The 473,037-nt window shown below is 37.4% G+C and overlaps 1 protein-coding gene across 1 annotated transcript; it reads left to right on the top strand.

Annotated features, from left to right (window-relative positions):
* The first annotated feature begins 7,915 nt into the window (after positions 1-7,915).
* GALNTL6 (polypeptide N-acetylgalactosaminyltransferase like 6) lies at positions 7,916-471,936 on the top strand. The gene is made up of 12 exons (XM_057419062.1): positions 7,916-8,359; positions 177,043-177,151; positions 198,881-199,019; positions 216,881-217,047; positions 388,995-389,180; positions 394,754-394,937; positions 427,208-427,325; positions 438,520-438,627; positions 451,274-451,495; positions 459,201-459,317; positions 465,333-465,482; positions 471,440-471,936. The coding sequence occupies exons 1-12, from the start codon at positions 8,222-8,224 to the stop codon at positions 471,605-471,607; spliced, it is 1,806 nt and encodes a 601-aa protein (XP_057275045.1). The 5' UTR covers positions 7,916-8,221; the 3' UTR covers positions 471,608-471,936.
* The last annotated feature ends 1,101 nt before the right edge of the window (positions 471,937-473,037 follow it).

Below are 473,037 nucleotides of genomic sequence, written 5' to 3' on the forward strand. Positions count from 1 at the left end.
TTTGGAGGCAAAACAAGATTCAGAAACATACAGTAAGCTGGATATTTTGAAACAATGGATTCATGGATATTTTTAGACTAGAAATTACCAGCTCTCACAAATATTAATAAAAGGGTTAAGCATGTTGAGAGGTCCACACATTTGTTAAAATTGTGTTTGCCTTCAGTTTCTTCATAGTTATTATCCTGACTTTTATTCAGGCTATGAGCAGAACTCTTCACCACCCTTCCCCTGAAAAAAACCAAAACAAAACAAAAAAACCCAAACCAAAGCAAACAACCCACAAGAAGACAAACACAAACCAATCAAATTTTAAAAAAGGAGAAATAAACCCACATTATCTTTAAAATCAGGGCCGCTTAGGTAGATGTAACATTTTTTTTTATATTTGATAGCCATTAAGACTTTGTAACTTTTGTGCTATTATGAAATTCAGTGAAATTAAAGGGGTTATTTCAAAATATTCAGTCAGCTTTTGATTAAACTCTTTGGTTAGTTTTATTTTTATTTCCTTCATAATATTCAGTGTTTCATAATATTTCTTATGTTTGATCCTTTAATGTATTCTGAGTCCTACTACTGTTGAATATCCTATGAGCCTGAATGAAGTCTGAGACTGAAAAGGCAACTTGTGATGTCTGAATTGCAACAGCAAAAAAAAAAGTCTTCCAGTTCACATGATGGCTATTTTGAAATATGAATAACAGCTTCCATGAAAAGTACTAAGTATCTGGTTAGTAAGACTGTAGATCAACTGACATTAACCTGCTTATAAAGATATTAGAAAGCATTTTTCTGAGTGGCATTCTAGTCCTTTATGTTTTACCTTTGATTACCTTATCTCCAGTCTTCAACATTTGCATGTAAAATGTCAAATATCTTAATAATTAAAAAGAAGAAAACCTCTTACTAATGCCCCTCATAAAAATACTTTGTTATAATGTATTTACCTTGAACCTTGTTTCTTTCAGCATTTATTTTCTTCTTGAATATGTTGGAATCAATATTGCAAATCACATTCACACAGCTCATCAGAAATCACTGGATTTAGCAATTATAATTTTAAATAAAATGACATTTTCTCCTTAATGGTGGAGCAATATGTAGTCATTAAGATGCAGCTTATGTAATTGCTGGGTTGCACCCAGAATATAAAACCATCGTCTTGCCTTCTATGACATCTATGATTCCTTTCTGCAGTACACTCTGGAATTCAGTGCAGTAATGTAGTATAAATGTGCTGCTTCTTACTTGCTTCATGTTTTTATATACATTTATACTAGAAATTTGCACTGATGGAACTGGAGCTGTCAGCATTTTGATCTACATTTGCATTCTCTTTGACAGTTTCCTCATCAAATTTGTAGGAAGTATTCATATACCATTTGTTGTCCTAGGTATACGTCACAGAAATAGCTAACCATTAGTGAGTTAGGGAAAGTTATTAGCACTGAATTGTTAGTAGTAAACCAACATTTTAGTTTGCTCAAGTTCCAAGCTGATACCTTGATCTAAGACAATGGGGAGAAGAAAAGGTGCAGGTCACTGCAGTGTTTTAGAAGACATGAGGTCTCTGTGCAAGTCACTAAAGTGACTTTCTTCAGACCTCAGGGACATGCAACATAGCCTAGCGAATGGCAAGAAGGCACGGCAAGGGTTTGGGGCATGTGGTGCTCAGCTGACTGGGAGTGAGTCAAGGATGACAGAGCTACAACCTGGTGCCATCTTATCCATTCACCCCCTTATATGATTAACTGAAATAAATGATTACCAGTGCTGAGCCTGGTCTTAGTCCTTGAAATAACTGTTTGGAGTAGACCAAAACAAAACTGAAGGCAAATGAGCAACTAAGCAGTGTGGAGCTCCATCTAGCTCATTCTCCTCTCTTATTTATCAGCGCAGACATCTTCAAAGTTTGTTGGCGATGCTCTGGTGAGAAATCAGAACTGAAGGTGACATCTGCTACCTTTTCATATATTCTTCACATTTTAGAAATGCGGTGAGATGAGAATTTCAATCTCGTTAAGGAAGCTTTGCAGACTGTACTGCTTTATTTCCAGTAATATAATGTTATTTTAGATCCAACCCATATAAAGTTGTGTGATAAGAGTTTGAAGGCCCTATGAATTTTCAATTCAAGTCAAATGAAACTCTTGGAAGTGAGAAGAGTACTGTCGATGTGAGGCCTTAGTAGATACTTGGAAAACGTATACTGAGCTTTCTGAAATGGACCAGAGAGAGAGCTGATATTCAAAGAAGCTGAATGTTTTTTTCTAGCTAACAGAGTTGAGTTTATTCTGTTCTTGTAAATCTAATACATTGCTTCTGTTTGTTGAAAAAGATGAACTAAAAGAAGCTAACTTTTCCTTCATCCAGCTTCCTGCAAATGCCATGTTCTTGCACCATATTTAGGCCCAAATTACTGTGGATTTTTGTGAAAGGAAGAATGAGCAACTATTTTTCCTGACATCAGTGTTTTATGATTACTGAGCTATTTAGAAATATTTGATATTGTACTGATCTTCTCTCTCAAAATAAACTTTTCTGATTACCCTTACATTTCAGTGATTTCTTTTGTGCAGTAGCGAATCTGCAGCTTGTGAGGTAACTGGCAAAAAGTCTGATCCATCAGCATTTTTGTTTGCTTTCTTGAGTTTGTAGTGGCACAGCAACAATGAAGAAGCAATCATTCATCAGCCAGCCAGTCAAACAGAATAATGATTTGAAAGTAAAAATAATTTATGGTGTTAGCATTACTCATTTAAGTTTTATGCGAACTTTCACTGAAGCAATGTTGTTGTTTTTCTGGAATTTAAACCAAACTTTATAATTCTGAAGTAGGAATGACATTATTTTCTAAATGCCGGAGATCCAAAGATGGACATACGTATACACACACATGACTTCTCCAATCATCTTTTCATATAATTTAGCTCGTTTCATTGCCATTAAACTTTTTATCTAAGGCAATTGACCTTAAAGTGTACTGTGACTAGAAAACCTCTACTGGCTAAAAAGAAGAGGTCTTCAGGTTTATAACTTCTATTTTAATAAATGCTTGTAGTATACTCATCAAGTCAATTTCCTGGTTCTCTGCAATATTGCCAAACTTAATAACTTAAAAAATACAAGGCAGGATCCAAAAGTCTTGATAAAATTAACTTCTCTTGAGTTTCTCTCTGGAGACTGAGTTTCTGTATTTCCTATATGAGTAGTGGGGTCCTAGGTTTCCCTTTCAGCTGAAATTCTCAGTCAAATTTGAGACCAAGAGTTTGATTCTATGAAAAACCCAATGAATGAAATTTACAAAAAATATTTCCACAGTTAGAAGTAATACAAATATGTGATGATGATTTTGAAACTTGATGTCAAAACTGGAGACAGAGGAGGCCAAGTGACTTAGAAACAGAAGGTCAATGAAAAACTGTTACATGTTATTTATAGCCAGAGTCTGTATATATGTATGAACCTTTCAGGTTTTGAGGTGAGTATCTTGAAACTTTTCTCTGCAGAATACATTGAAAATATATGTTCTTTGTGGGAGTTTGGACTTGGATTATGAACTTTTGTAAAAGAGTTGAATTCACATTGAATTTTCATTTCTATTTCTAGTATGCTATCTGCATTATACCTTTCACTTGAGGTTTTGGTTGAACCTAAGACAAAAGACACAGAAAGAGGGTGTGAAGAGCTTTGAGGGATGCTTGAAGGTCTGAGAATGAAACCCAGTGATGAGAAAAGCATGTCAGCCCCCTAAATACCAGAATCGCCAACTGTTTGCAGCTCTGTTTCAGATCTGGGTTTTGCTGGGAAAAGAAAAAATCCCTTTGCCCCTCTTCCTGCCTTTGAGAGTCATTTGCAACGCTGTGTGTTTTTTTTAGCTAAGCAGACTGAAACAACACATGAAACCAGACCTGGCCATTTTACATCCTGAGTTACCTGGAGGTAAATACTGTAATTAAAGGAAACTCCCATTCCATTTCCTTTATTCACTTCTTTATATGGCAATATTACAGATTATCATTTTACCAGATTCATTCTATGTTTAGAGCACATTCTCTGTTTAGAGCACATCAAGCTCTGCTGTTTATAACAGTGAACATAAAGTTGGGTACTCTATCTTTCATGTGAGAGCAGTTTGGCTCCTGCAATATATGAACTGAATAGTGGCTTTCCTGCATGAAGAGTATTGATTAGGCATGAGCTGGAGTCTCTTTTGAGTAAAGCTGTGATCTCAAAGCAATGCTCCTCACAGGCTGAGTTCAGCTTCCAGGTTTGAAATGTGTGGCTGAATAGCTTCTGTAGTCTTCCTACCTAGCAGCTCTCCTGCCTGCTAGGTTGTTTTGCACTCTGCTCTGATTTTCTGCCCTACAGTCATATCAGAAGTCTTGATAGAACTTTTGGCTTAGTATGACATGTAGAAGAGAAATGAAAGTATGTCCCAAATACACTAAATTGTGGTGTCAAGGTGTGCATTGTTTCAGAATACACCTCTTTCGTGCTTTCTCATATACGGCTTGAGATTGAGCAAATATTTATTTGAAGATTGGAATGTATTCCCACTGAAGAAACTGTATATTCTGCAGCTCCCCTACAAGTTCTTCTAGGGCAAGCATATGTTATTGCCACATGCCTTGATGTGTGCTTTCAGTTTTTAACTCACAGGACAGTGATGTACTTCTTTTTTATTTTTTCTTTCCTTTAAACTAGCTTAGCATCCTAAGAATTCAGCAATTCTTATTTGGGCTGGGTGGCTCATGACTGTGAGAAAAAATTATTTGCTGGAAAATGTGCCCTTATTCTTTACAAAGCAGACCTGAATTTGCCAGTTGTGGACAATGACCCTTACCACAAAATCATTCCCAGGATTCAGGAAATTAAACCGTATTTTATCTCCTGAGAGTGAATGTCTGCATTCACTTCAACCTCTGGAGAGGGACTTAACCAGCATGCTGTGGAGTTTCAGTATCAACATCTCCTAAATCTTTCCTGCCAGTAGTCCTACTTTTTTCTATAGAATTATTATATGATCTCATAGCAATCATTTCTATACTTAGCATGGTTCTAGCTATTATGCTTCTTGCACTGAGTGGAAGAACATCAGGGCTGAATCCCTTCAGACAAAAATGCAGCTGAATCAAAATCTTCTATATGCTGGGTAGGTTTCCTAACCCTGGATGCTGAGCTAAAAATGTAAGTAGAATTTCTGACAACATCAGTGCCCTTTGGTTTTGTCAATTCTAATATTTTGGTGGATTCAACTCTTAAATACAACCCAAATTTTAAAAATTTGGTTGAACTGCATATCCTCTTGGTTAGCTGCAATAATCAAAAAGTGTAACTACTTGCATAGCCTTTTTGGTGATGTTCCATGACACCCTTATAGCATGGCAGTGGTGAAAAGAAAACAATGATGTATACCCTTTGTCGCTAAGACAATCAAGCAAAGCATTGCACATGACACTTTTCTAAGCAAGGTTACTTTATGTAGGTCTTACAACCATCAGGGTAAGTGCAAAGCTGGAAACTACAGAGATAGTAAAGTATCAATGGCTTACTCTCAAGTGTGGGAGGATACATTTTGAAGAGCTCTGCAAGGATCTGTCCTGCATCTGAACATGCTAAAGCTCTTGCTAACAATCTGGACTACAGCATAGAAATCATTTATTAGATTTGTATATGACAGTGGAAGATAGCCTTAAATTCAAAGTGATTTTGAAAAACAATAAATATTATGGGGGACAAAAAAGATATTTAATAGAGACAGAGCCAAAGGGAGAAGTATTCAGCAGATAGAAATAGGAACAATGAACTACAAAGTAGTTAATTCGAGGGAAATGAAACCAACCAGAGCTTAAATTGTACCACAGAATGGTCATTAGTCAACAGCCTACTGCTTTTAAGACCAAAGCTAGCATTACACATGGAAGCATGGAAAAAGGATATGCACTGTCACACATGCACAGTTATACTTCTTTTCTTATAAACACTTATGAGGACTCAAGTAGCATATTACATCCAGCCTTAGCCATTGCACTTCGAGAAAGATACAAATCAGTTGAAGACAGTCCTGATGAAAGCAGTAAGAGACGTCAGCATTTCAGATGTCCCAGAGTACATATGGAACAGTATCTGGAAGCAGACTTCAACTGTGTAAAGACCGAGTGGAGTACTGTGCTTGCTGTCTGTAATACTAATGTAATACTCTGAAATCACAGCAAGGAAGTTTCAGGTTAAACATTAAGGAAAAGTTTGTAACTGCAAGTCAGAACAGATTGCCTGAGGAGGCTGTAGTGGTGCTATCTCTGGAGGACTTCAGAATGGGTTAGACAAACACATGTCAAGAATGACATAGATGTATCTGATTGTGCCTTGGGGCAGAGCCATGGAGGAGTTGGCCTTGCAAGGTCCCTTCAAGTCCTGTTTTTATGTGAAGAGCATTATGCTGTTTCCTCCCACCCCACCTTCAGCGTTCAGAGTTCTGTTCCTCCCACAAGCTTTCCTTTATCTCCAGCTACTCTCCTAAAAATAACCTTTAACTGCCTCTTTTACTGTTTTGTGCATGGGTAGGAAATGCTTTCTGCACAAGACAGTTCTGTGGATGGGCAAGATCTATCTCACCTATGAAAAAGGATAGGACTACTCACAATTTCTAGAGGTGCATGTTAGTTACAGAAAGAGGATTCTCACTGCAGGATTTAGACCTTGACATTTAGAAATATTTTAGCCACCAACAGAAACAAGGACTGTAGTTGAAGTTATAGCTTTTTATATGCAGGGCAGGAAAAAATGAAGTTAGACACACCTTTATTTTTCAATGTTGATTCTAGAAAGATTAATACTACATCTGGTACATATTTTCCTTCTGTTTGATGTGACAAAGCTGAAAGGGCACCAGGTCCCAATAAGCTTAACCTATGTATGTGTCCTGTTTTGCTGAGAAGATACAGTTTGAGACGAAAGGGTAATTGCACCACGCCGTCAACAAGCAGCTGAACTCGGACCAGGAGCCCAAACGGGTCTGATGCAACAGGGTAGAGCGGGGGTAGAACCGACAGCCGCAGCGACATGGCTTTGAACATCTCCTTCTCCCTGTGCTGCTCCCAAGGCGTGGGTGCCCTCAGCCCCGCGGTGCGGTGCGGGGAGGGCAGGGGCTACTCGGGCTGATAGCCTGGCGGGCTTGGCAGAAGCGGCACTGCGGGGGGAGCCCAGGGACCCCCGGCGGGTGAGCGCCCCGGCACTTCCTGGAGCAGCGGGCCGGGTCCCCGGGCCAGGAGCCGCTCGCGGGCTCTCAGCGCGGTTCCCCACGCGTTTCACGTAGCGCCGGGGAGGACGGACCGGAACGAGAATTGCAAGCCCCGTTCGCGGTGCGCGGCGGCCACGGCCGTGGCGCCGCCAGGCTCCGGCCCGCGGTCCCCACGCGCGCCGCATAGCCGGCCGGCGCGGAACGACGCGGAGCCGGCGGAGGGCACCCATGGGGCGGCAGGGATGAGGGGACGCGGCGGAGCGAGACAGGTGCTGTCCGCCCCTGGCCCGGCCAGGCGGCACTCGTGGTGGCGGGGATCGCGGGGCCGTCCCCCCTTGCCCGTCGCGGAGGGTCGCTCCGTACCGCGGCTCCGGCATCTGCGCTACGCGCTTTATTTCTTTATTTTTATTGTTAGTATGTATACTCCTGCTTAGCAAATTGCGCGTGATGAGCTCATGATGCCGCGCCCCCCCACCCCAGGCCCGGTCAGGCAGGGGGACGTGAGGCGAGCGGGCGCGGCGAGCCGTGGGGGTTCCGCGCAGCGCTACCGCTCCTGCGGAGCTGGGAGGAGGGGGCGCCCTCCCGAGCCAACGCAGTTCGCTGCACTCTGGTTGGGGGTTTTTGTTTTACATCCTTTGAAATATTTTGGGTTATTTTTTTTGCCTTCCTCCCCCTGTGCGCCGGGCTGTTTGCCGCTCCTTGCGCTGCTGGATCTCTGAGCTCCCCCGGGAGCGGCACTGCCTCCGCGCAGCGCCGCTCCGGGGCGGGGGGGAGCGGCCGCCAGCTTCGGCCCCGCTGCCGCCGCCGCGGGGGGCGGCCCCGCCCGGGCACGGGGCGGGCGGGAGTGAGGCGGGCGGGCGAAGTTTCTCCGCGGCGCCGGGCCTTTCCGAGGGACAGCCGGGAGGGAAGGACCTGGCCCCGTGGTGCTGGGGTAGTTGCTGCCGCCGCCGCCACCAGAGCAGCCCGGCTTTGGCCATGAAGAGGAAACAGAAGAGGTTTCTGCAAATGACGCTGCTCTTCACCGCGGCGCTGATTTTCTTGCCCGACATCGGCCTCTGGTCTCTCTACAAGGAGAAGCACCTGGTGAAGCCCGCGGATCCCGCCGAGCCGCAGGTAGGTGCGAAGCTCCCCAGGAGCGCTGCCCTGCGGAGCTCCGCTGCTCTGGGCGGCTGGCGGGCTGCCGCCTCCCGGGGCGCGGTCCCCGTTCCCCCTCTCCGGGGCTGAGCGGGGCCCGGCACCGGCAGGAGGGTTTGGGGCGCGGCGGCCGCCGGCGCGGAGCGGAGCAGAGCACAGCACAGCACATGTGCTCGCCCAGCCTCCGCGCTGAAGAGGGAAAGTTGCGAGCGAACAAATGAGTCTGGCGGGTTGGGTTTCCCCGGGCAGGGCAAGGGGTGAGGGTGAGCAGTCCGCGGAACCGCTGTGAAATTAGGAGGACGTGGGGTTTTGCATGCTTCTGTGGCTAGCCCAGGGTGACGCTGGGCTCTAATTATCGTTACGAGAAGTGGAGTTTCTGTCGGAACTTTTGTTTGTTTGCCTATCTGTAATCCTTCTTAAACTGATGTGTGGCTGAATGTCCGCTAAAACGGCTTGGGGTCCATCTAGGTAACGAACCGCCTAGATTTTTTGTTTCCTTCTCCTTTCTATTGAAAACTCGGCAGAAGTGACTGACAGTCGTTTTCTCTTCGAATGTTGCTAATGTGACCTGATCCAGCTGCGCTGTGTGTAACTCCTTGTCAGACTGATGTCACAATGAACTTTCAAATATTTCCAGTTTACACTCTCCTCAATCGCCATTATTAATAACAGCAGTTGACATAAGCTGTTTTTTTCTGAAGTTCTTCTTCAACTCGCTGGGTTTATGTATGGCTCATAAATCACAGTATGAACCGCATTAAGCGAAGTTTAGTTTAAGGGAGTTGTGATACAGTGCTTTGAAACCCTGTGTGTAATTTACCAAAGCTTGTATTTGTTCTGTCCAACAGAGCTGTGCTCCTGCACTGTAATTGTCAGTGTAATTTAAATATAATATTTCATAGATCATTAGTAAGAAATTATGGGATTGTTTGATCTTTTAGCTTGTTTACCACTTGTGTAGCCATCATGTTAGCATGTATTAGACAGCATCATGTATCATTTTAATGTATTAGTAGTCTTAATTTCAAGGGTCATCACCCATGTATATAGTGCACTTTCCCCATACTAAATGTATTTAAGTCAGTGGTTTCAACTGAACAATAATGTATTTGATTCTTTGTTAATATAGCTGTCCATTACAGAAGTTAGTCCTCCAAAGTACTGTAACTTTGTTTAATGAGATATGCTGAATGGAAGATACTTTATTACTACAGAAGGAAGTTAGGGATAGCTTCTTAACTTGGAGCTTACTCTGTCTTTCCAAGGGTTTTAAAATGCAGTAGGTGTCAGGTGCTAGATTTTAATTGAAAGTAATTTCTGCTGAAAGAAAATTATACACAATCATGTGTGTCTGTCATTAGTTTACAAGGTACATACTGTAGTCTTTGCAGGTTCTAATTTACTTCATGATTTAGAAAAGCTAAGGTATTCAATGCAAATAATGATTTCCATGTTTGTTGTATGGCTATTTAAAAGACACATGCCATGACATAAGATGAAATTTCTAATGTTTAAGGCTGCAGGTAGAGGATGACTGAATAACACTGAAAGGGAAATCACTTCTTTTAAGAAAAAGTTCTGGATAAAATGGTGGAAGCAAACCTTGGAGATCATCAGCTGAGCATACATGAAGGGCCAGTGAGACTTGCTAATGAGACCTCAGCAAATTTTAAATCCTGAGTTTTCCAAAGAGGGCTTTTCACTAGTTTCTCCCCCCCCCCCTTTTTTTTTTTTCCTCCCCACCTGAATATTGATTGAGGTATAATGGGACTCTAATGGGAATAAAACATTAAAAATGAGCAATGAAACTTTGAACCTTACAGCTGACTCTAATGTAATTCTGTTATCACTGTCAGAATTGAAGTCATGTTGGCAACGTCAGTACCCAGTGAGGTTAGCAGGTTGAAGTAATGCAATTACAGTACTTCTGTCTTTTGATGTGCATGTTATAACTCAAAATGCATACAGGGACCAAGGGTTGAAATGCAAATTTTGACTCCTTTAAATATAAAGGAAATTGTAAGAAGATGGCGAGTGCATTTTTTCAAGACTAGGCATGAGATCATACTAGAAAAGACTTCATTAGAAACAGTGTATCATAGTAGATGACGACTTTTCTCCCCCTTTTAAGTTAGTAGGAGATACAAGAAATCCAGCACAACAGAGTCATTCTTTACCCTTGAGGTCTTCAATTACTCGATATTTAGTGTAACTTAACACAAGTTTAAAGGTCAGTTCTGCTGAAACTGCAGAAGGCTTTTCTTGTGTTGGGTTATGTAGGTGTGTATGTAGTGTCAGCGCATGACAGTGTTGTCCAGTCAGACTGCTATGGTACATCCTGACCATGGAAGAAAGGAAGAGCTGTCAATGATTTTAGTAAGTTAGCCATAGGCTGAATTGGTTTTGCCCTCATTAGTAAAATGTGTATTTAGTGGTATTCTGACATTGGCAGTAATGTTTATAAATGTACCATCTTGTTTTAAGACCAGTTAAAGTTATTGATCATCAGGTGTTTTTTGAGGAGATGGCATGGTTATCCGGTCTAGTTATAAATTAAACTTTCCAATTAATTGCTAAAGCAAATATCCCCAAACTTCTCTGTGAATGAGGGTTCTGTCAGCCTCTCCCACCACCTCAGCTGCTTGCTATAGCACTGGAGCGAAGGAGGGGTAGTAGGCTGATGGAGGAGGCATTGATATCCTGACAGCAGTAAGCAAAGAAGCTGTTCAAAAGCAGTCCACAGAGCAAAAATAGACTGTTTCTATCGATGGTAGAACAGTGTCCCCTGGGGACCATGTCATTCCCGGTGCCTAGAGGTGGGCACTTCTTCTCTTTTGTGCTATCTAGAAAGTCTAATAAGACAAAGTAAGTTGACTTTTTTATTATTTAAAATAGTGCTGCAATAAGTTACATAAGAGTATTTTTTTGTCATTGTGCAAATTCTGTGTCTGAGCAGAGCAGCCCTGCTTTAGGAAAGATTAAAAGATGAGAACATGGTATTGACAACCCTGATTTCAGACGCATTAATGATTTTGATCACTATACATTAATTCTCTAAGCATTTGTCAGCCTCTGAGGGTTTCATACAAACTTACATTTTTTAACCTATCCTATTTTCCTAAGGTTTTCATTTGTGAGCTTGATAGTCCTGACCTTTATATTTTGATAGATGTTATTTACTTTAGGTTTATCACACTATTTAAGATGGAGCTTCAAGGGTACAGATACTAAGGTTCTGAGTTACATGAAGCAACAAGCTCTCCATAAAACACAGTTTGATAATAAAGCAAAACACATGAGGGGGAAAAATTACAATCAATTTCTGGTTTATTTCTTTGTAAGTCAGTCTTCCTTGCTGTGCTATGAGAATAAGGGGAATAGAATGGGGTATTTTTACTGCCTTTTTAACAAAGTCTTATAAATTTCTTAACACATTATGGTGTCCTTGAGTTTTGATTACAATTTTTAGAGTTAGTTTAACTTTGATTTTTTTTGTTTGTTTGTGGTTCTGTCACTGAAATGTTACATATGTGATACAAGTGTCCTGTTTGATCTTTTACTTTCATAAAATCCCAAGACCAGGGTGTTTGGATGCAAACTTATAAAACTTTTAATTTCAGAGTTTTTTTTCTGTGGAGAAAAAGCAACAATGTAGTACAACCAGCAGGATGTAATCGTAGTCCAAAGCTGGTTGTCTGATGCTGTCTAAAGTTAGTGCTACTTTATTTGGCTGCAGTAAGGCTTTTATCCCTGTCTGTTTATATACTTTAAATATATGAAAAATGGTGTTGTGTAAAAACCCAAATTTCTTGCAGCAGCTTTCCTATGTCTGTAATATAGGTATTTGGTAAAAAATGTTGTGAAGTGTCTTTCTTTCTAGTTGTATAGAATGCCTGTGTGGTTGGCTGAAAAGAGAGCAATCTAGTGAAGTAACCCTTAACTTATTTCAGCTCCATTTGGTACTTTTTTTATTCAGTTGACATCACCCTGCTACGCAGTGTCAAATCTCCTCAGTTTAAATTGGACTGAACAGCAGCATCTCTTAGTCACAAACACACTGTAATACTTATTCATAGATGTATTACTGAAATACTTTGTGATGTGTAAAGTAAGGAAAGAAGGTAGATTTCTGGCTTCATTTACCTTATGCTTTGGTGCAGTGGGGCATGCTGCTTTAACCTCCTGATTTAGGTACTTCTGCAAGAGGAGCAGAATGGTGTTGGCTCTCCTTATCTTGGTGCATGCATGGTGCTGAGAAAAAAGACCAAAATATAGCTGTGATGTGAGGAGAAAGCACTGTTCCATGGAATAGTGTCATGCTCTCTTTCCCTTGTCCTGTGCATTCTGTATTTCTGTCTGGTTAGCCCCACGATTAGGTCTTTCTCTTGTGATATGTGAGGTATGGATTTAAATGGACTCCTCTGTATAAGGAGAACTTAGTTCTTACAAATCTTGGGACTGTATTGTAGTTGACAAACAGGCACAAAATCCACCTTCCATGCCTGGTGGCTGTGAAAGTACTAACTTTGGCTCCTGAATCCAGAAACTGGTTTCAGCCTGGAATCTGTCTTGCAAGCAGTTGTTAGTTTCTGAAGTCTGTGAAAGCAGTGAAAATTTAAATTTACCTCAAAGTGCATTGTTTCGTACTGTTCATTACATGGATTCTCATAAGCATAATTGTTCCAGGACAGTTAACTGTGTTTACTCACTGTAGATGGCAGTGAAGGTTGGTGGACTCTGTTTCTGGAGCTGCATAAAAGCTGCATCTTGGAAAACAAAACTTGGTCAGAGACACCTGTTTCCTATGATCGCACTGTCAGTTACTTGTGGATTTATTTCCAGTGTCTTGGGTCCTTCCCTTTGCTTTCACCACAGCCTTGTGAGGTGGGAGAGTTTTGTTTAACAGAATTAAATAGAGTGACAAACAGGTCCAAGTCTACAAAAGCAGCTGCTTGACTAGTGCTGACATTAATTTGTACTATTTGGGGCAAGTGCATGGCCAACCATAAAAAATAGTGATAGAATGAAGCCTCAATTTCTGTGCTCAGTTTCTCAGTTTCTATGCATGTGCTATTCCAAGCAGGTCCTCATTTTTTTTTCTCCTCACAGCAGCAGCTGGGACCTGGTGTGTTCAATCCTCTTTTATTCTACAGCCCTGTTCATTGCTGTGCCAGTGTGTCAGCTTCAAAAGCCCCTATACATGAAATGGCAAAACAGCTTAGTGCCTTAAAATGCAGTGCATTAGCAATCTGCGTTTGCCATTTAACTGTCATACAGTTAACACTTCTGTAATTCACTTCTTTATCTGAATTGTTCATGTATAATTTTATTCTCCTGTATATATTGGAGCCTACTGAGGAAAATATTGTTTGAGGTCTGAAACCTTTGTTACTTTTAAGATACAATATTATTTTTGGCAATTAACAGTATGTTTCTGTTGTGTTGAGTATACCAGAGGGAGCCCTCCTGTGGTTAATTTAATACCTATCAATTTTCAGGAATGCTACTGAAGAGTATATCTTAGAGGATAAAATTGACTGGTTTCTATATTTAGTTTTCTTTCAATTTTACTTGGTGTTTGTAATGCATTTAGGCTAATATTATTGTGTGTAGTTACTTTTTTCTTTTTTTTCTTTTTTTTCTTTTTTTTCTTTTTTTTTTTTGAGCACAGTCATTTCAGATTCATCCAGATCAAAACACAAGGTCAAGAAACCTTTGTGCATGCGGAGACTTGTAGAAAGGCCACTGCAATGAAAGGGACTCCGTGGTTTTACAGAAGCAGTGGGATGCAAGATTGCTCATTGACTTGGGGGGGACATACCTGAGCTTTGTTTTGTCTCACTGGGACATGATGCTCACTTCTTTCCTAAATTTCGCCATCTCCCTGCGCAGGAAATTTAGCTCTTGGATTTGGCTGAGAGGAACTTCCACAGTAGGTGCATCACAGCTGGGAGCTAGACTGCATTGTATGTGCCATTCATTGGAGGTGTAACTGTGTGTGTAGGCAGGTGTCTGTTCACATATAGAAGAAAGAACAATTAATCTTTTCTTTTATTTTTTTTCTAATGTTCAAATAAGTAATTTAGGGTCTTTGTCTAGCAATATGCTGATAACACAATTATAGCAACTGACTTCGTCAAAGCTGAGTGTATGCTGACTATTTTGATGGATCGTGGCTGGGAGCAGACATGTTTGGTTATTTTAAATAAGGCTGAAAAAAAATAACTTGGAGGTTGACAAGTTAAATGAAATGCAGCTCAGGAATCCCAAGCTAAAAACCCTACATCTATCGTAAATGGCCCTCACTGTCAAGAGACCAAATTGCACTGATTGAAAGAAATAGTAGTTCAAGATTTTTAGCATTTCTTTAAAATGTGAAAAGGATTTATTATGAGTTGTCAACCTGCTGAACCAGCTCCTTTCTGAGAATTCCAGGTCAGGCTCTATTGTTTCAAACCAGTTTTGACAATAGTTGTATTTTGGAGGAGTTTCACTGTGTGATGGCCTTGGCTGGTAGTCTTTCTCAAATATGTCTTCAACAGAACAATCTTTTCTTTTTTCTTTATGAAAACCCCCACAAACCAAAAAACAAACCCACTATAGGAGAGACTTAGCTCAGGAGGCTTACTCAAGTGGTAAAGGAGAGGAAGAAAATCTGTTGCAGAAATTTAACAGGATTGCATGCTTCTCTTTCAAATTCTTCACCTTTATTTCCAGAATTTGCACAAATCTTTCTTCACAGCAATGATGCAAACACCTGGAGATTCAAGTCAGCTATTTAGTTAGCAAACTAATAGCAGTATATGAAGAGAATTGTAGGAATAAAAATGATGAGGTGTATGCGCAGCTGACATAGAAATATGTAGGCTGCTTTTTGGGATGTTTGTACTCTGCAGGGTCAGAGCTGCCATGTATTTGTTCAATGTGGTGTTTCACAGGCACGTTGTTATCTTACGCTGCCATTCTAAGATCTCGTGGCAGATCTTGTTCAGAGGAGTTTCCTATCACCTCTTTTTCCTGGTCAGACCCTTTTTAGTGAAGACCTCTGTCCCTTAGTTTAGGAAGCAGCCACTAGCTGAATTACAAGGCTTTCATCTAGCCACATGTGGATTTAACAGGCAGCTACAGCATCCCTTTACTCCTGTCACCTCCAGCTGTTGGTTACCATCCAATGCCTGAATTTTTCAGCCAAATTTCTGGTGACAGAACATAACAGCATTTGCCAGATGCTTCACTGGATCATCTGAAAACACCTCCACAACAGTTTAAGCCTATCTGCCAGACTTTTCCCTGAAGTAGTTGAAGAGTATTTGCATATCTTCTTCAGAGCCATGTGAACAGTAACTCCCGTGAGAGCTGCAGCAACAAGGATTTTGGGAATTGGTGCTTTCTAGCAGCGCAATGAGCATGCAGTGCTCTGAAACATCTGTTAGGTTTGTGCAAGCTAAAAGTTACCATGTCCGGTGCAGTTTCTTCACGTTGTTTGGGTTTTTATTTGTGTTGGACATAGTAGGCTAGAAAATCTGGCCCATACAATTTTAATATTTTATTAATCAGCAACAAACCATTGATTCTGTGCTTAAGGTGCAGCGGTGGTGTACCAGTTTAATTCTGTGCTATACAGCAGTTTATGACAGGATGGGGTACTGCTAAGGCATTTAGCTAGACAGAGTAATTATCTGAACTAGAATTTGGTTAGGACACCAGTGTTGATACAGGGTGTTTTAGAAATTGGATTGCTCACTGAACTGTGTAAGTGTAGATTTATCAGACTAACTTAAGGTGCTCATTTGCTTCAAGAAGCATTATTTTTCATACTTGTACTTAAAGTAGAATAATATATGAGTTTATTCAGAAAATTTTAGCCTGTTTACTTACTGTTGCTCTCTGAAAATAGGTTTCCATAGATTAAGTACTAGGAGAGTGCAAACAAATGTTTAGAACAAGGAAGAACATTTTATAGCCAGCTGGTGACAAGTTCTGTTTATAGATGAGGATGGGGAAGAATAAGGGCTCTCTGTCTCTGTGTTCAGAGCCAATGTCTGGGAAATACAGGCCCTGCACATGTATTTCTGCAATGTTAACAACTTTTGTAGCATGAGATAAGTATTTTATCCATAATGTTTTTTTTTCTCATTGTGATTAAAATCTTCTAATTTTGCTTTAGATAACATAATTGTCTGTCACAGGCAGTTTGCTTTCTGTTTTGTCATCCAATCCCTGGACTACAAATTGTGCTTGTAATGTAACATTGAGGTAATGCTCTTGAAGCTTTACATGGTTGCCTCAAGGAAGGCAAAGTCAAACAAGTGCATGTGGTCTTCTGAGGTTTGAGATATTCCCACCCACAAGTTTATCTCCTCCAACAGATACCTGCAACTGAAATCTCTCTTCTGCACAGATTAAATACACCCTTGGCAAATTTTGCCAGTCCCTGCCAAAGCCTGCACAGATGTAGCAGTTGTTAGCTAGAGACAGATAACTCCAGAAGAGACTGTAAATTGTATCAAATCTTGTGCTGAAGCAGTATCCTTCAGTGGTTTGTCAGCTCTAAATAATCTGTCTTGCACAGAATGTAATACATGGCTTAATGCAATTGTTGACTTTTTTTGTATCTATTTTTTGTCTGAGAGGCAAAACACCTACTATGGCGCTTCAATGGGGAAAGCTGCCTTATTTTCAACATAGCAGCACACCTCAGTGTCTTGCCTCTTTCTCTCCTTTTTATTTGCCTTTTTTTTTTTTTTATAGAAAAAACACAGTTTCTTTAATGTTTTTGATATCTCACTTGATTGCTGGGTAGATTATTATATTGGGATGAATCTTGGAAATTTTTAGATTGCTTTTTTTACAGAGTGGTAGTTTCACATTAGCATGGGGAATGCATGAAAAGACATATCAGTGCCATCCTACAAGAAATATATTGCTATATTTCAGGCTCTGATAAATGACTACATTTTAAGTGGCATTTGATATGGATACAAAACAAATGACAGGCTTGAACGGATGTTGTTTTTCCAGAATTGCTCAACATAAACTAAAGTGACAGTCAAATTGCTGATCAAATTTTGCAATTATAACACCAGTATAAAAATGTAAATCCAGAACTTTTATGACATTAAGTAACAAATTCTCCACTAAAGTTACAAAATTGTTAGAAATGCAGCATACCATGAACATAAAAAGTACTTGGGATGGCTGTAAAAATTAGCAGAAAACTGAAAAATGACATGCAAAAGCCTCACAGCAAAATATTCATGCAGTATATTTAACCTGGGTTTCACATCAGATAAAATCTTTTAAATCATAAGGGCATCCTTGACATAATTCCCAGTGATGGTGAAGCAGTGGGAATTTCTCCAAGTATATGGAGACACTCCTTCTAATGATGGTCAGATTTTATTTTGATCTATATTACTTCTTGATCCGTATAGTGGTCTGAGGGAAGAGTAGTTTTATCTCTCCATTTTTCCTTAAGTAATCCATTTAGGAAATACAAGCCCAACGGAGGCACAGCCAGAACATACATATTAGCCTATGCTTTGCTAACATGAAAGTGAAATTGCCTTCACCTCCACCAGCTGCCTCTACTTATGCAATTTAAAACAAAATTGAAAGATGCCACCTTAAGCGCTGCAGACAAACATGCAATGTGTGCAGTAGGGGCTGCAGAGGAGGGCAGGGAATCTCTGGAGCTCCATCAGGGAAAGCAGCAAAGCTGCAGCAGGGTGGGAAATAAATCTGACTGGAAACACAGTCTGCTATCTTATCTTTCCCCATCTTCTCTGTCTTCTCATTTTGTGAGGAAAAGATGCAGCAAGAGCAGTAGAGATGCAGAGGCATCGTTTAAACCGTCCATACACGAAGCATAGAGAAACTGCTTGACAAAGAGTTGTTATTAACATGAGGTGTTTTATAAATCTGAGTGGTATCTCAGCAAATTACTATTCAGAATTTCCAAGGGCTGCAGTTCATGTGCTGACCCCACACAGAGTTATAGTGCAGTTGGTGAAGATAAAGGTGTTTTCATTGAAGCAACTTCAGTGCAAGCAAGAGAGAAATTTGTCTTGAAATGCTCAAGACGCACAACAGATGTCTGCTTCAGAAGCAATGAAGAAAAATTGTATCTTATATTGAGAGAAGGGAAATGGGGATGGCATCATGCTAAGCAGCAGCCTGCTTCTGCATCTGGAATGAATGTGCATGACAAATGAACACAGGATATCAAGCCCAAGACAAGTGTATTTACTGCCTGTACACATTGTAACCTCTTCAGATGGATGTCTTGGAAAAACTTGCTTTTTCTTGTGTTGTAGTAAACTTTGTTCTGTGACTTATGATGGTAAAATCTCACTGAATTAAGTCTAAAGGTAAAATTCAGTTAATTGAGACTCAATGCATATTAAAGAAATGGTTAGTAGAATAAATTCGTCAGAAATGGTTATTAGTGTGGGCTTTGAGCTTTTCCCTGTATTTTTATATATATGTGCACACATATGTACACACATGCATATGTATGTTTATGGGCAGGAGGAGGTGAGGAGACCATCTGCTTCCTATAGGGAAACAGTTAATTTTTTGTAATGTAACATGTCCTAACAATCTTACCAGGAATGGAACAGTTTTGTGAGAGACAGTGTGCAAAAGCGTATGCTTATGGGTATAAATTCAGTACATTTGCTTATGGGTATAAATATGCAGTACATATGCTTATGGGTATAAATTCATTTAATTGCATTTTCCAGTTGTTTTTCCTTTGTTGTCGTTTAGTTGGTTTTTATTTGTTTTTGTTTGGGTTTTTTTAATAAATGTGGATTTATGTATTTTTTCCCCCTCTCCTCCCTCCTTAGGCACAGATTGTATGTGGGCTGGCTTTATGATTGGATTTTGAACAGTGATAACTTTAGATGATCTACTGAACTTTTTTTCACTCCCTGCTTCTAAGTCTTCCAAATATGTTTTCCTGTTAGTCGTTTCTACAATTTAGACAATGGACTCCCATATAGATTTCTTTAGGAAGCCATACACAGGTTTGTTCCAAAAATACTTGCCTAAGGCTGCAGTCTTTACAATATACTTTGTAACCTGCTTTTCTTCTGGCATAAAATAATCAACCAACTGACCTTCTCTTCCATTTAGCAGCCCTCTTCGTGTTGCAGAGTAACCTGCAATTTACTGATCTGGTTATTAGAGATACCAGCTACGCTCTTTTAGTGACAATGGAGAGTGAGAAGGAGCTTCAGAGCGTTAGGATGGAAGTGACAGGAAGGAAACATAAACGTAAAAAGAACATGGAACTGTTGGAACAAGTCCAGAGGTGGGCCATGAAGATGATCAGGGGACTGGAGCACCTCCCGTGTGAAGACAGGCTGAGAAAGCTGAACAGGCCGTTCAGCCTGGAGAAGAGAAGGCTGCGTGGAGAGCTCATAGCAGCCTTCCAGTGTCTGAAGGGGGCCTGTAGGGATGCTGGGGAGGGACTCTTCATTAGGGACTGTAGTGATAGGACAAGGGGTAATGGGCTCAAACTTAAACAGGGGAAGTTTAGGTTGGATATAAGGAGGAAATTCTTTGCTGTGAGGGTGGTGAGGCACTGGAATGGGTTGCCCAGGGAGGTTGTGAATGCTCCATCTGGCAGTGTTCAAGGCCAGGTTAGATGAAGCCTTGGGTGATATGGTTTAATGTGAGGTGTCCCTGCCCATGGCAGGGGGGTTGGGATTTGATGATCTTAAGGTCCTTTGCAACCCTAACTATTCTATGATTCTATGAAAAAAAACAAAAACGTATGGCCCCAAGAAAATTAAGGAAATACATCCCATTGAATGTATCTCTGGAACTTTGAAGTCATGTTGTTATCATGTTTCCTATGTTTTCTCTTTCATGTTGCTCTAATCTGCATCTCTGGCATATCTTGTTATCATATTATTATTTTTTTTTTAATGCATGCTAACTACAACTTTGCTTCTCTATTCTAATTTATTACAGCATATTAGTAAAGCTGCTTTGGAATATTCTGGATTAATGATGCATTTAAACTGTTTTAAAATGACCCTGGGCTAGGTCAATTATTGAAGTAGTGCCAGCGAGGAATTTTTTATTTTGGTTGCAGTAAGCTCTTAGTTTTATGTTAAGCACATTGTACAAACATGACCTGTGGGCTTTTAATGTTGTAGTGAATTGAAAATGTGTGAATAAAGCATACTTTATATTTTTATGTAGCAAACTGAGGCTCCTTCTTGAGAGGAGACTCTATAATCTTTTCTTCTGTTTTACGTATGGTCATCTTTTTGCACTAGTGCTCTGAAAAACCAAGCTTGCTTTTTTGATATAAAGGGAAAACTTAATGAGGTGTGGGTGCTGCTTATGGTGTCAGTGCACTCTCCCCTTCTGTATCCCTCCAGTTTTAACAGATCCATGCTGCTACACCTGTACTTGGGCAAAAGTCTGTCTTCCTTTGCAGCCTGAAGTTTGAAAGGACTGAGCACTTCGGGATGTTTTGGTGTGGGAACTGTAGCTTGGTGATGCTCTTTGAGCTCCTACCAAAACCAAGGGAAGATTCTTAGTGGGGCTACCTTGCTTCACTTCCCAATGCTTTGCTTTGCTTTTGATGTCTGTAGCTGGAGGCAGGCTTTGCAGAGAATGTCAGAGGAACAGTAGTGCATGTGGAGAGGAGGGCCTTGGTTTTGCCATGGTACCCCATGTCCACGTGGACACAAACAGCATCGATGCCTGGTAATCACATTTGCAGGGCAGAGTGTGGTATAAAGCACTATTTTAATGTGAAGCGATGTAGCTGTTAAGGTGGTCTGTGAGGTATGCCAGACTGAAAATCATGAGCAGGAGGTGTGTTTTATTCACAGCTTTAGTACACAAGTGGGAAATTACTCTTATTTATGGTGCAGGGTGGAAAAATTCTTTAATGCAGATTATTTCCCAAACTTAATTTGTAAAACCAGTGCATTTCATTTTTTTCTTGTAAAATTCACGTCCTAAATTATTGCACAGATAACTTCCTATATATTTTCCTTCTAGAAGTGGAAAGTGTTACTTGCTGTGTCCTGCTTTAGAATTGAACTGGAATGAGGGCTTAATTCATATTTTTCAAAATTCAGGGATGTGTTTTTTTCACATCCCAAATACGTCTACATTTTAATGTAGTCTGCCTTTCTGTGCAAAGCTGTCCTGATTCTAACATTATGGGCAGCTAACACTGCAAACCTAAAACACAAACAAGCAGAAGTCAGCTCAGTAACGAAATTTGTTGCAGTCTCATCTCAATAAAACTAGCATTGCCCACCCTTGAACAACATTGGACTTGAAATGTTTGGCAGTGCCGTGGAAGCTTTAGTAACTTATTGTTACCAGTAACTTTAGGCTGCAGTTGTAGTTTTTTGTTAAATTTGTCTTCTGGAAGAGGATCTGAAAACTGACTCCAGTCACAGCCGAAAAGTGCACCTGCATAGAACTTTGCTTAAAATAAACAGAATATACACCTCCCCAGAAAAATGATTTCATCTAGTTCAGAGGTTGATTAATCATCTAAGAGGAATAAACCCAGTTTTATGTGTAGAATAGTGATTTGGGAGTGACTGAGATGCTCAAAAGATCAACAGATCTTGAACATTAAGCCCCTTAAGAGGAAGAAAAAAAAGTGAAGCAAGACCAGAAAGATTCATTCCAATTGCTTCAGAATAATTATAGAAGGAAAATAAAAATGCTTTTGTGGTTTGGGATAGTTATTAGTCTGAGGCAGTTACAGGGTGCTTGAAAACTAAGATGATCTATGCCTAAGAAACAGGCATAACCAGATGATCTGTGGATTCAATAGCCAGTGGTTACAAGATTCATTATAGTGGACAGAATTCATATAATGGAAGAGGTGAAAAAAAAAAAAAAGGAAATTTGGGATAGGATATAGGCAGAATTCTACTGCTGTAGCTAAAGATCTCTCTACATAAACATCTGTCTTTGTCTAGCCCTCTGAAGTAGAATGTGGATAAATATAAGATAATGTATATGGGGAAATAAATAATCCTAGTTTTAGATGTACAGCAATAACTTTTGATGTAGTAATTGCTACTCTGGAAGGAGCTCCTGATGCTTATATTAGTTTTATGAAAGTGTTAACTTTCATTTCAAAGAGGATAACATTATTATGGCTACTGTGTAAATTCATTGTGTACTCTCAAATACTATATGCAATTCTTGTGCAATTCTGATCATCACAGATAGGGTGGAAGAGTACCTATCAAGGGTGACCAAATTAAGTAAAGGCTTCATTGCTGAGTGACTGATGGAAGGACTGATAATATGTTAGAGGCATCTGAGAAGAGAGTAACGTGGAAAAGATATGCAGGGATCACTTCATTCACTCTCTCAGTAGAAATAATAGCGTCAAATTAGGTACTGTACCAGCTTCAAAACAAATGGCAGGGGTTCGTACAATACTTTATTGAGCAGTTGAGATTTCTGAACCAGGGATTGTGAATATTAAAAGCTTATATAGCTACAGAAACGTTTGAATACATTCATGGAGGAAAAATCTATTAGGGCTAAAGACAGCACCTCTGCCTTGCAATGTCCAATTTGCAGTTGCTGAAGGCTGGAAAGATGTAGGGAAATGAAGTTGTTTTGCCATGTATTTGTATCTTTCTTTTGGATTTGATGTTGATCAGTGTCAGAAACAGTTGCCTAGATAACAACTTTTTGTATGACTTTTATAAAAGTCATTCTAAGTAAAAGTCATTCAAACTAAAAATGTGCAAGTTAAAGTCTGCTGATAGGAAATCAAGCTGTGGGATAAGAGACTTTGAACGAGTTACTTGATGCCGGAGGGTGTTCTGGTGAGCCAGAAAGAATGATAAATACCAGACAGGTTCAGTGTTGCAGCTCAACAATGAATTTGAGGTGTGGCACTCTGGGAAGGCAAGCACCATAGACTAAGTGTAGCTGTAACAATATTCATTTTACTATTATAAATATATGTCTTGGTGTATGAGGGAGGCTAAAGACACATTCTAAACTTTAATTGGTACCTATAGGGGTGCTGATCCTCATAATTTCTGTGCTCTGTTGTGTGCTAGCAATAGGATCCCAGAGTCTTTTGCATACTTAGTTTACTTTTAATTTTTATGCAACATTTTCTCTTTTCTCTCACCTCAATAATGTTAAATTCTTCCTCTTCAGGGTAAAACAGGGATGTGTTGAGTATGGTAAAGTGTCATAAGTAGCATCTTAAGTCTGAGATTGTGGTATTGTGCCAGTATATGTGGAACAGCTTGGAGGAATTGTGTCTTTCATTTAAGTTTGGTTTGTTTGTTGGTTTTTTTTTTTATCTTAATACTGAAGGGAAATATTTGCTTACATTGATACATTGCATATAAAGAGGAGATTATGGCCTTAAAATATTTAAATTACTCCATGGAATATTTGCAGAGCTGTACATTCATTCCCCTGTAATCTGAACTCTTGAGTACATATAGATATGAAAGTGATGTTTTGCTATTCGAAATGGTTCCCATTTTCCTGGTATTGCACTTTGTTTAATGTCAGGGCTGTACTTTGGGTTTCAATATGAATAGAATCTACTGCAGGAATATATATCTTAACTATCTAGGAGTAAAGAAAATATCTTTTTTCTGCCCCCTGCCTCAGTAGAGGTTACTTACAGGAAGCATTATCATTATGATTCTATAGGCTGTGCTGATCAGAGATTTGGCAGATTTTGTTCTGCTTACCAGAACACCACTTTAGAGTTTGCTGACAATAACTGGTGGAGATAAAAGCTAATCTCTCCTCCCAGCCATCCCTACCACCCCTCTTTTTTTTTTTTTTTTTTTTTTTTTACATGAATAGCAAAATGTGAAGTTGCTAATGCAAAACACTACATCTCAGATGGAAAAGATGTTTTTAAAGAATCATAGAATCATTTAGGTTGGAAAAGACCTTTCAGATCAAGTCCAGCTGTTAACCTAGCACTGTCAAGTCCACCACATGGAATAAAATAGAATCATAGAATAGTTAGGGTCATAAAGGACCTTAAGATCATCAAGTTCCAATCCCTCCAGGGATGGTGACTCTGCCACTTTCCTGCGCAGCTTGTTTCATTGCTTGGCACCCCTTTTGGTGAAGACATTTCTCCTAATATCCGAGATAAGCCTTCCCTGGCACAACTTCAGGACGATTCCTGTCATCCTGTCACTTGTTACTTGGGAGAAGAGATCAGCATCCACTATGCTACCACCTTCTTCCTCCTCTTCCCTATGTTTTAGAAATGTGTTTTATTTCTCTTTTTCCTAAGTACACTCCTGCTCTGTAGTTCTAGCTTTTATGTAAAAGTCTATGTGTGGTAATGTCAACTATACTGTTGACCAGCTGTTGGGGCTTGAATTTTAGAATTACACAAGTTTATATTTCACTGCCATCATCCTCATTACTGGAGTAAAGCTCCCATTGCCTTCAATGGGAACTGAGTTTTGTAATCAGCGCTGTCAGTCACCATCTGGACTGACTTTCTCTTTCATATCTGAATCTTACCATAGAGCCCTTCCTTTCTGGGATGCCATCTGTCAGGCAGTTTCTTTTGACTTATTTCCAGCATCAACCTTTGTGCCTTCTTTCATGTCCTCTTTTGTGCTCCAAGCAACCTCTCAAATCTTCATTCTCCCTGCTGTTTTCAAAATACGTTTTGAACACTGGTGTACACAATGAAGTACCCTAGCAATAATAGCTATTACCAAACCCTAGGCAACATCATTGTCATCTGAAGAAAATCTGTTATGAGGCCAAGGCTTCGAAAGCATTGACCCCAAACCCTTTTCTCATCCCTACAAGTGGTATTTCAAAGGAGTAGCTGAGGGAGAAGTTTGAACCACTCATTACTTTGAGCCTTTGCTGCGAATAAAAGAAATCGGTTAGTATGGCAGTTAACCTAATAATAGCTTATAAAAGTATCAGCTCATACAGGTTTAAAAATAATATCACATAGCATCAATCTAACAGTATTACCATTTTTTAAAGGCTCTTACTCAGTAAAGACATATTTATGAAGTGTTAAAAAAGCTTTCGGTTTTAGCTGATGGTTGCTAGCAGTCCTGCATATGGTGTTTCCACTCGTACATTGCTAATGTTAAATGCCAACAATGTATTTGAAGCTTGGTAAGAAAATAGAATGAAAATTGCAACCCCAAACCCCTCCAGTCTGAAAGAGAAAACAAAGCATAGGAATGTATTAGAAATAATAAATGCAAAACTATTCTATGATTCTAGCTTTTGGAAAAAAAAAAAAGTAAATAAATCCAAGAAAAGCTTAAATAGAGATGCATCTTCTTAATGAAGTAAAGATCAGTAGATAGCGTGTGGTTTAGTTAATGAGGTTTAAATATAATTCAGATGTGATATTCACATAACTCATGGATGGAGGAGATTTGTGTGTATCTGGACAGCAGCCTTTCTTCTGAGTGGTTTCAGGGATGTGATTTTTCCAAACAAAATTTGAGTGAACTTTTGTTTGTTTAGAAATTTGATTTGAAGTATAAACAAGGATGATTTAGAATTTCAAAGAGATGGAAAAAAACAGTAATTTTTATAGCAGTAGGCTTTTTAGTGTGTGTATTTTAAAATCCCCAAACTCTCACGTTGTGACTAGATAGCCTACAGGTAGAAACAAACCAATTACTGTGTTCATACTGTATTCATTCTCCAAGGAAAATATTATTTAGGATGAAAAGCCCTGCTTATTTCAAAGGTTAGAAAATGTGGCAACAGACAATTGTGTAACAGAAACTTCAAACAGAGATTTTACAGGATCAAGTCTTGCAAACACCTTGTCATGGTATAGTTGCTCTTGGTTGTTTTGCTTAAAAATGAATAGAAGATGACTGTGTCGAAAAGTATAGCTACATTGCAGAATGATTAGAAACTGACATACAATATGTATAGTTGATTTGTTTAAATGCATTGAAATGAGAATAAGCAGTATTCTTCCTGAGAACCGAAGTTATCATAAGACAGGTTTCTTTTTCCAAATATCAAATCCATTTTTTGCTGGGATGTGGTGTGAATGACTAAACACTGGCCTGTCCCTATGTGACTGACTCTTCAGTCCCTCCTCTGTTTTTGCTGTCTAGCTTATCACTTTGTCTCTCTGTGATTAGCTTCCGTTATTTTTAAGATGCATCTAGGAAAACTTCCTGTGGAAAGCAGTTTCCAGTCACAGATGAAGACAATGACACATAAGAACCAGATGACTAATAATTATTGTGTGACTGCTCAGCTTTACCTTACAATGGCTTTTTGAAGAGTTTCTTTGCTTTCTGGTAGATGCTTCAGAGAGCTGGCTACTTGGGTACTTTTTTTCCTAGGATAGGACAGTTGTTATTGTCATACACCTATTCTTTTACTTTTCCTCCTTGAAAGGAAAATGGAGAATTTTTTCCTAAAGTTAGAGAGGTTTTTCACCCAGGTTAGTGACACACAAGTATTTTTCAATTTTACGTTAAACCTTCAAGGTTCCCCAAGCATCAGTCTGAACTTTTTGTGTTATGGAAAACTGTCTGTTTCTGCCATTTCCCTCTTCCTTCTAAGCAGCCAAATAGATATGGAAAAAAAAAACCCCAACCATATAATTTGAACTTTGCTCCCACCTATTATCATTCTGCAGAAAGACACAAGGAACTTTGGTGGCAAAGATGAGGAATCTGGCTGTAGTATATCATATTTCAGCAGCTCTGATAGTTTACCAGACTCATATTTTTCAAAGCAAATCTCCAGCAGCTCTTAATTTGGCCTTTTTTTCTGTCTGCCTTGGAATTTTGCCTAATTCAGTTCAAGCATGCAAAAAAATTCGAAGTCTGAGGAACAGCCACTCTGTTGCCACCTAGCTGACAATCAAATTCCTTAGGATGCTGCCAGCCCTCATTCTAGTGGCAGGTGAGCTTGTGATGTCATAACTGGTATACAGAGATCACGTATATGAATTAGGTTTTCTTTCCAGGTAGTGAATTGTATACAGTTAAGATGCTGCTTGAAACCTTAATAAAGCAATGCATGTGAGTTTTTCATATGCCCCAGGAAAATCTGTTGTTGCTACACACTCTGTTGGATGTCTCTGCCTTGAATGTCTCTGCCTTCAAATGTATTTTGTCAGTATGGGGGCTTTCACTTATTTGTGGGCACAATTCCATCATTTTATTACTTTTTTCAGAGCTGTTATAAACTGTGAATCAGTCTTGTTCCTGCAGAACCAGCTAATTTCAAACAACTTCTATGATATGGTAATCAATTATACATGTGGTCATCAGGAAATTGTAAAAAGAAAAGGCATTTAATAGTGCGGGATCTAGAGCAAAAGGATTTTTCAATTAGAAAAGATGCTCTAGTGGGCCTGGTGTACTTCTGTTTCTTAGTTAAGTCATACTGGTCATACCTGGTCTGACTGAGCTGCTTCAGAGAGCTTAACAACATGCTTGTGTCTTAGAATTCCTGAGAAGCAGTGGTTTCCCAAGAAAAGTTCCCCACTTTTTATAAAGAGTCACTTTAAAAATGTGGCACTATTAGGAACTAGGTAATAATTACTGATACTTCATTTTACTATGTAAACTTCTTTTTAATAAACTTTGGTTAGCTTTGGTTTGTAACTATTTGCCTTTTTCACTTCATTTATAATGAAAAAATCATGATATATTTACGAAACATGAACTTCTGTGGTTTATGTCAGTTTCACCAACTCCTTTCCAGCCCAGGCTAGTAAGAAGTGTTGGAGAGGATTTATTTACTTATTTGTGAGTTCCTGTGATGGATGATTATGGAATAACATGCCCATAGGGAAAATTATTTCTTCCTAATCCTTGTCAGTTAGTAGTTGGCTTCTGTCCTGTAGTCTGAAGACTTATATCCCATATACTTTACAGCTAAGCTCATACAGTACTTCATTTTAGCTGACTTCAAATTTTGTTCATTATTGACTTCCAGCTTGGGAATATTATTATTCCTTATTATTCTGCACTTCAACAAAATCAGTCAAGAGTCCATCATTCTAACAGAAAGCTGTGACCAATTGCTTAAAAAATAAATGATACTTGCTCTGACACAAGAGAGAAAAAAGGTTCATTAAAACTCACATTGGAGAACTCTCATCACTCTTTTTCCATTGCATTTGACATTGCCTGAGAGACTGTTATATATTATGTTTATTTTTAGAGACTATTGTTCTCTTTAAACCTTCTCTGCAACTTGAGAAAAGCAATAATGCTTTCAAACAGAACTTAAATTTGCAGAAGCAAGACATTACATCTTTCTGTTACAATAAGGGGCTATCTTGTGAAAAATCTCTTTAAAGGTAAGTTTGACTTTGGCAAGGTAGGAAAAAAACAAACCAAAAAAAAACAAAACACAAAACATGGAGAATCATCACAGGCTGCTTTACGGCATACAGTTTGAAAACCTGTGCACCTCTTATGAAACATGTAATGGCATTTCAGTGAGACCTTCAGCACCTCATATTCATTTTAATAATTTCTTTTGAGGTGCTAAAAAAGCAAACTGGTTTCATTTAGTTTACTTTCTCACCTGAGATTGACCTACTCTGCTACTCAATGTCCTGCTCATGTACAGAGCTCAAGAGCTCATACAAGGCAATGTGTTGTATAATCATACAACTGGAAAGGCAAAATATCCTTTCAGAGTTAACAGAGTACATGAATTGGATTATGTTTCTTTTTTTTTTTTTTTAGGAAGGTAATACAAACCAGTAAGAAAATGTCTTTTGTTTTAGTGTAGAACAGAGCTAAAATACAACTAGTTTCAATTACCTTCTCTCTCCTTTTAGGTAGCTTGTGGCTTTATGTGGTACAGTTAACATTAAATGGACCACAAGGTTGTAGTTTCCAGGGGCCCTGACTTCAAACCACCTTTGCAACCCCCCACAACCCCCCATTTCATCCCTCAAGACTGACTTTTGGTTAGGTGACTCAGACTGCATCACCCTTTTTACTTGTAATACACCCCATGCTTCTTCTCTTTCCTATTAATACCAGAGCATTGTGACTTGTTTTCACCTGGATGTTTGTAAGGAGAAAGAGATTCATAACTAAATAAAAATTCAGAAAGTAAAGCTGTCATTATATATTCTACATTGCTGAAGCAGCTAACACATTATAACACATTATAACAGCTGCCAAATTACCTGTAATCAGCATCCACACAATAGAAGGCACTCTGCATACTGATGAAGTTGTGATTAACACCTATTAACAACATGGAATTTGTCAATGGAAAAGTAGAGATGATTCAGTGCAATATTTAGAAAGAATTGCTGCTTGTGAAGTTTCCTGACTTTGGACATAGTAATTTTAGATTGTTGTCAGAAATTTGCTAACAGTTTGAAAACATGCTTTGAAAAACTGTGTTCATAACTACTAAGAAAAGGAAATGTGTTGCAAAATGATGCTTTAATGGAAAAAAGTAGTGGGTCTGTCCTCCGAGCAGCACTCCCCCTCTGCCTTCTGACTATATTAAGCCATCAGGTTTTTTAGACATGTCAGGTCTCTTAACTTCCTTGGGATTGTCTGAATTTTTCTCTCCTTCCTTGTTTTATTCTGTCTCTCTCCTGTCTCTCTCCTTCCTTGTTTTATTCTGCACCCAAACTGTATAAAACATGATGTAGTAACCTGTGATAGAAATATACAGTAATTACTGTAATACCATCCTTGTTAATATCTCTGGGATAGTGTGGAGAGCACATAGGCTTCTCTGTAGAAGAGTTACTAGAAGCAGTATGTCAAGAAAATGCGATTTTTTTTGGTTTTGGTTTTGTTGTTCTTATCTATCTATCTATTTATTTGTTTAGTTTTATGCCCCAGAATCTCAGCAGGTAAGTAGGAAAACTGAATAGGGTATTCTAATTACTTCATAGAATCATAGAATAGTTAGGGTTGGAAGGGACCTTAAGATCATCTAGTTCCAACCCCCCTCCCATGGGCAGGGACACCTCACAGTAAACCATATCACCCAAGGCCTCATCCAACCTGGTCTTGAGCACTGCCAGGGATGGAGCATTCACAACCTCCCTGAGCAACCCATTCCAGTGCCTCACCATCCTAACAGGAAAGAATTTCCTCCTTGTATCCAATCTAAACTTCCCCTGTTTAAGTTTTAACCCATTACCCCTTGTCCTGTCACTACAGTCCCTAATGAAGTCCCTCCCCAGCATCCCCAGCATCCCTATAGGTCCCCTGAACTTCTCAAGTTGAATTTCCAGTATAGGACTTGTCTTGGGACTTTATGATACAAAAGTAAGCTTAGAAACCTGTTTATAGGTTTTAATTAGTTTGGAGCCGCAGGGTAGTGTCTCAGCTCTGGTAGCTACAGAAACCCACCTTTGGAATTTGTGAGTTTGTGCTTTGACTTGATTGAGTTAAGGTTACATGTGAAAAGAGGTGTGGATGTTAGAAGTGCTGAGCTTTTCAGCACTTAATGCTTAGGAAAGCTACAGAATGATCCAGAAGCCTGTTTGACCCTGAGAATTCAGCATCTCAAATCTTTAAGTCATATGCTTACTTGTGACCTGCTTAAATTAAGGACAAGGGGAATGCGCCTGCATAGGAGAAACTGGGGAAGAAAATGCTGTTCAGAATGTTGTTCCTTCTTAAGAAGCCAGGCTAAGGGGAGATGTAGACAGTTTTCATCTATAGGGACCCTGGAGCTGTATTTTAGCATCCTTTCTGGAAAGGAGATGCAGTGGTGGTGTTTTTTTTTCCTCAGCATTTTTCTCTCGGATATTAACATAGTGATGAAAGCATGTGTAGACTTAGGTTCAATTCCTTTCTTTGCCTGAAGGGAACGAAGGGTCAGTTTTCATCTGTCTGGAGAAAGAAACTACCAATTTTGAGGAAATTTTAAGCAAAAATATTCGCCTGCTCCCTGTTGAAGCTATACCTGAAGAGAATTCAACAGTTACTAGTTACTGTGTAGGGAAACTGTTATTTCAGTGTCTGTCTCTCAGGTGGCTTAGCTTTCTGGGTATGTTCAGTATCCAGAGCACCCAACTGACTGAAGAAATAGGGGATACTCAGCACCATTCATGCTGTGCTTGGAGGAAGAGATTTAATGCAACTAGGTTAGCTGATGAGTAATTGAGAGGTAGGTGAATTTCTGAAAGAAGGAGGCCTGCAGGTGAGATCAGCCTATTTCATGTGAGTTCTGGAAATACAGTATCAAATCTCTTAGCTTAGTTTGGCAACCAACAAAATTGGCTTCTTTACAGGTTTTTGTGAAGTAGTAGGTATCAACAAAGCCTGTTTTAAAATACCCTCACTGTGTTCTACTAAGGCATCTCATTGTCTCATAGTTTCTGGCTTGTTCACTTTCTGCAGGGCATGCTTGTCAGATTTTTTTAGTGTAATCCATTAACAAAGTGGGCTTGTCAAATCTCATCATGGTTTGGAAAAGGAAGAAATTAAGTAATTGTTAAGCTATTTGAAGATTAGTCAGTATCTGTGGTAGTCTGCTATGCTCTGCTAGCAGAGTAGGATTGTTAGCCAAATTTAGGGTCTTTGTTTCATCTGTGTAATCCCCACTGGTGCTAACAGAGGCACACAGCTGTAGCTAAGAATAACAACTTGAGCCAGAATACATAAAACCAGAAGTCCTATGCAGAGAACTTGACAATGCTTTTTCTTATCATTAAAAGAGTATGTAAATTTTCAACAGTTGTGGGGGTTTTGGTTGGTTTAAGGATGTGGCCATTGAGATGGAAAATTTACAGTGCTGTAGATTTGTTTATTCTGGTGACATGACAACTGGTAGAACTCATGTGCTGCTCAGACAAGACATATTGGGGATAATTAACTTGGGACTTGGAGCTTTTTTAATGTATACATCTGTCACTAACATTGAAGCTTGGAAACTGGAAAAATGTGGTTTATTAGGTTATAAATATATGAAATGTTTTAAAAGGACAGGGAAGAGCTGAGTTCTGATGTTAAGTTATGAGATAGATTTGTATCAATATATTACTTCTACTTTTTTGTAGACAGACATTTAAAAAGTACAAAGAAAAAATACTTCCTAAAGTCAATAGGCACCCATGTTAAAGGAAGACAAGTTGCACTATTTGTATGTCCAGAGTTCTATGAAAATGAAAGCTGATGTTTTTAGGACTAGAATTCTTTAAACCTTGGAGATGTGTATTTTATTTGTGTGAAACCCCTTAAAAAGCGAAAGAACATGATGGTGGAGGGCACTTAAGAGTATCTAGTGCTCTAAATCAGCTATTTTCAATGCTACCAGGAAATAATACTGCTTCTCAAGGATGAAATACTGTCTGAACTATGTAGAATTTACTGCTTCTTACCTGTGTGTGTTTGCTTCCCCTGGAACTGGTGCTAGGTCCTGTTACTAGACGTTGATGACCCCTAAGGCCTAGGTAACTTGAACTTCATGGAGATTGTGACATTATTCAGGGAGAAAATTAGAAGGACACTGGTGAGACTGTACCTTGAATACTGTGTGTAGTTTTGGGCTGTTCATTAAAAGAAAAAAATTAAGCTGCTGGAGTGTGTTGTAAACTGAGGGCAACAAAGCTGTTGAGCATCAGTCTTATGAGGAGCGGCTGTGGGAACTGGGGTTTTTTAGTTTGGAGAAAAGACGGCTGAGGGATGACTACTGCGTTTGGTGTGGCTGTTTGGTGGGGATGGTGACTACATGCAGAGTTGCAAGGCTCTGGACTGTAATTGAGATTGTCTACTAGCTTTAGAGGCAACTTACTTTCTGGGAAGTGCCCCGTGCTTCAGTTGCAATGCTTAAATCAGTAACCTACAATGCGAACATTTTTGGGAATGGAATAATTAGTATCTTCTGCATAAATATTTTGTTAGCATTTGGAGGATCAACCTTAAAAGTGTCATCATAAGTTCTACAAATACATACTGTAATGTGATATAGTTTCAGATCTAGCATAGAAAGCTTATGTCTCATCAAGGTTACTGTTAAGGTTTACTATATTCTGCTCAGAATCTGAATAACATGCAATAAAGCAATGCACTTGTTTGGAAAATAATGTAAATAATGAAATATGAGATTCATCTAGCAAATGGAAGTAAGTGTATTGCAGGGAAGGTGATTGATTTTGGAATTTTTGGTGCTTCCAATTTCTGTTTTCAAAGTGATTTTACATTATTGAAAGTTGTCTAGCCATTTTTCAAGGGCTAAAGGACTCAATATCATGCTGTGGGGTTTTTGAGATACTTTTGTTGTTGTTTCATTTTGTTTTGATCCACATTTTTAAACATAAGGGACCAGTCTTCCTGTGTTTTTTTTGGGGGGTTTTACATTAGCTTGGTTTTTAAAGTGGGAATAAACTGCTATCAAAACAGAACAGCAGTGTTTCTTATCTGCTTTGCACCTGGTTCAGAAGTTATGAATCTTAACCCACAGTACATATTATGCTCTGTTCTTCAGATTTTTTTTTTTTAATGCAAAATAAAGCAATTTAAAATATTTTTCTGTTTGTTTGTTGCTGTAGGGAGTTACCAGATAAATCTTGTTTATAGCTATAGTAGCAGACATTTTTTAAGAGAGGCCTTTGCTTTTGCTCACATGAAAGTTTATATACTTGTAAAATAAAAAAAAAAAAATTGGATCTGATCTAAGCATAGTTTCTCATGTCTGGTTTTGTAAGGAAATAAACATGACATGTAAGTACACACAATCCTAACTGACACTTCATCTTTATGCCATCATCCTATATATGGACAGATTGTCTAGTTGCACTGTGCGCTAGAAAAACCAGAGCTATTAATGGTAAATGTTTATTTCAAGGAGATAAATGTATAGACTGAACACCCAGGGATTTTTTTCAAATTTGAGGAATTTGATAAATTCAGATTGTGCTATCTGAATCCAAGCTTTTCAGATTGCAATACTGTTAGCTTTTTTTTTTTAAATCCTTTGTAAGGGAAATATGGGAAGATTTAATCCCACTTTCCTCTTGTAGCATCTGACTATGTAGATATGCTAACTATGAAATGTTACTCACAGTGTTACCTTTTGGAAGACAGCAGCTGGTATTTTCTTCTCTCCTACGGGCTATGACAGTCTTTTGCCAGATTGGGGTATTGTGCCTGTTGCTTTCAGACAGATTTGGCTAGTTTATGAGTTTTCGGCTCTGGTGTCTGTCACCTTTTTGTGATGGTAATCCGTCTACACCCATCTGTGTAGAAGTAAGAGGTTATTCAGGTAGTGAAGTGGAAAGGAAAGAAAATATCAAGTTGGATTAAGTGGAATTCACAACTGAATGTTAAATGAAAAAACCTCTACGTGATAAAGAAACCTCTCTGGGTGGAAAAGAGCAGGAGGGAAATGAAGTCATTGAAAGACCATAGAAGGGGAGGTAACTGCTAAGAACAGGCACAGGTAGACAAGAGTTTGGGTAGTTTTTTTGTTCTCTCCCTACCATGCTGGTAGTTTGTTAACAAAAAAAAAAGGGGTGGGGTGCAGGGCCAAATACACTCCCTGCTTTAAAAAAAAAAAAAAGGAAAAAATATGCTCTGTAGACCTCCTAGAACAAAATATAATTGTTCCTGCTTTGGAGGGCAGCTTCTGAGCAATATGCAAGTCCATAACTTGTAGAAATCTTAAACTAAATTCCCATATTTCAGGAAACCTAAGGGAATCCACTGTGTTGCTATTGCTGATTGACTAGAAATACTGTGAAGGATGCAGAAATCTCATTGTTAGGCTTGTTCTATCACCATACAATGCAAGACAATATATCAATCAAAATGATTCTAAGGGAAGTCCAAGATTTTTACTTATTTGGAATGTATTTTCTCATGTAATTCTGCATTGCCAAAGCAGATTATTATTCTGGATTCTCATATTAAAAAAGTAAGTTAATATTTGAGCTGGATATGATATTAAATAACCCCTCCTACACATTAATTTCACTTATTTTATAACTTCATGTTTGAATATAAAGTCAGAAGTTGTGGAGCTGGAGTTAGTAAATAAAGTTTTGTTTATTCTTTGCAATTTTTTTGTGCTTTTTTTTTTTTGTGTGTGTGTGTTGCTTTTATGTTTCCTTTTCTAACTTCGTAATAAACTTGGCACCTTTAAAGAAACATAAACCATTATTTGTCACGTGAGTTTTAAATGCTTTTTGTGTCTTTTAAATAACATTCCTTTAACCCTCTGGTTTTATATTATTAGTGTTACTATTACTGTGTAGTACTTAAAGAATTTAGTGTCCTTTATCTTCTGTTGATTTAAAACATTAATTTATTTGTAGGAATATTTCAGTGTGGTCCATGACCTTCTCATGGAATATCTTTTTTTAATGTAGTGGGAGGAAGAGTGGTCAGCGTCACAGCTCCTTGTCTTCTCCTTTAACTTTGCTCTCAAAAATATATGCATGAATTCCTAATGAAAATGGGAATTCAGTGGCTCTGTATAAACACTTAACCATATGTATGGGTGTTCTTGTGATCAGTGTAAAGGACTTCTTATGCTGAATCTGTGACTTGAATGCAAGACTGGTTCAAAGATTGGTCCGTAAACCTTGCTGAAAGTCAATTCCAACACAACTGTTCAGAGCAATTTTGTTTCACATTTCCTTAGAGTTTAAAACAATAATAATTATTAAAAAGCAATTAAGAGGTCTGTCTCTCCCTCCCTGCAATCTAGCCCAAATTTCTGAACTTGAGAACCATTTGCTTAGCTTGGCTCACTGGTCACTAAAGCTCCATGAAACATGGAAAGCATTTAGGAAAGGTCTCAGTAGGGCAATTGACCTATGCCAACTACAATTTCCTTTTTCTGTATTGTGAATTGGGGGGTTTGACTGATTATAAGCTTGCAGACTCGTTGCATTTATAGTTCTGAATAAGTATGTACTTTGAAAAAAAACTAGAGTTAAACCAATCCTGATATATAACAACTAAGTGATTAAAATCAGTTATCAATTTCTATAATTTATACCATTTTTTATTGCTTTACTGCTGAAATTTTAATTTTTCTGTTCTTGCACATGTCTTATTATGATCTGCTTGCCTCAAAATAAAAAGCTGTTTCCTGTTGCATGCATACTGGAAGGGGCAAAAAGGCAATTTTTTAAAAATTGCTCAGAAGACTTCTCAGTTGCCTCTAGAAAAACAAAAAATTAAACCACTTTAGACTGACTTTCAGTTCTGCTGAGTTTGCAAGAGAAATAAGTTTCATAAGATCTGCACAATGTATCCCTGCACCATTTCAAAAAACCCTCCTGTTCTTTTGGTATTTATCTATGTTTCAACAAAATGACTCACCAGTGTTGAATCCTAGATTTAATAGTCTTGGCTTCTAGTGTTTAGCTGGGAATTAATTCATCTGGATGTTGTCTGACAACTCCTGTAATCGCTGAGATTTTTAAGTATTACTTTTTTTTTTCCTTTTTTTTCTTCTGTAATTCAATTTTGTATACTTAAAGAGAAACAGTTTGAAGTATCACATGGTTAACTGAATGTTAACATAATTTTAGCTTAGTTCAGGAGTGAAAACAGTGATGTTTGCAAGCTGTGGGAGACGAGGGGCTGTGTGCAGGACAGAGCTGTCATTAAGGTGGCAGTACCAGCAGTGCCTTACTGCAGTGCTCTGTTGGAAACGCAGCACATGCCAAGAGAAATTCTTGCTTGGCAGGTTCAAGTTCAACTTTTGAATAACAGGAGCCAAATCAACTACAGGACTCTTGTCAGTCTACACCAAAGAGTTTGATCGTTTCGAGGGGGTGGGAAAGGAGGAAGGATGGTATGTTTCTGTACCAATGCTGTCCTAGTGGGAATAGTGCTGACAATGTTTCAGTGCAAGTCTAAGTCAATCATGTAGCTAAGGACTGTACCGGAGATAGATAGAAAGTGTGTTTTGCAAGCAGGAAGTCAGCTGTCAGGAACATGGCTTTGGTAAGAAAGTGCTGACTGAATAACCTGTCAATGGCCGTGGGCCAGCTCCTGGGGAGACAACAGAGGGAGTGTGTGTCTTTTGCCCTCCCCATTACACTGCACCAGCTGGTTGAGGTGACCTGGAGGGGCGGTGTTGAGGGGTATTAATCCACAGTGGGTCACCAGCCATGCAAAACTGGCAGAAAGCAGGATCCGTACCTGATGTTATCCATGCAGCTGTTTGGTCTATGTGTGATGCCAGGCACGGGAAACATCTGAAGTTAAGCACACACAGACCAACCAAGGTCATTTAAGTCAGGTATGAAATATCAAAACCAACTTGAATAATCAGCAAGTGGCGGATTGCCTTTCTGCAAGCACTTGGTGATACATAAAACCCATTTCAAATAAAACAAGCTCTTTTTTTTTTCTGGGAGGCAAGAGCTTGAGTTAGTTCATAAGTGCACTTCTGTTGAAAGGCAATAATTATTTGCATAAAAGTATTTCATTAAATGAACAGTGTATCAAGTGGGCTAAATTTGCAGTGGTTCTTGACACTTTTTACAGGTTTCTAATGTTTTAAGGTTAACTGCAATGACTGTATTTTGCATAGCTATCGACGTGCTGTATCTGCACATCTACTTTTTAAACAGAACCTTTTTCTCTGAAATTACTCAACATTGTGTATTAATTCTTTAACTTTGCTTTATTGCTTGGAATCATCCCGGCACTATAGAGTAATTTTTAAATTGTCTTAACTGGACCCTTGGGATTTTCTTTTCTGTGATTCTACATCACTGTTTAAGAGCTCATTGCTGGTGTGGCCCTCACTTGCCAGAGAGCAGTGATTTGATCACTGATAGCAGAATGACATGCTTTAATTTGAAGATGTAAATGCAGTTAGGGTGGAATAATGAGTCAGTTCCTCAACTGTGTAGATGGTAGCAGCACCATTGACTTCAATAGACCTCTGCTATTATACCTCAAGTGAGAATTTGACTCAAAGCCTGACTAATGAACTCAAATTTAACTCTTGTGACTCAGAAATATGACTTTTTTTCTTACTGTAGCATAAAGGGTGAGGTGTATTTAAACAGTTTTAATTAACCTGTCTAAATTTGATCATCTAACTAATAGGTTTTCCCATTCATTTAGGGATGAGGCAGAATCATTGTGTGTTCTAATTAAGAACTAAACTTCAGGCTGTGTGCCCATTTGAAATATGTAGTGTTTGGATTGGAAGGGGAGTGAAAAATAATGCTGTCTGAACACTTAATTGAAATGAACTTGGCCAGGAAGAAAACATGAGCATTGCTGGTCATTACTCCAAGATAACAAACAGATTAGAGACCATGCTTTTATTTCACGTGTTTTGCAGTGGTCCTGTTGTGAGGGTTTGCACACCTGGTGTGCTACTCCTCTTTCAAATTTACTACTCATTCGATTTCCTTCTTTCTCCTGGTTCTCCCTGTGAGAACTGAAACTGTGGGAAGGCTGGGTTTAAGGTTATTTCTTTCAAGAGAGATCTGATTCATCCCACCTCCGCCTCCAGCTTATATAAAGTATTTACAACATAATTGTGATCCTCCCCCTTGTCCCTCCGCCTTTGTTTTCCTTTCCTACTCTCCCCAGTCCCCTGTGCCTGCAGCTCAGGGTCTCCTTATCTCCTTTACTGAATTTACCACCTGCTTCCATGCCCTTGTTAGGTGTTTTACCAATTTCACTGATTCTGTGGCAGTTGAATCATGGGTAAATTCTGTCTTATTTCTCTCCCTAGGGCAACTTTGCTTTCCCTTCGACTCAGTTTGAACTACAATTGTCTCTCTCTTACTCCTCCTGCCCGCAAAACAATCATCACCTCCTCTGTGAGTTGAAGTGATATTACAAATGCTGTCTCTGTCTCACTCCTGGTTGTTCTTGGGTAATTTCTTTGCTTCTGTGTGTTCTGACCTTGTTGCAGCTACTCTTCTTCCTTTTGTCAATCCTCTTCTCTCTAGAATGCTCTGGAAGTACCGGGAGGGACATTTAGGGCCGCAGAAATTAGGCACATGAGCAAATCTTGATGATATGGTTCCTTTATGGGCTGATCACAGAATCACAGAATGGTTAGGGCTAAAGGATCTTAAGATCATCTAGGTCCAACCCACCTGTCATGGGCCATCCTGATCGGAAAAAATGTGCTGTCTCTGGCCTCTACAGTCATTATTTCTTGTGCTTGTCTTTTTGTTACATAAAACTGATCTTAGTTTCTGCTTTTTAGAGTCACTTTTGCTCTGGATACTTGTCTGCTGTGCAACAGTGGGGTGATTTTTCTATTGTCGTTATTTCTCTCGGTTGGTGAGATTGATCTTTTACTGAAATCTGTTGTACTGAGGGCTTTGCAGAGAATAGATTTTTTTTCAGTTTACTAGTAGTGAGAATTGAAATGAGTTTTAAAATACATAGTGAATAATCATTTTACCCTTCTTGTTCTCCATATTGTGAATGATTTTTAGAGCTTTTCAGACAGCTATCCTGTTTTCTCCTCAGTCATCATTTTCTCAAGCTGGAGTACACCAGTCTATTTAATCTTGCCTCATAAGAGGGCAGGTTATGGATTTGTGGTCATCTGTTCCCTGTGCTACTAAAGTGTATGAAATTAGGAAGGACCAGAATTTCATGCATCCCTCAAAACGTAAATACACCTTGACTTACACAGCAGCACAGTAATGCTTTTTTAATTACCTTTCTAATAATTCTTGGCATTCTGACTGTGTTCTTGGATAGCTGCTGAGCACTGTCTCTTTACTTTCCCTTAGAACATACTTTTTGCAATTTTGGCCAGTAACTGAAGGGAATATGTCAGTGCACTGACAATTGCAAGTAGGCAAAAATTCAAACCATGGAATTTGGGTAAAATACTGTGATTAATAGCCTGGTGTAACTTAGTTTAAGTGTGTGTATCAGCTAAGGAATTAAAGATTGCTGTGATAGGAATGTTTAGAAGACTGATGTATCAGGCCAGTTCTAAACTTTAAAACTGAACTGTACTAAGCTAGGCAATCATTAACACCATACCTCCTGCTAATTTTTTTTTACATTATTAATCTTTGTCACTGCATATTCGAAGTAGTCAATCCTTAAATCTTGCATTCTGTGTAAGTTGTGAATATGCAATACCACAGAGCTGATGCAGTGGGAAATGCTAAATGCTGGTAAGACAAACATTTGTGAGCCAAAACAGCCTAAGGTTTTCTCACCTTCCTGTTCTAGTCTTTGACTTTTCGCAGCAGGTCTGGAGCAATTTTTGTTTTCCCACTCTGAATCATAACCAGGGGCTTGTTAGAGGACGAGGACCCTCTGTGAGGAGCTGGAGAGCTCAGATGAGTACTCAGGAATTCAGATACAGTTGATCTTTAGATCCTTGTGACCTGGCTGTACTCTTAGCTGTGGGTAGAAAGATTCCCCTTTGCTTTGGTGTCAGGTGGGTCCTTACAGAGCTCTGCTGTGTTAATGGTAGATCATATGAATCAATGCACCCAAAAACATAGAGGAAAGTTCTCTCTGAGTTGGGAACAGCAAATCTCAACTCAGCACTCCTTTAAGGCCAGCAAGCACTGGCTATACGGTTCAAGCAGGCCAGTGTTGACTTTATGTGTGATAATGGCTGCCAACTCTGAAAAACTAACCTTTTAGAAAATTTCAAATTTGTGAGCTCTAACAACATTTAAAAAACCCAACCAACCAACCAAAAGCAAAACAAAAACCCCACCCAAAGACTCCAAACAAACCTTTGAACTCCTGGTACATTGCTAATGTCAGAAGAATTTTGGTTGAGGTTAAGGACCAAAAGAGGAAACACATACCGTGACTGATCTTCAGTTACTCTAACTTGTAGTTTTTAATTTCAAGCCAGCGGAGCTGTAAAAGTTTACCCTGGCTGAGAAACTCCTTAATTTTTAAAAGTACATCAACACAATTAGGTTCTGTAAATACGGCATTTCAGCAGCCAGGAATAAAAACACTGTAAGTTGATTCTCTGTACTAAACAAGTGAAATATTTTTGGTTGGAATTCTGCATGCGATGAGCACGTTACAATATAAACTGTATTTAGGCACTTTAGGCATCGAATTCAAATATTTTGGCTATGTTCCTTAACATACTCATATATATGTCTATTAAAGATATGTATTTTTCTTTCTCATTAAATTCAGTTGCATCAGTCTAGCTGCAGCATTTTACCCAAATTACAGGGTTTGTATTTTGCAAACTTAAAACTGTCAGAATACATTTGTAAACAGCATATCCAGACATAAGCAAAAATAGATGTTTTCAAGGAAAGATGGAAAGCTGTGTTACACATTCTTACCAGAACACCAGAACTGCTGTATACAGAATTTTACATATGCCCTTGAGGAATGAAGCTTTCAAATTTAAAAAAAATATAAATAATAATTGAAGAAGAAACAGGAAGTGGCAGCAGCTTGTCAACAATACTTAACAAAGTACTTAACAAAATTTTCACAAATTTTGTATCTGGAAAAATACTACTTTATTTACATTCAAAATACAAACAATTAAAAAAAAGTGAGTTTAAGGCATCAGCTAATGGATGATGGCATCTGGCAATACTGACAGACTCTCAAGAAAGAGAATAAAGTTTCTGTGACTTCAAACAAGATGTTTAGTTCAAAACAGTTCCTAAGAAATATTTTAAAATTTCTACTTCCTACAACATCAACCTGGAATTTTCCCCAAAAGGAAAAAAATAATCAGCTTCTTGGAAACCATGTTGAAAATTCCCAATGAGATTAAATTATTGTGCTTCTTTATTTAGATTTTTTTTTTTTTTAATCTCTGTTTCATTATAAGGTTTATGAAGCCATTATTGGTATGGGTATGTAGCCTTTTACAAACTCCCTTAGTACTTTCAAAGTACTATTGTATTGAGAGTTTTGACTTGTATATAGAACTCATCTGTAGCTTGTTCTGATCATACTGTAAATTTTGTTGTTGGCTTCAGAATTGTTATGGGGAGGGAGAAATATCTGTTTTCAGCAAGTATTGTTCTGATTTTCTACGTTGGTTTTCCTTTAGTCACACAACACAAGCTCCATAGCATCTGTATGTGGCAATCACAAATGTCTGCAAAATTGGTAATGTGGAAGTTGACCTGAAAATTAGATGCACACATTTTCTATTTGTGATACCAGCAAGCCATTAGAACTGTGTCATACTAATAATTTCATTGCAAAGTTGGGATGGTTCATCACTACAAAGAACTGAATTTTTTTGAAGTAAGAGAATTGAAATAAAATTATATTATACAAAACCACATAAAGTGCTTTATCTAGATCTTCAGAATTTCTTCTCTAAAAAGGGAGCTTATCACCTGGAAATGACAGCTAAAAAACCCACCTAGTCTTATCACATCATTAAGTAATTGCAATCTACTAATGCTATTCAGCAAGAAAAAGACATGTGACTGATTTTTATGAGGAAAGAGAGTGAAATGGTAGCACAAACCCAGACATTGCTGGCAGTACTGTGCTTTGGGTCCCCCTCTTCCCAGCCAATTCATGTAAACACATGTGCAGAAGGACTTTGGTAACCAGAGGAGGGAAGATGGAGCACACAGGAGGAGATTAGAAGATCCTTCTGTGTTTTGCTATTCAGGAAAACAAACAGTAAAACCAAGCACCCACAAAACCAAACAAAAAAGGAATCCCAAACCAAACCACAAACCACCTTCAAACATCCAGCATAACTGCAGGAAAGAGCCCCAAGACTCAAAACTGGTCAGAAACACATCAAGTTGAAAATGTGAAGGAGGTCCTTAAATGTAAAAATCATGCAGAAATAGGGGTAAAGAATCCTTGAAGACTATCTTTGACTAGTTTATGAAGTACATAAGCAGTTTTGAGGTAGTTGGCAGCTGGAGTCAGTGTCTTGGGGGTTCCCTTGCTGGTTCTACACTACAAAATACTAACTTATATTGAAGGCACACTTAAAACGTACTTCCAAAAGTAGAGATGTCTCAGAAATGCTCAAGGGCTAATCTCTTTAATATTAAAGATTTAGCTGAAGAACATAATTAAAAATACAAACAAGAGTTTTGTTTTTGAAAGACTTCCGAAATCAGTATTTCAGAGCTTTTAATATGCTGGATTGTATTATAATATGCTCCTAACACCGCAGTTTTGTGAAAGTTCAGGGTGTCAGCCGCTCACATGGTTATACTTTCTTTCATTTCTGATTTGATTTGATTTAATTATGTCAGGTTTCTTTGAAACTGCCAAGTTACTCTCTGTGATAATACATGTCTCTTATGCATAGGGGTTGCAGACTTTGCATAAATATTCAGAAAGGGAATTTTAATAAGCAGATTTACTATGTGTACTAGGAACAATAATTTACATCCTAATACCAACCAACCGTGTTTCAGGACACAGTGAATTAGATGTCAGCGCTTACATATTTCAGTGATGGTTATGTACTTTCTAAGAAATCTTCTAAGCTCCTATGAACTATTTAGATACCCAATTATTATAGGAAATCTGCCTCCTGATTTTTAAATCTATTTGGCATCATTGAAAAAGTCAGAAAACAGGAGGGCTGCTTACTAGCAGTATAAACCACAAATTAATTTATAAGAAGTAGTCTAATTTGGTTTTATGAGAAAAGATTCAGCCGGGGTTCTGTGCATATTTTCTGACACTCACAGTGTCATTCTGAGAGAAATACCTCGTTAAATTATTTACATCTGTATTATACAAAAGGTTACCTAATGCAAGTTTGATATCTCTTACGAGGTGCCAAGAAAGCCTCCCAAGCAGAGTATTTCTGTTTTGTGTGGGAACAGGAAACAATTACAGCTGCTGTGCTGCAGCCTGGGCAGCAGCTGCTGAAGCTTCATTAAGGTGTGGGCATTGCCCTGCAGGTGAGGTTTGGGCTCCTGAGAGGCCATGAGTAACTGCCAGGGTACTTCTTGCAATAGCAGCAGACACTGCTCCATCTCTGGCAGTGAGGGCTACCCTTCATCTTGCAGCTCAAGCAGAGGCCTACTTTATCCTAAACATACATGTGTGCTATAATGGTTGAAGCATTTTTGTACCTAGTAAAACAATATTGTCATTTGCTAATAGCCTTAAGCTTGCTATGTGTCCTGTGAACAGGCATGCTAACTGCGGGACCTGGTCCTGACCTCTCATTATCAACTAATTATAAGGACTTGCTGTGCAAACAGTGTTATGGTGCCAGGTGCTGCAATGATGTTGTATGGCCTAAGGGTAGAGGTAACAGCAAAGGCCTTGAAAGCAGGGACACAAGGTGCCAGCAGGGGCACCACAGCTACCATGCCCTGCTGATGGACAATGAAAATAGCAGCCTGGACATCTGGGAAAAAGCTGGTTTTAAGTAACTTATCCAAGCAGCAGGATGAGGCACCTGCAGTAGCCAACAACATCTGTGTTGCACCTTACCGATAGCTCATTTTTTGTGAGTTGTGGTTGGTGAATTTCTGTATACATCAAGCCATGGATTGCAGAGTAGCGGACTGCAGAGTAGCTCCACCTATTAGATCAACACCTACACTGTTGGAGGCTGTAGTAGTTACACTAGTATACTGTACTGGTGTGGTGAACTATAAGAAATATGTAACTAAGGAACAACACATTCAAACTGCAATATACAGGTGAGAATAGGATTGACTTTTAAATTCTGCAACATGCTTTGTTCTGGTCGAATTTTATTAATTGCAGTGTGGAGCCTCCTACCTGTATGGCATGAGCTCAGATTGAGTACTGCGCATTGCTTGCTGCAGGAGGTGTCAGATTCAGTCCAGTTTCCAGCACACCTTGCTTGTGTAGAGAGAATTGCAGTCCTGGAGGTGGAGATGCTTGAAATTGCTAAAAATTATTCAACTTTTTTTTTTGAACATAGTTTGCTCTATTTTCAATCATTTCCCTGTCCTAGATTATAGAAGAGATAGAGGCTTATTTTTCAGCATGACTGAGAACCAGTTCATATTACTTTAGGGAGTCTGACTAATAACTCACAAGCAAGAAGCTGGAGTGAACTGAAAGATTCACGAAAAGAGAGTACTTTTTCTTTATGAGTTACTGAATATAAAAGACTGATTATGCCTTTTGTTTTTGTAGGGGACAGAACTCATCATCACAACACTACCAACACCATCAATCTGATCAACCCAATGGTTTAAAAATATTCTGTCATAGCTTGTGGCTGCATAGTTGTTCAGCTCCTTTCTCTAGAGTGCAATAATCTGATGTAGTATTGAAACTGCCACTAAGAATTCTTAATGTATAATTTATCCTTGCAATTAAAGAGCATTTTTAACCAAATGTCACAACACAGTGACAAGTAAATTAGGCTGAGATTTACGTTACAGTGCTTTGCAACTTGATTTAGTGTCACTCCGGAGGAGCTGACAAACAGCCCCAGTGGAGTAAGACAGTGCTTTCAGTAAAGAATGAATTCATTTTCTGTGTGTTAGCAAGGACTGAAAGATAGTTGGTCTGGTACTGAAACAATGATTCATGGTTTTTGTTTGTTTTCTAAAATGTTAAGCAATACAACAGCAAAACTTTTGAGACAGAAAGGTGCTGTGATTGATAACTCAGTGTTTTTATAAATTAAAACTTAGTTTGATACCTTAAGGCTTTTCTTTCTTGTAGTAAGAAAGGAAGATGAATCTGGTTATTTTATGTTTTCCTTAGTTACGGCCTAAAACTGGTAGCTCTACAATATCAGGATATGAAAACCATGAAGAAGTCAGGTTAAATACTGCTAGCTGAAACTCACCAAAGGTAAATTAGGTGAAACACTTTTGTCATTGGATTTAGAAAAAATGTAGTCCTTTAAATAAAAATAAAATAGTAATAATAAATTTTCACTGCATTAGTATTTTGAGATATCATTCACTGTTGGTTTTGGATACTTTATTTTTTTCTTGTCTTACTTTCTTTCCAACAAATACATTATAAAAAATAAGTGTGAAGCTATAATTTTGGTGAGGTTTTTGTTGAGGGGAAAAGGAGGAAAAAAAATCTCATACAATGAGCTAAATGAGTCATTCATTCTCCTCATTAGCTATAGTTAGCTGTTTCTAGGGAAACTATACCAACAGTGATGGAGTGAGGTTTACCAGTTCCTTCTATCTGTACTTGCTGTGCTCCAGTAACTGAAAGTAGCTGAATGAAGTTCCTGGTCTCCTGGCAATGTGAGAAGTGTTCTTTTTGGTCCATGGGATGACATGGTAGTTGCAGTCACTAGAGGTGGTTAAGCAAAGACCGTTCCTGCAGTGGGAAGGACATTCCGTTATTGTGAGATATTCATATAATTCAATCCTTAAATCCTAGTGATTTAGTTCTTCCCTCTCATGTGGGGAAAAAAAAAAAAAATCGGGGTGAGGGATGGAATTCAATTGTTGATTAGTTATCTACATTTGTGGAGTCATTGTTCTACATTTATGGAGTCATTGTTCATCAGTCAATCAGTTGCTGGATGTGCAAGATCTTAAAGAAAGCATCTGTGCAAGTGGATGACATTCGATATACAGTTCACTGACTAACAGCTCAGTTCCTCTTTGCTGCTTAGCTGCCTGAAGCTAAAGGACAAAGCAAGGAGAAAAATAGCATAAAAAGTTAGAGTGCAGCCGTAACTGTTTTGTTAAAACACAAGCTTTCACAGTCCTTAAAGTCAGCAAAACATCTTGTTTTGCAAGTATTTCTAGTTGGAAATGTAGCAGAAAAATATGATTTAACTGGGCCTTATTTTTTTCAGTTCTTCACTGCAAGTAAATTGTCATTTGGAAGGAGCTGGTATTGTAGAATGTATGTGTGTGTTAAGCATGTGTGGGGGGCCTTGAAGTGGGTTTAGCAGTAGTCTTTTATACAAGGGAGTATGCCTTACTGTAGAAAATAATAGCATTTTTTTGGTTATATATAAACAACTCTTATGTAAGATGGTATGACTCCAGCAAATTTTGGTGGTTTGCCATATAATACAAAAACCCAGACCTTCTGAAATGTATAGTGTCAGTGAATTTGCAGTGTAACTTTCTCTGTAACCAAAATGTTGCATAACAGAATTTTGAAAGTTGTGTCCTGATTGACATTATTGGAGGAGGTACTGAAAAGCGTGTGGGTAGAAACTTTTTTAAGATGGCATACAATGAGATTTGTGCCTTTATGTCATCTTGGCTTCTGTCTGCTACGTGAATTGCATTCTGCCATATTTAGGCGAGTTTCTCAAAAACAAGACAGGGTATGTATTTTGGCTGCTTGTTTTTCTGCAGGTAATCTTGTTTTCACTTCTTGAAGAGCTGGGAAAATACCCTGTGGTACAGGTAGTTTACTCCCCAACTCCTTTTAGATCCTCTTCAAGAAAAGCAGTGTAAAACTGACAACAGATCAATCAGATCCAAGCAGTTGCAGAGAAGTTAGAAAGGGTGTCTCTAATTTTGCATTCTAAATACCTTAACTGCCTTTCACAATAAATTATCACAGTGGATATTCATAGACAAATACAGATATCACCTATAAAGCAGTATTAAGAGCTCTGCAGGGCATGCTGTGACCTGCTTACTCTGAAGTCACAAAGTCTCAAAAGCCTGCAAGGAAAGGAGTGTTTTTCACAGTTTACAAAAGCTAGTTTTCCTACCATTTTTCAAAACAGAATTTCCTATGTCAGTCACAAACTGATTTGACATTACCATGACTTGGGCTCAAGTGCCAGTTGTCGTTATACCAAATATAGATAATAAGCAGACAGGTGTAGTGCCCAGTGGTATTTCCAAGAACTTTCTCTTCATGAGGAGTTACTCCTGTTTTTCTCATTCATCTGTTGTAGCCTTAGTATCTTAATAAAGTGTCCTCAAATATCCTGAAATAAATTGACTACTTTTGGAACAAATTACATGTTGTTTGTGTTTTTTTTTTCCCAAGGAATATTAATCTGTAAATATAAATTCTTAGCTGGGATTTCTTACATGAGGTCTTGTTAGGCAAACATCTTGCACACCAGAAAATTTATGGCAGTAAGAAGGCAAGATTATCTTTTGGTAAAGCTCAGATGTAGCAGCTTTGTTTCCCGATTTCTCAGGCTGATGGCTTCAGTACTTTCCATGATGTTAGGTGTGCCTTGATATACTCTACTCCAGAACACTGTAAGCCAGAAATGAAAATATCATAGAGTGAATTTTCCTTCTTGAGGAAATGTCCATCTGTTCCTTCTCCTGCTGTCAGTGAAGTCAATAACAGGACTGACTTCAGAGCTGGAAGTTCAGTTATCTTTGGTCTTTCCTGTGCACAAGACAGGGAGCAGAAAAGTGGTAAGACTAGAGCAAGAGGTGTTTATTATATCCTGATATGTCTGTATTAGGAGAGCTATGCACTCACTCACAGTGAAGAAGGAAAACATTTCTGTGACCTGCGCAACAAAAACAATCTTCCGCACATTTTGTAACTCTTGGAAGTGTCTATTTTTCAGAAGGTTTGGGGAGGGGGCATTATTTTGTTTTCTCCCGCCTTTGAATTCTCATAGGATTCTTCTTTGTATGTTGATCATCTTTTCTTCTGGATGATCCATTTAAAGTAATAGAGGTATAAATCCAAAAGTGTGGTGAGCTTTGTAAAGAGTTTCACATGGGAGAGCTGGGTGGACCAATGCCTGTTCTTTCCCAGTTTTATTATGAGAAAGATTTTGTATTAAGAAACTATTAGGTAAGGCCTCCTTTGAAATACTCTTGAAAACATAAGAACCAAGTTTGATATTGCTGATTTTTATAGATGTGACTTGAAAGGTAGTAAGACCTTCAGATTTTCTGGGTTTAAATTAATAAAACAGGATTATTTGTACTGCCTTCTCCTTGGTAACTTGCCCTCGCCTTGACTTATGCCCTCCTTTATTTCTGTCCATGACATAGGTCAGCATTACAGAAAACCTCTGTCTGCCTAAAGTGATTGCATCATGCTATTGATTTATGCATGAAATATGTCTATGTTATTGTCCAATATAAGATAGATTATATAAGGGACATTACATGAACATATATTGTTTTCTCAAGATACTTGATAATATCTTCACAGAGCTAAAACCAGAACATACGAGAAAGCAGAATATAGGTACCAATAGAGAGAAAAAGAAAATCTTGTAGTGTGCCTCAAGTATTGGATAGAGTTGCTGCTGGCAAACCATGCTGACAGAGATATTGGTGGGCTTACACTTAACACTGTACTCAAAATGCAAAAATATATGAAATAATTAAAAGATAATCTAGTTCAGACTAACTAGCTGGAGGCACAAACTGATGTCCCTATCTCTTCATTTCTGTCTTTTTCCAAAGGTCTGAGAACTGTGTGACATTTAGTAAAAATTAACTGCCTGGACCTGGGCTTCGTACTTTCCATTAGACTGTGTGTGGTTTACATATTGATATAATGTGATTTATTTTATGAGTATAAACTCATTTTGTGGTGCAGTTAGGGTGGAACAGAAACAGAGAAGAGGCAGTGGGATGGGGAAAACATCAAAGTGGTGGGGTAGGAGACTTCAGGAGAAGAGTGATGTGGCAAAAGCAGGAAAGAATACTTCCTAAAAGAAAGAGAACATGTTTATTACCAATGGAAAGCCAAAGGTGCCTGGGGTTGATAAAAAGTATAGAAGAAAGAAAATCACAGTGCCTTTTGAATTTTCTGCTACAAAGGAGGTTACAGCATCTTCATCAGAGGGCATGGACAAAGAAGAAGGAAGCAAGAGGAAGGTGAAGCAGTTTTATTTCAGGGCTGCTGGGCTTGTTTCTATTTAGTGTTTTAAAAGATACGTGAAATACACTAATTGCACTGTTACAAGTATTGTTATAAGCAACTAAAATCAAGAGGGAAGTTATCATGATACATTTCTTCCACACCAATAATTTAGGAAGGTGATAGAAGAAGTGGGCATTTAAGAATTAATAAAGAAAATGTTTTATGAAATACATTAAAGAAGTTATAATTTCCAAGCCGCTTTAACTTTAGTTGAATATATCACTCATTGATAATTTTTACTTAAGCTCAGCTCAAGCATAATCTTTCCTAAAAATTGTTAGGTTATTCTTAAATTCTAGAAATATTTGTGATACTGTTTGCATATGATGGGAGCTTTACTTACAGGAGACATACAGTGAATACCTTGTTGCTTTATGCAGTTATATATCTTAAAGCTGTTTCTTGTGTGGTTATTGATAGGGAGTTTGAAGGCATTTAAATGTGTAAAATGCAAAGATAGAAGTAAAGGTTTGCATTAGTAATATTTTTACTTCAGTAGGTCTTGGAAACAGCATAACAACACTGATTTGAAGGGAATAAGAAGTTTGGTAAATGTTGGGATGAACTGTGGGCTAAGTTGTTTAACTAAGAAATTAAGTGGGATAAGATTGTGCTTCCGTACTCTCAAATTCACTAGCTTGTTTCTACATCCTTGTCTTTCTCAATCTTATCCAAGAAAGAATCTTTTCTCCTAAAATTTCTCTGCATACCTTTATGGCATGCAGTAGTCCTCAGCACTGTTACAGATGTGCTGACAAGTTGTACCGCAGCCTTCACAGTCCTTCAAGTACACTGAGATGGAAAACACAGATTTTTGTTTTGGGCAATAGAAAGGCCCCAGCTAGCACCAAGTGCTATGCCATGAAGGTCCTTCAGCAAGCCGCATGCATGTGAGCCACCGTGGCCTGAGAAGCCTCTTAGTTCTAGTATCAGAGGTTGTTGCTGAGTGTGAAAACATGCGATAAGGTAGATACACCTCAGATAAATCTGTAATGTGAGCTATTTGATTTTATGCTGAAGCAGAGTGGAAAATTGTTCTCGAAGTAACAGCTGGTATTCAGCATGGAGTTGGAAACTGCCAGAACAGCAGAGCCCAAGAAAATGTCTGCTGTCTCTCAGCTGATAGCAGTGCCTGTCTGATGAGCTTTTTAATCATCTGCTTCCATGCAGCTCAGAAAAGTGATGCAGATAGTGTAAGTCAAAACAATTTGACTTTTTGTAGACTAGAGGAGAACTGAAACAGGCAGGCACTGGTCTCTGTGAGGAAGCCACGTGCTGAGGGTACTGCCTGAATCGTCTGTTTGTCATCAGTGGTTCTCCAAGGCTCACCTTCCTGCTTCTCATAGGAGGTGTCTAGCTCCATTCAAAGTGTCAAGAGGAAGCTTCCTGGCCCATGAAGTAGGGCAGGGTATCAGGCTTTGTATGGCTGCAGCCTAAATAGCGATTGAATATGTGACCTGTGCTTTTGCTTTTGCTATTTTGCCGCAAGGAAGTAAGTCCCAGGCTGATGTAGGAATAAGTAAGAGTTGCTTTTTGTAGCAAAATACAAAATTATACAAATGTGCACGCAGGGAGAAATCTTACTGAGAAACGAACTACAAGTAATAACAATCAGAAGAATGTTGTGTGTGTGAATGCAATATTGTGTACTTTCAGGATTTCAGCTTGCAATTACATTTGTTATGCAGTCAGTCATGCTTTTTTGCTTTCTTTCTAATTGTAGAAAATGTTTTGTTAGATTCTAATAGTGAATCTGAAATCTGAGTGGTACTTTGAACATGTGCCAGTTTATATTAAGACAAGTAACTGCAGACTTCTACTCCCTTTTTCATCACCTTTTCTCTATTTCTATTTTTCTATTTTTTCCATTTATCCTTCTGCGGAAAACCATGTTAGACTTTGTATTTATGGACTATATATTGCTCAGCAATGAGCATAACATCCTAAACAAGACAATCCATAATATTTAGTGCGAGAGAGGAGGAATGGGTCAGGGATGATTTTGACTGTTGTCAAACTGAAACCCAAAAGAGGGAAACATTTAATGTTTAGGATATCTGTGATAGATGTCAGTTCCAAGTCTAGTAATTATTTTGCTGTTAAATACATTTTTTGTTAGCTGAGAGAGAGAAGTGGTAATTGGAAGCATGTCCTAAAAACTACCTAATTTTGAATTCTTATTTTTGTAATTTACTACAATAATGTACTAGCTGTAGTTTGGTTTCAGAGTTGCATGTTCCAGCCATTTAAAAAAATTATGACAATCTTAACAATTTTATACCATTCACTTTTAACAACAACAAAATATTCCAAAACCATACAGAATTGTAGGTAAACACTTAAAACACCTGTACCAGATTTTAAGTGGTATAAAGTGCTGTAATTTTACTGTCTTCAGAATTAATTCTAATGTGTAGAGAAACTGTTTTCAATAATTTATCACAGTAGCTGAGCTGAGAGAAAATTCTTATTAGTTTCCACAAACCTAAAAGAAAATGCAAAAGCCCTGTGTGTGCGTGGGGAGTCAAATGAATTTTTACAGTAATTGATGTTTGACATCCTATTTATGAGCAAAAATGTATATTGATGCAGTTTATATTATGGAAAAAGTGTTCTATTTTAAAACTCGGAAGGACTTCAGAAACTGCTGAAGGAGACTGAGCAGTTTATGGTGAATCTTCTTAGGAGAAGAATTTCTTCAATATTTGGTCTCTCAGTAGCAGCAACTTTTAATGCTTTTTTATCTGCTGTTGCAATATAATTTTTGATACACCTAATTAAGAAGCTAAGATTGTAAGTCCTGTTGCTGAAGCAAATAATTAGTGCTAATACCATTATAAACCTTCCCTTTCTGTTCCCTCAAACACAAATAAGTGACATTTATGATGCTGATTATTGCCTTCCAAAGATGTAAGTGCTGGAGAGTTACTGGACTTAGAGCATGCTTATTTGTGGCGTTGGAATTTTTTGTGTGAATTCTTCTATGCTGAAAGCAGACCCAATGTGAATGTGTTTTCTCACATTAACTAGCAAGGCTGTATGGTAGAAGATGCTTTGTGTAAAACACCCAGTAAACAAAGTAGGTTCTGTGAAATATGCCATACTTTCAGGCTGGAAAAAGGACCACATCTGTAAGAATAATGATTTTTGCTTTCATAGAAAAATAATAATAATTTAAAAAAATCCCCAGAAAATGAGACAAACAAACAAAAAAACCCCACACCAAAATACATTTATAGGTGAAAATACTTAAAAAGAAGAACCAGCATAAACACAAAATTTTGTATGTCTGCAGTTTTGTCATTTTTATAGTCAGTGGCTAAGCAATATAGTCCCTGGAGCCTTTACAGGGATTTAATTTATCTTAAGAAGGATTAGGTTTGATAGCAGAGGAAAGAAAGAAAGAATCAGATTGATTCATTTGTAATTTGTAATCTGGATTATGTAGAAACTGTAGTGAGGAAATAACTATGTTCTTTATAGATGCTTAGAAGTAAATCCTCAGTTCTCATAGTAAAATCTTGTAAACTGTAGAAGCATGTAAAAAATTGTCAGAAGAAGGAAAAAAAAAAGCTTTCAGATAAGGCAGTTACTTTGGATGCTGTGATAATAAAAGGTGATCTGCAGGAGAGGAGTAATGGCAGTGCATTAATAAGTTCTGAAGGGGGAGAGAATGGCAAAAAGTGTTAAGATTGCCACAGATGTAGGACTTTTAATTGGGGCTGCATTCGTTGCTCATAAGGACAATGAGTAAGGGTTTAGTTCTGGGTTTTATGAAGAACTCAGCTGGGATGCCTCAACAGTTTTATTTTGAATATCATCCCTGCAGTTTGTGTGTTCTGTCTTTTCTCTCTTGATCTTTTCACGGTCATGTCACTTCTTTCAGAGAGTAGAAGGATGACTGAGGCAGACAGGCACCTGGTGTAATGAAACTGTCATTAGCAAAGATACAAATATTGAAAGGGTATAAGCTAACAATATATAGGTGGTTTTGCCATGTGATTTCCCTCTTCTCCACCTCCCATGCCCTCCCTGAAGTCTCTTCATTCAGTAAGGGCTACATTTTTTTATTTTCTTTTTTGGTAGTGAAAATATTGTTTTCAGTTTGAAATGGGCTGTGCTTTCTATACCTCTTCTAGAAGACTCATTCATACAAAGGCACACAAGCATGTGCTTTTTCTGTGTACAGATACTCTAGTCGTTCTGTGAGAACATAAATTTGACGTTGTTTGAATTAGAGATGCCTGTAATGCTGATTTTTTATTGCGCAGATTACAAAATGAAGCAAATAAAAAACCCAAGTTGGAGAATAGCCTACATATTTATAGTAAGGAAATAGACTTCTGAAACTGTAGTCCATAAATGTGATCTGCCCAATGACAAAAATGTCTTGAAACTTCTAATTTCACTTGAAGGTCAGTGAGAGATCTGGATAGGTATCCCAATAAGAATTCAGTTCCTTATTTCTAGTGGCTTACATTTTATAGGTTTTTTAGAGAAAAATAGGAGAGAGACAAGTCTACAATGCTTTCAATAAAAACTGAGATATAAATTTCATGTTTAGAAAGAAGGGGAAAAAATAAAATTTCTGCAAACCATAATCTGTATCCCAGAAAAATGCAAGAGTTTTGCACCCTGTGAATACATTAGCTATGCATGCTAATGCAATACTATCAGTACAGTGATCTCCAGCACTACTGAAGTACATTCCACATTTTGGGCTTATCTAAATTTGTTAATTAAATACTGCATTTTATATTTGAAAAAGTTGTGGGTTTCTTTTTCTGCGTATTAAGGGCTGAAAAAGTGTGACACGGTGCTTATCTTCTAGTCATCAGCAATTTGTCTTCAACCAAACTGTAATGTGAGCCTCTGTTCTTTCCCACGTACTTCAAAAGGGGACTTTAAAAATAGAAGTTGTAGCTAGAGCAGGTAAAAGCAGTGAGGAACACCTGAAGAAGTTTTGACAAATGTACTTTATTAAAGTAGTTGTCATAATTGTGACAATTGTAAAGTAAATATCATAGAATCATAGAATAGTTCGGGTTGGAAAGGACCTTAAGATCATCTAGTTCCAGCCCCCTGCCATGGGCAGGGATACCTCACACTAAACCATGTCACCCAAGGCTCTATCCAACCTGGCCTTGAACACCACCAGGGATGGAGCATTCACAGCTTCCTTGGGTAACCCATGCTAGGTCTTTAACTTTTCTTAATAGCTAAAGAGGCTTGGACTACTAAGTACATTTTTATTTCACAATAAACTTCTACAGATGGACATAATTTTTTTCACTTCAACAAAATCCCAGTGACATCCACCAGCATCCACATCCACAGCTAGTCCCTGTGTGTGCCATTTGGAAGCAGAAGCTCTGAGATTCATACCTGGTGAAGTATTTCAAAACCTACTTACCTCTAAGCACAGCATTTTAACCAGTTGATTTCAGAGTGACAATGTGTCAGTTTTGATAAAGTGAGGCCTGAGAAATTATAAGACAAAAAAAAAAAAGATAAAAAAATATAGATTTTATCTACTATTAAATCTTTGAAAGGTGTTCTTTTGAGTGTTGGGACAGAGATGAGCACTGCACCCTTGCCACAGCCAGGAAGAATCCAAAGTTGTATTTACTGTGGATTGCAATGAAAAAAACCCAATTCTCCAATGTTTTCACTTTAGCCCAGTGGTAAGGGTGAATCCATAGTGCAGGAGCATTACAACTTGGACAAGTTCACGATGATATTCTACTTGATTAAGAAGTGGCACAAGCAATCCAGGGGGTTCCTCGATTATGTGGAAGACCACTTCCTTCTGCAAGTAATAGAGGAGCCGACAAAGAGAGGTGCCATGCTTGAGCTTGTGCCTACCAACAGGGAAGGGCTTGTTGGAAATCTGACGCTCCAGGGCAACCTTGGATGCAGCGATCACGAGATGGTCGAATTTGAGATCCTCAGGACAGTGAGAAGAGCGTGCAGCAAGCTCACTGCCCTGGGCTTTAAAAGAGCAGATTTTGGCCTCTTCAGGAACCTGCTTAGTAAGGTCCCATGGGATATAGCCCTAGAGGGCAGGGGGGCCCAAGACTGTTGGTTGATATTCAAGGATTACCTACTGCAAGCTCAGGAGTGTTGTGTCCCGACTAGAAGGAAGTGCAGCAGGAGGGCCAGGAGACCTCCTTGGATGGATAAGGAGCTGCTGAGGAAAAGTCGAAGGAAAAGAGAGGCTTATAAAAGGTGGAAGCAAGGACAGGCGGCCTGGGAAGAGTACAGGGATGTTGTCCAGGAAGCTAGGGACCAGGTTAGGAAAGCCAAGGCCCGGTTAGAATTAAACTTGGCTAGGGATGTGAAAGATAACAGGAAGGGATTCTATCCGTATGTAGCGAATAAAAAACAGACAAGGGAGAATGTAGGCCCCCTCAGGAAGCTCTTGGGAGAACTGGCTACACAGGATTTGGAGAAGGCTGAGGTTCTTAACAACTTCTTTGCCTTGGTCTTCACTGGAAAAGGCTCTGACTGCACCACCCAAGTCTTGGAAGGCAGACGCAGGGACTGTGAGAATGAAGACCTTGGGCCCACTGTAGGAGAGCATCTGGTTCGAGACCATCTTAAAAACCTGAACGTACACAAGTCCATGGGACCTGAAATCCATCCGCAGGTCCTGAAGGAGCTGGTGCATGAAGTTGCTAAGCCACTGGCCAACATATTCAAAAAACCATGGCAGTCAGGTGAAGTTCCCGATGACTGGAAAAAGGGAAATATAACCCCCATTTTCAAGAAGGGGAAAATGGATGACCCAGGGAACTACAGACCAGTCAGTCTCACCTCTGTGCCTGGCAAAACCTTGGAGCAGGTTCTCCTGGAAGGCATGCTAAGGCGCATGAAAATCAACAAGGTGCTTGGTGACAGCCAGCATGGCTTCACTAAAGGGAAATCCTGCCTGACCAATTTGGTGGCCTTCTATGATGGGGCTAAGGAACCGATGGATGGGGTAGAGCAGTTGATGTCATCTACCTGGACTTGTGCGAAGCATTTGACACTGTCCCACACGACATCCTTGTCTCTAAATTGGAGAGACATCAATTTGATGGATGGACCACTCGGTGGATAAAGAACTGGCTGGATGGCCGCACGCAAAGAGTTGTGGTCAATGGCTCAATGTCCAGCTGGAGACGAGTAACCAGTGGTGTCCCTGAGGGATCGGTGTTGGGACCGGTCTTGTTTAACATCTTCATCGCTGACATGGACAGTGGGATTGAGTGCGCCCTCAGCAAGTTTGATGATGACACCAAGCTGTGTGGTTCGGTTGATACGCTGGAGGGAAGGAATGCCATCCAGAGGGACCTTGACATGCTTGTGAGGTGGGCAGATGCCAACCTCATGAAGTTTAACCATGCCAAGTGCAAGGTCCTACACCTGGGTGGGAGCAATACCAGGCACAGCTACAGGTGGGGCAGAGAAGAGATTCAGAGCAGCCCTGCAGAGAAGGACTTGGGGGTGTTGGTCGATGTCGTGGTTTAAACCCTAGCCAGACAGCTTGTTCACTCACTCCCAGTGAGTGGTGCCAGGCTGAGAGCAGTCAAGCCCCCCCCCCCACCCCGGGCTCTCCCCTTCCCCGCTCCTGGAGGGATGGGGAGGAGGATCAAAAGAGTTCAACTCCCACGGGTTGAGACAAGAACAGTCCAGCAACCAATGTACAACAGAAATCACCACCGCTACTATCAACTACAACAATGATAAGGGAAAATAACAAGGGAAGAGAATACGATACCACCGGCCACGAAACGAGTCCGACTCAGAAGCTCCTGTCTTTCCGGGTAACTCCCAGTTACTCCCCACCCCGGGCATGACATGCTGTGGTATGGAATACCTCCCTGGCTAGTCTGGGTCAGGTGCCCTGTCTCTGCTTCCTCCCGGCTTCCCCTCCTCCCTGGCAGAGCATGAGGCTCACAAAGTCCTTGGTCAGGGTAAACATCACTTAGCAACAACCGAAAACATCGGTATCACCAGCAGTGTTCCCAAGCTAGAAGTCAAAACATAGCACTGCACCAGCTACCAAGAAGGAGAAAAATGACTGCTGCTGCTGAACCCAGGACAGTCGATGAGAAAGCGAACATGAGCTGGCTTCAGTGTGCGCTCTCAGCCCAGAAAGCCAACCGTATCCTGGGCTGCATCAAAAGGAGCATGACCAGCAGGTCGAAGGAGGTGATCCTGCCCCTCTACTCTGCTCTCGTGAGACTTCACCTGGAGTATTGTGTGCAGTTCTGGTGTCCTCAACATAAAAAGGACATGGAACTGTTGGAACAAGTCCAGAGGAGGGCCATGAGGATGATCAGGGGTCTGGAGCACCTCCCGTATGAAGATAGGCTGAGAAAGTTTGGGCTGTTGAGCCTGGAGAAGAGAAGGCTGCATGGAGACCTCATAGCAGCCTTCCAGTACCTGAAGGGGGCCTACAGGAATGCTGGGGAGGGACTCTATATTAGGGACTGTAGTGATAGGACAAGGGGTAATGAGTTCAAACTTAAACAGGGGAAGTTTAGATTGGATATAAGGAAGAGATTCTTTGCTGTTAGGGTGGTGAGACAGTGGAATGGGTTGCCCAGGGAGGTTGTGAATGCTCCATCCCTGGCAGTGTTCAAGACCAGGTTGGACGAAGCCTTGGGTGACATGGTTTAGTGTGAGGTGTCCCTGCCCATGGCAGGGGGGTTGGAACTAGATGACCTTAAGGTCCTTTCCAACCTAAGTATTCTAGGATTCTATGATTATTGATCTCAACCCACCTAAAACATCAGAGGCGCTTGAGTTGGTACTGCCCGAGTAACTGAATATGACATCAGTAATGATGATTAAAAACGATGTTTAACAGCAGCTGCTTACTCTTTCTGCATTTGAAACTGCATCTAACCCTGCTTCTTCATAGTGTCATTTGGAGTTATTGAGTCATTTATCTTTTTGATATGTTGGGACTGTACTGTGTAAACTTCACCTGAGTGGGAAGAAGAAAGACCAAAGTTCCCAAGACACATGCCCATGATCATCTGATCTTAAGGAAAAAAAGCACTGTTTCAGGCACAACACTGAATAACTGCATTGAAACTTCATGACTATAACCTGACATTTTGTAGCAGGATGTGTTTATATGTTTTCCAAGGTAGCTGGAGAGATCACCCTCACACAAAATCTGTGATAATAGAAACATTTGCTGTGTACCACTGAGTATGATGGATGCTTTCCGTGAACAGAGTTCCTGTCCTTGTGTCTTAATGAAGTTACAGTCAATACTGAAATGTGTACGTGACTTCTCTGAAGTAACAGTTAATATATCTTGTTCATTAATGTCAATGGAGATACACATAAGAATAAAATTATGAGATGATTTGCATATCAAATACTTAACAGAAGGGTTGTTTCTTTCTGAAAAAAAAAAAAACCCTACTTTTCCAAACTTGACATCTACTGAAGAAGGTTTCTGAAGTCTCACAATGAACCAGAAAGGTTCTTTCAGGTGAGAGGGGAAAGCATAATGTAAACATATTTTGCATAGCGAGGCACTGTCTACACTCAGATTCTAACTATATAAAGTATAGATGAATAGCAAAATTTCCCTGGTATAAGTGTACTTTAAAAGAAAGAACAAAAGTTATTATGGAAATTCTGGTGAAGGTTTTTGGTACTAAAGTACTATAGTAATCAAAGTAATTGGTAGCATAAGGCATTTTGTCTAGACAAAAGCAAATGTACTCCAGAGCTGTTCCTAGTTTAAGCATAATTTAAAAAAAAACAACAAACTGCATAGACACTACAGTTACGTATTAAAATTTTAGAGCTAAAAAGCAAATTTCTCATAAACTTTTCAGTATAAGCCTGATTTCTGTGGTGTTATAATGGGTCTGTATGCCAAATGGCCAGTGGTGACCCAGATGGCTCCGTACAGCTGTTCACTCTCTAGGTAGCAGCCTTCAGTGGAGAGGTATTTCAAGTCCTTGCAGATGCTTGTTTCATGACCCTGCTGTGTAAATATAAAGTGCAAAAGTCAGATCTCTAAGAAGGTACATTTACGTTTTTGTTATAAATTGTTACATATGCATATCCACAGTCTTCCTAAAATGTCTGAAGAATCAAGAGCATCGGCTTTGAAATGCCAGGGACAGATAACCATATAGAATATGAATCTCTACGGTCCTTTTCAAGGTAGGATTTAAAATTATTCATAAAGCTTCTTTTATGTTATAAACTGCTGACTGAAAAAGCACAACTCAGGGAATGTTTCTAAAAAGTTTTCATGAATCACCCATTGTACTTATACACATACTTCTGTATGTACCTTCAGTGGTAAAAATATTGGGTGTTTTCTGACCTCTTCTGAAACTGGAATTAAGAGTAGGTGTTGCACTAAGCTTTTGGTTTTGGGCACAAGAAAGTTACATTTAAATGCTACCTGTGCTTAAATGGAAATAACATATATCATTTATTCACAGGTAATTTAAATTCATGAGTTAAATTCCGTAGGACTTACCATTATAAGGGCTTCCTTCTATTTATTTATTTATAAACAATTGTATTTTTTTACATTTTATAAAAAATAAATTAATTTTTGTCTTAAAATTTACTGAAAGGTTGAAGTGGTTTGGTAGCTCAAAAATAATGAAAGCTTTGCAAATCTGAAATAATGTTTAACTCATTAAGTCTAAAGTAATTTTTTGCAGATGTTGCTAATAAAATATGTTGAAAGATCTCATCATTCTCTACTAGCTAATGGTAAAACTGGGCCATGCAATTTGTAGTGTGAAAATTTAAATTAGTTGGTTACCAATTATTGCTAAAATGATTGTTTATAGCCACTTATATTTCTAATTTTCTCAAGTCACTGGGTTCCTGCAATAAATTTCATAGGAGCCTTAAATGCCAGTTGGAACAGCTGTTCTTCCAGAGTACTGACACTCCTCCTTGTAAGTAAGTTTAGTTTATTTTAGTCTTTCCTTAAAATTTTGTCTGGCCCAGTTGCATTATTTTAAGGGAACATTGCAAAAAGGACAGCTTTAAAAGTGGAGTTTCCACATGTGCCTAGTTTTTAGAAAATGATGGAGAAATGAGACTATAATATCTTCAGGTTTTTTTTATACTGGGTAAGCGGAAAAATAACTGTGAAAACGTTTTCATACTGCTGCCGACTTTCTTCACTAGGACAAGATTGATGTGGTTGATATCGTATATGCAGGTGTACAAGATTTGTTATTTAAGAAGCATCTTTGCCAAATGAAGACTAAGATATAATGAGGGCATTACCAATGTTGTCATTCATTTCAGTTATAGGATGTTGTGTTTGATCTTAATTGACAGTGCATGAAATTATACCTGAGATTTGGTTCTTTAAGTGGCAAAGTCTTCACTATACAGAGACATGATGTAGAGAAAGGTATTCTGTTCTGTGTGCAGATATTTGTTTCTTGTACAGTTCTCTTAATTTTCAGTGGTATTAATTATCAGATGAGAAAGAGGGGCAATTTTAGCTCTTTGTAATGTGCATATATGTAAATAATTAAAATAATAAAATAGTTAGGTTTGGAAGGGACCTTAAAATCATCTAGTTCCAACACCCCTGCCGTGGGCAGGGGCAACTCACACTAGACCAGGTTGCTCAAGACCCTGTCCAATGTGGCCTTGAGCACTTGCCAGGGTTGGAGCATTTACCGCTTCTTTGGGCAACCCGTTGCAGGACCTCACCACCCTCACATGAAGATAATTTAGAGGAGACTCCTGTCGTGGTTTAAACCCAGTCAGGTAACTCGTTCGCTCCCTCCCTCCCTTCTTTCCCTCCCCCCCTTCTTTCCCTCCCCCTACTCCCGGAGGAACGGAGAGGAGAATCGAAAAGAATGCAACTCCCACGGGTTGAGACAAGAACAGCTTAGTAACTAAGGCATAACAGAGATCACTACTGCTACCACCAATAATAATAATGATAAAGGAAATAACAAGAGAAGAGAATACAGCAGCTGAGCACCAGCCGACCAATAAATCCCCCCCCTCAGCCCGACCAAGCACCGACCAATAAATCCTCCAACCCTGCAGACACCCAGGCCTTCCGGGTAACTCCCAGTTACCTCCTGGGCATGACGTGCTGTGGTATGGAATACCTCTTTGGTCAGTTTGGGTCAGGTGTCCTGTCTCCGCCTCCTCTTGGCTTCCCCTCCTCCCTGGCAGAGCATGAGGCTCACAAAGTCCTTGGCCAAACCAAAACATCATTGTTATCAGCTCTGTTCCCGAGCTGAAAGTCAAAACACAGCACTGCACCAGCTACCAAGAAGGAGAAAAATGACTGCTACTGCTGAACCCACGACATTATCCACCCCTTATTCCATACCATTCACGTCATGCTCAGATCCCACATTTTCAATATACCATCACTCTTATCTTAGTGCATGGACCAGTCCCTATAAAGCTGCTAAATCCATCTGGTCCATGATGCCAGGCTCCATCTCTTGTAACAGTCTTCCAGAGCAGGAGAGACTGTGTGCAGTGTTCACACTCGTGAATAACCTGGGCAATAGTGTCCATTGCTAAGTCCACCCCTCAATCATGAGTCCATCTCTATGTTGCATCTCTGCTCTGATGGCCTGAAGTGCCATGGGCCAACGAGGCTCAAAATAATTCACTGTCCCCTTAAGCAGTTTCTGCAGCTTGTTGCTTGGGACTCCATACGGCTGCCTTCTATCTCCGATGCTTCCAAAGCACTGGAGGGGCCCAGTGGTCTACATACTTCCCCGTACTGTCCCACACACCCTGCCACTCATGACTGTCCAGCCTTGGAGGAAAACTCTTGGTCCCCCTATATTGTCGTCTAACCCCAGACAAGACCCAAGCCTGACTCTGCTTAACTTCTGAGATCAGACAAAATAGTGGTGGGTAGAACACAGTCTGTGTGTGTGCCAACATGCTGATCCCCATCACAATCAGCAGGCAGGTCCCAAGGACACCCAAAGGCCATTCAAAACCTTCAGAACTCTCAAATGATGCTGCTGTACTTGTCACTGGGGCTGGTGTAGCTGCTGTGCTTGCCGGCTCTCCCACCACCAGCTTCTCTTTTCCTGAGTCCAGCTCTTCCTCCTCTTCAATGGGTTCTTCAACAGTCTCTGTCTTGCTGCTCCACACATATATGGGGAAGTTTATGAACTGTGAGTATTTCTTTACTAGATTTTTAACAGTATCCAGCTCAAGATAATCAGATGCTTCCTCCTTCAAAACAAGGGTTATGGTTGTGCCACGTCCTAAAGTGTTTCCTCTTGGGTCATCAATCACAGAGAATTCATTTGAATCAGATTCCCAAATATGTTGAGTATCATTGTTGTGTTTTGATGTGACAATAACTGTCTGCTACTAAGAAAGCAGAGTAAAAGCCAACACCAAACTGGCTGATTAACTCAGATGTTGACTGGCTATCATCCTGCATTTCATTCATCTTGTTTAAGAATTCACTTGTACCAGACTTTGCAATGGTACCCAGGTTTTTAACCAACTCCTCTTTTGTCATGCCAATAAGTCAGCATTGTGACGAATGACCACCAGTCCGGACAGATGTCGTTATCTCAACCCCTTCGAGCTCCATGCTGGGCGCCAAAAAGAACTGTCGTGGTTTAAACCCAGTCAGGTAACTCGTTCGCTCCCTCCCTCCCTTCTTTCCCTCCCCCTACTCCCGGAGGGACGGAGAGGAGAATCAAAAAGAATGCATCTCCTACGGGTTGAGATAAGAACAGTTTAGTAACTAAGGTGTAACACAGATCACTACTGCTACCACCAATAATAATAATGATAAAGGAAATAACAAGGGAAGAGAATACAACACCTCAGCACCAGCCGACCGATAACTCGCCCCCCCCAGCCCGACCAAGCACCGACCGATACCTCCTCCAACCCTGCAGTCCCCCAGCCCTTCCAGGTAACTCCCAGTTACATCCTGGGCATGACGTGCTGTGGTATGGAATACCTCTTTGGTCAGTTTGGGTCAGGTGTCCTGTCTCTGCTTCCTCCTGGCTTCCCCTCCTCCCTGGCAGAGCATGAGGCTCACAAAGTCCTTGGCCAAACCAAAACATCGCTGTTATCAGCTCTGTTCCCGAGCTGAAAGTCAAAACACAGCACTGCACCAGCTACCAAGAAGGAGAAAAATGACTGCTACTGCTGAACCCAGGACAACTCCTGAAACAAATCCAAAGATCTGAAACCAGATTACCTAATAACAGATAGCATAACAAGGGGTCACAAGCCTGTTGCTTAAAAGCCATCTGTGATTCATGAAGTTGAGTATCAATATAGTAGAAAGTGTGATACTCTTCATTATTTGATTTGAGCACAGCTAAGTGATGAGTGTTTTAACAGGAGGCTGGGCTGTTGCATACTGTCAGTTTTCAAGCAGGAATGTCGTTATAGGTGTTTGTAAGTGGAGGGGTGAACTCAGAATTTCTGTGTACAAGACTTAATGTTTTCTGTTCTTTTGAAATATGTTTATATAGCTTTTTGATTTCAGCAGAGACAGAGGGTCTCTAGTTATACACTATATGCTTAATGAAATGATGACTTCTGATCTCTTCTGTGAGCATGATATGAGTCTGTATTTTTAAGAATATATTTAAATTTGTGGAGCCCTGGCAAACAGTCTTTATCTCACTGAACATAGAGTATTGCCGATGATCCATTGCCTGTAGATCCAATAAATACATTCGGTACTTGATGCAAGACTGTTCAAGTACTTAAGTTTAGATGAAATAATGTGAGGTGAAAACTGAGGAACAAGAATGGGTGGAGCTTCTGCTCCTTGAACTATTTGACAAACAGGGTGGAAATCTGCTCTGAAGTGTGAGTCTGCTTTAATCCAGGATGTGCCCATCTGCTTTCATGTCTTTATTTATGGCATAGAATTCTCTCATTTCTAATCAGTGCAGCATTTTTATGGTGAGCCTGATGCTTCTGGCTTATTGGGAGCATGTTGACACATAGTTGCTAATTCAGTATGGTCTGGGTTTGCTGGTTGAGCCTGGAAAGTCTAAGGAGTTGTGATGGTGCTGGATTCAATATGTACGTGTCAATTTTACTGCACAGTAGAGTCATCGTGGATGTGTTGCACTCACTGTTAGCGCACAGCTAGTCCTGAGTTTATATTCCATAAGTTGTAGTTTTCTTATTTACTCTTGACGGATTTCTGAGGGGAATAAAGGAGACTGCATGTTTCAGTTCTGACTTCAAACCCTTTGAGTAGTTGCAAATGTTTTTGTATTGTAAGCAAAATGCTCCTTTGTGGCAGAAATGAGCTGGCATTTGTGGTGTATCAAAGGAAAGTTGAGATCACTTATTGTGAACTTTTCAAAACAAAATTCCAAACTTTTTCAGACTTCAAACATGTCAAAATATAGTTGATTGGGTTGCCTTATGACTCCAAGGGTTAGTTGGAAATCCACAAGACTGAATATTTCTGATAAGCGAAGACTTTTCCCATAAGAGGAGAATGTTTATCATGCTGTCTGTAAATTCATACATAAGTTGTTTCCAGGTAGACTGCATAACAGAAAAAGCATAATAAAACAGTCTTTTGAAATGTTTATGATATGGCAGTTTTAATGTATGCCAGGCATCTGAATACATAAAAAAATTAATGAGTATAGACACTTGAATTTTCTAGAATCAGAAATATATTTCAAAGGAAATGATCATGAGAGTGATGCAGTTTAATATTACAAGCATAGCAGAAAGAGGAGAATGTAACAAACCATAATATGCCTGTTGGATGGGATGTAAAAAAAGCTGGAGGAGAGTCATGTTCTAGTTCTTTGGGCCAATCCAGATGTTAGAGAAAATAAAAAGAAACAGGGGATCTCTCTCCCCCCTCTTAGTAAGTTCAGTGGGGATTGATTATGGAACAAATAAATCTGGATAGGAATTTCTGATATTTTTTCATAAATAGTTAATCTTTTTATGAAGTAAGGCTCTCCAGTTAATTTATTTAAATTGTACATCTGACATGATTTTGTTAGTCATCTGATAACTCTAATCAGCATCACTGTACTACACAAGAAATGTGTATTCTTAAAAGAAAAAGACGAGGTTCTAGTCAGAGCTGACAGTCACTGGAAGGTTTTTTGGATTATACAGTCTTTTAAATTTAAATGTCATCTCTGAGGGGTATTGAGCAGGGGAATAGATTGTGCCTGACTTAGCGTTATCTGTGATTGTACTGTGTATCCTCAGATGGTATTCCCTGAAGCTGAACAACTGTATTACTCTGTTTCTGAAAAGGGTAGAAACTGTGGCCATTTCTGACATCGGCAGTCATTCTTTCTATTCGTTTTAAAACATACCATTCTAATTCACAAATGGAAAATGTGAGGGAACATAGGATGACAACATCAAGGTCTCTTCCTGATTTGGATAATGACTTGCTGAACAGAACTCCTGAGCCTGATGAACTTACACTGTTATATTTCTAGAAGAATGTGAAAAAAAAAAATCAGAATTTTAGATATTTCAGGACTACATCAGATAGTTTCTTTCATCTGGTTGGAAGGGGCCAAAGTGGAATTAAAGAATTCCTTTCTAGCTTTCCAGGTGCTTGCAAGGATTCAGAGGAACATCATGCTGACCCAGTTCTATTAAGGTGATTTATAGCTTGAAAGTAGATGTGCCTCATTGCTTTTCTTTTTGAAGCATAGTTGAGGTCAGCTCTCTTTTGAAGCCCCACAGCTATCAAGAAGAACCCAAGCTCCTATCTGCCTGATAAAACATTTTTTGACCACTACAGAGCACTCTTGCCCATCTATTTGAATATACACCTATGAGTTGCCTTTGTGTAGCGTCTGTGTTTATTGATTAAAAATGTGTTAATATTTTATGTTGTCATGCAATAAATTTAATTGTTTTCCTTTGGTCTCTTTTTTTTCCCAGCATTTGAGGAATTATTTCCATCAAGACCATACTAGTTTCCTGACTAATTAAGTCAATGCTGAACAGTAAATCTGTATAAACATAAATGTATAAATAAATCCATCAAGAGTGTTTCCTTTCTTAAATAAGGAATTTACTTCCCTAAAATTACATTTTGATTTAGAGTTAGAAGTCTTTGTTCCTAGGTTAGTAATTGCTTTAGGCACTAGGCTGAGAGAGAGCTTTGCCACTGACATAAAAGGCATACCAAAGTCAGTGGGGGAAAGGAACTGGACATACTTCCAAAAAATCCACAGGTTTGTATTTTTCATAGAAAAGATATTATGGGGTATTTCTTAGTTGTTGTTGGTTTGGTTTTGTTTTTTTTTTTTCATGGTTTGAAATGACTGGAATTTTATTATACAACAAAAAAAAAAAACTTAAACAAGTTCATGAAACATTGAGCTATAGTCCTTGACCTTAAAAGCACATTATATAAATTATATTGAAATTGGAGATTTAAAAAATTTAATATAATTATCTTGAAAACTATATGCAAATTTTGTGTCAGATTGATTTGAGGCATTTTTTTAGATGATTTATGGCTATGTCATTGAGTAATCTGTAAGAGCTATTGATGGTGAAGAGAGGCATGCAATGTGTTGAAAGTAACTACCACAGTCAAGTGTTGTTTTTCCATAGGTTAATGCATTTGATTAGGGAAAATTTAATTTCTGTGGTGGTTCACTTCTTTACATGCTAATGAAACAGCCTTGTTCTTGGGCTTACTCTGTTCACTCAGAGTTCTTGAAGTCATCAAGGTAGCTTTCAGCAGCTTGCAAAACTGGGATTTTACCTGGAAATACCAGACAAGCTAAATTCCATCCAGGTTTCCCCTTCATTTCTGTTTCTTTATTGACTGCCTGTAAGTCTCAGGGACATAAATAGAATTCAGACTATCTGGACCTGAGCTTTTGTCCTCAAGATAAACTGAGATTGTGTTTGTGTCCTTTAACTGGTGTTCCATGTACAAGTGAATTTAACCCTTTAAAAGTTCTAAATAAAGGTTTTCATCCTGAAGTCTGGGTTTTCTTTAAATAGCTCAAAACTGAACTTCCATTAAGTAGGCAAAATTCTCTTTCTTCTAATCTTATGTGACTCTTTTGTAAATAAATAGACAACATTGGGAGAATGCAGAAGCTATGCCTAGAGCAGTCAGAACACATTTAATAGGGAAACTTGGGCTATCTAGTCTACCTACACGTCACTTTCCTAATTGTTTGGGTTGTTTTGTTTTGTTTTTTTTTGTTTTGTTTTTTTTTTTGTGGAGAAGTTTGCAATACCCTGCTTAAGAAGTGTATTCATTCTGTCTTGTCATGCCTCTGAATTCCCTCCTGAAGATAATGGACGAGTTGATATTCTGTTTTATATTTTTCCTAGTGATTTTTTGAAAGGAGTTTACAGTCTTTGTGTCAAGACAAAACTACTTAGGGGAAAAAAGCACCTTCAAAAAAGTTATTGAGTACAAGTCTATCATGTCTCATTGGATAACTGAAAACAACTTTAAAGTCATGATGGATGAAGTAATGTAGAATAAAGCAATGTAGAATGAAAGAACACCATACTAGTTGCAAAACCCTTTAAAATTCAATGTTTAATTTCAATAGGATTCTTTTTTTATTGTTATTACTGTACCCATGACACTTTTTATCATAGAAAACAAAGACATAGAATGGACACACTTTCCTATATCTCTTTTACCTAATTGTCAGTTAAAATCCAATTTAGTTGAAATTGGCAATGGTTTTTGCTTTACTTTTTGTACTGTGTTATTTATCTGTAAAATGGTTTAATTCTTACCTTTGGTCTAGATGACTCACATAACTTCTTTTTCCTTACCGTTCATGGGATGCTCTGGAAGACCAAGAAAGTTTCCAGCTTTGCTTTGGTCTCACTTCACATTGCATGATGGAGGCAGTTCGGTTGCAAAAGGTATCATGTTTCCATCTTTCCTAGATCTTTTTGTCTGGAAATCATTTCTTGGGTTCAGAATTTTGCAGCAAGAAAGCTTAGAGACTGAACCAGCTAGAAGGAAGAAATGTTTGGGCCAGCTGAGTTGGAGGTAGACTATCATTTCTGCTTTTGTCCTTCTCCATACTCTTGTAGAATAAAACTCCAAGTGCTATCATTTTTTTTTTCCCCCATATCTTTCTCTATGTCTATCCCTTTGTTTCTGTAGTTTATCTGAGTCCTTTTTCCACAGGCTTAGTTAGTGGAAATGAGAATACTTAATAAACCTTTAAAAGATAAATGATGGTGATGTCTTGTATCACCTGACAGATGAAAAAGGGAATATTCCCCTGCTGCTCCTCTTACATCCTTACAGAAGAGCCAGGCAGACATTAGTCCTATGCTAGTATTTAATTTCTCTTGATGTTGTAGTGGATAGCAACAGATGTTTCTTTGCTGAATACAGGTGGAAGAAAAAAACCCACTTGGTTTTGTTCAAACACCTGCTGTAAATACTGCCTTAATCTGCATTCAGACTGCTGAAATTAAGGAACTTTTTTATGCTATCATGTACCAACAAAATATTCCAGTGGCAAAGTATGTCAGATTCTGTCCCACAGATTCCCATGAAGGAAAGGCTTTCACACCCAGTTATTTTCAAGAATATGGCTCTCTAAAAATAGTAGTAATAAAATCAGAAAACCACTTTATTTCCTACTCCATTTTATAGTGTTTCTCTGCTAAAGTGGGAAAAGAAAATGCTTATAAAAATGAGTGGCTGTATTTTATACAAGCAATAATGAATAATTCTAGGTATATCTGTAGTGGATAGTACAAGGAGGTTACATGTATGTTCATAGAAGATTAGTATGCCTTACCTTCCAAAGGGGGCTTTTTCCTGAAAGTCTACAGTAAAGACCTTTGTTCCTCAGATAGAAGTAAGAGTCAGTTTTATGCCCAGTATCTGTGTGATTTTTGCTATAAAATCAGAGATGGACAAGAGTACAGAAATTATAGCATGGTTAATAACCAAAAAGAAATGTAATGAATTAACACTAAGGAAGCCAAGACAGATAATATGAATAAATTAGAATTGTTCTGAAACAGTCCTAAAATGCTGTATGACTTAGAAATTGCTTAATCTGTCTTTGGACCTAAGTTCTTCAAACTGAAATCTTGTTTTCTTTATACTTCAATACTAATGATATAGCAAAGTGTAAAATTTAGGCTTTGTTAATATGGTTGGATGGTGGAAAGTGAATGATGATAAATGTATTAATCTCCAGTTATCTTTTCTGCTATTATAATGTATTGTCTTTGCCTCACAGTATGCTTACCAATAAAGGAATATGAATACATCCTCAATGAATAAGAGTTGAAAAATCAGTTGTATGCTTTTATTTTGCTATTGAATACTTGTTTCCAAACTGAGCTGCTGCAGAAAGGCAATCGCTATGAATCAGCAGCTGCTATTATCACTAAGTAGAGATTGTTGGTTGCTCTGAAGATGGAGTTTTTTAGTCTTTTTAAGATTTACATAAGTGTTTTTCTGAACAGAATGAACAGTTATAATCTAGATATTTGGTGTTTTAATTTAGATCTTCCAGTTGCTTTCTCTTCTACTAGACCTATCATAATGCAGATGAAATCCAAACAAATAATAAAATAAGAACAAGTCTTATTCTTCAGCTGCTGGCATATAAGATCTGATCTCTCTTTCATGAGAGATACTGGCTGAGCTTAGAGTTTAAAAAGAACAGGAATAAAATATGGAATTTGAAATTCATGTCCTTTGCTACTCTTGTTTTAGTGAATTTATTTCACAAAAAGATGCATGTTCTGTGCTCTCAGCTGGTGACAGCATTCATAAAGAAGCTCTGGACAAGACTCATATAATTGGAGCTTTTACAAGAGGATTTGCTTTTCTCTCAATGTGGTAACCCCACAAAAACTAGTAGCAGGTAAAGAGAGCCCTGGGAATGTTTATGATCAATGGTGAGCAGCTGAACAAAGCAGCCCAGAGCCAGTGGGCTTGCTAAAACCTTTCAAAGGCAAAACCCTGTATGGGAAACAGCTGGTAGATGGGGTCTCTTGTTTGCATGAAGAACTCCTGTTGTACAGCCCTTCAAAGAAAGGGAAGTGCTTTGGAAGCAGAGTAGTTGTGGAGAATTATTTGGCACTATGTATAAATTAATAGAAAAGGCTGGAGAAAATTAATATTAAAAAGAAATAAGATTTAAGGAATATTTTACTAATATAAGATAGCTAAAGGTAAGATATGAAATATGGTTTAATGTTTATTAAGTCTAATGTGTAATAAAGCATAGATATTTTAAAATAAAGTCAGGAAGTATTGCTTAGTGAGATGGATAGTTCCATATGTATATAGTCCCCATCCCACCATAATTATTAACACAATAATATGTACAGAGAAAGATGTGGTATATAGGCTATATAATCTGCAATAGTGTTATTATTGCACATTTGAGGACTGTTGGCTGCCCAAGAGGACCAGAAAAGCTCATTATAAAATGTCGCAGAGAGATTTTTAGCACAAGAGGCTGTGATCCATACTGGTGATAAGGGAGCAAAATATTTTTCCCCTTATCTTCAAAGTGTTTCCATGACAGGTGTCAACAATATGGATGATTACTGTGCCATTTCAAAGGGAAAATAGAAAGCTGAATGAATGAACAACTGAATATATTCAGTGATTGTATTTTAAATCAGTATATTTGATATTTTCAATATTAGGCTCAATTTTAGCTTGTTCCCTGTTGGTTAGCTACATCATGATATTATGTCTGCTCCTTGAAAAAACGTGTGTGTTCACAACCAGTTCAGGTAGAAATCTGCTTTCCGCAGAATTTGGACTGCTGCATTTTCATAGCTTGTTCACGGAGAGTGTAAGTTATTTTGTGGAACATAAAAGAACTTATATATAAATATATATAAAAAAATATATAAAACCTATATATATTTTATGTGTACATACACCCAACAATTCTCCCTTAATTCTTCCACCTCCATCTGCAGTCCTTTCTCTGTTCACTGATACTTTTGCAGAGGCAAGCCTGTAATTCCGGTAAACGCAAATATGACAATGTAGGGTATATTTTTTGTTGGTTTTGTGTTTTGTTTTGGTTTTTAGTGCTGTCTTGCCCTCGCAAAAAACAACCAACCAACCAACCCACCAAACCTCACAAAGCCCACTGCGTAGGGGGAAAAATAAATAAAAAAATCTGTAGGTTTGCTTTCTTGCTTGCTTTCTGTTTTTCTTTCTTTTCTATTTCCCTAGCAATGCAATCTCTATTATATGTAGAATTAAAGCTCAGGTATGTAGTTGACAGAAATTTGTGTATTTTTCCTAAGAAAATAAGAATTAATTGTTTTTTTTCTTCCTGAAAGCAGTGAAGTAAAAATAAGAAAACCCAAACCCCAAACAAACCACAAACAAAACCAACCAAACAAAACCCCATAATATGCAGTAGGTGATATATAATTTGCAGCTTCTGTCTTCTTTTGAATATGAATCCTTGTGTGGTTTTTGTCTGTATAAAATTGCAAATGTGATACAGATAAATGCCACATACATACTGCGAAAAATACGATAATATTGGTATAGTGACTGCAAATATTATTCTGAGAAGAGCAGGGAAGACTTAGGTATCTCCTTTTTACTTTAATGCACTCAAACTTTTATTCATTACCTTGAATAACTAAAAATATAATGAAACCATTTTGACAAGCTAAAATGAATGATACTGTCTTCCTCTGCCTGGTCTTTTGTGATATCTCAAAACTTCTACCTAACTAGGTCAAATATTTCCATCATTTTTGCTGTGATTTCTCCATGCAGTAAACTTTCTTTGTAGTCAGTGAGAATTTGAGCAAAGAACAGCTGTTAAGATCAACCTCCCTCTGTAGAAGGATATTGTATCATTGAAGCAAAACAGCTGAGTTTGTGGCTCATGGTGATTTAGAGGTTTTGTTGTTTTTTTTTTAATCTCGGGCAGCTCCACCAGGCTGTTTAATACAAATGAATGTGCCATGTTTAGTAGTAATAAAACAGATGGATGTAGAACTGTTATCAAAATGGACTGTATCAGAAGTGCAGAATACCTTAGACGAAGTACCTTTTTGTTCTTTTGTAAATGCATATGCAAGTACATACCTTCACAATATGTTTCTCTTCCTGCAGCTGTTGTTTTGTGGGTTTTTTTGTTTATCTACAAATCATTAACCAAGCAAATGTCAAAATCCTAAGAAGACAGGTTTGTGAGGAAAAAATACCGTGTATTATAGCATGTATGCTGACATGATTTATGTATATTCACTGCAGGAAATTTTCCTTGTATTTTTTAAGGAATAGCTTTAAAGCAATTTATTTACCTACAGCAATAAATTAATAAATGTGCTACTACATCTATGAATAGAATTTGAAGTGTCTGTTTGAACATAAAAAGATGTCATTGGTATTAAGAGCCATCATGTTCTGAAACTGTAACATACCTTGAGCTTCCTACACAAGGATTTCTTAATATAATTGGAGAAGTTCACTATAGTTACTAAAAATATTCTTGGTACTGAGGTGGGATTTAATTTAATACTTTAATAATTTAAATTTTAATTTTAAAAGTAGTTATTTTTTCTATGGAATGCCTGTAAATGATTGAAGTTTCATTTATAATTGCATGAAGTTTTTGGAAGCAAGTTTGTTGTCTGTGTCACTTTGAGTTTTGTGTATGTGTAAGTTATTCTTTAAAATGTGAAGCTATACTTTGTATTTTATGAGTGGCTAGTGCTTGCTTTTCCTTCATATGTTTCTGTGCTCTTCATCTATGATTACAATTAAAACACAAAGCGTGCTGCACTCTAATCAATTTACAGAGGGAAACTGATATTAAGAGATTTTGTAATTCAGAACTACCACTACCCTCCCCCCCCCACATTGTCTTGTTTTCCAGTTAAGAATGCAAAATAAAACATTTCACTATAACAAAACCAAAGAAGTTTTTGCTGAATACCCTATGAGTTAAGAAGATCCCTGTTACTGGCAGTTGTGGTTGATCTGTTTGACTTCCAAATAGGTAATAGCAGCAGTAGCAGCTGCTGTCCTGTGCAGATTTTCTGTGCGCAGATGCATGTGCGCACCTGATTCTGTGAATGGATTCTACTTTTGCTCTGGTGAAAGATGTTACCTAGATTGCTATCCTAAATGTACTGCTTGACCATCATACCTTTCACCTTCCCGGGCTGTTTCCAAGAATGCTTATGGTATTACTTACCAGCCAGCTACATGACATTGGGTTGCTGCTCTCTTAGCAATAGTTTGACTTGAAACGTCAGACTTGCATATTAAGGTGTCTCAGTTTTGTTGGCTATGACTGTCAGTATTTTAATGTGGGATGATGGAATTTTGTAATGTACAGTTTATTAATAGAAAGTGGTTATAAGAGGAGTAGTACCTGGTGTAGAAATACGTAAAAATTGCTTAATTTCTTCTTTTTATTTTTAAACCCTTACCTATTAAAGCTGTATTGTTCCACACTATACATCCTAGGCTCTAACATGTCTTTCTCTACTAAGGAGATTCCTTGAATTATTATTGTGGAGATAATTTATCAGAAAAAGAAAAGCTTAAATTAATCGTTATTCCTGGTGAAATGCTATGCATTTGCCAGATACCATAATCTTTAAGAATCCTGATTATTCTTCATTCTTTTCCCTAAAACCTTGTAGTATTCTGATTTCCAAATCACAGGTGACAGTGTCTTTTTATCACTAGCATTAGTTCTTTATTGCAAAACAGGTTGCACAAGGTGAAGCAGAGTCATTATAGGAACTGTAAGTCCCTACATAGTAAAAAAAATCTACTTTCATCTTCAGTATGATCTCATCTGGCAAACAAGACAGAGACAGGAACAAGACTTCTGTGTGATGCTGAACTATATTAACAAATCCCAGCTTGTTCAAAGTGTGTATGTATTCATAAATGTCTTATGCATACTTCAGAAAGTGATTTACAAACAAGTAACCTCCAAAATACAGTGCCATCTGCACACTCTACAAACATTAAAGTGAAGACTCTTGTAAACACTGTATAAACCACAGTATGTGCAGATTTCAACCCGTATTTAAGCTGAGCCAATTTTTTTCATCCATTTGCCAAATCAAACATTGCACAGCTTCTGAAAAAGGAGTGAGCTGGTGTTGTGGTTTAAACCCAGTCAGGCAACTCATTCACTCACTCCCCCCCTTCTTGCCCTCCCCCTACTCCCAGAGGGACGGAGAGGAGAATTGAAAAGAATGCAACTCCCGCAGGTTGAGACAAGAACAGTTTGGTAACTAAGGTATAACAAATCACTGCTGCTACCACCAATGATAATAATGATAAAGGAAATAACAAGAGAAGAGAATACAACACCTCAGCACCAGCTGACCAATAACTCACCCCCCCCCCCCCCCCCCCCAGCCCGACCAAGCACCGACCGATACCTCCTCCAACCCCGCAGTCTCCCAGCCCTTCCGGCTAACTCCCAGTTACATCCTGGGCATGACGTGCTGTGGTATGGAATACCTCTTTGGTCAGTTTGGGTCAGGTGTCCTGTCTCTGCTTCCTCCCGGCTTCCCCTCCTCCCTGGCATAGCATGAGGCTCCCGAAGTCCTTGGCCAAACCAAAACATCGCTATCAGCTCTGTTCCCAGGCCGAAAGTCAAAACACAGCACTGCACCAGCTACCAAGAAGGAGAAACATGACTGCCACTGCTGAACCCAGGACAGCTGGTCACTGGTTCCTCTGTTCCCTATTGTGAACACCAGATAAAGATACTTCATTATGTTTCAAATGTATTTTTTCCCCATGCAATCTGGCAATTCTCCACAAGAATGATTTTCCAGATTTGCATATATATGAACAGGTAGGTGTATTTTCCTTTAATCACTCTATAAAGGGTCTTTCCTCTAAAGCATTGTGCAGAGCACTGGGTAGAATGCCAGGAAGCTGATTACAAAGAAATCCATAAAAGAAAAATACCAGTCTCATAATTCCGTATTGATTACCTAAGCATTAGTGACTGCTGCACACAGTGTCTCCTGAAGTCACTGGATATGGAGTGTGAGTACTCTTTAAAAATTTTATTGACTTCAATCTGACAGTTTTACTCTCACATTAGTAAATCGTCTCAAGTGCTGCCTTTTTCATGTGATGTGTCTAGAAATTCAGTTATCATTAACAGAACAAAGGCTACATTGCAGGCATACTCTTACCAATAAGTAAGAAAAATGTTATCTCCAAGTGCCTAAAACTGCAGAGGAGCCTTTGTACCAAGCTACTGAATAACTGAAAATGCTTTCTTGTAAATATTTCAGTGTTGTTGATGAGGACAAATGAAGTCAGTTTCCTTTATTCTGCACATACACTCTCCAGGATCCTGTGGTATGTGGTTTCCAAATGACAAATAAGGGTATTTTTCATTGTTAGCATCAATTTGTGGCCGCAAAACAGGTTTCCTGACCTGATTCCAATTAATTTTCATTGTTGACCTTTGTTTGCTTCTGTGGCTGCTGGTTGGGTATGTAAGCTGTTTCTTTCTGATGAAGCAAATGCCATAAGGTACATCCCTCTTTTCATGTTGAAGGATTAAGTCTTGAAACCAATGACATTTGGGTTGTAGCATCTTTCTTACCACTTTTGCCATGGATAGGTCCCCACAAATGATAAAGGTGCCACTCCTGTTTCTTCTCCTTTCTTTCTGTGGATAGACCTCTCTGCCAGCTGTCGGCAGAGTAGCACCCACACTGTTGCTGCTGAGGAGGTAGAGCTCTTATTCACCCGGCTTCCTACTGTCTCCCAGAAGGTTTGTATTTCAATGTCAGGGTAAAACCCAGTTCTTCTTTATGGCAGAGAAAGGTCCAAGGGAAACTTAAAATTTCTTTTTATTGCTGGTGGCTGTTACTACACCACAGCTCAACAAGATTATAGTACATTTCATTTTATATTAAATCTAAACCAGTGCTCCAGCCATTCTTAGTGTTTGTAGAGGTTTTGATCTAGACATGGCCAGTACAAGTACAGAAACCTAGTGATGAATTGAAATCCAACATCTCTCAAATCTCTGTGAAACTACATATCCATACTTCACCATTTTCATTTTTAGTAATTTTTAAGTACCACTGTTAGGGTTTTTTTGTGTGTCTGTGTGGTGGTGGTGGGGCAGTTGTTGGGTTTTATTTGTTTAGCTTTGTGTTTATTTGGTGGCTTTTTTTTGCAAAGCTGGGAAGAGAAGATTCTCCATGAGGAAGAAATAAGAGGGTTTCCTTTTTCTTACCTTGTTTGTGAAGACATTACAAGGAAAAGAAAGTTAAAAACAAAATATGATTTCCTGTGCAAGTGGCAGTAAATGGGAAAGATATTTTGTTTTTGAATCAGTAGGAGACATAAAAAGTAAATGTTGCGTTGAGTCAGCCTGTGGTACTTGTCTTACAAAATAAAACTTTTGTGTAGAGTCTTTTTATTTGTTCTGACATTACAGAATTCTTCAATTTGAAACTAAAATAAGTAACGTATATAGTAGCTTGTATATGTCAGTGTCTTCAGTATTGAAGTATTGAAAAATCATGACTGAGGGCAGAAAATATATGGTCTATTTAGAAATGGTTAGACTCTAATAAGTTCAGAAACATACACACTTCTTTTTCTTTGAAGAAAATATTTGTAAAAGGTGCTCATTCACTTAAATTTGCTGAGAATATTCATTCAGAACGCATGAGGTTTTCATTTGTATGAAAGAATGCATGAGAATATTCATCTTGGGATGCATGTTTCTTAGGACACGCTCAATATCTAAATGTACTTCCCTCGATGCATTAATGGCAGTGATCTAAAGCATGCTGTGCACGTGTGTGTGCTTGCACGTATGTTCCTTTGTGTCTAGGGAGCAGTTATCCAGTTTGTAAGCATAGCTATTAATAATTTCAAAATGTGTCCCTGGAGCAGCAACATTCTTTTCTTCTGCACTTGCAGAAGAAACTGGTTTGACTTCTCTGTCAACTGCTTTCTGCTTTGAAGGCTTTGCTTAGTTTTTTGTGAGCTGCTGGTAGTGCCAGAACTGCTGTGCAAAGAGAAGGTCCTTCCCCAGGTGCCAGTGTTGGTGTGAATGCTTCCTTTTCAGGTGAAGTCTGCCATTTCAGTGGCATTTGGAACTATCCCAGGTTCAGTAGGGTACCCAGGCACCTTCTTATTTTCAAATACAGATTTTGGAATAATTTTGTTCTTTGATAAAATAGAGGGTTAGCTTATACCCTTTGCTAAATTGGTCACTGTGCCAGGTGATAAAGAGATAGGAACCCAGGCCTGTAGTATAATGTTAGTCCTTAAAATTTAGTGGTTAGGGGTGCTCAGAGCCCACACAAGTCTTTGGATTATAGGTGTGATGGAGCCTTGGAGTTGTCTATGCACTCCAGCTGTGAGAGGGCAAATAGTTTCATGAAGTTTCAGACTTGCTCAGATTTATGTTGCAAGTCTTTTACTTCTTCTGTGGACTGGGATATTTGAAAATCCTGTTTCTTAAAGCAATGTGTTTTCTTCAAAGATAAGCACACTCTGATTTCATATCATTATCATGTCATAGACAGAAGTCATATATATATATATATGCATTTTATATTACCATCATTTATATTACAGGGAAATCTTTTTCTAAACTATCATAATGTCTTTAAAAATAATTATAAAGAGAACATAGGTAAAGCAAGTTGTTCTTGCTGTCCTTTCAAAAATAAATCAGATTGTGATCTCTGAATACAAATTTCAAGGTTTGTTCATGTTACCTTACCCTATGTTCCTTCTTACAGACCTTTATAGATCCTATAACTATATGTCATATATCATACCCTAAATCTATTGTACATTTGTGTGTTAGTATTGCAAAATAAGGAATAATCTGCCAACTGAAAGGATATTTTTGCTCCATTTTTTAAGTGACAGAATAGATATAATTAAGAATGGACTGATTTCCTGGATGCACTTGAAAGTCTCCCAGAAAACTAGTAATTTTCCTTTTTCTTTTACAAATAAAACGGCTCTAAATGCTTTGTTGCTATTGTGTTTTATTGGCAGAGGTGCAGTAGAGCAGATGTCTCCACATCAGTGTCAAGTTCTGCTGTAGAGGCTGCCATTTACAGATTTGTTTTACTAATGGAAGCCTGCAAGGCTGTAGGTCAAAATTTTCTTCTTCAGAGTCAGCTGATTTAATGCCATTGGTATTATGGTCAAAATTGACAACAATTTCAAAATATTGTCAAACAGTATTGGTTACTTGGTAGCTTGAATTAATCCTTTGTCAAAGCAGAGTTCAGTTTGGAGAGAGCCATTTCCAGCCATTTTGTAATTTTTTTTATCATAGCCCAACTGCTTCTATGTTTTGAAGTTTTAGCAAACTGAACAGCAGCAGAGCAGCAGTCACTCAGCTATGATCTTAACTAAAATGTGCATACAAAATGACGTTGATGATTTACAGTTGACTTCTTATTTGAAAAATGCAGTGATAAATGTGTCGGGGTTTTTTATTCACCTAAAAGTGAAGAATTGCTAACATGAAGGGAAAAAATCATTTAATTTATGAGATTTTTTTTTCTTTATAGTTTAATCTTGAGGTTTCTCTGTATCCACTCCTACTCACTTAACTGCTTTATGTGGATCGTCTCTTATCCTCCATAAACATTAAGATTCCCATATTAAAAATAGAAGAAATTTTTATGAGGAAGTGCTTATTTTTAATTGAAAACCAAAGCCAATATATTAGAAACACTTGAAAGCAGAAGGTATCATCAAATTTCTTATGTGGGAATCCTGCATCTGGAGGGAAATTTTGCACCTAGAGTTGCTTTCTGTAACCTGAAAGCTTTTATTTTGTTCTTTTAGAGTATCTGGAAAAAATAGAAGTTTATTCAGAACATCAGATTTTTGCCTTCTAATATATTTTTACCACTATCCGATCTTTAATAACCCCTAATCTGGCTTCCACATTCCAATCCATCCTACATTGTCTGGTGGGGATGAACATGAGCTGCCTTTGATATATGGCATATCTTGGAAGAGGGCCTTCCTTGGAATCCTACTGCCAAATTAAACTTTTTAAGAACAGGCACCATCCTTGTCTTCAGCTCAGGGACAAAAAGGAAATAATGTTCACCTTTACTGAGAAATTCTTTAACTATAATGTTCATTGATAAATGTTCAGTGGTTGTTCTGAAATTTCCAGAAACATTTTGAATCTACAAAATAAAAGGGATTTCACAGTTCACGTGATGTCTGAGACAGTATTTTACTATTTGGGATTATTTTTTTTTTCCTATTGCTTTTAAGGTTGCCTCCTTACAGTTTGCATTATGAGAAATAGGAAGTAATGTTTTCTTATTTAACTTCCTTATGCTGTTACCGCAAAAGTCGGAAAAAAAGCCGACAATGCCATTCATGATTTCAATAGCCTGCTAAGTTGAAGACTTGGAGCTGCTCTTGGAAGCTTTTCATGCCTTTGATCACCTTTCTTGCCTTCCTTTCTACAAGGTTTTTAGCTTAATTTAATTTAGTCATAAGTTTTTGAGATAGGGTCAACCTTGTGTAATAGGCAAGGTGCTCAACTGCCACAGACTTACATAGTGAGTGGCCTAATAATTTATTCTCTATTTCTTTATAAGAATTACAGAAGTTTAGTTATCTTTTTGGTTTCTATTGAAAAGAGATTCTAATTTTTTTTTTTTTTTCCCTAAGAGACAATAACAAATTTACAACTTATTCTTAAAATTATCGTAAGTGACCTTGTTATCAATGCTCAATTTTCTCGTTTTATCAACTTGTACCTCTTTTCCATTTAGCTTTACTTTTCATTATTCTGAATAATTTCCAATCATTGTTAAACTTTGGTATGACATCATTTGTTCCCTCTTTTATATAATTTGTTGAACATAGTGAAAAATATAGAGCTCAAGACAGATATTGTAAAACTTGCAAATACTGCTTTTTGTGGGAATGACCATAGGTTTCTCATTTTTAATACATAATATTCCAGTAGAATGCTTTTGATTTTATTGCATGACAAGTTAGTTTCTTTAAGAAATTTTGAAAAACTGTGAAAGCATTTTGGGAAGTCAGATGGGCAATAACACCAGCCTATTCCTTCTGTACTAATTTACTAATAAGAATTCAAATATATTTGTGTAATATAATTTTCTTCAAGCTGATACTTACTAAACACCATTACATGGAATGCAACCTGAAGTGTTCTTCTGGTGAGCAAAATTTATGATACATAATTTTACCATTATGACTCCTTGAAGTTAGTGATTTTGTTTAGAAGATTTTTTATTTTTTTTTAATAGGGCTACAGAAAATATACATGGGGTGGTGGTTAATAGAGGTGGTACTGAATATCTTCTTCATAGAGGTTTCTGTGTGCTGGCCATGTGTTTGCCTAACAAGCCCAAGAACTATTATAACTTGACAATTATAGATACATGCTGCAGCGATGTCTCTTATTCCATCAGTGTCTCTCATGAATTACACTAATACCGATGTAATCATTCTGATCTGCAATTGTTTAATGAGGACAAATAGGCTCTCAGAGCTGATCTGCAAAATATATATCATGTACATTTCTCTGTGTGACTGTTCAAGTATCTTCCATGGTCCTAATGCCGTGTTGTTAAAATAACATGTGAACATATTTGAGACTATATGGTGCTTATATTTTGGGTGTAAAAGGGCAGTGATTTTAACTAGTCATTACAAAAAAACCCCTACAGTGACAGCACAGGGTGTAGGAGTGTGAACGGTAAAGAAGTGCTCTTTAAAAATGCAAATGCTTTAGCAGAACATAAATAAGGAATTGTCAGGCTTATGGTTAGATTTATCAGCAGGAATAAACTCCTTTAACCTAATCAAACATTAATACGTCCTTCTCATTGACATTAAAGCAATGCTGTGTATAATTGAAAACTGTAGCTTGTCATCAGCCTGTAACAAGAAAACATTTCCTATGTATCTTCTTTGTTAGTAAATAGCGATACAGTCATTTTTCTAAAGTCTTTTTATCTTTTGCTGTCGGAAGTACTCAGCATAGTTCTCTCCTGTCTCCATGTTGCATTTTTGCTATGATGGGTAAGTAGAAGCTGTAAACTGGTGTGACTAAGGCCATAACTGTAAGCTTACAGTTTGTGTAGCTCATTGCTGTTCTTTAGCAGCAAACATGCATATAGTGTAAAGCAGGTGTATTTCCTTTTTCGTTGCATCTCTGCTTTATCTGGTGTTCTACAGCTAAGGACGGCTTCATAGAAAAGACCATTTAGTGGATATATTTGGAAATGTGTCTTTTAAATTATTATACTGAACATATGTAAAATCAGAAAAAACAGTTTTCCTATATGATGTGTTTGTGAGAGAGTGCTTTACGTACAGATGGTCTGATATCTTGATCACTTAGGGCCACATTCAGCCAAAAATATAGACAGACTCTGTGCCATAAGATGGATAGCAGATTAAAGCAGGCTTCCTGACTCATTCAGGTGGCTATAGCATGGAAAGGAGTGAAGCGATGAGCAAAGTGGTGAAATTTTTTGTTTGCCACAATTTGAGAGAATCATCCTTAATCTTTTAATTCATACTAATATTGCTCATTCTGGAATATCTGCAGCCATCTACATACAATTGTTAAAGCCCATCTGTGGAAATGTCACATAGACACAGAATTTTGATTTTTTTATAAGCAAAGTGACGTTGTGTAATTAAATTCATAAGCTCTTTGTAGTGCTATTTTTCTAGTTTAGCATTTTTCACTGCTAAGAGTATTTACTGTTTTCATAACTTTCACTTTTTGTGTTACTTCAAAAAATGTTGTATGGGTCTCAGAAAGCTACATCAAATGTACAAATCATTGCCAGCTGAAAATCCTTTAGCTTAATTAACTTCTGTGCAGTGTACTCAGGCCTGTATAAGAGCTTTCCACTTTTTGTTTCTCAGTGTATGAGACAGGATATATTGCATCAAAAACTACCAGGGGATGGATGTACAGAGGAATATGGTAAAAATTTAACCCAGGAAGAAGATCTTTCAAGCCCATACTGTATGGGGATCATACAGGATCCTTCAGGATCGTAGGTACTACCTGACAAATAAGGAAGTATTACTTATGGTGATCCTGAAAATCTCCAGGTTCATGTCGCTGTGATGTGTACAGAAATTCAGGCACTGCAATGGAAATCTTGAGGCTGTGGAGTATCACGCCATATTTGGGAATTATGAGAGGACCCAAGACATTTTTTGGGAAAGCAAGAAAAGTTTCTTTAAATTTCTGACAGATGTAGCAGTAGTTAACTTTTTGCATGTGACTAATTCACTGTGGTTAGCAGACTTCCTCAAAATCGCAGGACTGAGTGAATTTCCCAAAGTGTTACTTACAGTAAACTTGTGGCAAGAGGGCAAACAAAGCAAAAATAAGTCTTTCCCACCCCTCCCCTTTACTTTCATCGTATATTAAAAATAGGCTTTGTTGGGGTTTTGTTTGTTTGTTTTTGAATTATGAGTTTTTAATTCTTTTACTCATGTTTCAGGACCTGGAGGAGGTAGTAATTCTGATGATTATGGTGTGGGGGGAGGTGGTGTTGTTTGGTTTTATTTGTTTGTTTGGGGGTGGTGGGGTGGTATTGGTGCATATCTTGGATAATACAAAAAGTTGGTTTGTATATGTGGCTGATGTAATACCATATGAGAAATGAAGTGCTGCAGTAAGGGTACCTTGACATTACAAGGTATCTTGGCATTTTAAATACATGTGCTTTAAACGCTGATGAAGATGTTCAAAGGTTTTCACTTTGGTTTTGTGTTTGGGTTTTTTTTCCCCCTCTTCAAAAGAAGCTACAATATTGTTCACAATATTTAATACTTGAGGAGGCTTGGAAGAAGAACAAAAGGGAGATCAGTACTCTTGCTGCTAACAGTTAACTGTATATAAAATAATGTAACAGAATAAAACACACAGGAAGCAGGACAAGAAGATTAGCATGGGATACACTGTACTTGCAGTCTTTGCCAGCCCAAATGGTACAAGAGTGAAATCCTGCTGCCTGAATTGAACTGTGGAAGAGAATAAAAGACATAAATGCATATAAATATCGTGTTTGCCTTCTGAGATATGTTGTCTATGTATAATGGAGGCCAGAGAAACAAGAATTATCTAAAAGAGTTCTTTACCTTGCTGAAAATGAAGTGATTGGTACGAAAGGGCACTGAAATGAATGTCGTGGAAACAGATGTGATGGCAATAATCTGTTGAGAGTCCAGAAACTCTTAGAGTGTAAGCAGTAATCTGTCTGAAATGGCTGAGAAAAAACTGTAACTGTATTAAAGCACTCACTACAGAACCACACAGAGATTTCCCAGTGTGTCTCTAGTGGTGTCAAAATTTAGCAATAGAGTATCTTTTGCATAACATCTATTTCGATCTGATAATGAACAGCTAGTTTATCTAAATGACACCAACAGAGAATGCTGTGCTCAATGTCAACAGGTGAACTACTTTCATGATTTGGCATAGCAAAGTGTGTTATTCTAGATCACATCTGTAAATAAGACAAAACCCCAACATACAGATTGTGTGTGAGGGGGGATTTTTATTTTGAAGTTTTCAGTAGGGTTTTTTCCTATTAAATATTTGAGCTTTTGGTCCTCTGTAACTAGGACTATGAACTACTAACTTTAGTGGCAAAAATTTAGAACAAGTTAAAATTTTGCTTTGAAATTATTTCATTATTGTGTCAGAAGTGGAGATGTGGGCTTCAAAGTGAGCATTTTACAGACAGTAAAGCTGATATGTGCTTCAGTACTGGATTTTCATCTGGTTTAGCTTTCAGCTAAACTGTTTAGCAGTAATAATAACTTAAAGCATTTTTTTTTCTTCTTGATATGACAGAATAATCCAAAATAATTTTTGCTGGGTTTAGTCTGACCTGTTGCTCAGTCTGGGTGTTTTCCTGCTTTTTGCCATGCTCAGTAGTTACTCAAAGCCAAACGGAGAAGTCCAGCACCTAAATCAGATGAACCAGTCTGTGTTACATGTGATAAACTTCCACATTCTTGGCAGAAACAATCCCCTGTGTCTTCTTTCCCCAGTTAAATAGATTTATAATTAACAATGACCAATATTTGTATGTCAAAGACTTTCCAAACCCTTACTTTGAAACACCTGTGCCTGCAACAGTGGGTGAAATTTCAGGGCTCCCCTAATCATTAGTTCCTGTTGGCAAGTGCCAGTTAGTCTAGTAGTTTTTCTTGATGTCTTGTAGTCTTGCTGATCTGAAGAAGATCTGTTGAAAACCAAAGTGTGTTGATTTCTTTCTCTGCCTCTTTAAGAAACTAGATAATGGTTTCCTATTTCTTCATGGTACATGTCTGCATGGGTGAGAATTACACATCTATGATACCTCTACCATTTACAGCATTGTATTGGATTGGGACAATGACAGATTTTTTTTTCGAGCACTTGCTAGCAGTTACTGACACCTTAATTTATATCTGAAATACAAAAATAGGAAATTGGAAAAAAAAAAATGTTTCTGACTCTTCCTCTGTTTTGTTCAGCACTTTGGTGACAGAATTTGTGTAAACTTAAGCCTAGCAATAACTTTTCCTTTCTCTTACAAATCTTGCCTGTTTCCATTTTTTTTTAATCTGTCTTCTGTTTCAAGTGAATTCTGCATTACTGAGATTAAAATCACTGTTATCAGTTTTAGCTTGCCCATGGTTGTTACTCACTGCTAATATTGCTGGTTTTGGCACGCATGGGTCTCTGTGTCTCTGTCAAACCTGAAACAAATAAACTCCTCATATCATCAGTTCACACTGACAAGCTGATAATTTTCTGTTGCAATATTTGTCCAGTCCTTCTATAATGACCTTTACTGAACTAATGTTACTTTTCTTACCCTTTTTTTTCACATTGCTGCACTTGCTTGGCTGTGTTTTCACATTCAGTTTTTGATTCTTGTAAAGTGGATAACATATTGCCATTTTTTGCAGCTTCTGCCAAATTTAGGCACTGCCTTGATTTGCAAGAGTTACTTTGAGAAATGGTGCCAGGATGTATCTTTCTGAGTGTTTTGGTCCAGAACAGTCTGGTCCTGTTTCAGGTCCTCAGTATTCTGTAAGACTTTTAGGCAGATTGTATTATTTCTGGTATCTGTCCCATTCTGAGCATGCCTGCTTTAAAGTAACTGGTACTTCATTGCTCATTTAAAATAAAAAAAAAAAAAAAAAAAAAAGAAAATAAGAAGAAACCAACTGTGTAAGAGCCAGTTCTTATCTTTACTGAGAAGCAGCAATAATTTTTAAGTAATGCTCAGTAGTAGTTTTAATTCTGATTTTTTTTTTCATTTCTATTTTTTAAAGACTTTTAAAATATTCATAGTTAATATTATTTAAACTTTCTGTTTTCAGAAATTTCATAGAGTTATGAAGTTCTCCTTAATAGTGCCTATAATTTAATCTGCATACCATGATTTCTGCATAAAATAGGAACAAGTTCCAACAACTAGTTTAAATGGCCCAAGCCTTTTAATAAACACTTCAAGGCCAAGCTGGATGGGGCTTTGAGCAACCTGGTTTAGTTTCCCTGTGCCATGGCAAGGGGACTGAAACTAGGTGGGTTGGTCCTTTCCAACCAAGCCATTCTGTCATTCTATGATTCTTGAGATATATGCTGAGTATAAATGCACACAGGGTCAAAAGTATATATTGATATAGTTTGCAGAGAGGGTGTTGCTTAGACACATGCCAGTGTTTACATGGTGATGAGGCAATTTGTTATTATATGTTAATCTCTTATTTTTCTGTTTTGAAAGTATAATGAATGCTAGATTGAAATATATTTGCATAAACTATTATGGGTCAAATTAATGGATCTTGCTGAATTTTTAATGAGACATGAAAGTATTGTAATTGAAAGAGGTTCTTAAGAGGCTACTAGAAGAGTGTGACTGTGAAATGTGTCATGAGAAATGGAAAAGAAGAGAAGAGATCAAGGTAGTGATTTCTCTTAAAGAGATTTAAAAAAAACAAAGAAACAACCAACCTTCCTTTTCAGGAGAGCTTCTTGTATTGTTTCTTCTCCGACTCAATCCAAACTCTGTTGAAGTGACCTTGGGAAAAAGATCAGCAATGAAGAAACCAATTAAGAATTTAGTAAAAATTTTGTTCATTTATGATGTGAGGCAAGAAAGGCATGTAAATTGTTTCAGTGAATAGACAGAGGGATTTGCTGGTTTACAAGAAATAAGACCAGGGTGTGGCTCAGATCACTAGCACCCAGTTTCTCATACTTCTGTACAGTGAGCAATGTAAAGAACATGGTGTTACTTATGCCAGCTACTCCTCTCAAACTGTGCATCAGCAAAATTCAGGGCTTGAGATGGCTAGTCACCATTTGTTTGGAAGTGACTGCACTTATTTGAGGGCTTGGAGGGTTTGGCACATGCTCTACCAATTACTTTTGGGGGCAGAGAATGGTGCCTGACCACTTTCATTTACCAGTGTAGATACAGGTTAAACGAGTGACTGTGAATGAAGTAACTAACTATTTTATCATCTTTGTTAGCTAATGGTGAATTTATGTACTGCTTTTTCTAATTGAGTACACACAGTGTAAATACTGGTTTCTTTGCACTGAATTTAAAACTCTTGGTCAGGACTTAAACCTGTCTATGAATTTAGCTTGTAATTTCTGAAAATTGTTTCTCACAGCATTAAGTATTCATGCAACCTGTAGTGACAGAAAATCTAAAAAAGAAAAAGAAAATCTAGGCAAGGAATATTTTTAAAGTGGTGATCAATAACAAAAAGATAATTTCTGTTATAAAGAGTTATGCAGTTATTAAGAATCAATTAAAATCTATAATGTCATACATATTGATAGAACAGTAATTTATTTTAAGAATAAACTTGTCTGAAAGGTGGTGTGAAATGACTGAATAATGTCAGAAAACTTGAGTTACTGGACAATTTTCCAGAAGCAATCTGAAAAAACACCCTGCTGAAGCCATGCTGGCTTCTCCTCTCAATGGTGCCTGGTGTGCCAGCACAGCTAAAAGAGTACATTCATCTCCCTGCACCTCATTTAAGTTCCTTATTAACGCTGACATCTGTTCAAATCTTAATTACCACATTACCACAAATAGACCCTTGTCAAATCTAACCTAATTTAAAAATAGCTCAAAAACGGAAATGCAAAATGTGTCTCTGTAATACAATGATGTTTTATTAATAAAGTAAATGGATAAATAATTTGCATAATGTTAAAAGCATCGGGATTAGAAAGCATTTCATGTAGTTTTTGGAGCTTTTTGGCAAGAAAATCTACAGTGCTGATAACTTTTGTATATACAAAAACTGACTCAAATGCAGTATGCTTATAAGGATGATCCATAACTTCCCTAGAGAAACTTTTTTTCATATGTGTCGTGGTTTAAACCCAGTCAGGCAATTTGTTCACTCACCCCCCCCCCCCCCCCCCTTTCCCTCACCCTACTTCCGGAGGGACGGAGAGGAGAATCGAAAAGAATGCAACTCCCACGGGTTGAGATAAGAACAGTTTAGTAACTAAGGTATAACACAAATCACTACTGCTACCACCAATGATAATAATGACAAAGGAAATAACAAGGGAAGAGAATACAACACCTCAGCACCAGCTGACCGATAACTCGCCCCCCAAGCCCGACCAAGCACCGACCGATACCTCCTCCAACCCTGCAGTCTCCCAGCCCTTCTGGGTAACTCCCTGTTACCTCCTGGGCATGACGTGCTGTGGTATGGAATACCTCTTTGGTCAGTTTGGGTCAGGTGTCCTGTCTCTGCTTCCTCCTGGCTTCCCCTCCTCCCTGGCAGAGCATGAGGCTCACAAAGTCCTTGGCCAAACCAAAACATCGCTATCAGTTCTGTTCCCAGGCCGAAAGTCAAAACACTGCACTGCACCAGCTACCAAGAAGGAGAAACATGACTGCTACTGCTGAACCCACGACATTATCCACCCCTTATTCCATACCATTCACGTCATGCTCAGATCCCACATTTTCAATATACTCTTATCTTAGTGCATGGACCAGTCCCTATAAAGCTGCTGAGTCCATCTGGTCCATGATGTCAGGCTCCATCTCTTGTAACAGTCTTCCAGAGCAGGAGAGACTGTGTGCAGTGTTCACACTCGTGAATAACCTGGGCAATAGTGTCCATTGCTAAGTCCACCCCTCGATCATGAGTCCATCTCTATGTTGCATCTCTGCTCTGATGGCCTGAAGTGCCATGGGCCCACCAGGCTCAAAATAATTCACTGTCCCCTTAAGCAGTTTCTGCAGCTTGTTGCTGGGGACTCCATACAGCTGCCTTCCATCTCCGATGCTTCCAAAGCACTGGAGGGGCCCAGTGGACTAGATACTTGCCCATATTGTCACACACACCCTGCCACTCATGACTGTCCAGCCTTGGAGAAAACCTTTTGGTCCCCCTATATTGTTGTCTAACCCCAGACAAGACCCAAACCCGACTCTGCTTAACTTTTGAGATCAGACAAAATGGTTGTGGGTAGAACACAGCCTGTGTGTGTGCCAACATGCTAATCCCCACCACAATCAGCAGGCGGGTCCCAAGGACACCCAAAGGCCATTCAAAACCTTCAGAACTCTCAGTTGATGCTGCTGTGCTTGTCACTGGGGCTGGTGTAGCTGCTGTGCTTGCCGGCTCTCCCACCACCAGCTTCTCTTTTCCTGAGTCCAGCTCTTCCTCCTCTGCCTTGCTGGGAAATGCTGCGTGGTCTCCTGCATCCTCCTGGGGCTCGGCAGGCGGCTTCCGGGGAATGCTCTCGGCTGTCGCGGGGCTGGGCTCGGCCGCGAGGCTCGGCTCCTCCGCGGGGCTCGGCTCCTCCGCCGCCTTCTCCCTCTGCTCGGCAGCCGCCTCCTTCCTCTCCTCGACCGCCCCGACCTCCTCCACCGGCAGCCGTCCCCTCGCGGCCTCCGGCCCCGCTCCCGCCGCCGCTTGGTGCCCGGGGCCGCTCTCCCGGGCCGGTTCGGCTGCCGCCGGCTCCCGGGGCCGCTCCCCCTCGGCTCCCCGCAGCCTCACGAAGATGGAGAGTAGGGTGAGGGCCAGGACGGTGAAGAGCAGCCGGACGGCCAGGTACAAGTCCACGGCCACGTCCGTCCCGCCCTGCTGCTGGAGCCCGCCCGTATTACAAGCCATTGCCATAAAGCACAGTGAGACAAGAACCTTAGCCCAGGCCCCACACTTGCGAAACACTAACACAGCAAATACCGGCTCTACGTAAGTTACAACATTCTGAAGCTGTGAGATCAACAAGAACAACTCTGAGAGCCAATAAATCAGCATTGTGACTAGTGACTATTAATCCGGTCAGATCTGTCGTTATCTCAACCCTTCGTGCCCCACGTTGGGCGCCAAAAAGAACTGTCGTAGTTTAAACCCAGTCAGGCAATTTGTTCACTCACACCCCCCCCTTCTTTCCCTCCCCCTACTCCCGGAGGGACGGAGAGGAGAATCAAATGCAACTCCCACGGGTTGAGATAAGAACAGTTTAGTAACTAAGGTATAACACAAATCACTACTGCTACCACCAATGATAATAATGACAAAGGAAATAACAAGGGAAGAGAATACAACACCTCAGCACCAGCTGACCGATAACTCGCCCCCCAAGCCCGACCAAGCACCGACCGATACCTCCTCCAACTCTGCAGTCTCCCAGCCCTTCCAGGTAACTCCCTGTTACCTCCTGGGCATGACGTGCTGTGGTATGGAATACCTCTTTGGTCAGTTTGGGTCAGGTGTCCTGTCTCTGCTTCCTCCTGGCTTCCCCTCCTCCCTGGCAGAGCATGAGGCTCACAAAGTCCTTGGCCAAACCAAAACATCGCTATCAGTTCTGTTCCCAGGCCGAAAGTCAAAACACTGCACTGCACCAGCTACCAAGAAGGAGAAACATGACTGCTACTGCTGAACCCAGGACAGTATGATAGACAGTAATTTCCTAGTTATGTGTCCCTAGGTGATACCTTATACCGAGAAACTGCAAATATTAAAAAAGAAAAAATTGAAACACCAAGACTGAAGTAATTTTGTGCCATTTTTGATACCTAAATATTGAGCACATTATCAAGTGTTTGAAATGAGCATTTGAGTAGCAGAACCAGAATGTTAGAATATTTACTGTCATCCAGCAAAGTCAGACTAAATCACTGGCCTTTATTCCTTGATGCACATGTTTTCAGAGGTGTTGAGAAACCTTTAAAGGTCATTACGATGTGTGCAGATCGAGATGTACCTGCCAAACATTGTCACACTGGTTATCTTTCTTGATGAGTTCAAGCTTTGCAAAAGCTCATGGCCTTTAACCATCAGGTGTAGTGGCAAAGTCTTAATGGTTAAAATCACTGCAGAAGTAAAAATTTTCCCCTTAGGGTTATATAGATGGATTGTAGGGCTTTTAGGTACATCTAACCCTTGATCAACTGTAAAAGAGATGTAAAGAATCTCAAAGATAGGTTATTCAGGCTAAGAATATAGGATGTCTTCTGGTATACTGCTTATTTACTTTAAACTAAACAAAACCAAAAAATGTGAAATGCACAGGGGAAAAGTATATGGGTATATCTGTATCTGGACCTTCCTGCCTGGGTGTTTAAATCTTGATTACCAAGGCTAATATCCAAAGTGTGATTGTTAAACATCATCTCACCCCAGCTGGTGGCAAAATAGAAGTTGTATCTGAAACGTCTAAATTTCCCTTACTACATGGGTCATTGCTTTTGGGAAAGGTTTTGAGGCAAAATCAGCCAGATTGGATTTTAGACCTTGAAAATCCTTAAGGTTTTCCTTCAGTACAGTTCATCTGTGCAAAGGGACTTTATTAATAGTCTTCAAACCTAACAATAAAAAAAAATAAAAATCACTTTGCAGACTACGACATTATAAAATGTCAGTCATTCTTGTATCCAGTTGAACGTAACTGCTTCAGAGCAGGCCATGAAGTTAGTTGGTTGTTTCTGAAGGGGTGTTCAGAGGTGTTGAATAGTGCAGGAGGTTAAGCCAGTGCACTGAGGGAGTACTTTGTAAGAGGCAAGTGTTGAAACAGTCCAAAAACTGTCTGACCCGGTGTGGTGGGTTGACCCTGGCTGGATGCCAGGCGCCCATCAAAGCTGCTCTATTGCTCCCCTCCTCAGCTGGACAGGGGAGAGGAAATGCAATGAAAAGTTCATGGGTTGAGATAAGGACAGGAGGATCGCTTGGCAGTTACTGTTACAGGTAAAACAGGCTCGACTTAGGGAAATCAGTTTGTTATCAGTCGAATCAGAGCAGAATTATGAGAAATAAGACCAAGTCTTAAAAACACTGCTCCTTCCTCCTCCGGGGGAGGATTCCTAATGCTCTTCCTTTGTTTCAGCATGGGTTCCTTCCATGGGGTGTAGTCCTTCAGGAACCGACTGTTCCAGTGTGGATCCCCCAGGAGGTCACAAGTCCTACCAGGAAACCTGAATAGACTGCTCCAGTATGAGCTCCTCTCTCCACAGGGCCACAGGTCATGCCAGGAGCCTGCTCCAGTGAAGGCTTGCCATAGGTTCACAGCCTCCTGCAGGCACCCCCCTGCTCCAGTGTGGTGTCCTCCTGGGATGCAGGTGGACTCTGTTCCACTGGGTACTTCCATGGGCTGCAGAGGGACAACCTGCCTCACCAGGGTGTTCACCACAACCTGCAGGGGAATCTCTGCTCTGGCACCTGGAGCATCTCCTCCCCCTTCTTCTTCATTATGACCTTAGTGTTATAGAGTTGGTGCTCTCACATGTTCTCGATCCTCTCTTCTCTGGCTGCAGGTGTGCAGTTTTCTTTTCCCCCTCTTATATACATTATTCCAGAGGTGCTTCCACCATTGCTGATGGGCTCAGCCTTGGCCAGCAATGGGTCTGTCTTGGAACTGTTTGGCATTTGCTCTGCTGGACATAGGGGAAGCTTCTTGCAGCTTCTCACAGGAGCAATGCCTATAGCCCACCCACTACCAAAATCTTGCCACATAGACCCAATATACCCAGCCAAAAGATTATTTGTGGTTCATAAACATCCAGGCACAGAGAAAGGAATATGTAAAGTATTTGCTCCTTCCCTGGCCAAAAGACCCCTTTAATACAGAAAACCAATGGTCATCTATAAAAAAAGCAATGTTGTTACTTCTCTGCATCGTCATGTAATTTTGTGCCCGAGACAGCCCCTGCCCTGTAGCTGTTGCGCAGAGGTAGGGGACCAAAAAGATGACGAGGGTTGGAAGCGAGTTCCAGTTTGGCGTCGTGGGAAACCCTCCCCCCTTCCTGCCCTGCTTCCCCAGGTGTCCCTCCGTAATAGGTTCGAGGCCCTGGATCTTGAAGGAGAGGTAGGCGAGGATGTGGGGCAAGGCCAGCCTACAAGGCCACATAGGAAAAGGCGGTCGACTTTGCACCTCAAGACTGCCTCTGATAAGAAAGAAAGAAGGGTCATTGTAGTAGGCGATTCCCTTCTGAGAGGAACAGAGGGCCCGATATACGGAGTTGACCCTCATCATAGGGAAGTGTGTAGTCTGCCTGGAGCCCGGATCAGGGATATCACCAGGGCGCTCCCCAGCCTGGTGCACCCGACAGACTACTACCCACTTCTGGTCTTCCAGACAGGTGGGGGGGAAGCTGCTTCCCGCAGTCTGAGGGGGATGAAGAAAGACTACAGGGCCTTGGGGCAGATGGTGAAAGAGTCTGGGGCTCAAGTGATCTTTTCCTCACTCCTTCCATCTTCCATTGATGATGTGGGACGGAATGGCAAGATTCAGTTCATAAACAATTGGCTTCGAGACTGGTGCTACAGGCAGGGCTTTGGATTCTTTGATAACGGCTGGTTTTATAGGGCACGAGTCTGGACAATGGCATGTGGGAAAGGTTTGTCTCACAGAGGGAAAAGGATGGTGGGGCACGAATTAGCAGGGCTCATTTGGAGAGCTTTAAACTAGATTCGAAGCGGGATGGGGTTGTGGCTGGGCTTGCTCCAGTGGGGCAGCACTCCAGAATTGATGAAGACTGGGAGGCCTCCTATAATCCTAGGGTGAAATCGGTGTGCTCAGCTCGCTCCCTGGTATGTCTGTACACCAATGCATGCAGCATGGGAAATAAGCAGGAGGAGTTGGAAACCTGTGTTAAGTCAGGAGACTATGATCTGGTGGCAATTACAGAGACATGGTGGGACAGCTCACATACTGGAATATAGTCATGGAGGGCTATGTCCTTTTCAGGAAAGACAGGCCAGCCAGGTGGGGTGGTGGGGTTGCTCTTTATGTGCGGGAGCAGCTACAATGCACTGAGTTCTGTCCAGGGACAGATGACGAACGAGTTGAGAGTCTGTGGGTGAGAATTAAGGGGCAGGCTGGCAGGGGGGATACTGTTGTGGGTGTCTGTTACAGACCACCAGATCAGGGTGAGGAAGTTGACGAGGCCTTCTACAGGCAGCTGAGAGCGGCCTCACAGTCACAGGCTGTGGTCGTCGTGGGGGATTTTAACTTCCCTGATGTTTGCTGGAAGGACCACTCGGCAACCCAGCCACAGTCCAGGAGGTTCCTCCAGTGTATGGATGATAACTTCCTCATGCAAATGGTGGATGAGCCGACCAGGAGAGGAGCGCTGCTGGGTCTCATCCTCACTAACAAGGAGGGTCTGGTCAAAACAGTAAGGGTTGAGGGCTGCCTTGGTTGCAGCGACCACGAGATGGTGGAATTCAGGATCTCGTGTGGTAGGACCAGTAGAATAGCAAGTAGAATTGCAACCCTGGACTTTAGCAGGGCAAACTTTGGCCTTTTGAAGCAATTGCTAGGGGAAATCCCATGGGCAAGGCTGTTTGAAGGTAAAGGGGCCCAAGATAGTTGGTTGGCATTCAAGGATTACTTTTTCCGAGCTCAAGATCGGAGCATCCCGGCACGTAGGAAGTCAAGGAAGAGAGCCAGGAGACCTGCGTGGCTAAATAGGGAATTGCTGGGTATGCTCAAGTGGAAGAGGAGAGTTTACAGGTCATGGAAGGAGGGGCTGGCCACTTGGGAGGCATATAAGGCTGCTGCTAGAGGATGTAGGAAGGCAGCTAGGATGACTAAGGCCTCCTTAGAATTAAACCTGGCGAGAAGGGTCAAGGACAGCAAAAAGAGCTTTTTCAAATACATGGCAGATAAAACTAACACCAGAGGCAATGTAGGCCCACTGATGAATGGGATGGGTGCCCTGGTGACAGAAGATACAGAGATGGCAGAGTTACTGAATGCCTTCTTTGTCTCTGTCTACTCTGCTGGAGGCAGTCCTGAAGAGCCCTGTACCCCTGAGATCTTAGATGAAGTCAGGTCAACGGAGCGGTTTGCCTTAGTCGATGAGGAATGGGTTAGAGACCAGCTGAGCAATCTGGACATCCATAAATCCATGGGTCCAAATGGGATGCACCCACGGGTGCTGAGGGAACTGGTGGAAGTCATTGCTAGACCACTCTCCATCATCTTTACCAAGTCTTGGGAAAGGTGAGAGGTGCCTGAGGACTGGAGGAAAGCAAATGTCACTCCAGTCTTTAAAAAGGGCAAGAAGGAGGACCCGGGTAACTATAGGCCGGTCAGCCTCACCTCCATCCCTGGGAAAGTGATGGAACACCTTATCCTTGGTGCCATCTTAAGGCATATCAAGGATAAGAGGGTTATGAGGGGCAGTCAACATGGCTTCACCAGGAAGAAATCATGCTTGACCAATCTCTTAGCCTTTTATGAGGAAATAACACGGTGGATGGATGATGGCAGAGCGGTGGATGTGGTCTACCTTGACTTCAGCAAAGCATTTGACACAGTCTCCCACAGCATCCTCACAGCTAAATTGAGGAAGTGTGGACTGGATGATCAGGTAGTGAGGTGGACTGCGAACTGGCTGAAGGAGAGAAGCCAGAGAGTTGTAGTCTATGGGGCTGAGTCTAGTTGGAGGCCTGTGACTAGTGGAGTGCCTCAAGGGTCAGTACTGGGACCAGTATTATTTAATATATTCATCAATGATTTAGATGAGGGAATTGAGTGTACTATCAGCAAGTTTGCTGATGACACTAAGCTGGGAGGAGTGGCTGACACGCCAGAAGGCTGTGCTGCCATCCAGCGAGACCTGGACAGGCTGGAGAGTTGGGCAGGGAATAACTTGATGAAATATAACAAGGGAAAGTGTAGAGTCCTGCATCTGGGCAGGAACAACCCCAGGTTCCAGTATAGTTTGGGGAACGACCTGTTAGAGAGCAGTGTAGGGGAGAGGGACCTGGGGGTCCTAGTGGACGACAGGATGACCATGAGCCAGCACTGTGCCCCTGTGGCCAAGAAGGCCAATGGCATCCTGGGGTGTATTAGAAGGGGGTGGTTAGTAGGTCGAGAGAGGTCCTCCTTCCCCTCTACTCTGCCCTGGTGAGACCGCATCTGGAATATTGTGTCCAGTTCTGGGCCCCTCAGTTCAAGAAGGACAGGGAGCTGCTGGAGAGAGTCCAGCGCAGGGCAACGAAGATGATTAAGGGAGTGGAGCATCTCCCTTATGAGGAAAGACTGAGGGAGCTGTGTCTCTATAGTTTAGAGAAGAGGAGCCTGAGGGGTGACCTTATTGGTGTATATAAATATATAAAGGGGGAGTGTCATGAGGATGGACCCAGGCTCTACTCAGTGGCAAACAATGATAGGACAAGGGGTAATGGGTACAAACTGGAACACAAGAGGTTCCACTGAAACTTGAGAAGAAACTTCTTCTCAGTGAGGGTGACAGAACACTGGAACAGGCTGCCCAGGGAGGTTGTGGAGTCTCCTTCCCTGGACACATTCCTGTGTAACATTATCTAGGTGTTCCTGCTCCGGCAGGGGGATTGGACTAGATGATCTTTCGAGGCCCCTTCCAATCTCTAGCATACTGTGATACTGTGTGATACTGTGATACTGTGTGATACTGTGATACAGTTAAAACCCAGCTGTCTCATTTAGACAGCAGATTTCTGTGTTAATCTAGATGAGGTTTGGAGAACTTATTATGTGGGGATCTAACTGAGAGATGGGAGATTTCAGCCCTGTTCTTTGAGTTGATTTCAATCTGTAAAAAGTAATTGCCATTTAGATACTTTTATTGGTTTTGATGAGTTACATGATTGTGGTAATCAAGAGGACAATGTTGTATATCAATGTTAGTGACATCTATGAGAATTGTTCACTTAGTGTCTGGGACTGTATAAACCTCTTTGATTTTAAGCACATAAGCACTCCTACTGACTTTTATGATGATTTAATCATTCCTTGTAAATGCATTCGGTCTCTGTAACCTGCCATTGGATAGGCTTCTAAATGCATGCTTATCCTGGGGGGTTCTTACTGTGAAAATAGCCTACAGTAAACAGCATGGTGCTAAGATACTGTAAAAAGATAAGTAGGGGTAACATATACTGTGCAGTTCTAAACATACGCAGTACCAACATGAAAGATTGTGCTCTCTGACTGCATAAACTTTATTCACCCAAATGCAAGTTTTGATCATTATGCTTTAATTTAAATGTGAAGCACAAATAGAGTGTTACATTGCATTCCATGTTTATGTATTCATTTATATGTAGCTTGCAAGCTGAGAATACTCATACATTCCTATGAAGATTTAAGTGAAATATCTTCAGGTAAGCTTGTAAAGAAAAGGAAAATCTAAACTTAGGTCTCACATTTTCATTTCAATATAATATGTTTTAAATTCATCTGCCAGCTGACTGTCAGAAGACTCAGATGATGTTTTCTTTGAAGCTTTTTAAAACTGAGATCATGTTTTTCAAGATGTCTGATGAATGTTGGAATTTGGGTAATCTATTGTGTATCGAGAATGAGTTTACTGGCTTGTCATATATCAATAACACTGAATTTTTTTTGGTAATGCGTTTTGTGAATAAGAAGTTGTTAGAATCTTTGTAAGTTTTGAATGAGACAAATTGATGAGCTCAAAAATCAAATAATGCCTTTCTCCTAGAAATTATTAGGATGAGGTATTAGGAATATGAAATTATGACTAAAGCAGGCAGCTGAATTTGCTATTTTCACATCTCTGTACTGTCAGTAAAAAAAGAGTAAGTTCTGTTAATTTTCCTAAACTCTTAAGTGTATTAGGCATCAATGAATTTTAAAGAGCTTATGGAGTGGGAATCTGCTGAACATAAGTTAATATGTCTCAAATAGCTTTTTTATATTAAAAGAATAACAAACAATTTTTGCTTTTACTTTTTCATGTCTTTTTGGTATGCAGAAATTAATTTGCCTGTATCCAATGCATGCTTCTTCCAAAACTCAACACAAAACTTCCTTCTCTCTCCCTCCAGATAAAATGACTGAAGGAAGCGCGGAACATGCGAGAGAAACAAGTTATCCTTGCCATTGGGTAGCCTGATGCATGCTCAATAAATACTATTTTCTTTGACTCAGCATTATTCTGTTCTAGACCGCATGTGTAAAAATGATACCAGAGTGTTGAGTAGTTGCTGGGTTTGTGTATTTTGTTGCATATAGTGATGAATTTTATTTTAATGTTTGTTCATTCTAGCACAGTTTAACACCATAATACATCATCAGCTGAGTTAGCTGAATTCTCTTCTAGTGTGGAATGACTTACCTACAGCTAATAACATCTGTGATGCTCCAGCAAAAGCAGCTGGTGCTCAGAGTCCATTTTGGATTACCAAACCTTTATTATGCATAATCGCATGAGAGCAAAAACTCCACTGACCTCTCTAGCCCACAGCTGGCTGCTGAGGCGAAATAATCTGTTTTCACATTTTGATGGGCAGTGGAAACAGTGCTCAGTGATGCACAGTTTAAGAGTTTAAGTTTTTAAATGGTTATCTAGGTAATTGCATTCTTTTGTCTGTTAGAAGCAAGTGAATGAGGCAAGAATTACGGAATGCTGTTCAAAATTGTTTTCTAATTATTGAGCCAACTACCTCAAAATATGCCCACAGCGCTCAATCCTTTCTAATTTCTGTCACCTTGCATCTGCTTTCTTAGTCCCCTCAAGAGCATTTAAGAACAACAACACTTTTTATCAGTCACAGCTTGCTGTTTGTATCAGGAGTGCTAAGATCAATACCATGTACTCTACCTCCAGAGGAGACCAGTGCATTTTATGCTTTAAGCTTAGTGTGTCATCAGCACTTCTGTTTCAGAAATGATAATCTAAGCCTGCAGCAATAAGGACCTCGCTGAAGGCTTACATACTTGAAACCAGCAGCAAGTCTGTTGCTGTAATTATAGTGTGTTGTTGCTGATTGTTATGCCTGTTGGGTGGGTTGTTTTAAATGTGTGCTTCCTTTTCCATCTTTTCATGTGTCAGTCTCTCAGAAGTTTGGAAGGGTTTTAAAAACAAAGTGGGATTCAGTAAATGCATAGATGACATTCAGAGACTTCTGATGCTTTAAAAAGGAAGTGAAGTTCTGAAATGGAAAATGGGGCTTTAACTTGTCTTCCCCAGCAGTGAAAAATTTTAATCTCCAGGTATTATTTACTCACTTTTACAAATACCGTAGAAAGTGTCACATCACTACATTTTTAGATAGTCTGTCTCAGTAACTAATCAATTAATTATCTTTTTCAGCTGCAATGATCCAATTAACAGAATTGAAGATGTGTAAAGTCAAGTTCTAGATACATGTTTTTCGAGATTTGGTATCCAAATATTTACTGACACGGGTGTCACTTCAGTCCCTTGAACTAGAACAGGTTATAGAGACTGCTTCCCTGAGGAGCAAGCAATTTCTCAGGAGCTTGTCTTGGATCCATTGTTTCCTCATAGGTCTTAAAAATTAGAATATGTAGGCAGTAAAGTTTGCTATTCCGCTAACAAAATAGCACAATAGTTGTGCGGTCTGCACATGCTATAGGGAGATAAATGTACTATATTTGCAAGTATGATGTGTCTCTTTGGTCACAACTGGCCTGTAGAGATTTCCTCAGTTGGTAGAAGTGCTTGTATGACTCAATTTATTGATTTCTGGGAGGGTGTCTGTACAGGGGCATCAGATATGTCTTGCTACTCCTTCTTTGGTGATATTCACCTCTCTGCCATACTGAATAGACTGATTTTAGTCCTGGCAATGATCTGTTGCTTATAAATTTATGTCCCACACTGATATCTCGGGTAATGTAACAGCACACATTTACATCTCAGTTTTCAACCATGGAGCTTGTATTAGTGGAATTACATTTCTGAAATGGCTGCTCACTCAGCATTGCATACTGCAAAGATAAGAATAATTCAAACTAATCATTCTTTGTTACTTGACTGTTACGTTGATTTGATACCACCTGCCTGTATTTATCATTATTCCATGTTGGGCTTCTTATTTATCACCTTTCTTTCCAATTCAGTACTTACACAGCTCCAGTGAAGTCAGATATTCAGTCTCTTCATTCTTTTCTAATTGTCATTCTTTTCTGAAGGGGAATGTCTATTCATTTATCACAGAAGCACAGTCATCTTTGGCTTCTCAAGTGAGTATTGCTTTTCTTTGAATACAGAGAATGTGCATTTTAAATCCTTGTTCACTGATGGGATCATATTTTTTGTTTGAATATGTTCATTGGATGCAGTCTGCTGTTCTACAGTATTTTTGAGCATCTACCTACCTGTGCACAAGCATAATTGTCATTTATAGATGTACATACACAAATACCCACACATGTGTTCTTTTTCCAGTGCAAAACAGAGTCCTATGAATTCTGTCTTTGCTTTACCACTGTGTTTTCTTTGACTGCTTCTGATCTTGTCACCCGTGGCGCTTCTTTTTAGCCTGTAAACAGCATCCTTGTTGCCCAAAAATAAATAGGGACAGATATGTTGCAGAAATTCAGGTTATATTTATCTAGTGGAGCTTTTTTTTTTTAATTGTTGCTGTTCCTGAATTTTATATCTGTCCTTAAAAGCAGGACTGTCTTTTCTTGTATCTTTGAAAGGTGCACATCTTTGACGTTGCAGTAAACAAATAACTTCGTGTTGGAAACCAGCATGAGATTCATATCTCGCAAAGAAATTTTCCACCCTGTTGGGTATCAGATTGCTGTTTGCTGTTTATTAAAGGCAAAGTGCTGGTCTTTCATACAGTTGTATATATAAACATATTTCCTGAAACAAAAGGTGAGATTATATTTTTTAGAATAGTATTAGAAATGTAACTGTTATCTAACAAGTTGTGACAAGAGAATCAAATTTTAGTGTCTCCTGGCTCTGAGAAAAAAATCCTGTGTTACATATATTCTCCTTACATATGTAGAACACCAGTTTTAAGTCATTATTATTAACATTAATCACAAAATACTTAAGTATTGCTATTCTTAAGGAAGTGTAAAAACATTTTTAAAAAATGTGGAAGAAGTAGCTTAGTTAAAATCGCTTTTACATAGGTAAAAATAGGTACACTGACGCATTTTTACATGCAGTATTTTTCTCCAACCTGTAAAATACAGGTATAATTTTTGATTACTCAAGTGGGTATATTTTATTCCATGTAGCATATAATAGAATTACTGGTAAGGGAATCATTTGTTGCAGTTAGCTTATTGTGATTACTGTTTAAATTTTTGTAGTTTTCAGTATGCAAACAGCACCATCCAACGAATGTTCTTTTCATTTTGTCAGTAAAACGAGGAAACATTATTTCTGTTGAGATGTATATAGTTTGCTTGAACAGCATCACTATATGGGCAGAGTGCACTTAATCATATGGACGCATTTTGGGGTTTCGTACCTTCCTGAATGATAGGGAATCTTTTCTGAAGTATGTTTTATTTTAGAGATTTTTCTTTTTCCTGTAAGGATCCAAGTGATGGAGCTTTGCTATGTTTCTCTTTTCAGTTTGGCCATGATAAAGCAGTTCTACATCCTATACAGTTGCTGTTAGTTTTCTGTGTGCTAAAAACTACTCCTTGCACTACTCTTTACTGACTATATTGATCCACAATACCTGACACAAAGTGAAGGTGACAAGAAAATTCCTGTAGTCATCAGCATTGCATAGGCAAGTTCAAAGAGTGTATCTTTTTTCTCTTGTGTCCAAGGTGTCTGTCTCATGGGAATTCACAAAATAATTTTCAACTGTATAGAATTGATGAACAGAATTTTTCCTTCCAGCCTGCAGGTAATATACGCTCTTATATCTAAACATCTCGAGATAATTGTGATGCTTGTCTGTGTCCCTAACCACAGGGTCACTCAGCTCCACTTCACTTGAAAAACTGTATTTTTCCATCATAGCAAGCATTTATCGTCCTCCGCTGAGAGTGACTTTGCTAAGTGTACTCCACTGAACATAAACACAATAAATCCCAAATGAGTGTTAGGAACCTTTCCTTCTGATGTGTAACTTCCACTAGTCTGTTTTCCTTATGCTCAGAACATAGTTTTGTTGCAGTAGGTTAGTTTTCACAGGAAGAAGTACTCAAATCTGGATATGAACTTGGGTTTATAAGTTCAGGAAATATCAACCCCTGACTTCTTTTCGATTTTATATTCATGGAAAATTCATGTCTGTGACATAGACAAATAGGGTGCCTATGGTACAGCACATGATGGCTGTGTGGGCGCACAGCTTGCCATTTAGATTTGCATCCATTCTTTACCGTAAGCACATTTAATTCAGGTAGCTTACATCATTTTATAGTTACAAGGGCTGAAACAATGCTTAAGATTTCCTTAAGAAGGATGGGATTGCAATATTCTAGTATCTTTCTGGTGAATTCTCTGATTCGTATTTGCCTGTTTTGGTTTTCAGCATGCTTCTCTTAAAAAAGAAAATCTTTTTTAATAGTATTTAAATGCAGTAGATTCTTTTTCTGGAGCATTGAAACTATTTTTAACCACATCTTACCTAATTAACCAGTGTGTTTCACAAAAATAGTATTTCAAGGCTTAGACATGAAAAGGTACAATAACACTAAATAGCTGTTTGTGTAATCAGCAGCCTTAAGGTGTTGTGGGGTTTTCTTTTTTAATATTTTTTTATTATTTTTATTTCTTTTTCCTTAGAGCCTTAAATGAAATTTAAGAAGATAAAACTTACAAAGATGTTTTAGTCTCCGTAAAACATCATTATTCTTGGTGGAAGAGCACTACGGTTTTGAGCTCTCAGGGAGTCTGATTACCTGCCAACTGAATTACTTCCTGAACAAAATCCCTAGTTTTCTTTCCTACAGAGAGTTTTGGCAGCTGTTTTGGGATTTTTCTTTTTAATTCCATGAGATTTGTGAACGGACTAACGCAGCAGTGATGCTGTAAGCATATAGAGGAGGAAATAGCAGAATAAAGAAAAACTAGGGTTCCTTTCTTTGACCATAGAGTCATAGAATAGTTAGGGTTGGAAAGGACCTTAAGATCATCTAGTTCCAACCCCCTTGCCCTGGGCAGGGACACCTCCAACTAAACCATGTCACTCAAGGCTCTGTCCAATCTGGCCTTGAACACCACCAGGGATGGAGCATTCACAACTTTCCTGGTCAACCCATTCCAGTGCCTCGACGCCCTTACAGTAAAGAACTTCTTCCTTATATCCAGTCTAAGACCATGACAACTTCATTGGTGTTGGAAGGAAAAATATAAATTAAAAAATACATTATCATGTTTAAGTGTATCTAATAATTGAAAATTATGACTTGAGTTATGAAAAAGTGTATTCCTCTTAACAGAATGGGTTTTGTGTAAATTTTTATCTTTTAGCTTTTTAAATAAGACATCCCTAGCGTGAAATAAAATTTTCATTTTGATTCATTTTTCAGAGAGCTATGCAATAGAAGACCATGAGTTGGCTGACAGTTAATGGTATATGATTTATTTTTATTTTTTTTTATAAATGCTTGCTTAGAATAATTCCTTTAAACCACAGTTTTAGGTAAGTTAACACCTTGCTGAAGGAAACAGATTAATCTAATTATTTCTCCTGCTCATTTTGATGTACTAGCTTTCGTGTGCCATCATTTGTCAGCTCTTTTCTGGGGTTGAGTTACTCCAAGAAATCTTCAGTATATTCACACCCAAATGAGCTTCAGTCTTGCAAGTTGCCATTCAGCTCTGAGTTTTTGAGAGCCCTGGGATCTTTGGTTTAAGTGTGTGAATCTGTTCTCAGTATTTCCTTAGAGAGATGTTTGTATTTAAAAGGTTATATACTGATGTGTTATTTCTTTGATATTTCTTAAATACGTATTTAAGGTGTTGGATTACCAAGGAGTTTAGGTTTTGCACATTACAGCTTTCTTGTTTCTTCTTTAACAATAGTGAGGCCAGAAAGTGAGAGCTTTGTTTAGATAAGTATTTCTAAACAGTTAAAAAGGTGTCAAAGCTGATGTGAGATTCTGGGTGATTTTAAATCTGGAGTTCTTGAGTAGGACTAGATTTCAGTATCAACAAACTTTTCTGTCCCAGTATTGGTCATCTTAGATTGTGAATATCTGTAATACTTCAGTTGATACAAAGGAATTTATATCTATAAGAAGTGTGGAAAATTACTGCAAATCTGAAAATTTTCTGTGCTTGAAGAGAATTTATATAAGAGGATGTATGCTTCAGTATTCTTACCTTTTTATGACCGCCATTGCATTTGACATTATTACTGCACTGCCCAAAGAAAGCACTGTTATGCTTTGCTTTTATTACTTGAGTTATTTTAAGGAATAAATGTAAATTGTGGTTCTGTTGTTGTAGTGTGCCACAGCTGACAGCGTTTAATTTGCTCTCCTGTTTTTTCATGGCATAAGCAGTTGCTGAATTATTTTGTTGACATACTCTTTATGTTGCATTTATTTAAAAATCAATAAAGAAGCCATATTACATAAACACATTTTTTAAACTGTGTGCTTTGTTTTTTTCTGTAATTCTGTCTGTGTGGACATTTTTCATAGGAAAACAAACAAATAACAACAAAAATGGTGCACGTCCCTTGTTACTTTGCAGTAATGTTGGTTAACCAGTTTATTCATGAATTTGGTAGGAAGGCTTTCAAGTGGGTTATAGAATTGCTTTTACAATAGAAGTCAGTTAAATCTGAAGCCTTGCAAGTTGGAAAAGTTTGCTGAATTCTTATATAATCTGTGCTTACTGTTTTGTCATAACTGTCTGGAGCTGTATTGGGAATGTGTGAGATTCGTTTTTAAACTCTAAAACCTGATTAATATTTTTAGCTAACTCACAGCATACTGGGCTTTTCTCTTAACAATAACCTTTTATGTTTTAATTAAGCTTTTTTACAGTTAATTTTCTTTTATAGAATAGCAATAAAATGCAATGATAAATATTTTTTCCACTTACGCTGATTTGATTCCATTACTTAGCAACAGAATGTGGTCACTAGTGTTTCAAAAGCATATATCACAATTAAATTCCTTGTCTTAGGGAAGTGTGTTTTGCAGGAAATTGATTTTTTAGGCATAATTTCCCTCAACTTCCACATGCAGTCATCTTCATAATTTTCTATTTCTTTTTATTGTTATTAATGTATAAGGATTTTCATTTCATGATTCCATCAATCCTATTTTATCCTGTTGAGATTAACTCCAATTTTATAAACATGAGTAGAAATAGCCAGAGTCATATTTTGCACTTGAAGTGTCAGAACTCAGTTTGTGTCTGACTTGCACATTGCAGTGATAAACATGGCTATGGAGGTAATTTATTTAGTGATGGCAACCTAATATAAAGCAGGAAGACGTGACCCATGTTGTAAAACAGCTTGTAAGGGTTAATTGCTGCCTCTGGCTTAGCAAGAATGCAAACAGAGGAAAAATCCTGCAATTCTCAGTTCGTAGTTAAAATCTCTCTTCAACCTGAAGGATGGTGGAGTTTCTGTGCTGAACCCTATATGGTATTAGTCTTGTTTCTAGGTGCCCTACCTGAATTCCTGTCTCCTGCCTATAAACTGTGATATTGCTTCCATTGCCTTATCCTTTTCATAAGTTTAACTAGGAATGCAAAATGATGAACACAAGTCAATACATTTTACTTTCCATGATGTATAAATGTTAAGACCATGGGTGCCATTCTGTCCATGCTAGCCTCCAAGCTTAGCTGTCCCAAAACAGAGAGGAAGGGAAAGTCTGTTTTTGTTCTCCCATGTAAGAATTTACAAGATTTTGCTAAATGAGGACAAGCAAGTAAAGTAGTGCTGAAAATTATTTAAAGGAAGACAAACCGAGTATTTTCGATTTAGTTGCTCTATTAGTGGAGTACTAATGCAGAAAATCATGGAAGAGGATCTAATTCACTAACACAAGCATGAAACATGTCTGAAGGCCATCTTGATGAAGGCCAGAGTGTTTTTAGCTCTTGAAAAGTGCTACTTGGAGTTAAAATGGCCATCCCCTTCATAAGCAAGCATATTTGGAGACTGATGAAATATGTATTAGACTGGAAACAAAAAACCCACATAAAGTCACGGTTTTAAATCCAGTGTACTAAATCTCTATTGTTACTCAACTTTTTCTCACAGTCCTTTGACCTTTGATAAGTTATGTTTTACTTCTCACATAAAATTTTAAATGGTCTCTATGCTCTCTCTACTGGCTCCTGAAGGCTTGTTTGCACCTAGCAGCCAGTTCCAAGGTTTCCAGTTTTTCCCCTTTCATGCCTGCATAAAGCAGTAGAGCTTTGCAGATACCCATGTTCAGGTCAAAGTTCAAAAGGAACAAACCCTTTTGCTTGTAGCACTTACTGTTTTGAATTTTCTCATTTTTCTTCCTTTCCAGAACTGTTCTTTTTCATCAAGTTATTCCTGATTTCAAAATTTCCTGGATATGCTGGAACAGAAAACATTTCTTTTTATTAAATGGAACTTAGAATTGCATGTGCCTATAGGTGGAAAGCCTGATTTAAACTTCCCCCTCATTCAGGAAATTTGGCTTAGCAAACCTTAAGACACAAATTAAGTCCAAAGAGGTGCTAAATAACCATTTATCTACTTAAACATAGTTGATAAACTTGAAGAAAAAAAATAATTTGCCAGTTGTATGATTTTCTATTTTTAACTCTGCCTTCCAAATCTAAACAAATGGAGACTGAAGTAAAACACTGGGCTTCATCAGAGTGTTAATAAGTACTTGATAAGAGAACTGAAACTTTTTACATTTCAGCAAAAGCCACCAAAGAAATCAATAAGAAAGTAATTGTGGTCAAAATGAACTCTGTAGAAAATAAGTTTCCTATGCATTTGTCTGTGTTTGGGTTTTTTTCTTTAGTTTTGCTTTAACTAACTGTGTCCCTGTTGCATGTTTTCAGATCTAAATATATCAATACTTAGAAATAAGTATTATTTAGTTTTTAATTAGCAGATGCATTTATTCTGTGAACATAATGTTTCCTTCATGATGGTGAGGGGCAAAGGTTTATCCCATCATAATAGCCACAGGTAAAATAATAAAAGTCATCCTATAATCTTTATTAGGCTCTTGACTATAGAATGGTAAACACATCATCAGTAAGATGGTAGTGTAGATGTGCAGTTCTCCATAAAACATTTGCAAATTTTCTATTAATAGTTTTCAGAAATATGAATTGTGATTCTCTGCCATCCCTGATGGTGCTGAGATGCTGAAATGATGTTCTTTTTACTGAGATACTGAGGTACATTGACATGGCTGATTTGGTAAAGCTGGGACTAGTAATTTTTTGTTAGTTTCCTTTTTTCCTTTTTTTTTTTTTAAATGATAAAAGTGAGAAATACTACTGGTGGTAAATTGTTTAAATACACATATAGAAAGGCTTTATGGAAGCTCAGGTCTTGGTAGCAATATTATCGTTGTAGAATTTAGGAAAAAAGCAGAGATGAATTTTGAATTTTTCAATTTTTTTAAAGCGCTATAAGCTGGTATAATTGCTTATCTGAATTCAAAGTAAAAAAAGTTTAAATCCAGAGCTTATGTTTACAGAAGATGAAATAGTTACACTGCTTATGCACTGCTGGTGGTAATAGGAATTATGCTGTGAACAAAGGACAGATAGCAGTATTTAGGTGTGAAATCAAACTGTCATTTCTCCAGGTCTTTATTCAATGCATAATCACAGATCTGTTGTCAGGAGATTACAGAACTCTGTAAATGAAGCTAGAGAACATGCCAAAAAAATTGCCATCTCTACACCACATGTTAAAGGAAATTTAAGGTAGCTTGTCTTGCGTGATTTTCAGAAAATGAAATGACCGTTCCTTTTGACAATCCTAAGAAAGATTACTAAACTGATTGGAGCAAGATTTGCAGGGAAATACAATTGGGCTATTAATTCACAAGCAGATTAACTTTGTAAACTACATCCATCCAATGGAAATTATCGACCTTCTTGAGCATTTTTTAAAAGGGAACTGCATCAGGAAACATTCAAGAGTAATGCAAAACAGTGGAGTAAACCTGATGATTCTTGTTTTTTTTTAATAGGGAGATAACTGGAGCAGCCATATCAAAGTGCACTGCATGGAATTGACTCATAATGGTAATTAACAAACTCAGCAGCTAAGCGTGCAGTCATCAATCATCCTAAAGAATTACAGAAAAATCTATTAACAATTTAATTAAAAGTCATTTGATGACCCCAGTTATTCTGCTTAAATAAGATCATCATTTCATTTCCCAGTTTGGAATTTAGACCAATTATTTAATTAAAATGCCAATGAAATATTGACCTAGTGAAATCTTTATTCTAGGTGTTTTAAATATAGATTATCAAATTATCTTAATGACTATGTATCCCATGAGATAAGAACAGTGATGTTCCTTTTATTTTATGAAAGATTGTTACTACTGGTGTTATCCTCATGCCCTCATATAGAGATGTTTTCTGGCAGAAGGGCACTCAGACTATTTTTCTCTGTTCCTCAAATTTCTAGCTGTTATCTGAGGGCTATTTTTCTCTTACTCATCTACAGTCCTTGTCCATTTTCTTTCACTTTCCTCTGATGAGAAAGCACACTGGGAGTGAATGACCAATTCTGGTTAATTATTTTCCAAATGTCTTTGATGCTATGGTTTGTCCTTTCCTTGTATACAAGAGGCATCTCAGTCCTTGACTGAGTTCTGTCTCTTGTCTATGGGAACTTTTGTTTTCCCAAATTAAGACGTAGGGTCTGCCTGATGCTGTTAACATTCAGTTTAGAAATACAGATTTTATGGGAGCTTCAGGGGGGATTTGTTTGTTTGTTTATTTGCTTGTTTGTTTTAATGCAATTAGATTAATTTTAAATAGAATGTTGGACTCTTTATGCAGCATATAGTAGTTGGCTACTGTGCTTTTGTGTGATTTTGAATTTAAAATAAAATCTTTAAAACAACTTCTGCAGAGCTGTAAAACTTCCTCTTGCACTTCCATCTCCCAGTGTTTCTGCTAGTAAAGGTTTAAAAAAATATTGAATGCAAAAAGAAACATTGAAACTTAGTGTTCCTTGAATGCTTTAATGTCTTGAGCAAAGAATGTGGAGGAGAAAAATACAGAATCTAAAATAAGACAGTGTATTGGCAGGGCTGTCTTGCTGCTGCTGGTATAGTAAGACAGTGGGGGACCTAATATGAAAGAAGTAATTACCACCCTCCCTGTCTCTGCATTCTGCCTTGGCACACACAAGCATCTGCGATGTTGAACACTTATTTCCCCATTGCTGAAGTAAAAGTTTGTGATAACAGAAGGTTATCAGCATTATCACCAGTTGTCATGGATGGGCAGAGAGGAACTTGTCAATGATCATCATAATTTTGTAGGTGTCATTTGGCATTAGGGCAAGCACAAACATATCAAGCAGAAATGGAAATCCAAGCTAATAGCAGCTAGTTAGCATGATTATTTACCAATGTGAAATGTATTACAAAATTTTGAGCAATTTTTATGCATTTTACTGGAGTAAATTTCAGGAAATCTTCCTTCATATGTGTATGCTGAGACATTTCTAATGGGCCCTACAATATTTGGGAGTGGAAGAACATTTGTTAAACAATGGCTCAGGACCATCTTTAAGATTCCTTTTGCACTGGTGAAACCAGTATGAAGGTTCTGCTTCTGGCAGTGGTCAACAGTAGGATGTTGGGCTTCATGGACCTGATGTAGCTGTTAGTAAATTACTTGGAAAAAACACGGAATCAGCAACAGAAATAGACCATCAAGTTCATTGCACCATCTTCCTCTGTATCTCTTAAAGGTGACAAAAGTAAGCAGTCTTTCTACACAGCTCCTGTACACAAAGGAACTCTGTTTCTCCCCATCGCTCCACACACAGTGTGTTTTATTAAGTGGAAAGAAGGCAGTTTGCACAGTGTCAGTTTTACAACTCCCTTTGCTGATAAAAGGATGCACTGGTTTGGGTTTTTTTCAGATTTATATTACAAAACAAGCTTGAGCGCTTTTTACAAAGCTCTAAAAGCACTGACTGGTATCTCTGAACGTTTAGACTAGAAAATGAGTAATTTGCGCAGTGTTAGGGATTTTTTTTATATGCAGGTTATTCATTAAGCTGACTTTTTACTTTAGACTGTTAAAAATGGGAAAGATGCATAATGTGATATCTTAGTCACTGACGTATTGAAGGTCACATTAAATATTTACTGTGAACAAATTGAAATATTACTAAATGAGTCTCTGGGGACTAGGAGCCTCCATCCTTCAATCTGTGAAAGCAAGCTTAACATTCCGGGCTCTCTTTTCTCATGTTTCATTTGTGTATGAAATACAACAGGCGTCAGAAGATACAGTCAGAAAGCTTTTTTTTTTCTTTTTTTTTAAACAAAAATTAATAGGAGTTTAAAAATTATGTGAAGAGCTGAATTATAAAGTCAGTGTATGTATACACATTGCACTCAGTAGTTGTGCTACAGAGTATATGAGTAATCTATGCTGTGGTAGGTTTGGTACTTCTAGTCAGTTGCTATTACAATTTGAAATCCTAACTGAATCTTGCCCATGGTATATGTAGTTTTAATGTAGTAAAATATACTTGAAATGTGATTAAATTGGTTGTCGTGTGCTTTGGAATGTTTTATGCCCTGCTGTATGTCAGTATGTCTTCTGGATATGCTCACCCTTGAACACTTAAACATCTTGTTTCTCTTAAGCAATCATAGTCAGCTGTTATATGTCCATTTTTATTTCACTTGTAGACCTTTACATTGCACCCTGTCATTATGTGCTGCTTCACAATCTATTTTATAATGCTCAACTATAAGACAAGGACTGTATCTTTCAGTTTTCTGCACTAATCCAAGATGATGTACTGCATGATTTAATAGACCAGGTCATGAGCCAGGCTTGGTTCTGCTGGCTGGAGTTTATTTATACTGCTTCAAAATGTGCATTTATCCCCTTCATTTTTTTTCTACAACTAAATGTATTGATTCTGTGATTCCACGTTTTCATCTGGACTAAAATCTGAAGTTTAAAGCTAAACTAATCTTACTGTAAGAGTACAAAATCAGATTTTCTTTTATAATTTTTAAACTTGAATTCTATCCTAGTCATGGATGATTGAAATGTGATTTTTTTTTTTTTCTGTCTAGACACTGTGTCTCTAAGTTGCTTAAACAAGCATCTGGCTGTGTTAAACTTGGCTAAAAATATCTTTTTACAGTGTTATATGCGATTTTTATAATGAGGTTTGCTGGTTGTTTGGTTATAAATAGCTGTTTACAGAAACTATTTTTTACAAGTTTTTGTTTCTGTTAGCTTCATGTTCGCTCTTGCACACTGATTTCCTATAGACACTGGAAATTTGGGTAGGTTCTCCTGACAGAGGCATCAATAACACTAAAGACTGCAACATACTTATCAGTTCTGCTGATAATGAATGATCTTGACTAGTTTTGCTGCCATCCATGTCCCTTATAGTACTGCAAGTAAAACATAGCAATAACTTATTTTTATCATTGGAAGAAAACAAATTTTCTGTTGATGCATGTCACACATCATTGACAAAAAATATTGCTGATTTACTAACACTTTTTCAAAGCAGAGATGTATGTAAGTTTCTTTAGTTACACAAAATTAAATAGACAAAGTTTTATTTGGGCAAACTAGCCTAATGCTGCCCCTCCGTAAGTACCAGGTAGCATTACACTACTGGGACAGGCAGTTCTGTTTCTGTCCCATTCGTGCTTCACCCCCTCGTATTCTGAGGCAGTTTGTATGTTATACTGCTCAAAATGTCATGAAAATTATTTTATTTTTTTCACCAAACAAGTTAAGTAATCCCAAATGCAGTCGTAAATCCTTTTTTGTATGCAACTTACTTAAATTTGCGTTTTTTTTTGCTGTTTGTAACTTTATTGTATGTGGCTTGGCATCCTTTCCTCACAGTTTGCTGAGGGTGTGAAAGCAATGTGCTCTCTTTTAAACTATGTTCAAACACGCAGTTGATTTAAAAACTTTTAGGTTTGTGTGGGTCAAAATTTTGTGCCTTTCTGTTTCTTTTCTTTTTCTTCAAGAAACTGTAGATATATTTAGTTAAGTGAAAGATAGGGTTTTCATAAAATCAGGTGATTCTGAGAGCCAGAGATTAACATAACAACTCTAATATGTTCTTTGGAAATAAGAATCATTAAAAATTTAGCAATTTTCTATGCCATTTCCTTCCTCATTAACATTTTCCATCACTTCTAATGGAGTCTGCATAAAGCTCCTTTTGTTTTGAATTGGCTTGGTTCTGATTTTAAGCTTAAGCTTAGCTATTTATGTGAATTCATATTTTTCTTTATCATTTTACAATATAAAAGAAGTGGGTTTATTTGTTGTATGATTATCTACTTTACTATTTCCTTTACCACTGCTATAAACTTTGATTTTCTGAAGTATTTTAGCATATGCCCTCTGTGAAAGTTACAATATCGTATGAAATTTTATTGTCCTCTTTAAGATTGTGAAGACATCCTGTTAAGTGTAGTAAATTGTTTTAATGTATGGCAATGACTATTAAGAATAGTATAGGAACATAAAGCTCCAGGAACATACATTTATAGTGGAAAGTTTGGTGATAATTATCTTTCACACTTCTTGATGAATGTTTGTATCATCTTTCATTTAAGATAATACACGTCTTACTTTGCATGAAAATTTTGTCATATTTAAAGAATATTAAGCATAAGTAGAACTTTTCTGGATGAAATGGTGACCTTGAAAACTTCTAGAACCATTAGAGCTTTGTTACACAAAGGCAACTGCTTCTGCCATTAATTATAACAGACTGTGCCTACAGCTATTGTTGGCTTTTCAAAGTGAATTATTAAAGATATAGGAACATGAGAAGTATTTATTGCAGATCATTTTATGCAGCCAAAAGGGCAGGAGTCATTTTGTACAGACTACAGAAAAAGGGATGGTTTTCCTGTCCACAGTTACAGTAGGCCTTACAGCTTAAAATCAATGTACTGTTAGGGAATAAAGATTTGACACACCAGCTGCTGAATGTCAGTGTCTTTATTCACAAAGGTATGTGCAAGGTAATTTATTCCAATGTGTGCAAGGTAATTTATTCCAATGTGTGCAAGCTATGTTGTCTGAAAACTTGCTGCTTAAGCAGCACTCTCTTCTAGGTATTCTTTGAAGCATCCAGGATGTCAACATGAACTCCTATGGCTATCTGTTAGATAAAGAAACAAACACTTGGCTGCTTTTTTATCTTAATTGAATTATCACTGATGAAATGATGTATTGATTTATAGCTCACAGACGTGCCAGGAACTCGGGGTTTCAGGCTCAAGTGACAATACTAAAAATATCTTTTTAAAACAAAATGGAAATTGAATAGTAATATTACTTTCCTGAAAGCACATCCTTCTCTTTCTGTTGGGTTTGCTTAGTTGAACCAAGTCCAGAAGAAAAAGTGTAATCAGAAGTTGTAAGAAATATGTCATTTAAGTGAAAGGTTAATATAGATAGTGAAGAACTTCTGAAACAAGTCAAAGGGTGGCCCCTTAATGATGCATGCCCAAGTTCCTGAGCAGGTGGACAAGATTTTCTTGAGGAAGGTATGCATGAGAATGTAGAATGCTGTACTAGGGTGCACCAATTAGAAATGTCAAGAAAATTTCCAGAATTCCATTTAGTGGAAATTCCTAATTGGTGTATCCGATGGCCATGGCCATTCAGAACAGAGCATTACCATGTGAGACTGACTCACAGAGTTTCCTATGAAATGTATGTTTTGTATATGTCTGCAGGTGTGTATTTGCTCATTCAGCCTTGGGTACTAAAGAGTGAGGTTCAGTACAAATACATTGTGTGGCAAAATGAAGGTAAGTTCCTTCAGAAAGTTCCAGAATGGAGTGGTACTACAGAGATTAGCTGATTCCTACAGATAAGTCTAGAGATGGTGAAAGCCATCAACACTTATTTTTTTGTTAGTCAGTGCTTATTATCGGGTTATGATGCAAATGTTCCCAGAGACATATTTATATTGCATTTTTTGTCAACTCAGAAAGTTTTTTAACTTGTCATATGTGCTAAACAATTAATTACTCACAGGTGATGTGCGTACAAGGCTGCACCAAACAATGTGACCTTGCAAAGAAGACATGACCAATGTCTTCTCTTGTAACATGGCAAATTAAGTTTAGAGAGTTTTTGTTCCACAGTTTAGAGAGATTTTGTTCCACAATTACCAACTTTATTTGGCTATCTGAAATTCACTGCTCAGGGAATATGTGGATTGTGAGTGTCTGTATCTCGTCTTTGGAACTAACTTTGAAAAAAGAGTATTGGTACTTGCAGTACTTAGCAGTGCAGCTGCTGGTAGGTCAAGTTGTGCTTTCCTTTCTTTGTGTCAGACTAAAACTTGAGCTCAGAAACTTTGCTGCCTGCAGTGGCTCACACAAGTTCAGTGTGAAATTGAAGCTCATTTTTCTGGAATACTGTCACTGTGGTATTTCAGGGAAAGCAAATAACATTTTTTTCCCCTGGAACAAGTGGAAACCTTATTTTTCTGTTTAAGGTAATAATTTACACAGAAGGTGTTGTAAACAGATACTTATACTGGATATAATTATTTACTTTTTTTCCTTTTTTAATCTGAAACCCAATTAAGCATTGGCCAGATAAGCTGCTAAACCCTGTTATGGATAAACATGATTCAAATTATTCCATTGCTTCCTCTGAGAAAGAAAATCAGGAAAAATAAATTTATTTCGACCTAAAAAGAGGACTTAAGTGAGACATGCAGTACAAACATTTAAAGGACATAATAATGATTTTATAAATCTATAGTATTTTATGCTGGATTTTTGCAATTGTTCCATATTTTAGCTTTTACAGTTGTTAGAGACTGCCTGTGAATCTTATTACTTAATGAGGACAGTACAGACGGTTGGATGAAAAATAAGAATGCTGTTTTTCTGAGGGGAAAAAACTGAAAGAAGTGTTAGTGAATCTTAATTTCTCATACAGTATTAGCTTAGGAGCCCCTCTTCATAAGGAGTCTAAATACACTGAAGTTCTCTGCCTAATTATTGAGCTTGCAACACTGTGTTGTCTATTTCAGAGCTTCATTAGAATATTTTTCTTGCTATCTAACCATGCATTTTCAGATGAAAGCCATTTCTTCTTGACCTGTTCTTCAAAGATCTATTTCTGCTTTGTATATTTTAAAATTGCTGTTGAGTCACAGCTCAGCTCTTGTTTGTGTATGAGAATGTCAGTTTGGAGATGTGAATAAATTAATACCAAAGTTATCCAAAATAACGAACAGTAGCACAAAGATGGTGATGATGATTAGAGACTGAATTTTGAAGCCTCCTCTTTGGCCCTGGCTGGCAAGGTCTGAGATCTTTTGGAAGGACCCGTGCTTTCCAGGATGCTTCCAGATGTGCATAAACTCCAGGGAATAATGTCAGTCTTTGTTAGTATTTCAGGTTTAGGTAAGCTGCTGGGCCAGCCTAGGTGTGGGCAGTTGGGCCCCACCAAGTGGGACACTGTCTCTTTGAGGGCCAGGCACATGGATTAGATGCATTTTATGCATTTAAATGTAAATTTGATAAGGTATTTAAAGTGTATTAAATGCCTGAGTGATAAAGCAGACCTCTAGATTGTTGGTGAGTTTCTTGATACTGTATAGATCAGGTAACCGTATTAAATGACCTATTATTGTGTTTAACTCACGTTATGAATTGTGAGACAGATTTAACCCCAGGCAGGCTCTATTTTTATGATTTCTATATCCCTAAAATTTGGGGAAAAGTCTTCTCTTTCTGAAACACTTTGCTGTTTGGAAGACAGGAAGTATGACGTGTGATGAGAATTTTAAATCTTCTGAGACTTTTGCTCATCTGAAACGGGAGGACCAAAGTAGAAACAAAGTTGAGTCTTTAAAGTAAAAATGTCCCATCCTTTTGTATTAGCCTGGATTTTAATTGTAAAAATTGTAAAATTCTTTTAGAACTAATGTAATGACTTTGTATCATTGTTAGTAGATATGAGAAAGGCTGCATTAGAATGTGCTGTCAGCAGAGAATTTCATTATAAATAAAAATATGCACTTGTTTTAGATAAGTATATATATCAATATTAACAGGCATTTAAGATCTTGACTGTAATATGTCTCATAAATTTCTTTCAGCCAAAGGAGGAAGAATGTCAGCCACTAGTAATGCTTTTGAAGCAAAGTAGTACAGAAAATATAGTATAGTACTTCCAGAAGATGAAGGTGTGAATTTTCCCATATATCATCTTAATGGCTACATTTTCTACAGAATGACATGGGTCACTCCTTTCATATTTCATGACTTCTATTTGCCCAGCTTCAAAATGCCAAATGTGCCAGTGAACAGCACTTTAATATTCATGGATTTCTGGGATGTCTTTGACAGTTGTCAGCTAGAAAAATGGCTTAATTAGAAGGAATCTGACTTGTGATTTCTTCTTCATACTCAGTCACATACACAAACATGCAACATATATCTCCATATTTGTCATCTGTAGAAAGTATAATTCATGAATGAGGGTATTCTTTTCCCATTGCATTTGACTGTGTTGATTAAAAATGGATTTTCATTTATTAAAATTACTAAAATAGTAACTTAGTGGAAAATATACTAGAATCCAGGAGGGGAAAAATCCTGATCAGCACTGAAACTAGTGACTTAAAGTTTTAAATATTTTAAATAATTTTTAAATTATAACTATTTAAAATATTATTAAAATATCAATATTAATTTATGTTATCAAAGAAACAAATATAAAACAACTAAAGGCAGCGGTTTTCTAGACAGCTGAGGTATTTCTGTAAGAAATGGATTTTTAAAGAGATTGAGGAGGAAGTCATACTGTTTTGAAACAGCAAAGTTTCAGGTGGGGATCATGTTCATACTGAATTATGAACAGCAGGAGGGGATATGCTAACAAAAGCTTTCTAAAGTAATTAGACTGATCTGTAAAGAAAATCAAAGGTAGTGGCAGAATGTGGTGTTCTGAGAGGAAGAAACAGAGCAGAATATAAGCCTTATCCTAGTGGATGAAGCCCTGTGTAGTTTGGGGTTTCTATAACCTCTCATACACTTTAAAGAATAAGAAAAAAAAAAAACTTGAAAAGCGTGTATAAGATAGCTCCTTACAGTTCATCCAGTACTCGTTAAAAGGGAGGTGATGATCAGGATGTGAGCGTATGCTTTAAAGAAAGTATGTTGTTTGGACCACACCAAAGGTCCTTGTTATAAATTAGATATGAAAATTAAAGAAGCTAAGAAGCTAAGCATCTTTGAGCTAAACATTGTGATGACATGCTTTTAAGTCAGCTATAATGTATTTTGTAAATGGTACTGCAAAGAACAGACAGGAAGTTTTCTCTATAGTTCCAGCACACAATATTTTAACAAGGATCCTGAGTTTCATGGGCATGTGGGTAGAATAAGAAGACCATAGGGTCTCACATACAGCTTTGCTTAAAAGCAGTACAGCCAGATCAGAAAGAGTACGGTCTCTCATTAGTTTAACTGTCTTCTGATGAAGCAAAAAATTCCATATTCTTTGTGAATTTTGTTGCAATTGGAGCTCTGGTTCTATCAAAACTTAAAGAAAACAAAATTTATTTTTTTTTAATGAGATTTTAATTTCATTTCAGTTAATATGTTAGATTCAAACATGAACAGGATTTAGATTTTTATCACTAGAATTTCATTAGTTCTGCTGTGCTTCAAGCTCAAAGCAATAGCTAACTACTTCAAACTGTTGCAATTAATGTAACTTTTTCTCTGCATCTGAACCACAAGTTAAGGGATCTTTTCAGTTTTTGGTCTCAATAAGAAAAGAAATCCCAGGGCCAAGTGCAGATTTTGTGATCCAGATTGCATTAAAAATAATTAAATGCATGTATTTTAGAGTTGTTTTCAACCCAGGTTGTGATTCCATTTCACTTGTCTGCACAGAGGTATTTTTTAATCTCCATTTTATTCAATGCTTGATTTGGTCCTCATACCATTTTTGGTAGAGTTATTAAGGAGTTATGTGGAATCATTTTGTGTGTTAAGATGCTGTACAGTGCAGGGAAATGGCAAAATGGGACATGGTTGCTCGTTCTTGACCAAAAATATTTTCTCCATTACATTCACAAGGAAATCTCTATAGTCAGAATTCAGTTGTTATACCATTCTAACGGTTCAGTCGTAGTAGATCTGAAGGTAATCTGAAGTTGAAATGATTGTAAGGAGAGTTCCTCATAATTTCTTTTCTTTTTCTGCTGTTTAAGTATAGCTGTGTGATGGTAGATCCTGAGCAGTGGGGATATCCATGTTGGCAAGTAAGTGCTTTGCTGTGCTGAGTAGTCATAGCTGAGAAAGTAGCTCTACAGAGCTAACTTCATGCCAGACGCATTGCAGAATAATGAACAAACATTTTCTTCAGTCCATCTGTAGTCAGGGAAGCACTTAAGCGTGTTTAAGTTAGTATTCAATGAAAAGGTATAGCATCTGAATTAAGTCTTGAATTCTGAACACAAGGTTTAGACTTGATATAACAATGGAACAATCCTAAACTTTCTCTTCAGTCGCAAAATCTGCAAAAGCATCTGATCTTTTGATTATGTCAGCTGTGAAATCTGTAGCAGTAGTCATTCATCTGTCCTTGCAGTAATTCAGTCTTGTGTGAGTCAGTTCACAGTAATTTATTTGGATTTTAGTTACTTTAGGATTCTAACACATTTTTGTAGGTTATAGAAATGCTATGTTTTTTTAAAAAAAGTTTATTCCCTGTAAAAATGACTTTTTGAAGAAAGACATTTGACTTGTTGCAAACACATTTTACCATATGAGAACCTTTACTTTAATGTATTCATTTGGTCAGTGCCACAGAAAATTAAACCTTGAGAGAGAGGGACAGCAGTGAATTAATTGTTTTGATTAAGAAATTAACATGAAGATTCATAAATACTGATGAAGGTAGCCATGAATTGTTACTCACTGGCTTACTGTTTCCATTTATTGGTCATTATTGTTATTTCTGAACTTAAATACTCATCCTCTAAACACTTATGTGCATGTGTATATAAATTCAAATGAACTTCCATTAACTTCAAGAAGAGTTCTCATAAAATTATATATGCATAAGCTTTGTGGAAGTGGCATTTCAAATTATTAATATTCTAGATAGAAACCAGAGAATTAACTTCCACCTGGCATTAACTGAAATAAAGCCATAGCTTTCACTGAAACTGAAGTGATTTATGGCAGCTGATTTTTTTCCCATAAAAGTTTTAAGTTTGATGATTATCAAAATTTGCATTTAGTCAATCAGTATTAGCAGTTTCAAGATCAACTTTGCCACATGGAGATGGGAAGTCAAGGAGATCATAAAGATACTGAGGTAACTGTATTTGTCTTGGAATCCCAAGTACAAAAGTATTTCCCTGCCTTTTTCACATTATACAGCCTTGTGTTAAAGAAGTAATATATTACATTCCAGAGTAATATATTAAAGTTTAAAAAAAATGCAGTTCTGTAGTTACTGTTTTCTGATGTGGGATGATCAAGATATTTTTCAGTACTATGGCACTTTTAAATAAGGAATACTAATCAGACTCTTTCATCGTCTGGATGAGAAATAGGTCACTAGAGAATATTGTCGGGTGACATGCCATTATACAACAGGGACATCTCTAAGAAATTCTTTGACATGACAGTATTTCTTAATATGATTTGCCCAGAGCTGAAGTCAAATTTATTGTAATCCTACATAGCTAGTAAATCTGCCATCAACCTGTCAGTTACATAAGTAAAGCTACCTTTTCCCAGATGTCAGTCCTTTATTGTATTTATTGACTGAGTCACAAATTATTTCCCCTTTGGCCTTCAGTTTTCGATAAAACTACAGAAAGAATTTGTTTCTTCTTCAAAGGAAAGGATGTTGAATTTAAATGATGGGTAACATGATAAAAAAATCTGAATACTGTTCACACATGTTGAATTAATTCATCTTGTTTACTTCTCATGTGAATAAAGTTTAGCAAAGTGTGGGTATTTTTCATGAATTAACAAGTGATTTTTTTTTTTAAAGAAGTAATAGGTTTCAGTGGAAACTCTTGAACTTTAAATTATAAGCTGGCATGTTCTATTTAGATCCTATAGTACACATTCAGAAAAAGGCAAGAAAGTGAGCAGAAGAAAGATTGGACTTGCTGTGATGTACACACTAAAAAGGCATGACAGTAGTGTGAAATACAGTAGACCTTTCTCATTTTCAATTAACTATAAATTAATTTTATTAATTGCAATAATCATGAATTGAGGGGGGGAAAGGATTCACCAATTGGCTGTAAACCCAAAGTATAAAAAGCTGTACTTTCAGAGGAGTTGCTCAGAACAGTAACATTTTCAGTAATCTTTATTCCCCACATGACTGTTACTTTCCATAAATATTCTGTCTATTTCATATTACTTCATTATAGATATGCTCAATTTTGATATTATAGTGTTTTGAACAGATTCTGAATTTTAGCTTATTTTCCAGTGAAGTACAGCTCATGAAAGGAGGCAGTTTACATTTTCCAGTGATCCACAGTTAAATTCATGTGTAGATATTCTTGAGTTATTCTTGTGTTGTTTTATATAAGTAAGGATATATTGTGGTGCTAATTTTTGTGACATTAATACAATAAAACATGCAAGTAACATGAAAAATTAGGAACCTATACCATAGGCATGTCCTTTTAATCTTCCATGCTATTAAGAAAGAGACATTTGTTTAAATGTATTGATTTGAATGTTAGCCAGCAATGGGAGATAATTAGTCATGCTAGTAAATTGAGCACTAACATTACAGTGAGACAAGTACAGTCTTTGCCAGTGGCAGTTTTTGACCTTTTGTGTAATGATAGGATTTGTAAAACTGGATGGATGTAAGAAGAAACAATTACAGTTTGTGTGTTTTCTCTCTATATTCCTTGGCAGCATCAGAAAGATTTCTCGGAAAGTATCTAAAATGTTAGTGGCTCTGAAGACAATGAAGATGAGAAGATTGACTTTGGGAATTGGGCAAAAATGTAAATCCAAGCCAGTGCCTTTTAGCATGCAATCTGCTAAATTTAATATTGACAAACTCAGCAGAATAACATGAAAATAATGAGTTTTCAGTTTATGATGATTGGGAAAGTTTTGTTAAGCATTCAGTAGAGAACTTTGAATTCTAAATTTGGAGTTTAAGTAATAATAATAATGATAATTCTGTGTACAATATATGGCACTTATGTGGTAATTCCCCCTCATCTGAAATATATGCCTATCCATTTTCAGAAAGATATGTTCCAAGTTAATGTGTGCTGTGAATCAGTAAGGTACTTTACCATTTCAGTCATCTACTAGGTCCTGTCTTGATGGACTCCTCAAAGCACGTCTCTTGGCATTAATTTCACCAGCTCTGCAGGTCTTCTCTCCACCTCAGCCATCTCTGGTCCCCATTGCACCACTCTCCTTTGTCCTGCCTCCAGTCAGAGCCTCCTCAGGCCCTGCTCACCCTTCATTATTCGTTGTTTCTCAGTGTCCACTGACTGCTGTGGATCTCTGGCACAGTCATCCAAAATAGTCTGCCATTTTTTCTCTCTTTTCTAACCTCAGTTCTCAAAAACTTGCATTGGTCTTTCCCAATTCTTTCCAATCTTCCTGAAACTTATAGGATATCACTGTTAACACAGAAGATATATCATCCCTGTGGAAGGACAAGGATGATACCCTTGTTTTCTACATGCAGAAAAGTTTTGATGTGTCTGTGACCAAGCAAAATTCATAGGAATCAGCAAGTAGAAAAATAGGGAAAAAGAAATAAATAAATAAACCCCAACGAACCGTTACCTTACATCACCTCTTCTTTCTTGCCAGACCTGTGTGACTAGTTTTTAATTCCTTCAGTATGAAAATGTGTCTAATTTATTTCTTTTAAGTTGTATCCTGACATTGTAGATAGTTTAAGAATAGATTAATAAATCCTCAAACCCATCTCTACCTACCTACTTGTTTGTATCTCTGTATTTCTACTTAATTCAGCTAGACTACTCATGATTATTGACTGTACTTATTAGCAATGCGGAACTTAAATAATAAACAGAGATATATGCAAGGAAGAAATTTGAAGTAGAAGTGTAATTTTGAAATTTATCATAAAGCCCAGATCCTGTCTTTATGCTGAAGATTTAGATGGAAAGGTCAAGACTTTAATATTCTTTTTGGCTCATCAGATATTCTGTTAAATGTCAGGACTTCACTAAGGTGCATACTAATTTGTCTCAGATATTGTGGTCTCTCAGTCTTTGTCTGGGCCCATTGTTTTTCCAAAGTGGCAGGAGGAGATAGGCCATCATTTTAAGGTTTCCAGTATACTCTGGTTTCCAGTATACTCTGGGAATTTTGGAGTGGGGAGATGAGTCATGGCGTTTGTATGATTCTGGGATGGTGTTTCTCAACATCACTAGGCTGAGATTAAGCACAGACCGGTATTTGCCTTCTTCCTCTTCTACTGCCTGCCACTATTTAATTGACTGACCCATCAGCTGCTGTTCTTCAGCTGCTGTGCCCCCCACAGCTCTCTATTGATTTTCTGGTTAAAAAAGTTCACTGAGACGGTTGCACTTGAATCTAGAGTGGGGTTTTTTTTGTTGTCGTTGGGCTTTGCTTTCAATTACTTAAAACTTGCCAGTTTAAATAGACTAATCCGTGGTCTTCTCTTGCAATGGCTATATAGTGTAGAAATATATTAAACAATTATGGTTGCCTAAAGCATTCGTTAAAATTGAAATACAGTAAATATTTATTGTATCAGCAAGAGGAAGCTGTGTACCACTGGCTAAATAAAAATGTATCAAAAAGATGTATTAGTGTAATTTTATTTGTCTATCTTTTTCTGTAGCCTGGAAAAGAAACTTCAAATCTCAAAGCATTGGTTTGGAAAGTAGCTGAGATGGAAAATGAATTGTTGAATGAATTATATTTAAAAAGACATATGTATATGTCATAAGAATAAATAGATTTTGGTTTTTGCATATGTTGATTTAGTCTGATGTTTTTAGAACCAGAAAATAAATTATGTTTTTAGTTAATTTGTAAATTCATTAGAAAAGAAAGTCCCATACAGTATTACCCTTCATTTTGTTAAAATGAATTATGTATTTTCAGAAAATAAAAGCATTTTGAACAGTTAGATTTTTCATTAGTGAAGTGATTCACCTCCCTTTAGCTCTATGTGAAATGGAAAAGTGAACGTCTAATCTTTGCTCTGTAGTTATATTTGCACATGCCTAGCACCCATGCTCATGTAAATCAAGAAGGCATTCACGATTAGACACATGCAGTTTGAATGTGTGAAAGACTTTTCCTCTATCAGTCCACATGTCCAATTTTTCCAATCGCTAAAAATTTGGAAAACCCCAAATCCCACTCTTTATGGGACTCTAGAAAACCTCCCTCTGCCATCTCACAAACACTTTAAGATAGTCAGGTCTGGGACGTGTGATCTCTTAAACCAACATTACTATTTATCTCCCGGTATAAAACAAGTTATGTATCTAGACCTTTAGATCAGTAGAGACTCTGAGTGAGGCAGTAAAGTTACTAATAGAGGGCAACCCAGATTGAATTAAACCAGGACAGATTCCATTAGGTTTAGCAGAGACATTAGGAGGAAGCACAGTGTGAAAAAGAAAGGGAGAATTGTGACCACGTCACATTGCTGCTAACAGCTGATGTCCACTGTGAACATCTTTTAAACCTGCCTGCAGAAATATTACTTATTAACACCTGGGCTGAGTTATTGGTGTGCATATGAGATGTAGTAGTAGTGTAATTGCCTATAAAAACAAATAGTAATCAAAAATTTGTACCGTAGCTATATGTAAAACACTTGGTTATTTCATAGCTGCAATTTTATGAAGCCTGTCAAACAATTCTGCCTTTCTCATGCGTGAAACCCTGAAGAATATAATAAATTACTTTATCTGAAACTCTAAACCCACATGCTGCATATAGTATTATAAAATAAATGGACAGAATGGAATGCAGCAGTTTAAGTTTATGTGAACAGAGGGATGGAGTCTAGCCAAGAGGGTTTTTTTTTAATATGAGAGCATATGACAAAATTGTCCTGTTGGCACTGAGAGAGTGATTCTAGCCCAAAGAATTTGTGGTACCTTTTATCCATTTACAGTTGTGCACTGCTTGCTGTGAATTCTTATTTGATGTAAAAAAGCATGTCATACTAATTTAAATTAAAAAAAAAAAGTAGTAGATTGGAACAGAGCAATACAATTCTGACAGACAATGATTTTCTTTTTTCAAAGTTTGCCTTTTTAAAAATTGAACAGTATATCTTGAATTGGTTTAGAAGAAAGGCTGAGGTCACAGATAATTCTGTTCCTTCACGTAAAGCTTTACTTAAAACTTGTTCTCAAATGAGAACAAAGTAAAACTTTTCAGTAGTTTCAAAAGGTTTTTGGAGTATTCGTAGTACTTTAAAATAAAACTACCACAGTACACAGTTATTTGTTCTCATTCACAGCTACCTGTGGCCTATCCAGCTAATTTTAACTAGTTGATGCCTGTATTTTATGTCGATATTATAAACTGACATCAAAACACTTTTCAAGTTGAGTTTAAAAGATTCTGAAGGGTATATGAAAAAGTCATCTGAGGCCTTGCAAATGGGTATAACCATTGCTAGAGATTGTGATATTTTAAAAATATTGACATATCTTTTTTCATAAGTTTGATTTTTAAATATTTAGTTACATTATAATTAATCTACATTAATCTACAATATGAAGAATAATTATAACAGTGCTACATATTGGTATCAAAATGCATTAAAGTCACAGATGATTTTAAGGCTTGTAGCAGACAGCACTGCACCAGCCTTCTCCAAGGCACAGTTGGCTCTCTCAGGAGGTTCTCCCTTGAGGTTTTCAAGGCTTGCTAACTTAGCTAGTATATTAGGGTATTATGTTTAGATCCTCTGTGTGTGATTAGGATGGGATATTCAGTGGCATTAAATAGCAGCTCAGTGGCACACTGAAATTTGGAGTTTCAGACTTGCAGCCTGAGTTTCAGTCCCAGGAGTACATACTAGTTAAGTCTCTCTGAACATGCTGGCAGTGATTTCCCTTTTTGCTCTTTGACACCCTGTCTGCTCCCTGGGCTGTACGGTATGGTAAGGAAATCAGTGGCATGCTGCAACAGGTGAACTAGCCATGGCGTAGGATAATGATGCTATAATTAATACTGTCATAGAGTTCTGTATCAGTTAATTTCACCCCCATCTGTTTTTCTCAAGAGTGTATTTCTGAGTATGTTGAAGGTGAAAGTAAAAACCAAACAATTAGAATGACAGAAAGTAATCTTCTTTCATCCTCTTTGCTGCTGGAAGGGAGAGCTCTGATCCTGCCCTCCAGCTGCTGCATAACCCACTGCCGTCAGCTGGAAATGGAGATAGGATCTATATTTTATATATTAGCATCCTGTGTATAACAGTCGACTCTTGGACTGCTGCTAAGACTCTCCTGAGCCTCTTGTTTCCCTGCCAGGATTACAAGCTCTTGGCTTTTTAAGCAACCTCTTGGAAAATAATTAATGCAGAGGAGCAATAAGCTGTCTGCAGACAGTAAGAGCAGGAAGCTTGGACTTCAGATTTTCATTTCAGAAGTTTTATTCTACAAGACATTTTATATTGCAAATACTAATGTATGAAGTTGCTTCTTTGTGCAGGGTAATTTTTAAGCAACTCCTCCAGAGATTAAATATTCAGGTTAAACATTTATATGATTCCTCATTATCTACTGAATTTTTGATTGGAGCCATGCTGCCCTGCACAACATGTGAAAATATTGAAAAATTGGCTGGACATTTTTCAATTATTAGTTCAGCAGAGAAAAAAAACCTGAGTTTTCTGACGTCTGAAGTGTATACAGCTCACAGCAAGAAAGCAATTCAGTATGATAAGTGTGTGAAATGAATATGAAAAGATTAATGCAAATAGTGGAAACTTTTGGAGCAGCATTGGATTTCAATTTGTTCTGGGTAGAAAATATGTAATTATAAGTACTATTATCATTTTTAGCTGTAATTATATTCTAAAAATTAGAAGATAATTGGTACTAAGGAGCATTCCCTTGTATTCATTTCTTACAACATTCTCAAGTCATTACACTCTATTTCAAACACATAATCCTTCGTATTCTAACCTTGATGTGTTTTTCATGAAAACAAGGAAGGATATTCTTCCTGCTTTTAAGGCCACAAGTAGGACTTGCATTATGTGTTTTCACTTCAGCATTGCCTTTGTTGGGAGAAGGGATTTCTGTATGGATGGTTCTGTAGTGGCTCCAAGGTAAGGAATTGATGAAGCTCTGAAATGCAGCCAGGTCCCCTGTGAGTCATGCTCACCCAGCAGATGTACCTATAAGGCACCTTCTCTGTTACTGGCAAAAGCAAATCTCATTCAAAGTTCATTCTTGACAATCTTTCAAAGCTTAAATCTCTTCATACTCCTTAGTATGAATTGGAGCACTTGTCCTCATTGGCCAATTCTGAAAGAGAGAATTACCTGTCGTAACTTAGTTTTCTTCTGAAAACTTAGAATATTTAGACCTGGATCTCCTAGAGTGCTGGATGCTTTATTGCTAGTGACATGATGGCAGCTCCTTTTGAAGGTGGTTCAGACTGGATGCTATAACATTAATTTTTTTTAAATAATAGAGGGTCTGAACCAATTTAGAAATACTTCAAATTACACAGTCACATTATTTAATGTATTACTTTGAATTAGGTTATATTGTATTAATATAGTGTGATTAGAGCAAAAGAGTTAGTAAAGATGATGTCACTTAATAGATGAAAAAAGGTAAGTAGGCGGGTGAAAGCATCAAGATGAAAAAAAATGCGTGATTGCTACTGATCAGAACAAACCCATATATTAGAATGATATAATCTTTTGGATACAGAAACAAATATGCTTTATTTACTTTCTACGTTGTGAGATAGTTTAGAAATTTATGTATCTATAACATTTGTCAGTACTATTGTAAATAATTCCCATCGATGGTCTTCATTTTTTTTTTTTTTTTAATTTATTTTTAAGTTAGAACAGGTCTGGGATTTATGCTCTGCTCTGTTACTATTTCCTGGGCATGTCTGACAGCTGAGCTGTTTGCTTGACCATAAGATTTAGAAGTCCAAGGAGGAAAGAGAGCAATTCATCTCTCAACCTCAAATTAAAGTCTTTCCGACATTTGATGTAATGCACTGAGTGTTGAGTGGAAGCACTGACATCTGACACTACAAAACCTAAAATATTAATGCGTATTATAAATACAGAATGTAAGAAATAGTGCTCTCTACCCACATTCATTGCTAAGAGTTAAGGCCAATATATTAGCCATGTCTTTGGAATCCCCCTCATTCACTTGCTGAGAACCAAAGATAAAACATGCAGCTTTTGAGCAAGTTTTTGCCTTTCATTATTTTGAATGCTTGATCATGTTGGAAAAAGAAGACAAAAAAACATTTAAAATTTTCAGTGTTCATTCTTTATACAGGCCTCTTCAAAAAGTAGTCTTTTAAAAGAAAGGGAAAGAAAAGGAATCAAGTTTGAAGTATTCTTTATTGTATTAACATAATTATTACAGTTGCTTTTCTCTCTTACTTTCTGTGCTTTGGCAAATCAGAAACTATTGTCTTTCTTTAAAATATCTCTAAATAATTTAAAATTTCACACTATATAATGATTAGATGGAACTAGTTCATATGTCATTGGCATATCCGCTGCTAAAAAAAAAAAAGGAAGCCATATACAGAGGAATTGTAGCAATCTGAAGAAGGTCTGGCTTTCAAAAATTATCTGTTGCATGCAGGAAAAGCTGTTATTTCCATTCTATTCTATTCTGTTCTGTTTTCATATTTCTGTGCACTATGGAAATAAAGAGCCCAGCATTTGTTCTGTATCTTTCTTTACTCTTGGACAGGCACTGGGGCAAACAAGTCAGCATATAGTACAAACTATGCTAGAGCTATAATTTCTACTAACTATTGTTCCACTGCTCCAGTATAAATCTTTTGTGAATGTTTCTCCAAAGTGATAATACTTCTGGCAAATTTTGTACTACTTCTTATGTGTGTGGAAGGGAGCTGGAGTAAAGTGGAAGACAGGCAAGAAATTTTCCTGTCCTTGCTTGGAGATCTGTATTTTTGGCTTCAGGAGAGGAAAAGACAAAGACTGTGATCCATAAGGACAAAAAACATTAGTTTGAAATGGTATTTCAAATATAAATAAAGTACAATATTTTTCTGTTGTTAGTTTCAGAAAGTCATATTTCTTTGCCATATCTGTGATGGAAAAGAGAAGCAGATAATTACTTTTTGATTTGTAGGGCCAGCAATATTGCTTTTTATAAAACTGATATTTTTTTTTCATTTCTGGTTTGTGAATTTAGTTACCTGATGGGTTTGTGCAAATGTCAGGTTTCAGAATGAATTACATGTGCATGACTTAGATATACCAGAGAAATGCATGAATTCAGCTGTATTGAATATTTCTCACATACTCTTCAACTCAGTCACTGCTCAGTAACTCGTTTTATCAATTTTTTTACCTTTTAAGTATAGATTGTGAGATCTCATTCCTTATCATAGTGTAAGCATTTGTACAGTTAGAAGAGTGAAACAGATGAAGATAAATTCAGTTAGTTTGGAAAGATTTATTTTCCAGTTTGTGCTGGTTTTGACTGTGGTAGTTCTCTTCGTAGTAGCTAGTATGCAGCTGTGTTTTGGATTTGTGATGGTAACAGTGTTGATAATACAGGGGTGTTTTCATTACAGATCAGCAGTGCTTACACAAGGTCAAGGACATTTCTGCTTTTTATAGCACCCCACCAGTGGGTTGCCTGGGGATGCACAAGAAGCTGGGAGGGAGGAGACACAGCTGGGACAGCTGCCCCGCTGAGAAAAGTATATTCTATACTGTATAGTGTCATGATAAGTATATAAAGCTGGAGGAAAGCTGGCCAGGGGCTGCAGCTTGGGAACAGGTTGAGCATAGTTTGGTTGGTGGTAAGCAGCTGTATTTCATTTGCATCACTTGTCTTTCTCGTAGGTTTTTTTTCGCTTTCTCCCCCCCCCCCCTTTTTTTATGTGTGTCATTTTCCTTTTCTATTACAGTTTTATTTTATTTTATTTTATTTTATTTCCGTTATTAAACTGTTCTTATCTCAACCAACAAGTTTTCTCGCTTTTACTCTTCCGATTCTCTTCCCCATCCCACCATGGGGGAGTGAGTGAGCAGCTGCAAGGTGCTTCATTGCTGACTGAATTTAAACCACAGCACACGTATACCCATTACTGACTACCAGCAAGCTTAAAGAGACATTAATTTTTATTTGGTTTGAGCAGAATTCAAAGATGCTGAGCAGGCCAACATGATAAATTTCACCAGCACCTTTACTTTAAAGATTTAGTCTTGTTGACATCGAGTTAGGCTCATCAAAAAATCCAAACAGAACTATACCAGTAGTTGATTATAATTCAGAAAACTAAGATAACATTTACAGCCAATTCAAATCTGAATGACTAAATATAAAACTTCTTCGTGATAAATATGTGAGCATTAACCCTAACATGTTAGAAAATTCTATTTTTGTTTGGAAACTAAGAAAAACATTATTTAGTCTAGTAAAAAATAAATGTCAAATATTAATAAGTAATATCAACATGAATGTTAGCAAAGTACAAGAGGCAAGGCTGTTCTGCCACAAATAAGCTAAAATACATGCTAATAAATTAACTTCCCATTTTTTTCAATGGTACCTCAATGAAAACATAGAAAACTAGAAATGTATTTGTGAGAACCAAAAGTACCCATTTTGTCCCCCATGTCTTCTCTAGGACTTTATTCCAAATGCCCAAGGAAACAATACTATTTTCACCTGGAATGTCATCTTTTTACTCTCACCATTTTTTTTTATACCAGATGTTCTTGGTTGTTGTTTTTTGTTTGTTTGTTTTGTTTTGTTTTATTGTCATATCAATCATGAAAGTACGATTTTGGTGTTTTTAAGTTGTTTGCTATTGTTTAATTTCTGACCTGTCAAGAAGAAAGATTTTCAAAATATTAAAGTTTCTGCTATTTTGTGACTAGCAGAGCTGCTCTGGAAGAGGAAATGGTAGCAAAACCTGTATTACAATAATAAATAGGTAAAAATGTAAAATGGGGCTTTTTAAGAAGCAGTTTCTGAGGTTACCAATTGACCTTACAAAGGTAGGATTAAAAATTTACTTTTCAACCTCAGGTACTTAAGGACCATAAAAGTACTTATTTTTAGTGTACATGATTTTTGCCAGACCATTCTGTATTGCTCTGCCATGTGTCAAATTGACTTCCCCAAATAAGTTTATATTCTAGCTTGAATAGCTCTCTGTTGAAAAGTTAAAACAATGCTTGAAAAATAAAAGTCAATCAGTACCAAGAATATTACCTATGCAATTAATTATTTAGATTTCTAGCTGTGCTTCTAGGATGTTTTCAGGAGTAATTACAGTCTCTTGGTTTGTTACATTGTGAGCAGTACTGTCTCTTATGGAAATGGCTTAAAGTTCTAGAGGCTGGGTGTGATGTCAATATTTCATAGATACCGTATTTCCATATTTCACTATAAAGTGATTATCTTTCTATGATCTGACTTCATATTATGGAAAATGCTTGCAGTACATCTATTGTGACAGTATTTTTCTTAATGGAAGCAGCGAAGCTCTTACTATACTATAAGTTGGCTAAGTACAAATAGCGATGATGGAAAATTCTGTAATAACTTTCCTGAGAATGAGAGATGCAGGTTTTTTTGTGATTCCTGCTCTGTCAATATAGACATTTATGCACTTCTCCTTTATAAATCTACACAAAAATACTTCTCTTGATTGGTGAACCAACTTGTTTTAGCTAGAATATTGCTTTGAATGCCACAGCAGGTTTTTAGAAGGCTTTTTCCATTAGTTGTTTTTTAAGTTATTTAAACTATGAGGAATATTGGGGTTTTGTTGATGCTGCCATTACTTTGTCTATCTTGTCCAGTACATATAATACATTTTTTTTTTATTTATTTTAATGTGTTCTCTTTAGTTTCTTTTTTATCATTCTTACACAGCCTAAAGTATTTGGTAGAGTTTCTTGGGGTATTTTGTGTTTAGAGTTCTTCAATTTCTCGTTTCTATGAAATCAAGCATTATGTCACAAGATGCATGGAACATCCCACATGATATTTGATCACTGTATTGTTTAAACAGTTACAAGCCAAGAACAATGAATATGAAATTGTGTCTTTTCCCAAGAACATGTATGCACTCAACATGAAGTGACTGTGGCTTCATGACACCATTTCACTTGTTCTTACATTTTAAGTTGAAGCAAAAAGAGCTAGAGGAGGAGGCATTAGATCCTCAAAGATGTTTAGAAACCTGTTTTCTTTCTAAGTCACCTGCCTCCTGGATTGACCTTTGACCCTGAAATTCCTAGTCAAAAGATATCCAGCATCTGAAAATTAATTAAGGCCTGATGCAGAGTCTGGCTAACCTCCTAGCCAATGCCTCATTTGCTTTAAATAGGCACAAACATTTGGCTGTGAACATTACTATAATTCACTAAAAAGAATCGACATGACTATTTACATTTATCTCTAGACAGAATCTGTTACTTTCTGTTAATGATAATAGTTTCACAATTAATGTTACTGTGCTCTTTTCTTTGTGAACTGCCTGTCATTTTGTCACATTACTGTATTCAGTAGAGCCAGGACTGACCCTGCATAATACAGCATCTTTTGTTCTTTTCCATGTTTTCCCCTCAATTTCTGACAACTTCATATATCTTTGGAAAGCACTTTTATTCTTAATTCTTGCATCCTTCATAATTCAACACTTGCATTTGTGGATGATGGGGTTGGAAGGAGAGTCTGATTCAATGACTCCGTTCCAACAGCTTCAGAGTTATTTATGACTTTCTACAGAATGCTCATCAGACTCCCCCCTCCCACCTCTCTTCATTTCTTTCTTTGTGAACCCTTTCCAAGATTGTGACCCGGTTGCCTTCCTTTCAGCAAAGCAACCCAATTTGCTTCACTCAATATACTTGCATTTATTTAGGCTTATATTTCTTTTCATACTCTGAGGGCTATTTCTTTATATTCTGCCAATAACTGCTTTATGTATACTTTTGCATTGTTTTCATTAGCTCTCTTTATGTATTTATAAAGAGTTACTATGCTCTTTCAATAGTATTTTTTTTCCTCTGGTGTATATTAACTAATTTTTCCTATTTATGCAGTATGCCTTCTGATTTTTATTGCACTTACTGCCCTTGCATTGCAAAATATCTTTTTACTGCTCTGCCTTCTTGCTATCAGTACTCTGACTAAATAGATTAGCAGCATATTTACAGTATTCTGTGTTTAGCTGCATCAATACATGAGAAATAATTGCTAGAGCTGTCTGTACAACCTCTCTACATCCAATCTCTAGCATATAGAGCTGATCTTTTAATTCTATTCACGTTTGGTATATTGTATTATTTAATACATATCTTTTCCTGCAGTGCTGTTTCCTAGTCAGTATTTTCTGTAGTTTATATTGTCCCTCTAGAGCTTAGCTTTTCCTCCTCAAGTGTATCTTGATAAAGTCTCAGTCAAATGATTGTCATATTTATCCAGTATATTGTATCTTTAGTCAACATGCTAACCACTTTGTATCTTTGACTATAAATGTTTTTTCCTCCTAATTCTTGAAAAAATTATGATTTCACCTTATCCTTGCTTACCCACCTCCTTATTTGTCAGAGATTGGTTAAGACACAATCTTGTTTTTTACTGCCTTTGTATTAATGCTGTGCGTTTTTCATGGTTTTGTCACATTTTTGCAATTCAGGGAGGCTGCTACTGAAGTTCAGTAATTGCTGCTTGTTATGGTTATGTAGCACTTGTTTTCAGGGCTATTGTATAGTATCATAAATGTAGCAATAGTTGTTAAATTCTGTGACTATGTTTTTGGTTATGCAAACAGTTTTTAGGGTCTTAGTAAGATATAGAGTACAGAGTGCAGATTTGAAAAAGTTTTTATCTCTTGTAATGCATTTCAAAACCTTCCTATTAATAGAAATGCTGACTGTAGAGGGGAAAGAAAGTGATGCAGATGTTGACATCAGGAAGTAGCCAGTCTAATTAGGGTGAGGGTGTCAGTTGAACATCACAAGCAGAGATGTTCAAGCAGCGGTAATTTTGTGGGCTGAATGTTTGAATAAAAGCTCCTGCTTCCACTCTCCTTTGACACTTGACATTGGATCAGTGCTACCTTCTATGTGCTCTTCTCTTCAGCTGCACTGTGAATTTGGGCTGGAGTAGATGTATGTCAGTGTTGCCACCTGTTTCACGTTACTCAATTTGTTCTTCAGCAGCTCTTCAGTTCAGTGTAAAAGAGCTCTTGAGTCTGTTCAAGAGTATCATTTGGGCTCTCTTGCTAGTAATCAGTGACATATTTCAATTGTAAATACAGTAGAAACAGATAGAGTTGTTTAACTTCTTATGGAGGAAATGGAAGTCCATTAACATAATGATAAGGCTATGTAACTTCTGCAGCTATAATGTCTTCACTGCGTGTTACTCATGGGGGAAAGTGCTATACAAGTACACACATTCAATTCTTGATCTTTTCCTCAGCCTTACCGTGGCAAATGTAAGAGTTTCTATAACAGTCATTTCAGCAGCTGGGAAGAGCCCAATATATCCCAGTTGAAATCAGCTAGATAGAAAAGCTAGTCCTTGAGGCATAAAAAACTGAATGTGGCATAAGATTACGTCAATAACGGATCCATTGATTGTGAAGCAGCATGAGGTGGTATGTAGAGGACCTAATTTCTGTATTTTTGTTGTATTAGGTATTTTTCCTTGAGCCATTAATTGGTCCAAATTGTTATGATATTGCACCATGAAGTATGAACTTGGAGAAGAAACAGTGAGATACTGAAAAACTTCAGAATGTTTAGTTTATTTTCTGATTAAAAATAAAACATTGTTATCATATTGCATTATCAATATGTAATTGGTTTCTGTCTGACAATTTCATTGATTTTTTTTTTTTTCTCTTCTAGAATTTGAGAAGGGAACAGCTATCCTTTGGTGATTAAGTGGTGTCTCGCTACTATACAACACAGAAATCAAATATAAAAGTAGATCTCTCCCTGTCCATAGTTTTGTAAGTGTAGATGCAGAATCCCCATATTAATGTTTCTCATGAAGTTTGTGTCAAGGATTCAATTATTCCTGTTATTTTCAATAGAATAATGTATGAAGGAGTATTTATTCTTGAGAAAGTAATGAATTATACCACTTAATTTAATGTGCCTTAAGTTACAGTAGAGCAATAAATCATATGCATCCTTAGATTGGCTTTGAAGCATTTTTATGGCCAAGATCATGGTGTAAATTGAAAAACTGACATACCGTTTTAGAATAATGATAAAGCTTCAGCAAGGCTAGATATGGCCAAGGATAAAGAGGCAGACTCATTTTCTGAGCTAATTGCAGTTATACCCCTCTCATGATTTTGACATTGCAGGAGTGAGGCCTCAGAAGGTGACTTCAGTGGTACTGTTCTTGCCTGGGACAGCGAAAGTGTAACCCTGGGGTCATGTTTCTTCTCAAGTTAAGTTTTATGATAAAAAAAAACCTAGGGATGTAGTTTACCAGGAAGCCATGGGCAGTGGATGAGAAATATTTTTGGTCTTATTCTATGACTCTTTTTTGTTAATTGTTTTTGTACCTCTGCTCAAGCAATTACTTTCTCGCTCAGTTGTTCACTCACTCTCTTTCTCTTTCCTTTACCCCTTTGAGGTTTATCTAATGAGGTTTGGGTTATGATATGACATTACAGATAATATGTAGATTCAGATACTTTGAGCAAGAACTATCAAAGCTTTTGCTTTAAGAAACTGGTATTTTTTCACTTTTGAAGAAGAGCCTTGCCTGTCTTTAATTCTGTAGCTAGCCTAACTAGCTGTGATCAGTCAAATGAATATTATGTAAGAATTCATTTATTTAGTCCTGTATCTTTTTTTCAATCCTAAATAAACTTAAATCATTGAGAATGTCACCAGACATTATATATGAGATTATTATGGAGCTAGGAGACATTTCAAAATACAAATACTGTAAAAGATATTAATGATAATCATTATGTTTAACAAGATGTCCATGTAAAGGTAATGCTTGTACATTTTGTTTGCCTTGGAGAACAGTTTACATGCAGATGAGCAACACAACAAACTTGCATGAGAAATATTTAAGTGGAGTTGCACTATATTTGAACTTAGAAGATATCAGTACGGTATGACTATTAGTATCTAATTGAGCAGGCTAAATTACCTGACTAATCTCCCTAGGACCTCTTCAAAATATGTGAGAAAGTGACTTCCCCAGAGAGTAGTTCTTGAGCAAAAGCCTAATTTAAGGCTCTGAATTGTCCTCTGGAGGAGTCTATTGCTCTCCTTTGAGTAAGCCAGGAGCTTGGTTAATAATTACTAATTATTTACCAGTATGCTAAGGTAGGTATCCAAAAAAGAAATCAGAATGTGTATATTGACCTAGTTATGGTAATTTTGGAGATTATGTAATTTTAGGCTAAATGGCCCACTTTGATCTCTTATTTCTGTAGTTCCAGACTTCCTGTTGAGAAGCAGCAAAAATGGCCTAAAATTACATTAAACTGGGCTTTGTATCAAGAAATCACAAGAGTGCTTCACACAGGTGTTAGGCTAAATGCATGGGGAAGACCAGAATTAGATTGAAAGAGGCTGTTCAAAAGAACTCATCAATCCACAAATTCCTAGGTGTTACTAAGATGCAGTACTTTATAAAGCCTGATAGGTATTCCATCCCCCCGAATTGTCTTTCTAAGGCAGTCTCTACAAGAGGTAACAGCACAGTCATAAATATTACCTTTCTGAAGGTGTCTTTCCTGAGACCCGATAAATAGCAACTGCCAAGTTACAGCTTGGGAGAACTCAGCTTGGGAGTTTTGCAGCTATTACCTACTAGCAGAAGCTATAGTGTTGGTGTGGGGATGCTGTTCATTTTGCTTTAAAATTGCATGTTTCCATTAATATTGTTGGAAAGTCTTGAAATTTATATCATAATTATAGGTCGTTTTCTTCTTATTACTTGTGTGTTTGCTGAACACACACACATACATAGAGACATCACTCAATCCCCACCTTCCAGCAAGCCTCTGAAGTGAGTTCAAAGTCTAGGAAAGGTTTTGTGTGGTACTGAGCTTCCAAAAGTCTTGAGATTGAGCCAGTTTATGGCCTTGTAGGGCTTCCACCTCGTAAAATAGATTGAATTTGAGCTAGCTCAACCTTCTGCTTAGACTGTTTTCTAAATCGGAGTAATTACATTAGAACTGTGAAGAGATTTGTTGTCCCTTAGGTTCCTCTATGCAATTAATTCTGGCCTAATTGTATCCACCTGACTCAAAGAAAATAAAAAAAAAAAAGGAAAAGTAAATGGAATTATACCATGCTAGAAAAGTTTACTTTTTGAGGGTTTTTCTTTCTCTTTTTTGAGTGGGGTAAGGAAACATGAAACATGAAAATATGAAAGCTTTTTAAATATCACCTAGGTGTTCCTGACTGCTGTGGGTATGTCTGTACTGCAATCAAAATATGTGACAAGCAGATTAGTTAGGCATACCTGTTCTACCTTTAATTGAGCTGGCCTGGATCATCAGTGACATTGTGGTTGCACAGATTTCTATGTGCAATTATACTGTCTTTACTAGACCTTGAATATTAGTTTGTGTATGTTCACTGCTACTGCTATTCAAATGATACCACAGTCATGTATCAGTGAAGTAATTAGATTAAACCTCTCTTGATGAATCATTCGTATGTTGATTTGATGCAGAGATTTCTAACAGATGTTTAATGTGTTAATGGCACGTCCTATTCATTCTCTGAAAAATGAGAAGCTTGTTGAATAACGTTTGTTTAGATTTGTGTAACACAACACAGCAGAGATTCTAAAGCTAGCTCAGCCTGGTAGAGCAGTATTTTCAGATGGCACAAGATAATTGCATACAGCTGCATGTTAGCAGCTAACACAGTACTCCACCTGGTTTTATATTACTCTGCTTCTCAGTGTAGGTAATTAAACAAAGCAGAAAAGACTAAATGAAATTTTCCTCTTTTATATCTATAGGCTAATATACGTTCTTAATGTTGTTAAGTAAATTAGCTTAAATTTGAATTATTGGGAGCAATGAAACAAAAAATTGTCTAAGAATGATGTAATTAGTGCTATCCTCCCTTGTTTTATGGTGAGGTGTTCTTGATGCAGATTGATCATTTTGATATGATTATTTGAGAATGTCACGAATAGTCAGCTATGTTTTATAATACAGGAATTTTTATTTTCCTAATTAATCGAATATCACAACTTTCCTGTTCTTTAATGGTTATAATTTGAGTTGGTAAGCTCCAGTTCCCCATCCAGGATGCTTTAATTTACAGCCCTAACATGACCAATGCCAGTAAAATGTTCTAGTATATTATCTGGCAGTAAATAAAACCTGTCAAAAAGATCCATAAAAAGAACAGTGCTTAACTAAAGACATATGCCTCATAAATAATATGTCATGACAACTAGCAGCCATAGTAACATATTTGAAAGAAAAGACTCAAAAAAGTAACGAACCAGAAGGAGCTAATGGGTTATTTTTGCTAGAGATTTGCCATAGACTTTTCCTGTCACAATATTATTGCATTTGTGGTAAAGCAAAAGGATTTGTGCTCCTGTTTTTGTAGCATGCTATAGAAATTTCAGCAAAGATCAGCTTACATTAATTTTTATAAAGAGCAAGTGTCACCCTCTCACTAATCTTTATATATTAGAATTACTCCTCTACTCCACGTCTGACTTACTGTTTTTCAAAAATATATGATGCACTTATGCAAAAGGCACATTTAACTGTTTATGAATCATTAGTTCAAATCATGAAACATAAACTTTTGGAAGAAACACATCCTAATAGTTTGGAAATGACAGATTAATGCATTTCAGAGAAATCTGTATGTTTCACTTGAAGTGGCAAACTAAATAACTTTCAAATCTCTCACTAGTAATGGTATTTGTATTTTTTTTTTTTATGAGTATGCTGGAAATACTTGTGATGAAGGATCATATTTGACTTAATGCAGTATACAGTAGTAAAATGTAAAATTACAATAATAGCATAGAAGAACCCCTCCACCGCCACCCACCCCCACTCCCCTAGGGGTGAAAAAAAAACAAACACCAAAACAATCCATCCTGTCTCCCCAAAACAAGATACAAAGGTATTGTGAAACACTATCACTGAAAGTAAGCTTTTAGGGAGATTTTGGAGCAAGAGTTAATTGGAGTCTTGGATGAAGACAGATTTGATGTTATGGAAAACTTGGAATATGGAGGCAAAAAAGTTTTTATACAAAAGAGGTGGAGACATAATACAAGGGATAGGGTGTAATGCAGTAGGAAATAGAATTAAAATAGCAATAAAATTGTATAATAAAGGAAAGCAATTTTGGAATTGTCATCTTGAATTGATTCAAAATTAGAAATTCAGTTAGGCCGAGGAGGAGAAGAGAAAGCAAGAGATATGGTTTACAGCTTTAGCAGTTGCAGGAAAAGGAATGGATTACAGCACTAGTGGTTTCAAAGAATTTTGTGCTTTACTTTGCATTTTTGTGTTTGTGTCAGCTTTGCAGTTAACAGGTAAATTAAATAAGTCTTCCATGTGCTCTCTGATGCAAAGAGGGAGGAATGAAAGCTATAATGTAAATGTGCAAGAGTTCCTTTGGTACTTAAAGGTCTGGTTTATAAAAAGTTCAGTACTTGTCCAATTTATTTTCATTTACTCTGTGGGTGGCAGAACAGTTATTGTCAAGTATTGTCTTCCAGTATTAACATTTAAAAAAACCAACATGACATTTAAGTTAAATGTGAGGCTTCATTAATTTTAATACATTCATACTTTTCCTTTGTTTCATTTGTAATTTTACTGTACAAAGAATTCAGTGCTTCTATTACTGTTGGTGAATTAAAAGTGTGTTATTATCACATCAGCCTTACAGAAGCTGGTATGGGAAATGGTGGCAGGAGCATAACATCCAGCCCTCCTGACGTGCGAGGTGCAGAAGTTGTGCTATTTTCTAATTATGTATCTTTTCCTCCATGAACAGAGATACTGAATAAAACCAGAAATGATAAAGTGGCATTGACTACGTTTATCATATTTTGAGGACAGCAGTGTGTCACAACTCAAAAGCAAGAGACATCTTCTTGAAATTTTTCAATAAGAAATTCGCCCTTTGGGATGAGGAACATTATTTCTGTTAATTCAGAGGAAAGGCAAAATGACCCAGTAGCCTCATAGGTCATTCTGGATGCTTTTCAAATATGCCAGCTTCAAAAGCACTGTGTGATGTTTTTAATGGATAGGGTGGTATTGAATATAATTTCAGTGTTTCTGTATAATTACATAGGAAGTGTATTGGTGAGGAATACATATTGAGAGAAAAGACCAGTTTGGGTCATGTGAACACTAGAAAGAGAATCACCTCAGCACTCAAGGGGGCTGGTCCTCTGTGTCATTTGAGAAAAAACTCCAAGTAGACAGGAATTTGAAAGGTTGTTAGTATATTTCCATTGTAATTCTTCATCGATAATAAAATATATGGAAAAAAAATCTGGTAAAATATTACAAAGTATTACTTTGTGGTGGTAGTAGATCTGTGAATGGATCTCATACTGCTAAGGGTTTTCTGCTGTTATAGTCAGAATATGGAAATTTTTCATACTCAAAACACTACTGCCTGTAGATCAGATGGAAATGTTCATTACACTCTATAAACAGTGTCTCTTTTGGGGTGGGACTAAGATTAATTATCTTCATTTTGACTAATGCTAAGGCTTGAATGTGTCTAATGTCACATCTCCTGTGTGCTTATTGGCACTTTCCACCAATGTGAATGCAAGCAGCCTTGCACACTTCTCCATGCCAGTATTGGAAATCTAAATAAAAATATGCTCTCAGCAAGCAGTGCCACAAAGGTCAATGTGAGGAATAATATTCTGCCTGCAATTTGGGCAGTATGAATATTAGCCAAAGAAACCAGCTGTGGAAAACAAAAGAAAATATAAGCAGATATTGAAAAATACAAAATCATATTTAGAAACGTCAAACCACAGAATAAAACCCTAAAAAGGGATTTATGATGTATCACTTTTAATTCTGATTTGCAGTCTGTTATTATGATATAATCTGTGGTTCTCTTTGGGGAACAGCAAACAGCATCTGGTAGCTCTTTGGATTCCCTCCAAACTGCTTTGAAATAGATGTGAATATAGTAATGTAGTGTGAAGTATAGGCAGCTGGTGAGTATATAGGAATGGTGAGAAATTCCTGATTTTCGGGGTATTCTATTCTTTATATTCTGGCAAAGTTTGTTATTAACGAATGCTGAGTTTAAAATAAAACTTCAGTAAGCTTCTTCTTTGGGGAGCTTTTCAGCATGAACACGTTCACAGCCACCATTGAAGGTTTCCATGAACAACGTAGAAATGTGGAGGCTAGCTGAGCTTACCAGTCAGTCTTGAGCACTGCGCTAGAGTGACTGAAACCACTATGAGGCTGTGTCTGCTTTAGGTTCACTGTCCTTTTGAAGCATCACGGCCAGAGAAGTCTGGTGTGAGGCAGCATAACTGGGAAAGACCACTGCAGCTAGCTGACTTCTGGAGCTCCAGCAGTGTTTAAAGCCAAGTGCTCAAACTCTACTGACAGAAAATCCACATAACCTTTTGCAGATTGATGTGAGCAGACTCTGCTGATAGTGAGGCAGTTGCAAATGAGTTTGCTCCTGAGGGTAACTGGAAATTATTTGGTTGTGTTTCCACACTGCAGAATGCAAATTGATGTATGCCTTTTTTTTAGTTTTGGCTTTGATGGGTGGCCATCCGCTAAGTCTGCATCAACAAATAGTGTTGATAGTGCAGTGTTTGTTGTTGGGGACCAAATGTCTTGCTTATGTGTGCTCCAGAGGCTTTCACTCTGGACTAGCTCTATACTGGTCCTATGGACTGCATTCTCACTAACTGTTTTTAGCTGGTAGATCTGGAAAAGCTCAGTTCTGTGAGCCTGGGCAGTTAGTCTGCCTTGTCTCTCCACAAGTTTCTATAGATGCAGCCTAGAAGCCCAAGCAGAGTAATACTACTATGTAGGTATATACAAGTACCACATTTTCCTTCCTTTCCTCCCTTGGTATTTTAATTAAATAATCACTTTCTTTGGAAAACTATACTAAGATTTAATTAACCTCACTATTATGAAATGCCTTTCAGTGTCCTGTCCAATTTCTTTAGTTTGTTTCATACTTTTAATTATTTCTTATAAATTCATACAAGTTCTCTGCTTTCCTTAAGATTACTGTGCTTGAATCTACATGAAAGATTTATCTCCTGCACCATATGTGATTATTTTCCATTTGTATACTTTGAAAATATGACTAATAAGTGATAAACAAATTTATAAGAAAAGCAATTATATAGGATATCAAGGTATATCAAATAAGGACTGATTTCTACCCCACACACTTTCACACAGAGTTTCTTATATTTTCCCTTGCAGGAAATCTCACCTTATGCTTACAGGATTTTTTTTTCTTTTAATAGTTCATTAATAGTTGCCTCACATAGTGATCCTAATTGTCATTTACTTGTCTAACTCAGAGTGCTGATCTCTGGAGATACTGATGCCTATTAAGTGACTTGATGTCAGTGAATGTCCAGTATTGGGAGTATGTTTTTTCTAATGAAATCCCTACATATTGTGATTTGTTTTTATGTTTAGAACTTCAGACCTGTATGACTAGATCATATGTACCATATAATGTGAATCCGGTATTTATATAAAATCCATGGCTGGAAGGATGTATAGGAATTTTCAGGCCTTTTAGTGATGTCTCTGTTCTTCAAAAATCACATTGTGAACATGAATAGAAGAATAGTGAAGCTGTTTATTGTCACATATGTCTGTGGAAATGCTTACAGCATGTTATGTATGTATGTGGCAGTGAAGATATGCAATCCTGAAGAGGCAGTTATTTAGTTCCTTGAAGTATAACAGAATTTATATACTGAAGGACATCAAGAAAGAGATTTATTCTTAATGCTTTTGTCAGTCAGCTATCTCACAAATTTGTAAAGAACTTCCCCATCAATAGAATTATTATTTTTGTAAGGATTTGGTGTTCCAAATACAGCATCCAAACTGAAGGTTTCATGAAGTTGGCTTTACTTGTACTATGAGTAACATCAAAATAGTTTACATGATTAAACACCTTTTAATAACCTCATCAGGCTCTTCAGGTGTTCTTAAACTAGAAAAGGTTTTCTGTGTTTACTGTACAATTTGCTTGCTCAGAAATGAATTATTTTTTCTCTCTATCTTTTACTCCAGGGCAATTAATCTTGTAATGGTAGGGTCAAATCATTGAGAAAAGCAGCCTCTTAGCCTTTGTGATTTGGAGTGCACTGAACAAGAGAGTTGATTAATTATTTTTAAAAACAAAGATGCACACTGTAATTGGGAATGTTTGTCTATGTTTCTATATAAAACAAAGTCTGCTTTAAAGTAATTTGACAACAACACAGATCCACATTTGAAGCAACAGGATTTTTATCAGGGCCTGAATGCATAAGAGCATGCATGCAGCACTTTTCTCACAGAGGAGAAGAGACTAAGTGTTTGAAAAGCGCCATCTTAACATGGTCAAAAGTTTATCCTTCCAAAATTAGATGAGTGCTATTCGTTGTCCCTTCTTAGGGAAGCTGTAGGTGAAAATGAGTAAATTTCAGCTTGCAGATGTCATAGTGCTCTTGTAGGAGCAAGAATGTTTTCATTACATTATTACTCTTAAAACCCACCCACCCATATCAGACTAAAACGTAGATCACTTTAATGCAGTGGGAACCTAGTTATTTGTAAAAATCTATGAAGAATATAATGGAGGTAATTAATAATGCAATTCTATTACGTCTCTGTGTGTAGAGCATTGGCAGTAAGCATTAGAAGTTGCTGAGTCTGTACCTTTGCAGTTTGCCCACTGACTCAAGCAGAAATCGCCCTGAGCTCTGTCAGAACATCTTGACTTCTTCTGGGTTCCTTTTCTTCTTTGAAATGTGTTGGTTTGGCATTGGGTTGGGTTGGGTTTTAGGTTTGTTTTGTTTTTTTTTTCTTTGTTGTCGTTGTTCTTGTTATTTCCTACATGTAAAGCTTACCTGCTTATGGTGTTCTATTACATTATGAATTATACAGCACCAAGTTGAATTGAAAGCCAGTAAATCTTACCTGTGACAAAAAATGGTTTCTTATACTTTGTCAAATTTAAGTTTTTGGATTTATTGTATGCAAGCAGTATAAGACGTGACAGACTCACCTGATTATTTTATTCCTTTCTTTAAATACTCCAATTTTCTGAATGACATCACAGGAACATTTAAGTATTTTTTGTTTTGTTTTGTTTTGTTTCAGCAATGGAAATTGGGTCTAATCCTGTTTCTTTTAAAGTAATAGCAACATTTTAACTCAGGTTAGCTGAAGGAACTCAAATAATTTAAACAGGTTAGTTGATGACATTATTATTAAACTCTCCAAATTCATTATTACAAGTATTGTTTGTCTGTAAATCTCAAAGTGTTTAAAAGACAAATTTACAAGATGGATGCCAGTGCCTAAATGTCCCTGCAGGAATCTAAATCAAGCATTTAAATGTCAATGTATTCATACCTCACCTGTCAAGTACTGAGGAGAAAACTCCTTTGGATTTTTAGTTTCAAATTCCATAGCCGTATAAGATGATAATTTGCTGCTTCTCAGTATTTGCATGTCTTGGAAAATGTGACTAGTGAACTGAGCTGCAAGAAACCTGTGGGTCATTGACCTTATTTCTAAAAACAATGTGTATGTAGCATGGATGCTTATGTCCCTTATTCTGTGGTGATATGCAGAGGATGTCCTTAAAGGAGCTTATGAGACAAGAGCTGCCAGAAAAGATAGTATAAGATGGTTTTGCTTAAAAATTTTTTTCTGAAATATTGGAGAGACCAGAGTCACACCTTCTCCCTTTTCTGAGGGATTTACATTCAGGTTTTCATGTTAATCAGTTTGGCTGGTCCTTTCGGGGACTTTCATGATGGAGCTGTTCTATTTAGAATTAAGTAGTAAAATATCTTTTAAGCCAGACAGAACTCTGTGACCCAGTGATTAGGGAAGCCTTTTGGAATGGGAAATCAGGCTTTCTGATTCCACAACAATGAACAAGTCAGTATTCTATATTAAGCAGTCATTAGAGCGGGACTTGAACTCGGTGCTCCCTCCTCCCAGGTGAACACCCTAATCATGGAGCTGTGGCAATTACTATGTGCTTGCTGTGATCCAGGGGGTATCTCAGGGTCCTTTGCAGTGCCAGGGAGGCGAGCTACAAGAGTACAAGGATTAATGCAGTCTGTTACCACAGCTAACTGTGGCAGTCTTCTGAAACTGGAAAGCAAGTATTCAGATGTGGTATAGTTGAAGGGGTTTTGAACCTATGCTTTCTCTAATCTCAGGTGTACACTGTAACCAGTGAGTGACCAGGTAAAATGGTAACTTTCAAACATGTTTGGAAAGAATCCACACTGCTTAGTTTCCAGGAGGAAGCTAACAACTGTGTTTCAGAAAGTTTCAGTTACAAATGTGAGCTGCCTGGAGCTGCTGTAAGGGAAACGACTTGGCTTTCTTGTCAGCCTTTTGTAGTGACTAGCATAGATGCCCTGTGCTCAGTGTGCTGATTGTAGTAAACTCCTTTCCTAGACACCTAGTTCTCCTTACACATCATGAAAGTGTCGAGTTCAGATATATATACATAAATTTGTAGACGTGTCTGAAAATAGAGGTGTGTTTTGCAGTAGGTTTGTTTAAAGAGAAATTATACATTATTTTATATAAACTTCAAATTTTGAAATGACACGTTAAAAAAAGGAGACTCTATATAATCGTCTCTGTCATTAAAACCAGCAAATAAATTAAGTGAAGAAATTATAATTGCAAGTGATTTGTATGGTATAAGTGTGTGCTACTTTGTAAAAATAATTGCAGTTCTTGTGCCAAATACTTTTAAATGTCTAATTGATTTTTAATATTTTTGACAGGAGTTTCCTTTTGCGAGCTGTAACAATTAATGTTGTAAAAGAGCAATTTAGGGACTTCCATGATTTAGCTCAAGCAGTTTATACTCTAATACATGGTAGAATCTTGCACTCAATTACCATAAGTGGAACTGATGAAATGTCTACTAAGTTTGTTCAATATTGCTTAATATAATTTTCAGGTTTAAGTGGTTTGTGACACTACTGAGCATAAGACATAATGCTTGGAATTCCTAATGTGAGTTATCACATTATATATCATATCAGGTTATATAGTTGGAGGGAGATTTTCAGGCAAAATGCGTATTTCTAAATCCTTAAGTAAGGAAAACAGTGTTTTGCTTGTTTATACCTGTTATTTTACTTTCAATGGTCTTGCTGTCCTCCTGTGAAGAGGGAAGGTGAAATTACATGGAGAAGGGGATTGAATCAGATCCATGCTTGTTGTCTGCTTCATAGGCCCAAATTTGGACAGGTTTTAAGACTATTAAAAGTACCACTATTTGCATTACCAACAAAAATGGTTCACTTCTTCATAGATAACTAGATCTTCAAAGATCTTTCTGTCACTTAGCATCATTAACCTCCGTTCCATGGAGCATCAGAGCAGAATCCTGAGGACTAGTAAGTGAGAAAGATGGAGAAAAATGGCATGGTGTGTGCTGAAGGAAGCTTAGAGTTGAAAATGTGGCACACAAAATCTGTGTTAGAAGTGATGTGGGAAAAAGAATGGAGAAAAGCAGGCATAGAATCTGATCACATTAGGAGATGGGTATGGGAGAAAGACTTTAGGACTGGATTTACAAAGCAAAAGCACCAGAACAAAGAGAAGTTAGGAGTGAGAAGAGAATCTGCGCAATTTGATCTGGTGTTGGTTGCACTAGCGTAGGTGTGGTATTTTAGAAGCAAGGCAGTGAAAGCAGGATGAAATACAGAGAAGCGGAGAGGCAGATGATTTTGTGGAGTCTTCATCTATTGCTGAAGATTAGGTTTAGGAGATATTTTAAATTATTCCCCTTTTCTCCATGTTACAAGATCTGATTCAAAATTAGTTATTAAGCACCAAAGATCATTTGCATTCCAGACAGTACTAAAGAACGTGTTTTAAGTCCCAGAATAAAGCTGCCTCCTAAGCAGGGCAACAGTAGACATGGAAAGGAAAAGATAGAAATGAAATTATTTTAACTTGATGAAATTTATCATCATTCCCACTGGTCCTGCCCTTGTCTCTGCAGCAGTTAAGAGCCATTAATACTAGGTATATATTTAAATGTGTGGATGGTACGTTATTGCTTCATGGCTTATTTGATTGCAGGTGAGCCTGCAAATTTATTTTGTATGACACAGAGAGAGCTACAAGGTGTAGCTCTTTCAGCATGAATTTTAATTTGGTAGAGATATCTGTTTTTCTCATTTGATTTAGGAGTAGAGATGTGCTCTTGAAATTGATTATTTGGAATGTTAATGCTGTGGGATTCTCAAAATAGTTTCAAATATGAAATAACATCTGCCTATTTATGATTTCCCAGAGGAAGCAACTGTCTCTTTTCCTTGTGTAGCTTCAGGGGTAAATTCTAGCAAAATTCATTGCCCATCAATAAATATTTATTGTACTGAGGGCATTGAGAACATCATATCTAATCTGAAGATTTTGTATTTAACAAATATGGTTCCTTAAGATTTCCTTGAAATACAGGATCAAGATGGTAGATGTTCTTCATTTCTTCATTTGGGATTACTCTTTCCCTTGAGTTTTACCTCATAAGAATGTAAGCAATGCCTTGGTAAATCCACACTGCCATCACATGGGAGCAAAACTGCATGTTTCGTTGCTATAAGAGATGTGTGGGACTTGGGGCACTTTCTCTCTTCTCACCCCCCAAATTAAGTGATGAAGTTGTTAATTTATTGTGTATCTGAAGCCATACTTCATAAGGTTTATACTTTCCAAGTGTTACATTTTCTGAACTCGTAGAACCTGATCTTATTAAAAGAAAGGTGCTTAATATATTTTTATAAAAATCTAGTTGCTAGTAAGGAGGCTTTAACCATGATGGATAATTAGCATCATTAACTTGCTTCAGTAGCCTAAGTAATATGCTTCCTGCCTAGACATCAGAATCACTTAGGTTACCTTCTTCAGATGTTTACTGAATGGTCTTGTTTCTTAGTTGAAAGAAGTTGAGAATGTTTCCATTTCTGAAGAAGAGGTAAAAATTGCTTCTTTCCATTGTTTCTGACAGTTTTCTGTAAGTCTTTGGAAGACACTAATTTTGCATAGGTTGAAAATTAGGCCAAAATTGTTGCATTGCAATGTAAGGACTATTGTAAACATAAATTATGCTAAAATGGTAATTTTCAATTACTTCATTAATCATTAGGCAATGTAATAATGTTGCTTTAGTTTGCTTTAGACAGTTTAAGAGATTCTTTTTTTCTGCATTACTTTTCAGCCCTGAAAACTATAAACTTTTTATAATGAGCTTTGTAAAATGAGCTGAAATATTTTCTTTTTAAATGTGAAAGAAGATTTTCATATTTGACATATAGTGTTAATTAACACAATTTGTTAACAGGTCATAGAGTTTTTCTAAAAGATAAAATGAAAGGAATTTTTGCATTCAAAATCATAGGGATGGGACAGTGGGCATTAACTCAGGTCCCGGAAGGCAATTTAAGGAAAAATTACCCTAAGTATTAAAAAATCCTAGTCTTTACAGGAAAACTGCACCACCATTCCCAAGCACTGAGCACTTGCACAGGCCTGCCAGGGAGGCCATGAAATCTTCACCTCTGGAGATACTGAAAAGCTACTTGGATATAGTACTGGGCAACCTGCTGTAGGTGGCCCTGCTTGAGCAGGGGGGTTAAACCAAGGTGACCTCCAGACACGACTCCCCACTTCAGCCATTCTGTGAATCTACAATAACCAGGTGTTAAGCATGTATTGCTTAAAGGCTAGATTTTAGACTGGATAATATCCTTGGAAGTAAAAAAGATAGATGGAAAATCACATCTAAACAAATAAAAAATATTTATTTTTAATGATCCCGATTAACCAGTATTCATGGCTTTTGTCTTCATTTGCAAGTGTTCAGGTGAATCTAATTCAATGCAAGGGGTAAATCTCTCTACTCAGGTTGGACAGAGCCTTGGGTGACATGGTCTATGGTGACGCATCCCTGCCCATGGCAGAGGGATTGGAACTAGATGATCTTAAGGTCCTTTCCAACCCAACCCATTCCGTGATTCTGTGATTAGTCTTGGCTTTTGCAGTGGCTTGAAAGTGAAGCAAATAAAACTGAAGCCAGATCTTGGCACAATTTGGAAAAAAAATTAGTTTACTATCTAATTTCTGTATTTAGGAAATTGTACAGCTCAAGACAATGGTAATGGGATCTATAATATGTTACTTTTGAATAACTAGTGTAAATAAGGTCACCATGATTAGTGATCAGAGCTTTTTTGTCATTCCGGTGGGTCATGGATACCTCTGAAATGGGATGGTCTCAGTTAAATTCATGGACTTTCAATGTTTCGTTTGTTATTTGACGGAGTTTTTACCTCAGGAGACATCAGCTATTGCTGACAGTTTCCACAGACAGATCAAGAACTTTGGCGGTCAATATGAGAAGAGCTGCAGGTGTTACGTATTTAGGTATGCTTTGATGCTGCCTGATGTTGTAGATTTATAAAGTAAATTGTATCAGGGTCATCAGGTTAGATAATGTTTCTGGGCTTTGTTTGTATTCAGAAATACAAATGCATGTGTTTTACTAATTTTAAACAAATATCTGTAATTGTTAATAATGCTTTATCTTAATTTTTTTCTATTATAACAAATAAACTCACTTTGAATTTTTAGTCAAGTCTTTATTGCTAACAGTGTCTAATTGCGCACACAAAGCTGATTTGGATTCTAAACTTCTCTAGTTTCGTTCTGCTTTTTTAAAGACTTTTACAGATTTTTTTTTTTTTTTTTTTAATAATTAGATCCTGTCAGACATCTTGATTTAGTAAACCTTTGAGTTAGTAAAAATGAAGGCTATGAATGGCAAAATATCTTAATTACAGCATATGAATAAGCATGATTTTCCTGAGAATTTCGCTAGGAGATTTGTTAAGAAAAAAATCTTCTTCCATATGTCTGATGAAGTAATACATACTGTGAAGGCTGATGCAAGGCATAACTGTGGCAACTTGCTAGATCAAACCTCTGTGACTTCTCCCACTCCCTCTATTGATTCTTCAGCGGAGAAGCTACAAAGTTAGATTTTGCATGTCAAGGTCTGAAGTACGAGCTTGTACTGCTTACTGCTTTCCTGCTGCCAACCATTCTAGACAATAAAATTGTGTCATTTTTTAAAAACTTAATGAAAGAATATAATTGGCGACTTATGCATAAACAATTGTTATTTTGGATAGGAACATAAGTGTATGAAGAAAAAGGGTTTTAAACTAAATGCTTATGAAAAATTAAACTCATTTTTATTCAGTTCATTCATTGCAGTTAGGAGACTGAGTTATTTCTCCTGCTATCCACATAGCGTGTATAACCTTCTCCTTCTGTAACCAAACATGCTCATTACCACGTCACTTCATTCCTTAGCATGTGATGGAGCCAACCGAGATCTCTGTTGTGTTCTTCAGCTAATACTTTCATCCTAGTTTGGACAGATAGGCTGTGTTCACTGTAGTACTCATCTTGCCCTTATATCTTAAAAAAAGCAGTTAAAGAAAGACATCATTAGGAGTCATAAGCTTTTTCCATGCAGACATATTAAATACTTGATTTGATGAAGGGGACTTTATTGACATATATTATCCATCAAAGTCATTGGTAATTGCAGCTTATCCTGAGACATGTACTGTCCAAACAAGATAACTATTTGCATTGCTCTGGACTGTACAGCAAGAGAATTTCAAAGGTCAATAGAGACTCCTCCATTAAATCCTTCTCCTCATCCTCAATATTAACATTTATGCCTCATCCCCTTGTCTGTCCCTTCTCTTTTTTCCATTCTTGACCCTCAGAGATCTTAGATAGACCTTAATTATTCCCACTAAATGTTCTAAAATGATCACAATAATATGTTTGATAATCATATGAAAGAGGGTATCCCAAACATACAGTATGTAAAAATTTTTCTCTTTCCGTCATTTATATGTCCTCAAAGAGAAATATCAAATAATATTTTATAATTTTTATGCAGATATTTTGTGATATAAACATAAAGTTGAAGGTTTAGATACGTATACTTTTCCTGCCTGTGTGATACATACATAGTCTTTTACTCATCGATGGCACTTCTTCATTTCTGTCCTAGTTTGTACACACCTTCTATTGACTAATTCTTTGCTGATGTGTGTCTGCAATAACACTTCTCTTTCATGTTGATTCAGGACTGTGTAGAAGCAGTTAAAAAACATTGCTTCATCAATCACTTTCTTTTAAATTAAAATCGTAATTAAACTGTGTGCGTCCAAGGTCTGCCCAAAGTCCCATAACATCCAAGACAGCGATATGATTTTTCCAAACATCCCTGCCATTCCATATTGTGCCTCTAAAAACTTGCCTTCATACCTGTAATAACTATACTATGTGATGACTACAGTGTTTTGGGGAAAGAAGGAAGAAATCACACACACCTGCCAAAGCATATAAGCCTTTATTCACAGAGCTCAAATAAATTATTGCAGCCCAAGTCTATAACAACATAACAAGAAACATTAATCCACTTCTCCATGTAGTACACTTGTCTCCTGACTTGCTATTTTCCAGCTATATGGTTATCCAGATTTTCAATATAGTGTGTAGGAGGGAAATAAGTATTATTTAAACCATCAAGACAGACTACTCAAATTATTTTTTTATGAGTTAAGTTACAGCTTATATTTTATGATAGTTGTGATTCAGTCATGGATCTGAAACCAGCTATGGTGTTCTTGAGTTTCTTCAAAGAATTGTTCATTTTATTGGAAAGATAAGGCTTTTCTTTCAAGTCCTTAGTGTGTGACAGATTCTTGAAACTGTTGAGCTTTGGAAAGGGACTGAAAGTGAATGCCATGCAGAATGAAGAGCTACAAGGTCCTTGAGAAAACCTTGCAAGATGGCTTCTTTGGCTAACCAGAATACAAGAATCTTTGTGACATGCTAGTTGCAAATATCTTACCCAGGTAAACTTCCCTAATGTTGCAGTACAGTGCAAAAAAATGCTTATAAAGGGGACATTGAAGCTAAATCCATTTCAGATAATTTTAATTATTTTACTATTGCTCTAATATTGAATTTGAAGAAAAGGCTAAATTAAGTGAAGTGTAATACTTTATCCATCTTCAAGTGATTCTGGTTGTATGCCTACTCATAGTTTTCTATTGAATTAAAAATAAAGGAAAAGCCTCTGAAAGTAATTTTGGTGGTATTTCTTTATTCTTTTCTATATAATTTTAAATAGATTCTCTGTATCAGTGATAACTAAAAGTACATAATTAAGTAGCTACTATATTTTTAGACAGAAACTCCACTCTTAACTAAGCCCACATGTTCAGGTAGTCCTCTCCTAATCAATGTCAGAAGTGGGGGGTGAAGGGGAGGAGAGGCTGGGGAATGAAAAGCAAGATGGATTTTATAGTAATGGAAACGAGGTGAGGATAAATAATAGCAAGATTACTATTGAGAGATGCAGATGATGCTGTGGAGGATCAGGCTGTGGGAAACAGAGAAGCAGCTCTGATGTAAATTTCTCTATATATTACTTTTATGTATACACAACCACAGCTGCATCACAGATTTTTTTTATGTGTAACCTCCAAACTGTAAATATGAAAATAGGGTAAGGTGAAAAGTAAATCTGAAAGATAAGATTTAGCTTTCATCTAGCAGTGTATAGCTTTTCATTGATATGATAATGTATTCATCTAATTTAAAATGAACACTAGAATTAAACAGTAAAATGTGTATCAAAATTATGAGGACCACTTCCACTCATAACGTTACCAGAGGTGGTGTGAACACAGTTCACCCACCAAGTGCCTCATGTCTTTTTTGTTCTTTCATCATAACTATTTCTGATCAGCCTTTTAAGCTGATAGCTTTGTGGAGTCAGTTTGCCAGACATTGCAGGCAGAGGCATTTCACAAGTGAATTACTTTGTCATTGGAATCAGTGCTACTATTCTCCTAATATTTGTATTTTTATATTTTATCTTCACAGCTCCGAACTACTTGCATTCTTGAAAGCCTCTATGTTAATAAAGCAAAGCAGATCGCATGCACTTAGCAATGCAATATTGTACTAAGAAGCACTTTATGATTTTGGAGGTTTTTTTGTATTGAATTAGCAATGCTGAATAGAAACTGCAACTCTAATTCTTAGAGATGCTTGGAACTGTCGTCTACCGATATTGCCTTTCAAACACCTTGAAATTCAGCTTTTTGAATGTCAGGCTTTATCATTGCAGCAGGCTCATCTTACTACAACTCAGTATTTGTACCCACTTTGTTGAGGTATCTTCTGGCTTTCGTGGTCTTGTTTTGCTCCAGGTAGTCCTTTCAGACTCAATTCTGCAAAAAAAATACACCATTTAATAAAAAAAAAAAAAAAAAAAAGAAGAAAAGGAGATGTCCCTCTTGTTGCTCTGCTCCTGGAATTTATCCAGTTTCCTATCATGAGCTCCTGAGTCAATGGACATTCAGAGTTAATGGCCATGCTGGTAAGAAACATATTGTTCCAGGACTGAAGAGCTATTAAGTGCTGAAAGCTCTTGATTCTTCTGTTGGAGTTTCCCAGACAGAGAATGTCTGCTGTCAGGTTTCTGATACAAGATGAGTACTGTAATTTGCAGGGAGGGCTTTGATCATAAAGAGCCCTGATGTATCAAAATCAAATTCATAACCTGAGGCAAGGTATCTTGGAAGCTCCCATTAAAATCATGCTTCTTTCTTTGAAAATAGGAAATGAAGATTCTGGAACTCGGTTAAATTATTGCCATCGGCAAAGTAGTTCCTGTCATATTTTATGGTTTTAATTTTTTATTTTACAATTGCTGTAGTGCCCAAGAGTTCCAGTCTTGAAGCATATTTTTCTGTCATAGGCAGAACAAGTCTCCAAGAGCCACCTTTACCTTCTGTTCTATCATCTTCTCTAAAAGTGCTGAAACCTTTGTAACATTGATGTTGTCCTATTTTCTTCATATTGTCTACTGTGATGAAATTTTTATACCAATTCTCAGTTGTTGATCAAGGCATTAATTACTGATTTTGAGTCATTTATTATTGCTGCAGAAAAAGTAATATAATGTAACACACTTTATTGCTCCTAAGACCCTGCAAGTAATATTCTTAATAAAACTTGGTAATTATAATTATTATCATTGAAATAAGAAAGCAGGGCTCTAATTATAATCCAAAAGCTATAATGTGTTATAAAATGCTGACATTGTAACACAGAAAATCTTTAGAGTTGAGCCTTACTTTGAAGGATCTAAATAATTGAGACCAGTAGTCTCTATGACAGGTTTGCAATTAAGGAAATGTTTGAAACCTGAGCTCCACAGAAAACCCATTCCAATATCCTTTTTCAGGGGGTTTATGTTATCACTGTCTTAAGTTTTATTCAGTATATAATCCTTTAAAATTATTCAGTCTATTTTTTCCTCTCAATTTGATATACTGAACCTTCTTGTATGCTAATGTTAATAAGAATTAAGTCTAAGAGTTTAAACCAGTGTTTTATCCACTATCTTGAAGAGGGCTGGAAAGACTAGAGAAGATACCTAATGAAAGAATTTATAATAAACTTCTAATACTGATACAAAGCAATTATTTCTAGTTATAGAAGTCTTGAAGCATTGGAGTTGGCAGTTCTCATTGTTCTCATTCCAGCAGATGTAACTTTTGAGACTAGTCTGAATTTTTAATATAAAATTTCACATAGAAATGTGAAAAACGTCCTGATTATCATAAAACAACACCTTGAGACTAAACAACTGAAATTTTTAAATCAAAAGGTTCTGAGATGCAAAATGTAGAGCTTACACAATACTTGTGGAAAGGCATAATTTATTTTCATTACCTAAAATCTGCATTAGATAGAAAGCTGTGGATCATTCAGGAGTGTGACAGTTGAGAAGTATTTTTTCATGAGAGTATAGTGATGCTATCAGAGAAAGAAATAAAGCATCTGCAGAATTCTGATAAAGAAAATGACATATCTTGATGATTTTAAGCCTGTGGAAAAAGCTTGTCTAATCTATCTCAACAGTCACTAAAGCAGCTGAACTTATTATTGAAAGGTTGACCTATCTGCCATACAGACTATTCAGTCCTGTGTGTTTCAGGAATGGGTTTAAAAGGATCATGGATGTACTTTAGATCATATGCCTAAGCCTCAGCATCACAGAGGTTTTGGTACAGTGATTATGACTGAAAGACTAAAAAAGCTCAAGTGTGATTTATCTCCTGTGAAATTCTGCAGTTACCTGTAAATTGCACTTTTTAAAAAATAGTTATACAGTCCTGACACTAATAGACTTCCTCACTATTTGTATTTCCTTAACCTGCAGTTCTTATTAGAACTGCTAATGGGTGTTATTAATACTAATGTATGTGCAAGTAATAATATGAATATTATGGTCTATGAAGCCAGTAAGTTTTTGATTTAAAATACACTAGAGGTCGTTTCATTCAGGTCAAATTCTATCAGCCAGACATGATTGTCTTCTATTGTTATTGATCTTATTAGTTATGTTACGTTATTTGATATAAGCCCATGGGAATTTAGTCAACCTCAGATAGGCTCATGACACCCAAGTCTCATCTGGGGATCATATGAATTAAATTAAAACATTTTGAATGCCAGGTAGAATCCCCTTGCCTATATGTACTTCAGTTTTGGGTTTGTTTTTTTTTTCAGATTTCAACATAAGTAGTATGACTGCAGATCATCAGAACAGGGCTTAACAAAATTGTTTTTGAAAGGTAAAAATGGTTTATTTTCATGCCTCTGACTTCAAGTGGTTTTATTTTATGATTTTTTTTTTTTTCCCAAGCAATCTGGAATTTCTTTTGTGTTGTTTTGGATAATGAACAGGGAAGAAAAGGATAAATATTGACACATCTGATCACCCTGTCAGCATGCACAGTCATCTGTATTTTCACACCATGTGAGTTGGAATATTCTTAATGATGGTGTCAGGAGTAGGGATAACAGTTTCCAGGTCAATGACAGAAAAATCTCAATTGGAACATTTCCATAAGTTCTCTCCTCTCTTTACTCTCAGCATGTGTAGGGCATATTCTTTTCTTTTTTTCCCCTTGCTTTCTAGGGCATCCACTGCACTTGGTCTCCACTCTGAAACCTGATCTGCTCATTACTCTTATCACTGTATTGCAGGTGTGAATAATGCTTGTGAGCAGGTGGAGAATTGCTGAAGGTGTCCCCTTTCTGTCCCACAGTTAGTTGCTAGATCCTGGTGTGGCCGAGAACAAGGTAGACACTCAGTTCTGAGCCCTTAGTGTGTCCAATGAATTGCGTTCTGCTGTGTGAGTTTCATTTGCCTTTTCTGCAACATGCAGAAGATGTCTATAAGTATTCTTGATTTTACCATACTTGTAATAAACATTTGCTGTGCTTTATTTAGACTGTATCAAATGAAACTTAAAAATCTATGACATGACAAATACAATAATTAGCCCGTATGTTTAAACAAAAGCACATACATGGAAATTAAACATGGGCTTGTAGTACAAACTGGTAGTACAATTTATATGGATTATAGTTTAATATGTTTTAATATTGTCTAATATGTTTAAAATAGTTTAATATGGATTATGAATGCTTGCTGTCACAGAAATACACATTCTTATCAATATTCATACTTTATTATCTTCAAGAGGTCATATGATTGTCACAATGTATAAGGTTTTTAACAGCACAAGAAAGCTTTTGTGCTTCAGTTCAAAACACAATGTTGCACCATCTATTTTAGGAGAACTAGAACATGTATTTTATAGTTCCATAAACAATGATCATGTGTTGATTTTTGTTAGCTTACAATTTAATATACACCCCTGTAACAAAATCTACTGAGATTCAATGTGTTACTCTATAAAAAGTAACATCATAAAATCAGATACAACTGGAAAAATATTTATTATACGCTATATATATTACATATGTGTATCTGATAGCTGTGTAATATATATACACAATTTGTTACATTAGGGTAATATAGGTCTGTTACATAATTAGTAAAATTTTTAAAAATACCAAATGTTTTAAGAAAAACATACATTAGTCATGTCAAATAGAGCTTTTAACCTTAACTATTATGCCTCAGTGCACATCCTCTGAAATCTGCTCTTTGTCTTTGCATATTGCCAGATCCTGTGCAAGAAAGGGCACAAGTTTAGCTGTCCTGACACCTTCACAGGGAACTTGTGCTGCTATGAGCTCAGTGATATTCAAGACGATTTGGAGGAAGAGCAGGTAGAGAGGATGAGATCTGTTAATGAGGGTTGTCACAGCCCAAAGTGGGTTAAAGCACCTAAGCTATTTACATGGCTCCTGTTTAAAACCTGCAAACTTAATTCCATATACCTTACTCACTTGATTGGCACATCCAGAAAGTAAATGACTCTAGTTTAATTCAGACAGGAAGAGTGTATTTAACATTGTGATTTCAGTTAGTGTTGCTCAATTCTAACTAAAAAAAAAACCTTACTCTTACAGCATCAAGCCCTGACTTGAGGAAGGGCAAAAGTGATAAAAATTGAACTTTGACCAGAGCTCCAGAGGGTATGTGAGTGAAGCAGCAACAATATCTGGCAATTTGAAATTCATCATTAAAAACATGTCTATACATGCTACAGCCTGGCCTACGACCATATGATCGCAGGGCTGTTGGTCTGAAGTCTTCTGAAATCCTCAGCCTAAGGAGAGAAGCATTAGTTTGTTCTGGGTTTCTGGTCCCTCTTGTAGTCTTGGGACTCTGGTCTAACATCCCTTCTTTAAACTAGCTGACTGCAGCGTTTCAACTCTGAAGTCAGTGTCTTAAGTCTCCTACTTTTCTATCCCATGCTCGTGTATACCTTCCCTCAGCACCTGATGATACTCAGGCATCATCTTTAATCCACTTGTAGATATGCTATATAGCAACAGTGTAGGCACAGCAGGGGATCTTTATAGCAATAGCCAATTTTAAGAGCACTTGGAGAAAGATATTTTAAAAATACCCCTACAGTTCAAGCTGAGCATTTGGATTGGGCAGAGAGGGCACCTTGCCCTTTATTCTTCAATATATGATACCGATACAGGACATATGGTGTCAGTAAAATGTCCTCTTTCTTTAAAAGGAATCTTTTATTTCCACAAGTTGAGCTGGGTAATTCAACTTGCTTTCCTTAGTCCCACTCATCCCATCTGTGCAAAGAAAATGTACTGCTCCAGGGAACAGATGGAGCCAGTGTCTGTACTTTGTTGTGCTGTGGGCTCCCCGTTCAGGATTAGTCATGTTTCGTCAGTAGAGTACTTTTCTGCAGTACAGTATAGCTAGTGCTACTTTGTGAATTTACTAGATACTCAGCATGTAACAAACAAACAGAGTCCAGAGTGCTACTCGACCAGGATCCAGTTTGCTCCACTAGAATTTCTGTTGCTGGATGGATTTGAATTTTAATAATGTCTCCCTAAATGCTGTATATACTGATATGTGTGCTTATAATTTTCTTGGTTTGCTTTTTATTTATATATCTGCTCTGGAAAAAAAAAAGTCAACAAACCCTTCTAAACGTTAAAAATGCACCTCTTGTAGTTTTACTTTTAAAATGGTTGTAGTCTTGTGGCTGAGCACTAGATCAAGGCATACAGGGGTGTTCACAGAGCCAGGGAAACCCAAGAAAGAGCCAAGAGCTCCACCAGAAGCCAGCAGCTCAAGAAAGAGAGAGAGAGGCTGACACAGCTTGGACATTGCCAGGAGCAGCCGCGGGAGATTTGAATGGCCCTTGGGAGCTCGAGCAATCAGGGCATGGTGTGTGAAGGCATACAAGGAGGGCTCTGCATCCTGCTTGTAGGCCTACAGCCCAAGGAAGTGCTCCAGGTCTCTACATAATGGTGGACACTCCCTGCAGTTAAAGCCAGCATTTCTACACAGAAAGCCCCTGAGATGTCTGACACATCCACCCAGATGGAACTGGTGAAGAATTCAGTACGGGCAGTAGGTTGCAATGAATGCCTAGACCTTCTGGAGAAAACATAGGTACCTTTTTATTATGCATTACTTGATGATCCGTTACATCAGGGGACTGAGTTGCAGGAAACAGTATTGGAGGAGTCAAAACAGAGATAGATAGGTGTTTTCAGAACCATGCTTCTGTACACTTTCATACAAACTCAAGAGGATGGGACCAGACTCTTACCAGTGGTGTCCAGCAGTAACAGAAGGGATAATGTCCACAAACTGAAACACAGGATGTTCCATCAGAATATGAGGAAGAACTTTATGTTGAGGGTGGCAGAGCACTGGAGCAGACTGCCCAGAGAGGTTGTAGAGTCTCCTCTGGAGATATTCAAAACCTGCCCAGATGCAATCCTGTGCAATGTACTCTAGGTGGACCTTCTTTAGCAGAGGGTTTGGATAGATGATCTCCAGAGACCATTTCAACCCCAACCATTCAGTGTGATTCTGTGCAGTCCCAGAATTTAGTTTCAAGAGAAATTTATGATCAAAAGAATCCTTTTCAGCTTGTTAAACAAGGATAAATTTAAAGGTTGTAGAAGCAAATGCATGAGGATAGTGTATAGACCCTATTACAGAGATAACATTAATCCCTTGGGTGAAGTCAAAGTTTCTGCAAGAATTTGCTATAAGACTTGGTTGAAATTTGCTACTTAGAGCAGCCACAAAGGAAACATGGAAAAAAAAACAACCCAAACTTTCAAGAGTTTAATAAGCATGCAAGCTATAATAGTTATCAATACATAATAAACAATGTAACTACGGATTTTATTTCTGTGTCTGCAAAGACTGTTTTATAGATTTTTTCACAGTCCTACCTAGATAATATTGCCGTGTCTCTTATGTGTATTTATTGTAGCTGAATTGAAATGTACCAACTGATGATTCAAGCCTTGTGAATTAACCACAGTAATGAAAATCTGTGTGCTGCTCAGCACTCTGCAACACACTACAAGTAATGTCTGTAGTTTTTTCAGCAGGTATTTTAAGGATTTGATGTTACTGAGATTAAAAATGAAAGGAGTGTTACAGCTAACATATTTACAAATTTTTGTCAAGAAGTCAGTTAACTATTTTGCAGGTATGAAAGAGTTTGCTAATATTTTTCATGGCTTTTAAATGGAAATGTTAGAAATTGTATGGTGCAGTGTGACAGCTGGTATTTGACTGTGCATTCATGCTCCATCCAAGCAGTGCTTTTCTTCTATGCTATAACCCAAAATTTTAACTCTGCCAGGAATAGTGGCCAGCTATCACAGAGCGGCCAGCATCTGCTCTATGCAGCTCCTGATCTCTAAAACAGGATCTCTCAATGAAAAGCAGCTGATGGGAATTGGTGCTCAGTATATGATCACTGCAGAAATATGTGTGGGCTAGTTGGCAAGGGGCAAAAGCATGACAGAGAGCATTCTAACAGTTTTCAGTTAGGAAGAGCACGTTCCCTTGTTCAAAATTGCTCCCAAACACTTTTAAATGTACTAGTGCAGATACAGCCTACTGCCTTTAATATGCTACAATCTGCCCTGTCAGAGTATTCCCCTTCTTAAATTAATGAATTACGTCAGTTGTTAGAGCTTTCATGTAGTGCCTTTTGGTAGATGACAGGGATTTCTTCACTACTGATTTGACTTTCAGTGTAAGCAATTTTTCTTCATGACTTTACCTTCCCTTGCTGGTTTTATTTTATCTTATGTTCTCTTTTTGTGACTGAGATATGTTTTGGTAAATATATTCTGTGATGCGTAGTCTTCTTATTTCACATTATGTAATGATTAATTAATTCAGTCATTATTATGCTAAGTATTGATTTGAATTATATAACGACACACATTATCCACAACAATATAAATCCATGTCTTCAGCTTTCTGGTGAGTTATGTATTTTTTTAAAGATATTTAAAACTGGCTTTCATGCCTTTCAAACTTTGGAAAATTAGGAATATTTTCAATGTAAGATTGGTATCTGGGTTGCATCAAAAGAATCTTGACCATCAGGTCAAAGGAAGTGATGCTGCCCCTCTGCTCTCATGAAACCTCACCTGGAGTATTGTGTGCAGTTCTGGTGTCCTCAACATAAAAAGGACATGGAACTGTTGGAGCAGGTCCAGAGGAGGGCCACAAGGATGATAAGAGGGGTGGAGAACCTCCTGTATGAAGATAAGCTGAGAAAGTTGGGGCTGTTCATCCTGGAGAAGAGAAGGCTGCGTGGAGACCTCATAGCAGCCTTCCATTATCTGAAGAGGGCCTACAAGGATGATAGAGAGGGACTCTTCATTAGGGACTGTAGCAACAGGACAAGGTGTAATGGGTGCAAACTTAAACAGGGGCAATTTAGGTTGGATATAAGGAAGAAGTTATTTACTGCTAGGGTGGTGAGGCACTGGAGCAGGCTGGCCAAGGAAGTTGTGAATGCTCCATCCCTGGCAGTGTTCAAGGCCAGGTTGGACGAGGCCTTGGTTGATACGATTTAGTGTAAGGTGTCCCTGCCCATGACAGGGGGGTTGGAACTAGATGATCTTAAGGACTTTTCCAGTCATAACCATTCTGGGATTCTATGATCTAAATTCTGGTTTGATAATCACATTTTTTTTTCAGATAATATTAACTGTCAGAAAGAAAAAAGGTATATACCTAAAAAGAAATTCCAGTAAAAGTCTTCTTAAAGATTTTTCTGCACTGGGTTTTCCCTTTCCACATGTGTATTAGCTACAGGCACCTGGTGATTAGTGAAGCACTGATTCAAAGGATGATCCCATCCTTTAAAGAGATGTAGAAATGTTAACATATGACAAAGAAGTTACAGCCAGTTGATGCAGAAATTGAATGAGTCTTGAGTTGAATGAATTGCTTTCATTGAATTGCTTATTGAATGATTTGCTTAAGTTTTGCTTGCTATGGATATTGATAATAGATATTGATTAGAGATTAAAGAGTGATATTTTTCATCTTGGAAGAGACTGTTAACGGTACCTGAAGGGGTTTTCCACATCTCTGGTATGAGAAGGACTAGGTTATAACTTCTTTTGAAACTCTTATTCAGGTCAGCTTAAGAAGAACTATTCTGACTCATAGTGCGAACTGTATGTTGAACTGAAATTGGGTGGCAGAAACATTGAAAGGAACTGTTCATAAAAGATTTATGTATGGTGCTAAATACAGACAATCTGACATAGAAGAATACCTGAACGTAGGTGAATGACAAGTACTGACTTACACTGGTACTGAATCAGTACTGAATGATAGTGAATACAGAACAGCTGATGAAAATGAAACAGTGGGTACATGTCTGGTGCGTGTTTGCATGCAGGAAGGTGTGATGGAGTCACTTCTCCAAGTCAGGGGATATCATGGGAGAGATGTTGCAATACACGAGAGATACATATACTTTCTGTAGGATTTGTATGTACAATATGGGCTTGATACAGGTAATTAGTGAAATAAAGACCTGACAATGTGCCATATCATACACATATTCTCCAGGAAGGGCAGAAGGACATGAGGCAATGTGATATTTTAATTTGGTGTCACAAGCTGTGTTATCAGTGCCATGCCTGTGTGAGTGAAATAAAGAGGTGCTGGGGGGGCAGAAATGCATGCGTCTAGTTGTATAAAACCCAACAAGTATGCTTAATGAACAAGGGTTTGTATGAAAAAAGTTGTATCTTAAAGAATTTGCAGACCAATTACAAGAAAAATCAGGGAGCTAAAGAGTTACTTGTGATTTAAGGATAGTGTCTGATATCTTGTTTGAAGACAAACTGAAAACTAGGTTTTGTTGCTGAGCACAGTAGTCTTGTGATCACTAGGGATGTGAGACACTGTCATAGTGAAGGATCTATAGTAAAGCTTTAATTACAACTGTTCTTGATACTGTTGCAGAAAATGTGTCCATGGGAAAAGCTTAATAAGATTTGCTTGCACTCTAAAATTCCATTAAAAAACAAAAAAGAAATCTTTTATTCACTAGTTTTGCAGTTAGCATGAGTGCAGTATGGGTGTTCAATTCAGTAACAAAACCATATCCTTTGGTTTTACTTCTGTTAACATTGTTCGTACTGAGCCCAGCTTTGAGCATAACTCCTTCATCCTCACTGGATTGGATAATTCCCCTGCAAATAGAGGATTAATGGGCTTCACTTGTTTAAACTCAGGGATGTACATGACTATGCAAAGGTGTTTCTGGGGGCTCAGGTTTTGCTGCTTAGAAAATTACTTGGAGTAGAAAACTCTCAGGGGTTTGCTTCATTTAGGGTTTGTGGTGACCCAATCAGCTTTATGTGAATGACAGGATTCTTATATGGCTCTATCCAAGATGTAATGGTACAGATATTGATATCTCTCTTGTGAAGTCTCATGTATTGGTTACTGTTAATGTGGTGACAGATGCTGTAATATAATAAAAGCAGTTTAAAGTATATCTAAATACAGTTCAGAGATAATTTACAAATTACTATTGAGCTGTTAATATTTCATTTATGGTATGCGTGCAAAACCATTGTATATCAGCGTGATAATATGTCATTTAGAAGTGAAAATATTCCAGTTAAATGGATGCTATGTATTCAGAATATGCTATGCGAGCCATCATATGCACCATAATAACTCTGATTTTACAGAAATTCTTTTTTAACTGCAGCCTGGATACACAATTGGCTGAAGGTACATAATTGTAATTTCTATATAAAGTTAGAAAGATCTATGACTTTCATTTTTGGGTTTTACCTATAGAACATCTGGTATAGAATTTTGCCTCACTATATTTCTGTCAGATGTGCTAGACTATGCCTCCAAATACTGAATGTCTCCCAGGTAGGTTTTTATTATGTAACAAGAATTTTTTCTCATCAGGGGTGGAGAAAAGGATTATCTGCTTTTATACCTGTAGGGAGGTGTTGTGTGTATGAATAAAATGTTAGAGGTAGAAAAGTCAATTACAAATATATGAAAATAAGCTGTCACTTGGTTGGCCTATGATCTTTTGCTTTCCTATTCATCCTTACATATTTCTTTCCTTGTATTTTGGGTATGCTGGCATGCAAATGGTGCGTATTACCTTATTATCTTTATGTGTAGTCACTGTGATTGTGATTTTGAATTATTATGTTAAAACCTGGAGGCATGGAAGTCTCCAGTACTGGAGACATGGGAGAAACAAGGTACATCAGGATGCAGCTATTACAGCGATTTTGTTTGTGTGTATGAATTCTTCATTTTAAGGCTTCTTAGCCTCCTCTACATGTTGTTCATAAGTCACTCAAGAGATGTCTGTAGGCTCTCAGTTTGAGCATTACTTTCTTAGGAATACATACATGAATAGGAATCATGTATTTAATTACTTTCCATTTCTTTTTGTTTTGCATGAAAATTCTGCTTGTGGAAATGTGTATACATTTCTTAATAGCCCTTTTGAAAGCAGGTTTACTTGAGTCTCTCTGTTGTATGTTCTGGTTTTATGGTAGTTCTGTGGGTTTGACCTTTATTAGCTTCCCTTGTGAACTTTCTTTCTCTGTATATGAGCTAAGTGATAGCTCTCTGATGTTTCACTTTAATGTCTTTGTACCTGAGACCTCATTAATGTTTAATATTCATGGATAAAAAGGGAAATTTAATGTCGCCATGGAATCTAATATATATATTAAACTGACAATTTAATGTGTTTCCTTTTTGGCTCTTCCCCAGACCCAAGACATTTTAAAGTTCAGGTTTTTTTGAGTATGGAAATATCCAGCTAAGAGAAAAAGGGGACTAATAATATTAATCCCTGTAATTGTAACAGTCATCAGTAAAAAGTCAGTTTTGAAAGAACAGCTACTTCATGGTCCTAGCTAAGATAATATATTTTTTCTCTGTGTCTACATGATAGTAATGGTCCTGGTTGTAGAGAGAATTGGCCTTTAAGGGAGCCCTAGAGTTTGCCTTAGAGCCACTGAAGTGTAGCTGTATATCAGCTCTGCTGGGGAATATAAGGATACTGAGTTCAGCCAAGGTAGCACAGAGGGAATAAGAGTGTTTTATGTTTATGCATAGAGACTTAGCAAAGGCAGAACAGAGACTCTCCTAAGTTCTCAGCCAGAAGGCCTGGTGAGAGCTAACCTGTAGGAAGATGTGAGCCTGCTGCGATGAAAGCCTCTGCAAGGGCTGGGGTTAACCAGTACTGCAGCTGTGACCCAGCAGGAGGCTGGCAGGACAGGCTGTTGTCTTGAGTTTACTAGAAAACCTGCTCTCAGAGGAGGGGGTTACGGAAGTGGTCTGTAAGACCATGCTCTAGCACCTTTTCCAGGGGGGAGGCTGTGGAAATTGCATTACCATTTCTCTGCCTGCCATGGTTTCTTTGCAGAACTTACTTGGCTATTGAGCACAGTCTTTTTGTGAATTCTACAGTGCAATGCCACAGCAGGGTCTCAAGTACAAGATGCTCAGGTATAGTAAGTAACATTAACATTCTCAGACTTAAATGCTGATATCAGTAGGAGCCTATGAAAATTAGGCTGCTTATATTAATATAAGTAAACACAAATTTAAATGCCTAGCTCTGGACATGGGTTGTAGTTCTTAGAAGACTAAATGGCATCTTTAATTAGCTCAAGTAATGAACACACACTAGAGAAGAATTATTATCTTGCATTTTAAAGACTTTTACAAAATCTATAAAAGGTATGTAGCAAAGGTGGGTGGATATAGATTCTTCTCCTGAAAGAATTGTGGTAATTAATTTTAATGTCAGTCTTGAGTTTTGTTTTTTTTTTATTTTAAATAAGGATTTTATTTTTAATAACTTTCCACATAGGTCCAGACCTATCAATTTGGTGTCTATATACGACACGGGAGAAAAAAGTCTGAGAAAAAAACGAAGGTCAAATCCTTGAACCTACATTTGAGTTAACAGTAGCTTACCCTGTTCAATGATGTGTAACCTTCAATTCCTACCAAAAGAGTGGGAGACAAGGAATTAGAAATTAAAACTCTGTGTATCAATCAAAGCTGTTCACCGTACTTTAATATGCTATTCACATTCAGGCTGTTGATAAAAATGGATTTAACTAATCACAGTACTCTGTTTAGTGAAATATAGTGTGATTGGTTTTGTAATTGAAAACTATTGGCATAAAATGGAAAGGTCAGCTTAAATGGCATTAGGCAGAGAAGATCACCTGTTTGTCCAATTTCAAAGTTTTTCGTTCAGAGGAAAGAAATGAAGTCATTGTAGGAATTTGAAATAGTTCATTAAAACTCCTCATAAGTCTTCTGTCCTTCCACTCCTTTTGCTGTTTTCCCACCTGAGGAAGAGTTTCTGTGCATACCTGAATTCTTTAAATATGCTCTCACTGCCAGGGGAAAAATCAGCATTCATTCGCCCCCACAAGCAGAAGTACAAAATCTGGTAGATCATCATTCCTAGTAGTTTGGTAATTTTAAGTGTAAGAATCTCATTGATTAGTAGCTTTTCAGGTTTGTGTTGTAATTTAATCTTCACTGCCATAATTATGCGTAAACATTTCAGTCACTTCTCCACTTTAAGAGAATTCACTGCTGCTTCATAAATTAGGATGAGGTTGGTTTGAAAGTATGAAGTATATGAATGCACAACATGGGTATGTTATTACATTGTCAGTGAGGGAAAAACATATTGCAATAAATAATTTTTCTTATTTTCAGGAAATGGTCACCTTGAGGTACTTAGTTCTTTGTCCAGTTAGTATTAATGTTTCTTATTGGTTTGTTTGGGGTTTTTTAATAAGCAATTTGTACTTGCTATTCTTAGTCTTATCCAATTACTGACAAAGCAATACTGTTCTCTTCAAAGTTTCATATACTCTCAGGGTCAGCAACAAGAGCTGAGAAGAAACTTGAAAAACTAAGAGCATTTAGTCTAGAGGAGAATAATTTTCATGTCCATGAAATGTAGCTGCTGGAAAGGAAATATGTTATTCCTTTCCCTGGTGAAAAGAACAAAGAAATAAAAGGCTTAAATTACAGCAACTAATGCAGGTTAGGTGAAAGGGGAAGTTTTCTAATTGCAAGGATAATGAAGTATCGAAGTAGACTGCCTTGAGAGATTGTACAATCTCTGCTATTGGAGGTCTGCAAGGGCAGATTAGGTAGATACTTCAGGGAAATAATTTAGGCATCCCCACTCCTGACTTGAGTTGGGGCAAGATTATGTTTCAGAAGACATTCCAGATACATTTTTACGATTCTGAGACTGATTGTTGAATTTCACACAATAAAACATGGCTTAAAACTTTCTGTAGTATTGAATTTATTTCTGGTGTTTCAACAAAAATGGGCATGACAGGGTAGCAACAGGAGCTACCATAATATCTTAGTATTAAGATTAGTCAGACCTCCTTCAGTATTAATTAACCTATTCTTGCAATTAAATGGATTCAGGAGAGCAAATTCTTCTCTATTTTAGTATGTTAAGGCATTCGTTGTGTGTTGTTGTTCTGTTGGTAGAAAGCAAGAGTGAAAACCTTTCTTACATGAAAGGAGTATACTAAACAATGTTATTTTGTCAAATCTCCCTCAGTTTATTTTTAGAGATTCACCTATGAAAGGGTATTTGTGTGCAAATAGCTTGACTTAACCACATTCAGAAGAAAGGAAATAAATTATTGTGGGGATGAGTATGAGACTGAGAAGGGAACAAGCATGGTGTTAAGTAACATTCAGAAAGCATGATGAGACCAAAAAAAATCAAGGACCTTGGAAGAGGCCTTCTTGTCAGCTTCATATTTTCTTAAGAAAGCTGGACAAGAATATAAACCAGTCAGTTACGTTTAATTGGCTTTCTTTTTACAGCAGTCTGTGGAGTTTATTTGAAAATCTCCTAGGGAATAGGAATTACTATTGAATGCCCACATAAGGAAAGAATTGTTTGAGAGACTGAGTAATGATACATACATTGTAGTATCAAAAGCGTCCTGATAAGGGCTGGCACTTGCATTTGGGCACATTAGTTTGGTTCAGGGTCTTCTTTAAAGTGTAAGGTAATAATTCTTCAGCAATGTGGATTTATTACTTTAGTTAATTATGTTTTATTTAATCCAATGTAATCTAACCTGCAAATTCCAAAATTGGGTATTAGTGATGCATTCAATTGGTGTGCTTTAATACCAGTTCTTGAACTGATGGATGTTTTTGCAGGAAAGACGACTTCTAATAGTAACAGCATTACGTTCGTGGTGGGGGTTTTTTTTTGGGTTTTTTTTTTTTTGCACTATGGGGTGCTCAGCAAGATGGTAAAATGTTTTCCTCCTCCATATTGGCATTGCCAAAAACTTGAGTATTCTGCAAATCAGTGCATTTGGAACATGAATTCTGTTGTGGCATTGATCAGCAAACGACTTGAGAAATACTGTTTAAACAAATCAGTATTTTCCTTCTGCTATTTGTAAAAATGTTTGGTTACTGTATTTAACCTGTATGTGGAGGCTGTTTCATAGTGTGGTAATTTATCTGTAAAGATTAGAATTTAAAGCTCATTAAAACTATCATTTAAAAAATCTATTACCTTTCTAGTGTATCAATTAAAAATCTATTCATAAAAGGCTCTTAGCTTTTACAGATACTCTAAGAGGTCAAATTAAGTTTTAGCTTATACTGCAGTCAAAAAATACAGAATACGCTCTCATTGGTACAGAAACTATTTTTTCATAGCAATTTTTCATATGTAGAAAGTTTGGCTAAAGTTAGTTTCCGTGTCTGCCCTCGTCTTACAATGTTTCTTGAGTTTCTGTTCACCAAGTTGGAAGTAAGACAAATGAAAATGGACCATAAAGAAAAGACTGGTTTAGGTGTTTTAGTTATTGAGCAAATGCCATCAGTTTACACAAGCAGGTAGAAAGACATGGGAGTTGCTCACTCAGAGGAATCTTGTTACCCCTTTAGAGTAGACCCTACCTCCTGTCCTACAGTCAGTTGAAATTGTGACATTTAGGAAGCCAAGGTTCACTGCTGGACTTCATAGGTCACCTTTGGCAATTCATGGTGTTTCAGGTCAACAGGTCCCAATTCCTCTGGAATTTTATCCCCTATCTGTGAAACTAGTACTACTCTTCTCCTCCTCCAAGGAAACTGGCGCATCTGTCTTCTGGGGAGAAGCTGAGGGAGATGAGCCTGTTTAGCCTGAAAAGTACAAGGTGTTTATAGCCATCATACCAGTGGATATAAATATCTGTCTGTGGGGAGGAAAGAAGACAGAGCCAGACCTTTCTAGTAGTGCTGAGGGAAACGGCAAAAGGCAATAGGCACTGAAATACAGAAAAATATGTTTGGACATACTGTGATGTGCCCAGGATAGAAACTTGGTGCTATTCTGTCCCACTCCACTGTATTCTTTTGGGGATTGCCTGTATTACCTGAGTCATTCTTAAAAGTCAGGAAATACAAATGTCAACTTTCTGGTTACTTCTCTTTTATAGTGATTAGAGATGCCAACATGTAACTCATAGTTCATATGACAAACTAACTGAAATTACCCTGGTTCTTTCACTGTGGTGATAATGGATGTTCTGGAAATGTGTGATGTTAAAAGAAACAAGAAGTAATTTTTTGAGGATAGTTTCAAAATACATCAGAGTTGCAAAGCACAGAACTTCCCTTGGGGTATCTATCACCTGATATAGTAAACATAGTAGGAGTCTGTGAATCCTTTTCCTCATAACTTGTAAAGTACGTGTGTTTAAAATTCTACATCCTGAATGGCAGTGCATACTGCAAGCTCTTAATCTATGAATGATGGATGCAAGACAGTATCTGAGTTAAAGAAGCTGTTCGTCTTCTTGTACCAATATATATTATTACACAGCTGTAATCTTCCATAATTTGCCATGATAAATCACAACTTCTCAGCATGCAAATGCATCCTTAGAGGGTTTGTATTCACCCAGTGCTCCAGCACTCATACACTGGGTCAATAGGAAATTGCAATGTTTTTAAAACTCATATTTTAACTTAGGGGTTTTTTTTTTCTGCAGATTTGTGACTTTAACAGTATAATTGTAGTGCAGCAATAACAGCTTTTATACCTGTCTATTAAAATCTTAGTAATTAAATGCTTTGGGAGCTTGGCATTTTCTAAATAACATTATTAAAAGCTTTAATTTGGAATTGATGACACAATGCTACTGGATTGTCCATGATATTCTAGAAACTAAAAGCGCAGAAAGTCTGATGTGTTTCAAATATGAAATAACCTTGAGTCATTCAAATGTCGCAGACTAAATCAAGTGCTGCCCTTTTTTTGATGTGCTGGGCTAATTATTTCTACTAATGTAAATGTCAGAGCAATGAACACTTATTTGCTCTGGCACAACAAATAAATGGCACAAGAAATCTGAGCATATGCAGAAATTCATCATGTCCCCAACTCTCTATTATATTGCTTCAAGCCAAGGTTTTAGAAAACAATTCAGGTTTGTGTTTTTAAAAATGTTCTAAAGTTGCTTAAAAATATAATTAAATTATTTTTTTTTATTCTTTTAGAAAGATTCTGAGCATTAGAGCCTTTACCACCTTCTCTTGATAGCAGATAGTAGTTCTCTTTATTTTACCAAACAACCTTTGCTTCATCTTCCATGCCTTCCAACCTAACGAGGATATCCAGATCTACAGCAGTTATTTCTTTAAACTACATGGGAGGGTGGCACTGTAGCATGAGGTCCCCCAGACATTGCTTTGGTACTCTTGTCTCTCCAGTTCTTCCTGATTGTCTCCTGTATGTCCCTCAAGTGCCGCTCTGATGGCCAGCAGTTTTGACAGACAGTGACTAGCAAGCAGCGGTGAAGGACAGACTGAATGTCATTGAGAGGTAGGTGTGCTGGTGGCCAGGGCTCCACTGCCCACCCGCCCCAGCGTGCCCCTGCACTCACTGCAGCCACTGCTCCTCTCCTAGTGGGACAGCATCCCAGAGAAGGATCCTGAGAAACAAGTAGCACGAGGGTTCAAAACTATCAGCTGGTATTTTCAGTCTTTACCTGCTCCTGGTATTTTTGGGAAAGGTCATGGCGGATCCAAATTACTATGTGTGATTTTATGGTGATGGAAACTTCACAGGTCCCTAAGGACTGTATTGTACCTATTTGCTCTGCATAATACTTATACGGAGATCTCAGTTGCATTGGCAGTTCAGACATAAGACCTTTTCTGGTTTTTAGTCTAACACTAAAGAGATACAAGAAAGAAAAGCTACCCAAGTGACATCCAAAGCTTAAGCATAAAGACATAAAGATTTGATAGTGTGATGTTTGGATTTTATCCATTTTCTATAGATCGGGCTGCCTTATATCAAGCACATCTTTAGCGGAAATAATATTTTGGTTTTCATCTCTAGTATCCTCAGCCAGTCACTGCACCAGAATGGATTTTTCTTGTGTTTGTGTAAGTGGGAGAGCACTTCAAGTTTAGGTTTGGACACTGTAGTGCTAATATCTCACTTTGATGGTCTCGTGCTAAAATTCAGCCTAAACAGAAAGAGGGGGAATCTTTCAAAATGAGTAGTTTTCATGATCATTCCAACTCTTGGGGAAAAGCTTTATGAGAAAGTCTGTCATCCTATGCTTGTGATAATATTAGAACCAAAATCTGGGAAATGCCCACATAGTGATTTTGCAGCTGATTTATAATAAACTTATGGTGATATATCTGATGGCACCACTCTTTGAAAAATGCTCCTCAAATATAATCTGATAAAGGAATGAATTAAATTGCTCAGTGGGTTCTGGGTTTGTTTCTTATTATTATTGTCTTGTTGGACCGGAGTAGTTGGTCAGAGCTTAGAGTCCCGAAACCTCTCTGTTTTAGGAGGATGCAAGCAAAATAGTGGATTATCTGTTTTACACAACACTGTTTACAAACACTATACAGAATCTTTTACTTCAAGAACAGGGGAGAATCAAACAGCAGCTGTTTTCATGTTTCTCTTGAAACATCCCTGAAGGTGTCTAATGTCAGTACTTTAGCACCTTCCTTCCCATTTTCCTGAGCAGGATCAAGTGCTTATGTTCTAGGCAAGATTATTTCCTAAAATAAATTAAACAATTGGAAGTGATTATGCTGATCAGCATATGCTTTGTTAATGCAGTATTTGATTGTATGTTGGTGTTTAGTAACCTCAGGCTAAAAGCGAATCTGTAATTATCTCTTCTTTTTAGAAAGGTGCATTTCCATTGATATATCATCTTCCTTTGCCTGAGTCCCTTCTAATTGTCTGCCTCCACAGAGTGAAATTAAAAATAAATGAGTTGTTCAATGAAGGCACTTGTTTCTGAGTTCAAGCTTTCAAATGTCAAAGCTGAGAAGAGGGTGGGTTATTTTTCCTTCTGAGGGATCCAATAGTCTGTGAGTGAGTTTTTGATGATTGCACTATTTTGGAGGCTTATCATATTCTCTGTAATTGAACCATATGTTGAGTCTTCTTTGGAGGAGAAGGGGCTTCAGTCTGTGTAGTGCTGTATCAGTCTTGCATCCCAAAAGGTTTGAGGTTAATGTGAAAATGAAATAGTAAGGCAGATGCTGTATGTAATGTTGCTGTAGGTGGCTAATCCCTTTTGGACTGAAACACTTAAAAATGTTCAACTCACAGCTGCATACTACATGTAACAAATGACTGGATGATAAATTGTTGTAGGATTTTTTTGACAGCCAGTCAAATTCCAGCTGTCTGTACGCAGAGTGGTATTTACTGTTGCAATAGTGTTGCAATGATAAAAGAAGTTCTTGACTTCCAGAGGCTGTGAGCTGTAGAGGAAACTGCACGATTTTGTGGGTGACTTACAGATATGTTTTGGAGGGGAAAACCCTGAGTATGTTTCAGCTAATCAGCTGTGCTGGTTTCTCCTTCCTGCATATTTCTATATCACTAAAATATACATACAAACATTATTACATGTTAGGGTGAGGTGCCTGGGGGAGTTAGGTGTGCCTGTGCCTTCTCCTTTCTCATACTTTGGTTTCCACTGGAAAGAAGCTCTACTACATTTGTTAAGAGGAACCATAATGTTCTCCAATCATACTTCTCATTTCTTAGGCCTTCACATATACCAAAAAGAGTACCGTTCCTCTTGCAATTCCAGGCACATGTAGAACCAACACTTTACACCAGTGTTGCTGCTGTTTAAATATAAGGGAACCCAGAATGTGCAAATAGCAAACGTAGTCTCCATAATACTTTGTCTCCCATGTCCTATGCCTCAGTAATTTACTTAGACACAAATTGATAATCCATGATAAATTTTTCTTTTATGGTCTGGAACCAAGCTTATTTGATTATTTGTTTAAATGTCTAAACCAAATGTTGTTCTGAAGTCATAAGGTAGCATAAAATTAATCATTTTTGGTCTGGCTGTTTATACATTACCTTTAAAATGAATAATTCCTCTTGTTGCTTTCTTTGCATTTCTACTAATGCAGTATGATTAATTTTATTTCAGCTTAGCTCATCAGCTTATGGTTAAGTGTGTGATCAGCAAGAATTCAGAATCAGAATCTGTTAGCACATTTGATCTTGTGAAGTCACTTCCTATTCACCTACTCAGAATTTCTGAGATTGACCATAGAGGTTGGGATGTGGTTTCTGGGCTTTCTTGTGTGTACTTACAACTAGCAACACTATATTGGTTATTATCTAGCCATTGCAGATAATCCTAGCCTGTATATAACAAAATCAGAGTTTGTTCTAGTTTGACATAAAATGGTGTAATTTATCAATATATCCAAAACAGAGCAGATAAAGAAAAGTAGAGAGTATGTAGGGAGAAGACAAGGCTAGAATAAGATGTACATTTATATATTTATTTGTTTATTTAAGCTGCTTTGCTTACTTGCCAGCTAGAAATGTTCTAGAAATGGGGGCTTTTCCAATCATTGTCATCTGGAAGGAGGAGGTATGTGAGCATAGAGTTTTACCATGTAGCCTTTTAGCAGTTTTAAAAACATTCCAGAAATTGTGTTTCAAAATGCAATTTGTTTACCCTTAGGCAAAAGTGACCTGGAGGAACCAGTTTTCTCAAGTGCTTTTGTATCTTGTTAAGCAATAGAGTAACATCAAAAAACTAAAATTAAAAAAATTAAAAATTAAAAAAGAAAAGTCCTTCAGTTGCTGACAAGGGAGATACTTAGTTGAGGGACTGAAGGCACTTCTGGTTTCTTCAGAGCTTTAGAAGTTTCACTGTAAAACCTCTTGCTCTTTCCAGAGAGTATAGCTTTGGAACTCTGAATCCCTTCATAAACCCTGTTTCATGCTCACTGCAGAACTAGAACTAGTGTATACACAGGGTGAATTTCATGTTCAGTCCTTCTAAAAGCCACAATATGCACTCCCCAGACAACACTTAGGAAACCACTTTGTGAGGGCATTGTATTTCATTCCCCCCTACACTGAAAGGACATTAGATCTGAAGGATCACCATGGTATTGATTGCTCTTAACAGTATATATTTTGATGGGAGAGAGGTAAGGAATGTATTTAAAAGAATAAACAAACCCAAAACAATCTAAACAAAACTCTTCTAGTCACTAAGCAGGGACTTATGAGGGCTCTGAAGCTATGTTTTCTGGATTTGTTAGTTTTGGATTTCCTCTTAGGGCAATGTAACCTATCCAACATATCATCCACAGCAAGGCTTCAGTTAGCTTTTTGTATATTACATGATATTTGGATTTATATTTATCATTTTGTTAGATTAATTTTGGTGGATGTATTTATTTAACTATATTATGCTTGCATGAGGGCCCCCTGGTACATTAGACTTGTAAATGTTATCAAGTAAAGTAACTACAAGTAATTAATATTTTTTAAGACTAATGGCATCAAAATGCAAATAGGCAACAGAAAACCAGCTGTAAACTCCACTACTCGGCTTTCTTTCAGCGTGCTGCAAACTTGGCATTTGCATCACTATTTTTAGGGAAAGAAGCCAGCACAGGAACAAAGGGTCACAAAAGTAAAGTTTATCCTGCTCTTGATAGGATAGTTTTGACAGTCTTGAATTTTTGAGACCTACTGATTCATGCCAGCTGTACCAATATTGACAAGTTATAGAAGTTTAATTGAAGCCTATCTGTCTGGGGCTGACTTTTAGAGAACCAGTTAGAGCTTCAGAGTGGATGATTTTAGAAATTTGGGTTCAAAAATCATGGTTACCACTGGCATTCTATGTTGTACCTTATACTTCTGACTTTAAGAAAAAAACAATTTCATATTACTATTAGTATATTAGCATTATTTGAACTCAAGAATTATTGACATTAATGAGTTCATTTCAAGGATGTGGAAGGTTAGATATTTTGATAACATAGTATAGTTGTATCAGGATATCTTTAGCTCTTCTTCAGTTCTTCCATGTGTGAACCTCTGAACTGTATTATATTAAAACAAGACAGCAGTGTTGTCTTGGAGTATGTCTGCAGAATTTGTAATAGAGGAATAAGGACAGGCTGGATCACATTTTGGTGATATGCAACATTAGTACCTTTAACATTAAACTAAAGAAAGTGGGTCATGCTAGCCGAATGTGGTGAATTTTTCTCAGTAACTCAGGGATTTATTGGACAGCACTGAGCTCACAGCACTTTGCTCTGAAAATCCAACATTCTCAGAAATATCAACTGATCCAAAGGATTACTCGTACCCTTTGCTTGGAGGTAACCGGCCACGCCTGGCATTCCTCACTTCCTGCTTACAACTCTGAAAGCCTTCAAACCCCAGTGTTAAGGATGGCTTGCCTTCCAGACCCATATCATGTACTTTGGCAAACATTTATCTGTCTTAAAAAGATAAACCCTAACTGAAAATAATTGGACAACTTCACTTGAAGCCATCAAGTATCATCCTGTTTTGTGCAACGTCAATGAAAGAAGATGGGTGAGTCCAATATTTGTTAGGCTTACACACTTCATACATAAAGTTCAGAGCATCACTCTTACATATGCGTAAGGTTATTATGGAACTTTCAGTATTTCCTAGTAGAAGGCTGATCAAATGTTGCTTCCCTGGAACTGCTTTTCAAGTGTGTTGTCATATACCCTTTGACAACAGTATTATAACATGCATTGTACATATGCTTTTTGTTCTGAACAACTTACTAGTTCAAACCTAGAATTAACAGAACTAGAGTCTTCATGTTACTCCTAGGCAGCAATGAATTGCTTCTTTACTTTCTTCAGCACATATATGGTACATCATCTTTTCTTGATAAAATTTTCTCAAGTTCTTCTTGCATCTTTTATAGATTAAGCGTTTAGAAAATGGCTAACTTCTGCAGCTTCGTACTACTTCCTATGGATCTAAATTTTGTACTTCAAATGTACTTCTGATGGTAATTTTCTAATTTATTTTTCTAAAATCCCAGCATTTTGCAGAAAGAAGAAAGGAAAGCTCTAGAAAGATAAATTTGATTAGAAGTGAAAAGCAGTTCTTAGGTTTACACAAGAAGCTGGGGTCTGGAAAGGGGAAGTCAATGTACCAACTGCATGTTGCATGGGGTTCATTTGCTGGGTATTTTTTAGGGGGGGTGGGTTTGTTTGCTTTTTTCTCTTATGATGAAGAAAGATTTACAGGATATAAGAGTGCTTTGAGGGTGTCTACTATTTTGTCTCTGATGCGGTGAGCTTGTCCTTATATGAATAACAATAACTCATCTTTAGCTATAAAAACAAAAACAAACAAACAAAACTCATTTAGTGGTCCATTTAACATCTGTGAGCTTCTTGCCAAACCGTCATAGCAGGACACTGCTGGAAGGAGAAGTGTTAAGCATGAATTGTTTGACATATTTTGATTAATGTTTGTCAAGAACTAAATTTGTGGTTTTCTCACACTGTTTAGGAAAATAGCTTAGTTTATCACAGTACAGTTTCAATATTTGCATTGGATAAACTGAACGTTTTATTTACTTGTGTCATATTGTGTTTTTCTGTAATAATGCAAACATATAAGCATGTATACATTTATTTGTTTGTTTTCTGTTTTTATAGACAATTCCATTGGGGCTCGGAGATGGACAGCTCTTTATCTGGACTGATGGCTTAAAAAGGAAGGACTGGCATGATTATGAAAGCATTCAAAAAGATGCTATGCGTTCAGGTATACCTAAATTCAGAGCAAATTTAAGTGGTTTATTCATTCTTTCTCCATATGGTTCTTTATTCTTTTAAGTCAGCTAAAAAAGCATTCCTAACAGCCTTTCTTCGATTGCAGCATGTCACAAGGACATAATGTCCTGAACTGAGGGGTCAGACCAACCACAAATAGTTTATCTCTGAAAATAGGCAAATGAAAATAAAAAGAATGTGTTTCATGCTAACAGCTATGTCATGATTTTACAGGGAAATCAGCAAAAATATTATTATAACAGTATTTTTTGTGTTGAAATCAGTTGTTATACTGTGACCAAATAGAAGCAAAAGTGTCAGTTTCCAAAGGGATGTATATCACAGCTGAAGCTAAGTTGTCCTTAAATCACTGGATAAAACCTGAATCCAGTCCCTATAACTGCCAAGAACATCCAAGGTTATGTTACAAACAAATTTTGACCCTTTTCACCATTATCGAGCCCAAATCCTTTAGTTTTGCTAAAGCTACTTCGCTTCATTCTGACAGTCTAAAATTATTTGAAAATGAGAGGAAATTCTATTTGTAGATACACTGAAGGGCACTTTGTTACAGCGAGTAATGTAATTTTAATGTACCTTCATGTGCTGTATGCCATATGTGCAAAGAAAGGTTTATGTTCTTTCTGTCATCAGAACATGTTCAGATTTGAATTTTTCTTTTATAATACAATTTACAGTTATTCAACATGAGATGAATTAAATTAAAAGGAAAGAAAGGAAACAGCAGCTGAATTGCACCTTAATCAGTGTCTGAAAGTCATTATTTTACAAAGGCCAATCTGCTATTCTAAAATAAATTATGCTGTCTTGATCCCACTGTCAGAAGACAGCCAACACCGCCCCCAAAATGCCTCTATAACTGAATCCAGTTGACAGATTCATAAGACTTAGTAAGTACTTGATTTTGCAGTAGCCTGAACCAGTAAAATATTGCAAGTATAGGTTAATTTTGTAAACCATTTTTCTCTTTCTCTTAAATCTCTTTGATCACTGTCGTGGTTTAAGCGAAGCCAATAACTCAGAACATCGGTGTGTTATCAGTGTTGTTTTCAGGCTAAAGTAAAAAACAAAGCACTGTACCAGCTACTAAGGAGGAAAAATGACTGCTGCAGCTGAACCCAGGACATCACTAACAAAAAAATTATCCTTCCTTCCTACATGATCTTAGGAGGAAAAAAGGTCGGAAGGGGGATTAAGTTATTGTAGACGTTTTAGGAGTTGTCAGATCAATGTTAATTGTGTTCCAAATTGCTAAGTCTAAAATGACGAATATCTAGACAGAATATACAAAATAGAAGCAGCATGTCTGTATAACCATGCATATATGTAGTGAATATCAGAATGCAGATTTTTGAGGGATGTGCACTGATGCTTTGGCAATGTACTTTTGATTCCTGTCATGTCGATCCCATATATTTTGGAAAATAAACAGTAATACTTATGATTATCTAATGGATAGCTGTAGCACTGGCAATGTAATGCAAGCCACTGCATGGAGTGGACTAAAAAATTAGTAAAATGTTATGTGGCTTTATAATTCCCAGTCCTACTCTTTACATTATAACTGTAGAAGAATGCCCAAAACTGGTTTTGGTAATAACAATAATACTTAAAATATTCTGACTTGTTTATATTTTCATTGGCTTCCTGGTGATAGTGTTTGCTGAGGTTTAGCATTTAAGAAATCTTTAATGATTTCCATGTCATTATTATTAATTAGATTTCCTTTTTTCTTTGAAGATCACACCGCAGTAATGCAAATGCAAAGCTGAAGTATCTCAGTGCACATTTTGGAACGTACTATATAATTTCTGTCCCGAATAACAAAGCAAAATATAGCTGAAAACAACTTTTAGTTAAAAATCAATCTGAAGACATGAAATAACACCAGTGAAAGGGCTTTTCAGGGCATTTCAGGAAAGGCAGTCAATGCTTATTACACAGAAAAGGAGTGGAGACTTTCTCAAATTCAGTATATGTTTAATTGTAAAGCTTACAGTATTTAAGAACTGGGCATAAGAATTTCATAAATCTAATTATGGAGAGGTGCTAGCTTCATGGCTATTTCTTCTGTTTCAAGGCCAAATATTTTGACCCCCTTTTATTCCACCAAATTAAACCCAATATTCCTGAATTTGTGGTCTCTCCTCAATGGAAATCATTGATTGGTTTAAAGCTAAAGAGAAAAGCCATTTGTTGGAGCATCTGAGGTTCAAGTGTATGCTCATAGTGTTTCTACCATTAGTTCACATTCTGTAAGCATGATAATGGTACTTGAGAAGGAATTAAGTAAATAACAGAGTGGCAAGGCTTTGCATTTAGCCAAAACATAATTGATATTCAAAGACTCTTGCAGAGACAGAGGCTTCGTTAACTGGTACTACTTTTTCAGCTTCTAACTTAGATGGAATTTGCTCATGGTGTAGATCCTTCTAAGGCTGGTTTCCTTCAGCTGGATTTGCTGTCCACTCAAAGTGGAGGACACCTCTGTGGTCTTCCCACCTGAGAAGACAAGGGATGGTGCAGATGCAATCACACTGTAGCTATTGCTTGTTGTCACTCTCCTGTCAGTGACGGTCTAAATCTGCCCAGTGTGTCCACTTCTGCTGCACATAGTTTTGTTTAACATTCCTTTATAGCTTAGAGTCCCACTCTCTAGGATGTCAGTTTTACAGCAGAAGACACATTAACTAGTTGCTACACATGTAATCTGAAGACTTGTGATACATATTCATGGTGGGTATTTCTTGGGATGAGGTGCTTACTTTTGGAAAATACATATTTTGTTTTTTAAGAATAGGAGAAGCGAATCTGAAGCTGTTTCACATAGCAAAGTCCAGGCAAGACTCTTCAAGTGTGCATAAAATTACATCTAGACGTGGACATCAGATCTTTTTTAGTGGCCTTGTGGATTGTTACTCTGTTCTCAACACAGAAACAATGTACTCTTAGGTGAGATATATTTATATATGTATGTATTTGTGTGTATATATATATTTATATATTCGAATGCTAATGACATTGGAGAAAGAAATAAACTCGTCAATGAGGTAGGTACACCAGTGTAATATATCACAGGTGGTATGGCCTGTAATTAAGGCAGCAGCCTGGAAGTCTGTAAATTTAAGTATAGTTTCCACTTTACTCACAGGTATTTAATTTTCTCTGTGACTCAATTTTTTTGAAAGAGAACACTTTCAAGCTCTGTTAAGAATGTTGTAGGATATTGTTTCATGCTGGTGGAGAAAATGCAAAGCAGTCTTTGGAGTCATAATTCCTAGCTAATTTGTCCAACAGCATATCTTTTCTGTACCCTAGTAAAAATCTGTAAATTAGCATGTGATGTGGGACTGCACTGCTGTTAGTTTTGCTTATCACAGCATGGCCCAGTGGGCTACACACAGGTTTTTCTGAGATACTGCCATGATCTTACTGATGCTGTTTCACAGATGCACAAGACAGCAATTGTCTCCTACACCTATGCTCGTCTGTATCTTGTGTAACAGAATACCTACTTTATAGCCACTGCTGAAAGGAAGTTATCATCCAGTCTGCTTGGATTTTCTTCTCTGACTTCAAACCATGTGTCATTTTGATTTAGAAAAACAAACAAAACCCAAACAACCCAACTCTACATTCAACAACTTGCATTTTCTGAAATTTAGTGGACACAGAGATGGGTTAAAAATTCCCCACTGATAGATCTGCAGATACAGGTTAATTGTATATTTTTGTATACTATCATGTTTACTGTTGCTTTTTTGAGTTAGGAAAAGTATCAGAACTAATTCTCTAATACAAATTAATTTGCTATTTTACTTGCAGCTTATTTCTTTTTCACCACGACTTGAATGCAATTTCAATATTTTCAATCCCAAGGAATGAAAATAAGATTTTCAAAACAGCTCTAAAAGAATTTTATTTGGTTAATTTTGATACAGGAATGCAAGAAGCCCATAAAGGGAATGTGCTGTTGGGTTGCAAAAGTACTAATAGATATACTGATGGTAGAATAGGGAAGATAGCCAATTTGTTGCCAGTTACCCAAGCCCTGATTTCCTCAAAGGCAGAAAGGAGACCTTAATGATTTGTATTAAATATACTGCTCATCAGTACAAAATAAACGTGAATGAAAATTATTTAATTCAGCCAACCCAATTGCTTACATTTTTCTCTGAGTATTATTCTGTCACAACCTCAAAGCCAAATGCAGGAAAAGAAATGCAAAAGTTGACCTTAATAAAACCTGTGATTCCCAGCTAAACAGTTGGGATAGATACTTCAGGAGAGAAAACAATAAAAAAAGAGGTTTAATTGTTTAAATTTTCTGAAGTAAGCCCTAAAGTTGAGCAGATATTACAATGGAGCGGGAGGGAACAGAATAAGCTAATCAGAGAAACTGACTTTATTGGAGCTGATATGTCATGCCATCTTTTGACAAGAAATCAGCATTTAAAATAAGAGCTGTTTCTATTAATTTATTTTCCTCTGGGAATTCAACTGATGACATGCTCTGATGAAGAATATGCTTAATTTGCATTAAAAAATATGAGAATACAAACAAAATGCAAATCTTAAATCTGCCAATTTTTGTTTGTGTAAGTAGTAAACAATGTCATATCTGTATCAGAAGAGCATTCTTGCATTTCAGTTCATAGTTGTGAGTGCAAGATTTTGTAGTAAAATGTAAATGCAGATTGTGTAGTAATAACTCAGGTCGCTACTGGTATGCTTATTTGTCCAGCTACAGCAGTGCTGTATCAGGGCAGTGTAAATCTGCCTGTATTTTTTGATAGCGAACCTGGACGCTGAAGCTCCTGATACTGCTGTTTATCAGCTACTCTTCAGAGGTTGCATCAGAGGTTTCCCTGCTTCCCTTTGGTTGGCTGGTGAGGACTCTGAGGACATGTCTATCAAGATGCTCATTTCAGGAGCATTGGAAACTGCTGTGGCACCTGTGGCCACTGATTTTCCAGGCTTTCTGTTCAGAACTAGGAGTTTGAGATCCCTGAATGCTCCTTTGAGGGATGCGGTTCACAGGAGAGAGCCATGAAAGCCAGAGGTAGTAATTCAGAAGTACCCATGAGAAGAAATTCTGTAGATTTCACCTCTATCTTTATGTCCTGGGTGGTAAGACTAAAAGTCCTAGAGAATCAGTCAATGTCATTGTTACTCTATTTCTGAAAGTTATTGTATGTATTTTCCTCAAGAAATTCTCAGGTGTATGTGCTCATCAATTACAAGTAATAGCAGTAATGATGAATTACAGCCCTTCTCAGATAAGAGGAAGGATTCAAATGTATAATTCTTGGGCTTTTAAGAAGTACAGATTGAATGTTTATATTTAAATATGGTGCTATTTCTAATCACAAAAAGCTATTTCTAACTACAAGTATAGCATTCTCATTGTAAAATATTGCAACAGGGGAACAGGAGGAATAGAAAAATGAAAACTTTCCAGCTGAGCAGACATGACTGAAAACAAAAAGTAAGGTTTAATTCCTGAAAAATGTTTTATCAATTCTATTAATGAAATTAATAGCCTATAAACTGATGTAGAAAAATTGCCTACTGCAAGTTCTGTAGTGTTTTTTTGTTTCTTTGTTTGTTTTCAATTTCCATTCTTTGAATACTTTTTGGAGGTATTTTTTGCATCTTGCATATGTAGCCAAAATGATTATGTTCCATGAGGGATATTGAAATTGCAGTGTAATTGAAAGCAAATTTCTGAGAGAACAGGTAAGGACTTGTGTTTATAGCACTAAATATAAGTTTATAAAAACTTTTGTCTTCAAAACAAATTGGTTGAGGAACTGATAAAGTGACTTCCAAGATGGGACTATTAATACTTTTGTTTGACTATTGAGCCATTTTTCTCCTATATGCTAATAAGATCCCAGAGGAAAAAAACTTTTAGAATGTACTGTATCACCCAATGGTTATCCCAGCAGCTTTAGAGTCATTAGCAGAGTCTTTGTTCCTCCTATTTGTATATTTAAGTAGCATAGGGAAACCTTGTGTGGACAGAAGGAATTTCCTATATTCAGTATAGTCTTTGCCATTCTGCTTCTTCAAAATGTTACCTTGACCAGGAGAAGGGGATTTTAAAGATCTTGACCTTTACATGCCTCAGTGCAAGCATTTCATAAAGCTTAGCTCTATAAACAGACAGTATGTTCTATAGTTCTACAAACAAACATTCATACAGATTAGTTCTATAAACAAACTAAACAGACACTGAAAAAGAAATTAACTGTATATGCGTGTGATGAAAATGGAAATAGAATGTAACTCTGTCTTGGGGTGGAATGTTAAAAGTAGGAAAAAGAATCAAGAGTGCTCTTGTACAGCAATAAAAAGTAGGGACCACCTGAGCCACCTGAGATTTGACTTCTCTGTGACCTAAACAAATTGTGCAAAGATGATTTCTTTTTTAACCCATCCCTTCTGTTCAAGAAATTTTGAGAATAAAGTGGAGTAGAGTAATTCTGGCAAACTGGCGTGGTTAATCCTTATCATTTTGAACAGTGCCCACTCTTCAATTCAGAAGAACTTGTCAAAGCAATGCCTAGTCTCAAAGTGCCTCTAGAAGATATGCGGCAGCATCATACAGATAGTAACATTAAATTTATTTCTCTACTAGTTACAAAAAAATTAGCTATACCTAATAAAAAAATATACCTAGTAAAAGTTGTGCAGGGAAAGAAGCGCATATTAAAATATTGATTTACTTATCCCATATGTCAGATGGGATTATATATACTGGGAATTCTGTCATCATCATATATTAAACAAATTTGATAACTTTAATTTAAGCCTCTGAACTTGCAATTCCTGTGGAAAGAATTTAAGAACTTGCAATATAATTGGAACTGTAGTGGTAGCCAAGGTCTCAGTAAACAATCATAACTTAGTTGTTCATAGCATTAATCACGAATATGCTTAATGGAGTTTACAATGTATTGTTTTGTAAAAGGAGAAAATGTTCATCAGTTAATGCAAATCTGACATGACTAAAAAAATTCAAAAATGTAATGTTAATCATTGGTTGTCAAGGAGATGGCATGTGAAGGATATATAATATGAAAGATAGTTACAGTCTACTGCAGTTACATAAAGTGTTTAACATATTAAAACACAATTGCCCTGTAAATATGAAGTGCTGTAGACTATGGTCTAATTCTACCACTCTTACTCAAGCTTAATGGTCTGAATGTCATTTTGAAAACAGTGAGAGCAGTTTGGAGCCAGGTGCCAAATACAAATAAACGTATTATACTCTCAAATATTGATTGGTAAAGAGATTTTTCAATGATGCCTTCTCCAGAAGTTTAAAGCCTAATATCTAGAAAATACGGGTTGGTTTGTTGTTTTTTTCACAAGTGCTTAAGTTTTCCCCTGGACAACTACAAATGTCAGATTGTGGAATGGCATTTTACAGAATTACTGAAGTGGTAGTTTTGGGTTAGTACACACCCCCACTCAGTCACAACTTCCAACCAAATTTACACTGCTCAGAAGAAGGCAGGAAGTGTAAGTCTGTGGCTGTAATAGCATTTGTCTCTGTCAGAAAACTGTTCACATGCTAGAACTAATTCTTGCCACTTAAATCTCCCTGTAAAAAGGAGTTTGTGTGGCTGTAAGTCACAGTCAAGCTTTCTTTTTAATGCACAAATGACTCTGTGGTGTCAGTACTCACAGCAAAGATTTGAGTCCCTTGTGGTTGAAGTTAGCTAAATTCTTTCCCTGTTCTTCCCTGCCTACCCCCCGCCTTTGAAAACTTATCAGTGATACCACCTAAATGTAATTGGTAAGCTAATTTTTAAGGACTACCTGATAGGCCAAGGAAGGGGGAACAGAATTTGTAATACATCCCTTTGACTCATTAATTAGAGCACTGAAAGTGATCTTCAGTGTATCCTTCTGTACTGGGCACTGGTATGTTGAGTTTTACCATGACAGTAAGAAAGAAAATTATAATTTCAGTATCAGCAAAAAAGGTCATCAGACAGAGAGAGATTTAGTGATTCTCTAAAAATTATTCTATCCGGGTAGTCTTCTGAAACATGTGGCTCATTTGCAGGGAGAGTTTGAAATGAATGAATTGCTGAGAGACTTTCCGACTAGATCTATCCGTGTGGAAGGAGGAGGACAGCATTATAGACCATTTAGGTTGAGTCAGTTGTCTGTTGTGATAGGTGTAAAAATGACCAAGTTTGTCAATTTAGAGCAATTAGTGCTTGACTCACTGGCACAAAGAAACGTTGTTTTCTTTTGTATGCCAGTTTTGAAGTGTTGCTTCTTTTTGCTGTGAAAATTCCAATTCAAGGAAGAAGAGGGAAATGAATCCTAACAAAACTGTGGCAAAAGAGCTGGAACAAGTACTTGACAGCAATTATAGCATATCAAGACCATATTCTTCAATTCAGAAGCAAAGACAAAAGAGAATTTTTCCTTACTATTTTTGTGTCTTTTTTTAAGTTTAAAACATGGAATAAGCTTCTGTCAATGAGCTTTAAAGACTATTTCTTTTAAAGATTTAATTAAGACAGTCCTTCAACCTGAATCCAAGTCAAATGACCCATAAGAGGAACTTCAGTTTTAAAGATTAGCCAAACAGTTGACCAAGGCTCTTTAGGAGGTCTAATTGCATAATACTTGAGGGAATTTGCTATCAGCATAGTATACCAGTGTCATGTGTTACCTGTACACTAGTCAGTAATCTTGCATGTTACAGATGTGGAATAATTATGATGATAATCATAAGCACTCCATTCCAAAGAAATTAGAAATCTCTTTACACTTTAAAATTCACCAGTTGCCTTCCATTGCATTGCAACTGTAAAGATTCCTCAAAGATGATATATAATGTATTGTTGTATGATACTAGCTGTGTGCTTCTATTTGACTAGATATTGTAAACTTTTTTCATTTATAGAAAATGCAGTTAAGAAGATTACATAGTTACATTTGTCAACACAAATTTGGAATATTTTTTAGCCTTTTGCCCTTCAAAAGGCCAACAAGATGTTTGGATTTAACAATCATTCCTTAAAAAAAAACAGTGAACTGTGCCTACTTTCATGTCATAGCTTTTTTTCTTCTGAGCGTATGAATTAACCCCACAAGTAAAGTGAATGTCTAGTATAGTTATCTCAATAAAGGTTATGACTGAAATATGTGGAAAATGACTTTCTTTTCTTTCCTGTTTTCATTAAACAAGGCTGACAGAGAAAAATTATTGGACTGGTGAAACAATTTGTCTGACATCTAGTCAATATATGTGAAAAAGCAAAGATATATGATTGTTTTGCTATAATTTTCCTTATAGATACTAGCTCATCAAATGATCTAGTGGTGTGATATCTGGGAGAATCCGTCCTCCTTCTAACAAAGGAAAGTAAAAAAATCCCCACATTTTTGAGAGTGGCATTTTGTTCTGCCAACATGTATCAAAGTTCTGCTGTCTACAAGCTGGAAACAAACTTTTTTAGGCAATCTTAATTAAAAGTCCTGCAAGTGATGTTGTTTGTAATGTGAATAGTAAGACTTGCCAGGAAATTCAGTGGAAAAACAAACAAACAAATTGATTATATATACATATATATATATATAAGTTGCATTATCAGTGTTCTTAATTCATGGAGATAGCCTTGCTTTTGGTATCCCTTAGTTAATTTACTCTTAAAAAAGGTTTATGTTTTTACATTTTTAAATGATAGCTGAATCAATTTCAGGTTACCCTGACTGTTACTTCTATTTCATATGCTAATTAATTGGGTGTTTTGGAAACTTTGCTCAATGTGTATGATACTACTGATACTAGTTGCTCCTTTGTAAGGCAACTTGCAAAAGACGAGACCGATCCTGAAGCCCTGATCATGAAGCACAAGTACTGGTGTATAAATCAGAGAAGCAATAGTCTCCAGAGCACAAGTTAGAATCATAGAATTGCAGACACTAAAAGGATGCCAATTCCTTTGTCCTACCAGCACTGATGGTTCCCTTGTGATCTGCTTACCTGCTCTTTGGGGAAAAGGCTATTCTTGTTACTGAAAACTTCAAGTCACTCTTGAGAGATTTTTAGGTTAGAGAGTAATCTAATTTTAATATTGTCACATGAAAATTAAAAGAAGCCCTGAACTAAATAATGTATTAATTTATTTGGGGGTTTTCTATATTTTTGGTCCCAGCCTTTGCTAATGCAGTTATACTGGGAAGAAATCCAAACTTCACATGCTTGAGAAAGAAGAGTGAAAACTGTGAGCTGTTAAAGTTCTAGAGAGCTGACATTTTAATTAGCTGCTACTAATCAGTAAGTTATGCAAGTTACTAACATATTGTCACTTCAGCATGGTATTTAAATGACTTTTTCCCCCCTGGCTTATACAACCATCAAAGTTTTTTAAAGTTCATAATAAACTGTGATACAGACCATGTTTTCATCTGTTTTGGGTTCTTTTCTGAGAAATCTGAAGTTTTACATGGAAGTTAGGAAACCCTGAGGATTTCTTGGCAATGTCATATACTCCAGTAACATTTTTTCATTTAATGTCTGTTTTATTTAGTGGATAAGAATTACACGTATTAAAAATGCTAATAAAGGTACTGATAAAACAATAGATTCTTGGCTACAGTTTTGGCCAACTGGTGTAGTTCAGTTCAGATCTTTCATTTGAGGGAAGCTTAAGAACTAAGTTCTGGAGCTACATCCCTGTTTTGAGAAGGTCCTTTGATGCTAATCCTTGAGGGTAGCTGTCTCTCTAGATGCCTGGATGAGCAGTTTGTTTTCAAGTATTTCTTGGTCAACTGATACAAATGAAATGGAAAAGAGAGAAGAAAAGGAATTGGTTGGAAGATTCCTCTGCTTAGTGTAAGATGTGAATGTACCATGTAGGAATGTTTTTTATATTCATCTATTTCTTTTTAGCAACCACTTTTAAAGGCATATTGAAGGATAGATTCTTTCAATAAGCTTAAGTGTATTCCATGCATTTTCACATGCCATCGTCTGGATAATGAATCTATTGTAAAGGAAGTGAGTTCATTGCTAGTGATTTATGTCAGTAACAGCTGTCAAAAGTGAAACTTTTTTCTATCTGTGATAAAATGAGGAAGTATAGTTTTGGTTCACAAATGGGATTTTCTTAATTAATGTTCTTACTTATTTTAATTAAGTTTTGGGGGTTTTATAAGATTTTGAAAAAGCCTGTAATTTTAGCAGTTTGCTTTTCAAAATGTATTTTTGATTTGTTTCAACCCAGACACCAACAAAATGAAAAACAAAATAAAATCAGCTGGTTTTGTTTGGCTGAATACAAACACAAGGTTTTGGCAAATTAACTTTTTCCAAAAAATTCCCAATGGGTATATGTGGATTCCTGCTGATGTGTACATGTTGCTCTGAAATAAATATTTAGTTGTGTTCTGTAAGTGATGAGTTGTCCTTTTAAATAGAAAAGATTTTAAACTAACTCATTGAAAATCTGCTCAGTTCATGGCTGAAGATTTTCTGAGTCTCCACACCTGCCTCTGCTTGATTTCACAGCATATATTGACAGGAAATTTTGGTTGGCTTTAATATAGGAAATCTCAAATTTGTATCAGGGATATGAAAAAAGGCTGGCATTAATTTGACACTTTTCATTGAGAGAGAGGGTGAATCAATGGCAAGGGAGGAAGAGGGCTGTGCAGAGCTGTGCTTATAGCGGGGATGTATTAAGTGTAGTTCTCCTTACCACAGGAGTCTCCTTACCATAGGAAAATCTTTTATCATTTCAAAATAGAATGTGTTTTAAACCACAACATGAATGATAAAAGGCAATGTGAATGATTGTAGCATTAGTAGTATGTTATAAGAAGAGGGAAAGGCAGTCACTGGGAAGCGTGGTAGCAGTGAGTATATGCAGCATTGAAACAGTTTTCAGAAGAGTAGTGTGTCTGATTTGCCAAATGAAAACATAAAAAGGAGAAGGGTTTTGAAGTTCAAAGTGCTACTTTGGACGTGGTAGAAAAAAATGTATTATGTTTTAATTAAAGCAGAAGGACTTAGGTAGACCAGTCTCAAGAACGTAACATAACCGGGGTTTCAGTTGTTCATCTGTCATTACTGCGCTTTGCTGTATCTTGTAATGTTACTGCAGTTCCCTAGGCTTATATTGTTTGTGTCAAGGATAATAATAGTATCTCTGAATGTGTGGAGGTGAGGGTGGCTGTGTTTTTATTAAATCAGATCATTATTTGCATGCTCAGCTCCAGTTTCATATTAAACTAATTATCATCTCAGAAATATGGCGCTACATTATGTAATATATAGATCAGAGTGGATCTGAGAAAGCGATAAAACGCATATATACTACCTGAGAAAGTTACCTTCTTGGCCCTGGGTGTGCAAACTCTGCTTGCTTAGAGGCACTCTTCTCAGCTTTACAGTAGGAAGAAGGATGGCCTTGTCACTGAATCACCATGTGGGGAATCAGGTGACATAGTTTGTTCCTGGGTCTGTCTCAGACTTTAACTGTGAATATTTACTATCTTAGTATGTAAGAATGGATATATTTAATTTTTTTCTTCTGTTAGGGGTCTTACAAGCTAAATCTAAATTTGCTGAGAGCTGTGACAGCTCATATATTCTTTCTCTGTAGGATGCGCATCATGAAGCAGTGCTTCTAGTGCAAGAGTGACTGTGCTGTTGCATAATGTTGAATCATACGTAGCTAAATTGATTTTTACAGGTTATTCCATCTTTGTTGTGCAGCAGCCACAAAGCAAGCTTCTAGAGCTAGTTTAGGTTGAATTCATTTAAAAAAAAAAAAAAAAGGATTAAAGAACTGTTATTAATAGGCTGGTTCCATGAACATCCTCTTTGTTTTCCTGTGATGGTATGCAGTAATTGGACAATGGTTATATTATGTCTTAGAATGAAGGAAAAAAGAAAAGAAGGGGAAGGAAAAGCATTGTGTTCTTAAAGCTGTTAGAAACCCATCATTTTGTATTTCTGGGCTTTCTAAAACTGTACCTATGCAGCAATAATTTTACATAAACTTTGTGGAGCTGTTTAGTTCTTGTGTATACCATGTTACTAGCGCTGTGAGCTCTTTCAAGAGATCAGCTTGGACACATGAATTAATTATAGAAGACCCACTGGTTCTAGAGACTATTAGAATGCCATTCTTGATGCAGTTTATGTGAGTTAACTTATTCAAGCACTGAAACAAACACCTTAATGGTATTTTTTTTTTTTTTTCAGGTAATCTTGTTCCGTAGTAGGTATTTTTTTATCCTAGCAGGTCATTCAGTTACTAAACCAAACTGTGAAGCCTTTTTTATGGTTGTGTTCTGTTGCCCACATGCTTGCTCATTCAGCATTTGTCTCTGATTAATGGTCTACAGCCAGCCTGTTCTAATGTTAAATGAAAAAAGCATTCCGGTGGCTGTGGCATTTGGTGATAAGTAGTTAGACTATATAGAAGATGTACTGTGCATCCCCTGGCTACAGAGTTATGATTAGATTCAGCTCAGCCCGCACAACACTACTGAGGATATTGCTGCTCTGCTGTAGTGATAGAGCAACTCATATCAAAACAGCATGTGTTGCTGCTTATCTTGCATTGTACACTGCTGCATTCTAAATACACTGGACATACCAAATAGTATGGTCTTTTTTTTTTCTTCCTTTCTTTTCTAGACTTATTAAAGTGGGAAGGAGGGTAGAATGAGTCTTTCTGCATGGCAAGCCATTGTAGTACTTGCAGCAAGTGATAAAAGCTATAGATTGTTTAAAAACATTATTTACTTTTGTGAAGCTTTTGTTCGAGCCTTTAGACAACTTACTTTTCAGAACCATATGCAGTCTTTCTTCTGCTGAAACACAACAATGCCACTGATTAACCTCATGATGTATTTTAAAGCAATCACTTTTCTCCACACAATGTGTTTCTACTTCATGATGCATATGTTGGAAATTCAGAGGCTGCATTTTTAATGTTTCAAATGGATGAAAAAGGTGAGCGATACATTACTCTTATTTTGTATAAAGCACGGGCTATATGATTTAGGAATTTATTACTGGTTGAGAAAATGCACATATTTAAGATGTAAAGCACAGTGTCTTGATTTAAAATGACCAAAATGAAATGAGTGATAGAAAAGTTACAGTAAGCAGACTTGGATTGTTCCAACTGTTACCTGCACAGTGCACCTTTTCTGCTAGAACACAACTGCCAACAGCAAGGGCCAGGTTGAAATTTGAAGTGGTATCTAATACAATGCCTAGATACCTGCAGGAATTAATCTTGAGAGCACTGAGCTTATTTTTAGTTCTTGCAAATAATTGACCTGGCAAACAATATTTTGTTAAACAAACAACATGTAACAACTAATTCCTTAAGTATAACAATAATAATTTTGCAGTCCTCTTTGGATAGGCCAGCTGATTTTTCCCCACTCCTGAATGAAATCCTTCATTACTTTTGGGAACTGTGGATTCCTGTGAGGCAGCAAGACCCAGGTCAAGTTGTCAGAGCTTCAGTGCTGCGACCTGGTGCTTCTGCCACCCTGCCTGATGTTATTTTTTCTTGCTCTACTACACATGCTGCTTCGTTCTTCTGCTCACTACACTACTGCTCTAATCATCTTTTAGCTGCCCTGACTCACCATGTGTCTTTTGCTAGCAGTTTCTGTTTCTTTGTATAGAAATGTGTCTCAAACGTATGTAAAATAAGTACATTTCAGAGGTTCCCATTTGTCCCTCTCATCTCCTCTTCTCTCCAGTAAATGCTTTTCCTGTATCTACCGCCTACCCAGTATGGGATTTCTTTTTCTTGAGGGGTGGGGAAATGCATCACTGCTCTAAGTATAGATCTCATTTCTGTGTTAGCAACAGTTTACTTTCATTTTTCTCTCATGTGAATGATAAGCAAACAATATTCTAAAGATCCAACTACAGTATGAATATACCCTTCTAATTTTTTTAAGGAACATATTCTTCTCTCTTTGTTTTTGTGGTTTCTTTGGGGTTTTTTGTTTTTTTTTTATGTTCCTGTGGTTTGGTTTGTGGTGTGTTGGGAAAACAAACATTCCATTCTGGATGTGAGCCAGCAGTCAAATAACAAAATTTAAAGTTATATGTTTTTCTCCCTTTTTCTCCAAACCTACTGTTCTTTTATAAAGCCATTCCTGAAGAGAGAAACAATTTAGTTCATATTTCTCCTGCTGACCATCAGGCTACTGTAGCAGCAATACATAAAGGACAATAACATATCTATCCCACTTACTGAGGACTACACGGTCTTTGAAAGAAATACCTGTATATGCTATTGTCATCTCAAGGTTAATAAAATAGTAAAAAATTTAATGCATTCTACCAGAAAATGAGTGAATTTTTGATTGTTTGTGTTCTGTAGTAGATTGATATTGAAACAGTAATAAATAATTTTTGCTATATATTTAGAAATAAATTATCTATTCTTACTTGCAAATGTATTGCTCAGGATTTCTTTTCAGGTTTTTTTCTTTTTCCCAGTTGCGTAAGGTTTAACTATAGCTGTGCCTGTAATGCTAAGGAAAAGCCTTTCCTAATAATGCCTCAGACCTTGACAGAAGTATGAGTTATGTAATAGATAGTTAAAAATATTGTAAATCTTACTGCAATGGCTGCTACTAGGCAGAGTAGGGGAAAAAAAAAAAGTATTTTTGATCCTGTTTCCATTGTTGTAAAATCAGTTCAATTTCTTGCCTATAAATTAGGCCTGTGAAGTTGTACAACTAATGGGATACTCTGAGAAGTTTGGGAAAAGTGGAATAGACTTGTGGTAAATTTCAGTTTCTGATACATGTTTTATTGATTCTGAGGAAAAATATTAATCCAGTGGTTTATCTCCAGTTCTCCTCCTATTTCTCATAGAGTTGAAAGAAATCTAAGATTGTGATCAACCTCAACAGATGGCCAAAGTTGTATCAATCATACATCTGAGGCATGCTGTCATTTCTTTCTTGACTATTCATGGATTCTACAGTTCCCTGGATTGCCTATCCCATTGTTTCACTACTCGTTCTTGTTAGTTATCTGAAAAACCATAACACATATTACCCAAACATATTTTTTACTACTTGGTTAGTCCTGTTTGATACGAAAACAATTACTTTCATGTAAGGCATGTGCAGTTTTAATTTTCTCTCTCCATAAAAAATCAGCAAAGAAAATTCCTTCATGCATTTATTGAATTAAAGCTTTCATATTTTTACAGAAAATTGATACTGACATGCAGAATCACAAAAAAAAACCAAAAAAACCACAAACAAACAAAAAAACCAAAACATTTGTTCAAAGTAAGCAGTTTCTTTTCTGGTATTAAAGGAGAAAGTGACTTGATAAAACAACTTCCTTTTTTCCCCAAGGACTAGCTTGTACTGGTCCCTGATTTGACTCTTAACTAATTCTACGTAAAAATTGCTCACTTACATGCCTTCTAAAGGTTTGAAAATGCAAAATTTGCAAACAAGATGAGAATTCCATTAAGTGTAGATTTTCCAGGAGAAGCTGAGACATTCACTGTTTAGTGCATTTATTAAACCACCTCTCTGTTCAAGATAATGTAACCAGTATCTTAGCAGATGTGCTGCACCCTTTGTCTCTGAGGATAAGGAAAAGTGAGGAATAAAATGGTTTTGTTTATATTCAAATGGAAAGGCACTTCACCAAAATGCAGAATGTGGTGGCAGTTTGAATTGATAACCTGTTATACTTATTAATTGAAATAATATGCAATTCATCTCTGCGGTGTAAGATGGGAAATGTATATACAGGCATGCATTAGAGAAATTCAGAAATTTTATAGGAAATAGTACACATTACTTTAAACAGAGCAGTTGCTCTCTTACTCTTGTATCAGGGAGAATAAAAGTTTATTGTGTAGAGGTTTAGGTGCCAAGAAGGTGGAAGATGATGTCTGACCTTAATGCTTTTATTCAGCTGATGATCTTTATTTCCACTTTTACACTTCTTTTCTGAAGCTGCCATGTGACTGCATTAATTTTGAATTTGTATTTCTCTCTCTACCCTTGCTAAGAAATACACCATGGGACTTCAGTTTTGTAGTGAAATATTGCTCTAGGATAAGATTAGATATCTGTTCTATCCATGAGAACTTTCATGTGAGAGAATGGGCTCTGAGTTTGCATATGATATGCACAGACGATGTTGTACTAGATTCTGGATGGAATATTTAAAGGTATTAGACAAAATTCCTCATAAACTTCAAAAAAGTAGCAAAAGTATTTTATCCAAAATTACAAGATGCAATGTAACTGAGACGACTTACTATTTGTAGTTTTATGTATTAAACTTGTTTTATTTAGTAAAGCTTTCAGCACATCATAGAGAATTCTTTTTCCCTATTACAACTGTTACTGGATTAAAGGATGCATGAATGCTTGAAGTAAAGGGTGTGCTTAAATATTTTACTGAATTATAGTCTTGACTTGGTGTGACTGTGAAGTCTTCCCTGAGTAAACTACTAGCAGTGAATATAAACAGTAAATAATTCAGATTTGTACACAGTTCCTCCCTACAGACACTAAATGGCTTTTTTCTTCATCTACTTAGTTTCCTGTGTTAAGATGTCAAGCAACTGTTTAACTTCTTTTAACTTATATGGCAAAGCCATTTTTTTTACCATGCCTGTTTAATTATAAATAATGTTTATCTCGATTATAAAAAAACCCAAAACAAAACCCAGAAGACCGTGAAACCCGAACTTGTTTCAATGTGTTTTGATGTTTTAATTTTAAGCAAGGCCCCCTGTCCATCTCATGCTGAAGCAGTGCAGAGCAACTGTTACATGTGCGAGTTGATTTACATCTGATAGATTTTGCCAATAATATCCCTATTCTCTTTATAATCATACCTGGGAACTGTACCACTGTTGCTAACCCAGAGCCATTATTCTGCTGTTACACATTTGTACCAAGTATACACAACGGGTTTTTTTTCTTTATTTTCTTTCTCAACCTAATTCTCTGTCCTTCATGCCATCTGTTGTTCAAGGGTTTATTCTGCTTCTGGTGTATCTGTATTTAAAATAAGCAGAAGATGCTTTAACTGAGGTGTCCTTGAACTATCAGTTATCACAAGCTGTCAAGCATAAAACTTAAAACCTTTAGGGCTAGGTATAGAGTATATTGTTTCCTAGGAGACAGTAACATCCTTGAGTGGGGCTAAAAACAGCCTTACAAAGCATCTGATATTTGGCTAAGCTAGGACTTTATCTGGATGGCTATAATACCTTACTTCACTATTTTGTTTATCTGAATATCTGTGGAGAAGCATTTTGAGATTGTGTATTAATGGTGCATTCTAACAATAACATAATATTAAGCAATGTAGAGATGTCAACTCCAAACCCATCACAGTGTTTTAAGAAAAAAAACACCAAAAACCAAACATATTTTCAAAATATTGCCTACATTGAGTACTGAATTAAAAATCAGTGTAATAACTGTAATCACAAAGACCACATTGTATGAATTAAACAGTGTTGTTAGGCTTCTCAGACTATGGAGCATTCTAATGGGATTTTTTGGGCCACAATGAATATGTGCCATTCTTGTGCTTTTGGGTTCTTCCCCTTCTTTCCCACCTCATTGAAAAATCAAAATCCAAGTAACTGAACTAAAATGTCTGATTGTTCTAATATTCTGGGGTTCTTTAATCTGCAATTGCAAATGAGTCTCAGAGTATCAGGTGCTGGACTGATTTTATCCACCACATTTGGTAAGCCCCTTTTTAAACTCGGAGGCCAAAAATTTGGGCTTTTTTATTCTCTTCCCTACAAATACTTAATACCCCTTACGTACCTTCTGAATTGCTGTTTTGCCTTCAGGCAGAACAAATGGTATAGGAGAGCTTATATCTGTCTGTTGATGGGTTTAAAGTAGCTTTTTGTAGCCAGTAATGGGACATTGAACTCCTTCACACTTTTTTTCACCAGAATTTTACTCTTGCATTGTGAAGTTTCCCCTTGTCACCCTATCATTTCAGGTAAACTTTTGGATAGTCCAGCTCCGAACCAGTGTGCAGTGATGGCAATTACTGTCAGTCATCTAGGAAAGCAAATCAGTGACAGAAAAGAGTTTTAATGTGCTTATGATAATTTCTAATGCTGTGAGACTTATATATGACATTTTTTTTGTACAAAAGGAACTCCTGAGGCCTACTGATTATCCAAAAGCTGGACTTCCTTTTTTATTTTTACTTTTTTTAATCCTTATCTTCTAAGCTCTCTATTTCTCTCCTTCTCATAAGAAATAGTCTGGTTTTATTTGAGGTCTTTTACAGAAATTAGCCAACAGCTTTTTACATGACCACCTGATCCCTAGCTAATCAGTGTGAGCTGCAGGGTGAGAAAGCAAGCAAACAAGAAAGCTGGGAGAAATATTCATAGGATTCATAAAAGCCCACAAGCCTCTGTTCATGCCCTATGTGTTTTATTTCATGCTTTTTTATATAGTGTTAGGAAAGAGTCACACTTCACAATTTCTAGTGCACTTCATGGCCCAACTTACTGTATAAGTGCAGAAGCAATTTATAGACTGCAATTGGTCAAACACTTCTACAGTGCAATATGAGAAGGTTCAGCCCATTTCTGAGTTGTTCTAGATAACAACCAAGATAGCTATTCTTTTGGCTTGTGCACAGTGATAGTGCACCATGTTCAGTGAGTAAGACTGGAAGTCTACTTTAGAAGTACTTGCTTTCAGTGTCACTAGCAGGGGATAATATGAAGAAACTATAGGACTATGAAAAATACTCATCTCCTGAATAGCCAAATGAACTCCTTTAAGAAAAGCTAAGAATCCACTTTTCTTCATACAGGGTGAATAGCTGGAATAGACATACAGTTATATTGCACAAACATCAATTAGCAATAGCATGTTTTTATCATATAGTTAATTTATTCTGGAATTTCCATTATATTTGTAACTACCTGGATAAATGTCCTATTAAAAGCAAATTAAAATTTTAGAATATGTACTACATATGTGCTATCTATTTAGGATATCTGCTACAAGAGGGGCTAAAATTTCTATGTCTTCGGGGTTGAACAACATTAGCTTATTGTTACTGTATTATGAAACAGACTTCATATGATTGTACTGTTGAATTTTAAGTAGCACTCTGACTCATCAGCTGCCTCTTTAAGATTATGGTTCCTCCTCGTGCTTAGTATGAAATCATAAGGACTCATGTAGAAGCTTAGTCTCAGATTTTGTATTTTGTTAGTATGTTATGTGCATTTGGGGACGTTTAAAAAAAAATAAAATGGCAAGGTACCTGTTAGCAGTGAAATAGCATAAACAGAGAGTTTCCTTATAGAAACTTTTTCCCTTGTAAGTAACCTTATTTTCTTTAAGAATTTAAATGAAATTGCAATTATATGCACAAAGTTTTTAAATATTATTTTATCTGAAAAAATCTAAAATTTAGTGGCTTTAGTTGCATGTTCTATGTTTTTAATATTTTATGCTTGTACAAGATGAAATAGAGCAATGAGAGAGGCTCACAGGCTTTAAGAATACCACTGGATGTTTCTATCATCTTACAGTCACTTTCTCTTCATCCCCTCCTGCAGCTGCTCCTGATTAGCTGAGGGTCAGATGGTCATTTATCAAATCTAGCTGGGAAGTTGATAAATGTCTCTAAAAGAGCTCAGGAAGAAGGGGGTATTTTCTTATAAGTGGGCCTGGAGGGAGAAAGACAGAGAGGTTATAAGCTGATCAATTGGATGTAGAAGAAAGTGTATCTTCTTGGGAACCTGAGTAGGCATGAAGGGCTTAGAAACTCTGAAGTGTTCATCCTCTGAAAGAATAAGAAGAATAAAAATAATTGAGAAGTGAAGGCTTTTGTGTTTTGATTTTCTTTGAAGTGTTTTTGTGTGTTCTCTACTCTTTGACTGGAAGAGATAGAGGTATAGTTTGCCTGAGGTATGTACTAAGCAAGCCAAGTGACTGATGATGAGAAATAACTTGGGAATAGAAAGCTGGAATAGAAGACCTGTTCTTTGCCAGGGAATGAGCAGATAATTTCTTTAGGGAACAAAAGTGACCACTTTCTGAAAACAAATCAGCAGTGCTGAGACGTTAGAAGCACTGAGTACATCTGGCTGGTCCCTTCAAGTTCAAGGGTGCTCGAGGAGCCTAGAGCAAAACATTTGGTTTCCTTGCTATTTGTTTTTGAAAGTTGGACACTCTAAACTTCAATGCAAAAGTCAGTTTTGGAAAAGGGGGTGGGGGGTTGGAGGGTTGCTCTGGCTGCTGAAATACAGAGTAACTGAGTAATTATGTTACTCATATCAATCAGAAGGAGAATGGCTGAAACTGACCCATTTGTTTATGACTGCTATGAAAGCTTGATTCTGATGCAAAAAAGTCTTAGCTTAATCCGCATTTTTATATATAAAATGCTTTAAGCTTACTGTGTCTCTTGAAAGAAGGAAAGTTAAATGAATTGGGTGAATTCAGAGGGGCCTTCAAGTCCCATTATTTGTATCTACTTCATATTTTTATATTGCAATTACCAAAAATTCCTTAGAGATGTTCCAGATGCAGTATACTAATTGAAATTCAATCTAACTTATTTTTGTCTTTGTAGTCCATTTTGTGCTGTCAGTTTAAGGCAAATAATTGTATTTTTTCTTTGTAGGGAAAGGTGAACATGGAAAGCCATACCCTCTTACAGAGGAAGACCATGATGATTCTGCATATAGAGAAAATGGCTTCAACATATTTGTTAGCAACAACATAGCACTGGAGCGATCCCTGCCAGACATCCGACATCCTAAGTACGTACTTTTTTTTTCCTGGATTATTTGATTTTAAGTTTTTATCTTTGTAAATCTCTAAATAACCTGTTTTTCTGGGAGATCAGTCATGAACCCTCAGGCAAAAAATTGTGCCCCTTTCTTTAAATAGGAAATGGAAAGCTTATCACCATTGTTAAATCATTTGCACTATCTGTCTTAAAAAATTGCCTCTTATTTTATTAGTAACACATCAAGACTATAGGAGGCCTCTCTTAATTACAAAATTGTTTTCATGGCATTTCTGGGTAGTGATTTTTTAGGCAGTGATAAGTAACATTTTACAGTTTTTCAGGTTTTTATTTGGTAATAGCTGATCTTTCCTTTTTGGGCAGCATGACAAGTTGCATGAAAGTTTTGGCTAAATGTTTGGACCAGTGTTTCCAAAATGTTTCTTTTGGTTTGTTACGTAAGAAGTGAAAGCAACCTAGTAGCTACAGCTTATTGGGTGCTGATAGCGCAGATAATGAGCGTAGAATTATGGAAGAGAATGAGCCGTGATGAAATATATGGGCAGAATTTGGTGGGATTGGATGATGGTGTTGTTCCTTAATAGCAGTAATATCCTACAGAGAAACAGGATAAAGACTATTCTGGAAAATAACCAGTGAGCTAAAATTGGTCATGCAGTTCTCAGCAAACATAACTTTTCTGTAATTTTGTCTCACATGTACAAGAAGTAAAGCTTTCTGTCTGCAACAGGAAAGGTCATGTATGCCTTTCTAGGCTTCAGGCTCTAATCCTCCAGAGTCATTCTGACCTCTGAAGAGAGGGATGGTTTAATTTGTCTCTTTACATGGCATTTCTCCCCCTCTTTTAATTGGCTGTTATGCAACTAGTCAAAGGGGGAAAGGTACAGGAGTGTGACAAAACTAATTTTTTCCATGACTAGGTTTGTATTTTCCATTGGATACAATCCCCTTTATTATACAGTATGTTTCTGGTTAGGATAGCTACTTACTTCTTAACCTGTACGATTTTGCTGTGTGAATAACTGAAACTCTTCAGGGAGCTGAACAGAACTTGAGAGCTTGACAGACGTTCTTAAGGAGGGAAGATAAGAAAAAGAGATATCATGGCAACTAACACGTGTTGTTCTGACAGATGTGGAGCTGTCCTTTTCAAAGAATGAACAGCATATGAATGTTTGCATAGTAAGATTTTAAAAAGTAATTCTCAGTGGAGGAATTAACAAAATATTTTAAAAAAATCTTTTGTTGGAGGTGTTTTGTATTTAATTGCCATGTATCATTGTTTTGAGAAAACACTGGTTAGAATTAAGTCAAAGAACTTTTTCTAACAAGCTGTGTATTTTATATATTTTGCTTGCCTTGTACTTTACCAAGATACCTGAAATTATTTGTAGAAAGAATGTTTCCAAAATGTTTGAGGTTTAATGCATAGCTGTACAGCATCACAGCTGTGCTAAATTATGTTGTTGGTGTAATAATATGCTCATCAATCATCATGTCTTAGCAAAACTGCAGAGGACTATTACTAAATACAAAAGGAAGCCGACGTTTATCCTACCTTAGTGTTTTTATAAGTTGGTCTTCTGGCAACTTGTTTCTCACCCACTACTGTCCACACAGTCAATGACATTTCCATGCAAGTCCCCAGAAGCATTGGGAGTGATGTGTCGTCAGAAGTGACATATTAGGAGCAAATCAGTGCTACATCAGTCCTTCTCTGCCACTCTTCCCCCTGCACAAACCCTTTAGTGACTTTCACATAAGCATCTTGTTTGGCAAGTGTGAATCCTTGGTATCTGCATCTTTTTCATTTTCCAATTCAGCTAGGTTCCTATACCATTCAGTGAAGTCTCATATGGTAGATGTTTTAGTAGTGTCCTGAGTGAGCTGACTTGCATCATGTCCTTCTAACCTTCCTTATGTTAAAGACTTGTAACACAAGTAGTCCAGTAGTTATCATCAAAATACAGTGATAAAAAATGTTTTTTTGCTAAATTTGTGTGCTAAGTATTACACTGATAAAATTACAAAGCTTATAACCTATACTTCTGGTGGTTACACCTTGAAGCAAGTCTATCTTAAACTTCCGAGACACTACTGTCAGAAACAAAGCAATCTCTCAGCTGCTGTGTGTTAAGTATGATGCAGGCCAATCTCAGACTTCATTTCACTTAGAGACTGCATGTCCTCTCTTCAGAAGCATGTGTGAAATGGAAAGTAATTAACAGCTTGTAAGGTTTCTTTCAGAAAAGCTCACTGGAAAACTATATAGCTTCTATGCCACAAAAGGGTGTTCTTACTGAAATGAGTGCAGCTAATTCAGGTGAGGTATAGCAGGCAAATTTAATTTTGTCAGCTTCTGAGTGTTATAAAGGGCTTTTCATTTGTGGAGCTTCTAACTGCCATTCAGCTTTTAACTGTCTTCTTTTGCATGTTTGGGGGATACTGTTATGATATGGACATGGAGGTTTTGATTTTCTGTCTAGTGTGTACCATTTGCACAGGGGCCTACCTGTGCCAAGGACTAACATTTCTGAAAATGTTGTCTAGGATTTGTTTAAAAAAAACAAATAGAATGGGTTTATTGCTCTCAGTAGAGGAAGTTCTCAAACCTTCAAATACAACAAAAACGGAATGATCAATCCTGCAATTTGGATCAAAATTTATTTAAATTTTAAAAGCAGCTATGGGAGTTTCTACATTTCTCTGAAATAATTTCATCAAAACTATTTATTCCAAAATCGTAGACCAAAACAGTTTCAAGTCCTATTTCTAAGTGTCTGGTTTTCTTCAAAGTATGCAAAGATGGCAGATAACCAGACCTTGCTCTGTCTAATCCAAATTAACTTTCTCCGTCTTGGTCTCTTAGGAAATCAGCCTTGGGATTTGCAAACTATATCTTCTGGGAGGTGGATGGGTGTAACTGAACAAATGCGTGGATGATTGCGCTTTAAGAAATTCAGTTTTCAATTTTTTTTACAATCTTTTTTTTTTTCTTTATGTGTGATATTTAAAGCACTTCAGCAAGATGTATTCAGATTGGTGCTTCTTTCCTTTTTAAGACAGTAAAATGTGTGTGTTGTGAAAATCCCTAGAGAAATAAACCAGTTAACTTCTATTTTAAGGCTGACTTAACAGCTTTCCTGTGTGCTTAATGGATTCTATTGCATCTCTCTGATACCTCTCAGTGTTTTTTCTCTCATAGCTATACTTGAAGAATTTATTTTATTTTTTTTCTTCATTTAGAAACATAGAATCATAGAATAGTTAGGGTTGGAAAGGACCTTTAAATCATCAGGTTCCAACCCCCTGCCATGGGCAGGAACACCTCACACTAAACCATCTCACCCAAGATGTCCAACCTGGCCTTGAGCACCGCCAGGGATGGAGCATTCACAACTTCCCTGGGCAACCCATTCCAGGGAATTTCCTCCTTATAGCCAACCTAAACTTCCCCTGTTTAAGTTTGAACCCATTACCCCTTGTCCTATCACTACAGTCCCTAATGAAGAGTCCCTCCCCAGCATCCCTATAGGCCCCCTTCAGATACTGGAAGGCTGCTATGAGGTCTCCATGCAGCCTTCTCTTCTCCAGGCTCAACAGCCCCAACTTTCTCAGCCTGTCTTCATACGGGAAGTGCTCCAGTCCCCTGATCATTCTTGTGGCCCTTCTCTGGACTTGTTCCAACAGTTCCATGTCCTTTTTATGTTGAGAACACCAGAACTGCACACAATACTCCAGCTGAGGTCTCACAAGAGCAGAATAAAGGGGCAGGATCACCCCCTTTGACCTGCTGGTCACACTCTTTTTGATGCAGCCCAGGATACGGTTGGCTTTCTGGGCTGTGAGTGCACACTGAAGCCGGCTCATGTTCATTTTCTCATCGACCAGCACCCCCAAGTCCTTCTCCACAGGGCTGCTCTGAACCTCTTCTCTGCCAAACCTGTAGCTGTGCCTGGGATTGCTCCAACCCAGGTGTAGGACCTTGCACTTGGCATGGTTAAACTTCATGAGGTTGGCATCAGCCCACCTCACAAGCGTGTCGAGGTCCCTCTGGATGGCATTCCTTCCCTCCAGTGTATCAACCGAACCACAAAGCTTGGTGTCATGTGCAAACTTGCTGAGGGCGCACTCAATCCCACTGCCCATCTCAGAGACAAAGATGTTGAACCGGTCCCAACACCGACACCTGAGGGACACCACTTGTTACTGGTCTCCAGCCGGACATTGAGCCATTGACCACAACTCTTTGCATGCGGCCATCCAGACAGTTCTTTATCCACCGAGTGGTCCGTCCATCAAATTGATGTCTCTCCAATTTAGAGACAAGGATGTCCTGTGGGACAGTGTCGAACGCTTTGCACAAGTCCAGGTAGATGACATCAACTGCTCTACCCCTGTCCATCAGTTCTGTAGTCCCATCATAGAATGCCACCAAATTGGTCAGGCAGGATTTCCCTTTAGTGAAGCCATGCTGGCTGTCACCAAGCACCTTGTTGATTTTCATGTACCTTAGCATGCCTTCCAGGAGAATCTGCTCCAAGATTTTGCCAGGCACAGAGGTGAGACTGACTGGTCTGGAATTCCCAGGGTCTGAGGTTTTGTCTTGTTTCTATCCCACTCATAGTGGGTGCTCTTCCCAAGTTACATTAGCTAATTCTCTGTTCTTTGCCTATAATCACCCCCTGGCTTTAAGTTAAAAAAAGAAAAAAATCCAAACAATCAAAGCATTCATTATTTTTTCTTTCTATAATTCAAATAAAAATCTGAAACAAGATAATCAGGTCAGTTCATCAGATTTCAGGACTGATTTAGTGAAAATAAGAGTTTTCATCACCTGAAGTGGAAGGCAATTTTATGAGGTTTGGAGAGTACTGAGGGTTGGCAATGGAATTGTTGTTGAAAATAAGTTCCGTACCAGTATGAGAAATATTTCAAAACCCACAAGAAGAGTGTTTTGATTTTTTTCTTTTCACCTGTCCTGTGCTACTTTCTGTAGTCTGGAATGCAACAAAGCTGCTAAAGCTAGGAAGAATGCTGGCAGTATTGTTTTCTATTGTAGAGACACAAATGCTACTTATTCTAATAATTAAATATAGAAATTACCATTAATTCTTATCTTCTCAGCATTATTAAATATCCTACCATTTTGTTTGTTCAAACAGACAAAACTGAATCTTTTTCACATTTTGAATGCTATTCAAAATGTGATTTTAATGAGGCTCAGGGGAATGACTGCAGTCATCTATTCTGAACATTATCATAAATATAAATTTTGAGGCATATCCTGTTTCAAACTCCTAGGTCCTTGTAGACCAGAGCATCGAACTTTTTAGCTTTTCATTCTTGAATCAAGGAATTCAAGTTAATTCCTGATATTGATAGAGCTGCAAGCATTATCATTGAAAATCTTTGGGCATGGTATGCTTATATAGCTTGATTTCAACAACAGGTCTCCTTTTTCTCTAGAATTTGTCTATTAATTTTTGATAATTTATGTAGTTGCAAGTCAGGAGCACAAGTCCTCATTGGCTTGTCTTAATAATTTATCACAAGAAATCCCATCCGTTTTAAATTTCTCTGGGCATAGATACATTCATTTTGTACTGAAATTCTTAATGGTCATAGTCTACATTAAGGACATACAATATACAAACTGGGTTTTGTGATATCTGGATTTCAGGCTGTATGGACTGGGATCAGTGCTCCTAAGCATCGCCTGCTGGTCTTGCTGTTGCTGTGTGAAGTGGTGCCCCTTCACTGTCACTCCCAGCATTATTCCTTTTCAGAAGTCTGAGCTGTGCTCATTTTTCTTAAACATTAAACTTTTCACAGGCCTCAAGAAATAATCAAAGAAATACAGGTGTTTAGCTAAAGGCTGTGAGATCTGTGTTCTGAACACTAATGAGATTTTCTATCCATAATAAAAAAGGCAAATTTCACTCTACCTGTTCTGCATAATGGAAACTCTCTAACTCTCTCTCCTTGTCAGTAGCAAAAGCTGAAAGAATGTCTGAATGGTCCTCAGAATATTTGAATACAGTGTGATTGCTGTTCCTTGTGTTTTTAAAAGAGGCTAAAATTAATATGTATTAAGTTGCTGAAGGAGGGAGGGTTACTGTTAGTTCTTACTTATGTTTCGGTAAACTTTGCAGAAAGTCTAGAATGACTGGACTCCTGTGCAAAGGGATATATTATAAATTATAGTTACAGTCATGCAGTAGTTCGTATCTGAAGCCTCTACAAATTTTCAGTAATTGCATTGAAGGTATTTAACTTTTTTATAAATACAACGCATTTATTACAGTTTAAGATATTTGTGTTGTCCTTAAAAATTCATCTTTAGTCCAGTACTTCAAGATAGAATCCAATGAATTCCCTCATCATTCTGTGATTTTAAAGACAGGCTCAGGTCATCTTGCTTCAAGACACTAATATAAAATTATTCAATCTAAATATGCTGAACTTCACAGTATTTAATAAGGGTCATGGAAGCAATTGGGTGTTTGGATCTATCCTCTACTGAGTTTTTGATTATATTTTGAAAGAAACAGAGTAGAAGGCTTCTTTCTAGTTCTCAATCACTTTGGGAAATCTGAAATGTCTTAATACATACATATGTCACATTACTTTGTTCTGATGTTTATTACTATTACCTTAACCACATCTGGCCACAGAGCAACTGGATAAACTCAAATTGTACTTTTAGTGGGCTAGTGAGAAAGCTGGAGGTTCATACTCTGACTGCTTTTCAAAGTGTGTTCCACCTTCACTAGGTGGAAAGTCATGTGGTCCAAAAAATTAAAGGCACTGTCCCCATTTCCAAACCTTACCAGATTGTTCTCTGCAATTGCTTCAGGGCATCCCACTTGAAGTACAGCTTCTCAAAACAGGATCAGGAATATTTTATAGTCAAGAAAACTTGTGGCCTTCTGTCTCTGTCATGCCTGCTGTCAGTTCCTCTGCACAATATGTATTGATAGTAACAACATGGAGTAATTCCCAAGTGCTTTCTGGGTGCTTTCTGTGTCCTTTTTTTCTGACAGCATCATCTAAAATGTGGCTAAAGATTGGTGATTCCCCTTCTGTCCTTTTGGTGAGAAACAGGTTTCAGTGTTTACTAGGCCACTGAGAGTGCAAGCATGATGGTCTTTTTCTGTTTACTGAAAATAATTTGATAAAGAAATAAGCTGTTTATACAAGTGGAGGAAAGTAGTTCTTGTGTGTTTAGATGCTTTGAAAGTTACTAAAAATCCAGTGAAGCCTCCCACACTCCTGAGAAAATAACAAGCTGCAGGAAACATAACTGTGAAATCTAAACTTAATAGGGACAGGAATACTGAAGGGTATTACCGTCCAGCCAGTTTTGTACATCTGCATAGCCAAGTCTATTAGCATTTGGCAGCAGTTAAAGAGAATTTCTCTCTCACATAACACAATAGTAAAATTGGAAAGTATGTGTAACTTCACTAAGATCTGTCAGATGTGGAATGTTCTGGGGGTCTGTACCTTTGCACTTCACAGGTGAAAGTGATGATATATGCTGTTAATAGTTTTATGAAAAGCCTCAGTACACCTTCCTTTATACATCCATTCTTGCTTCCTTTCCAAGTTTGGGTTTTTTTTCCATACAATTAGGCATGTATCTAATGTGAATTTGCATAAGACTGGATACTTAAGCAAATGAAATTTCAGCTCTAATAACAAAACATAGCAAGTGCCAGCAGTACATTCTTGCTGGCAACAGAATTAACTGTTAGACCTCATGTAATAGGGACAGTAAATGTGCAGCAGGGTGGAATAAAAAAGCCAACTTCTTTCTCTTTTGTCTAGTTTGATTATGAATAACATTATTGAGCGCTTATTTTCTGAAAGCTGCACTGGCCACAAGATGTAGTAGCAGGCAAGAGAACTTGCTTATCTTACAGGTACATGTGGGCCATGACGCCTGAAGGCAGCACTTTCACAGCTTTTGCTCCCATGTCTACCAGCTGGGATTTTGGTGCTATAGGTACTGGTCAGACCTAGTAATATCTTACCCATTATTTTATTTCATATATTGTGTATGGGAGATGATATTGAGAGAGGGGTGTGAGCCTGGTCACATATTGCTGTGAAAGGGAGTGGAGAAGAGATGGAGGTAGACCACAAAGAACCATCTTAAAATACTTCAGCAAACTGGACATAGTAAGTCCTTATGCCCTGATGGGATGTACCCATGAAGAACTGATATCTTTTTGAGGTCCCTCTCAAGATCAAGACAACTGGGACAAGTACCTGAGGACTGGCACAAAACTGGAGTGGCTGATACCCACCAGAGGGTTCCTAGAAGCCTTTAGGATAGCTTTGAAATGTAAGAGGGACTGGTAAAAGGATAATAAGGATTTATAAAACAGAAGTTAAAGGGTAGTTGACCAAACTACCGATTGGTTTATGCCTGCAGTAGCATGCTTAAGATGCACTTTGAGATGCAAAAATCTGAGATTCTAATCCTGTTTCTTCTCCTTCAGCCAGGAAGATGAACCTAGACTCAAAATAGAGGGGTTTTATTGATCGTATAAGTGTGCTCGGTGGGAGCAAATGATTTATGAGTACATCAATGTTTTTGTAGGATTTTTTTTGTACTCTTCTCTCTCACAAGTGGTTTGGGGGTGTGTATATTATATAAATCAGGCTACTTGATGATATTTTTGAATTCATAGGTGATAAAGTGCAAGGTTTAGCTGAAATATAATTATAGTACTAAGATGCTTGCTGATGTAGGCTTGCTTATGAGGGATTTTGAGATGGTATAAAATTCTATATGCATTTGTTTTTTCCAAGCCTAAATTTAATACCTATGGGTGAGTAGAAAAGTTTCTTAAAGCATGTAAAAGAGTTTGTTGGGGTTTTTTTTTAATTTTTTATAATGTTTTGTAAGATCTTTCCATTATGGTTTTATACCTCACTGTCTTGTAAACCAAGCTTTGCAAACACAGATGAGTTTTGTGTCTTCAGGCTTATCTGCCTCTCGTGTTCTTTGCTTGGTTAGAGAAACCTTTTGGTTCGAAGGACCAAGTGAGGCAAACTCACTGATGGATTTTTTCAAAGAAATGCACTGCTGATGGAGAGACTCTCCATGACAGACAAAAATGATGAAAATTGACAACACAGAAAGTGAACCGTATACCAGGTAGCATCAAAAGAAGTGTGACCAGCAGGTCAAACCCTCTGCTCTGCTCTAGTGAGATCCCATTTGGAGTACTGTGTGCAGTTCTGGTGTCCTCAACATAAAAAGGACAGGGAGCTGTTGGAGCAAGTCCATAGGATGGTCACAATGAATATCAGGGAGCTGGAGCACCTCCTGTATGAAGATAGGTTGAGAAAGTTGGGGCTGTTCAGCCTGGAGAAGAGAAGGCTGTGTGGAGACCTCATAGCAGCCTTCCAGTATCTGAACGGGGCCTATAGGGATGCTGGGGAGGGATTCTTCATCAGGGGCTGTAGTGACAGGACAAGGGGGAAAGGGTTCAAAGTTAAACAGGGGAAGTTTAGATTGCATATAAGGAAGAAGTTCTTTCCTGTTAGGGTGGTGAGGCACTGGAATGGGTTGCCCAGGGAGGTTGTGAATGCTCCATCCCTGGTGGTGTTCAAGGTCAGGTTGGAGAGAGCCTTGGGTGATATGGTTTAGTGTGAGGTGTCCCTGCCCATGGCAAGGGGTTTGGAACTAGATGATCTTAAGGTCCTTTCCAACCCTAACCGTGCTACAACATAAAGTAACAAGTGTCTCGTTCAAGTCTATCAGCTTTGATGAATTCCATACTAAAGAAAACCTACATAAAGAGCGTAGGGCTTTGCCTGTCTAGTTTCCAAGAAGTGTTATTTGTTGTGTGTTTAGCAGTGGTAATGCAGACTATTTCTACTTGTGTTTTAACCCCAGCTGGCAACTGTCACACAGCTGTTTGCTCACCCTCCAGTCTCCCTGCAGATAGAAAAAAAAACAACCATGGGTTAAGACCAACTTCATAATTGAAAAAAAAAATAACATAGAATATTAATAATTAAGGAAAAGGGAGACAACAGAGAGAGGAATAAATCCCAAGAAACACAAGTGATGCACGATACAGTTGCTTACCATCTGCTGATGACACCCAGCAGCGACCTGGGTCTTCTGGGTAACTCCCCCCACTTTATATAATGTGCATGATGTGCTGTGGTATGGAATACCTCTTTGGTTAGTTTGGGTCAGGTTCCTGTCTCTGCTTCCTCCTGGCTTCCTGTGCTCCTCCTCACTGGCAGAGCATGAGAGACTGAAAAGTCCTTGACCAGGGTAAGCATTACTTAGCAACAACTACCAGCTATTAGGAAGAAAATTAGCTCTGTCCCAGCGGGAACAAGGACACTACTGTAGAATGTGATTTTTATTTTTTTTTTAATTGTCATGAAAATAGCAGTAATGTTCTGGAGAAGGCTTATTTGTTCTAGTAAGGTAAAGTGTTGTAACATTTATTGAGGCATGTACCCAGTAATGCCTGCTTGCTTTCCAGCTGTGAGCCACTGTGAAAATAAAGATTACTTTTCCCTCCATCAGTTCACACCCAAGGTAATTTTACAGCCTTGTCAAATGGCAGCATAAATTACTAGTTACCACTACTTCACTGGGCTTTGTTGACAAAGCTAGATTGGAACAGAAACAAGATGCAACTGAAGCTTGTTGCTGTGAATTGAGTACTTTGACATGCTAAGACACATGCTATGTAAATCTTCACTGGAAAACATTTTGTCTTGGTAGTTTATAGAGGGCTTGTAGTTTCCCACTGGGAACCCAGTGAGTGCTGTAGTTGGTTTAATAAAGGCTAGAAAAGGTCAGATCTGAAAAAGCTGCTCAGCTAACAAAGCAAGTGCTGACAAAGCCGGGATGGGTGGAAGGTGTGGGATGGTGCAGTGAAGAGAAGGGGAGGAAGCTTGAAAATCTCTTTCTGTTTTGCTCTTTGGCACTTTATGAAAGAGGAGGAAATTGGAGGTGGACTAGTTTTGTAATCAAGTAACTGCAGTAGTAGACTGCTACCTTGCTTCCTAAATGCAGCAAAGGGATACCTGCAAGACATTTAACTCCTCCTATGCTATTTATCTGTCGAAAGGGTGGTTTAAAAGGCTGTTGTGTCTAGAAGGCACAGAGCCTGGTAACTGTCCAAGGCATTGCTATTTCCATCCCTTAATGTGCCTAAAATATTGTTGTTACATCCACAGGGTCAAACACTGCTGCTTTTATGAATCAGCTTTTGCTGCAAAGTGGCTGAAATGGTGCCAGTCCTGCTCTGCTTTTTTCATCATTTTAGAAGCCCATTTTCTTTCATTTGCTCTTCTACAGAGATAGTGGATTCCTGCATGTTTCTATTAACCGAGATGATGTAAAGATGGAGAATTTTGCAGTTCTGCATCTTAAGCTAGTATGATAGTTTAGGACTTTTTTTTCTTCCTACTTGTAAACTCATCAGGGAATTAAACAGAACTATCCCTATACCTTGAAGTAAAAGGATGCTGTTTCTTTATTTCTGCCCAATAGAGTAGGCTAACCTACAAAATGAAATCATAATCATCTTAGGGCTTTCAGTAGTGAATAACAAAGTGTAATTTTAACTCCTTTCGGTACTTCTCTTTTTATGATTGGTCCTCTTTTCAAGTTGTATTTTATTAGTGCTTGCTGCAAATAGCTTCCAGATGTTTCTGTGACAATTTTTTTTTTCTACTTCCTTAGGCAGGTTAGTATTTTAGGAATAAAGGAACCTCTTCCTATTCCTTTAACCTTCTGAAAGTCTACCTGCAACTTCGAAATTGGCTCTAAAATTGTTTTATTCAGAAACTCAGGTTTGACTCTTATTTCAACCCAGTAGAAGAATTTCATATCTCAAAAGAATAACTAAACCAGTATTAATTGTTTTAAGGGCAAGTGTACAAGTGTATTGCTTTTATAAAAAAGCCTTGGATTCCAGGGTGCAAATGTTCAGCTGCGATAAACTTTAGGAGCACCATGCCACATACAAACCAGTGAAAAGTTCCACTTTGTCAATTATATATATATTTAACGTATTTCACTATACAGATTATTTACAAATAAATTCCACCTTAGCTTTTAGTAAAGAACTTTAATTTCATACTCAGCATTTCCTGGCGACTCTGTGGTAGGTGTGTATAATAAAAAGTAGTGTGAAGCTTTCAGAGTTTGTTTTTTTTCAAAATGACATACTTGAATCATACACATGATTAGCGCTTTGTACTCTATCTAATAATGGAAGGGAAAGAGGGAGATTTTTTTGTCCAGAGATAGTGAAGAGGTACTTATTGCTTTTAAAATTAATTTGAAAACAGCTCATGCCCCTGTAGGAAGGTCCTCTGTTTCCAGAAGAATCTTATCTGAAACTCTCTAAGGGACAAATTTAGTGATGTAGTTTTATTCTCTGATAAGAAATATCAGATATCAAGGTATGAAAAATCATGGAAAGAAAGACACGATCTATCAAGGATAGCAGTATTTGAAAGCATAAATCAAAGTTCATAACTTTACATTCAGGATAATAATCTTGAAAATGTCATTGTATGTGATTCATCAGAAAATTCACCATTTGATGCCAGGTTACATAACAAGGGTTTGTGTCTAAAATATTTTTCTGGCAAAGTCAAAATTGCTAATGTTATTTCATAATTCTGAGTATTTGTGTGAGGGAGGTGCGTAATGCCCTTTGCATATTCTCTTCTAAACTCCCTTTCTTCTGAATGTTAATGTAGTAAGTTCAGTCAGAAAATACAGGTGTGAGCTACCCACCCTAGCAGGGTGACAATTGCTTGTCATGGTTATTTTCTTCCTAGGTATTCCTACCAAGACATTTGTATGTAATTTTCAGACTTAAAACAGAAATTATTCTAAGATTTAAGAATTTATTTAGTAATAAGTTTGAAGAATTAACATTTGTGCTAAGAAATTGTCATTCTCTTAACCGTAGCTATTGAACCTCTTATTCAGCATTGTTCCATGAATAAGTGGTGGTGTGTTGCACTTAAATACATTAATTGCAAAAAAGGACACATCTTTAGGAAAGCATCTGTTAGACTTTAGTAAGGCCAATCTGTAGTATCCTATTAAAGTTTTATTAGTACTTTTGCAGCCTTGGTTGTTGGGTTATTCTTCCCCCTTGAATAGTATCCTACCATGAGTCCTAGATACATACTGTTGTTTCTTTGTTGCCGTACTCCGTCCTGATTTGTTGATTCAGATATTTGGACACTGCAATTTAGAAGTAAATGGTAAATTGTGAGTCTTTGGAAAATAAAAATATTTTGCTCAGCTGTATTTGAAGTATTTCTGTAGGAAGCCAGTTCAGTTTCACTTAACATATGCCATAATTAAAAAAAAAAAACAACAACTAATGAATATTAGTGCTCATTTTAAAAACTGTTAAAATTTGATGGTAATGTTAATCCTTTTTTTATACATAGTATATTTTCTTTCTACAGTAAATCTTGCTTTATATTTTATTTTAATAAATTTTGGTAAGATTGCATTCTTCAGGAAATATGAAAGTCTCTGGTATAATAATTTCTCACTTCTTTGGAGAATCAAGAATCTCAGTTTTAAAACATTCATTCCACAGGGTATTTAAGCTAATAACCAGATTAATTTTAGAGAGTAGACATATTAAAATCAGAGTCTGTATTTTGGTGACAGCAAAAAGCATGTAGTCTCGAAATTGTGCCTTCTTTATGGTGGCTGAAAAATAAGGTATTTATTAAGAGGTATGTTGGAACCTTGAAGTCAGCATGAATAATAAAGCAAGGTTAGTTTTGAAGCTATGATCAAACTTTGTCAGCACTTCTCTAAATGCACTCCACAGAATTTTTTATAAGAAAAGTGTTGAAAAAACACTTCTAAAAATTTTTGATGCTGAGGCAAAATTGTTGCAGTTAATGGTAAAAGTATCTTTATAGTTGCTTGTCTAAAAACTTGCTGATACTTCTTGGTTTTAAGCATCATTATCATCACTAAAACACAGGTGAATTGAAGTATTAGATAAGATAATTCTATGTGTGTCAAGATTTATCGGTTTGTTAATTACTGTTGCATATAAAAACTTTTCTGCTTAATACATGAATCTTTCATCTATCTACACTGGTTTATTCTGTGTTGTAGACACATTAGTAAATTTAAATGTAATAATAGTTTATGACTGTGGACTGCACTCTGACCTAGTGATATGATTCCTAGTTTTTTTCTTCTATGCACAAAGACCTGATCACATTGAAGACTAGCAATGGCTTACAAGAAGCAATACTACTCTGCTTCCAAGTAGTCTTGTTGCGGCCAGGGTGTTTGGCATCACTTCTATTATGCAGAATATTAACAACCACACTGATGGACTTTAAACAAATGCCGCACGCATATATGATTATTCTCTTATTTAATCAAATTCTCGGCAGTGGATCTCTGTGTCCTTATTACAATTCATGGGCCTTTTCTGACCATTACAGCTATCTATCAGATCTGTCCTGCAGCCCATCACAGCACAGAGCCAGCTATACCCTGCTTTAGATAATGCTGAATAGAACTTCAGATAAAATGGATTTCTCTATCACATCTTCTAAAACATAGTGACCTTCTGTTAAGTTTGAAGTCTTGTGTCAGAAACCAAGGGGCTAAAACTGAGTGGAATTTAACTTGCTGAAGAAAGGCAAGTAAGGCACTACTATGAAACCTTAGAGACTGTCTTAACAATAGAAGATGATGAAATTCAAGTTTCCATTTCTATTAACTTGAGAATCTGACCATCTTATTTGAAAAAGTAGGAAAAATCATTTTGGTGACTTGTGGCTCTTACTAGAAATCTATTCACATAGCCAGATGCCTTTGCAGTCACTATCAAAGTAAAAGTAAATAACATGAGGATTAAAGGTCAAATTGGAATGATGGAGGTGTTAAGAAAATGTAAGGTGTTTTTCTTTTCTGTCTTATAAGTGTGTCTTTCTTCTGGGTTTAATAGAAAAATCTATTCTGTTGGAAGAATTAATTAGTTTAAAGCCAAGTCCATCAATGTTGCTGCTGCTTCTCATCACTTAGGATATGCAATTACCCTGAAACCATCAATGAGTATGTCCAAATCTAATGACCTTCCCATCCATATACATTTGAGGTTACAATATTGATCATGCAAATACACAAATTTCAGTACAATTTTTTTTCAAAAGGTATGTAAGGTATGTTGTTTAGAAATAAACAACATTCTGATGTGTTTGCATGTTCTGGGTGTTACTCTTTTTTACCCTTACCATTTGAAAGTTGTAGTCTGAAGTGTGGCATTCTTTTGCTTGGGTTTTTTGTAGTATTTTGGGGAGTTGTGTGTTATATAAGGGTTTTATGAAGAACTTATTCATTTTAAAAACCATACTTACTGGGAGTTACAAATGCTAGAGGAAAAAAATTCTACTTTGAAGAATAGCATAATAAGTACACGTATACTAGTGGCTCTTGTTCTTGTCCAGGAAGCATCATTGTTGGCAAACAGCTGCCAACAGTAGTTGGTGGGTTTGTTAGGTGACTTTCTTAATTTGACAGCCTTCTTTTTCCTACAGATAAGAAAAAGAATTTTTACTTAATTCTGTTGCTGCCGCAGATTTCTTCTTTTCTTTTTTTTTTTTTTTCCCCCCTCCGAAAATGTTAGAATATATACTTAGGCTTTTCTGTCACGAGGTAATGAGTACTGTTTTCCCCAGAACTTATTCTCGCAAAGTGACTGTCCATTTTCCAGGGGGTATATCTGTTCTACCAGCAAACCGCTTATTAAAAAGTTTCAAAAAGTATTATTTTTGCAAATAGCTCGTCATTAAATTTGTTGTTGCCACATCTTAGGAAGAAATGTCTGAATTACAAATTTAAATCTAATTTTTTAAGAAAACATCCTAAAACGTGATTGCTTATTCATAACTACATAACGGCTAATATTTTGCAAATACAACTGTAGTAGCTGTGAGCATTTTCTTATACCTTTGGAACACTTTGTCAGTGTGGTAGCTGTACAATAAACTAGTAAATATTGATTTGTAAGTGGCATTTATAAAGTGTGTTGTGATTTAACACCAACCAGCGACTAAGTAACATGCAGCTGCTCACTCCCTTTCCCCCCTACCCCAGCCCCTGGGGGGATGGAGTGAATCTGAAAAAAGATAAACCCGTGGGTTAAGAACAGTTTAATAATTGAAACAAACCAAAGTAAAATATACTACTCTTATTAATAATAATTTTAATGAAAAGGAGAAAGAGGAATAAACCCAAGAAAAGCAAGTGATATATAGTACAATTGCTCACCACCTGCTGACCGATACCCAGCTCGACCCAAGCAATGATCAGTCCTTTCTGGGTAACTTCCTCCGGTTTCTATATGCGGCATAATGTGCTGTGGTATGGAATATCCCTTTGGCTAGTTTGGGTCAGGTGTCCTGTCTCTTCTTCCTCCTGGCTTTCTTGTGCCCTTCCTCACTGGCAGAGTATGTGAGACTGAGAAGTCCTTGCTGGGGATAATTGCTACATAAGAACAACAAAAACATCAATGTGTTATTGGCGTTATTCTCAGAGTAAAGCCAAAACACAGCACTGTACCAGCTACTAGGAAAAAAAGTTAACTCTATCCCATCCAAAACCAGGATAAGTGGAAATGCAAATTAAGCTGCAAATATGTGTAAATCAACATTATAACCTACAGCAGTAATTGTTATGCATAGTTATTCTTTCTGAAAAGCAGCAAAGATACCTACACTTTTTTTAAACCCAGAAGTTGCAGGTCTTACTTTTACACCATCACCTTTTTTTTTTTTTTTTTTTGCTGTTTTTGTGTGTTCATCACAAGGCTGACATTTCTGCTTGTACGCATATCTTTATCTGGGTGCAGAATGAGAAATCATTCAGTTACTTTGTCCCCAGAGCTGAAAATGCCACGGTGTATTAACAGCAAAAGAATGTGTCCCTTTCCCCCACTTTTTCAACAAAACATGAAAGATGAAATCCTATCAGTTCCATTAACCTGAACGTTAGTTTTGAAATATTCTCAGCTATCAGGAGAAACTGAATTGCAAGGCCATTATTTATTTTAAAAAATGGGTTGTTTTGCACAAATATGTAAACAACTCAATACTGAAAATGGTAAGGTTAAGCACTGATATTACATAGATGCCATTCCATTAAAATGCTGAAGGTGCAGTGCTTTCCTTTGAAAAATGAAAGGTTGTTTACATTTTCTTGTTTTTATCAGTCTGCATTTTGAAAATCATGTGTCGGTTTCTCTCCATATTTAATAGCAGCAGTTATTTTGGATACCTAGCTGTGAAGTTGGAGTTGTATTTGTGGATGTTGTTCTTTCACATACTATAAGCACGCATCACCCAGGATAATACTGAATTGTTGTCTAGAGTTTGTCTCTTGTGGTAGACTGTTTTTATAATTCTTTTTTTTTATGCTATGGACAAAAAAGAAATCATTTCAGATTTTCTTTTGTTTCATATTATGTTTCAGAATTCTTTCTGATAAGAGGTTTTATTTTCTGGAAGTAATGTCATAGAACATGTGTCCTCTGTCATTTTGCAAGGTAAAGTTTTCAGTGAAGGAAAAGAATCTCACTCAAACCAGTGATTTGTTATTTTTGCTCATTCCACTTAAATTTTGTCATTGTTTAGATGTATTGCATATCCTAAGCAATAGAAATATTTTAAATGAACTAGTTATTGTTATGTGAAAGTACCACTTGATTACACTGCTGGATTTCATGCCAGAAACCATGATGGTTGAATGGCCCATAGTATATGCCAACTCAGACTTTTCAGTATGCTTATACAATTATTTTCTTGTCTCTCCAGCTGTAAGCACAAGGTGTACTTGGAAAAGCTACCAAATACTAGCATAATTATCCCATTTCATAATGAAGGCTGGACTTCACTCCTGCGAACAATACACAGTATTATCAACCGCACTCCAGATAGCCTCATAGCAGAAATCATTCTTGTGGATGACTTCAGTGACAGAGGTAAGGCCCAAGTGGTTTTGCTTTAAATTGAATTTTGTAATGTGCTGTAGTCCTTATAAGGGAAGAAAAAAAAGTGAAAAGTCTACCTTTGCTTGCTTTGAAGTACTGCTTGATTGTTAACTGGAATAGATGTGTACACGTGTCTTTTGTTTTACTTTGCGTGAATATTGAAATTCATGTCAAAGAGACTGTGAACTGTTCATTGGCCCTTATTAATACAGTATTTTGAAACTATATTATTTCTGAAATACTGCAAATTTTAGTGTTTTGACATCTTTTCCTTAGGCTTCACTTTGATGCAGAAAACCTGTTAACTTTGTCCATTTTAGATGCAACTTGTTAGATTTTAATCCTGGAATTTTACTGAGTTAGAGAGCTGCATATACTTTTGCAAAGCAGCCATGCAGAGAAATGAGACTCTTCTGACTGGAATGTGAAAAACTGCTTTAGAAAAGTTAATCAAAGTTTACATTATCTGTATATAGTAAAAGTAAGAAAACTGCAATCACTTAAAGACTTCTATTATCATTAGTTCTTGAATGCAACACAAGGAATGAATGCTCTAAGTTCCTTAAATGAAATCTAACAATTCCTGAGGTCAATTAATCCATAACAATGATATGGAACTGGGAAATAGGTTTTATTTCAAATTTCAGTGCATCTTTTATGACTTCAAGCATGAATAACTTTCACTTCTTGGTGTTTGGGGTTTCTTGATTGTTTCTGTTGAAATATTAGTTGCTAGCGTGTATGTAGCCCTTGTTCTAAGCAGATTGATAGCGAAAGAGAGTATTGTCTTCTTTACTAACGTTTTAGGTAAAATCTTTTTCTCAGCTAGGAACATAACAGGACCAGATTTCTGACTACTATTATGAGAAGTCCCTGGGTGAACGAGAGGGAGCACTGCAGTAAAATTTTTTTTAAGATTTTAAGCTTGATATTTCAGGGGTTAGAAAGATTAATTCTGACACATCTATCTTACCCTCTCATATTTGCTGGTTTAGTGGCAAAGTGTTCTTTGACGAACTGCCTCTCTAATGCAATTGAAGTGAAATTGTAAAGTGAGTACAGTTCTGGCTATTCTGTGTTTATAAAAATATAGACCATGGATGAAAGTTTTCAAAACAAGAACTGTGAAGTAGCACAACAATTTTCCTGCAGGCTAACAATTCTCTAGTAATAAACAACTTATGGGGAAGCCTGTAAGTTGGCTCTATGAGGTGTCTGACAAGTAAAAATTCTTTTTATACTGAAGAGCACTGCTATTGAGGCTATGTTTGCTCAATATGGTGATACTGTAGCATTTTTTTAATGAAGATCATACTGACTACTGTTGATACATTTTTAAATGTGTTAATGCTTTAGAAGGCTTCTCTACTTTCCAGTTATTAGAAAAAGAATTAGTGCCAGTAAGCAGGGAATATTTTAACTTCTGTTAGGGAGTAAATATTGCCTGTAATACTAATTCCTTATTAATTCCTGTAACACTGTAAACATCTCCATCATCTTAATTTCCAGTTATATAAGCCTATATAACTTTTCAATCAGTTTTCATCTGGAAGAAGTGGTTCATATAGCATGCAAATGCTTAACACAAATGTCGGGTTTGAAAATCTGAAAGAAACTTACTAAAAAGACTTGTATGGAGCTGAGTCTGGAACCATTGAACCATTATGAAGATTTACGTATCTGGGTTTCAGTATTATTAAAATAAAGATTAGGAATGCATTTCTGAATGCTTGACTGTTTTGAATTTAAGCATATTTGGTAGCATATTTGGTACTGTATGTTTGGAGAAGAGCAAACACACAAGAAACATGTATTGGCATCTCTACTCTGAATTCAATACCACTGAATTTCAAGTTGGGTGAATCATTTTGGCACATCAGAATTGGGTTTAATTCTTGTACTTTAGAGATCCTCTAAACTGTACATAACTGAGACGGTATCATGTTTTCATGTGCTCTTCTTAATTTTTCATGAAGTAGCCATATGCAATACAGTTGGGTTATTTTATGTTGAAAGAATGCTGACTGATATCTCTCCCTCTCCCAGTTCACACAATTATCTTTTTTCAGAGTGATTAAATAGATGCCTATTTTACTGTTATTAATCCTTCACCCTTTAGTTGCTTTATCCTAGATGGATGAGCACAGTAAAGCAGTGTGAGACACTGAAGACAGATTAGATAAAAAATTAAATATGTGTGTTTAGTTGTTGTCAAAACTGATAGAAACATTGCAAGCAAATTTTACCGCAGTGTTGAAGCAGTACAGTGATTAGTAATAAATCTCTATCTCTTTTTCTCATTTTATAATTTCTCCATGAAGTTTAATGTGTCACATAGCTGACAAATGGCAATTACTTTCTTTTGTCAAACCAGTTACGTACTATTTAAGTGATATTGTGTGTGCTTTACTTGTTCCAAAACTTCTTGTGAAAAGAACAGATTTTTCTGACGGGAATCTCAACATTTGTAGATAGATAGTTGAAAGTGAAAATGGGATATTTCAATAGCACTGTTGCTTTTTAAAAGTAGTGGTCAAATGGCAAATATTTTTCTCTAGGGTGTTCTACTAGTCAAACTTTTACTTTTTCAAAAGTCTAAGAAGTTGTTATGAAAAGCCAGTCCCTCTTGGAAATAGAGTAGATGACAAAAAGTACAAACTTGAAAGCTGCGTGGAAGATGGCTAAAAATGCTGGAGCTTTTTAGTTTTCTTAAGTATTGCAAATATACATACTGAAATGCACATAAAGAACATTTGATAACAGATGATGAAAATGTTTTAGTGCACAGCCAGGTATGCAGCAGTTTGCTGATTTGTCTGCAAAATTACTTGTGTGCCTTCATTTTATTCATATTTACTTCTTCAAAATTGTGATCAAAACCATAAGGTTTAGATAGTTCATGCATAATGTTCACCATAACTTATGAAGTTTAGATGTTATAAAAGGACAAATGCACCTTTGAAATATCAATATAATGCAGACTAGAGACTTGCTATTAAGAGGGAGGTAAGCAAATGTTATGAAATTTCAAAGTGCAGTATTCAGTTATGGACAAATTTAATACAAAAAGCCCTACATGAACATAAGAAATCATCTGTGACAGAAATCAGCGTAGATTTGAATATAGGTACGCAAAGTTGCAAAATATCTATATTCATGTAATTTGCAGAGAGTTTATATATTTAAAATTTAGAAGCAATGGAAGGGAGAAAATTGATCAAATTAACAGACCTCTTTGTTTCAACAAAACATTTTTTATTTACATTGTAAACACAAATGGTTGAATCATGGTGTACTGGCAAGCTGAACAGGAACTGAATCAAGAGTTTATAGAAGTTTTAACATGCAAGAAAGAAATACTTTGTCATTTAACAAGCTCTATAAAGAAGTGAGTATTAGACTTCAACTTAGTTTGCCTCAGAAGACTATCGGTAAGGGAACTGGCTATGCTGCATGCTGGCAGACACTTTACTTTTCCCAACTGATTTAAAAATCAAGTCTAGAGACTGCCACTCTATACTCGGAATGTAGAACACTCAGTTCTATATTCAAGTTCTGTAGCTTTTTCACAAAAAAAAATAAGATTAATGATTTGCAATCTAAGGTATGCTGAATATTTATGACTTTGTGATGGATTTTGGGTAGTAATTCCAATACCTGGTTCATGCAAGCCCTGTATTCCTAACTGTGTAAGTTAAAGACTATCAGTTTCTGTAATGTCATCTGCTGTGGACATTGAACATATTTACATTGAAGGTACCACCATATATCTGTGTCAGGTATCTCTGCAGTGGCTTTGTGTGCAGCTCTGATATTGTAAGCCTGCTTTCTGGGAAAATGAGACTTGTGGAAAATGGGGGGTTTGAGAGGTTTGTTTTTTGTTTTTTTTCTTAGAATCATAGAATAGTTAGGGTTGGAAAGGACCTTAAGATCATCTAGTTCCAACCCCCTGCTATGGGCAGGGACACCTCACACTAAACCATCTCACCCAAAGCTTCGTCCACCCTGGCCTTGAACACTGCCAGGGATGGAGCATTCACAACCTCCCTGGGCAACCCATTCCAGTGCCTCACCACCCCAACAGGAAAGAATTTCCTCCTTATAGCCAACCTAAACTTCCCCTGTTTAAGTTTTAACCTGTTACCCCTTGTCCTATCACTACAGTCCCTAATGAAGAGTCCATCCCCAGCATCCCTGTAGGCCCCCTTCAGATACTGGAAGGCTGCTATGAGGTCTCCACGCAGCCTTCTCTTCTCCAGGCTCAACAGCCCAACTTCCTCAGCCTGTCTTCATACGGGAGGTGCTCCAGTCCCCTGATCATTCTTGTGGCCCTTCTCTGGACTTGTTCCAACAGTTCCATGTCCTTTTTATGTTGAGGATACCAGAACTGCACACAATACTGCAGATGAAGTCTTACAAGAGCAGAGTAAAGGGGCAGAATCACCTCCTTCGACCTGCTGGTCACGCTCCTTTTGATGCAGCCCAGGATGCAGTTGGTTGGTTCTTGTATGAGAGGAATTTGAAATGGGGGCAGGGTGTTTCTTTACAGGGTTATATTTATGGATGGGGGGCTTATTGTTGACATAGTTTGCTCTGAAGTTACACTCTGTTGCCAGACAGATCCCTGAAAACATGACAAAAAGCAGGATGTGGGCAACTGTTTCAGAGAAAAGGGCAAAATGAGAAAAGCAGCAAGTTTTCATTGGTTGTGTTCTGGAGCAGCTTGCAAATACCAAGAATGCTAAAAATTCAAATGTTTTAAAACTTTGGGGAACATATATTTGCATGATTAGAGTTCTTGTATGTTGCCAAAATATGATACGTTTGTGCATGGAACTTTATTCCTTTTGTGTTTAAATGACTTTTTTGGCATTGTCAGGCCTGTGTGCTGCTACTAACACATCATGTGCCCTTACCAAGTATTTTTACCCCCACAGTTCTCTAACTGGTGCAGCTGCTATTATAAGAAAAAATAAGCAATGCCACAGCCAAGAGTAAATTTATAAGCAGTAATGGTTATGGGGCAGTTTTTTTAGTTTGAGAAAGTCAATCTGATTTGCCAAAAATAACAGAATGAAATTGGTGAACTAGATAGCCAACACCTTTCTGCAGGACAGAACTAGTTCCTGTCACTGGCAATGAACTGGTGTTTTGATGGAAAATGAGAAACTGGGAACTTTTTGTTCATGTTGATAAGCCAGTCTCTACTCATTTTGTCATCTATTATGTTCTTCTGTCGCTGTCCCCTTGCTAGGTCTGTTTTATGTGCTGCTACTCATTTGAGAATATGATACTGTCCAGTATCGGGTACCACATGCTTTGTGCCACATCTCTGAATAGCGCAGATTAATTATGTGCAAATCAGTCTGCAAAAGCAATCTGTGACTCCTTGACTGGAGCTCAGTTTAGTCAGTAACTGAATTTCAGTGCCAGTTATCTGCTTTGTTTCGTGTGAATGTGGAGGAAGATCAGATCTATGGCCCAGTTGCCCTAATAGCCTGCTAAACTCTTTTTTTGCCTTAAAAAGGTGGTCTGAGTTTTTTTTTTTTTTTTAACCTGTATTTCTGAAAATTACGTCATATTATACAGTAGGGTATAAGAGAGTTTATGCTAAAGGCAAAGGAGCTCTATCAGGGTACAGATTGCACAACTTCCCACTTCAGAGACACATGCTGTTTGTTGCATGAAGATCGAGTTGCTAGTATTTTGCTTGCAGACAGCTAGTTTATGTACTATGTCACTTGTGATTCCAATTTATGGATGTTTGCTTCAGATTATGGCTGGATATAACTTTTCTGATGAAATGAAAGTGAAGGTTATATTGTATGAACGACTATCTTGTCATAGGAAACTTCTGCTGTAGACAGCTATTCTCTGATATGGTGAAAGCTCACATCTCCAAAAATTGTCATTGTTGTCAAAATATACAACATTTGAAAAAAGAAAATTGAAAAAGGGTGTTATAATATTGTGAAAGTCAACTTCTACCAAAGAGCTTATAATTCTGTCCCTTAAGTTTAGAACCTGCTTTTCAAAATGGTATATAATGATAGAATCGTAGAATAACTGGATTGGAAGGGACCTTAAAGATCATCCAGTTCTGCCCCCCACCACAGGCAGGGACACCTTCCACTAGACAAGTTTACTCAAAGCCCTGTCCAACCTGGCCTTCAACAGTTCCAGGGACTGGGCAGCCACAGCTTCCTTGGGCAGCCCTTTCCAGTCGCTCACTACCTTCACAGTAAAGAACTTTTTCCTAATATCTAATATAAATCTACTCCTTCAGTTTAAAGCCATTCCCTTGTCCTATCATTTCATGCCCTTGTAAAAAGTCCTTCTCCAACATTCTTGTAGTAATTGTCTTGTAGTAACGTAGTTACTCATTGACTTTTCTTTTAAGGTGAGCTCTTTAAAGTTACACAAGTGATTTATTTAATCTTAAATATTAATAATTCTCAACCTTTATATACCAGAGACTACTCCTGAACTTGGGTGTCTGCCTATCCCTGAAAATTAACCACCCTTCTCCTCAAAAAAACATGTGCCTGTAAGGGATTGGGGCACGAAACAGAACACTTCAAACAATGTCCATGCTGAACATATCTAAAGGAGTACACGGGCATAGTTCATTAGTGCTCTTCCCAGAGATACAGTAGGACAAGTAATGGGGCATTATTAACTGTTAATGGGAAAGTGTCTGGGATTGCCTCCTGGTGCTGTGTACAGTGAAAGTGACAGAAGCTGGGAAGATGTTCTCTAACATGCCTTTCTTTTGAAGAGAAATGGTGTAACTAGAAGGTATTTAGTAGGAACAGAAGTCAGAACTTGGAGAAGAAATGCTGGAAGCCAGAGAAAAGCTCTAGCTACCATTAGTGGTGTGTGTGGAGGCAACAGTGGTGGCAAATGAAGGGGCTAAGGATCATACTTGCTCTTGATGGCAAGTTAACAGCTGCCTGACTGTGTATGGCTTCCCAGAAAGCTGAGAAACAAGCTATTTATAAATATAGAAAAATAATTCTATGCAGGTGATTTTATGGCAGTATTTTCTGACAAATCACTGGTGAGTGGTATTGTTTTGTTTTGTTCTCCATGCTGTGATGATATGGGACATTGAGCATGTTGAGCATTGTTTATGTGATTCCGGTACCCCTCTTTGGCAGAAAAGGCGGGGCGGGGAAGAAAAATACAATCAAAAACCTACACACACACACAAAAAAAAAACAAAACACCACAGTGGGAGGAGAAGGGTGGAAGGAGTAGCATCCCTGCTTCTACAGGTATTACTGTACTGAAAAGGGAGGTTCCAAGTGAAAGTTACAAGTACCCAGCTGCTGCTGAGTAAGGTTAATGAGATGGGGAGAAATGCTGTGTTTATGAGAATAGACTGCTTTTGGAACTGATGCTAGCTGGACAATCTCTCTGGTATTACGTTGTATAGCATGAATATCTATCGGAGGAGACCTGTGCCAATGCAATTACCTGCTTAAGTTAACACGTTTGGAAGTTCATAGGTAGGAAAAACTTCTGAAATCACCTTCTTTACAGTAGCGTAGGTCGAACAAGTAATGAGAGTTAAAAAGGAATGGAGTAAAGGTGCACAGAAATCTGTCACCTTGACTTACTGAGTACTAAACTGAAATAATTCAGTTGAAAAATTCAGGCTAATTCTGTTCTAGCTTTTATAGTTAAAAACAATTTATTAGTGCTGTAGTATGTGTACAACAGTATTTACACCAGAGAATTTAAGTTAAGCTGACTTCAATATACAAGGGTCCTCTGGAGAACACTAATTATATGGCACAGACTAGAGAGATCAGCTTCATTTTGGAACAGCTGAGAAAGAAAAATACTAAGCAGTGAACATTGATTTTGAAGTGCATTTATTCTAAAAGACAGCATGCGTCTCTCAATGATATGCATTATCTTTTTCATCACTATTTTGTGTCATGTTGGCAAGAACTTTGAGAAATAGCCAGTTATTCGTATCCCAACAGCAAAATCCATGTGTGGTGTTAAATTTCTGAAGCAAACTCCTAGGTATTGCTAACAAAAAGAAATGTCAGGTAATAGGAAAATAAAGGCTAATAAAAGTCCTTGGATAAGACTTGGTTCTTGGCTTAGTTCTGAAATATTTTAAATGGTCTCTCTCTTATTATTATTTTTTATTAAGAACAAGCTGTGTCTGCATAGAACTGTAATGAAAACAGTGATTAAACAAGCATATGCTTTTGCGAGTGGAATTTTATTATTTATACCCTCTGAGACAAGGAGGCACAAAATGAAATACAAACCTTTGTAAATAGGTAGAATCAGTTCTAAGTAACATTAAGTTTGATGGGTTTGTAATAGTAGCCATGGAAAATAACTGAGGTACATGTTTCGCAGAAATAAAAAAAAAGAGTGCAGCTGGAGAGCATAATGAGACTCCTTGTATAAGATAAACTGTTGTAGTTGCAGTAGTTTTAGGTCCTTATCACCTTAGTACAAAAATAAGTGTAAGAAAAACAGGATAGAAAAACAGGACGTGTAGATAAAGAGTATCTGAAACTAGCAGGTGTCCAGGATGGGTTGCAGCTAAACTAACTGATAAGGTAGAAGGACAAGATGATTATTTCTGCAGTGTTACCAAACCAGTTAAGTTGGTGTAAGCATTATCTACTGCACGTGCTTCAAAGACTGCCAGAAGTGATGAAGATGGTTGGAAGAAGTAAACGACCCCCAAAAGACCACTACCACGTTGCTGTGAGCATGCGAAAATGGGTATGGAATTATGTAAAGCAGTTCTTGGATGGTTAATGAATATGTGTGATGTTTAATGAACATGCATGTTAAGCAACAATATAACCACAGTCTGTTTGAGGTTTGGCTGAGGCAGGCTGGGAGGAGCTATCCCCTGTGTCTCCCGGCACTGAAATAAAGACTACCTGCTTGTCAAGTTAAACTTTGTTGGCGAGTTCCTGGAGAGTTCTCCGAATCACCTCCCCAGAACCCTTCCTAGGTTTATCTAGAACACGTCTCTGCCAGAGAAGTTTGTGGTGGAAAGCATTGCTAAACCGGTAGGGAGCGGTTCACTGAAGTAAGCTTCCAATCAGTGAAAGAGCTAGGCCATGTCTTGCCATCTTTTAAACTGGAGACTGGAGAACCTGGAAGTGACTTGCAAGGAGCAGTCTGTGCCTGCATTGTAAAATGTGCTTTCTGTGAAGGATTAAGAGTATAGGCTTGTGTTGCCACAGCAGCCTGTCTTTTCCATTCCTGTCTCCTCGAAGTAACTCCTTGTGGTTTATCATGGACAGAAGGGAGATTGCTGAGAACAAGAGGAAATTCTGTATCTGTTAGAGCAGTCCAATTTTTGCCTCTTTACCTGGGAAGGATTAACAAGCTGTTAGTAATAAGGCTGTTTAGTGACCCTATAAATTACAGCAAGATTCTTGCTGTAGGCACAATATCTAGAAAGAGGACTTGCAAGTTAATTGGTGTCATCTGAAAGTCACACCTGATGCTGACAAACCCTAGGTATTTGAAAGCTGTAAACTTGAGAAAGCTAACATTGTTATCTTGGAAAGTTTTGTCAAGTGTGCTGTCATTAACTGCAGTGTTAACTATACCTGGAACATATATCCTTAGCAGCTGGGAAAGTTAATGCTGCAGTTAAGTAATTATACAAAGGTAAAGATAGATGTTTTCTACTCCCTAGAGAATTTGTGGTGGTTTCACCCCTGCTTGCTGTAGCATCCTGGAACCGAGAGTGATACCAAACTTCAGCTGCACATTTATATCACCGATAGGGTAAGGAAACCTTTACAGGGGCAGAGTTTAATGCAACGAAATTTTGATGTTGACATTAACATTAGCTTATTGCTGCTTCATGTGCAACATCAGAAAAAATTGAAACTGACTCTCATTCAAAGTTAAAAGTTAAATTTTTCTTATCTGAAGTTGATAAAATAATTCATCACTATATTTAAATTAAAAAAAAAGAAAAAGCTGAATGGAAAACGAAACATTATTTCAATATGTGTCTGTATTGACTAGAGATCTAACTAAACACAGGATCTACATTTTCATACTTTGGAAATTGAGCAATAAAATGCCTCTTTAGTTTTGTCTGCAATGCACTCACAGAGATGTTATTTGAGTTTTATTAAACTTGGACTTGCTTCTGGTCAAACTAAAGTACTGTCAGTGTAACAAGTACAATTTAGAGGATAGCTGAGCATGAGTTGGAATAAACTGATTTGAATCTCTAATACCAAGGTTTTTTGTTCTTCATTGTCTATTCTCAGCTTGATTATTTAATACTTAAATTTCTGTCACAGAGGTTTTATTCTGAAATTGCCGAGTACAGGTTTTGCCTTCAGCTCCTTGTATCTTGCAACAGCAGTTTCATTATTCAAGGCATTCTGACTTGACAGAAGGGCTTTACCAATGGGAAAAGAGAGGATTGCCCTGAGGCTGGGGAGAGTTCAGCTCAGAAGAATAATGGTCATCTTGAAGGCATATGCAGCCCACCTCAAAATCCTTTAATTTGCTGAAGCACAATATATGAGCATGTTGCAAGGTAGATGTGGGAAGAACTTCAAATAATTGAGATTGTATACTTCACCCTAGACGGAATTAATTTGGAATGTGGCTGTGGTAGGAAGAAGTTAGGAGTATGCCCACATTCCTATGCTGCCTGCATTCAGGCAGCTCAAATACAACTCTGCTGTAAAAATGAAAACTTCAGTAGTGCATAATTAATATGAAAACAAATTTTTATTTTTCACATAGTTCCTTAAATTGATTGCAGTAGATAAAGAGTTTTGCTTTTTGAATACTTGTGGAGTCAGAATGTGAAGATTGTATTTCCATAAACTCTGTACTAGTCAATCTTTCTTGGCTTGCCCACCCTATGAAATGCTTTCTGGGTGTACATCATGCTGATGGCTGTAGGCTGCATCCCTTTCCCATGTGAACATGCAAAGAATTTTGGAGGCAGGAACCAATGGGCAGCCTGTACTTTGCAAGATTGTGTTCTCTGTATGTCAGCTTATAAAAATGTTTATTCCAGACTTGTATGGAGTATGCTTCGTAAGATACTCAAAGTAGGTTCAAAAATAAATTAGTATATTAACTCTAAGTAATATTGAAATACTAGAAACATACTTCTTCATGTACCAAATTAAATGCATTCTAGTTTTGCGTTCCTTTTTATTATTTTTCTACTATGCATCTCAGTTTGATTTACATTTTTTTTAAGGTTAAAGTGAATTATGGCTGAAGCTATATTATTTTAAAATTCCTCAAGTGAAGTATTCAAATTTGTCCTCATAAATAGGAAAGAAAAATTCTAAAAATGAGTAAGTATCAGTTTCCACATTGGTTTCCTTTCAAAAATGAGCTGTTTACTTTCTACTTGAAAAAGCATGAACATATTGCAGGGATACATTAAACAACTTGACAAGAAACTTGAACAGTTAGCTCACGGTTGCTTTCTTCAGCTATTGTTATTAATGAACTATAGAAAAGATGCATATTAGTAGCTGAAAAATTGGAAAATATATATATCTTGCACATTTCCCTACATTCCTTCCTGTCTCTTGGTGTAGTAAGTCTCAAGAAGTTGTTTTTTGGGGGTGGAGTTGGTGTTGGGTTTTTTTGTGGTGTGTTTGTTTGTTTTTTATGTTGAAGTTGATGGTATGTTGGGTGATCTTGGGATTGCATTTAGCAATCCTTAGCTAGTACTCCAAATGCATCACTTCCTCAACTTCAGTGAGTAATGAAAGTAATTAGTCTTTGGATTATCCATCTCAAGAATTCAGTGTGAAACCCATAGTCAGATGATGTTTCATATCTGTTGAAATTATTCTTTTGGACCTCTTGCAAACAGTCCATTCAAACTGATTTTTTTTTTTTTCTGGGTAGTTCTTTGTCATTACTTGTATAATATTAGTATTATCTTTCATGAGCTAATCAACAAGGTTTTTCCCTAGTATAAACATAAAGGGTTCTTGCTAAACATTAGGTGTCTTTTATTTAGAAACTTTCTTTTTACTTAAAATTTATTCATGATCTTTTTCATGAATAACCATTGTTTCAATGTTAACCTTTAACTTATCTTCTCATTGTACACAGACAGGGCTAGCAACTTTTAGTTTTCAGAGTTAAATGCATTTTAGCAAAGTATGAAATTTTTTTTAATTAACATCCTAGTGGTATTTCCAAAGATGGTAGCTTGTTAAAGTCAGGGTTGTCTTAATTTTGACATTTGGGTTCACCTAAGCAGACTTTAAAGGTATCTTTCCTCTTTTCTGAATGCAGACCTTCAACCAGGCTTATAATCAAGCAAAGTAGCAACATCCTTAAAGAACAGGCAATAGCATTGTGAACACCTTGAGTTACATTTTATGCATCTTAAAGAAAATGACTCCAGAAAACCTTTTACTGTGTTATAAATGTTTAGTGGTTTGGTTCAGGGTGGTTTTGGTTTGGTTTGGGTTTTTTTTTCCTCCTGTTCACAAATCTTGGGCAAGCCTGTGATCTGCTGATTGCAAGTATATCCCAAGTATACTAGCAATAATATCCCAAGTATACTAGCCATAATAAAAATGAGCAGTTATTTTCCTGTTCATTCAGTGGAACCAAACTCGATGTACATATAAGGAATAAAGGTGGGTAGTATAAGAAAAACTGTGAGATGACTGAAGAAGAGAATTACAATTGCCACTTGTAAGAGAATTTTAAACCCAGAGTTCTGGCATGTAAAAGCCCATACAGTCAGATACTGAGTGTAGATAGTAGTTTCCAATAATTTCTCTGGGAGATGACGTGGAGAATGTTGATTTAGTTACTAACTGCGTATGTTTTCTTCCAAACTGAGTGTTGGTGTCTTTCCTAGACTGCTTCTTACATGTAGAAATCCCAGTGAGTGTTTAATTTTCATAACAAGACCTAGAGAAAAAAAAATAATCCTGTAACAAGTTTAGGAATGAATGCCTTCAGAGCTTTATATGTGAGGAATAAAGGTTTTGACCTCTCCTATTAATTTGGTAACCCTTACAAAATCAGAAACGTTTAAAGAGTTCTAAAAGCTATTCTGACCTTGCTTCTGACGTGGAGTAAAACAGAAAATCATTTCAGTTTCCACTGGAGCTCTGGTATATTCTGTTTCTTTCAAAACAAATTAAAAAAGCCTACAGGATCTTTTCAATGAGTGTTGAGAGCCACAATTCATTTGTATTTGTTTAATCTCGATGCTTTTCTGTTGAGATAACACAATACATAATTTGATAGCATTTGTTTCTGATGATTCTTTCCTGGCTAATGGCAAACAGTTCCACCATCATCTGTATTTATTAAATTTATTTATCCTGCATAAATGAAGGCCTTGTTGCCAAAAGCATCTATTTTGTTTAGTGTCGGATGTGTTTATGCAGATTTTTGTGCAGTCAAAAATCAAAAATGTACTTATGCATGTTTGTTCATTTCTCTGTGCATCTTGGATGTCTCACAGGAGGCATTAATGACGTTTGAAATTGTATAGTTGCAAATCTCTTGTAAAAAACACAATTATAATTTTGATTAGCTTGAAAAGGATTTTTTTGTTGCTCTCAGAAATCACTATCCAGACATTTCAGTCAATTTTGGGGGCTTTTCTGAGTATGGTGTTTTCCCAAATTGAGCTTATGCATCTTTTAGGCAGATGGGCAATTCAGTGAAGTTTATAAATGGCTGAACGCTTTAATGGATCTGTCATGCATAGTTTGTTTTTTAAATGTTACTGATTTGTGAACCAAGCATTAATAACTTTTATCTAGCAATTAAAAAGGATTGATTTTAATAGGACTGGGTCAAATCAGGCTGTGTTAAGTTAGAGTAAGCTCCACATACAGTGGAAGATTTTTTTACTTTTTATCCTATTGTATGCTTATGCATTGTGATAGAACATGCTTCAGTTTTTCCAGCTTTGCAGGGCTGCTATGTAATTCTGCCGAGATACAGCATGAAGAGGCAAACAAATCTGTTGATTTCATTTATGCTCAGTGTCTTAGCAACCTTTGTTCACCTGCTGTAGGATCCCCATATCTGCCCTTCTGGTGCACAAATTCCAGAAGTAAGTGCTAGGGCAAATGCTTCAAACCTGAAATGGAGCTAATAATGAAAACAAAAGGTATGTGTCTGTCTGAAAAAAAAAAAACAACCAACAACTCCTGACCATTAGTAATTGTTAGGGATTTTGCTTTTATGTGGTGGAGGAAACACTCCTAACTAGAACTGTAAAAGATACTGCAAGTATTTCTATGGCATTCAGGGGTGCAAATTTCCAGTCTGCTAATTTCTGGGTTCAGAAGCTTGAGCGAGTGTTGCTATTGTCAGATGGGTGTGTGGTGTTCTGGTGGATTTGCTTTGGTTTTGGTTTATTCTGGGATTTTTAGTTGGGATTTTTTAACGTATATAAGCTAATTTCTCTTCCTATTAGTTCAGGATACTTTTTCACAATATTTTCTATCTCAAAAAAATAAACAGAGGGAATGCATAATAGTAATTTTCAGGCAAAATGTTGATTCTTTACTAGGGACCTAATTAATAGGTAGAAATCTCTCAACAAATTGAGGTGAGGATGTGTGGCTAAGGTCTTTTTTTGTTTTCCCCCTTCATTTGAAGGGCAGCACACCTAATTTAGAAAAACAGAGTTGGCATTTTTTGTAAAAGTGCTGCTTGTGCGTAGTTATCAAAATAGCAACTTGCTGCTGTAGATTTAGCAGGACAGACATGAGTTTGCTGTCTTACTCCATTTCTGCCTCAATTAATTGCAGAAGAAATCAAATTTAATTGTCTTTAGATGTTTGCAGGTGTGAGAGCCCTTCTATACCTCATGGATTTTTCTGATGTCTCCTGACTACACCAAGTGGTTTCCTGTTCAGTCCAGTATGTTATTGTAAGTGTAACATTTGATTGCTGATGCTTTTTCTTTAAGGATTTCTAAATGCTTGGATCAACTAATTAATTATCACTGACTGTAGGGAATGCAGCCTGTACAACAGCTGAGTGAGAAGGGGGTGTTATGTAAGAGTGGGGAACCTTTGTGAGTATCATATGTATCCAATAAGCTTACCAGTCAAAATACCATTAAACGTTTTCTTTCCAACAAAAAAAAGGAATAAATTATCTCTTCCATGTTAAAAGACACATCATCCTTCAGACTGAAAATCAGTATTGATGGAAAAGGTGAGTTAAAGAAGTTATAGAATCATAGAATTGTTAGGGTTCGAAAGGACCTTAAGATCATCTAGTTCCAACCCCCCTGCCATGAGCAAGGACACCTTATGCTAAATCGTATCACCCAAGGCGTCATCCAACCTGGCCTTGAACACTGCCAGGGATGGAGCATTCACAACCTCCCTGGGCAACCCATTCCAGTGCCTCACCACCCTGACAGGAAAGAATTTCCTTCTTATATCCAACCTAATCTTCCCCTAAGTTTTAACCTGTTACCCCTTGTCCTGTCACTACAGTCTCTAAAGAAGAGTCCCAAGCACCTTGTTGATTTTCATGTGCCTTAGCATGCCTTCCAGGAGAATCTGCTCCAAGATTTTGCCAGGCACAGAGGTGAGACTGACTGGTCTGTAGTTCCCCGGGTCATCCTTTTTCCCCTTCTTCGAAATGGGGGTTATATTTCCCTTTTTCCAGTCATCGGGAACTTCACCTGACTGCCATGATTTCTCAAATATAATGGCCAGTGGCTTCGCAACTTCATTTGCCAGCTCCTTCAGGACCCGTGGATGGATTTCATCAGGACCTATGGACTTGTGCACATTCAGATTTTTATGATGGTCTTGAACCAGTTCCTCTCCTACAGTGGGCCCAAGGTCTTCATTCTCACAGTCCCTGCATCTGCCTTCCAAGACTTGGTTGGTGCAGTCAGAGCCTTTTCCAGTGAAGACCGAGGCAAAGAAGTCATTCAGAACCTCAGCCTTCTCCAAATCCTGTGTAGCCCGTTCTCCTGAGAGCTTCCTCAGGGGGCCTACATTCTCCCTAGTTTGTTTTTTATTTGCTATGTACCTGTAGAATCCCTTCCTGTTATCTTTAATACCTCTAGCTAAGTTTAATTCTAACTGAGCTTTAGCTTTCCTTACCTGGTCCCTAGCTTCTCGGACAACATCCCTGTACTCTTCCCATACCACCTGTCCTTGCTTCCACTTATTATAAGCCTCTTTTTTCATTTGAATTTTCCTCAGGAGCTCCTTATCCATCCAAGGAGGTCTCCTGGCCCTCCTGCTGCACTTCCTTCTGGTTGGGATGCAACACTCCTGAGCTTGCAGCAGGTTATAAGGCATAATATTTCAAGTTTCCACTGATGTATATGAGTAGCAGTTGTTTCTATCTACTGTCGCTCTATAGAGTAGCTGTGAGTAACTTTCCTTTGCTTTTTTTCAGCATTTTCTGTATTTGTGGTAAAATATTTCTAGTTGAAAGAAAAGCTGCTCACTTTTAAGACAAATTTGTAAACATTCTGACTTCACAAAGTTTCTTTTAAAAAATGTTATGCAGTTCTAATGGAAAGTGACGGTGCTTTAAAAGATACTTCATGTACAACTGATTCATTTAGATGACAACTAAGAAAAAAGAGCTTACTACAGCATTTTTTGTCCCACACTCTGTCTCATAAAGTAGATTCAGGTGTGCAAAAGACAGAAATATGCAAGAAAAAATTATATTGACTTCAGTATCCTTTAGCAATGCAAAATAATTCAGAGCAGATGTTAGTCTTGTTCTTCTTTGAGTGGATTTCCTTTCAAAGGTATTGGAGTTTTTAACTGAAGAAAACAATGGTAGATTATGCTAATGAATAGAAAAATAAAAATAATCCAAATTTATACTTGAGTCTAAAACTGTTGCTGCCCATGAACACATTTGAAAACACTGAGCGCTTGCTTTTTATCTGCAAACCTTCTCCTTCTGTTTTCCTATTGGCAGTTTGATGTTAATTACGGAAGTAGATTTTGCGCTACAGACTTTAAAAGTGTAGCATTGAAGTGTACTACAAGACAAATTAAAATATGTTCATTTAGTCAGAGAGTCAGTAAGATGACCTTAAATATCCTCTTTTGACATGCTTCCTCATTGTTTGGGTTTTATCATTGTAGAGGAAAGTTAAACATGTTCTTAACCAGTGAGTGACAGTCTGGATGCCAGCTGTGAATAGAAGGGCATGAAATGTAAAATAGATTGACAGTGCCAGTTACGCTGGAGCCCTTTAATTTTTTTTCTTTGATGTGTACTCCTGTAGGGTAATTAAATTTTGAAGGTAATTGATGATTATTGTTTCTGAATTGAATGGAGTATTTCTGTAGAGTCTTGTAAATGTCATTTGTTGAGGAAACTTTAACTAAATTTAGAGCTTTAGCAAGAAATGTGAGCTAATTTCTTTTCTCCCTTTCTCATATCCCCACCCTATTTTTGTTTGTTGTAGGTTTTTTGAAGTGTTATCTATTTCAACTTTGTTTCCTTCTTGGAGTGGGCAACTTATGCTGTAACTGCGTGCTTTATAATGCTATGACTTAGTTATGAATGACAGTAAGATAATATTAATTATAAATGAAAATTAAGTTTTCTTTATTTCAGTGGGATAGGGTTTGGAAGCCCTGCAGAGAGGTGTGAAATTCTGTCAACTGTATGCAAATATCAAACAGTAAATTATTCTAACCGCTTGGTTGGTCATGGTGTTGTCTTCATTTTTGATAGGGGCAGTCATTTGCATTCCACTGTGCTGTAGTGTTTTTTATTTGTCCTCTTTGGGTACTTTCAAAATCCGCTTAAATCCTAGAGAAGGGATGGGCTTATTCTATAAAAAACAATTATGTTGACTGAAAAAGGTCGGCGGTGAAATAGCTTGTATCTCATGTAAGGTACCTAATGAAGTTGGCACATATTGGTTTAAATTTTAACAAACCACTTTAGGTCAAAAAATAAGAAAACCCATCATGCCCCAGAACTATTAAAATCAATCAAACAAAAACCCCCACCAAGCTGCCCCCACAACAAACCACCCCAGGACTGTATGCTGAATTATGAAATCTTTGAAAACTGTGGCATAGCCATTTTGTTTTCAGTCTGGTTTGCAATCAGTTTTCCTTTAGGCAAATGATGTTTTATTTCAAGATAAAGAGTTGACTTCTATTCCAATGTATTGGCTGTCTCACACCTCTCTGTGATGTGAAAATCGCATGTGCCACTCTTGCATTACATAAGCAGCAGCATAAACTGAGGGCCAAGTCAGGGATACAGTACTCTAACTGCATACCAGTCTGTATGAAGCAGTTTTTAACTGTAAGATGCCAGTCTAATATCTCTTGCTATTAGAAGTCCTATTGCAGATGCATACGTGGTTCTTTGGTAATGCATTCCTGTAGAGTGTTTCTGTAAAGCCACTTAGAAGTGTATGCCTTCTTGTCATAAAATGGGGTAACCCTGCAAACAAAGTTATATCCCTGTATGCATACAAGAGACAAGTAGTGGAGGAGAAACAGAAATTCTCTCTCTGTATCCTGTTTTCCCTCTGCTCCTTCAGGCTGGATTCTCTAGCGTCATGGGAAATGGATTTTCTCGCTCTCAGATTTTTGGCCAAAAAAGAGTGTCCCTGAAGCTGAAACTTACAGAATAGGCTGCAAAATCCCAGGGAATCTGAGTGATTCCAGGTTTCAGTAACTAAGGAGAAAGAATAGGGATGGTGGTGAAGTTATTCTTGGAAAAATATATCAAATGGGATCTTATCAGTGCAATCTCTAGGGAGATGAGCAACAGATTCAAGAATGAGAATTTGTTTTGCAGGAAAGGCAGAGAGGGATCATAGCAAAAAGGGGTGACTGGTAGAAAAACCTCAAGTCAGACCAGAAACACAGTTCTGATACAATTAATTTAAACTTTGAGGTGCGTGTGCTTTTTTAGTTTTATCTTTCTGCATAGGGTTGCATTTTAACATGAATCAGCAGTATTTCTTTTAATTATTAATCAGTATATTAATCAGATGTCTAAAAGCCAGTTCCCATTTGCTGTAAAGGTAAAAGAAGTTTTTCTGATGATATTTATATACAAATACAATCTAAAACTGCAGTTCTTCCTGGTTTAGATAGCTGGACAGAGCTTTAGAATGATTTATGCTGCTGTTTCTGATTAGTATTCTGATTAGATATATAGATCTTGTTGGTACAGTGTGTCTCTCTAACATATGTGTGAGTATAAATGGAGTTATTCCAGTATTAGATGTGAATATAAACAATGTAGTAAATTTAGCATTCCTAGTCAGAGGCATATTTTGAAAAAAACAAGTCCAGAACTATGCGCAGTTTGGGTTGTTTGACAGTAGCATGCTCGTTTATTTAATTGACTGTTTTATGGAAAGCCATGTTGTGAAAAATATAATTTCTATTAAGTTTCTAAATCATTCAAATATTATCTTGCTGTAAAAAAGATTCTTACTGAATGTTCAAATACAACTTTGTGGATTGCTGCCAAAAATATTTATATATAAATTAATGCTGTTTCTTTTAGAAGTATTACACTAATATGGAAAATTATTAAGGAAAACCACTAATATGAAGTTTATGGAAATTGTTCTTGAATTCAATTATGCTTTTATTGGTTTGTCATTGAATAAAATAAGAAAGATGTTCAGTATATATGTTGTTTGAATGAATAAGTTGCTCCAAAATTACCAAAATGAGCATGCCTCTTTTGTGGCATGCCAGTCCTCTCCATTATATTAGTTACAGAAATTCACTGTGTGAAGAAATGCATTAAAGCTTTTATAAGCAACACACTTGCTTTTACTCAGCTTCATAAGAAATATTACTTAAAAGTGCTAAAATTAGCATTTTGTGTTTTCTTTCATATTTAAATAGAACTAAGCTGCTTCTGGACAGAGGTCAATATCTCTGACCAGAAGTTAACAGCTGCCTTGCTATGCCTCATGAAAGCGATGGTTGCTTAGCTAACTGGCACCTAGAAATGGGCAATAACAGTGAATGCAGAGTGAAATGGATTAACATGACTGATAATAATGACCTGCAAATCTGATTTTCCTTCTTCCCATAAGATTCAGAAAGTGCAGGGGCTAATTCAAATACTTAGATTAAGCCATGAGAAATCAAAGAGATGCAGAACGGTTCATTTCTAGGTCTCTGATGAAGCAGCTCTGGGATTATATAAAATGCCATTCTTCACTGTTTTTCTGCATGGCTTTAGGGGACTAGTAGTTGTCATGGAGAATTGAAGTAGAGTGATTGATGTGTTAAGGTAAAAAGTCAGTGATGTAATCTTTGTCCCAGAAGGCATGTTGTTCCTTGGTATATCACCTGTTTTACAAGGAAAGGCTTAGACTAGATTGATTATGTATGAGAAAGAGTAAGCTAGAAGAATTAGCCAAGAGAGTATAGTATTCATCTAGACAGTTTCCTTTTAAAATTGAACCAAAAAACTCTATGCCAGTGATGATAATGAAAAGCAAATAACCTTAGGGTGAAACATAAGTGAGAAATTTATTGCGTGGAAACAAGAAGAAATAAGCTGTCTTTGTATTTATTGCAACAGGAATGTGTGTTTCCAACTGTACATGGATCTATCTAACACTTGTCCCTGCTATCTTGGGCAACTTTGTAGGTCACACTATTGGTTATGATGGCATCTAGCGAGTAGAGTGTTAGGATTGTATTGTCACTCTCATGTATATCTTTCTAATGAAAATTACCACTTTAATTCTAAATTCATAACCTCATAACTTCATAACCAATATGAATTATATCCTGTAGGTGTATGAAGTTGTCTAAAGCACGGTCATGATTTCGTTTTTCTATGATCTTTGAGTTTGTAGGGCTAGGTGGCTGTGTTCCAAGAATTACTGAGGGGAAGGGGGAAACAGAAAAGTCCCAATATCTAAAACTTTGTATTTAACATTATTTCTTCCTGTTTATGTCAGTGGGACTTCTAATTTTATGCTGAAAGCTGGTGAGTGATGGGTGTTTTTAATAAATTGTACTTCCACTCTGATTAGTACAACTAAGCACTGTGACTTTTGCTGGTTTATGAAAGATAGTTGAGCAAAAATTAAAGTACAAGACAGAATTAAATATAATGAATTTCTGGGAAACATATTTACAATTTCTTGTGGACACATCAAGTTATCCCTTTTCTGTTAAGCAGTCTGGTATAAGATACTCAATTCTAATTGGAGCATGTCTTAGAGGGAGAGAGGATTTTTTTAACCTTAATCCTGTTTTCAGCTTTTTAAATTGTCTTTTAAGTTCTGCCTAGAATTTCTTTGCTTGATATTGGACATCTGCGAGCATATTTAACTCTGAAGTCATTCTTGACTGCCTGATATTTTGATATCTTGCAGTCAATTTGTTTTGCCAGTGTCATAATCTAATTTTATTTTTGTCTTTTTCCAATAATTTTTCAACAGGGAAACCAGCGTCATATCTAATTGAGCAGAATAAACTTAGCTTTCTTGAATTTCCTGTTGGTTTGTATGATGGTCTCATACTGGGAAAAGCATCTCATTCACTACTTTGGCCAGAAGTGCCTCTAGCAAGCTGGAATTCTAAGCCAGCAGATAAGATTATACATTTGAGAAGCTTCATTCTGAATGGGTATCACCGCTGTTGGTATCCAGTGATATTCCATAGGCACAGAACATCTTACATTAACTTCTTGTTATTAACATAATACAAGCAGAGAAAAAGGGATTTGCTGTGGGAATGTTCTCAGGTGGGCCTAAAGATTTGCATACATTTATGCTTGTTTTTGTGTTTTAAACTTCTACATGGTTCCCTGGTGCTCTGATCAGATCTCTCGCCTTGCCAGCAGATTATTACACAGCAATTGGAAACATTTGGTTTGTGGTGCCTCAAAGCAGATGTTAATGACTTCAGTGTTTGAACAGTAAGACAAATGTTTGTTAGCTGTGGGATGCAATGAAAACAAGATATGTGTAAAGTGCAGTGTGCTCTAGTGGCACAACAAAAACAGTGAGTAATAAGGGAACGTTTAAATTGATTTTGCACAATTTGATGGAGAAGGTTAGTGTCTTCTCCTGATTCCTATGTTTCATTACTGTCAAATACCTGCCATCCTGGGAATATTGAGTTACTGTATTTCCATATTCCTTTTGATTTAATGGCCACTGCAGTTTTAGCTTCTGATTTAATCTTTGTTCTGTAAAGGTTGCAAACCTTAAGAAAATTGTTTTGGGTGGGCATGTGTCAGGTAGGGCACTGCAGGAACTAGGCAGGGCATAAGTTTTACTTACACATGCATTCAACAGAATAGGTGATCTACGGTGGATAGTTTCCCTGCAGCTTATACCTCGAGTGTTGCTATACTGCTGTTATGGCAACTTCTGTAAGTATTATGTACTGGAAAGAAGTTAACAATGTAAATGCTTTTATACTAATAAAATCACCCACACTGATGTGATAACAATCTTCTAAAGGGGTTTCCTTAATTGTTTGATGCAGGCTAAACAACAAAATGAATCATGTTAAGCTTGTTGACCTTACACTGAAGTGGAAGGTCAGCAGCTGTGTAGAGCAACCTGCTTCCATAATTTGACTCACCTCATTGGCATTGTATTAATGATTTCATAGAAACATAGAATGGTTTGGGTTGGAAGGGTCCTTAAAGATCATCTTGTTCTGCCCCCCTGCTACAGGCAGGGACACCTTCCACTAGGTCATGTTACTGAAAACCTCATCCAGCCTGGCCTTGAACACTTCCAGGAATGAGGCATCCAAAATGTCTCTGGGCAACCTGTTGAAGTGCCTTGCAATCCTCACAGTGAAGAATTTCTTCCTAATGTCTAATCTAAATCTCCCCTCTTTCAATTTAAAGCCATTCCTCCTTGCCCTGTCACTACATGCTCTTGTAAAAATTCCCTCTCCGGATTTCCTGTTGGCCCCTGGAAGCCTGCCATAAGGTCTCCCTGGAGCCTTCCCTTCTCCAGGCTGAACAAGCCCAACTCTTTCATCCTGTCTTTATTGGAGAGGTGTTCCAGCCCTCTGATTTGTAATTTTTGATTATGTCTAGCCTCAGCATTAAAGTCATGTTTGAAAATAATTTGATAAACCATTGAAGTAGTAGATCACAATCAAAGAGTTAAAACAGTAAAGTTATTTTGGTCACAGAACTGTAGTTTGAGTACTGATGCTGGTTTTATTAAAGTAAATTATTCAACTATCAGTTTAATTTTTCCATAAAGTAAATGTTACAAAGGGCAATGCTTCAAGATACTAGTGAATACATCAATATGGAAGCATAGCATGAATTATGTTATAAAGGAAATAAGTTAGATGATTTTCACTTGGGGCACCTGATCCTTAAAACCAGTTATCACTGTCTCGACGTTTCCTAACTCATTATGTAAATCTTTAACTCTGTGCTTGGTTTTGGTTTTTTGTTTTCTTGTTTTTTTTCCCTGAAAAGTTGTGCACTGCAGGCAGAACATAATATGGAGATGGTGGAGATGGATGGTGAGGGAATTACTACTGATAGGAAGAAGGGGCCAGATTACACTGAATGCTGTCCTTTTCCCTAATGCCTCAAGAAGAGCTTTGCCACAGGCTTTGCTCACTTCTCCATTCCTTGCCATCACTTCCCTGGTTTTCTTTCTTGATGCCGAGAGACAGCTTGCTCTGTGACTGTCTTGTGGTGTGATGGACTGTAGTCTTTTAGTAACAGACACAAATTGATCCCAGGGTGACAATAAATTATTTGGGTGTTTTCAGTGTTCCTAATTGCTGCTCTTACAGCCTTTCTATGGGGTTGTCAGGTGTGATTTAAGCTGTGGCTGTAGGTCAAGACTGAAACAAGAAAAGACAATGGGAAAAAAAAGAAAAAGGACAAAAAGTCCTAGCAAATTTTTGACATTATCAGTGCTTAGCTTTCCTCTCAGACCATTATGGTTACTTAGCACATCATTTTAACTTTTAAAGCACATACTTTTATTATATATTTTATTAAGTATATTTATATGTTGTAAAAAGTACACTGTAATTTGTCACATTGTTATTTTAAACACTAAACAAGAAACTATGCATGCATTTCTTATGCATCCAGCATCAGCCAGACTTGCAGGCTTTAGATAGAGGATAACTTCTGCATTAAATGTGGTCACACACCTGGAATGTGCTGCTAGACAGATGATCATGGACAATCCATTTGCCTTAGGAGATGAATGTCGATTTTAGATGGTCAGACACTGGAGTTTTTGTGATTAGCTTTCAAGAAAGGAAATGCAAATATGTTATGTTCTCTGCACAGATTTCTAGAGCTTTGTACCTTTATCCAAGGATTTCTGCATTTTGTTTGGGGTTGTTTTGTTTTTAATTAAATCTGTAATGACGTTACAATGTTACATGTGAAAAATTAAATGCTAGGGGCTGGCATGACCACGTTATATAGGAGAAGAAAGTAGACTTATGAATAAAGTACAAGTTTTATTCCTTTCCACTCCTATCTGTTCCTTAACAGTTTTTCAATAATGCTGTGGTTTGAGACAGTCTTCAGCTTGTATGTGTTCACATAGATGATGTGACAGTTAAGATGGGAATGTAGGAGAAATTAACATAGATAATCTTTGAGGAGTCTGAATTCACCATGTATTGCTGAATTCTGAGCACAGTTGTCTTGGCTGCCTTCTGAACTCAGCGAAGGCTAATTGCTCTTATCTCTCAGAAGTGATCATTATTTTAGGCATTAGCTCAAATTTTGTTGTTAATGTTTCTTGAGAAATCATCTACTGAAACTTACAGCACAGCACTGTACATTTTTGAGACATTTTATGCTTTAAGTGGTTCCTAACTGTCCATTAATAACAGCCACAAAATGCTTTAAATAAAGATGGAAATTATGACATAAGGCAAACTTAATTTTCTTTTAATTATTTCTTTTCCTCCCAGAAACACAACTAAACCATCCTTGGGACTGTTTTAAACATTTCTCCCAAAAGTTTAGATGTATGTAAATGTCTTCCAGAGAAAGAGATACAAGTGCGGCAACAGTAAGGTCAAATAAGAAACTAAATAAATGCCAATGACCTTTTTAGGGCCAAGTTTTTTCAGTTATTGTTTTATCCTGTTGTATGATCCTGCAGTCAGCTGCAGACTCTCTGAAGCAAGAACTTGGGGGGGTGGGTGGGTTATCTGTGTATGTCTGGCAGGGTTCCAATCTCAACTGATATGTGTAGGAATTACTGCAAAGGACATAAAAATATAAAGAAGTGGGTTACCTCATAATTAATAATGTCTTTTAAAGGTAACAAGTAGCAATGACTTGAATATTCAAAGTATGCTTTAGTCTGAATGAAGCTTGCTATTATGTGAGTCAGTTATGCTTTTCTGTTTATTAATTATTTAATTCCTTTCTCATTTTGTGTGACAGGTGGTACCTTCCTGGATATACGTAAAGTTTTCCATGGAAATAGCTTGCAAAATTTTCTAACACAATATATTCCGAAAATGATGGTATTCCAAGTAGACAGTGATAATTTAAAGCAGTTAAATATTCCTGTTTCATGTTAGTGGGCACTCTTAACCCCATGCTCCTAACTCTGTTCTTAAATTTTACTTCCAAAGTGTGAATGTGTATGTGTATAGCCTCAATCCCAGTACTTCTTAAAGCACCTCTGTTAAAATTGGAGTTAATTCCCGGTTGACCTATGTACACGAGTTAATTCCTGGACTTCTCAAATCAGTGAATGTTGCTCATTTTGTCTTGTCATTTCCTAGGATTATTTGTCACAACCCAGGCAACCAAATTTAATCCGGTTATAAAACATGAGTCAAACTTCATTTCAGGGGGTGAAAGCCAGCAGTGTATATTAAAGAATCCTGCCACCTCCCTCCCTAGTTAGCAGTTTTGTTTGCACTGTGAAGTTGACAGCCAAATGGGTGATGTGAATCACTTTATGATAAGAAACTAGGAAAGAATTACTTTACTTCTGACATGAAATCGAGAGAGATAAGGAATGGAAACATAGTAGCCAATTAGTAACATTTTGCAAAAGAACTCAGAGAAGCTTTTGTGTATTTGAAAAACAAAAAAATATCACAGAACAACTTAAACATTCTGGGTGAACTTACCCAGAAAGTAAAAATCTGAAAAAATTAAGAAGCTTTCTTCAAAACAGATCTACAATTGCACTGGGGGAGGGAATCTGCTATGAAATTCAGTCATAACTTAGGAACCCTGTTATTTGATAAAGGATACAGTAGAAAGTAAAACCAGAATTTATTTTAAAGTTAAGCATGTGGGCTTTTTTTCCTACTAATTTTACGCCAGTCTCTGCACAGACAGCATTTGTGTGGAACCTACACAATATACTTTTGGTTGGTTTTTTTTTTAGTATCTGTTAGGTTTGCGATGTTTTTCTCTATTTCACTTCCCTGGGTCCACTTTGCAGCATTTGTATTGCTGCTTGCCCTCATGTTTATTGGGACACAAACCAAATCAGTGAGCAGCAAGCTTTTCTTTTTAGGTGTGCTAGGATTGCATCCTCACAAATACTTTTTTTTTTACTGTTTTTAAAGTATTTTTGGTTGTGTAGGTAGTAATATTTTTATTGGTTTTCACAGTGATTTTAATTATGCAGCTGTTCATATATATATGCATAAGTATATATTAAACAAGCCTATTATCTCATCTTACTTGATTTTAACGTATTTTATCATCTCTGCCAATCTGTGTGCTTTGGGTTTTATTTGACAGGAAAATTAACAACCCCTCTGCCTCCAGTTGAATTTTTTTTTTTATATCTTTTGTAACTCTCAAACAAGCAAGTTTAAGAATTACCAGGTCTGGCTGGATTGCCTAACCCCAGCTGAGTGTTTTCTCCTGCAGGTATTCTGGTGTATTACTGATCTAAAGTTTGCTTGCAAAGGATTCTAGACTGTATTTCTACAAGCCATCTTTAGTAGCCCAATGCCTATATGAAATGCCTAAGATCTTTTTAAGTCCAGTTTCATCAGGAACTCATTATTATTACAGATGGGCTTTAAAGAAAGCATACTCTTACAGAGGTATGAAGTTGATTCTCTTTCATATTGGAATTTTAAAATGTTCTCAAATGTTTGCTTTTTGCCTGGGCAGTGTAATAGTACTTTATTGCAGATTTTCCTCAATCTGTGGCTTAGTAACTCAGGCAGAAGTACCAGCATCTTTCTTTTTAGAATTTGTTGGCTTTTCCTTCCAGGGACTTGTGTAATTCTTTTGAAGAATGCTTTGTGGTACAAAGTTCTGTTTTTAAATGCATGTATAGGGCAAGTACCTGTTTAGTTCTTCTGTATTTGCTTTGATACTTGTTGGTTCTTGTACTGGACAAATCAGTAAATAAAAGCAGGGTTATCTCTCTACCTTTTCTCCAACATTCATGGTTTCACGTGTAAAGGTTACGTTCAGTCTTCAGTCAACTTTTTTCTACACTGAAGATTCTTAACCTGTCTGCCATTCCTTGGTCAGAAATATGTTTTCCTACAATCTCTATTGCTCTTTCTTTCACTGTTTCTACCTGTCCTATATCTTGGGTCACGGTAGAGAGAGTGCTGTGGATAATAATAAGGATCCAGGCACACAACAGATTTGAGTGGCATAAAGAGGTTTTAGGTTTTCTTTGCATTCTATTTCTTATTTTGATTACTAGTGAACATTGAGCTGTCATTTCCACTGACAAGTCTATTTATATCTAGTATCAATATTTTTTTGTGCATAGTCTTGGTTGTCAGCTCAGTCCATCATCTATTTGAAGTTAGCTGTTTCTTTCCCATGTGAGTAATTTTTTCTACAGTGAAAGTCATCTGCCATCCAATAACTGATGGAATAATTTAGTCTTTTTTAATAGCCTTTTTGTCAGCAAAAAATTGTCATTTCATGATTAACTCTTTTCTGTGTCTTACCTGAATAAGTTGAAAAGCAGTTCTAAAACAGGCTTTTGGAATTCCAGTGTTGGCTTACCTCTAATATGAAAACTAGTAATTTGCTTCCCATTACTCTTGTGATTAGGTGGTAATCCTCTCATTAAATCAACTTTCCTTCCCTAGCATTTCAGTTGCTTTCTCTTTTTATGTTTGGTAAAAAACCCACAGATCATGTAGGATGATATATTATCCATAAGTGCACAAATCTGGTATTTTTTTTTTGCACTTTATATCAGTTTTCTGGAGACTGGTGTCAGACATTAGTAGCTGGTTTCCCAGGTTCTGTGAACAAATTTTTAAATACTGAGGCTATATTTGACACCTACTATTTCTGTAGTGTCAAAATGCTAAGTGATAGTTATGTGCTGCGGTTGTATTTCAGCCATTTCATGCAAGGTTTCCCTCACACTCCAAGTGGAATAGCCTCTGTTTTTGACATTCTGATACTGATCATATTATAAGCTTGTTTTACAGCTGGTTCTACTGATGATTAGTTTTGAGACAGCTGTTCTACCATATCTGTGATAAATAGAAGTTGTAATGTGAAAATCACTGCAAATTCTTCTACAGTGGGCGCAGATGCCAGACAACTTGCATAGGTTTCTGCTGTTGTACTTTCTGATTGCTTTCATACAGCAATCTTTTTGGCAAGCTTCCCTCTTTGGTAAAATACTCGTTATTAGGCACATGCCTTTGCAATCTGTCCCTCAACGTGTTTTTTTGTCCTACCTTCTTGAGGTAGGACACTCAGATTTCCAGTTATGAGGGATTTTTTAATCACTTAGAATTGACATGGAGTATAAACTTATTTTAAATAGGCTTTGATGTCTTGCTGATTGACCAAGTGAGCTTCTTCCTCTCTCTCTCTTTTTCTGGTTTGTTGTATCTTTATTTAAGACTGAGACGTAGTTTATTTGAAAAAAAAACCAAAGACTAGCAAACCCCAAAATTCCTCAATGCTTCAGGGGTGCTTTTTAGGGCAGTGTAATAGCACTTCATAAAGAATAAGATGTTCCTCTTAATATTCTCTTACTGTTATGACTCTTCTTTAACTCTTTTAATTCAATCTTCTAAAGAAAAAAAATGTAGAGTATAGGGAATTGAAAAATCTTTGTGGAAATTGCAATAAATTATTCAAACTGTATCTTGAGTATTTTTCAGGATCAACTAAAACTTTGGTTTTCTTCAGGTAATTTTCTTTACTGTGCACTAACACACAGCACTTGTTCATGATACTAAAAAAATAAGACTTTGAAATTGTGTCCTGACCTAAACTTTAGATAAATTGCATTGGTAATGAAGTCATTGCTGATTTTGTAATATTTCCTATGCACAAATCTTAATGTCCCCATTAGCATATCACAGTCATTGATGCAGTCCTGGTCATCATTTATTTTGTAGCATAGTACTATTTTTCCCTAATGAGATCTGAAATATCTGTTCTTACTTACTGTCTGCCAGAAAAAAAAAAAAAAAAATATGTTTCACTGCACTGTTGAATGCTAGATTGCCAAATATTGAGAGAATTAGAGCTGTCTGGTTATGCTGGTAAGTGACTTACCATGGTCTCTAATCTTAATGAAAAATGAATGGGTTAATGCTGCTCAGCAACTCAAACTCAGACTTTCCATCTTCCTAATTTGTTTTGGGACTTTTTTCAAGTAAGGTCTATATGCATATGGTCTTTAAGTATTAGCCGCTTGGCATCTCTTCTGGCAAGTCAGTAGAATCCCAGGATTTAGTAACCCTGGTATGTAAAAGAGGGTACCTTGTTAAAAGTCTTGGCAAGACAAAGTGTAAGAGCTGATTATCCCTTCTTGCTATTGTGAGTATATCAGGCTGGCTCATAATAGCAAATACTGGACTTATTATGGTGTTTGCCTTTTCAGTGTCAGCAAATATAGCATCTTCAAGACATTTGTACTTTTATCTGATTAGTTAGAGTAGCATAATGCACGTCCTTCCTAAGCAGACTGTCTGCAAAGGTTTGGTGGTGTTTTTTTTCCCTCACAATCTCATCTGTCTCCTATTTCTAAGATTTATGTTTTTACTTCTGGATGTTAGTTTTTATTAGAAAAGATTGGATGTACAGTGAGTACTGCATTTCCCTGTATCCTTTTACACCTGGCCCCAAGTAATCATGTAAGAGCTGTTGATTAACCACTCTATTTAAATTTCTTTGCTATATTCAAACAGTTGGATCATTCCTCTGTGCTTTTACTTAGCCAAGAGATTGGCATGAAACAGTGTACCTAGAGAAGAGAAACATCTCAGAAATGTTTTGTAAAATGCAAAAAGTGAAGATTGTTTTCACTTTTATAAAAAATGTGCAATACCAAAGACGTAGCTAATAGACCTCTACTCCTCTTGATCTCAATAGACTTAAGTCTCCAGTGCTGACTGTGAAATAAATCACAACATAGCAAACATTAGCCCCATTGACTATCCTCTTACAGCAATTTTTAGCTGATTTCTGTATGTATTGTTAGGTGTTATAAACATTGCAACTTAATCTTATGGAGAGCTTGGGGTGCATAAATCTTGGCTTCCTTTTTAATTGCAAAGAATTGTGACTATTTATGTAGCTGATCTTGCAAATTCAAAAATATTCAGTACTTTAATTATGCTTACGTTATTTAAGTGCTAAAGGCCACAACAGGCCTGCAGTTGCTAGAATGCTAACAGCACATAATACAGCCAATTGCAAAGAGCAGTCTAATTTGTTGATTTCAAGTGAGGTGTAATTATATTGCTTCATTTGCTGAGCAAATCATATGAGAGCTTCTCTAAATCAGCCTGATTGTGTAATGAAGAGCTAATTACAAACAGCAGTGTTCCTGCAGTAAATTTATGGTGACTGCTAATGCCAGGTTGGCACCCATATGACAATGGCTCATTAGTACATTTACAAAAGCAAAAGTGGAGCTCTGCCCAAAGCACAGCAACTGTTCTCTATTTTAGGAGACCAGAGTGATTACCTTTCCCTTTTATGACAAAACAGAAGCAAAATAATAAAAACAAAAAAAAACAAAAAAACAAAAAACCACAAAACTAGAAAAACAACAACAAAAAACCCCCAACACTTTTGTCAGTCCTTCTTGGGAGGAATTAAATAGCACTTCTAGAAAAGCCCACCACTAGATGGAATGACTTGGAAAGCATTCTTCCTAACCTTTTAAGGCAGATAGGCTTGGAAAATGTTTGACCAGAAGCCTTCACCATTAATGACAGCTGGAGGTCTGGTATGACCTTTTGCAATTCCTTTTCACCCACTGTACCTTCACAGCATGGAGTCAAGTGTCCTCTTGGCAGTCACAAGGCTAAAAGAAAATTTCCAGTATAATTATGTTTGTGTTGGTCATGTGCTGATTAATTTTTTTTAGAATTCTACATTTCAATATATTTTTCTGTTTAAGTTAAAATAGGTAGTGACTTGATACAACTCCTGTTATTTAATTCTAAATTATACTTACTGTCTGATCAATCAGCTCAAGCAGAAAGATGAACTGGTCACTGTACAAATTCACAGCACAGGATAAGTTTTTCTGAAGTTTCCATTAATCTTTTGGTTTTTATTAATTCCTTTGAGTTCCATGAAGCATACTTTCTTATAGGTACTTTCAAGCAATTGGAATAATTTATTTCTGAATAGATGTGTGTAATTGCCTGTTCGATTTTAAGCCTGACACCCAGGGTAGATTGAATGCTATTTTACACAAAGGCTTCTAATCTATTAAATGGTGCACTGGGACTGATTTCCTATGAAATTGCCTGATACACTTTCTCTCTTGGCACAATAGCATGGAATAAATTTCTTCCTGTATATCTCCATCCTGATTTCTTTCTCCTGTAACACAGAATAATGAAGCTGCGCCCTCTTATTATTTCTTCTCTAATCCTGCTTAGTGACAGTTGACTCTTGATGAATGGTCTGATTTGGACAGCCACCCCAAATGCAGAAATGCATATTTCATATGATCAGCAGCAGTGGACTTGAACTTCTATGAAGCAGACTTCTTGGAAAAATATTTGATATTAAATTCCAACAAGAAGTGAAGTTTTCCCCCACAAGCTCCAAAGTTGCCGTTTGCTCTGATGCCTCTCAGGTTTGACTGGATTTGGAGCTTGTACGTAGCATGAAGACAGTCCAGGCCAAATTTATTGATCAGTGCCTTGTCGTCAGTAGTGAATTCTTGGAGAAAGAATATAAAGAAGTTAGTAGGAAAAATATCGATCACTTGTAGCTACTGACTCTATCAGGGCTGTCATTTTTTATAGCCTTCAACAGAAGGCATGTATGTCCAATGTTATTTTGAAATTTCAGAGAGGAAATGAATACATGCAAATTTCTTCTAATTATATATTTGTTAGGCATGAGAACACTGGTTTTTGGTTGGTTTTTTTAATCACTATTTACAAAGCGTTTTGCCTCAGTCTTGTGAAGTATACATTCTCAACAAGAGATTATAGACACTTTCCATTTTAGCACCATATTCTAATATAAGCTTTGGTTTGCTAAACAGATCTTCTGTGCCAAAACTAATATATTAGTAACTGCTAGTAAGACTATCAAAGAAACCATATTTTTATGTTTCATGAGACATAGCCAAAATATTCCAGTAGAGAATTTAATTATTTTTATATTTCCTTAATTGTGTATTAAGGAAATACAGAGAATGTGGGAAGGGGAGGTTACAAAGGCACAGCAAAAATAATGTCCCAGATTTATTCTCCCAGTTTTCAGACTAGATATGAGACCAAAGGGAAGGTACTATGGTTGTATATTAACCTAATATGCATGTTAGTCATACCACTCCAGAAGATATCTGTAGACAGCTAAATTTCTTTCTCCTTTCCCTTTGTACCTGACAGGAGAGTACTGCCAGTAGAGTGCTAAATTAATTTACTGACTGAAGTATTTATTTCTCATTTACAGGTGGTATTCCTGTTAATCTGCAGGGTCAGATTTCAGTAATTTCAGTTGATTTCAAAATAATTTTAACAGAACCATTTCATATTCAAATTCAGGAGGAAAGTTTGCACTTCGGATGAAGGCTGGTCTCTGTCTTAGAGGTGTCTCCCAGCTTTCTCTTTTGATCTCAGCTTTACAGGCTAGTCTCCTTATCCATGCTTTCAAAGAGCACACATTCATCTACTTCTTTCCTTGATCTCCCTAACCAAGATTTGTATTAGAGATAGACCTTTCACAAATTATTCTCTTACTTTGATTTCCCACTAATCTGAATTTTAAAGCTGAGTTCAAAGCAAAGTATTCCTTTTGGTGGGGTGGGAGAATGGAACAGAGGGGCAAACCACCTCAAAATGGACTGATGCCTGAGGTATCTGCTTGAATTTTTGTCTTGTTTCTTGTGAGCATCAGCACCAACAGTTTGTTCCCTTTTGGTATTTGCATCTATCTTTGTTATTGTCCTATATGAAATCTAGATCATGATTCCTCTAAGGAAAAGGACCTTGGATTTTTTGTTGTTTCTGGAAAATAAAGTGTACAGCTATCTCTGTTTTTCTCTTTTTTATTAGTAATAGGAAAAAATTGTGAAGTTAGTAAAAACTGGGTTTAGTTACAGCAAATGTAAAACAAATTCCAACATAAGCCTGTAGCTTCAATTGTCTGAAAATCATTGGTGGGATGAGATGGCATTATATATTAAAAAAAAAAAAAAAGGATTTAAAGGATTTATTTGTATCTGTACTATATCTTATTTTGCTATTTCAAATTTCTTACATTTTATAAGTCTTTAATTTTGATGCTTATGATGCCCTCTTGGGCGTACTTTACCAAACTGATTTGGTTTGGTTTGTTACTGAAGAAAAAAGGGAATGACAGGGCAAGATTGATTAATGATTTGGCCCACAGACCAGGCTTCATTTATTCCGAAATCATAGTGACTCAGTTGACTGGAGATGAGGAAAGGATGGAAGCTGCAGGATTATTCATGCATGGTGCTGTGGCAACAATACTATTGAAAAGTATTAATGTAGGCTATGGATAAATACGGCATTTGTTTTAGGAATGCTAATACTATATTTCGTGTTGCAGCACTTCACTGATTCAGTTATGTCTGATGTTAGACATCAGGGGATGATTTTACCTTTTTTAAAGAATAAAATGAGCAATAATTTCAGAGAGTAAAGTGTATATGGGGCTGTCCTGGGTTCAGTAATATCAGTCATTTTTTTCTCCTTCTTAGTAGCTGGTGCAGTGCTGTGGTTTTGACTTTCAGCCTGGGAACAGCGCTGATAACACCGATGTTTTTAGTTGCTGCTCAGTAATGTTTACTCTGACCAAGGACTTTCTGAGTCTCATGCTCTGCCAGGTAGGAGGGAAAGCTGGGAGGAAGCAGAGACAGGACACCTGACCCAAACTAGCCAAAGAGGTATCCCATAGCACAGCACATCATGCCCAGGATGTAAACTGGGGGCAGTTACCTGGAAGGGTTAGATCACTGCTTGGGTTGGCCTGGGTATCAGTAATCAGGTGGTGAGTGGTTGTGCTCTCTTCCCTTTTTATTCCCCTTATCATTATTATAATTGGTGTTAGCAGTAGTGGTTTGTGTTATACCTTAGTTACTGGGCTGTTCTTATCTCAACCCCTGGGAGTTAAATTCTTTCGATTCTCCTCCCCATCCCTCCAGGAGTGGGGGGAGGAAGGAGGGGGAGTGAGCAAGCGGCTGCATGGTTCTAGGTTGCCGACTGGCCTTAAACCACTACAGGGGCGTAAGAAGTGTAAGATATGTGGCTTTCTGCTTTGATTGTAGATGTTTGCATATTTGGATAAGGTTTGCATTTGAACATGTATGTATGCATTAAGTTGTATTCTGTAGATTCTACCTTGTACAATACCATTAAATCACACCTGTCGTCAGAAATATTAAGTAGGTATCTTGCTGAGTGCTTTCATTTAGACAGCAATTTGTAATGGTAGAAGAGTTATTTTGGGTAACAGATTGCTAATGACTGAAATCATCTTGTATTTGTGAAGTTTTTGTGAAACTGTTTGGTCTGATGTCTCCTGAAGCCAGCTGTACTTGAATGTTACCTAGATATATTTGACAATTTGTGTATTAATGGATAAGTATTAGCAACTGAGTTCTATTTATCACTTCATTAAGCAAATTAATGCTATCCAAAAATCATCCCCATTACACTGATTTACTGATGCTACTAGTGTCCTGTTCCAATAACATTTATTGCTATTCTATATTGGTTGCCAAATCAGTCTCCTGGGGCTGCTCAATAAAATGACAGTCCCAGTTCAACGTATTCCAATTAAGCCAATTGTTTTGTAGCAATGTATTACACTTACACAACAGTTCTCATGAAGTGATTTTGGACTACAGCTCCTTAAGTGGTAGAGGGCAGCTGTTAACTGAGATTTTAGACTGTGCAGATTAATGACAAGAAAGTTCGAACAGTTAAGGAAAATGTAAGTTATTCTAACATGCAGTACAGGCTTTTTGACATCAGCTCAATTCAGTCACTGCTGAAGTCTGAGAACTTGCCTGCAAACCTTTAGAATAAATCATCTAAGATGTTATTGTTAGAAGACCCACTCATTTTCCTGTTCCATTCTCCAAACCCTGTACAGGTCTCCCTTGAAGGAGAGGAATTTTCATTTTATGTGAGAGGTTGCTTTGCTTTGAGACTTTTTTGTAATATTGCAAATATGCCATTAGAACATCTTCTGATGCTACTGAAGTACTAAAAGCACCACTGAAGTACTAATAGCTTGTCACTCAGTTAAAGTTCCCATCCTCAAAGAGAATATTGGCTTGACTTTGCTCCACATGTCCCCACTTTCCAAAAATACCAGCAATAGTCTGACAGTGTGCTGTTTCTCATCCTCATTTCTTGAAGAGAGTGCTCATATATTTCCTCTGCCTGCAACAAGCTATAGATGAATATTAATAATTAATTGAAATATGTTCATACACTCTCTTAGAAAATAAAATTATTTGTATTCAGTTTTTTGTTGAATATGGTAGAAACTTTGATCATCAAGGCCTTTTGCTGCCTTGAATCTAAGAAAAGTTTTCTACCTAAGGTGAAAGAAGGGAGGGGATTGAATTTACTTCAGCTTTAAAATATAAAGGTCATTTATAAATTCCAAAGTACAAACCCACTGCATAAGATTTTATATGCTGATAATCATTCAGGGTTAATTTTTCTGCATTATTCATATCATTGGCTGTATTAAAGCTTTGCTGTCATTCCAGCAATGGTAATGGATCACTCACACCAAGATGAAAACCATCACCGAGATAAGCAGTTGAGACTAGTTGTAGCAATCCAATTAGTATTAGTGTCCAGTTTGCACAGTTTAGGAAATTAATTGTGAAAACTAGTATTGGCAAAATACATTTAGCCAAAGAGAAGAAAGGAAAGTGGAGAGGAGGAAATTTCAGTTTTTCAGTATCAGTTTGTGTTGCAGCTGCAATGAGATTAAGTTCTCCAAGGAATTCAGACGATTGGAAGCAGGAGTCAAGTAGGGCACAAAAACTCGTTCCACTCTTCTGCAGTGTCACTTCAAGTTTTTATAGTAGTATATGGATAGTCAAAATGTATTTTGTTAGCAGTATCATGAGGATAGACTTTGGAGCAAAAAGGCCCAGAACTTTTTGAGTGAGCTGTCCATCCATCCTTGAGGAAGTGAAGCTGAAAATCACATGCTAGTGAAAGGAAACAGATAAGCATGCAGAAAATTTTAGAGTTACTAAGTGAGATATTTTGTGCATGAATTTCAGAGAAGCTTTAAAAAGCACCTACTTATAGCACTGACAAATAATATTGCTTTTCTGAAAGACAAATAAAATTACATAGTCATGTCCAGATCTCTCATGTATATCAGAATCTTCTCTTGTATCTGAGAAGACAAAAAGGCAGAGTTGTCAAACTATCATTCTCCCTTGGGATATATAAACTGCAGCATTAATTATGGTATACTTGTAGGGAAATATTATCTAGAAAGTGCTATTGTTTTCCTGTCTTAAATTAAATGGCAATTTATTAAAGGGTTTGGATCAAGGACCAGTAGTTGATATGACAAGCAGTACAATGGGGTTTGGGTTTTAAAAAGATGTGATACTCATTTAAGCACATGGAATCATGACTAAACTGTTTTTGCTATTACGGTATTTTCAATACTGGCTCCAGAGCATTATCAAAACATTTAAACTTCAGTAAGAAGCTGTCTGTATTATATAAAACATTTTAAACATAATTTTCATATATTTTTGTAAATTAGTTTGCTGATAAAAATAGTTATAAAAAATTGTGCCTTAAAAATATTGCTTGATTTCTGTTCTTAAACTATAATTATGGGGAAAATAAAAGCTATGCTTATACCATTACAGATCTGAAGCTGTTATTTCTGCTCAAGTTTTGACTTTCAGTATTTTGCTGACCCTGTTGCCATAAATTTTTTGCATAAGCTGATTGGTCCATTATTATTACAAAGTCATGCATGGGAATCTTGAGAAGTTCACAAATAGTGCATGAACAGACTGGAGGAAGTGACAAAAGACCAGTTATGATCTTTCCAAAGATTTTTTTTCTTTTTTAATCTTAAATTTTGGCGGCATGTGTAAAAATGGTGAATGCTATCTCTAACCATGAAAAAGTGCAGCATTCCTTAATTATAGGAAAGTTGCTGTGGAATGTTCTAAAATCAATGAATATATTAGTCATCCTACAGTATCTTCCAGTCATTCAGTATAGCCTTGAGGACTGACTTCATGCCATCCTAAGGAAGCATTTAGTTTCTTCATCAAACATCACTAAAATCAAAGTCAAACCATCATTGCTTTGAGTGTATGAATCAGACCATGGGCAAAGTCCTTTTTCCTAAGCCAGACATATTCTAAATTGACAAACAGGACTTCAGTGGAGCACTTTTTTAAGAAAAAAAAGCTAACAGTGCAAATGGAAATTGATCTTCTGGTTTTCCATTGTTTGGCAGTTGTGTTGGTCAAAGAGATCCCCAGTACTGTTTTACACACTTTTCATGATGTGTGTAATACTTTAATATGACACGCTGCATTTCAAACTACTGGTGAGAAGCACTTTCCTGGGGAAGCCAGCAATTACTGTCTTAATTTTGCAGATAGCGACAGGGAGGCACAAATACCATCACAGTTTCTCTGTGATCACTAAACGTATCAGTAACGGGGAGGAGCAGGAGCTTGCTTCTTCTTTTATAATTTTTTTACATAAGGCAGTTATTGAAATTAAAAATAATAATGTTCAAAATTGTGTTGTTTGGAATCTTCTTATGTCAAATGACTGGCTTATAAACCTTGTTATCCAGTTTTACAGTGGAGGCAAATTCTTCCTATAAACAGTATACCTTCCTAGCTTCCTTTTCTGTCTTCTAGTACATACTTCTAATTATATAAGCTTTAAAAATGTCTCATTACATGTTTTGCTTTAGTAGAAATATTTTTTTAAATACATTTTTAATCTTAGAATTTAAATTAGCCTTTATGTCCAGGTGATCTCAAATTCTACATTATTTTAGTATGGCTAAACTAGGCAGGGTATTTTCCCATTTTGCCAGTCCTACTCAGTACCTGTCAGCATACAGCTGTGTTCATGGGAGCCTTAGAAATATGGCATGTAAAAGTCTCAGGAAGTATTAATGTGAATTGTTTTCTGCAAACAGACGTGGTTTGATGAGCAGCTGTTAGAAAAGTGAAAAGTCTTAATTCTTTGCAGCATCCAAATTGCATTCCAGTCAGCTGGAGACTGAGATAAATCTCTGCCTCTAGAACAGGAGGAAAACAGTATAATGTGTCAGGATCTCCTGATTCCTAGTTCCAAGATTTGCAGTACATTGCATTACCTGTTTGGAAATATCATTCAACTTGTTTTTCACATCTGTAAAGGAAGGTAGTATTTACTTTTGAAACCCTTGGAAGGCAAGTAAGCTGTATGCAGACAATACTCAAGGCATTTGAATTCATGTTCTTTCCTTGTAGGTCGCTCTAACAAGTATTCCTTTACCTGTCTGCAAAATACAGTTTCACGCTTTGAAGGTTAATATAGCTCACAGCAGAATTACAATGGCAGATAACTTAAACATGACAACATGTGAATGTTCTTGTATAAGAAAGCCTGCCCTAAACTCTCACATTTCTTAAGCTAACATAATAGTTTAGCACTGAACACTTACAGCCATCTGTGAAGATGGCATGTAGCCCATTTCTAATAGATGCCAAATAAACATGTTTTAGATAGGAATCTTAAGCAATACTGCAATTGCTATCTTAGCTACAGAAAGGTCATGCATTGTGACAGTTTTGCCACGCATCTCTTTACACTTCATGATACTTGTTGACACTAATGCCAGAAAAGGAGGATTTTTCTTAACAGGGAAAGTAGGCACCTGTGCCTGCCCACAAGGAAAATATTATTGTAGGAATGACCTTTAGTAACAGAACTTGTCAGAAAACTTAACATATGAAAGTCCTGTAGCAATTCTCTATTATTAATCTAATTTCAGAGTGCTTTAATAAATTAAAGAACAGGCCACATATTTCAAACTTTTCAAAGAGATTGGTGACTGTTAATGAAAAGAGGAAGTGTGCCTCCAACAAATGGTCATCTTTAACTGCAAAGGGATATTACAGATTTGCTGCTTGTCATGAAGTTTAGTCATCTTTATTACAGATTACAGCCATCTTAATTAGTCTCTTAATTAAGATCAGAAAAGTTGTAACTGTTGGAAAATATCTAATTGATAAAGTGAAACTTTCTGCTTTGTATTTTATTATCTTTTTTTTTCCTTTAAATGCCTGCCTTTTAGTATTTCACAAGGAATTACTTGTATAGTTCACTGTAATTTTCCTCACAGTTCAATGCCCCAAATTACAGGATAAATCTAAAACTTTGAGTTATCATCACATAGAAGCCTTTGAAGAAATTTTATATCTTGAAAATACATATTTTTTTTAAGTAGGCTAAAAATCATACTGTAGATGGTATCTGGAAATTCTATTTACATGAAGAAATAGAATCATAGAATGGTTAGGGTTAGAAAGGACCTTAAGATCATCTATTTCCAACCCCCCTGCCATGGGCAGGGTCACCTTGCTCTAAACCATGTGACCCAAGGCTCTCTCCAACTTAATTTAAAGCCTTCTTCACCAGTTTGGCAAGCCTGTGACTAAAGACGTTCTTTCCTTTCTTTGAGAGGTGGACCCCATCTCAACCCCCATCAGAATAGGTTTCTCAGAGTCACATGATTTAAGTAGCCAATAGAAATAGCCTTTTATTTGTATAACTAAAGTTTTAGTAATGTGTGCTGTCAGTGCACTAAATTTTTAGTACTTAGTTATGTAATGAATGAAACGTGATAGAAAATGATATTTAAACTTGATTAGGTTTGTTTTTTTTTTCCTTCAGAGTGTTGATGGTGTGTTTCCTTTTGACTCTATCCACATTCTGTTTAGCGGAATCTTCAGTTCAGGACTTTTAAGGAAAGAAGTTTGCCCTTCCTAAGAAGAACTAGTCTTTCATAGGATTGAGGAATAGACTTTGAAAATCTCTTAAATACATGATCAGAATTAAATCCAAATTTCACTTAATGTTGCTGAAACACAAATGTTGTTTGTCTTCACTTTCATTAATTTCACAATCACTCCATCATGGTTGGGAGCTCTGAATCATAATTTTTTTTTGTGTCTTAACACATTTTTCCCCCAAGGAGATGCTACATTTAAAAGTTAATTAGTTTCTTCACAAATGTGCAAGTCCATAAAATTGAGTTATGATTACTAAAATCATAAAAATGACATCAGTCTTACAGATCTGGACTATTTCTGAACATGTATTCCTCACATGCAATTTGCATTGAGATACAGATCGTCTGTACTTCATGCTCTGACAGGACAATATGCTAAGACAGAGATGAGCCAAAAAGAAAAAAAAAAAAAAAAACAAAGGAAAAGAGACAAGGTCATATTTAAAAACAAAAGTGAAAAGTTAACCAGTGCCAGCCTGGAGAGTTCTTTTCTTCTCTTTCACTTTACTTCCATGGTTGTAGCTTTCATTTGAATAATTTGGAAGAGCAATTAAGTTACATGCCTGTGTAAATATACTCGTAAGAACAGGAACATAAATGCTTGAACCCACAGTGGCTAACTTAGCTACAATTAGACTACCTGAAGAAGGGAAAAGAGAAACAAGAAGCAAACAGCAAGTTACCAAAATTTTGTGTGGGTCAAATACATTAAAATTCCACATATTTTTCTGGGAATTCAGGGTTGTGTGTGGAAAAACATGTCACTCAATATGTGTCCTGCTGAACAAAGAGAATGTCCATAGCATGTCCAGTGGCAGGGTTGTGGTTTCTTACTCTTAATAGCATAGTAGTGTTGCAATATTTAGACTTAACAAATGGGTTTAGGAATGGAATGAGAGTGCATGTCTTTTGTAAGAGATATGTTGACCCCTTTCTTATGTTTGCTACTTTCCTTTACATGAGACTAAGCTATTTTATTTTTCTCCCTTATTCCTAGTCTAAATATTTCTGAATCTGTTGCTACTATTGGTTTACAATTTGCGTTGCTGTGCTTTTGTAGAGTTCTAGTTACATATCATTTCCACTGTGGCTGAGAGTGTCAAGATATGCTCTTCAGTTTAAAAACTTATAAAGCACATTCACATAAACTAGTAACTTATAGTATAGGTGAAACTACCCCGGCATGTGCAACTGTGCACGCAGTGATGCACAGTGGCTCCTAATCAAAATACCAAGGTATGTGTGGGCAGGTTGCCCAGAGAAGTTGTGAATGCTCTATCCCTGGCAGTGTTCACAGCCAGGCTGGGTGGGGCTTTGAGCAACCTCATCTAGTGGAAGGTGCCTCTGGCTGTGGCGGGGAGTGGGGGGGGTGGAATTTAGATGATCTTTATGGTCCCTCCCAACCCAAACCATTCTATCAGTCTTATGATTCTGTGATCCTTAGGGCTGTGCTCTGTTTCTGATAGCGTTATATATTTTTCCTATTGGAAGATGGAATAGAACATGTGCCTGATAAATACAATGAAAGTCAGAAGCTGAGAGGGAACCTGAGCAGGTTTGGTTGCACAATTGCAGTTTTAAAAGATCTTGACTATTTGGAGAAATTACCTGGGAAAAAAAAATCATTTTTTGCAACAAAGTAGCTTACAAGGACAGAAGTGTTGCTGTTCCTTTTAACAAAAATATTCAACTTGTAAGTATAGGATGAGGAGATCTTCAGTATAAGTAAGCTCAGGAAAACGTAGGTAGATATTGTAAGTCTATCATCTACATGTGTACATAAAACTGAGGTATAGTGAATCTAAAGCAGCCAGTGAGTCAACAACAACAAAAAATAATGGTTATATAAAAAAAGACACAAAAGCTCTAGTGGTCTGTATAAACAACAGTACAAAAGATACTTTTTGCTCCAGTTAGTAAATAAGGTTTCAAAATATAGTAGTAATTGAAAACCTCACTGAGATACTAGCATTTGTACGAAAAGTAATAAAGGTCAAAGAAGAGACATGGACAGAATGTGACAAATCAGCATCACTTTCACATGTTTTTTTAAGGCTTCCCAAAGGAGGATTAGCAGCCTTGTAACTAACTGATAATGAGTCCTGCTATGTTTTTTGTGAGTTACTGTTTAAATAATGTCCTTTTTCCTTAAACCGCAACGTGGAATTTCTACTTCAGCTTGAAAGAGATTTTTCAGAATGAAAATCTTTCTTATTCAACACTGTATTTTATGAGCTTTGCATCAGCATGGATCTTCAGAGATTATGTAGTTGATGGTAGAAGTCACCAGCAGCAAGACTTTTACAATCTGTTTAAAAAATACTTAAAAAAAAGGCAATTTCCTTTCAAAGAAAAAAACACAGCATGTCTTCCAAGAGTTGATGGTGTTACTGGTTTTTAAGTTCTAACTTATAACTGTCGAGATACAGTAAAAAGACATTCCTTTGCACACAGCCAGAAACATTAGAAAACCTTCCAGGCCTTTACGGTATCCTTATATATTGCAACATTAATGGGTTTTGTTTGTTGATTGGTTGGTTGAGTTCTTTTCCTTTTCAAAAGGAAAACTGTATGGGGTTCAGGGGTCTTTTATCTCACTGATTTTCTAGCATAAATGATACTTGTAAATTATGCAACTTTAGCTTTGCTTTTTTTTTTTTCTCTCCTAATTGACCTGCATTGTTTAAACTGTAACTGCCAGATACCTATAGCACATAATTTACTGGGTGCATTTTAACACTTACAAATTTGTTCTAAATTCTCAAAATGAGGGGCAACTGAATGTTATGGGCTTTATGAGAATGCTCTGCGTTTTTTCAGAATGCTCTGAAGTACTTAATCTCACTTTCAATGGCAGGTTTCCCTGGTAGGTCAGTAACACCCTGCCTGAACAGTCAAGCTGGCCAAACATTCCTCATAATTATGTAGCTGTCATGTGTACCAAAAAAGCCTAGTCAAACTTTAACTGTGTACTGTGAAGGTATATAAGGGCATATATAGGTATATACGGACATATGAATGTATAAGGACATATGAAGGTATATATGGACAGGGGCAGAGCAGTTGATGTCATCTACCTGGACTTGTGCAAAGCGTTCAACACTGTCCCACACGACATCCTTGTCTCTAAATTGGAGAGACATCAATTTGATGGATGGACCACTTGGTGGATAAAGAACTGGCTGGATGGCTGCACACAAAGAGTTGTGGTCAATGGCTCAATGTCCAGTTGGAGACCTGTAACGAGTGGTGTCCCTCAGGGATCGGTGTTGGGACCGCTCTTGTTCGACATCTTTGTTGCTGACATGAACAGTGGGATTGAGTGCACCCTCAGCAAGTTTGCTGATGACACCAAGCTGTGTGGTTCAGTTGATACGCTGGAGGGAAGGAATGCCATCCAGAGGGACCTTGACACGCTTGTGAGGTGGGCTGATGCCAACCTCATGAAGTTTAACCATGCCAAGTGCAAGGTCCTACACCTGGGTCGGAGCAATGCCAGGCACAGCTGCAGGTTGGGCAGAGAAGAGATTCAGAGCAGCCCTGCGGAGAAGGACTTGTGGGTGTTGGTCGATGAGAAACTGAACATGAGCCGGCAGTGTGCGCTCGCAGCCCAGAAAGCCAACCTGGGCTGAATTGAGCGTGACCAGCAGGTCGGAGGAGGTGATCCTGCCCCTCTACTCTGCTCTTGTAAGACCTCACTTGGATTCCTGTGTGCAATTCTGGTGTCCTCAAAATAAGAAGGACATGGAATTGTTGGAGCAAGTCCAGAGGAGGGTCATGATGATGATCAGGGGGACAGAGCACTTCCCGTATGAAGGCAGGCTGAGAAACTTAGGGTTGTTCATCCTGGAGAAGAGAAGGGTGCGTGGAGACCTCATAGCAGCCTTCCAGTATCTGAAAAGGGGGCTATAGGGATGCTGGGGATGGACTCTTCATTAGAGACTGTAGTGACAGGACAAGGGGTAATGGGTTAAAACTTAAACAGGGGAAGTTTAGATTGGACATAAGGAAGAAGTTCTTTCCTGTTAGGGTGGTGAGGCACTGGAATGGGTTGCCCAAGGAAGTTGTGAATGCTCCATCCCTGGCGGTGTTCAAGTCCAGGCTGGACAGAGCCTTGGGTGACATGGTTTAGTGTGAGGTGTCCCTGCCCATGGCAGGGAGTTGGAACCTGATGATCTAAAGGTCCTTTCCAACCCTAACTATTCTATGATTCTATTCTATAATTTAATGCTATCAACTCACAGCTATGAAAGTTAGATTAATATGAAAGGAAAATCAAATAGTTACAGTGTAGTTATTTTTATTATACGTAGGGCCATATACATGGGTTTTTTTTCTAGTATAAAGTGAGTTACTGAGATTTATTCTTTATTTTTCATTTTATTCTTTAAAGGTTTACTCTTTGTTTTCAATTTTATTGACCAAGCAAGGTAATCAACAGTAGTACAAGGGATATAGATGTTGTAGTAAATTTATAATCATAGGCTCATGATCATGGTACAGCCTTGTATGTATCATGTTATTCAGCCTTATAGGGTTATGTTCCTGCAGCATTGCTTTAAGGAAGTCATGAGACATTTTCAATAGCTTCAAGGAATCTTAATTTTATGCTAAAAATGTGTTCAAAATCACATTGATTGGTTTTAATATTTATCTTAACTGTTCAAATGACTTTAGTTTTCAAAATACATGTTGTACTTCAAGCTGACATTTGCACAAGATCCTCCTTTAGATGAACTTGTATACTATTCCTTATTTTAACTGAATTCTCCTGATTTCTTATGCATCTTTTTTGTTTTGTTTTGTTTTTAATATACTGAAATATTCGTTGGCATTTCTGTTTTTCAAATGTATTGTTATAATCACATCTTGATGCTTAAATAGATATCACAAAGTTTGCTTGCTGGTTATTAAGCATACTTGCACATTCTCACATGAATATTATGGGAATATATTTAGTACCCATTATTTAATAAACATTATATATACTGTAGAATAGGTAGAGAATATCAGTTGGATCTGGTTGAAGCTGGTTTCTAACCAAACCAAAGGAAGGACAGTTTTTTATTAAACATCATTCATGCGGCTGTAGAAGTTAGCAAGCAATTCTGTGTATACTAACAGTGTAGACAGTTTCAAGGCAAGACTGTAAAATTCATTCAAAAATACATAGAAGCCATGTGGTTCCAAAACTGCCTTTAATTAAAATGGAGTCTGAAAGAGCACTAGGGGAAGTATTGTGTACATCTGCCCTATTTTTGCTTTTCTTTTCCCTGGACATCTCTTTATGGTTTCTTTTGAAAGAAAATTGTTGTTGCCTTCTTCCCTGCTCCGTAGACTGATTCATAGCTGAAAGTATTTACAAAAGGCTCTTTGTACCAAAAACATTTTTTAAAGTTCAGTATTTGATTTTGACCTGAATGGAAACCCAAAGATCTTGTTATACCTGTTGAAGAAACTGTAATAAACTGACAGATTATATTTGTAATAGGTATACACAATATAATGCAGTCCTAGTGTGTAGTATAATAATAATTTTATTTGTCTGAAGTTTCAGTGGAGTCTAGAAGGTCATTCCTGACTCTGCTAAAGCATAAAGGTCAAGTTACAATGTCAATGCCTGTAAATAGACCAAATAAAAATAATTAAAATTAAGTTCGTTTAGGTATAGCATTACAGAGAATGGCATACCCTCTTTTAGGTCCATCAAAAGAGTAATATATAAAATGTTGTAAGTTGTCCTTGTAAACTGCTGTGTTTGTGCATCTGTATTTTGCTTTATCTTGTCCGTAAGATTCTAGCAACCTACATCTTCACATTTCCTGTGGTTTACAGTACGATTGTAGTTGTAAAGTGTGTTCAGGCTTGAGCAGTACAATGAACCTTATGGAAAACTGCTGCAGCTATTAGGAAAAGAAATTACTCTTCTGAGTAATACAAATCTGAGTTGATTTGAAGAAAAAATCTAATTCTCTTTGAGTACTTGCTGGGAGAATGAGATGTTCTTCTGAAAGCTATGGTGAAAGGAAATATTTCATCATTTTATAGCCTTTTAAAAGTTGCAGAATTATTTTCTTGGAGTATAAAGCAGATAAGAAGTAGATATGATTTTAAGTGCTCTTTTGATCATTTTAAACGAGATTCAACATGAGAATCAAACCTATTAGATTTCAGTGAGGAAGGCTTTTATCTTGTAACACCCACTTGGTGCCATGAGACTTGACAGGATCCTGCTAAAAATTTTGATAACTGCTTAAGGCAGACGTTGCATGGTGCATTACTTAAACATTTATTATTTGGGATCTGATAGCCTCAGTTAGTGGAGAAACACTGGATTTAGAGTCAGTAAAGTAGCCAGTTTATCAAAAGACAGAAAGTAAACTGCTTTCCTACCATTCACTTCTTCACATTATGGTAATAAATTTTTCAGACTTGATCTGACATAGCAAAGAGATTTAAAGAGATTTTTGAATTATTTTTGATTGCTAAAAAAGTGAGGTTCAATAAAAAAAAGTCTGTTGCAGATATTACTGTTTTTCATTCATGCATATAATATATATAAATGTACGTATGTGTGCAGTGGTCTGGTTTAATGTAGACCTGAACTCAGAGGTGCTTTACTTTTAGCCAATCCTACTGGTAGTGTAGAAGAATAATTTCTGCGTGGCTGTTGGTAGACAATTATTTTCTATCTAATTTGCTATCATTCAGATCTTACAGCTTGAAGTTTATTGAAAATGTTCTTATGATGAGTAAAGCTGAATGGAAAGTTCCATTTTGTAACTGATTCTTTACTAAATCAGGGAGTTGGAAAACCAGCTTGAAAATGCCTCTATTTTTCTGGAAAACATGAGTAAAAGATTACATAAAACATGCTTCTTTACATAAAACATTTCAGTTTGCTGGAAGAAAGTACTTCTATTGAATCTTAAAATATAATTAAAAATCAAGATAACTGTTGCGTTTAAAGCATTTTAAATGAAAATTCCAACTTTTTTTTATCAGAATAATTCACTAAATTTGACGTGAACTTCTGTGCAACCATCTGACTCTAAAATGCATCATTCCACAAATAAATTATTTTTAAAATTTTGGTGAGATGTGATATTGAGTCTGATTTAGTTATGAGTGCTGATGTGTTAACAGCTACCATCTGCTATATGTAAATGGAAGAAGGGAAATACAAAATAGAAACTGCAAATGATGTACCCTTGTCATATCACAGGCTATGTGATATGACTATTCCACAGTTTGGTGAGACGAAGTTGTTACTGAAAATAAAGTTACAGATCAGAAGTATAAAATTTGATCATATTTCTCACATCCCATGTTTGACATACCATAAATCATTACTGTCTCAGAATAGACTGCCAGTTACTCTATTAATAATATTCACTTCTTAAAGGTTGATTCTAATTTTATGTATGTAATTAGAGTAGCAAATTATCAGATACTCTGTGTTAACTAACTACTTGTGTTTAAATTCTATTATCTGTGCTTTCAATTGATTGTGAGCGAAAATAAATTTAAGGACCAAGACTGTCTCTGAAAAATTAAAAATTGAGGTCTGAAATATTTTTAAACATTCTTTCCCATGTGAAAAGTTGTTATTTGTGTTATGCCACTTAAATTAATTGTGGACTACACTCAGAAATAAGACTATATGGTAAAATCTTCAATGTTTAGGGATATGCAGGCTGTGGGACTGACAAGCTGCTTTTGCCTACTAGTATGAGTCTGCTTTTGACAGACCTACAGATGCTCCTCCTATTGAAGGCTTTCAGGTTTCTTCAGTGGTTTTGGTTGATATCAAAAATTCACATAGAGTTTACAGACGTTTAGAGACCCTTTTTTCCACACTTTTAAACATGATTTGAAAACATGGAACACAGCGATTTTACAACATAAGTCCTTTGTTTGCAGTTGTATTGAATGCTTTTGGTCTAACATCACAGGTTTAATCTTTCTTAAAATAATGCTGTTGAAATCTTAACAGTTATATAAGCTGTAATTATACCAGTGACTAGTGAACAACTGTCATTTATAAAGCATCCTAATCAGAAATTTTACTGATGCTAAATGAAAAGTGATGAAAGGGTTTCCAGATTTGAAGACAAACTGAGTCCTTGAATTAGTCAAAATAATTGTCTAATTTGGACAATGAATTCTCCATTTTGATAACTCTGCCTTGGATATGTATCTTCATTGGTAGACGAAGGATAGTGATTTCTAACTATTCGTTATAAACATTATTTTGACATGTTTATTGAACATTGTCAAATTAAATCTAATTGGATTTTGATTGCCTAGCAGATTTGTAATGGATTACATAGAAGGAGTTATTGTCTTATATTTACAGCTATAATACTTAAAATTCAGCCCCTCATGAACAATTTCATTTAATGATTCTATGACATGTTAAAATCAGCAATGAATTGAAAAAACTTGCTTATTGCTATCATAAGTATGCATTCATGGAGCATGAAAATAGAAGTGTGAAGGAGTTTCTCTATTGGGTGAAGGGAAAAATCTAATTTACTTATTAATTCCTTATTTCCTACTATTAAATAAGGAATATATCATATTGGGAAAATGGCAGAGCCAGATGAGCAAGATTTTGGTTTTTTAATCTCCTTGTGCTGCGTGACTAATTTCATGACAAAATAATCTCCTCTTGATTTAGATTAACTTTCGATCTGTGTTTATAATGGCCAGTTTTCAAAAATAACCTTTCATCAGTCAGCACAAAATTTCATAGCCTCCTTGACCTTTGACCATATATACTTGGCAAGTTGTGGCTATCTTTCAGTGATAATTTTCCAGTGGGTAAAAACATGTCAGGCAAAAGTATGTTCTGGGGACTCTTCAGAGTTCCTATTGTTGCAGAAAAGGGGGAATAACCGGGGAATAACTGGGAATAACAAATGGGAAAGGGAGTCCACAACTGCAGTAGCAGACCTGGAGTGAGACCATTGTATGTAACACAGATTTGGGAAGGAGGAGGAAAACACCTAATGTCCTGCCTTGGTAGCCAGATCTGCCCACAGTTGCTCTTTTCAGGAAATGCAGAGCTCCCCCAGTAGTTTTTGTTAGGGTCACTGCTAAAAAGTGAAAGTATTGTATCGTGGTGCTAGAGTCTGTCTCTTTTAAGCTCTGAAATTAAACAAAAGAGCTCATTGTCAAGAGCTGGTAGTTTTTTCATGAAACAGTTTGTCAGCATGGTGTTCCTTCTGAATTCTGATTTATATGCCTCCATTCTGGTTTGAAGAAGGAATTTTGCTGCACATTTCTATTCAGGTGTAGCAAATTCTGCCCCTATTGATGTATATATTCTGATTTTCCAGCTGTAGAATAAGCAATAGCAGCAGGCTGCTCACTGACCTTGAAAAACAGTCTTAATGTTTTGCTGTATCTGCAAATGTTCTTTAAACAAGTCCTCATGTTTATTACATGTGTATTAATGGACCATTAAAATTGAAACAGCTTTATTTTTGTGATTGCCACTTCTTTCCTTTGTAGTGCATAATTGTTTATATACAACAGTGTGAAACAATTGCTGTACTTCAGCAGCTGGCAGTACTCTAGATATTCCCAAGAATTCTAAAATTTAAAAAAAAAAGAAAGGATGCTATTAATGCTGAGCTGCATGGACCTTGATGATGTTCCGTAGGAGAAGCTTGAATAACCGGTTTCCATGAATGTTAAAAGACATTGGGGAAAACATATATAGAAGCTTTGCATTAGAAGGCAAACATTACACCTGCCTAGTTATTTCTTAGACTAGGCTTTATGATCTTGGGAAGAAATTTTACTGTAACTTTGAAAAGTGGTTTCATCATTAGCCTTGGATAGGGACTTTATTTAAACACGACCTGCTTTAAGATGACTCGCGTTACTTATGTTGCTGTTATAGCTTGTAATGTCCCTAGTGCTGAGCTTTAGTCATTCTTCAAGGAGCTTTTTTTGTCACAGATTTGGCAATAAGTAGAAATAAGGTTTGGAAAGAGAAATAAGGTTTGGAAAGAGATAGATAACTGCACATCATCTAATTATTTCCTGGGAGGTTGGAGGCAATAGCTTTATCTCTTGGTCATTTGCTGTGCCACTAGCATTGTCTTTCTGATCTACTGCAGGAGCTTTGAGAGTCTACACATCAAGTGAATGGCCAGAAAGCAGAAGAAATTATCTTTCCTGTCAGGTGGTGGTGCACTTGAGGCTGTCTCTGATAACTACTGCAGGTCTGAGTCAGGGTGGGGTTTGGTTGCCTTGGGCTGCTATGGTAGAAAAAGGCTTTATCTCTGTTAGTGTTGCCCTCTCTAGGTCTGGGCTAAAGACTAGCAAAAATAGCATGGCATATGTAGAGTTAAAATCTCAAATTTCTTCTTTCCTCCGGAGTCTTCTGGATGGTGCATGGCTTAGAACAGAAAGTGACAGAAGTTGCTGGGTTGTGACAAGTTGGGAGGAAAGGGAATGAAAGAACATTCCAGGGAGAGCAGGGTATAATAGTTCATTACTTGGAGCAAATCTTTGCCATGTCAATCAACCATATAATGACTTTCAGAAAAGGTCTGGTGTCTGGGAAGCCTCAGCTATTATTGCTGCTTCACTGTTGGTAAAATATTGCAACCAGAAGCTGCTAAGTTTCCTCCCTCAATGCCTTAAATAGGAGATCTATGTAACAGCCTTTTGCTTCTTCATCCAAAGAAAGCTGCTGGCCTTGGCTTGCTTGGAAGTTGGCGGAAAGGAATTCCTGCAGGGAGCAAGTTTAAAGTTAAACCCTGATCTTGGGTTATTCCAGTTTTCTCCTTTGACAGACTTTGCAATGCAAACAAGTGGTCTCTACATATGTCTGCTTGGATTAGTACATTATTTGTGTGAATTGATTTTAATAGCTTTCATCCTGCATACTGGTAGGTTTTCACTTCATGGGCAAATGGGGAAGGATTACGAGACATCTCACTCTGGCACCCTGATTGTATATTTGCTGGACAAATAGCCCAAGAGTGAAAATATCAAGATTTTTTCTCTCAAATGTGTTTTTTCACCATATAGATTAATCCTTCTGATGTAGAATCCACCTGATGTCTGAAAATATAGAATACATGTTCTCATGTGCATCACAATTGACTTTGAAGGTGCTATTTGAAAACTTGATTTTAGCTGTCTTACATTGCTACTTTTTTAAACACAAGTCTGAAAGAGAGAAGAGCTTCCAGACTGCTTGATTGGGTAATAATAAGTGAGATGTTCTCAAGCAGTGGGGACTTCTTCATGTAGACCATATTTAATATTCGTGGTATTTAATATGGTATACATTGTGCTTTTTTTCTTCAGATCTGGGAGGTTCTTTACCACATTGATCTGATGAAAAACTCCAGTTATGCTGTGCCTTGTTTCGCTACTTGCTAGTCAACTGGTCAGTCACTGTAGGGTTTTACAGCGTTACCTTTGTGCATTAGCAGAGCACAGTAGTTACCAAATCATCTTTAATCAGTTGGATTGCAGGCTCTAGGTTCTGAACTAAAAATCTGATGCACCTTTGTTTTGATATATTGCCATCTGTGTCCTTGGTTTTGGGTCTATGCTTATCTGTTAACAACTAGCTGGTCCATTTGAATCAAATTTCCCAGCGGCTTAATTCTGACAGTTCTTTCCTAGTCCTTGGGGAATAAAGAAAAGAATATATATTTTTTTGCTGGGTCTGTCCCTCCAGTTTGTTATGCATAAAATTTTAGTAAATAAAACTCAGTTAAATACGCTAATTCACCCTAACCCTTCCAAGAGAGTGTTTCATGTCAAATAGAATTAGAAATGCACCAGACTCTTAATTTGAGGTCTAGGTTTGGCACAAAAATTGTCCTTTCGTCCTCTCATGTGTGAAGCTGAAGGTTGCCTGCTGGCTTAACACAGTCCTTAACAGCTGAGCACTTGGCCACAGTGCTCAAGCTGCAAGCATCTTCCTACAAATAATTCCTCCCTGTGCCTGTTAATCTGGGGAGACTATGAAAGAGGCAGCCCAGTGTGTGCTTATTGCAGAATTCTGTGCAGTTCTGCTGGAACTTGAAGAAAGAGCTGAGCTATACAATTCAGTGATTTTTTTTCCCTTTGTAATGACTATCTGTATCAGAAGTCTCAGAGCATTTCCAAAAGTGACTGATTGTAAAATGAGAAATAAAATAAAACTAATTCACGTAGTTATTTGTACCATAAAATTCTCCAGTTGTCAACAACAGCTGCAGCTGACTGCCTCTGTATGTAAATTTGGTTTGTGCCAAGCATATTATTAGCATCAGTGTGAAAGATCAATAGGTACAAGTGCTTAATACTGTGATTATATCTTTAATGAATCGAGAAAGATTTTATTTATTCACAGTAACAAAATTGTATGATGAAACATCTTTCCAGTGTGCCCGTTCCTCCCCTGAAATTTTTAGGTGATAGTTGCCAACCCTTCTCAGTTCAACCAGTTTTCTTTTCATATGTGGTCTAAATCAAAAACCTGATTACAGCTGGGAAGGCTAATTTCTCAGAGAAGAAAAGGCTGTTTTCCAGCTCTGATAGACCTACACTAAAGAAATTCTTTCAAAGCATTGGTACAGCTAAATGATTTTTCCTAATACTTCTGTACTCTTGATGACACGTTCATAGACACCTATAGACCATGCTGTTCTACCTGAAACAATTTTGTATGTACCTATTTTAATAAATAATCTCTGCTCTCTCCATCTTGTTCCTTCCTACCCCAGACTTGGAAGGCACCCAACTAGACAGTAAAATCATAGATTGTAGAATGGCCACCAGGCAGAATAAGCTTCAGCTGCACACATTGAGTTTCTACCTTATCACAAATACCAAACACAAAACAGACAGACATAAATAAAATCACTGCATCAGTGTTTTCCAGTTTCTTAAATGTGGAGCATGATCTAAATGCCTTAAAAAAACCCAAGTGGTATTATAAAAGTTCTCATGACATTTCAAGACTTCATAGATAAGTTTACTGTATTTTGGTTGGCCTAAAAATGCGCAAGAGTCTAATGCAAGCGGTGGTGCATTAATTGTACAGCATTATTTCTGATTGTGTTTTGTCTGCGTACTTTTGAAATTGGCATCCTGTCCAAAAAAAAAATCTGTAGTTGTGAACTAAGGTCCCTAAGATTAAAAACTTATTTGGATGCCTGTCTGAATATTTGAAGGATGGACAAAAAATATATATGGATATTTAGAACTTAGTGTTTTCAGAAGTTCATTACCAGGTACTTTTCAATTTTTAACACTTTGAAAATATCTAGTGATATTTAATAAAAGCAGCTGAACATAGCAAGTTATGTTTCCTGATGAAAGTAACATAAATATTATGTTCTCAAAGAAAATTTTCCCAGCTTTTAGGAATAGTGACCCAGAGACGGAAGTTATGGTTTTCCTTTCACCATGTCACTTTCAGAGACAAGTGATCCTGCAATATATAGCTTATCAGATGTAAGAGCATATGTTGAAGGGCACAGAAAAATAGTCCATGCAGTCTATTGCTTCATCCTAAGATGCGTCGTTTCCATTCAAATTTTAACTAACAACAAAAGTTAAAAAAATTACACTGCAAGGAAACACAGTGAAGGCTGTTGCATACAATATTTTATTTATATATATATAAAATTAAACATTATTATATGAAAAGTCCCTTTGTTAATTTTTGACCAATTACATCCTTTTTGTACTTCATGAGATCATTTTCTTTCCTTCCATCTGCTGTCCTCTGTCTCTTACTGCATATCTGAAATGGAAGTGAAATAATTTTCTTCTGTACTTATACTAGCATTATTATTCCTCCACTGTGTGTGATTTACACAATGTATTCAATAAATATATATTGTGAGCTATTGAAAATTCTGCAATTGTACCTAGCAACATATTTTTGAACGTTTGTGAACATTGACTTTTGTGCTCTTCTTTCGACTGCAAAGTCGAAGATTACTATATTTTTCTCAGATTATTTACATTCAAATAATAGTTGAAGAGGCTTTAGGAAAGCATAAACTACAATCTTACATAGTAATATGCAGTGCTCATGGCTGAGGGAGTATCTCATTTTCTAAAACTTCTGTCATTCTAAAATACATTCATGAATTCAGTGCAAATACCTAAAGTAGCAAAATACAATTAGGTCGAATGTAAGATTCTGAGAACTTTTAATCAGGAGGAAGCCCTGGCTAAATGGCTGTTTTATTAAATACATAAAATCTAATAGTATGTGCACATTTTGGGTAAAAAGTATTTTGTGTAGCGCAGTTATGCAAGATACAAATTCACTAATAATAGGATTGGCGCAATAGTAAAGTGCCAGGGTTTGAGTCAAGTTTTAATAAGTGTGTGAAGAAACAGGAGACTATGAGTAATAGTTAAAATGCCTTGCATTTTTGGGGAGTTGTTTTTTTTTTTTTCAAGAGACAAATATCAAAAGAACATTAAAACATAAGAATTAAGTGCTGTCATCCTTTGTCTTTGAAAATAGCAGTGTAATGAGCCCAAGGATGAAATCTGAACTCTTGTTCTGGTTTAACTACATTAGGATATAGCAATAATTATAAAGAACATGTTCTACTAAACCTAATAAATGTAAATGATACCTTTATGAAGTCAATAGTAGTATGTGAAATGCATTTTAGACTAGTGAATAAATTTCAAGAATAAAGGTTCCATGCAGGGCAGTTTCTTGAGCCTTGGAGGTCATATTTTAATCATATACATTTATCATTATTAAAATCGTTAAAGTACACATTACTTGATGCGGGTCAGTGCATACTTACCATGTGAAGTGCATTTCAATTATCACTGAATAGCCAGAATTCTAAGAATTTCCAGACTGCACTTACATGTTTTTTTCATTGCACTGTCCTTTTCTTGGGGCCACGCTGAAGATTGCATTTATTTCTGAAATACTGACAGATGAATTCTCATCTTGAGAATTCAATTTTCATTCATTAAATGATTGCTTTGTTTCATTTGACGTAAGCAGTTGCCCATCTTAAACTTTGTTATAAACTTAAAATATATGTTAACTTTTGAAGACAAAAATATATTGGCCCACCTTCATGCATGTGCTATTTTAATGAGTCCTCAAATTATTTTATTGGATGAAGATGTTAGTGCAGCAACTTTATTTGGCCTTTACCCCAAAGCAAACAGGAGTGGGAGAGTGAATGTCAGGTCAGGTTTTTAATTTTCAAACTACAGCAACCCAGTGTGAGCATAAGTTCCACTCCAAATCAAAGAATTGTTTTAGGGTTTGAAGTTTGGTTTTTGGTTTTAGATTGTTTGGGGGTTTTCTTTCTCCAGTCTTGAAGAGAATTTGATCTTAGGCCAAACACAAATTAATATCTTGTTTAGTTGCACTCGTTTGGATGCTTAAATCCCCAACTGGAATAAATCTTTGTTGACAGAAGGCGTTTTAGTCCTTGTGCAGTGTTTCTGAGTGAAAAAACTACAGAATCCCTACCATAGACTTGCATTATTTATAAAGTGCATTAGAAGTATACAAGACAAAAATTAGGACTTCTTTTTACTTATAAGGTGTGAAATCTATGCTGTCTGATTAGTACTTGAGATTTTTAGGTTTTAATTCTTACTTGTAGTGCAAGTAAAAATACATGAACATTGTATTGTTTAAAATGAAGATGACCTGAATATTCATCGTATTATTGCAGTACTTCTGTAAGTCGTTGCACTGTACAAACCTGCTTCTTGAGAGGGGAAGGAGAGGAGATCTATCATCCATGTATTTGCAACAGAGAATTTGCCATTGAGGGTTATTGTTTTATTGCAGGCCACACGTTAACATTTTTGTGCGCAGTTATAATTGTGCTTTTATCGATTTCTTTCACCGTGATGACAAAAGGGTATACCCATGTGTCTGAGATTGCAGAGAGTGTCATAAAAGCTTGTCACTATTACATCTGAATGGAGGCTTGCTCTAGTTCGGAAATGATAGTCTCAAGTACAAGTGTGACTCTGTTCTGGTGTGTAGTGCATGTACTTAATCCTTGTCTGAATACAGCAACCTAAATACTATTTGAACCTTAGTGTCAACAGCTTTATACATTTATGTGAATATCCCAGGCTGCACTTAAAACTGTCTCTGTGTGTTTGGAGCAGGTTCCTTTTTGTATTTGCTTGTATTCTAGTGTTTTGATGTGTATGAGGTAAACACTCTTCTCTTGCTGTAATGGAAAAGAATGAAGCTTAAGATAATACTGAAGTTTTCTTTTAGAAAGTCTGTCAGCTCCTTTTTTTTTTTCTTTTTTTTTTTTTTTTTTTGGTAAATACGGATGTAGGTCCAAGCACCACAATCATCGATGCCTTTATCATTTTTTTTGCGTTCTCTGTAAGAGACTAGTAATGCAGAATAATGTTTGAAGTAAGGAGTAATTTTCACTTATTACTTTTATACACATTTAATGTCTTTTTTTCATTGCTCAGTTTGCATAGTCTGAATAGTGTAATTCATAACAATAGGCTAGAATGACTAAATGATTAGCTGGCCAGCACGCAGACTATGAATATCTGCTATTCAAAGACAGCAGATTTTTTCAAATCTGTTTCTTTGTTTCTTGAGCTTTCATAAAGACATACATTCCATTACCACACTGATGGTTTTGAAAAAGTAATTTTGAAACTATTTCTTTTTTTTTTCCAAAAAAAAAACCTACTTTGAGGAGGCTCGCTGGGATTTTTTTTTTTTTTTTTTTTTACTTCTTCAAGATTGCAGTGAATGTTACTGAGAAGAATCTGGCAGATGTCCACAGACGCTTTGAGTAAATTTAGTTTTCCAATTAAGTGCAGCCCTCTTAGCCCTCTTTATTCTCCTTGGAAAGCGTGTTTTCTAACTTAAAGCTCTAAAATCATTAAACTGTGCTCCAGAGGGGAATGTGAGTTACTGAGAACAACACAGTGAACGTTCGGAGTCTGAAAGATTTTCCTTCCTGTTAAAAGTTCTAAATTTTGACTCCTGTGTATTCTAAGGAATTGGAAGCTATTCTCACTTGACAGTAGGGATTGAAAGAGTTCATAGACTTAAGGCGCAGGCATCTCAGTTTTGCACTGTGGGTGTTAATCTATTGCTAGTTGCATAATGCACAAACATCCTAGTGACAAAAACAGAGATTCCCTTTTCTGTGTAACAAAGCTGGCAGGAGCAGGGCAACACTGTTCCTACTCGTGGCAGTGCTTTCCAAGCTGTTAGAAATACTATCTCATTGGACTAATGTCCAAGATTTGAAAAAAACTTTATTTACTAGTGTCTTTCACCTGGCATTCTGAGGTGGTGAGAGGCATCTTAGTACCAAAACCCCTGTTCAGTGAGAAATGGCTAAAAGAATAATTGGACTGTCCTGAGCAAAAACTGCTTTACAGCTCTTAACACAGTTAACAAAACAGATGATAGCACTGGTAAACATTTTTGGCTTAGACTTAGTTGTGTGTGAGGCAAAATTATGAAAGACACTTGTTTAATCGTTTAAGTAAAATCAGCCAAAAGGAATTACACTATCAGAGTCTCTAGACTAAAGGAACTGTCTGAATAGGTAGGCTGTTCTTCTTCCTTTATCTGGTGAATTGATATTTGGGGTACTGAACATTACTGTGTATTTTATCAATGTTACTTCTCATAGTTCCCAGTGGAAAAAAAATAAAAAAATCAGTAAATATTTTCTATTCAAACAGACACAAAAATGTGAGGCAAAGAACATAGTAGTAAATTCCTCTCAATAAATTTTCATGGTTTATTTTTTTCCCTTCTCTTTCCAAATTCATTTGGTTCTTATCGTTTGCTGTTCTTTTTTTCATTAATAGCTGGGATTCCATTTCTAATTTTTTATTTCCACTGGGGTAACATTTCAGCCTGTATGCCACAGAAAAGCAGCAAAAATGCTCTTACAACTTCTAATGTAATTAATAATTAATACAGTTCATATAACATAATATAATTCATCAAAATCATTCAAGTGAGATCTTTGGTTTTAACCCAAATAAGTTTCCAATTAAATAAGGAGAAAAATACTGTTAAAACATTTATATCAGTTTTGATGTGTAGTTCCATACCTCTTAAACAACCAGGTAATAATAATGCTAGTATCTTTGATTATGTGACAAATGGTCACCATTAGGTCTCTTGTTTCCTGACACATTGAGTTGGTTACCTGTCAAGCTTGTCTCTCCGTGGTGGGTATTGGGAGGCATGCAGGCAGGATTTACCCTGCAGGTGTCGGCCTAGCAGTTTGAAACACTAAGGTTACAATAGTTGCTTGACAGTGCTCAGCCACTTTTTTGGACACCTTTATCATGATCAAGTCTGTTCAGTGCTTCTTTGCCTCATCAGACTTCTGGGTGATGAGTCTGGGATGCAAATCAAGAAAAAGAGAGAACTTTCCAGCATGGTTGCAACCAGGTTCTTGATTTCTCCGCTTTGATTTCCTTCACACATGATAAGCCTTATTTCAATGAAAATTTAGTGAAAACTATTGGGTCACCATCATCTTACAAATCACACGTTAGCAATATTGTCAAGCAGAAAATAACTTTAGTGAAGTACCTTTGTTCCTAGTGACCTAGTTATACAAATGCTAATTAAATTCTGCATAGTACATACACTTGTAAAGGAAAAGTAACTTGTGATTTGGGATTATTGATGGTCCTTTGGTCCTTCTGTCTGATCAGACAAACTGTCCAGATGTTACCTGACACATCTGTCACACTAGACAAAGCCTATCATTGTTTTGTTTCTGTACTGTGCCCTTTAGCTCTACCACAATCTGGCATGAGGAGGTGAGTTCCTTTGCCCAGGCTGCAATATGGTGTATCTTCCTGAGGTTGTGCTGAATGAACTAGACTCAGTGGACCAAAGGACTAAAATGATGACACGTAAACAGGGAAATGGGCTGGTTTAAATCTTTTAACAGTTTGAGTTCTGTTGTTCATTTAATCCATTATATGTTAGAGAGACAAGATGAGGAATTCCTTTCACATATGTGTTGTCATTTCAGTCAATTTAAACTGCAGTATTTTAGCATTCTCTGGGCATGTTTGCAGTAAACATGTGGCGTTGTCAATGCAGTGTGAATGTGCCAATGCAGAGAAAGGGATGAATGCAGAAATGATTCTTAAGTCATGAGAGGCAATAGTGTCTCTAATTTTGTGTCTCTAATTTCTTCTTGTGTATTAACTTGTTCAAATATTCAACTCTGATAGTCTGGAATTGTATGGAAGCTGCATAGAAGGATAGGGGAAGATGTAAAAATAATACAGTGGAAATATTTCTGCTTTGCAGTCTCACTTGTATTGCTTGCAGTAGACCTTTGTGAATTGGAATCTTCATGGTATGCAGTTTAAGACAGGAATCAAGGACAGAAAAATAGTAGAAAAGAGCACAAAAAAATGTCTGCAATTTCTCTACAGCTGATTTTCTTGTCCTCTGTTGCTACTACTGTCGTGCAGAATTTGATGAAAATTGGTACAGTTCAGATAAGGGAGAACAGAATGGTAGAAGGCGGAATTTATTTCCAACTATAAATAGTGCATCCCTCTGCAAATTCACATCTTTATATGAAAATAATGTTTGCACATAATGCATAAACTGCTGTGTGGCCGAAGGCACAGTATACATTTCCATATGCAAAACAATAAAAACACCCAATGAATGCATCCGATGAGTGTCAGCATTTTATTTTGACAAGTCAGTGTGTGTATGTTTTTGCATATGTATGTCATACTCATTGTAAAGTATTTTTTAAATATTAACTAAATTCTTACCAGTTAACTCTCAGTTACTTGTGATTTCCTAAGAAGATAATGCATAAAGTTTTACAATTTAATTTCTGGGTGAACTGCGACCTGCCATGTCTGAATATGCAATACACCTAGAAGCAGGTCCTCACCTGATAAACTTGTTAATTCTAATGAGTCAATGGAGCTACAGCAACACTTACGTAGCACCTATAAATAAGCTGTAAAATGGCTCCTCTTCCAGACAATTTTTTGTGGTATTTTTTCTATGTATCTTTCTTCTGGCTAGCCAATAGAAAATCACTTTTTTCTTGGGTCTTTTTTGTATGAGTTTTATATAAATAGTTGTGCTCTAGGTGTTACTTTCTGAATATCCAGTAAGTCCACTGAAGTTTTAAAGCAAAGTTGGGAATAAGGATCCATTTTGATATAATTTACTGATAAGCCAGCCTTGAATTTTTCTGTTCCTCTAGTCTAAGTGAAGCCTCTTGGGATGTATATTCACATTATTTCATTAGTATTATTTCACCATTAATGTTTATCTGGATTTAGTTTATTACAATTGAGAACAGAATTCACCCTTATTATTGAAGGTATCTGAGCAAAAGTTATTGCATTTTTTAATGATTTTCTTAATTATTGGGGCCAATCCTCTGTTAACTTTTAGGTAAACTACCTTGACTTTTACCCACTGAAATTCAACAGAAAAGTGCAATGTTTCAAGAGACATTAAAATCCAGTTTGAAATTTCTTTTCTGTCCTTTTTTATGGACGTAATTTGAACATGCACAAGAAAGCAACCTAATGTTAATTAAGAAATTAGCATAGTTGTGCAGTTAGAGAAGTCTTCAAAAATAAATAAAAGGGAGGTCAGTGAAAGAGGCAAAAACTCTTGAGTCTAAATATTACATTTAGTTTGTTAATTTAAAAAGTAAACCACCTTAAGGAGATATATTAATCATTGTGTTTGCCTCATTACCTTTGCCTTGGTACCTGTAAGGAGATGATAGGGATGAATCCCAAGAAAGCCAAATGCAGGGAGATTAGATAGAAGCAAATCAGGCTTACACTCGGAATTGGTAAATGCATGTGAAAAATATTTTCGTGTGTGTGTGAATGAGAGCATCTTCCACGGATTGTTTTTGTGGGGTGCTTTTTTGTTACCACCCTTGGTGGGCTTCTCCGTAGCAGGAGTTTCACAAGCAGCCAAACAAAAAGCAGCAGTAGAAAACCTCCTGTTGTAAAGTCACTACTGCTAGCATCACAACGTATTGCACAAAACAGATTCTTGGTGGTATATTTTAATATTCTTGTCCATGTGTTTTCTCTCCATAATTAACTTGAAAAATAAGTAAAATGCTGTAATACTGCTATTCTGTGCAAGAGAATCCCATCACATGACAGTGAAGCCCGCTTGCCATTTCTTGGGATAAGGGGGGTGGAAACAACCTAGAAACCCGTGTCAGCTGTGAAAGGAGGCTCTTCAAAGAATATAAAAGAAAAATTGTAATTAAAAAACAAAAGGCAGCAAATATTGTATAAAATATTAAAAATGAACACAGGTGACTGAAAGAAGTTAAAAAAATAAATCTCTAGTTCTGATTTGCATGCTACTGTGCATTTACTAAACAAAATCCTAAAACAGAAGTGAAAAACACTAGATGAGAATAAAAACTTTTCTAAAATCAGAATATTTATTCGTCCCTAATCTTTCACTTAAAGGATCTGGATGCTGTTAGTGCATGCTGCTGTGTTGAACTGTCCAAGGTCAGGGGCTTTTTTGCCGTTTTGCTTTCCCCACAAGCAAGCTTTGAGTATCTAAAAATTCAACAGTAGAGGGGAAAGTAGAAAACCACAAATAAACACACGTCAGATTGCATATAGTTTGCATTTTTCCATTGGCCATCAAGGGTAGGCTGGTTTCCCTTTCTGTTCCAGAAAATGAGAAAAGAGCATACATTCTCTCAAGAAGAAGACCCTCCTTTGACCCGCTGGAGTCAGAGCTGGCAGCCTGTCCTGCTGTTTTTCCGTGTTACCTCCTCTCGAGTGAATGTGCATGTCCTCCTAAAGCAGAACAGACACATGGTTCTCCCACTGGGAGTCTATTACCATAATGCCCTATATCGTCTTTATTTCTGATGCTGTTCTGTTCAGAAAACCATTGCTTACTGTGAAAGCAGGTGCTCTCTTCTCAACAGCACCTTTCCCATGGGGTTCCCATCTTCACAATTATAGTGCTCCGGGAGGTGATGTTCCCCTATTTCAGTTAATAGGTGGTGGTTTTCACTTTTAAGTGCCTGCAGTTTGTTACTACTTCATCTTCCAATGTGTGCATAAAGCTGACAGAGAGCAGCTTCATCCATTTTCTCTTTTCTACCAATCTCTGAACTGTTCTTCATTAATACTCTAAATAAACCTTTCAAAGTTAATCACCAAAGCATGAGAGCTCCAAGATTTGTTTAATACTTTGTTGCCGTATCTTCACCATTTTTCTCATAAAAGCCCTTTTATATATATTCTAGTAGATTTGCTATAGTATTTATGTGTGTTTGGGGGAAGGTTCTGATTCCTTTTACAAGTTTTCTAATCTCCTCCTTACTTCTAAATTTTTGCATGCTTTTCTGAATTCTTTATCTTCGTGGGTTCCTCATCCCTCTCCTGTGATAATCCAAGCCTTTTTCTTCCTGTATTTTTAGTATCCCAGCCTTCACCATAACTATATTCTTTCATGAAACTGAAGGAGAGATAAAATATATTTCAGTGCCTAGCAGCATTTGCATCTGCTCTTGTAAGTCCTATTAGCTGTGAAAACAAAAGTTTGTAAAGTGATTGCTACAGGAGTATCAAATCCATAAGGATTGATGTGAGTCAGCTTTAATGCATGTGTTTGCTTATTTGATGTTTTCCTACATGACTTGCAAACACGGAACTACCATTTGTGCCAGATATCATGTTGCATTTACCAAAACTGAGTTTGCAAACATAACTTCTTAACCATATTGTGTACATCTATTTAAAAGGGCCTGTGCAATCCTTTAAAAATGTTGACATGAAATAGAGTATTTTTTAAAAATGTATTTTTCTTGTCATTCTGTCTTTAGTTTGTATTTTTGCTGCTGCTTTTTTTTCACCCTCCACACAAGTCGCACTTGTGCCTGTTTCCACATTCAAACTGTATCCTAGCCAATTTCTTGCTGCAGAATCTCAGTATGTGTCTGTCTGATCTGGGAATATCCTACACTGCCCTTCATGATTTTCTTTAACTGTTTCTTTGATAACTGTGAATCTTATTGTGCTTTTTCCCATGAGTAGCAGTAGATGAAGTGCCATGTTTTCTTTGATTGGGAATGAATTCCAGTCCCTGTATTTTAAGATTGTGTAACTAAATCTGTGCTTGATTTTGACTTTAAAAAATTATATGTGTCCCTTTATATAGAGGGAAAACAAGAACTGAAGTTATTTGTATATCATAAGTCTTTAATGTTCTGAAAGGTTTGTGGATATAGGGCAATATTCATTACAAAAAGTCCTAGGACGTCATGTCAGATAACCTAGCTAAAAAACAAGATGCACTGCATTTCTACAGTGTCTCATCCAGCTGGCAGTTATCCTGTTTGAGAAGAAACTGAATTGTTTGTGATACTTTTCTATTGGCAAAAATGAGGTGGTAATTTCTCACCCTGTTCTTGAAAGAAGGCTCATGTATTTTTCTGTTGTTGTTTTTGTTTGGGTTTTTTTTGGTGGTGTTGTTGGGTTGGTTTGGTTTTATTTTGCTGTAGTATTTTTCTAGGCATCAAATCTATTTATACTGCTCTCTAAATTCTCAGGTGCTCAATTGTTATTACATTTTATAAAAATATGTTTACCCTTTTCCACTCCTCTGGGATGCTTGGCCTCCGTAAGTTCACAATGGCGGTTTGAAGGTTGCTTCAGATGATTACTTAGTTACTCTAGGGTGAGTTTCATCAAGTGCTGGACTGGGCCTTCTGTCCTAAAGATTAATCTTGTTGAATAGCTGTACATCATTTATTGTTCATATGAATATTTTTTGATTCAAAACTCCATGAAGATGTCCTTAAAGTAGTTACATTATGTGCTTTATGCCACAGTGTCTTTCCAGCACATGGAATCATAGAATAGTTAGGGTCAGAAAGGACCTTAAGATCATCTAGTTCCATTAGTTTTTTAGGAAAGTGTTTATTGTTCCTTTCTAGCAACTTTCACCCTTGCTCGAAGTCTGTGGTTTTCTCAGTACCCTATTTTGTATAACTCTGTGCCATGATGTTCCTCTTGATGCTGTTTCCAGTGCTGTGCATTTGCCTCTGGTGATATTTGAATGAATCCCCACATAGCAGGGGGTTCTGAGCCTGCAGCAAGCAATGCAGTGCAGTGGAAGACGCTGTGCAGAAGGAAACAGTATGTCCTGAGGAGCCAAAATCTGCAGTGTTACTGTTAGAGTTACTTTGAACTAGTTTTGCACATCCATTAGTAACAGAAGGATTAGGAAGTGTGTTTCTGGAGAGAATCTTCTGATTTAGTATCATCCAAATGCAATCCAGTTTACTTTCTCTGAGCCTGTTCCACAAAGTCGACCGAAGCACAGTCAGTGGAGACTAGTGGAAGAATCATTTCAGAAGTAATTTCTGATTTCAGCTATTTCTACATTTAGTTCTAGTTAATAGCTTAGAGTTTGGCTCCTGACAATAGTTTATACAGATAATGGGCTGAACAACAGGCAATGCCTTTGTTTCAGTCCTTCTCCAAGTGTTGTGTTTTTTTTTTTTATTTGCTCTTTTAGGGTGTCAAATGCTTACCCAAAGAAACAGAGATTCTTCTCCGTATGACAGTGATGTGATCTGCATCTTTTATTTAATTTGGATGGTTTCCTAATCATCAAATGGGTTATTCTAGGTTTGGTGCCTTGCTGTTACTTTCTCTCTTCAGGCTGTGCCAACCCCTGTGGCTACAGGGCAGAATGAGAACAAGGACAGCTCTGGTCTACTCTTATTTGATTTCATTCCAGTGCCAATTTCTGGAAAAAAAAATGTTTCTTTTTCATTACACTTCCTTGTATACTTGAAGAAAGCCTTTCTTACATTGTGCACTTTATTTGGGATAGAAACTGAAAAATGTCAAATCCCAATGAAAATATTTTTGTTTAATTCCTTGGCTATTGACCTCCAAAAAAGCAGTTATTTTGAGAGCCAAAAGTCATTCATTGTCACTTCCCTGAAATCTGATGAGCTGAATCCCATTTGATTCTGGGACACTGTTTTGAGCTTTGGAAAGTAGATGGGAAAGAAATGCTTCACACCTTTTCTTAAACTGAAAAATCTTAAAGGCAAAGGTTGGAAATGAGATGAATGGTTTTCTGATTATTTTTTTTTTTAATATATATATGGTTTTAACTGGTCTTCACTGAACACAGACTGTTTTATCCATTGATAGGTTATATGTTTTTAGCTATAAATTTACTTCATTGTAGCATGTTTTCATGGACACGTGTATACTTCTGTTTTACTTTTTCTGTTATTTAAGGTAAAACAATCAGTTCAAGCTAGGAGGATTTTGTATCATCAAGAAGAAAATGAAAGTAGTTTCCAATTTCAGTATTATGCATGAGCTTAGACTAAATGGTAAAGAAAAATGATAGTAAATGCTAAGCATGATTGCATAGATTAAATATCTGCAGGATCTTGAGCATCTTAGTGAAAGATTTAGTGCATTTTAATGACATTACCCAACAGACCTGGTCTGCACAGGTATGTGCAAAAGGAGATGGTGATGAAAATGTTGATGTAATAATGGATAGATATTTAAGAAATTATTGGGCTGAGAAAACGCAAAAGGGAACAAAATCCCTCTTTATCCTACGAACTTGGAACTCATTCTTTCAAAATACAGTGGATGCTGTATGTGAAACCGGGTGTGCAAAATTTCATCAGGTGAAGTCATACAGACCAGATTTATTGATTACTGAGAAAAATGGTGTTCTAGGTGCGACTTCTTAATCTGTGTTTCCCGTAATTGCTACCTAGGGAAGCATTACTGTGGAGAGACCACTCTATACCCAGGTGTTTCCTTCTGATTCTCTGCTACTGAACAATGTAAGAAGTGGGACAGTGCACCACTATGCTTTTCTCTGTTCCTGGGTCACACATCCATTCAGGTTTCATCATTTCAGTGAAACCTGAATGGATGTGAGACAGATCTGCTCCCTGGCAGATAGCTATGTCCACCTAAGGCATCAAGTTTAGCCTTCCAGCACCACATTCAGGCACCTCTTGGCCTTTCCAGACAGAAAGGCTTGGACCCACCCAACTATAAAGTCAGCTTTGTACACCTGATTCTATACAAATTTATGCATTTGTTATGGGACGGAAACAAATTTTCTTAGCAGGAACCATCTTTACGGTACAGGTGATCTGTCTGCTTAGGTAGCACCAGACTTAATCTGAATTCAGAGAAGTTGAGATAAAAGGATTACACTCTAGCAACACATTATTGGCTAATACATGTGGTGTTTAGGGAGGTAGAGCATCACAGCTAACTTTTTTTGGTCATTAAATGACTCTGTATTGCTTTTAAGTACTATTGTATGGATATTAAAGTAATAATTTCCTGACTTACATTTCATCTGTATCTCCAATACATCTTTATGAAGATACAACATCAACGTACGTGGTGTTGTATACATAATAGATACAGTTTATTTTCTTAGCTCTTCAGCAATAACAATAAAATGCTCTTACTGACTCCAAATGTGTCTTAATAGGTCTTTAGAATGTTTTTACTGCTTTGTTTCCCCCCACTAAATTATTGTAAAATTGTTATGGGTAAAATTATATATGTTCTTGTATGTGTTATATTGCAGAAGACATTTTCATGTGCAGTAGGAAGAAAAACATAGTCTGCCTTTGATCTAAAGGAAACATGAAGGTCTTAAAGAGAGACAAAAGAAGCATATTGATGCCAAAGTCCTGCTGCTTTCAAGACATTAATATCATCTTAATACGCTGAAGGAATGAACTCAGTTAATAAAGTAATTCCTACAGAAGATAGAAAAGATGTTTCATCAGTGTGATCTTGATGTTTTTCTTTGACTCTCCGTTTAGGAGGATCATTGACTTCCATTGTAATTCCACTGGCATCTTTCATAAATATTTTCCCCCGTGAAAGGAGAGTCATCAGTATCGTATAACTATAGTTACCTTCCATAATCAATAATATTATTAGGCTATGGGAACTTACTATGACCTTTAATGCTGTTATAGTGATTTAATGTAGAGTCTTTCATATCAGGCAAACCAACCATAAACTGCAGAATACATTCTTGATTATGAATCCAAAATAATGTAACAACTGATAGTTAACTTTTATCCTTTCAAGTAACTTAGGAAGGATTTGAAAATTTACAGATGCTAGCCCATGTGTTTTAGCAGACTCATAGAGTCACACAATCATAGAATGTTTAGGGTTGGAAAGGACCTTAGTATCACCTAGTTCTTAATGCGATTGTTGTTATTTTACTGTGGTGCTAATCTCCAGATATATTTTTAATTCAGGAAACAAATGCTCTACTCTTGCCTTCCAACTGCATGCTAAATCTGTATGAAAATCTATCCCAGATTACTGTGTTAACCAACTACATATACAAATTCAGTATGCTATATATTTATCCCTGTACGTTGATGTTTGCTTTGTTTCACCTTTCCCTCAACAAATAAGTTCAGAAATAGGCCTCACTCACAGGGGTTTGGGAACAACCAATGTCAAACAGAAATCCATAAAGTTGCCTTTTACTGTAATTGTTTCATGTTCCCAGTACTCCCAGGATTATTTTGGTTATACATTTCTCTTAGTCATAAATTTGATGATTCTACCACACCGATTTACTCTAAAAAAATTAATGGAATCTCTTGAAAATTCTCAGCTGTGAGCCATAGCTCTCTGAACTGCTGTTTAACTTTCTAAGTGTTATAAATGCATTTCCCTAGCTGCTCCATGGGGAAGTCATCTCATAGCAAAGTGTCATTTTCCAGTGGACTGCTGGCGTAGAGTAATATGAAGTGGAAATAGTAAATACTTGTAAGATTTGCAGTACAAGAATCACAGAATGCCACCCCATTTATGAGAAACATTCAAATAGTAACTCTGTGTATTAAGAAAATCCTGTCCTGAATGTGTGATGTGTCAGACAGGTTCAGAGCTACATAACCTGCTGATATAATCTCACAAATATAAATACAGTAACTTTGTGGACAGCTTTTTGGACAATAAAAAGATATAGGAAAAATATGTATAAGAGTGACCCAAGGCACCAAAGAATATTCTGAATCTTAAAATTTAAATTAATAATACTGCAGTGTTGCATACCTCTATGTATAAACAGCAGGCAAAAAATACATACTTTTTTTTCATCTATACCTCATCAGATACTTAATGGAATGCCGTTAAAATGCTTCAAATAGCAGGTGCTTCAAATATTAATTTGTAATTGCTTCAAATATTAATTTGTAATTGCTTCAAATATTGTGTTTCTGAGCATTATGCTGCTTGTGTCAATTATCTGATTACAGTGTTTACAGTTTTCTGTGTTTACAATTTTCTCATCATACTGGTTGGGAGAATTGTTTACCTAGCTCTCTGTAAAACCTTTGAATTGTGACTTCCAGAGTGATAAAAATTGTGGAACGGAGGAGACTTCTTACAAATGGTAAATGTACAAATGAACACAGACACACACATATATGCTTTGTGTGTTATAAGGACCACATGTCTTTCTGCACACCTATGCAGAAAAATTTAATGATTTTCATTTTTCTATGAGGGAGTTTAAGCATCTTTAATTTCTGTTACTGAGAAAAAAGAGTTAACGTGTGTATGTGAGAACATAGATATCAAAGGGTGAATACTGTTTATAGCAGGAGGCATTAAATTCTCATCACCTAGTTGTCATCCCTTCTGACTATACACATTTTGAAGATGGTTAAGGTAATAAGTCTGTGAAGGATTGATTGTATTTTGCTGAATGTTGCCTCCAAATGTGAATTGACACAAAAATAGGCAGTTAAGCTGGAAAAGCATTGCATTTCTTCTCTCCAAATCTGAAATGGAGACTTCTGAAAGGGAGATTCAGAAGAGTGTATGATCTCTTGGAAGAGAAAATTCTACTTGTTTTTACAAAGTAGAAAAGCAAAAAATATTAGTTATTATATGGCTGAAGATTTCTAGTAGTGCTGCATAGAGGCTGCACTACTAGACCTTACTTTAAGACTGCCTGGGGCAGCAAGGATTGTGGTCCATATCAAAGGTGTTAAGGGTGAGAGCAGTATACATTTATGCTGATCTGAGATAACCAGCGTAAAGAAATTGAAATTCTTTTTTTCCACTGTTCAAGATGGAGAATTGTGTTCTTTAATGCTTTCAAAGGTGGGTTTCCTCTTCTCTACTGTATGTGAGCTAGGACAGGCATGGGGACTAGCGGGAGGAATAGGAAAAAGACAGTTCCATGTTCTCCCTTGTATTTCATGGAAAGTACACCTCTCTGCAGTGCAAATAGCCTTAGGAGAAACTGTGAGCTTTCTAAGGCAGTGAAATTAGTGTGTGACAGCTGTAAAGCTGTATCATATTCACTAAGGAAAAAATAAAGAAACAAGTTGTTATGCTGATTTCTAATTATCTTGAATTTTTCAAGGCTCTGCTAGTCATAAGCGCTGTTGGAGGCAGGCATACACTAATGACTGCAAGCTTTGCGTTTCTACAGTTTCTTGTTATGTATCTGTGATATTTTAAGCTGTAAATGTTTAAATATGTTCATGCTCAAAAAAATTCTCTACTTATTATTTATAATAGCTTGGTTTTCATAGAAGTTTCAAGTACCTGCTGGTGGGATTATTCAAGAGCATTTTAAAACTTTGTAATGCATACTTAAGACTGTAAAAGTTGTTTCTATTGCAGCTTTCTGCTATTATCACATCATTATTTCAGTATGTACATTTAGGTGGGGGGATGTGGAAATACATACAAAACAAATGTTGCTTTGGAATACATTGCCTGTATAAATATGTATTCTTCAGTTTTTCTAATGCTGCAAGTGTGCATCTGTCATGAAATTTTAAAACAACTCCATGAGGTTCTTTTTCTCTCTTATAATGTTTCTGTATTTAGATAAGTTGCTTCATTCCACCAGTATTTCCTCTGTCAGATGTAGTATCTGAAGAGAAGCTTCCTCCTTTTTTGGTGAACACTGTGCAGTCGATGTTCTCTCCAATGAAAAAAGCAGACTGATGGCTGCAGTAAGCAAGATGGTAGGGATTGAAGGTGGTTCTTAGTAGCTTTGTATGCAGTAACCAAACAGCCAGACTTTATTAAAAAAGTGAAATTCAATAAAGGTAAATAGAATTCAGTAATCTATGAAGTAAACTTTACATTTGACTTTCTAAAGGATGTCATAAAAACTTAATTATCATTGTAAATTAAGGTGATGTTTTGCTGCTGACAAGGGTCATAAATGCCTTTCCCATTAGCAGTTCCTATTTTCATAGAACTTTGCCATAATTTTAATTTACTGTGGCACAGTTTCTTGAGAATATTTCATTAATAGATGCATCACATTTTCATTGTCTGAGTGCTGCAGGAATTTATTAGTGTTCCTATTGTCCCATCTCTACACAGAGTATTTGTTGCTGTGATAACCTAAAAAAGATGCTCTCTTTTTGTATCAACACAGTACCATTCACTTCACTGAAGTGGTACCATTTTACAACAGCTATTATTATTATTTACATACCAGTGATGAGGAAAAGCCTTACACAAGGGTGGAGCTCTGTTGGACTTTGCAACTACCCATGCATTATTTAACAATTATTAGTGTGGGGAAATCACTGAGGGAAGGAATTAGAGAAAACTGAGGTCTAACAGAAGTTGTAGTATTATAGAAATGTTAGGAATGAAATACTGTAGCCACTTTCAGGACGGTTGGTATGGACAGGATCTACTCCACTATGGCTCCCTAGGCAACACAACCTGCTATCGCAGAGGAGCAATGGAGGGTGGAGCGGGGTGGAGACACTGCTGCCAGGCTCTGTACTCCCTGCAGGATGGGGAATTTGATGGTACCATGCAGCTGATAAGCCACATGGCAGCTGTCAAATGGGAAATATAAGAGATGTCCATTGTTGAGCCAACTGTGGTGAAATTGCTTTTCTTAGGTGAACCTTGCTCATGATAATCTCACTATAACAGTAACACGTACCTCCACCCCAAAGTTATCTGCCTCCAAGGTACAACTACCCCTCACCAAGCATGCGCTTTATGTTTTTTATCTGCTATATCTTTAAATGAGAAGAGAATTTTACACCAATGAGTAATAAAAGAATGTATGACTAGAGTCACTCAAGATCCACCTGAGAGCAAATAAAAATATAAAAGTGAATGAGAGGTGAGGGAGATAGACTCCATCATAACTTCTGGGATCAGTCGGTGGGCTGTCTTCTCCCCTATAGGGATGCCTGTTGGGTAAGAATTTTATCTTATGCACGTTAAATAACTAATGCTAGCTGTTATTAGTGATTATAGTCTGGTTGTGTATCACTTCAAGCTTGTTTTTGCAGACAGTATCTATCACTGGCAGTCATGAACCTTAATTTGTCATGATTTTCTATTAACAGTGTTATTCCATAAACTGTTAGTATTAGTCCTTTGTGGGTGCTAGCAGTTGCCTGCAACAGGTAACACATTCAAAGTGGGAAGACCTGCTTAGGGGTCCTCCTTATGATGTTGGTGCGTTTCCCTGAACAATTCAGTCAATTCACCCTCTGATCCAGCAGGACTGTTCAGTGAAGAGTCCCTGTAATGGGATGCTGACAGACTGATCAGGCATAAGGGTCTTGGCTTTCCTGGGGCACTGATAGCTCAAACACTAGAAGTAGAGAAAATCTCTCTCTTCTTCCCACCCGCCTCCCTTCACATGACAATTAGGTAAATGAGACCTGCAGTAATAATGCTAAAATGACTAGCATTGCATCTATGATCAAGGGTAAAGGTTGTATAAATTAATTTTTGTTTTCAAGCAGACTGCCCTAATACTATCTCCAAATTAGGTTAGGCTGGCTCTCCAGTGTAGAACACTCTACTGATTTATTCTTGTACGTTTGTCCTTGGCTACTGAGATCCAGAGTACATCATCATTACAGGTGTAAGAATTTGCATAGGTAAGGACCACAAAATCATTGCCACATGAGTTTGTCAAGGTTGCTTTACTGTAGGCAGTGACAATGATGTTATATGTTCTCTCAGCTACTGCCCTAATTCTTAATTTATTTATTAGTCATCTGTGATTATTCTGAGGACACTGTCCTGACAGCTTTTCTTATAGGTGGCCAAAAGTTTACATTCAAAACTTCTTTGCTTCTTACTGGCTAATGACAGTGGTGAAAAATCTTTTGGCTCTTGCAATTGCTAAGCAGCCGTTGGTCATTTTGTCTCCCCTTGGGAAGAGAACCTTCTGTCTCACCCTGAAGACCTGTACTTGCCTTCTGATGTTACTCTTGTCAGAACTTCTTTCATCGTTTTGTGACAAAATTTGGTTTCAATCCAAGTAGCTTGTGTTTTATCTGTCTTACTCCTTTTTATTACCTAGCATACTCATCTTGTTGATGTGTATCATTACATTCCCACTTCAGCTTTTATTTTCACCCTTCTTGAGGAGGCATGTCTCTATCAACTGTGATTGCTCGTGCTTGCTGTTTCTGGTGTGTGTAGCATCTGATTTCATGTTGTAGTTCTTTCACCACGTAGATGTGCCTCCTTTATGGCACTAGGGTACAAACTATACTAGTTGCTTCTCACTGACCTTGATGGCAAACAGCAACTCTAGGCTAAATGAACTTAATTAGTTTGTCAGCCTTGAACTGCTGCCTTTCATGTCTCTGGGCAAGTCTTTATGGCAGATGAAGGAACTAGAACGTATTGGGGAAGACAGAAAAAAGAATGGTGATACTGTATAGGCTGTAGCAGGGAGCCCTGGAGATAGGTCAAAATGACACAGAAAGGGGAAAGCACTGCTAGATGAATGATTGATTTGTCAGCATCCCTTGCAGATCTAAATTAATTTAACATTAATAACTTCTGTGATTAACGTTTAACCAATGCTCACAAATAGCATGTCTAGAAAACTAATGTGTTTTGGATTATGGTTTTTTTGGAAAAAGAAGTATTAAAATGCTTATTATTCATGGTTTGGGGGTGGGGGGGGGCTCAAGGAAATACAGAGATTGACCATTCAAGTGTAGTACAAAATAATTTTAGTCCTGCTTCAAGTCCCTGTGTCAGTGAATTGCCTAAATGCCCATGTTGGAGTCATATTGAAATAAGATTTAAACGTTATTATTGTCTTACTGTTTCAGGGTATAAATGCAAATGCCAAATGAACTTTCACAGCACATGCTTGCATGTTGTCACAATATCTTAATACAGAATGATTCGTGCTCAACTTTTCACTCTCAGCCTCCTGGTAATGTGTATTCTGGAACCATTAAAGTGATCAATAATTTTGATGCCAATGTACACTGCTTTTGTGAATAGATTGGTCAGCTATGTCACATATTTATTAAATAATACAATAATCATTTCATTTGCAAATTTTTATGCTGTTTTATTAGCCACATAAATTGTAGTTCAGTGGGTTCCTGGGTACTGTAGGAGCTGGGTGTAAATGTGGGTGAGCAGTCGGTGTTGTTCCTTTAAACATACACAGCTTGAAAAGCAGATGGAATTGTGTTCTCATGATGTTTAAGAACTTTTAGAGCGCTGCATATCAGCAGCATCTGGAGACCAATTACTGAAGAAGCTCCATAGGGGTCCTGCCTCAGGGTTTTTAGATGGATGAATAATATATAAACTCTATAGTTTCCCACAGAGAGCAACTGGAGCAGTATCAGAAGGAAAAAAGCCTTTTAGGAGTTGAACTGAAAATGAAGTAACAGCACAGGATTTAAAATGAAGCAGTTTTGCTTTTACATACAGAATTGAACATAGTATATTGGTTAAATTCTGATTTCTCTTTTTTTTTTTTCTCTTTTTTTTTCCTTTTTTTTTTTCCTTGGCTTTATCCTGTCAGAATCTTGCTTTTCCTGACTTTGCACATGTCTATTTGGAAGCTTTAAACAAAATGCTATGAGGCTTATTCAATTATTCCAAGAACTAGGATACTCTATTTCCTTTTAAAAAAGCAGTGGAAATGATCTTTAATATGTGCATTATTCATTTTACAACACAGGTTCTGCATTATAGTACTTAAACTGTAATCAGATTTTATCTCACCTGTCATTGTGGCTGGTTCTGGGTTTACTCTGCTTTTTACAACTAGAAACAGATTGCAAAATGGTGTATCTCATACTATTCAAAACCTTCTTTCAACTTGTTATATTCCTTCACATTCCTTATCATTGTTCTCTGTTTCAGTTTACTTGAAAACAAAACACATTTAAAAAGGAAATAGAAATATCGGAATTGGAGATACTTAGCTATGGGACGAAATTTCTTTTGCTGAATTATAACAGAAAAGCTTCTCTGCTGGTTCATTGCAATACAGATGCAAGTGGGAAGTTCACTGAGTGCACATTTCAAAGCTGAAGAATGCATTATCTGGAGAACACTATCGAGACCTATAAAGAGAAAAACAAACAAGAGTGTTTGATCAGGACACCAGAATCTCCTAAAGAAAATCAAAATTGAAGGGAAAAAGGTAGCAGCAGAGTGGCATTCCAGAAAGAAAAGGATCAGAATGTATGTGGAAACATTGATCAATTTGATACTCAGAGCTTCAGAGGAAAATAATGCAGTTTGCCCTCTAAGAAAATAAAGTGGTGTGTTATTAATTAAATAATTATTGGCATGCAGTGGAATGCTAGAGCCACAATAGAAGACAAGGCATAGTTGTGCTAGACTGAGTATGAAACTATATCAAAAGCATGTCAATTATCCTGCTTTTATGCATGAGAACCTACCTAAGTAATAAAGGGAAAGAAAAGCAGTTGCCTAGACTTAGTATCAAACTAAACTGACCTGGCTAATATAGTAGAACTCAAGTTGCACTTTAATGAAATTAGAACAGTGCCTTGGCTTTGCCTGTTCCAAAACCTGTATCCTTATCTGAATTTTCGCAACTTGTTCACATGCACCATTGCTGTCTAGGGCTGGGATTCCATTTGTGATGATACTTGGAAAAGTCATTCATCATCTCTCCTGCAATTCTTTGTTTTTTCTTTCCTCCATTTTCATTCATGAGCACTGTGTGGTTAGTGGTGCCTAACTGTCCTTTGTCTGGTCATAGTCAGTGCCCTGTGCCACTGCTTCTTTATGAAAACACTATCAGTAAGGTTATTGACCTTGAAGCTTAAAAGTGGCTAATGCTAACCTTTGTGCCTTCAAGTTTACTGTGTGAGTTTAAAAGGCAGGGAAAAGGTTTGGTTGGTCACAGCAATAGAAATGAACAGAGATTCAGAGTGTGTAGAGGAAGTCAAAGTAGCAAGGGAAATAAATTATGGTAAATGTTGGAGCAGGCTACTGAAAACTGGTGGAAAAAAGAAAATAAGGCTTCTTTCTTTTTAAATTCACAGTCCCATTACAAATACAGCCTCAGGTGCATGAATCAGTCTCCCTCTTTTTGTTTTAAGTGTATTCTTCAGCTCTTAGTCCTGAGTGTACAATATTTATTGACACTCAGCTACGGGAGCTACTGCAAGCTGGCCAGGGCATCTAACGTGATTCAGGAAAAAATAAAGGACCAACAAAGTCATTGTACAGTTAATCATGATAGCCCTCATTATGAGGAAAAAAACTGTGAGGGAATTTGGGTAGTGCAGATGTTGTGGTGTTGTTGGGTTACGTTGTTTTGTGGTGGGTTTTTCTAAATGAGAAAACTGAAGGCTTCAAAATCAAACTATCAGAGTTTGATTTATGTGGAAATAGAATCCCTTGGTAAGTTCTAATACCCCCCTGGAACATGCAGGTGAGCTGAATCTAAATCCCTGAGAGCACAGAAGTATGTGGTTCAGGTGTACAGTCTCCAGAACGTGACTTTTGAGCCTGCAATCTTGAGTGATACTGCTACAAAGTAATAAAGCAGCTTAGAAGCATTTCTGCTTCTACTGATGCTATAAAAGAATACAGGAACAATGCAGATGGTCCCCTAAGTTGGTCACATTCAATTTCTGTGCTGGCTTAAGTCAGACCAGGAGGGAAGGGAGTTGCTTGTTTCTGCCACCTTCACGCGGGGACTTAGAGTTCCCTCCCAGCAAGGGTTGTATCCAAGACGTTTCTTTTCCTTATCTGTTGGTCAGCCTCAGAGCTTGCAGCCAAATACACCACCTTTCTTCTGAGCATCTCTGTGGCAAGATGAAAGCTCTGTGGGCTCAGCATAGTAAGTCCATAAAATGAGAAGTCTGTAAAAAAAAGTCAGTGATAAGGCATGCTTGATCCCTTCCAGGCACAAAGGCACAGGTCTCCTAAGCTGCTGGAATGAATCCCTCCACTCTCTTGTAAAATACGGTAACGCCTCTTGCAATAAGAACAGTTGGAATGTATTTGTATTCAGCTACATGGGGGAATGGAAATGCCTGCACCAAGGTAGAAGTACAAAGAAAGAAGATACAGCATATTCATTTTGAATGCCTTTGTTTCTACTTATGATGGCACTTTTACTATGCCATTACAATTCCTGGGGATGGGAGACAAGATAATACCTGGTTTAGCTGTTTCTGTTCCATGCCTTTACATCCGTGAGAACTACCTCACACTAACTTTACATGGCAGATGAATATAAAAGATGCAAGCTTTGCCAATGCCCAGTTTTAAAGTGACTTTTACCAATCTAGCAACCTCGTGCCCTTATTTTAATATCAGATTATATCAAGATATACCTGAGAACGTAGTTCTTGATTAAAAATAATTCTTATCCTAATTTGTATAATATGACTTTTTTGTTGTCTCTCAGTTTCTGCATAATTTGACTGCATTTTACAGAAAATCTTAGCTTATAAACCCTTTTTTGCGTAAAAATGCATTTGATTCAACTAATAGAACTGTTAGTTAACTCACAAAAGCAAAACCTTTTCTGGCAGTGGTTGAAAGAACAAATGTAATTTGATTTCAGTTCTAGACTTTATGGAGATGGGAGAAAGCACTTTTTTTGGTTTTTGTTTTCTGAGGAAAACACATTTCTGTGCATTTCAGTAAGTTGAGAGATACTTGTTCGTGTTCTGGGTCTCAGACTCTGAAGAGTTTGATTTCTCAATAGATGGTAATGATAAGCAGGGCTGTCAAGACTGATTTTCATCTCTTTACAACTTAGTGCTGGACACTTCCTTTCAAAGTTTCACAGAATATCAAAAATTTGTTTCCTCTGGTATTTCTAATCTAATTCCACACATCTGTACACATTTCAAACATTATCACTCTCTAAACTGGTTGGGGTTTTTAGGAGTACTTTTGAGCAAACATTAATGATAAAAGTTTAAAACCCAAAGGCAACTACTAATCGCAACATATGACTTTTTTTCTTTTTCTACAAAAGTTACAATTGGCATGAGTTAATTGTTTTTTCTGTTATGTATGCTGGAAGAATTTTTGAGTAAAAATAATTGTGTTTGCATGCATGTATGTATATGTATAAAAATCAGAACTTTATATATATTTATTATCATCTTTTTGTAATAGGTGTAAGGTAGAATCGTCATCTTTGCTTTTCATAGCATCATCTACTATGCTATAGTTTAAATAAAAGGTTGCTTGAAAGATATGTTCAGCAACTTGTTAATGAAAAATTAATTCTATTCCAAAATATGCTGTAGTTTTGCATTTTTAAGGTTTGTTTAACCTTTTTAAAGCTGGTTGAGCATCTTAAAGATGAAGCATTTCAGCTATCATATGTAGTGTATATATGATTGTACTCCATACTCTTGCAGTGTTTACAAATTGTAGAATTTTAATTATCTATTAAATAATGTCTTTTTTTTCCCTGACGTTTGTTCTGCCAAGAGTTGTTTAGTCAAAAACTGTCATCTTTCCAGTAAGCTAAGTCTTTTGTCTGATTCATCCCTTGCTACATGAACATGGCATCTCGACTGCACAGCCATTTCCCAAGAGATGAATTCTGAGGTTCCAAGCAATTCAATAGTTCTCTCCATATTTTTGGCACTGTATTAAAGCAGACTGGTCACAAAAAAAAAAAAAAATAAATCTTCTCTTTGACCAGAGTTCTCTTGCCAGGCTACTTTGATAAAGAAATTACTTTTTTTTACCATTTACCACAGTGTGGCAGTAGTTCTTTTTGACTCCCATGAGCTGATCCTGGCTTCTGTTGCAAAGCTTAGGCATTTACTTACTACTCAGCATCCATCCTTTCAGCATTCATCACCTTTCAAAAAATTCCAACTCTTGTCTACTGATAGTGGCCAGGTTCCAGGCAAATTAACTACAGTATTGTAGAGACACAGCATGATCTTCTAGCATGCAGAGTATTTTCCTCCCTTCTTCCTTCATGGATATTCAATTCAGAATTTTCTTACTTTATTAAATGGGTAATCGAGACTGGGATTTCTCTGACAGGATTTTTCTGGGACACACACCTCTGCATTTCTACTGGAAGTCACTACCTTCATCTTTGAGCTGCCCTTCTCTATACTCTTCCTTCAGGCTCTTTCTGCTGTTTCTTCCATTTAATGTTTCTTGTTTCTTGGTGATGGTGGTCATGGTCATGCTCATGCTATATGTCACTCTGCCAGTTGCTTCAAAAGGGTTTCAAAGACTTGCAGCTTTCATTTTTTGTTTAGCTGTTGTTTTGATTTACTTTTTACAAGTATGAACTCTAGATGAGGTATTACTGTGTTAAGGGATGACTTTGCAATTAACTTCTGTTTAGTTCAATATCACAACCTGGTCTGACTCAAAAGAAAACTTACTATACATGGCATCTGTGCATATATGCACTGTGATTACAATTATAATCAATAAGTTAAAACACTGAAGTATTGAGAAGGTTTTGCTATCTTACTTTCAATAACCTGATTCAGTAGGAATGTACTCATTCATAAAACTTTTAAAAGTGTGGTCGTGCTAAGCTTGTGAGGGGCAATACTACCTGAGAATGTATTCTTTTAGAAAGGTCAGTCTGTAGGTAGCAGCCTGCTGCTTGCTTCCTGCAGGTAGCAGGAGTGACTGCACTCTGATTTTCTTGCACGGAGCATATGGAAAAGGTATTTTTGGTATTGGATGTTAATAGGAATTTTCCTTTTACACTCAGATCAATCAGAGAAAGGCCAAACAGTCTGTTACATACTTCTAAATAAATAGTTGGGCATGTTATGAAGTGGATCTTTAGAACAAATGCTGAGTATTCAACAAAAAAAAAGTGTATTTCCCTTTGAGTGAAATTTCAGACTTCTGTGTGAATAGTGCCTAAAATCTAAAAGGTCATCCTTATTGAAATTCCTGTTGGAAGGTCAGAGTATGTGAGGTAGACTTGTTCTCTAATTTTAAAATACGGAGGATGAAATGATGGGGTTTTTAATTCCATCTCTGGTAACTAGGAGTAATGCCTACTGTGCCATCAGCACAGCAGTATATGCTGATGGAAGTAATTAGCATGTTCTGTCAGCAGACATGAAGGTGATAATACTGCTTTGTCTTTAGAGTAGACAGGGAGTATGATAGCTGCAAGATAAAAAGGTGTGGTATTTTGGTTCAATTTTAATTTGGAGAGCTGGTATATGCGCTACGCCCAATGAATGACTATGTGCTTGTATTACTCATTAGGAGAAGAAAGTTAATCAAAAGGAGGAAGGTTTTTTTTATAGAAAATACCTAAAGCATCTGAATCCTGGGAGTTGATAGAAGTTAAAGTGTAAAATTCATTAACAGAAAAATTAACTGGGGATCAGCTGGAGGTTTATGATTCTTTCTCAAGCTGCCTAGTAGCTCTGCCACTGGAGGATGAAAGGATGAGAGGATTGCTGATGTCTGGATGGTGTGAAGGATGTTGTACCTTTAGCTGTATCAGCAGTGATCAAAGGAAATAATTTGAACTACATCCATTGTATAAGATTTGCTGACAATTCCAGAAATCCAAGGTTTCACAAAGGGAAAGTAACAGTAAATTATCTCACTAAATTTCTACAGAGCTTTGAAAAGTTTCATAGCTCTTACTCAAAGGCGAGGGAGAGAGGAAGGAGAAATAAGAACTGTTATCTGAGAAACTGGCACTGTACAATAGTCAAAGATCTGATGAATTCTCTTTGTCATGTCTCATGTTGGTGACTTCTTCAGAGACAGTGTGGTTGTTTGTTAGCTATTAAAAATGAACCGGCTGCAGAAAATAGATAGCAATTTAAAAATGCCCTCTGATGTTTTGCTGACTAAAAGGGGGAGCTGTGCTGACTAAAATTAATTGCATGCACAGTGCCTGGAGTTTTAGTGCATGTGTACAATTCTGATATAGTCCTTCATCTCACAGAGTATTTACCATAAAGATCATGTGTTTTCAGTTCCTTGAGTTATAACATTATAGTTTAGGGATTTTAGAGTTTTTTTTCTTTCTCGGTGTAGTTTAACTTGCTGATACCAACTTAGAGGTTTCACTGTTGACTGAATGTCGACTGAAAGATTGACTCTGAAATAGTGGCCAGAAATGCAAACTAGGAAAGGAGTTGAGTAAAGAAAACAGAAACATCAATATGCAATTAATGTACCCTGGATCCATCCACTAATTGAATCCCGTGAGCAATGCTCTCATCTCAAAAATGCCATAGCAAAATGGGGATAGATTTGTAGAAGAGTAGCATGAATGCTCAAAAGTATGAAATTGCTTCACTACAAGTGTTACAGATGCTAAATGATTATATTGGTCTGCAAGACTGGAAAAATTTATGACAAATTCATTGGGGGTTCATAAATACATAGCCAAGCCCTTCATCTCAGCACACTAAGGTTCACACTTGTAGAAACAGAGAGATGTGGGAAGGTATAATAGTAAGCTCATCTGTTCTCATCTGCTTTCAAAATTACCTGCTGTCAGTCATTCAGAAGATACTAGACTAACTGAAGCCACAAAGGACTCCTGTTCCAAACTGATTTAAGATAAAAGTGAAGCTAAAAAATGGCACACATTAAAAATTCATTTTGCAATCAAATAAAGTAAAATTAGAATAATATACAATAAAATCTGGGTTTAGAAACAAGTTTCGCAGAGGCATGTTAAGTTGAGCACATAACCCTGACTTAGAGCATTTATAAACCTTCTCTGAAGTGAATGAAATTTTCCATGGTTTACAACTGCAGAGTTACTCTACTCTTTATTTTCCCAAGGGAAGTACTTTCAAAAAGTAAGGTCTTAGCAGACAAAATTTAGGTTAGTGAGTAAATATTTAATGGGAGAGGAATATTTATGCTGTTGTTTTAAGAAAGTGAAAAGGGTTAAGTTTAATAGAAACCTGTTTGTTTTCCCACTGTTATTGAGGTATCGATGAAGATTTACTGTTAACTGTCATATTAATTCTTTGTGAAAACTCTTAAATTTAATGACCCATGGCTGATAGCTGAATTCTGGTGCTCAGTTTTCTCGAATTATTGCCAATTTGCTCCAAGTTAATCAAGGTTCAGTTTTCATCCTCTTTTGCCACAGTAAAAAGAGGTTAATTGAATAAATAAAAAAATAGAATTTTAGATTATCCTAGTAATCAAAAAATATTCTGCTCTTTAAAAAAGTAAAAGTAAAGTTCATATGTAGTATGCTTTCTCAGTCTTTCATTGCTGCCTTCTCTTCTTTGTCGTAACAAAGCTCGTAGACAAGTTAGTCTTTAGAAGTCTGGTCACTTTCCAGTTGCATGAAATGTGGGACAATATTTCACTCCTGTGAAATAAAATTATTGGCTTTTCTTAGTAATTTTTTCCTTTTGTTCTGGGATCTACTGCAAAGGAATAACACTTCAAGAAGGCAATACAGCTGGAGGTATGGGCTTAACAAATTCAAATACAAACCACAATTATTTGCCAGGGTGTAGAGTTAGACTGGACTTAAGGGATGCTGAGCTTACAGTGTATTGAAAGCCTCTAAGGGAGTAGTAGAAAAATTACAAAGAAACATTAGATAACGTTTGATAATTGCTTTCCAGTTATTGAAATTTAAATTATTGCATCAGTATGTTTTTAGTTTTATTAGAATCATAGAATCATAGAATAGTTAGGGTTGGAAAGGACCTTAAGATCATCTAGTACCAACCCCCCTGCCACGGGCAGCGATACCTCACACTAAACCATGTCACCCAAGCCTCTGTCCAGCCTGGACTTGAACACTGCCAGGGATGGAGTATTCACAGCTTCCTTGAGCAACCCGTTCCAGTGCCTCACCACCCTCACAGTAAAGAATTTCTTCCTTATATCCAACCTAAACTTCCCCTGTTTAAGTTTGAACCCGTTACCCCTTGCCCTATCACTACAGTCCCTAATGAAGAGTCCCTCCCCAGCATCCCTATAGCCCCCCTTCAGATACTGGAAGGCTGCTATGAGGTCTCCACGCAGCCTTCTTGTCTCCAGGCTGAACAGCCCCAACTTTCTCAGCCTATCTATCTTCATACGGGAGATGCTCCATATATGATTTTAATGTGCACATCAGAGTAGTGAAAACTGTTAAGAATTTAAAACTTTGAATTAAAAAAGCCCACAGGATTTCCACAATGCCAAGGTTAAATGTTTAGACCAGTTATCATTTATTTATTGCTACTTTTTGAATTCGTACTGTAGTTGTATACAGAACATATTAATCATTATGAAACAAGAAAGACTGTTTTTCAGAGGTTTTGTTTGTCTTTCACATCAAATTTTTGACTGGCATTTACAGATTCTACAGCTAGGCTGTTAATTTAATTTTGACATTTGTTAGCCAAGGGAAAGAAGATAATTTCTGCTGTGAAAGTGATAAAGAAAGTCTTCATAATTTTTTATTGAAATTTTTCCCCTTTGGAAAATAAGGTTTTCTGAAAGTCAGTCATTTCTTCTGCGAAGAATCATCACTTCCATTGGAACATTTCAATACTGTAATAATGGAAACTAAAAAAAAAAAAAAGACAAGTGATTTCAAAACCATTTTCACTTTATCTTGCATAATAGTTTACTCTTGGAAATGAAAACAGTTGCATATATTTAAACTTTTAAGCTTTGCTAAACAGTTTTTGAAGCTGTTCAAAGAAGTCAGTCTGTAATTATCTCTACATCTTTCTGTTTTTTCTTTGTTATTTTGCTTAGCTTTGCTAAACAAGCAAGTATAAATAAGAGTCAGTAATAAATTATGAAGCATCTGTGGACACAAACCTGTACACAGCATAATGCCTTGAAAACTTTGTAACAAAGACATATCAAAGGATAGCCCTGTTACTTTATTTTAAGACTTGGTAAAACTGGTTTTTGAACAGTATGTTAGTGGAAACAGGATTTCCAACTATTTATTAAAGCCTAATGAAAGTTTAAATAAATTCTGATAAAAGTTTAATGAATGTAAAAAATTTTCATAATATAACAGTGTTGTGCTGTATGCATGTGCTGTGATGGTGCATGCAATTGTGAATTAGTTGGCAGAATATGAACTTTTATAGGTCATACCTACAGCTTTCATAAGACTCTTTTGATTTTGCCAATTCTGCATATCTCTGGAAAGCATGAGAAATTTGAAAGGAGAGCTTTGTAATCTAGTGCCCAGGCTGAAAAAACTGTTCTCCCTTTAGTCGCAGTTTCTTATTCTCTTTGTAAAGGAAAAGGAATAGGTGGGGGTTTTTTTATATCTTTACAGGTTTTGTGTGTACTAGATACAATTCAAAAAGTGTAACATTTAACAAAATGCATTGATGACTAAGCTATGAAATTTGTCTGTTTTATCCATCTACTAAGAAGTTTCATAAATTTTGAACATCATCTTCAGTGACATCTCTCTTCCCATTAATTACTTTTTCCATTTGTGCCACCCCATTGCAAACACTCTTGTTAGGCATTGAAGGACTGAAGAACTCTAAATTTAGAATTGTGGAGATTGGGGGAAGAATCTTTTAGTACAAACAGGCCTTTGGCAGGTTGAACACATCCGTAACAGCTGTTATAATTTGTCATAATTTTTTATGCAACATCATAAAGAAAAGGCCGTAACTCCCGTTTCTAAATGCAACTGGCATATTTCTTCCTGCTTCTCCTGCTGTGGACTGCCAATTGTCAAGAGTGACTAATGAAAGAGTGAAGCCTTTGGAGCAGCCAATTCTCAGAACCATTAGTTTTCTTTTATACTCCAGCCTAATTCCAGGAATGTGCCGGATGAGAAATAAGACATATCATGTCATTTCAGGATAATACCATGTAATTTTGGGGTAATAAAGAATTCATTTCTGGAGAGAGAAGTGATCTGATATGGAAAAGTTCAATTTCTTTCTCTCCAGAGAGCTTTATCTCTTCAAATGTGACCTTGTATAATTAAATATATTTCAAATATCAAGAGAAATGGCAGCAGAGCAGACAATAGAATTCTCCATTTTATGTAGAAATGAAATGAAATTATATGAAGCAGACAGTGTAATATAAGATGAAGTAGATTGCTACTATTCATTGTTTCCAGTGAAATTCCTGCTGTTTGACTTTATTCATTACAGTTTCATGAGAAGGCAATTGTATTGTGTCTGTGTGACTAGAGTTTTAGACTCATACTTAATTGCATTAATTCAGAAAGTACTGCCAAGAATCAGTAGTTAATTGCTGTTATTACTTGAATATGAAAGAGAAAAGAGATGGTGTCCAGTATATGAGGAGTTACAAATTTCACACAAGAAATACCAGGTGCTTGGAAGCTACAGTTCTGATTCTTAAAGGAGTATGTGTTTTCTAAAAGAGGCTCTAAATCCCTTTTTATTCCAACAATAAATTAAAAATATTTCAAGACAAATAATTTCTTTTCCAAACCACTCTTGTTTCCTAAAAATGACCAAGCTCACTAATCTAAGTTGGATGGCTTTGACTGGTTTAAAGTGACAGGTTCAGACACAAAAAAAAAATTCTGTAGTTTAAATCCTATTGCATTAAAATACCTGATAATATAATGGCAAACTGGGATTGTCTCAACATGGTTTTAAATCTGGTTTTGTGTCAGACTTTATTACTGTCCTCATACTAAAGAAAAGTGACAAAAGATAATGGTTGGTGATATGTTAACTGCTAGAAAGGAATGAGAATGGCTGGAAATATTTTTCCTAAAACCAGCATGCATCCTCTGTTGCCCTTTCACTTTTCACATTGTCTTTTTGAGCTAGTAGTTAACTATAGTGGTTAACGGTGCTCAGCTAATAATCTTTATTGTAGAGTTTGCTGGGTTGTTACTTTCTGATTAGAGGTGTAGGGGACAGAAAAAGCATGTGTTACCCTATGTCCTCACCCCATGTCTCCCCTGCTTGAAGCATGGATGGGCTGGTTATGGCAGGCTTCTCCTTGTGTGCTCATCTTGAATTAACAGGCATTTTGCAGGTGGTAGTGTCGATGCCCAGAGTCTGAGTTACAGAAAGAACTGCACTTTAGCCTCTACTCTGAAATGCTCTCCAGAATGCATGGAAAACATGGTTTCTGTAAATGTTTACGTTAGCTCTCATTTTACAACTTTGGCCCCAGTGGTATGGTAATGTCTGATGCTATCCGAAAAATATATAGTAGCTGAAACTCCTTGCAATGGATTGGCCCTAGACGTTTTCTTTTTGAGTGGTCATTTTCAAAGCAATAACGTAACTTAATGTAACATGGTAAATTTTATTCCACAAATGAGGCCTGCTAGAAAATTAGATTTAGATTTCCATTCACTTAGGGTACTTGTGCTTAATGGCATTTCAGTACTCGCTGAAAAGGCAGTTTTAGGAACCTGTGGTCTGTGGTAGATTAATAGTACAGCAAGGTGACTCTTGGGATAGGCGCTTTGTTTCCTTTGCATCGTATCAAATGTTAAGAAATGCAAGGCTTAAAGATAAAAATTCATTATTTTTTTCTGTGTGTTTTCTACAAAAACAAGTGTGCCAATTTCAGCATAAAGTGTGGCATGGGTGTTCTTGTTGGTTTCTTTTTTTAACATGGTATGGATTATATATTGCCCTCCTCTCTGGTTGACATGGGGGTATGATTTCTAAGAAGGTCTGTCTCAGAGCAACACCTTATATTTTGGTAAATATAAACTCGTGTTTAATGCCAGGGTAAGGGCATGGGTTAAACCTTATTCTTGTGGAAAGCAGCTTCTTGGTTCATCTCCCCATGAAACTCCATTAAAATTTCTTTGAACAGAAAGTCTTTAACATAGCCTTTTACTCCACAAAAAAAATTTACTTCTTCCATGATGATATTTCTTTTGAGAATAGTTGACTTTGCAACGGGTTGTAGAAGAGAGTCATTTTGAACTGATTTACCTTGCTAGGGCTTCAGCTATTGACTGATGTATTTGTGTTCCAAAGAAAATTTTTTCTCTTATTCTTCTGTGGGCGCGATCTAAACAAGGGCTAGAATAGGAAAGCATTTCATTATATAGGTCCAAATACATGCCAGCTAGCTTAATTCTCTCTTCTAATTTCAGAATCTAGTATCTTGTGAAGTCAATGTATGGAAGAGTTTTTAAATAGATAGCTTTAATGTAACCTCAAAATTAATGTTACATTTATTACCTTTTGAATAATGCTACATTCTTTGTGGCAGTCAGGCTTCACCAAGAGTTTAAATCATTTTAAACAAAGTGTTACTGAGCTTTAGTAACTGATGTACAGCTCAGTTCAGTTCATAAAAGTTTTTTGTCTAAATCTAGTAAAAATTAATTTTATTGAGGTTGTCAATTCATGTCTTTTTGTACTGCTGAAATATTCACTTTTATTCTGTAAATTGCAGTTTTGCATTTCAGTTGGTTCTAAAATTATATGATTACTTTACTGTTTATTTTTTCAAAGTGAAAATTGCAGCTGAGTACCTGAACATGAATTATGCAAATTCACATTCAGTACAATATAAAAAGTCCTAGTTTAAGGTTATTAATTTCACTAATATCACTCAGTATCACTACACATATGAATTTGTGCTTAAGTTTTACTCGTACTATAAAGGTCTTAGGAATTTAAGTAGTATCTTCTGCACCCCCAAGGGTACAGAATACATAGAATAAAAATATAAGCGGAATATATGAAGCCACCATTATTTTGGTGGTTTGTAGTCAAATAGTTAGAAATTGGAGCTGAAGAGTTAGTTTCATACAGACATGTGCATAGTTCCCATTTATATATTCTGCCTAACAGAAAAAAAATAAATAAAAAGGTGGTTGATAATGCAACCCCTGACTTTTATAAAAGAAAAGTGCAAAATAAAAGCATTTTTTGAATGATGGCTTAAATGGGTGGCTTCTACCAGCAAAATATGGATCTGGTAATGCATGTCATGTTTCCCCATCTGTTCGTGTTGCCACAAAATGACATGATGAGGATAAGGGGATTAATAAGAGGATGACTGGTGCATTGCTTACTTTTCCATCGTTTCAGTGTAAATATTTACATGAAATTATAGTTGGTTTTGGCAGAACAATTCTAGTAACTGACCTTTTCTAGCTTTTCACCCTTACCTCTGTGTGAGCCTAATATGTTCTCAATTATGTTGGCACCTGAAAAATATTTCAATGATTATGAACAATTTGGATTGATCATGCTTAGATGTAGTCCTGCACTATTACGTACATGTGCAAAAGTAGAAAGTATTTCCTTAGAAGAGTTTTCATTCAAGTGATATTTTATAAAGGAATGTTTAAAATAAGAAAAAACCTTTAAATATAACGTTAATTTTTGTGCTGCCAGTACCTGAAGTAAAGGTAGATACAGGTTTTCAGTGGAAGTGTTTACTGTAAGTTTATTCTCTGATTCACATTTTTTTGTGTGTGTATAGAGAGCATTTTTATATGTCAAGGGGCAATAAATCTTTAGGCATATGTATGTAGCTGTTGCTGATTTCCTTTTGATTAGCTGTTGCTAATTTCCTTTTGAAGTGATGGCCTGTGAACAAAAGGCACAGAGAGCACAGATCTATCTATCTATCTATCTATCTATCTATCTATCTATCTATCTATCTTATCTATCTATCTATGTCAGGCAAGTGATGCATTTTCTGTCTGACACCCAGAAACATCCCTTATCCAGCTGAGTCCTACTAGTAGTTTGAATGTGACCTTCTATTCAGGTTAATCCAAACATTATTCTTCATTTTATCAACTATATAATGGCGCAGTGTATCTCAACTACAGACTGGATTTGTATAATGCTTGTCTTGAGAAGGGGTTTTGTGAATAGTCACTAAAGCTGCAATCGCAAGAAATATAGAGTAAAATGAATAAAGGAAGCTGCAAAGGATTTAGCTCCTAAGAAAAATCTCCATCTCTAGGGAACATATGCAAGCTACATTGAAAAGTCTGCCATAGGAATGACAGAAACCAACTTCTGATACAAGCCTCACCCAACAGAGAAATTCTAATTATCTGTTATAATCAAAGGCTTTCAGGAGGATTTTTCCCTTTTTCTTTTTTTCCAAAGCAAAGATGCTGAGAATTGTTTTTCTCAAAGAAATATCATATCCTTTCCAGTTATTCAAAATCATTTTCTGAAGTTACTCTAATGCTAAGAAACTGAAAATAAATCTTCATTAAGTCCATAAGATGGAAAATTTCAGTACTGATCATTAAATTTTTGTTAGGTTGACATACTGAGAACAGTCATGTGACAAGGAATTGTTGAGAAGCATTATTAGTAAATAATGCTACAATTTCCCCTGATAAAATAAATAGCAAGCACGTTCAGTATGTACTGACTACTTTTTAATAGCAATGTATTATACCCACTATGGGTTAGTATGATATGTACCTTTTAGAAGAAAGTTGTAACCTGTGAAACATGGTATTTCGTGAATTACCATCAGAGAGATCTTGTAAAACAGCCAGTAGCATGGTCAAAATGTTTTAATTCTCTTGTGCTTTGATTTACTTGTACAGTCATGATGGTGCATTGAGCAAAGAATCAAGTTTCATGAGCATTAGTTTTCCATGACAGTTCACATATATTTACTCTTTTACAAATGTAGAATAAGAAAAGTTTTTATTCCTACTATTTTTCATTCTAATTTCAAAGCCATGAGTCAGCAACACACATTCTCTGATGTCACAGGAAAAAAAAAAGAAAAAAAAAGAAAAGAAAGTTAAATTAGTTCAGAATAAATCTACAGAATTCTTGTTTGCACGAGCCACCTTAACCTTAAATAAAAATACCTAGCTGGAGCCCTGGATCATGCTACTTAGAATAAGGAAAAACTTTTTCATTTTGATTAATATTTTCCTTTGTTCTTTATTTTGAAAGGCAAACGAATTTTTAGTGCAAGCATTGTTGTTCCTGTTATCCACAGATCTTCTCTAGTGACTCTTTTCTCATGGGTTGCTAAGAAAAGCCTTGATATATATGTCTCATACATTTACAGATTAGAAGAGTAAAAATTATTAATGTTTCAATCATTTTATTAAATATTATGTTTGGAAGTGACTTCTTTTTTAACCTTACAAAGTCATGTTTTTATAGCGTTAAAGTTAGAATAGATCTAATAATGCTAAAAATGAGACTCTTCCAGCTACATAGTGGAGGGTCACGTAGTATTAAAGTTTTTATTTTAATAATCCAGTCTTTACTTATTTTTATTTTAATAATAGTTTCCCAATATTTACTTACTGAGTAGAAGAGATAATAGAAAAGAACTTTGTAATCATAAATAGTGTAAAAAAAAAACCAAGTATGTACTAAACACTTAAGTAACATCTCCAGTGGTCTATCTATGATATAGCCCTAGAAATACGACACTCAGCGTGAACAAGGTTGATGAACCTCAAGGTCTTACAAATCCTCTGGCCCTGTAACGACAAGGATTATTTCCTCTCTGTGCACTGCACATAGATGCCTCCCATCAAACAAGATGGTAGAGTTAAGCATATTCTTTTTAACATAGAGGAGCAAACCCATCATAGAAATACTGGACAGCAGCAAAGCTGATGCTTTCGCACAGCTAATTACTTGCTTTTGAAAGTGTTTTTCTGCAGTACTTCAGAAGGGAAAAGGAGCCGAATCTCGGAATGTTTGCTGTGATAAAAAGAAAGCTAGAGTATAACAAAAATGTGTATCGTTAGCCTTGAAGACTATGCATGAGAGTGCGTTTTCCAATTTGTAGCACAAGCTAAACTGGACAGTATTCAGATGTCAATAGTGGCACTCAAAGTTATCAGTCCTGTGTAGGTTTGAACAGCTGCAGGATCTTGTTAAGTTTTTAGAAAGTCTGTCATTTCAGTCAGTGTTCTATATTTTTCATAACAAAACTATGAAAATCATCCTTGGCTAATGAATTCTTCACACCAGCAGAGAGCGACAGGGCTTGGTAGAAGTGGTTGTGCCAGGCTTAAAGCAATTGCTGTGGGCTGTCTTAAAAAAACCTGAGAGAAACCCACTTGAAATTCTAAACTTATGCTCCCTTCTGGCTTTCAATACTTGTGTTTGGAGCAAAACAACATGTTACTTCTTTATTTAGGCAACCATTCAATGAGGAAGTATTACCAAGTTCTCTGTGTAGTTGAGACAATCACCAGATAATGTACCTCTCTCAAAACAGTTGAAAACCTTAGAGCTGAGCTTCTCCTTTTTTCTCATTTACCATATTCACTGATATTTTAGCTTTAGGTGTAAATTTTGAAAGATAAGTAAGAGTAGGGAGTTACAACTTGTACTGTATGAAATCGAAAAGGTAAAAGTTTATTCATTAAAAAATTTATATGGAAAAGACTGAAAATTATACTTCCATCTCAAATATCTACAGCTATTTTTGAGTTTTTGGAAGTGTTCACCAGTACTAGGTTTTGGGGTTTCTTATAATAATATTTTATTTCTTGCAATGTAAGGCTTTCCAGGTGCAGGGTTACCTGTGCTTTTGTTTCTTTATGCATGTCTCTGAATGCTTCTGTAGAGATTTTTAGACATGAACCTTCATTTTTCATGTAGTATTTTCAACTAGATACAGTACTGTGATGTAGCAACCATTTACGTTCAGCAGATCTGACCATCTTTAGTGCATGTGATTCTTTGCTAGTGAGCACTAACATATGTTCCAGTCAGAGGAGGCTTATGAAATAACAGTGTTTATATCAACAATAGATGAGGTCTTTTAAGAGGAAAAAATATGCTTAAACACTTTCTCCGTGTTTTTAACCATTCCTAATGGTCTTGCTACTCTAATTTCTAGCTGAACAGACTTGCTTTCAGTTAACTGCAGAAAATTGTATATCTTTCCTTGTTCCTAATTCCCTACTGTGTCTAGAGATTGTTCCTTTTTAAAACCTCTACATTCGTTTGGTGTCTGTTATGCTTCATCTGTCACCTAAAAGAATTTCTTTACAGAATTGCCTCTTAGTACTCCTTCAGTATTTGCAGAGAGCTGATTTACCCTGAACAGTTCTTCAGACCTTAAATGAAACTAATGCATGTATTTAGTAACCTGCGCACCTACATGCCATCATTTTTTGTTGAATATTTTTAGGTTAAAATTATTTTATCAACTGTCAACTTTGAGCTCATTCTGAAACTTGCAGAATTGTTTGAGCAAAATTGCTTCAGCTTCTAGGGTGAGCTGGAATACTGCTATACAAGATGTAGCAAGACAGTATTCTCTGTTGTGTACTGATATCCTTACCTATGTTGAATCTTAGATCAAATTCTCACCTTGCATCAATAAGTGTCATTCTGTCTAATTCAGTATAGCTATATGGATTAACTCTAGCTGTGGTTCTGTTTCAGTAAATTCCCCTTCAGCTTACATGTAAGATTGGCCCAATGTAATATACACAACAGTTGTGTATTATTCCTGATGCCCAGAGTGCTTGGAGTGATGAAAAAGAAAAGCTATTCTCTAAAGGATCTCATTAAATGTTTTCTGCAATTCTAATATGAAACAAAGAAAATAGCTACACCATTCTTGTCTAGTTCTGGCCGTTGCTAACAGTACCGAATACAACTATTCTGATATTTTATTTGTACCTTGCTGCTTTCCCACCAATAATGATCCCTTTGGTAGAGTTGATAAAGTTGATCAGGGAGAGTAATTACCATTTTCTAAATTCAGCTAAAGCAGTTTTTAGCGGGTATCTTTGTACATCTTTAATCCTGCCATGTATTAAGTTTTCCTGGCTAATGCTGGCTCTTGAAGATGTGTCTTCACAGACTCTGTAATTCCCAGCTAAGCATATTAAAGGGAGTTAACACCTGGATGCTTTCTGAGTATTCCACAAAAATAGGTACTAGTGTTTGTTCTTTGTGCAAAACACTGTAGTATCAAGGATTTACAAATTGCCACTGTGATGGAATGTCCTGATGTCATTCACTATCCATGAAACCTATCTTAACACAAAATTAAGATAAAAAATCCAAAATTAACTATATGCAATTTAATGAAGGAAAGAAAAAAAATGTTAGTTCACTTATCCCTATACCAAAAGCAAAGCCTGCTGTCCCCTTTCTCCTTCCTTCATGCTGCTGACAATTAGTGTGATCAGGAATTCAACCCTGGTACAATTCTTTTAATTTTTTTGGAGGGAATACTCGTTTAAATTTCCCTCCTGAAAAATCATGACCCTTCAATGTTCTCCTCTTGTGAAAACACTCCTAAAATCAAGTGACAAATTAAGCTATAATCCCCATTTTTCCATGTTAATATTTTAGATCTAAGAATTGATTTGGCTCAGTTAGAAGAAATAACAGAAGAACATTACTTGAGATTTTCCTCTTCCATATACCCCTGTTTTTTTGACTTTGGTGAATATGCATGGCAACGTAAAGAAAAGGCAATCCTACACCATTTCTTTCCTTTACCTGCATCCCATAGGCTGAACTTGGCAGTATGTGCCTTGCTTGAATTCCTTACATACTGTGAGGATAAGGCAAAGATCGCCTTTCTCTTCCACACTGCTCTTGATGTCTAGCACTTCCAATTAAATCAAAGGCTATAAACCCACAAGTTTAAAATTATTCTGGCATCTCCTCTTCATCATAAGATAACTATTAGAAATTGCTAATTGGCAAATATTTCAAAAGTTCTCATAATACTTCAAATGGAAGCTGGGTCTGTAAAGGGTAATTGCTTCCCCTTGCTGGATTTCAGATCTGTTCTCTGCAGTCACTCAGTTATCACCATAGATGGGGAATGTTTCATCAATGTGAGTTACTATCTATAGGTTTGGTTATTACTACCAAATTCTCAAAAATGCACACAGTAAAGAATTCTAAAGGTTGGGAATATGATGTTTGGTATTTAATCTGAGAAAACATTGTCATTTGTGCACTGTAAATGAAAAGATTTTTCAAACAGGCTAATATCTGGACCTCAGACCTTCTCTCATGAAATGTAATCAAACTAGTATTATTTACCATTTTAATTACAAATGCATTTCACTAATGAAAAGATGCCAGTCATCGTTTCAGAGGCATCTATTGTTATGAAGAGAGGATATCACATATCAAAATAAAAAATCTTTAATGAACAAAACTTTTGAAAGCAGATTTGAAGTAAACTTTTTTATTGCTTATTCTAAAATGGACACTAAATTGCTTCTGTAATGCACATACAGGAAAAATAAGATTAAGGAATTTCTGTCATGATTATTTCAGTGTTTTCATTATTATTTTTTTTTTTCATTTTTCATCTGCATTATTGGAGGAAAGAAAGAACTACAGGTTTCCAGGATTTTAATTGGTGTTTATTGACTGGTAGATATATCAGGAAGATTACAAGATTGTGTATAGTCATACCTGTAAATCTGTAACTGTGAATCAAATGCAAATAATTCATAATGGCCTTTCAGAGACCAGTTTAAGCATTTAATGGTTGCATTGCAAGACAGATTCTGAAAACTAGTTTTATAATACTTAATACTGTGAAACTTAGCTGCAAAAGATTTAATTTAGATCATCTTTAGTTTCAGTTCAATTATTTTCTTTACCACTTATTTTCACTTTGTTTTAATAGTCAGAATATCTCAGTGTTTTGATATATTGCTCTCTGTTTCATATAAAAGGTGCCTTGATAAAAACAAAGTACTTTAAAATATTAATATATTCACTGGTGAAAGGAAGTGAAGCTACAGAGGTGACTCTGAAGTATCCTTCAGTTCATAGTAATTAGTGCAACTTAATGTCCTGCATGTGTAAGAGCATTTGCACTTCTACTGAATATTCCATGCTAATTAATTAGGGATAAGGTCAAAGATCTTCTCACCTTCTAGAAACTTTTTGAGTTTTGCAGATTACTATTAGTTACTGTTTAAAATACTGAAATACTCTTTGGCTCACAACTCAAATACATCACAGAGGTGCTTTAAAACTATTTATAAGGCTACTTACCTCATAAACTAATCTGTCTCATCAAGAAGCATTACAGTCTCAGTATGTGATTAGCAGTTAAGACAGATCCATGCAACAGCCTTTTTCTCTGGTTTGTATTTCAGGCTTCTGTTATTTTTATGTTTTTCAATGCAGTAGGTAAGCAGAAATGCTGCAAGTCAGAGCTGTATTTATTTGGGTAGATAATGTTTAATGGTAGTCTCAATGTCAAGTCTTAATGTTATTAATTAGCCTTTGTTTTGAAATTAATAGTTCTATCCTTTAAATCCTACCCCAAAATTTGTGACACGCAGAATGTGCGTTTCCCAGAGCCATAGACTGAATCTTCTGAAATTAAAGCTTCCAGTAAAGACAATGCTAAGTACTTCCCAGGTGGTGGATCCAGCCTTTATAGTGCAGATGATTTTTCAAGGGATGCAAAATGCATAAGATAAAGTACTTTTAATTATTATGTATGTTAATTTGAAATGTCCTCTTAATACTCAAACATTTATTCATTTATATTTTGCAAATTATTTATTTTTTGAGATTAGCACACTCTTTTGCCTGGAAAAGCAGAGACCTTGCATGATTTTTTTTTAATACAGAAACATTGTGGAGCTATTTTCCTGATAGTTATGAAGATTACCAAAATTATGTATTAAAAAGAACTGAACCCTGAGTACAAGAAGGAAGGCAAAAAAAAAAACCTTTTTCCCCTTTGGATTTCCCTAGTTTAAGAATGCTAAGAATTAAGATAGAATCAGACAAACATGGTAATACTGATAAATTTTATTTTGTTAATTCCTTCAATAAGTAGTACAAATAAAACATTGTATTCTTGTTGCCAGTGATTTTTCGATGATGGGGAAAATCACTGTGTAATTCCCAGTGCAAAAATGTGTGGCGCTTCCTTATGTAGTAGAGCACCTCATAATGTTTTCTTAAAATGAAACAAACAAAACTCTCTGTTCCTTTCACTCTCTCTCCCCCCACGTTTACAGTGCAGATGTGGTGTAATCCATCTAGAAGTCAGGCTGGTCCTTGGTTTTCTGACTCTGCAAAATTGTTTAGGCATTTGCACGGCTGATTGTGAAGTCTGAATTTCTTGTGAAATTTTGTTTGTTTTTCTACTTAAACCTTTCAAAGACAACACTGCTTAATGAAGGGAATTGCTGTTAATTGAAACTTAGAAGGGTCTAATACCAGCAGTGATTCTCTGTTGTGCCAATAATCTTCAAACCATATTTGAAGCTGGCCTTTGCCTGTATTTTTAGACACTTAAGTAGCTAGGAATAAGCTGAAGGGAAAAAAGTGCTGAGGATAGCTTGCCAGGCACAGTATAATCTATAAAATATAACAGAGTGCTTCCTTCAAGGTCAGCCACTGCCACTAACCATAGGAAATGCTGAATCAGAAGTAACAAGATAATATTTTGAGAAACTTTGACTTCAAATGTCAGTGTTTGTGGGGGAGGGGAAGAAATATGCCTTGTGATGCTTATAATGTAGACATGATCATGATGCAACACCACTGCAGCTATAGTATTTAAGATGCTGTCAATAACCACTAAATGAGCGTACAAGATAAATGCCAAAATTGCAAATTTAATGATATACATAAAAATTAAAGAGAAAAAAAATGTTCAAAAGTAGTAAATCCAGAAGTGGCACATTAGGAATTTCTCAATAGAACAAATGTCCCAGAGTACAGTAATTATTTTCTCAATTTTTCGCATCAGACCTGTATGAGCATGCTTTATTGTAGTTCTCTGGGAAGTGATATCGCTAAGTTATCCAAAAGCACCAAGAATCACAGAACATAAGATTATCTAAAGTTTAGATGTGCAAGAACCTCTGAAATGTCATGCCTGCGCAAAAGCTGTCCTCTGTTTCATTTCATTACAGGCAGCCAAAGATGTTTTTATGGAGGTAGAACACCATCAGAAATACTAGTTGATGGGACAACCAGTGGGGAAAAGTGACAGCATCCCACTGACTCCAGCAGGGTAGTTTCAAAGATAAAGAGTATCTGGTGTGGAAGTATGAGCAGGAGGTAACTGTCCAAGCAGTGTCTCCAGCCTGTTTCTAGTTCCCTGAAGCCTTTTTATTTGTGAAGAAATAGCCTAGGACTCATCCCCATGACAGAAAATTAATTTTTGCATGTTGAGCTTAGGAGCATCGAAGTAGTTCTGGCAGCTACTGTGAGACTCATATAAGGATCAGACTTTCAGATTAGTGCCTCGTACTCAAACCGCTTTTGGAGATTCGATTGTACTCTGAAATGCTGTGTGGATTTGGGCCAGATGCAAAGTATTAAAATAGTTATCTTCATTCCATTTTTCTGTGAGGACACTGGCATCTGGCAAAAGACCAAATTTTCTAGCTCTCATTGCCGTAATAAGGGAGCAGTTTCAGAGAATGCACTGAGAAAAATTTTCAGTTGCTTCAACTGCCATTATGGAGGTGGTTAAAATGGGACCTGTTGTAGCCTTGCACAGTGATCTTACTAATTGAAGCAGGTCTAGAAGACCACTGAGGGGCAAATGTGACTCATTACAGATTCACTGCTCGCTACCCAACATTTTGTCATAGCACAGTGCCAAGGTCAAGCTCAATACGCAGTCTGCCCATAGCAGACAATGTTAATTCTGTTGGCTTTATGCTAGCTGCATCCATCATGTATGTGGCCTCTGGTCATTCCAGTGTCTTGAATAAGACTTAAGGGTGTCCCCGGTGTTGTTCAGGTACCAGTCAGAAGCTAAGAATTGAGTAGCAGCCAAATTTAATTCAGAGTCCTACTTCTAGTTGGTGGACCCTGTTTGGAGTAACAGTTTCAGAAGAAATTCAAAGAAATCTCATATCAAGGGTTCTCTGTATCAATAGCATATTATAATATCCATAACATTAATACAGTACAACATTTCAACTATCTATAACTAATATATGAACTAATTTTCAGTGCCACCAAAGTCACTGAAAGTGACTTGCTTTAGTGTCTTGAAAACATACGGTTTTCAAGAGGTGAGAAATTCCTCAGCGCTGTCATCTCCTGAGATGAAGCTTTCTCAAGCTGGTGGACTTGCACATTGTCTGAGACTTTCTCAGGCAAAACACTGATTTGGTGCCCTGCATCACATTTTTTAATTTTGAAATTAAATATTCCTCTCCCTGGAGTACATCTATGTGTAGGAAACCTTGTGCATTTATATCTTTATGGCAAAGAGAGTGTTGTTTCCTGTTACAGACATAGACCATGAGTTTCAAGAAGCTGTAGGAACTGTCTCAGGTCTTGATTGCTATTGATCAGGCAATGACAGAAATGATTATATGTCTAAGCAGTTTCCACTTTCCCTGTGATATCAGACAGATGTGCTTAGCTCCTTTTCCTTTTTTCCCTCTTGAACAAGCAGTCTAGTTGTGAGCCTTGCTTAGCAGCATCTTTTCTTCTGGAATCAATCTCTGAAGTTGTATTTCTAAAAGGGATAAAAAAAAATCCAAGTGTCTGTATTTTCTAGGGAACGTTTTTTAGAAACTGGTTATAATATTAGCAGTCTGCTGTCGATATTATTTAACATGGACTTGTCCTGCATAAGGCATGTTTTCCTGTAGACGTTTTTCGTGCTGATGGACTACTGTCAAACAAACTATTCCATTTGAGTACAATCAATATGGTATAAATATATATATATATATATATATATATAGGGCATATTACTCTCTGAGATGCAGAACCCCTTGGTTTTGCTGTACAATTTTAGCAGACTTTTACCGGGTATCTGTGATAACTTCAGTCTCGGTGGACATTGCCACAAACACTTAATTTTCAGTATCTTAAAATTCTCCATCTTTTTGTTCTGTAGATTTCCTTTATTAACTGTAGAGCTCTCAGGTTTCTTCTATAGGACAAGCAAACACAAATTTCTCTGTCAAACTCACCTCTGCAAGGAACCTTGATCCCTTGTTGGTTTTGGCCACCGACAGTGTTGTATCAATTTTACTAATACTTACTAGAACCATTCATGTGATAAATTCTCTTGAGCAGAAATAATATACTTAGGAGAGACATTGCAATTTTTCTCTATTTGGGGTTAGTCAGATATTTCTGACCCTTTCTAGAATCATTCTGTGTCTGTAGTCATGTTCTTGTACAGATCATAATCTCCTGAATACCTTATACCACATTGAAAGTGATTATGTGAAGTTCTTTAGATATTGAATACCATCCAAATGGCAAAAATGGCTTTTAAGGACACAAGTGAATGTTGTCAGCTGGTTATGGCACCTGACAAAATCTTGCTGATGTCTCAAATATTTAGCGTCCATCATCTTTCCTACAGTTTCTCCTAATATATTTGTTGATATATATATCTCCTTAATCTTTAAATATAGAAGCCCAACAACTTTTACTGTGATAAATTAATCCTCTAACTCAGCCATCTAGCAAAGTCATAGACATATCACATTATTGCTTTCGCCAACAATCTCTACTGGTTTTAGCTTTAACTAGCAAATTTTTAAACTATATTTGATGAAATGTTACTCACTACTACTACTCCATACTACTTTTCTGCGGAGATTCCTAGGTATAAACAACATGTGTATCTGAAAAGGCTAGGGAGGTCCTAAATACTCAACAGATACTGTCCTAAATACAACAGAATTTGCCATCCATTTGTCTGTTTGGCTTTGTAGTTCTTGGTTTGTGTTATTTTTTCTTTTCTCAATTTGGCTTTGTAGTTCTTGGTTTGTGTTATTTTTTCTTTTCTCATTTAAGAATGCACATGTCAGCAATTCACAGTGAATGTTTGCCAGAGGAATTGTGAAATAAATTGTTTCTTTTAAATGATGTATAAGGAATGCTACCTGGATGTGAAAACTGGCGTATCATCAACAAGGTATTCCCCAGCACACAATAAAACAAAGCATGTTCCAGAAAGAGTCAGAGACAAAGACAACTGTATTCATCATGTCTTTAAATTAACTGATTCACAGTGTGTTGTAGGATTCGGAGGAGAGGGAGAAGGCATCATAGTAAACAGGTCAAATGTAATGAAATGGGAAGAAATAAATTGTGGGCATGAATAAGAACAGTTCTTCATCCCTCAAAATAAAAGCTACATAATTAAACATGGTTATTTATGTTATGAGGGGAGGGCTAGGATTACATTTCTGATCAGTATTAAAAATGCAAAATTGTAGTAATTACACTCATGTTCTTAATATTTGTTAATATTATTTGCTGATAATATTGGCATTCGCATATGCTTAACTGTGCTTCATTAAATTTTATTTTCTACCATTAGACTACCCTATACATCAGCTATCCAAAGTTTCAAGAGATTAATTACATTTTAGTCATGCAGTAGCCCATACTTGTATGGCCTAATTAAACACATCTTCACTGCTAATCCACACAGATAGTTGATAATAATATTGACGTATAAAAGTAAACTGTTCTCTGAGCTGTATATGCAGAAGGGATGTAGTTGCGTGCTGAGGGTAGAGGTAACAACTGTTCTACAGGCAGCTCCTGCTGATGGATTGACTGGGGCAATGGCAAGTACCCCTCTTGGAGGAAGCTGTTAGTCCATGAAGTGAAAGCAAGGTTGCCATGCTCTGGATTTTAGAAATTGAAAAAGTGAGTCCCCAACATATACAAAGGCAACTGAGTCGTCAGTTGTCTGACACTAAGTATTAGGAGTCTTTTAGTTCTTGGCAAGTTAGTTCTGTGTTTGCAAAGCAGTATGTTTGATAGTGTATCTTGCCAGGAGCTAAATAAATATTTTCTGTGCAGATCTGCTGTGCAGGCAGACCACCTCTGACTTTTTAGCTGGTCATCCTGTAAACCTTTTCTAAAGTAACAGCCTGTGCTGGATGCCAGCAAAATACCTATCTTTCCTCTGCTGGTGATGCTGGTCATTTGATTAGTCACAGTAGCTGCACTATTATCCTGATTATCCTCTTGCCTTTTTGTCTTATCCATGAACTGCAGAGCTTTGTGTTATGTGTGCTTTGTGTGGCAGTGACTGATGCTTGCCAGTGCTTCTAGATCTAAGTTTCCAGCTCAATTGTAGATTCCAAGTTCTTTGCTTCCTTTCTTTGCTTTGACATCCACTGAAGGATTCATACCACAAAAGAAATTGTAACCTCTGCTTCACTTAGCACAGCTTCTAAATGTGGTACACCCTGTTGGACAATGTCCTCCGATTTGGCTCTTACCTAGCGAGGGACAGAGAGCCACATACCTTGGTACACATTCTTTCTTTGCAATGACAGATAGCTTTCAGCATTTTGTATGAGACTATAAGCAGTGGATAAATAAAGTAAGCAAAACTGCTTTGGCTTTGGTATAAGAATGAATTGAATTATTTGAGTTTAATTTGCTCGCTAAGTTGTACTGTTCTCTGCATCTAGCAGCTCTCTGAATCATCTTAATGGAGAGGTAATGAAAATGTTTGTCTTTTTTCTGCAGTTCCCAAGTATTCCTGAGTTTCAGAAAAACAAAAAGTTGGAGGACCGAGAAAACTTGTAAATTAGCTTAGCTCCTCATGAGCAACATATTCTCCAGGGTATTAGCATACCCTTTTATAGTCATAAAGATACCTTTTTTCTGTTGCTGTTAATCTTTAAAGCTTTTTGTTTATTTGTTTCTGAATTTACAGGCTTCTTTTCTCCTTGCAGGATTCATTTTATTGTCTGCATTTTCTCTATCTTCTGCATCTTTTCTCTATCTTTTAAGATCTAAAAGCAAATGGTTGCCATTTCTTCTTTTTTCTAACTGATTTCAAAGCTTTTTTTTCTGAGAAGGAATTCACTGATATGCTCAGGACTCTCTACTTTCCGTAGTCAGTGTATGACAATACTCCCAGTGGTTCTACTTGTAGTTAGTGTGAAATAAGAAACGCAAGTAGTTCTCTGTTGGGATGGAGTTATTACACTTTGGATACTGGGTGATTAATGAGGTTTAGGTCTAGAAAGGAGTATTATCATAATCTGATCTCTCTTGTATGCTTGTGTGCAGTATACCCATGGTTTTTAGCACCAGAGCAGCTTGAATGTATTTCCTGTCCCCCTGCACAGGAAATGTCAATAATTTTGGATTGAAAGATTTGCTGTGTAACCAGGCCTCTACAGAAAATAGCAAAATTTATTTGAAGAATTAATCTCTCACTGCCACTGTGTCCTCATTATCATCCTGAGCAATGATTGATTTTTCTAACAGAGCATGAAGAGATAATAATGCCAGTATGATTTCTAGTAGTTGTATAAATAATAGGGTGCTGTATAACATTTTGTGACTGCACAACTTTGTATGCTCTTTTTTAAAGTTTTAGTGTGGGTGGCATTCTTCCTATGTGTTTAATTAATTTGAGTCTATTGATTTCTCTAAGAAGGGTTTTCCTCTTTCAAACTCAGGAATAGGGACAGTGTTTATCTTACTGTGCTAAACCTACATTGCATAGATTTTTGGTATCTGGCTTCTCTAACTTGCATGATGCTGTGATCTCCACAGGGTTTCTAAAGCTCATCACTCTTTTCCTCCCCTTTTTAAAGCTACCAAGAGATAGAACAGAGAATAATTGCTGCCATAATTACTGAAATTGTTTACACAGCTATGCTATTTGTCAAATTTCATTCTGCTTAAAAATGATTCTTTATAGATCCAATTCACCAAGCATCAATAAAGAATAAGAACAATTAAAAATTGAATTTCAATGCAAATGTGGCCTTTTCCCTATTCTGCATGAAGGCACATTTATCAGCCTCATAAACACTGCTACCACTCTAAACAGTGTACCATTAAAATGACTGAGAAACAGCTATACTGTTATTGTTTCATGAGCCTTTGATACCAAGATTCATTTCTGTCCAGAAAAGGATTGCAAAAGGTCAGTAACATGTCACAGAGCCTGTACAGAAATAGCTTGGGGACATAGTTGCCTAAATTTGCAGAGTCTGCAGTGCCGATGGACCTGATTCCTGCAGAGTCACTTGTTTGAACAATCTTTTAACACAAAACTGGTCTGTCCTTCATTCATATATTCCATTACTACTGACAAGATATGATTATAGAATCACAAAATGGTTGAGGTTGGAAGGGATCTTGAGATCATCTCATCCAACAGCCTTGCTCAGTTGGGGTCGGCTAGACTCGGTTGCCTAAGACCACATCCAGTCAGTGTCTTGGTTTCAGCTGGGATAGAGCTAATTTTCTTCCTAGTAGCTGGTACAGTGTTGTGGTTTGGCTTTAGTCTGAGAATAATGTCAGTAAGACACTGATGTTTTAGTTGTTGCTGAGCAGTGCTTACAATAAGTCAAGGACTTTTCAGCTTCTCACACCACACCACATGCAAGAAGGCTGGGGGTACACACGAAGCTGGGAGGGGACATGGATGGGACAGCTGATCCCACTGGCCACAGGGATGTTCCACACCATATGATGTCATGCTCAGCATATAAACTAGGGAGAAATCTGGCTGGTAGCTGCTGCTCAGAGACTGGCTGGGCATTGGTTGGCAGGTGGTGAGCTATTGCATTGTGCAGTGTGCATATTCTAATTCTAGTAGTAGTAGCATCATTTTCCCTTCCTTTTATATACTATTAAGCTCTCTTTATCTCAACCTGCAAATTTCCCCCCTCTCTCCAATTCTCATCCTACTAGTGTTGGAGGAAGGAGTGTGAATGGGCAGGTGTGGTGCTGTTACCTGATTGATTAAACAATGACGTCAGGATTTGAGTATCTCTACGAAAGAGACACCACAACCTCTCTGGTCAGTCTGTTTCAGTGTTTGGGCCAAATTCACAGTAAAAAAAGCAGTGGGTTTTCGTGTTCAAATTGAATTTCATGTGTTTTCACTTGTGAAGTTAATCTGGTTCTTAACCTTGCAATAATCCTATGTACAGAAGATGTGGCAGTTTTTCAGGATAGATCCTTCAGAGTATAGGAATCTGATGAGGTTTCAGCAAATACTGCTGCATGTTATTTTCTTCCTTAACAAACGCTTGTATTACTTTTTAATCAATGAAATCTATACAAACCATTTAGGCAAGGAAAGGCAATGGAAATTTAGTTTTCTATTTATTCTGTAGGACTACGCTTTTAAATAAGATTTTTGCAATCTAACGAATTGTTGGACTTCGCTGGCTTAGAATATTAAAATTTACTTTTCAATTTCACACTCAAAGATTATGCAATGGGGAAATGTCAATGCTTCAATTTTAAGCCACACTAAATGGACTTCTTAAAATTAGAATGTTTATTTATGTACAATAGATGCCCTAAAATGAGGCCTGTGAAAGGTAAATGAAGAGTTACAAGACTCATTTCATCTCAGGAAAATTCAGTCATATTCTTGAGATTTAATAATAACTTCTGTGGAATCTAAAATAACAAATGATGTTTAATACATTGAGGCATGATACACATAGTGAAAAGCAGATGGTATTAGTCTTGTTGAGACCATACCACCAAGCAATTCATTAATGTACAGGGAGACTAGAGGTTAGAATAAGTGCCACGGTTTGTGACTGAGTGACTGTTGAGCTCCCAGAACACGCCTACAGCTGTAGGTCAGAAATAGATGCGCAAGTTAAGGACAGAACTGGTAAGAAATTGTGTGGTGCTTTCACCTTTTCAAACTATGGATTTAAAAATCTGCATTCCTTTATGGCAGTGATGAAAATGATAATTCTTTTTCCTTATCTTTTCTCAATTATCGGGTAGGGGCTGCTAATGACTGTTCTTTATTTATTTATTTATAAACCCTCTTTATAATTCAGTACTAAAAAACAATGCCACAGCAGCGATTTAAGATATTTTGTGGTCAGGAGCTTGCTTAGACCTCTTTCCAGTCAGTGGCCAAATTCAGAATGGAATTAAATGGTCTTCCATAATTACAGCTAAACCTGTCCGCTATGTATAATGTTGGATTTGGAATTCTAAAATTCTTGTTAAACTTTGTGATTAAAAGTAAGAAAAACATGACACCAAGAGGAGTGGATTACATGAAAGGATCATTTTATATTGTCTTATTTTTGTACAGTTGAGTGTAGTCATGTTTCAGTTAGAAGAACAAGCATCTGATACAAGTTTGCACTTAGCAGATTACATGGCACTAAGACAGGAAAAATCGTAATGTTTAGTGCTTTAATTATTTGTGTACCTTAATTTGATCAGCTGTGAGTTTGCTGCAGGATGTTTTTTTATTTATTTCACTGATAACAAGGATAGATACATATGGCATTTTCTAGTCAAAACACTCAGTATCTCTTAAGGTCTTTAAGCCTAATAAAACCTTTAGTAGGTAGGATTTTACTTCAGGCTCAGTGATGGTTACTTAAATGCTAACACAAACTTTACAGACCAGACCAGAGTAGCCACTGCTTCAGCAGCGCTGCTAATTTAGATGTCCACGTGCCATTACACAGCACAAACAGATGGCACCTTATTGGGCTCTCACTGCTTTTTGCAAAATCTGTGCCTCTGTCAGTTCAACAGTCAAGGTACCCAAGCACAACAGCAACTACAACATTGCCTATGACTATCCAGACCAGTTGATTTCATGTGAGGTAAGTACAGCTCACCAAGCCAAGTATGGTGCATGTGACAGCCAGAGATAAAATAGTCTATGATGAAGTGTATTGGTTGTAGAAAAAGCCTTTTATGGAGACTGATGAATGCCTTCTACATTCTGTTTTTGTGGAGGATATTCTATAGTGGCTTTCATAAAGCTTTCCCATCTATAGTGGCTTTCATAAAGCTTTCCCATCGTGAGAAGAGTAACTTGCTTTCTTAAAGGTGGAGGGAAAAGAGAATGATTTTCAATCAGGTCCACTTAGAACATTTTAGGAAAGATTAACATGGTTTGCATGGAGATTGGTTCTGTAGGTGGATTAGCCTATGAATAATTTGATAGCTAAGTCATTTTCTCTAAGAACATAAAATATTTTTCTCTCCATTTTGAGCTGTTTTGCTCATTAGCTAGTCATCTTGCTGTTCTTTATAGTGTCAGAGCATCCTAGCCCTGTTATAATCATGGTGAACATAGTTATGAACAGTAGTGAACTCCAACTTTCATTCAGTCTTATATTTTCATATCACAGCATTCATTCTTTACTGTGAGGGTGGTGAGGCACTGGAATGGGTTGCCCAGGGAGGTTGTGAATGCTCCATCCCTGGCGGTGTTCAAGGTCAGGTTGGAGAGAGCCTTGGGTGACATGGTTTAGTGTGAGGTGTCCCTGCCCATGGCAGGGGGGTTGGAACTTGATGATCTTGAGGTCCTTTCCAACCCTAACTATTCTATGATTCTATGACTCACCAAATTTCAGTCCTGTTTCTATGTCTTACATGCAATGGGTGCCACTTCAGTATTGTTTAAGTCAGAAGCAGGCATGTGCTTTTAAAGAAAATCTCCCTCTCCCACTTGACTGTGCTTTGGTTCATTACATGAAGTGTTCCTGGTCTCAATGAGCTTACCTTCCTTTACAGCTTGCTTGCTCTGCAAAGCCATCAGAGACTCACAGAATGGTGGAGGTGGGAAGGGACTTCTGGAGGTCATCTTGTCCAATCTCAAGCAGGGGTAGCTAGGGTCAGTTGCCCAAGACCATGTCTGGTAGCTTCTGGATATCTCTAAGGATGGTGACTCCAATTAGCTGATCATTGTGGAGAAAAAGACGTAGAATAAAAGGCAACACAATAAAAGTATATTAAAAAGTATATAAAGCAAAAAGTTTCAGTAAATAGCCAATTCTATGACTAAAAGAGTATTCTATGTGTATGAAATACAGATACATCCTAAGAATATGTTCTCTAGGATCATGGGGAAAAAGAGAAATTATAACACTGCAGCATGGAGATTATGGCATTCCCATAAAAAGGATAAGTTTATGTTATGGGAACTACTGGTTTGGATGCTGTGCAAGTTTCACCTCTTGTTTGTTACATTATTTTTAACTTAGGTTGTCTTTAAAAAATACTTGATTTCTAGGGAATTCAAAGCCCTTATGTGAACACCAGACTTGACCCATTCTTTCAAGTCTGTGTCAAAGTAAACAGTCTGTAGTTTCTTAGAAGCATGGGAGCAAGTGGCAAAGAAATCTGCTCCTCAAAAAATCCTATACTGGTATTCATTCTTCCCGTCATCTAGACAAGAGAGAATAAAATGGCTAATCTTGAAGATGAGCGCAGTGATCCTTCAAATCAGTCAGACTATTTGATAAAATTTCATGTATTATTTCATGATTGTTTCTCTGTCATAACAAGTTTTCATATGTCTTTATAGAACTGATGTAATTAGAAGATTTGTCATTTTATTTTTTCTTCTAGTAAAATCATGAGTAATTCAGGTCTGCCACCTCTCACTACTCAGAATTCTGGTAACTTTGGTGTGCTTTATCAATAGTTTTCAGACTTTCTTGTCATGTAGTCTTCCTGGATTCAAAAAACAAACCAGTGGTTTTAAACTGAGCATTTCTGTTTGAAAAAAAAAACACATTCAGGAGGCCATCATGAATAAAACTATTTTATAGACAATGATTTAACACATTTAGTTTAGCTTTTGAAAGATGGATAAGAACATCTTCTGATGCTCCAGTTCCAGTTCTAAATAAAGCAGAGGGAGGGCAGTGAGTAGAACTGTGACTATCCTGTTAAGTGTTTAGTCATTTTCACCTCAAATATGAGAGTATGTGCTATATTTAGGGCATTAAGTCCCTTCCCTGGAGTAATGGGGAACTGAGAAGATGATTCTAACTGTGTTATCAGAAGCTTTTGGTTAATGGGGCTCCAAGCAAAGCTCCTCTCACTTTTCTTTAAGCTTTGGTAAAGTCATAGTGTCCTTGAAGTTTTTCTTTCATAATACATTCCATGTGTTCAATTTAAGTAAAGACATCATTTCAAAGTAGTTTTGTTTAAACAATATTATCCTCACACCTTTTTTGTGTTTTCCCCTTTGTACATTTCTGTGCTCTGTTAATCTTTTTTTTTCCCACACAACCAGTAAAGCGTACCGTAAATCTCTAATTGTCTCGTCATCTGTTTGTCTTCCTTTTCTGAAAAGCCACAGGATTTTAGAGGATTCTGTTTTATTGCCTTCCCATTCTTCTGTTTGCTACCTAAGATGTGAATAACAATGGTCTTTCACTCCATTGGGTTTTCAGCACATGTTGAATTGAATCCTTCATTTTTCTATTCTCATGGCATCCTCTTTCTACCAAATATAAGACAATTCTTAACATCAGATATGCCCATAGATTCCTCAGTCAGAAAATCCTGTTTTATTTATAACCAATAGTTCAGTAAAAAAAAAAAAAAGGATATAAAAAAATATTCTGTATATATTCTAAAGTAGCAGATCACCTCCTACTCCTGCCTTAAAGATTTTCTAACTTTTGCTGTCATACACTATTTTTAGGTAAAAAGGCAGTATGTGCAGCAGCTAACAATACAGTTAGTTATCTCCAACTCATTAATTTAATCTCTGTGATATCATAGGCATTCATCCCTTGAAATGGAAAGGCAGTGTTTCCTCCGCTGCCTTCAAGCTTTTGCTGTGGGATAGCAGTGTATATTCTTTAAGTAGTGATGCCCTAAGCTGGAACTGCCATATACCATCACAGTTTCTCTTGGGTGGGAACTGAGTTGGTAGGTTTGGTGTGGCCCCTATCTAGGCCAATAAAAGATATTCTAATCCTCTTAAACAGAGATACACAAAACATAGCATAAAAACCATCATTCCCACATGAGTAACTGTTGTAGCAAAGCATATCTGATTTTGTTGTTGCTGAGATTGCTGTGTAAAGGCAGCATAGGAAGTATTATTTCCAATTTTTGCCTTTTTAGGGAAATCTATCTGTGTTATTTTGTGAGTCCCATAGAGGACAGAAAAGCTGTTTGCTACTGTGTCCTGTTTAGCATTTTTTCAGCTGTACTTTTTAGCATGTCTTTTCAATGCCTTGGTCATATGAGCACAAAATTCTGCTTATACATATGAAGACTGAAAACTGAATGCAGTGTAATCTAATAAATGAAGGCAAAACTGAGAACAAAGCTGTGTGAAAAAGTTGATACACGCTATTTCTAAAAATTACATTCAGATAATATTCAGTCATCAGTGGTCATTCAATGGGAGGGTGCTTACATGCTTCAGGATAGCTTATAAAAGTAACTTTAGCTGCCCCTTAACTTTGTATTTGAAGGAAAGGACCTACAGCAGAGATTTTTAAGGGATATATTGCGCTGAGACAAAAAACCTGTCATCTGGTCCTTTGGGAGTTAGTATGTCAAGTTGCTTTAATTCTTAAGCAATAGTCTTAAAATAACAACATGGGCTGCAATTCTGAGTAAAATTAGGGAAGCATTGTCAGCATTGTAAACTTAATAAGGTAAGTGATGTGGATCAATTCATGCTGTCCTTGACTTTCTGCTTCTATTAGAATTCTAGAAGATCATTAGCCACCTCTGGGATGTATTTGATTAATAGGCTTGGTTAAACAAAAGAGGTGAGGTCAAACGTGATCTGCAATTATGAAAAATGTGTATTCCAAAGGGAATTTCTACTTTCCAAATTACAAATGAGAGAAAGTATCTTCTTTCTTTTGATTCTGATTAATTTAACTGTATTTTATCATGGTGATAACCTGTAAGAGCTTTGTTTTGCCTAAAATTAAGTTTTGTGCTATACTACACTGTTTAAAAGCAGTATGTTAATGTGCTGTTAGTATGCATGTTAAGGAATAATAAACTTAAAAGACAGTTCTAAGGAAATAGTGTATTTTAGAATACCATACAGACTATTTAACTTAGAATAAAACAAGAAAGGAACATATTTGTGATGTCCTTTTTTTAACTCTGAAGATGATGATGCAGGCTTTAGTTTGCATGTGCATAATTTCTTATAGAAGACAATTCAGCCAATTCACATTCCATTATCTATGTGCACATATTTGTCTGTGCCAGAGATGGTTGACTGGTTGTTACAAATGATGTTATGGTGGTCTATAAAGAGTGAAAATTAAAATGTATTTTAACCACTAGCAATCTCCATATTTTTCTGCTCCCCTTGCTCCTCAGTCCCCGCTCTTCCAAAATTTGTCAAGATTATTTATTTCAACAAATGATGAAAGGCAGAAATTGCATAGACACATGAGTAACACTGTAGTTTGCTTATCAGTGGCTTTGGCTTTTTTTCTGTTGCTCCTATTTTCTTCTTCAGGTCTGTTGGTTTGGGCAGATTAAGTATGCTTTATAGCCTAAAGATGCTATTTTTGTCTACTTAGTTCCCCATGAGATGAAAGCAATGAGTTTCATTGTCTTTATTTCTGTGCTGTTCACAATTAGTTTTATGAGCTATACCAAAAATGTCAGTGTCTTATAAATCAAATGCATAACTCTCACTTCTCTGGTGATGGCAGTGAGTCCCTGGAGATACAATATGACAATTTCCTCACTATAACATCCTTTTTGGCTTCTAAATTACTGCTGTCCTAAAAAAATGCTGCCAAGATGCATAGTAGATTTGCACTAGCTGGATCTTAGTGTGTAACATTGGTATCACTCTGCTAGTTAATAACATGAGTCTTTTTCTGTTTATTAGCTCCACAGGCATACATTTGTCCTATTTGAATAGGCGGATTTGCTTTCTTTATGCAATTTTTATTTGAAAAACTTTGACAGTTACATCAAATGGTTTACCAATAGAGAAAAGCTTAGAGGATTTTTGTCTTTTCAGAGACAGTATCGCTCAGTCAGCATATGCTTGCCCATAACTTAAAGATCTGGACCAGTTTCTTTAATAAGAACTTGTTACTGAGATGTCATCTTTCTGCAACTGTCTTGGTTGCTCTCTAAACAAATTAGTTTAATCTTCACTAGGTACAAATGAAATTTGGTGCAGTTATATATGTTTACCACAACTGTTTCTTTTATTGACAGACCTCACAAAATCTATTTCCATCTGCTGTTTCTAACACAAAAACAACAACATACTTTCTCTTAAACACAGCCACATCAATAAAGCAAGATGTGCCAGAAACTCTTAAAACCTTGTTTAGGGATTTTATTTGATACCAGTTTTCCCTGAGTGGTTCAGATATTATGGTCATATGTTATACTTTAAAACTCTGATATTTTCAGGCATTGGGTCCTTGTACAGTCAGATTTATAAAACCAGTGCCAACAATGGAAAAATGTTATGTCCTAGCACATGCTATGGCAAAGGTTTACTGTCAATCTCCTGTAGGAGCCATATAATTTTACGCTTTGCACCATATATTTCAGTCACTGTATATTTATACCTTAGGTTTTTCATCTTATGCTATGGCTTATTAAATTCCTTTCAAACCTCATTGAAATCCAAGTGGACTATATCAGCTAGACCACCCTTCTCTCTGGTCAAAGAAGTCTGAAATTTTGGCAGTGCAGGCACCATGCTGACTTTTCCTCTGTTTACCCAGGTGAGATGTCCTTCAGTTTTGCCTTCTCATAATTTGTTACTGAGGTCTCACGGCATTCTTTGAAACTTTCTCTGAAGACTGGTACTTGAATAAAACAGTTTGAAGACAGGAAGGGTTTAAAAGCCTTTCTGTTTCACTTACATATAAATCATGCAGCTTTCATAGATTCTGTTGCAAGCAGAGCTAATAGGGTTGTAGCTGTGCTGGTCTGAGGGTATCAGTGGTCAAAGAACAGGTCTTTTCAGTAAAAAATAATTAATAAATTCTTGAACCCTTTTCATAGACAGAAAAGGCCATTTTTTATTATGGTTTAGTGTGAGGTGTCCCTGCCCATGGCGGGGGGGTTGGGACTTGATGATCTTAAGGTCCTTTCCAACCCTAACTATTCTACAATTCTATGATTCTGCTGGGTTCTGCACCACTGACCCATGCTAGTATACAAGCTAAATCTGAGAGGCTTTAAGCATGTGGAAATTAAGGCCCATAGGAATAACATCTGCTAGACCAGAAAGCGCCAAGTTTAATTTAGCACTGGCTTGTGCTGTGTCCACTACCATATCTTTTCCCCTTAGTGCTGACATAGAATATACTGTCTCCAATTGCTTAGTTCTATATATCGCTTTATTGATAGCTGAAAGTCAAGTCATAGATAGTGTGTTACCATAATATCTCTTCATGATACCTAATTATGACGCATATTGTTTCTGTTCACCACACATCTATCATCTGCTCCATGCAAACTGCAATAATCCTCTTTATCACAGTTTTGGTTGCTATATAATAATGATTCCAATCTAATGTTTCAGTATGTGAACTTTCATACGTACCCCCATAGTGAAATAAGCCCCTTTCACATGTACTCCCATAGTGAAATAAGCCCCTATAAGTTATTTCACAATTTTGATTTCAGACTTCACTGCATCAAACCTTTCTGGGAAAGAAGTCTGAAATGAAACCGGAGAAGCCAGTAGCATTGATAAGATCCATGTTAGTGTATTTACCTTTTTTCTTGAAGGAAATTATTTCTTGAATGACTGTTTTCTTTGCTGTCCAGAGGCTTTAAATGTCTTAAATTGTTATTTTTCTGGCATTATAATCACAGAATCTGTGGCCGAAAATACAAACTTCTTCCCAGTTGTTTTGCTGCAGCAGTATTATTTTATCCTTACATTTGTTGTCCTGCTTCTCCACTAACAGCAACAGCAATGAAATCTGGAACCCGCCTGTCATGGTTTAAACCCAGCCAGACAGCTTGTTCACTCACTCCCAGTGAGTGGTGCCAGGCTGGAAGCAGTCGAGGCACCCCTCTCCCCCAGGGGCTCTCCCCTTCCCCGCTCCCGAAGGGGAGGAGAATCAAGAGAATGCAACTCCCAGCAGTTGAGACAAGAACAGGCCAGCAACCAATGTACAACACAAATCACCACCGCTACCACCAACGACAACAATGGTAAGAGAAAATAACAAGGGAAGAGAATACGATACCACTGGCCAAGACACGAGTCCAACCCAGAAGACCCCATGTCCTTCCGGGTAACTCCCGGTTACATCCTGGGCATGACGTGCTGTGGTATGGAATACCTCTTTGGTCAGTTTGGGTCAGGTGTCCTGTCTCTGCTTCCTCCCGGCTTCCCCTCCTCCCTGGCAGAGCATGAGGCTCACAAAGTCCTTGGTCAGGGTAAACATCACTTAGCAACAACTGAAATCATCGGTATTATCAGCACTGTTCCCAGGCTGAAGCCAAAACACAGCACTGCACCAGCTACCAAGAGGGAGAAAAATTGACTGCTACTGCTGAACCCAGGACACCGCCATCCTCTAGATTTCTGCTGCTCTTTTTCCTGTGAAAATAGATAATAAGCCAAATTTATGGATTAATGTAATTTATGAAACAGAGAATAAAAGGTCTGTAATCAGGGGGATTAGAAGTTGTAATTTGATAAGAGAAGTTATAATGACTGGTAGTAGTGCCAGGTTGATGGAAAAAAGGAGAAGCAGACAGTTGTTCACCATGGCTGTCTGAGAAGCTGCAGCCTCTTAGATAAATTTTCCAAATGTTGTGTTGATTCACGTGATTTAAAATACAGAATATAAACAACTGTATTTATAGTAAAATCATGCAACATCTCTATGTATTCTTCTTCTCATAACAGCCCAGTTTCTCTACACTCATTTATTTCACTTTTTATTATCCATAGACTGAATCACATGAAAAAGAAAAAAAGGTTAAAGGGAATTAAAAAAATCAGAAAAAAAAACAAAGCACAGCACTGATTGCCTGTACACTTCAAAAACATCTGATGACTCTGGTTTTAAGGTATTCATCAAACACCTTTCTGTCATACCCAACTGGTAATTAGTTGAACTAAACTGAGGAATTTCATAGTGTGTGGCTCTTCCATATGAGCTTAAAAATATGGACGCACTAATGAAGCCACAGAATTTTGTCATAGAGGAATATTCTAAACTCTACAACACTAAACTTACAACACTTTAGTCTGCAAAACTTATTAATAAGATTGAGAGAGGAATTTTTTATGACCATTAGGTAATCATTTTACATGCTGAAATTTGAGATTTGATCACCATTGTTAAAATAGTTTACATAGGTAAAAATGTATTTGGAAGTTACAAAACTGCCAGGCAGCTCTTCCCAGCCTGGGAAGCAGCACCTTCCTTCACTCTTCACCTTGAAGTCAGCTGCTGGCTACCTTAAAACCTCTGGTTTACTGTCCATCATAAAGTCTTTTGTTTCTAAATTGCCTGTTGACTAGATTTACATGGGAAAGTGTTTCCAGATGGTTGCAGGGATAGGTGCTTTCTTAAATAGCACGTAGTAGAAATTCAGCTAAGGAATTGCATGTTTCTCTTCGGGGCCCGAATATAAAGTCATGATTTCCAAGCCATTACTTTAAAAGAATATTTTAAGACTTTTTTATGCATGTACATGGATGCAAGTATTTTTTTTTTATGTCAAAAGTCATGGTGCTTCACATAAAGCCTGTGGAGCATTGCAGCCATTCAACATGTAATTTTAAACTGATAATTGAGGTGCTATAATTTAGAACATATGCAGTAAGTTATGCAAAAATTAAATATTACACTTTAAGTGGAGAAAGGTATAATTTTAGTAAGAATATAATTTTTAAGATAAAATCATTTTATGTTTCTGCTGTGTACAGCGATGTGATCATATATTAAAAAAAACACAAATCTGGCTTGACCCTTCTGCTTAAAGAAGTTTTATTGACTTTGTGCTAGATTCCAAGACTCCTTGAGAAAGGTGGTGCAGTTTGCAAGCAAAGTAGTTAACTTTGCATGTTGTATCTGGCCTTTTTTACTTATCCTAGAAATATCATTAGGAAGTTCCCCTCTGCTAGTGTACAGTATTAATGGGAAATTATATATGTAAAATTCTTTGGTTTATGTCTTACATGAAAATTTAAAGGGTTTAGAGAATCTTATAGACACAGAAGAAAGGCATTTTTATCCATTTGTAGAAAGAAAGAAGACACATGGAAAAATGAAAAGTGAAAGATGATCAGCATAAATACATATAGTCTTCCTCTGTATGTCATTGTTAAATGTAGGAATGAAAATTGTAGGTATTTCTGTCTGTGTAGTTAGCACAGTATTGTACTAGGCCATACCACAGATAATTACAGCTTCTCTTGATCTCAAAAAACTTCTGTAGCTTGACATAACCCTTCATAGTAATGGTTGTATTCTAAAATATCTGGCCATATTAGGTTATGAATTTTATTAGAGCAGTAATTCGAGTAACAATAATTGAAATTATTAATAATTTTAACTTTTAAAATTTAATAATTTCTAGTGAATTTATAGCTCTGACACATGTCTAACCTTATAAAGAAAAGAATATTGGGTCCATATTTTCTGAAACCTAAATTGCTTCCTTTCCCAAATACTGCAGAGTAGTGTGAAATACTTTAGCAATAACATATATAAGAAAGTATGGCATATTTCACATGATGTTATATCTTGAACATTCTGTGGCATGCCAAACACCTGAAACCATATATTGCCAGGATTTTATCCACAGCCTGTGGCTAGGAGTTTTTTAATGGAAATTACCCATAAGTAATATAATGTGTATAAAAGAACCAGTCTTGGCCATGATGATATCAGTTTTGGATATCTTGATTATTAACAGCAGAATGCAATATATTACTTTATAAAGTATTTCATTGCTTACAGTTCATGAGCAAATCTGTTTCATAAATTTTAGAAGCCACGTACCTGTCTGCAGAAATCATTAGTGATTAATAGTATTAACTTATTAAATAGTAATAATTGTTTTAGCATTTCCTTGTCTCACATTTATGATGGATTTTGCCAATATGAATGAAGATGGTAGGTCAGATATCTTTAGGACAATTTGCTTATAGGATCTTTCTCTCAATCAGCAGATTTATGGGCTTCCTGAATTTGTGTTAAAACATATAGGCCAGTCCCTTCTTTAAGGTGCTTTCATATTTCTCTGGATTTTATTCTGCAGTGCCTGATGGCAGTGAAACTGAACTTTGTGGTCTTGGAATGGAAAGAATACATACAATTCAGTCCTCCTTTAAAAGTCCAAGATCTCCATGGTAAAATACATTTCAATACTTACACAAGAGAAGATTTAACAAGTTGTATTAACAGCAGAGAAGCTTCACATAGAAGAAGAAAAGCTTATTTAATTACTGAAGTTTGCCATTTATGGTGAGGTGAACCATGATTGATGTTTAGAGACCTACCTCATTCCACAGGTTTCTTATTTCGTAGAAATATTGGTGTGTTTCTGTCAGAGTGTAGCCATCTGGCTTGAAACTTGCACAACCTGTCACTGTTCTAAAATGTGCTTTGTTGGCATATATGAAAGGTACAATGCTTCCTGTCAGAAAGAACTTCTATAGCAATGCTGTAGTGAAATAAGGGAATATGTATTTCCTTACCTAGTGAAATATAGTCCCTATGTAATTGAATATTTATTGCCTAATCCTGTCTAATATTTAATAAACCTGTGATATTTAAGTTATATTACATATTTAGATATATTTCTCATTTTATATATAGGCTAAGCTTTCATATATTAACTTTGCCTACAGTTTGGGGTGTTTTCTATGGGCTGGTTATTGTCTTATTGTGTTACAGTTTTTACAATTCCTAATCCTTGACTGGTCATCCTAATACTAAATTCTATAATTTAATATAATCATCTTTTCTGTTAGTATAGTAATTACAGTTTATTTTTTCTTGGCTCAGGACATGCCTCTTGAGTAGACATTGATAAATAAATGGTTGGGCTTCTGAGTAAAATTTGGCTGTGTTAATCTTATTTAAAATGAATCAGATATGTGCTTTTTGCAATGCAATATCCTGAACAGTACTGAGTAATTGCAAACTGTCACTGGCTTTGTGCTTTACCATGCTGATTCACCACTCATGTCAGACAGTGCTGTCATTTATTTTATAACAATGAAAAACTCTTCAATAAACACCTTTAGCTTTAAAAATAACAGCAGCAATAGAAAACCCCTTTTCACTTTTTTTTTTTTTCTTCAGTTAATTAGAGTTTAGCTAAATTCTGTAAAGGAGACATTACAGATTTCTGTATGAATAATCTTATTTTGTAATTTTGCATTTTTACAAAAATACACTACAGCTACTGAAGATACTGCTTACAATGGTCTAAGTAGGGAGCACTTATAGTTAGTATTCCTGATGGACCTGGTTGCGCGAGCTGTTGCATCATTGAATGACAGGTCCACTTTGTGACCAAGCGCAAGCTGATCTTAATGCTACAAGAAAACTACCTAATGCATCCTTTTTTAATTTTTTCCTTCCTTCAAACCTGTCTCATTTTAGCCTGCCACTCTCGTTTCAACATATGACTCAGTGGCATACGGCCAATCTATGCTTGTCAAGGTCTCTCATCACATATCACAGAAGAGCATTCCCTGCAGCAGGATTTTTCTTCTCTATCCCCACCATTCATTTTTCACCTTAATTAAGAGCTCAATAAATATTTATATTTCTGCTGAAGAAATTCACACTAGGAGGACAGGAGGATAAAAGTTTATGCTTTGAAGGACCAAGACATTAGGGTAAGAAAATATACTTACCTGTGTTTTCTGGTGATAGCTGACCAGTAGAATTGAGTGCCCATACCTCTCTCTCTCATACATCACATGTCCGTTTTTAACAGAATTGAATCCTCAAGGGACATGAACAGGAGTAACATTTTCTGAACAAACAAATTAATTACTCTTTGAGATGCCTGTTGCCTCTACCTATGTTCCATTGACATAGGAAGCAAGGTAAGGGAAAGAGGTAGGCTCAGAAGGCAACAGTCTCCTCAAATTCTTCAAGAAAGCCTCTAAAGACAAGCAAAAAGTGAAAACACAAGATCCGAAGGCAGTCGTTAGATGCCAGACTTACAGGAATCCCACTTTGTGTAGCTGAATTCACTGAAGACTACTAAAGTGTGAAATAGTAGTTAGTGTCTAGACCCATCAAAAAGTGTCTTACTCTTGACTTCAAACTCTAAGAACAAAGCTTCAGTGTAAATATAAAATAAAGCTCAGAAGTTTTACAATTTATTTTAATTCAGAATCCAATTTTATTTCATCATTTTAAGAAGAAACCCATGGTCACTGTAAGAGTTTCAAAGTTTTGAGGTCTTTATATGAAGATAATCACGATTCATTCCATCAAGGATCAGAAAAAGTGATGCGATTTTTAGAAATGATTAAGCAACAGACTAAAATTCTAAGTGTTGAATGCTGTAGAGTCTATAGACTCAGCATCTAAAGATGCTGCATTTCTTAAGTGATTTGTTGTGCATTATTCACTATGCTAACTGCTTTGATAGGTCTTCCTTTTTCTAATTGCATTTCTATGCCCTGTCTTACAAAGTACTTTCATTCACCTCTCAATCCTACTGGTTGGTTGCTCCAGTAACAAGGACTGTCAATGACTGTGGTTAGTAATTATGCTCGTGTGGGCAGACAATCCATCATGGTGGGTTTTGCATGTGGCGGCTGATAATTAATCATGGGGCCATAGCGCAGAAACTACACAGCAGAGCAGAAATTTTTCTTCTAAAGGCCAGTTCAGGGTTGGAGCATAAAGAATAATGATCCTATAGCTGGTAGCTCTTGTCTACCAATCAATCTTCTGGTTTTGCCTTTTAAACTATTCTGTAGGGTTTGATGAAATCGTCCATGGAAGTGATAATAATAGCTTAGTGGAAAAAATGCACATTTGAAGATATAGCTTTGATACTCTTGGGTGGTTTTTTTCTTTTTTATTTTTCCATCTAGTACATAGTAAGAGGGGTTGAATACTTGATAAATTAGAAACTAGAGATATTAGTTTTGGCATTAGGTCAGAGGGGAGAAGCCTGTGCAAGGGTGGAAGTTCTTGTTGCTATACTCACAACAGACATAAAGTATACCCATAAGATCAATAGAAGATGCCTGAAAGTAACATGAATATTTGATAACAATCTTTGGCAGTATATCTGGAGATGACTGATGTTCCATCAAGGCATCTCCTCTCAAATTCACTGAAAAAGTTCTCCCTTCTAAGTATTTGGTGTCTTGGCTGTAAGTTATTGTATGAAAACTATTAGAAAGCATGAAGTTCTTTGTGGTTTGTTCCCTGAACCTACCTAGTATTGGTTAAGGTGGTATGGTTCCCACAAGACATTGTAGTCCAATGTTTCAGTCTCTCAGCCACACTGGATGTAGCTGGGGAAAGCAGGTTGTATGTAGCTGCAGTAATAAAGGTTTACGGAGATTCAGAAGAAGAAAGAAGGGAGCAAGCCAGCATTAATTTCTGTCACTTGACATTAGCATCTCACAGCTTCTCTTTGAAAATTTTGTTGGTTTCTTCTTGTTTATTTTTGCTTTCCTGCTAAGTTTCATTTTACATGCAGGCTTTCTCAACCCTTGTGAGAATTACTCTTTTACTCCCTCCCACCCCCAGCACTGATTAGTGGTATCAGCTGATAGTGTGTACCCTTCCTCATGGCATTTGAAGATAATGCTACAAGAATATCTGTCTCATCTATAACTGCCAGTCTTATAGCTACTCACCTTTATCCATTTGGTCCAGGATCCCACATGAGGGCATTGCTGCTTCTCAGTGTTATAGCACAGGGCACAGGCACAGCACAGCATAGCAAGCCATTGCTGAGCAATTGCTAACTTAGTGAACACTTCAGAAGGAAAACGTACTAACAAAGAAAAGCAGGTGACAAAGATTTCACTGTTTCAGTCTATGTTTGTTTCTACCTGAAAGAGTTTTGTCACAAAATACAGATGAGATAGGATTCCACTTCTTTTTCCTTCCTGATGAGCACTCCACCTGAAGCTAGCCTGACAGAAAGCCAGTGTAGAAGATCAATCTTTGATTTAATTTTCGTTAAAGAAAAACATAAAAAAACTAGTCTATAGAAAGCAGTACTTTAGGGAATCATTAAAATTAGTGTGGTTTTTGTGGTGTTTTAAAAGTCAGTGTCTGTCTGACAGCAGTAGGCTATTGAGTGAGGTGGACCTTTAGTCTGGCTCAGTGTGGCTATTTTACCAACAAGAATCTGATCCATGCTTTTTTGAAAGCTCTATGGCTACATGCGTTCTTTAGACCCAAGTTGTAGTGCATCCATTACATCCAATGAACCTTAAACTAGACCCCAAATATACCCAAAATATACCCAAATGTACCCTAAAGTAGCCTTGCCTTCCAGCCCCGTGGGTTGAGCAGGTGACTTTGGACTCCACCATGTATACAGTGGGTACCTAATTACACCATCCTTTTCTCCTTAAGTAAGAGGTGATTGTTTTGTCTGCTGATATCAACCAGACTTCCAGTGTTCTGTCAGTGGTGACATTTCCAACACTGAGTACTTTTAAGTATACCTGAGATAAGTGTCTGCCACAAAAATGAAGAAATCTTGCCTCAAAGTAGAAGGATGCACTAGCTAACTCTTAAGGACCCTTTCAGCTCTTTTTATTTTATTTTGATCTATATTTCACATAAAAACACAACAGCTTCTCAGTAGCAGTTCTGGACAAAATTCAACCTATGCAAATGTATGTTATTTATTGACACTACTCTGCTACACATGCTTCAGATAATTTCTAAATTTAAACATTTTGTGTTACATAGCTCAGTGAATGCAAAGCACTGGGTTCATTGTTTTATTATTGTTTGAATCCTCTTTAATCATAAGAGTTCACGCAAGGTGTGTGGACCTTCTTGTCTCTATTTGAGTGACTTCTGTGTAATTCTGCTGAAGTTTTCTTTCATCCTCTGTCTTTCCTGTTCCAGTGAAATCTTTCATAACCTCAACACATTATACCAGACCTTCATTTGCTTTCTGGGATGCTTCTTTACCTTGCAGTTACAACCATTTTCGAGTATTTTTTCTCAGATTCTGGATACTTGAAATCCTTGTTGCTTATTTGATAAAATTCTGTAACACTGACCTATTCTATATTACATAGTAATTATTTCTATGAACTAGGGCTTTTTCAGAGTTATTATGGCCTGCTGATGAGAAAGTAGTGAAAATCCAGAGGGTTTTGGATAATTTTTTTTTCCCTGGATTTTTGTGCAGCTGCTGCCTGATGTTGAGCAAGTCACTTTCCTCCCTGTGTTTGTTTTGCAATCTATAAAGTGGGGCAAGATCACCTTCACCTTTGACAGTTCTAAAAAATAAGAAATGTTCATGATTTTGCTGTTATTTAGGCATCCAAGGCAAAAATGGTAAAACTGTCCTCTTTTCCATCTTAATCATTTAGTATAGGAAAGACCCTAGGTAAAGATCTCTCCTCAAGAGGCTGCAAGATTAGAGAAGGGTGCCTGGTTTACTCTTTTACAAGAGAAGTAAGGATCTAAAATTCAGCCAGAGAGCTAAATCAGATCAAAAGCACTACTTAGTCAGCAGAAAGCTCTGTCTGTGAGACTATACAGGAGCAAACAGGGGAAAGTGAAACCAGGGTTTGCTCTGATGAGGAGAGACACGCATCTGGACTTCATTGTAAAATTAAAACTTTTAATGTTGAAAACTAAAGTCATGCACGTAAGTTTCTTATTGTACATGAGAGTTTGTACATGAACAAACAGTTCTTTTCAGTAGTACGAGCCAAGGTAGGTCCTCTGCTGGCTTTTCCTCCCCTGTCCTGAACTTCACAGAGAGAATTCAATGAAGAAAAGAGGTTATCTTCTCTCAGAAGAATTTGTTCTTTCTTTAGCTAATCAGTTACACTTCACAACCTCTCAACAAACCAGCTTTTTTATAGCTTGTTTAGAGCCACTACTGCCTAATCTCTTTCGTGCCACCCTGTTTCCTGAACTGTTCACCTCTCTTCACCATTGCATTATAATATCATATGTTTTGAATGAGCATAAGAGGACATCTTATTGACCAAGATCAACTCATCGGGGAATTATTACATTTTTTGGCCCCTTTTCTATTAATTAATTTGCCATATCTTAAGTATTAACATCATCTCCTGAAATTATTTTTCTTATTTTACAACATAAATGCTTTCAGCTTTGGGTTTCATAACATTGCAACTTTCTCCTGCAATTGAGAAAGGCCTGATACTTACTAAAATATTTTCAAAATTTTCATCATACTTCCTATAAGTAATGTCAAATAAGGCTAGTTCAGTGGTCTGGGTTCACTTACTGGCAGCCTTTAAAATAACCCAAAACAAAACAACAGATAAATGTAGAACAAGGAAAAGAAAAATGAGGCCGGGGAAGAAATACATTGTTTGTTTTATTGTTTCCTTCAATGGGAATTGGGTAGTCTGGCTAAATTGTTTTTCCATCCCTGCACATAAAAATGAGATATAAAAGTAACAAGGTAGTACTGTCGTATCTACTGGCTTAATCTTTTTTAAAGCATAAAAAATAGTATTAAATGCATTATAAAAATTAAAATGCAGAAGTAAAAAGATCACTGAAGAGTATTCAATAACAAGCAGTTATTCTTTAACGATAGGTTTTAAAGTTGAAAGAGCAAGATGCATTTTAATTATGGCAAAAATACCTGTAGAAAGGAGGGACTGCAAAGCTGAAATAGGCTGCAAAAATATTGTGTAAAACATTGAGGTCTTATGTGACTTGCAGTTACTACACCTAGTGTATGTTCTTTTGGTTTGTATTTTTCATTCCTCTACCTGTTGCACCCATCCACCTTTCCATCCAGTCAGTCTCTCCATTGTATCTCCACAAGCCTACAACAATCTATTAAGGACCTCTCTTTTTCACTTATCTCTGCTCCACTTTGGCTTGTTTCTTCATGTAGGTCATTAGGAACACTGCAAGACAAATAATAGTACTGACTCTCAAATACTTTAAAAAAAAATCCTATTTCTCTTACTGTTTTAAAAGTGAGAGCAAGGAGATGGGTACGTATAAGGTATGGAAGTAGCAAAACTTGCCAAATGGTACAGGTGTCAGAGGTTGTCTGGTTTATATCTGTAAAAGTTTTACAGATTGCTAAAACTTTGTTTTGATTTCTGTGTGTGCCATTTGCTTGCTCTAAACCTACCTATAGGCAGTGCTGTCAGCTCTGAAGACTAAGATTTTTTCATTCTGTTCATAATTAATACTCCACAGAAATTACTTTGTAGTTTCTTCCATTGTAGCATGGAAACCCTTTGTCACTGTGTTTCCTTGCTCGTTAGACAAAAACGTTGAAACAAGTGTCATAGTTTGAGGGGTAAAAATGCTACTTATGGTGATTGTTTCCTCACCCTTCATCTGGTCACACTGTAAGTTTACCATCATGCAGTTCAATACTTAAGCAGATGACAAGAGGTCTATCACAGGCAGCAATGAGGAAACAGGTTTTAGAGTGCATCAGACTGACCTACGTAAAGCTACATTAATTGGAGTTGGTACACTCTAAACTGTCAAATAAGGTGGAATGAAATGTCAAGGTTAAAAATGTGTGAATCATCATAGCAGTTATTAAACTATAATAAAAACAACAGCCTCAAATGTTTTGAAACTACCAAACAGCACTTTTGGCGGAACTGTTAGAATGAGGTTGTAAAGACCCAAAAAGATTGTGTAGCCTTGTGTATTGCAGGAATTAAAAGTCTGTATGGTGACACTAAGGATAAAGATTAGAGGAACAGATTGTATTAGTAATCCTTATATCAGACAAAATATTTATTTTTCTACCAATATATGTCCTATTTGTGACACAACCTCAAATCTTATTATTTCCCTAGGCCACTGAAGTGCTGCCAACCACTGCACTGAAATTACTAGAATGTTATGCACAAATGAGAGATCAGTATAAAATAATACATAATAACAAAATCCTTAGCTGCTCTTCTAAGAGCATTATCCATGCCAAAATAGTTGTTATTTGGATGTAGAGGAAAGATCTAATACTCATTCCATCCTCCTGCTTAGTATTTCTCACTGATTATGTACATAGTGTCAGTTTTTAAAGGTATGCTCTATTATTTACCTGTGAGGCTTTTTCCCACTGTAAAAGTTGTAAATCTGTGGTATCCTACCTGTATCTACTTAACTATGGCAATTCTATTTCCACTATATATTTTATTAAGAGAAGTTTCCATAACATTCCCAGTGCCTGAAAGTTGTAATGCTGGGTTTATAGGTGCATAAAACAAGGATAAGGTAATAAGTGAGAGGGGCCTTGGAGGTAGACAGTTTTCAGAGGGGCAGAAGGGGACTAGCAAGAATAGGAAGCAATGAGGTGTGAAAAAATTGAGTTACATGTGTCCAGTAAGCAAAGCAATTGTGTTGACATCTAGTTTCCAAGGTGAGGTTCCTGCATTTTTACCCAGCAGAGAGTACAACCATCCAGGCCATGAGCAGCCAGTTTCTCCAAGAGAATACTGAGAGAAACAGTGTCAAAGGCTTTATTAGTGTCTGCGCAGGGCAGAGAACTTCCACAGCTTCTCCCTAACTGAGCAGGTCATCTTGTAACAGAAAAGATCAGATTAGTCAAGCAGGACCCACCCTTCATAAGCCCTTGCTGCCTGGGCCTAACCATCTTGAATGGCATGTGGTGATGCTCAAGATGATCTGCTCCATAGCCTTCCCTGGCACAAAGGTCAGACTGGCTTGTAGTTCCCTGTAGGTCCAGCAGGGTGCCTTCCCTAGTCAACTCACCAGCTGTGTCAAGAAGTTATCTTCCACACACTTCAGGAGCCTCCCAGATGGTTTCCTCTCTGCTGTACTGTATTTCCAGCAGATATCTAGTAAGTTGAAGTTCCCCATGAGAACAAGGACTAGCCATCATGAGACTCCTCCCAGCTGCTTATAGAATATTGTGTCTTTCTCTTCATCCTGGTTGCGTGGTCTGCCACAGGCTCCCACCATGATATCTGTCTTGTTGGCCTTCTCCCCAATTCTTAACACTGTCATCACCGTCACTCACCTCTGGACAATGAAAACACTCTCTGACATACAGGGTTACCCTACTACCTCTCCTTCCTTGCCCATCCCTTCTGAAAAAATAACCTTAGCAGGTGTCTCCAGAAATGCCATCAATCTCCACTACTCAATATCCTCACAGCTTAGAGCTTCATCCTTCTCTTTGGCTGCAGGAGAAAAGCACAGTAGATCCGTTTGAAACATTAGTAGTTATTTTAGAAGCATCATATCAGATTACTTCATTATTTTTTTCTCAAGTAAAATGGTTACTAGCCAAGATACTGAAAATAACTGGTTTGGATTGAATTGAACATTTTGATCAAAATGACACATTTTTGTTCTGATATTTTGTTTCAGTATTTTTCAACTTCTAGTAAAATTGCAGTATGAAGTTGAAATGAGTGATTAAGTCAGAAAGTGGAAATGTTTCATTTGAAAATTGGTTTGAGTACACATTTCAGTGTGGGGGGGTGTTAAAACCAACGGGGGTTTTTTTCTCCATTTTACAAGAATGGTCTGATAACTCTAAAACTAAAAGGTTGTTATAGTTAACTCCAAATCTTTAGAGAAAAATGTCTAAGTTAGATTTAGTTTTCTGTAATTGTATATTACCACATTTGGGGTTTTTTTTCCATCTACTGTGTCCCCTGTTTTCCCTTTGGCTGGGATTTGGAAAGAAAGAAGAGGAAATGCAAGGAGGCAGTTGCTCTTCATTCTTATATAGACCTGTTGAATCTGTTAGAACATCAAAAGTGGAGACAACAGGGTCAAGTTTACATGTTCCTGCACCTTTTTTAATCCATTACACCTCAGCAAAATCGATGTGAAACATAAGTGTACTGACTTCTGTAACATACCAACTTTTCACTCAGTTTTCACAGAAAGAATTATAATGAATGGTTGTGCTTTGGGCAACCAGAGCACAGCATGCTTGCACTCTGTTCTGATGAATAGTATTGTGCATAGAATTTTTTCTGCAGCTTGTAAGACAGTGTTAGACTGCTTGCCATTTTAAATAGTGTTTTTAGGGGCAATGTGTGTTGTGGCCCAGAAATTAATTTAATTAGCCTTAGTCCACAAGGTTCAATCAAAACTGAAATTATGGCATTATCCAATATGTTTAAACAAAGTAAATGTGTCAAAATGGCTTTATAATCAAATAATTATTTGAAGACTCTCAGGGACATTTATTAAGCCAGATAGGTGTACAGAGAACACAGGCAAATGTCAGAGAGGAGTCTAAAATCAGCACTGCAAATGTTTTTCCTTGAGCTTTCCATCAGCTCAAAGTAAACTTGATGGTTACTTGGGAAAGCATTTAGCTTGATATTGTACCATGCTGTAGGGGAATTCTCTAAAACTGGGCTTGAGTGAGTCTGTGGAAGGCATTGACAGCAAGCTGTCAGGACTACAAAACCATGATGCAAAGATCTGTGACTGGTGTCCTTTGTGAAAAGACATACAGTTTTGTATGCATGCATTTAAGTCACGCATGTAACATATTTAAGTGCACAGCCTCTGTGAAGGCACTAGAAGAAAGCACACAATGAAGGCACTAGACAGGAAAATTCCATAGATAATGTGATGTCAGCCATTGAATACTGGGATTCAATTGTCATGTTACAGATGCTTATTTTTCTTGGGATACTTTCAGTTGTAGTTTGCAAATAAATTAATTGATATGTATGTAAGTCAAAAGTAGTTTGACAAAGGTTCCAAATGCTTTAGAACTGTAAGAATACTGATATTACTGAAGCAGAATGAAGTGCAAATATTTTCTGGACTACATACGAACAGTATGTATCACATAACTGCTTGCTGTGTCTTGCCAGCTTCTTACCACTGTCAGGGGGTTTACTGTTCTGTGTTTAAAAGAACAACCCATATCAATCTAATTATGTGTTCACTCAGGCTTAGCTAAATATTTGTAAAGAGAAAAGATGACCTGTGCACAGAAAAAAAAAAATCCAGTCATTTTTAATTGTTAAGACAGAGTAGAGCAATTTTGTGTTTGTTTGCAAGTATTAATATGTCCTTCTGGAAATTGCTTAGTACAATTTAGTTGATAAAATATCATCATTCTGAAGGAGAAAACCTTTTAAATTCTGTATATAATTACATTGATGCATAACTGAATTAATTATACTTTCCTGTGAAGAAAATGCTGGTAAAAAAGACAAAGTTTGGGCATCTTCATTAAATTCTTGACTCTAACAGCTTTCATGCCTAATTTGGGCACATTTCTGGTTGTCTGTACATCATTCCCTTCCTCATCTAAAAAAAAAATCATAAGCTTTTCTAATCTCCAGCCATGCTGTCAGGAGTAATTTGCTAATGCCCATAAAAGCAAAACAGCCTAAAAATAAATAAATTTTCACCTGGATTTCCCTAATCTGATTTACAACACAGCTGCATAAATGCTTGTGCCAGTGAAAAAGGAACAAGATCAAGTGGTGGGGTGAAAGGGTGGGCAAATTGCTTCTTTTGGAACTGCCAGCTTAAAATGTTCGTGAAATATCACCTTTAATGGTTCTTAGAGCCTCTGAATACACAAAGCTTAATAGCAGCCTGTTTTAATCATGCATGACCAGTTCTTGCTAAAGAAGGAAAGCTCACCATGACTTCAAAACAAGCAAGGTTTTAACTCACCTGAAAGAACATAATTGCTGAAGCTGTTCCCCATCACAGCTATATAACTCAAGCTTAAAAATGCTAATAGTATACAATCTCTGCACAAGTACTAATAATTTTCCAGATTTAGAAGCTTTCCTCCCTCCCTCCCTTCCTCCGTTTCTCCCTCCCTCGCTTCCTCCCTTCCTCCCTGCCTCCTTTCCCCATTCCTCCCTCCCTTTTCTTTTCTTTTCTTTTCTTTTCTTTTCTTTTCTTTTCTTTTCTTTTCTTTTCTCTTGTCTTGTCTTGTCTTGTCTTGTCTTGTCTTTTCCTTTTCTCTTTTCATTTCTTTAACAATCAAAAGGTAATTAAGGTTGGAAGGGAAAGGACCAACTTCAGAGGTAAAGTGGGTGACTCAGGACCTTGTCCAGTTCAGTTTTGAATATTTCTAATGGTAGAGCTTCCACAATCTATGTGGTGGAGTCTTTGACCCATGAAAAACTACTTTGAAAGAAACAACACTGATAGTCAAGCTCAAGATTTACATATCTTGATAAATCTCTCCTAGCTTATCATTATCAGTGTTTTTAGAGAAGTGTTTCAAATAGTTTTCACACCATCTGTCTTGTTCCCATTCCTCATCCTTATTTGAAAATAACACCTTTTCCAGGGTTGCTGGCTTTGCCTGCAGGTTGTCACCTGTGGGGATATAGCAGTGTTCTGTAGTTATTACACAGTAAAGCTAGGGTTGGCTTCCTGCAGTTAATTCTGTAACTGTGTCACTTTTAATTAAGGGCATGTAATACCTTTAAAAATAGTGTAATAATGGTCCATTCACTAGGAAAAAAAAACACCTAAATGCCACAGTAAATTTCTTGATGTAAAGCATGCAGGATTTGGAAGAGACAAACAGTTCAAAAGGCATTTAATTAAATGGAAATTTAAAGTTAATTTATCTAGTGTTTCTTCATTAATTCATTGAATTTTGCACATTGGGTTGTATCTGTTAGTGTGTCCTTTCTTCTGTCTCTGTAAACTGAATCAAAATGGAATGGAGGTCTGTCTTTGCTTATAAAATAATCCAAGTGAAATCCTTCTGGTGCCGTATCTTTTTTGAAAAGAATCCCAATATGAAGAGATGTCCTTTAAATGTGTAACTCCAGTGTGTTAAGATGTGGCAAGCTGGGTGTCTAGAGTTTTGAGAACTACTGTTGTTGCAATTAAGAGAGCTGCAATGTGTTATTGATGCTGTAGTAGCAGCTAAACTGAGAGGGGCTAAGGAAATCTGTCAGACAGGAATCTAGTTCTGCAAGATTATGAGCTGCACAGGAAGCTCAGGCATTTCTACCTTACCTCCCTCTGAATTCTTCAGAGGACCTGAATGTGATCCAACAAGGTGTTAGTGTTTAGCATTGTGATATTTACACACTGGCATGGTTTAAGTAAGCTCTCTTAATATTCTGTATTGCTGTGGGCTGAAATGGGAGTTACCAAGATGTATAGTAGCCGTTGGCTTTGCTTTCAGCCTATATTAAGATACATTGCTTTTTCTATACCATTTTGTACAGAATATGTACCGTACTGTCTTTTTACAAAGGATGAAAACTGGTCTTGCTTTTTCCTGCTGTTTTGGAGGGGAAAATTTTGTCTGCTTTTGAAGGTAGCTATTAACAAGATAATTATGTTCTCCCTTAATAGAAAAATATTCATAGCTGAAGAAGCTGTAATTAGTCTCACCCTAAGATATTGGGATTTTGAACGAGAAAGGGAATAAATATAATGGATTGTGCTTCTTGTAAATGTATAGATACATTCAGGAGATCAAGAAAGACTTTACAGGAACATGTGCAGCTAAGTGTTTTCCATTTACAAATTCTAAGTTTGATTGCATGTAATTTAAGCTTGATTACATGTGGGGAAAATTGTTTTTTTTCTCTCTATAGATTGTGGAATTTACACCATTTTGTAATAAGCAGGGCAGGAAACACAGCATCATTGGGAAAAATAGCAAAAGATCTATAGGTGCAGATGGCTGGTTTCATTTCCTTCCACCTGCTGTCTTACAGAGTGATACCTGAATGTCCTAGTTTTGGCTGGGATAGAGTTAATTTAGTTTTTTGACTTTCAGACCAATGACTACCTCATATGTAGTCCACTGGGGCAAGCTTCCCATTCCAGATTTCTGCAGGATGAGAATCATAACTCTGGTGGTAACCAAAAAACAGATGGGGAAGATCAGGGAAAACCTTAACAGGATGTACACTAGCCAGAGTCTGGGCATTAGTGGGAGGAATACGTATAAACTTCTATGGCTCCACCTTGTTCTTTGTCAGCTCTGTCAGTCCATTTCCACGGACTCAAATGCAGGTTTACTGCTGAAGAGTGTAAGAATCATAGCACAATTCTTATCGTATGCATAGCAGCATATAATGAAAGCCAAAGAAAATAGTAGAATGGATATGTGAGACATCCTGATATCAAGTTAATTTTGCTCTGCAAGTGGGGAATTCCTGCCATTTCAGATGTCAGAGGAAATCACTGAGCAAAATACTGTGCTCTGTAGCATACAAAAAGTCTTGTTAAATAGTAGGAACAATCTCTTCTGGTCCTGAAACTACCACTTTTATTTAACTGAATGTGAGCTTTTCTGCAGTCCCACTCTGATGTTGAAACATCTAACAGTTATTAATTCGTTCACTCAGCCTCTTAATTAAATAGAATTAAATACAAACAATTCAGGTTTCAAGAGCAGGAACTAAGCAGCAGAGATTTTTGAAAGGTTTTTTGAAAAGGAGAGAATCTGCAGATTCTCCAGAACCCGACACACACTGTTGTGAGGTGCAATAAATATACACATACCATACATTATAAATCCGTTTTCTAGTGAGAAGGATTGCTAACATTTAAGATTGCAGCTGTTACACCGGTAACTGAAGTTAGGCGAACTGTTTGTAATGCAGATATATCTGTTCCTTATTATAGGTACGATGTGATGGTTCCTTGTAGTCAAGTGTAGGGGTATGTCTGTTCCCTCAGGCTCTAAGGTATTAACCCATAACCAATCCTGGATAGCAGGACTGGAATGAGCCTCTTGAAACCATCTTGTGTGTCCCCCACTTCAAGACAGGATGTCTCTATGCGTGTCCCTGCTGCCAGATATTTGTCTAGCTTGCCTTTTTGATGCTCCTAGAATCACCTAGGCTTGGGTTTTTTCCTCTGCTCGCTTCCTGTTTCATTCATATTTCTAGACTGAATTTCTTCAGTTGTAGTTGAAGGCTATTACTTCTTTTCTTACCTTCCATAGGTAAAAAGAAAGATCATTTTCTTCTAATTTTAGTTTCAGAAATGAGATTCACATAAGTAAAAGATACATGTTTCAAGTTCAACTCATTTAACTTCCTTCAACTTAAACAAAATGTTCTGTATTAATTTGAAAGCTTTGGTAGGAATTAACGAGTAGTGTCTGACTCTAAAATTCAAGTTTTGTTAAATGTTCATAAATAGCTTGAGTTTGTCACCCCTCCCTGATAGGAGGACAGTTTCATGTTTTAAATTTTCATCTCATTTCCTTTCTGAAGACCGATTTTAGGTTATAGAATTGTAGAATATTGGAAACTAGGGAGAATTAGGGAAGTAGCGTGACATCTTCCTGATCTTAGTATTGAGAACCATGTACAGACTACAAAATCATCTGAAAATTTTAAAGCTACACAGAGGAGCTTGATTAAGATAAAGGTACAGTTCTATAAACCAGTCTAACTGAAAATCTCATCTCCTCCGTAAAACAGTTTTTCTTCTATTACTTTTAGTATATTCCAGTATTATCTTGTCATCATTTATGGTTAAAGAAACACCTAGTGAATTTCTCATATTGAAAGCAAGCAAATGATACCAGATAAAGGAAGAGAAAAATAACCCTGGTGTAGGCTTTAACATGACAAAAAGTAAATAAACTGTTCCATTAGTCCAAAAGTCTATTAACACTGAAGGCTGATTATGTGCTGTGTTACCTTTCAGTCTGAGACAGGCACAGAGTGGTTCAGTCATTCCTCTGATAGACTTGTTGAGTTCCTGTTTCTCCTTCAGACTGGACAAACAGCTTGAGAGAGTGGAGACATAAAGATAATGCTTTTTTCTTTGGCTAGCAGCTGCCCGATACCCCAGAATATCAGAATTCATTCCTTTCCTTAGGCTATGGGGAAGCATCTGAGGACAACAAATTCTGTCATATATTCACAACCTCATAAATATTGAAATCCTTGATTTTCTCTGTAAAGACAGCAACTGTGTATTTTCATGCCCATAAATAGAGCTGTGAGTACACTCAACAGGAGCTTTATCTGATTGCTGTCTTTAGTAACATATCTGGGGAAAAGAATGCCATAAGAATCCAGCATTAAAAGATAGTGTTTAAAATGCCTTTTGATATTTATATGTAGAGAAAATTATGAAATGGCGCTCTCAGGCACTGAATATCTTGCTGTTGTTTTCCCTGCACCTGATCTTTTCACTTGCAGTCAGTCTGATGTGGAGAGATCCATTTAAATGCAGTGGCAGGATGGTGAGGCAGGTGTGCAAGAGGAAGCCTGCACAGCTTCCGGAGCTGCAGAACAGACAGTGAGGCAGGTAGGACTTGGGTTTTTCTCAGTGACTCATGTGAAATACAGAAGATGGCTGTTCTGGTCTGGAAATTAGAGTTTTGTATTGCAGAATTTTGCCCAATGAGAGGTCTGCTAAAACTGGGAAAAATCAGGAGATTACAGACCAAGGGAGCTTGCGCTGTCCCACTGAGCTCATCAAAAGACTGTATAGCAGCTCCTGAATCACGACTTGCTGCCTACAGTATTTTTCCAGTGTAAACTGGAAGAAGCCGGAGCTGGTTTTTCTCCAGTTACTTAGAAAGGTTCACGTTTTGTGAAATCTCTTACGCAACTTTCTGGGTAAATTAGCAGCCTTAAATCTTAAATCTGTAAAAAACTCTACAGACTTTTTAGGCTGACCAAGCACAAAGTAAATTACAAATGTGCAAGAAGCTGTCCACTTGTTACCAACAAGAGTTGAGCTAGAAGTCCTTCCAGAAGTTGGCAAAGTTTCAGACATGTGGAGATTGTTTGAAGAGGCTGTGAGATGCCTTAGATGTCTGTACTGAAGGAAGTGACATGTCCTCATGCACATAAAAATCTGCTTTGTAGGGGAAAAGACCATCTCAAATTCATGGTGGACAGGATAGGGCAAAATAGGCCTAACTGGCTGCAGCAAGGTTGATTAGTATTCAACTGTAGCAAAAACTTTCTCACTGGCATAAAGCAGTGGAGTAGATGGTGAGGGCAAGTGAAGACATATTTATTCGTGAAACCAGATTAGAGAAAAAATAGAGTCAAGATTAATCTTGAAAGCAGAATTACCTTACTTAGATATTCAGTACTGAAATAGGGTGTCCAATTCTGGAGTTTGTAATTCAGGAAAGACAGTGATAAAAATTGAAAGACTTTACAGGAAAGCTATAAAAACATGCATTATACAGGAGCACAGTCTATGTAGATTAACAGTGCAAATTTTAGTTGTCTATAGATGTCCACACCAAAATGGAAATGTGATACTAGAACCTTAGATCTGAGAAACAATGATATAATCCAACAGCTGGAAGTAGAACATAAAAAAAACTCTGCTATAATCACCTCCCAGGCAATATTTAAATCAAGTTGGGATATTCTTCTTTGAAGACAGAAGAAAAATACCCTGATAGGAATTAACTGATGTACAGAGTATTAGCAGAGTGGACCAGACAATAGCTCTGGATTTATGCTGGAAGAGCTGCCACGTAAGTGTTGACAGAATCCCATACTTCATCAGTTCAAGCAGAGGTGGAGAGAGAGAGAGAGAGAGAGAGAAATTGTTCATTATTATGTTAAGCATAACAATAGCAAGCCTGTTCTATTACTTTGAGAAGGAAGGAGTAGAAAGTAAGAAAGCAGAGCCATGTATTTGTATGACTCTAGAAAAATTTAGTTATAAGTGTGGTTCAAGCCAGTTGAAAGGGATGGGGAAGGAAATTGTTCTAACAGAGTAATATAATTACCTCTAATGAACTAAATTAAAAAACAAAGCAAAACAAACAAGGCACCACACCAAAACAGATTAAAAAAAACAGAAGTAATAGAGATTTTTAAAAAAACAGATTTTTTTTTTTTTCCCCAGTACATATAAGAAGGTTCAGGGACAACTGAGTCGTAGATAACTGAATCTTTATATTAGTAGTCAGTTCAACAAGCCTCTATCCATCAAACAGTACTTCTGTGTTTAACGAATGTGTGAAAAATAATACATATAGTAGTTATAATTATCTAGTCAATATAAATAATACATATATATAAATAATTATCAGTTTATGTGGTAGGCCATTTCATGATATAATCATCACTTAGTTTTTAATGTTATCTGTTGATTGCACGTACCCTCTTTCTCTGTTATCTTCTTAAAGCCACCTAAAGTGTAAGGGCAAAGGACAAGGTGAAACCAGAAAGCCCAAAAAGTCTTTCTAGGCTTCAAACTCAGAATTTTTGTATGTTCTTCCTAAGACTGATCTTTTACATAAGCTGCTTTTATTGCTTCCCCTGTATGTATTTGACATTTTTGTTGTTTATTTGGGGTTTGGAGGAGGCAGGGGGATATCTGAAAGCTTTCTAACATGAAGCTCTAGCAACTTGAAACCTCGGCCTGTGGTTTGCTCTTTGGAATATAACATCTTTAGTTATTGTGTGCATTGAGAGAAAAATTCTGGTAATAAAGGATTTGCTCTGGATGACAGCAGATGATTCATCAACCTGAGGTGTTTTTGTTTTTTTAAATTTTCTTTTCTGTGAAAGAGCTTATTTTAAATCTTGCAAAATGTAGGTTTTTCGGAGTTTTTCTATATGAAGTTGCCAGTAGACATACAAGACGTTATTGGTGTTGTGGTTTAAACCCAGCCAGCAACCCAGAAAACCACACAGACATTCATTCACTCCCCACCCCTTCCTCCCCCCACTGCTTCTGGAGGGATGGGGAGGAGAACCAAAAGAATGTGACTCCCACGGGTTGAGATAAGAACAATCCAGTAACTAAGGTATAACACAAATCACTACTGCTACCACCAATAATAATCATGATAAGGGAAATAACAAGGGAAGAGAATACCACCGCTCACCACCTGCCGACTAATACCCAGCCCAACCCTAGCAGTAATCTAGCCCTTCCCTTGCAAGTGATCCCAGCTACTTGGCTTCTCTGCCTTCTAATTCATGACCGTCGGCCCCATTGCACCAGCATTGGAGCAGCCAGGTGATGATGTGCTCCCCTAGTTGAAGGGTAAAATCTTTTCACATATTCTGTAGCTCGGTTGAGGTCCGGGGTCAGGAAGTCACCTCTTCTTCCTCTGATTCATGTACTAATAACTCCTGATCAGATGCTGTCGGTAGTGAGTACATTGTTTCTTCATCTTGCTTCATCTTGCTTCATCTTTTTTGCCTCTTTTTTGCTTTTCCCCTTGCGTACAGGGGCAACCAATATTGTCATGAATTGGTCCTCTTGTTTAGCTACAGTGATTATCATTGTGGTCAGCATTGCTGCAGTATCTGTTGTTGGGGTTTGGATAGCTGCTGTACTTGTCACTGGGGCTGGTGTAGCTGCTGTGCTTGAAGCTGGAGTAGCTGCACTGTCTTTTGCAGTCAGAGCAGTATATCAAGCTCAGAGTGCTGAGCCTTATCAATGTCATTTGGAAAAAGCATTGTACTAAGAAAGAATACAGATCTTGAACAAACAGATGTCTTTTATTATCTTTGTAAGCTATGAAAGGTCAGTTTTCAGGCAATTTTATATGTATTTTTCACATCCTTGTTTCTATAAGATTCAGGCAGCAACCATGCATAGTATATGAATGAGTATATGATGGCACAGCAATGTCAAAGTTTGGAACTGTTTTGCTATACACACAGATCAACTGAGTAACATTGAATGAGCCAGGCTCAGTGTCCTCCCTGGCTGCGCCCCTGTTGTTCAGAGTTGTCAGAAGCACGCGTGCAGTCTATTTGAGAATTGTCTGTTTGATGGCATGGGCCTGTTGTTGTTCAGCCATAGCCGGATAATGCAGTTCTACCATCACTTACTTGCAGTGGTTCAAGGTAACTCCCCTTACCTGGCTTATCTTGTATGTTTGATATTTGATCTGGCTTATCTGGTGTGTGATGCTTGTCATATCAAATTGAAATACATGCTTTGAGAGCATGTAAATTAGTATCTGACAATATATTGGGTATTTTTCTGTTCTACAGGCATGGAGTCCAGCAGACAGTTCCCCTGAGGCATGCTGTTCTGCTTCAGAATGACTTTTTTCAAGCTCAATGACATTCCTTGAGAGGAGTGTTTCCCCAGCCTGTAGTGCACTAGGAGAAAAGACCAGTGGGCTCACTACAATATTTTAAACAATCATTAACTGTAGATTATTTCAGGGCTTTTGATACTTCCTTATCATGTTGTTTTGAGGCAAATGGGCAGTATGGTGATGGTCAGGCATGCTGACTGACGCATTTTTGTGACTAATGCTGACTCTTCACAGTGCTTCACTTTCCCCTCACACTACCAGGATGTACCTGTGAGTGATAAATCCTTCCATCCAAATAGCCTTTGCATCACTTCTTATATGATTTATTGAACTACAAAAGGACATGCACATAGTAGATGCTAACTCTCAGTATTTTCTGGGTGCAAGCACACTCTTCTATCCCAAGACAACATCTGATGGAAAGGTGATTTTCAACTTTAGCATCTGTGAAATTATCAACCCTTTTCCAGAATGAATTCATATGAGAAAATACAAGTGTGAAACATTAAATTTTAAGGAGAATAAATATTTTAAAATATTGCCAAAGAAAAATTTCCTGCATCATTATAATCCCTTTCCAACCAGAGGTATAGCTCGTTTCTTTCTGATGTATGGGGTTTTACAAGATCTTTCTTTATTTTCATCCAATGGTGTTGTAGTTCTGAATGATAAATCTGGCTTATTGGAATACTGAAGGATTTTGAGTGTTAAATTACTCTGAAGATTCCTTGCCTGCATTTGATCCTCTCCTCAAGACCTAAATAAGGAGGGAGAACTAAAAGCAAGTGTGCTGAAGAAACAGAAATGGCAATTTGTTTCGTTTGAGCACAAGTCAGAACAAATGTCTTTCTTTTATGTTCTGTGGAAACAGAAATGGTTTCCCTCTTAGTATTGCACTGTCATTAAGGCTTTCTCTGTGTATTTTTGCAAAGTTGCAAAAGTAGAGGCACAAACCCTCAGTTCACTGCAACAGTGAAACATCTTTACTCTTTTAAGTAACAAGGAATTGTTGTTAAAAGCTCGGGAAAGTACAGAAACAGCTGTACAGGTGATAGAACTAGCTTGAGCATAGCTGACAGCAGTCTGTGAGCCTCCAATTTTATCCTCACACAACCATAACTTGGAAGCTAAAGATAATACCAAAATACATGGGGGGGGGGGGGAGGGGGAATTGAAAATTTCCACTCAAAAAGCTTCCCTTTCCCCATTCCTTTAACAAGCAAGTCTTTGGGAGTTATTTGGGGGTGAGACTTCTGCAAAATTTATAAGACTACTTTGCATGGACATTTCTCTTTCAGTTGAGAAAGGCTTATGCTGTGATATGCGTTAAAGTAAGTTGTGTTAAATATTAATGTTAAACTTATAATTTTTACTAACAAAAGGAGCAAACTTCAAAATGCTGCCAATCCATGTTTGCTGCATTTAATCTACCTAATGGGAAAAGATATTTCCAAAGAGTTGGTGGCACTTGCAAGGGGTAGTAGCATTTCAAAAGTTGTTTGCAGGTTCACTTTAATATTTGATATTTAACGTTGGGGGGGGGGGGGGGGTCATTTTAGGGAGAAAGCTGTGATTTTGGACATAATTTTGCAACCAGTTTCTACTTCAGTGCCACTATTTGAAACAAAGTCTGCTTGGAAAACAGAAAATTCTTGAAAGCAAGTCCTGCAAAAAGACACACAGGTGATAGCAGAAGAAAAGCCAACAATCTTCTGCAGTACTCTTTGATGTGATGTAGTATGCTTTGTTACTAGTTCTGACATTTTTCAATAACACTGCAAACCTAAATTTTCACTACAAATCCCCTGGCATGCCACTTCTGCCCCACTCCCACCTGCTACCCACTGATGCAGTTGCAGAGTTGACTATATATTCTTGGTTCAATTGTGTTGTAGGAATTACTTACATAAGTATGACAATTAGCATCAAGAGATTATGGCTCTGTGAGGTTTTTGGTGCTTTCTATCTTCAGTTACTGTGATATTATTCATTTTACTTTTGACTTTAGTAACCAATTTCTGTTTATGAAGAGCATATCTTTTGAAATGAGATTAAAAATCAGTCAACTTAAAAAGCTGCCTGTGTAGTCAATGTCAAAACTGCATGGATGAGAAACATGAGACTTCTTACACATGACCAGAATGATTTTGAGGAGGAGGTATTAGTTTTGCTGTAGATGTAATGTATTCTATTAAAAAAGCTGAAATAAAAAGTAATATAAGGCAAAATGCAAAATGAAAGAATAAAACAAAATGAAACCTGCACAGATATAAAAAGAAAAAAGTAAAAAACTTATATCCTCTTACAAACTGAATTTATCTCTGCCATACTTAGGTCTGCCAGCAATGTACACTACAAATATGAAACAGTATGTCATTCTAGAGTTTACAAAACATTCCTATCCAGATAATTGCGTGTAGGGCATATGTAATTAAATATAATCTACTGTCACTGACGCTAAAGGTGGTACACCTATTGCAGGAAGACATTTCTATTACAGCTATATATAGCCAAATATCTCGTAACATACCAAGTTCAACCTTCAACAGTATCACAGTGGAAGGTCCTCTTGTATCTAAATCTTGATGTCAGCGTATCTCTTTTTCTAGGTCACATTAACACAGTGGTAAGGGTCATCAGCTTTTGAAAGCAGATAAAATTGTTTTCATAATGTAAAATTTGTGGACTTCAGTAAAATCTCTTTAAAGATTTCATATAAGAGTTGTAAGCCAAAGCAAGTGACTTTCTCCCAGATTTGGATTGATTTGCATGTGCTTCATAGGGTTCATTTCACTCTGTCTGTGCTATTAGTTTTTGCAGAAATTTGCATTGCCTGTTCCTTTAATAGGGATTTGAAGCTGGTTTTGTGTCTGTAAGTTGCACAGGGAAAGATAAGAATCAGCAAGACTATTTTAATTTAATGGTGTCCAAAAAATATGTTTGACAGTACTGTATAGCTGTCTATCATTTTCAGGGTTTTTTTTTGTTCTGTATTGCTGCTCCTGTGTCAATGGCACAAAGTGCTTTCTTGTTTGCAGATTAGAAGGATGAGCCAAAGTGAATGGCAAGAAAAATAAAACATTATATTAAACCTAAGCTGACTCAGGAATTGCTGTTGTCTCTATGTTGAGATCCTGAACTGCTGCTGCACAGTAGCTTTCATGGTGTTCCTTGTGCATTGCAAAGTTTTGGTAAAAGCACAGTTTATTGCTACAGAAAAGTCAGGATCTTGCCTAAATAGCAAGCAGTAGAACAGGGAAGAAAAGCAACCAGAAACATTGTCCAATCTAATTATTAATTTGTTTATGACTCAAAGTGTTGAAAACACCATGATGAACTTTTAATTATTGGTGTGGAACATGGACTTAATGGAGCAATGAGAGCAGCTGGTTGCTAGAATAACCAGAGTTTTCTGTATTGCACTTTCTTATGACAATGTGGTTTAATCAGTGCCATGTAAGATAATTTAGAAAAAATGTCATTGTAATCTGAAACAGAACTGTAGGAGTGTGGTCATGTCACTGATGATTTCATCTATTCATTCCTGCTAGCCTTGAAAAGCCAAGTCAGCTATAAATGATTGAACAGTATTGTGTTCCAGTTCAGCAGAATTGTTTCTCAAAACAAAGCTAGCCCAATGGATAAGTTAGTAGAGATGCTTTGGCTCTTCTCTGTAGAATGCATTAATAAATACTGTATTTGGGGGAGTAAAAACAAGGATGAAAATGTAAAGTACTCCTTACTGCAAGATATGACCTTTTTGGAGTGAGTGTGATACTTTTTAATGGGTGCTATATGGCTGAATAATCCCTCCCAAGGGTAAGGCCCTAGAAGAGAGATGGAGACACAAAGGCTCTGTCAGCATCCCTTTTAGATGCTTGGAGAGTATTTCCTCTGTCCTAGATGAGGCATTTAATGACTGTAATGTTTATGAACATGCATGTCTTCACAGTGAGGGATTGTTGGCTGCTAGGTGGCATTCAAAAGAACCAGCACGCTGCCCATTACTTCTGGTAGGAAATTTTGATGTGAAGGATTTGCATAACGTCCCTTCATTACCTTGGGCAGACTACAGGTTCCCATGCCTTTGGCAAGAGCTGCTTGGATCTGTCTCCTGTAGTTATGTATTTCCTTCCAAACAGTAGAAAAGGCTGAGATCATTCTTTTAAAGTATGGTAGATGTGGGAGTAAAAATGACACCATAAATACTTGCTAGAGGAAGGGAAAGTGAGTTATCACTATGTCGCATAGTTTCCATATTGAAGCGGAAATTTTTATTCCACAGACTGCATACATATTTTATCCAATGTATGTTTTATGCAATACTGATAGAAGGGTGTGAAGTAGCTACCCTATATCAGACAAAATGGATGTTTCTGTATAGCTGGGTAAGTGCAAGTACAAACTCGCACACACATGCACCGTGCTTGGGGCGTTGAAAAATGCGTTACTGGCTATTTAGGTGCTGCAAAGATTAGGTGGATTCCAAGGACTGTGATCCTAGACAGACACAAACACAATTTCAAAGGATTTTTTGTGTGTCTCTTCTTAACATTTATAGTTACAAGCCGATGCTGAAGATGTTTGTGTATGTGGGTTGTCTAAACGTGATAGTAGTTCATTCCATTAACTATGTGTTTGTTGTTCACAGGAATATTAGAGAAGTATCTGTATACTCAGTATTCTTTAATCTGACAACACTGGATATAACTTCATAATCCTACCATCCAGTCTATCATTTTCAAGCAGTATTTTGGCCCATGCTATCAAAATTGGTTTTTTCTTCAATAAGTACTTTTTAAGAATGATTTCCACTCTGTTAAATCATTCTAAAATTCAAATTGCTATCATAAAAGCAATGCATTAAAACACTTTGGGTTTTTTTTTCAATAACACTACTCTCACAGCATCAAAATGGATATAAGCCAATATTTCTCCCTTTGAACAGCCTCCTGGCATGTCTGGTGAATATCTTGAACACTATATAAATATAACTTACAGCCAAAAGTGGTTTACAGCCTTGAAAGCTAACTGAATTAGATTTACTGGACTAAAGCATTAGATATGACATTAGTTTATAGCCAAAATGTTGTTGTCTATGGTTTCCAACAGTTTACATTTTTATTTATGGGAAGGAGACTTCATACTATGCAAGGTATTAGTCTGAAGCTTGTAATTAGTGCTGACAAAGATCATATCATTAGTGCACATGAAGTCAGGAGCACCAAATCCCAGGTCTTTTCCACCACCCAGCAAGCAGCTGAAAGTTCTGAAGCTTTGTTTCCTTTTTAAAGCCTTGCTTCTTTGCTCTTAGGTTCACAGCTTGAGTATCAGCTTAATATCAGCAGCTGAATTTTTGATGGGCCCATGTTTCTGTTCAAACTTGACCTCCTCTAGTTTGGAAACTGCAACCTTATCTGCACTGCTCTGCTGGGCATCTACCACAGGAAGCATCACAAGGAGGGTTTGGTGTTTCCTGTCTTCCCACTAAGATAACAATTGTTTCCTTACTGTAACTCCAAGTTATTTTAAGTCCCTGGCTAGTATTTTTGCTGTGCCAATACAGGGAAGTTTAGAAGGTCCCTGTTTTAACTCCTGATGGTGGTTTCAGACCAAATTATGATAAGCTTTGCAGGTAAAGTTGGCCTTATTAAAAAACAGCAAATCATTTCACAAAAAATTAATAAAATCTACTTGTTAATTCCTTAGCCAGTAAAAAAAAAAATATTACACAGCATAAGCTGCTGTCAGGCTGCTCTTCCCAGCTCCTTTTCCTCGCACCACTGATAGTGTCAGTCTTCAGAGGAACCTTGGGCAGATGACACTGCTGCATCTGAAAGGCCTGCCATAGCTTGTCTCACCTGCCCATACACCACTAGAAATTAACATCAGCCAGCATAATGCTCTGGCTCTCCACTGCAGGACTCACGTCTATGAGTTGCATGTTAGTGACTGAGTTCAATCTTACCTGGTGCTGCCCTAGTTCTAAAAAGCCCAATTCAAACTGATACACAAAGAACCCTGCCATTTTAAGCACCTTTTTCAAATAAAAGCAAACTAATCTGTGGCATAAATCCCATCACTCTGTATAAAATCTTGGCTTCTGTTTTCAGCCCTGCTAGTCCTTCATTCCCTGCTACTCCTTCATTCCCTAACCAATCAAATCCTTGCTTCACACCTATTTTCTACTTCTTTTCCTGATTTTGTTCTCATCAGAATCAAAATAAGCTGATCATTCCAACCATGGCTAGCCCCTGCGCTCCCAAACCCTAGCAGTGCTTTCAATTTGCTACTATTAAGGATGCTGGTGACAGGAAGAGCATGTATTCCCCCATTGATAGTCTGTTGCACAACATATATAGTAAGTCTGAAGTATACCTGTTGTGGTGGGGTGTTGGAAAATTTCCCTAGGGCCTCTGCTGCCTTGAGTTTACTACTCTGTCATGGACTAAAATCCCACTTGTCATAGGCATTGAGCAACTTCTGGTGTTGAAAGGCCTGATGAGAGAACAGTGTGACAGTAATGCAGTATGCCAACGTCTCCTTTTTTGGCATTTAGGCAGTCGAAGCCCATCCTTATATAGAATTGCATAAGCTCATTAAAATGCTTGAAGTATTGAGTTGTTCTGATGTTCCTGAACTCTGCCACGGTCTGAGGTGTATGATTAAGACACTTGTGTTTCAGGCAGTCCAGATACCATCCAGCATGAACCAAAAGCCATACGGCAATTGTGGTCATAGACCAAACAAGCATGATTCAGTTGTGCAGAAATTGTGCCTGGTCTGGATCTGGATAGTGTGAGGTCTGTTTGCAAAGTGGCCTGAGCAAATGAACACAAAATCTCCCATGCAGGCAAGTAAACCTTCTGAGTGACCCTCAGCTTAAAAAGCCATGGTATTTTTAGTCTTTCGGGTTAACTTCCAGTAGCAGGTCTTGAAGTCTATCCACTACAATGAGGATGCACCAGACACGCTGCTATTGATTCTCAGTACATTATTTTTCTTGTCTTTGCCCTTGAGTCCTTTGGAGGAACAATGAGGTCTTGACCACTGGGGAGAATGGGATATGATCTCATTTATACTGCTGTATCTTCTGGCTTGAATCCAAAACGAAGTTATTTGACTGCAGGACTTGTGGGCAGTGTGGTTGATCTAGATTTATATTGCAGTGTATGAAAATCTGATCTGTTTTATTTAAGAGTCATAAAATTATGGGCATATTGGGGATATTTGAGTTCATGTGATTTTTTGATAAAAACGTCTGTATGCTCAGTTATGCATAGCAGTCTTCCCTTTCTCCTCTGTACCTCTCCATTGAGTAATGTGCTGTGAAACGGTTCTTAAGCTACTTGAGAGCACCAGTTTTTAATCTGAGAAGCAATTCCTCTGCAGTCTAAGAACAAAATGCAACACTGAGTTATGGGAACATAAATCCTGGTTAACTCCACTAGTTTCTGTTGTCTGTATTTGTAATGATATAACTGAAGGCAAAATTTCATCTTCTGTGGTTTTTACATTCTTGAGAATCAATTTTAACCTTTCTCAAAAGGTTATTTTCTATGCAGTTGTTAGTGCATAAATCATTGATCATATTAAACTATACTCAGATAGGGACATCTCAGATTTTCCCTAGCTTGCACCTTATTTTGTTCCCCGATATTGAAGCATATATGTGATTTATGCCACAAAACATCTTGAGAAACGCTACATTCTGCAGATGAGTGTGCATGTCGGAAAGGCACCTTTTCTCATGTTCAGCCTTCTATCCTACCTCAGAAACCAAGACAAATGTAAAGCTGTTCTGGTGAGCTTTCCTTCAAGCTGCACACTTTTTCTGCATTGCTGAATTGTGTTTAATAATTATGAATGGTATGCAGTGTCATAAAGGCTGAACATCATTTGTTCAGCCAGAACCCGGAATACATTTGACAACATATTGAAAGTGAAGACATACCAATTCAAATGTTTAGTAGCTATGCATATTAAATAGCTGTTAGTAGAATCATCAAAATCAATACTTCATTTGTCTCTCAGGATGTGACTGCACTGGAGTTTCATTCATTCCTTGTCTAATTATCCCTAATCTGCTGCTCCACATGCTCAGCAAGTGAAGCAATTGAGATAATAAAGTTGTATTAAGGCGACCCTGGCAATAATGCAAGTGGTTTTGATAATAGCAGAATTTTGTTCATTTTGTTGCTTAGTAACAAAAATACTGCAAATAGGTTGTGTAAAAAAAAAAAAAAAAAAGTAATTTTTAGTCATGTATTCATATTCTGCCTATTTATAGATCATGATTAATGTTGCTGCTCAATTTTGACAAGACACCGTGTTTAGGTTTTGAAGCTGCAGTAAATCAGCAAATGGAAAAGCTGCTTGGCTTGAAATGGTATTTATATATCCCTTTGTTAAGATCCCAAAGCAGCAAATATTAATGTATTTGAGGCCAAAAATATTTTAAAGTTTATGTATAGGGAATAATTTTTTCTTCACTGTAGAGAATCCCAAGTATTTTAAAAACAAAGTACAGTTTTAAAAACTTTTACTGGTATTTTATTAGGCTAAGCAAGAGATTGTCTAATTGGTGTGAGTGCTGGCAAGAGAGGAATGCAGAGCATGATATAGTAAGTGTGTATGTACATGCTTAGATTTCTGTACCATGAGGGCATCTCATGTACAGTAAGAACACCTTGATTTGTCCTTGGGTCCCTCATGCTGTGTACACACTAGGCACATGAGAGTAGCTTTAGGCCAGTGGATTCTTCTGTTTCTTTGTTTGTCTAATGGCACAGGTTTGTTAACCTGGGCCCAGTGAGAAACTCAGAAATGTACTGCTGGGGTGTTGGCAGCAGTATTAGAGAGAAGAGCCCAGCACAGTGCTTCAGTAACAGACTAGAGCTACTAGTACTAATTTCCATAGAATAAAAGTAATTGCATAGATAATAAGCATAATCTTTTCTGGAATGCTACTATCTCATTTTGCATATGAGCTTATGTGTGTATTTTTCTCCAGCCTTGGTCTTAAGGAGCAAAATCAATCTCTGAACTGTAATCCTGACTTCTGTACCTAGTGGGATGGCACCATAAAGCCTATACCCCCTCAGCTCATGAGAATTAGCGCAGGGTATGTTCATGTAAAAGACCTGAACTGTAAATAAAGAGGTAGAAATTCTTGTCTTGATGTGTAGGAGGTTTGTTTTGACTTCAGTGAGATGACTTTACCTGAGATTTGTGAGTCTGGGACAATTTCCCACACTTAAATAGTGTCGTGAAAGACTGGTAGTGGCTGTTATGAATGGTGTATAAAACATAGGTGAATTAAAGTGTTACTAGACATACCACTAAAAAAGTGGTATTTATGAGGGTTTTGATTATAAATGACCAGCCTGGAGGTCATTCTCAGTATTTGCAGTTCTGACTTTTTTTACTAATTGTACAAATCATCTGCTATTTTTACCTATCCCAGAGTAGCTTAGTGTAAGATATTTTCAAGTTGTTTCTCTCTCACTAGTTAGAACTTGGTAGTGTGGCTGGCAAAGAGTGGAATTACTCCTCTCAGTAGCAAAATTATGACCATCAGAAAAAAAAACTGATCTAAACCCCAAGTATTCTAATAATATATAGTTCTCGTGAACAGTCAGTATTCTGAGAGAAACATTCACTTTTTCCAAATGCTGTTGACTATTAAAGCTTGTGGTTAAGTACACTAGAAATGTGAAAGTCAGTTTGGGTTTTTTTTTTAAACAATTCATTTTTTAACTGTAATTATTTGTGATATTATTTTAAATAATATTATTTATTTTCCATGTTATTAATAATCTTTAAATAATTATTCATATTACAAAAATACAATAGGAAACCAAACAAACTTTATATTACTGTCTTCCAAGACATCCTGCATTAATTGTGACTGCAAAGTATGAGTACTATTGATCTTGAGTTTTAACTGTCTTTCAGTAAAAAGCAAAACATTTCAAAGGTGCTAAGTTCCTCCAGTTCTGGGGAGCCCAGATTGCTATTGCTTGGAGTAAAACATTTGAAATGTTTACTCTTTGCTAAAGGTCAGGCAAAATAATTCTTATAGAGAAACTATCGCTACTGAAGAAAAGAAAAAAAAACTGGTTTTTTTTGAGAAAAGGCGTTGTTAGCATTATTCCAGGGCTTCCTGCCTTCCCAATCATTCAGTTGTGATTGAATTTTCTTGATATTGCAGTTTTATAGAAAAATCATTAACTCTGCAACATTGTGGTCCATGAACTAAGTTGTTGAAACTTCATGGGCTTTGGTTGGTTTTGTTTTTTTATTTTCATTGAGAGGTCAGTTTCTGGAGAATTAAACCTCACAATTTCACACGCAGGTAAATTTTAAGCCCTGAAAGCGAATCCCAAAAGCCATCTTCTTATTTGGTTTTCAAATGTTGTTGCATTTTAAGTACATCTGAGAAGATCCAATTACTATAAGCTTTGAGGCAAAACTATATATATATATTTTATATATAATTATACTATTTCCTAGTATTTTTGTCTTGTTACTTTGAAATATGCTGTGAGGACTGGATTTAAGTAGTGATTTCAGCAGCTTATAACCAGTGAGTAAATGTTCACATTGGGTATGTTTGGGTAGCAAGATGATGAATTTCTTTAATTCCTGTAAGTTGGGAAGTGGAGTAACAGTGCAAATCCTGTTATAATGGCAAGCACAGAGAAAGCTAAGAGGTACCGCTTCAAGGGTGTGGAAGAAAGGACATCAGTGTTAGCTTAAGTTCAGCAGAGTAGTTTGATTTTGGAAACTGAAGTATCCTGTAGTGAGTGCATTGTTTGTGTTTGTACCAATGAATAGGGCAAGCTTTATCTTAAGGTGATAGGATTATGCGAGTCAGTCATTTCTTCTTTCTTTTGCTTAATCAAAGGACACTGACATAAATAATACAGGCAACATAATGCTTAACTTGACAGCAATCTTTAAAGGGCTGAAAAATTTCTTGACTGTCCTTAAACAAATTTGCCTCATATTTATGTTGTCTGTAAATAAATACTACCCCAATATATACAGCAGATTATTAAAAAATCTAGATCATCAGGCCATCGGTTTAAAGACTGTTTTTCTTCTGACTGTATATTTATGTTTCTTTTTAACTTCCTCAGGGGTAGGATATTTGTTGCTAACACTGGTAGCAAAAGATCCTTTCATTAATAGTTCTGTATTCACTCCTTGAATTTTTCTGCACTGTTTATGGTATTTCACAACAATATTCATACAAAGTCTTTCACCTTTATAAATGTCTGAGCTCTTCTGATTCAGCAAGCATTGAATTTCTTTTTTTTTTTTTCAAAGTGCAAGGAAAGTATTACATTGGTTTACTGTAAGAATCATGAGCTATCTTCTACAGGTCACTTCAGGGTTATGTTAGCAGAGAAATTAGTATTTTGAATGCTTTGAAACGTTGGTATTGTTTTTTGTGAACGTGTTGCTAAATGTCTTGGACATGTATCACTTTGAATTACAGACTGCTAACCTGAATACATCCCACTGACTTTCTTAAAGTGAGATTACTATTTATTAAAATTCATTTTATCTATGTAACATCTTCTATTAAAACTGATGATCTAATTGAAAAGAAAAAAAAAGCTATATTCCTTACATCATGTACTTTAATGTAATATTTTATCTAGACTGCAAGGCCTTGTTTCCCCTGTACTCAAACTGTCACAGGTATGTAACACCAATATTAGTAATTTTCATACAAGCATTATTTTCCTAAAGCACCAGGAAGTCTCTTGCCCTGAGTGCATTAGGTAACTAAATTACCTGTGTACTATTTAAAAGCATTTACATTAAGAAAATTAAAAGATGTGAGACTACCATCAACAGCAGCTTTAACCATTTTCTCCCTCTTTCTCCCTTCTGGGTTTTATCTTGTGTCTTTCATGTCTCATATCTTCAGACTTCAGCCTTGGCATAAAATAATGGGTAGTAAGAACTTGCTCTCAGCTCCTCAGGAGTCCTCATATATTAGAAATTAAACTGGATTTCTGCTCTTTGGAGTTTCATTAATAGTTCCTGACATTTGTGCATATGTTACATATTTTAAATTACCAGTTCTTGTATAGACATACTAAAAGAGATTCTCAGAATTGATTTCTCATGATGTTCAATCAATATCTGACTAAAGTGTCTATCAGCCTGTTTAAGTTTGAACCCGTTACCCCTTGTCCTATCGCTACAGTTGCTAATGAAGGGTACAGGGGAAGTTTAGATTGGATATAAGGAGGAAATTCTTTCCTGTTAGGGTGGTGAGGCACTGGAATGGGTTGCCAAGGGAGGTTGTGAATGCTCCATCCCTGGCAGTGTTCAAGACCAGGTTGGACGAGGCCTTGGGTGATATGATTTAGCATTAGGTGTCCCTGCCCACGGCAGAGGGGTTGATGATCTTAAGGTCCTTTCCAACCCTAACGATTCTATGATTCTATGATTCTATGATCCTTACAGGCCCCCTTCAGATACTGGAAGGCTCCTATGAGGTCTCCTGTGTTGATGGAAAATGTTTAATATGAACTTTCTCAGAAATTAGCATTTTGTTCATCCCTGGTAAGTCATTGATAAGTGTAGCTGGACATAATTTGTAATGCTTTTGCACACAAATGGGTGCATAGATACTAATGTGAGGAGAACTACAGTGCAGAGTGCAAATACAGCAATGCAGTAAAGTGTAAAGGTTTAAATCAGCAAGAGAAAACCACCACATTTTCTGTGAATCCCAAGTTAACGTGTAACTAAAACTTCTAGTTTGCACCATCACATATTTTGTATATGCCACATATGATATACGCAAGATACTTAAGAAATTATTCAACTTTAAAGGACATACGGTTTTGGCATCTTGACTCAATGCTGGGGAACATATAAAATTCTCTGAAGTGCTCAATATCATTTCTTTTATTATTGAGTGTGTAAGGATTTATGTTCAGGATAAACACCATTGCCATTATTATCCTGTACGTTCATCATTATCATTATTTTCTTTCCCTATATCCATTCAAACATCATAAATGTCTCTCCACTAATCTTGTTTCCAGAAACATATCATTACTGAAGTTAGCAACTCGACTTTGTTCAGTGTACAAACTATCTAATTTTGCAGCTGTGGAAAGGGAAATATTTCTTTATAGAACTAAATATACTGGGGCTGGGGGCAGGCGGAAAGGAGTGGGATGAGGGAGAGTGAGTCTCTGTAGGCATTGCACTATTATGCTGGAGAAAGCTCCAAATCAAATCTTATAAGAAAAACCTTAAATAGCAAAGAAAGTTTTGTGCAGTGAAATTTGTAGATAAATCAGCCTTTGAGTTTACAGAAAGGACAAGTACCTACCATATCAATGCTTAAGTAACTGTATCATGATTGAATTTCTAATGGGTAATATCTATTACCATTTCTAAATCCGTTTATTATATGTATTGTATCAGTGCCAATTTTTTTTCTTCTTTCACTTTTTTTTATTATTATTATTATGACCCTTCTTTGTGAAACTGGTTTTCTAATGCATAAGGCATAATATGGTAATGCAGGTTGTGCCCCAAATCATAAAATAGACTCCCAAGTTTTCTTCCGTGAATATGAGTAATTTGGGGAACCTATCTAAACTGCTGAACAGGGATTCACGTTCTAAATTCGTTAAGCTTAGACAAGTTCAGACCTGGAATGCTACTTTATTTGTTTGCTTGTTTTTTCCAGCAGAATGAAAAATGCAAAATGCAAATGCATATTGATATTTAGAATCATTCATGGGCCAAAGTTCAGAGATGATAACCACTGCAATTTTTTGTGGCTAAAACTGCTTTCATTTTCTAGAGTTGGTATGATCTTAGGTTCAGACTTCAAAGGCAGAGTCAGTTCACAACTGAGCAGATGGCAGAGTCCCAGGCATCCATAGACTCATAGAGATACAAGTACCTGACTGGTTTCATCCCAGTTTCAGTACCTGGACATGTACCTACCACTCCCTAGGCTCTGGTTCCACTGGAAACGGAGCTATCCCGGTAGGGGCTACAGATGGCTGTCTCAGAATGGGGAAGAAGGTAGGATAGACCAACAACCTCATATCTTTGAACCACAAATGTTCACATAGCATGGTAATTACTTAATGAAGGCTAAATTGGTCAAAAGAGCTTACTTTTTTTTCAAGTCTGATAATGCCTAATGACCAAAAAGTGATTTTGCCACTTTAATTGCCTTGTACTACATTAGGTACATCAATGGGAATTCTGTCAGAGTGAAAGCTGTTGGATCAAATTGTTAATTTCTGAAGATATTGAGACAACTTTGCTTAAAGTACACTAACTTCTGGCTGAAGAACTTCTTCAGTGTGTGCGTTTAAGTTTTAACAGTAGGATGTGTTAAAGCAAAGATAGAGTATATGGTCCTACATTGTAAATATCAGAAGCTGTAAAAACATCCTTTCTGTGGTATATAAAATATAGGTATGTACCATTTTGTTCATCTTTGTCTCAAAGGCTGCTGAATAGTTTTTGGTCACTACAACTTGGTCAAGTCAAAGAAAATATTTCTGTCACTTTTCCACCTCTCTTTCCCTATGTTTTTACTGCTGAATAAATGCCAGCAAAATACACTTTAATGGTTGGCATCTTAACAATTCGTAAACAGTTCCAGATAAACATTTTCACAGTGTAAATCAGACTGATAATAATCACAATAACACATGCAGTTAGTTTGGAAGCTGATGATAAATTCTGAATGTCATGAGTCATGAAGTAGTAGTTATCACCTCTAGGGAAGAGCATCTTCTAAAACCTTGGTTAAGATGTACAGATTAACATTCTACTTTTGAACAGATTCAGCAAGATCATGGATCAAGTCTTTAATTTTTTTTTTGCCAGTGATGGACGGCTTCCGTGTTATTCCTCTTAGTGAATTACTTTATGCAGTAACATTTGCAAACCTACTAGAAAAATTACAAAGCCTTTTCTGAATGTGCTAGAGACTGTAACAATGATACTTCCTCACTGTCTTCATCATCCTGAAGCCATCATTTTGCAAGATTTAGTTTTACTTGTTATCTACTATCCTGTCAATCTGCGTTTGACTGGTCTCCATATCCTTATCCACGTCAACTGAACTAATAAAGGTGTAGAGGTGTTTTGGGCTTGTTTTGGGGGGGAGGGGGGGGTTGGTGTTTTTTTTTTCTGACATTTAGGCCATTTGATATAAGCTAAGCCTCACTTTTTGCCAGTCCCATCAGCATTGGGAACTTATGTTCTAGCACATGTGTTTGTGTGGCTGTTCATTCATGTACTTCTCACTTCAGTCTCACATCCCATTGCAGTGGTCTGCTTCACTCTAAGTACCACTACCCCTGGCAAAACAGATGACATATGGAAGGACCAAGAGATGTTTAAAAACTACTGATGACCAAAATGTTTTGTTCACAAAGGAAGATAATTATAAAGCGAAGATAATTATAAAGCAAAGATAATTCATAATGTAATAATCCAATCAATTAAATAATATTACTCAAAATTCTGGTTTTGCTCACAACTCTCCTCATCTGAGTTATGGAGCTTGGATTAGTAATTACTTGTGTACTGCTTTTAAGTCATTGTACACTGATAAATATTGTTCCCTAATTATAACAATTCCATTTTTCACATAGCTTTTACAAATGAACTTGCTGAAGAAAAAGAGCAGAAAGTGAGGTCAGACTATTCTTATCTATTAAGACTTTTTGTTATTAATTAGAGTTTTAAAAGTATTTAAATACTTATCTTTCATTGTTATCAGCACCCACTCAACGCTTAAAGACCTTTAGCATTCTGGCCATTACTTACTGATTAGCTTATCTGACATGGTGATTGCCTGTTAAAGGATTTTCTCTGCTTAGTTTAGCCATATCACTTAATGAGAATTTATGAATGCAAGCAAGGAAGATTTCTAAAAGCACCTGACTACCATTAATTCCTCTCACTTCCGATAAAAAAGCAGTGATCTTCAGAGATTAAATAAATGGCATCCCATTCCCTAATGCTCTGTAACACGAGGTTGAACTGTGAATATTTTAGATTATGTAGAAAAATCTTCCTGCCTGGTGTGTGCAATTCATAGCTGTCTGAAGTTGTTAATGTGAGGAATTGTTGCTAAAGTGTATATTCATTAGTTATCCTAGCAGGGATGAATTGTGCAAAGTAAAAAGAACATGAATCTTTCAGTGAGGTCTTTTTGAAAACAGTCTTTGCATTTTGCCTTCAGCAAGAACATTTATAAGATCTAGATTACACCTGGGGAAGAATTATCAGTTCTGCCAAACCGTAGTTTAATTGCTACCACGGGACGTATTGTTCCGTGCTTCCCATAAGCGTTGATCTGTGGTAACAGCAGTCACAGTTTTCCAACTCTATATTGCCCTGCCAACAGTTGAGATTCAAGAGCAGGTGTTAATGTGGCAATTAAAGGGGAAAACGAAGCCAGTAGGTAGAAAGAAAGTCATTCGGATGACATGAAAAATGAAGAAATACAGACTACAGTGATTTAGGAAAAAAAAAAAAAAAAAGAAATTCAGCAAAACCTGCATCCCTGTATTTTGGATGGGTCAAACGCTGTGTCATTTGAAATGGAGATGTACAACGTAAAGAAAGCAAAGAAAGAGGTTGTTCTTTACATATGATTTTCATGACTGATGACGGAAATATATGAGGCAAATGATACTCTGGATCAGATGACTACAGCAATTTCTGCTTTGCTATATTAGCTGAAGTTTTCCAGGAGAAATGCAGTGCAATGCAAGCATTTTTTAAACACATATATTCACCTTGGGTATATTTTCAGAAAAAAATCAGAACATCCATTAAAAGTCATTGGGTGTTTAAAAGTGCATGTGGGAGTACTATAAAATATTTAAGAAAAAAAGTCCTGCAGAATCTTTTTAGTTTGGGCACCTCTGCAAGTCTCACACAACATGAAATACATGATGTCATCCCAGTGCAGAGCAAGTAAGAGTGTTTCACATTGCCAGTAGTAACCATTCTCTATTTTTACTAAGGTAATCACCTTTTTCATTCAGAAATATGAAAAGAGGATTAACTTTAGCTTTTAATAATGAAAAATAACAAGTGATGTCTGTCTTTCCTAAAACAGTGCCCACAGTCTAATTTTATTCTTTGAGCTCATGTAACTATAGCTCTAATGGCAATAATGTAGCTTGTGTGAAAATACATGAATGCATAATTGACTGACTTTAAAAATCCCATTCCATTTTTTTTTTCTGCAATACGGCCATTTTTGTCCAGGAAGAGAGACTGTGAAGAAATGTGAAACCTATGGAAAAATAAAATTAAATTAATCAGAAGCAGGCAATAGAATCAAAGCTGCAGTTATTCTACACAGATATGTTTAAAGCATAGGTGAAATTTTGGACAAACAAGCAAACTGAGCTTCATTGGAAAAAAAAAATCTCTGTAGTCTGACAATTTGGTGAAAACACCAAAATGTAGCAGAAATACATAGAAAGCTCAGCCATAGTATATCATGGTCTTAAATTGATTCCTGTTGCTTAGCCAAATCTTACTTGTATTAGCATCCAACTTTTAATTAATTAGTGATTCATTTCCTCAGTGAACTTTATTTTTCAAAGTGCTTCGTGTCCTGAAGGATTTGACTGCCTTTATGTACCTGTTTCTTCTTTAATACTGTTTTTCAAGTTACTTTTGTGAGGACATTTTGGTGCACATGTGTTTTTTTTCCTGTGTCTATGGATAAATTCATGGCAACTAGTTTTGGATAAACTACCTAGTTCACTTCACAGGTGGATCCCAAGGTATAGCTTACATTCAACAACTTCAGAAGGGCAACCTAGAATAAGGCCTCTCACGCATACATTTGTCATTATCAGTTCCGACAGGTAACTTTGGTTCAGAAAACTTCTCATAAAATAAATAGCCCAAAGTTCAAAAAGAGTTGTTCTCAGGTTTAGCCACATGAGATGGTAATTCATTTGCTTTTGTTGTCTAACCAGTCCCCAGAGTGGGACAGAGCTTCACAGGGAGCGGAATTTCCCATCTGCTATCACCTCCCATCCTCACGTGTATACACGCACAGGTAGTGTTTTGTATTATTATCTAGGGCTAATGTCTTAAAGACCTGGTGCTACCTTCTGCAGTAATTAGGATAAACTGGCACACTGGAGTCAGAAATTTTCTTGCCTCCCCAGCAGTTCTTAAAACTCCTCTTGTTAGGGACTCTTGAGCCCTTCACACACTCCAGAAATGAGCTCTAGGAAAAATGGAATGAGACAGAAACTAATTGTAGTCACACAGTACCTTAGTGGCTTTGGTGAACAGCAGCTCTTGGAGAGATTGTACCTGGCTCAAGTTTAGTGAAGCTCATGTCTGTCTTAGAAGTCAAATACAATGATGGCATTAGGAATTCTGTCTCTTCTTCTTCGGTTGTTCCCTGTATAGTTCACAAATTATCTGTGCTATGTGAAAATCCCTTTCAGAAGATCTTGGTTTTAAACAAAGTGCATTTTCATAAACTCACTTGATGTATGAAGCTATTGTTTGTGTGTGTAAAGCTACCTCAGTCTTATGGCAGATACTGAATCATTACACTAATAAGCCCTAAGTCTCATGGTAAACAGCTGTCTGACTAAACAGATAGCTCTGGTGTTCGGAGCCTGCAAAGGGTCTTAAAAGTAAAAACATTATTGACATTGATGAATAGATGAAATACTGCCTTGCTGACTTTGTTGCTCTCAAAGTATTCTGCAGAGTTTTGCTAGAGTAGCTGCTAAAGAAAAAACACACACAGCAGGGTTATTGAAAGAAGAGATTATGAAGAGTCACTAAGACATGTTCAAAGGGAACTGAAGTATTTTTGATTTTCTCGCATTCAGTGAGATCCATCCAAAGGCATTATGTAAGTGTGCTGCTATATATACAATTTAGTCATGGAAAACAAAAAAGTACACCTTTTCATCCAAAAATTAGACTGCATTGTTAATTCATTGTTTTAATTACCTAATCAAAATACCACAGTTTAGTGCAGTTAAAATTGTATTTACACTTATGCAAATTATCTAATTATTCCTTGTTCCTGTTATGATGCAAGCAAACTAGCTGTAAGAAAGCATCCTATATTCTACCCTTTTCTTTGGTGTTATTCCCACCCTCCCTCTGCATTGTTCCATTGAGTTGAGTTCTTTGCCAGCAGGAAAATGAAGTTGAGGGTGAGGTTTTCTTCTTTCCAGGGTTAGTTGCTAAGGTTTTTTTAATCCTTCCCTGCAGATGCTATGATTTTCTTCTAAGGGCAGAACCCTGCAACTACACAAGGCTAAGCAAAATGCAACATGGAAAAAAAATAATGTAACTAAAGCACAGAAACACTGGATAAGCAGCAGTCAGTTTACCACCAGTAATTGCAGTGTTACAGCTAGAGCAAGCTAGACAATGATTGGCAGATCTTTAATCTGTGTTTCTTACATACTTTTATAGATACAGCAAATCAAGATATAGTATAACAAGTAATATGTCCTGATGTGTTTAATTTATTTTTAAACAGCAGCCTGTTGCTAGTGCTTGGCAATGACAAACTGAGTAGACCACAGAACTGCAGTATGAATGACTACTTCAGTCCTTAATTCCCTTGAAAATTAAATTTATACTTAATAAATGGAGCACATTACCTTTGTACCAAGGCAAGTTTCCTGTTAAGAGAATCTTATCCTCCGGAGAATTTCCTCTGGGCAAAGTGAAGCGTGTGTCAGTGAAAGAAACCAGGTAGTATGTTGTTTGTTTCTTCTGAATATCTTCATCTGGAAATCGGGTTCATTTGTATTTCATTTGTCTGTGAGCTTTAAGTGTTCTTCCTTTCACTCCAAGTCGCAAAGTGAACCAAAGTAGGAGATGTAGAGCTAAAATGCAGTCTGACCTTTACAGCAGAACTAAAAGCTCAACATTTACTTCAGCGGAATGATAGCCTGGTATGAATAGAAGTCATATTCATTTCAGAATATTGTAGTTACTTGTATTTTACTTTTTACTTATGTACTCTCTACTGTTTTGATTTTTATGGTTTTCCTGTGTTCAGTTTAGCCCACTGTAACTTTTATTTACTCCCCTCCTGTTTTTCTGTTGCTCTCACTTCCTTTCAGCTGCTTCCAAAAAAATATGAACAGAAAGTTAACTCTAGAAAAGAATTCAGAGCTCTTGCTCTGAAGTAGCTTTGAAATTAAGCTAAATGTGTTCCTTGACCTATAAGCTCTGTTACAGTTCCAGAGCCTGACAAGCATCTGCTACTACAGGTGATGCTAAGTGAATCTAGGAGTGCCTTAGTTAATCAGAAAATTCAGTAAAATTTTAATTATTTGGCAATTTTTTATTACTTTCTAAAAATAAAACCACTTAATGAGAACTGTTACAAAACTAGTATATGGATCACTCATGGCGCTGTTTCTCTGTGTTGCACCCGCTTTTCTCTGTCTGCTCCTGAACCTACACCTATTCTGTGGGGTTTCTACCTGTTTTACTTGTGTGTGATGCCCTGACAAAAAGAGGAAAAAAACAAACCTTAGGGAGTAAGTTATTAAGGATTAAACAAAGCATGACAAAAATTGAGAAAAGTGATTTACAAGATTTCCATGGGAAAAAAACACCATCTTTACAGGTCAAACTCCAGCTAAACTGCAAAAATATTTGTGTTTTTCCCAGGCAAAGCCATTGTTGGGGCTCCCATAGAGATTAGTGAGCTGACTATTGGAAAGATGCGGCTGTCCATGTGATTCTGAGTAGGTGAAGGAGGTTATCTGTAACACAGTACAGCTCTTGATATGACTCACGCAACAAAAAGTTTCCCCGGGGAGAATATTTACTGCCTTGATTTCTCCCCTCCCCCCAGCCTTGCATTGAATGTACATGCTTAGCACATTAGATATTCATTCACATGGCTGGTTTTCAGCTTAGAGTGCAGAGGACACACTGATTGAAAATATTAAATGTTTGCAGCAAACGGCAATGACTTTCCCACCCTTTTTATTACATCTTTTTTTTTTTAGAAGACTTTTTCTGCTCGAGGTGGGAAACCTCACACCGGCACAAAACTGGGGGGAAATGCAAGCGATACTGTATGTGAACCATAGCACTTCTAGTTCAACCAAAAGATGGTGAGGGGAAGATGCATATAGTTCTGATCAGGACCAGTGGGGTTTCTTGGGTCAGCCAAAATATTGACATTCTGCTGAATACTTTAAGTAAAAGTGCTTTAAAATGAAAATAATACACTGTTTTGTTTTTCTGTTTATATGTTTCTTAAATTCAGGCATTTCTGTTATACATTTAAGTGCGGTTTTGGACAAAGTTATTTTTTGTATGCTAAGGAAACCTGAAATGAAAAAGTTATTTCCTATCTATAATCTGTAGTTTTAACAGTAATAAAATGTAAAATAATAACGATATAAATATAATACAGTAATAAAGATATAAAAAATGTGTACAGAACTACAGCATTTTATCCATCTTTAAGGATAAAGCAGATAAAAATCCGCTTTTGAAACAGCCTTACACTTTCCAAGAGTATTAAGACATGTTTATGGCAATGATTTATTTTTTCACTTGATATCTGCTAATCCTTTAATTCTTTACTTTTGAAAGTTTTTTTTTTAAAATCACTAGGAGAAGACTCTGTTCATACATTAAAGATTATATGGAACAAATTCTTGTGTTTGGATCTGGACTTGTGTGGCTGCCCATATGGAGGTGGAGCAAGCCTAATGCTCATCTTTCCAAAGGATTTAGAACAGTTCATGCATCCTTATTCCTTGAGATGACCATGTCATGATAAATTTTGTTAAGATCTAAAATAAAAAATACTAGTTTATATCCTATATCACATCCTCTGTCTTTTGACATTGCTAGACAGACCTCAGTCTGGGGGAGGGAAGGTGGTGGAGGAGCGTTCAAAATAGGCTGTATATAAATGTATGGGTGTAGTCTGAGCCTAATCCCATTGTTCTCATATGAAAGCTGCTAGGAGCTTGGATCTACTAGTTAATATTCCATATTTATTTATTTAAACTTTGGATTTTTGCTGCTCATTTAATATTCACTGTGTCTTTCTGTTTCTTAAATTCACATCCTTCATGAGGCAACCTGCCAGACTAAAGAGGACAATGAAGAGCATTAGTGATACTGCAGAACAGTTGTGACAGCTGAGAGATAGGACAAGACAGGTTGATTCAATGTATAAAACAAATGGAGAGAAAAGAATACAAAGAAAACAACTTGATGTCTTCTCTTCTAAAGTGTGATTTATGCAGCAGCTCATTTGCTTGTTCTTTTCCTTGTTTTAAATAAAAAGTGAAAAGCCAATCATCTATCTATAAAAAAAAATGGTGCTATTCTCTGATTAATAGCTCATACTTATGTTAAGAGATGCCTAATTATGCATCGATGTTTGCCTCATTATATAGAGAACATCATCATCGCAGATTAGTCTATGAGCAGAGAATAGTTTCCTTTTTGATAATTAGTTCTCATGCGTCAAAGTATGTAACCCAAACAGCAGTCTCGTTCTTTCACTATAAGATTTCTGTGCACCTAATTTTGAAAGCAAACCGTTGCAAATAATGAAAGGGGAAAAGAAAAAAGACACCTGACCTAATCTCAGAAACATGACTCAAACAGATTGCTTTTCTTTGCCAGTTGGTTGTCAGAGGATTCCCATGGACTGCAACTTTCTGAAAACATCTTCAGCAATATAAACTCCATCTTCTTTCACTGTACTCCTTGACATAGCAATGACTGCAAAAGTTATACCAAGAGCATGGCTAGCTTTTACAAATAAATGAGTGGAAAAAATTGAGAACTACAGTTGTAGCATAGTAAAGACAGAAACTTCTTAGTATCAAAGTTTCAGAAGGGAGGTATTTCCACTCTAGACAAAGTTGAAAAGTCTTAACAACTAAGAAAGTAAAATGTTTGGGTGATGGAATACGTAAGTCAAAAGAAGAAACTGGATACTTCCTTCAAAAATAAGTGTTCTTGAAGCTTTTGAAGACCTGTGTTCCAGCTATGAAAAGCCAGGTAATGCCATGTGCTATGTTGTAGGACATAAAATTCAGGAGATGCAAATAATATTTAAAAATTTATGGCTACGTACTTGGTTCTAGTATTTGCATTATTAGGAATTTAAGGCCTTTTTCAGTAGGTTAGAGAACCCTTACTGAGTATCTTCACATTTTATCCTGCTGCAGGATGCAGAGTTTAGGTATCCTCATCATCCCATAGTAAAGACTCAGAATTCCAGTTCTTATGTCAGAGAAGGCATTTTTTAAAAGACAGCTGCTGATACAAAAGTCAGAAGACAAGATGTCCTGGGTTCAGCAGTAGCAGTCATTTTTCTCCTTCTTGGTAGCTGGTGCAGTGCTGTGTTTTGACTTTTGGCCTGGGAACAGAGCTGATAACAACGATGTTTAGGTCTGGCCAAGGACTTTGTGAGGCTCATGCTCTGCCAGGGAGGAGGGGAAGCCAGGAGGAAGCAGAGACAGGACACCTGACCCAAACTGACCAAAGAGGTATTCCATACCACAGCACGTCATGCCCAGGAGGTAACTGGGAGTCAGCCGGAAGGGCTGGGAGACTGCAGGGTTGGAGGAGGTATCAGTCGGTGCTTGGTCAGCCTGGGGTGGGGGGGGGCAAGTTACTGGTCGGCGGGTGCTGAGGTGTTGCATTCTCTTCCCTTGTTATTTCCTTTATCATCGTTATTATTGGTGGTAGCAGTAGTGATCTGTTTTATACCTTAGTTACCAAACTGCTCTTATCTCAACCCGTGGGAGTTGCATTCTTTTCGGTTCTCCTCTCCGTCCCTCTGGGAGTAGGGGCAGGGCAAGAAGGGGGGGAGTGAGTGAACAAGCTCTCTGGCTGGGTTTAAACCACGACACAAGAGCAACTTTTTTGATAAAGTATCAAACTTCAAAATATTGCCCAAAATATCTTTTGTATTTTGAAATTTCAGTTTCAAAGCGTATTTCAAGGACTTCTCTCATTTGCAAGAACAAACTCATCCACTAGGAAAAAACACCTACTGAATTCTTGAGGAAAAGACTAATTGCAAGCCCTGTTTAGGACCTGAACATTTATGTGGGATGGTTAGCACATTGAATCAACAGGAGCTACAGAAGTGTATCATCTTTAGTTAGGCAGAAAGCTGTTCAAATGTTCTGTTAGGAAATGGCCATATTCCAATATCTTTAGGTTAGTAGAGCCTAAGGTTTGCAATGAGTTATAATGTCAGTAGAATTACTCTGGGAAATAAGTGTTCAGTGTAGGGAGCTGTACCAGAATTTGATACTACTTAAAAAGTAATTACAGGAGTTGTATGACTTCTATTTCCTCCCTTCCCAAGGACCATTGTTACTATCCTCTGCATATATAAGGTCAGTGCCATCCTTGCAGCACTGTTTCATCAGTTCTCCAGTACAATCTGTCTTTGGCATTTGAGAGGTTAAAAAGAGCAGTATGAGAAAACTGTTCTCTGAAGACAGCACCAGCTGTAAAAGTCAGTGATATAATTTGGAGGAAGAACTAAAAACACGTCAAAGGTAGTTTCAGGCAAAACAGAGAAAATGTCAGTGTAAAGACAGGTCTCAAAATCTGCAAGACTGTTTGAAGCATTAGAAATATGTTCAAAAAAAAAAAAAGCTTGCCTGACAGGTCATCATTTACAATTTTTAACAATCATTTGTCAGCATGCAAAAGTGTGACTGAAAACAAGCGGATGACATTTGTGAGTAATGTGTTGATCTCAAGGAAAGTTACACTTTCCAGATTTCACTTCAAAATAACATTCTTCTAATTGTCCTTGCAACCTGGAAGAAGCCTCACAACATGCTTCCCTTAGGGACAAGATACTGTATAGATACCTGTGAAGTAAACAGGCTTGTTAAAAAGAATCAAAATTTAATGCAGCAAGGTAACCCTTTTGACAAGTCTATTCTCCATAATTGTGTCCAGAGAATGATCTGTAGAGGCAACTGCATATTTCCTTGTTATCTTACTGTATACTTATCATAGTTTCCCTGATAAGTAATCCAGTTGCCCAGGTTCTTGTTTGAGCTGTAGCCAGAGTTGCATTCATTGAATGAGTGGTGTAAGAAAGCGCCAAAGCAAGTACGTCTATCCACAGTAAATTCTTTGCTGTAAAAAAAAAAAGCTTTTGCAAGCTCTTCTGCCTTCCATCTTATCACCTGAATGGGCAGTATATCCTTGAGCTCACTTGTGCAGGTCACATGAGGTTCAGGGCTGCCAAGATGGTATGAGGAGCAAATTCTTCTGAGTTTGATTGAACTTTATTCCATGAGCCATGCTGATGTAGTGGAGAAGCTATTCCAGGGAGCAGAATGCTCTGCAAAGTGCTATGCAATGTGAGTGATATGGTTTCTTTTCACCCTTAAGGTCAGGCACCTGACTTTTAGTGCTCTCAACCCATACAGTTAAGAGGAAGAGAGGCAGAGAGGAATGTAGTTTTAGTTTCCTGTTTGTGAGCTAAGAACTCTCTCCCATTTAATCTGCTGTATCATTACCTGTGTTAGGTTTCCTGTCCATATTCTAACTCAGGTGATTATTTTATTTGCCTTGCAGCAAAAATAGTTTCCTGCTAATTAATTTTTACTTCCTATTTAAGACTGCTTCATTGTATACTCTTAACCAACTTCTTCATCCAGCATAAGGTGGTTGCATTTAATAATGTGTCATTCCTCTGGTGAACAAAATTATTCCTCCACATATTACAGCTGGCAAACCATTGGGTACAACCAGAAGAGCAGAGCTATAAAAAAGTAGATATTTCCTCTCTCTTTTTTTTTTTTTACTTTTTTCAAAGCTAATAATGGGGAAGCATTCAGAAATAGGTACAGGCACATATATGAACATCATAGGCTTTCTTCAGGCAGTTCCAAAACCCTTTTCTGAACACAGACATTAAAGAGATATGAACAGCATGAATATATAAAAGATAATTGCTTTAAAAATAGATACAAAAAAAATACAAATAGTAACTGCCTTTATTTAAAATATTTTAGTTTAGAAGATTTTATTCTTTTGGGGAGATACATTTAATCGTCACGCCTGCAAAGGATGGGTGATAAAACACACTTGGATACAAAGGTTTTTGTAAATTTGTTTAATTTTGTGTATTAAGCATGTAAGATCAATTAATAAGGAGTAAGTTGTTAAGCTCTTTTTGTCTCCATTTTGAGTTATAAAATACACTGAGCATTGATTACATCCTGGAAGGGTTTAGCTGTGATATGTAAAATACAATTTTGGGAATTTGGTTACTTTGGAGGCTTTCAGACAATAAATAACGATTAGATCATTTAGTCTCTGGGTAAAAGCACCACCTTTCTCCCAGCTGGAGACCTGTTTCTCAGAACTAGACTGTTGCAAAGATAACAAATGAAGGAGTCTGCTCTCAGCTGTGGAAAACATGAGTTATCAAACTACAACACCAGTGAGCATATCAACAAATACCTTGTACAACTGGCAGTTGGAATAAATCCAGAAAAACAGATAGCCATCTTTCATTCTTTCCTTATGAAAATGGGAAATTTGGAGCCGCGTCAGCACTACCAGCAAACTAGCAAGCCAGCTCTAGCTGTCTGTGGTGTGATCTAACATACTATGTTACATTACCGCAACCTAAAAATTAAGTGTTTTGCTCCTTTCCCTGTTTGCAAAATCTGGAATAGACATGTATCTCAAGTTTAATGATGCTTCCATGGCATCTTTATAAGAAGCCATCACACCTTATATCTGAGTAACCTCCTGTGTGTATTCAATTACATGAACGCTCACCTTGATAACAAAGATCCTAGGCACTTCTGTGCTGGCAACAGAGTGACTGTGATAAGTCACAATTACATGGGCTCAGGAAAGTGGAATAAAGAGATACCAGGATCTCTGCAGGTCTCTACTGACAGGAGCTACACTCTGAGAAAGTCTCAGCAAATCTAGCTAGCCTCACAGATGCTGCAGTCCCAGTCTCTCCTTTCATGACTATATGAAAGCCCACATGGTACAAAACAGGTTTGTTCAGAGAAGTTTATCTTAAGTCTATCCTGAATGAAATCAAGCTAAGCTATGTATTCATCTGCTCTGTTCAGTCTCCTGCTCTTAGTAATACTGACCTTTTCAGCCTGTGGAAAAAAAAATGTGCATTTACTGTTAGGTTCGAAGACTCTTTCAACTTTAACAGGCTGGAGTTGAAATTCAACATCAAAATGAAGGTGCTATCTGGAAGTTTATAGCCACTGATGTGCAAGTGATGAATGGAACTATTGCACATTCGGGATACTCTCATAGCTTTGCAGTTTATCATCCAAGGACTTTGGCTCATTATTAGGATCAGAAAAAGAGATTGCATTTTAGCTTGCTCCAAGCCAGCATATCCAAACATCACAGTCAGAAGAGCAAGTTTCCAAGTGATTGGCACAAATGTCTCTCTAAACAGTGCTGCTTCCAGATCAGCAGTAACTACATAGCTTTTCTCAAGTGGTGTACAAAACTGTTTGGAAAGAATGAGTTACCTAGTGATCAAATGAGATTGCTGTTAGCCAACTGCTATTATACCAAACAGTTGCAAATTTTGCTCTTATTTATCAGTCTGTGCCAGATCTACCATATCCAACAGTTTTCACTGTACTTGTCTGCTGGAACTTGTTTTAGTCTGCTATGGCTATGGATCAGATGCTAAAGTCTGCCTGGTAGAAAACCTCCTGATCCTTCCTCCAGGATTACTCCATCAGGACTAATTAGGAGTAAAAGACATTAGATCTGGGTATCTGAAGAGATAGTACTATCACACTCATCTAGGTGAAAAGTAACTGCACAATGGAAGTTAATCAAAAGACTGGGCAACCACTGAAAATGGCAAGCAATTAGAAAAAGGTGCTACTTATATTTTTGAGATAGAGAAAAGTGGATCCACTAACTGCAGACCAATGAGCCTCAGCTCACTGCCTGGAAGGATCACGAAGCACATCTTGTTGCGTGATGCTTAGCCATCTGCAAATGCATGAAGGACAAGAAAATATATAGGATGGTTATCACATATTTACTAACTGCAAATGATGTTTCAACAGTCTGATTGCCTATTATTATGCTGGTGGTCAAGGGAAGGGTGATGGATGTAATTTACTTTGACTTTAAGAAGTTCTAGTCCCTGTAACATTCCCACTGGTAGACAGAGGAAGCACATGCTGCACAAAAAGACTCTTATATGGGTTAGGCTGACAGTCTCAAAGGGTAGGTAATGAATGGCTTGATGTCTGTTTAGCAGAATATCTAAGGTAAGTACTGGGGGCAGTGTTAGTCTGTACCTTCACCAATAATGTGAATGATGAGACAGTGCACCCTCAGCAAATCTATGGACAATATTAAAATGGAAAAACTGGCTGGCATATCAGATAGTATAGTGTCAGTCTAGAGAAGTTCTAGGACTGGGCAAAATAAATCTCATGAAGTTCAACAAGATTGTATGCCTAGGTGAATAACCCCATATACTAGTAAAGATGCTATACTGGGGAGATGGTGTACTGTGAAGGACCTGCAAAGGTCACAGTGGGTACTAGGTGAACATGATGAAGTGGTGTCTAGGAAAAAATTCTTCACTATGAGGGTGGTGAGGCACTGGAACAGGTTGCCCAGAGGAGTTGTGGCTGCCCCATCCCTGGCAGTGTTCAAGGCCAGGTTGGATGGTTCTTTGAGTAACCTGGTCTAGTGGAAGGTGTCCCTGCCCATGGCAAGGGGGTTAGAACTAGATGATCTTTAAGATCCCTTCCAACCCTAATCATTCTATGATTCCGTGGTTCTGTGAATCACCAGGAAGGCAAACTGGATTATGTTAGGATGAGAGTGAGCATATAAAATGAAGTTATGCTTTTTATGATGCTGGTGCTGCATACACCTGTAATTCCATATCCAGTTTGGGCTCTGCAGTTCAAAAAGAACAACAAAAGCTGGAGCCAGTTTAGCAGAGGCTACCAAGACTGTCACAGGCCAAAAGTATGTGACCTTTGAGAAGAGGCTGAGGAACCTAGTCTTGTTTAGTCTGGCAAAGCAGCAGCTAAGTGGTGATCTAATAGCTGCCCACAGCAGCTTGATTGGGAATTGCACAGATGGCAGAACCAAATTCCTCCTAGTACTGACAGGTGGTGCAATAAGAGACAAGAGCCCCAAGATGCATCTTGGGAGTTTAAGTTTGAACCTTAGGAAAAAAGTTATTCACCAGAAGGTTAGTATGGAAGTGGAGTAACTTAACCCCAGGTGTAAACGAGGGAATTGCCCTTTTGGAGTCTTCAACTTGACTAGAAAAAGTGGTAGCTGACCTTGTACAGCCTTTGCAACAGTTCTATATCCAACCAGCATTTCCAACCAACCTTCTTCAAATAAGAAGCTTAAAAGGAAACTGGAAGAAAGAAAAAACAATGTATCAAATTCATGGCCTCACCTTGTATTTACTTTTCAGACTGATTTGCGTTTATGGTAGCATATATAGAGGCAGTGAAAGTAAAAATAATGGCATTGCACTGGAGAGGACTTTTTTGTCAATCGTTGCAGAAAACAAATAACGACTGAACAGTCATAGGCCACTAAGTTTCGGTTTTGTGTTTTCTGTTGAGCTTAAGACTTAAACTAGACAGAAGCATTTCAATCACCAAAAGATTAAGCTGAAGTGTTCCAGGAAAAATGCATGCTCAAGGCCTCAGGAAAGGAATGGAGAGTATCCTTGCTGATTTTACCTGGGAACATAATCCCATCTTGTAATAAAGGACATACAGTGATGGAAGTCCTTTTCACAATGAAACTCGTGGATGTTGCAGAAATGCAGGTTTTTCTGTGCATATTGGGCAAAGCTCTGCTGCCAAAGGGGGGGGGGGGGGAAAAAAGAATGTTCTTGACCTGGCCTCATTACTGTTTCATGTCAAAACAGCCATTTGACTGCTTTAATTCTCACCAACAGAATAGTCACTTGCAGATTATTTTACTGACCTAATGGGTACAAACTGGAACACAAGAGGTTCCACTTAAACTTGAGAAGAAACTTCTTCTCAGTGAGGGTGACGGAACACTGGAACAGGCTGCCCAGGGAGGTTGTGGAGTCTCCTTCCCTGGAGACATTCAAAACCCGCCTGGACACATTCCTGTGTAACATTATCTAGGTGTTCCTGCTCCGGCAGGGGGATTGGACTAGATGATCTTCTGAGGTCCCTTCCAATCTCTAGCATACTGTGATACTGTGATCACAGACTGCTATGGCTTTAGCCACATTGCTTCCTCCCATATGCTTGAGCTGAGGTAACAGAAGAGGCCAAGGCACATTTTCAGCTACTGTAAGTTTTTCTTAAGCTATTGTTATATGGCTCATGTTCGGAATGGCAGAACAGCTCAAATTGTGTACTACTCTGTCAATTAAAGTTAAAAAGAAACATTTAGTTCAGATTGCCTATCAGGGCATTTAGCAAGCTCTGTTGCTGTTCTTAATTGACAATTTATGAGTCGGTGATACTATAACAGAGGTTGTCAGTACTTTGGGACAAAACTTCAAGATGCTACAGGGATGCAGAGGGTAAGAGGTGTTACAGACCTAGGTTTGGAATGGACCTGGCTGGCTGTACAGAAGAGGGGCTCAACAAAAGCCTTTATTTTCTTTGTATTTTCCTTCCTCTTTCACGGTCCATGCTGCAGTCAAGCAAGTCCTGAAGACCAGCTCCAGCTTTCACATCATCTTTTAAGTCTTTCTTAACACCTTCTCAATAACCTTGAAGGAACATTGCTTGTCACATAGCGCATGTTGCCACAGGGTACCAGCGCGGTAATGAAATCTTCCCTGTGTGCATCCCAACAAATAGAAGAATTGCAGTTCTGCTTTTTACTACTATGATTGTTTTTTTCCTGACAAAGACAGAACCTTGATTTCCAATATATTTCTGGGCACTAAATTAAATAACTGGGTACTCTGCTTGTGTAGATCTTTAATTACAAGGACCAGGCAATTGTGTGCCTGTTATTCTTTTAGGGTAACTTCTCCAGACTTTAAATGAAGACAGAGGAGGCCCACACAAAACAATTACAGCAGAGAATTTGTTTACAGGCTATTGCTAGAAGAGATGTAATGCTTCCCTTTATCATCACTTGTCATAGCAGTGACAGCCTGTAAACCTCCTGCCCATGCATTATTCTTTATTTGTCACAGCCTGTGCCAACTCTTGCCCTAGCAGGTGCCTGGCATGTGTCAAACATATGATTCATGGGTTCATTTGATCAACACTGTGAAGAAAAGAGTGATGTATTTTCTTTTAAATTACAAATTAGACATTTGTACCCCATATCCAGTGACAAGGGCTTTGGCTCCTTTATTTGAAGTGCACCATTTATAGCTCACTGTAGAATTTAAATACTGGCTTCTCTATCATGCCTAATTCTGAAAGTTAAATTTATGCAATATTATATCATATAAACTAAACCATCCTGCCTCTCTGTTTTATTGTCATGGCAAGCTTGCTTGAACTGTTCCCTTTAGTAACAAATGGGTAGAGTGTGTTATCCCCTGGACATTTTAAGGCCTTTTTAGTGCAGGTTGGTTTCTATTTCACACACCACATATACTTCCTTTCAGAGAATTTGTTTAGAATTATAGTTTTGCTCTGACATTGATGCACGTTTACTTGGGAACTTGCTTTTAAATCATAGACTCATGGAATAAATGTGTATGTGTAATATATAGGGTTTGTGAGGTGCTTCTTTTGGAGATAATATTAGCAATACAATAATTAGAAACTGTAAAAAAATGCAGTTCTTCAATAGGAAATAAAATGTCATTTGGTGTTTTCTTCTGTGAAAGAAATTTATGGAATTGTGTGAAAAGTTTGTTAGTAATCACAAACACCTAGATCAATTGTTAATAAAAAATTATTCCCAGAGAATTCTAAAGTCTTGTCTAGTCTGCTTTAAGCAAGACTTGAGCTGTGAGATTCCCAGGTGTTGTCTTTGTCAGAGCATCTGAAACATGGGCTCTTTTATGAAGTAGCTAGCCTTTAAAGCCAGCTGCTGACCACCCTATCATAACATCAGTATACTGAGTAATGCAAGAGTTGCTTTAATGAGTGATTTAACGTGAAATATGTGACTTTGCTACTGATACAAATAGTAGAAAATACTACAGTTTTCTTTAAAAATACCACTGTTCTACTGTCTGTGACTTTTACTCCGTGTTCATGCTTTTAGAGATTGGCAAGATTTGAAACAGAGAGTGCCACAAGACATTGCAGGGGAAAATACAATATGAGAGCACTTTCATATTGATTTAAGCTAAGAAAATCATTACTTATGGATCCAAAAAGGATTTTTTTCCCTCCAAGATGTTTTCATTCTCACAACCACATTGGAGTTGCTTGTTGAACTTGAATACTTCATGATGGTTTTGTAGTTATTGAGAAGATTTTCCAGATAAATTCCCAAACTGTCATCTTGGCCAAATCTCAAAATTAAAGATAGAGTAGGTATCGTTGCTGGCATCTGTTTGACCATGTCATGACTTCTTGTTAGGATACCTCTAACATGTAATTCAACAAATTTGGATGCCTTATTTATCTCTAGCAATCCATATACTTTGATTTCTGTGTAGACTTGATCTTTTTATGTCACTTTTCTAAGCTGTATAAAAATAAACACTTCTGCTTCTGTTTTCTTCCTGATTACTTTCAGATATGTCTAAGTGAGGCTGTATTTAGAATTCTGTATGAACAAGACATGCAAATTTTGTTTGTATTCTTCTGCTTTTTTTGTGAGTTGTTCTTTAAGTGACAAGGAGAAAATAAAATTTTTCAACCAAGGGACTAATTGAGTAGATGAAAACAATTTTCAGATATGTGAGTCTGGCCTTAGAAGATGTGCTGGATGTTTTAATGCAGTTCTTCACAAATCACATGGCATGCTGTCTGAAATGTGTGAAGAGTTATCTGAGACAGAGGGAGGAAGGTACTGCAGAGCACTCTCGTTTGTTTCACAGAATTTCAGATACTATTCTTGAAAAAAAAAATAAAATTTGAGAAACCTCTTTTCCTGTGTTTGCAAGAAACGTGAAGCAATGACAGAACAGTGCAAATTGCCATTGATTTCATGGAGTTCAAGCCTCAACATCTGATGACAGTCAAATTATTTTATTCAACCCTTTTTCTATTTAGAAATTGATATAATAACAGAAAAGAATGTATCATAATATGAGAGTTTACATCTTCTCTCACTGATGTGTTTTCCTGAAGGTACAGTCACTCAGCTTTAACAATTTGCCCGTTGCGAGATGTGAAAGGAATAAAATTGTCCTTTGTATGAGACCAAATTTCACTGAGTTTATTTAGCCCAAGACAAGTGATAGCAATCAGAATGCATGAAAAGAGTGTGTTTGTATTAGCTCATTTAAAAATCAGTAGTGGCCATATTCAAACTGTCTATTGCAAGGGACTTTCCTTAGACATTGTGTTACCTAACTAGTGAAAGTGCAGTTAAGGTGTGACCTGGAATTTCTATACAGGCAACAAAGAGCCTACCAACACCATAAACAACTTAGGCTGCCCAAGTAAGGCTCTTGTTTCTCTCTTGTCAGAGAGTTTATGTGCTTCCTTGGTAGCTGCCCTCACATACAAAGGGGGAAACTGCCTAGAACCAGCTCATAGAGAACAGCAAATCATATCTGATACAATGCCAAATTCAGAGCTATGTAGTAGAATTCTGTGATCAGCCAGAGTCTTATCAGTGAACCCAGCTCTGAAGGTCAGCAGGTGAAGATGGAGGATTTGCACTGGAGCTATAGTGTGAAGTGCTTCCTCCCATAGTTGGAGAGCTGTGTTCAGGCTGAGTAACCTGAATCTTTTTTATTTATACAGTTGTCTGTACAGTGTGCAGGAATGTGGTCTTGCTCTTGGTGTAGGGTTCCTATTTTGTGCTATTCAGTGCAAAAAATCTTCGGACTTGTGGGTGGAAGATGTCAGAGGAGAAGGGCTAGATCACATTAAAGAGCTACAGGAAATTTCCAGTGTCTGAAAACTAACAGAAGCTATGGTCCTAGCAGGTTACATTTGATTTACTTTGGAATTGTGTAATATACTGTCACTTTGAAACAGTTTCATTTTTCAAGGCTATAAGATGATACAATTAAAATATAGAAAAAAATCCAGACTGACAGCCCTGTCAGGCTTTCTTATATTACCTGCAAGGTCTTTTCTCTTTGTTTTCAACGTCTGTTGCCCTTCTTCTATATTCCTGCACTACGGGAGTAGCTTTAATGGAGCTCATAAAAACAGGAAAGCAGTTTGATAAATATATGCTTTAGACAGTCTTGCATGTGGGCACAAAAAGATTTAACCTCGTTTCAGTCATGGTACTGATTTGTAGCTAAAATGAGTCAGAATGGCATACAGCCCTTGTCCCATGAATACAGTTAGTCATACAAAGACCACCATTCAAAGACACAGTACATCTCTTGTTATTGTGACTTTTCAGCAATTGTGCTGTTTTTCATTGAGTACGTAAGTAGGAAAATGTAAAAATACTCTTTCAGATGTGGGGAGTGTGCCTGGCAAGATCCCATGAGAGATATTTGTGTTCCTAAATGTGAATCTCAGCCCTCGCAACCAAAAAAGGGATACCTCTTTTCCACATATTTCAGATTTTAAATGTGTATTCTTCAATCAGCTCCAGAGTAGAGGACAAAATCATTTAGTGTTTAGCTGAATGTCATTCTTTATTTTTGTTGTCTCAGACTTGGCCTTCCTCTCTTCATCAAATACTTCTCCCAGGTATTACTATGGACACAGACCACTCTCTTGACTCACCAAGTCTTCAGTGTTAAGTTTTTTCTCCCCAAACCCCCACCTGTACTGTAATCTCTGCAGGCTAATATTCTCAGGTCTCGGGCTGCTCCCTCTTATGTGTCAGTGTACATCAGCATTCCTCAGTGTGCAATACCATGCAGTACTCTCCCACTAAATACATGTAACTACACACCAGGTTCTACTCCTTCCTTTTTTTGCAGGTAGATTGGAGAAGTCTTGTGTGCTGATCAACTAGGAAGGAAAGGAACAGAGACAGGGAGGAGCCTGTGCAGGGAGCTCTGCTTCAGTGGAGCTTGATTTTCTTTTAACACAAGGTCTTGTATTCTCTGTGGCTCGTTTGCTTGTTGCCTTTAATCTGTGTGTCAGCATTATACGCTCCACTGCACCGCTAAATAGTAGTCCTTTCAGGTAGTCTGTAGTAAACTTCTTGCAATCTGTAATGATGTGAGGTCTGGATCGGAGCCTGTGCTGATGATATAAGTCCAAAGAGTTAGTAGCCTGATATGAGAAGCAGTCATAACCTGGCAAACACATTTCGGTGAGACTTAGTTTGAAACCCCTAGCATCACTAGATATGGCTTATCACGAGTTTTAATTATAGAACACTAGGCTTTTGTCTCTCTCGTTCCCTGCCATATGAAATTATCAGATTTTTCCGAAGTAATGAGTCTGACAAGTTGAGGTGTTATATCAAAGACGAAAGATCAGGATTTCTGTTGTAGATGTATTTAGGAAGAGGCAAAACTGTAGGGTGTCTTTTATCGTTGTTTTTTTTTTTATGATTCTTTGTGTGTGTTTCTAGTCAGAATTAAAAATATTCCCAAAGATGCTGGTTTGTGATACAAACAGACCCAGATTATGCAGATAAGAGAACCTATCAATTACTCTACATTTGCAGCTTAATTTTATTGGGAAGTCAGCTGTCCATTTGCTTCACGCTGGCACCAAACTATTAAGATCTTCCTTCAGGTCTGTTTCCCTTCCCGTTACAGAAACAATCTAATCATGCTAGTTTAATGCTTACTTTTTAAAAAAAATTATTTCCATGCATAGTTCTTCATAATTAGTTGATACAGGAAACCCACTTGGAAAGGACACTGTTTATAAAACAACATGCCAGAATGTTTATCTGGCCTTGGGCTGCAGGAACCAGAGGATGGATGAATATCCTGCAGTTGTTTTGGCCATGATTATATCGTGGATGGCAGGCTGCCAGTAGCAACTGCAGTAAAAGGTCCAGAGTGTCAGTGTCTTCCTCTGTGTGATAAAATAGAGGCCATTTACACTTTCCAAACTGTCTCAGGAAGGATTTGTGGCTGATTTTGGAGGACTTGAAGTGACGAAAGATGGTAGTAGATAAGCTGCTTGCAGGTTATATGCCAACCTGTCTTTCTGTTGGCTCCTTCAGGCCTGGCACCACTGATGTTTTTTTTGCCCTTCTTTCTAGAACATTTAAAAGAGAAGCTGGAGGAATACATGGTCCGTTTTGGCAAAGTGAGGATTGTACGTACCAAGAAACGAGAAGGGCTCATTCGGACCAGACTGCTAGGAGCCTCGCTGGCTAGAGGAGAAGTCTTGACATTTCTGGATTCCCATTGCGAAGTCAACGTGAATTGGCTGCCTCCCTTGCTTAGTAAGTGTACGAGCATTCATCAGCCATTAAAATTAGAGCATACAGCATAGCTTAAGCATTCAAAGCCATGTCCCACAATAAGCGGGATTTACACTGTACAGAAGTGTTTGGAGCTCTGCTGCAGTTTCTGAAGAGTCAGTATGAGACAGAACTCTGAGAAATGCGACCAGCTCTATTTTATGGTTCTTGTGAATAAAGAGCTGGTAAAATTTTGAAGTATCATTTTGGCCTATTACAGTTACAATTTATTTTGTCATTACTGCTACAAAATACACTACTAAATCTAGTAGTATGGTATGCCCTTACTATACACCTGTAAACTTTTGCTATGCAGGTATTGTACTCCTTCCTAGTCCTCCACATTCCATTAAAACAGCTTTTGCTGTAAATGTATCTAGGACCTCGGAGTTAAATCCAATAACAACTGCATTCACAATAGGAAGCTCAGAAAGAATGATTTGCTATTGACTGCTTTGCTGGATTCCAGCTGCAGCCAGCAAAGCTCCATTAGTCAAAGGAATGGAAAGAATCAATTGCTGTAGTCTAGGATTTCACTTCAGGAAACAATGTCCTATTTTCTACACACTTGAGTGCATGCAAAGAGTATGTGCTTTGCAAAATGGGTGCTTTTTGGCTAGCAAAACCAAAATTTCTGAGTTTACTATGGAAGATACTTGTATTAATTAGAAGAGTATGTCAAAAGTACAGGACAGGATAGGTTTTCACCAATTAATGGTTATTGTTTCTTGAATTTTGTTGTTAGAACTGTTTGGCCACATAATAAGGTGATAAAGTGTTTGCAGTCAAGAAGAAATGACGTTCTGCTAATGAACTGTCACTTGAGACAAAAAAAAAAAAAAAAAGAAAACCAACCAAAAAAAACCCAAAACAACCAATCAAAACCAACTGTAGTAACTAGTTTTTCTTCTTCAGATCAGTAGCAAAATAATGTACAAAATTCCAAATTTATTTCCTTTCTAGCTTCTTTATCAAATTACACATATGGTCTTACCTCTTGTTTCATATTTCCTTAAGCACAGCATCAGCATTCTTTTAGAAAACCTCCATCATTGTGTAGAGCCTAAATAGCATAAAGGAGCAGAGAGAAGTTTCAACAAGCCTTCCACAGACATCTACAGACAAGTAGATGTTAAACACTCTGGAGTACTCTACATATACAGCCACTTTTCCTCTGCTTTCTGATTTTGCCACACTGTGCATAATACATTGCTACTAATGAAAAAATCTCCGGAAGTCTCTCAGTCTTGTCCGCTGAAATCTTTTGCTATATTACTGCACATGAGATGTAGACATTCTGTTTTGCTAACTTAGACATGGGAAAATTGCAAGTTGCAAAGCCAGTTCCTTTTCTTGATATCTTGTCTGAAATGAAGGTACATCTAGCTGGGTTTCACACTAAAAAAAACTGAAAAATAAATAGAATGGTCACAAAGGATTCATAATTGCAGTTAGGTTGCAGTTGGGTATTGAACTGATGATTGCAACCCTTGGCCTCAAGCCAGAGAACTGGACAAATGAGAGGCTTCATCAGGGACCAGGTCCCAGTTCTGCTTAGTTCTCATGTTCTGCATATCATTCTCATTTCACATATAGTAGAAATACCCATAGCTAACCAGCCAGGGGATCTAGAAATTAATCTTTAGGAATACTGGAACCCAGAGTCAACAGGCATAATTTTTAAAGAAAATGTGGAGTATTACATGAAGAAGGACAACTAGAAAATGAACACACAGCTTTTAAGAATGGCCTGTGCCTTTTTTTTCCTAAAGGGATGAGAAAATTTTCTCATATCCAATAGGTGGCAAATATTTACTATACTGAAATCAGAGGACAATCAGTTACTAATAATAGTAAAGTTAATGAATTTTTGCAAGTGTTTATCTAAAGATCTACCTTGTGATTCATTCAGAAATGCATGTGACTGAATGTCATTCAAGGAAACCACAACAGAGGATATATTGTGTATTTATTGCTTTGATGCTGCCCTGTTTTAGCTCTGATTTATCTGTCGTGTAATGAGAAGTCCTCAACAGGACTGCAGTTCAACCCTGCCCTGGAGTTGCCTCTGAAGAGGTGCAGTGGTTTCCACTGTTCCAAGCCAGCTTTTGTTCAAAATGAGACCTTGAAAGTTAGAGGACTAGGAGGTACTGAGAAAACCAAGAGCAATCACATAAAAACAGTTCTCAAAGTTATTTAGTCACCTAACTTATCTTTACAGAATTGACTGTCAGGAAGACAGGTTTTTTTAGTACTTGTTAGGTATCTAAGTAGGTTTGTGGTGCTGAGCCACAGCTGGTTTCAGTTACAGTCCTTTGTTTTGTTTTCTTAAAATCAGCTGCAACATGGTTTATCTTTATTTTCTTTAAGCTTTATTTAATTTATTTCTTTAGCTTAAATGGGCTTCTAAACTGAGAAAAACAACTTTCAGATCTCAGAGAGTTTAGCCTGAGATTCACTGAGCAGGTAACTGATCATGTAAAAATGTTGGCAAACACAGCTGTTTGTTATCACTCCTCAATAGTATATAGTCAGCAGAAGGAAAGATGTGATTTGGGCTCCAGCTGCTGTAGTTTGAATGTAGTGTAGCGCGAAATCACTGTTACTGCAGGTAAGAAACTTGAGCAGCAAACCAGCTGAAAGATGAAGGCATATCTTTCCTTCTGCTGATGTTGTTGTAGGAGCAGTAAGAGGGGAGCTGGACAATAGATTAGTAATGCCACACACTACCAGAACTAGTTTTGTTAAAACAGATTTTTTTTTCTGACCAAGACTTAAAACTATATCATTATTAGGTCATGCTTAGGAAGTTATCAAGATACCTGCTAACTATAGCTGACCATCTCCACAACATTATATAATGCATCACTTGCCAGTGGGGATACTAACAGTACAAGTACTTATGACAACTCAGATAACAAATGATAATTTGCTGAGTCATTCAAATGTTGTCACCATCTGTAACAACATATTCAGTTAGGAAAATAAGAGTGTTTGCAATGTGGCATTGTTGCTTTAACCAGGCCAATTTGAAACCAGCACTTGAAATTAAAGGAATGCATCTTTCTTGTAAAGATAAAACATAGGTTTTTGAGATACTGACTTATCCAGTATTGAAAACTTCCGTTTATTGCCACATATGTACACTCTGCTTGATGCTACAAGTGCTGAATTCAAATATATATGTATATAATGCTTAAAACTGCAAGGGAGGAAGCTCTGTGCAATGATGTTCCCTCTTGTTCCTAGGCTTTCCCTCAAATCTGCAAGATTTTTACATGTATGGTGATGCTTATCTTTCTGTTCTTCCCTTTAACTGCAGCATATACGCATTGAAATAATAGAAACAGAAATTTTCAGAATATAGGAATTCAGGACATACGAATGTGTGACGGGATTATGAGTAAATGCAGTGGAAAAGAAATACTATAAAGTGTTTCAGCTATGGCTTTCAGTTTCTTGCAGAGGAGCAGGTGGGATGAAGAGAAGTGGCTGGCAAAGGCAGCAGCATTTTCACATCTGTTAAGCTATGGTACCAGCACTCTTGTGAAATGTAAGGTAGCCCTACAGCACTTTTTTCTGTTTCCTAAATTCATATTGGGTTTACATTTAAGCCTAAGAAGTATGTATGCAAAATAAATTAATTTAGGCATACTGAAAGAAACATTAAGGCTGTAAATCTGATTTGCTGCCTTTGTTGTGCACAACTACAAACACTTTGGTTTCTTCAAAAGTCAAGATATGTCTGTGGTTCCTCATCTTCTCTAAAACATTTTGTGGGCTGAGAAGTAGGTTCTGTGGAAACCTACAAGAACAGGCAGGTAAGCATCATCTTACTTACAAAATTGTTGCAGAGTTGTGTTAATGAGGACTGGGATTGAGTTTGGTCATTCGTCAAATAATTTTCTCCCTGGCTATTTTTGTGTGTGACTTAGAGAGTTCCAATCTTTCAGTCTATTTAAGACTACAGCTTTTAAATATCAAGAGAATGATGCTAATGTATTATGAGTCTACCTTTGACCTGCTCCAGCCAAATCAATCCCATTTAGTTTCACTCTTCCAATCAATTTAGAAAGAAGGGATCAGAGACAGGTTATTATAACTATTAACAGGACCATCACAGGAAAGAGGTTATGTAAAAATGACTTTACATAATGATTACAGATAGCACTACATATTATACCAGTGAATGAAATTATATTTGGCAATAGCAACAGTAATGCAGCCATTATGTCTGAGATGAGTTTCCTATAATTTTGTGAGAGCCTGTGCTTTAAATTTATTTCACTATTAAAGGATAAGAATGTAAAAACCTGATGAATTTCCAAGCACGATAATTTCTCACTAGCAGTCAGTGTTCTTCCCCCATCTGGACAGTCTATAAACAGCAACTGAGAATAAACATGAAAACTACAGACGTTTCACTGAAATAATCTTTTTTCTTAATTTTAATCCTTCAGAAGCAGAGAAGAATCCTTACACGACGATTACCTGCCTTCCTATCTAAGTGTTTGTTCCACACTAGCCCTCTGTTTTTTTTTTTGTTTTTTTTTTTAGGGTATTATCAAGCACCAGTGAAATCTAATCCTTAAAAACAAAAACCAAGTTTTCCCCATACTCCCTACAATGTAAGAAACTAGGCTATCATTCAGAGAAAAAGCTTTGTTATGCTTGGAAGTTGAAGATTTTCTTTCCTCAAGAGTTCACAGATAGGTTTTCTACAGTACAGATTTTCCCTGTACTTCCTAATTTCAAACCATTATTCTTCCGCTTATTCTTGCAGTTGGAATGTCTTCTTTACTTTTGTCTCTTTTCTGAGGAGCTGTATGGGATTAAGCAGCAGGAATTACCAAAGCAGACTCAGGCTCACCCTGCCCTTATACTAGACATGGGAATTTGATTTAGCTTCACACTTCTCTTATTTTTTTCCAAAAACGCAAAAAGAAATTCATTTCTTTGGAAAATAAATGAGTAAGAACAACACTGTGGGGCCTTCTTTATATCTCAAAGACTGGTACAAAACAAATATGACTCAAGCCCTGTTTTGTTCGTGTTGGAGTTTGCCTCTAATTTGTAGCTTTTGATCTCAAAGTTGATGCACACTAGCACCAGAGGAACAGCAGCTGAATGGTTGCAAGGGCTGAGATTCACATTTAGGAACACAAATCTCTCTCATGGGAGCTTGCCATGCAACTCCCCACATCTGAAGGAGTATTTTTACTTTTTGCTTGCTTGCTTGTTCCATAGCTGACAGATTGGGGACAGCTCAGAGTAGCAAAGTGACAGAGATATAGATGACTGGACTCCTGTGGGTCTCACAGGGATATGCCTCCCTTTAAAGAACTGTAAATGCTTCTAATCATTGCCCAACTGCATTAAGTCCACTTTAGATAAAGGTTTGATACAGATTTGAAAAATGAAATTATTTGGGGGCCACAGGGAACAAAGCAAGCAATCTTCAAACATCAGAAAAACCTGTGGGATTCACTTTGCAGTAATATGATAGATGGCTTGACTAGACATGCCGTTTCCTATTTTCTACTTTCATTTTTCAGACCAGATTGCACTAAACCACAAAACCATCGTGTGTCCTATGATCGATGTCATTGACCACAATCACTTTGGCTACGAGGCACAGGCGGGGGATGCCATGCGAGGAGCTTTTGACTGGGAAATGTACTACAAAAGAATACCGATTCCTCCAGAGCTCCAGAGAGCTGATCCCAGCGACCCCTTTGAGTAAGTAGTGATAAAGGGGAGAGTGGGAACATGAAGCAGAACAAGCAAAGAAGGCAACAGTAGCAGAAGAATCCAAGCCCAGAAGTTTCCATGTAGGGTCCACTTCATACTAATGGAAGGTCATAGAAGCAAGCAACTTCTGTACATATTTATAAAACCCCAAAACTAGGAAAAAGATCAGGGTAACGAGTTGCAGGATTCACAAGCTGTGCCTGGAAATACAAACCTTCCACATCTTTTCTGGCCCAGTGGTCATACGTTAAACAAAGAGGCACATACTGGTAGTTAAGAGAAATTATTGCTATTGGACAAGGAGTGAATGTGACTGCAGTTACTCTGTTTATTCCACAGAGCACTGAACAGACTTTAGTTTAATGCTTTATTTGCTGAAGATTGATGCAATGCATGCCAGCAGATGCTTTGTTTATGACTGGTGATATTGCTACCGTATATGTATTGCTGTAACTTGAACACAGAGCTGTCAAACCTGAACAGTGTCAAGCTGATTTGTAAATAAATTGTTATAAGCCAGCCAGTATTGTATACGTAAGCTCTTTCACACGAATGATCATCTACTTTTCACAAAAGTAGATCTTTTCTTTTTTCTCATGTAAGGATCAGCTAGGATTAATCCTCATCAGCAGAGAGGACAGACAGACATGATTCAATGTGGCAGTCTCCAGAGGTCTCACAGAGCTTGGATCCTTGCAGGACTGGCAGCAGGACTGGCTCTGATGCTGTCATTAGCCCTGGCTGAAACTTGCTGCAGGTTTTGGCAGTTTAAAACTCAGCATTTTCCCCTCCCCAAAACAAAACCTGGAAACAATAGCAACAGAAAACTTCTGTCTCTGTCCAAGACTCTGATCTGTTTGAAGTAATGGATCTAATTCATGCAGAAATTGACCCTTATGTCCAGGGAATGACTAGATGGGTATAGGGAGAAATAGGTAATTGTGGCGTTCAGTGGGCTTATTTTCATTATTCTGCATGTTCCTTTTTACTTATCTCCATTATTCTGCTTGTTCCTTTTTACTTATCTCCATCTAGGCTCATCAGTCTTCATCTTGCATTACTGTAAGTCCTGATGAAATACTTTCCATCAGCTGCCAATGTGACCACTCTACGACATAGATGCAGTTAGTGCAATCACATAGCACTCCAGAGCTTCTAGAGCCTCCCTTTCTCTTCCACAAGTCTTCCTGGTCTTCTGAGCAGCTGTAATTTCTTTCTACTTACTGAAAACCACCTAGCACATCATGTAATTTGCTTCAGCATTCAAAGTTTGTATATAAGTAAAACTGCTATATTGCCAGGGTTACTTATCTGCTATTTCACCCATTTACAGTTTGTTGTATGCATCTTTCAAAGACAAGAAAGGACGGAAGAGGATGCATTTGTAGGACACTTCCTAGAACAGACGCAGTTTTGTGCAGTACAGAACAGATGTGGTGGTTTTGCATGAACTGTTGTTACGATCAGCCTGGCAGCAGGTGATACTCATCTCACCATGCCTGCATTCGTAAGACACAGAAATGGCTTCATAAGGAGTAACATAAAGGACAATGTGACCCGTAATCTCTTGTAATCTGAGTTCTTGTTTCCCCAGAGAGGTGAAAAAGCTTCCTAGTTCTTACACAAATCAGTCAGAGTCTTCCTTTGTTTTCCACATGACAGTATCTGCATCAGAGTAATGCAGGCAGAAAAGCAGTGTTGCACATTAATCACTATGTCCAACCCCACACATGGCAGCATGATAGAAGGCTGGTGGAGCTAGGACAATAACTTTGCTCAAAAGTACTCTCTGCCTATAATGGTGAGGGTTTAGATGTGTTTTAAATAATCAGTATGAATTTTGCTTAGGGGAGGAGTTATTTTCTGATTCAGAGTCACTACTGCTTTTCTCCTAGGGCCTTCTCTGTTGACACCTTGAGCTTTTAATACCTTGCTTACAAGAAGTGTGGTAAAAATCACAAACTGTTTTAGATATCAGCAATTTAATTGACCAAGACAAGTTCTATGGAATTTAAGAGACAGAACAATTTTCCTGTGCATATGCGCTAAAACTAGAAATGGCTTCAGCCAGCACCACAGTCATTATGTTATTTTTTTTGTAAGCAGTACGATTGTTTTTTTTTTTTTATTTAGGTTAAATGTTTTACTATTGGTATCCTAATAGCTTTATTTCTTGCCAGCAGCATCAGATTTGATCTGATCCGTAATGAACTGGAAAACTGCCAGCATTTTTAGTAAAACACCAGCAAATAGGTATGTGATCCAAAAATTGTGCTGAAATGCCAACTCAGTACACGTGTTCAGCAGAAAAGATCACATTAGCCTAAGAACTGATGCACATAAAACCAGATCAGACAATGGAAGACCTAAGACCAGTCATTATATTGTCTGAATTATATTATCTGAATGATATATAGCTTTCTGTCTGCACTCATGAGATCCCACTTGGAGTACTGGGTACAGTTCTGGTGTCCCCAACAGAAGGAGGACATGGGACTGTTGGAGCAAATCCAGAGGAGGGCCATGAGGATGATAAGGGGGCTGGAGCACCTTCCGTATGAAGACAGGCTCGGAGAAGGCTGCGTGGAGGCTTCATAGCAGCCTTCCAGTATCTGAAGGGGGCCTACAAGGATGCTGGAGAGGGACTCTTCATTAGGGGAAGTTCTGGTTAGATATAAGAAAGAGGTTCTTTACTATTAGGGTGGTGAGGCACTGGAAGAGGTTGCCCAAAGAAGTTGTGAATGCCCATCATTGGCATAGTTCAAGGCCAGGTTGGACAGAGCCATGAGCAACCTGGTCTAGTGTGAGAAGTTCTTGCCCATGGCAGGGCGGTTGTAACTAGATGGTCCTTTCCAACCCTAACCATTCTATGATAAATACTGCTGCAGCAAACATCAGCTGTTTGCTGTTGACACAATAAACTGAAGTGTTGTCAGACAGGCTTTTGGTGTGACAGTATCATGGAGCTCACTGAGCTCCAGTGCCAGCTGTGGCAGTGTTTCTAGAATTAATTTTTCCCTGCTTTTATTGTTTTGTTGTTTTTTTTTTTAATGCACTCCACTTTGGTTAGTGTTTGAAAGGTACTCTCCTACTGAATGCTATCTACCCGGACACAGTTGTCCAGTTCAAAATGCCTCATATGAAGAATCTAGACATTCTCATCCATTTTTGGTGTGAGCCTGGGCATGGTTTATTGTTCATACACTTACAGTGCCACTCAGGCACCATCTCCACCCTTTGCTGTGATAGAACTTGAAGTTTCATTTCAGATCTCAGCTTTTCCTGATGTACACCCACATTCATCCTCAGGCAATCTACAGCTGTTCACGACAAGTAGCTTTACACCATGATTTGGCTTGATGTTTATGACTTTAGGACTGTACTGCTTCCAGCCTACCCAGTGTCAAATCCTGGTACAGATGCAACAGCCTGGGAGGTGGGTGACCAATTTATAATGGCATTAGGATTAGGCTGCATTCATCTCCAAAATGTATCAGTTTGGTTCACATGTAGTATGTTACTGGCCACTCCACGTTTTCCATAGGTTTTGCTTGAACCAAACTATAAAATGTGGTTTTAATTGAAGCTCCTATGTGAATTACTGGCTATTTCTCTGTGCTCATTGTAATGTATAAGAAAGTTTAGTACCTACAGCGTAAATGGATATAGAGTAGCCTTTAAGATTATCTGTTTTTCTCAAAGATCTGTGTTGCTGTTTTTCCAGGATGCATTGAATCCTTAGAAGCATGGAAGTTGGACTTCACCACCTATAAAATGTTGAACTGTGAACTCTTGTGAATATCTGTGAACTCCTTGTCAATTTCCCTTTTTCATGTGCCACAGAAACAGCAGAAGTTTTATACTGCATTCAACTGACATGCCACTTTTGCAGCTCCTGACAATTGGCTGTAGTGATTTTTCTCTTGTGATTCATGTACGACTACCCCAATATATTCTGAAGGGGCTTCATGCTATTTTCCTCTGAGATGCATTCAGGGTTGTATAAAAGACAGAGCAAATTGGTGTTTTGATGTATTTTGGGAAATTGTCAGGCAATTATCCCATGTCATGATGATGCTTACGGTCTAGATCCAGGGTCAATGATTATTCAGCAGAATTTGAGGTGACTTGGGACATTATTTTCTAATCTATAAACCGGGAGGACCAGAGATGTTTACCTCCTTTGTGGCAAGGATGACCTTAGCTTATTGTCTCTCACTGGTTTGTTTCTTTGTCATGACAGAGATTTGAAAGCATGCCCTTATGGGACGTGTAGATTTAGGATATAAGAGTGTGCTCTTGTGTGGCTGTTTCTTTCTGTGGTGCAACCACTTTAGTCTCTGGAGGAATTTGCCTAACCCAAGTGATTGCCACTTAAACTAATAGGGTAACCTTGTTACTATAATGGACTGTGATATACAGCATGTCAGTTTGTATGATTTAATAGCCTGTCTGGGCTTAAAGCTCTGTGGAAGTTTAAAACAGAGGTTTGATATGCTCAGGCCTGCTGGGGATGACTGCCCTTTACTTCCTGGCAGCACTTAGATTACATCAATTCATGTTACCACATGCCTGATCTGAAAATGGTCATCAGTGTCCATCCATGCCAGGAGCAGCGTATCTAACCAGGCAAGAAAACATTAAAACATTAACAATTCAACTCAAAAAACTACTTGTAAAAAAAAAAAAAAAACCAAGAAGAAACCCCACACAAAATAATGGAGAGGATTAACGTAGCACCAATCAACTAGGGTAGGAAAGGGCTGCACAGCTCCTTGGAGCAGTTTTATGGTGGTGTAGCTTTATGATTCAGGAGAGAGGGAAAGGTGCACCCGAGATCTAACAGCATTGCTATTGAGTTGCAACTCAAGATGGAAAGCGTAACTGGTGAGAGAAGTGTTGTGCTGTTTACTGGATGCCAAGACTTCTAGCACCTATTTGGGAAAGTTAGTCTTTTTGGTTTACGACCACTGCTCTACCCTCCAAGTGTTTCTTCTTTGCCTTCTGATGTAAAGCTGTCATCTGCAGATGTCGCTGAAAGAAGACAATGCTGAAGAATATTATTCTAGCAAAGGACCAGGACAGTAGTTTGACAAATACTGGGTTAGCTGAGGAAGTAAAAGCAACTTTGATGAGGCATTTTAGTTCCTGTACTTAGTATCCTATTTATAAAATAGGAAGCATTCCACCATTGCAAGTATACTTTGCGTATGAGTCTGGCAAAGGTTATAGGATTGAGGTCTCACAATTATAGGGGCCGCTTATGGTTTATGGATGTACTTTCTGGTAAAATTTCAGACATGTTTAGGAGATAAAATGAGGCGATCAACACATTTTTCTCTTCCCCTTCATCACAGACTCTCAAGCTTAGATGTAATGTGTGACCTTAAAGTAACCAGGAAGATTACATGGCCTTTTCTGTCGAATTGCGTATCTAAAATCATATTATTATTATGCGAACTGTTGTCAGCATGCTCTTTTATTTGAATTGATATGCTCTCAGAAACAATCTCTTTCTGCAGCTCCTTATTTTCAGTCCTTATATGTACTTTTTACAACATGTTGGTGCAGAGAAAGTCTTTGCTAAAACTACATTTCAAATCTGACAAGCACTTTTACAATTTTATGATCATTTTCCAAAGTTTAGAAAGTGCTTTGGACAATGATTTCTGTTCTATAGCTCCCACAGCTTTATAGTCTGTCTTTTATGGCTGATTTCTGCCTATAAACATATTCATAAAACCTCTCACAACCAGAAACAATCGTCTATTTTTATAAAGCCTAAGTATAATCTACTGTTTTGAACTGTGCTACAGGAATGTTTGATACAAAGACATTATCCTGCAGAGAAGCAGTCTCCAAACAGTGTGAGTTTGTGTAATTTAAGGTCTTGATTTATTGTTTTTACAAGCTGTGGTCTGTAGAAGACTGTTAGTGGAGATAACAATAGTGGAAATAACAATAGCTTTTACAAACTGGCATCCACTCTTAGCACTAGCACAGTGAAGACATGCATATCCAGTGTAGAAGTTCTGTACAACCAGTACATTTTCTCTGAAGGCCAGTTCAGAAGTGAGAACTCTACAGAGGGTGTAACCAGTCAGAGTAAAATTTAAAAATCATTAAAAAACAAACAACCAAGGATAAAAAGCTATTGCTGGTATAATTTTTTGAACCTCACAAGAGTCACTCAAGGGATTATTTGAGTCCCACGTAGTAGTTGAAATGAGTGGATTCAGGTTTGATACACAAAACTTCAATGTTGCTAGTGACTTATGCCTTCCAAGATGAAAAGGAACTAATTTTATTCAAAATGTTCATAATTCGCTTGAATGTAGAGTTTCTAAAGCTGTTAGACTGCTACTTAACACAAGCATTAACTTTAGAGCTTGACAGTCTATATGCACATATGCTGAGGCAAATTCATAGAGTGGGTCACCATAACTACCAATAAGTAGAAAACTAAGTCGTTTCTGGACATAAATTTAATATTTCTTTACATAAAAAAAAGACTGAGATGGTGGCCAAGAAAAACACAGAAAGATGTTGCTCAGTGCATACACATGAGCTATTTAATGCTATCAACATGCAAAATTATAAAATCATGTCCAAACAATTTTCCATTAAAAAAAAAGGAAATCACTCTTTTAAAATAATTATTTCTGTTCTTAATTGTGTATTTTCAAGCCATTTGCTCTAGAACTTTCATGCAGGATTTGGTGACACCTATTGGTGCTAAGAAATGGAAAACCAAGACTCTTCTCTTATTTTTATAGTGTTTACCTGTATGAAGTTAGGACTGACCTATGCATTCACTTCCATTTATTTGTTGTTGTGGGTTTTTATTAAAGAATTTCTACCTAAGACCAGTTTCTATCTAAGGACTCGATCTAGTGCCACACTTGCTTCAAGCAGAAGAGAGAACAAAGACTAAACTGACTAATTTTGTCAGACTCCTCTCTGCCAAACCTCTTCCAAATATGTGCATTGATGTATGTTCCATACATGGTCATTGGCTCATATTAACTGATACTCTTTAACATCTGTCCAGTATGAGCAGTTGGGCGTGGATGGCTATGTGTGTGTGTCATCTTCCCTTACTCTATAGGGTCTGTCAGATACTCCACGGTATCACAATGCTTTACTTCCTTTCCTCTCCAGTGCCCATAGTTCTTTTTTCAGCGGCAGTGACCAACTAAGTATGGCACAGAAGCATCTTCACTTGCCGATACATACTTTCTGATTTTTTGTCCACATAGAATAATTCTGACTGTCCAGCTATCTTGGCATAGGCTTCCCTTAGCCCTGAAGTGAAGAGGTTTTTCTGGCTTCCACTCTGAAGAAATTAAGCTGCCAATGCAGTTTGTGCTGGAAGCACAAAAAGATGGGGCTGGGAAGAAATTTATGTATAGCTAGTGTTTCTATACTGTTATATCTAACCAGAAACTTTCTTGCCACAGCATTAACCCCTATATATTTTGTCATATACACTGTACAGTGGGAGAAGACCTTTTAAATAATTGAGGACTCATGCCAGATCAGTTCATTGTTCATTTTCAAGACATTTATTTTTACTTTTTTCAGTCTCAGTAAGTCATGTTTTCTAGATCTCTGAGTATTCTTAGCCCTCCTCTGGAATTTTTCCATACTGAAAGCAGATACTGCCAAAGCGTTACCATTGCCTAGTAGAATAAGCAGGTGACGTTGTCTGTTTCAGAGACTGTGTTCCTTTTTACGTTTCCTTGACATTGTTGATTTATGCCAGGCTTGTGCTGTGGTGCAACCTCTACATCAGTTTCTGCAGAATTTGTATCTAGCCAAGTGTTCGTCATTCCCTTCTTGTAATTCAGATTTTGTGTCTGAAGGCAAGTTATTTTTCTTCATATCTGTGTCCAAAAGGGTGATCTGTCTTCATTATCCTTAGATCAGCGTGATATTTGTAGGTGAACATTTTGAATTTTATCTTTTTTTGCCTTTACTTCACTTCTCCAGTTTGCTAAGGTTTTTGCATTCTGATTAACCATTCATTTTTTACAGCCTAACCTGTTGCAATGTTGTTTGAGCTCTATTTGAGGCTCATGCAAATGGCAAACTCTGTTCTAAATTCTGATTTATAGGAATGTCTGTTTGGTCCATGCCAGAAACCAAGATATGCAAAGTCTCTGGCTTTCCAGCAATGCATCCAATTGGTTCCTCCAATTTCTCAGCCAAAAATGCAGCATGTACTACTTCTGTGGCCCTGGAAATTTTGTCAGATGTGGAAGCCTTGCTTTCTGCCAAGGAAACCTTTATAAAATGGTATACAAGACTTCCTCCACATATTCTAGATGGCATTTAATTTATAGCATAATGGCAGCTGTCTCTCCAGGTCCCTTCCAAACCTGACGCCAAGCTCTAAGACCTTATGGGCACATGTTCCAAACCAATACAGTTATCTACAAAGCCCTGTTTAAAGCTCCATGGAGTAGCGTTGCTGAGTTGCACCATGTAGGTTTTTAATGCAACACTGAACTAAGTCAGATGCAGGACAATATGTTTGCAGATATGCTTTTATGAAAATTTCTATTCTGATGTTGGATTATAGATGATTGCTTTTTAGTAATGGCTATCAGCAGTTTTTGCATCTCTCTGACAGCAATTATTTCTCTTCCGTATTTCTGTAGTAGTTGACCCTGGTAGTTAGCTGTGAATCAGATCTAAGAACCTGAATGAGAAAAAGAGAGCTAATACCAATTTTATTTAAATTATTAGGGGAGTTCACTATAGGTATTGACGTGATGAGGACCTTAGAAATAAGACATGCAAGATCACATTCTGAATTATCCCCAGATGCATTAGCATCTGTTTTATTTTCGTGTAATTAACCAAAATATCATCATTCTAGCTGGAAGACAAGTTTTGTCAAGAGGCAAAGGCAAATGCCTCCAGCAACTTGTGAGGGTGAAAATCATGATACACTCCAAATTTTGCTGTGTTAGTTTATTTATAAGATGCTGTGCATATCTGAGAGAGCAGGAACAAATAAGGCTCAAAACAGTTGACATTTGTTTTTCCATGAAGTGCCATGGTAGTGTCCTTTACTAGGGAAGAAGAGTCATATATCACCTTTGTCCATTTCTAAAATCGCCTATTTCCTTTGGGGGATGACAGCTATCTCTTCAAGTGAATTATTTGGAAAATCAACCCCTCTGATATTTTCTGTTGATAAGTTGATGTGTCAGTGTTATTTTCAGTGCTGGAGAGGGGCTGTAGGCTTTAAGTTACACAAGTCCATTTGCCTCCTGCAGAGAATGAGGTGCTTGCAAGGATTGAGGAGACTGGTTACCCAGCAGAAAGTTTAGCTATTCTGCAGAACTTCCCTGGCTTTTCTGTGCTAGGACAAATAACCACTCTGTTTTCCCATGAGTACAAATGACCTGTGGACATGCAATGAATTAGAAGTGGAAGAGATGGTGATAAGCCAGGAGCACAGTGGGAGAACAGTAACAACATTTTGCCTTTCAAACCATTGTGACCATGCAAAGGACCTCTCAGGGTACCTGAGGTGAAGGTAAACGGTGAGGGAAAGAGTAGTTTTGAGCAGTATTTTCAGACCACTGCCCGGGGACCTGAGGGTAGTGGTTTCAAGACTCCCAGAAGGCACTGAAGGAAAGCAAACTCCCTGAGTTCTCATCCACAGGAAATGTTTCAAAACCCCAGCTAACTGCTTTGCAGTAGGTTTTAACGCCTCGCCCATTTTGTAGTGATTCTTTTCGACAGAATGACAGGTTAAACAGCAAAACTGTTTTGAAGCAGTCTTTGTTCCTGACTTGCTCAAAGGGCACTCAGAGAAGAAGAATAGTCCTTTGTTAGTGGTATTTACAATATATATAACTAGTCAATGTACCTAATTCAGATGGGTCCTGTTATTTCAGAGGTGTTCTCATTTGACTTTAAATCAAACAGCATAACCAAAATGAAATTATTATAAATGTACAACTATATTGCTTTAATTTTTACACTTTATCTTACATTACTGTAATTGCGTTTCCATTCCTGAGGTTTTTGTAAATCACAAGATACTATTGCTACTGCAACCAATTTCCAGTATTGAATTCCTATAATGATAATTTAATAGATTCATAAATCTTTAATACTAAAACAGAGTATTTTGACTGTCTCAGTGGAACTGGTAATACTTTAAGAACATTCATATGTCTACTGGAAGGTAATAACATGCTTATAATTTCTATAGACATGGAAGGACTCAAAACTTTTCAAAATGTTGGTATTAGGATGACTGAGACTATGTAATTTTTTATACTGCCTTTTATTTTTAATGTGGCATAACAGAATGCTGATCAAACTTTTCTAAAATACTTGACACATGTTCAGGTATTTTAAAATATTAAAACACGTCATCAGGTAATAGAAAATATGTCTTTTGATTGCCTTTTAATTTTTTGCCTTTTTATTTTCATTAATAGCTTGTGGGATATGAAAGCTTCCTAAGCTCAGCAGGCACAGCTGACCATAGGCTGTAAGAATATCTATGTCAAGGAAGGCTGATAGATGGGCTTTATCTACAGACAGATTTCATCTGTCTCATCTAATGCTTATTAAGAAATCTAACCTCGGTTAAATTGTATTATACAAACCTTCAATTGGATCAAGGACTGCCAAAGAGCTGGTTTCTGCAGTAATTACTGGACTTACATCTCCACCTACTGGCTAATGGGGCAAAGTTCCATTCAAATGGTAGTTTAAATGAAGTCGAAGTAATGTTTTACCTGTAAAAGCTTTTATAATTATATTAAAATCATTTACAGGCACGATTTTCAGGGGAAGTTTGTTCAAAGTTCCTTGGCCACGTATGTAATGAAGCCATTGACTTCAAAGTCCTTGACCTATGAATATTAGCCGATGTTTTCATAAAGAAAATATGACAAGATTTTTCAGTCAGAAAAAAATGTATTTAAACCCACCTAGAGATCTTTTCATTGAGAATGCATGAGCACATCTGAGAGTCAAGTGTGCAGTAGACCTGTAGAAAGTTATTGCTATTAACTCAGGAAAGCTTAATAGCAATAACAAGAACGATGTCACTATGGGAAATTAATTATAAAAAAAAAAAAATCTGTTCTAGAAAAGGACTCGGACAACTGACCCCATTGGGTGATTGTCAGTGTTGGCATCCAGCAGGGAAAAGATAAAGGAGGGCGGGGAACACACAAAAAATCCCAGTAGCAGTTTAGAGATTAGCAAAGAGGAAAGGCTGAAATTTGGTAACAAGGAGTTCAAAGTCAAAGTGAACTGATAATGAGAATTTCTTTCAGAATAGATTTCATTCGTTGGTAACAGTAGAGAAAGAGAAATGCTGTTTTTAAAAGTGATGATTGTGGACAATGAGTCTCCAGTGTGACAGCAGCTGTGAAAAGGGCAAATGCAATCCTGGAACTTATTTTCCTGTAGCCCTTGTCCCTTCATGGTTACAGAATATTTCAGAATCTCAGCTGCCCCTACTCTTTTTCCTCACAAGTCAGGATATCATCTCCTCTCAACCACAGGCGGAATCTGTCATGCTTCTGTTGTCTTTTAGACACTACAACCTCTTCCTGATTTCCCCAGGGAGAAGGGAAAAACATCAAATAGACACAAAATTACAGCTCCAAAGATTTTGCTTTCTCATTCTTTGTGGTGGGGCATTCACTTGTGAGAGATGGTATCGCGTCCTATCTACCTGCATCTTAATATCTTTTGACTAGCATTTCTACTTAATTTCTGCTTAATTAGCAAGTTTCTACCTACAGAAAGCTTTCTACTAAAGATACGTTAGTAAAATCTTAAACTTTGTGAGGAACAGTAATCACACAATCTCTCTAGTAGTCATATAAAGAACAAACACAGTACAACACATGGTGAAACCAGAAATCTGATGCTTGGATGGAGTAATAGTAACTATCTCACACACATACTGTTGGTTTTACAGAGACATCAGGTGGATCTACAAAAAAGTCATAGAAGCCACTTAGAATTAAGTACTTTTTTCTACAGAAGTTTGTGTTAAACAATGCTAGAATCCAGATGCTAAATGAACTTTCTTCTAATTTTTCTTTTGCACTGAGCAATTTCTTCAAATAGTTGCAGAAATAACAAAAAATAGGAGCATGCCCTGAATAAAACAAACAAAAAAACCAAACAAACAAACAAAAAAAAGACAACACAACAAACCAGCTATTACCCAGCTGGAAAAGAAATTTTCCAGAAATGTGGAAGATAACTGAAAGAAACTTGAAAGGCACGTTGCTCCTTATCTGTAAACAATAGGTACCTGCAGAAATACTAATTACCTAGAGAGACAATAGCTGTAGTTCTCAAGATAACTGATTTTTGAGTGGTTTCGTTTGACTTGGAGAAAGTAATCCTGAAACTTTTCAATCTAATTAAAATTATTAAATGAATTTGTAAATTTTTGCATGCTGTGACCTTCTGGATATAATAGAAAATGTAACCTGAGAGCAGAACTGAAGCAGAAGGACGTGGGGTTCAACACATAAAGCCATGAACACCAGCAGAGCTAGAGGGCTTCTTGCAACTTGATAGCAGCAGAGATGATGCCTCAGATATCTGAAAATGGTGGTCTTTCTGGAAATTAAGTGAACACATCTAAGCAGACAGGTTGTTTAAAATATTTGATCTGTCATGTAACCCCTAGTCTATTGCTAAAGAGAAATCACATCTTGATTCAGTCTTCATTTCAGTGGCCTTCTTCAGCGTCTGCTCGAAAAATACTGGTTCCATAATTCCTCTGATTATTCTGGCACAGCTCTAACTTTAGGTTCATTTCCTCTTTTTGAAAATAGCAGGCCAGATTTGTATGCAGCATCATACTGCATGCTATCCTCAGCAGTGCTATTGATCTGTATCTGCTGGGAAGATCTCCACTAATAGATCTTAAAGTTGCATTTGCCCTTTGCAAAGATACTGATACTTGTTTCATCCATTCCTGACCTATATGACCTTGCGTATTTCAGATACTTGGAGCAGCTATTCTTGCAAAAGTTCAAATGATCCAGTCATGGTTCTGATGAGGTGACAGGCACAAGATGTATGTATGGGAAAGCAGCAAGATGAGATGTATTTGAAAGATTCCCCTAGAACTTTGATGTTGCTTTTCCAATACTTGGCTCCATTTTCATTCAATAAGTGTTGATGTTTTTCCACATCCTTTTCTAATGAAGCCTGAAATGAACATAGCTTTTTTGTTTACTTACTTATTTGCAACAACATCATTGATAGTAGTAGTATGGGACTGGGAATAGTTTTTGTAAAGCTGGAAACAGAAGCAAAAAGTATTTTGGATAGGTTCTGTATGTTGGGAGGAAGACCATGCTGTGTTGTTTAATCCTTCCTGCTATAACTAATATTTAATATCTCTACATTTAAACTACTATTTGTTTGGGGGGGAGACAATCCTTGTGAATCTGATCTGAAAGCTATTTTGACTCTGAACTCTTTGGTAGCATCACTTTACCTTAACACAAATACTGTTCTATTAAAAAGCTCAAGTAAACACATTAATTTTATTCTTGCAATTTAATTTTCTTATTGTGCTTTGCATATGTAATAACATGGAAAAAAACAGTACATTTTTAAGGGAAGAATTATAGCAGTTAATTATCCTGAAAGTTATGAAAACCACAGATGAGTATATGTTACTGACGAACAAGATTTTAGTAAGTAAACTTTGCCAGCTGGAAGCGTGAGTGAGATGACTAGCATTTTGATATTTGAAATACACCTTGAGACTTCTGGTGTCTTGTATATTTGCTATCTGTCTAAATAAACTTGGTGCTAGCCATAAGGTCAGAGTTTTTTAATATTTGCTTTGGAGAATTCTGCCTTTCTGAGCCTTTTTTTTTGCCTCTGTCTGCTTTTTGTCCCTGTAAGAGTAATGTTAGCAGCACACTCATCCTTCCAGAGATATGATAGTAATGGAAAAAGTAAATTTTGGTGTCCTTAATCCATTTTTCAAACTTAGGTATTTCAGTCTGAAGAATGGACTGGTTTGGAGATTCTCTTGTTGGGACTCAGAAATCCTGTAGATGATAACAATAGCTTGAACAGTAGTAGCTCATCACAGTGCCAGAGGCAGGGCTGGCAACTGATACGCTGTCAGATTTGTTAGCTAAAACAGACCCCTGTGGATTTTCATGGCAGCTTTCCTTTCTGCACTCTTGATATTCCTTATTTCTGAATTATTCAGCATTGCTGCTACTAAGTCAGCTAGTGTCTCTGGAGCGTAATTAGCTAAGCAATGTTTAAAACCAGGGAAAAAGAAACATCCCAGTTATATGTTCATTGCTTTGTGAGTACTCGAATAGCAGTTTAAAATAACAACTACAGTTCACAGAAATATGCAGTGCAGGACTGGGAAACTCTGGAAGAGATATCCTGGTCTCAGTCAAGTTAATATCAAAACTGATGTTGTATGAAACAGGACAAAAGATAAATCTTCCAAGATATGTTTAAAAAAAAAAATAGACCTAAACTAATGCCGAAATGTGATCTATCCTACATCTACCTCACTGTTAGGAGAAATGGAAGGTCAGTCCCTTCCTCCATATGTTAAATGCTCTAGTTAGTTTTTTTCCATGTCTCACCTCTCTTGGAAATTGAAATTAGTTTAGTTCTTGCTGAGATAATAACAAGAATATTTAGCTACTGTTTCATATACTGCTCTTTTTGCTGAAGCTACATTTTGCTAAAAAAAAGGGATGACATTTTGGGACTGGGAGCTTGGTAAGCTTTTGATTAAGTGTCTAGGTGCTTTAATATTTGTCTCACAGTAAGTCAGTATTCCCACTTGGTTTCTTTTCAATCAGAATAGACTTGTTTATCTGAAAAAAGCATTCTTCTTCTTGGCAATCATCCTGCATCTCTAATCTATGGCAAAACATACTATCAGCTATGCAGAATACAAACCTCTATCTTTCTGTGACTGATGTATATGGGAAAAATGGGCTATTCTGCTGGTCCCTTGGTTACTGCCAAGTGAACCTACTTTGGGTTTTTTCTTTGGAAGGCAGGTATTTGTGTCAGATGGGCACTGGCTTAAATGAACCCTTGAAATCCCCGAAAGACAATGGACACACACGTTCTTCGGATTGGAACAGTTTTAAGAAATGAAATGAGAAAATTAAATTGTTGATTCCTTATCAGCACTTCATGAAAAGAAATTATGTGGGTTTTCTATTTGACCTTTTGCTAGGAGCCTTTAAATGAGATCTTTTGTTTGCATCATAAGCTTTAGTGAATGTGTTATAAAGCATCCCACTGAAGTAGAAAGATACTAATATTGAATTGAATAGATGAAGCACAGAACAAGTGACTTACTGGAGAGGCATGTGGCAAAGCTAGGAACAGAGCAAAATCCAGTGTAACTATCACAAATATCTCTCCCCTGTCTTTTCAAAGGAATTAGATATTCTGGGTTTGGGTCTGTCGTGGTTTAAGCCAGGACAGAGTCATTTTGATATTTTGAACCCTTAGCTGGGTCTTGAGGAAAGAAATAGCACTTTCCCACGGGAATACGGGGAAAGGGGAATAAAGGGCTGTGCTGCTTGTTGCTGGATGTTACTGCTAGTGTGTATGCTTATGCAGCTATCTGTACTTGAATTTGTCAAGAATTTGTCAACTGTCCAATTATCTATAAACTGTCTCATTCAGAACCCCATACAGTACGATGCTGAATTGTTAAAGTTAAATGGAAGTGTTGACAGAGGATTCTTGAGGTCAGATTTTGGTACAAACATCTTAGGCCTTCTTCCCTTGTTTTCTTTAGCTGTTATCTTTCTTTATAATGTAACTATTTTAAACTAACTAGCAAGGTTCTTGTTTCACTGTACTTTATGGGGGGGGAGAAAGGGGGGTGGAGTGAGAAAGCAGCTGCGTGGTTCTGGGTTGCCGGCTGGGAAACTATTGTGTATAAATTTAAGGAAATAACACAAAAATAAAATTCACCAGTATTTCATGTCAGCTCTACAACCCCTTTCAGCTTGTCTTCAGTTGATGCATACACAGCTTTATTATCTCAAAAATACATGGAAATTGTATTTCAGCTTTCTGTGTACAGGCTTTATTGGCAAGCAAATGGGCAGCTGTATATTTATACTGAAGCAAGGAGAGACAGCAGTATAGTACAAGGTGACTCAGTTGACTGGTCACAACAAATACAGCTCAGAATATGGAACTTCTGATCCATGAAGATAAATTTCAAGCTATTATTTATGGAATAATTTCAAGTGACAAAGATACTCAGCGAAAAGTTTGTGCAAGTATTTTATAAGTTTCAAGAGAAGCTGTTTTCAACAAGGAAAATATTTTGAATTTGAGTTTTCTGAATGCAAATATCGATGTTATGGAAGAGAATTTAGAAGACTCAAAAATGTAGGTGTAAAAACAAGCGTTTTGTTAGAAATTGTTAGAATTGTCATGTTTCATCATTACCGGAAGTAAGCTTGATTACTGAGGAAAATACCCTGGAGGACAGCCTGAAAGCCAATAGCCATCCATCCGTATTAGTTACCTGCAAGAGTAATGTCAGAGTTGGCTGCAGGGACACTCCAGCTGGTGTTCTCCAAGGGAAACTTGGATGTCATCAGCCTGATTGCACTTTGTAGACACACTTTTGTGCCCCAAAGTAGGATCAGCGCACTCTGATAATAACAAGAAGCAGAAGTGAGCCAGGGAAACATTGTTTCAGATGGAGGTTGTGCTGGCTGTGGCTTCTCCAGGTTCTTCCAAAACTGGAGTGATTCTGCAATTCTGATTTGAAGCATTCAGAAATATGCAGATTTGGGGCATCATTGCAGGTGCAAATGATACTGCTGGGTGCAGTGTGACTGGAAAGGATAGCCATGCTGTCCTGGGTCCCAGAACCAGCCTAAAATTCATTATGCTCCCAGGAGTGCTGAATTAGGTAAAGTAGACACAAGGATTTCCCCAGTGGTTTGCAAATCTGATCTTTAGATCAGATCTTTAAATCAGAGTGAGGAGGAGGATTTGTGTGGTATACAAGATTATATATACTTGCTATGAAATTTTGAGACAGGCAAGAAGCAGGTTTATTGAATGGCTGTGGATGAGGGAAGAAGGGAAAAGAAATGATGGTAGAGATTACAGAATATTTAATCTGTGTTTGGAGGCTATTATAAACTACCCAATCAGAAAAAAAAAAAAAGTGAATAAGGCTCAATTTGAGCATGAATGAAAAATTGGAAAATATATTAAATAATCCACTTGCAGTTATCTTAAAGATAACAAAATTATTAATATGGGCTTTTCAGGAGCTGACCCTGTCATAGAACTTCAGTTTCCTTCTATGAGAGAGGATATGGTGCCATAAGACACAGGAAGACCATGACCAGCTCCCTGCCACCAAGTTGGGGAAAGAATGCTTCTGCTGTCTGGCGCATTGCTGACTTAGTGCTGTCTCCTGTGCTTTGTAGTACCAATCTCCAAAAGCCATATAAGACCCCACACTCAGGAAAAGAAAAATGTGTAATTTTCTAGCATTTGAGTGAATAAAGCAGTTTGAGGAGGACAAAGCTACTCCATGGGGAAAAGACCACACAACTTGCAGAGAATTAGCGGAGTCAGTGAGTGGTGAGGTCTCTGCCTTTGGTACCAGAAAGTCTTAGATGTGTTAAGCAATATTAGGAACTCAGCTACCTAGAAGAATAGGAAGGCAGTAAATGTGATCTTCCTTCCAAGGCTTTTGGTGTTGCCAATGTTTCTCATAAAGTTGATATAGTGCAGATACACATATTTTAGGGAGTGCTGTGTAAAACTTCAGTGGTGGTGATTCAGTTGTGCCTAACACTTTGTCTTGCTATGAAAACTGCATTTCCATGGACAAAGAACAGTGTTGGGTGATTTGTTGAACGATTCAGCTTAATCAAAGAAATTAATTTAGTAATTGAGACATAGGGAGGAGCATTCTTAATTTACTGAGGTACTTCATTATGTGTTTGTTTCCTAAGAGGGAAATACAGTAATTAAACCTTTTGTTATAAAATCAGTTTGCAAGGCTTAAAACAACAGGAAATGTTTAACTGTAAAAGGTTTTATTTTAAGGATTAAGATTTATAGTACTCAAAAGTAATTCAACCAAACTTCAAACAATATAGTCAAAGTTAAGATTAGGGGGTTGCATGAAATCATATTTAAAAGGATTCTTTTAAATGTAGCTTCCTGAATAGTAGCACTGAAAACATTGTATTTGGTATTATAGGTCAATATTTTCTTAAAATAAAAAATTATTCTTCTTAAAATAAGGTGTTTTCAGCAGCTAACTAGGCTGTCATGAATGCAGGATGTCTGATTGCACTGAGTCTGTAGGAGACAGGTCCCGCTAGAGCAGTTTAGTGATTGAGAAAAAACCTTTTCATGTATCAGTTTCTAAACAAACAACTTTTCCAAAGAACTGATATTTCAAAGGATTACTTACATCAGCAGACAAGCCATGAACTTTCTGAAAATGGATTATTTTTATGTTTTTGATACTTACTGCAATAGATTGCATGCTAACATCTTATTAGAAAATATGTTCAAAAGATCTTACATTAATCTCCACCTAGAGTACAAATTAGCTGTGCTTCATGGATAAAACTCTGTCACTGGAAAACTAAACTCAAAATCCTTCATGCAAGAAGAAAAATGTGCTTGACTATATTCCTTTCTCTGAAACAGGACGTTTTTATTAGTTACACTATTTGTTAAGAACATGATACATATTTCTTGCTGAATACTTAGCTGTTGGCTTTTTTCTTGATAATGAAATACATATACACATGCTCTGAACATATCTTGACAGTGGTGTGAAATTCATTGTTCCACAGAGATGTGAAGATCTATTGCAGGAATATTGGCTTGGTAGCATAGTGTTCATCATGTGGACACCATTGCTCATGGCAATATGAGTTTGTGGAGACTGATATTCATTTGGAGTTTTCCTGGCACTCATCTTTATTATTAGCGCACAGCCAATAATGTGTTGATCTTGAAGAACTACCAGGAATGCACACATGGATCTTTTGCTGACATCTACTGTGTACTTTCACAGTTCCTCAAGTTACTGAAGCAAAAACAGGAAGGCTTTTTTTCACTGTTTCTTGATTTTCTTCTTATTCATTACTTCAGATAGCACCTGTAGAGCCAGAAATAAGAGACTGTATGCTGCAGCAGTTGTCTTTAAAAACTGAATCCCAAGCAGGAGTTGACCTCTTGCTTCATAGCTCTCTCATTTAATAAATCCCATAGGAAGTGAAATCATGTTTCAAGGTAAATCCCTCCCCTGTGATGCAGGGAGAGAAAGGGTTTTGTCTGTCATTTCTGTATGGGGAGTTGAGGTACACTGAGTTTTCTCCTTGGGAAATGCAGGTGTATGAACCACTCCCAAATTAATGGGAAGGTACCTAAAGGGTATTGATACAGGCAGAGTGATATATGGAGGAAGAAAACAGCTAATGTAGAGCATGCTGTGTCAGATTTGCTTGAAGCTGCTGTCCCTGCTCTGGGAAGAGAAGCAACAAAGACAAAATGCTGACCTCTGTGAAGCTCATTCTTCTTCTGAGAAAATGTACAGTCTTTCTTTCTTGCTATTACTCTTTGTCAAGAAATCGTATCCTCCTGCTAGAGCAGGCCTCCAGGAATGTTTGCATCTGCTAGTGATTGAAAGATGTTGTCAGGAATCCACTTCACCTGACCCCGAAACACAGCTCACTTGTGACTGTATTGCTTTTCTGCCTCCATTGAGAGATTAAACCTCATCACTAAAAAGCAAACTCAATTATGAATGGGGTTCTTTTAGCATTACTTGGAAGCAGATTTTTCCCTTTAGCTTCTTTGCATTCCCATTCACTCCTAATACTAGTTGTTAATGGAATAGCATCTTACGTAATTACAGTAGATACATGGTTCTGCTTTTAAAGTACAGTTATGAGGGGGAAATATTTGCAGTGTTCTGTTCTATCTTTATTCATAAGCATAGATTTAGAAGTATGGCATCCTGTGCGCTGCTTCAGAAGTAAAGCTATAAAAGTGATTCTTTCAGTGTTAATAATTTCAATCTTTGACCTGCAATTCTGTGCTTTATAATGTACTTATTTGTGTTTTGCAATTTGTGTTAAATTGCTTGTCTGAGAAAGCTCATGCATAACATAATTCCTTTAAATCTTTCATTAGTTTTATTTTCTTGCCAGCAGAATATGGCTGAATGCTACAGCAGCTGCTTTGCAACTATAACTCTTCTCTCTTATTACTGGTAATGACAGCCAACAATTTACTGTGTGTATTAAGTCTGGTTATATGTTGTTGTATAACTGAAGTTTTCAGGAAAATATTTTCACAAGCATAGGACAACAAATGTCAGACTGACCTAATTACTGTTCTTCTCTACAGTTTCTAGGGGCTCTCTTCTCTTCTGCTAGCTGGAAATGAGTGGATTAAAAATGTATTCATTAGCAAAGTATTCAGATTTATTATCCTGCCGTTTATGGCATCATAATTCCCGTTTCTTTTTAGCTGGTTGTCAGGGAATACCCTTGTATATGAAAGTAAAGGAAGGACTGCCATAAATGGAGGGAGTGCAACTTGCTAATGAGATCCATGCTTCCTGGCTTACATAGCCACAGAGAGAAGTGTCCCCTGAGGGGGGAACCCTCTCAGGGGAGCTAGCGGAGTTTCCCAGGGAAGAGATGGGGAATGAGCTAGGTCAGGGTCAGAGTGGGTATACTTCTATTCAGTTAGCATAATCCATGCTGACCCTGCTACTGAATAACAGATGGCAGTCTCAAAGATTAAGGGTAGATTACTGAGCGATACAGAGGTGATGTAAATACCTGCAGGGCTAAAGTGGTGAGAAGGTTTTGGGCAGATGGAGCAGTTTGATGCACTAGGGAAAATGATGACTTGAGATGTGAAGCCCACCTACATTCTGGCACTGAACATGGGTACAGCAGCACCTTGATCTCTTAGAGAGATTCGGTTGTACTCCCAAGGACAGCCTCCACATTTGAGGCCGAGAAGCTGGGGAAAAGTGGATTCAAGGCAGCCACTGATGATAATCTTTGAAGTGTTTCCATGAGGAGCTAAGAAATCTGTTGGATCAGAAGGACTGAGCATCTTTGGGTAGTCTGTAAAATGATAACAGTATTACCAATTCCCTCCTATGAAAATCATCTATTTAACAAGACTATCTGTCAGTACCCATTTAGACAATATAGAGTCCATTTGTTCATGGTGGTGAATGTGACCGTGACGGAGCAGATCAGATAAAGTGACAGTTTCACTGGGGCTGGTAGCTGCACTTTCTAATAAAGATTATTCTGATTTTTTGTTTTTAAGAATTTTCTTTTTATGTTCTGAGCTTTTTACTATTGTTTGTTTTTTTTTTGGTGGGGGTTTTGTGAACTCTTAGCAGTAAAGCCTTTATATGTTAGTTGCAAGAGTCCTTATTACTGTCTGCCTTACCTTCCTGCCAGTTCAGGATTTGATATGCTTTTTGTGTGCTTTCCAACTTAATTTGGAAGCAATAGGATTTTCACTAGCAGTTTTTTGGAAATGTTTCAGGGATGACTGCCCCAGATTTCTTCAACTCTTCAGATATTTCTTAAAATAACCATATTATTTATTTTATCTGCGTACTATTAGTCTGGATGAATGTGAAAGAATGGTGTTTCCTGGAAGCAAGCATAAACAGGAGTCTTGGGATTTGGGTTAACGCAGCTCCAGTACTTTCAGTTTTCAATTTTTTCTTGCAGTATTTTCATCATGCATACATATAGGTTAGGGGAACCCCTCCTGATCCTTGAGCTATCTCATGGCAGGCAGTAGGATGATGCTGCACAAACATATCTGGACTGTGTAAGCCTCTGCATCAGGGAGGCAGAATGCCTGCAAGGAACTGCAGTCTCTGTCAGTGAGTCACCCATAAGCCAACTGTGTATCCAGTCCAGCCCTATCCCGTATGAGGGAGGATTACTTCTGGGGAACTGCTTTTGAATTGCTACCAGAGCTCCCCTTCTTATTGCTGTTCTCAGCACTATACCTTCCAGCTATATGAAAATAGCAGGCCTCATTATTATTTGAATAAGTTCTTATGCAACAAAATAGGTAATTCTCTTTCCTGTAAAATGCAATCAGAAATAAACTTTGTGGGTCATAAGCCAGAACTGGCTTTCATGGAACAGAAATAGTCTTATATAGGTCTACAGTATTACTGAAGAAAGCCACACGTTGCCATACCTATTTCATGAGCTGCTTCGCTTCAGGTCAGCTCCACTTCAGGGTTATGTGCTATGCTTTTGCACGTACTTATTATCACACCAACACAGCAAAGCTTCCAGTCCCAAGGTAGTGCAAAACCAGCTGTGAGATAGGACAGAGCAAGCTCCTGGCTGTTTGCCCCCATACATATGCATGTAAGACCTGACCTTAAAGCTTAGGTAGGAATTGCTAGCTGATTAAGCAGTATGATGACAGCTGAAAGTTCAGATGCCTTTCAAATGCAAAGTTCAATAAATCAGGAGTAATTTGAACCATTCAAGCACATTAGGAGGTTCTGAACTAACTGAGAAAAAAGCATGGGTACCAGTGTGAGCAGCTGAAAGAAAACTTCTGTTCAACATCCATCATTAATCAAAAACCCATGTGAAAATCCATTAAAAAAATGTGAATGAAAATAATTTGTTCAACAGACAGAAGACCATATCATATAGAGTCAGCAGGAAAGCAATGTACTTAATACTCTGTAGTATTTGCTTAACACTGTGATGAAGGTAACATACATTTACCATTTTTCCATGGTTTAAGACTGAGAAATTAGACGAACAGCATAATTTTATTGCAGTTGGTGATAAAACCAGAAGGTTCATTTCTCTGGGTTTCTACAGCCTGCCTGCCCACCTTTACAGCAACATGAAATTAAAAGCAGGTGCAGTCATGTAACAATGAAGTGCTCAACCTCATCAGTTTTCAGCTCCTTCATCCTTCAGTGTGAAGTGTTTTCCAGTGTTTTTTCTGTCAGTTCCATTTTTGAAAAACTGCTTTCGCTGTTTCACGGTTTTTACAAGAAAATATTGTTGTGCCTCTGGTGCAGACAAGGAAAAATCCAATTTCTTTGTAGTGAAGTGCCTGCCCTCCCCATTACCCTTCGTAATAGGATAGCACAACAAATTATAAAGCTTTAATAAATAGCTGTCATACATCTAAGAGCACGTTTCCAGGGTCCCAGAATATATTTGTCTGCATATTTGCCCCTTCAGGAAGCGGGTTTTTTTTCCTTCCTAAAACTGAATGATAATGGTCTTGAAATCTTGGATCATTTGCAAATGGATGACCTCCTTTTTGTACCAGTGGCCTGGCTACACAGGCTTCAGTCTTCCTCCCTGTCAGCATGTAATCATTTCAAGCTTCTGCATTAACCCCCAAAGACAGACATAGATAAAATACTAAAATTATCTTTTGTCCCCATTTCCTGCCTGCCTTTGAAGCAATGTGTGTGCATAAGGTAGAGTAGGGGCAGCTGCTGACAGTACTACTGAAGAACTGATCAAAGGAATAACATACATCCGAATCCTCAGCTCCATGGCAGATCACAGGCCATATTGTTAACTGTGTGTCTCATCCACTTAGCCTAGTGTAAAGGCTCTGTCTGCTTGAATCAGTCACTAGGGGTAGTTTGTGGGACCCTGAAGAAAAGGAGATTCCATCAGCATGCTAGGCAGCAGTATTTTAAAAGACTCTGCTAAAAAGCCAGGAGCAGGTTATTGTGATTATCCTTCCCCTTATTTAAAATTTTGCAACTCAGAAATGGGTGAACAAAAAAGAAAACCCGCTGAAAACCGGGTTGCCATTTCCTTGCAGTGCTTCAATACTAACTCATCGCATTTGGCCACCTGAATCATTCAGTGTTGTACAAATAAGCTTCAGCCTGAAATACTGCAGGAAAGGCGGGGGGGGAGGGGGAGTGGGGGAGGGTTAGAATGGCCTCTTTTCCTCACCTGGCATCCATAAAAGATCCAAGCAGCTGTTTTAGCAACCCCTGTGGAGGAGTGCGTATGGCACAGGAAACAACACAGGCCCTATGGACACAGCCCCACTGGTCCTGCCTGCAGAGCAGAGGCTAGGGTGAGCAGTGCTGCCAGAGCACTCTGTGGTCCAGCTGCCCCAGTCTGCTTGTGAGGTTGTGCTGGAAGGTGTCAGCTATGCAAAAAAAAAGGCTGTTCCTGGAGCAGTTTGTGATCCTATTGTGAAGTCACTTTTGCATATTATATACAGAACTATTTTTCTGAGCTGTAATGTCTTTAAAATCTACTTTAATTTAGAATAAACACATAGTGGTTTAGAGTTATAAACATCAAAGTCATAGAGTTATAGTAATCCAAATGAGCTAATCAGAATAACCTGTAACTTTTAGTAGCAGACTGCTTACCAGTTGGATTTGTTATTATTATTTATCCAAGAATCCCTGTTGGGAGGATGGGGTCTGAATTAAAAGGCTATTTTGGAAATAAAAACTTGTGTTTGGGCCAGCAGCAACATTTTAAGAGGAATCATCATCTTTATTTTAAAATTTCTCATTGAGAAAACTGTACTTATGATGCTACACTAGGCTTAAGTAAAACAATAAAGCAAAAGTAAGCACTGGAAATGTAAGACAGTTCCCTGGTTTATACCACTACATCTAAACAGAGGAAGATAACGTAGTAATTGGACAGTAATTTTGTTCAGCTCCTGTCCCTATATATTCTGAGAGAACAGATAGTGGTGGAATTTAAGGAACTGTTGTTATTCCCTAATGTAAGGGGGGTGATGATGGAGTCACTGTGCAGTCAGGATGGATAATTTAAAGATATGCTGCCGGCCTTGTTCCTTATTTGAAAATAGAAGTGTAATCTCAAATGAGATTGCATGTACCTAAGTGTTCCATAGACGTGGATTTCCTTGTTAGCTTGAACAGATTTTTCCTGTTTAAAAGTAAGATGTATACTTGGGGTAGAGTATTGGCATTGTCTTAAAATTCCAGCTTCATATTTCATAATAACCCAGAGGCAAAAGATGATCGTAGGAGGTTCATTGTGCCTTCCTAATCAAAATAATTGGATTTCCACAAGAATCAGAAACAGAGTGACTTCCTACACTACCCGAATTCTTATGCTCTGCAAAACACTGCTTATCTGTTTGAATCCTCATCTTGGGTTAACTTTAAATGCAGAATCTAGTGTAGTTGAGAATCTAGACATGTTGAGAAAGACTATATACTTTTTTAAAATGTGTTTAGTTTTCAATATGCTTCAAACTGACGCTTACCAAAACCCAGGAGGGCTGAAGTGCTCCTATTTTAGGAATGGCTGATAATGTTTTGCCTCTAATCAATCTTTATTTCTACATTTAAGTTTCAAATATTACATCTTCAAGGGACAACACTGAATATAAATGAAACCCCTCAATATGAAAAGGTGCTAAATCGATAGACTTGTTTCAAATTTTGCTTAGAGGCTTTTTTTTGTTTTCCCTGGCAGTTCTTACTCACTTCCTACTAATAGGCTGAAGGGGGGTTTGCTGCATCTTAACTCCTAATTCCAAGATCCATCCCCCTCATGACATGAATGTGGCTCAGCTGAAGTGCTGCTCCCAACTCTCCTTTCCTGCTTACAGCATTCAGGCCTCTGTCTTTAAAACTGCTGGTCTCTTTAGTATGACTTGCTGTTACTTTGCTCCTCAGTTTTATCCTTCTGAACACCTTTGACTGTACGATGGCTTCAGAATGCTTGTTTCTGCTTATTTGCCTTCTTAGTTAGAATCTTGTAGATCTCCTCTAGCAATAATTCAGATAGATTTCCCTTGATTTATGAGTAGGGGAAGTCTTCTTTTCAGAGGTTTCCATCTCTACCCAACTTACACACCTCTTCTACAGCTTCATTAATTTTCTAAATATGAAAGGGGAGGCTAAATGGGCCTCAACATCATTACCCACATAAGAACTCATCACTCTTTTACAACACAGGGTTTTTTTCAATGGAGTTTAGCAATGTGCTAAGAAAAATATGCAAAGAAACCATGTGATGAAATCACAGTGAATACTTTTATAAACTGAACCTCAAGCTCTTTCAGAGCTTTCTTTGTCACTGACTCTCTGCAGCTGACTTTCTGGCTGTCCATTGGAGAAGAATGGGGTTCTATTTTAATACTTCCCAAACTAAAGTTTCATTAACAAATTAAACATAGCTACATAGGGACTCGAAAGTCCCCATATAGACTTGGCGGCTACATGTTTCAGCACAATTATGATTTGAACTGATAGGTTGCATGAAAACTAAGCCTGATGTTTTTTTCTTTTTCATACTTTTAAGAATATTTGCTTAAATGCCAAAAATTTATACTTTAAGCTTCAAGTGTAAAATGTCACTGAGACAATTTTCATGTAAGGAAACTAACTGGTCATGCTCTCCAACAACAGTTACTACATAAGAATGCAAATTTTTATCAAAACTTTTTGAACTCTGCTGGTCATGAAAAATTTGCCACTTTTAGCATCAAGATGAGGCCTGGTTGTGATTTTAGTAGAGAGACTGTTGATTAGGTTGAGATGCAGGCTCCAAAAGTACCAGTCAAAGTAAATTAGCTCTGTTCTCTATCCTGCATAATAGTGCCTTCTGTGCTGGGAAGTAGCCACGCGTCAGGAAAAGCTTGTATGACTTTGTCACAGCCTGTCATAGTGGGTATCACTAGTGGGTATTGTTGGGTACATATCCACTCTTCTGCCACATTAGCATTTCACAAGTTTGAGTTGTCCAGGAAAGATACTACTTTAAAACATAATGGAACTCTGCTAAATCTGAATGCAGCTCTGCTCTGGAAAAGATAATAATTTTGTTGTCAACATTGAATAGAATTTGAATGGAGCTGGTTAAAAAGCAAGATATTTATCATTGCAAAGTTATCTATTTTGTGCTAGCCTGTGGTTGAGTGCTCTTTTAGACTGAGTATTTTAGAAAGTTTGGGGGAAAAAATCAGGAGAATATTTAGCACAGAAATAAACACAAGAGTGCTCTGCCTCTTACAGGACAGTTATCTCACAATTTAATTATCACTTGTAAAATAGTTGACTGGATGCCAGTGAGTAGAAATGTATGAAACATTCATGCATATTTACGGTAGGTAAGATGGAGACAGCATGCATCTGTATTAAACCTATCAACTTTTTAGAAAGATATAGCAAAGGGAAATTAACATAAGAGTATCCCAACTGCTTAAGACTGACAATAAAATTATACAATAGTTTAATAAGAGAATACAGATTACCGAAACCATATGGATATATAGAAGGAGTCTGCAAAATGGAATACAGCTCTATACATTTGAATTTGTGTGACAGTAGCTTCTGTTCGCTTTGTGAAAATTGCTGGGTTACCTTACTGTAAATAGTTGGGACGTCAGAGTTACATACATTAGCAGAGGGGAAAAAACCAAGCTGGCAATTTACAGTGTACTGTGGTGACAGGTTTGAATGTACAGTGAATAAACCAGGGTGGAGACAGTTCTTATGGGGACCAAATTGACTTTAAGACAGACCTTTTCCTTACATAGTTATCAGCCATATATTTTAAGATTCTGTTTCTAGACTCTCTAAGGAAGTAATAATGCAGTGATTTGCAAAACCTATTTGGTGCAGATAGGGGCACAAATTCATCAAAGATGAAATTCTTCAAAAGACTGGACACTTGTTCTTGGTGGGAAAAAAAAAGAGAGAGTAAATCCTATAGGATAATGTCACAGGTTTTACTTTTTAAATTTTGATGGTTTATAAAGATGGAGGTGACTCATGTTAGAATGGATAGAAGAGAAAACAGTGTCTTGCAGATATATTAAAAGTAAAAAGTCAGTACATTTAGAAATACATTTTTTAAATCTACTTGGTTCTAGAGTGAAGTATATAAAAGATTCTGCTTTTTATTTTATTTCTTGAAAAATCAGTAAGTCTAATCCATAGTCATTCTGGCTGCATCAACATTTTTTCTATGCACGGCACATAATCTGTCCCTCAATTTATCTTTAGCTGGCGCAACCTTTAATTTCATGGGTTTTGTCATTATTTTATTAATCTACATCACTTGCTTGACATTTGAGCAACTTAATTTCAGTTTCTTCTATTTCTGCATTCACTTCAAGTGTGTGACCAAGTCTGTCTCTCACATTACACATACACAGAGTACAGTTTTTAGTTTTGTTAGAACCTTTTATTATCTAGGATTAGTGTCAGCTTCTGCTATTTGTTTTAAGAAGCTTTGGTGCAGTATCAGGAATCGCTGCAGAGAGCCCTGGGAGCAGTAACCACTGAGACAAGGTATTTGAATTTATTCACTCTTCTGAGGTGCCCTTATGTGGTATCAGTAGGGTGGAGGGGCACTCTCCTTGATTAACAAGACATTGAAATTTGCTAAAAAAAGTGCTCAAGCCCAGCTCAAAGCTGCACTCAGTAGCTCACCTGTCATTTCTGGGACTGTCATTCTGCCAGCAGCAATGTGGCCTCTTCCTCCTTGTCTATCACCTCCCTGACTCCACAAGGTCGGCATGACCCAGCACTGACTCCCCAGCTGACATTTACCCCAGGATTTTTACGCTGTGCCAGTTGGTTTGGCACGGAAGGTCAGTTTGTCTAACATATCCTGCATGAGATGGATGTCTCTTTCCGGCATTCATGCATTTCTCTTCAGCAGTTCAGCACAGAGCCTTTAATGATTCTGGATTATACAAAGAGATGCATAGTGCAATATGGCATTCACTGGATACAGTTATAATGACCAAATTTCACCTGTTTCAGGCAGATGATTTCTATCCTATGCTTTGCAAAGCACCCCTGCCTGCAGCAGCATCTCAGTTTAACAATAATCAATGCACAGTGTAATAAATTCTTTACACTGAATAACAGGTGACACAAACATTCATCATATGACACTGAATAGATGTATCATGCATTGGAAATCTTCCAGTCTCAACATCAGCATACCTACTGCACCTGTCATCTAGCACAAGTGCTTTCCCATTTTCATTTCCTAAGTGTCTTTCTGCATGCTGTCAAAGCTCCTCTTTCCTTTTCTCAAATCCTTTAGTTCCACTGTATGTATCACTCTTGCAGTGTAATGATTCCAGACCCTGCTATGTAGTTCATTTGTTTGCAATATACCACATTTGTTTCTAATGCAAGTAACTTCATGTTCCTTTTAAGTGTATGTCATTCTCTCACCTTGAAAATTCATAGGTAAGATTATCTCTTTTCTTCCTCTGCATGTAAATTACGAGAAGTTACAAAATTCTTCACTGACTACAGTTTAAGCTGCTGCTATACTTCTTTTAGTGCACTTTTTAATTTGTGAACTATCTTTCACATTAACCATTTACCTGCTTTCCTCAGCCTGGCTTTTATTGCAAAACATAATTTTATTGGGGTATTTTTTTGCACTCCCACAAACTGTCTTAGCACAGCAGCCTGACCTCTTGCATCGCTTTTGGATCATCTGGCTTTTACCTGCAATGTTGTTCTTTTAGTTATAGTCAGTGAGTCTGTGCAGAACTTCTCATGTGTAAGGTTTTTATAACTGTTTTTAAGTTTAGCAGCCTTAGCCTTCCAGCCTTTCTGATGTTTTGGGAGTCTTTGTCCTTCTAAGTTTTTGACAAAAAATATTTTACAGCTTCCCACTATAATTACTCACATAATATTATGCTACAGCAGCTCAAGTGTGATTGCTTAAGTGTCTGAGTAGGGCATCTCATGAAAAATTCCTTCTACAAGCATAGCTTTGTACTTGACATTTCTATACGGAAGCCGTTATACAAGAGATTAATTCTTCTCCTTTGGGCTCAGTGCAGTTCTTATCTGTATGAGTGTTCCTGTTGACTACAAAAGGACTTTTCATATCAGTCATGATTGTAGGACTGGACATATATTGGAGACAGTTTAAAGCCTGTTCAGCAGGCTTGTGGTGTGGAGTGGAATACATATCCTGTGCCAAGCGGTCAGGTTCGCACAGCTTATTGCTCATCGCGCTCCAGTGAAAGCCATCCTGTTTGTCCTCTTCATTGCTCTTCCTGCAAAACAACAAATGTCAGAACATGTTGTAGAATAAGAATGAATGAAGGGACATTACACGCTGTTTCTTTCTTTCTTTATAATTTTTTTTAAATAAGTTCAAGAGCTATGAGTTTGCTGCTGTTCCAGTCATTGTTTGGGAGTTTTGCTAATTATCATAGATGTTCTGAACTTTCACATCTAAATAACAAGGAGGTTCTTTATTCTGTAGTAGCACTGGAAAATCTACAGATTAGTTATAAAGTATCATTTGTAAGCATCTGCCAATTATTTTGCAGTTTGAAGTCTCTGTTTTTTCTTTATCTTCCATCTGATTCATCTGCAGGGATTGCTTTTCAGAGGCTATTCACTGTGCCAAGAGAAATGCTTGAGAAAGATATTGTACCTAAGTAAATTAAAGAAATCCGGCATTTCCCCAGTGATTTCTGGGACTACATTTCTTCTGTCTGTAACAATTTAGTTATAAGCATTCTCCATGCAAGTTCATCTTTAGAAAAGGACATTGTGTTTTGATTATTTAGAACCTGAAGTCACAGAGGGCATGTTGTAATTAGATTTACTTCAGTATGAATTGAAAATGTATTGTAGTAATCAGAATCCCCAGGGGAAGGTTTCTAATAAAATCTCCATTTAATTTATTCATATGTGGAAAGAACAGTCAATATTTGAGAGATTAAATGTCAATAAAAGTAAAAAAGTATTAGCATTTGGTGTATGTTACAGTGCACGGCCTTGCCAATTACAATATTGCAGCTTTGTTTCACAAAGCTTCTATGTGCTTTTAAGAATATAATCTCTAAAGGAAAGTAGGATATCTCTTCAAAACAGAGCTTCCTAGTCATGAGAATGGGTAGTTTAATATAAGATACAATCTAAAAGATATAATGGGTATATATTAACGACTATCGTATAGAAGTGAGAAGTAAAATATCTGCAACATTTTTTGTTACCATGAATGAGGATGAGAGAATCATTTTTCTAACATTCATGCGTATAAGGATTCACTGGCATCCTAATGGTGGCAGAGGACACACTGCCTGCTGTTTTATCTTCTCCACTGGCTTGGATAAAATATAGCAATATAAAAATTGTTATGACAGGAAAAATATGGCAGGATGTCATTCCATTAACTTGATGTCCTCTTTAATAAAATTCCAACTTATGCATGGATTCCTGTGATACCAACCAGTCTCGAGTTTACTGCCAAATCCTGAATCAGTGGCAAAGGGAGAAGTTCTCATTTTCTAGTCAATTCTTCAGGGATGGTACTGTCTGCTTCCATAGCCCCAGACAAACCATCTATAGTAATTTAGAAGAAAAATGCCCCTAAATGGGGTAATTTTCCCTCAGGAGCTGCAGTGTGGCAAAGCATACAGCATAGGATCCAGTTTCATGTTGCTTCTGTGATAAGGAAGCACTGCCTGGAAGCCATGCAGGTCCCTGTTGCATTGTGTGGAGCTTGCTGACCCACCGTGAACACAAATGTGTTCCTTCTCCCCCCCTTGCTCTAGAACTCATAAGGCGAGTGTTGACCTGCATTGATTGAATTGCACATTTGAGTTGGACTTTCTTCAGCCTGTTGTTTCCTTCCTGTCCAGTGTAGATCCCTTTGCATCCCCCTTCCACCACAACTTCAAGGAATCAGTCAGCAACATTTAAATCTTTAGAGCTGGCAATGTATTTACTGCATTAAAAACATGGTCTTGGTAGGGAAAAGAAAAACCAAACACTTAGTCTCCACTAAAAAATTCCTGCTTGTAAATTTAAATGCACTTTTCTTAAATATTCTCTAAAACTAGTTTTAAATATCAAATTAGTTTTTTATATTATCTGTGGAAAAGCCTGAGTTAATTTAAATAAATTCCACATGTTTATTCATGGAATAAACAGGAACATGGGGAACATGGGAAACATAGCAAATGCTTTATGTCTGTCTACGTGTCTAGCACATTGACTATTTCTCATCTAGAGTACATTTTGGGGTGAAGAGGTAAAAGTCATTTGTTTACAGTATTCTTTGTCTTTGCCTTCCATAATATTGCAGTTCACACAAACACTCACAGAGGCACACACACACAGTCCAAACATCTTCATTATTGTTTGTATTGTTTTATTCATCCTTCAGGTCTCCTGTGATGGCTGGAGGTCTATTCGCTGTCAACCGGAAATGGTTTTGGGAGCTGGGAGGCTATGATCCAGGATTAGAAATATGGGGAGGAGAGCAGTATGAAATCTCCTTTAAGGTAAGTCATCAAGTCACCTTATACAATACTTCCTTACTTTTTGGGTGCAGGACTGATGACCAAGATGCTTTCAGTCAAACTGGCTTTTGTCTTTTAACTAAAATTAATTTAGTACAATAAGACTCTTCCTTAGGAATTCCCAATATTTTCACAGAGAATTATGTTATAAGGATATGCTCCACAAGCCATACAAAAATCACTTTGAGTGCAGTTCCCACTGAAAGTGTGGTAGCTTACTACCATCAAAGAATGAAGTTCTACCTTCTTTCTTTCTTCAAGTCTTTTCCAAGTGGAAGAGTCTTTTCCTTCTCTCAGGCTGCATTTACTTCATGTGCAAGTGTTGAGCTCAGCTCAATAAGCCAACAGAGAACTAATCCAGAAAAAAGAAAACTGCATAATTTTCTGCTGAGATCAGTAAGTTTGGTCAACTCTGGAGGTATGATCTCTTGGAGTCAGCTCAGGGAAATGGATGGAAATGGAAAGATAAATTTGTAGACAAAAGTACCCCTTTTCAGTGGCAGTGAATCACTGCTGTGAGCTGTTATCTACAGACCAGCATTTCAAAATCAGATGATTTTTCAATTGCATTTGAAGTATTGTAATGATAAAATATGTAGGGAGTTTTCAAATGCTGGGGTTTCGTTATATCCTCATATCCTCTATGTTATATCCTCATGTTATATCTTCATATCCGCTATGTGGACATGCGTATTCAAATCAGTTACTTGGCTTTTACATGTTACTTTCCTGTGTAAAGTCCTGTTACTTTCCAAGTGTAAAATAAGTATTTGGATTACCTTGATGAGAACTAACATGTCTAATTTAGAAAACTGAGTTTATTGTGTTGCAGTAGACCTGTAACTAGATAGAATTTCATGACATAGATGAATTGAGTCAAGCGCATTTGGATAAAGCTTGGTACTGAAATCAGAATTCATTTAGCTTCAGGATCTTTCTAACCTACTTCCAAACTTCGGTAGTGTAAAGCTTAGTAAATAAATGTAGTATGTCAGCCATGACTAATATCATACATCTTGCTGAATCTGAGTTTCAACAGCAATTAAAACAACAGATCTGAGGCCATTCTGTTGACCGAAACATACAGTGTATCCTGGACTGCCAGGCTGTCTTTAAAGAGGTTATCAAGAACAGCGGAATAGTTTGTATTAACTGTGCTACTCTCATGTTTCTCCAAATAATTTTTTATAAAACAGGAAGGCAGAGGAAATCCAATAGCTAGAAAGTGTATTTAGAATATATTGATTTACCTTCTGTCCATTCACATCGTTTCACAGGCAAATGTAAGTAGTCCCGAGTAGCTGTCACAGTAGTCTTTGACAGGTCACCCATGTTACAGATATTATTTATTTTTTTTTATCATCACAGACTATACTTGTGATGCTCTCCTGTCCTTTTATAGAAACCATGGTAACAGCACTGGAAATTGAGATACTAGGTTGTCCCACTGTGCTTTGTTCAAGTGATAGGTTTTCTTGGAGGCAGCTGTGTCACACTGGGTCTCATTTCAGGCATATCTCCTGATTCATTTCATTAGTATCTGCTGACCTTAGGGTCCCTGTCCTACTTTATTAGTGTTTGAAGAAGAAAAAAAAACAACTACTCTTTAGAAATTGTTGCCAAGTAGAAATAACTTTCTATTGGAAGAATTTAACAGATGAGAGTTTTAAAAAGAAGACTCCTGTTTGGTCTGGAATGACAAAAAAAGGAGAGAAAACTCATGGAGGCAAAAGGGAGAAACAGAAAGGATTGTTTTTTATGATATCAAATCATCAATATCAGCTTGGGAAAGGCTTCTGCTTCAACAGTTTCTACTGTAGCTATAGATTCAATTATCTTAAGACAAGAAGTTAGCTAGCCAGTTCAATTCATGAAACTTGGAAGGATGGTGGACTTGCCATCTCTCTCTTATTCACAAAGTCAGTGAAAAAGCCAGAGGACCAGTGTGGTTCAGTTTCCTCAGCTGCTTGGATTGGTCTGAATCTATGTCTTACCTTTTTGGTATGTCTTACCTCTTACATCTGTGGCCTCTGGAAGCATGGTAGAATGAGTGCCCTGTGTTGATTCCATGTCTCACATAAATGTGATTTTGCTCGGCAAATAATTATTTGGAGTACCCTGACTGAAAAATTTCTCTAACTACCAGATTAGCTATTCTCACACATTTCCCCTTAGATTAAGCAATTCTTAAGTATTTTGTAAAAATATAATGGGTTTTTGTTAAGAAGTTGCAAAAAGAAGCCTGTTTGAAATGTCCCATAATTGTGGGAAGTTTGTATTTAGAGGACTGTTTCAGGACGATCTTTAATCTCAGAGACATACGTGTTATTCCTTTTATGGTTTTCCTCTATCTTGTTATTAACTTGGAGATCCATTTGTATGAAACCTGCAATATAAAGGTAAAGAAGTAAACAATTTCTCTGCTATTAACATGCTGATGACATGACCTCAGTGTCAGACTGAGGATTCTTGTGGTTAATTCAAATGAAGTGATGTAGTTATGGAAGGATACTCCATGTCCTGTTATGTGCTCCCTGAAATGAAGTAGCGTCTGGTTCATCTTGAACTGGTTGCCCTGCTCCGTGAGCTGGAGTGCAGAATGCTTGCAGATCGTTTTTGGTCCCCAGTGATGCATTTTAAACTGTACAGATTGACGGACTACTGTCGTGGTTTAAACCCTAGCCAGACAGCTTGTTCACTCACTCCCAGTGAGTGGTGCCGGGCTGAGAGCAATCGAGGGCACACCCCCCACCCCCCCGGGGCTCTCCCCTTCCCTGCTCCCAGAGGGACAGGGAGGAGGATCGAAAGAGTACAACTCCCACGGGTTGAGACAAGAACAGTCCAGCAACCAATGTACAACACAAATCACCACCGCTACCACCAACGACAACAATGATAAGAGAAAATAACAAGGGAAGAGAATACGATACCACCCGCCAACAAACAAGTCCCACCCGGAAGCCCGTGTCCTTCCGGGTAACTCCCAGTCACCCCCCACCCCGGGCATGACGTGCTGTGGTATGGAATACCTCTTTGGTCAGTTTGGGTCAGGTGTCCTGTCTCTGCTTCCTCCCGGCTTCCCCTCCTCCCTGGCAGAGCATGAGCCTCACAGAGTCCTTGGTCAGGGTAAACATCACTTAGCAACAACTGAAAACATCGGCTTCACCAGCACTGTTCCCAGGCTGGAAGTCAAAACACAGCACTGCACCAGCTACGATGAAGGAGAAACATGACTGCTACTGCTGAACCCAGGACAACTACTATAACCCTTATGCTTAACATTTTAACAGTAGGTCCAGGTACTGTAAAATCCAGGTAAGCTGTGGCATGACTTTAATTGGCACAACTGTTCTGATGCAAAGTAAAGCTTACAGGCATGTTCAGGAAGATTTTTCACAATGTTTGTGTCAGATATCATTTTTATATGTCCAAATTCACTGGCGGAAAATGCACATTTAAGAAACAGTAAATGTTTGATATTCTCTGGCCTAATTTTATTTGGAGAACAATTTATTAGATGTTGGAATGAAAATTTACTCCACACAAACATTCACACATTATACAGGGAAAAGATCACTTAAAAATAAAGATCTTATTAAGCATCTTCTCAACCAAAAGCCTCTATATTATTGTACCAGAGACTTCCGTAGTCATCCCCACAGCTCAAGTTACAGAAGTGTTTGCTATAAAGCAGGTGGGAAGCCATGAGTGCAAAGTGTGGGCTTACAGAGTCAGAGATACTGGATCTTTCAGAGAAGTATGATAGCTATGTCTGTGCTAGACTCAATAAAATAGTTTGTCTAAAGTCCTCTGACTTAAGGAATTATTAGCTTCTTCATCATGAACTTAATATCAACTACTCTGCTCTGCTCACTGTAATATTCTACTGCATTCTGTGAACCCCGGACACACAAGGAATTGAAGCCTGGTACTGGACCTAGGGCTGCCATGCAAGCTCAAAGGAATCACTAAGAATAGCAGAGCCGTATTGCTTTATGAGTTCAAGACACTAAGACAGAGTTCAAGGACTGATTAAAAATTACATTAGCAGGACAAGTGGTTGCCTGGAGGGTCAGGCAGTAGTTCCTGACAGGAAGAGGTCGAACCAGATTTAGGATAGGTATTCAGGATAGGAAGCTTGGGGGGAAAGTGTCAATTTTGATGGTTTTCTCTTGCTGTTCCACTAGACATGGCCTGGGGTGACAGACACTAGGCCTCAGTGCAGAGCACGGTCCTAACCAAAAGTTAGGGGAGGAGGGTTGCATTATCTCATTGTACAGGGACAGAAGGTGGGTGGTGTGGGCAAAAATAAATGTGTATGTGTTTGAGGGGCATGGGTGTTTGATGGAAAGATACGAGGGAGAGTGAGCCTGCAGTGAATCTAAATTTACTGCAGCACAATGTAGTAAGTTTCTTCAAAATACAGTACACTTTATAATGTTTCTGTGACATTTGAAATTGTGTCATAGTAGGAAAGGAAACTTCCTCGACTTCAGGAATGATTCTTCCAGGTGCTACATTGTCAGGAACACAGAATGACAGGTTAAAAAAAAACAGGAAAAAAAAGCTGCTGCTTAAAAATTTGTTTGACCTTTATTTCCCCAGCTACAAAACCCAACATATTTCTCTGTTGTTCTTTTCTTGCTTGCTATCATTACTGCTTGGACAGCAGCAAATGTAGCACTGGATGCCATGCTGATAAGCTGACTGCTTTTTTCAAATCAGAGCACACATATGCACATTCAGTGGATGATGAAGCAGACACAGCCCATGTCTGAAAGTATGACCTCTTCATTAAATAGTTTCTTAGATTAAGTTTTACATAAGAAATAATGTGCAGCATTTTAATCTTTGGCAGTGTAACCTCAGAATCAATTTTTTTAATTAAAAAGATGTATGATGTCGTGCTGACGACACTGTTCAGCGTGTGCTAGACGTGCAAAAGCTGGCAAAGCAGTGAAACTTGACCTGATTAATAGTGTCTTTTCTCAATAACCATTGAAGCCACTATCTAGGAAATCTAAATTTAAATCTGTTAGGCAAAATTTATGTAACAATCTCCAAAATATAGAGTAGTGAAAGATACTGGTTTCCTGTGTTTGCTGAAGATCCTTGTAATGGGTTGACCCTGGCTGAACACCAGTTGCCCACCAAAGCTGCTCTGTCACTCCCCACCTCAGCAGGACAGGGAAAAGAAAATATAATAAAAGGCTCATGGGTCACTCACCAATTACTATCAGGGGCAAAACAGACTTGGCTTGGGGAAAAAATCATTAATTACCAATCCATTCAGAGTAGGGTAATAAGAAAATAAAACCAAATCTTAAAACACCTTTGCCCCACCCCTTCATTCTTCCCAGGCTTAACTCTCCATTTTCTTTACCTCCTCCCTGCCAACGGAACAGGGAGATAGTGAATTGGGGTAGTTCATCATGTGTTGTTTCTGCTGCTCCTTCCTCTCAGGGACAACTGCTCACTCTTTCTCTTCCAGTGTGGGGTCTCTCCCATGGCAGACAGTCCTCCATGAACTTCTCCAACACGAGTCCTTCCCATGGATTGCAGTTCTTAATGAACTGCTCCAGTGTGGGTCCCTTCCATGGGTTCAGTCCTTCAGGAATAGTGTGGGTCCCCTACAGGATCACAAGTCCTGCTAGCAAGCCTGCTCCAACATGCTCTTCCCACTGGGCCACAGTCCCCTTCAGGCTGACCTTCTTCACTGACTTGGTGTCTGCAAGGCTGTTTCTCTCACATAGTCTCACTCCTCTGACACTGCAGGTGCACAGGGGTTTTTTTAGCCCTTCTTAAATCTGTTATCCCAGAGCTATCACTGTCACCAATGGGCTTGGCCTTGGTCAAGCAGATGCCTTGGAGACATCTGGTATTGGCTTTATTGGACATGGGAGAGGTTTCTAGCAGCTTCTCACAGAAGCCACCTCTGTAATCCCCTCATTGCTAAAACCTTGCCATGCAAACTCAATACAATCCTTTACATTGGATGTTCCTTAGGCATCATAAATCATGCTGTAACAAAAATTCTGACAGTGGTACCCTAGCTTTGTTGAGGCTAGTCACCTGTATCTAGAGTTGTTTTATCTGTATCCGTGCTGGCACACTTTCCAGATTCTCTTCACCCCTGTTTTCCAACGTACACTTCTAAGTTTATTAATCCATTTCTTTATCATCATCTTCATCATTTTTAATTCCCTTCACTGCTGGAAATCTTGACAGGAGATCAGGAGTCGGGGAGCACTGCCACTTGTTAGCGCAGTTGTAATCTATATGAAGAACTGACAAACACGGAATATTGCCATTTTTTTCTTAGCATTTTAGAGAAGCCAGTGAGTATTGTTCAAATATCCACAATCATCAGTTCCCAGTTTACAAGGTACAGTTTTAATATCCTTGATGGAAATCCCACTGCACCACAAATGGTTTTCCTGTTTGTGAACCCATTGACTCCAGATTTGCAGTCAGTGATCCTATTTTTCAATTTTTTTCTTGCATTTAGCTGAACATCCTCACTACATGGAAAAAATTGTCAGGATAGAATTCTTTCTCCTCTTTTACAACTGCTAAATCTGTTCTTTTGGCTTATATTTCAGGAATAGCGACTGAAAAATCAGATGTAGTTTTCATACTCTTATTTTCTACAACTTTTTCAGCCCCATTATGATAATACATCTCTCCTATTTGTAGTCCATCCCTCTTGCACAATGCAGAGAGCACCAAGCTAACAGCTTTCCACGACATACTTTATGTTCCTCTTCCAGCAGTTTACTGTTTGTTTTATCCATCCATTTCGGTGTCTCTCACTGTTGTCTGTCTTGTTACTGACTCTCAGAAGCAGTATATTTCTCAATTACTTTGAAGCCTGATCCAAAATCTATTCAGTCTTCCCTCAATCTTTTACATAATTTGCTGTATGTTTATGTTCCTGTTCCACAGCAACACATCTAGAATAGACTAGAAATCATGAGTCTCTTACTACAGTAATTACAAGTACAGTGTAGCATATGGATTGGAGTCTCATTCTAGCATGCATAGTATTTGCATTTTCCAGATTGTCCCCAGGCTGAATCACTCATAAACTAGAGGGGTGGGGAATAAGAAGATGGAAAGGGAAAGGGAAAGGGAAAGGGAAAGGGAAAGGGAAAGGAAAGGAAAGGAAAGGAAAGGAAAGGAAAGGAAAGGAAAGGAAAGGAAAGGAAAGGAAAGGAAAGGAAAGGAAAGGAAAGGAAAGGAAAGGAAAGGAAAGAAAAGAAAAGAAAAGAAAAGAAAAGAAGAAAAAGGAAATTACAAGTGCAAAGAGAATTCAATTTTGAAGACAAAGCAGTGGTGTGAAAAAAGGGTGATTCACCCAAATTCCCATGAGAGCTGTAGAACAGAGCCAAAAAAAAAATGCATCTGTGACATCTAAGCTCCAGTTAGGAACAAAGCTACATAACCACAGCTTAATCTCTTTTAAGACTTGCATTAATGCCTGCCTTTTGCTTTCAACCATCCCTATAAAAGATTTTGCAACATTCTGTTGGAAGGAGGTATGTAAAGATACGCTGTGATATAGCATATAGTTGACGTATAAACTACTCTTCTTTTGATCTTTCCAAGCTGAAATTGCACTGTTTGGTTTTGTCTTTGGTTTTTATACCTCAGCTTCAGACCAGATTCATTGCTTTTGTGAGGAGAAGACATTAACGATCTTGAGAGTTTCATTTCCTAGATAAACAGAGAGGCATCAGTGTTGTGATATCATTTTGCCAAATGTCCCACACCACCTGAATTCCTTTCATGGTACACTGGAGGTTTGTAATATTTAGCACAGAAATCATTCTCCAATTTTATGCATTTAGTGCTTGTGACATAAAAGTGCACATTTTAAAGACAAAGTTGCCAGAATTGTTCTTCCCAGAAAAATACAAAAAAAAATGCTTTAAAATCATTCTGAAGCTGGAAGATGAACATGAACAGCTGCTAAATGTCCTTCAGGGCAGCCAAGTTTCATTTCAATTACCCTGCACAGTGCACTTCAGGTGCAGCACAGCATTTTCAAGTTTTATGTCTATCAGATATAAGCCTAACACAAAGTGTTATTTCCTCCCACATGTGATTGCCTCAGCATATCTAGTTGTATTTCTCTGCATCACCCCACCCCACCCCTTTTCTTTCACTGGTATCCTACTGCTTTAGAAGGGATGCAATATATGTCTACTTCATCTCTCACTGTCTGAGTTAAAGTAATACTGGCCTATACATTTATTCCTGCTTTCTTGTCTCTTAAACTTCCATGGCTGACCTTTGTCTGCGTCAAACTCATACGCTGTCCAGTCTTTGAAGGCTATGAAACCTTGATTAATCACTATAATACCCTGTCTAGCCTTTGAAATAACACCTTAGTTTAAAAACCAAGAACAAATAGTAAATATAGATCACCACTTCCATTGGTGCACTGGGTTGTTTGAAGACAGCTACAGAGAGGACGTTCCTGCTAAAAAAAGGTACAAGTGATGTAACATAGAAATGAAATATTAACAGAAAGGTGAATAACTATTTTTTTGTAATGATGGCATTATCCAGCTTATCTTAACACTATAATTTTTATGAGTTTTTTAGTATGTTTATGAACATGTTTTCCAGTGAATTAGGTGACATGAGGTTAAATGGGTGAGGATTTCAAGGTTTTCCTTAAGTAAATTTTACAAAATATTTTCTGAAAAGAAAATAATAGTCATGTCTACATGGCATTGCTAGACTGCTCCAGGCAGTAATCAGCTATTTTGGTATGGAGGCAGAGGTCTCTGTTTCCAACCCACCAGTCCTGAGAAGGACTGTGCTCACTAGGAGACTGGTCAGGATAATTTCACAGATAACTTCAGGATAACCACAGAAATAGGTACTGAAATACTTCTGATTCCATCAACATACATCTTTCATTTGGCAGAGTGATGCCCAGGATGGCTGCTTTTATTACCCTGTGCCACTAACCTGCAAAACTTGTCTCCTCTTCTGAGCACCTACTCAGAGCTCCTATGCCTTGGCTAACTGTATGATGGGAAGTGGTAAGTAGCAGCTTCCCAAGTAGCTCTCAGTTGTACCCAGCTGTGGAAGGACGTCTGCAGAATTTCAGGACAAAGCCAAGCATATATAGCACAGTCAGTCTCAGGGGCTGAATTGCAGCATGCTACCTTCAGCAAATGCTTTAAGTCATGCTCACGCACTAAGTTGTCCCATATTGCAGTATTTAGCATCCACATGTCCAGATTACTAAAACTGACTCCCAAGGTCACACTGCCAGGACCAAGCAGATATACCCACTGTAACACAAACAGGCAAGCACAGCAAAAGATGCCAAACTTTTGCCCATTTTCACTGGTGTTTTAGATGAATGGAGTTTATGGGTTTGTTTTCCTGTGATTTCAAAAAGCCAATAGCTACAGCCAGCTGGGGGACAGAACAAAAGAGACAGAATAAGAACTGTATGGTAAAAAAAGTGCAGAGATGCACATTGTTTTCCACAGGCATCACGTAGAATGCCAAGTACTTGTGATCACATCATATTTTCCGATACCTTTTTTTTAAGAGTCTGGTTATTGTTGCTTTTATTCAGAGTGTGTCAACTTTTGGATTAATTCCTTTCTGAATGGAAATTGTTGGTGAAACTTTCAGTTGTCTGCAGTCTGCTCTGCTTTAGCCTCAGTTACAAACTGATTTCATGCCATTTTGCTCCAGAGTGCATCAGATGCACAGAGCTAAAATTCCTGCATATACATGTAATGCAGGGGCCTAAGTTCTCATCCAGATTCATGGCAATGTTTCATGAGCATCTATGTATGTGTCCACCTAAAGAGATATGGACAGGACAAGCCCTTTCTCTTTCCCAGCTTTGGAGTGGTTTTCTTTTAAACTGGGAGTGGGGTTTACAATGTTTTTGGTTTTAGTCTAAAGGCTGAAAACTGAGACCGTAAGTGTTCCCTATGTGAAATAACAGCTATTTTGTTCTAAATTTCTGGGGAGCAGAAATTGTTTATCCAGGATTAGGAAATAGTTTTTATAATACCAATGTTTTTACTCTGAAATAATGTTTAACTCTTGGTGGTTGGTTTTAGGATGCTTGAAGGTTTCTGCTTGGGGGTTTTCAGGGATAGTTTTGATGCTGCTTTCCATTTTTCTGATTTGCAAAGTCAACCTGTTTTTTTTTTTTGAAATCAAAAAGTTAAGAATGTTGTCAGTAAGGTACATAAGTCATCTAATAGCCATGTTGGAGTTTGGTGTCTCTAAATGCCAGAGCATAGAAAATCATGCCCATAGGTTGGCATGATTGCCATAGTTCCTCTGAAACCTTGCTCTCACATGCACTTCGTAGAGCCTAGCCATGCTAGGTGAATAATATCTTACTTGATGTTTATCAGGAAACAGCTTAATTTTTAGAGCCATGAAGTACTTGCAGCTCAACTGAGTTTTGGTTGCTCAGACCTGTAGCATCAAACTTGTATACTCCAGATAGAATCAACTCGGTTGGAAAAGACCTTTAAGATCATCAAGTCCAGCCATTGCCCCAGGACTGCCAAGATCACCACTAAAATGGTTCCATCTGTTTTAGTATTAAAGTATTAATGATGAAATGTAGTGGCATTTTCTTCTTCCTCTGTTATGTAAATTTGATCAGAAGTAAATTGATTTTTGTCCCTTTTTCTTTACAAAATGAAGAGTGTCCTTACTAAAGAATAAAGAAAATCTTTACTAAATGAAGAGCACCTTAATATTTAAGCACTGTATTCACTATTCAGAAAATAAGCCAGGTTTTGCAGGGGGGTTACTTCTGACTGATGGCCTGTTTTACTCACAGAGCCTTCTTTAAATTTTCATCCTGGGTGTTTTAAAACAAGACACAATAATATCTTGGTTGCATTGCAGGAAGACTATTGGTAGGCATTCTAAATACATGTTATGATTTTATTTTCAACATACTCTGCTTTCGCACAGTGAGATTCCAGGTAGAAAAGTCTGCCATGTTATCTAATCCCAGTTATCATCATACTGAGAAGGCCACCACTATCACTGTGAGAGGGGTCAGTACAGAATGATGTGTCATTTTCACATACCCATTACTTAAAATGCCCTTTTTGCCTCATTTATTTCCAGGAATCATTCTTTCACTTGCCTTCTTACTGCTTTCCAGGTGTGGATGTGTGGAGGTGGCATGTTTGATGTTCCATGCTCTCGAGTTGGGCATATCTACAGGAAGTATGTCCCATATAAAGTCCCTTCTGGAACCAGCCTAGCACGGGTAAGTAATTTGGTCTTGCTGTTTTTTGTATTCATTCACCATCACTCTCCTCATTCCCCATGAACTAGTTTCCAGTAAACCATTAAAATGGAAAATGGAATGGGTTTCTATATTTCTGAAATGAGATGTGTAATTGCTGAAGTTATGCTGCCTTCCAGAGATAAAATTGCCGAGAATAAAATGGAAACTTAAAAATACAGGGTTGGACATCTCAACATAGAAGCATGTTTCATGCTGAGAAACATTTCATAACCCAGGAATAACCTAAGGCTTATAGTTCTCGAATTGCACAGTGTTCCCAGTCATAGTTTATACAAGCAGGACCAATTTGAATGCACATTTTCTATTGGTCAATGGAACAGGCAGAGTATCACAGAAGAGATGTTTTCTGAGACAAAAGGACTGAGTAACAGTGATTTGAGTGATTGCCTAATTATTGTGTAAAACCTGGTTGTGGAATACAGCCAGCTTAGAGCCTTGTGAGTGAGAAATCGCAAGACCTCTAGACATTTCTGAAGGACAACTGAACACATCCATATCCATGATGTGCTCAAGAGAAAATGTTCTGCAACTTTCTGGAGATGTTCACGGGATGTCAAAAGATGAGAGACAAATGGCACAGAGGTAGCTTCCGGGCAGATACTAGTATTTATTCATGCTTGAGTTTAATCTTTTCTGTTTCAAAGGTTTGGGGTGTTTTTTTATAAAATGGCATTAGTATTAAAATCTGCATATTGCCATAGGGTAATATTTTATGAATCATATTTTTTTCTCAATAATGAAAATGTGGTATGAATAACAGAATAAATCTCTTGCTTTAAGGGGAAGATATTCTTGGTTTCAGCACCACAGGACAAGGCTTGCTGTAGTAACTGGAGCAGAGGAAAGAGGCTGCCTGCGCTGCCTGCCTGACAGCTAGCTAGATAGAAAGGATTTACCTTAAAAGCACACCAGTGCAGGCAGTGTGACAGCACAATACAGTAATGGTATTAGTGGTGGCATTAGTGATAGGGACAAAAGCTGTATTGACTGAATTGTGAGATTAAAATCTTCCCCCAACATAGCTCTGTGTAATATCAGAGTTTCCCCATCCAGATTTTTGGACTGGGTGAAAGAAACTGCTTCATTTATGGTATCCCTTGCAAAAATCACACACTACTTGAAATAAATCTAAAACTCAGTCTCTATTTTTCTCTATTACACACAAAGTATCCCATTAGAGAATATGCTGTCTTGTGCATTATCTGCAGGAGCAAAATACAATCATTTCTATTTGTACTACTAGCATCTAGTGCAGTTCAATGCTTAACTAGCTTTTGTGGAGGCACTGTGAGTACTTAGAACCATCAGGTAGCCACAGCCTGCAGCCTCCCTGTAGTATTTAATTTAGCTTGATTTCAATGAATCTGTAATTAAATATTACCAAAAAACATTCCTAGCTTTAAAAATTAATTCTTTGCCCATGCACAGAGTGACTGTATCTTGTGGGAAAAGATGTAGTTTGCTGGTAGAGAGTGTCTTGTCCTTTCCATTCAGAAAATAGATATTTTTTTATATGTTGTTGGGCTCCAAAACATGATGCTTAGGTAAATTTCTGGCATATATTTATCACTGAAAGGAAATTCTAAGGTTCCCAGCTTCTTCCTAATACAATATTCTGAATCAAATAATTGATGTTAGGATACATTGCATCAAAGCTGCCAAGAGCATAAGATCTGTATGTTTTAGTGTTTGGGGCTATATCTCAGTAACTAGCCAAGGAAGAGAGAGCGAATTTGGTCCCTGACTCATCAAATTGTGTGTCATTTTAAAACTAAAAATACTCTCTTTTCCTCATCCAAGCCAGAAAGGGAAAAGAAAGGACATACTAATCATGTGTCAGTCCCTTTGATACAGACAGCCTGTAAAGTGCCCTAAATGTAGCTGTTAGCTGAAATAATACTACAGGAGTACACAGAAAAGTGGCTGGATATTTCAGCTATCTTTGCATTATCCTTCAAATATTATCTTACATCCTGAAAGGTTATAGTCTAGCCTTATGAGTATTTTATCTAAAACTTCCCTCCTGTTCAAGACTATAATGAATAACACACTCAAGAATATCTGGAAGTATTATTCCTGCTGCCAAAAGCAATACTTTTCACTACTATGTAGTTTCCACAAAGGTTTTTACTAAATCCTTTTCCATCTTCTGTATGTAAAGGAGGATGCTGGAGGTGCAGTTCATAAGGGAATGAGCCCTATGAAGCCCTGTTGTGATTGTATAAATGATCGCAAGAGCCCCTTCATTAACCTTGTACAGATACTGTGTTAAAGAATGACAGATACTCCTATTCTATCCCAGAGCAGCAGCATGAAGGATATGGTGACTAGTGTTACAAAGAGGATAGAGCTTTTAGACAAATTCAGGCATAGCCCAAATCACGCCATGGGTTTCCTTTCAAGCTTTGTCAGTTTATGTTTGCCCTTAAAAATAATGCTTAAGGTGAGCATTTTACCTTCTCTGGGGATTTCACCTTTCTATTATATTTTATCAATAAGTTTCAACCCAGTTTCAACCAGCTACATAATACCTAATAGATGTAGATATATTTTTAAAGAGCTGTGACCTGGCATGAGGGTCATATATGCTTTATTAAAGGAGAGACTTGTCAAAAACTCTGTTCTGCCTCCCCATCAATAACTAGCCATTAGTGTACCACACACAGCAGTATGTATCATAACATCAATTTTCTATGTCCTTTTCATCATATTTCTTACCTTCTTACCTGTCACTCAAGACCTGCAAAGCCTGCATGTAGTTTTTGCTGACACATACCCCATTAATTGAAAAACATCTTATGAAATCCTGTCAGTAGAACTGTTTGGTGGCACAGAAAAAGGTAAAGGAAGATGTAAACATGCATAGTAGATTTATAAAACAGAATGTGACGGCCAAATGCAGATAAAAAAGCTGAATATTTTTGTGTGGAGACATTTTAAGATGTTTCTGCTTGCCAAATGCAGTCAGTCTCCAATTTACAGGTAATTGGGCATCAAGATTAATGGGCATGCAGATGTCAACAGTGACTCCACATTATGATGTGGAAGCACCACATAATTTTTCATTCATTCCAAACCTGTCAACCTCTGCGCAAAACTGCAGTGACTAATAACTTATTTTCTCTGTTTACATTAGGTAAGACATACAGAAAGCAAACCCCAAAATCTTGAAGTCCTATGCAAGGTGTTGCCCTATTAAAAACTTCGAATTATGTTACTGGTATTCTTGACTTTTGCTTCCTTTTTAACTATTCTAGCTAAGCCATTTTCTTTTAGCCAGTTACCTATGAAATTAGACTTTAAAATCTTTAAATCAGTACCTTTTTCTTGTAGGTGTATCTTAGTTTGTTATTTATTTTATCGAGTTTCCCACTGCAGGGAAGAATTTCTATTTGTGATTCTATAAAAGCCATAAGAAATCTACCAAAGCTCACTGATCCACAGGATATGCAGAGATGAACTCAGAAATTCAAAATAAGGAAGGAGTTCTTTACTGTGAGGGTGGTGAGGCATTGGAACAGGTTGTCCAGAGAAGTGATAAATGCTCCATCCCTGGCAGTGTTCAAGGGCAGGTTGGACAGAACCTTGGGTGAGGTGTCCCTGTCCATGGCAGGGGGGTTGGAACTGGGTTATCTTAAGGCCCTTTCCAAACCAAACCATTCTATGATTCTACAGAAATCTGTTTTATTTGCAGGTATTTTACGCAGCATTTTAGTATTAACTATGGAACATTAGAGCATTAGGCCTTTCTGAAGGGAAGGGCAATCCCACTGAAGTTCAAGTCTGGATGCTAACCCAGCAGTGTGGTGAACCCTAAGCTTAAGCTGAACTCCTCCCTGCACACCAGCACACAGGATCCCAGAGCACAGTGATCCTCTGACCAAGCAGGCACAAGCACGATTACATGTGCCTCATTACACAGTGTCACTGAATTGGAATTCGCACAAGTTTGGGTTCAGGAATTCAGCTGATAAAGTTGGGTTTAAATTCCCACCTGCACCATTTGTTCAGCCTTTTCATGCCGCTTCAAAAAGGATCTTCAAAAAAATTGCTGTAGTTATACCACCCGGTGCTGTAACCATATTTGCATTTGGACAGAACTTCCTTTAATATCATGACCAATTTGGTCTTCTTTATTTTCTTCCCAGCTGCAGATAATGTTTGGGATTTTCTTAAAGGAGCCCATGAACACTTTTTTTTTCAGCTTCCAGGCAAGTTAAAGAGCCAAGCAGAATCAGTTAGGTAATGGCTATGTTTTGTCGTGACTGGGGTGCAAACCAATAGACGTGGCGTGCTGTTAAGCACTGCTGGCACTTTCCCAGTCACTCTGTAACACAAAAGACTGTAGCACAAAGTCAGTTGTGATTCAGCAGGCACAGTAAGCAGTTGAAACATCATCTGAGAATAAGTAAATTATTCAGGAATCAAGCAAGAATCACCTTCTTGCAACAGTGCAGCTATGACATAATAATTATCATGATTATACAATACAGCTTTTAAGTTTCCATTATTTTTTATTTAACAGATTTCTAAATTCATTTTTAAAACTAATTAAACCAAAACCTCAAACTTACCAAAGAAAATCTTTGCATTAATGTCTTCTAATCCTTGAATACAAGAAAGTCAAAGTAATTTTTAAAATGTATTTTTTTATATTTTCTCCAATCTGAATAGAAGTTTTGCTTTTGAGATAATAAATGCAACAGAACAGGCAGCTTAGCTATCCAAAAGGAATACAAAGAAGATGGAGAGCTATAATAACAATAACAAAATCAAAGCGGTGGTATCTGCTTTGCAGGATTCATTCAGTAGGCTAGCCCTGGAACCCAAGTTACATGGCTAAAGAAATCTATTTCGAATCAAACCCATGAACTCTCTTCCAGGCCCAGCTGCAGAGATTGGCTGTGGTCTGTATGTGCCCCCAGAGTATGGGTCTGTAAAACAAGCACAGCAGTAGCCAACAAATCTATGAAGATGCTGTTACACTGTCACTCTGCTTTTTGCAGCTTCCCTGCAACCAGCCTACAGAGACCCATGGCTGAAAGCTGTGGGCTGGCAGCATCCTTCCAGGGACTGTGCAAGTCCCTGCCCTCCCAGCCCTGCAGGCTGGCCTCAAGTGGGCCAGTGAGCAGAGATGGTCTTTAGTCAGTGGGCTGGGGTTTTTGCTTTATTTCACTTTTTTCCAAAGTGTACCCCATTGGGGTTTTGTTTGTTTGTTTGTTTTTGCAGTGGAGATGAAAACCTGTACAGAAAGAATGAAAACCTGGCTGCTTGCAGATTACATCTGTGGAATTTCAGTTCTAGGTATTTGCACAGTACAGGCTGAGAATAACTAGTCTCTTGCTTCTCTGCCAGCTGTGCTAACTCTTACAGGATTTATTTAAACACACCACCAGCTTTGTCACCTAGCTAGCATACTCTCTTCTATGGAGAAGCATTCCTTTTATGCCTGCAGACATCTCTTTATTTTGTCTGGGGGTTGTTTTTTTAACACAAAAACAGTCTATTACTGGAATGAGACCCAGTTAAGTTTTAAACAAAGTTAAGTGTAAAGGACCAAAATACAGTGCCCAAGAGGGGGAAAGATGGACAAACACTAGTACTGTCTAAATTAAAAGGGAGTTAGGCAAGAAGGGGAAAGGGATGAAAATCCCCATTTAGACTTAATTGATGTGGGCAGCTTACATATTGAGACCTGAACGTCACAAAGCTGTAACTGGTGTCCAGGAAATGTTGTATTGTGCTTTCACTGCAGAAATACAATGAAATGATAGATGATTTTGTTCCAACACTGATGGTAGGACCTTTGCATGAAATTGTGAGGGTCCCATTTTTCTCCATGTGAGTGCTCCAGAATTTTGTACCCTGCTGCCTCTGTCATATTAATCTATACTTGTCGGATAGGTTCTTCCAGTCATACTTTGTTCTCCTCCTCCATGATGATTGATAGTTACATCATGCTACCTGTATTCCAGAGAAACATAAAATATGGTTGTCTTGGCTGGCTGGATCCCTATGTGCTTTTTAAATACATTTTATGTAAAATAAATTGTCTATTCTATTCCTTCCAGCCAGATGAAATTCATCTGCTTCCAGAAGTAAGCAGGACACACATTTTCATGTAGCAACACTGTGCTTCACAAAATAAACAATAAGAGAAATAAATTAGGAAGATTATGTAGATGAGGTAAATGTAACCCCCCTGGAATTTTACTAGGAAGGAAAAGAGATTAATGTGTCAGTTGTTGCAGAGAATGTTGTGTTATTTTTGGCAAGTAAACAGTTATATCCTCTCTGGTTTACAACTGAAATACAGTCAGGCTTCAGACGTGCTGTGGTGATTCATATTTGATTGGTATAATTGAAAGTGATTTTTGATGTTCTGGCTGATGAGAGAAATTACTATCATAATAGGAAAGACTACACCAGCTGGTGACATCCAGCTTCCTGGAGGACGTTCAGATTAAATGTTCTGACAACAGGAACTTGTTACAGGATCCAAACGTTCCTGTAATAGTTTAATATTGACAAAAGTAAAGTCTGTGGATTGCAGTCAAGATTAGTTTCATGTAAACAGTGAGACAGGCACAAAAGCAGAAAAAAAAGGTCATGCAGGTGAAAGACAGATTGTGCAGGTGAAAATAAGCCAATAATAGCACCATTGCACTGCTTTAGTGCCACAAGATAATAAAAATCTACTTTAGAACATCTGGAAAAACCGAAAACAGGAATTATAACTGCTGCATCTGGAATGTCAATTGGAAAAGGCACAGCTGGAGGATGGAGCTGTGCAGGCTTGCAATGCATAACAGAGTCTCTCTCTTGCTGTCACTGCAAGCCAGCATGCCAGTAACAGTTATGAAATGTGGAACTACCCTCTCATGTTAGAGACCCATCTAGTTAAACCTTGTTTAGAGGGAATATTTATGAATCTGTCCTTTTACATGTCCCTGCTTCACTCCGCTTTTCCATTCTCATGGCCAGCATCTACTTTCTTCTCACTGCATTTATTTGAGTAATATCATGTCTCTTGAAAATGACAGATGATCTTACACACTTAAAAAGAAAGGACAGTCATTTGATCAGAGAGATGTATCTTCCCTGCTCGCTGAAGAAAATGAAAGGGACAAAATGGTCCATGAAAAATATCCTCTTTTCAAGTGGAGAAGTCCGCATTTATCTCTCTCTCTCTCCAGTCAAGTTGATTTAAAGTCTTTTATTGAGGTCCAGTGTGCTGGTTTTAGCTGGAGTAGAGTTAATTATCTTCACAGTAGTTTGTGCAAGGCTATATTTTGGATTTGTGCTGAAAACAGTGTTGATAATACTGGTAATTTGTTGAAAAATGTTTTCATTATTGCTCAGCACTGCTTACACAGAGTCAAGGCCTTTTCTGCTTCTCACCCCACTCCACCAGTGAGGAGACTGCAGATGCGTAAGAAGTTGGGAGGGGACAGAGCTGGGACAGCTGATCCTAATTGACCAGAGGATATTCCATATCATATGGTGTCATGCTCAGCATATAAAGCTGGAGGAAGAAGGAAAGGGGGGATGTCTGGGGTGATGGCTTTTGTCTTCCTGAGTAACCATTACACATGATGGATCCCTGCTCTCCTGAAGGTGGCTGAACCCCTGCCTGCCCATGGGAAGCAGTGAATGAATTCCTGGTTTGCTTTGCTTACACGCACTGCTTTTGCTTTACCTGTTAAGCTGACATTACCTCAACCCATGAGTCTTCTCACCTTCACCCTTCAATTCTTTCCCCCATTGAACCTAGGGTGAGGTAAGGGGGAGAGGGCCACGTGGTGCCTAATTGCAAGCTGTCCTGGGTTCAGCAGTAGCAGTCATTTTTTCTCCTTCTTAGTAGCTGGTGCAGTGCTGTGGTTTTGACTTTCAGCCTGGGAACAGTGCTGATAACACCAATGGTTTTACTTGCTGCTCAGTACTGTTTACCCTGACCAAGGACTTTGTGAGCCTCATGCTCTGCCAGGGAGGAGGGGAAGCTGGGAGGAAGCAGAGACAGGACACCTGACCCAAACTAGCCAAAGAGGTATTCCATACCACAGCACGTCATGCCCAGGATGTAAACTGGGGGCAGTTGCCCAGAAGGGGGAGTGCACTGCTCAGGTCTGCCTGGGTATCAATCGGCGGGTTGTAAGCCGTTGTATTCTCTTCCCTTGTTATTTCCCTTATTATTATTATTATTGGTGGTAGCAGCAGTGGTTTGCGTTATACCTTAGTTACTGGACTGCTCTTATCTCAACCTGTGGGAGTTACATTCTTTTGGTTCTTCTCTCCATCCCTCTAGGAGCTGGGGGGAGGAAGGGGGGAGAATGCGAGAGTGGCTGTGTGGTGCTGAGTTACGGGCTGGGCTTAAACCACGACACCAGCTGATGTTAAGCCATGACATCCAGGTATCAATGACATTGTAACTTACTGTCTTGTAGACTATTGCCAAGTGAAAATACAAAACAAAATCACAGTCTTCATTGTGTGAGTTCATGCAAATTTAAAGAGTACTTGTCTAAATGTAAGTCCAACAGTAAAAGATTTACTGGAGAGTAAAATCGTAACACAAAGTGGCACAAAACTTGATTACTTCAAGAATACGTGCATAGGCAACTGATGGCAGCTGATGAGTCAGTGTTAGTGTGCTTGCCATCCCTCCTGTATGCATCTCACAGCTTTTTGGTGACAACTCTCACACCCTGACATACAGAAATATGCATCTACTGAAATACTATTGAGCCTTATTCAGTCTTGTACAGAAATTTTTCACTGAAAATACAAGAGAGAGAACAAATTATCATTGGTCTGTCATGGATAGGTCCTGAGAAACATCTTGGATACTCATCTAGAATCCCTGTGATTTCCTTACATTGTGTGTCAGTCATGTAACTGATTAATATTGAACTTCATTTAATTGCTCCTATTTAATTTTTTTTTTCCTTTATATCTATTTAAAGACCAGGGTAGGCAATCTGGACATCTGTAACCTTGCAATGAATTTGACAACCAAGCTAAGCTACTGCAGTTTTCAGCTGTAAAAATGTTTCATTTTTCCTTTCCATATGTGTATATATGAGGTGTTCAGACTGAATCTAGGCAAGTGTGATTAACCACAAAGATATCCCAAAACTACTTCTTCGTATTGATGAAGATATTTGAGAAACTGGTGTTTAAAAGAATTTTCTTTTGAAGATTACGTACAAACAGAAATCAAGAAGATTCAAATCTAACTCTTTATTTTGTTCTAAACTCATTGTAGATTAGATTTACTGTGAGGCTGAGGGGTACTTAAATGATGCTATAAAACATTCACAAAATGCCACCTAATTTGGTAGTCTCTTAAACTCCTTCGACCTGTGTGTTCTGCAGCACCATACACACACAGAGAATAATGTCCTAACAAAGTCAAACTGCTTAGCACCTGTTTTTCAGCTAGAGCCTGTCAAAATTTGGTAGCTATTCATAACCATTCCCACTTCTGGGGTTTAATATGTTGACATGCTCAGATTGTGTCTAGCCTCACCTAAGGCTCAGGTATGGAGGAAGTGACTGTCCTCCTTTCTCCACCATGTCGAACATTCACCCAACTTGTGGGAAAGGCAACTCTGTGAGACTCATAAAGAACTTGAATTCAGATCCTTACCTTACAGTAAGTCACTTGATCAGTAGGCCTTGAAGTATTCAGAGATCAGCACTCTCGTTTTGGTTGGGGTCCTCTGCCTTTCTGTTGTGATGAATAAAAGACAAGCAGTTCACTGACATTTGGAGAGAAGAGTTATGTTCCTAGGAGGTTCTTCACATTGGGTGACTTTTCATGCTGTTAGACAGCAACAGAACAGGGATCTTACAGCGTACAAGAGCTCACTCATTTCATCTTGGACGGCCTGTGTTTTTACTCCAGGAACATGCTAGATTAGCATGTTCTAAATGGGAATGTAAATGATGTTTGCCTTTATTGTGCAAGGTTGCACCAGTCTAGCTTTTGGGACAGCAGCTCTCCCTGACTATGTTCAGTTCAAATACAGGGATTAACTGCAATTTGAAGTTTTGCTATTAGTCTGTACATGTTTATGTTAAAAGTAAGTGTGATTACAGGACTTGTATAGTGATAATAAGGATAAGAAACCCCTGCTAACTGAAATCAACAAATATCTTTAAAACCAAAGTGTTTCTATGCTAAGTACTTGCTTCCTGGTAACTGGTAACTTCAGAAAGAGCTTCCCACTATTCCAGGACAGAAAGTTCCTTGCAGTCATGTTCGTAAATAGTATGGAAATTTAGAGCTAGGAAATCAAGAGTTTGTATTTTTAAAAGGGAACGTATTGAAATTCAAAGGGTTGCCTCATAAGGGTTCAGTTTATGACAGCAGTGTATAAACAGGCTAAGAATAATATATAGGTTCATTACAGGATCTGGCAAGGTCTGGGAAGGTTTTTAGCATGCCATGGAGAAAATGGTCTTTGAAGAACTGGAGAACAAAGTTTTAAATAGATTTGTCTAAAGTGTCTTACCTTATAGTTGGGGAATGGTGGGAAGAACAGATTTATATTTTTCTTAATGTCTTTTTGATGGGTTTACACACACACAAAAATGATAAAGCAATTGTTGGAAAACAAAGAAGTTTTGACTGGTGAATGAGAATTTTGAGCTAATGACCAGGTATGGTATAAAGATTTCTGTTGGACTCCTCTTTTATTCAGTTATAATAATCTAAAGCAGAAAGCAGTTCTTTTAGTTCAGCCAAATAATTAAAAAGAACACTCCAGCAGAGCCTGCTCTTGGTATTGATGGGGTAAATTGCTGCTAGAGTTACTCTAAATTTTTCTTTCCTAAGAGAATGTTTTTACTATATTTTTACCATATAGTTCTTTTTATAGTGTTTTACAGTATGTTTTTTAAATATTAAAATACCACTGTCAGATAAATTACAATGAACGTTAACTTTATGTGGAGCACGAGCCATTTTTGAATAAGGCTATAAATGTTGTTAATTCTTACACTGCTTTAATTTTACTTGCTCTGTCCCTGAAGGTTTTACCATATACCAGAAAGAAATCACAGAGAAACTTATCTTGCGGTGTCAGCTAGAAGTACTTCATTTGTTCTGTATCTTGCTGTCATTGTATTCAGATAAGCCTTATTAGTTCAGAGACATTTAGTTTGCATGGATTAATAAAATTCAGGAAAGGAATTTTCAAATGAATCTCAAAAGCAAATCAGAGTACGAATCAGGCTTACTTAGATGCAGAGGATGTTCTGAGAAGAAACATTACCTTATGTTGATGATAATCAGATGTATATTGTCCTCCAGCTTATTACAGAGTGAATCTCTGCATTTTGCAGTTAGTGTTCTATAAAAAGAATATTACAAAACTTGATTATCTTGTTTTTACAAACAAAGCAATAAGAGCACCCTAGTTTCTCAATATGATCCACTGAGATGTTGTTCTGTTGGTGGGATAAGAAGTTATTGGGCAGCTGTGGAAATGCAGAATAGACTAAGCCTGTACTCCACTACAACATCTGCATATGAATTTGTGTGGATTGAGTTGTAAGAAGAATTTTAAAAGCAAAAAGAATACGGAAAAATTTGCCCCCAGCCTTTTCATACTCTATAATGTTAAATACCAATAAAATATATCTCTTTAGTCTCATCTACTCAGGATTTTTCCTTATGTCTTTTTTTATTATTATTTTATGTTATAATTTGTGACAGCTAATTTAAATAATTATTATTTGAATAAGTTCTTATGCAACAAAATAGGTAATTCTCTTTCCTGTAAAATGCAATCAGAAATAAACTTTGTGGGTCATAAGCCAGAACTGGCTTTCATGGAACAGAAATAGTCTTATATAGGTCTACAGTATTACTGCAGAAAGCCACACGTTGCCATATCTATTCCATGAGCTGCTTCGCTTCAGGTCAGCTCCACTTCAGGGTTATGTGCTATGCTTTTGCACGTACTTATTATCACACCAACACAGCAAAGCTTCCAGTCCCAAGGTAGTGCAAAACCAGCTGTGAGATAGGACAGAGCAAGCTCCTGGCTGTTTGCCCCCATACGTATGCATGTAAGACCTGACCTTAAAGCTTAGGTAGGAATTGCTAGCTGATTAAGCAGTATGATGACAGCTGAAAGTTCAGATGCCTTTCAAATGCAAAGTTCAATAAATCAGGAGTAATTTGAACCATTCAAGCACATTAGGAGGTTCTGAACTAACAGGAAAAAAAGCATGGGTACCAATGTGAACAGCTGAAAAAAAACTTATGTTCAACATCCATCATTAATCAAAAACCCATGTGAAAATCCATTAAAAAAATGTGAATGAAAATAATTTGTTCAACAGACAGAAGACCATATCATATAGAGTCAGCAGGAAAGCAATGTACTTAATACTCTGTAGTATTTGCTTAACACTGTGATGAAGATAACATACATTTACCAGTATTTTTCCATGGTTTAAGACTGAGAAATTAGACCAACTAAGCTTAAAAATTGCGTGGGCCACTGAATTTCCTTTTTTAATTCTCACCATTAGAAACAGCATTCACTAAAACCAGGAAAAAATTAATTGTTGCTTTTTTTCTACTGCACAGAACCTGAAGCGTGTGGCAGAGACTTGGATGGATGAGTTCGCAGAGTACATTTACCAGCGACGGCCTGAGTATAGACATCTCTCCACTGGTGATATCTCTGCCCAGAAGGAACTTCGCAAGCACCTGAAATGTAAAGATTTCAAGTGGTTCATGGCTGCAGTGGCTTGGGATGTCCCCAAATACTACCCTCCTGTGGAGCCTCCACCTGCTGCCTGGGGAGAGGTAAGGAACACACAAATTGGATCAAATTTAAGTCTAACATTTTACATTGCAGAAAATTAAAGTTATGAAACAAGATTTAGTTCCTATGATAAATAGCGTTATTAAGGGAGTTCACAGTGGTTGGAACTAGCCATTAAAATGAGAAAACATCATGTCCTAGCACTATGCTGTCCCTTTTATAATTCATTACAATTTTGTGTGTACAGGCCATAAGATGCATGGACAATGAACACATGAATGGGGGAAAGAATGTGTAGCACTCATTATTGCATGTCACAAGACGATTTTAGATGTTGAAAATCACCTTAGTAAAAAGGAGCTCTGAAGTCAACACTATTTTTATGTGTCCACTTTCATACCTCCTCCTGTTCTTACTAGGACAATTGTATGTAGGGAGAGTTAGGTTTGCTCTGTTTTGCTCACATGTGCAAGTGTGACAATCGAAGTCTGGATACTTTTCCTTTAAAAGAACTGGTTTTGCTCAGCTTTTCATCTGCATTCTATACGTACTGTCATGACTGAGTACCAGTAGCAGACAAACAAAATTTCTCATTTGGGGGATGAGGGAGGGGGGAGACCACCAAAGAGAAGCCAGAATCTGAGCATCACTCCAGAGTAGGGGCAAGCAAACAGCCTGATGGAGCTCTCCACCTGTGATCAAAGATGTTCTTCATTCAGTCCTCTCTGAAGAGGAAAGCTGTAGCACATCTTGCTTTGACAGTTTGTTTTGTGTAGAAGAAATGAAAACACAAATAGTGCAGGGACAGAAAATTACTTCCATAGCTCTGCTGAAATCTGCAGTAGCCTTTTACCCCAAGGAGCTACAGTTCATTCACTCCATGGAAATTTGGCACTGCAGAGGGTTTTTGCCTCTCAATTCATTAAGGTTTATAAGGAAGGCTTTGCTTTTTCAGTGTATTGTGCTACTTTTAAAAACATCATAGGAATATCTGTACCGTGAATTCTGGCCTTCTCTGCTTTTGCTGGAGGTATTCTTGGGGCTGAAGTTGAAACTTTGACCAAAACATTTGGTAAGACTCCTCACACCTGTGCGTATCCACAGTAGTCAAGGCTGGACCATGCAGGGGGTTTCTATACAGGTGCTTCTACTGTTCTCCAGAATATCTTTTTTAAAAAGCAAATTACCTCATCCCAAATTTAATAATAGCTCCCTGTGGTAGTAGCAGTCCTTAAGTCCTCTTTGTAAGCTACCAATTACAGATGTTCAAAGGAAATTCAGTTTGTGTCTTACTGTTTGCTACTTTTTGTCAATAATGAATTCCTTTGCTGTTAAAGTTGTTTTTACCTTTTACCTTTGCCACTGTCCACACTTTATGGGATTAATGTATATACCAAGAGGTACGGATTTTATCAGTAGAAGTCAGGCTGGATCAGCTGCTGCAACCGCTACTATGATCTTCCTTCGCTATCATCTTCCACATCTATACACGTGTGTCCTTGGATGACTATGATCATGAGACGTGTAATATCTCTGCCCAGCTGAACAATCCTTAACCAGAGGGTCTAAATAGAACAGATTTTGATTCAGGTATTCATTCTTTTTTACAGCAATATTAATATACTTTTTGCATAAAAGCAAGACTTTGACAAAGAAAATAAAGAATCTTAGCAGTAGAATCAAATCTGTACCTTAAAAGTACTTACTGAGCTTTTAGGAAAGAAGTGCAGACCAAAGGCTTTCTTTTTTCCTCTAAAATGTACTTTCTCTTAAACAATGAGAAGTTTCAGCCTTACTACTCCATTTTTTCCTGAGACTGTCGTATTCCTATGAAGTTTTAATTAATTTGTTGGCACTTGCAAGATACTTGAAAAAACTTGAAGGTCAATGGCTGTCATAATTAGAAGCTGAAAGAGGAAAACAGACTGTGTGTTACTGCTTTGTAAGAATCAAGCAGCTCCAGAAACCTTGCTGATTATACACACCAAAAGTCTGTGCCAAGACTGACTGTCATTTAGTACCCTCTCTGCTTCCACTTGGAAAGACTTTATGTCTGCTTGTCTATGCCAGTCTGAGAAAGAATAAACAATGAGCTACTCAGACAATTTTTGGCTCCAGTATTTTGATACGTATAGTAAAAGCATGTGGTGGGAAAACAGGCATCTCATAAACAGCCTCTGTACAACACTTTTTTGCAAATGCATTTATTTAAAATGTGACCCTCTACATTTCTTGACCAAGTCTGTTCATGATGGAAAAGAAGGAAATTTGAAAACCAAAACCCATTCTTCTTCACTATGCTTGTCATGGTCTTATCTCTTCTGCATGTTTCTGCCTTTTGTCCTTTGTGGCTGGCAGTGTGTATGTTCCCTTGATACCCTGTTCTGCCTTGTAACATCTCAAATATGTGTAGTAAAGCAATGTAACAGCAAATCCAGACAGAAAAGGTTAGTGAGACTGTCAGTTCTGTGTCTGGGTGAGATAACTGTACTCTTTCCTTTCCCACCATGGGAAAAAAGGAAAGTTTTCAATTAGGTTTTGTTCTTACCCTTCTGAATATATTGGGAAGTATGCTACATGTTGAAAAACAATAATACCCATCCCATTCTCTTTCTAAGATAGAATAATTTATTTGTAATGTGTATTTGAAATCCTGTTGAAGGAAGTTAACACAATAGCTTCATTAGGTGAGATTTGGACACCCAATGTTTTCTTAGGAAGTACTCATGAATCTGCAAGCTGTGATCCAGCATGAATATACTGCGCAGATATCACAGCTTCCAACAATATCTTTGAAAACACATTTTTCAGTAAATCAATCACATAATGTCAACTGTTGAAATTTATTATAGTCTGCTATAAAAAAAATAGTCAAAAAGGAAATATTTAGGCTTGGTTTCATTTGCTGTTACATGAACTTGTGTCCTGGGTTCAGCAGTAGCAGTCATTTTTCTCCTTCTTAGTAGCTGGTGCAGTGCTGTGGTTTTGACTTTCAGCCTGGGAACAGCGCTGGTAACACCAATGGCTTTACTTGCTGCTCAGTAATGTTTACCCTGACCAAGGACTTTGTGAGCCTCATGCTCTGCCAGGGAGGAAGGGAAGCTGGGAGGAAGCAGAGACAGGACACCTGACCCAAACTGACCAAAGAGGTATTCCATACCACAGCACATCATGCCCAGGATGTAAAACTGGGGGCAGTTACCTGGAAGGGTTAGATCACTGCTCAGGTCTGGCTGGGTATCGATCGGCGGGTGGTGAGCGGTTGTATTCTCTTCCCTTGTTATTTCCCTTATCATTATTGGTGGTAGCAGCAGTGATTTGTGTTATACCTTAGTTACTGGACTGTTCTTATCTCAGCCCGTGGGAGGTACATTCTTTTGATTCTCCTCCCCATCCCTCCAGGAGCAGGGGGGAGGAAGGGGGAAGGGGGGGGAAGTGAGAGAGCGAGCTGCATGGCTGGGCTTAAGCCACACCAATTTTGTATTCAGTGACTTAATGCACAGCAAGTCTTTCAGTCACTGCATTATTGCTGAGCTGTAGGACCTGAAAATATTCCTTTCTCAGTCCCAAACTTGTGGATTTTACAGAAGTGTTTTACAGCACTGGCATGAAAACATCACCCATGAAGTTAAGTCAAGCAGCACATTTGAAAAAGGATTAAAGCTTAAGAACTCACTAACTTCTCTTTTGATAACTTCCTTTTTTTAAAGTGTCATACTCATACTCTTAATGAGTCAATCTGAGCCCACCAAGTGTCACACATCTTTTGTACAAAAGCGATATAAGCAGCTATTCCCCACCCTGCACAGAGCAAGTGCTGCACACAGCTGGGCTGTTCAAATTCTTTCATCGGGATCAATGTCGTGCTGAATAACAGAGTCCCCTGTTTCTTCAGTGAGGTCTTTGGCAGCTCTTGGCTTCTTTTAACTTTGACTTTTCCTTTTTATGGCTCACACAAAGGATAAAAACTTTTAAAATTACTATGTATCAGTTGACAGGAAAGGTGGCTCATTTTTCCATATTTGATCTGTAGACTCTGATGGCCCTAGGCTTATCTGAGAATGTAAGCTAAAACTGGCTGTAAGTGCTGCTCAAATGAAAAAAGCAATATAAATGGACATTGGTCATGTCTTTGAAGAGCTACAGCCACTTTCTTATTTGAGCCATTAAGTTAGATGTATGGAAAGCATTATATAAACTGATAGCACCAGGGTGCCTCTCTCGTTGCTGTACTAGGGCACTCTAAGGATAGTCCCAGCACCATCTCCATGTTCATCATTCTAACAGATGACCATATTAAACATAAATTTGGGTTTAGATTTCTATGCTTTCCCACTTTTTGCTTTTGGCACAGACAGTTTTGTGCTGTGATGAACATGCAGGTTAGCTCCTTCCCCATCACAGTGCCAGCAAGCTAAACTACTCTCAAGGCCTACTCTGGAGAAAAGTCTTTTTAACATGAGCTGACTAACTTTAAGCTGTAATTTTAACATAAGTTCACTGCTTTTTTGTAAAACCCAGGGATTACTGTATCTAGGCTTACCCAGTGGCTTCCTCTTATGGCTTTCTACCTCATTTACAGCACAGGAGTCAGATACTACACCAGCAGAAATCCCACCCACGTGACTCATCTTTGTTTCACGCGCATCAGTGGAGCACTAAGAAGCCTGTATGTACATCCTTGCTCAGACACCTCCAGTGTAAAAAAAAGGGAGAAAATAGACTCCTTAGAGTTTGTATTCTCTGTGTTTTCAAACCTTATCCACTCTCCATAAAGACCACAGGACCCATAGTCTTAGTATCTCTCCCAACATGTGTTAGGATGGCATTTCAAGAGCTAAATATGCCTAATGACTTACATGTAGTGTCCCATGCTTTTCTCAGGATGTCTAATTCTGAAACAGCCTTTAAGATCACCACTTACCATCCTTGTTAGTCCACACAGACTCCTTGAGAGCCTGCTTTTCCCGTATAGCTATCTGTGTGTACAAATGATAGCATAAGGTTGAGCAAATAAGCTATCTATGTAGCAACTCAATGCCCTTCCTGCATGGGTGATAAAATCTGCCTCCTGTTCATACCCAGTCCCTGCAGTTTCCCAAATGCAAATGTCGGAAATATGAGTCTACTAGAATCACTAGCTATTTCTTTCCTAGTTGTAACCCGTCACCTCAGAAATTTAAAATCCATTGTGCTGTGTGACTGAAGACAAGGCAGTTCAAATGAATATTGATGTATAAATGAGAAAAAAAAAGCCTCTCCGTACTCTGCTTCTGCTTTCCTTTTTTTGTCCATAAAAGCAACTTAGGGGATTTGCAGGCTGTGTGGTACTGGTGCTCGGCAAAACATTCCCCATGGCTCTGGCAGCAGCATGATGGCTCAGTTCAATTTCTAGCAACTGCCAAGGCCACACAGAAAATGCCAGAGAACAAAAGCACAGACTTGACTGAAATGCCTGTATTGCAAAAAAAGAAAATGAGAAACAAACCATGACCCCTCTGCAGTGGAAAGGAAGGATAAAACAAAACAAAACAAAAGGATAAGCTAACACGTAAGCTGCAACAGACCAGAGGAAGAACTAACACAAGGAAACCTTCCAGGAGCAGAGGGAAGAGAAAAGGAAATAAAGAACAGGGAAGACAGATTCCAGCAGTGAAGGAGCTAAATGTAGCTTCAGCTCAGACCTTTTCCGGAAATGTGTTGGACACATTTGCTGCATAGTCCAAATGACCGAGAATGGGATGGAGTTATGCTAATCAAGACAAAATTATGAAAGTCCTTTAATCCAATAAGCGTTCATTGGATGTGGAGTATATTCACTGTCATTTTATAGTTCTGAATCACATAGATATACCCCAACTATTAATGGCAATTGTTAGCAGCTCCATTTTAATTTTCTCTCATGTTCTAAGAACAGAACTTATGTATCATTTAATTTTGTATTAAGCCAGAAATCTTTATTTATGCAAATTTAAGTGCACTGAGAAATGATCGAACACTCTCAAAAAAATTATACTTGAAGTAGGTATTTCACATAAAACTTTAAGAATATAAAATTAAAATCTGTTCCCCTCATTAATCTTTCCAGTCTCTCTTGCTGGGTGATATGAAAATGAAGGCAGGGTTGTTGAGAACTAATTATTTTTCATCCTTCTTTTTTCAGTTAACATGATTCTTTGTACTGTGGAGCTGCTCAGTGCAGTTTCTGCATCTGGTGCATCTGGTGGTGAAATACTAGTGGCTTACCTCACCTATAGCAATTTTACTCTACTGAAAACAAGCAAAATTACGCTAGAGCTTGGCTTGTCTGAATTTTAGAAGAATACTACTCTGAGATCTAGTAAAGGCTGAAAGGTTCTTGGAGCCAGTCATTTAAATGAATGCTCCCCAATTATTTGCCCTGTCTGCTCTTTTCTAGGCTAAACAAATGCAGCTCCTAAAAACTTTCCTGAAGGTGACTTTTTTAAATCTTCTCCACCTTGTATTGCTTTCCCATCTGTCAAACTCTTTCTTAGATCATGGGGAACAGACTTGATTCCAGTCCTCCAGAATCACAAAATGGGCAGAGTATCTCTCCCATGTGTCTTGCAAGCAAGAGAATTGCCCCTCCTTGCAATGTTTTGTGCTATGCTGAGAAGTTTTCCATCTTTTGGATGTGTATGAGGTATGCAGTTGCAATGTCTACATTTGTCTAACATAATATGGCAACAACAGTGACTTCTGAAATAATTTCCTTGGAAAAATACACATCAACTTAATCTCCATTCAGCATTTAGCTCTTCTTTTTTTTTAAATTAAGGATCAAATTAGTGGCTAGAATGTCAAAATATGCACCTGCTTTCTATACATAAAGTATTTGTGCATGTTTCTGTGCATGTATGTGCACTTTGATTACTCAGTTTCTGTGTAGCTCATTCACAGGGTAAGTATTTTAAGAAATCTCTTTGTTCTGGAGCTATCTGAAGGAATTTTAAATAGCCCAGCTAAGGTACTTAAGGAGAAATGTGCATGTATTTGCAAAATAAATTAGCATCTCACTCCTTTTGGTGGCAGCAGGCAACCTACCCCTTTTCAACCCAGTCTTTCAAAAAATACATGTGGCAGCAATGGTACATAACTGTGGTCACAGATTAATTATGACTCAGTTGATTCTCCAAAAATGAGATTTTCCTTTTAAGAATAAGTTACACTGCAGAGTGTTTGCAGAGGCATGCAGACAGCACAAGGAATCTCCATGGGTAAGCATACTTTCAGCACAGATTTGCTGAATACTTTTTTTGATTTCATGGACTTAGGGCACTAGTGTGTGACCTTATCTGCAACAGTGTTACTGTGTCAAAGAACAAGGATTGGAACAGGGTGTGCCTGGTTCTTTAAGAAATACAGCTCCAAAGCCTGTAAGGAGCTCATACGGAAATAATTTCCTCTTATTACAGTTGGTCTCTCTTGCGCTGGTAGGAGCAGTCAGACCAAGCTTTCAACTTCTCAGACTTTTTTCTCTTGGTTTCTTTGCATGAAAGTATTTCATACAGACCTACCTTTCATTTGTCAAACAGAAACTTTGCTGCTTCTAAACCTGCTCCCCCAAAAAGCAGTTCAATGAAGGACAGCTTTCTACTCTGCAAAAAACAATTCCCACCAGTTTTATGTACTGGTCCGTCTGAAATCCTTCAGAGGTGGACTTAATGTTGGAAGCCCTATTCCGCAGCCTGGTGTAATGTGAAATGTTACTGCTTGGTTTTGCAGATACGAAATGTGGCAGCCAACCTCTGTGTGGACAGTAAACATGGAGCCACAGGGACTGAGCTGAGGCTGGACATCTGTGTGAAGGATGGCTCAGAACGAACATGGTCACACGAACAGGTATTTTAACAGCAGAAGGAGAAAAGCAGTGTAAAACTGTTGCTTCTCCAGTTTCTAAACATTTCTCTGAGGGCTTTTCCTTATCCAAAGGCAAAGTAATGCAGGGTGTGGAAATAATCTGTGAATTATTGCTGATCTTAATGGCTTTTACAAACTACTCTTTATCATAACCTCAGAAACTCCAGCTGCCACCTGGTCTGTGTATTAGTCTTAATTTCAAAAATGCCCAAACTGCTTTTTGGTGCGCCATTCTCCCCCACTGTGTCATGAAAACATGCTGATTTTAGTTCAGTTACCTGAAAGTATTTTAAATATAGTACCTGGACTTGTAAAGCTCTAGTGGTAGACTGCTTTTATGCTTTCATCTCAATAAGTTCTGTAAGTGGTTATATTTTAAATGAATATGAGACAAAAGCAAGATAAATGGGTAAAAGGTAGAAAGAAAGCATTTCAGAAAGATAGGGAATGATAAAGATTTCAAAAAAAAAAAAAAGCTTTTATCTAGGTAAAAATATATTAGCTCTCAGGAGAATGGAGCAAAAGAGCTCTTATTTGTGCTCATTGTGAGTGCCATAGGAAAGGGGTCATGACCCAAAGGCTATGGGTCTGGCCAACCTGAGCAAAGAGAATCCAGATGAAAAGTACAACCTAACCATTTATTAGCAATTTTAGTGAGCATACCTTTCACAGGGGAAGGTCCCAGATTAGAAAAAATTCCCAGTGCTTAGGAGAAAAATTGACCTGGCAGTCACACGTGGCACTTTGTAAAAGCTTAAAAAGCTCAGGAGAGGGGAGTTCTAAGGGGTATTTGAAGTGCTGAGGTCAAGAAATCTTTCTCTGAGGATACTCAGAAATGCAGGGGGAGAGGTGCAAGTGCCTGAAATGGAGAAGCTGAAAGATGATTGCAGCTTAGGGAAGTGCCAACATGGGAAAAAGAAAGCTACTGAAGGAAGACATCTTCACACAGCTACCAAAGATCTAGCGCAGTGATATGATGCCAAGACTAGATAAATATAGTCCTGTTTGTTTATGAAAGACAGCCAGTAATTCAAGCAATTAATTGAAAGAAGTTGTATAGTCCAGAGTTGATCATCACAGTGCTTTCTGGCTTTAAAATCTACAAACCTGAAGAGCTCCAGACCTTTCTCAGAAGGAAAGGAGTCATGTCCTGACAGACATGAGAGAAAGGAGGGAGGAAAACTGGACAAAAAGGTGAGAAAAAAAAAAATTAGCAAGGAAAGCAGAGCAAAGGGAGACCTGAAGTATCCTTTGAAACAGTAAATGGTTGTGAGGAAGGGGAAGGGGTGCAAAGGAAGAAGGATGTTAGGAAGAAATCCATGTTTCAAGGGAAATCCAGTGCGTTGTGAGGTTTGGGATCAGACTCCATGTAAAGGTCTCATACTATACTAATGACAAAAAGCAACTTCATTAAAATAGATAGGGTTAAGCGAGATTAGTTCAATCAGCCAGCTCTTCATATCATAGAACCAGAACTAGCCTCAAGCACATCCACGCTTGAGCTGCACTCCAGGGACAGCATGAATCATTTCTGCCGGGTTGGTGGGGGAACAGCATGTACCTTCTTTCTGTGGGACAGCATGGAAAATACTGCCAGGGAACACCACTTCTCCCACCTAAGCAGTGTGACTGTGTTGGGAAAGGTCCATTTGCTGGTCAGTTTGGTGATTCCTCGGGGCTGCTGTAGATGAGGGACTGGGTGGTGGGCACTGCTGGATGCTCCTCCTGAGGCTATTGCAGCTCCAGGCAAGCAAATGCAAACACACCCAAAGGCAGCTTAATTATCTAACAGCTATTTAGTTATTTAACCCTCAAAGCAAGCTGTTTTCTTTTGTTTCAACTCGTTTGTTGCAGGGTTGTGTGTTAAAATCTGGCCCTAGGTTGGTGACAGTTGATAGAAGTGTGGTTTAGATTGGTATATTTTAATGAAATTCCTTGATTCATATTCAGTCCCAAAGGCTGAATATTACCTGCAGTGTGTGTGGGACCAGAGTCCAGTAAATCATCTCTTGAGGAGGTGCAGTCTTCCACTTGCAACATAGTAAGCTGTGAAGATGAACTTTGTTAAAGAGTGTTTGGGAACAAGTGCTGAACACCTGACCGACCCTCAGAGAGAAGCTCCATATTGCTTACGTATTTTGAGTTTGTTGACTACATGATTTTTTACATATGCCAGTAGAAACTATCAGCATTAATGAAAATATCAAGCATTTTAGTATCATATTTCAATCAGCTTGGATTGACACTGAGCTGCTCTTGTAACTTGTGGTATAAATTGACAGAAATCACTGCACTTTCTCTAAACTTCTCCAAAATTAAAACACAAAGGGGAAGGAAAGGGCAGGAGGAATAGGTTGGACAGAGCCTTGGGTGACGCGGTTTAGTGTGAGGTGTCCCTGCCCATGGCAGGGGCTTGAAACTAAATGATCTTAAGGTCCTTTCCAACCCTAACTACTCTATGATTCTGTGATAGCAGAGTGTGGTGTTCTTACAACTCTGTCTGCCCAAGAGCTAACTTCAGGGAAAACTGTGTTTCTGCTGGACTGATAACCAGCAGCAAAGGCAAATGACAGGTATCACTCTCTCTTCTCAAGTGCCGCAGCCTGGCCAGGGAGTGAGGTGGACAGGCATCATCTCCAGCACAGCCCGCCAAGCGGCTGTGCAGCCTGCTGAGCTTTTTCTTCTCTGCCTGGAGGTATAGTTCAGGTCAAGGTGCAGTTCTGAAATGTGGCATTTCCTCTTTGTGCAGGGCACATGTTGTACACTCAAGTCTAACCCGTAGTCAAAAGCACAATGCCAGCTGACGGACCCCAGCCAGGCAGCAGGTAATTGAGCAATGTTCTCAGGCTGGAAAGCATTAATATTATCAAAAAGGCCTTTGTCCTATATACGGTCCCAATCCAGTGGCTGTATCAGGCAATCATTCTTCAGGCCCTGTGCCAATTACACATGACGCTGGAAAGCTCTGTTTTCCCCAGATAGTGTGTGACAAGGCTAGGCTGCATGAAAAGCTAAAGCATGAGGGCTGAGTGGTTGCTTGGTTGCAGATGCAGAGGATGGGGCTGGTTTTTGGGCTCTGTGGTATGGGAGAAGGCAGAGGAAGAGTATGAGCATCTGCTGGGACAGAAGGTTTCTTGGGTGCAGCATGGAACAGTGAACAGCAGCTTGGCACGTTGCAGGTTATCACCAGCCTGCTGTTAATAATGTGTCTGGAAATGTAGGTGCAGCCTTGTTGCAAATCAAAAAGCAGACAGGAATGAATGAAGGGGTACAAAAAGGTTCATCCACTTCTCATAAAATCCAACACAGGTGGCTCCTAACAGCTTGGGTCAAAGGAACAACAAAATCCAAAGTGACAGGTGGTGGCAAAGCAAAGCACTGTGTAACTCAGGACTTCAGCTAATAACATGTAGCATTGTGGCACATTAGACAGTGGAGAGAGAATTTCTATGTTCACCAGTTTTAGTGTTAACTAAAGAAAGTTGGCTGTGAAATGGAGAATAGCTTAGAATGATGAGATTAGAAGGACTGCAGGCCTTCAAATTTTGCTTGTAATTACAAAATCTTAATATTAATTAGGTATATGGAGAAGTATAACCTTTTTCTGAACAATCTTTTTTCTCTTCTCTTAGTCCTAAAATTTAGTTCCTGTCCCTAACAAGTTTATTTTATAATAGTATCACTAGACAGAAGATGTACTTCTTGACTTAAAATGAAACAGTTTTACAAAACAGGAGGCTAGGAAGGAGGCAGACAATCTGTGCTAGTCTAAACATTGAGATCTACTATTGCACAGATCCTGGTTTTCAGTGAAAGGGATCAAAAAACCCCTGTCATCACATCTTGACTTTCAAACAGAACACTGCCCTGGCGGTCTTCAGAAACCACACAGGACTGGAAAGAGATAGCCTGGATCAGAATGACCTGATTTAAGGGCTAGCTTGAGCCTTTCAAGTGTAGCAATACTTTCAGTGGGATGGTAGTCCCTGGCCAAGGTCCAGAGAGCAGCAGGAATTGGCCCCTCAGTTCTCTAGTCATGCACAGAATGAGAAATTTCGAGAGCCACCCACTGGGAAAGATGAGGAATGTCATTCAAGAGGATCTCTGTCTTGTAGTAGTAATGAGAGGGAGAATATTGCGAAACCACTGTTCCACAGCATTCCTCTAGGTATTTGTTATTCATCACTTTGAACTCCATGTTTATTACTTGTCTGTAGAAAGGTACAAAGTAAGAGAAAGAAATGTCTTTTGTTGTTTTTTCCTTAAGGGAAAATTATCCCAGGTTTCTCTTTTTCTAAAGAAACAGCCGTGTAGATTTTTTCTGTACCAAATCTTCTGTCTTTGCTTGTGAAATGATGTTATCTTTGTAGGGCATCCATGATGCTGGTTCCAGGAAACATGAAGAAAAGTAGAAAAAGACTTAACCTTTTGAAAAGCAGAGATTGCTTTGAAAATGAAGTTAAAGCTGTCCACTGCATTTTGCTGCAGATAAATGTAAAAAGCACTCTTGGACAAAGAAGAAATAAGCAGGACACAGGTGTAGATTAAGAAAATGTTGTCTAGAAAACCTGAAATGCTGAAATAAATAGGGAGCAACAGCAGTTAACAGAGGGAACGTGGGCTTACAGTAAGACGGACAATGAAAAAGGGAAATATTCAGATATAGGCTTGTATTTTGTGCTTGCAGGCCAAGGGAAACAGTAATGCCTCTCAAATGTGGCATTTGGAGGATGGTACAACATTGAAGGATGCAGCTTGTTTCAAAGCTGTATTTTTTCAAAGGAACACAGAAAGGAGATAGCTATCACAGTGAAAGGTTTAAAACTTGGGAACCACAGCAGAAGTATACAGAATTAGACCCACACTACACCAACTGTCATTTGTAGATACTGGTTCTACCAGGGAATGTACACACTGCAGGGAGCAGGGTGCTAGGTAAGGGCTGAAAAGATCCTGAGATGGGGTAGGTGCAGTGCTGGAAGCACTCTGAGCACAGTATTGGGAGCTGCCTTTCCGCCTAATGAGCCTGCGTGCAGTTCCGCATGAGCCATCACAGCTAAACGGTTTCCACTAATAAAGTTCGCTCATTTAGAAAGAGCTTCACTTTCTCAATGTTATGTTTCAGTTTATACTATGGAAAATCAAAAGTCATGCAGAAAGATGAAGAATAGCACTGACATCAAAAAGAAAAAAAAAAGAGGGGGGAAAGGGAGAGAATAAAACCTCACAGCTCTCAGCAGAGCTTCTAGATAGTAATTTGCAACCTGCAACCCATTTTCTGCAAGGATTAGTCCATGGGAGAGAAAAATTCACTCTGCATCTTTAAATCTGGTGCTGTCAGACCTGTCACCTTCATCTAATGATTGAAAGACTGCAGTGTCAAAGCATTATTTCAGACAGCTGGTATCTAATTGAGAAAGATGCCTCTGTTAACTGTGAGCCTCCATGATTCCTCTCAGGCACTGAGAAAAAGGTCTTTAACAAGCTGCCTGTAGCTCGCAAGTCTCACAGTAGGAAGATGAAATTCATTTAACATGTGCTGTTTAGGGAAGACAGTTGAGAGAGGGCGTGCTAACAGTTTCCCATATAAACAGAAGGAAACTGTTCATTAAACATGGGAAAGATGCTTTGATGAGATCTGTCTAGGTAGCTTCTTCAGACCCAAATAAGAGATAGAGGAGCATCACTAGGAGAGACTTTCTGAGTCCTAAGTAGCTGTAGTTCTACTGCAGACCAGTGCTGCTTTAACTGGGGTAACTAAAGGCTTTAATACATCATACCCCCTCTCATCTGCACTGTATTGTGTCACCAGAGATTTTTTAATTGCTTGCCATACGGATTGTGCCTTCCTGGGGTATATACCACACTGGCACCGATGCACTTCAGTTAAGGTAGTTGGCATCACTGAATCATACACAGGAAGGATCAAGCTTTGTGTGTGGTTTTAAACATTTTTCACTAGTCATATATCATTATATTGCCTGACTGTTTTTCTAGCTCTTCACTTTTGGTTGGAGAGAAGACATCCGCCCTGGAGAGCCCCTTCACACCAGGAAGTTCTGCTTCGACGCCATTTCACACAGTAGCCCTGTCACACTGTATGACTGTCACGGGATGAAGGGAAACCAGCACTGGACCTATAGGAAGGTCAGAGATTCAGACTGTCTTGAGCCTGTATTCAGTTTAGCACAGACTTGTATTTTCCCATCAGAGAACTTCTGTTTTAAAATTCATCCCATCTTATTCCAATTTAATTTTGTCATAATCTCTCTCAGGTATGTTTCTTTTAAGCATTCTGCTGTTTAGGTCAAATTTAAGTGAAAATTAATCTGATCCAGCTCAGAGGGTATCTGTGTTGGATCTGTTCCCTGAAAGGTGTTTTGCCATTCTAGCGTTTCAAGATGCTTGTGATATTTTAACAGAGGCGCTGCTGGAAATATTTTCATTGAATGTAACAGCAGCAAGAAATGCTGCCCATGGGTTAAGTATTACTATCTTGCTACGTTTTAAAGATCTTAAAAGATTTTGAAGATCGTTAAGATCTGTATTTTAAAGATTTTAAAAAATCTCTTATTAAAAAAAAAAAATACACCCAACATTAAAAGCACTGCCGTAAGCCCAAAGAAAGCCGGAGTTTATAAACTAAAGATAAGCAGCTTAGACACTGCTTTGATCTGCTGAGTTTCAGCCTATTTTTATAAATCACTGGAAACAAAAGGTCAAGCTAGAAACTGTCAGAGCCTCATTTAGGGCAAAGTCTCAGTAATGCTACCAAGTTGTTGTTAGGGTTTTTTACAGGATTAATCAGCAAGTTGCAGGATAAAGACATACCTTTCTCTGAAGCGCTGAAGATTCCTCTCACATCTTTCACTTTTCTTTGACCACCATGCCTTGTCCACCACCTTGTTTAAACTGAAGCCAAAGTGCCAGGAATTGATCTTTGCCAGATAAACCTCAATACTGCTTTCTAGTTCGAAATTATATATAATAGAAAACTAATTCAGAACCATTAAAAATAGGTTTGCCCTGACCCTTTTTCTGAGTGCCTACTTACTATCCTGTGCCTTTTTACCCTATTTATATTGCAATTGGAGCTCCACCACAGATTTTCCAGAAGTGTAATCCCTTTGAAACTGAAGTATTACCTCTAATAAAGTTAGAGTGTATGAGCCAGATATTTAAAGGGTATAAATCATTATGGCTGTATTGACGCATATCTGGCTTTATAATGACATAATAATAACTTCTTGCTTCAAAACCCTTCTGATTTATCTTTTTGCCTACCCAAGCTACAAGAAAGAAGCTTTCATACCTTTAGCACTTCGTTGGTGCTTAATGTAGCCAGCTCACAAGACAAAATTCAGGTCTGGAGCTGCCCTCTCTAAGGCTCATCACCTTTGATGAGGACATAATACAGCAAATAACTAAAACAAAAATGGCTTCTGAAAAAGATACACTGTGAGTTCTATTAAATTCTCTGCACAGCTTCATTTTTAATTTCCAGATGTCTGACAAGGCTGATATAAAAATTCTCAATGCAAGGCAAGCATTTCCATCTCAACAAGAAACACCACAAAAGTTTGTTATGATGGAAGTACTGCCACAGTCTTAACTGTAATACCAATGTGACAGCAAGCTGATTAGTTTACATAAACCTTCAAACAAAGAAACGGCATTGGAATAATAGAATTATGTATACATGGTTTTCTTTAGGCTTAGTTTTAGCTTGGCTACACAAGAAGTGTTTTTTATTGTTTCACTTAGTCTATTTCCTCAGATACAGAGCAGATTTACATTGGAGGTTTTTGGTGGTACAGCTATGTCTCCAAAATCCTGGTGATATAATCCTTATATAATTTTGAAAGCATCTTGGCAACAGAATTTGTAGTGGTGTCTCCCCAGAAAAAAAGGAAAATAAATGGATGTTATATTGATTTAACTGCATCTGTACTAGAAACTTACCTACAGGATGGTATGCTACTAAAATTGTACCCTAAGTAAATATGAGGAGTAGTCTGGTTAAGTAAGAAGTGCCTCCTTTTAAAAACCAGAAAGTAAGTCAACAACTCTGTTCTGTTCTCTGCGCCACTTAGAGACACTGTAACTTCCTAACAGTCACGTATCCATCCTGCAAATAATTTTTAGGAAAAATTACCTTGTTTTGTCCACTATCTCATAAGCTGCTTAATATGAAGTGTTTCTTGCCTTATGATGTCATACTGTTCCTACAAAACCAGAAGATAAGAGGTTTCTATTCTTTTGAGAATGAGTCTCTTCTCATAATCATTTGCATCCTTGAGCCTTTGGTAAGGAGAAGTTAGGGCTGTGAAGTGATCACAAAGTGCTGCAAATACTATTTGAAGCCAGGCACTGTTTTAAGATTCCATATTCTTACAGCATAGAAACCTGGATACTGACAAATAAAACCAGATTAAGTATTTCAGTGGCAAGTAGAATACATTAATATTTTACTTCAGGTAAGGAGTACTCTTCTGAAAAAAAAAGAAAAAATCCAGCTTATTCCCATTACCTGCACTTTGTTTTTTATTGCAGTGCAGTCTCAGAGAGTGCAAACTGCGTTCTTTACAGATTAATGAAACCAAAACCACCACTAATAGACATGTCAGAAAACTATTCTTACTCCCATGCTGCCTGAAATACATCTGAGACACTATTTGAAAGTTCAGTAAGCCTGTGATATTAAGTAATCAATTCTTTTAGGACCAATCCAAAATATTGGCCTACAGACAAGTATACCCTTAAGAAAACCCTGTAAGAAGCAATGGAGTAAAATAAATCCAAGTAGTACCATCAACACTACTGAGGGTTGGAAATACAAGACAGTGAGTTTAATAGCGGAAAAAAAAAAATAATAATGACACCATAATGGTGCTCCCATCAATGACAGGAGCAATGTGAGAAATTAGAGAAATGTAAAGAACCTGAAATTATTAGAGGTGTGGGAGAGCAGTGGCTTCCCAAGCTAAAGCCGTTTCTTTGACTCTATTTGAGGTTCATAGGCATGTCAGAGCCAAAGTTCAACAGTGCTTACAAATTCCCATTGCTCCCAGTGAAGGAATATGGCTCTGGCTTTCAATGTAGCACCATCCTGGATTGTCAGGAAATACGTTGGTTGTGATAAAGTACGATTCAATTTATGTGCCTTAGTCCTATTAGTGCTATTTGCAGAGTGCAAGTATCCAAGAGAGGGCTGATTTAGTATGTCTTTAAAAAGAAACAATTGTGCGAAATCAGTTTCATTAAGCGGTAATTCTACCCTGAGCCCAGTGATTATGATAGATGCTAGACTGATAACATCAAAACCTGTGCCCAGAAAGAACAGCATGGTTTGCTCATACTCTCCTGACAGCTTCAGGGACAAACTGTAAGTTCACTGTTCACACAGTAGGTGCATAGATTATTTCCTCAGACAACCAAAGACATGTCGTTGTGATAGTGGCTTTTATCATGTGGACATGTGTCCTACTGAAGCTGTGCTGGGGCTACCAACTAATTTCAGATAAACTACTGCAGCCACCAGCTGATAATGACTTCCAGTTGCTATTGACCTTGGCCATCGTTATAGTAGTGACCTAGAAGAAATGAAAGACTCTGTGCCTCATTACCAATCCCCTGAACTGTCAAGGCACATTATCTTACAGAGAAGTTTCTCCTCCTGCAAATAATCTTCAGGACTGCCTTCATGCAGAAGGGAAAAAAAAAATCACTGTGCTGTTTTCAGATTTTGGAAGTGTCTCCACAAGAGTTCTTATGTTTTTTTTATGTTAGTGTAAAGAAGAATTTATCTATTTCTCTCGGAAAGTCCTTTCTGGCATGCATGCAACTGTTCCTCCTCAAAGTCCTGAGCCTGTTCCCATTGAAATCTGAGAGCAGCAGGCTTTGACCTTAGGTCAGCGTAAACTTGAGATTAAATAAATTAATAGAACTTTGCCAGAAGTTTTTGCAGAGTGGTAACTGTGTCCATGCTCTTAAAAGACACTCTTCTCTCCTAATAACCAGACTGAAAGAAAGCGCCAACAATGCTTCACTCAAAAAACGCATCCCTTGGATATTTCTGTGAGAAGAGCCCTAGGTCTCTTCAGAGGGCTGGAGTGTTTTTCATAGCACACTTCTTCTGTACTGAAGCTGCTTCCTTTCTTCCTGTACCAGCTATCCTGTTAAAGCTTCTACTGTTGCAGCTTTGGCTTCCTAATAACTTGGTTGACCTTTATGCCCAGCTATAAGGCAAGGAAAAGCAGATGCCACCTTCCTCCAAGGCCACACAGCAGGCCTGGTGGCCCTGGCGCAGACAGTGTGTTCTGATTTTGGGCAGTGCGAGGACAGGAGGAGCTGGCAAGATGAAAATAGGTGCCTCACTACCCCATAGGGTTCTTGGGAGACCTTGCCAGCCTGCCTCCTAGTAGGGACATGACTGCCATTTGTACATGGCACAGGTAGCCCCTTCTTGCAAGCTGTAGTATCCTATCTGCTCCCCTCACAGGACAAAATGGAGCATGATGGAAAGGACTCCACCCATTTGGTTTACTCCTGTCAGCTTTGATGTCATCCCTCTGAATTACAATCTTGTGTGTGTGTGTGCTTACCCACTGTCTCGGGGAAGGGCGGATGGTGGAGGTGAAAACCAGGGTTTGCAAAAGGCAGATTTAACACCAGCACCCTCAGACATAGCACAAGATGCTTTTGACCTCTCTCTTAGTTGCATGCTAATACCAAAGAAAGACATTGTGCAGTGTTTTGCAATGCACAAAGTCAATCAACTTCAGCTTTCCTAAATTAAACAAAAAAAAAAAAAAAAACAAACAAACAAACAAAAAGAAAACAAAACAACAGAAAAACCTTTATTTTTCCAAAGTGTTTCTAAATAGGTACGATTTCTTATTGGTTTCTTGTGTCATTTATTTTTGTCTTCAGACTTCTTTGTTGACTGTAGGGTATTTTTAGGTAAAGAGAAGTTTCTGTATGATTATGATTGTTGCTCAGCACTCAGAGCACTTGGGTGAGTTTATAATCAATTGCAATTTGACAGGGGTTTTTTTTCCCCTCCCCCTCTCACAAACTGGGCAAGCAGGCACATCCTGGATTAGTATTAAAATACTGGCAGGGCATGTTTGGCACAGAGGGGAAAAGCCTGGATGTGGTTTACCAAAAGTAATCTCAAACTTATTTCAACAGATACAGTAAAGGTATAGTCCCTGGAAACTTTCAAGCCATCTAATCACTCCCACATCTGTCACTCTCAAACACTTGCCTACATGAACTAAGTACGTTGAAACTACCCAACCCACATATACCACTTGCTTGTCTGTGTAATTTATGCTTTGCCAAATATTCGCAGTCAGGTAACTTACAATTTGCTACAGTTTATGAAGCAAAATTAATCAAGATAATAATATAAATGTCCTTTTTAAAGCAACTTAATCCACGCTTATCCTCCAAAAATCTCCCTAGGGAACTAAAACTGTTAGGATTGCCTTCTTATTAGGAGAGAGCGTATTTCAGCAGCAGGTCTTCTCAAGGCCATGGGCAGTCTGCATTTCAGGGGGTGAGAACTGAGACCATCAGTCTTGTGTCCATCTGTCCATCTTACCACTTCAGTTAATAATTGATTTTAAGATCTTCATCAAGTTGAAGAGCATCCATTTTCCAGAGAGATTGCTACAGATCCTCCTACCCAGAGAAACTGTCAGAAACAAATCCAAACAAAAAGAAAAACCCAAAACCAACCCACCACTTCTCAGATTCAGACATTTAAATAGGCTCCAGGCAAGCACATGATATGCAAAGATTATTAAAAGACATTCTGTTTTTTCATGATATTATGTGGTTGTTAGTTAACAAGAAGTTGTCTCCTCGTTCTTTCTTGAATCTTCCATTTCAAGAAGAATAATAACCCAAGGGAAAAAAAACCACTCCATTCTCTACAGCTTTCTAATAATAGCTGTGGTTATTGCACAAGTTTAGTGTACAGAGACCACAGAATCATTTCAGGTAGGGCTGTGTTAATCCATGTTCTGTAAAATGAGAACACTTCCAATGACTTGGCATTTGCTACTTAATTCTATTTTTTTTTTTCATTCCTGTAGGACAAAACTTTGTTCCATCCGGTAAGCAGCAGCTGCATAGATTGCAACCCAGCCGAGAAGAAGATTTTCATGAACAGATGTGATCCTTTATCTGAAACCCAGCAGTGGATTTTTGAACATATTAATAAGACTGTTTTAGAAAACTTTAACAGCAAGGCCAGTTCCTAGGGAAAAAAAAAAAAATTTAAAAAAAGAAACAATGAACGCACCTAATTCCGTACAGACTGCAGACTACACTTTCGCCAGCATCTGGGTCAAAGGAGTCAGGAATTAAATTTCCTAGATCCAGGAAATCTGTTCTGAGGATTAAGAAAATGCCACAGCAAGAGCCAGCAGGCTGTCCTTGTGGATGTACAGTATCTGGAGAACTTGGCCAAGAGCCTCACCGGATGCTGCTGAGAACTTCAGGCTGAAAATTCCCTTGCTGGTCGAGGGAAAAACTTTGTTTAAAAACTGTTTAAAAGTACTCCAAGTTAATAAAGTAAAACAAAACTCGAGTTTCTCAGGTCAAATCCTGCTGTAGTGAGTAGCTCAGAACAGATGCTATAATTTGGGATGGGTGTATCATGTGCATGATGGCTACAGGAACCTGAAGAAATACCAGGTTTTAGAATTAAACATGCTGGTAGAAGAATAATGATGTCCCAGCAGTCTCTAGACAAGATATATGCTCTATTGACATTCTCTTAATAAAATGTTGGGTTAAGCAGGTTTAACCTTCAGAACTGCTGCAATTAATTTTAAATACCTCCCTTTTACAGTCCATTCATTACCAAAATAGGAACATTAGAAATCTTAGGGTCTAGGATTACATTGTAGTGAAGCATGAAATAAACTGTAAGGTTTTGCTCTCACATTTCCCCCTTCAGGACAAAAGGTAAAGCAATCAAATTTCTATACATGATATATTTAGCAATTGTGATTCAAATCGCATTGTCACACAAGGTGAGATTTTTTTCTTAGTGACAAATGTAACAGCAGCAGCTGCAGCATAATGGAAGGCTTGTGGAGTAGCTATCTCTTCTAAAGGTAGAATCTTTACCAAACTATAAATTAAAATGAAAATAGGCTGGGCTGGGGGTAAAAATCAGGAAAGTAGGAAATAATTGCATACTGCATGCAGAACTAGGTTAGTCAAGTTAACATTGGTACACTGCCATCACCTAAAAAGCGTGTTGACTCCCTGCAGCACAGCTTTGAAGATCTTGCAGAGATGTTGTAGTGCTCTTGACAGATGGGAGTGGAGAGAAAAATTGGCATGGATCTAGTTGGGTGTTTTTGGAGTTTTTTGTGAAATCACATGAACTTTCCAGAGTTAGCAAATGAATGCTATTGTAGGTCTCATGATGGAGGAAACAAGAAGTGCAAACAAGTCAAATGTTACAGTATTTTGGTACTTCAGGCACAGGCACGATTCAGGGTAAGACAGAATTCTTCACACTGATGATCGTTATGGCCTGTTGTGTCCCTCGGGCCCACCAAGCTGTTGGCATGAGAGACCTCTAAAACTTGTTTGGGGGCCTATGGTTCTTCTCAGCAGAAATCAGTTAATCCTGATATGTGGATACTGATTGATAGGTCTGGGATTTTTCAAGGTA

The sequence above is a fragment of the Pezoporus wallicus genome, unplaced genomic scaffold (assembly GCF_028554395.1).
Source record: "Pezoporus wallicus isolate ANWC-B61680 ecotype Strahan unplaced genomic scaffold, APGP_CSIRO_Pwel_v1 contig_2384, whole genome shotgun sequence".
Taxonomy (NCBI): domain Eukaryota; kingdom Metazoa; phylum Chordata; class Aves; order Psittaciformes; family Psittacidae; genus Pezoporus; species Pezoporus wallicus.

What these genes read in the sequence shown, in the direction of transcription:
- GALNTL6 (XM_057419062.1), top strand. Translation starts at nt 8,222, where the DNA reads ATGAAGAGGAAACAGAAGAGGTTTCTGCAAATGACGCTGCTCTTCACC. An exon ending in GGATGACTTCAGTGACAGAG is followed by an intron (nt 217,048 to 388,994) that starts GTAAGGCCCAAG and finishes CCTTCTTTCTAG; the next exon opens with AACATTTAAAAGAGAAGCTG. An exon ending in AGCACTGGACCTATAGGAAG is followed by an intron (nt 465,483 to 471,439) that starts GTCAGAGATTCA and finishes TCATTCCTGTAG; the next exon opens with GACAAAACTTTGTTCCATCC.